The sequence below is a fragment of the Rattus rattus genome, chromosome 15, assembly GCF_011064425.1.
Source record: "Rattus rattus isolate New Zealand chromosome 15, Rrattus_CSIRO_v1, whole genome shotgun sequence".
Lineage (NCBI taxonomy): Eukaryota > Metazoa > Chordata > Mammalia > Rodentia > Muridae > Rattus > Rattus rattus.
Genome location: NC_046168.1, coordinates 4,232,559 through 4,809,274, shown reverse-complemented (window position 1 = coordinate 4,809,274; position 576,716 = coordinate 4,232,559). Strand labels below are relative to the sequence as shown.

The window sequence follows — 576,716 nt, the reverse complement described above, 5'->3', positions numbered from 1 at the left end:
ACAACTGATACCTCATGAAAATTAATTTAGATCTTTATCTGACATAAAACAAAATTAGCTAAAATACAGACCATGTACATAACTAAAATCCAAACTCTTATAATTAAATACAATAATAGTTTTATCTGTTTTAAGAAATTTTGTTCTTATTTACACTGTGTGTGTGTGTCTGTTGAAGATCAGGCGTTTTAAGCAGTTTTGAGCTGCTAAAGGTCAGTGTTGAGAACTAAATGAGGGTCCTCTGAAAGAACACAAATGCCCTTTACCTCTGAGAGATCCTCAATGCAAATTTTTATGCCCTCAAATTAATCAAATGTTTCTTAGATACAACATTAAAAGTACAAATGGGAAAAAAAGCAAAAAGAATTTTGTCAAAATTGACAATTTGAGAAAAACGAAGGCTAACAATAAGTGGAAAAATCAACAAAATTGAAAAATGCATGTTATGTATAACAAAGGAATTGAAACTAAATAATACAGAGAAATTTCACAACAATGTTAAAAGTCCAATTAAAAATATGAAAATGACTTGAATAGATTTCTCTAATAAACACAAAGGAATGAACATTAAGTTCATGAACACATTATATAACTGAGAATTGAATTTAAATCAAAATCTTAGTAAGATACCATGTGATTTAGTTAATTTCCTGATACTATCACAAAATTCCTGGGACTAGGCAATTTGTACAGTGAAGAAATTTATTTAAGCTTAAAGCTCTGTAGCCAGAAATCAAAGAGCAGAAGGCTGTATCCTAGAGGGCCTTCCTTGATGCTACAAAATGGTAGAAATGTGCAAGACACGTGGGTACATTCAAGAGGCAAAGCAAGGTGAGAGTGGGGCTCATGTTACAACAGCCACTGTCACAGTGACCAATCCCGCCCCCCAGAAACACACTATAAGAAGGCACTATCTTCATAACCTAGCCTGACCCCCAATCATTTTGTAGTACTGGGGATTGAACAAAAGGCCACGCAGACAAGACAAGTGATCTAAGGGAGCTCTTACCCAGTGCCTCTTCTCATCCTTTCTTAAAGGTCCCACCACTTCTTGGTACTGTTCCACTGAGGACTAAATCACAACTTGAGTTCTCAAGAGAACAAACAGTGTTCAAATCATAGTTGTCCTTCCTTCCTGGCTAATAGGACAGTTAGAATAGAAAACGAAAGAAGGATTGGAGACAATGAAGAGATCCTGGAGCACTCCTATATCCCTGTGGGGAGTATCATGAAGCCGAGGTAAGCAGAGTTGAAGAGAGTGTGAAACAGCAACTAGACCCCAGCAGATCCTCAAAATAGGTTCAAATGTTTGTCCACATCCAATGTTACACATGGTGCTCCTAGCCACATTGTTTATAATAGTCAAAGAAGTGCTGCCAGCCTCAATATTCATCCGTCAGGGCACGGTTAAGCAAAAAGATGGATAGTCACCCAATAGAATGAGATTTAGGAACACAAAGGAATGAGATGCTGACATATGCTAGAATGTGGATATAATTTGAAAACATGAAAAACAAGAGAAACAAACAGGAACCACAGGCCACAAATGATATGGTTCCATTTATACCAAAAGTTTATATCAGCTAAATTCACAAAGTATATATGATTGTAGGACACTAGTATAGGGTGTAGGAAGACCCCCAAAAAGGGAACATGACTTATAATGGCCATGGGGTGTCATGATGGGATAATAAAACTTCTACAACTGGGACATAACAGTGGCTGTTCAGCATATTGAATACTAAACCCTCTCCACAGGACACATGATAGGGGTAAATTTTACAGCATATGATCCAAACCTCAATAAAACTTGAAAACCCTTATTTGTGAATGTATGAGTGCCACAGTCATATTCCTACTGAGAATAATCTTGCTAATCTTTATGTGTCTCACCACCAGATGTTTCTAGGTATGCATCAAACACCATGCATTTTAATGTTAATATGTATACTGTCTCATACATTATAGATGGATGACAGGCTGGCAAATCTATGGATAAAGAGATCTACAATATAATTGATCTGTTCTTTCCAAAGGAAGGGCAGATTTTTTTTTTTTGGTGTACCACTGTAACTATTTGCTGTGGTATCTGCAAATTAGGGTGAAGATATGATTTGTGCTTAGATTATAAAACTCATGATTGGAAGGAAGAAAAGCACAAGCATTTACATATTTTTAAAACTACTATTGTCATAACAATTTCATGTTGGCTTGTATGTTGTACTCCCTTTTCCTCCATGCTATATTTAGTGCATTAGTTACCATAACAATAAGACACAATTCATCATATAGAAACACAAGCAGAGTGGTGTTCTCCCACAGGAGTTTTTTAGATGATGTTATAAACATACAGATGATATACAGTTCCAAATATCACTAATTCTACTCTTTTGCCTCAAGGACGTTGTTTCATAAAGTTTCAAAATACAAACTGAAACAGCAAAGCTTAAAAATAAAAAATGGAATAAATTTGGCTCAAGATACCAAAGCTAAGGTAGAAATACTCTAGGCTATAGGCATTCTCTATGACACATAGCCCCCAAATTACTCTCTCGTTGACTTTTCCTCCTATGAAGATACATGCCAAAAACTGGACCTGAACATCCTTTCTTTTTCATAGATTTGGTCTATCATACCTGGGCTTGATTTCTGACTTTGTTTCTTACTCCTAAAATATAATACCACTAATAAAGTTACTTGTAAAGTATATAAACCCATTTGGCTCATGATGATTCTGGAACTAGGAAATCCACAGACCACGTGTTGATATTTGGAGAGTCTTCATGCTGGCTCCTAACATAAGGGAAGGCACCTCACAGCAAGAATTAGGGAATAGCTAAGCTGTTCTCCATGAAGGCACTAATACATTCATGAGGGCAGAGCACCTGCCACTGGGTCCTTCTTAAAGGTCCCACCTGTCAATTCTGTTACTGTGGCCTTTAAATGCCAATGTGGTTTCAGAGTTTTGGAGGGGAATAGTCAATCCATATCAAGTTCTCAGTGACAGCATGTACTAGCAACGTGCCTCTTGGGTCACAATAGGTCACAAAAGGGAGACGTTTCTTCTGTTGTATTTGTTTCCCCTCTGGCATTAACTCCAATATTTTGAACCTTTGGTTCAGCCATTCATTTGGGCTTTGACATATCTAGAGCTCTATTTCCCAAAGAAGTACCTAAAATACACAAAATTTTGTTCAAATGTCTGGGTTTTCATGGTTCCCCCAGAGCCTAAGATTATTGAAGGTTAAGATTCCCAGATTATAATCTCATAGGTTTTAATGGAAGAGCATTCATTTGACCATTTCACATTGTAAACAATGCACTTTGATCATAGGTTACACCCCCCATGAATAGATTTGTTTCTCTTATCTCATTCAGCTGTTTCTTTATTCATTCACTCAGCAAATATTTACTGCAGCTCATGATAAGCCAGGTACTCTTTGAAGCCCCATGAAGTCAGATGATCATCTGTGGCTCCCTAGGGATTCTGTGGGAAGGAACCAGCAGTCTGTGGCAAGGCGGGTCTTGTCTCATCTCTTATACCATGAAACTGTTTCCTGAGGAGATAAGGTCCTTGCTCTTCCGGGAGATGAGTGTGCCCAGGAAATCATTTTCATCCAGATTCATGATCCTTTGTAGCTCTGTGAAGGTTTTTCCTTGGCACCAAAGGATTTTGAAGGAGACTTGAAATCCCTGGACAGAGCCAAAGTCCAGAAGTTTTAACACCCAATCATGTAGACCTAGAGGAGTTGCCTAGACTCTTTAGCACTTGCTTTCCTCCTCTCCAGGATGTCACCAACAAGAATGACAGCCCCATCTTACCTAGGCAAGGGCTCATGAGCAAGTGGAGTTGAAAGCATTTTGCAAACTGTGAGACATTGATCATTGGTAGTATTGGTGTTATGCCAGTATTGTCACAAAACCAGACCTTATCTTCCAGATGTCCTGTGCTCCAACTCTCTCCTCGATTTGAAAACAAAACAGGTAGCAAAGATTCAAAACTTAAAAGGATTCCAAAGACAACCCCAGCCTTACATTTGCACCTACTCTGTGATGTTATGATGAATTGCAGGCTTGCACAGTCACCTCCTGGAAAAATAAACAGTTTCCAGGTGAATCAGAAACGCACGTACATTTCTATTGTTTCCCTTGGCGCCACTTGGAAAGCCTTTGCCAATAGTATTAGGAATCTCTTGGTGGAATGTTACAGAAACCAAGTCTAAGAGCCTAAGCTTCCACATCATCATCTTATTCCCAAAGTGCCTTAGGGTCTTATTTATCACACAGTGTTGGTGGACCTGTCTGGCATCATAGAGGGCTAGGACTCAGACACCCAGACGGTTCTCACCTCTGCCTCTCAGTATGGTTCTGCTCCCGACTCTTCTCTTACCTCTGGACCTGAATCCACAATGACAAGCTGTGTGCAGATCCTAACTGGGCACGTTTGTACCCAGGACCCCAGTAGACCTGGTCTAATCTATGCCATACCCTGATTCCATACCCCAACAACAGGAACCCTGATTGTTGTTGGTGAGGGAAGCCATCTAAACTCCTTAAACTCCACCTCCAATAACTGAAGCTATTCTAGATCTAGTTACAGTGGTCTGAGCAGAGAGCAGAGAGACAGGAATAATAATAGGCTTCTAGTGAGAAGCGAAGACCAACTCACATTCTTTCCTTTACACCGTTAACTTTTCAATTCACTTTATATCATGTGTATATGTGTGTGTTAGGGTGCAGTGACATGGGCATGTGAATGCAGGACCCAGGGAAGCTCAAGACTTAGGAGCCCCCTGGAGATAGAGTTACCAGCAGCTGTGAGCCTCTCAACACAGATGCTGATAACCAAATTGGGGAGCATAAAAGGACATGCATGCTCCTAACCACTGATCCATCTCTGCAGCCCCCTATATTATTCATATTAATTGCACGAGTTAATGGGTATCCTTATGGCATTTCCATGCCAGCACACACTACACTTTGATAGTGTCTACCCTTTCTTCAGCAATCTTCTTCCTAGTAATAGGATGCCCCCAGTTCCTAAAAGACCCCCCTCTGCTTTCAAGAGATGTTTTTGTTGTTGATGCTTCTCCAATAAAGAGATGATATGAACTTTATTCGTTATAGTCATTTAATCATATTAATTTCATAAAATGCATGGAGTCCATTATGACATTTGCGTCTACACAGATATCATGAGATGATCATAGCCACCTTCCCCACTACCCTGTCACATCACCCCACCTCCTCTTGTACCTCCCACAACTACCAGTCTGTTTCCCCATTACTCTGTCTTCTGTCTCAGGTCACCCTCCCAGATTTGCACAGACAAAGACAATGTGACGCTTGTCTTTCTGTATCTGATTTATCCCAGTTCCACCCATTTTTACTGTCTCCAGTGTCGGTTAAAGCTTTAATTTAAACCTGTCAGTTATGGCTTCCCAGGCACTATTATGTCTTGCTATAGAAAAAAGACAGAAACAATAATTTCTCAAGGTTGAGCAGTATTTTAGCATGTGCAGCTGCCTGGGTTGGATTTCCAATATTGTGAGGAAAAGCAGCTCTCCTTGAGAGCTGTACACTGAGCCCAAGGCTTTCCTTGCTTCATGTAATCTCATTCCTCATGTAATTTCGATGTAAACAGCTCATCCTTCCTCTCTCAATTTTGTGCTATGAAGAATGATCTGGATGATATTTTCCAACTTCTGCTTAGCACTGATGTGGGAGGTGTCATCCTTCATAACCGGCCAGAGTCTGTAAAAGAGCCATAAATCCTTTTACTAGAGACATCCCTCAGGCCTAAGAGTTTAGAATTGTCTGAGTCATACCAAAAATCCATTGAGTTTGAGAGACTCAAGAACCCCAAACATCCTTTGTCCAAGCCAGACTTTACGGAACTTGGTAACAAAATGGGAGATGGTCAAGTAACATATGAATCCATCAATGGTGGGGAAGGCTCAATTGAAGCAGCAGAGTGCTTCTGATACATATTCCATGCTTCTTTGCAGGAGAGCACACTGACGCAGCAGGAGAGAGGAGCTGAGCCAAGCAGGATGGGTAAAGACAGAATGGAATCGGAAGTGCTACACAGGCAGAGCTCTCTTTACCAGGATGAAATGTATAGGCTGAAGAGAGGCAAGAGGGATGGAAGGAGGGAGACAGAGAGATAGGGAGGGAGGAGAGAGAGGAAAAGAGAGAGGGAGAGAGAGATCCAGTCTACAGTGCTCTTTGTGTAATTAACTGAACTGTTGGAGTTGAAAACAGAGTCTGCCCCCTTTGGATAGAAGGAAAACTAAGGGCAGAGCTGTGAACTGGTTATGGATTAGACCCTTCAACCTTTGACGAGAGCAAGAGTTCATGAGATGTTAGTTCACTGCTGCAGAAAGCACAGGAGGAAAGGTGAGACCATTACACAAGTCTCCGAACTAAGGCTACTTCTCTGCTCTGGCTTTTTAGTGTGGCCGGGAAGGCTGTCTGTCTGTCAGTCTGTCGGTTCTTAGTACTCCACATCTGAGAGGAGGTTTGTTTGTTTTGCTTTGTGTTTATTCTGCTTGTTGGTTTCAGTTGGTTTATCCTACATCAAATTTAAACAATTTAGTGTGCTCAGTTTGGGATAGGTACAGTACACAATCTTGTAGTTGTTCTGCTGTGAAATGTTAGATATATAGGTAGATAGGCTGACGGTCCTATTGGGACAGGACGAAAATAAAGGTACTTGTGGCTCTAACCACATGGTATGCTAAGAAAGTCTACACTCTGAGTTGGAGAGGGAGAGATACTGGGTAGCAGCCCATTGTTTTATGTAACTGTGTGTACTTTATGGGAAAAGAAAACACTCATGAGATTGTGGCTTCTCTATGTGGCCATGACAAGCTAAAAGACCCATGTTTTCAAACCCTTGATGCTGCAGGCTACCAAATGAAGAACTGAGGCCTTCATCATTTCTCTTGGCCTCGCTCACGCTGTGTGCGCATACATCTTCCATCTGAGTGATAGAAATTGTCCTCAGGCTCACAGGACCTTGTTCAATGCAATTTCCCCAAAGTATTGTGCAAAGCAGATAGCAAAGCCCAGTCTTGACGTCTGGTCCTAGTCCTGGATCTGAAAGGAAAGTCTTAGTCTTGCCAGTCCATGACCAAGTCCAAGACTAAGTCTTGACAGGCTTAGTCTTGCCAGTCCATGACCCGCTCAGCTTTCTGTGCCACAACCATCCAAGACTACCTACCTGCAGGCTCCAGATAACTGTTCCTCCCACCTCAGAGCCTGTGGATGTTCTTCACTGGGTCTGCACATTCTTCTTTGCCCTCCGCTTTCTCTTTTAGACAAGTCCTACTTATCATTTCACACATGTGTCTCTCCGTCAGGAAATCCTTTCTCAATCCCTAAACCAGCGCCCATTTCTTCTTCCATCCTCTAATTATCCAACTTGTAAGTTTCATGGGAGAAGGCAGTGCTATACAATCGCTTGCTATACAATCCTCTGAAACAGGTACATACATATATGCATGCATGTGCATGTTTTCAATTACTGTAGTCCAGTGGTTAAAAGCTTTAGATATTGACTACCTGAATTCAAATACCACTTTTACTTTGGTAGGCGAATCTCATCCTGCTCACATAACAAAATTATACATCAGAATATTGTGGGGGAAAAATGCCTTCTATATGCAAATTGTTTATAGCAGTATGTGGCGAACAGTAGGCTCATGATACACATTAGCAATAGATGTGGACTGAGTAATACCAAAGGGTGGAGACATAATACGCCCTTTGTATCCAAAGACAGAAAAACTGCTTTTTTCCATTTGCTTGATACCGTTTTCTCAAATGTAAGTCTACTGAGTTCCCGCTGCTAAATTGGGGTGCTTAGTCTCCCAGAAAAGCCCACATAGAATGCACAGGCAGTGCATTCACATAAAAGATGACAGTGAAGAAACAAATGAACCCGTTCATATTTATGCAGATGATAAATCCTGGAGTCAGGCGACAATATAGTATTGTGTAGGTGTGATTCCAGTACCTCTAAACAGGCGCCAGATGAATGTGGGCTTGCAAAGCAGCAGCCAGCCTCCTTCAACTGAAGGCAATATGAAAATGATCTTTCACTGAGCACTCATCTTCTTACCACTCATATTCCTCCTATTTGCTTCTTCAGGGGAGAACATGATTCACTGGGAAGCCTAATGGGTCTGCTATAAAATGAGGCTCTCATTAAATTGGTTTGTTTGCTTCCTTTTGCTCCCTTTGAGGCTATAGCACAAGCTGGAAGTGTTGGCTTCTTGTTACTTAGTGGATTCTCTAAACTTTGTTCAGTGCATTCTTCATGTCAACCACGTGAGCAGCCAGAATAAGCTTCCTGTACTGAGAGCATTTACCCTTGACTTAGCCCTGGACTGGAATAACTCGTGGCAATTATGTGACCTGGCATGACTCAAGCAGAGGATACACCTGAGTTTGGCTGGACCTGGATCACAAGCAGTTGGAGGCCTCTTTTCCAATCCTTTCTTTACCTCCTGTGCCACCCTTGCTCTATACATAGCAAGAATGTGGCAGTGAAATTGTACATACTTTATGGCTTGCTGCTTCATCTAAGAAAGCAAGTCTTTACTATCTTGAACCCAGTTTCAAAATTCTTGGCAAGAAAAAAATGCTCGGCTTGGCCATGGTCACCAGGCTCCCTTGGATCAAAAAATAATCGAGCAATATCTAGAGATGTGGTAGGGAAATGACTGGCAGACAAAGCTTTTCACCCAACCAAGGTATGCACTACCCTGTCGCTATAAGTTTATGCCTTGTTCCCTGTCAAGCCTACTTCAGTTAAACCATTGACATTTGCACTGAGAAGGCCAGACACTATCTGTTGGCTTTGTGTGCATCAAGTCTTTTGTGAGAAGTATACCAACTCTGTCTTCCTTTTCAGCCATGTGATTAAAACTAGGTCATGTATGAGAGTCACATCTGGAAAGCTGCAGCTGGTTTAATCATCTCCTCCATCTCCATAAAACTCTGGAGGAAAGAGATGTGGCTAACTCTAAGGAAATGAGTAAAGGCTCCCTCCCCAAGAGAATAATTCCAAGTCAGTAGACTTGTAGGAGATAAGTATTTTTAAATAATGTTAATGTGACTTTAATGTCTAAGTTTGCCTTATTGCATTTTTAAACATTCACAAGCATATTGATATAAATAAGTATTGAATATATTTAGTACTAATTAATATTAATAGCAATTGTTGATTACATCTTAAGTACCAAACTATATACTTTATATACTTTTGTGTCATTCTTTACATAGACACTTGGAGACCTACATTAATTTTTAAAAGTCTACTAAGTTAGATATTAGAATATAAGAAGGAAGCTTCAAACAGTGAAAATAACAATAGCTAGCATTACTCAAGCTCCTTCTCTTTGCCAAGGTTAGCTCACTGTCTTCCCTTCTTCTGGTCCCAAATGCTACCTTCCCATAAGGGCATCATGGGGCAGAGTAGATGATCTTCTTTGTTTTGTATTTGAATTAGGTTCTCTATACAATCCTCACTGTCCTAGAAATCACTATGTAGACCAGGTTGGCCTCAAACTTACAGAAATATTCCTGCTTCTGCATCTTGACTACTGGGTTTAAAAGCTTAGAAACTTATGTAGTTTGCAAGGCTCAAGAATTCTTACTCTAAAAAGTGCAGGCCTTCTATGCTGTAGCATGACTCCTTCCTTTTAGCTGTTTCAGAATTTCCAACTTTACTTTGAAGACTTCAATCTATTTAGAGTTGATTCTTGTGTGTGGTTAAGAGCTATGGGTCATGTTTTATTCTTCTACATATAGACATTCAGTTTTCCAAACACCATTTGTTAAAGACACTATTTCCTTCAGTGTATATTTTTAATGTCTGTGCTGGATAGTTTTATATCAACTAGACAAGCTAAAATCATCTGAGAAGTGGAAACTTCAGTTTTAAAAAAATGCCTTCATAAGATGGGGCTATACCAAACATGTAGGAAATTTTCTTAATTAGTGGTTGATAAGGGGTGCTTTACTCCATTGTGGGTGGACATATGGTCCTGGTTTCTATAAGAAAAAGCAAGCTGAGCAAGAAATGACGAGGAAGCCAGTAAGCATCACCCCTTCATGGCCTCTACAGCAGCTTACTGCCTCCAGGTTCTGCCCTGCTCCAGTTCCTGTCCTGACCTCCATCAATGATGAACAGTCCTATGGAAGTGTAAGACAAATAGACCCTTTTCTCCCCAAGGTGCTTTTGGTCATGGTGTTTTACATAGACCCTAACTAAGATACTGTCTTTGTCAAAAATTAGGTGACTCCGTAGGCTCAAGTCTAGATTTTTACATTCTGTCCCACTGATTAGCACATCTGTTTTTTGTCTAATACCCCATTGTATGACTTGATATTGAGACTGATAACCCTTCTAGAATTGCTCAGAATTGCCTTGAATACCAAAGGTCTTTTATATTTCCAAGTAAATTTCAAGATTTTTTTGTAATAATATTGTACACATTTTTATTGAGATTGCATGGCATCTACAAAGTGTTTTGGTTGAATTACCAGTTATGCATTATTGATTCTATCAATCCATGAACATAAGAGATCTTTGCATTTTCTAGTGTTTTCCTCAATTTCCTTCTTCACAGTTTCTTCATTGTAGAGGTCTTCAGCCTCCTTGGTTAAGTTTATTCCAAGGTATTTACTCATATGCTTATTTATCTGGGACTATTGCTATTGAAATTTCTTGTTTCCCTTTCAATGTGTTTATCATTTGTATATAGAAAGGCTACTGACTTTCACATGTTCCTTTTTGTATCCCACCACTTTTCTGAATGTGTCCACCAGTTCTAAGTGTCTTCTAGTGCAATCTTTAGGGTCTTGTGTGCATAGACTCCTATCGGGTCCTATTAAACGAGATGAGTAATGCAACCTAACCAAGAGTCAAGAACCTGGAAGTAAGTTGAGTGGGCAGGAGAGATGGAGTGGAGGAGAAGGTAGAAGAGGATGTGAGGAGAGAGTAAGTAGACTTGTATGAAACTGCCAGAGAAATAAAACTTTTAAATGCAGGACTTGGCCAACTTGGCATCTTTTCATTTATATTCTTCCAGAATTATGTTCTCCCAAAAGCAATTTGGCAGATAGATTTGTCCAGATCTAACTACACTCTCCATCTCTTGGACCTTTTACAAAATGGTAAAGTCTTGGGTGCTATGAGTGTTCACAATCCCCAGCCTCTTGTAATTTGGTGCTCTGGAATGGTTCAGGCTAAATCTATTGATCAATCAAGAAGCAGCTGTCTTGTACAGGGTCTGTAGTCTCTGAAGAGTCAGGAGTAAAACCCAGAAGGTCAATGAATTTTGATGAGCAAAACACATTGTTAAATTCACTATCCTCCAACTAAAATGACTTACTCCTTCAAGTATGTGTCAGCATGAAACCGCAACAGTACTAATAGAATCTATGGCTTCATTAGCAATATAAATAAAAGGGTTTCATATTGTATTATTTAATGTTATCTCTAAATATCATTTATACTTATTGTTACTTTGGTATTATGTGCTAGTAACTTAATTCATACATTAAAATGGTATTTGTTATTGTATCACCAATCTGATTTTAAAAACTTAAAGTTTTAATAATGTATTTTGCTATGTCTTTCTTTGTAGTCCTGTATTAACTTTACATATTTTTAAAAAAATTAAAGAGAGTACAGGTTTGTGCCTCTCCCTTGCTCTGCAGATTTTTCATTCCTACCCTGTCTTGACATGGGGATCCTTACTAATAATTTACTTCCTGAGGAATGCCAGTCAGTTTGAGAGCAGGTGAGAATACGTGCAGACAAACATACCCCATTGTATCTGAGACAGTACCTGACCAAGATCCCTGTGGAATTATAATTCCACAGCTGGTATTTTAGCCAGAGATAGAATCATGACCTGTCTCCTGGCTGGTCTTTACAGGACAGTCTCAAAACCAGTAACTTTTGAAAAACTGCAAGAGGTCATTTAGGAAAAACAGGAAAACTCATCCCAATTTTTAGAACACCTTATAAAGGCTTTTTTACAGTACACTAATTTGGACCCCGAAAACTTAAAAGGTAAGCAACTTCTGATGACCTATTTCTTTTCCCAGAGCTACTCTGACATAAAAGACAACTTAATGGCTGGGAATTTAGCTCAGTGGTAGAGCGCTTGCCTAGCAAGCACAAGGTCCTGGGTTCGGTCCTCAGCTCAAAAAAAAAAAAAAAAAAAAAAAAGACAACTTAAAAAGCTAGAAATGGGACCCCTAACTCCATAGGCAGAAGTTTTGGCTCTGGTCTTTAAAGTGTACCACAGGAGAGATGAGAAGGCTCTCAGACAAAAATACCATATGCTGGCAAAGACTGTCCGACCAGCTCCAGCTTCTGCCCGAACTCCCGATCTTCTAAAGCTAAGAGACCACCAGGCTCCTGCTACAAATGCAGTCAACAAGGTCATTGGGTGAGAGCTTGTCCTAACTTCTGCAAGCCAAGGGAGCTATTCTCTAGGTGCCATCAAGAGGGACACTGGGCTGTTGATTGCCATCGTGTTGCACAGGACAGGGGGACATCATGTCCAGATAATCCTCCAGTGGATTTCCTAGGCTTGGCTATGGATGACTGAAGAGGCCTGAGTTTCCTCGACCTGATCAATGCCATCACCAGCAGAGCCCTGGGTAACCGTCATGGTATGTGGGCAGCCCATCTCCTTCCTCTTAGACACTGGAGCCACTTACTTGGTCCTAATGGAGTTTTGGGGACCCACTTCTCTCTCCTGTTTTCCTATTGTCAGGGTAGGGGGACAACCTTACCTTCCTCACTAAACTCCACTGCTTAGCTGCATTTTTAGGGATGTACTTCTCATTCATTCCTTTTTGGGTAGTGCCGACATGCCCTGTCCCCTTCTTGGGAAGGGATCTTCTAGATAAGTTGGGAGTCTCTATTTTGTTCCACCCATTTGCCCAAACTCAAGCTCGCCTACAGTCCTTCTGCTCCTTCAAGCCAACGAACCTACTAACGTGGACATGTTGCTTCCTTTACCAGCTTCTCAGGTAGACCCCTGAGTCTGGGAGGTCCAGAACCCCTCTGTTGCAAAACAGTTTTTCCAAATAGGATCTGGAAACTGCTTTCTCTGTTTTTTGGCCGTGGCAAACTATTTTAAGACATCCAGGACACGTTCTGTAGGACAAATTCTTCCCTCCGCTCCACAAATGGCTTATCTTAAAGAATGTTCATGTTGTTAACTCATGTTATCTCTTTTGTAAACTTATAAGTTACAGGAAACCCACTCAGACCTACCTCTCATGGACCAAATAGACTTCACCCAGATAAGTACATCTGCCTAAAATTCCTATGTACTACCTATTCCAAAGGGTGGGATTTCTCTGAGTTTCAAATGTACATCTAAGAAAAAAAATTTTTTGTTTCTCCCAAATGCACTTAATCTTATTCTCTACCTATAATAAATACATGAGTGTTCCAGCATCTTGTCAAGTCCAGGCTCTTACTACACCCAGGACAGCGCCAGAGAAGTGACTTCCAGATATTCCAATCTCCTCTCACAGACACAGATGCTTCTATTGGACCTGTTCCTTCTGACCTATCCTCAGATGATTCCACAGACCCTGGACAACAAGGAAATAGCCAACCCTAAGACTGAACAAACATCCCACACCCACTTCTCTAGGTTCCCTAGAGACATGCTGCCCCAAAGCAAGCAGGAAGTAGTCAGAGATCATGACGACCCTATTCCTACTTCACCATCATCTCTAATTTTCTTTTTTAATTAAACCAAAATGGGGGAATGTTGGTATTCTGTCTAAGCTCCACCCACACAGTAGCCTGACAACAACCAGATTTGCTCTGCCCCACAGTTGCTTGGCAACAGCCAACTGTGCCTGACACTATATAAGGGGCTGCTTGGCCACTCCTCGATCTCTTGCTCTTGCTCTTTGCTCTTCTCTTGCCCTCTTCCTATTTGTCCCTTCTCTCCACTTCACCCCCCCTTCCCTCTGTGTGCTCATGGCCGGCCTTTACTTATCCCCCTTCTACTCTTCTCTCATTAAACCTTTCCAAGTGGAACCATGTTGGTTTGGTATGTTCTGTCGGGATGTAAGCCGAGATTTAAACCCCAACAGATACGAAGAGGTGAATGATGTCTTAGAAAAACTCATTCGTTATGATGAAGAATGACTTCTGTGACTTACTCACAATATGGAGACAAGAAAGGGACTCAATAAAATAGCAATCGTTCCCGGTCATTGTATAATAGGTTTTCTATTTTTGCATGCTATATGGCCTTTCATCCCTGTGCATCTCTAGTGACCTGGCTAAGGATCTATTTTAACTCAGAGAAATGCATACAAAGTAAGACACAGAGAACTGAGCAGTGATTAGAAACAGTTTGCTGTCAAGCCCAGTCCAAGCTCCAGGGTATGTTGTGAACATTTAAATTTTTCTGCATATATAACACACCACTTTGACATATTAAAAAATTACTTCCCGGTTTGTGAGAGACCTCTTATTGTGAGGCTAGCCAATTTTTACAGAGTAAAGGGCCCAGCCAAGAGTGTGCCTTTGATGTAGAAACGAATTCAGAGCCATAACCCTCTATTGGGGCTTGTACAGCCTGTGATACAGTATTCTGCTCCCTTCATCATCCCATTGACAGGCTAAATCCCAGAGCCCACTAAAATTGTCCAATGTAGCTAACGCTGAACTGTTCACCTGCCTGCCCCCCGTTTACAGTGGAGACTACAGGAAGGGGCAGTGATCATTCTATCACCCACCATTGCCATCTACCTCTGAATCACTCTGTGTGGCCTGTCATGGCTCCTGTCACCAGTACTAGTAAGTAACATAGGGCTGTGTTTTCCTGAGCCTTTCCTGAAAAGTCTCTGGTGGCTGCTCTTAACTAACCATCACATAGAAGAATATAAAGCAAAATGGTTCTGGACTGAGAGAACAGGTGAGTCTTCCTCAATACAGGGCGACAACTTGTATCTATGGAACCCAAGAAAGGCCCATGGTGGTGTGAGCTGCCTCTCTGTAGACTGTGGGGCAGTTTGGCACAGGGCTGGCTGCAGAGAGGGAGTGTTTCAGGACCACAGAGTGTCTAGCTAGCGCGTTGCAACAGACATAAGAAGCCAGGTTAGGGCTGTGCTTTCTGTTCCTAGACAGATCCCATCTCCGGAAGATAAGGGTCCATCACAGCTTTCTGCATGTTAACCATAAGTCTCTTAACTTGATGTGGCTAAGCCATGGAAGTAGCTAGATACCATGCTTTGGTCCTTCCTGTAGGGATCGCTCTGTGCAGGCATCACTGCGCAGGACTTGCTAAGGAAGACACACTACTGATGTTTGCTGCACTTCCTTTGTGGTAAGGCTCTGGCCTCCATCCTCACAAAGAGCCCCTGAGACAGAGGCAGCTTCACAGCAGGGAATAAGCCCATAGCCTATGGCTATGCACCTGGAGAGTGACAGAGCCAAGATCTGAAGTGGAGAGGCTCACTCTTGCCTCTGCCTTCCGGAACAGCTGCAGTGCTGAGGAAGCTGCAGCCTTGTACACCTTCACCCGTAGCCCAGAGATTGCTGTCTAGGGTCCAGGGCAGCTGTGGCTGGACTTGACGTGGATTGTACACTGTTTCCATGGTTGCAATCCTACAAGGATTTCTAGACCAGATAAAGCACAGAGATGAGAGTCTGAACATGTTGGTCAAATGGCAAAGCCTGAGATAGTTATATTTATATTCACAGCCCCTTTGTGCAGGCGTCAGAGGGCACTTGGTGTCCGGTGACAGAAGTGTACACACTCACCTGGCAGCCCAGAGACTCACATCCACTTTGTTTCTCTCAGGCTCCTGCTTTCTTGTATATGAAGTGAAAGGATCCTAATGCTCACTGTGAGTCTCCATCTGGCCCCTGGCAACTGATTCTCCATGAAAGCACTTTCTAGGTGTCTACTCATCAAGGTTTAGTCTCAGAAGGGCTGCAGAAAAGTCTGTAAGTCTGTATGTTTGTAAAGCTCTTTAGTGTGTATAATCATTGGTCTCATTGGAGAACTATTGGCCTGAATGATCTGGTCTCTTCCTGACTGAAGTTATTGTGCCAGGGAAATGTTAGTGGTCCCAAAAAACCAGACAGGAGCCTATGTGATGCAACTCATAGCAGGTCTTTATTCTATTCCAGCTAGCTTGCCATCCCCACCCCCCCAACCCCTTCCACTGTTGTCACAGAGGACAGTTTTGGTGGTGGTGGAGCCTCGAATGTCTATATGGGCAAGACTTTATAGTAAGCAGCAAGCAGGGAGTACGTGTGCAAGCATCTAATTGGAAAACTACTGTGACCTTTAACATAATTGGCTGGTGCTGGGAGCCATATCATAAACTTAACTTCTGCTCCCCTCTCCATTGGTGGTCGTTAGGCAGGGGGTGGGCTTGTAACCTGGAGGTGCAGATTTTTTGGGAGAATAACCTGGAGACAGTGGTCTTATTGAGGGTGTAACCTGGAAACTTTAGTCTTGCCGAGGATTAGCCTAGAGACTGGAGCTAGGCTCAGGTTTTGTTGGGGGGCAACTTGGAGACTAATGATAGGTACAAGCCTATTAGTTTTCCTGAGTTCAAACTTAGGTCAGGTTCTCTAAAATGGAGTCTGAGCTTAAAAGATTTGGTGTGAGACCGTGAAAGGTAACCTGGTTCCTGGTTGAGCTAAGGCTTGAAACCCCGGAAACCCTGGAGAGAAGGTAGGTGCTTTGCCTGTTCCTGGGTACCAGGCCCCTGTCACTAACCAACCCTCCACCCACCGCCCATAGATTTGTGGCTATCAGTCATGTAAGGGCAATGCCTCAAGCCCTTTCACATGTAGAGGACATGACCTGTAGTCACATAGACAGATCTCCATACCAATGAAGTAGCTAGAGGCTTGAAGGGCTTAGCCAATAAGCTTTCATTCCTAGACACTCCTTGCAAAAGGTATTTAACCTCAGGCCCATGCTGAGAAGTGAGGTATGGTTTTACTCCTCCCCTTTCCACCATAACAATAAATGCCTTAAAACCATGGACTGCCTCTTTTCATCGGAATCCACCATGGGGAGCCATGGAGAAGGCCTTCACCCACTGAGTAGCTGTCTAATCTCCTGTAGAAGGCTTCTCTGTGCTCCCAGCTGTGGCTGCCACCAAGCCAAGCTCAAGCCAACATCTGACAGGCCAAAGGCTCTACCCTTGACCAGCAGGAGCTCCTGCTTTTCCCTCTTTGCCCCAGGCTAGATCCAGCCCACAGGCCCCCACTCTGCTTTCAGCTCTTCCATGGTTTCCAGTGGCACCTGGGTGTCTGAGAGCCTGAGAACCAGATGTCCTTGCAGGGCCAGGGACCCCGGAGCCAACTCTAGCTGTTCAGTGCCTCAGGCTGTGCTTCCTCTCCCCCTGAGCAGTGTCCCAGGGCCTCCCTAAGGCTCAACATGGGTCCAGCTATGGTGTGGGGTAAGCACAGTTAACTCCCTCATCCCACCTGCAGTGGCCATACTCTGTGGCAGAGCAGATGAGGGACTCATAACCCTACAATTCAGCATCTCAAACTATCCATTTTGGGATCATGCGCTAGGAATTTCCAAGACTAGAGCCTGGTATTCAGAACCGTTTAAGTCTGAGAGTTATCTGTAGGATGCTATTGTAATTTATCTAATGAGCAATAAGAAAAGCAATTGCATTTTATAATGAACTTCTATGTGCCTGTCCAGCACTTGTTTTTCTGCCTTTGAAAATGCTAACCTTTGTTTATCAGGGGTAGTAGTTCTCTGGTGGAATTTTTTTGGTCACTTAAGTATACTACCATGTCATCTGCAGATAGTGATATTTTGACTTCTTCCTTGGAAAATTTGTATCCCTTTGATACAAAAAGCATCTTTTTGCTAATTCCTCTGGCTAGAATTTCAAGTACCATATTGAATAAGTAGGGATAGAGTGGGCAGCATTGTTTAGTCCCTGATTTTAGTGGGATTGTTTCATGTTTTTCTCCATTAAGTTTGATGTTGGCTACTAGTTTACTGTATATTGTTTTTACTATGTTTAGGTATGGGCCTTGAATTCCTGATCTTTCCAAGACTTTTGACATGAAGGGTGTTGAATTTTGTCAAATGCTTTCTCAGCATCTAATGAGATGATCATGTGGTTTTTTTTTTTCTTTGAGTTTGTTTATAGTGGATTATGTTGATGGGTTTCCATATATTGAACCATTTCTGCATCCCTGGGATGAAGCCTATTTGGTCATTTGGATGATTGTTTTAATGTGTTCTTGGATTTGGTTTCCAAAAATTTTATTGAGTACTTTTGCATCGATGTTCATAAGGGAGATTGGTCTGAAGTTCTCTTTCTTTGTTGGATCTTTGTGTGACTTAGGTATAAGAGTAATTGTGGCTTCATGCAAGGAATTTGGTAGTGCTCTGTCTGTTTCTATTTTGTGGAACAGTTTGAAGAGTATTGGTATTAGTCTTCTTTGAAGGTCTGATAGAATTCTGCACTAAATCTATTTGGTTCTAGGCTTTTTTTGTTGGGAGACTTTAAATGACTGCTTCTATTTCTTTTTTTTTTTTTTAAGATTTATTCGTTTATTATATATAAGTACACTGTAGCTATCTTCAGATACACCAGAAGAGGGCATCTGATATCTTTACAGATGGTTGTGAGCCACCATGTGGTTGCTGGGAATTGAACTCAGAACCTCTGGAAGAGTAGTCTGGTACTCTTAACCGCTGAGCCATCTCTCCAGCCCCTGCTTCTATTTCTTTAGGGGTTATGAGACAGCCTATATGGTTTTTCTGATCCTGATTTAACTGAGAAATATAGAATCAAATGCTCTCAACCAACTATTGCACTGAAAGCAGGGCCCCAGTGGAGGAGTTAGAAAAAGAACAGGGGGACCTGAAGGGTTTTTCAACTCCATAGGAAGAACAATATCAACTAACCAGATCCCCCAGAGCTTGCAGAGACTAAACCACCAACCAAAGAGTACACATGGAGGGATCCATGGTTCCAGCCACATATGTAGCAGAGGATGGCTTATCAGGCATCAAAGAGAGGAGAGGCCCTTGGAACTGTGAACGCTCAATGCACCCATGTAGAGGAATACTAAGGTGGGGAAATGGGAGGGAGTGGGCGGGTGGGTAGTAGAACACTCTCATAGAGGCAGGGGGATAAGGGAAGGGATAGAGGGATTCAAGAGGGGAAATCAGGAAAGGGGATAACATTTGAAGTGTACGTAAAAAAATCCAATAAAAATAAATAAATTTAAAAAGAACTTAAAAAAAAAGAAAATCTTACCTTAATATTCCTCTAAGAAACCACCTATTCCCAACTCCTGTGTGTAAAGTGTGGTTGGTTAATCTGCCTTGCTCCTGACCTTCCAAGTAAACAAGACTCATCTTTTTTTGATTACCCACTGTAGGCAGGTAGGCCCAAGCCAGGAAAGTAGGATTCAATCCTATGGCTTTTGATAGCTGGGACAGTGTAATCTTGGAGCAGTTGGCAGCTGCCTCCCATGCTTCCCATAAAAGGAAGAAAGTTATGCATGTGGAGAACAATAAGACCAACTCAGGGAACAAACACACCAGAAACACACACATTCAAGCTGGAACATGATGGATTTTAGTACATAAAAAGGATTTCTGTCAATGAATGACAGCATAGATGTAGTTAACAAAAGCCTGACAATGTGAGAAAATATTTGTAAAACTGAGATAAACAAAGACTAGTATCTTCTAAAGTATGTAAAAAATTCTTGAAAGTCAAGAAGAGAAAAATTGAAAATTTTCTGAATAGAAAATTTACCGAGAAAGAGACCACCCTCCACATACACACATGTCCGAAGCTGACAAACCTGTGATGTGCTGCTTAAAATCACAATAATGAAAAAACAATGTTAAGGCCAGTTAAATATTATTCTAGACACATTAAACCAACTGAAGCTAGAATCTAGAGGTCACCAATGATTGGAGATATAAGACACTTCCTGTATTGGCAATGGGGTTTAGATCTCTTCTGATTTGATATGGTACTTGGGCCTAACTAGTTGATAATAGCTGTTATTAGTCATAAACATAATGGTGTGCTGATGCCGCTCCAGGTCCATATCCATATGACAGAGAATTTTTCTCCAGGCCTATGAACGTGCAAAGTTTTCCATAGAAAAGTCTGCAGTATCGAAGAGTCATAGGTATCCATCACTGGGGAAGGCATGGGGAAAATCTGATAGGTTCAGTCATTCCATAAGTTTATATGTAGTAGGGTGAAGACTGTGTGCATGTATAACAAAGCAAAAAAAAAAAAAAGATAGCTTCAAATGAATAGGAGCTATAACAAAGTACCACAGGAAAGACAGAAATGTATCCTCACAAAGCATGTACTTTAAATGGATGTAGTCAAAAATACACATACTAACTGCATTGGATAAGGATGTCCATGGAAGAATCTTTGCATCTATTGATACTAACTTTTCTTAAAGCAAACAAATCAATAATAGAAAATTTAACAAGTATAATAGGCACAAAGGAAAGATGAAAACAAAACTTAAGTCTAAGAGAAAAAATGACCTTGCATAGGTTGGTCAGGGAGGATTTCTGGGATATTCTGAGCTGTGATGTGACTTACGAGCACGGGATAGTGTTGCGTGGATACCATTAGGTCAGTGGCAGGACAGAAGGAAGGTTGCAATGAGCGACCTGGAGCACGGTAGAGGTGGGAGTTTTAGGAGCTATTGAAGCCAGTGGGCAGTGACATAAACTGGGTGCCTTGGAGATCCTGAGTAGGGGGAGGTATAGGTCTGTGTCAGGGATCAAACCAGAAGAGCAAGAGACCAGAGATGTAGTAGCAGGCAGCAGACATTAACTCGGTAGCACCCTATTGATTAATTCCATGCAGTCAACCTGGGTTATAAAACCCAGTCTCCAGTCTCTTCAGCATGCATAGTCATTATAAGAAGTAAGCAAAACACTTCCCAGGTAAGCCTCATTTTGTATGTGTGGTTTCTCTGTGAGGTCCCATCTAGAATCTCTATATATGTTTCAGATGAACTAGTTTAAACTCTTCAGTAAATAGGATGACAACCCAGACTGTCAGGCATGTTCTGTAAGCTCCTGTACCCTCTGAGCTATCTTGCTAGCCCCTACCTCTAGCCTATTGGCTATATAAACACCTAGGCTCTTTGAACCTGTGTCTCCTTGTATCTATCAGTTATGTAACTGTAATCTATATATTTACCATCCTATCTATATATATTATATCTATCTATCTATCTATCTATCTATCTATCTATATCTATCATCTCCATCTGTCTATCTACTAATTTATTATCTATCAATTCTCTTTCATCTATCTACCATCTCCATCTATCATCTGTCATCTGTTTCTTTACATTTTGAAGATGATGTGTTAAAGACAGACACATACAATACTATCCGAATAGTGTAAGAGTGGAAGAGTAAACTAAGAACTGCAGTTCAGCCCTCACCTCCAGAAAGACTAAGGTCTTGGAAGAAAGATGATTCTGAGCAAATTGACCAGAACATAAGGGAAAAAATTCCATTGAAAATTTTCCTATAATGAGGATGTTATAAATTATTCAGAGTAGCAACATCTGGTCTCCATGTTAACTTTTGGTAATGAGACATCTCCTACAGACCTGGTTATGTGCTTGGGACTGGGATTATGGCATGCAAAAAGTAAGACAGACTTCTGTACTTGGGGTTCTTATGTTCTATGGAGGAGACAAATAAAAGTAGTGATTATTACATAGCATAAAATTTGTGCTGATTGTTTTTTTCTTGTGTGCTTTATGTGCATAAACTCCTTTATTCCTCACAACCATCTTACAAATTCTCCCTTTTTTTTTTTTTTTACAAACAAGTAATGATGAGGTTGTAATCAAAGTCCATGTTATTTGCTTCTAGAATTCATAAATAAAGGTAAGTACAATTACGGTGAGTCATGGAGAAGGCATTTTCATGAATGATATCTATTTGAGTACTAAACCAACAATTATTAGACATGTGCCATAGTTACTTCTCTTAGGAAAACAGCACAAGGAAGTGATTCTAGACTCAGGAGACCAGTGTGGTGTTACACAGAAAGGGTAAGACAGGCAGAAGACCCGGGTCTACATAGGAGAGACCAATGCTAAAATAAAAGAAATTGAAATGCCTTCTTCCCTCTCCTCCTTGTATCTTTTGCATATATTTGTGGGCCAACTTCCTGTGAGCATCATTACAGACTAGCATACTGTGCAGTGCTACAGAATTAACTGTGCTTCCTAGTGTACCGGATCCATGTCTACGGTATACAACATGCTTTTTAAAATGAACCAGTTCTTAATGGGGGCCATGAATAGCAACAAAGCCCATTCATGAATGATTGTTGCCAAGTGAAAAAAAAATTATTTCAGCAATAGTCATTATTCAGGCACCGCCAAGACCAAACCACCAGTAAGAAACACTCCATCTGAGTGAAGCCCATTATAGATGATAGCTGCGGACTTTCTGTCTGCTCAAGAGGGCTTTGGGTGGATTTGTGTTTTTGTCTTCCTGCTGCCTCTGCTGCTTCAGAATGAGCTCTTGAATCTGGTGAGCCAACCCTGGCACAGCACTATCCAGGAAACAGTTCGAGAGTTTGCAAGGCATTCTCTTCTCTGCTGTAAGCAAGACATTTCCCAAGCTCCTCATCTCTCTCCTTCCCTCTTTCTTCTGCCCTTCAGTTGAATGTCTATAGTTTTGTGGTAGCCTCAACTTAATCATACCAAAGTGGCTATATGGTTTCAATTAAAATAGTCTCTTCAGTCTTTTCAGTAACTCATTTGGCAAATTATACCAAAACATAATGGCTTTAAAAACAAACAAGCAAACAAACATTTATTAGCTGAGTTTCTGTGGACCACAAATTTAGGCATGGCTCTGTGGCATAGGGACCCCTGTAAAAATGTAGCCGAGGTGCTGTGGGTGTTCGGTGGTACGCATGCGAGGGCTGACTATGGAGGAATCACCATATGACTGTTGACAAGGATTCAGCTTCTCGAAGGCTACTGACAGGATGCTTCTCTTCCTCATCATTTAGGCCTCTCTGTAAGGTTGCTTCCGTATCCTCATGATCAACCCAAGACAGGGTAATTTAAGCTGGGACTTCCTTTAGGGTCTTACAGAGGCTGCTCAACAGGTTCTACACTATCCCAATGTTAACCAAGCCAGCTGTCAATAGGACAGAAAGCGTCCAGTGCTGGCAAGAATCATAAACACTCTTGGAGGCTGGCTACTATATTAGTAAAGAACTGTAGATCTAACTCCTGTTTTACACACACACACATATGCGCGCGCACGTGCATAGATAGATAGATAGATAGATAGATAGATAGATAGATAGATAGATAGATAGATAGATAGATAGATAGAGAATTAAAATAGCCCACTGAAATGACAGTCAGCTAGCCTACTCTTTTTCTTTTTCTTTTTTTTTTTCTTTTTTGTAAATAGGGGGCAAATCAATTCATTCTCTCTCTCATTTGTGGTAAAATTATCATGGAGACAGACAGCTGAATATGGCCTTTCGGCTTGCTTCCTTCCTACCTAGCATCCTCCATCAGTTGCATTTAGAAGTTTGCTCAGAACCGGCTTTATTGTATGCCTTTCCCTGCCTTTCTGGGCTGCCTCAAGGAATGGACCATGCCCTGTTCACATTTGCAAACGTGTCTAGCTTAAAGGAGGCACTTAATTATTGCTCGCCTGACGTGAACTCTCCCACAGGTGGCAAAAGAAATGAGAGGAGTGTTGTGTCTGTTGGCCCTCTTAGAACTTGTAGCCCATGTAATGTGCTGGGAAGTCATGAAAGATTTGTGTAGCTGTTCCATTTTTAGTGGCTATTAAATATTTCTCAGTGCGTCACATTGAGAGGGAAGCAAGTGACGAATACAGTAAAGAAAAGGTAGAACATGGATGGAGAAAGTACAGATTTCTATTTGCTGTAACTGGTAACCTGGTTTGAACTGATAAACTTTTAATTGGGACAAAATCCTAGGGAAAAAAAATCCCCCTCCCACATGCAAATGATTCCATCTGTGATGCTATTAAATGCTCACTGGCTCAGCTGAGCCTTGCCAAACTGCCACATTATCTCTTCTTGAAAATTAACATTGGATCCAGCAACTGAGAAATTGGTGAAACAAACATAGACGACGGGACTTGTTTTAAATAAAGGGAGTACTCAATAAAACTCAAGCTTGAAACTTCATTAAGACCCAGTGCAACTTGCCAGGAATTGCTTTTTCCTCTGCCGTGATGAGTCACTAGACTATGAACTTTCTGTCAGGACAGAATAGTACTCTCAGAGAGTAACAAGATTTGAGTTTTATCTCTATTTTTGTTAGGGCTTTGGGCAAGGTAGTAAAACAACTTAGATTTCAGCTTTTTTTCCTGTCTAAATTAGGCTGGATTTGGTTGTTTCAAGACCCCTTTAATTCATTCATACATTTATTAACATTTATTGAACATTAACTGTATACTGAGCACTGGCCTAAGTAAGCATTTGTGGGCAATGATTTGCAAGTGAGACAAGTCTCTGTTCTATTGGAATCTACTTATGGAGGTAAGCATTTCAGCTGATGACAAGTGACTAAACAAATAGTCGTCCAAGTACCATTACACTAAATGTGATGTCCTCATTAACTGTCATGCTTAAGACAAGCAGGGGAGCAGGCACATTTGGACAGATTGGAGCAGTCCCAGGGGTCAACAAAGGCTTCCTTCTCTAAGGGAAGCTGGATAGCTGAACTCTCGGGGGAGCCATAGGAAAAATCTATGAAAGAACAGAAGAGAATGGTCCAAGTAAAGGAAATCAACTGTGTGTGATGATTCCATGTGAAGGCCTGGGCAGTCATCTGAATGAAAGCTGCAGAGGCCAGTCACATCCAGCTCACACAGGCCCTTTAAGGTCACAAAATCATCCCTGACTCCACTGTTAAGAGTAAGTCATTAGTGGAGGTTCTATAACTAGAGATAAAAAGCTTTAAATTATCTTCCATGGCCTTTCCTCTCTCTTCTCTTACCTCCAAATTGTGGGTGGTAAGGATGTCACTTGGACTCTTCTGGATTACGAAAGGAATATTGCTATGAAAGGCCCCCTTGGGACTCTAGGGTAATAAAACCCATGTGGCTCAAGAGCCTCCCACACTTGCTAAAGCTCCCATATGCTGATGTCGCATGGTGTCCCAATATGTTAGGGGACAGTTTAAGGTTGTTGGAACCTTAAGCAAATGCTCTCTAGATGCTATAGGAACAGCCACACAGTATTTGGAAAGAAGTAAAAGCCCTTCCTTCCTTCCTTCCTTTTGAACTCATTTCCCATGTTTTCTTTACTTTGTAAAGGATCCTAATTCCTTTCACTTAAAAACTGAGATTAAAATCACATGGTCTCCACTCCAGAGGTACTGGACTTCTGCACTCAATTCCTATTGTAGGCTTAAAGGCCTTAAACTTTGAAAACCCCAGGAAGCAGGTAGGTTGTGGGAAAGATGTTAAAGCAGATAATAGTGTGGCTGAAGACTGAATGGATCTTTAGGAGACCACACATAGTACACTGACTGACCAGGAAGGATATGAGAGCCACTTGGAAATTGTTTCCGCACTTAGATAACACAAATTCTTGGGAGTTTATTTTTGTTCTCATTAAATAAAGCTATTTTCCATTTTTCCATATTAAAAATTTAATCCCATCTGGTGTGATAGTTAAGTGGGTAAAGATGCTTGTTGCCAAAACTGAAGATCTGAGTTTGAGCCCTAGGATTTGCTGATCGGAGGAGAGAACTGGCTACTTCAAGTTTTCCTCAGATCTCTGCATGCATACCATGACGTGAGAACACACACGGTTACACACACAAATAAATACCTAATAAAGGCAACACAAATTTAAAAGAAAACCATTATTCGCTCAATGTTCCACATTGTTGGTGTTCTTCATATTGAATAGGGAAGCCAACTAGTTTTAATTAGTTAATTAATTAATTAGATTAGGGTTTGGCTATGTAGTTCAGCTTGATCTTGAACTTAGACCTTCGGATTCAGCCGTCTGAGAGCTTAGATTACAGATGAAATGTACCGGGTTTCAACTAAAACTTTAGGCAGGAATATTCTTTCCTTTGTAACCATTCAGCAATTCTTAAGCACTGTATGGTATTTACCATTTACCCTTCCTTACTTGAAGCATCTTCTTGGTAACTAACGGACAGCCAACAAAATGAGAAGAAGAGAGGAAGAGGCCTTTGTACCTGGTATCTTTTTTCCATGAAGGACAGTGACGTAAAAGCCATGGAAGGCTTTGGGAGCTGGAGGTTGCATATTCAGAAAGAAGAGTGACAGAATAACTCTTAGAACCAACAAATTCTGATGTCTGGAAAAAAAGTTCAATAGTCCCTGCAATTTATCAATCAGAGGCTGCTGCTCTCAACCTCTGGTCACAACCTCTATAGGTGCTGAGTGACCCTTCACTGGGGTCACCTAAGACTGTTGGAAAATAGAGGTTTACATGCCACTTCATGTAAAAATTACATGTAGCAAAATTACAGTTATGAAGTAGCAACAAAATAATTTTATGGTTTGGGAATCACCACAAAATGAGGAACTGTATTAAGGGATCTCAGCATTGTGAAGGTTGAGAACCACTGCTCTAAAAGGGAAATGATGCAATATGGTATCTAAGAACATAGACCTCAGATTGCTGTTGACTTCATAGTTGTGCAACCCTGGCCAGTATTTCCTAGCAGCAAGTATGGTAGTTTGAATATGCTCGGCCCAGGGATTGATTGGCATTATTAGGAGGTGTGGCCTTGTTGGAGGAAGTGTATCACTGTGAGAATGGGCAATGAGACCTTCCTTCTAGCCATGTGTGAGCCAGTCTTCTCCTACCTGCCTTCAGAACAAGAGGTGGAACTCTTTGCTCCTTCTGCACCATACCTGCCTAGACGCTGCCATGCTTCCTGCAGGAATGATCATGGACTGAACTTCTGAACCTGTAAGTCAGCCCCAAATAAATATTGTCCTTTATAAGAGTTGCTTTGGTCATGCTGTCTGTTCACAACAATAAAACCCTAAATAAGACAACAAGTGACTGAAATTCCTTAATTATGGAGCAGGTATAGTAGTATCTGGGTCTTACATGAACTGGGACACTTTCCTTGGGCAAAACTTTAAGGAACTGCCACAGATTTTAAAATCAATGCAAATAATATTTTATATGATTTTTTGAAAAGAAGAACCACAGTAAATGCGGAAAAGGCATGGAAAAGAAAAATATCAAAGGAAACTTTTTGTGACCAAAAACATAGACCTTTAAATATTCCTGGGGTTTTCACCTCAGGTTACACAGACCTGTCTCTGACTTTTCTCTAACCCACTATTTGGCAGCTATTTCTGACTTTTATTATCTTTGCCATTTGGAAAGTCTGAGAAATTTCAAAATTATTCACTCTTGATGATGTTAGATTTTTTTTTCGTTTCCCACTAGAATTAATCTCTGGCCTTGAAACGTCTTTGTGTTGCAATCATGTTAGATTTTCAGAAAAACTGCAAAGATAATGCAGAAAACTCCCACATACTATTTCCCAGTCACTAACAGTAACATTAATAGCTTCCAACTCCAGGATTCATTATCCAAATCAAGACATTGACTGATAAGGTTGGCACAAACCACTAAATGAAATATGGCTTTCCTCAGTTTCTCCATGAATTATTATATTGCATTCAGTCATCATGGCTCTCTAAGTGCTTCACATTAGTGACAATTTCCTTTTCCTTATTGGTCATGACCTTAACACTTTTCAAGGATGCTGGCTGGATGTTTTTTTATATGCCCCTCAATTTGCATTAGTCTGATATTTTCTTATAATTAAACCAAGGTTATAAATTTGCAGAAAGAATATTGCAAACAATAAACATGCCTTCATGTTGTCTGTCCACTGTGGTCCCTCAGTGTCTGCATGGCCATTGAATAGCTATTTAATCCATGTTGGACATGACCCGCGTCACTGTCTTGAATCAGCACAGCTGTGATTTCCCACATGAGACTCTCATGAGAGGATGCATCATCATTTCCTGATGGAGCAAGGGAGCAGGCTTGGGGATTTACAGAGATCATGAGCCTTACAAGGCCCTTCCCTATTCAAAGCTATATGAAGGTAGAATGTTGGTACTGTTCAGTGATAGGTCCATAGCCACTGTAAGTTGTTAAGGAATTGTGATGCTGTAGTTGCCTTTGAGTTACCCATGCTCCTATAGCAACCCTAATAAACTTATTAGTTCACCAATCTAAGCTGAGTAGAATATTTGTACAGTTTGCTCGTATCCTCTATATTTGGAGAGAACAAATATTTCCTTCAGGAAAATCTACATGATAATGATACATATATACATTAAAATACCTGTGAATTACCTAAGACAGAATTTAGATTATTCTCTTAATAATATAGCTAATTAGCATGCATATATATATTTATAACTATATTCTCTTCCTTTAAAAATACTATTTAAAGCCTTCCAAAGAAAGTTAACTGCTATAAGAAATTAACGTATATCCCAAGACAGTGAGAAACCTGTTCACTCCAAGCCATTGATCATGGGGAAATATAGAAAAACACAAAAATATAGAAAATCTAAATTTATAGGTCAATCAACATGCCTTAGACTGCCGTTTATCCTACAACAAAATACCTGAGACCAGATAATTTTATAAAGATAGAACTTTTGTCTCATGGCTCTGGAAAGTGAATCTGGTATCAGCATCTGCTCTGTGTTGGTACTGAAAAGCCATGCACTAGCTCAGGTCTTCTTTTCTCTTTGGATAAAGCACTGGTTCTCAACCTGTGGGCCATGACCCTTTCGCAGGGGTCACCTAAGAGCACTGGAAACGTAGATACTTACATTTTGATAAGTAGCTGTAGCAAGATTACAGTTATGATGTAGCAATGAAATAATTTTATAGCTGGGAGTCAACACAACATGAGGAACAGTATTAAAGGGTTGCAGCATTAGTTAGCTTGAGAACCCCTGGTATAAAGTGAGAAAGGCCTTTATGGGGCTCTCTTATTCTGATTTTCTCTGAAGGGTGACACCTTTAAATGCTGTCACTATGTGAATAAACGTGCTTACCCCTAAACCCAGTGCCTTCAGTTTAATCTCCCAGGAACCACATGGAAGAAGAGAACCATACATAGACACACACACATATACTCATGCACATAAAAGATGCACACATGCACATGCACACACATACACACATGTGTGTGTGCACACACACATGCATGTGCACAGATGTGCAAGCACAGACTTTGTGTCTGGGGTGGTGTTGGGTGCTAGGCTTTGTTTCACTATCACCCAGCATCCGACTGCTCCTCAGTGAGTGCTTCACAAACATTTGCTGACAGAATCTCCATGACTGAACACATGTGGAAGAGCCTCCTAATTGCTGACAGCCATGCCTCCAAATTTTACAGGCTCATTCTGACTGAGATGATTATGCATCCAAATTTTAGCCTGAGTATGGCCAAGTTTTTTTTTAGCTTGATGAATTACACTTATTTCATATATGGAACAGAAAGCCTTTTCTTTCTTATTGTTAAGGATGAATAAAAATAACCTTTTGTCTCCTTCAGAGAGCGTAACACGAGGCCTGGCTCACAGAGAATGACCAGCAAGAGATCCTTATCCAAGATTCAGTGTCTTTTTCGGGTTCTTGTCCATCCGGTAGAATCCAGAGATTAGTGTCCACGCAGTCAGAAAACTGATGGAAGCACTCACACAGATTGGCTAATTTGCCATTAGATGTTGCATGATGGCCAGAAAGATGGCCTTGTGGGTAAAGATACTTGCCAGGAAGACTGACAACCTGAACTTTGTCCTTGGGAGCCACAAGTTGCAAGAAGAAAACTTACAAGTTGATCCCTGTTCTCCACACTTGCATATACACACAGTGTGTGTGTGTGTGTGTGTGTGTGTGTGTGTGTGTGTGTGTGTGTGTGTGTGAGTACATACATACACACACACACACATATATTGAATTCTTACACATAGATACATATGTGTGTGAAGAATCCAAAAATTGTATGACCTTATATTAATTCTTTACAAATTGTTTTTTTTTTAATCTGTATAATGATGATACCCACGATTGCCTCATAGGAATTTGTAAGGATTAAATAATAACATGATACAATTTTTAAGACTCTAAAAAGTGTAACTCCTTGTAAATATGACTTGTTACAGTGAATCGCTGCATATAATGCGTAAGGCAAATGAAATAGATACGGAAGGGAGAAGTAACCACAGATTTATTATGGAGGAAACAAATAGAGGTGGATGGCACGGGACGTCGAACACTCTTTACTTTCTCTAAAGGTAGCTCTCTATCTTCCATGGTTTCAACTTAACAGACAAGGAATAGGTAGGAACTGGAAGAGAGCACAACTCATTATCACAGCATTTCCAACATCAGAATGTAAAACTCCTGTGTAGGCCAGGTAGTGACCGTTTCAAACTTATGGGTCACATTCAAGCTATGCCCGTGCTCTTTAAAACAAATTATAACCCTTTAAAAAGTTCAAAACCATTGGTTTATTGACAATGATGGCTAACCTTTGGTGAATTTAATTACTATGTTTTAGGAAAATTTAAAGAAAGAGGTAGTGAATAACTGAGTTGAAAGTTTAGAGGTAGAGGAAGAGAAACAGAATGGACAGATAGATTCCTTGTCACAGTTGCAGAAGAGTGAAGGAAGCCAGAGTCTGGAGTTACACGTTGCTAAAACATCTATTTACTCCTTGGGTAGTAGTTTGGGACTTCTTCTTCATAAAAGCAACAGGAAATTTGTTTGGCCAGGACAGCATAGGACTACAGGAAGGTAACCCTCCATGGGCTTGCTGGCTTTCTGGGTTTCCATGAATGAGATGATTTCCACTCCTTGCTCTCAGTCTGTCTTTCCAAAAGTGTCTGTGTGGTAAACAGCCATGAGAGGCAGCCAGTGTCTCCTTCGGGAAAAAGCCAGGTGTGTTTACTGCCCAGGAAAAAAGAACCGGGTTCCCAGAGATGAATGTTTCCTCCTGCAACACATCCGTCCCCATCATCACTATACATTCCATCTGCTCTTTCTCACAACGTGGAAAAATGCTAGAGGCACCCTCCCTTTCTTTGTCTCTTACAACAGGAGTCTCAGAACACCCATCAATATCCATAAAACTCCACTGGGCTCCATTCTGAGCTTGGAGTTAAACACACACACACACACACACACACACACACACACACACACACACACACACACACACACACACAGTTTCCAAGCTCTTAAAAGAGCACTGGTGACAGCTTACTACATGTATACAATGTCTTCTAGTCATTTTCAGCCCATCACCTTCTCTCATCCACCTTCCTCTCCCACTGAAATACTATTCTTCTGAACTGATCCCCTCCTACACTCATGTCCTTCTCCGTATGAGCGTCCCACTGGATTTCTTGTATGAACCTGGGTGGGAGGTTATTTACTGTAGCGTGGAGGACTTAATCAGTGGCTACACCACTGAAGAACGTGACAACCCCCAGCGGCAATTAATACTAATAGTTTCAGAGGAGGGGTGGGCCCTGTGTGGAACTTTCTCTGACTGTGAAGGGTCGCAGACAACCTACTCTGCAGGCAGCCATAGCTACGGAGCATCATGAACGCAGTGGCCATGCCGCATCCAGAAGGCATCCCCTGGCAGCCATCTCCGTGTCGTGTCCTCTGGCTCTTACAGTCCTTCTGTCCCCGCTTCCTGGCCTTGGAGGAGGTGATGTAGATGCTCTGTTCAGGGCTGGGCATTCCACTGTCACTGTCACTACAGAGTGATCAGATACAAGTCTCTCCGTTAATGGCTGCCTGCTACAGTAAGAAGCCTCTTTGGGGAAGGCAGGGAGCTGCGTTAATCTGTGGATATAAACACAGGAACTTAAAGGGTCATGTGACAGTGAAATAAGAGAGGAGAGATGCACGAGAGCAAGAGAACTAGAAAACATTCAGAACTCACCTGAAAAGAGGCTGGAAGATGGCTCAGTAGTTAAGATTTACTACTTGTTGTTCTAGCATAGGACCTGTGTTTCATGCTCAACACCTCCACGGTGGCTTGCAACTCTCCCTTACTCCAGTTCTAGGGAATTTGACCCATTCTTCTGACCTGCACCAGCACCAAGCACACGGAGGGTACACATATGCACATGCAGAAGAAGTATTCATACACATAAAATACGGTAGATACATCTTTTTCAAGAGTTACCTTAAAAAATTAAATCAAGCAAAAAAAAAAATAGGTAAATTAACCCTAATTCAAACCCACTCTATATAAACACAGGTATCAAGCAACTTATGGGATACTATAGATACATAAAGCTTCTACGTATCAGTTAAGAACAAGTACAATAAAGAAGTAAAAATGTCCTAGAGCCTTTTAGGAACAATATACCCATACACTGAACCCAGAGAGAGGTAAAGGCTGTATTAGTGACTTTTCTCATTGCTGTGAAACAATGTATGACAAGATGCATAAGGGACCTGGTGAGAGGAAACCTCAGTAGAGGAATTTCTTCTATCAGCTTGGCCTGTGTGGAAGTTTGTGAGGTATTTTCTTGACTAATGATTACTGTGGGAGGGCCCAGCCCACTGTGGGCCGTACCGCACCTAGGACAGGTGGTCCCAGGTGTTAAAAGAAAGCAGACTGAGCAAGTCATGGGGATTGGACCAGCAGGTAGAATTCCTCTGTGATTTCTGCTTCCATTCCTGATTCTGAGTTCCTGTTTTTAAGTCCTTCCCTGATTTCTCTGTGATAGAATGTGACCTGGGAGTTGTAAAATGAAAGAAACCTTTTCCTCTTTGGAGTTGCTTTTGGTCATGTGCTTATCACAGCAACAAAGAGTAACACAGGAAGGAAGGATTTATTTTGTTTCATAATAGAAGGATACAGTCTCCTTGTCAGGGAAAACATAGCAGAACTCAGCTGGGGCCATTTCCATCTTAGTGGACCAGGAAGCAGAGAGGTAAATTCTTGTTATCCCCTTTTCTTATTTCATTTTATCTAAATCCCTGGTCCAGAGGGTGGGGCCACCTTCACCTCCATTCAGGGCGGGTCCTTCCTCTTCAGTTACTTCTCTCCCAAAATTCAGACACACCCAGGGATGACAATGAAGATCAACAATAACAGATGGTCACCAGCGACTTACTCAGCCTCCAACAGTAAAATTATCACACTTGTCAGCATCCTTCCTCTATATTTTTTATTGTTGTGCTCAATAAAAATTTGCCCACTATTCAAAAGGCTTCTCTGACACCATTCATCCCAGAAGGACTCCTCCAGAAATCAGTACTTTATAGTGCCTACACTAATGTTTTAACATGAAATAATTATATAACTTACAGGTAGAGAGGGGAAACCAGGTGAAGACAGAGAGAAGAAGCTCACCAAGGAGAAAGACATCAGGACCCAACTGCCAACACCAAGCTCCGACTTCCAGCCTGCAGAACAATGAGAATAAACAGAAGAAAACAGGTCTGCTGTTTATGCCAGAGTCTATGAGGCTTTATCACGGCCTAGTAAATGAATCCAGCAGTACATATTTATCCCACAAACAAATGAACTTCTTGAGGAAGTCTTTTCTTCTCTGGATTGGTGATTTTATACAGCAGTGGTAGTTTTCCCTAATTGCTATCTTCTTACCTGTGTACCAACCTGCAGTGTGATGACGTATGTACTCACTACAGCATGCATTATTACTTCTATATAGGTGACAGAAAATCCAATTCAAACCCAATAGAAATCTATTGGCATTTTAAGAATAGACCTAGCTTCAAGTATGTTTGGGTTCAAGGATTCACATTCCATCAGGAGACCAGGGTCTAATATCTCAGATCTGCTTTGCTCTATACCAGTTCAACCTTGAGACTCAATGTGAGGGCAAGATGGCTGCCAACAGACTCCTGCTTGTATACTCTCAGTCAAGAAGAGTGTTCATGAGGGAAGCATCCTGAGTATTCTCAGCACAGCTCCCCAGGTAGCATCTTACTATATTGACAGCTCTGCTGATTCAATCTGTGTGAGCCTTGGCTATAGGGTTCAGGCCTGGAAAGAAGCCAGAAAGGGAGTCAGATATTTGACAGGCAAAGACTGAGAGGAGAGATGCCCCACAGGAAAGCAGAGCCAGAAGGGACTTGGGTCTTTGGCGCAGGTCCAAGGACAGAGGCGCACCTGTGCCTTTGATGCCTGTTGGTTGCTCCCATGTGAATGTAAATTTCTCAAGGATTTTGTATCCTTGAGATGTTCTTTCTTCTGAGTCACCGCTCTCTGAATACAATAATAGGGACCACCAACTGTACATTGAATGAATGAACATCAGATGTGTCATTGAATGTCAGTGAAGAGTGAGGAGAATCCACACTGGAACCAGGACAAGGCTGCTTATGGCTTCCTCTTGTCTCCACAGTCAGAAAGCAGCCTGCAGCCTTATAACCTGGCCTTGCCTGGCAGAGGGAAGCAGTCCTCTTTCCCTCTCTTACTGAGAGCATACAGTCAACCTTGGGGAGATAATGTATATTGACTTTGTGATAAGGTTCTGTCAGGACACAAGGAGTAATGAGGCAAAAATCAAAGCAATGGGAAACAACGTGAAAGTATAGGGAGCCTACCCTAAAATGTCCTACGCTCTACTTGGGCCTGCAAATGGGAATTCCATCAGATGGGTTACAGAGCCACCTAGTGGGCAGCAAGTATCCATGCTAGTAGCATAGGCTTCTAAGGTGGCCCTGGGTAGTCCTAGTCCTAGGAAAAGTAGTTTGGCCTCCTCCTCAGGGTAGAAATTGGCCTTCTCCTGAGGGTAGAAATTGGTAATCCATACTGGCACTTCATGTCTACTCTTTTGAGTTTGGGGGAAAGGAAAAATGCTAATTGGACAGGATGATAAAGTTTGATTTTTGTGTCAACCTTTCTTTCCCTAAAACTTTCAGAGGTCAGGGTTACCTGAGGGTTTTCAGTGTTTTATTTTACACACTTTTCTCTTCTTCAATCAATGCTTTATATATACATATATCACTTTCTTAATCACACTGGATACATATGCATGCATAATATATATGCATACATGTATGTGCATACATACATATATGCATATGTATGGTGATTTTATCACTATGCCAATTGTTTTATTTATATTTGTTTTGTTATATATATATGTATATATATATATATATATGTCACAAAAGATAAGACATATTTCAAGTAGGAAGAAATGGATGCTAGTACATCAGAGAATGTTTCCCAATAAGAGTATAGTGAAAGGATCTACTTGACTTATCCATAAATACCTATACATACTTACACATGCACATCTTGGAATATAGACACTGATTGTGGCCCTGACAGTCACTGAGAGTCACTTGTTCAAAAAAAGAGATTAATCTCCAGACCTCACTGTCTTGAATACTACAATCAGCAGAAACTTTTGCCTCTGGCAGTATGAGACCCTAGGCTCCTGCCTCTTGGCTGGTTCTTGTAATGTGTAGGCCGGTGGTTCTCAGCCCTTCTAATGCTGCAACCCAGTAATGAAGTTCCTCAGGTTGTGGTTGTGTGACTTCATAACTGCAATTTTGATACTGCTTTGAATTGTAATGTAAATAATCTGATATGCAGGGTATCTGATATGCCACCCCCAAAGAGGTCATGGGCCACAGGTTGAAAACCATTGGTTCTCAACTGATGGAAACTTGAAGTCGACAGTGTGAAGGCAAGATTGTACTTTACTTGTGGTTACTCAGGATTCAACATACGGCATAGTGGCTGCAATCTGTGGGCTTTTTATTTTGATGCTCTGCATAAATAGTATAAGGACTTTAAATTATAACTGTGCATATAATCATCAAAAAGTAAAGACAGAGTTATTAGGTGATGGAAACCTGTGGCACAAAGGAAAGACTTTAGATTCTGGGAGAGCAATTGGGAAGAATGTTGTAATTTGGAGGCAATAGCTATGTTAATTTTTATGAACAGAACTAGATCATCTTTGTCAACCCTCTAGTGTGCCCATTACAGTGCCTGACATAGTAACTATTAACTATAGTGACTAATAACTATTGATCGAATGTCCATTTTGTATATAATGTTCACACATGGCATAGTAAAGGAAGGAGACTAGGGAAAGAAAGGAAAGAATGCAGACTTCTGTAGAGTGTGGTCATAAAGGATGGGGAGAGAGGATATCAAGTGACATTGCAGTCTCAGTGACCGGAATGTGTGTAAGAGAGATGGACATGGGGGAGGGGAAAGGGAACAGTAGAAGAAGTGGAGAGAATAGAGGGCTCGGGAGGGGTCAGAGAGGGAGAGGAAGGGAGAAGGGGAGAGAAGAGGCTGGGAAGAAAGAGATGGGGGAGGGAGGGGGAAGAACAGTACAGTAGGGATATAATCGAAGCTTATAGAGCAGGAGAGATGAGGAGCCAGTGTTCAGGACAGTCCAGCAGGTGATGGATAGTAGGAAACTAGGCGTAGAGATTGGTGTGGGAGAGAGACTTAGAGTCTGTAATGTGAAGGCGGGAGTTAAATTTGTAAGATCAAATGAATTATCTTTGAAGGGAGGGTATAAAGACAAAACAGAGTGCATAAGTGTGTTTAGGGGAAGTTGCCCAGTGACCCCAGTGTGTGTGCGTGTCTGACGGTGATGCTCGTGATAAAATGAAGGGCTTCCTTATTACTTGCTGGTCTACATAGCCAGCTCCCCAAATCGATTCTTCATGTTAGGCAGAGGCACTTTGATAAGCTTCTCTGGCTGCTAGTCGGACTCATTTACTAAAACCTGGATGCAGTTACTTGAGATTTGCTGTCTTTGCTCTGTGCTTACAGTGCTGAGGACAGAAGTCAAGGCCTTGAAAATGCCAGCCGCTGCTCTGTGGCTGAGCTACATCCACAGTCCTCATTTTGCATTTCGCATGTAGGTTTTATATGTTCATGTGTAAGGTAGAAAATGATTCTGAGAGAGCTGAGAGAACTAGAACATTTTTATTACTCAGTCCTACTATATTCCAAATTCTCAGCAGCTATGAAAATAGATTTTAAAAGTTCATAGCTCAAGCTTGAGCTCAGATTCATTAGTGTATACGTCTCCCTTCTCACTTTTACCTTGGTGTTTATTTCGTAAAACACTGTTTAAAACTGTGCATCAATTCTGACAAAGGAACCCTCCAGCACATTTCTAGCCACTCTCCTGGGACTCAGTCAAAGGGAAAATCAAAGGCAAGCTGCCCAGAGAAGCGATCTGGAGCCCTGAGAACAGCTAATGGGCAAACGATAAAGGAACATCCGGGATACAGGGAACAGCTTCGGCCACATTTCCAGCATGGGAGGCTTGTAACTTTGGCAATAATCATTTTTCATTTCACTGCCTGGTAACCGTCCTCTCCTTGCACATTAAAAGAAACAACTCCTTTCCCAATAGAAACATACATCTAGAAATAGGAGGCTGGCTGACTGGAGAGCGCAACTGAATGCAAGTGCTGCCTTGAGTCAATGATTCACCCAAAGGCTACTTGGAGGACTTGTTGAAGTAAGCACGTGGGAATTTTCCCTCCTAATGGAAGGAAAGATAGACATTCTAACAAGGGTGTGTGTGTGTGTGTGTGTGTGTGTGTGTGTGTGTGTGTATCTTCGCATGTTTTTTTGTGTGAGTTTACATGTTTGTATATGTATCTGCACATGATTTTTGTGAATCTATATTTGTGTGCCTATGTATATTCTCTGTGTGTATCTATGTGTGTACCTGTGTGCATTTGTGTGAGTCTGTGTTTGTCTATTTGTGTGTGTGTGTGTGTATGCTGTATCTGCCCATGTTTTTGTTTGAGTCTATGTTTGTATGTCTGTGTATATTCATGTGTATGTCTCTCTGTGTGTATGTATGGTTGCCTGTGTGTTTGTGTTTGTACGTGTGTGTTTCTGTGCATCTGTGTTGTGTCTCTGTGTGTATCTCGGTGTGTATCTGCACATTCTTTATGAGCCTATGTGTGTCTGTGTATATATACCTGTGTGTCTGGATGTATTTGTGTGTGCCTGTGTTTGCCTGTTTGTGTGTATGTGTGCATGTGTTAATGTGTGTGTGTGTGTTAGTGTGTGTGTGTGATTGGCATCAGTTTGGGTATGATTGGCATCAGTTTGGGTAGGTAAATGGAAACAGCCTCCTATCCCATGATGCTGTAAATGTCGTGAAAACAAAGTCTCTGATGAAGTAGATACTGCAGGGAAGCAGGCCCCAGGTGCTTCCTTTCTGAAGGAAACACCCAACACCAAACAACACTGAAACTAGTATAAACCATGGGGACACATTAACAGCAAAGACTAGCTATTCTCAAAACAAATTAAATTCTTGGAGTCTTGTGACACTGCCACTTTAGCTCATGGCACTATGGAAAGGGGGAGGAATTAAAAAGCAATCATTTCATTTATTGCATTTGTACTGAGTTTAGCCAACTACTGCAATAATATCACTTGGCTCGTTCTCCTGTAATTATCCTGTAACTGCACACAGTAAACAAATTAGAGCTATTTATAGCTCGGAACACTCAAGTGGAAATGAGATATTGCCCGAGTACAATTAAAATCAATATAGGCTTGATATTTAATGCAGGCCCCAAAGTTGTGTCAGGACTTGTAACCCTTCGTGCTGTTCTTCAGCTCTTTTAATCTTCACAAAACAAAGAAAATTCCATCAGCAAGTCTCATGGAACTTGCTGTCTCATGTGCTAACCAAGTTGCTCACACAGACATTTGTTTTTATTCAGGCCAAGCTGTAGAGATCTAACAAGGGTGTGTTAACTAATATACAAACGCAGGACATATTTTGAAAAGGAAGTCTCTGCTGTGAGATGCTAACAGGAGGTTTTGTGAGTCAGTGGGAAGGAAGGTCGCAGTCCAGACTGATACTTTGATATTTAAATATGCCCACACACGTGCATGTGCCTGTGCGTGTGTATGTGTATGTACGTGTGCATGCACACTTGTTAGGGTAAGTTTGGGTACACAAATGCCACTGCATGTGCATGTGGGTCTTTAAAGGGTTGTAAGTCCTTACCTTTCCACCCTGCTTGAGATAGTCTCTCATTCCTTGCTGCCAGTTGGTCAATTTCCAGAGATTCTCCTGTCTTTGTCACCTACCTTAATTTTGTGTGTGTGTGTGTGTGTGTGTGTGTGTGTGTGTGTGTTGTACATACAAGTGTAGGTATCTTCAAAGTCCCATGATGAAGACTCCCCTGGACCTAATCTGGAGTTAGGCATGTGCCAACTCTGGCCATCTGCAAGAGCAGTGTGTTCTCTGGCACCAAGAGGGATACCTTTATTGACATAGATGCCTGTATGTCCAGATAATAATTTATATGTGAACAAAAGATAGAAGGTAGAAGAGGGAAGAAATGTATAGCAAAATAACATTTTAAAAAGTTTATTGCTCTGGCCTGGAGAGATGGCTCAGTGACTAAGAACACTGGCTGTTGTTCCAGAGGGACCCAGATTCAATTTCCAGCAGTGACATTGGTTCACAGTTGCCTGTAACTCCAATCTCAGGGCATCTAACTCCCTCTTCTGACCTTTATAGATACTGCACACATATGACGCAGAGACATATGCACAGCAACACGCTCATGCATATAAAATAAAAATAAAGAGAAACAATATCTCTGACTTAGGATACTAAAACAATAACAAATGCTCTACTGGCTAGGTAAAATGTTTTAAAATTCTGACCACAGACAGACATTATTTATATTCTCAATTGCGAAGGGAAAGATGACCAAAACCCCTTGGGGTATTGCTGCGGACTGGCTGACATTCTGTAGCCACAGTGATAGCTACAATCTACGCTTATTCATGTATCTAGTCCATGGGGATCAGATGGACTTCCCAGCTCCCTTTTACTCCATTAGTTTGCAAGGCTTCATGAAGTAGGTGCTATATTTCTTGACATATAGATAGGTAGTAAAGGAAGGCTGAGGGTAGATACGGCATCAAAATTCTAGTAGGGAATCTGAATTTTAAGTTCTCTTCAATCTGATTATTACATTTGGACTCATAACTGCTCTATTTTCTCTTGATGAGGTAGAGAGCTGAGTAGAATCCCAACTATGTCCAATACAGCCTGCTCGTTGTCTTATGGTGAACATGGCTAAGGGTACCCATCTCCTGCTGCTTAGAGCACAGGCCAGCCCTTTGCTTCGGTGTGTGTGGGGCTTCGCCTTCACCCAGACCACAGGCCACCATGGCCAGCCTGGGAGCACAGAGCTACGGTTATTATCCGCTCACACTGCCTTCCCATGTGGAGCCCTCCACAGCTCCTCAAAAGCTTTTCACAGAAATGATTCTTGATCTGCTTCTCATTGAGAAGGACAGGGAATTTATTTTCTCACCATTTAACAAAAAGTATAAAACATTCTTTCGCTCAAAGCCACATGATGTATTAGGGTCAAGAGCCAAGGATTCTGCAGCCTCCAAAAGGACTGTGCAAACCTGCTTTGCTCTTTCTTATAGGAAAAGCAACACTACTTCCAGGCCCAGAGGGCGTTTCCTGGATCTCTCTAAGCAACTCTAGGCAATGTGGAACATCATGAGGTAGGGATGACTCTTACAATGTCAGGATATCTAAGTCGTAAAGCCAGAGGAAGAATTGTCCACTTAACTTCAGAACTGAAATGAAGCCCATGAATCTAAACCTTGAAGAGATAGCTATTTTTTCTGATTTGTTATAAAAGAAAGAAACCACAGGGAGGAAGATTCAAATTTTATTTCATTTATCAGGCAAATACTACATACATTTTTTTATAGCTTGCATTTAGGGTTGAAAATTGGTTAGAAGACAGTCTGAACCCTGTTCAAATGTTTGTGCGTCTTTGGAATTTCAGGATTGCTCTCTGGATAAAATTACAGTCCTACTCAGCATGAGTGTGCCACCATAGAGCAAACACGGCATATCCCAAACAACGTGCAGGAAGAACAGCACTGCCCACCCTGGCTTGCTGCAATCTCACAAAAAAAATTTTTGACAGTTTCATACTCTTAACTAATGACTTCAGGCCCTTTTAACACCCCCCCCACACACACACACATACACACACACATACATCCCTCTCTTTCCCCTGAAGCCCTTCTTTATTTTTAACATTTTTATTGGATTTTTTAAATTTACATTTCAAATGTTATTCCCTTTCCTGGTTTCCTGTCCATAAACCCCCATCCCACCCCCCTGCTCCTTCTTCTATGAAGGTTTTCCCCTACTCATCCACCCATACCTTCCTGCTTCCTTGCCCTGACATTCCCCTTCAGTGGGTGCAGGATCAAGGGCTTCTCCTCCCATTCGTGCCCAACATGGCCATCCTCTGCTAAATATGTAGCAGGAACCATGGGTCTGTCCATGTGTACTCTTTGAATGGTTGTTTAGCCCCTGGAAGCTCTGGTTGGTTGGTATTGTTGTTCTTATGGGGTTGCAAGCCTTTTCAAACCTTTCTCTAACTCCTCCAATGGGGACCTTGTTCTCAGTTCAATAGTTGGCTGCAAGCATCCACCTCTGTATTTGTCATGCTCTGGCAAAGCCTCTCAGGGCACAGCTATATCATGCTCCTGTCAGTATGCACTTCTTGGCATCAGCAATATTGTCTGGGTTTAGTGGCTGTATGTATATAGGCTGGATCCCCAAGTAGGGCAGGCTCTGAATTCCTTCAGTCTCTGCTCCAAATTTTGTCTCCAAATCTCCCCCTATGAATATTTTTGTTCCCTCTTCTAAGAAGGACTGAAGCATCCATACTTTGGTTGTCCTTCTTGAGCTTCATGTGGTTTGTGGATCGTATCTTGGGTAATCCAAGCTTTGGGGCTAATATCCACTTATCAGTGACTGCATACCATGTGTATTTTTTTTTTTTTTTTTGGTGATTGGGTTACCTCAGTATATTTTCTAGTTCCATCCATTTGCCTATGAATTTCATGAAGTCATTGTTTTTGATAGCTGAGTAGTAGTACTCCATTGTGTAGATGTACCACATTTCCTTTATCCATTCCTCTGTTGAAAGACATCTGGGTTCTTTCCAGCTTCTAGCTATTATATATAAGAACATAGTGGAGCATGTGTCCTTGTTATATGTTGGAGCATCTTTTGGGTATATGCCCAGAAGAGGTATAGCTGGGTCCTCAGGTAGTACCATGTCTAATTTTCTAGGAAACCTTCAGACTGATTTCCAGAGTGGTTGTACCAGTTTGCAATCCCACCAACAATGGAGGAGTGTTCCTCTTTCTCCACATCTTTGTCAGCATCTGTTGTCTCCTGAGTTTTTGATCCTAGCCATTCTGACTGATGTGAGGTGGAGTCTTAGGGTTGTTTTGATTTGCATTTCCCTGATGACTAAGGATGTTGAACATTTCTTTAGGTACTTCTCAGCCATTTGATATTTCTCAGCTGAGAATTCTTTGTTTAGCTCTGTACCCCATATTTTAATAGGGTTATTTGATTCTCTGGAGTCTAACTTCTTGAGTACTTTGTATATATTGGCTATTAGCCCTCTATTGGATATAGGATTGGTAAAGATCTTTTCCCAATCTGTTGGTTAACAAGCCCCACCCTACTCTCACCCCTTCCTCTTGTGTGTGGGTCATTGAGTTTAATAAGCTTAATTAGAATTTCTTGCCTGAAGAAGATTAAAACAAAGATACCTTACCATTGCCTACATTACTGAAGAAAATGCCTCTTCCAACCGTTAACTGCCAACAATGAAGGGGCGGAGCCTGAGATATACACACGACAAATCTGGTATAGTACCTGGCACATGACAGGGCCATGTTGGTTACCAGTTTCTTTCCTATTCCATTTTCAATGTCTATTTATTTGAAGTCATATATAGTATGGTGACTATACTTTCATCTTAACATTAAAACTAAGCTGCGTTGCTAACTAATAAAGCTCATCATTCCTCTGGGAATTGGTACCACTCATAGATTTGCATCTTTACTTCTTGATCAAGTCTAAGGGGCCTTTGTTCATCAAAGAATGATACCCCAGACTCAGATAATATGCAAAAGCAAGGAGCATTTTATTCTGCAAAAATCCAGTATGCAGGGCCTCTCATTCCAAGATGGGGAGACCACCAAGTGAGCTTGCAGGCCAGATTTAAAGCACATTAGGGGATTCCAGGATAGGTGATCTCTATCATACTCCGTCTCTAGGAGCATCCCATTACTGGGGCGTGGGGTGTGGAAACTGTTATGGGGGAGGTCTGGAAACTCGTTGACCCATTATCATTGCTTCAAGCCAGAGGGCAGGGCAGCTTCTGACGGCAGCAGGGCAGTTACTGACTAACCGCCTGAAGCCCGAGAATTTTCTAGTATCTGTCTTGCCTGGGCTTGTCTGAACTTGCTCAGTTCTTAGGCCTAGTATCTTAGACGACCAATTTGTAGCCTGTCATGGAATCAGCCTGTCTGAAAAGGATGCAGGGACCCAGACAATGGCAACAAAGCTCCTGCCCTGGATGAGGGCACTTAGATTTTCTTCCTTAGGATTGCTTTGTTTGTTAGACTTTCAGCAGTATGTAACCTTCTTGTAGGCAAACGTAAGTGTTTGAATCTGTATCCTCTCACAAACTCTACCACATTAGCCACTCAGTAAATACTGGTCAGCCATTGATATGCCAAGGTTGGCCGCCAAAATCACCTGTAATCCACTGAGATTTTAATTCTAGGCACACAGTCCCTATAATCTTCTGAGTATAATGCTTAATTATCTTATGAGTACATCCTATAACATACAAAAGAGGGTGGGAGTTCAGAGGAGAAAAAAACAAAGACAAATGAGAGAAAAGCAAAGAACAAGAGGGAAAAATAGTGAACTCCAATCCTGCTCTTCACTGCTCTCCTTAAATATTGCACGCCGTCATTTTCCTATGAGCATTGATAACGTTTTAGACAGCAGCAACAAAAATAAGCATGCGCATGTAACTATTTCCCTTTGTTTATATACCACGATGTTTCCAAAAAACAGTAGCACAACATGGGATCTAATTTGCCCATGACAGATGTTTTTTGTGGCTTGGAAAATTATAGTAGAACAAGTAAAAAACCAAGCATGGCTTTTGAAATTGGTTATGACCCTACAACAATCTGTATTTTCTTAACTAAGTTGCTTAACTTCCATGACCTACAAGTTCTTAATTTTTACAATTAGTCCTCCTATTAATTTCCACCTGAAAGTTGTTTTGGTTCCAACAATAATGGTGTAAGACTTAAAAGATGTTCCTAGGTCTGGGGAGCTGGCTCATTTAGTGTAATGCTTGTTGCAGAAAAAGTAATGTGGTTGTTTAAATAAGAATGGCTTCCATGGGTGCATATATTTGTTGGTTTCCAGTTTGTGGAACTGTTTGGGAAGGATTAGGAGGTATGGTCTTGTTGAAAGTAATGTATTACTCGGGTTGGGCTCCGAGGTTTCAAAAGCCTATGCCATTCCCAGTTAGTTCTCTCTGCCTCATGGTTGTGACACAAGATATAAGCTCTCAGCTACTGTTCCAGCAGAACGTCTGCATGTGTATTGGCATGCTCCCTGCCATAATGGTCATGGACTCACTCTCTGAAACTGTAATCCCTCAATAAACTCTTTCTTCTATAAGTTGCTTTTGTCATGGTGCTTTGTCACAAAAATTGAAGAGTAACCAAGACATATGAAGACCTGACTTTGGATCATAAGCACTCTAAAATATATACTCACCTCAAATCTCATCATGATATCCTGCAAAAATAAGCCTCTCTGATGAGGGTGGAGTGAAGCACAGATATATGGATATAAAAATATGTCATTAAGAACGAGTTTAATATTGTGTCCCTTTAGCAGAGTAATAGTAGCAGGTTCTCCTCTAGGATCTATATCCTATCGAGCCATGGGTTCTTCACCTGATTATAGTGCCAGGTATGAGTACCATCTGTAGAAAGAACCTCTAATCCCATCAGAAAGTGGTTGGTTACTCCCACGATATCCATTCCCCTATTAGCACTGGTGGGCATATTGTACCAGAACGACTGTTATTGTGACTCACAGGTTTCACACCTGGATAAAACTAATAATTACTTCTCTACTCACTAACACAGGTGGGACTTTCCAGCGCTGTAGAAGCTAATCAGGAGAGATGAATTTTCAAAGTGAGTACTAGCTTGATTTTTCTGTATTCTATGATTCAGGTGGTGACATCTTCAACAACAGCATATTACTGTCAAGTTCTGGAGGGTAACCAAGAGCAATGGCAATACTCTGTAATATTTGGGGGTTCGTGGGACCTTATCAGCCAATAACTCCAATAGAAATAACCCATTCCAAACATTGAGCGTTTTGTTAGTCTGTGATGTACAACAGGGGAATTATTTGCCCCATTGTAGAGCTACTCTGCTTTAGATCTCTTTATACATCAGGATATTTCCAGTGTAGGAGGCTTCTGTCACAGTAGTTTTTCTTATAATTGTGTCAGAAGGACTTTTATCTTAGTTATCTCTCATTGTAGTTCTTCTAACCTTCATTTCCATCCCTGACCTATTTAACCCTTCCTGTTCCATTATTCATTTTTTCCATTTATATAATAGATGAAAAGACATTCTGATAAGATTGTGAGAAAAGGGAAATCCTTGTCCACTGTTGGTGGGGTATAAATTTATGCAGTCACTGGGGAAATCAGTATAAAGGTAAGAAACTCAGAGTAGACCTACCATGTCACGTATCTCTACCACCCCTGGACATATCACCTCACAGATACACTTACAAATCCCTGTCTATCAGCCAATGATTGAATAATGAAAATGTGCTACATATACATGGTGGATTTTTTTTCAAAGATAAATAAAATGAAATTACCACTCCAAGCTTCTCTCCGGGGGCTCTCTGAACTGGGCAGTCTCTCTCTTGTTTGTTCTGGCTCCATAGGGCCATAGGCACTAGTGCTGATTTATCTCAGTGGCTCCACACTGCCCCCTAGTACTCTCTAACCCCCGGAGGTCTGCAAGCCGTTCCAGCATGGCATCTTGCCACTCTGGTCCCTGGAGTCAGTTCTGGCACCTGTGAAGCCAAATGGAACTAACCATAATTTATCTCTAGTTAGTATCTTTCCCAGCAGCTCTCTGTTAGCCACGAACTCTCTGGTACCAACTACCTGGTAAAATCAGGGCTCTAGTAGTCCAGTGTGGGTTGGCCTACCATGGCTCCCTGCCATGGATTCTGCTCACACTCCCAACAACCCAGTGAAATCATGACTCAATAAACTGTAATTTATCAATCAAATTTATATGTTAAATTCTCAATCCACAATACATCCTCACAATGAACTCCCAACCAACTGATAAGGATATAAACCTCCCACCTAGAGAAGATAAATTTGCCTATAGAAATCCGTCCTAACTACCTTGCAATTTAAGACCACCCAGATCTGGGTCATTTTTCTCCTCTACCCCCATCTTGATTCTTCTCTGTCTCTCCTTACAAAAGCTTTGCCCCCACCTTAGTTTTTTACTGTCCAATCATGGTCTTGACCTAACTTGTGCCTGCCCTCAACTTGTGCATATTGAAATCAACCTACAGGTAAATAGAACTCGTAAACAGTTAGTGATGTTCTTGGCTCTGTAGTTGAGTTATTTTGTAAGATTGAAGATACACAAATAAACCCAAAAGAAAGGAACCACTTTAGTGGTAGAATACCAAGCTATGGGTGATATGTCTAACAGAAGAGCAAAATATGTAAAAGCCCAATTTATAATTAGTTATTGAAGAAAAATTATGTTTTCCTTATAAGGTATAACTCATTTTTCCCAAGCCATTAGAAAATTTTTGAAAAAGATAATTAGTCATTAATAAATTTTCTCACTTATGAAAATGTCTGTGCCGGATATATATATATATATATATATATATATACATATATATATATATATGTGTGTGTGTGTGTGTGTGTGTGTGTGTGTGTGTGTGTGCATACACACATATATATGTGTATATACATATATGTATATGTATATATATGACTGCATAGTATAGTCAGGGTCTTATCACCACCCTCAATAAACTTTCAGAACTGAAACAATTTAAAGAATTTAATAAAGCTTTACTTTTTTAGAGAAAACTATAACTCAAAGGTTGCTTATAAAGTGAAGATCTTTCCAAGTCATTAGAACAGTTAGTGATAAGATATGTATTTTTCGTATTTTTCATACTTTGTTCAAAAGCATACAAGGAATGTATCTCACTAAAGATGAAAAAGTGTGAAGTCACATCTATAAACTTGTCACCAAATGAATGGAAGACTCATATCCTGAGCTGAACTAAGTATTAAAGATAGATATAAAGAACGGGGGTGGGGCTTAGAGAACAGTCAGAAGGCAACCAGGAAAAGTCCCAGGAACAGCATTGTGACAGAATACTCAGCCTGCTAAGGAACAGGCCCAAGTCAGTATTTCACAGTGGACTCTCATTGTCTTAGAGCTGAAGCTAGGGTGAGAGAGGTTGACCACCAAGGATGGTGAATGGTGTTTCCAGTTGCTGAACTAGAACCAGAAAAATGTCTAGCAGGAGCTTTCTTCTTCCCCTAACCTCTTGCAAAAAGATACTTAATGTTGCTTCTCCTGTCCTGGGTGATGAAGTTGGGGGTTGTCTACCTTTTGGTTAAAGGGCTGAGAATAAGCAATGTGAAGTTTCCACACACACACAATCAATGTTTTACATCCATTTCATTTTCATACCTGTGTCAAAGTTTGAAGGAATGAGTAAATAAGCTGGGAGAAAGGGTGAAATAGCGAAAGCACAATGGTGGGGACAGAACTCAGAACTTGAGCATCAGCTTCACTAATATGGAGAGAAGTGGCTTACTGCAGAGCTCTCACTGTTCCAGTGCCCAAGCTACCTTCTGAGCTGCTGCCAGTCTTCCTGCCAGGAGAAACAGTCCCAAGTTACCTAAGACAGGGAGTTGAAGTCTCAGAAGATTGAAATTATTATTATTATTATTATTATTATTGTTGTTGTTGTTGTTGTTATTATTATTATTATTACTATTATTTACATCTTGACCACAGCTTCTCCTCCCTACTCTCCTCCCAGTCCTCCCATTCCCATTCACAATTCCTACATCTAAAATAAGCCAGAAGTACAGGCTCAAGAGATTAAAATCTCAAATGTTGAAATCTTGAGAATTGAACACATGCAAGCTGCAATTAATCCCCACTGGAAAAATATGCAATAAAGGCAGAAGTCTGGGCTCTGGATTTGATGATCAGTAGATGAGTAAATGCTTAGGAACCTGGAAGCCTTTTTTGGGGGTGCGTTTCAGAGATGTTCCCAGATCTTAACAGGTGCAGCAGCCAGACTTTGAGTTGACTTGGTTAGAAGCAGGCCTTTGCTGTCAGAAGGCACCATCAACTGAGTGCTAGACAAATCAAATGCATGAGACTGGGTCTCCCAGGAGGGGAGCTTTCTTTTGCTGCCTTAGAAAACCAAACTCATCTTGCTGCCTTAGGATGCTCTGGTTTCAACCTGCATGCAGCTCAGCTGTCCTCAGACTTTTAGTTCCAAACTGATATGCAACTAGTTTCCCTAATTCTGAGGCCATGCTGCAGACACACCAGGATCTCTGTCGTTATAACATTCCATGTATGTAAAAGGCTGAAACGTTCTAAATAGATTAAGAGACTGCCTTTTACATGTGAAAGAAGAGTCTGTGGGATCTCTGCCATTTGAGTCCATTTTCTGTTCAACTGTAACTCATTAAGCTATTTTTTACCCACCTCCCTCATAGACTCCCTCATACATCCGCTGGAACCTCAGATGGCTGTAGCCATAAAGTTTGGTGGACGTAGCTCCAGATTACAGTGACCGGCGTAGACATTTCACTTTTGACCTACTGCTTATGAATGCTGTTCATGCTGTCGCAAGTACAAATGTTGACGTTGTGTGTGTCACTGTTCCATTTTATCATGTCATCTGACCTACAAAATGTTCCAATTTTGTCAACTAATTCTCCTTTAAAAATATGTCATCTACATTGAACTACCTGAGGACCCAGCTATACCTCTCTTGGGCATATACCCAAAAGATGCCCCAACATACAACAAAGACATGCTCCACTATGTTCATAGCAGCCTTATTTATAATAGCCAGTAGCTGGGAAGAACCCAGATGCCCTTCAACAAAGGAATGGATACAGAAAATGTGGTACATCTACACAATGGAATATTACTCAGCTATCAAAAACAATGACTTTATGAAATTCATAGGCAAATGGATGGAACTGGAAAATATCATCCTGAGGAGGTAACCCAATCACAGAAAAAACACACATGGTATGCACTCATTGATAAGTGGCTATTAGCCCAAATGCTTGAATTACCCTAGATGCACAGAACACATGAAACTCAAGACAGATGATCAAAATGTGAATGCTTTACTCCTTCTTTAAAAGGGGAACAAGAATACCCTTGGCAGGGAATAGGGAGGCAAAGTTTAGAACAGAGGCAGAAGGAACACCCATTCAGAGCCTGCCCCACATGTGGCCCATACATATTCAGCCACCCAATGAAGCAAGGAAGTGCAGGCCGACAGGAACCGGATATAGATCTCTCCTGAGAGACACAGCCAGAATACAGCAAATACATAGGCGAATGCCAGCAGCAAACCACTGAACTGAGAACGGGACCCCCATTGAAGGAATCAGAGAAAGGACTGGGAGAGCTTGAAGGGGCTCGAGACCCCATATGTACAACAATGCCAAGCAACCAGAGCTTCCAGGGACTAAGCCACTACCCAAAGACTATACATGGACTGACCCTGGGCTCCAACCTCATAGGTAGCAATGAATAGCCTAGTAAGAGCACCAGTGAAAGAGGAAACCCTTGGTCCTGCCAAGACTGAACCCCCAGTGAATGTGATTGGTGAGGGGAGAGTGGTGATGGGGGGAGGATGGGGAGGGGAACACCCACATAGAAGGGGAGGGGGAGGGATTAGGGGGATGTTGGCCCAGAAACCAGGAAAGGGAATAACAATTGAAATGTAAATAAGAAATACTCAAGTTAATAAACATAAAAAAATTAAAAAATATGTCATCTAAGTAATTTTAAAGAATTATATTTTTGAGATTTTATTTGTTTTGAGTTCTGGTATCAGCAATGTTTTGATTAGAGATTTTGGACTTTGTGGATTTTAACATCGAAGAAAATGGGATTATGCTTTGTGGAATGATAGTTCCAACCTATTCTGACCAGAACGTCCTAATTATGAGCATAAAATGCATTATTTTGGAGCAGTGCTGGCAGCTGAGTACTCTCAGTCTGAAGGGTAAGGAGGTGGCAGGGAGTAGAAACTGCTTTCCAGACCTTGGCCAGGGACCATTACTTTCATCCAAGCTAATCACGATCTGATCCACCAGCAAAGAGAGAATAAGAAGATCTAATGGCTAATTGTAATGCATCTCTCCTAGACTGGGGAGATGGTCAGCAATCTTCCTCGATGGTTTGGGTTCCATTCACAGAAGCCACATAGTGGAGTGAACTGACTCCTCTGAGTTCTCTGATTTCCACATGTATACTGTAACATGTAGGCATGTGCAGTGATGGACAAACATACAAACATGCACATAGCAAACAAATTTTATTAATGTAGTCAAATTAGAAAAAGAGAACCTGGACTGGAATGTATAGCCTGTCTTCTACTTTATGGGTTCTTTTCCCACCCTAGATAGGATAGTAAGGAGAGGGAGGAAGGGGGAGAGAGAGAGAGAGAGAGAGAGAGAGAGAGAGAGAGAGAGAGAGAGAGAGGAGGGAGGGAGGGAGAGGGGATGGGGAAGAGAGAGAGGGACAGAGGGAGGAAGGAGGGGATGGAGGGGAGAGAGAGGGAGGGAGAGGAGGAGAGAGAGAGAGAGAGAGAGAGAGAGAGAGAGAGAGAGAGAGAGAGAGAGAGAGAGAGCACAACTAAGAAGCAGCAGCCAAACCATTCTGAAGGAGACCAATAACCACCAGCCCCACCTATCAGGGTTCCAGCAATTGTATAGACGACGAAAAGGTCCCAGAATTCCAAACAACATGCCACAACTGTAGAAACTATCTGCAGCTGACAAAACCATGCCTCTGCTAGAGTGTGAGTCAAGTAATAGCTGCTACAAAGAAGCCCCATATCCCCACACCTAGGATTAAAGTAAAAATATATTCTTAAAATATTTCTGTGTTTTTTTTAAAGAAATCAAAATTCCAGAATTCTCACAACATTTCTCCCTTCCTGTTTTAAGCCATTAACTATGCTGTGTGTAGCAGGAAATTAGAAACAGAGACATTTTCAATGACCTAAGCACTTTTCAGGTCAGTGGTCAAGATTTTTAGGAGATCTTGCTTGCTAAATTTTAATCTTTACGAGTTTTGATGGCATCCACAGCTTTTAATTTCCTGTGGAAATATAAACAAATCTACTGGCTTCCATTCTGAAGTTAATACATTCTTATAATATATAGGTTGATTTAATTCTACAGTTTTTCCTTCAACCCAGTGTCTCTTGCCTGCTGTTGTTACTTGACTGAAATGGATTGTACTTTTTTGCTGTGGAGCCCAAACCAGGCCCACAAGGTCATTTCCTGACCAATGGATTACCTTAAATACCTCTTTAGACCCACACTCAGAGGTCCAGTGACAATCTTTGCCACATTGCCTGTACACTCCTGGAAGCCTAGACCTTCTTTCTTGTTTATGCTTAGAGAAACCATTGCCCTTAGAGATGGCTTAGTCACAATTGTTGCAAATGACCATGTTCCCCACAATTAAAGCACCAGGCATTTTGAGATCTGACACCCTTAGCAGCTTGGTCACAGTCTCTTTCTAAATGATGTATTTTCTTCAACTGAGGTACCAGGCATTTTCAGATCAAAGACCTCTGGCTATATTAGCATTGTAAGAACCAATATTAGTCATCTCCCTTATTCACTCTATCTATAGGTGTTGCTCATGCCTTTAATGGTCTAATACCATTATTATATTCGGTATTTGCATTTTCAAACACCAAGGTCTCTTTAACACCTGTCATGGTCTGATGTGGCTTTGTTCACAGCTAAGACTAATCTTTGTAAAAACATCAGTGAAGTCTTCTCCATAGCCTCATATATTCTTCATAAATGAGGTAGACCTTTTTTGATGGCTCCTGAACCTTTTTCCAAGCCCTTAAAGCCACTAAGTGACATTGTTCTACAGAAGTGTCATCACTTGAATCTGTTCTTGTATATCAAAGTGCTGCACTACACACAGCAACTGATCCTTACCATGTTCATACCGCTTGCTTCCTTTATTTCAATGTTTAATAGTCATGGACTCTTCCATTCACCATGCAACCAATGCAATTAACCACTGCAATTCAGACCAGCCTCTAGTACAACTATTATTAATCCCTTCCAGTCTTGGGGAATACTTTTATTTTGTGTACTTCAGTTATTTAGAATTTGTTTTACATATGGCGAATGCATCATATATGAAATTAAAGCCTCTTTAAAATGCCTTAGATCAATCACTTCTGTACAATGCCATCCTATCTCATTATAACCTATTCCACAACATTAGCAGGCTTATGCTAATGGAAAAGTTGTTGGTGAGCTTGTAATGCCAGGCCACCGCTCCTTTACCTCTGGTTGTATGCTTGGTTCAGAATTAACCCTTTCTTTCACAATGGGCAGTTTTCATTAGATTGTCCTCCCACTTTTTCAGTTTTTCTCTGATCTGACTGCCCTCTAGCACAGGTAATTTTCCTCTTTCCTTCTGTGACAAACTCCTGATCTTTTGCTCAATGACCAGGACTGTGTCTTTCTGTTCTCTCTTTTCCCACGATCTTTACCTCCAAAGAGCTTCTGTGTCTACCCACGACCTCTCCTGTTGCACTGCCAACTCTGCAACCCTTTCAGAACGAAAGCCTAGAGTGATCCCTTTTGCTTTTCTATTTCAGTCATTTCTGAGGTCCCTCCATTTCCACATGTGATTCTTCCGGCTGCTCAGTCTTTCTTCCAACCTTTTTGAAACAGAATATATAAAGAAGAAAAGGGAAAAACACAAAATTCCCTCTGGGAACAAGGAGGGGGATGGATAGCCCAGCAATAACATCCACAATAAAAATTTTCCTGGCATCTTACAAAAAATAATATGCATTCTGACCTCCCCTGCCACTTTCTCTGAGGCATTTGAAATCAAACTTTCCACTGTTTTCCTTAACTTTGGAGACCCAAAGTAAGACACCACTTGTGGCTGGACTTTGCTACTTTGTGGGTTCTTTATCCCACTGGTTTCACCTCCTTTCACTAGATAGGATGAAAAGGATAGATGGGAGAAATAGATCTCTAAATCTTTCTTCTTCTTTCTTTTCCGAGTATGACTACTAACAAACCAAAACCAACTCTTCTGAACACCCACCAACCCCACCTATTGGGATGGGACTCTTGCATTTATGTCCTCTGAAAAGTTCTCAGAATTTCGAACATCACTAATCACAGAAACTATCTGCAGCTGGCAAAACCATACCACTGCTAGAGAATGAGGCAAATCATAGTCAACTGCTTCGGACAGTTCAACGCAGCCCCACATCCTCACACCTCGGATTAAAACAAAAGCCCATTCTTACAATATATCTGTGTGGTTTTTTTTAAAAAAAGGAATCAAAATTCCAGAATTCTCACTACAAGAATGGGTTTCTGAGAAGAGGTTTTATGAGTTTGTTAATATCAGCAAAAATTGGATTCTGTTGTTTTATATTTGTTTTTTGCCTTGCTTGCTTGTTTGTTTGTTTTCAGCACAGGGTTTTTCTTTCTCTGTGTAGCTTTGGTTGTTCTAGAACTCACTCTGTAGACTAGGCTGTCCTCAAACTCACAGAGATTCCCCTGCCTCTACTTAAATGTTGGAATTAAATGTATGCCCCACCAATTCCCGGCCTGTTTTCTATTTTTAAAGTGCCACACAATTTACTTGGAAATTAATTTGAAGAAATTAACATTTCTCTGTTACTCAATTTAATATTCATGACAAAACACTTTTTATTGACTCTTTGTGAATCTCACATCATGTACTCCAATCTCACTCATCTCCCTCCTTATCCAACCTCTTTCCTTGTAACCACCCTTCCAAAAGGAAAAAAGAAAGCAAAACAAATAAACAAACCAGAAGAAACCATATCAGTGTGGAAGCTGTGGTGTGTCACAGTGTATCACACAGTGTATCCTTGTGCCTGAATGGCTTTACTTGCCAATGTCCATTGCAGTGACTCATTCACTGGTCTGTTAGAACGCCTCTGCTTCCACTACACTATCAGATCCTCAGAGTGACTCCTCCTGGATGTACTGTTGCCCTGTGTCATGCATATCCTGCTGGACCTGCCTCTTCACAAGCTCCAAAAGTTCATATATTGGGTAGATGCTGGGGTGGGCCAACTCAAAGCCTTGAATCTATGCCTGGGTGCACAGTTGATCATTTCTCCTGTGCCTGTGCCACCAGGGCATGCTTGCCCACTTTGCCCTGGTGGACGAGGGTGTCCTGCAAGGGGTAGGGCTCACTCTCGTTTGTCCATGCCCTCAGGACAGTGCCTTGATGGGACCAGCTCTTCTGCTTTCATCCCCTGAGGGCCAGCTCTTCCATGCTGCCCAGGTGACAGACCTGACCTGACCAAAACACATCTCTATTAACATTAACACAGGCCCCTGCCGCTGCAGGGCCACAGACCCAGACATGGCCCTCAGTGGCAGCATGAGGAGCACATCGCCATCGGCTCAGGTGGCAGTGCAGTCTACTCTCATCAGGCTGATTCTACCTTTGGGTCTCTAATTCTGCCTCTCCTCCTAGTGCACAAACCAATCGGCTTCTCTTTCTCATCCCGCCACCACATACATGCACATTGTAGCAGTGCCCGCTCACCTATACAGTGAACAGCAGGCTTATGGTATTCGTGGCTCTTTCTACCAGGAATCTAGGTTTTTGTATAAAAAGACTGTGTGTGTGTGTGTGTGTGTGTGTGAGAGAGAGAGAGAGAGAGAGAGAGAGAGAGAGAGAGAGACAGAGAGAGAGAGAGAGAGAGAGAGAGAGAGAGAGAGAGAGAGAGAGAAAGAGAGAGAGAGAGAGAGAGAGAGAAGAGAGAGAGAGAGAGAGGAAATGGATTTCTAAAAGGCTAGAAGAGGGACTCAGATTCCGTGGAGCTGGAATTAGAAGTGAATACAAGGTGTACCATTTGGATGCTAGAAACTGAACTTAGGTCCTCTGGAAGAACAAGTGCTCTTAACCACTGATCCATCTCTCCAGGCCCCTGTGATTTGTTTTCACGTAACAGTTTTTATGGGATTATGTAACTTAGTTTAAATATTAAAATAAGCTCCTTAGCACAGCTTGGCATAGTTTCTCCCAACTTTCCTGGTCTCTCTGTTACTGTCTTCAGATGCACCAGAAGAGGGTACAGATGGTTGTGAGCCACCATGTGGTTGCTGGGAATTGAACTCAGGACCTCTGGTAGAGCAGTCAGTGCTCTAACCACTGAGCCATCTCCCCAGCCTTTTACTGGTCTCTCAAAAGGCTTTGTCTAGATTGCCTTGGCCTTCCTTTCAGGCCTAACTTTTTTACCCTTAACTCAGCTCCTATTCTGCTTGTAATTGGCTTCTGGTTAGGGCATTGGCTTCTGGTTAGGACAGTGTGCATTGTTTATTCATAAACAATTCTTTTATTTTTGTGACGAGTTAAAGAGAAAATTGGTGTGGATCATGTAAAACACTAAATTCTAATGTGGTTTCAAAATAAATGATCAAATATAAACTCATCAAAACACCTGCACATTAATGGAGACGCAGCTCAATCTTTTTATTGGAGCAACAGAAATGCTTGAACCTTTTACAGGCAAAACCAAAACTGACTTTGTGATCCACACTAGAGTCAGAATAGAATATTATTTAATGACATGGTAAAAAATGTGCCTGGCTTAGGTATCCCCTTGTGACCTAGCTAGATATGAGGTTTATTTACATCGAGGCAGAGTTAAGTGAGCACACAATCATAGGTAAATTGTCATGTGTTGTTTAAGCTTTCATAGAAGCTGGCTCTGGAAGTGGGTAGGATTTTCCCCATTTCATTTCAGATCCAAGCATGTTTGTTTAGAAGTCTCCAAGGCTCCTTATCCAGGAACAGCCAGGCCCTTAAGCCTGTGATAGGGACAAAGAAAAATAGCAAAATAGCCCCAGGAGTGAAAAGCATTGTTTCCTTGAGAGCAGCTAGGAGGAGACTGTGGTTTCAGTGGCATTATTATGGATTACCCCAAGGTATGAAAATGGCTGCAGAGGGAACAAGAAGCTGGGAAGCTCAGTGGTTAAGACTCTTGATTGGAGACTCTAGCACAACTGGGTCTTTCCCAGTGGATTTGTTGGGTGTTGCATGGGTGTGAGTTGAAGTCCCCCTTGTTTGTTCTTTCAATCTGGCTACTCCAGTTGTTTCTGTTGTCTGATTTGTGTTCCAGTTGTATGTGGTGTCTGATTTGATGTTTTGCTATCTCTGCTGTTTCTAATTATCTGCTTCTTGCTATTAACTTTTTGGTTTTGCTTGCTACATTCTTAGTAAACTTACTCATTTGAAATTAAAAGTTTAGTTATTCTCTGGACCACTGGTAAGGAATGCTGTTCAAAGAATTACATTTTAGTTTTTTTAAAAAAGAACAAGTGTTTTTCACAAAAATATATTAAGTAAATTTATTTAGATATCACAGCACGCCAGAATAGTAAGTGACCTCCAAACAGCCTCACTGAAACGAAAAAAAAAAAAAAAAAGGCAGAAATGCACTTGAAATCATTTTATTAAGAAACTCAATTAAAAACCTCCAAACAATAATGAAACAAGCTAATAGCTGAGAAGTAGAGTTCTTAGTAGGTAAATTTTAATCCTTGGAAATTTAGGAACAAATTGACTAATGAAGTCAAGTTTAAGTAAGGTCACTGCCATATCATGCTGGACTTTTATTTCAGACACTGATTGTTGATACAGTTCACTTTGAAACTACTAAATTCAATGTGTGTAGATCCACTTATGTAAAATTAGCATGTGCCAGGACTTCTACAAATGTTAGGGGAAGACAGTGACCTGAAAGTGGCTGTCATGGCATTTCTGACAAATAATCAAGGAGCTCTCTTTGAAGCCTTCCCTTCTGACGTGGGAGTAGCTTCGGGTGTGGAGGAGACCTTGCCCGTTTGGCAAGATTCCATTGATTCAGGTCAGAGCAGCGAGGGTGAGATCACGGAGACCCACAGCAGTGCTTTCTTGAGTCACAGATGAGATGTGCATGTGTCAACAGATAAAAGCCTCCCAGGAAACCACTTAGGAGTGAAATCCTTAACATTTTCAGAATTTAAATTCTGAGTTTACAATAATGATTGCTTTGAGCACCATTATGAGTAAACATTGTATTCTCAAAACAAAGGATGCCAGGGCTAACACACGCACCAGCATTGTCTTGTAATCAAGAGCAAAGATCCCAAGTACGGCCAAGTAAAGCCTGCTAACATAGTGAAGTGACATATAATTTTAAAAGGTTAAGTAAATCCTAGTGTTCGTGTATATCACAATGCCCTTAAGCAACTGATTTTTTTTTTTAATGAAGTTCTGAAACCATTATGTTAAGCAAAAGCAGTCAGACCAACCAGGTCAGATGCATACTTCTAAACAGGCCAATATTCTAAACAGGCAAATCCAGAAAGAACTTACTAGTGGTTGTCTGGGAATATGGGTAGTATGGCGTAGTTGGAAGGGATAGGGTTTCTTCTGGGTTTGTCCTTTGTACTGCTGTGACAAATACGACCAAAAATAACTTGAGGAGGAAAGGGTTTATTTCATTTTACATTTACAGTCCATCATGAAGAGAAGCCAGGGCAGGAAATCATAGCAGGAATCAGAAGACAGGATCTGAAGCAGACCAGGAGGAACACCGCTTATGGGTCTGCCTATGGGTGCTGGGTAGCACCACCTACAGTGGATGGCACTCTCCAAGACCCTCCCACATCATCACCAATTAAGGAAACGGTCCAGGCTTGCCTCTAGAAAACCTGATGGAGGCATTGTCTCAATTCTGGTTCTCTTTTCCTAGGAAGACTCCAGCTTGTGTTGTTGACAAAAAAATCGGGAAGGGGTGATGGAGAGACTCTGGTGTTGGATATGCAACAGACGATACTACTAAAGACCGCTCACCATCTCCCTCTGCTGCCTTCATACGCCTGCCACCCCACAGCATTCACTGACCTCTCTTTGAAGACGGCTCCTTCCAAAACTGCACATGTATGCTCAAATAGTTTATATTGTGTCTTTTAGCATGCTGTACTGAAAGTGCTTCTGTTTTACATGATGAACTGGGAAATGAAATAAAGGTGTGCCCATATTGAAATTTTAAAACAGTAAAATAAAAGAATATTTTGGCCACTAATGGTCTAAAATAAAGACTATCAAGTCTTCAACACTATCAAGGACCAGGAAACTGAAAACTACAAATTCATCATTACATTTGCCAGAACAGTATTTTAACTCAGAAAAAGTACTGATGTTGTTTCCTCTACTTTTAGGAGAAACAATAATTCAAGCAGATAAAAAGAAAAAAGTCTAGTCGCTTAAAATATTTCCAGAATATTTCAAGTTTCTTTGTTCTGTATGCCACAAGTTTGAAAAAAAAATACTTTGATACATAATTTTTGCACCCTGAAAGCTTTGTGCAGATTCAGTGTAAGTTTCAGAAATAGACCAAATTTATTTACCGAAGGTAAGCCTAATTAGTTAAGGTCACAAAAATGCAATACCTGAGTTTTAGAACCTAATGTGCTTAAGAAAGTGTGCTTTTAAATTAGGAGAACAGCTCTGGTTTAATTAGTCCTCATTTGAGTAAGTAATCATTTGAATGTATTTGCGCACACACAGGACATTGTGCTCCATCGGCAGATGCTGTTCTCATTAACTGCGCTGAGACTTCATGCACAGGGCCAGGAGAATCAGCTCTACCTGTGATGCGAAGGCCACACTCCTGCCAGCAGAGCTCAGGCCTCAGAAACTTCTCGGTAACCCCTCTGAGACACTTGCTAATTATACTTTTGACTAAGGACTCTGCCAACTCTTCGAAATCAATAATTTAATAATTAAAATTTCAATTTCCCCATTGCTAGTTCCATTATTATTAATTGCCTAGTTCTGGTATTATTAAAGAGTAAAACAACAGCCTAAAATCTAAGTAATGGAACGCAGTTCACTTCTAGCTCCTGCACCTGGCTTGGTGCTGAAGAGTAAGGACAATGCTTCCTGATGGCAGAAAGGAAGCACATGCCTAGACCAGAGATGGGAGATTGGCTCTATTTAGGCTTCTTGAGAACAAACAGGACATGCTGAGGGATAAGCTAATGACAGGCCATTCTCAGGTACCCATGACAAGTACCAAGCCAACGTGTCCTTACAGCACTGCTAACGATACCTTGTTATTCCTACTCCCTCACAAACACAATTCTAAATATACTTTAGAAAAAGTATAAGAAAAAAATGTTAAATTTGCCTAACAGGCACTTATGAGGATTTACTTTTGGTTTTCGTTTGATATTAAATACTCCATTTCTAAAGTTTAGGTTTTAAAACAAACACACACTGAGAAAAATTATGTGATGGCTTGTATATGCTTGGCCCAGGGAGTGGCACTACTAGGTGTGGCCCTGTTTGAGCAGATGGGTCACTGTGGGTGTGAGCTTTCAGACCCTCATCCTAGCCTGGAAGTTGGTATTCTGCTAGCAGCCTTCAGATGAAGATGTAGAACTCTCAGCTCCTCCTATGTCATGTCTGCCTGGATGCAGCCATGTTCCCACCTTGATAATGGACTGAACCTCTGAACCTGTAAACCAGCCCCAATTAAATGTTGTCCTTAATTAGATTTGCCTTGGTCATAGTGTTTGTTCACAGCAGTAAAAAAAAAAAAAAAAAAGCCAAACCAAAGAAACAAACAAAAAACCCATCCAAACAAAACACCCATGATGTTTAAAAAATGGAGACCATGTTGTAGTTAGCAGCTGGGATTTGATGTGAAATCTCAGTGAACACCAGGCAAGAGAAGGTTGAATATGGGGCACTGCTGGGGGAGGTCTGCTTGCTGCTGTATTTGACATGGCAGGAGAAACCTTCAAACATGCTCTCGATCTTTGTCACTTTGTTGTTGGGTCAGTATCTTTGAGCATACATAACTTCTATAATTCCTCTGTTGCTCAAAGGTCTAATTTTTTTAGAGTATAGAGGAAGATGAGATAATTTCAGAACTGTAAGCATCCTTCTGAGTAGGCACTACACTGAAAACATAATAATTTTAATGGTAATCGACTGGGGGGATATAAATGACAATGCTCTTATGTTTGAACGCTTGGTCCACAGTGGTGGAACTGTTTAGAAGGATTAGCAAATGTAGACATGCTTAGGATGTGTCACTGGGGTTGCTTTGAGGTTCCAAAGCCCAACAATTCCCAGTGTTGCTCCTAACTCTCCCACTCACAAATAGGGCTCAGTTATGGTTAAGTGCCATGTGGACCTGCTTGCTGCCATGTTCCTACTGTAATGATGATGGACTCTAACCTTCGGGAGCTGTAAGCCCCAACAAACTCTTTCTTCTATCATTTGCCTTGATTGTGTTACTTTGTCACAATAGACAGTAAGACACTTGGCTTTGGAGCATATTTGAGTAGAACCCTAAGATTAAGAATATATATATATTTTTAATGCCAATTATAAACTCTCATCATTTATTCTTCAAAACTCTTCCACTATACATATAAATCAGTATTCGATTTAAGATTTATGAATTTTTCATCAGGAGTAGTGCTGCAGGCCTATAATCTGTTTTACAATCCAGTCAAAAATGAAAGAAAAAAGAAACAAACTTCAAAGGTCCTCCCTATCCACTGACATAACACCTAGCCATTCACCCTTTCTCACTGGTCTCTTCAATCTCTAACAACATTCTACCTGAAACATGCGATAGCTTTCTGAGTATTGGTTATTTTCCTAACATGATGATTTTTGTTACTACGATTTACCCACAAATGACATAATTTCATTCATATTAAAATTCCTTATATTAGTGCACAAAAATGTCATTATGAAACCCATCATTTTGTAGATTTTTCTACAAAATATACAAATATTTTGTATAGATATAAAATTTAGACTGTAGGCACGATTAACGAACAACATGTAAAATAAACCTTAGCATACGCATAGGTGTACACAAAGCCCTCACTAGTGAGCACACTTACTACTCCATTTACTGAATCCAAGACCAAGAGTGAGGTGTGAAATGTGCTTGTGTTATCTTCACAGTGGCTTCCAATTACTCAATAGGTAAACTTTAAGCTCTCCTGGGTGCTCAGCAAATACTCTGGAGGTATGCTTTATCTGACTTCAATGTATACATGAACATGATTGTGTTGATTTTTACTTAGAGATTTATAAGAGAAAGTGCTATACATGGTTCATATAGTCAAGCAAATTCTTAAACTATATATCAGATGCAATTCCACTATGTGGCCATTTCTATAGAAAAATCATTAAATGTTAGGTTGATTCATATCTTATTATGTTAGTAACTTTTGTTGAGCATGGGAATAATAAATTGTATGCCAGTAGCATATAAGTACACTTAAATAAAACACAGCAACACCACCACTAGAAACCATATAATGATTTAAGTAAAAGATTTTATGAGGGGAAGCAACAAATAATAAGAAAATTTAAAAAAAAAATTAGATATATCTGGGGAACTGGGTAACAATGGGTAAATATAACCAAGTGTGAGATAACTTCTCAAGTATATCTTCCCTATTCACTATGAACAGTAGTGTACTAAAAGATGGAACTCACAAATGTGCCTCAGTAAGAACTATATAAAATGAATTGAAAATGAGTGTTAGGAGTTCAGGGCCAGCCTTGGCTGACTGCTTGAGAGCCAGCACCAACCATTCAGTCTCCCAAAAGAAGGGGGGAGGTACAGCAGACTGGAGATATGCTTCAAAAGCAATTTGTAAATTGTCCAAGTATACTCTGAAACTTTCCATCAGTATGAAACCCAGGATACCGAGAACAAAGAAAGAAAATACTGTGTGTGACACTCCTTTTCTGTGTGGAAGTTTACTCTAAAAATTAGTATCATTATTAATTTAGCATTTTTCATTCAGATGCTGCTGTCTTCTTATAAAAAGGTCAGACTTTATTTTCCATCCCATCTTTGCTCTTAAATACTCCTAAGAATTGTTCAAAGTCTGAGGAAGTTTAAAAGCCAGGAGTCCACACACAAGATATGTAATACTTTTCTACAGATTCTGTCACCAGATGGCATAACGATACAGACCAAGTGAATTTAAAGTCGGGAAGAAATACTGTCATTCAAAATAAATGCTAACTTCATATCTGCCTGTCTGTACACTTGACTACTTCTATTTTCAAAACTGGGTTTATAACAGGAGTGAAAATCAAACCTAATAAAAAGAAGACAGAGAACAGAAGTTTAGAGAAAGTAAACTCCACAGCAGAGTTTAATTGGGAAAAATTTAATAAGCATCAAATCCACTATACATCGATAATGCAATACTGAAATTGTGAAATTTTAAATATTGTTTTCTCAAAACTTGGTGATTTCTTTTTCCTGGGACATGTGGAGACAGAACTAAGCATTCATGTGGCCAGTCCAGACTTAGTTGACACTCATGTTTAAAGAGCTGTTCACATTCCATCTCTACAGAAAGGTAGACCGTGAACTGCTTGTATCTGAATCTCAACACAGATTTCATGAGACAACTTATAGGAATGTGGAATATTTGAGGTGCAAACTCAGAAGCTCTACACTGGGATCCCGTTTTGTTCAGCTTTAACTCAGTGCATTGATCTTGAGGATGCAGCGAGAATGTTCTTTCCTAATTCCTTTGAAAAATATTTTCGTGGTAAAATTGGTTTCTTCTTTAACTCTAACTGGGTGTTTCTAAGAAAGATTATCAGCTTTGTGGTTGGTTTTCCACTTGGTAAAAATCTATCAAAAACATCCTATCATAATTTGTAAGGAAGAAGAATTGTTTGTTAAAGGCTGCAGGGTCAGGAAAGACATTGCACTTCTTAGCGGTCTAAGCACACTCAGAGAGTAGCCGACAGGTGACTCCACTGTGCTCAACTTCCTGTACAGATGAACACGACTTGTCTACTTCTGTTGCTTCCAGACTACTGGCAAGCGGAATGAGCTGTACTGCAGGAATTTGCTGGTCCAATTTTAAGAGTCCAAGGTCCTTTTTATGAATCCGGCCCACAGATATCCATGTCCCAGACAAAATCAGTTCAAAAGACGGAAATCAGGGCAAAGACTCCGTACAACAAAGCACAGGGATATGCCACTAAAAGTTGTTGTCCGTCCATAGCTAATGCAGAAATAAAGATTTTGGAAGCAGAAAAACTACACCATCCAATAATTGTGGCAGTGAGAAGAATTCCTACCATTCCTCTGCAATAAGGGGGAAAAAAAGGAAAATTAGAAAGATTAGATATCAAATACCAAACCGAACCAAACCAAACTGAAACCATAAACTAGTCTAAGGCAGCAAACTTTTAATGCATGGTTTCACAGAGGAGGGCACAAATGCAGGGCTTTGCATATCTACATATCAGTAGATAGGCCTCAAGACATTTTTAATCCACAAAGAGACACATATAAAGACTATTTTATCAAATGCCTACTGACTTCAAGAATGCTCAATGACTGAATGTAAGCGGTGTAACTAATTCGCTCCTTCAAGCTGTTTCCCAGCTTCAGCGTTATTGGCACTTGGGCTGCCACCTTGGCTAAAGGGCCAGCACTTTGCATTCTTAGGAGGCTCAACAGCTTTCAGGGCCTCTCGCCACTTAAACATACCAGCATTCCATTCCCCACAACTACTTATGTACTTACTAATCATGTCTGCAACAAGCCCAACTGCTTCAAGATGATATAACTGGACTATCAAAGAAGTTACGTATAATTTTAATATGAATGAATTGAAATTTTCCATGTATTATTTAATAACCACAAATATTCACTTCATTATTGCTATGGTTTCAGTAAACCCAAAACTAGTAAAACTCTGCTTAAAAGTAAAACTGAGATTGTATAGAAAACTTCAAATCTCATTTTCATTGTTCTTCACCCAAAATGCACATAGCACAGTTTGAATCTACACGAGTGTGTTTGTTAGACTATGCTTGGCTCAGGGACTGGCAATATACCAGTGGGTGTGGCCTTGTTGGAGGAAGTATGTCACTGTGGGGCGGGCTTTGAGACCCTCCTCCTAGTGGCCTGGAAACCAGTCCTCTATGGCTGTAGTAGGATCATGATGTAGAACCCTCAGCTCCTTCTCCAGCAGTACGTCTGCCTGATGCAGCCATGCTTCCTGCCATGGTTATGGTGAACTAAACCTCTGAACCAGTAAGTCAGCCCCAAATTAAATGTTGTCCTTTATAAGAGTGGTCTTGACCATGGTGCCCCATCATAATAATGGAAACCCCTAACTAAGACAACGAGGCACAGATGTTTGCTGGATCAGGGCCTTATCAACCTGAAGGTGAAGTGCATCCTATTACATAGAACTGAGTTGAAGATTAGTACTTACTGTAAAGAAAATACCACTGCAAAGCTGGACAGCAGGATCATGGGAAGAAGACAATATCCCAGGACACTTGCCACACAACCAAATGAGACACCTGTCATACTCATTAAATTTAACAAACAAAACATTCCTAAACATCCAATTGCACTGATCCCGTACACATAGCCAAACTGGATTTTGCCCGCCTATGGGAAAAGAGAAGAAAATAGGTTAAAGATGAGAAAGTGTCATTTGGGCCTCATTTCACACAAAATGACACATGCATAAACTACTCAATCCATAAGCATCAAAATCTACTGAGGTGCAGTGGAAGGACACAAAGCACTTGATTCACAACCTTCTTCTGTTTTAATCAAACTTCTGATCACATTTTTTCTCTCCCTTAGTTAAAATAAATTCTGATCACACTTCTTCTCTCTCTCCCAATCCTTGAACATCCTCTCTATCTCCCTATCCACGAGACTCCATTTCCTTTTTGTAGATCTCTTTAAAACAAAACCACACAAACAAATAAACACACAAACCCACAAAACAACAAAAACCCCAAGCAAAGCTATATAAGACAAAAAGTTTCCAAAATCTACAAAATGCCGTTGAATTCCTTTTGTGTTAGCCTCTCCTGGGTGTAGGCATACCTTGAAGCATGGTTAATACACAGTGAGGCTCCATTGGGAAAGACTAATTCCCCCTTTGCATGTGGGCACCAACTGTAGACCAGACAACTTTCTGTCAGGAGTGGCGTCTGTGTCCACTTCCCCTCAGCACTGCTATCTTGCTTGAACCTGTGACTTCAAACTCTTCCTAACTTTGATGCACCACTCCCCAAAACAGTTATCTACTTTATTTCTTGGTAGCATTTGAGCTCGGTATACAACTGAATGGCAGGGAAAATCCACAAAAAGGGGGAAGCCAGAACCCAGGGAGGAGGGCGAGAAAGCCAGGTGAATGTAAAGAACTTTCTTCTCTTCACTGTTTTTCCAATCCTATACTGGATTCTACAGTCCTTTGATTAAAAACAAAAGCACACACAATGGAAGTTCTGTTCTTATAAAAGATTTAGCTAGACAAGGTTGCAAAAAAGCCTTAACCCAAGGACTCTGTAGGCAGAGGCAGGCAGATCTGAGTTCAAGGTCAACCTGATCTATATAAGTGAGCTCCAGCCCAGGCAAGGCTACACAAGTGAGGCCTGTCCTTACAAACAAAACAAATCAAATCAAAACAAAACAAACAAAACACTTATCAAAACAAGTCTACAGAAAAATCCCAAAAAGGAATTGCAAAAGATGAGACCTTTGCAATAAGAAAAGACTAAGTCTGGAGAATGCCTCTACAGATTGTGGTAAAATCCTTGAGGCATTTGCTGGGCTTAATGATTACTTGTCAATACCTGATATAGGCTGTGGCCATTTGAAGAAGCTGAGTTCCTTTACTGAGAAGTGAATTAACTGAGCAATAAATAATGAATTTTACTTTGCATAGTGCTCTTAGTTTTACAAATTCTCAGAGCGTGTCCAGATTTGCTTTTTCTTTTGTTTTGAGACAAAGGTCTCATTCTAACCAACACTGGTCTTAAAGTCAGAGTAATCCTCCTACCTTATTCTCACAAATGCTGAGATTACAGGACTAAGACTCTCGTCTGGGTGTGGTGGTATATCAAAACAATTCTGCTAGGCTAGTTGGGCAGCACAGGGCTGTTATCCTAAAGAGGGAACTCAAGGACTAAAGTGTCAAGTCAAGGCCAAGTGGGAGTATGTGTGGAAGCTCAGGTCCTCTGGCTACAGATAGCATTTTCTATCAAGTACATTACTTATCTTTTGTAATGCAGACTAAGAGAAAACAAATAGCAACTTTTTCTTTCAATATAATTTAATCTTCCTGGAGAACTGAGAGGTAGAGACAAAAATCTGTTATTCTTTAATATTTTAATTCATTAAAAGTATAAATGTACAGGAAAGCTATACAAGGAAATGCTGTCGAAGGACTAGCCATTTGAACTAGTTTTAAATCTGACACAACCTGGAATCACCCAGGAAGAGTTTCAATGAGCTAATTAGATACTTATGAACATATTTGTGAGGGAAGGTCTAGATCAGGCTAGCCTGTGGACATGTTTGTGAGGGACTATCTAAATCAGGCTAGCTGTGGACATATTTACTGGGCCTGTCTAGATCAGGCTAGCCTATAGACCTGTTTGTAGGGTTTATCTAAATCAAGCTGGCCTGTGGACTTGTTTTGGGGGACTGTTCTTAAATACACTGACCTTGGAAGAAGACTACATGCTTGAAGGAGGCTGAGGTCCCCTGGGTTTATGCTCTGGACTGTGTAAAATGTGAGCTAAGTGGTAGGCATGACTGCACTCATTTCTGTCTGCTTCTGACTGTGGATGTAATGACTATTTAAAGTTCCTGACATCTTGGCATCCAGGTCGTGAGTGGTCCATGACTGGGAACTGTACTAAAATAACTGTTTCTTCTTCAGGGTTCCTCACCCCATCTCCTCTAGGTATTTTACCACAGCAACATAAACAAAATGAGGACAAGATTAAATAAATAAAACCATGATCTTTAATTCTTAAAAGTACAAGAAAAATATTGTCAATTTTCTAAAATTAAGAAATTCTGATGTTCATTTTTTCTTATTTTTTACTATTACACACACACACACACACACACACACAGCATCTCAATATATAGTTCAGAATTCACTCTTCCTGCTTCAGTTTCTTAAGGCTCTCATTACAGCTGTGATTTTGTCTCCTACATCTGGCTCAAGAAATTAGCTTTTCCATGTTGCCCAATACTCACTATTGATGGAGAAACAATAAATATAAATTCAAGAAACCAATACACCCTAAAATCTATCAATACGTCCATACGTCTTCTGATGGAGTATTTAAAATCCTGCTCTTACTTTACCCGACAGCCAGTAACCTTACCAGTAGCAGTGTGGCCCCGAAGGCAAGGCAGAACACCACTGGCCCTGCTAAGTCGGTCTCATTCATGATGCTGCCATCAGATGCCCTCAGCGGGTGAAGCACCGTCAGCGTTTTTTGCCAAATGTGGTCAAAATTGATACCCAACTCTAAAACAGTAAGAAAATAAGGAGGTTAGTCAGAATTTGTGATATGTCTTTAGCAGTTTATGTAAATTTACTTAAAATTTTGCATTTGAAAGCCTTTTACACCATAGAATGAGAGACCAATTCCTCCCATTTCAAAATAGTTTTCAGCAATGGACACTCTTGTTATAAATTTTGGGATTTGTGGTCATTTCCAGAATCAGTGCCTGAACAGGACACAAAGCTAAACACAAAGGAGGAAACAGGGCTCAGCAATGGTCATGATGCTTTCCTGGGTCCTCACGACCATTCTGTAGGCTGGGCTTCTGCTGATGCCTAACCCATGTTAGAAGGGATATGGAGGTGAAAACTCCCCATACTCGAGTAAAAGAACACCTGGACACGGTTAACAAAACAACTGATTCTTTACCTGGGGCTTAGGAATACCCATCTACCCCATGAAATTACATGTAATTACTTCATGCATCTGTGTCCAGATTTCTGGAATATGATGTGAGAGCCACCTTGTTTTTTTTTTTTTTTTTAATGCAATCAATAAACTTTATTTCAACACAGATCTATAAATACCGTGACACCTGCTTTCACATCTTCCACAGGTAGAATTAATTAATAATCTCAAATAAAAGTACATGTTAACATTGTCATATTTAAATATTATGTGCACGAAGAAATGGTCTCTTCTGGCCCAACATTAACCCTCTTCTGAATAAGCTATTGACTAAAGGCTCCCTACTACTCTTTCCTAAGAAAGAAGGACATCTCCTTTAGGACTTATTTTCACCGACCACCTGGAGACCAGAGCATATGCTGAGTACCTCTATTATCAATATATGAAATGTGAAATGCTCAGAAATTCAAAGCTTTTAACACCAATTTAATATTCCAAACATTTAAGCTAAGCATGATGGCTCACACCTACAATCTTAGCATTTGTGAGGCTGAGGCAAAAGGAATGCTGCAAGTTTGAGGCCACCCTGGGCTTCATAGCAAGATCTGTCTCAGGGGAAAAACAAAGGAAGTGGGTAGCATTTCAGACTGCCCAATTAAAGATGCTAAATTATCGAAGTCTATAAGATATTGGAAAATTCAAACTACTTGAAAATTGAAAATATTTCTGGCCTTATGCTTTTCAGACATGGTCTTCAACCTATACAATTCCAACCTACCTTCTAGCAAAGGGGGCTCCTCCTCAAAGCTGTCTCCATAGAATGTCTGAGGTGTAGGTGGCGGATAGGCCTGCGTGGGCTGGTAAATCTGCCCAGTGTACGTCTGCTGAGGCTGCATCATGTCTGGAGGGACGAATCGGCCTTGCTGAGAGTACTCACAGCCAGCATACTGCCTGCAGTCAGAGACATTTTAAGTTTCATTCTCCACATATCAACCAAGTCACACATTGCTATTCCTGGATTCCTTTTTTCCCTCGACAACTAGAGAGTATTTAATCCTTCCAAATCTCTTTATAGGGTATCCATAAAGAAAAGGTGCTGATGCCACGCTGACAGGCCAACTGCCTACAGTCAGAGACATGTTCTTAGAGGAGCCTCCTGTTGTTGGCAGCGTTTATACATTGGCATACACACAAATTAACTATCACACTTTAAACACCAGGGTAACAACAATAAAAACTTAAGTCAGGACCATGTTCTCCTCCTCGTGACATAGAATGAAATAAGTGTATACTGAAGATAATAAATGAAGTTTGGGGATGGCAGACTTGACTACACTCTCCATAGTCTGACTACCCATGGAACCACTGTTCTTTCACATATCATAGTTTAGTAGTTTGCAAATGAGAAGACCTGGGTAAGAAACATCAATTTTAAACTGGGGGGTGGGAAGTGAAGGGCAAGAAAAGGGGCAAATCAAGTTTGTTCTTTGTGACAGCTTTCTGAATAGTCATACGATGTTTTTAGACCATCTTTGCTTGAATTGTGCTTTAAAGTTTTCTAAGGGACTGTACACTTACCACCTCACTGGACTTACACCAAATCCTGTGTCTTCAGGAAGAACGCTTCACTGTGTGCTATGAGAGGGAACGGGACTGCACTAGAGTCCTGTGTATAAATACCTGTCTCACCATACATCCAGTGCTTCAGTGCACTGACCTTATTACATAGTGAGCAGTAGGAAATTAAAATAATTATTTTAAAGATATTTTAAAACGATAGCCTACTTATTTTTGACTATTTCTGGTTTCTGTTTGGAAAATGCAAAAATGTAGTAAGAGTCATTCATGCTGATATTTTAAAAATAAAACTAATCTTAAATTAATTACCCAATTAAAAAATGAAGCAATGCTAAGTGTTCAGCTATCTAAAGTCCTTTCTGAGATTTTAAAAGTACAGCTAATCAAAGTGCCAATAACACTAGGCTGTGGATGGGCCATCTCCATCAACCTCCCACCACGTGAGGCTCAAAGTCCTTCCCAGAGGGGGGACGGGAAGAATGTAAGGCCCAGGGAATGGAGGCCAGCTGCGCAGTTCTGCCTTCTGACGTGGTCTGCTGCTGCACACATAAGCTGGCAGAATCGGCGCTTACTGTAATGAGCCTGCACGAGATCAAGCTAGCCAAAATTACAGCATGGCTTGGGGACAGGCCAGGCCCCACCCTTACAAGAACGCTACTGGAGTCAACAGCCGCTGAGGGAAGAGTCACTGTTCCAGGACACGGCCAGCAGGTAAACTGCTCATGCCCCAGTCCATGCCACTAGCCTATGCACACAGGCAGTACTAATCACACTCGGGATGTTACTAACAACCACTAGCCTATGCACACAGGCAGTACTACTTACACTCGGGATGTTACTAACAACCATAAAAAAGAAGACATGAAGTCGGGAGGGAGACGACCAGAAGGCACGAGGAGCTGGAGAGAGGTAATGAATGGATACAATAACTACACATTGTATGAATGTAACAAAAGTCTCAAAGAACAAAAATACCAACATTTAAAAGTCAATTGGCTAACTCTAAAATGAGTTATTGCAATATGGAAGTATATCTTAACTACTTCAAATGTTCTAAATACCCGCTTTCAATGTTATTATGTGCAAAGAGCTACTTTGTAAGAATTTAATGTGAATTGTCTATTACTAACTATAACCCCATAAAATGGGTCTAATATTGCCCTCATTGTAAGGATACGTAACTCAAATTTGAGTTAAAATAATTTGCCACTGTGGTGTCAGGATTCAAAACTAGACTATTTAACTCCGTGATTATCAACTTTTAATAACTAATAAGCACTGTCTCAAAATCCTTCTTTACACAGACAGCTTCAAAATTATATTCTGTATCTGCAGGTTCCTAGCTTTTCTGGAATACAGACATGCTGATTTCTTATGTGAATACCCACTTACACAAGAACCACCTTCATCAGACTCAGCGAGCTGAGCAACTCTCCTTTCCTGACTCAAAGTATGCTGCTGTGTTGATCTGCTAGCTTTTACCAGAGGCCATGTCATCACAAGAGTATCTCCATACAGAGGTTTCTACAAGAGGTAAAGAGTTTATTCTTGGGGAAAAGTAGGGAGAGGGAAAGAAGGAATACACGTGAAACCAGAAGGAATAGTATAGCTAGCAGTTCTAAAACATTCTAGTCTTAGAGTCCCTTTGTAGTCTTAAAAATCTACTGGAAATCCAAATATTTTATGAGTTTTTAACTACCAATATTTATCAAGGAAATTCAATATTTAAAAATTAACTCATTTGAAGTAACTTGAAACATACTATACTTTATGACAAAAGTATTTATAATAAAATTACTAAGAAAAATTAAATTAAAAAAAATTAAATTGTATAGCTAGATTTTTTAAATCTACCTTTGCAGTGAGTTGTGATTTACTGTTACTGTGCTAGTTAAAGTAGTTGAAGAAAATCTAGTGTTGCAGACTAGGTATGATTGGAAAACTGAGTAGTATAATATCCTTTTCAGTCTTGTAAAGAAAAACAATGTAAGACGAGATTCCTTGGTAGCTCTGGCTGATCTGGATGGAGCTCACTGTGCAGACCACGATGGCTTTGACCTCAGAGATCCACCTGCATCTCAGGTGCTAGTGCTACAGGTGTGCACTACCACATCTGGCCACGAATATTTTTAATGCTATATTTAAACTCAAAACAAAACTGTCATTTTTTTTAAAAAAATTCAATTTGCAACATAAACTTGAAACAGTATCAGTGAACTTTTTATGCCCTAGTTACATTAAAATATATTTTTCTGTCCTACATTTTTAAGTGGGTTGCATTTCTCATATATAATTTTTTAACATTACTTGCCACTTAAAAATGTTAGCTTTATATGTACCATAGTCTAAACATTAGAAAATCACATTTGTTAAAATTGTCCGATAACTTCATTGGGGGAAAAAAATGCTTATCTGCTTGGAAGCTATTGATGATGTGCACAAGTTTTCCAAAATTCTCATTTTTGTCTGAAAACTTGAAACTGATCGATCACTGGTGACACACAGAATATTAAAACGATGTGTATTAAAGTGTCAGGACTGAGTAACAGTCACAGTTCTTCCTGCGTCGGTGGGGGAATCCTTAAATGAAATCGCCTTACTCTGCCTTCCCAAGTATACGGCAACAACAAGTACAACATCAGTTCCCTGATTCAGACTCAGGGACCAGGCCTTACTTTTACAACACAACATACTTGCAAATGTTGACATACTTGAAAGGTATGGAATGTATTTTTTACTTTAGAAGCTCTCTAGAAAATACCTTAAGAATCATGGAGCATCTCAAAGTGAGTGCCACTGATTATAAGCTAGAGGTACTGTAAGCAACAACGACTTCAACGACGGGACTGTCATCCCCTCTTCCAGTGTAAAAAGACATTATGGGATTTTACTATTTCAGGACCTGTTCTGGAAATTTGAGTCACTGTTGGTTGCAAACCAAACTATGTCATGGCAGGCGTAATTTTTACGGCAATGCTTTCATAGCAGGCAAGTAGCACATGCTACGTCAACACTGTTAAAATCTGTATGAACAGCAAAGATAAAATCTCAACATAGGTTGTGGACTTATGGTCATATTTCATAAAATGTTATCAGATAAGCTAATGGTAAAAATATAACTGCTCTCAGTTTCTTAAAATAAGTGACTGGTATTCCTACATATTTTAAGGGCGTATCTAGAAAATGATGTGGGATCCCCAGATGACATGGTGAAATACCAGAAAGAGGAACCCATAAAATGTTAAAGGCTGACCTCAGAGGGCAACTTCAGAACAGTGAGGTCAGTAAGTCAAACTTTACGGCAGTCCAGATATTAAACTCCTTGAACCTAGATTTTCCCTAACAGTTCCAAGTTACCACTGACTTTGGTTAACAAGTCAGCAAAGCCAATCAAACACAAGCTGCAGAAATATTGAAAAGATAATGAGGTGGTACATCTACTTGCAGGAAGCAAGGGAGTCTAATTTTTTCATAAAGCTTGGGAATATCACAAATATTGTTGCTGCCGAATCATAGCTTTTGCTTCCTCAATCATAATTCACAAACCTGCATGTATACTAGCTGAAGTTATGGATATGTAAAATATCCCCAATGCTTACTGACATGATTGTTCAGAACAGAAGTCGGCGAATACTCAGCACCAGGGTTTGTGCGCAACAGCTACATGGGAAAGGGTAAGGAGGGGACAAGTCACACATTTAAGTTACAAAAACATAGTCAGGACACAAAACTGGAAAGAGGGTAGCCTGGGAAACTGCATTCTAAATAGAAAAACTTATGAGTCTAAAGAGAAAACATCACTTGGTCAGAAGAAGGATAACATACCATGTCAGGCTCTTCGAAAATTCTCTTGTTTAGAGATTTTCCAGATGAAATCTGGTCACACATTTATGTATTTTGGTTAAGTGAAAGGGACTCTCTCTGCATGATTTTTAATACTGTCCAACTACTTCAGAGTAAACTGTCATTGGTATATAGTTGAGACCAGAAAAAAAATCTAATCCACAGAGGATGTTTTTATATACTCATTCCTTCATCAACAGCTTAAATTGGAAGATATATCTATCTATGTCTCAAATTAAGTACATTCAAATAATCAATGGGTTATAAAAATTAGCCTGAATTTTCTTTGTGCTTAGAAAGCTCTGGCACAGTCATTTACACAAACTAACGGAAGCACATCCTAGTAGTGCCTGTGTTTCACAGACTGACTGGACTCACAGCTTTCCCTTGCTCTCATCCCGTAACAGTCTTTATAAAATCTGAATTCAAGATCTATAAAGGTGCACAGATGACATCTAGTACCAGGTTGTGTCTGCTATGTAGGTATATATGAGTGTATCCATGCATTTCTGGAAAATAGGCCCATCGTTTCTGTAAGACTCTCAGAAAGGTAAAGACCATCGGGAAGGGGTAAGCACATGGAACGCCTTCATTCAAGGGAGCAATCCCTAAAGACCAAAGATGTGATGTCCAAACGAGAAAGCTGAAAACTTTCAACCCCAGACACCAGATAATATATATGATCTTATTTTTTCTTAACAGTTCAGACCCTACGGTGTTTGAATTCTCTTCTTCAACCTGAAAATGGTCTTCTCTAGGACTAACCATAACACTTCAGTGAGAGGAGTAATAACGATTATCAACAGCCTTATCAGTCACCAGATGACTCATAATGGGGAGCTTACACTGCTGATAATGTTTGAAAGCCAGACTTACCTATCAAATAATTTTTAATTTTTAGAGAATAAACAGCCTTATATTCCAGGTAGCTGAAGCACCCATCCAGACTATCTGTAAATATTATTTCAACAAGATACTCGCCCCTTTTTGGCACACTCTAATATTTTTCTTTTTCAGGAAATAAATCATAAACAGAAATAACTCTTCCAAACTCAAATCAACTGTCTTGTCTCTCTAGACCAAGAAAAATGGCACCAAATCACATTCCTGAATAGGAATCAGTCCACATATTCATTTTTTAAAGGCAGAACCGGGCATCCTGAATACATTCGTTCGTGAGTTACAGACTAAGTAAGTTGTCAAAGTTGAAAAGTTACTTGCTGTAGGGTCCTCCACTTCCTCCATAGTCATAGGACTGCTGAGATTGCTCATCGATGCTGTAGCTTGTCTGGTAGAAACCGCTGTTTAAGTTATCAAAGCCTGACATTTCAAACGATCTGCAACAGAAGAGAGACCGCAAACTCGGTTTACTCCCAAGGTCCTACTTGGTTCGTCTGCGGTTCTTTGATTAAGCAAATACCCTCAGACGGGAAGCTCTTCTGTAACCACAGTCCGTGGTCTTGAGGTGGGGGTGGGGAACTGAGGTCGGAGAAGACCCTTGGAACTTGGGGAGAAGATAGGCCTGAGGTAGAGGCGAGGTCGTGCGTAGGCGCCGTTACACCTACGTATATAAACTAGGGGCCTCGCAGTGCAGGGTCTTGGGAGAGAGTTGGGGGTTTGAGGGAAAGACCACAGCCCACGTAGACAGAACCGGTAGCCGATCCGCACAACTGCTGCCAAAGCTGAAAGGGCAACATGAGATCCGGACACTCACCAAACGCTCCAGCGGCGGCAGCGGCTGCAGCTCCAGCGGCCCTTAGTAACCCCCCAAACTCAGTTCCAGACCCGGCAGTAGCCCTGTTGCTACGTGTCAGAAGCCGAGGAACTGTTTCCGGGGCACGCACGCCCGCGCAAGCGTGTTAGCTGTTTTTGCGCTGTCTGGTTTGGTTGAACTCCCTAGGAATGTGCGTGTTTGGCGGGTGGGGGCGGGACTTACAGATGGCCGTCTTGACTGATTCGTCCTGTGGCGAACCAATAGGGAACAGGAAGAATGCTTCCGGCAACCGTAGAGCCCTGGAGCCGAGTGCACAAGCGCTTCAGTGGTCAGTTGTTATTTTGGAGGGAATTTTTCTTAGGCGTTGGGCAGAAGGATGGACAGAAATACTGGGTGGTTAGGGAGGCACCTCTGCTCTTCTGGACTCATTGATTCAGGCGTCACAACAGGATTTTATATCTATTACTTAGTCGTTACAGCCTTATGATTTTGCTTTTGTAAATGAGTCTGAGTTCGTTCTCTATTAGCAGCAGGAAACGGTATTGTTGTCACCAGAAAATACTAAGTGATACTCGTTAGCAACTATTACTGTGAGTATATTAATGAGACAAGTGTAAGAGAATGACCATATGCCAAGTTTTCATACTGTGGGAACTGTCTAAAGCTTGTTACATTGTCTCATTCAATGTCTTTACCAATTATTTGCGTACAAAGTGCATTATACAAATTTGCTAATATTTATTCTAAAAACCGGGTCAGACTTATTTATTTGGCCTAAGAAGTAATATTTATTATTTGATCGATGAGCGAGTTGGTTTACAATATTTAATTAGCTAAGGCATTATACCATGTGTATGCATAAATGCATATTAATATTTCTATGGATGTGTTAAAGTCCACCTCAAATGTCCTATCTCTGTTACACAAAACTGTCCCCAAGTCCTCAGAAAGATATGTTTTAAAAAAAAATGGAAAAGCGCGGCGTATGAAGATCTGTTTTAAAGTGTGCCAGTACATGAACTATGCAAACTATGATACCAATTAGCCAACTTTGTTGTCATTTGTATAGAAAAAGTTGGTAAACAGTGGCACTTTGTGCAAATTTTCATTTCCTGGGAATTGAGAAAAGGAAGTAAGAATAAACTGATAATTTGAAGTAAATGTATTCAGTCTGTATTAATTTCCTAGTCTGCTCTAAAGTCCTTAAGATTATCAAAATCAAGGTTTACAGGATTGCTACCCTTTGAGGGCTATGGGGGAGAATCTGCACTTATGTGTCTCTCAGGTTCTGGTGGAGACTGCAGACCTCAGCCTTACTTGGTTTATAAATAGATCTCTCTTCATCTTCACATAGGATCTTTCTTGTTTGTTCCCACAGATCTCCCTCACTGCAGGTCTATATGTCTCAATTTGCCTTTCCTAAGGCCAACCGTTCATATTAGGGGAAGGCATAAATGACGTCATTCTAACTTGATTGCCTCCACAAAGGCTCTTCCTGGAGTTACATTCCCATCATGGGAATATGGACGTTAACATGTCACTTGGTAGGACAGAAGTGAGTCCACAACACAACCAGCAGTCTCACTGTATTTCCTTGGCCACACATAGACCAAACCTCTTCTTTTACACATTCTTAGGGGAACAATAACTTGTCTTGGGTTTATTTGTTTTGTTTTGTTTTTTTTTTGTTTTGTTTTGTTTTTCATTTTGACTGTACCTTCATGCCCCTGTCTGTTGTCAGAATTACCAAGAGTTTTATTCTGTTGAGGAAACGCCATAGAGGTGGAGTTCCCAAGCTGCTTGTTGATTGTCTCCTCTGCTATTTGGTACAGAGAAAATTCCTCAGTTGGGTTCCAAGGAGGTCCAATACACACTGAAGGCAAATGCTGAAATAAGATTTTGTCAGTTTCTGGAATAAAAACAAGAGATCATTGAACTATAAACAAGTATAGACTGTTGAAAAATGCTAATGGCTAAGAATACGCGTTTTTAAGTACAGATAGTTTGTATATTTTTTCCCATTTATTCTGGCTTTTAAGAATCCCAGAAAGAACTTTCAAAGAGGCATGATTTCTCTTTTAATTTTCTCCCTTGGTAAAGCTAAGGTCACTTGACCTATAATGCTTTTCATGTATGTGGGTTGTTAGACTGCTAAGTCCACTATTATAAAGCCACCTAAACGCTTCCTTAAATGAAAATTATTTTTACTTTAAAACAATCAGAGGCATGTGAAATTAAACTTGGGATTTTCATTAAAGTGGACATTTGGTTTTGGAAGTGACAGGCAAACATGTTTTTGCATTTTGCTTTTACATTAAATAGTAATGGTGCTTTTTACTCTTTTGTATCCCTAATGTTGAACAATGTAATGATCATAAATCCCTTACTGTATAGGATAGTAAATTTTTCCATCCATGCCCACTCGGATTTTACAGGTGAGTGTTTGAAGAAGTGAAGGGATGTATTGTAAGGAACCAAGAGTTCAAGTATAGTCTTGACATTTTTGATCCTCTCGGAGTCCCAAGATTCTAGCTATTAGTTCCCATGTTCTTGCCAGATGCACTCACCATTCAAAGGAAAAGCTCCCTTCTGGGTAACTTCCTCTGCTTCTATGACAAACAGTTGCACCCACCCTGGTCTTCAGCCTAGGAGGTTTTCTCTCCATATGCCAGTGGAGTTAAAATACTCAGTTCCATCCACTCATAGGGTCCGGGTATCACCTCATTCTCTAAATTCTAAAAGTTTGAGCCCATATTAGTGTACTCTACTCCCAGAGCCACCACAGTGTTGCCCACCTGGCATTCAGGTCTCCCAATAAGCTACATGTGGATATGATATAAATTGTTACCAGTCTCATGTCCAGTGTCAGGTTTAGCCTATGTTCTGCCACCTGGTTTTATTTAGGGGGTAATTAGGCTCTTATTTCACCAAGAGAACAAGTAGAAGATGATCGAAATCATGGTCAAAAGGGCTAGTGTCAAATTCACCTACAATTGCTGTCCCTTTCAGCTAGTAGGTGACAAAGATTGGATGCTAAGTGAAGGAAACAATCTAATTACACTAGACATCATTGGGATGTCTAGTTTATATCTAAACTCTGGCTCATAGAACAATGCTATATTACAATTTTTTATTTATTTAACAAATATGTATAGAGATGCTGATTTGCCACAACAGTCCCCTTTATATTCTAAACTTGAAGAAGGTCTATGCTCACATCACCCTGTAGGCTGGCTGCAATCCAGTCATTTTCTGTTGTTTTCCTGGAAAAAAAAAACACTCTTCCTCAAAGCATGTAACTGGGTAGGATCATTATATAGTTTTCCTAAAGCCAAAAATCACTATTTTGTGTTTGCGAACTAGAGTTTCCAGGACATAAAAGGCTCACATCTGCAGAATTGCTGCCTGGAAGAATGTTTATAAATATCTGCCATTGGATGTCCTTTCTGTCAGTGGTAGCAGCACCAGTAGATAAGAAGCCTTCATCTGCTTCCAAGACATGGTCTTAAGCACTGGTGTCCATGGTACATGGGTTTGGAAACTGGGGGATAGTAGAGCTTGAAAATCCTTTGATCTGTGTTAGAATGGGGTTAGTGGATCCATGCCTAAAGGAATCTACAGGAGCATTAATTTAGTTGCCATTTAATTTAATTTAATTGTCATTTATCTCTAAGTTCCTGTGCTGTATTCCTGAAGACCATTATCCTATGTTTGAGTTACCTATTTACAAAAATTTAAAAGAGTGAAAACAAAAACACCAAAACCTTATGGCTTAAAATATCTATCATCACATTTATCTCTCACATGTCTGTGGTCTGGCAGGGGCTTGCCAGGAATATCTGGCCTGTGTTCCACAGAGCTTCAGTTGGGCTAGAAGGAATGGTGTTAGTATCTGAAAGTTCACTTCTATCTAGACTGATGGGAAGGGATTATCTAGAGCTCTAGATCAGAACATCCATCTGTGGCTTCTTCAAGTGTCTTGAGTCATGTCCAAACGCAGTGTCAGGATGTCTGGGGCCTCTTGTGAGTCAGTCAAATGCTGCACTTCCATTTCTACATCAGCCTTTAAGCCACACTTTGGGTGCACTCATTGACGGGAACATGTCTCTAAACTGGCCCTGATTCAGGAAGCGTGGAGTTAGACTCTAGACTTTAATAGGAAGATTGTCAAAGATTCTTCTTTTTTATATATTTTAAAACTACCACCTTCCAATAGAATGAAAATAAGAAAGAACAGCGCATATTTCATAGCCAGAGAGGCTATTATTCATTAGCAGAATATCTATCCAGAAGACTCTCTTCTCACAGTGTTTCCAAAGGATATGAAGTAAACCCCTTGCAGCGACAGTAATACCATTTATTGAAGTTCTATTCTCAAAAGCCTAGAAATAGAAACATCTATATGACATCACTGAATGAAAAAATTATACACATACATACATATATACATACATACAGACAGACAGACAGACACACACACACACACACACACACACACGAGTACATATATTAAACAGCCAGAGGGACATGTTTTTCAAGTTATTTAAGCTCTATTTGTAACAATGTGGATGAAACTTAAGGCCAGCAGAGAAAAACCCTGCGTGATCTTTACATGTGAGATGTAAAAGCCCAAACAACTTGAATATATAGAAAACAGCTAGATGGATATCGGAGGCAGGAGAAGAGGGGTATTGGAATATGTAAGTCATCAGATATGCAGGCTGAATAGGATTATGGTTGTGTGTGCTCTTGGAGTAGATCAAATATAATAGGTACATTGTTTTTGAGAATTTCATATATGATTACAGCATTTACACTATTCATTTCCCCTTTTGGCCCTTCAACTCTTCCCATATCCATCCTCCGCTCCTTTTCAAATTTATAACCTTCCTAACTATTACTGCATATTTGGCTACTGGGCTTGAGTAACTATCAGGGGTTCATCCTTGGAGAATACCGATTGCCCCTCTTAGCAGCCCTTAAATGCCCATACTGTGAGATTTCCCTCATCCACATGGGCACACTGATTTTTCACTTTTCACTGGAGTACATTTTAAGGTACTGTTATTGCAAAAGAATGGTGGCTGACATGATAGAGATTTTTCATTGTTTAACTGTCATAATTATGGCATTACATGTCTGATATAAAGCTTCATATGTTAAATAAGCAGAAGAAAAGCTAAGAACAAGCAGAAGAAGGGTATAGGGCACAGTCCACCATTAAATGAGAACATTCTAAATTTGTCCTGGTCCCTGACCTATGAGCGAAGGATGACTTCAGGGTTGGCAATATTGACAGTTCTCTTCCTGTTCTGGAGTCAGAGCCCTACAATAGCTATGCACACGTAAAGGTAACATTCCATTGTTGGTGAATTATTCTAATTTTTTCATGAACACATTGCCTCTGCAACAAACACTTTCGTCACAGAGCCAAGCATTATGGATAAAGAGTCTAATGCATGTGTCCCCGAATCAAGTTACCCTGAGTATTTGCTGTTTACTTAGGTTTCCATAATACAAATTAAGATGATACAGTTTTCTAAACTTTCAAGTCAGCACAGTAGTTATCCCATTCATCTTCTGCCCCCTACTGGTTCTTGTGTCGTCTTTCCATCCTATTTGTATGTAAGTTTCAAGTCTTTTGAACTGTAAGAAGGAAAATTATTCTTTTGTTCCTTCAGCACATGTGCTTCTTTATACAAATGAGGAGAAGATGACTCGGGAAATGTGAGGCTTGTCCCATGTCACACATCCAGCTAGAACTGTGCTACTGCTCCCTTGCATGGCTTTCAAGTACAGCCCAGAAACACGAGAAAGTCTTACTCAATAATGACCAGGGACCGTTTCTAGAATATGGAGGGTGCTCAGAAAATATTTGCTAAATTACAGTATGCAAGCATGTACACCTGATTTTGTTGATCTAATCATCTGCTGATGGACATTTGGATTGCTTCCACTGTGTAACTCTTGTGAGTAATTCTGCCATGAACATGGGTGTACAAATATCTGACACGTTGATTTTTAATTCTGTTTTATATGTAATCAGATGAGAGCAGGTACATGCAAGAAGGGTACGGCTGTAGACAATCAGAAGTGCCAGAACATGAAGTAATTCTGTTTAAGCTGTTGAGCAACTACTATATTATCTTCCTAAGTGACACTAGCATTTTACAACTGGAACAACAACAATGTACGCAGGTTTCAATTTCTCAGTAACCCGGTCCATACTTGTTTCTCTTCTTCTCTCCATAGCAGCTACCCTCAATTGGATGGTGCGATTTAGGGTGTACTTTGATTTGTATTTCCCTAAATAATGGTGACATTAAGCACATCATACGTGTTTGGAAAAACGTGTGATCAAGTCATTTGATAAAAAGAGATACTTAAGTGTCACACCAAAACATTGTTAGCAAATAATAAATTCTGTTCTCCTTGAGATTTGATATACTGTTACTGTTTATTTTAGATTTAAATATAGTGATAAAATACATCTCAATGAGGTAGATATTGTCTTTAGTCACCAGTGAAACAAGAGTACAGGTAAGTGACTTGTTCAGAGTCATATGGCTTTTAACCAGTAGAATCGCAATTGGAAGGTAGACCTGACTTAGAATCTATACACTTACCTGTAGCATGATGTTGCCTTTCTTACACCACTCAATATTTTCAAAGTATCCTCCATGTCTTTCTTTGCTGTTGTCCTTGAGATCTCTTCTGCATGAGATTATATTGAAGATTACTGGTTATCAAATGCAAATTTCTCACATTATAACAAGGAGCTCATTACCTGAGTGGATCTCCATCGATTATGTCAATGCCTGAGGTTTCTATTTTAGGAAAGACATTCAGAACCCTTATTTGGCCAAGCTAGCAAATAACTAGGGTGTATGTTAGTATATACAGGCCATAGATTATAAAAGGAAAACCATAAATATGATGCCAGTCTTACCAATGTTGTGTTAGACCTTTACAAAAGCACGACAGGGGATAACAGATTACAGTCCCCACTCAGAGCCTAAGGGAACATGATTGAAAACATAAACAGTAAATTATTCCTACCAGCAGTCAGAACTATTCATCATCCGAACATCTGTTCTTTGCTGTGTTAAGATCTTGAGTGATACTTTAGTTTTAAGAAATAGTTACAAGGTCTTGTTCGTATTTCCTTCACCTCCTAAACAAAGTAGGAGGTCTGAGCCAGTTTGCTTAAGGCAAACACTACGGTCTCCTTGTTCTGCCTGGAGCACACTCTGAACACAGGCAGAGCATCAAAGGCAGCTCATCCAGAGCGTTGTAGAGTTGCCATGCACTGTAAAAAAGGATCTATTTAGGAACAACTTTTTTGCAGTTTTCATTTAGAGATGTCATACTTTATCATAGTGATGGAAGCTATACTAATAGTTCTGATAGAGAATAGGAAGAAAACTAGAGGAGAAAAATTGTGTTCTAGCCACTTATATTGAAATATCACCCAGTTTCCTCATCATAAAAATGGTGTACACACAGAGAGAGACAGAGACACAGACACAGACACAGAGAGAGACAGAGAGACACCTACAAAAAGAGTGAGAGAGAGGTTGGAGATTGGAATGGGAATGTATTAATTCATATATCCATTTATTGACTTGTGATTTCTCATTGAATAGCTATTGTGTCTGGCACTGCACCAGACATTAGTGATCAGCTGTGAAGATAGGAATAAAACTGATTTCTTCCCTTGCAGAGGTGTTTTGTGACTTTTGGTGAGAAGATATGAGCAAATACCTACTCATCCTAGAAAGGGCACAGACAACAGACCCAGGAAACAATTGTATCCAAAAGTAGCGTAGTGAACTGATACAGGTTATAGGAACACCCGGGACTGAAAAGAAGCTGCATTGCTGAACAGCCCACCCCAGCATAGGTCACACTTCTGCAAAGTAGCCTGCTTGGGGCTCCCAACAGATAGCTTGGCTATCGGGAGAGTTCCCTACCCCAGCAATTGCAGGCTTAAAACCTTGTTGGTTGGGGTTTGGGAATATTACAAGTCACTGAGCTGATTACAAGTAACCAGGCAAGTTGCACAAGCTTCTCTCCCCAGGAGGAAAGGCTTTAACTCAGGTAAATAGCCATGAAAGGAGAGATTAGACCATCACTTGTGGGTACAGCTTCAGGTGTTCATAATACTCATTAGGATGGTTCCTAAATTCCATATAAACAGAAACTTAATACTGCCAAGGACCAGCCTGGGCTTGGAAAGGGGTTCTGAGGGAAGGGGTATTTGAGAACAGCAAAACAAATGACTCACAGTTAAATCGTGGTTCCAAGCTGGCAACCTACGTTCTGCTTGAGACAGCTTTCCAGATTGCTCTGTTTTCTTCTTTCTCTGGAGTTCTCCAGACTGCTCTCTCTATTTTCTCCAAGCAGTTCTCTCTTGCTATTCTTTAAAAAAAAAAAAAAAAAAGAGTCTGGGTAGAGCATCTCTTGCAGATTATAAGTCTAGTCTTTTATTTTACATAGCCAGCCAGCCTTTTACTTCCAGTTTCCTTTTCATTATCCTATAAATCATCATTCTAGTGACCCCGGCCCCTTGATTCTTAGAAGACATCAAGCACACTTTTTTTCTTAACACTGCAAAAGAATTCAGAGACCCGTCTGCCTTTGTTAAGCACAGACCATAAACTAGCTGAGGACCTTGCCTGACATTACCATTTCTACCATGCCTGGGCCTGGACCTGAACTCTCTCTATCCCAGACTGACCTTGAACTCAGAAATCTGCTTGCTTTTATAAGCATAAATGAAAATCTTAGCTGGGTGGGATCTCCTGCGATTACCACACCCTAAAGCTCGTTATCTCCTTCCTTAGTATTTTTCTGACAAGCTGGCTCATAGTGCAGCTGCTTTTCTTCTTTTAGATTTCTGAGGCCCCTCATATAATTCATACTGCATTGTATGCATAGCTGAGAAATTATATATTTTTGAACTCATGTTTTTAGAGTTCTTTTCCACAGCCCTCAGGCCTGTCCTGAAGGTCCCAGTGTTTATGGATTTTGCCGAGACACTAGCCATGCCTTCCCCTCCCAGACAGGCGCTGTCTCTGATTATCATGGAGTCATTAACATTAACTGGGAGGACATTCCTTTAATGAGGAATGTAAAAATATATACATTATGGGGCCTGGGGAGATGGCTTAGTGGTTAAGAGCACTAACTTCTCTCCCAATAGTCCTGAGTTCAATTCCCAGCAACCACATGGTGGCTCACAACCACCATGCTCTCTTCTGGTATGTCTGGAGAGAGCTACAGCATATATATATATATATATATATATATATATATATATATATATACACATTATTATACAAACAAGCCTATGCCCACAGCAGCCATCAACAGTAAAGGAGGCCGATGCCTACTGGCCTTGTCCCAGGGGCAGAAACCATGTCATTCTACCCCTAACAAGGCCATGATGGACCTGACATAACCCTACATAAAACACAAATCTTTTGCATGTGAGAGATGAAAAAGCAAAATCACTTACTGGTGAAGTGTTTTCCTAAGACTCCTTTTCCAGCTCTCGATTGCAGATCATTTATATGAATTCGCTGTCAGTGACATAATGCCTTGCTCTGGTTCATTAGTGTTCTAATAATTAATAGTCTATTGAGTACAGATATTCGGGTAGTATTTTAATTTTCCTTTTATTCTTTGGACTTTCATTGTTTTTATTTAAACGGGGAAGGGCTGAAAAGTAATAGGGTTTTATCTTCAAGTCCAAAATATCAAATATGATTCTAGTACCTTCTTCAAATTAGACTTATAGAATGATGATAAGAGGGAGGAATGACTTCTTTTTATAGTTTCAGGTTGAAATTTTACTGACTGAGCATATATGAGGATGTGGGGGAAAGACACGAATGACTCAAGGTTATTAAGAAGTGAACTTATAATTGCTTCTTTATTGAATAATCTCAGGTGTATCTAAGCTGTGTTTAGGAGAAGGCTGATTACAGAGAGTCAGCTTGGCGCTTGCTAGAATATGGCCAGCATCAGTAGCACTCTATCTCAGGCTGAGAGTGTGTGAGAAGAGATTTATTGGCACACATCATTGCTCCCACTGCCACCTCTCCCCACCTACCATCTCCTGGAAGAGGATATGGCTGGTTTAGGACGCAGTACTTTCCTGAGTGTGGAGTTTATACCATGGGAAACTGGAGGATTATGGATCTGGTTTTGCTATCTGCTTTCTCGCTTCTTGGCACAATTGAAGGGCTTCTTTGACATAGAAGTGGCTAAGCAAATGCTTTGATTTGTAACAGACCTGTCCAAGTCTTAGATTTCATTGACTCTATTTTACTTCTGTTTTATTATTGATATACAATTCTTCTTTTCCTAAATATTCTTTGCTAGTACTTATGCAAAGCCAGTATTTACCGTATCTCTCTCTCTGGAAATTCATTTGGGTGCAGGATACAACTATTAAGGTCAAAAGATGTTACAGCTTCTACTTTGTCAGTGGAGAGAAGAAGAAAAAATAGTTTCAGCAATTTCTTGCCCATTGGAGTTTAAAGTTATACATCTGGATGTGGGCTTTTTAATTCTAAATCCTTTCTTTAAACCTCTTAGGTTATTTAACCGCATGTGGTCAGCCTGCTGAGTAGGAGACAGGGCATTTCAATATCTGGCAAATGCCATTGAGCTGCTTCAATGGGAAGGTAGTTTACTGTCTTCCTACCTCATTGTCTACAGAACACATTTAGCAAGGCACTGACTAACAGAATTGTCATTATACCTAAGGGGACACAAAGATACACACAGGAGAAGATGCAATTAATGAAGAAGTAAATTGTGAATGATAAGGACTGGGTGGTGGTGGCTGGGCAGAACTTGAAATTCCATCAGAATGATATAATGCTGGCTTTCCCGACAAAGTGCCTGGCAGCAGCACCACGACTCCTAAGAGTTGAGAACCAATACCAACTCGATCTTTCCTTGAACAGACAGTCTTCCTATACAGAAGTGTCTTCCTATACAGAAATGTCAAGGAGGCAACTTACATGCAGTTAGAAGTAAGTCCTAACACCGTGCTGTGTTCATATACGGCGACACAGTATGTACACTGATTTGCATATGCTTTGATAAAAATGATGAATACATACTGAATTATATTAAAGCACTCATCTAGAATTTTGGGACCTTCAAAAAGATTCCAGATACCTTACTAAAGGTACTGAAGAATAAACGGTCTGTAATCTATCTTCAGAACATGGCACTGTTTTGAAATGACCTTATAATCTCTTGGGGAAATGCAGAGGTACAAAGGATCGTTTAGTACAATTCAGGAACCTGAGAGGTTTATAATGTTTCCACGCAAGATGGCCAGGGTTAAGACCTGGAAGTTTAAATAAACTGTGCTAGGTAATGAGGGTGTTTATGGAAGACAACCTTCCTCTCCAAGTGACTGCGTGGTCAGCTGTCTTATCATGCACATGGCTTTGAAGTTCTCATCTGCTGAATTTGGGGCGTCTGCCACATCTTTCTCTTTGTACCGTACCATTGTACAGTCATCTCATTTTAAGTGACTGGGTTTCCATCTCCCTTATCTATCTATGAGGGTAAAGACAGCTACTATCTTGTTTTTGTTTTTGTTTTCCTTTTTCTAAGTGGCTCTAATGACTATGGAGCTCCCACGGCAGGACTACTATGTGAAGGATGAGGCTGGCAGACCACAACTGGGGAAACCCACCAGAAAGCAACCCTAGGAGACACAGGCTAGATGTGAGTAACCAGACCCTGAGAGAGCAGTGAATCACAGGAACACCACTGCTCTCTGATGACTCCTCACCCCTTAGTCACTGTTTCCTTCCTGTCTCCTTTATTATTACCTGAATTATAGTTCTGAGGACCACACTGAAATTATTTGTTTACTAGTTTCCCTTTTACTAGACAATGAACAATTACAAGGCAGAGTCCCTGACTTATTTATCTCTGTACCCAGATTCTGTGTCTGGGTTAAGAGTCCTGGCTTTGGAGTCTGATTGTCTACACTCAAACTGATGCCCATATGCTTAGTCCAGCTAAGTTGTCTGATTCTTCCCTTCTCCTCCTCTCCCTCTCCTCTCTCTCCTCTCCTCTCCTCTCCTCCTCCCTCCTCTCCTCTCCTCTCCTCTCCTCTCCTTTCCTCTCCTCTCCTCCCTCCATTCCCCATTCCTCCCCTTCCCTCTCCTCCCTCTCCTCCCTCCCCCTGCCCCTCCCTCCCCTCTCCTCTCCTCCTCTCCTCTCCTCTCATCCTCCTCCTCCCTCCCTCCTCCTCCCTCCCCCCTCCCCCTCCCTTTTCCCTCCCTCCTCCTCCTCCTCCTCTCATCTCCTTCCATCCCCTCCCTCCCTCTCCCTCCTCCTCTCATCTTCTTCCCCTCCTCCCTCCCTCCTCCCCTCCTCCCTTTTCCTCTCCCCTCCTCCCTCTCCCCTCCCATTCCCTCCCATTTCCCTCCCCTTCCCCTCCCTCCCTCCCCCCTCCTCCCCTCCTCCTCTCCCCTCCCCTCCTCCCCCTCTCCTCTCCCTCCCTCTGCCTTGTCTTCATGTCTTTCCCATGTCTTTCATTGTTTCTGTGTGTGTGTGTGTGTGTGTGTGTGTGTGTGTGTGTGTGTGTGTGTTCATGCCATGTGTGTGCACACGTATGTTTGTGTGGGGGTGTGGTGCACACCCATATATGTACACACGGTGGCCAGAGCTGAACGTCTGTTGTCTTTTGCTGCTCTCTGCCTTCCTTCTTGAGACATGAGAAAAATCTCTATCACTGAGGAAAGTAAGACAGGTTCTGATCCAGCAAGGCATTCACTTGAAGTGGAGACCATGGCAGAACACTGCTTTCCGATGTGCTCCCAGGCTCTCATTTAGTTACTTTTCCTGCAGAGCCCGGAACTACTTCTCCAGGGGTGGCACCACCCGCAGTGGGCCAGAGCCTCCCATAATAATCATTTATCAAGAAAATGACATGCCCATAGGCCAGTCTGATGAAGGAAATTCCTCAATCCCCTCTTCCATGTGTGTCAGGGTGTCAAGATTAGCCATAGCAAGGGGCTCTCACCAAACCTGGAGCCAGGTTTCAGCTCAGCTGGCTGATCAGCAAGCTTCAGTCGTGGACCAAGGTCCGCCTTCCCAGCACTGAGATTACAAGCGGTACTATCACGGCTGGCTTTTACAGGAATGCTAGGCTTTTACACTCAGACCTCATGCTTGCATACCAAGCCCTTTCCCCACTGAGCCAGCTCTCTAAACCCTCTGTTTGGGTTTTCTTACATTAAAATGTCACTGAATAAGGTTTATTATTTATTTAAAGGATAAATGAAATACAGGGTAGCAAAGTGATGGTCACCTAGTAGTGATTGGGTAATTGACATACTATCTATACTGGTACTAGTACTGACTGTACTAATGCGTTCTTGTTACCTGCTTGTATGAAAACCTTCTGGGAAAAAGAAGCACATTTTTTTTCTATCTCCTTCCTTATTTCTTCTATTCCCTTGCTGTTAACATAGCCCATCAGCATGGTAATTGATGTCTTCCTCATTTAACTGTTTTTCTCCTACTAATAATTGTTATTTGGCATTTAACGTATTTCTTTATTTCTTATCTAGGACGTTAACTCCACAAAAACAACTTTGGCTATTTTTTGTATGTGTATTTATTTCTGTATTTTCAATATCACAGCCATGCCCAACACATGGGACATTCTCGACAAACATTTTTTGAATGAATAAATGAATGGAAATACATCGTGATGTGTATAAAATCCTTGTGAATAGTCATTTGCATTAAATATTTAATGCATGCAATCCTCACTATTATTGCATATTAAATACATATAATTCTGATTAGTGTTATTCATTAAGCACATGTAACCCTCACTAGTGTTATGCATTAAATGCCTGTGACCCCAACTAGTGTTATGCATTAAATGAACATAATCCTCATTAGAGTTAACCATGAAGAGCATGTAACCTTCACTAGTGTTCTACAGTAAATGCATACAATCCTCACTAGTGTTATGGCTTAAGAGTATATAGCCCTCACTAGTGTTATGCATTAAACTCTTGTGACTCTGAGTCCATCAAATGGGCATAGAGCAGCTTTTACCTTTCCCTTCCTTTCTTCCATGATTGGCATACATGTTAGGTTTCAAAGAAACTGGGCATAAATAGCTAACTGAGGTGCCTATGTCTGCCAGGCCCTCACTGAGTACCTGTTACAGAGACCTGGTTCCTCAGCACTTCACAACCATACCCTCATCCCAAGACACCCACAGACACGAACCTACCCCAAACCTCTCCAGCCTCTGAACTTCCCTTCTCCAGCTTCTCTTTTTCCTATATAAACAGGCATTTTGGATGCATGCCCTCTTGGCCCTTGGCTTCTTGGCTTCCTGTTTCTCTCTTGACCTCTTGGTTCTTCTCTTTTGCCCTCTCACTCTCCCTTTCTCTCTCATGTCCCAATCTATTCTACTGGCCTTGTTGAGTCTGAACCCTTCCAGATGCCGCTGGCTGTGTCTCCCTCATATCTACAACAAAAGCCTTCTCCTCAACCACACCTACTAATGGTCATGTCCTCTGTTTCATTCCTTTGGTGCCCAAACCACAGGAGGGGCGTATATAAGCCCCGCTTCCAAGGGACTCAGCTACTCTGAGCGAAGATGCTGATTTAACTCTCCTAAGGTATGTACTTCTGCCATCCACCATAATCGACTCCAAAGTCTAGAGTCTGAGTCTTCAGCTGCTTCTTCCCTCCACCTGATCTAACCATTTGTCTTTCCTCATCTCCTCTGTAAGCATCTCTCTGGCTCCGGCGTTCTGAGCAATCATCCTGTATCCGCCCCTCACATCCCTCCCTGCTGTGCTGGACATCTCTCTTTACTAAGACACTACTTACTCATCCACCTTTATTGGACCTTTTACTTTTCCCAAAGCTTCTCCCAGTCCTCCTGTTGAGCTGCTTTCTCTCTTACCTGCTGTCAGCTCCTTCCCAGATGGCCTTTGCCTCCCCCTAGGAGCTACAGTCTTATAGCATTCATAAGCCCTTCTGAGCCTCTGAGACCCTGTCTTTTTCTGTCTCTTGGCTTCTTCCTGGAAGTCCCACACCTACCATTTGCCCTCCTGGGCCTGTTACACTTTCCTTGTCCCCTCCCCCTTGAAGCTACCCGCGTTTGTTCTCCTTGTGCCCTCCTGGGCTGATTTGTTACTCCTTCCCCTAGGAGATCCCTCATGAGTCCTGCATCTTCCTTAAGCTCTCCTAGTCCTCTATAGTATTGGAATCCTCTCTCAGGCAGAGTTTCTATACTTTGCAACCCTGTTCCCTCTCAGATCCCTCCTGGAAGTCTGGCAGCTTCTTTCTACCCCCCTGATCCTATACTGCTACTCATCCTCCCCAACCCCAGTTGCCTGCTCTGTCTTTTCCTTATGCTTCCTGGACTTCAAGCTTCTGTATGCCCTCCTGGGCCTTATGTGACCCTGTCTTCCTACTCAGATTCAGAGATTTTATTAAAGCTTTGGTATCTTCCTGCACATGGTTCGACCACAAGATAGTTCAATCAATGACGAAATGTTGGCATGTTTCATTTTCTGATTCTCTCACTTGTGGGTAACAATCTCTGCCACCACATACATCTAAACTTCCTCTGCTCTACACTCCCAAAAGTCTCTTATCTCTAAGGTTTTTTCTACTTTTCTACTCTTAAAAATCTTTTATCTCTTTGACTTCTTTGCTCTCTGCTCTCATAAAATCTCTTAAGAATATGCTTTATCAGATCAGTGTCTTACTTATGGTTTTATTGCTGTGAACAGACATTATGACCAATGCAAGCCTTAAAAAGGACAACATTTAATTTGAGGCTGGCTTACAGGTTCAGAAATTCAGTCCATCATCATTGAGGCAGCATCCAGACAGGTATGGTGCAGGAGGAGCTGAGAGTTCTACATCTTCATCTGAAGGCTGCTAGCAGAATACTGACTTCTAGGCAGCTAGGATGAGGGTCTTAAAGCCATGCCCACAGTGACATATTTACTCCAACAAGACCACACCCACTCCAAACAAGGCCACATCTTCTAATAGTGCCACTCTCTGGGCTGAGCAAACACAAAGCATCACAATCAGAATTTGTAAGTTCATTGGGTATAATTAAAATATGTAACAAAATGTATCTTGAAGTTTTTATCAGAAGGCTTATAGTTAAAAGTCTACATATAGGTAATCTTAATATGCTAAGCACACTATGTGTGATTCAGTGCTTATTTAGATATATTTTATATGTAACTTGGATTCAACTCTTCTTTAAAAGAAATAGATTACTAGAAAACAGGTATTTTTAAATAGTAACCATGTGGCTGGCACCCATCTTTACTAAGGTTAAAAGTGAGTACATGCAATGTAACTTTACCACCATCTTGATTAAAATAATATAAAGCAGGGAATGCAACACTCATGAAACTTCCTAGTCCTGCAGAGCCTGCTTCTCAGTGCATCTCCTTTTAGACTAAGGAAGCAACATCAGGTCTTTAAAATAGTTTGGATTAGGATGGAATTTTATATGATAAGATCCTAAGATTAGAAAGATAGACTCAGGTTGACAGAAACTGACTTAGAGATGTATCATTAATTAATTATGTCTTTGAAAACTGTGCTCAAGATCAGGTTTCTAGAAATTTTAGATAAGAAACAACATGTTTGATAAATATTTATGCATGATAAATAGGTTTATAAATATCTAAGTTCTACTCAAGTTAACAGTAGCTGACTTGAAGATATAAATCTAGACTCTTTATCTTTGCCAATTTTGTTAAGCTTTAGATTTTTAGATAAACTGGGTCATACAAGAAACCGTGTTATTCTATAATGATATACTATAAAAGGCTCAGAAAAACAAGGTTTCTAGTCTCTATATGAACTTTATTTATGGTCTAATAAAGTTCCCAGTTTCTCTGTGGACTTCATTTATGGTTCAAAGTTTTATTTTGATCCTAAAGGATCTTAAATCTTCAACTCCAATTTTAAAAGCTTAAACTTAACAGGGAAAAAAAAGCTGTAAAGTCCTAATCTTATGAAAGCTACTGCATTGTTGTAAACTGTTAAAGATAATTAAGACATGCAAATTAATGCTCAGTCACCCTGTAAATAATCAAATTCTTTTTAAAAAGACTTATTTATTTTATGGGTACACTGTAGCTGTCTTCAGACACACCAAAAGAGGCATTAGATCCCATTACAGATGGTTGTGAGCCACCATGTGGTTGCTGGGAATTGAATTCAGGGCCTCTGGAAGAGCAGTCAGTGCTCTTAAGCATTGAGCCATCTCTCCAGCCAGATCAAATTCTTTAATGTGAATTTGAATTCTGAACTATGCTCACAGTCATACTAAACATGAATATAATTCATTTAGAGACAAACTTTATTTAGCCTCCTGTATATGGTTTTCAAGGTTAAGCCTAAAACAAACAACTAAAAATAACGTTTGTTTAAAGTCAGGTACTTACTAGACCGTGATCCTCAAAATCTTCAGGATTTTGAAAATAGATAACATATAAAATATTTAGTGAAAAACTTTCCCATGATAGACAGAAATGCCAGATCCTGGCAGTGCCTTATGGCCCCCTAAAAGACAATGGGGCATGAGTGACTCCACCTGGATTGTGGTAACAGTAATCATTTTGCAAAACTGCTCAATGCTTCACCTGCCACCAGGGGCCTGTCCCCACTGTGGACACCATTGGGGTGACTGCTCTACTCTGCCTTGCCAAAGTAGATCAGTTTTATCAAGTTTCTCTTCCACAGAAAAGTCTAAGACCTTCTGCCTCTGGTAGCTGAAGCTGATGTCGTCCTGTGCAGCAGCTGTAATTTTGTCCTGTGTCATAGCCAAGGGCCTCTGCTCCTGAACCAAACCATCGAGACCCAGGAGCCTAGGGTAAATGTCCAGGAGCATAGCCAAGAACAGAAGGGAAGGAAGATATTCGTTGAAATTGTTGCATACGCTTAAGTGACTAGAACTTTAGTATCAAAGCCCCTCCCCTCAGTGGGCTACTGACTCACACCTTTGGTGGATGTCTGCTCTGAGCAGGGACGATAGACTGAGGGAAATGAGGTCTGTATTGAGTTCTGTATGATGCCATGGACATGGCTTTACTGAGCAACTCTTGCTTCTTGCCCAGGAGCCCAGTGTCGTCTCATCCTTTATAGAATTAAGCTCAAACTCCTTGGCACCTGGCCTCCTGATCCTCCCTCCACAGATGCTTTTGCTCTAACAAAGCATCACTCACTGTTTATTTCCTGACATCTGCGAGTGTGCAGATGTCCCCCAATACATTTCCCTATCTGCTTTTCTTTTCTGTACATAGAACATTTTCCTCTCTTTAAGATTCCTCCTGCCTTTCATGGCATAACTGCATCCGTGCTGGCTGTGATCTTTCTCTCCATCCCTCATCATAGTCAGTCACTCCTTAAACCTTGAAAACAGTCAGCTTTGGTCCTACTGGGATTCCTTAGGGAACATTTGCCTGTCTTGTTGGGATGGGTGCTACCAGCCTCCTTCCTCCACTTTCTCAACTCCTGTTTGTGGTGATCCTGAGGTCCTGGACTCCTTTTCATTCCTGCCATTCTGGGGGAGTATGCCTGGATTTAAACCTATATCTATGCCTTGAAGTTTTACTAGCAGAAAGAAAATTTAGGGCCTGCTCAGGATACCAGGATAAAGCTATTTTGGATTTCTTTTCATATGGTCAGACAGGAGAACTTCCCTTTTTTCCCTTTTGTAAAAGACCAAGCAATAAATTAGCATATGTGTGGAGCAGTTTCACACAAAGATTGGAAGGTACCTCAGGATGGTGTGCTGAGGGGCTTTCCGTGCTGGGCTCTGATGAGGGTGGCTTGAAATTTAGGGAGCATGGAGACACAGACAATCCAAACCAAGCTTCCCTTCAGAGTGTCAGGTAGATGGGCAGTGTCCCTCAGGTCAGTATCCTTGTGCTTGTTCAGGAAACTGTTCTCATACTGCCCCCTTCTGTCACCATGTGTTGCTAATACCAGTGACTTCCCAGGTCTGGCTTGGTGGAATTTTTAGTATGAAGAAATGGTTGTTAGAGGCAGATAGGAACGAACACATGGTCAACATGATGCACATTTTATTCCTTTAGCTTCTCCCTACATATAACTGGACTATTAAATCTCATAGTGAGGTATTACTTCAATTGCATCCTAACTTAAGACTGTACACATGGTAACAGATGATGTAAAGGGTTATAGCTAGGGTAATTACAGACATGTATTTGTGTTCAGTGGGGGCTTCTTGATTTCATTTCCTGAACTTTGAGATCTCTTGCCTTAGATGTCACAACACAGACACTGTATGCTGTCCTGTGGCTCTTTCATTGGTGACAGAAATTTTTGGTTTTAAGAGAAGCATAAAAGCCAGTCCCTCATATATCAAAGGCAGCACCGCCCCTGTGACTATCTCTGAATGTGAAAGGTTCCTCTCAGGACTTTTCTTTAGTTCTCCCTCTCTTCTCCTTTCCTTGTGAGCTTATTTGAATATATCATTGAAAGAAGTAAGGTCAGGTAGGAGAGGACTTTGAATCTGTACTGAGGACTTTGAGCTATAAGCAGTGGGAGCCAACTAAGGTATATGAACAATTAATATTTGCTAAGGTTCATTTTAAAGATATGAAGGTAGCTGATGATATCTTTATAAAGATAACAGGGTCATCTTGTGTTTAATGATCTGGGATGATACAGTTTAGAAACAGAGAGAACATCAGTAAATTCCCGCAGTGGCTCCCCGTACCCCTCCAGAACACTGAAATCCCAGCCAGCTCTCCTTCACCTATTCACCTTCGCCCTGCACTGACCTACTTTTGGTGCATCACTGGGTCCTTGCAAATCCATCCCCCTCATTTCCCTACAGCCAGTGCTGCTGTTCTGACAACCTGCCACCACAGTAGCCCAATTCATCCTTGAAAAGCAAGTGACTGTAAGACATTTTTTGCAGTTAATGCAAAATGAGATGTATACTCCTAGTACATGGTAGGTGAGACCCCATGTAGCTTCACCTTTGTCTTCTTCTCAGACCACCCCTCCTCTTTCTCTCTATGGCCAGCGATTCTCCAGCTGTCTCAGTTCCTTCAGCAAACCCAGACCTCAGCACATCATTCCTCATTTCATCTTTGCCTACAACACAGTTTCCAGAAAAGCACATGGCCATCTCCTTGTCTCACAAAGAATACCAGCCTGAAACATTTATCCACCTCCTGGCCTTACTCAACACATCATTTCATCAGCACCATTACTATGTAACTCACAGACAGTATAACTTTTGGGGATTATCTTGATTATGTTTACTGACTTGATTAGTATCTATGTTTGGGCTCTATAATGGAAGTTCCATAAAGGCAAAGACCTGTCTGTTTTATTCATCGCTGGATTCCAAGATTGAATAGATAGTTTAGAACCTCACCTGGATCATGGTGAGTTAACAATAATTATTTGCTGAGCAAATAAATGAATGAATGAATGAATGAATAAATAACAAAGCGCAAGATAAAGGAACAAATGTAAAAGAACAGATAGCAAATATTTGAGGTGAGAACAAAGTGACTTGATTTGGTTACTGGGGACTGAGGACCAGTGGAGAGATATTGTGTGACCCTCTAAAGATCTGTGTGTTAGGTGTTTGTTCCCCAAGTACTGGGAGGCAATGATCTTCTGAGAAGGGGAGCAATAGGTTTTCAGGTCACTGGTGATTGCCTCTTAAGGGGCTTATGAGACCCTGGCCTCTGCCTCTTCCTCTTCCTCTTCCTCTTCCTCTTCCTCTCATTGTTCTGACTTACAGTGTAAGGTGTTTTACTTTGACATATACTCCTACAATTTTGTGCTGGTTTTCTATAGTCCCAAAGTAATGGGAGCCAATTGACTGTGGAGTTGACCCTACAAAACGGTGAGCTAAAACAATCATTTGCTGTTTGGTTGGAACCCCTGCTTGATCCTGATTAAGAACGACAATTTGGCAAATAGCAATTACGCCAGAGGCAAGTAGCTGTGGTAGTCCACAGGTATCTTTTGACATGCCAAAACAATGTTTTGGTCTGAGGTTGTCTACCTCCAAGGAGATTAGTGAAACTTTGTTTCCTTCTCTCTGAATCTGTACAGAGTTCAGAGTAATGTGTGGCCAACATTACCGGATCAGCTGTACCTGTGCTTTCATAGAACCAATAATGCGAGTCAGGTTGTTGGAGAAATGCGCCGACAAAGACAACTGAGCATCAGGTAAATGACAGAGACACCCACAGCTGCTGAGCTGGTTCTATGGACGAGATGCATGGAGCATGGATCATCAACACATGCTATCTTACTCATTCTCACACTTCTGGAGAGGTAGTAACAGCCGTTGTTGCACAGGTGGGAAGTGCGTGGTAGGTGATTGAGCCCAGTCTGATCTCAAAGCTTTAATCATGATATCCCATTGCTTTGCTGTGTAGAAAGTAGTGATTTTTGTGTGATTATTTTTATTTAATTAGCATGCATAGTATTATACTAATTATGATACTGCAAACAAAATTTATTTTGTTGATCCTCCTTCTTCCTCTTCTGCCCCACTCTTTCCTGCCCTGCCCCTGTGTCTTTCCACCAACCCATCTCTGAGCTCTTTCCTGTGTTCATGTCTTAGCATACATTATACTGTCATACCCTGCTTCTCCAGCATCTCCTTTTGGCCTTTCCCAGTCTCTTAGGTTCATGGCTACACTCACCCACACTCTATTAACATATACACCTACAAACATTGTACGCTAGGATTTGTATATGAGCAAGAACATGTGATACTTGTCTTTCTGAGTTCTAGTTACCTTACTAAATATAATACTTTCTATTCATACCCACTTTCCTACCGTTTTCAGATTTTCATTTCTCTTTACACTGAAAAAATTCTATTGTGCCCATGTGCAACATTTTTATTTTCTTTATCTACTCATCAGCTGATGGACATGTAGGCCGGTTCATTTCCTTCCTATTAGGAACAACACAGAAATTAGAAAACATGGATGTGTGTGATGGCTAACCTGGCTTGTCAACTTGACTGCATCAGGAATAAACTAAAACCCAAGATGCTGGCACTCCCGTGAGGGATTTTCTTAATCAGATTACTTGAAGCCGGAAGACACAGCACGTATCTGGGCCACACCTCTTAGTGGCGGCCTAAACAAAAAGACAGGGAAGAAGAAAGCTTGGCTTACTCCCTCCTTGCCTTCACTCTCCCTGCAAGTTCATTTATCCCATCACTGTGACTGGAATTAAATCCTTCTTCAGCATTGCAGCATAGACTGAAGACCTGCAGCTCTCCCGAAATCCTCTAGGACTGCAGCACCAATTCGGGACTACTGAGACACCCACATTTGTGACCCGAACAGCCGCCAGGCTCTTGGTCTTTCTGCTGTAAGACAGTCATTGTTAAACTATTGGACCACATCTTGTAAGAAATTTGATAAAAACCCTTTAAATATCCATATGTGTATTTATTCTATCAGTTCTATTCCTTTAGAACATCCTGACTAGTACAAGGTATGTGGTAAGATATTGTTGTGTGGCAGTTTCCTCTGAGGATAAAGCCTTATTACATCTTGGGGAAATTTCTCAGTATTAGAAAGCAGTTAAAAGCAATCAGGTAAAACATTCCATTCTACTATGAAGCTCCTCAAGGAAGGAAACAACTCAGGCTTGAGGAAGTCCTTGAATTCAACCAGATCCCTCTTAGTGACAGGACATGACCTATAGTCATGTACATGCAAGACAGATCTCCATTTTAATGAGGTACCTAGAGGCCTGGAGGGCTTAGCCAGTAAGCTTTCCTTCCCAGACACTTCTCCCTGCAAGAGGTATTTAACCTCAGGCCCACCCTGAGAAGTAGAGTATGGTTTTATACATCTACTTTCCACCATGACAATAAATGTCTTAAAACTATGGGGTGCTTCTTTTCATCTGCTGTGGGGAGCAGTGGAGGACTTCACCTACAGAGCTGCTGTTTAATCTCCCATAAAAGGCCTCTCTGCACTCCCAGCTATAAGTACCACCAAGCCAAACCAACCACCAAGGTCAAGCCAAGCCAAGGATTTTCCACAAGGGACCAGTTTTCTCCCCAGTCCGGGGCTAGATCCAGCCCACAGGCCCAGACTCCATTCTCAGCTCCTCTGTGGTTCCTAGCACTCCCAGTACTGTGTGGGTATCCAAGAGCCTGAGAACCAGACAGCCCTAGCCTACTTGCAGGCCCAGGGACTCCTGAGCCAGTCGTGTCCTGTGGCAGAGTGGACGTGGGACCCCATAGCCCTAAACAAGCTACTTAGAAAAGGTTTTAACGAATTAAATTGCCAGAGACACTGAAACGTGGTGGGTTGCCTGCAAGTGTCTAGTGAGATCCAGGTTTCCAAGAGTCAATAAATGAAATTAGCCAGAGGGTGGTGGGGCACACCTTTACTCCAAGAACTTGGGAGGCAGAGGCTGATGGATCTCCAAGTTCCAGGCCAGCCAGGTCTACACAGAGCAAGTTTCAGGATATCCAAGGCTGCACAGAAAATTTCTATCTCAAAACAAAAACCAAACCAAACAACCTATAGAACGAAACAGCACAGAAATTACATGAACTTAAGAAGGATTTCTGCAAAGGTAGCTCTCGGCAGAGTGCGCAGCCAGCTTACAGACTGGGAGACACTTAGCTGACTATAAGAGTCATTTCTCATGCTCACATTGCTTCATTATTTATTGGCAGATGCATTTCCCAAACTTGACTGTAAGTCAGCCGTTTAAAATGAAAGTTGACTAAAACTCTGCTGAAGTTGTTGTTTTGTGCTGGTCAAACCACCTAAATTAGAAATTCTGTTACTCAACTACATTGAAGAACTGCTAAGGATTATTCAAAGTCAACTTCCTTAAACTCATCAGGCTAGTCTTAATTATAGGATCTTCTGAGCAGCTGAAAGGGGAAGAGCATTTGGGATTCTCCTACCTCCAATTTCCAGCCTGCAAGCATTCTATTGCTAGAATGCTCACAGGTACCATATGGTGCTGTGAGCGTTTTACAGTTCCTTAGGGACATGGTATTGTCAGTCTTTGGAAATTATCCTTCGTTCTCTGAAAGTATCCTGATGAAACATGCCATAGATTTCTTCTATTTATTTTTCTGATCTTTTCATGTGACAGGGAGCTTATGTTGCCCTACATGAGTCAAAGGGTTTCTCCCAGGTAATAATCATTTGCTGATCTGGATTTCTTAGACTGCACCCTTAGGGAAATTTGAAGGCATTACAGTGAGGCCTGCCTGTTACTATCTAGCATCTTACTTGGCATTTTGTAAATCAATAGCATTTTGACTCACACACCTTTAGTCATCTTGAACTAGAGTCTCCTGGCACACAGCAATAACAAGAAAGGGGGATCTGGTGGGTTTGCGGACAGGGTAAGAAGGGCCACTTCAATGGAGCTTAGCCTGCAATGGCTGGAAACCAAATATGCATGCTGCAGTAATGGACTACCATTTATATATACATATAAAATATTCCTGAGGTCCTCAGTCCCCTAGGAAATCAGACCAGCTTGGAGCAGCTCTAAAGAAATTCAAGATGCATGCCCTTCTGACTTCAAATCCAGGAAATGTACAGTGGAGCAAGATGTCACTTTCTTCAGCTCATCAATATCTGTTAATGGATGCTTCAAGCTGAGCAATATGCTCTTTATAATTTTTAATAAATAACTTTGTCTTTAGTTGGCTTTCTGTTTTTTGTAGAATTTCTGTTTATTTGTACATAAACCATTCTTTTTATTTCCACGTTTCAGACATTTCCCAAATGATTTCCTGTGTTAGTACCTTCTGGGTGACCAAAAAGCAACTTGGGAAGGACAGGGTTCATTTTGCTCACAGTTTATTATCAAAAACAACGAGGGCAGGTACTCATCATGTAGGGCAGGAACCCGGAGGCAGAAGCTGATGTAGAGGCCACGAAGGGGTGCTGCTTACAGGCTTTCTCAACTTGCTTTCTTATAGAACCCAGGGCCATCAGTCCAGAGATGGCACCAACCACAATGGGCTGCCTTCACCAAAGATCAATAGTTAAGAAAATGTCTTACAGCCAGATGTTATGAAGGCCTTTTATTTTTCCAATTGTGGCAATTGTCTCTGATGACTCAAGCTTGTGTCCAGTTGACATAAAACTAGCCAGTACACTCCCTTTCCCTCATTAAAATGTTTCATCCACTAGAAACAGTTGTTTGACAGGCAGACACCTATATTTTCTTTTAATTAGTATCCAATTCATTAGTATCCAAATCAATTCATCCATACAGTTGAGCGGGGCATCATGGGAAATGCCTGTAATCTCAATCCCTCCCAGGAGAATTCTAAGTTCAAAGACAGGACTGCAGAGTGAGACCCCACAGAAAGAAAAACTAGGAAAGAAAAAAATTGGGAGCTGGGAGTTTGGCTCAGCGGCAGAGTACTTGCCTAACATGCTCAGGTCCTGTGTTTGATCCTTGGCATGGTGGAAGAGGGGAGGAGGAGAAGGAGGGGAAGGAGGAGAAGGAGGAGGAGGAGGAGGGGGAGGAGGAGGAGGGGGAAGGAGGGGGAAGATCTACTGGAAGTTGAATTTTTAAACTTCATTGTCAACATATATACTCCTAACTTTCATCATTTGTTCCGGAAAAGCTTCTTTTTTTAAAAAAAGAAACTTAAAATATGAGTCCATCTTTTGTTATGGAAATGTGTATTTCCCTTCCAAAACCCACCCAGCAAAACAAACAAAAACAACCTTCAGTCTGTACTACAGTGGGCAAATGGCTTTGCTACCTTAACAACAGTGCTTTATTCACAATAGCATCCCAGTGATGGCTGACTCCAAACAGCTTTCTTGTGGCCAGTTCTAGTCCCAAGCACGATGGGATACAAACTTTGATATTTTTGTTTGTATTCTGAGAGTAGACTTCAAGGATGTTTGCAGGAGGAATTGCCTCATAAGCTGTTACTGATATTTCAGATCTGAGGCTGGAATAGATGACCTCAGAGGTCTTCTCCCTCCAAGCTGACTGTTCAGGGCTCATCTAAACTCTTTAGTGTGATACTTTATATTAACAGTAAATACTGCTGTTTGTTACCTGTCATGCTTTGCTTCTGACATAGCAAATCACTTGCTGGGTTACATTTTAAGGCTTGGCAGCTATGATTTAGCCTCATTTTCCCATCAGTCATCAGCTTCCTTTGTCGGGGGAGATGGTAGCAAAGGAGGTGGAGGTCATCCAAGGTCAAATTCTTCCTTCCCATCCTACATGAACAGTGTAGAAACAAAGGCTACATATAGCATTGGGAATGTTCAAGGAAATAAGAGGCAGATCTCAGGACTCTAAGACATTTAATCATTTTTCTCCTGGCACAATCTTTCTTTGGCCTTGTGAAATTCTGTCACATTCAGCTTTGTGATTCAACTGCCTGGTGCCATACTGGATGCAATGTTGACATTTAAGAACTACATGTGGAATGTGACCTGTCCTGGTGAAGGCTAGTGCTGGTTTCCATTTAAGCCACTAAGATATGGATTTTTTTAGTTCCCCATTCTGTTTCTCTGACTCTCTCACAAAAACCTAAATTTTCCCATAAACTGAAAAATTGCTCAAATGAACATTAGTCATCACCTGGCATTTCATGCAAGCAAGAGCAAAGATTTTGAAAGTAGAACTGCATTTTGGTTTTGAACCACAACTTTTATAATTTCTTTCGGCCTCTACTGGAGTCTGACAATGACCTCAGCTGAATGAATACTGATGGCCGTTATTAAGCATTCACTGAGAGCTGCAGAATGTGCCTGAGGACCCTCTATGCATTGTGATATTTAATCTGCATAACACACCAACGAAGCAGGCCTTCTTATTGCCATTTTACTCTGCCTGGGAGACCAAGGGCCCACTGTAAGTCATGATTCCAGTTTAGCCAGACATAAGGAGGACTAATGATCATGGAGATGCCTCCACAAACAGCAGCCATTACAGTGATGCTGATAGGGCCGGAGGGCTTGGGACGCACACCACCATGAGTACACAACACCTTAGCAGGAGTGGGTTAGAAGGTCAATATTCTTCCTGAGAGCAAAGACAGCATAAAAGCTCTCTCTGCTGGATGGGACAGCAAACTTAAGGTGCTGGAAGTGATTACATTATTCCCACATTAGAACTGTCTCTTTTCAAATACACCTTCAACAGTTCAGCTTGAGGGAGTACAGAAATGTGGAGAATGGGATACAGACTAAGATACTTTTTTAGAAAGTTTACATAATGAGTGTTTTGCTGTGCTACATGCTTGAATATTACAAAGAGCAGGATGAAACAGTTTCCCCTGCTCCTCTTCCAGGAGAAATCTGTTGCTGTCTGTTGTTTGGCCTTTGGGCTGCATGTCCCATCCCACAATGTTTCAGTGGAGAGCTGCCAGAGCGAATAATAACACCAGCAGTGTGATCTGCTGACACGAAGGACAGGAATATGCTTGCAGCCTAGGCTTGGCTTCTTGCCTTTTGTTGAGGCACCAAAGAGCCGGTCTCCCTGACAGCAGATACTTGCTTACTTTAACACTACTTAAGTCTGTCCATATTCTGTGCTTCCTTCAAGCCTTTTATCTTTTACATCTTACCTCCCTTTGCTGGTGTCACTCTCAAACCTAACTCCTGGCCACTCCTGAGGCAACAGAGGCCTGGATTATATTGATTTATTGAGGTTCAAGGTAGATTAGAATACAGATTTTTACCAAAGAGAGCTAACAAAACAGCTGACAATTACGAGCCACTTACTATGGTAAGGGAATTCATTCAGTAAAGAACTATAATACAATTGTGTGAATACAGAATGTGGTTATGTTAAAAATTGACACTGTGTTTCCTGTGATAGAGACAAATCATAGGTCCAAAGATGAGCTGCAGGGTGAATGTTTTGTCTTTCCATCCTCAGAATGTGCTTCTGAGTTCTGGAAGTATAATTTCCCTTGAAAATGGACTGTAGCCATAAGAGCTGTGGAGTGTTAGGACTTGTAAATCACTGCCTCCCATTTCTCATTTTCCCCAACCCTTCCTGAGAGGCTCTGTCCAGTTATCAAAGGCCAATTTTTACATTGTGTTAATGTGGTAGGCATTATCAGTCCACTCTCCAACATCCCTTAGGAACTCCTTGTTCCTGCTTACAGGATGAGAGAGAAATCTGCTAGCCATTTATCTGGAGATGACTAATCTGAAGAATAGATAAAGAACTCAAAGCCCCTAACAACAAAAGAACAAATAATCTAATCAACAAATGAGCAAATTGTCTGAACAGACAATTCTCAAGAGAAGAGTACACGTGGCCAACAAATGACCAAAGCCAGATGATCCTGATAGTCCTTCTCACACCAGTCAGATCATTATTACTGACAGATGAACAATACATGTTGGCCAGGGTGTAGAGAAAAAGGAGCAGTTATATAGTGTTGGTGGGAATGGCAATCAATTCAGTCATTACAGAACACATGGAGGTTTCCTATGAAAGTAAAAATAAAAGTGCAATTTGATACATCTATACCACTCCTGGGTATATACCAGATGGAATCTAATCTGCACTCTATATAGTGCACCAACAGATCCATTTCTATTACCCTGTTATTCATAGCAGCTAGGATATGGAACCAGCTTAGGTGTCTATCAACAAATGAATGGATAAAAACCCTTAGCGTGTGCGTGCACACGCACGCGCACGCGCGCACGCGCGCACACACACACACACACACACACACACACACACACACATACCCCACTTGAGTTTTATGTAGCCATAAAGATGAATAACGTGTTATTTGCTAGGCAATGTATGGAACTATAGAGGTCACTATACTAATCGAAATAAGTCATACTTAGAAAGAAATGTGTCATGTTTTCTGTTATATGTGGAACCTTGAATAAAAAAGTCAAAAAAACCACGAAATTTTCAAAGATGACTGAAAGTCGAAGGTCTATTATTAGAAAGCACATTATTATTACAGTAGAAAACTATTATAAACAGACTCAAGGGAGGGGAGGAAAAGGAAGGGTTAGGAAGATGGTTGGGAGCATAGAGACAAGCAAAGTGCAACGTGCACAATTAGAAACATCCTAAAACCATCAATATGTATAATTAATATTTATCATTTTCAAATGAATGATTGGCCTGATATCATAACCTATGAAACAAAGATGAATGAGCAGATCTCTCTCTCTCCCTCTCTCTCCCTCTCCCTCCCTCCCCCCCACTTCTCCCTCCCTCTCCCTCCCTCTCCCCCACTTCTCCTCTCTCTCCCTCCCTCTCCCTCTTCCTTTTCCAGTTTCTCTCCTCTCTCCTCTTTCTCTCTCCCTTTCCTCTCTTTGGCTTTTTGAGACAATGTCTCACTATGTAGCTCTGGCTATTCTGGAATTCAATGTTTAGATCAGTCTGGCCTTGAACTCACAGAGATCCACCTGATTATGCCTAAGTGCTGGGATTAAAGGTATATGCCACCACACCGGGCCAGAACCTTCATTTTTAAATGTATAATATTTTTCTTTAAAATTGTAGTATCTTTTAGACTTGTAATTCAAGTTAATATTAGAAACTCTGTAAAATGATTTGGTCATTAAAATGTATAATAACCTTAAAATTCTTATTTTCTTATCAGCTGTTCTCTCTCCCTCTAGTCTAGAATACATAATGAATAGAATAGTTTAACCACTGAGCTCTGAAGCAATGGTCATAATGTACTGATCCCTTTATAAAAATTAAAGCACAGAGGCTCAGAATGGGGATGTATCTCAAAGGTAGACACACACACACACACACACACACACACACACACGTACATACACACACAGAGGTTAGGTGTGGTAGTGGCTGTAATCTCATTTTCTAGAGGAAGAGGAAGGGGAAGAGGAAGGAGGAGGAGGAGGAGGAGGAGGAGGAGGAGGAGGAGGAGGAGGAGGAGGAGGAGGAGGAGGAGGAGGAGGAGGAGGAGAATCAGAATCAGAATCAGAATCAGGAAGTCAAAGTCAACCTTGGATACTTAACAAGTTTGAGGTCAGCCTGTCCCAACACGAGCCATAGAAACAAAAGGCAAGCATACACTTACTTTCTTATTCACCCCAACCAATACTTAAGTCTGCACAGACGCAGATCTACTCTTATTTCTGACTTGGTGGAAATGAAATATTTACTTTGTCGTCATGGTGAATAATGAATACAAAGTATATTCAGTTCACTATAAAAACTTAAAAATAGATAACATTTTTAATTCAGCTCAATTTCCAGATAATGAACTCTCCTGATAGTTTTGGACACTAGATGGCGATATAAGTGCATCACATAAACGTTTCCTTAATTGGTCCAGCTTTAAAATCAGGCGTTGGAGGCCAGAGAGCAGGTTAATGCATTAGTTTAAGCAGCAAAGTCAAATATAATCAGGTGTTCAAGAGTGAGCTAATATTCCAAATGTGTTCAGTAACCTAATGGTTATTGAAAGAAAAGATTGTTAAACACACACACACACACACACACACACACACACACACACACACACACACACACACACACTTCAGTCTGCTGTTGGGAAGATTTTCAATCCAAGCTAATTCATGGGACAAAAGTTGGCACTGAACACACGAATCTCAATTCCCCTCCATTTTTGATTTTAAAGCTTTTAAATTATCAGGTGTTTGGGATGATGTGTGCCTCACCTGTATTATACATTGATGAATAAGTGTGTTCTTTTCAGAGATGTGAGCCCAGGACGTTGGCATTTTTTAGGGGAAACGGCAGAGTTACTGTAAGCGGTTGGCCGGGCCATTATTGACTGGCAGGCTCAACTGGAAGCACTTCGTTAGTGTATTAGGTTGCCCTGGAAATGCCTTCTTGAAACTCTAATGATGCACTTAACGGAGCCCGCTGGGACAGGAGTAAAACCTCTTTTAGCAGGCGTGCCTTCCACCGGAGTACTCTTGGGATGGGCTGGGCTGGGCAGGCACATTCAAGAGAGTCTCAGTAAGGAGACAGTCTCGGAACAGGTTGCAGGTGGCAGTTTCTTTCAGGTGAGTCAAGAGAGTGAGTTACTGCTAGAACTCCTAGCTTTTTATGGATAGTTGAATTTTGAAGGAGCGTCCTCAATCCTGTTCTCGTGTGTGTGTGTGTGTGTGTGTGTGTGTGTGTGTGTGTGTGTGTGTGTGTGTGGTGGAATGAAGGAAAGGGCATTTGAGTATGACTGTAATCAAAAGATTAAAAAAAAAAAAAAACAATTTCCAAACACTTGTAACGTGAACATTCCATAGGAGTAAAGGGAAAATGGCTTAAAAGGAGAAGTGCGCCCTTTTGCAGAGTCACGCGTTTGAAGAGTTCCTCCGGAGGTTTTTCAAATGAAAATCACTGCCGGAATGGAGGGTAATTGATGGGGGGTTGGGGGAGGGGGCTGTGGTGGAGGTACACCCAAGGAAGACAGCAGAGAGACTGCCTGTGCAAACTCCAGACCACAGGCGGGGGGGCCCCTGTGCAGTAGTGCAACGTCCCCGCCCTGTGTCAGCAGCCGGCGCCTCTGGTCCCGTGCCCACCGCGAGCGCACGTCCCCGTCAGTGCTGGCAACCTGTCACCGCCGAGGACGTGACTCCGAGCTGCCTCCGCTCTCTCCAAGCCCTATTCCTTTAAGATGATGTAATAGTCATTTCCCTGGATGGTTTCTTGCCTGCACTGCTCACACAACAGCATCCGAACTGCTCCTGGCATCGTGGGACCTCCCAGCTTCCGAGCCCAAGCCCTGCAGGCATCTCCTCGCCACCCCGGCTGCTTTTCTTTCCCACCTGGCGGGGACATGGGCGTCCCTTTGCCCTTGCCCGCAGGTGGGGTGGCTGCTGCGACCCTGGGGGGCGCATCTGTCTGTCTCCTTGCCTCTGGGCTCTCTGAATGCCTCTAAGTCCAGGTACCTCTTGCAACTCTCCCAGGTGCAAAGGATCTGTTCTATAAGGTTTGGATTTCGGATTTTCCTTTTTCCCCCACAGAAGCTTTGGTTGATTTTTTTTTCCTCCCCTCCACTTCTTCGACTCAGCATCCGTCTCTCGGTTCAACTTTTTTTTCCGATCCGTTTTAACTAGAGATTGGAAGTGAATCCATACACACATCCATACACACATAGAAACGTACACCTACTAGCGCTTAAGTGTGGAATCTTGGTTTCCCGAGAGCACTTCTCTCTTGACACTTTCCATCGATACCTCTGTCCTTTACCTGTTTGGGATTTGACAAGACGTCCAGGCTCAGTGTGGCTGTGGTTTCTGATTGCTCTGGAAAAGATTATTTCTTCGCACGAACTGAACTGAGTCTCCAGCACTCGCTAAGGTAAGCGCAGAGACTCACTGCTTTCTCTGTCCTGCTGAAAAACGGGTCTCTTTGGAAGTTGAAAATTGTATATGCCTTTCCCGTCAGATTTGCAAACAGGATCAATTTGAACGGCACTTGCTGGAGACGGTGGCATATGGATAAACTTAAAGACCCAATACACCCTAGGGAAGCGCTCACTCAGTTAAGGAGTGATTAAAGTCAGTAGGTGCAGGCTGCTTATGTAAAAATTATCTTCCCTGTCATTTTGCTCCCCTCTCCTTCCAGAGGTCTCTCCCTTTCTGACTCATTCTGGGTCTGAGGAAATAATTTTTCTCTTTTCCCGTAGACAGACCTCTGGGTAACTGGGCATTTGGCCTTCTTGCCTACGGAACCTAATGGAAGACTGAATGTAGACAAGCTGATTATTACATTCTGTGAAGTAAGAGCTCGCTACCAGCCAGCTTTAAACTTCTCGTCCAGTGTCCAGCATTTCTTCACCTGTGGACTCTCCTAAAATTTGCTTTATTGGGAAAATAAAAAACAAAATAAAACAAAACCTGGGTAAGAGGAGGTAATTAACAAAAGAAAAGTTAGTACCTTTTCCTTACCTTACCAGTGGATGCAAAGGCCAGGGCTGTAACCCAGTTGGATTGCGCCTTTAATTCCAGGAAGCTGCAGAAGAAAGGGACAATGGCTCTGAGTGGGAACTGTAGCCGTTATTATCCTCGGGACCAAGGGGCTGCTGTTCCCAACTCCTTCCCTGAAGTCATAGAGCTGAATGTTGGGGGCCAGGTTTACTTTACTCGCCATTCCACATTAATAAGCATCCCCCATTCTCTTCTGTGGAAAATGTTTTCCCCAAAGAGAGACACTGCTAACGATCTAGCCAAGGACTCCAAGGGAAGGTTTTTCATCGACAGAGATGGCTTTCTGTTCCGTTATATTCTGGACTATCTCAGGGACAGGCAGGTGGTCCTGCCTGATCACTTTCCAGAAAGAGGAAGGCTGAAAAGAGAAGCTGAGTATTTCCAGCTCCCTGACCTCGTCAAACTCCTGGCCCCTGAGGAAGTCAAGCAAAGCCCGGATGAGTTCTGCCACAGTGACTTCGAAGATGCCTCCCAAGGAAGCGACACGAGAATCTGCCCCCCCTCTTCGCTGCTTCCTCATGACCGCAAGTGGGGTTTTATTACTGTGGGTTACAGGGGATCCTGTACCTTGGGCAGAGAGGGGCAAGCAGATGCCAAGTTTCGGAGAGTTCCCCGGATTTTGGTTTGCGGAAGGATTTCCTTGGCAAAGGAAGTTTTTGGTGAAACTTTGAATGAAAGTAGAGACCCCGACCGAGCTCCAGAAAGATACACCTCCAGATTTTATCTCAAGTTCAAACATCTGGAAAGAGCTTTTGATATGTTGTCAGAGTGTGGATTCCACATGGTGGCCTGTAACTCCTCGGTTACAGCATCTTTTGTCAACCAGTATACAGAAGACAAGATCTGGTCGAGCTATACTGAATATGTCTTCTACCGTAAGTAGAAAGGCTTCTGTTTATTTTTGTGTGTACTAGTTCTCTTCACAGATGTGTATGGTCTAGTGTTTTGTTAGCATCTAAGGATACTGGTTTGGGATTGCACTTATGCTAAACTGTAGGTAGAGTCTGTAGGTAGAGTCCTAGATGCTACAGCTCAGTTCTTTCAGAGCCTTCCTGGGAGAGTCCTGTATCCCAGAGGAATCTTCTGTTTTCTTTTTCCAATGAGGTCGCAGGATAGTCAGAGATTTTAAAAATCAGAAGGGACCAATGATGTTGGAGTAGTTTATAAGCAAGCCTATGTGACTTTTTCCTACATAGTGATCTGTGAATGTGGGGTTGCTGTTGGCTCACAGGGTTTGGAGATTTTGCAGAGTCAGAAGGGAGGAAGGACTGCTGCCAATCCTTTCAGCTCAACTCTTGGGGTCTGGGAAGCTCGTTGCTGCAGGCTTGCTTCCCTTAGTGGCTTTCAGAGCACAAATGGACATTGTACAGAGTGATGTGGGCTTGGCTAGATGGCAGTGCAGACTGCTGAAAAGCACCCTGCTTCCCCCAGGTCTGAAATTTACTTTTATGGGCCCTGCAAATCTGTTGTTTGGTTCTTTAACATTTTCTACCGAGACTGGAGTTGCAAAGCAGGCTTAATTAAGCTGAACTTTGTTTAAGATCCATCTAAAAGGAACTAGATCCCAGAGAATTGCCAAACACCTGCAAACACCTCAGATGTTGAGGTGATAGAATTCATATATATGTATATAATATATATATACATTCAATATGTGTATGTGAAGGATTACCAGAGCCCTCAAGATTCTTCAGCTTAAATGAAGAATTATGGTGTGGACAGCTCTGTTTTATGAAAGAGCATTTAAATATACAAGCCAGTGAGCTTTGGAAGAAGAGTAAATTAAGATTTTTGGCTTGGGTATTGAGTTCATTCCGCAAGGACCTTGTTCTTGGGTTTAACATTACATTCCCTTCTGCTGGTTTTAAAGTAACTTCAGACCTCAGGATTAAGATGTCTACATTTGTTTAAACATAAAGAGAAGACTGAGTTTCTGGGATCAGGCTTCTGCCTATAGTTGTGTTTCTCCATTTCGAGTTGGTGCAGGTAGAGAAGCCAAAGGGAAGCAGAGTATCTCCAAACTGGGTCATCACATATCTCCTCAGAGGAGAGGATTTGTATGCAGTATGCATTGCATAGACAAGATGGCTCATGAAGAAAAAGTTAAATCTATCCCCAAACCTTACTGATGTGTACAGAATAGTAAACATTATTTGGTTCTAATTGTGGGCATTGTAATGGATATCTTCCTTTAGGCTGGACCTTAATCAACAAATACTGTTTTCTTCTGCTGGGCAAAGTTCCCATGCATACAAAGAGAAGATTCTAGATTTTAAATCCTCTGTGAAGGAGCTGGTGATTTCTGCGATCTGGTAGAACATATACCTTCTTAAAAGTTTTAGGGGAAATGTGCTTTAGTTCAACTGTAGGTTCGTACACTTGACTTTTAATCAATTACCCACCTAATGGATGCATTTAATGTCTAGGTCGATGGTGATTCTGTGTTCATTAAGAGCTTATCTGTCTGACACTATGGCCTCTTTAGAAGCTCTGGAAATGTCCCAATCACCTGGTCATGTAATTGCTGCTTCTTCTGTTGGGCTGTTGAGGAGTAGTTTACTCTCCATTTCCCTGTGGAGAGGCTAGCACAAAGTGCACAACAGCTCCATACTAACTATAGACATTGCAAACCAGAGACTTCCCTTCTGTACCCAACATCCAGAGCTACATATTAACTCTTCCTGTCTTAGGACCAATAAAACTGACAGCTGGCTTTCTAGGGTGCAGAACAGCTTCCGTGCAGCTGCTTAGCCATAATTATTTAATTAGAAGCTGCCAACTGTGCCTATATAAGCATTAATTCATCAAGCTGTTGTGCTCCGCTTAATGGGCCGAAACCATGGGAAGTGCTCTAGAGTAGGGAGTTGACTGCATGCAAAAATGCTATACTCAGAGGAACTCATTTTCTCCCTGAACTTAGTACTTAGTGGTAGTAAGTTCACACCACACACACACACACACACACACACACACACACACACACACACACAAGCATCCCTTAGATGCAAGGAATTAGCTCTTAAGTAATCAAATTTTTAATATCTCAAGAGTCATGCACATTGTCTGGATCCACGTCATATTAAAAGATGAACATAAAGAGCTAATGCATTTCTCTCTCTGGTTGTCAGCCATGGGGAGTGAAGGCTCCTCCTTGTCCATTTCCCTTTTTACCTATTTTTTCACTCAAATCTTTCTTTGTTCACTCAAATATTGTAAGAGGAAAAGTCCATCCACCCACGAATTAGATGAGTTACATTCCTGCCTCCTTTAACCTTTCATATAGGCCTAGTACTCATGGTTAGCATCAGCTAATCCTGAGTGTTTTATTAATATATAAAGCCACTTCATTTCTGCAAGGGTTTAAGAGGTACAGAAGAAATTGAGGCTGTCTTGCTCAGTCACTAAAATCTGAGTATGATTGGGACATAAGGAAGAAGTGTCTGTGCTAGAATTGACTCACGAAGTATTTTAGAGATGTTCTTTGCCTCACTGAAAACAATGAAAAGGTGTCTTTTCACCCATCACCTAAGTCCTACCCCTTTGTTCTTTCAAGCATCCCTTAAAAGACAGTACCATAAACAGCTGGCAGAGCTCCCTGGCTCACCTTCAAATAAAGTGTCAATTAAGTAATTTTGAAACCAGGGGCCCTATTCTAATAAAATCACACGTGCACCGAAAGGAAAAAGTACTGGTTATCTAGGGCTTTTTACAAGGGAGGGCGGGAAGACGTCACACATGTTTTCTAAGCCTCAAAGGTAACTTCAGGTGAATGTCTGAAGGCATGGTGGTTTATGAAAGCACTTGCTTCTGGTGGTTATGAAAACATAAAGTAGCATGCCCACAAGTACAGAGTTTAGTTCATGATATAGTGCTTTGAGGATGTGTATATTTTGAGATCCTTGAATTGTACATATGGTTACCAATTCACCATCTCTTGCACAAATGATTGCACATGGGGGTGTGTTTTAACCTTTACTCTTTTTCCTTTATTTCCTTAAATTTAAAGAGTTACATCCACAAAAATGTCAAATTTCTTGAATACATACATACATACATACATACATACATACATACATACATACATTACGGGTGTTGCCTAAGAAAAGTAGATCATACAACTATTTCCCTCTTAGAATTCAATTTGGACCATGTATGGAGACGAGGTGATTGCCACTGCTGTGGATAATTCTGCAATGTTGGCTACAAAGCTTCAAATAAAGGGCGTGACTGTGCAGGAAAATGGGAGGAAGCATATCTACCCTAAATGATGGCAGCGCCTTTTAGCTTGGTTACGTAGCAGGCTCAGTGATAACCTCAGTTTTTATTCACATAGACACAGTGTTGGCAATTCAAATGAACTGGAGCAGGCTTCCTCTCTCTCTCTCTCTCTTCTCTATGTTTTCTGCCCTTGCAACATAGGTGTTTTTTGTCTTCTTGTCGAAGCTTCTCCAGGTGTTGACGCCTATCTCTGTGTGATAGAACTAGATTTGTTGTCAGGAAAGCTTCCGTACTGTCATTATATTTAGAATGCTCTCAAGGTATGGTATTGCTTTTCACACAAGTATCTGAACACAAAATAACCATCAATAGTTGGATATTAGGCAGCCGTTTACCCTGAAAGTAACGTTCTTAAAGACTCCAGGTTACTTAACTTCTAATTAAAAGCAAATTACAATTTATTCAGGTACTCGGGTTGGTGATGAAGTCAGGGCGGATCCAATCAATGCCGGGCAGATGTTGGAGGGCAAAGTATAGAAGGGATGGCTTCGGCTTCTTCTTGTTCCTTTAAGACGTTGTGCGCTGAGTACTGGGCTCCCTATAACAATGAAATGAGGCTGTTAGTTACATGCTTCTATACTGCTTCACTTCTCGATCAAATGCGATCTGCTACCTGAGTTCACTCCCTGGTGGGAGGTGATTAAAATAGATTATTCCTGGGACTATGACATTACTCAATGCATTCGGCAGCAAGAAAAATGTCAGTGTGTGAGAAGAAAGGGAAGTGACATGTCTTTAACATTGCTTCCAAGAAAAGTTTAAAGTACATGTCCCATTGGAAAGAGAAGAGCGGGTATTACTGATGGTCTAATGAGATTTAGGTCCTGTCAAATAAACTAGAAATGGAGAGAGCTGAGAGCACACCAAAACACAGAGCACCAAGACAGAAGACACGGATAGAGTGGGTTCCTCAGTCATTGCACGCCCACATTTCTGGAAAATCTCCTAAAACTGAGACAAACGCTGTCTTTTCCTTCTTTATTCTTTATCGCTTTACTTCTTTGGCCTTCACTCCAGCCTTACTTAAACCTCATAGTTCGTGAGTGTTTTTTAAACTTTTGGTGTAGAAATAATCCCAGTGTAAACAAACGGAGAGGCAGTACAGTAAATGAGATGCTTCGTCTGACCAGCACCGGCTCTCCATGGCCGCAACTGCTACCATGGGTAAGCGTCCTTCATATCTGTTCTTGTTTACCTTTCCTTCTGTCTGCTCAAGATAGCTTTGGGATAAATCCCAGATATTAGTCTTGTGATTCATCTACAACTATAGCCAACATTTAGATAAGTCAATGAATTTTTTTTTTTTTAGAAATCTACAATATAATGATTGTACATCAAATCAGTATCTTTGTTGTCAAACATCTAGCCAGTGTTCAAGATTTCCTCCCACATCATCTTAGCTACTTTATGTGAATCAATGTCCATACGAGGAACATCCATTGTGTTTGGTGGATGCATTTGCTTATACTCTTTCATAATTTCATAACGCTTCATTAACTCCAGTGCAATCAATAGGTTAGGCACTGTTAGCTTGGAGTTGGTCAACTCGGTTGCAATGCTTCTGGCCAGTCTTCATTATTTTTGGCAAGTGCAGTTTTCATTTGTATAAGAGGACTAAAGAGCTACATGTTAATGGAGGCAAAGTAAGGGTTGCCTTTTATTGTTAGATTCTGTCTTCATTATATCAGTAGATAGCAAGGGAGGGTACTCTCTCCATTTTCCAAATCCATTGCTACAACAAAGGAATCATTACACGGGATATCTAGTAGTCCACGAGTCCATGATTTTGGTCATCTTTTGACCAGGATGCCTTTAGAGGTGCACTGTGTTTCCCAAGATGTGCACTAGGTCTTGCTGACTATGAGTGGGAATCATCTGAGGTGGAGAAGTCACCTTCTAACCACTCTAATTTTACATTTGAGTATCCATGGCTTCTTTCAACTATGGTTTAGCTCCATTGAATTTACCATCTGTTTCTAAGACTCTTCTTCCTGTGTGTTTCTCAGTCTAAGTAAATGGTATCTTTGGTTCATCCATAACCACAGAACACATCCCAGGCCTTCAATCTCCGCAGTGAACCTCTAACCTACTGGAAGCCCCTTCTTTTTCCTTTTAAGAAAATCCCTTCCATTGATGCTGAAAATCATAGATGCTACTCCTGGTTGTCTCACCAGTGTTGCCTTTCTAGACAACAAGCAAGATAGTTGAATGGTCCTCCCTATGATAGTTCCTTTTGGACGAAGGGTCTGTGCTGCAGACATGGTGAGGTTTTGAAAATGTGAGTCTGACCACTGTTAGATAAGCTCTTAAAAGAAAAGCAGGCAGTTGACAGTGGTGTGATTAATGCTTCCGTAACTAGTAAGGGCATTTCCCTGCGTTCACCGAGTACTGCTTTTACATGCACAATGGAAGTATCACAGAAAGAGACTCTCAGCGCCTGCCCAGTGAGTTCAGCCCCAGGGAAATGTGAAGCACACTTATGAGCAGAAAAGGTTCCTGTGCTCATTTTACTTGCTCCATCCAAGCAGGAGAAAATTGATGCTGGGTGAATCTGGTGTTTAAGGAAAAGCCCAGAGGGGAATCACAATTCAGAAAAGTGTACAGAATTGGTAAAATACTCCTAATGGGAAAAGGAATTGAATTGAATACAAAGTGTGTTATGAGACCTGTCTTCTTTCCCTTCTTTCTTCTCAAATGCTCCATTTATTTCTTTTGATTATCAGTGATCATATTCCTTAATGCCAGGGATGGCCGTACATTGTGCTTAACAGCCTTGGTATTGGGGTGCAGGAGAAAAGGGTACCATTTGCCCTTAAAATAGTGCTGGAGTATAAATCTCTGTTTGTCCCCCATTGGTGATTCCTGTTGGTGATACATCCATTGGAAAATTACATTCTTTCCAAGCTCCAGTTTCCTTACCTGGAAAGAGGAGTAAAGAACAACAGTAGTTGAATCATAGGGTTCTGAGGCTCAAATGGTTGAAGGACAAGGTACAGGAGACAATGCCTGGTACCAGACAGTGCTGAGGACCTGAACATCCAGTCCTCTGTTAATCCCGTGGTAATTTTGGCAAGGAATAGAAATAGAGCTTCATCTAAATAATGTGTCTGCTTATTTTTGATAGTTCATTGTCTAGTTTATTGATCTAAGCATGTACAAATGAATCTTGGGTAGACGTGTATGTGATAGAAAGAAATTCTAGCTGCTTGGTTCGGTTGAATCAGTATAAGCATAAAAGTCAACCCTACAAAATGTTAAATGGAACAGTGTATCTTACGAATATGAAAGGTCTCTAAGTGTTAATTAAAATATATGTAAATAAGATTATATACTTATTAAAAAAGAGACAAAGGAAAAGGGTCTGAAAATATAGCAGAGAATTTTTTTTCTTCCACACTAGAAATTGTTAACAGTGACCTTTCATTTCCACCTTCGGCTTTCAAAGCCTATGGGACTGAAAATTAAGAGTCTAACTTAAATTTTAGATTTCGTCTCTACAGAATTAAAATCCCCCTTTTATCAATCTCAGCCTAGAAAGTATTCTTTGTGGTAACAGAAGAAATGGTTATTGAGTTGGCTACTGACAATGGGATCATTGAAATTGTTCCAGAAGCCAAAGGAAGACATTTCACTCCACATAATACATTGCTATTGGTTCTGAATGACAGGGAAATGAGATGCTGATCAGGGTGTACTACCATGTGACCTATTCAGAAACTGCTCCATGTGAGGTAATTCATACGTCTCTATTTTTATTCAGCCCTATTTAGAGGCAGAAACTTATACTCAGTTCCCTGCCCAGTGCACAGCATCCTTTCATTCTGAGTGAGTGTGATATGGTGTCATTAGCAACCGACTGCACTCAGGGAATTAGAAGGCAAACCTGAGACATTCAGGCTTCTGTATGCACATTGTGTTTTAGAGAACTGTGAAGCACCCAGGCCAACATTGCTTGTCAACTACACAAAAAAAGAACTAAGTCCAAATAACAGTAATGATTGTTTTATAGGGACCCTAGAGGAACAGAGAGATTCCAGTGGTCAGTATAGAATAATGGTTGCTCATGTATGCTGGCGTGTTGCAGAGGCAGGGGAAATATTTGAGGTGTCCTGAAAATACCTCAAAGATAAAAAGAGCTGATCTTACACACAAGGTACATTGAACACTGGAAAGATATCATGGGTCACTTCTTTATAAACTGAACATGGAGTTGCATTTGTTGAAGCTATTTTCCTATAGGTATGCTCCTGAACATTTACATAGCAACGGAGTTGAAAATAGGACCCAGCTTTCATTTAACTGATTTCTAGTTAACTATTGAAATCTTTCCTCGAGACAGGAAGTACTTGTGTAGAGTTCATCCTTATCATGCAGCAACAGAATAGGAAGGTATTAATTTCGACTTTTCCAAGAAAAACATACCATATAAACTGGAAACCTTTCTTTTCTTCTTGATGGACGTCCATGTGGAATAATGACTGGCACTCTGAAGTACTTTCCACAGCCTAAGACATGCTTTTTGATGGACATTGTACAGAATAGGGAGGCAATGACTGGCATTCTGTAGGGCTTTCCACAGCTTTAGTCCTGCTTTTAGAGTTTAAAGTAATGAAATATTTACTATGTGTGTTTGTAAAGTCCTTATTGATTCCTACTTTGTAAGGATCCATCTTGTATAAAGTGTCACTTCATAGGGCTGTCTGCTTGAGGTGGGTAGAGAATATGAAATCGGTATGCAGAACGTCTAGACTCTGAGTCATGGACTCTTTATGCTAATGAGCTTCTAGTACTTCTCCACAATCTGCTGAGGAAGTGATTAGCAGTGTCCACAGATTCCATTGATTGGAATCCACAGGCACTTCAAACTTCCCTTCATCTTCACTCTTGGCACGCACGAAAAATATGTAGTGAAGTGTTCCCTAAAACATCTTGACACACATACCTTTTCTTACAATGCCCTTCTTCATTAGGCAGACTTAAGTCTCACCTCAGTTATTTGTGGAGAGTTCTATTCATTTCTTTCTGACCACGAGTACCTACTGATTATGTTCTGCCCATTGTGGTTCAGATATTTCTGCTAGTCTGCTTGAATGCTGAGAGGTTTCATGAAGAGAATCACATATTTACATGTATTATGATTTATGGAGGGTTAGAAAAGAGGAAATTGCAGTTCTCCGTGATAGGGAAAAACTTGCAGGAGGATAGAGAAGGCACTCATTATCTGAATTTAGGGCAGTATCAGGACATTAGACTAGCTTTAATATTAGTGTTTACAGAAGAGAAAATGCTTAGGTCTTTAATGCATTTGCTGATATTAAGATATCAACACTGATGAAGTCAGAGAAGTTACAGCCTAACATGGCTTACGAGAACTTTGACATTGTTAACTGCCCTGTCATTTCTCATTTTACTGGATTTTTCCCAATGGTAACTGTGTCATGATTTTACTCATGCCAGGCACTGATATCATTCCTTTTAACTCTTTGTTTCTCTCTTCTGTTGAAAACTATGCTTGTAAAAATATATGTGCAAAACCAGTGTCCAAATGTTGTATACCCTATAGTTATTGGTTTTTAGTTATTTTATTTTTATATCTCTAGTCTCTATTTTATTAAGGCTCTCAAAATGTGGTGTGTTTTATATTATTAACAATTTAGTTTTTAAGGACTACTGGTTTGCCTTATGAATCTGATTCAGATCTTGTTTGCAACACTCATTGCATGTTCTGCTAGTTTGCTTGAATACTGAGATGTTTCATGAAGAAAAACACCAAGTTCTACAGTGGTGGGGACACAGGAAGTGCCAAATTAGCATGTGTTTAATGAATAAATTAGCAATGTTGCCTTTTAATGAAAGAAGATGTGAAACATAAAAATGAATAGAGTTTGCTGCCTGTTTTACTCAGTACTTTCCTTTAGGCATGGATGTATCCTGCAAGCAATAGCAACAGTATTAGAGTTAAATATTCCAGCAGCATTCAACCTATGCACAAGAAACCTTAGTTTAATTCAACCTATGCACAAGAAAACTTTAGTCAATCACTTCCTGCTAGGATGGACCTGAAAAATCATCAGCTAAAGGGAGGTGAGGAAACATCCCTCAAGACAGAGCTGTAAGACTGAAGACATACCCAAGCCATCAGACTAGCTAGGAGCCCCACATTTTCTTTATGGGATTTGTTGGTTTGTATGATAGATTCACAAAGAGAATGAAAAATGAACCCATTAGAGAGAACCTTGTACATGGTCGAACAGAAGCCAAGCTGATAGCCACTGAGTCTCGCTCTGGACTAATTGGCACACACTTCATGCTTCAAAGAAAGAACAAGCTCAATCACATAGCCCGTTCCTCTAGCTCCCTTGGCATGCTCACCATCTCCATCTCTTCTGAAAGCATTTGACCATCTGCACTGTTCCCCACCCTGGGGCTTTCCACAGTTCCTAGATCTGCCTGTTTCCTTTATTGCATTTGTGTCTTCTCATCCCAAAACACTCTCCTACCTCTTACCACTCCGAATCTTACTCTTCTCTTAATGTTAGGATTTAGTTAGGTTTCATAGAAAGGCCTTCTGGTCTACCACAGTGGAACTACATAAGCTCTTCACAATTGCTATCTGCATAACACCCCCTCCCCACATTACTATGATAGTGCTGCTTATACATGTTCTCATCTCTCTGATTTTCTCTCTCTGTCTTTTCCATCTCTCTCTTATGAAAGCTTTACTAAGACAACAGTTTAATTTGTCCCTCTCCACTATCCTTAGCACCAAATGTAATACTTTATTCATAGCAGGTACTTTGTCTCTATCCTTCACACTCCACTATGTAAAATTAGCATAGATAATCTTTTCATATAAAGGTCACTGATGAACACATACATACACACACATGTTACACAGGCATAGATCTGGCTAGTGTAACACAAACAAATGAGAAAAAGAAAAAAGAAAAGAAAAGAAAAAGGGAACTTGGGCCTGGAGAGATGGCTCAGAGGTTAAGAGCACTCACTAATTGCTCTTCCAACGGTCCTGAGTTCTCAGGATGGTGGTCACAACCATCTGTAATGGAATCTTATTGATTCCCTCTTCTGGTGTTCTAAAGACAGCTACCATGTGTGTGTGTGTGTATGTGTGTGTGTGTGTGTGTGTGTGTGTGTGTGTGTATCTACATCCTACATCTCTATCTATCTCTATCCCTCTCTCTCTCTCTCTCTATCTATCTATGGAACTTAAACCGAGAGAGAGAGAGAGAGAGAGAGAGAGAGAGAGAGAGAGAGAGACAGAGACAGAGACAGAGACAGAGACAGAGACAGAGTGAAAGAGGACTTAATATGTAGACAGGAGTGTAGAAATGGGGATAGTTACTTTGAAAGGTCTCTAACCTTCAGAGACTTTAAATGTATAACGTGAACAGTGGACCATTTTAGTTGTCTCACAAAAGAGTTAGCAATAACATGGCATGTGTTAAATGATTATGTTCTGTGATTAGATATTTGTCATTAAGGCAGATTTTATCATCACTTAACTAAACATCTAAAACTATCTCCAAGACAGGAAGCTACAACCAAGGAAAGATTAAATGTGTTCGTTTTGAAGGTAAAGAAGCATTTAAACATCAGTTGTCAGAAATAGGCAAATAGGCTTTGATAGAACCATAATACTAGTGCTTTTATTATTTAAATTTAGGTAACATATAGTCAAAATATACAGATTATCCTTCTTTGTGTAATGATCATACGTATATAGAACAGTATGGGCCCTTGTCACCTCCTGTAAGCCATAATATTGGGTGCTAACTTAAAGTGTATTTGTCATACTTGCGGAATGTGCTGGTTAAGTTTTGTCAAGTTGACACAAGATAGAGCCACCTGGAAATAGAAGCCTCAGCTGTGAAAATATTTCTGTCTCACAGGTCTATGTGCAAATCTCTGGGCTGTTTCTTGATTTATGATTGATCAATTAGAAGAACTCATCCCACTGTAGGTGATATCACTCTGAGGCAAGTGAACCAGACATATGTTCCTTCATGACCTCTGCTTTAGTTCCTATCTCCATGTTCTTGCCAAGAGTCCCTGCTCTGGCTTCCCTTCATGATGGACTACAACCTGTAAACCATTCTTTTTTCAAGTTGGGTTTAATCAATGTTTTATTACAACAACAAAAACCAAACTAGGACAGCAGGAGACCAACTGGATTTGCAGCTTCAGAGCTTCCTGGCTGGGTAGAGGGGGATATCATAATTTTATGACTCAGTTTCCTCTGAGTCATCAGACTTTAAATGAAGTCCTTGGCAAAAGCCAACATGCATAATCTTTTTAGTGGTGCTATTTTGATTGAAGTGAGAAATGAATACAAGTTATCACACCAGTTCCTGCCTTTTTCCTTTTTCTGCCCTTGGGAAAATTCCAGAAAACCTAGAAACAGCAGTTTTTGCCTTGAAAAAAAAACAAACAAACAAAAAAAAAAAAAACAAAAAAACATGACCTGATACTCCAAACAAATGATGGGTTTTCCTCTTCTGAAAAATTTTCATTTTGCAGTTTTATTAGATTCATCTTCAGTTCATGTTCATTTGACACAGGCTTAGTTGTTAGACAAAATCTATAGGAAATCAATGAGAAAAGTTGAAGAATTAAAAACAAAGTTAATTTGCCTTTGTCTTTGACACTTGCCAAAGAAGGCTTACTTATTCACTTTAAATGTATTTTTACAACAACACAGGCAATGGCGATTCCTTCTATTCAAAGGAAGACATGGAGATCGCCCCTAGGGCTGACTTTTTGTGCTACTAATTTGGAATTCCTTTCTGTATTGTGAATAAAACCCAAATTTGTATGTTGTTTCATAAGACCAATATACTATGTAGTTCCTGCAAAGAGTTTAAGGAACTATGGTAAAGTCTCTGGCTAAAATGGTACTCCTCGCTGTCTTTATTGTCAGAATTGATTACAAACAAACAAAATGTCTGTTGGGGAAGGTATTTGGACATAACCCCCTTTACCAGCCATATTTGTATATATGAAAAAGCAAGAACACTTTCTTGCCACCACAATTTGCTTTGATAATTTGTTTATTTGCTATGGGAAAGTATCCTTGAAAACAAACAAAGAACAGGTAGAGTCTAGTTTACCTTGCTACTGAAGTCTTCTCAAGTTCAGATAGAAACGAAGGTTGCACACTAGCACACATTTAAACGCCCAGATGTTAACAACAGTCATAAGTACTTTTTATTGAACTTTATATCATATATCATGTAAAATATTTCTCATTTGATTCTAAAGAAACTTCTGCAATGATACCCTGAGGTTCAGAGAAGTTAAGTTTATCATAGTTCATATTTTTAGTAGTTATTTCCTGCATTGAAGGGTTTCTGTATAGATGGATCACATAGCATCTACTTGGCATTATGTTTGAGCAAAGCTCATTAGTTTATATCAGGTCATCTAGGAGATTTGGAGTGGGGATGGGGCAGTACTACTAATGCAGATCATCATACCATCTGATAACTAGCATAAACATAATTCAAATTTAAATTGCCTTGACCACCACGCTTCTGGTATTCGTAAGTCATACCATAATCATCACAGAAACACCAGATGGAGTGCTGCATTTTCAGGGCTGATGAATATCTATCTATTCAAGAGAACCACCTTGTAAAATTCAGAAAGAATACCACATAAAGCCTGCCGCAGGGGGTGTGGATGCTAGGAGGTTTTCAACACAGATGATTTCTTTCGCTCTTCCCATTCGAATTTCAAGTCTATGAACATGACTTCCCCATGCTCTAGCTTCAGAAAAGTTAAACCAGATTGAGCCCAAGTCTGCGAATCTGTCCTCAGTTACCCACACAGAGCTTCTGGGATGCAGTCTCTCCTTCCAGAGACTCCCACATAGCATTATTTTTACGAATTTGATTTTCTAGGTGCCACACATGCAAAAAGGCACAAGATTCCATAGTCCAAAAAAGAAGTCAGAAAACATTTGAAATGGAGCATGGTAAATTTGTGATATTTCCCCCTCTCCATCAAATATCTAAGTAAAAATCACAGACATGACACACAAGCAAAAATGCAATAGGCAAAAGCCACTGCAGAGGGCTTCTTCTCTCTTGGTCTAAACGCGCATGCACGCACACACACACGCACACACACACACACACACACACACACACACACACACACACACACCCCAAAATGGCATATTAGCAAGCTACAGTTGTAGATCTAGTGTCAAGAGAGGAGCCAGATGAACTCTGATGTAGGACATAGCAGCACTGATGACCTCCTGGAGAAAAGGATTATTTGACTCAACTAGCTTGGAAGTGTAAATCACAGACTGAACTTCTTATTTAGTAGCTTGCCTAGTTTTTGCTTAGGGAGTTAACAGGGAACTCGCTTCTCTCTCTGTTATGTTACATTAGTTCTCACTACTTTAGAAGCCAGTGCATTACCACAACCATGCTGCAATCTGACACTAAAGGGAAAACTTGATTCATGAGTATAAAATCAGTTGGGTATCTTAAACCATTTCACTCCTAAGTCTTAGTGAGCATCCTAAAACCACAGAGAAAGTAATCTTGCTTGTCTTCATTTCTAATGGATTTGTGTTTCCACATACAACTGTTCACCCTTCCCTAAAATGAGTTATTGATGCAACTTAATGCACGCAAAACAAAAGTGCTCGTAGACACGATGATGTCCTCCTCTCTTTAGATCACCAGTGTTTATCATGACAACAGTTGGGGAGGATAATCCTTCTCATTTTACAGACAAGAAAACTGAGACCTAGGAAGATTCTTACTTAAATTCACGGATTACAAATAATGAAATCAGGATCCAGACTCTCTGTCAAGTCAGCCTGACTCTAAAGACTATCTCTGCTTTGTCGCTGCCAACTTACAATGGCTGCAGATAGTCCTTGCCCACGACTTAGTATTTTTAAAACATGTATACTAATCACTAGAATGTAAGATTTTATGATAAAATATGTCTGTTTCTTTGTCCACTATGAGATTGAGCCTGGAAGGATTACTAAGTTGATTCTGAGGAAACAGATGCTGCGTCTGTATGCCTTCAGAATAATGACCGATATATGTTAGGGGTAGTTTGTTTCTTCAAGGATTTATACAAAGGGATTTAGCAAAAGCCACTAATCTAATATTTTATTTAAATAGTCCTTCAATATCAAACAGAATTCAGTGTTGGATCAAATAAATGCAATTTTCTGCAATAACTTATGTTTTAGGGTGTTTGTATGTGTGTGCGTGTGTGTGTGTGTGTGTGTGTCTGTCATCTGATTGCCTATTATGTGAGATATGTACTAAGCAGCATAGATAAGGAAAATGTGATATATAAATATAAAAATGAGAATAAAATATGGTGTGTTGGTGGTTATCATAGTTCGCTTTAGCTGCCCACTTGATCCAAACCTGTAGTCACCTGAAAAGAGGAAATCTAAATTGAGGAATTGCCTTCCTTAGAATGGCATTCTATGGGCATATGGGTATGTCTATGGGAGTGTTTTCTTGGTTGCTAAGTGATAGAAGAAGGGCTAGGAAGTCAGGGGCAGGGGGTTGGCCCTGCTCAGCAGATAATTCTAGGTTTTATAAGAAGGGTAGCTGATCACGAGCCTCAAGTGAGCCAGCAAGCAGCGTTCCTCCATGGTCTCTGTCCCAATTCTTGCCTCCAGGTTCGTGGATGGAATTCCTGCAGTGACAGATAGCTTACAACCTGGAAGCAGAAGCCACCATCCCAGCAACAGTAAAGCAAACTAGAACAGGGGTATACTGTTGATTTCAGAGAGAAGAAGTTTCCATTGCATGGTGGTGATGACTAAAAACAGTGTATAAGATATACATCTTAAGTTGTGGAACATTCAACAGTCCAGTGAAAAACCATGTTCTGAGTTGCAGAGGAGAGAGAGCACTGGGTCTATTAGAGAAAGAGCTTATAGTGGTAGGATAGCTGGAACAGGCAAGGGAGACAGAGTCACGAAGAAAACAAAAGAAAGAGGTATCCAGGACCAGCCTGTGGACCTCTGTTAGAACTTCAGCTCTAGCCTCTGGGTGCCTTAGTAGCTACGGTGGAGCTGTGAGCAGATAGGAGGACCATGTGGCCTACTTTTCAAAGTGGCAGCTGTGTGATACAGGGAATTTGCCTTACATTTTCTCCACTTTGGCTGCGACTTTCAAATGATGGAGCTATATGAGGCAAGACTCCCAAAACACTGCCTACGAGCACCCAAAATTATTTCTTCTCATAATGACTCTGCTCCTCATTTTAGGGAGTAAGATAGAAGGCCAGAGGGTATTTAGGACAAATTCCCCACATGAGGGGATTTCAGTGCTCGCATTTAAAGCTACCCTTTGGAATGCTTCTTTTGCCTACTGTACATTATAGCACTGGAACAGTATGCTTGGCTGTCCCTGTGCCATGAACAATTGAAGGAGTTGGGAGGGGGTTAAATACTTTGTTGCTGTTGTTGTTTACTCAATTTATCATTTACCATCAGAATTTTATATGCTGTGGATTCATTATTTATTTGTTTAGATCCTAAGCATCGACACCAGCCCCTCACACATTCTAGCCACGCCCTCCTTTACTAAGTTGCGTCATGGGAACCCAAAAGTTGATTTACTTAAGCACCTTCCAAGGAACATTTCTATACACTGGTCTGTGCTTCAGGGACAGAAAGATAAACATTCTGTATGGAATTCACTTTTAGCTATCATTACCTGTGCCAACACAAAAGTGTTTGAAGGATTATTTCAATATTTTATGGCATCTCTCCTTATTATGTTATGGAAAATGAGTAGAGAGTTAAGAATGAAGAAGTAGATATTGGTGATATGAACCCAATATCTCATGAATTTAATATAATTGAGACAAAGATGGAAATCTTCATGCAAGCTGGAAAGGGAAAATCCTTAGCTTTAAGTGGATATCATTGAATTTTTGCCAGTTGAGTGAATTTTCAATTAGGAAGAAAAGAAAGCCACAGTTTAAAACATGTACAAATTGTGGGAAGTATATTTCAAAAATACAGTCTAGAAAAGGAGATGTAATTAGGCAGGATGCTATTTGTTTCTCATTAGATCATGCCAGTGATAAACGGTATATGTCTGTAGGTTAGATTTATGCCGCTACATCTTTTGTATGGTTTCAGGAATGTATTATACATGACTATATGGAACATATTTAAAATGTAGCAATGGTGCAGGTATTCAGAAAATGAGTGAACATATTTACTTCCTATGTGGAATGATCAGAGATGTTGAAGTCTTTTCCAAGGTAGCAACTGCTTAGCAAAGTCGTATAGAATAGAACGAGCCTGTTAAACGGTGTCGGGGCACAGGAACAAGCAAGGGCCATGGCACTGGAGTGGGGCAGAGTGCAGCATGTTCTCTGAACCTCTTACATTGTATGCAAGGACAGGGAACAGATAGAGCGCAGCTGGCGAAGACTCTCCACGGCATGTTAAGCCGCCAGCCTTCGTCCTAGATGGTAGAGGTCCTTCGGAGGGAGAGATAGCAACTTCAAAACATTCCTATCTGTCTTATGCTAATTGAGTGCCAGCTAGATGACATCAGTATTGTTTGGTGCTTTTATAACACTTTAAAATGTATACGGTTCTGGACATATTTCTTAGATATATCCCCCAAAAGTTCCTCATTTTAGGTACAAGTCTTACTAGGTCCTTGTCTTTGTTCATTTATTTGATGAGTATTTATTGAGCACCCATTCTCTATCTCAACCTGAACAAAGTTTCTCTGTCTCATGTAGCTTACATTAGTGAGATATACAGAGCACTAGAGAAGCTAATATAGATTTATTATGTTATTTTAAGTGGATTTTTATAGTGCTTTTCGATGTTTTTACCTATCAGCTGAGATCTTTACATGATATATTTTTATTGTATTTTTTCTCCCCTAATTCTTCTCAGATCTTCCCCCACCTCCTTAATGACTTCAAATTCATACTAATATTGTCATTTCATGTTTGTTGCTCATGTTTTCTACACGTCTTTGATCTAGTGGTAGAGTGCATTGAGGGCGTACGTACACACACACACACACACACACACACACACACACACACACACACGTTAAATGAGCCACAAAGGTTAGCTTAAATCATTGTCCCTGGATGTATCCAACAGCATTTGCATTTTGTTACACATGATGCATTCTCTGCTGCACTTTAAATCCTGTCTGGGGTTGAGTTTCTTGACATTGAAGCAGCATGTACAGAAAGGACCAAGATTCCTGATCATACGAGCGGTTCTCCAATTAAAAGAGGGAGTTACTCGCTGCTGATAGTTTGCTGAAAGATAGGTCATTCTTTGCATAAGTTTATGAATATGAGAAGAGATCTTACAATTTTGCTTATACATGTTTTTGGAATTTTATGTATGTTCTCTACAATGTTCAAATGACATCTTCTAAAGACAAAAAGAAATGAGACAACCCATGTCTTCGAGCCCTTACCTGCTGTTTATCTTAGAGCCTCCATGGGAACATGAAAAGTTATGGGTTCAGAGCAACAAAACCAATTGTCCAAGGTCACACAGCTAGTGAAAGGTGGTGCTTCTAGAAGGCCAGGCTACCAGATAATAGTCTTTTCTGTTCTTCAGAACAAGTAGCCTGTGATAACACCTATAGTCAATTCTCTCCCAAAGTTAGAGTCCATAGTCTACGGAGAAGTCACTGGAAACCTATAGTGAGCTATATCTATGTATCTATATCTATATATCTCTATATATGTTTATATTTTATAGTAACCACAAAAAGGAAGCAAATATATACTAAAATTAATTGTAATAAAAGAATTTGACTAATATAGAAAAAACATATTAATATAGTTTAATACTAAATTCCTTCATTTTTTATTAACCTGGCTGACATTCCTTTTTATTTTTTTTATAAAATTATTTTATTTATTTGCATTCCAGCCATTGCCCCCCTTCTCCTACAGTTTCTCACCTCATTCCTCCTCCCCACCAGGCCTCCCCATTCCCTGGGTCCTCAAGTCTCTTGAGGATTAAGTGCATCTTCTTCCACTGAGGCTAGACCAGGCAGATATCTGTTATATATATGCCAGGAGCCTCAGACTAGCCTCTGGCAACTCCCTAGGGTCTGGGTTAGTTGAGACTGCTGGTCTTCCTAAGGGGTCACTTTCCCCTTCAGATTCTTCCTATCTTTCCCCTAATTCAACCATAGGGGGCCCTGGACTTCAGTCCAATGGTTGGGTGTGTCTGTCTCAGTCTCAGTCAGCTGCCTCCTCAGAGGACAGCCATGCCAGGCTCATCATAGCATCAGTGATAGTGTCAGGCCTTGATGTCCCCTATGAGATGGATCCCTAGTTGGGCTGGTCACTGGACCACCTTTCCTTCAGTCTCTTCTCCATTTTTGTTCCTGCCGTTCTTTTAGACAGAAACAGTTCTGGGTCAGAAATTTTGACTGTGGGTTAGTAACCCTGTCCCTCCACTTGAGAGGCACTGTCTATCTACTGGAGGTGGACTCTTCAAGTTCTCTCTACCTAATATTGGACATTTTGGCTAAGATCACCCCCATTGAGTCTCTGGTACTTTCTATCTTCCACTCCCTGAGGTTACTTATTTCCATTCATTCTCTTAGCCCTCTGGGCTTCTCTCCTGCTCTGTCCTCCATACCTGATCTGTTTCCCCCTTTCCCCTCCTCCTCCCCTCTCCCACTCAGATCCCTCACTCCCTTTTCCTCCTGTGATTATTTCCTTCCACCTTCTAAGTAGGATTGAAGCCTCCTCACTCGGGTCTTTCGGATTGTTATACTTCTTATAGTCAGTGAGTTGTATCCTAGGTATTCTGTACTTTTTGGCTAATATCCACTTAACAGTGAGTACATAGTATGCATGTCTTTTGGGAGTGAATAAGTTAATTCACTCAGGATATTTTTTAATTCCACCCATTTGCCTTCAAAATGTATAATGTCCTCATTTTTAATAGCTGAATAGTATTCCATTGTATAAATGAATCACATTTTCTGTATCTATTTTTTCAGTATGGGACATCTGGATTGTTTCCAGCTTCTGACTGTTACAAATGAGGCTGTCATGAACATGGTGAAGCACATGTCCTTTTAGTATGGTGGGGCATCTTTTGGGTATATGCCCAAAAGTAGTATAGCTTAGTCTTCATGTAGAACTATTTTCAATTTTCTGAGGACCCAACAGATTGATTTCCAAAGTGGTTTTACCAGTTTGCAATCCCGACAGCAATGCAGGAGTGTTTCTCTTTCTCTACATCTTCACCAACATCTGCTGTCACCTGCTTTTTAATCTTACCCATTCTGATTGGTATGAGGTGAAATCTCAGTGTCATTTTGATTAGAACTTCAGACCAATCTCACTTATGAAGATCAACACAAAAATGCTCAATAAATTTCTCGCAAACTGAATCCAAGAACACATCAAAACCATTATTGACCATGATCAAGTAGGCTTTATCCCAGGGATGAAAGGATTGCTCAATATATGAAGATCCATCAACATAATACACTATATAAACAAACTCAAGGAAAGAAGCCACGTGAGCATCTCATTAGATGAAAAAGGTTTCGACAAAATTCAACACCCCTTCATGTTAAAAGACTTGGAGAGATCATGAATAAAAGCAATATACATCAAATGACAGCCAACATCAAGTTAAATGGAGAGTAACTAGAAGCAACCCCACTAAAACCTGGGACAAGACAAGGTTGTCCATTCTCTCTACTTATACAATTTTATTTTTGAAACTGAGTTGTGTGTGTGTGTGTGTGTGTGTGTGTGTGTGTGTGAATGTGTGTGTGCAGCAGCCCTAGCTGTCCTGGAACTTGCTCTGTAGACCAAGCTGGCCTTGGACTCACAAACATCTGCCTGGCTCTGCCTTCTAAGTGCTGGGATGAAAGTTGTTCACCACACTGCCTGGCAAGTGCTTCAATTTTTAAGTTAAGGTCATTGTGACTAAACAAAGCATAAACATCACATTCTTGAAACAACTTGCCTTATTTCATGTGCTTAATAGTCAGATGTGGCTAATGACTGTGGCTTTGAAAAGGATGGGTATGTATAATCTCATTTCAAGGAGTCTCAAGTTGCCCGTGTCTGAGTAAAATACAAATCTATTAGCAGACCTGAAGTCTTGTAATAGAAGGTGGAAAAATAGGGAAGTTTTGTTTCAGTCAGGGCAATTGTCTCTTATTGTTTCTCAATTGTTTGGTGGAAACCTAACTTGAATGGGGTTCATAAATGGGCTTACCTAAAGGACACCTATCAGCTGTTAAGTAGTGACACCAATCATCTCAAGCTATGCCTTTTGTTGTCCTTGTAGACATATGGACACAGGTTAAGAGGAAAGTTGTGATCCTTGACTGACTTTTCCCCATGAATCAGCATGGAAATTCTGGTTCTATTGTTTCCAAGCCATTGCTTTAGTACAGTGTGAAATCAACACCCTAAGCCCTTGATCCCAGCACTCAGCTCTTTGCATTTGAACTTTGCAGTCAGCAGGAAGTCGTACCTTCCAGAGCTTACTCACTAAGCTTGAGCAAAAGGAAAAGGAGAAAAGAGATGTCTGAGCCTTACCTGCCAGCCCTTCTCACAGCCTCCCCCCCCCCTTCTCCATTCCTCTCTTCATTTTATCATAGAAGACAAAGAATTTTGTGATAAAGACTTCAGGTTCCATTCATCAGAGTTTGGTCCCCAAAGGGCCTTGTGCCTAAATGGAATCTATTGTACACTAGGCTCTGCCTTGTTCTAGAGCCTTTAGATCTTCTATAAACAGGAGAGATAATGAACATAAAAGGCCCCAGCTTACCTAGGAAGAGAAGGCGGAATTGTCCAGGTGTTTGAATTGTGCTGACTGGTTTTATCTGGTTAAGATAAATCCCTTCTTGCCTTAGCAGTCAATTCCAGGGAAGGGGAGGAATAAAAAGGCACAAATTCGTGTTCACCACTTATTTTGTACAATATCTTCCTTGTTCCTAGGAAACCATGTTATTTACCAGACAAAAGCCTCCCAGGATTAAAACACAATGGTAATATTTTCTGCTTGGGGGGAAAAATAACAGCAGGAATGGAAGATCATTTTAAAGAATGGAATCGTCAGTTATTGCAGTTCGCTTTGGACGGGAGTGTTTGAGTCCCAGCCATCTAATGCCAAACAGGTGCTGTGTCAGCAGCCAAGTCTCAGGGACTGATAGAAAAAGAGCTGCTTTACTTTCCATGTGGCCTTTGGAGGCTCCAGCTTCAAAGTCAAGATGGATTGTTCCAACCTCCTCACTTGGAAGAGACCCAGGCCCTCAGTCTCAATCCCCTGGTTTTATTCCACAAGGGACAGTTTATATTCCATTTTTTTGTTTTCTGCCTGTATGGTATAGAAGTTTCACTTTTAAGAAAAATACAAGTAGGTTTTGTTAAATCCTACCATCTTTGCCACCCATAATATTCCTATCCCAGCTAGTTCAAGTTATTTAGGTAGCATCGCTAATATTGTGCTAATAAAAGTGATTTATATACAAGCTTACTTTCTTAATTCTGAAGACAAATGGGTATAGTAGCATAGGGAGAAGGATCAGAAGGTTAAATAGTTCAGTCTAGTTGTGCCTGCTACTAGCATTGTGAACCTGAGCAAGGTACAGAGTGGTCTATTAGGTCTTGAGGGGGCAGGGAGAGAGAGAGAGAGAGAGAGAGAGAGAGAGAGAGAGAGAGAGACAGAGAGAGAGAGAGACAGAGAGAGAGAGAGACAGAGAGAGAAAGAGACAGAGAGAGAGACAGAGAGACAGAGAGAGAGAGAGAGAGAGACAGAGAGAGACAGAGAGAAACAGAGAGAGAGACAGAGAGAGAGACAGAGAGAGACAGAGAGAGAGAGACAGAGAGAGACAGAGAGAGAGAGAGAGACAGAGAGAGAGAGTCAGAGAGACAGAGAGACAGAGTCAGAACAGAAACAGAGTGAACAATTCCAGATATCTACCTTGCTGGGTTGTTATATATTGCAAAAGATGCTGTTATAGGAAAATATTTGAAATGCTTTCAAGCACTGTGTGGAGAACTGTATGGGTGGGCGTAAGCATACACACTGCAATCTCCTTATTTTGCATAGAAAAGTTATGGTTTGAAATGAATTGCTTCCATAGACTAGAAACCAATCTATACTCAAAGGGACCTTGGCCTTTTCCTATCTCTCTTCCTCTTAGTTGAAAAAGAAATACATCACTAACTCTGTGTCTTGTAGATGAAAGCTAAAAGCCTTCCAATAGGCAATAAATAAACGATTGCCTGGAAACACTCACTAGACTCACTGAGGCTGAATTCAATTTGTAGTCTGTGAACAAAGACGAGCAGGCCCAGCTGATGGAATAAAGTGCTCTCCGCTCTTGCTTTTAGTAATAATCATTTCGCATGGATGATAATCTTGTTCCAATGTGAGAAGCAGGGTGGACAGATTTGGAGATTTCCACCCGTGAAAGCAATGCGTTCCTCATAGCTGGTGCTCATTAGGCTCCACACTTCCTGTTTCTTCAGTTCTACGTTCTTCTCCCAAAGGTATGGCTTCCCCATCCACGGCGAAGGGGAGGTTGGTGCCCTCTCTCTTCAGTTAACTTACCTTCCCTGAATCTGTTTGGACTTTTTACTTTCACAGTTTAACTTGGGTAGAGTCAATTCAAGTGGGATCAAGTTGTCAGTCTCCTACACATCTGTGTCCGCCCCTGTGTGTACAGTGCTTAGACCCTTGATGCAGTTGCTTCATCTGTAGACAGTCGTGACAGTACCCATTTATGGAGACAGTGAAAATATTACGTGAGGTGATGACTGTGAAACAGTAAACTAAGCTATTAGTAAATGTTAGCGTCTGTCACATCACATTTAAATGTCACGGACACATGGCTCCTATAGTGTAGACATGTGGAATGTGTATCTATCCAGCACTATGATATAAATGAGATTTTCAAATGGCTCTGGAGATAGGAAGTTATATTAAAATGTTCTTTATAGCTTATCAACCTTCTGATGTGCCTTTTGAGATTCCTTATTGAAAAATCTATTCCTATCTGAATAAGACTCCTTCCCTCTGAAGGCATTTTAAATATCCAATCCCCTTTTAAAGAGGAAAAAAAAAGTTCACCATAAGAATTTAAATAATGTGAGAACTTGAATGTCCTTTTCCTTTCTCTTCTGTTTTCTGTTTCATCACTTTGTGCTTTATGGGTATCGACCCAATATTCAAGACAACAATTTTTATACCACGGTTACTGTCAGTGTATGGAATCTGGAAATTAGAAAAAAAAATAGAGTAGACCTTGGCAATGCTTTTGTTGTGTGTTTGATGTCATTAGCCAACGAAACCTTTACCAAGGCCTCCTGCATGCTAAGCACTGTTGGATGCTGAAGCCACATAGAACTGTATACATTAAAGCCTGTACAGTACTGGTAGACTTCTGGAGAAAAGAATCACAAATACATGTAATTTTCAGATGTTGTTTAGTGCTATATCTGAGAGCAAAATTAAAGTGCAAATAATAAAATCCAATTTGCTTAGTAAGCAGACTTAAGAAAAGTGCTGGAGTGGAGGCAGTGTATAGCTGGGCTTCCAAAGGTGAATAGCAGTTGACTGGGGGATGGGGATCTGGGATTGGGTGAGAGTTAAACTAATAGAAGGAATGGCATGTACAGAGGTAGATAGACCTTGGAGATTGCTATAAAATCTTGAGGAACTGGTAGATAACCTGGTATGTCTGGAATAGAGTCATGTCATAACATGAACTGACGTCATTCTCAGGAGGGGACAGTTATGGCAGATGCATTTAACGTTGGTGTGGGAAGCATGATCAGAGAATCATTGGTCTTGGAGAAAGGAGGTTTCTATTAATTGGAAAAGTTGATTAAGAAATATTAATTTGTTGTGTGGGCCTCAGTTTATTTGTACAGTAAGACCATTACACTAGATAAGATGATATTGAAAATCTCAAAATTTAAGGATTTATCACATAGGCATAAGATGTCTCAGCACTAGATTATGGCTTTCTGTGTGGCTGTACATATGTTTATAGTTATATTTATGCGTGCAAAGATGTGGGGTATTTATGTGCATGCATATGTATGGTGTGTATTGTATGCAATATACATGTATATGGAGGTATGTTAGTGTGTGCAGGCATGTAATAGCAAATCTGTACGTGTGCATAAGCATGTGTGACGTGTTTGTGCATACGTACATGGGTACAGAATTTGTTTTTGCAAATGTGTTTGGGCTGTATGTGTTTGTTCATAGTGCATGTGGAGGTCTGAAGTCAGCTTCAGACGCTGTCTACCATTGTTTTTGAGGCAGGGTCTCCCACTGGTCTAGAGCCACAATTAGATTAAGCTGGGATTCCCTTATTTTCCTCTCGCTACTGCTGAGCTTGCAGGCACATGCTACAGTGCTCAGCTTTTGTATGAGGGATCTGAAGATCAAACTCAGGTCCTTATCTACTCATAGACAAGTTCTTTATTGACTATCTATTTCCCTATCCTCTTGAGCATGTATTTCAATGGCTTATCGGATTTCAATATGAAAAAGTCCTATGGCATGCCAGTGAGGTACCAGTGATTAGCTCTACACTGAGAAACATGCAATCTCTTTTGATATCCTATTTTCATTGCTTGTCCCATATTTCCTAGGTTCTTTGGCATCCTATTTTTTGACCCTTCCTTTAGTCCAAAAGTCTGGTTCCTTATGGATTTGCCAATTACATGGTTCTATTTTGTTTTAATGGGGTGAACATCAACTTTTGAAATAGTTTTGATTAAGATGGCTTGACTCTGGTTTCTCATCCCAATAAAGAATGGTCACAGTTTAGATCCTGAGCCATGAGCCTGCTGTCCCTACTACTTTAATTGTGATCTGGCATACTGATACAATATTAAATTCCAGTTGAGCAGATGGTGCCAGGATTTAAATTTTCACTCATCAGATGCAGATGGTCCAAAAAGCAAACTTACTGGTTATTTTTATTTAAGCAGGTTAAACATTAATGACTTTGTGTCATTGTTCCTTTGAGACTTTTCCCTTCAGTGATTGTGAATGATCTCCCCTAATCCTCCTCCTTTCTAGGCAGTCTCTTATTTTAATTAATATATATTTTCCCTCTTTCTGACCCAGATTGTCACTTGTAAACAGGTTGCATTTGATTGCCAGGTTTTTGTTTGCTGGTTGGTTGGTTTGGTTGGTTGTTTTGTTGTTTTTGTTTTGTTTCTGTTTTTAATAACAGAGAAAAGCCAGTCCATGTTGGTGATTATTTTGAGAGCAAAAGGTTTGTTTGGGACTATCTAGAGTTCCTTTCTCCTCATTCCCACCTCATTGTACATTGCCAAATTTATAACAAAAATTTTAACCTGGAAGGCCTATGTTCACTTTAAAGAAGAGAAAAGATAGCACCAGATAAACCACATGATTTGTCCAAGGTCACACTGAAGCATGTGGAAGAGTCAGGGACAGTATTCTGTGTTCAAGCTGCTGTTTAGTGCTCTTTGCAGACTACTCAGTCCCTGGAACGACTCTGGTTGCTTAGCATCAGGCATTGTTACAAAAAAGCCTGGCATTTTTCCCAATGGAGAAATTGATGGTCTCACCATGGAGAACAAACCCTCTGCCAGCTTTCCGTAAAACCATCAATTCTGTCAACATTTTGTGGTTCTGATTTTAAAGGTGATGTTTATGCATCCAGATGACCATAGACCCAACAGAAGGAGATGCTGTTGTACTGAAAGAGTCAGGAACAAACAACAGGATGTTGATTTTCAACTCATGATAGTAAGACCATTTTATCATAGCTAAAAGGAAGGGGAATATTTCATGTTGGATTTCTACTGTCTTCTTTAAGATTTCCAGGGATGTACCAACCAATAGGCTTTTATTAAGTATGTCATCACACTGAACACCAGTAAATCCTAAATAATTTCATTTATGAGCGTTTGCTCTGTTTTATTTGGTTACTGCAGGTCAGTATCCATCATTTCTACACTTCTTTGGAGGAAGTGTGAGTGCAATAGAATTGAGCTTGAAAATGGTCCATTACCAAAGACTGAAGCTTGGTCTCATGCTTCTTTCTTTTCTCTTAGTTTGTTTAGTCATCGTGGAGATATGCCTTGCCCCTTCCCTAGGATCACGTTGTATTACACTCATTCATAGCTGTATATCCTCTCAGTTATCCAATAAAACTAATTGACATTCTTTTGGACCATCCTTCAGTATCAATCTGAGGTTTCCCCATGCAACTTTCTATTCTACAAATGGTCCTTGAGTGCATTCCTGATGCTAGTCACATAGGGACCCAATCGGGGTAAATTAAAATTTTTTCCTATAAGAATCTTGCAATCCAAAGAGGAGACACAGGTGGATGATCACATTTTGTCAGGATAATCTCAGACCTATGGGAGGAACAAGCACAGGAGGCTGAAAGGACACACGGAGGAAACCCTTGGGAGAACCTCAGTCATTTCATCTGAAAACTGGGGGAAATAATACTTTGCACATAACTTCTCTGAGTTTTTATGAGAATCAATTGAAATAAAACAGAGCTTAAGAAGCCACAGTGTTATGTAAGGGAATCATAAGTAGCACATTCTTTCTTGTCTTGTGTGTACCCAATGTACATTTATTAAAATTTAGACTCTATTATAAGTTTTGAGTTTGTTTCCAGAGAGGATGTATTTCAGCCAAATAAGTATGTCTATAGAATTTTGAAAAGCTTTATTTTAGATTATCTTCCATACAAGGCAAAACATATGACACAGGCCCCAGAGATGAATTTAATTTAATTTGCACTTAGAGCAAAGAGGAGTCTGAAAGACTTATTTTTCCTTTAAAGGGCTTTTAATTTTATATTTATCTCTTTAAGTCCTGTTTTGACAAATCTTCAAATTCCCAGTAGCTAAATCTATGTGTTGCCAGATTCCCCCAGAAACACTGAAAATGCCATAATCATAAACAATCAAGTCTTCTTGAATTCCCGTGATGTGTTCGGCATTGAATAAAATAAAAGAAATGAGGCTGTCCCCAACATCAAAGATTTTATAGAGTGATTGATGAAAATTACTATTCACAATAATAGTTAATGAGACCATATTCAAAACTAGGGGTTAGAGAACTTGTTATTGGTTCATGGGAACAGTGAGAGTCCATTGACACTTGAAGAATGGATAGTGTTTGGATAAGGCTGAATGTAATGGGAAATTGTTAATTTGTTCTAGCGAAAGGGAGGCATAAACATTTAAAGCCAGCAGAATGAATGCCAGTTTCTGGGATAACATCGACTGCTTCCACGTGGACTGTTTCCACATGCTGTTAAATAGCAAACATGTGCTAAGATCACATGTAACGCTTTATTCAGTCAAACAAACTCACAACCTTAAGCACTTGGTTCTGTTGATATCCTCATTTTACATGCTAGAAAATGTAGATTTGGAGAGCTCAGGAAAAGAGGCATTAGACCCATAGCTAGTAAACACTAAGATCAGGTTTCGAACTCAGCTGTCTGTGTCTGTGGTCCACGTTTGTTACCACACCCTGTCATTCTCTCATCCTGTCTACACCACAAGCATTTCTATGACTACCCCAGATCGACTGAAGAGTTAGCATTTAGGAAACCTCTTACTTGTCTCCTGAAATTCAAATCTTCCTTCCTCCTTTCTTTTATCATAATATGTGGAGATTTTTGCTTTGTGTTAGTAAGTTATAACATTTAGATTTAATGTTACTCTAATGGAAGAGTTGGAATGAATGAATATATATACATATATATATATGTATATATATATATATATATATATATATATATCTCCTGTATATTCTTTTGCTAGCCTCTCCTTAGGCTCACATTTGAGATAATCATAGTATAAATGCCAAAAGTCAGAAGGCAGCCTTAGTATGATATTATTAGCTGAAGTGCAGAATGTATACAGAATTTATCTCCTGTTTTTTTCACTAATATTCTTTTTCTGTTTAGTTGATATAGTTCATTATCTCACACTCACTTAACTGTGAAATGGCCATAGTCCTCAGTCCATGGCAGTTGTGTGGTCTTACAGGATCCTGACACCTGTCAAATATATCAGTCAGTTAATGACTTTCTTTTCCTAATGAGGCTTGTATGGTCCTTTGTTATGATTAGGTCAGGGTTAAATATCATTGGAAAAGATGCTAGGGAGGGGATGTGCTGCTACATGTCACGCAGTACTGATGAGAATGCAGTCTGAAGAGGCAGTAAACAATCTTAGGTTGTTAAGGGTCTTGAACAAACAAAAGCAGAGATATAATCTTACTGAGAGCAAGAGAGGGATTGCAAAAACAGAACTAGAGGAGGGAACTAGACCTCTCCCCTGTGTCTTATCTTCACACTTTGAAACTGCTACAGCACAGAGTGAGACACAACCTCCCTATCCAGTCGTGGGCTCTGTCTGATGTCCTCTTAACACTGAAATTTACTCCACAGGGTCTTGAGCTTTTGTTTGAATGTGATTTTCTGCTTTGATAGCCTGGGGACTGTGCTGCAGGAAAGGGCACCAAATGAGTAAAAAGCGCTGCAAATAATAGCAGCTCCTGTCTGCCCTTGCTCAGGCTTTCAACGTGGCTTTCTCAGAAGCACTGAAAGACAAGGTTGGAAACCTGACACGCAGCTTTCATTAAGTCCGAGGTGGAAAGTTTATATTGGAGGCAGTCATCATGTTGGGAAATAACAGGATATTCCAGAAGACTCCTTCACACAAGGTTTTTTGCTTGTTCCATAGACAGGAAATTGCAATCAGCTCAATTAAAGGTCCAGTAGTTTCACATGAATCCCTCAGTAACCACGTTTGGTGAAAATCTTCCTTTTATTAAAGGAGTCGAATCAGCCGGGTGAGAATAAAAACAAAGGGATTGTACATTTTATTGCTATCACCCCTCTTTTGAATACAGTGATTTTGTGGTTTTATGATTTGAAATGAACTATAAGTCAGTGACAGAGGAGAGCACAGCATAATGATCCATGGTCCCACATTTCACCTATGAAGCATAGATACTCTAGCGTTTTCCTTGCTGTTTCTGGGTGAGTGGGTTAAGCAGCTATCAAGAATTACCTCGTGTTCTTCCAGGTATGATCTTGCTCTTACAATTCAACCCTCTCCTCTCCCCTAGGAAAACTCCCCAAATCCTCATGGTCTGGGAAATGTACAAAGGATCTAATTTCAAAGCCTTGCTTCATTTAACTGATGTCACATCTGTGATGAGATATGGTAGCCATGCTCTAGCTGAGAAAAAACACCATTCTGTTCTTTAGAGAACCAGTGCAGAAGGGGACTTTGCTTATTCTCTTTCTGGGACAATCATTTGTAACTCAAAATTTATAAATTTAGGAGGAAAGTTGACAATCTAAGGAGATTTTTTTTTTCAAAAAGAAACCCATCTTAGCAATGTGCTTAGTATTTTGTAAACTTTGTTCACAACTGAAGCTATGTTAAAGCAAGGAACATTGTGTTCTCCTCTCTAAGCCTAGGTGGTCCTTAGTTATCTCAGGATGAAGGATCAACACCTTGGTTTACAGAGAAGGGTCATACTAGTCTAGTTCATAAAAACATATAAATTCTTAGTTGATGTGGTTTTTTTAGAAAAGGATAAGTATTTCACCATGTAAATTACTACTATTATTATTGGACAGTTAATGCAAATTACAGACTGTTATGTAGTTGTTCATCTAAATAACTTTTGCTAGCTTCCCAATTAATAGTACTGTTGCTAAAATGTCTGAATTGCGTATGTCCCACGGACTGTTATAAGTACTTTGTGTAACTGATATTCATCAATAAAACATTATTGACACATTATTAGCTGAAAATCTGAAATTTACCCTGAGTTCTTCACTGTTTACCCATTATTTTTATTTCTAACATACCATGTTCCATTTGTCCTGTCTCCTTAATCTCTTCATTGCAGGTATTTTTCCCAGTGGTTGGATGGAGGATGGGATTGGGGAAAAGGCCACAGAGGAAGAATGCAATTTTATTGCATAGTGTCAAGGGTATACATTATCAGCATGACTTGGGGTTTGTCAAACTAGATATAGAACTCAGTCATTCAGCTAAGGTAGTTGTCAGGTTTTTCTAGTATAAAGTTATTATTGCTGGAGAGATGGCTCAATGGTTAAGAGCATTGACTGTTCTTCCAGAGGTCCTGAGTTCAATTCCCAGCAACCACATGGTGACTCACAACCATCGGTAATGGGATCAGATGTTCTCTTCTGGTGTGTCTGAGAACAGTTACAGTGTACTCATAAAAATAAAATAAAGTTATTATTTCTTCATTTCCCACATTGTTGTTTCTGGTCTCTAGTCACTATGTCTAGGCCACACTTGAGCGGTCACAAGTATGTCGCCTCATAAACAAATGTCCACATGGATTATTGAAATTGTTTTCTTGAATGGAATTATTTTGTATCTTCTCCACTACTCATGGATTTACCCAGTAATTAATTTATTATGAGCATTTGTCTTATACTTTGAGAAATAATGTGGCACTATTGGATTTTGGAACTCAGGCTGCTCCAATTTTGGACATCAGCAGCTCTTTCTGTTGGTGGTTTTGCTCCTTTCACATATAATTATCCTTGTCTTCTGTTGTTTGGCATTTCAGAAGAAAATACTTAATTTTGATCTACAAAGTCTTGCAGGTCTACTTTTTATTGTGCCTTTTACCAGATGTCCAGTCAATCATTGCCTAGAGTAGCCCCCGATACTGGATAACTGTATTATAAATTAAGACTGGATGCTAAGAATGTCTATTACGGCTATGGTGATGTTGTTTCCTAGATTTTCTTAGCTGCTCAATGCTTGCACAAACTAACTCATGTGTGTATACATATTTACAAATACTACATGAATGAATAGAATGCAACAATGTAGTAATTTGTATCTATGTTAGGCAGAATGTAAGTTGATTCTGATATCTCTAACTCATGATTCATTAGCATGGGAATTAATTCATCTAGCCCCTTGCCTTTGGCTTTCTGTAAATTCATTCTCTAACAATAAGAAGTTTGTTTCTCCTTGCGCGACATTCATGTTCTTCCATTTCCATCTCTAGTATTCACAAATGACAAAGTTTGTGGGACATGTTCCCACTGGGCTAGAATGTGCCTCTGTGTAGTTTTCTTAGCTTTTATTCTTAGATCCCCATTCTTCCCAGTATTACTTATTTCAGACTTTTTTTCTACCCTTTTTAGTTAGGTTGTTTTATATACTTAATCTGTTTAGATTATTTTATACATGTAGTCCATTTAGAATGTTTTCATCCCACAATAATCTAGAATGACTAAATTGTCTAATTCATTATTTTTAAAGCCTTTGGTTCCATCACATGCTATGTTGGTTTTTTTCTTATAACCAATATGTTCTGGTTCACTAACTCTTTCTTCAACCAGTTTTGATATATTTTTAAAGACACCCCTTTGATTCTTAATTTTGATTGATATATTTTATAGAATGATAAAATAAAATTTAGTTGTTTTTAACAGTTTCTAGTTCTCTGTAAAAAATTTTCAATTATATGTATTAACACTATTGAATATTTTAAAAATAATCTGTCTAATGACTTTAATATGTGGTCTTGCAGGTTTGTTAATATAGTCTTTCAAAAAAAAATCTCCTTCCTATCTTCCGTCTTTTCTCTTCTTTTGGATGGCTTATATTTTTATTGAATTATACTCTAACTTGAAGAAAACATCACAATAAAATTATATCTCAGATGATTTTCCCCTGAGTTGGTTTATTTTGTTCTTAGCACAAAGCCAAGAGCACTAAACTATCCTAAGTAGCCTTAACCCAAATTCAAGTGTTATCTTAGCCCAAATTCAAGATTAAGAGGAAGATTGAAGTCCTCAAACCAAAGCACAGAAAGTTTGCAATAATTCTTTCTTTGGTGGACTCAGTATTCCAAGTCTGGTACATAAAATCTTTTAACCTCTCATTAACTTCTTTTGGGGAGTGAAAAACATCTAGTACCTTGAGTTAAATGAGAGGATAGGAGACAAATGATCTATGTGACTCTTGAGTGAGGGTTATAGTGTCGGGGTAAGCTACAGTTACTACAGACATCTGTGGCAGTGGTGAGAAGAGAGGCATACACTAGACACAGGAAGAAAAGAGTTGAACCTGCAAGTTGACGCACAGCTTCCATTCCAGCCTGCAGGAAGAAGATGCAGGTATCCATGAGTTCAAGATCATCCTGCTCTACAGAATGAGTCCAGTTGGAACTTGTACTACAGAAAGAATAAGCACAGAACAAGAGCATAGAGACTGGTGAAGGTTGTGAAGTCAATTATATAGAATTGGGCTACTTGTCCTTGCCAATATTCTGTTTCTCCTTTTTATTTTATGTCTGTGTAATGTAGTGCATGTGTGCGTATGTGTGAGCATGCATGCGTGCATGCGTGCATGCGTACATGCGTGCTTGTGTGTGTGCGTGTGTGTGTGCGTGTGCGTGTGTGTCTGTGTGTCTCCATACCTGCACATGTAGAGGCCAGATGTTAAAGTCAGGTATTAGGCTGCCTTTACTGTCCTCCACCTTATTTTTGAGAGTTTCTCACTGAGCTTTAAGCTTGCTCTCTGGTTATTTAGACTGGATGGCAGGGATCCAGGAATATGTCCATTTCTGCCCTCTTCCCTACACTGAGTTATTGATATGTTCAACTTTGATATGTGCACTGGAGATCTGAACTCATTGTCTTGTTTGCTTCATCCATTGCATCACACCTCTCTATCCCATTTTGTATTGCTTTGTTAAATACTTTTTAAGTAGATTGATATGTAATATCATTATCTACCTGTCTGTCTGTCTGTCTATCTATCTATCTATCTATCTATCTATCTATCTATCTATCTATCTATCTCAAGTTTAACAAAATAAATTATTTAAATACATTAGATAAATTTAAAAATAAATTAAATAAATGTGTTTCCTTGAGATTGGAAAGGTGCATTTGTTTTTATCTTTCTTTTCCCATGTGCCCTCAGTCAATGATCCAGTTTCCAGTTGTTTAGCTTCCCCAGTCAGATTTGCCTGAAATTCTTGGGTGGTGGGAAATCTTCCCTTAAGTTTCTATCAATTTGAGTTTAGATTCTTTATCAGGAAAGATGAAACTAACATCAAATTTCCTCGTAGAGTGGTCTTGAGGATTAAATGAACTGTGTTAGTGACAGTGAAGCTTCCCACAGGCTGAAAATTACATATGTATCTGTTAAATTATTAACATTAATTTGTCTTGTTATCAGATTAGGAACCTCGAATACAATTAAGATGAGAAAGCCATGGATGTGAACAGACAATGATAAATATCCTATAACAAGCTGATGAAGACACTCATAAACTCGAACCATGGCTTTAAAATTCATTCTTATGTTCATGTACTCATTTATTATTTAAAATGCAGCTGAGTATGGATTTGTCACTTTGATGTGTGCTGAGATTTCAAAGAATGTATGTACAATCTTTGTCCTCAAGAAACTTACTATCCAGCAGAGGGATTAAGGACTCTCAAGACTTACTATAAATGCTTATAATAAGGGGATGGAGTAATCTGTGGTTACTATGAGATTAGAATACAATACAGGATAGTACTATGCAAAGAGGCAGTCGACATCTTATAGGAAAGATCTTATACCTGTAAAGGTATTATGGTGAGGAAATAAGACATGTTCAATACCCGGTGTGGCTTACGCATTTGGGAGGCTGAGGCGGAAGGCTTATGAGTTGAAGACAGGTCTGAGCTACATAGGGAGACCTGGGAATCCTGGTTTGAAGGCAGGAGTACAAAGGAAGTGGCCTGTGAGATGCGACTGAGAACCATGTAGAGTGTGAAACCTCCTAGGGCTCTATGGGCCATGGTCAGGATTCTGATCTTCAACTCAAGGACAAGGTCATCCCTTGCCATGTACAGGGTTCACGGTGAAGCCACTGCACCACGGAGGTCAGGTAATGTTGATTTGTTCTTCATCAGGCTTCATGCCCACTGGTCCATTTCTCCATTTTCTCCCAGTATGTCAGAGGTCTGACATAGTATGAGTTCTTCCAGAGGGGGCAGAATTTGTGACTTCTGGCCTAGGAGTGGATCATTGAAGGGCACTGAATGTAACCCCAAGGATTATTTTAATCAAAATCAAGCCATTTGCCAAATCAATAAATGGCAGCTCTTTAGGTCAAAAAATAGCAGTAAATATAGTTTGAATTAATAGATACTCTTTTTAAGGGATAAAATAAGGAATGTCCAAATCATTGGATTTCTCCTTCTAAATCTTAAAGTAGAATGTACAATAATTAAATAAAATTATTTATTTGTATTATTGTTTTAAATCTTTGTTTTGTGTTGGCACAGGAGGAATTATGTACATGATGTTGTCCGTAATCTCCGCACCCCCTCAGATGACCCAAACTGCAGTGGTACACAAAACTGGCAGGAATTATTATGATGCCCATTTCTGTCATTTATTTTTATTTCCTTACCTATTCCCCTGCTTTAGGCCTTGTGGTTGCTAGAATATTCTTCCCTGTCCACATGATGTGGTTTATTAAGGTTGCTCAGTATGTTGCCCTTGGGTCCTGGGGATGATTTATTCGGAAGAGCTTGCCCTCTGGAGTCGGTTCCATATTAGTTTGGCTCTCAGCAGCCGTAAATGTCAACAGTGTGTGCTTGAGCAAATCATTTAATTTTCCCTCAATTCATTTCCTTCTTATTCCAAGTGGGAGATTATGCCTTCTTATAGGGGGATTATGGGAGTTGAATTATGCTATTAATGATTATCCTATTTTCTCTGATATTATAATTTTTTAAATGTCCATAAAAACTGTTCTGTCAATCTCAATGTTCTTAATTTTTTTTCCCATTGAGAGCAGCTACCCTGTTATTAAGAGTAGGGCTTATCTCTCCTCTGTGACTTGTGACTACTGTGGCCATGATGTGCGGCAAATGGACACATGACTTCCAATGCCAGGTCTAAAAGACATTGTGGCTTTTCCTTTCTTTCCTGCATCCTTCTATTTGGAACCCTGGACTTCCGTGAGCAAGCCTAATCCTTCCGAGAAAACTTATTCACAGTGAGGCCACCTGAGCCTGCTCAGGTCTCAGATCCTAGTCAGTATTGGCTGTCAGTCAAACAGGGGAGCAGACCTCTGAATAATTTTAGTTGCCCAGAATCAAGTCTTTCCAGCAGAGGCTCTGAATATCACGAAATACTGGAAAATTATTTCCATCATGCCACTTGCACCTTTAAACATATCCTTTCTTTCTCTCTCCTCTCTCTCTTCTCTCTCTCTCTCTCTCTATTTATTTAAGCTGGTGGTGAAGTGGTTATCGAATTGGTATACTTTCCAATAAACTCTAGCTGTTTGTCTTCATTTGCTTTCTGTTTGAAAACAACTTGGGGACAAAAGCAGTTGTTTTATCTTGCAGCTTGTAGTCCATCATGAAAGAAGTCAGGCCAGGAACTCAAGGCAGGAATCTGGTGGTGGGAACTGAAGCAGAGACCACAGGGAAATCTTGCCTACTGGCTTACACTCTACGGCTGGCTTTCTTATAAAACACAAGACCACCTGCCTATGGGATGTCACTGCCCACAGTAGGCTGAGCCTCCAATTGTTCATTAAGAAAGAACATTCCCCATAAGCTTGCTTAGAGGACAATCTGATTTCTCAGTATAGTTTCCCTCTTTTCAGATGATTCTACCTTATGTTAGTTGGCAAAAAAATATTAATGATGACACTTGACCCCTTCTCAATTTGACAAACCAAAAAAAACCTTATTATTAAACTCTAATCTTTCATTTCTTGTTTATCCCTAAGATTTCATGTTAACATTACTCTCATAATAAAGATGTAATATAACTTTTAAAGTCTTGCAGTCATTATAATTCAATCACTTTCAGTTTCTTAAAAAATACTCTTTCTGAAATTCAAAGTCTCTCGACTGTTTGTTCTTGTGTAATACACACACACACACACATATCAGTATTGGAGACATAAAAATGGATAAAGTCATGCCAATTTGATAGTGAACATATATGAGTTCTTTATTTTGTTTATTTTTCTACTAAGTTACTGTTGCCTTCAGTGGGCAGACTAGCATATCTTTTCCCTTAAAACTTCCTTCCACTTCTCACTTTAATTTTCTTGCCATGTTTCTTTCACTATTTCTCCTCACAACCCAAATTCCATCAGCAGGTTTGAACTATTTCCGTGTTCAGTAGCTTGGCACTTAAGAACTGTGTGTGAAGTTCCGAATCCTTGTTTATGCCATATGTAATTCTATGGCCCTGGGAATGCAGCAGTGAATGACACAGACAGCCTTGTCCTTAGGGAGTTTGCATTCTAGCTTGGGGAATTGAGAACCTGGTCGATAGAAATGAATGGGGTGGAGATGCCTCAAGTAGAAATTGCAGAAAGAGAGCTACTATCATGGTATGAAGGATGACCAAGGAGGACCACAGCGAGAATGAAGCACCAGAAATGTTTAGAAGAGGCATGAAATGAGGGTTATATGAAGTCTAAACAATGCATTTTGTATAGAAGAATCAGAAAAAGTGAAGACTGAATATATGAACTAAGACTGTTCAAGGGACATGAGACAGAGGATAAATGAGCAAATGTGGACTGTGAGAAATGGGCTCAATAGTGTCACTCTTGTAGGACACTGTGAGGCAATTGATTCTACCTTTCGGATAGAAGATCAATGGAGGATTTGGGACCAAAGAATAAGGCTGTCTGACTTTCCTTCAACAGCTCCACAGACCAGAGAGGTGAAAAGCAAAGAGAACAGTTAGAGGTCGTTGTGAATTCATCTGGGAAAGAGTGATTGGGTTAGGTCACCACAATGACAGTAGAGAGAGATGATGACAGAAGGCACTCAGGTTTTGCTGGTGAATCGGATAAGTGTGCCCTCGTAGAGTGAATGTGTGCGTGCAAGAGAGAAAATGATGGTCGGATTCACGCACAGGCAATCCCAGTTTGGGACTAATAGTTTCTACATAGGACCAGCTTTTTTCTCTTTTTGAAGGATTATTTCTAATTTTATTTATTTTTTACACGTGTCAGTGTGTCTTTCTGAGCATATACAACATGGGCACAGGTACCTGCGGAGGCCAGTAGCAGGCATTGAAGCCCTGCAACTGGAGTGACAGGCGGTTGTGATCTACCTAACATGGATTCTGGGAACCAAATTCAGGTCCTCTGAAGAGTAGCAGGTGCTCTTAAATATCTTTCCAGACCCCAGGAGGGACTTTCTTAAAGCCAATATTACCCGCCTCTCCTAATGCAAAAAGCAACCAATCAACTGAGTGAGTAAAATCCAGTGCCAGAAGCTCTGCTCTCCAGGGATTCAGTCAAGATCCTTACCCGGAAGCGTGTGCGTTGAGTTCCTAGTTTGAGAACTACTGAACAGGCTTCCCCTATAGGTTAGAGTTAATCTGGATTCCTAACTACAGTCCCGAGACCCATACTTACTTTGTCCCTCCTACCTGACACAGAATCCTTCTCCTTCATTTGGATACCATCCTGGGTATATTGTCTCTTGCCCTTGGACGTACCAAAATCAGTGGGTCTGAGGATTTCTAGTTATGGGATTTTTTTCTGGAATATTTCTGTTTTTTATTATTCTGGACTAATGACTGTTTATGATTATAATAACCCTAGCCCATGCATTCTATACTTTAAAAATGAATTGTTTCAGTGTACAAAACAGTAGGTTTCATAACGACATTTCCGTGCGTGTGTGTGTGTGTGCATGCGTGTGTGCGCGCGCTGTGTGCGTATCATTGTTTTTTACTCAGAAATCTCTCTTGCACTCATTACCTCAATAGCACTTCTCATCCCATGACACATTGCATTTATTACTCACATATGCTTTAACTACTTCTGCCTCACCCCCTCCTCTCACAGGTCTGACTTGTTTGCGTCTACATTCATGGCAGTCTTACATAGTGAGTTACTCATTAAATATTTGTCAAATAAATGAAATGGAACTAAGATAAAAAGCAAATAGACAGAAAACTGCCCTGCTTTATAATAATAGTTTTTTTAAAAAAATCAAATATTGTTGTCAACTTGGTTATAATTTTACTCTGACATAAGCTAATGCATTTCGTGGTTCGGATTTGAAAAAACACTGCCAGTATTCCAAGTGTGGTTATATCAACAGTTTAAGATCCGTAGGCCTATCTGTCACTGTGTGTGTCTGAAAACAAGCCTCCTAGGGACCAGTTAACCTCCTCAGGCTCAGTCTGACCTTGAACTTAGGCCTTTGACCTTGATCCTCTATTTGCATTCTTCCTGGATCCAGCACTAGGTCTTTTTGATACCACAGGCACAGACACTGTCAGATGCACTAGCATATAACCAAATGGGTCAGATAAAATTAGAAGTGGTCTCAAATTTTGCTGACTGCAGTCTTTGGCCATTTTTAGAACCCAAATCAGATTTACTAATGTTTCTGGCTCTCCTATGTTTGAATACTCTCTTTAATTTAGGTACATAATTCTCAGACTGGCTATAAGCAGTGAATGTAACACAGAATCTAAGAAATCTCCCAGGAACATCTCTTTTCAAACATTGGACCTATTTCACAATTTCCTGAGGCTTTATCGTCTTTGGGTACTAATGGCTGGTTTCAGTGTGTTCCACAAACCACAGCGCTTTCCACAGTCCTTACTACAAGGTGAGGGAACCAAGGCATTGCCACCTTGGGTTATTTTGGGAGCTGAGCAGGAGATGGCTCATGCCTTTGACAATGTCTGATTCTGTGCTAACCTACCCGCTGGCAAGAATAATGTGTGTTTTAGTAGAGTGGTGCTTGGAGGGGAACAAGGAAGGAAGCAAGGAGTCCTGGGAGATCTAGAGCTGTAAGTCCTGAAAGACACTGATTTTGGAATCTTTTACCTTTATTTCACAAATAAATGCAGCCTAGAGTCTGTAGTTCATGGACTGCCCCTTGGAGTCCACAGCTAGATTCTGATATAAGGGTGTTTGTTTTGCTTAACCTTCCAATGATTCTTGTACATTGTAACACATACTCATGATATCGTCATATAACTAGAGAAACACAGTTCTTACTGCATAAGAATTGGTTAAACTATGTTAGCCTTTGCAATTAACCCCTGTTTGTATGTGTGTTTTAAAATGATAGCCAACCCCTCCATAACTTCATTTTACATTGAAGAAATGCCATTTGTAGGGCTTTAAAAGATCAGAACATGGGTTTAGTGGGCGAAGTGCTTTTCAAGCAAGCATGGGTTTGAAACCATAGAATTCATGTACAGCCCACCTCAGCAGAACACATCTGAACATTCTAGTGCTTCTACAGGGAGAAGGAAGGCTGAGGCAGGAGAATCCCTGGAAACTTCCAGGCAGCTGGCCTGCTTTATCCAGCAAAAAACCACCACACCATACCAGCACCATCACCATAGTACCACCACACCATACAACTACCACCAGACCACCACACACCAGCACTGTCAGCACCACCACCACCACCAACATCAGCACCACTAGCATCACCACCACTATCACAAGCACCACCCCCGGCACCACCAGAATCCCTATCAGCACCAGCACCATGACCATTACCACTACTGCCACAAGCACTAGCACAACCACCACCACCCCAAGCACCACTATCAGGATTAGCACACCACTGCCAGCACCAAACAATAACAAAAGACCCCTTCTCAAGGTGGAAGAAAAAGAAAATGCTTCATATTGTCCTCAGATTTTTATATGTATACCATAGCAGCCATTTTCCCATATTCACACACACAGATATAATAATAATAATAATAATAATAATAATAATAATAATAATAATAATAGGATTTTGAAAAGCCATTGTGTAGTTTGATCAGAGTTTGGGATCCTCTAATATAAGTGACAGTAAGTCTGGAAGTCCTTAAAGGAGAAGCTAGACATTTGTGTTGGACTGAACTGTTGAGCAGGTGATGAAGAAACCACGTGGTTTCACTTTCTACTTCCACTGGTTTTTAACCATAGAGCCTTGGGCAAGTAGATAACCCCGCCTCCCTTTCTTCAGTTGTAAGGTCACCATCAACATTACAAACTTACACTGAGTTTCCTGAGATCGTGCATCCTCAGTATCAGGGGAAAGCCTGACCACGCCCCCAATCAATAACTAGTACCCATTACTATCATTACTACCATTTGAACACAGCTGAGTAGTTGGTCTACAAGTGTGGAAAGAGGATATCCATTTCAGTGCTCCTTTCTAAGGAGGATGGGAGCACCAAGAAAAACTCTGAGAAAGTCCAGCAAAATGAGGCATTTAAACCTCTCTAGCAATCCCCCAGAACTTACTTATTCTCTCCATCTCCTGGACATTTACGGTCCTTCTCTTCCTTTTCCCTCTCTCTCTCTCCCTCCCTCCTTCCTTCCTGTCTTTCCTCTCCACCTTCCTCCCATCCTCTCTACTTCCTTCTTCCTTTCATTCTTTTTTTCCCACAAGGATGTTCCTCCCTCTCACTCCTCACCCCACAAGGCCTCCCCACTCCCTGGAGCCTCCAGTCCAGGGTTAGGTTCACCTTCTCTGACTGAACCTTTCATTCTTTATTTTCTCTCTCTTGGAGAGGTTCTCGCTATGCAGCCTGCACAGGCTTGCAAAGTGTGTTCCCCCTGTCTCAGTCTTATGAAGGCAGGAATTAAACACTTGTGCCACCACATCTGGCTAAGGTGTCTTTAGGAAACGCTATGCCAAGTGTTCCGGTCAGATGTGATTTTTCATAACACAGCCTGACAACTACACTCACGATAACTGCATAGCTTGTATGACTAATTTGTTTTCACAATAGATGCACCCTAGTTTTTAGGCACACAGAGGAATCTTTATTAAGACTGTACTATTACTGATTAATTTCTAAAATGAGAAAGTTGTAACTATATCATTTATCATTGTTATTTCTCCTCTCTTTATTAAAGTACAGCTAATAAATAAAATTAGAGATATTCATGGCACACAATGTGATATTTAGTATTAAATATTAATACAAAATTAATACTAAGATTAAGTATATATATTTTGTTATGATTATCACATTCAAGCTAATAAACATGTCTATCTCCCACATAACTGTATTGTGTGTACTTGTTACATTTACTATCTGCTCTTACTTGGGTGTGGGGAAATGATACAATGTATCTGTGATCCTAATACTTGGGAAGCTAAGGCAGAGGATCTCCAAAAGTTCAAGGCTCTCCTGGGCTACGTGTTGAAAAAGCCTATGGTATTAAATTATTTAACGTAGCCAGCATGCTGTCTAGCTATGTATCCACAATTCATTTGCCTTTCATAACCCTTTATTTTGACCAAAATAAGATCCAATTGCTCATTTATTGAAATTGACACCAGGTTGTATAAATAATACCTACAAAATAACCCTTTGGATTGGGCTACTTAATGCTCCATCAAAGGTCAATGTATTGTTTCTTCTTCCTCTCTTCTCTTCTTATTTCTTTCTCTTTGCTGCTATTAACTTTCCACCTGTCAGTTTTCATCAGATGCAAATGTTTGACAAATGACTAGCACTTTTCACTAGAATTTATCCAGAGGAATAGCACTTAACTAGAAAAACTCAAGGAGTCCAAATGTTCCACCTGAGATTATGAACCCACCTAGGACAGTGGGTTTCTCTTTGAAAAGTTCAGATATTCCTGTACTATGTTCTGATGAAGCCACACCCTAGTCCTGCCCTTCCAACAACTCTATCTCCCTGATGCTTTACCCCTTGACTTCATGTGCTGTTTTTAACCCATGGAGTTCATGTGGTGCTACCTGTATGGGTATGAGCGTAGAACCACCCACCAGACACAAGTAGCTTCTCCAGGAAGACATCGCTGAAGAAAACTGACTCCTACTCTGCCAGTAGCCAGCAGTAGCCAATAGCTCCTCAGCTAGGGGCCATCTTCCATGAGTCCTTCCCCATTTTAGGTTGGGATTTTGGCTAATATGCTCCCGAGTAAGTTTGGGCATGCAGTTACAACCCCTATGAGTATGTGTGTCCTGTAATGGCCATTTACTGGGTGTGTGTTTAACTAGACCATGGCTAGGAGACTAGGAAACTACCAGGAAAGTCTCCTAGTGGAGATGGACCAGAGACATTTCATCCTCGCTTACTGTGTGCATCTCAGTTATTAGAGATTGGCTTACTTTCTGTAATCCAATCACATTATAGCCCAGAGCAGATTCTTTTCCCATTGTCCCCTTAATTTCCCTCCCTGTTACCTCTTTCTTTCCTATTATCAGCTGATGTCTTTAAAATCAGGAACCCATTTGAACATCTCTGAACTAATTTTTAAAAGTCAGACGTGCTTCTAATAAAGCAAATGGTATTTAAAGTCCTATAATTTAGATGTATCTATCTGAAAAAGGAATACTAGGTACATCTAGGGTATTTTATGCCTGACCTAAGTTGACCCCCCTTTCTTCCCAAGCCAGCATGTTATCTTTTCCCACTTACGAGTAGATTCTGTATCACATTTACATAATACACAATTATGTATGGTGGGTTGATAACAGTAACTACCTTTCTTCTAGTAATGAAACTTTGTAGTCTGGGTAGCACTAATTGTTTTGTCGTATGAACTGTTTTAAACATATAACAATAGAGGTGCATACAAACTTCATATACTTATCATATACTTATACATGCAGTGCGTGTGCTCCTGAACTCTAGGATGGTGTAGAGGAAAAAAGCAGGTGCATATTTGCTTATCAAGCTGATTGCTTGCTTATTAAATACATTCCACTTCCAAAACCAGGGATCGGTCTCCCATAATTTCACTGATGACTCCTTTTCTGTTTTGGTTCGTGAATAAGCTTGTTGCAAATATATGGCTTCAGATTTTAATATAATTTTTTTTTTTACAAAAGAAGGGAATAGAAAGGGAGAATGATGTAATTATATTTTAATTTCAAAAAAATTAAAAGGATATGTATTTCTAAATATGTACTTGTTTAATGAAAAGAAAGTTACAAAGTACTCTTCTGCTCCAATAAAATACATCTCCCTTATTGTGGTGTTGAGGGTCTTATGCATGCCCTGTAAGCACTCTACCTCCGAGCAATGCCGTCAACAGACTGAACCATTTATTATAGACTGAAACAGTGGTTGTTATTGAAGATTCCTGACCAAGTTGGCTGAAGATGTGGCTCTGTGATACACAATCTGCCTACCTTGGGCTAGACCCTAGATTCAACCCCCAGTGCTGCAATCAATGAATCAATGAATCAACGAACAAGTGAACAGATAAATGCCTTTAAGAGTAAATATACATTAAATGCTAGTGAAATCTGGGAGCATTTTATATGAAAACTTTAGAAGATAGTGTCCTTTTCATTTAAAAGCTTTGGAACTTTTTTTTTTTTTTTTTGGCTCACAGAAAGAGAATGTTGTTGTCTGCTCCACTTTAACAAATCATCATCACACTCACTCTCAGAGGACTTGGGGGAGGAGTCAGGAGCTGATGCTAGGCCTCTCTAGGGTAACAACTGTTGTCTACTGACCTGTGTATCTAAGGCCTGACAAGCCTCCAGAGGATGGCATTGTCCTTAGGAAATACACGAGCTGACTCTCACTGCCTTAACTGGGAAACACCCTCCTTGCCTTTGAGAATTAAATGACAGTCCAGTCAGAAGGCCTTCTAAACCATTCACAAGTGTGCTACATCGTACTGACTTTCTGTAGTGGTTTACAGTCATTAGCAATTCCTCAACCACCCTTGCCCTGCTCCTGGCAACTACCATTCCATTCTCTCTTCTGTGGCTTTGATTATTCAAACTATTTCATACGAGCAGGCACATGCAGTATTTGTTCTCTGATTTGCTTCTTTCACTTACCATGGTGCCTCTAAGTTCATGTGTAAATGCATTGGATGTGGAGATGTTTTTCTTTTGAAAAGATGAACAATTCCATGCCTATATATATGCCATACTTGTTTATGTGGAATTGAACATTTATATTAGTTCTACACATTGGCTATTTTTGTGTGGCAGAGAATTTAAGAGTAGAAATACTCCTTTGAGATTAGAGGATTGAACTGATTTTTGATTTTGATAAATGTCCTGAACTAAACTTGCTGGTTCGTCTTTTTATTCTCAATGAGCCTTCTTATGCTTGGCACAGCAGTGGTACTGTGTTGCATTCTTGTTAACAGGGTGCCAAGATTTGTTGTTGCTATTAACTTTTTCTCTTTTAAATAATTGGTGTGTGTATGTGTGGGGTGGGGCTGCCTACATGCTAATATATTTGAGTACAGGCCATACTGCACAAGTAGAGACTAGAGGACAATTTCATTGGAGGCAGGGCCTCTCTTCCTCCAAACTAATTGGCCTGCAAGCTTTTTGGAATTCTCAAGTCTCATTTCCCATCTTCCTATAGTATTGGGATTCCAGATATGTTCTACTGAATCTGGCTTTTACATGGGTTCTAGGAATTCAAACTTAGCTCTTCTAGCTTTTTCAAGCACTTTCCCCACTTATCCCAATTTTGTCTTTTTGATATTTGCATTGGCAAGTGTGAACTGGAATATCATGTGGGTTTTTTTTTTCATTGCGATACTGAGTATTTTTGTCATGTACACATCAGCCATTTGCATGCTTTATTTGGTATTGTCCATTGAAGGCCTTAACCCATTTGCCTCCATGATTCCTGATACTGAGCAGAGAGCTCAGGATACTTTGGCTGAAAGGGGAAAAATTAGAAATGAATTAGGCTCTACAATCTTACTTCAGACACTATGAGGGTTATGCTAGAAAACTATCAGCATTTGGCAAAAAAAAAAAAAAAAAGGGAATCCAATGCAATCATGTCCTATAATAAATAAGAAGCTGTAGCGAATGGCAAGTTCTCCTATGACAAATGATTGGCACTGTGAAGAGAACGGGTGAGTTGGCCAAGGCTAGTCAACCATTTGCTGGCAGAAGTAGATGTCGAACTAGCTACTCGCTCCTTACTAGAACACATGCCGAGAGGAAACTAATGCTCGGACTGTAGGTCAATACTGTGCTGCTTTTGCTTTCCCATTTCATGCCAGGGTGTTTTTGTGTTTTTATCTTCTATTGATAAAGAGTAAGTGAAATTGTGGTGGTTATGTTGCTATTATCTAATTTGAATTCAGGAATTTGGGTTCTAAATGCCTCCTAATTAAACTCAACTCTACTCAGTGGGCATTGCCTATGGTAACAGAGAATCATTTAGATGAGAGAAAAAGAAAAAAGAAAAAACCCACAAAAGGTATAGTGATGGTTCATTATAAGAACCCAAACATCACATTCTACATTATGTTCTTATTATTTGGAGCCCAAACCAATGAATATTTCCAGCTATTGTAAACATCATGACTTTAGCCAAAACAACAGACTTGTGTGTCTCTTTTTTTCCTAATGAAATAAAATTGCAATGACTAGTTGTAAGAGAAATGCTGTCAGAACACCTGTTTGGCAAGAATCTGTTTGGGGTTCCTCAAACCGAGTCACCCATAGTCTAGCACATCCCACACGAGTCACTATTTCTTGAAATAGGAAGAACTGAATGAGGGAAGACTAGCAACTGAGACTTTTAAATTATCCCTAAGGAGTCTTTTAATAGTGACAGTCTGTTTGACTTTCCCTGGGGCTTGCCGGGGAAGAGCACCTTCCGAACAACATTGTCAAAGCAACGAAACATTGTTTATTCTATATGCAAAATAAACGGAATGGAAATAAGCTTTGCCCTTTTAAAAGTCATATTGATGTCTCTTTTACATATGTCATACATGTGTAGGAGGATGCATCTGCATATGGATAAGGGTACATATGGATGTCTGGGACTGTTGGTCATCATTCTCAACCTCTCTTCGATTTCCTTACCAAGGCAGGAGGTCTCAACTGAAACCAGAGCTAGTCTAGCTAGTTACTGGATTATAGGGAGTCCCCTGATCCCCACCTTCAGGGCTCTGGGAGTACAGGAGGTCAGCTATGTCCAACACACATTCTTGCGGGTGTTGGGGATCCAAACTCCATTATTAATGCCATCAGGTGCTTGACCTTCTAAACCATCTCCTTAGTCCCTGTCGATCCTAACTGCCAATTAGCAGTATCTAGCTTTTCATTGTATTGACCAGCCAAGTTATGTATATATCTGCTCCCTGAAGAGATCTGGAGTTTGTAAGTAGTACTTACCTACATATCTTTCTAAACAACTATCATTGGGCATATTCGATGATTGCAGAATCGTTTTCTTTCTAAATCCCTGCTGTCGCCCCTACAACAGAGGAGCCTCAACCTGACAGGATTGTAAGAAAACTATATTGTAAATGTAATAAAAATATTAACTGCTTTCTACACAAACAAGCCAATCAAACTGAAACCTCGTGTAGCAAGTGAACCAACATGGAAGTTTTCACTCGTGTTTGTAAATTGTAAAGTAACCCCAGACAATAATGCCTGCTCTTCTCAGCCAGAGGAGCAATGGGGGAGTTAGATACTAATCTTTGTTAGACTCTACGGTATCTTTGTTAGCCTGCCATGCTAAAACTGCAGTACTTGTAACTGACCTGAAGAACGAAGCATCATCCATAAGCCACACCACCCTTGAGGGGCTCACAGCCTAGGCTTGACGGCAGCTGTTCAGATAATCTTTAATCACAGTTGCCTCTTGACTGGAGGCAACTTAGTTCATAGAGCTGTACCCCAAAGAGTCATATTTGTCAGTATTTCCATTGTTTAATCATTTATGCACCAGTTATACAGAGAATTTTGTCCCTCTGCAAGACAACACCCCGTTTTAGTCATTCTGAAATGAGTAATAGCAACACTTTAGTGGGGAATGAGGCTGGAGGAACTTTGGGATGAAGGCTGGTTTGCATCCTTTAAGTCTCCAGTGAGTATCTGCACACTATTGACTCTGTTCTCAAAGGCTAAAACCAAAGGATGTGCAAACAGCATCTGTGGGTATGAAGGTGTCATGGTTTGATCATTTGCTACTCACAGTGTTATTTAAATTAATAATTAAAAAGAGGCAAGCCCAACATTAAATATACCTTAAAAAGTGAGTACATAAAAGGTACCAACAAACCTTGTGCTCAAGGGCTACAGCTGAGGGACAATGTTTATTTTAGTAGGTTTAAATGTATAATTAGTGTGTAGTGTGGTTAAAACATTAAATAACACATCATGCATAATTTTATGCTTTATATGTAATTAAATAGACCGTAAGGGTAATGTGTACATGTTCACGGGAAGAGAGAGCAAGCACATTTGCTAAAAGTCCTTGTTCCATTGACTAACATACACTTGGATTCAAAAGAATGGAATTAGAAAAACAAGGTTCCTTTCTTCTTCTTTTCTCGAATGCTTGAATGTTTCCTTCTTGAATACTTACCATGCTGCAGGACATTGCTTGCTATGCTTTTAAAAATTGGACCTCATTTCCTCCACACTATTTTAAATGTATTATAAACTTTAATATTAAAAATCCTTGCAAATAAATAAAAGCATCATAAGGTGAGTTTTAGCCATCTTTTTGTCATCTTGATACAAGCTGAAGTCATCCGGGAAGAGAAAACTTTAACTGAGAGATTGTACCCATTGGACTTCCTGTAGGCGAGACTGTGGGGCATTTTCTTGATTACTGTTTGATGGATGAGGGTTCAGCCCACTGGGAGTGATACCACCTTTGGTTCTGGGTAATAAAAGAAAGCAGACTGAGCAAGCCACGGGGAGAACGCCAGTAAATACAGATCCTCCCTGGCTTCTGTTCTGGTTCTTGGTTTTATTCCTACCATGACTCCTTTTCCTGATGGACTATAATCTGTAAGATGAAATAAAATCCTTACTCCTCAAATTGATCTAGTCATGGTGTATATCACAGCAATAGAAAACATAATAGGATAGTGTCTTTCTTTTCCAATGTCATACTTCTATCAGAAAAACTATATATGTATCAAGGAGATTACTAAGCATATTCTTTTGAGAAAATTCCATGTGTTAGGGGATCAGACATTAGTAGAGACACTGCTCCACTGTGATGTTCTGCACAAGTAATTTGTCCTACTTTTTTCCCATTGACCTTACACCATTTGGGTGCCATTTTTATAGGCAGTGGATTCTGAGATGATTAAAGAGTCAGTGGCTGGTGTCAAAGCTATGTTATTTGAAGATTTTGTAGATGGTCTTCCTTGTGCCCACCAAACCTGTACGTCTATATTGTACCCAGATGAATGGGTTAAAATGAGTATTCATTTGGATTCATTCACTAAAGAGTACTTTGACAGAAAAAGACATGTTGTCTCGAGGTATGGCATACTTTGTATTTAGTGCTTGTCCAATAAATATTTGATGTTCGCTGAGTAGATTATGTTGATGGTATCCTGAGTTCATTTCCTCAGAATCATGATTGTTAAGCTCTTTGCCAATCAAACAGATAAAACACGAGTGACCCATCATTTACGTTAGGAAGAAAATCCTCTAGTCATCTAGAAGCCGCTTGTTTTGAACTATCAAACCTTTCCTGATAATACCTTAGCTTCTGTTCATGATGGTTTGTCTGCAGGAATTTAATGGCTCAACTATCTTCTATTCTGTCATAAAGTTTAATACTATGTTGTCAAGTTAATGGACCAGAAAATAGGACAAAAGTTTACAAATCAGCCCTAAGAATTTTGCGTTTCATTTTTTTCCCAGCCAGTATGAAATGGTAGGCACATTTAGCAATGACTAGTTCAAAATCGAAGCTCATGTGCACAAGCACTGGAAATATGAGTTGTAATATCTAGGGGCCTAAGGGAAGATGATGTCTGCTCTCTTCATGTGTGAGTAGATTAGAGAAAATCCTGAGGACTATGTCTGTTTGCACAGTCCATGTTCTGTGGTTTCATGTAAAGTCTTCCCATGCTCCCATGGCTAAGTTTTCGGGATGTAGCAGCACAGTGATGCTGAAGCTGCTGAGGAGGCTGAACTTGAGCGAGAGAGAGAACTCATTTATGAGTAGCCTCTGCGCAGAAGAAGGGACTTCAGTGGTGACACCTGTTAAAAATCTCTGCCATGGAGCACAAAGAAAGAACACCAAAACTCTTCTGAAGAAAGAGGGTCCCAGTGGTCTTGTTTAGATCTATTGAGCACAACAAGAACCCCACTACTTTGGTGTAAAGAAAGACACAATAAGGCAAGAACCCTATTCTTTGGGTCATCCAGTAATATGATGTTTACTGTTCCTGCCCCATAGAAAACACAGCTGAAAGGTTAAATAAAGCATAAAGGACATTAACAAATGTACAATTCTCATAGCTTGTTGAAAAGACATGATTGCGTCCTTTCTTTTTTTCCTTCATGTAAACTTGGTATTTACTTGAGAATTTTACATTATTTGTCTTACCCTCAATTCTGCATTTATCTTGCTGAAAGAGATCGTTATTCAGGAAGCAAACTATGTTGTATTGCTATTATCTCTTAGGTGATTATTAATATCATTTTTAATAAATGGATATAATTAACTCATAGACTGGCAGCTTTCTTTAGAATTTTCTCTTTTCTGCTTTCTGAGCCTGTCCCATTATCTGACTTCACTATATAAATATCTGTCTAGAACCAATGAAATGATCCTAGTTGGATCTTAGTTAACTCAGCAATGAAGGCTGACAGGCTGAGCCCGGACCTACTTACACAGGGTAAAAAGTAACCAACAGAGGAAAGAATTGTGGGGAATAAACCACACAGGCGAATCCCCTAATGATCCCCTTTACACAAAGCTAGAATATTAAGGGAGAAATGCTAAAGGAAAATTATTACTAGATTAGTAACTTATACATGTTATTAAAAATTCTATGTTCTAAGAGTAGGGGGTTTTCTTAGAAGATTAATTTGAAAAAATAATGTGCCAGAGGCATCCCTCAAGTGTCCTCAAATCTGCCTGTTCTCTTTCTCTTTCTATAAAGGATAGAATTTGACCCAACACATTACCTCGCCCTCAGTACCTCTCTGCAGCATTTCTTTCATCTGCAGATTTCAAAGTGTTTTTAAAAATGTAAATTAACAAGCCTCCCCACATTTCTCTATAGAGATGGTTCATTTAAGTAGCACAGAAACGTACCTAAATTGCTCTTTCAAGGTCACCGGAGGAGTCTTTTGTACAATCTGTATGTGGATATTCAAAGTGTAAAAATACCTTGCAGACTCAGTGCAGATCTAGGCTCTTTGAATCCCTTGGCAAGTAACACTGAGGGAACAATTAGTTTTCTTCTTTAATCTTTACCAAGAGCTCCTACCAGCTGGCCCTCTCCCAACCTCAGAAAGCAGCCACATAGTCAGACACCTTTGTCCTGTTTGCCTCCAAAGTTGAGGGCAGAGAATAACAATATCTCCCTCTCTCTCTCTCTCTCTCTCTCTCTCTCTCTCTCTCTCTCTCTCTGTATGTTTGTGTGTGTGTGTGTGTGTGTGTGTGTGTGTGTGTGTGTGGTGTGTGTGTTTCAAGACAAGATCTCACTACAGACCTAGACTGACCTACTGATTAATGATTCTTCTATATCCACCCTCCCCAGCCTCCCCAGCTTCATCCCTCTGTGTTGCCTGTGGAGGGAAGGCCATGACTGAGAGGCCAGAAAGAGAACTTATACAACTCTGGTCCAGAAAGTGTCTCCAAACAGATAACCACAGTCAGTTCTCAGCACAACAAATCAGAAATGACAGCAATCTAATCTGATAGAACTGCTACCCTGCAGACTGAGACTTATCTGGGGTGGAAGAAAGGCCTCTCTGGACGGCTTGCATTTGCCTGGTAGGATGTGTGAGGTTCATCCTAACCTATGGGCAACTTTTCAAACTTGAGGCTGCCACAGCCCACCAACTTGCACAGACCATTTCTCCATTGCTGTCCTGTCTAAGTTCATTGCAGCATGGCAAGTGAGTTTGTGTTTTTACTGCTCTGAAGGGCGCGTTCTAACAACGTGCCAAATACTTACTCCACTGGGATTGTAGTCACATGTCCACCAACCTGAGTAATAACAATCGCTTATTTAAGAGTTAATTCATTTATTTTCTCTCAATCCTCCTAATGCAATAGCAAATTAACAAACTTTGACTGAATACTCATTTTTGTTACCAATCATGTGCGAGACTAGCAGTACGCTGCAATCTTGCTCCCTCTCTTTCATGAGGAAGACAGGCAACACACAGAAATGAATCTTGTAGTCAATGGTGAGATGTAACTGAGCCCTGGAATATTGTAATATATCTTAATTCAAAAACAGAGGGTAGAGTGTCCTTAGAGATGGAACCACAAAAGTGAAGACCAAAGATCAAGTGGGAAGCAGTTGACACATTGGAGCCCAGACGAAGCTTAATGAGCCAGGGTGAGATTAGTAGAAAACGAAGTTACAGAGAAAAGTTAGACTGCTGCATCCTGGAAAGATCATGGCCTTTATTGGTAAAACAACAATCAACCTGTGATGGGTTGTAAATGGGGTAGTAATGTGATCAGACTGCAAATTTTAATAATTGCTTTTCTTTTAACCAGGACAAAAACCATTAAAAGTACACACATCAAAATATTCAGACATATGTTTTCTAACTAATAAATTACAGGTTGATATTCTTGCTTGCAGATACTTCTGGTTTCTTCCACATTTTTAATATTTCAGCATGTGGAGCAGGTTTTCTTACATTTTGCAGTCACTGAAGAAACAGGAGTAGAAAATAGTGTTTGTTCTCGTGCTAATCCTTAAACTGATTTATTTTTATTTGTGTGTATGCTTATATAGGTGTGCACATGTGTGTGTCTTTATGGATGTGTGCATGTATGTGGGGGTATGTGAGTGTGTGTGCTTATGCAAGTGTGCATGTGAATGTATGTGTCCTTGGAGACCAGAAGAAGGTGTAGTATCCTCTGGAGCTGCAGTTACAAGCAGCTACAAGCCAACAGATGGAGATGCTGTGCTGGGAAGCTAACCAGTATCTTTTGCTTCCATTGCACGACAAGTAGTGCTCTTAACCTAACCATTGAGCCAACTCTTCAGCCCTTTTAATCTTTACCACACTCATAATCAGAGAATAAAATGTTGTTTTGAAGACAAAGACTTGCTTGGCACCATCAGTCCCTACATCATCTCGGCTGGCATTCTTGTCTTCCTGGATCAGGAACCCCACATGTTCTTGTGACACTTGCCTTCCTTCTCTGTGTTCCCAATCACATGCTACATGGATGCCTCATACTGAGAGTCTTATCCCTCCTCTTTTTGGTCAGTAAGATGTTCTCCCCTATATCTTCTGCTGCTGAGTTCCGAGGGCTGGAACACTCCTGTTTCTCCCTTTCTGTTTCAAGTTATTATCAAGGAGCTAGTGCACTGGGCATTCAGAACCTAAGGGCTAAAGGCCTAGACTGTCCCAAATCTGGACACATCTGAGTGTAGGAAAAGGACACTGTTACTGACTTGGACATGTATAAAGTTGTTCTTGGCACATTAGGCTAGAATGTATGGGTGGCTTCTGTACTAATTACTATAATAACTTACCAGCACAATGGTGAGTGTTATAGTCCTGGAGTTCTTTATAGCTGAAGAGTAGTCTAGTGACTCCATTGGTTTAGGGCAATGAGTCCCAAAGCATCGAGGCGTCATGTATTGTCTATGTCAGCAAGTGACTGGTCATCAGAATCAAACAAGCAGAGTAGCACTCCTGTGATTCTCCCTTTGGTTCTTCATTAATCTTATTAATCATTATAAAGAGAAATCCCCAGTTTGATGCCTGGCTATCTTTACCCCCTCTAGCCCTTGCTAATCACCTTCCTTTATTAATGAACCAACTTTAGACTTAGAATCTTTAAATAGGAAATGGTGTCTGTCTGGGGTTTGATACTATGGTGTTAATTAGATTCATTTTGACTCTTTTCTTCTTTTCATAATTTATGGTACTTGCCAGGTAGGAATAAGATATGAAGTTCAATTTTTAATGAATGTTTTGAAATTTAAAGTGTAAAATTTAAAATACTTAGGTTTAAGAGTTGTGAGATTGGAGGAAAAGATCATTCCTATACAAAGCTGACATACACTTGATGGTGAATCTAAGTTTTAACTTGAATGAATCTATGAATCAGGATTTGACTAGGAAACATACCTGGGAGGTTTGGGAATGTCTGTGACTGTGTTTCCAGGAAGAATTAGCTGAGAGCAAAGCCCTTCTCCTAGGGCGAGTAGCACCGTTCTGTGCCGGTCCAGACAGAAGTTGGGTAATATACCTATTCCTAGTCCGTTACCGCTCCGTCTTCACTGACCTCAGAACCTCGCATCTTGAGCTTTTCAGTGTGGACTGAAGTGTCTTCAGTCCAGTTGTCTAGGAATCCTCTTGGCTGTCCACTAGTGGCAGACTAGTGCTGTGAGACATCTAGCCTTGTGACTAGAGCAGTTGTTCTCAGACATTCCAAGAGCAGATGGCTGTTGCTGGATGACCAACCCCATATCGTATAAGATAATCTAACCATATCATATTAACTGATATAACAAAATACCATCCACCAAAGGCTTCTGGGAGTTGGGGCTGTTGTGGGTGGCTATTTGTATTCTGATGTTAATTCTGCTTCCTCAAGAGGGGCTGCCCAGACAAGGAGAAAATCATGTACTCAGGTGATTTCATGTGAACCTTCTCCCCATTTTAACTCATTAAATAAAGGCTGGAGTGTATGATTGGGTAGTAGAAGGGAAAGCTGGGGCTGGAGGTTCTGGAGAGTGGGGGAGATGGAGAAGAGTATGTGGAAGGAAGATGGTGCAGAACCACGTGCTTGGAGAAGCCACCAGTAAGGGATCTCATAGCTGGGAGTAGAGTAGGGTAAATCTGCCCAGTCTAGGCATGCAGCTTATAAATATTGCAACTGAGTTGTGTGTTTTTGCACAGGTTATTAGGGTTGCAGATTTATAACCATGGGCATGGTCTGTGCAGGAGGGGAGAGACTCAGTTCTATCCAAAGGGCAAGACCACTGAGAGTTTGACCACGATCTAGTATGTATATAGATAATGCAAATTGGACTCCCTTTTTTTTTTTTTTCTGGGGCTGGGGACCGAACCCAGGACCTTGCGCTTCCTAGGCAAGTGCTCTACCACTGAGCCAAATCCCCAACCCCGGACTCCCTTTTAAAAATATTTTGAACTAACTTTTTATTAAAAAAAAAAACCAAACCACAGATATTGGGAGGTCCAAGCCAGGTGTACCATCATGCTTGAGTCTCCGATGAGGTCTTCCCTCCTTTTATGTACACAACCACCTTCTTGCTGTATTCTCACGTAGTAGGGAGAGATAATTTAAGTCTCTTCCTTTTCTTGTAAAGGTATTGATCTCATCAAGATGTCTATACTTTCACAACCTCTCTAGACTAGATTGCCCCATAAGAGCCTTGTGTCCCAAAACTAGCCCATGTCGGGTTTGTGTATTTACACACTCTTTCCCTATTTATCTGTTAGCACACATGCAGTCTGATTCCAGATCTTAGCCACTGTGAACAATGCTGCGCTAAGGAAGGCTGTGCATCTATGTCCATTGCAAACTGACTGAAATTCCTCAAAGTGTACAATTGAGAGAGGTGTAACTGGGCCATATGATACTTCTGTGTTAGTGCTTTTGAGGAGGCGATCTCCTGATTTCCATAGTGGCTGGACTAGTTTACTTTCCTATTAGCAATACACAAAGGCTCCTTTCCTTCCACCTCCTTCTTAACATCCTGACTAGGATGAGATGGAATCCCACTGTGGCTTCATTTGCTGTTTCCCTCATGGCTAAAGATTAAACCTTAGTTGTTGTTTGAACAACTTTACCACCAACATACATTTCCCATCTCCTAGCAACCTTACCTTCCTGCTACAGAAAAAGAAAAGCGTGGCCCATTCAGTTGTATTCTAGTTCTAAGCTAGAACAAACCTGTTTGGCTCATACCAAGCCAAGCAGGTGTGGGCAGATACGTACATAGGTAAAAGAACCGGTACAGGTGTCACAAATGTCTATTTACGTTTTGGAAAGCATAGGATGTTGGCATGCCGTAACGCTATTGCCTTAATCACGAGCAGGTGAGAGGCCTAAAACTAACAACAACAACAACAACAACAACAGCAACAACAACAACAACAGCAACCAGCACACACCAACAAAGCAAAACAAAAAACCAAAACAATCCCTGTACACGCACACAATAAAAACAAAAATTTGATCTTTGTTTGCAGCTTCTTCTCTCGTATGTAAGGATTTCTCTGTTCAGAAGGCTGCTTACCTCATTATGTGACTTCATTATTACAGAGTGATACAGGTGGAGACTGTGATCTTACCGCTTTTTGTTAAAAACAATCAAGTTATGTGAACAACCTGTGACCGGGAAACGAACTTATGGTCATGTCCCTCGTTACAGTCCGTTCATATATTAGTAGCTTTAAAAACTAGTACCCAGCGGCCTATCGACCTGTAATTTTTCACTGCATCCTCTGTACTGGAGACAGTGCTTGCTTCTTGGAACATTCAACAGACATAACTTACTTATTAGGAAGCCAAGACATATTTGTACTGGGTTTTGTACTCAATCTCAATTCTTGCTGTCATATTCCAAGTTCACACAGGAATAAGAGTAGAATTCAGAGCTAGATATGCCTGACACTTACACTTTGGTATTTTTCTTACATGGTACAAGAAAGAGTTGTATGGCTTCAAAAAGAACTTTCAATAAGAAAAGAGAAATCTCTAATAGTTCACAGTTACAATGAGGTTCTTTTGTATGGTCAGGAGACAGAAATATCACAAGAAAAGGAGATAAAAGAAAAAAGTACTGTGCTTTTGGAATTGCTAAAAAAATTTTTTTGAATGGTCTGCCTGCATGAGGTTGAAGAGGGACTTCAAAGAGGATAAGCAGGCATTCAAAAAATAAGTATGTATATACCACATACATAAGTATATATATATATGTATATATACTTCTATATACAATATATTATACACATATGAAAATTATGCCCTCTCTATCTGTCTCTGTCTCTCTGTCTCTCTCTCTCTCTGTCTCTCAACATCTTCTCTTATTACATAGCTTTTTTTTTTTTTTTTTTTTTGGAGCTGGGGACATAGCTTTTTTTTTTAAACCAAGGTGAGGACACTGAAGGACTCAGAAGGAGACCGTGGCTGAATTTCTCCTTTACACCCCATCTCTCTTTGGCATCAGAGCTGTAGTTCGAGCTGAATGGACAGTCATAGCTAAAGAAAGTTGTAGCCAGAATGTCTACAGAAGGGAGAAGAGAGTAACACCAAATAGCCTTCCAGGAGATGACGGCATCAAACGTATTCATTCACTAGAGTTTGCAGATTCCTGTAGCTTTATAAATAATTCACTTTGGTAATGCCTCATCGAGTGCAGCAGAATCACCTCAAAAGCCAGAGTAGCTATGTTTTAAAAATCCAAAGAAAAGCATGTCAGGACTTTGGCTGGCCCTCGATCTCCACATTTGTTATTAAGTTTTCCTTCCAAGAAGAGGGTGTGTGTTTGCTATACTTTCCCACCTAGTGTGTGAGGGTCCAGCCTCTGTGGTATGCTCATCTGGGCCATAGGTACAGAGGACATGGGTCCAATAAGCTTTTGTTGGTTTTCCTTAGGGACTGTCTGCTGGATGCTGTGCTTGTCTCTGGAAAGAATCCAATGAAGTGGACCTTTATTTTCCTCCTTGCTGACTCATATTCCCAGCTCTATGACAAAACATTTTGTCCATTTGGCCCTTAACTATGAATTTCACCCAACATATTTAAATTGGAGGATTTGTGTTTCTTGGTATACATGACTTGGATATACTGAGTGTAAAAGATGTTTCTCGTCTCCAGTCACAAGATGAACTAACAGGAAGAAGTGGGTGATACAGAAAACTGTATCAGGACTCCCACAGAATGTTCTAACTATTTTCCACAGAGGTAAAGCCTCGAAGAAGACATGGAAGGCTGGTTCGATGTAACCAAGTGATAGATGTAAGCTCTACTGCCTGAACTGAGTAACATGAAGCACCTCTTTCAGTTCTCTCAATCACTATTAACTGTTAACTGTGGTAGTAATCACTCTGGCCTCAGTGACTCTTTTGAGGATTGCTAATCAATGGAAGGCATTGGGGCAAAGGTGGAACACAGGGCCGGGCACTTTATAATCTAACAACTATCAGTTCTGCTTTGCCTTGGTATCCTAGCTCTGCAAAGGTCTTCCCCTGAGCATGCAGACAGCAAGTAGAAGATATTAATTTAATAAATGGGTGAATGATTACTTGACTTTTCATCCCAAAATGTTTCTATGCTTTTCATTCTGCTTTTCATTTTTGTGGATTTTATTTAATGTATCATCAGTTCCCCCTATTTCTACCCCTGCAAACAAACAAACAAACAAACAAACAAACAAACAAACATGTACAGTAACTTCCTGGGAAGAGAATGAATCTGGCTTCCTGAGTTTACTACATTATACACTCTTATGTTTACTCCTTGAGAATCAGGAACCTATGGTACATTAAAATAAAATAAAATAAATGGCAGCAATAATTGATGATCAGAATAAGATTTATTAGACAATGACTCTGGGGAATACCCAGAGATAGAATAACCCTCCAAAAAAGAAATCAAGAAGATTTTAAACTGAAAAGTGCCAATAGTAGAAAGAGAAAAGTTTCACTAGAAGATCCTCAAAGCAGACCTGACCAAGCAGATATGTGAATTTAAGATGGAACAAGGACAACTTGGAACTCTGAGGAAAAGTTTGAAAATGGTGAGCAATCATGGCGGAAAGTGGCCAGAGTACTGCAATATAAGGCCAGCTGAAGCAGTTTCGAGAGACTGTTCAGAGAGAGGGGTAGGGAAAAAGGAGAAAAGGGTGAAAAGGGAGAAGGACAGTGGGAGGGAATGAGGATGGAGAGGGAGAGATAGAGGAGGACAGGGGAGAATAAGAGAAGAAAGAAAAAGTTGAAAAGAAAGGGGGCTGGCAATATAGTCTTGTGTTGGGCATTTGCTTAGCTGGCATGGGGTCTTCTTGGTTCAGTCCCTAATCCAAAACATATGAATGAAAGAAAGAAAGAAAGAAAGAAAGAAAGAAAGAAAGAAAGGAAGGAAGAAAGAAAGGAAGAAAGGAAGGAAGGAAGGAAGAAAGAAAGACAAACAGGCAGAAAGACAGAAGGAAAAGGAGCTTATAGCATGTATGACGTCATCAAGTAGATCAACATGGAACCCGAGAATCTTTGTAGGAGAAGGTAAGAAGGAGAGATGGCAGTTCAAGAAACAATGATTGAGGTCTCCAAATTTGATCTAAGATATAAATTTAACCATCCAGTGTATTCAGGGATCTTGAAGTAAGATGAGCCAAAGGACTAGACATATTGTAACCAAACTTCAAACCATTGTCCAGGAAGTTTGTCGCCAGTGGGTCCTCACTAAAAGAAAACACCTTGATCAGTAACTCAAACAAACTTGCATGAAGAAAGACCTCAAGAGGTAAATGCTCAGATAAGAACAAAAAGTCAGTATTTTTGTAGGAGTTTATAATTATGCTTTTTGTTTTGTCTATGGTTTTAGAAACTGTAGGAGAACATATTAGTCTGAGTTTGTATTATTATAAGTATTTTTGTTTATTAGAGGAGCTCGGAAGGCATGGGAGAGTTGGGGGAAGGATTGAGGGACCTGGAGGGGATAGGGGCTCCACAAGAGGACTAACCTGGTCTCTGGGGGGCTCCCAGAGATCAAACCACCAATCAAAGGTATTGTTTTGGCCCCGTACACATTTGTAGCAGTTGTGTAACTTGGTCTTGGGTCCCCTAACAATTGGATATGGAGGTGTTTCTGACTTATGGCCTGCTTTGGATCCCCTTTGCCTGGCTGGGATGTAGGAGAGAATGGCTTCAGTAGGAGAGAATGGTGCACTTAGACCTGCAGTGTCTTTATGTGCTGGGGTTGCTTGGTATCCAGAGGGGCCTCCTCCTTCTCAGACAAGGAGATGAGGGATGGGGGATGTCTATGTGAGGGGAGCCTGGGAGGAGAGGGGCAGCTGTGGTTTAGATGGAAAGTGAACACATAAATAAATTAATGGAATGAAGAGAAGTAAAACAGTGATGCTTCTGAAAGCTTGTGTAGGTATCTGTCATGCTTCCTTCTTTGTGCACTTGTTATTCAAAATAAAATGTCTATTTCCTAGGAAAAATACGTTTTGTTTGTCAACCCTCCATTTTGGTTTCTATATAATCCAAGGGATTAATCCATTTAAAAGAATTATTACTTTATGCTTTTGAGATCTAGTGTATAATCATGTAATTTTTTTATACCACACACAAGAGAGATGGGCCAGTATGGTAAAGAAATAAAATTTTGTGTTACTGAATTTAGACAGAAATAAAGTTACATTAAAGTTTTCATGCTTGAGTAAATCAGATTTGATTCCCTTGGTAACCGCAAAGAAAATAGCCATAGAATGTATATAGAATGAATTGGTAAAGGAATTCACTACAAAGAGTAACAAATTACAAATGGTATCAATAATCCAGGGGATACGGGACATGATCTACAAGGAAAAGAGGGCACAGATCACAAAATAGCAGGAGCAAGCCCTATCTTTCTAGCCATTATTTTATGTAAAAATGGATTAAATTATCTACCCCAAAGGAAGATGATTAGAGAGTGTTGAAATGTATAGCCTAGCTCTAAGATTCCTACAATACCTCATCTTAGACTTAATGATGTAAACGAACTGAGAGTGGTGAATGTAAAGACATGTGCAAGGCACAGCAGAAAGAGATCAATATGGTTACACTAGTATTCAGGAAAATCCCAGAGACGACTAAATATACAGGCAGACAAGAGAGAAAGAACGCTTTCTATTAACGAATGATTCCGTGCAGTAAGATTGTATGATAATGCTATACACCTACTAACAGAGCATAACATAGATGTATCACAAATTGGCCTGATGGAAGGAAGCGATAGTCTGCAGCATAGAGATTTCAATATGTCACTTTTAACAATGGATAGGACAGGCAAACATATGGACATAGAGGTGTTAAACAGCACAAAGGACCAATTAGAGTCCATGATCACATGCAGAATCACCAACCCAGAAACAACAGCACATACAGAATTCACAAGGACACATGCTGCCTTTTACAGGATTATCATATACTAGGCCACTAATGAAGTCTCCATGGATTTTCTTTAAAAAAAAAAAACCGAATATTATATGAAGTATCTTTTCTGGCTAAAGCAGGGTAGAGTTGAAAACCTAGCAGAAGTGAACCAGGAAGTTCAGACATTTGTGGACGTTAAATAAGTTACTCTTGAAGTCATAAGGAGAGTAAAATGTGTAGAGACAAGATTAGAATGGTGGGTGGGGAGGAAAAAAGACTCACAATATTAGAAATAAAAAGGTACTTATTACATTATGATTTCTGATTCTTCAGAAATAGAAATATTATAAACAAATACTGACTGAACAAGGAAGGTAAATGGTTGAATAACTAAATATGAAACTTACCAAGTCTAAGTCATGAAGACCCCCCACCCTCCAAAAACAATTGAGCAGATCTATACTTAGTGAAGGAATTTAATCAGTAATAAAAACTACCCCAGGACAGAGAATACTGGACCTCTACCTTGAGTTCACCTATGAATTACATAAAAATAACATCAATTATTATTAAATTTTTCCCCCAAATGGAAACTTTCCTAATTTATTCTGTGAAGCTAGTGGTATCTTGGTTCCTAAGTCAGATAAAAAATGCAAGGACACAGACAAATACCCTTATGAAAGTATATGCAAATATTCTTAATAAAATACCAGAAAAAATTTTACAAGCATAGTAGTAAAATTATTATATACTGTAGCCTCAGGGGGCTTGTTTTTAGAACACAAGGTCATTGTGTTTCAAAAATGGCCATTACATTAATATAATGATGGAGGGACACAATGAGCGAAAAAAAAATAAAAGAAAGAAAAAGAAAAAGAAAATGTGGAAAATTTGCTCCTGCTAAGAAGGGGAAAGGGAGGGTGGATGTTGCTAGGGAGACAATGAGGCAGGAAGTTAAGTAATGGACATTGACCTTTTAGTTTTGCCAAATGAAAGAGCTGTGGAGATGGTCTGGGGTATGTAACATTATGTTTGCTAAAAATGTCAAGATGTTACATTTTATGTCATATATATTTCAGAACTATACGAACTCTGGAAACCCCACATGAATGTGTTAGAGAAGAGATCGAAATATTTTTTAAGAATTTTTGGAAATTTCTTCTTCCTCTCCCTCCTCTTTCTCTTTGCCCATATTCTCTTTACCCTCATTTCACTTTTGTTTCTTCTCCCTCAACGTAGTTCAGAGTGTGTGGCGTTAGTAGTGGGACATCTTTTTTTCTTTTTTCTTTTTTTCGGAGCTGGGGGTAGTGGGACATCTTTAGGGAGGAAAGGTCTGTGGAAGTGACAGTTAGTTCCAGTCAGGCTCTTGTGAAGCTGGGTCACAAACAGTGAGACAGTGGGCAGGGCATGGATTTGAGAAAGCGTGCGGTACCTTGTTTAGCCATGGAGATGGTAACCTGGAGTCGCTGACATTGAGGAGGCACAGGGAATGAAGTAGATAACATCTTTTATTAATTTAAGTGTGACTACCTTCTCAATCTTTCTTCAGAATCCACAGGAACAGAAATACTCATTAAAGGTTATGTTGACCCTTGGGCAATATTTAAATGTGGTGCATGGTCATGCCAATCTACATAGTATAAGGACTCTATCCGTCTCTGCATCTAGCCTTCCTATTTTAACACATAAAAAGTGGAGGGTAGCCAGAAATAGCAGAATATCTTGCCTTCCTGTGTCCTACAGAAACCTTCGTTATTATAACTCGCTGTCCTAAGCCTGTGTACTGATGGTGTCAATTCTACCTTCAAGGCCTCCTGGATCACAAGTTTCCCTTTTTCCTTTAGATTTCCTATTTTACGAGGAACATCAAACAAACTCCAACAGAGTCGCGGTGCTTCTGAAAGCTAACTGTTTAAAATTGGGCCCAGGTAATTGTAAGTTCTGTAATGGCGGCCATTCCTCTGGTAGCGTGAAGTCACATTAAAAAAAGATATTTTGAAATTCTTTAACAGCATATTAAAATGCAAATCGGTCTTCCTATTAAAGACTTCTGGAAGTTCTCTGACAACACATTTAAATGCAAATTGCTGAAGTGTAGATGCTAAAATTAAAGTGGGAGAAACATAATACACCTTCATTGGGCTGGAAGCTTCTAACAGGCAGAGAGGAAGGCAAGGCACTCGGTCCCCTGAGCTCTAATCACTTTGGGTCAGTGACCAGGTCTGGAGCAGAACTTGCAGAACAGAGCTTTAGAGCAGTGGCTCCTCCCCTGCAGCAAAGCCGCAGTGTGGTCCCGCACAGAGAAGACACTGGGATCCTTTCTCCAGCTTCCATATTGTGACACCTGGGCAGGGAGAGGCAAAGCTCTGCCCCCTTGGCACTGTTTACTGTTTGGTGCTGGCTGCCTTGTCATATTGCAGCCTGTTGGAAGATTTCTCCCCTCTCCTGCTGTCTCCAAACTGGATCAGCATAGGAGGCAGATCCCCATGGCAACAGCATAAGCAAATGCCTTCCCACTCCTGGTTTTGTGACACCACAGGGTCTTTCTAATTATTCCAAAGAGTGTCACAGGAATCTCAAAACAAAATTTGTTTTAATTCACTCTAAGTTTAAAAATAAATGTGCGCTATTCTCGTTTGGGACTGCTCAGCGGTGTGCAGGGAGTGGGCAATGAGTTACGTAAAGATGCCAGTAGGAGTTAAATAACGGAATGAAGAACTGCTCAACGGCCGTGGAAGCTTAGAGATTGTTTTACAGCTCTGTGATTAGCTGGAATGGACCCCCAATCCCTCAGACAGGGCTCCAAGATCAATATTCTCTCTTCCCGTGCGAAGGACTTTTCTTGGCAAAGCTAGGCTTTCCGCCCCATGACATGGTGGTCCAGGTGATCTGCCTTTATGTGTAGCTACTAGAAAGTTTCCTGACAAAATAAATCACCGTGGTTTTCAAAATTACACGAATAATGTATAACTACATTTACACTTAAAAAAGACTTTTGGCTTAAATGAAGTACTCCTCTCTTCTTTCTCAGAGACAACCCTAGTTACAGTTTTGCTAGGAAGCTTTCATGACTTCCACAGTGCAGCTACAGACTTTATAAATAACAATTGCATGTGTTCTTTTAAAGCCATTGTAATTCTATGGTATGTTTAATAGTACTTTTCGGGAAAGTGGTTTGGTTTGATAAACTTTATTCAGTTTTTCTAGCTCTGGCATCATGCAATACTATTCTACCATAGCTTATTCCAATCAGTTCCCTAAAGGGAGACCGATTATTAATATTGCACAATATTAAACAGTACTGCAAGGAAGGACTCTGCATGGAGCCCACAGTAGGGTAACAGTTGAAACACGCTGCTGTTCCTCACCCATTACAGTGGTCCTAACCAGCCTTATCAAAACACAATACAGGTATAATTACACATTACAGCTGAAATTACACATTCATCCAGTCAAAATTTGTATAGCACTAGAGACTTAAGAAATTAAGACTCAGAGATCCAAGAAGGTTTGTCTTTTATTTTTTTAATGGGTTCATTGACAGATGGACAGTGTATAGAAATGTAACCACACATCAGGGTGTGGTCTAAAGTAACAGATTGTGTCGGGAAGCTCAGTGAGGTCTATTCACATGTGTGGCATGCCCTCACCTCTGGCAGGGGGCAGGATCCATATGCAGTGAGGGTCTTTGGGGGATATCTTCCCATGATGCATAGTTTTCTTTGTATGAGAAGGGTTATAGTTACCACGGTCTGTCTTCTGTAAGGGGATCTATGGTTTCTTCAAGTGAGCATTCCGTCTCCTGGCATCATTTGTCCAGCTGACAGTACTTTGTGTCCTTTCCAGTAGCCTTAGGGAAATTGGAGAAACAGACAGAGAACGGGGCATGGGAGAAAGTCCATAGACCTTGCTTCAGGGAGTTTCCTGTCCTCTTAAGTTCAAAGCATTTAATGTGGTGAGCCATCAATTCTTAACCTATTGTATTCTGAGAACACTTGGAAATGGAATGACTATACTTTTAATTTTACAAATAATCTGCCAACTTCTCCCAGCCTGGTAGTTCTGGCATAGACTTAGAAGTCTATCTAGGTCTGTTATACCTGGGTCAGTATACTATAATTGACTAGGGTCTGGTTTCCTGGAAAGAGAAATTTGATTCCTTGTTATAACAATAGTCTATAATCTATGAAATTAAAAAAGAACAAAATGTAAGAAGTGTAATGATATGCCGTGTAATGACGGCAGAGAATAGGACTCGGGTTCAGTGACTGGCATTATTTTTCCTAAAAAGTATTTCTGTGTCTAAATGGATTCTACATTCTCCCTTGGGGGTACAAATCTCTATGAATCTCCCCTGTTTTATTTCCTCTCTTACTTTTTTTTTTTTCAGGAAACAATTTACATTTGTAGACTTCTTTCTCTTATTTGCTGGGCTTCATACTCTAGGAGGAGGAGTATCTGGTAGCTTTAGGCAATGTGTGTCATCCAGCTTTCATAATGACATGTGGATGGAGGTACTCCACTGGGCCAATCAGTACCTCATGATCTGCTGAGAAACTTTCTGAGGAAGAGCCCAGGAACTCAGGGAAGAGAAAGGAATCAGGCGCTTCACTTTCAATCACTTGACTGCAGAATCTGAGAAAGATTTCAGACTCATGCCATTGTAAAATGTCTGAGAAACCTGACTCCCAAGGGGATGATGTACCTTCCTCAAGAGCTCTGAGCAAGACAGCAGCAGGGCCAGGACTATCAATGACACTCTGAAAACACTGAGTTTGAAGAACTTATCTAAAGTTAACTTCTTTTTGGTATGCAGGCCCACAAATTCTACAATACAAGAAGAACCCACGCAAAAAGTAACCTATGGTTCCTCTGCATTGAAATCCTACTCCCCATCCCTAACTCCTTACAGCTGCTGATCTCTGACACAGTTCCCAAGGTCTCAAACAAATGGCAGCAATAGCATTCAGCATTTAAACCTGGTTGTTTTCACTAGCGTAATGTGTTTAAGGTTACCCTGTCTCAGCGATTGCATTAGATATTCATTATAATTTATAACAGGCCATTGCATGGCTACCAGCTTAACTCGTTCATCCATGTATTGAAGGCCATTTAAGATTATTTCCACCTTTTGGTAATTACAAATCATGCTGCTGTAAATATTTGTGTATAAGTGTTTTGTGGAAGACTCTTTTTCCACAGAGTATATAGGGATGTGGAATTGCTAGGCTATCTAGTAAATATATCTTTAGCATAACAAGAAATTGCTATGTTCTTGAACAGCATGATTGTGTCATTTTGCAATCAACCAGAATAAGAGAGTCAGTCAGCTACAATTTTTTCAGCACTCTGCGTTGTAATTTTTAAGAGTTTAATCCGTTTATTCAATTGGTGCTGCTACATTTTGTGCTTCTTTGTCATTTGTGCATCTTTTGAGGAAAATTTTCTGTTAAGGTCTTTCATGGAGCATTAAGTCAAAGTGTTACCTTTCTGTTATATTTCAGATTTGAACACTTGTCTTCCTTTGTTGGATGTGTGCTTTCCGGCTCTTTGTTCCAAGTAGGGGCCGGCTTCTGCATTTACCATTTCAGAAGAAAAGCATTTACTTTTGCTTTTTAATCAACATCTCAGTTTTCGGTGTTTAAAAACAAAATTTTGATAGAGAAGAAGGACGGTTTGGCCGTTGTTGCTTTCGTTTGTTTATGATGATGGTACTGTTTGGTAGCCCGGAATTGCTCTGAACTCATCCTCCTGGCTCAGCCATCTGTGTGGATTACAGGCCTCGGTCTGCGTACCTGACTAAATTAAACCATTTTGCTTGGCTTCTATTTCACTTCTAGAATCAAGCAGCTCTCAGAACCAGGGCAGTTTGAGAGCGCTGTGGGACTGCATGTGGTTTGAAAGCGTCTAAGGACAGAGAATGCAAATGAGGTGCAGAAGGCAAAGTGAGGTAGAGATGCTGGATCACTGGCAGCCCTGAGTTCACTTTAAGCAGCCCTGTTTTACTTTAGCAAACAGGCTCTGAACTGTAGCACCCCCTTACTTCCTCAAGTTTGGCTCTTCTGATTGGCTGAGACCCACCTCAGTGTTGCTCTAAAGTTTGGCTCTCAGTTAATTTGGTACCAAATTAGGCTGCAGTTCATTACATAAGGGCTCAAGTATACAGGCTCCCTCAAGACGTATTTAGCTTGATTTAGAAGTTCTGTGCTTTCCTAGAGTCGAAGAACTCTGCCTATCTGAAGACCTCTAAGATCTTGTGCGATAGCATCATCAACAAATGCCGTCCTTCTGTGTTTTCCATTCAAGTCTAGGATACACTTTGAGTTTGTTTTATTTATGGAGCAAAGTATAAACGAGTCTGAGTATTTTTGTTTTGTTTTGTTTTGTGTTTCTTTTCCATAAATGTTAATATATGCACTTCTGTTTGTTAAAGTGGTTGTTCTATTTCCAGTTACCTCTAACTGTAAATTTATTAAAATATTTCTGGGAGTTTCAGGTCTTTTCTTTTCCTTCCTTCCTTCCTTCCTTCCTTCCTTCCTTCCTTCCTTCCTTCCTTCCTTCCTTCCTTCCTTCCTTCCTTTCTTTCTTTCTTTCTTTCTTTCTTTCTTTCTTTCTTTCTTTCTTTCTTTCTTTCTTTCTTTCTTTTGAGACAAGTTTTCTCTGTACAGCTCTGTGTGTCCCAGGGCTTGCTCTATAGACTAGACTGGCCTCAAATTCAGAAATTGATCTAAGCTCTACCTCCCAAATGCTGGGATTAAAGTCAAGGACCACGAACATCACCTGTCTTCAAATTCTGTCAACTATTTTATTTCCTTTTGTTTTTCACTATAAATTATTTTTTCCTTCCAAAATAATTGTCAGCCTGGAATTTTGATTGTGGTAGGATTACATCTATGTGTCATTTAGATGAGATTTGAAAAAAAAATTTAAATGTTGAATACTCTAAACCTTGTTCATGTAACATTTACTCAAGTTAATTTTTTTATATTTCCTTTGATGTTCTATGTATTTTAACAGTGGAGTACCAACTCATTTTATTAGGTTTATGCACAAGTCAGTCAGTCTGCCTTCTCTCCCTCCCTGCTTTCCTCCTTCTGTCCCTCTCTTCATTCCTTTCTTTTTTCTGTTTCTTCTTTCCTTTCTTTCTTTCAAGATAGCTTGAAAACTTTCATTGCATTAAAATTTTGAGACCTTAAAACATCGTTTAAAATAAGGAAATATGACTGATTTTTGTTTATTGATCTCAAATCTTCTGTCTATGCTGAAGTATTAATTCTTCAAGTCAAGACTTTTCCTTTTCTCTAGATGGTTTTAGATATTTCTTTTCAGATAAGTATTTGGCCTGTCAGTAGAGTTTTGTTGATTCGTTGCCAATGTGAATACATTTTATTTCTTTTCTTGTGCCCTTGCATTAACTAGGGCTTTAATTATGTCCAGCAGAAGTGATGGAATGGATGTGTCTTTGTCCCATTGATCCATTCACTGTTAATGATGATGTTAGCTGTGCATTTTTATAGTGATTTTCAATCAAGTTAAGGGGTATTCCTTTTATTTCCAGTGTCTGTAGAGTTGGGGTTTTTTGTTTGTTTAAATCTTGAATGAATGTTTAGTTTTTAAACTGTTTTCCTGCATGAATCGATATGACTTTCTCCTTTGTTCTGCGAATAATAACTGCTGATTTTCCAGTAGGGAAGAAGCCTTGCTTTCCTAGGATAAACACGCCTTTGTCCCAGGGCAGGCTTCATTTTACTTCTGTCCTGACTTGACATGCCAGGATTGCATGGAGAAATTTGGTATCTAATATGTTCACGAGAGACAGTTGCTTTACAGTTCTCATTCCGTGTGCTCCCTTCGTCTAATTTTGGCATCAGGGTAATGTTGGCATCGTGCCCTGAGTTGAGTTGAGGAGCGCTCCCTCCTGAAAGGCATCACGAAGACTGAGCGCTCTATAGTTTTCAAATTGATTGAAGATTTCAGTTGTGAAACTGGCTAGGCCTATACCCGTTTTTATTTTTTAGGGATGTTTTGATGATTCTCAATTAGGATTTAAACTTTTTAATTAGTTACTGAAATGTTCACATTATGATCATCTCCTCCCCACCACACACACAGCAAACTGAGTTTTGACGATGGATCTTTCACTTGGTTTATTTCATCCGATCTGTTGAGTGTCCGCACTGTGAGAAGTTTACATTTTGATATTGACAGTTGGCATTTCCCACTTTATTTCACTTCTCTGTCTGGCTCAGCATTCATTGTTGTTTTGTCAAAAATATTGCTTTTATTTTCATTGGTTGTTTTATGTTTCAGATTTTCACATCTCTATATTATGATCATCATCGTTGTCATCGTCATCTTCTGCTTCTGCCTAACTTAAGCCCCATCCATTTCTCTTTTTTGTTTTTTTATTTTCTCTTTTGCATTTTTTAGAGTAGAAATTTGAGTTACAGAGTTTTTATATTGAATATAATACTCAGTGCTACTTTTTCATCAGAACATTGCACCCCCTAAAGTTTGATATAATATACGTTCAATTTCATTCCATTCTGGACAGTTTCTATCACCTTTTCAAACTTTTCCTTTTCCTTGCAATTTATATAGGAGTGTGTTGTTTAACTTTCAGCTGCTTGCAGGTTTTTTCAGATGCCTTTTTACCATTTTGTTATAAACAAAGAATAATACCTTGAATTATCTCAACAGATATTTTTAAGTGTGTTTTTCCGACGTAGCCCGTGGTCTTGCTCACTGTGTGTCACGTGTGCACTCGAGAAAAAAACAGGTGTTCTATTATTGTTGAGTGGAGTGCTTTGTAGATGTTAATTAGGTCAAGTTCGCTGATGGTGCAGTGAAGGACTGATATATCCTCTTGACTATCTCTACTTGCTCTCTTGATTACTGAGAGATGAGTCTGCATGTATAATTATGAATTTGCCTATCTCTCCATGTTGTTACATCCATTTTCTTTCTGCATGTATCTTGAAGAGCTATCATTAGGCAAAGAGACGTTTAACGGTTTCATGATTTCCTCACAAGCTGATCCTTTTCCTCAATTTGTGATGTTCCTCTCTAGTTCTGGAATGATACTGTGTGATGTATGCTTTTTCCCCTACCGTTTCCCAGCCTATAGCTCTGAAAGCCTCAAAATCTAAGGAATGATGAGGACCTTTTATATACTGCTAACATGACTGCACTATAGGGTTGCTGCAGGTGTTCTGGTGAGGAGGACTATTCACACCAGGAGGAGAAGATTCAAACTTTAGCCTCACCCTACAGTGAATGGCAGAGGTGGCAAAGACAAGCTGAAGGTTGAATTGGTCACAAATGGCAAGTGGTTTGATAGATCATATCCATACAACAATGTTTTCCTTAAAAACACTGAGGCTAAGTTCAGAGAGTTTCCACATAACCAAGCACGTAGAAGTACATAGGTGTTAGCTTGCTAGAGAGGCTGGAGATTCAATGCTCTCCCACATGCCTTGCTGTAACCATCCATTATCTGGTGCTTTGTGTTCTTTATGTGATCCCTTATTAATAAACCAGCCTCTGTGTGTGCAAAACATTGCTATGAGTTACGTGAATTGCTACAGTGAATTGGTCAAATTCAAGGAAGAGGGTGTGATTTGTCACCATTTTTGTCAGGAGTGTAGGTAACAGCCTACTATTTGGGACTTGGTACCTGAAGTGACAGGGAATTTTATGGGGCTTGTGTCATATTTACTGTGTGGGGTGCTTTTACTAAAAGACATTAACTGCACTTGACCCTTACCAAGTAACTCAAAGCAGGTTTAAAGCCTAGCATCTCTGCTTTCGTTTTGTGTTTGTGTCCTTAAGTGTGGGCCAGACACCTTCTTACTTCTATCTGTAGGTGAGTTTACCACTTAAGAGATGTCACTCTAGAATATTGATAAGACACGGTTGATTGGCTCTAAATTTACCTAACCCATTTTGTTCTACTTTAAGGCCGAAGGCATAAAGAGAACTGTAAGATGTTTTACTTCCAAGTTCCAGAATCTGTTGTCATTATTTTAATCCTGAAGTGAACTTAGAATCCAGAAACAGTGGGGCCTCCAAGGCAGGTCTTCTACTAATTAGGAGTAATTATCACACAGCGGAAATGGAAGCTGATCCCCATGTAGACTAGATCAACTCCTGAGAAGCAGGTGACCTCCTGAAGTTCCTGGTAAGATCTTCTCTGAAGCCAGCTTTTAGAACCCAGAGTGAGATCGCAATCAGCTGGGCCACAGTTAGACCAGAGCTGACTCAAGTGCTTACGTACTCCATGCTCCCATTTTTCCTTTATTTAAATTTATGTTTTATGTAACCCACAAAATGTGCTGGGGCATTTCATCTGCCTCCCTAATTATAGCCTTACTAATTAATATCCTTTCCTGTCTTCTCCATACTTCTGTTTGATTTTGTTCAGATGTCCAGCTAGCCTGGCCTTTTAGAATTCTCTGAGCTGACCCCTGGGCCAGGACTCTGGCTTACAGAAGATAAGGTACTTGTTTTTCCTTCTTTTATTTAATAAGTTATCGTGCCCCTTATCTCAACTTTGTGCCCATTTCCATGATTGTGTATGATGAGGTACCTAAGGATTCAGAGAGACAAAATCAGTCTCAGGACCTCTTTTGCAGCTTTTCTAGTACCATAGAAATGTATTGTCTGAGCGCTTCTAAAACAAACAAACAAACAAACAAAAAAATCAAAATCAAAAACAAAAACTCCATATAGGCTCAGCCACATGACTGAGACATGCCTGAGTTTAACTTTGAAGAATAAGAAGGAAAATAAGTTAGTCATGAGAAACATGCTGGGAGTCCAGAACTTATGAGAAGGGGTAGGGGGATTGTGAGCCTTGGACTAGCTTGGGTCACCTGGCAGATCCTGTCTCAAAAACCAAAAAAGCTGGGGGAGGAGACACAGGATAATTAAAAGGACATCAGTATCCCCAACCCTCCCCAACTATATTCACCCTGTAGAGTCATAAAACTAGGATTCAGGTTCTAGTGCTGTTAGGAGTAGAAGGTAGAGGGGAAAACATAGGAATGTTTCTGTCATATTGCCCATGCTTCTGTTTCTAATATTTATGTATTTTAGAAGATTTCTCTGTATTTTTAAGTTGTGTGGAAGTATATGTACTTGCCTTGGGTGATGTGCACCACATACTTAGAAGCGCCTTCAGGAAGTAGAGGCAAGTAGAAGCCATTGTAAGACTCCTGACATGGGTCCTGGGAACTGAACTCAGGTTCTCTGCGGGGGCAGGCAGTGCTGAGCCATACAGCCAGACTATTATCTATCTTTAATACAACCACATAGTTACCACATAAGATCCATCCAGGGTCTGTAGCTGTTAACAAATATGAGAAAATGCATGGACTAAACCCACTCTGTATTAGTTTGTAACGTTACCTATTAAGCCAGGTTTTCTCTTTATTCCACACAATGGAAAAACAAAAACAAAATCAAAAACAAAACAAAATCCAGAAACCAAAAGATAACCAAAAACTAAAACAAACAAACAAACAAAACAAACAAACAACCCAACCAACCAATGAACTTTTCTTTGTCTGTCATTTTGGTTGAAGATTTCTTCTTGCTTTGTTATTACACATACCATCTCCATAATTATTTCAATAAATATAAAGCAATAAAAGGGTAATATCCAACTATTTCAGTCAATAACATATTAATTATAATTGGTTTGTGAGGTTGTTTGAATAAGAATGGCCTCATAGGCAAATATATTTGAATGCTTAGTCATCAGGAGTAGCACAACTTGAGAAGGGTTAGGAGGTGTGGTTTTATTGGAGGTGTATCACTGGGAGTGGGCTTTAAGGTATCAAAATTTCTTTTTAAAAAGAGATTTATTTATTTATTTCATGTATGTGAGTACACTGTTCTCTATTCAGATACACCAGAAGAGGGCATCAGATCCCATTACAGATGGTTGTGAGCCACCATGTGGTTACTGGGAATTGAACTGAGGACCTCTGGAAGAGAAGTCAGTGCTCTTAACCTGTGGATCCCTACATAGAACTCTCAGCTCCTTCGCCAGCATCATAGTTGACTGTGTGCTGTGATGCTCCCTGCCATGTTAATAATGGACGAAACCTCTGAAAATGTAAGGCAGTACCAATGAAATGTTTTCCTCTTTAACAGTTGCCTTGGTCATGAAGTCTCTTCACTGCAAAAGAGTGGTGATGAAGACAGTATTGCTTGCATAGATTCTGGCCCAAAACAAACCCAAATATTTTTTGGTATGAATGAGAACTGAATCTTAGAGACTTACTTTCTGAAGACCACATTGTAGGCATAAAGATCATGGAAAAAAAGAAGGCAAGTTAGAGCTTTGCTTGCCAAGGTTAGGCAAGCCTCCGGGGAACAGCTTACATCAGTGTTCCCTCAGTTTCTATTGTTAACAACCAACTACATTTGGTTTAAGATTAAAAGGGGGACAATGTTTAGAATTAGAAGGGAAATATTGCTTCTGAAGTGGTTGGATCCAGTTACTTGAATTTTAAAGCTTAGACCCTGTCTTCTGTTGCATGTCTCATGTAGTTTCCTTTTGGCTTAATACATAGAAAAATTCTTTTCATGACATAGCCAAATTGTAATAATCTTCCTTCCTGAGCAACTTCAATGGATAAAATATCTTTCTTGAATTTGTAACTGAAAGGAGGAGACTCATGTGGACTCATGTGGGTCAGGTTGTTCTCCTTGGTCAGGCCTAGGGACGGAAGCAGACGTGACCCCTGTCTTGGCTTTGCAAACAGCTCCAATACCTGTGAGGAAAGAGCAAGTTCTCTGACTGAAAGGAGGGTCTGGGATCCATAGGACAGGTGCAGAGTATAAAAGGCAAAATGAGCATTCTCTCCTGTGTAGTCTGTGTGAAAGGACTGAAGGCTCTGAAGAGAGGCTTTCCCTAATTCACAGCATGACCTAGGAACAGATTTTCCTGTGAGAATGAAAGCTCACAGGCTGAGTTTCTAAAACCCGCACAGAAACAATGCTCTTGCATCTAGGGGAGTAAGTAAATATGCTGAGCATTGCAGTCACTGGGTTTTGGATTGACATGTAGAGTAAATGCCATTCTCAGGTAATGCTGAATGGCCCACACAGAAGACAAACTATGCCCTTTCTTGCAATAATTGCTACCTGCTATATTTTCTTACTTACAGAAAATTATAAAGAACAGATTTCAAGTTTAAAAAAGATTGCCTTTCAAGTTAAAAAGTCAGATATGCTTTTTGTGTCAAAATGTTCAGAGCTGTGGAAAGCTCACTAAGAATGGAAACAGAATTGGTGTAGAAGAGGGCAGACATTTCTAAACGTGTGACTGTCTCTTCTCTTAGTTCTCATCATGAACAGGTTTGGTCAGGATTCACAGTTCGCTGAGCTACAGAGCCTGATTCCTTAATTGGTTATTACAAATACACCTTGACTAAAGCATCATAGGTCAGACCCACTGGTCAGCTGCCCCAAAGCGGTGGTAATGAGAAGCCTCGGCACAGAGTAGTTTCACCAAATGCCCAGCAGGCTTCTGAGAAAAAGTTATGCATAGGGAGATATGATGTAAGGAATACGTGATTGCCATTGAGGCAATTACATTTCAAAGGATTTCCTAGGAACCAATAAAGAGGCAGGAGATTGAAGGTGATCTCCTGTTTAAATGCCAGGGTGACCATTTAACACTCAAGGGAAAGAAAATTTATCTTCTGCATCTCCAAAACAAGAAGATGGAAGATAATAAAGAAACAAATAATTGAATTCTTTTCAAAGAATGTGTTGCAGTTTGACTATTAAATGTTCCCCAGCCCCAGGTAACTCAACGCTGGCTATCTAGCTGGTGGCTGTAGAGCCTGTAGAAATCAGGCTTTAGCTAGTGGGTGCAAGTCTGTGATGGGTCTTATAGAGTAATAGCCCACATCTCATTCTGTGAGCCTTCTGCATGACCCCATGGAGATGTGAACCAAAGCTTCAACAAGCTTCTTCTGTGTCTATGGTGTGGACCGCTCCTGTTTTCTATACCTTCTCAAGATGAAATAGTGAGCGAAAGAAAACCCTTTTTCTCTCATCAGGTATTTTGCCATGGTAATAGGGAGGTAACTAAGAAGATGCTATTTATGTGTTCTCTTAGGCTGTTGTTCTACTCCTTCCCTTATCTCTGCCGTATGTGGAATCTGGGTCTTTGGTTTTGTTTGTCTGCTTTGGACTTCTGCTTTGGAACCCAGTAACCCTGAGATTCTTTTTTTCCCCTCAAAGCAGCATGACCTTAGTGTGGATTTTCCCCTGGCTTTTTCTCGTAAACACTTGAATGATGTTCATGTTCCACCTTGCCACTCGAGTATAAAATTGATGAGCAATGGAAAGAGCATTCCTGTCCTAACTTCAAGCCTGTGCTCTGCATTTCCACTGTCACCGTTAGGTTTGTGGTCTGGAATGGTGATGATCTGTGGTTGTGGTTGGCAATGACACATTCTGGTGAGCTGTCCTGAGGTCACACGTGCAGGAAAACCATTTGTATCCACACTCTACTTCTCCAGAAACAGAAAACCAGATAGAGCAGATTTTAGAATTGGAGAATTTGTTTGTTTGTTTCAAGCATAGGTTCAAGCCTTTGGCAAATAGATGGTGGCAGTTATGACAGTCGTTAAAAATGGCCTGTTGAGGAGGGGTTTGTTTGTTTGATTTTGTTGTTTTCCTTTTTTTTTTTTTAATTTCATTCTGGCTAGCTGTCAGGGAGGATTCATTTGTCATGAAGACTGGAGAATTGGGTTGAAAATCTTGCATTGCTTGTCTCACTTTGTTTGTAGACGTCACACCTCTGGACAGTTTATTTGGAATAGATATATCCCAAGTGTATAAAAGAAGGCATTTTTTCCTTTCTAAAAGTGCCTTTGTCTTACATTTTCTTTACATTTCTGAGTTAGAAATATAGACTTACAGAATATATATCTCTATCTATCTATCATCTATCTATTTATCTATCTATATCGCTGTGGTCTCTGCTGTTCTTTTAGCACTAATTAATTAATTAAGTACCAGATTGTGCTTATTTAATTCAAAGATTCATTTAATTCATAAGTGTTTGTACATTCCCAAAGGGCTCTCAGATTCATGGAAAATAGCTCATTTTCATAAGTAATATACCTTGTACATCTTGTATGGTGAGCCTTAGAATAGCTTCATAATTTAACTCAATATGCAAGGTGGTTATGAATCCCAGCGTGATTAGCTACCATCAGAGATGCTGGCTCTGTTCTGATGAATAAGACTTTGTCTTCCTGCATGGGAGTTGGAAGCAGGAAGCAGATGCCCTCCCTTATTGACATTCTGTGCTTCAGAGCTGTCATTTAATTTTCCACTCAGATACAGCTTTATAAGGAAGAATTACATCTCTGTCTTTAATGCTAATTTTAGGAGTATTTGCAAACGTCCTTTATATATATCAAGCTACCTTGAGCTGCTTTAACGATGTCATAGTGCATTCCTTAGTGTGGCTGGGGAGAAACCATCTATTTTCTATGATAATTGTGGTGAGAGCAGAAGCAAAAGCAATGAGACTATGTCAAACAATAATTAAGCATTTACTATGTACCAGGTATGCCTATAAATATGTTTTATGATTTATCTCTCCTAATCTTTATGTGTTCCCAGAAATAGGTACAAGGGCAGGATTGAATATGCAAGCATTTTGTTAAGGAAAATGTCTTCAGTGGCAAAATGAGGGGAAACTGCAGGAGGCTGGAGGTCTCTCAGGTCATTGGGATGGCTATTCTTGGTTGTCAGCTTGACTACACCTGGAACGAACTAAAACCCAAGCTGCTGGGTAAACCCGTGAGGGACTTTTTTTTTTTTAATTAAATAATTGCAAGTGGGAAGGTACACTCAATGTTGTTTTTAAATTCTCCTCTCATACATTACACCCTGATCACAGTTTCTCTCCTTCCGCTCCTTCTAGCTTCCCCCACCCCCACCCCAATGTTTACTCTCCTCAAAACCCACTCCTCCTCAATTTCCCATTTAAAAAAAAAAGGAAGAAGAAGAGCAGGTTGAAGATTCACTCCAGATCTTTTAAGATAAGAAGATACACATTTGATCCAGATCCTTTGAGGTGGGAAGATCCATCTTTAATCTGGGCCACACCTTCTGCTGGAAGCCTTTGGTCATGGAAGAAGGAAGATTGATTTCTTTGCCTGCTTGCTCTAGCTCTATGGCACATCCATTTCTTCACTGACATTGGATCCTGCTGTTTTGGGATCCTAGTATGCATTGGTGACCTGCTGAGATGGTCAGCCTCGTGCATTGAACAACTGCGAGATTCTTGTACCTTTTATTGCTTAGACAGCTGTTGTCAGACTTAGATCGTGGCCTGTCAGCCAGTTTTAATAAATCCCTGTATATAGAGTACCCCGATTAATACAGTTATTGTCCCTCTTTTCCCTGAAGTGAGAGTGGGAAAGGAGGTTAGGCAGAAGCATCTTAGACTGTCATCGGTCAGGAGAATATTTGGTAAGGTGTTTGCAGAGGTTTGAATGAAAATATCTCCAATTAGCTCATATATTTCAGTGCTTGGCTTCCAGTTGGTGGAATTGTTTGTGAAGGATTAGCCTTGTTGGAGCTGATGTGTCCCTGGTGTTAGGCTTTGAGGTTTCCAAACCATGTGCCAAGCCCGGTCTCCCTCTCTGCCTCCCCCCTTCCTTCTTCTGGATCAGGTTTACACTTTTTGCTACTGCTTCATCCCATCCGTGCCTGCATGTTGCCCCACTTCCTGCCATGATGATCATGAAAATGTTATCAAGATCCAATTCATGTTTTCCTTCCATACATTGCCTTGGTCATGGCGTCTCTTTATATAATAGAACAGTAACCAAGGTTAAGACTATCTAAGGAGTACTTTAATGGAAATTGGCTGTCAAAGACGTCTCAGATCTTTCAGAAATAGGCCTATTTGAATACCCTTCCTGTATTCTTTCACAAGTGGGAAGACCCTATATATGGAATGGGGGTGCAGGGTTGATTGCAACACTGGTGTGGATGTTGGAGCAACCAGTGTCTTAGTAAACTGGTAATTGGTACGATCGTAGCTGAAAATTTGTAGATGCGTTCTAAACTATTCCACTTTGCAGGTGAGAAAATTAAGGCTACACAGAAAGAAGGCAACTGACAGTCAGGGTCTCAGTCAGTGCAGTCTGGGTCTCATTCAATGCCTTTGACCAGATGATCATTTGTCAAGCTTATATTTGGATAGTCTTATGGAAGATTATAGTCTTAGATACTAAACAAACTTTTATAAGCACTTACAATTCCCCATGGGTCTTATCGAAGAGTAATTAAATATTTCCTCACCCAATTGATTCCAGCTCAGTAGGTCAGGGATAGAACATCAGAATTTATTTGTTAAGGGCCATACTTGGTGACTTTTTATTCACGGTTCTTGAAGCAGACTTTTATATATGCTCCTATGGGAAGCAAAACTTAAGTAGGGCACTGGAAAGAGTAGTAGCTGATATTATAATTGTCCCAATTTCTAGTTTTAAGGTCTTGAATGATTTGTCTAAGTTCAAGTAACCCAATTTACAATGATGTAAACTGGGGATGTAATAATATTGCCATTTATTGGCACAAAACTCATACCAGGTTGATGTAAGTCCCCACAGCAACAATATACTTCTCCGAGCGCATCTGCCACCAATGACTGTTGAAGCTGGTGATTTGTCAAGTGCTATGTACTTCAAATTTGTCTTTCTATCTCTATGAGGCAAAGAGGAGTTCCATTTAGTGAGACAATAAATCAAAGAAGGAACTCGCCTCTATGTCTACAGTCAGACGCATCAGGTCTTCAGCGAGCATCCTGGTCCTGTGATAGGCTCGGGAATAGAATCTTTTCAATGGCCTTTCACTGGTGTCCTTTGATTCTGTCTTCTCCATGGTGCTGTTGATATCTTTAACAAATCATCAATGAGAGTAAATTAAGCTGCTGTAGAACATGATGGAAAAGTTCATTTATTGGCTGTTCCTTTCCCTAACTTATTGTAGGGACCTGATACATTTTAATGCCTAGTGTACCAGTTGCTCATGGGAAACAGTCATGGTCTTGTCTTCCAAGGATTTAAGAGAATAACGGTTTAAAATAGTGATGTACTTACCATTAATTTCTTGCCTGTCTGTAGATAACTGCTGCCTATCCTGGTCACACACTACTTAGCTTCTTCGATCTGCCTGGAACACAGTGTGGTTGAAAAGGGATGTTGAGAGGGGACTGCCGCCTGACTAGACTCTTTTGTGTTGTTGAGCCAAGATTTTGAGTAAAAACAAAAGTTACTTAACCTTCCCTAGTTTACCTCTAGCCTATGAGGCAATCTACATTACAGTGAGAATGATCAGTAGATAGACAGAGTCCTTTCCTAAGACCTAGGTGGCCTTTAGACTGTGGCTATTTTTCAACTCATCTTCAATATTAATTCATGTTTCTAATGAACAAAATAGTACAAATTAAACATTAATTTCTGGAAATTCATTTGATAGTATGTCATTAAGAAATTAAGAGAATTTTCAAATAAATGAAATGACCATTCAGCTGGTAACTTTTTAAAACCAGTCTCATTCTGTAGCCTAGTGTAATGGTTTGAATGAGAATGGACACCATACGTACATATATTTAGATTTGGTTCACAATTTGTGGAACTGTATGGGAAGACTTAAGAGGCAAGGCCTTGCTGGAGGAGGTATATTACTAGGGCTAGGCTTTGAGCTTTTAAAAAGTTCATGCCACCATCCCTGGTTAGTTCTCTCTGCCTTATGTGTGGATCAAGGTTAAAGCTCAGCTACTGCTCCAGTGCTATGGCTGCCTCCCGTTGCCAGACTCCATGCCATGGTGGTCATAGACTCACCTGTAGCTGGACTTTTGTCTACTTTGTTGGTTCTTTATTCTTTCCCACCCCTCTTTTTCCACCTTTCAACCCCCTAACATTAGATAGGAGAGAAAAATGGATAGAGGAGAAAGGAGGTGACATTATGTTTAGCCTACTTCCTGCTTATTAAGGGGCATTAAGTTCCTTGGGGCAAGTTTGATCTTTGCCGTAAGGCAGGATATCAAATTCCTTCTCATTGTTTCCTCTTTGTGCATGACTACTTAACAAACCACAATCAACAGCAACCTCACCTCTAAGGGCCTAGCATTTATATACCTTCTGAAGAGTTTCCAGAATTCCAAACATCACACACTCAGAAAAGCTATCTGCAGCTGACAAAAATCACACCTCTGCTAGAGCATGAGGCAAATCCTAGTCAGCTGCTGTGGACATTCTTAAGCAGCCCCATATCCTGGAAGTAAAATTAAAACCTATTCCCATAATATTTCTGTGTTTTTAAAGAAAACAAAATTCTCAATACCTTCGCCCTCTGAAACTGTAATAATCTTGTTCTCTTATAAGTTGCAATAGCAAACTAAGGCACCAGGCTTTCCTAGAACGTATGTTGTACTTATTTATCCAGACTGGCCTTCAGCTTGTAAACTCCCACTGCAGCCTCCCAGTGGTTGGTTACTGGATGTTGACCACACACCTGGTCCCAAGAGGAAGCTTTTAATAAACATGTATTAAGCTTATAAAATATATAATAAGGGTCTGTATCTTAAGTTATTTTCAAAAACATAATTATGAATGGACTAAGATATACTAAATATATTATTTGGGGACAGGGACCTTCCTTTCCCGTGGTTTATTCATTTTAAAGATGCTAACGACCGAGTTCCCGTACTTCCCAGTTATTAAAATAGTGAATGTGCAGAAAGAGGAAGTTTTTACTATGACTTATCTTTTTAAAGATTCTGTGTTATCTGTCAATACACTTAAACTTGTTCATACTGAGTATCTGCCATCCACATGCCTTATAGACAGATGTCATAATTTCTCATTTGGCAACATGGCATTCCCAAGGCATTGCCTTCCAAAAAAAAGCACTGTTTTATTTTCTCTGAATGCTTGTCAAGAAATGTAGTTTTTATGTTTAGAAACCTCAGCTAATGTCTTTGGCAATCATCTCTTATGTGTTTGAGGCATTCCCTCAGTTTTATATGAACTCTACTAGTAGGTAATTATCTTACTGTTCGGACAGCCACACAGATTTTAAAGATACTTTATTAATTGATTTAAAACTATCTTGTTTCAAAAGGATTGTGTGTTACAAAGGAGAAAGAGAGAGAGAGAGAGAGAGAGAGAGAGAGAGAGAGAGAGAGAGAGAGAGAGAGAGAGAGAGAGAGCCTGCCTATGGACAAAGGTAGCCAGTGAAGAGTTCCAGGCAGGAGAAGTTTTGTGTCTAAATGAGGAAAGAACTCATGTGTGTTTAAGCAATGGAGACTGGGAGTCTAAGCTGCTGCGACAGAACAAAGACATGGAATTTAACATAGACTGCCTTTGTGTTAAAACTCCTGGGCTGGCATGCTGAAGTCTGATTTACCTGGTGAAGCCAAGATCCCCTCTTCTCCCAGTCATTCTTTTAGGTACTAAACCTCTGCCTGCCCAGATCAGTAACTTGTAGCACTTCACTCTCATATGCATCCTGACCTTTCATTTTGATCTGATCATATGTTTCCTGTGATATTTTGCTTTCTCCTTCCAGGCAAACTTTATAATTAATTTCTCTGTGTTAGAACGTGGCATATACCATTAACTTGACATAGCATATTGGCTGACTTAGTCATCGATTACCCTCATTTAAACTGTGTGCTTTAAAGACAGACATTGATAAGTAGTTGCTTGTAATTTTTCATTTGAGTTGTGCTGAGTACAACCTGCTTGAAATTGTAGAAAGGAATGTTCTGTCCATAACTTCAGTGAGGAATAACCCCCCCAAATCATAAAACCAAGAATTACTAACCTGAGATTACAGCAGGCCTGAATACAAGGTAGGAAAAAAATTACCCTCATTTCTGTTCATCAGCATCTTGAATTTCACATACTTTTAGTTGCACTGAGTAACTACCTACTCAGTATTGGTGATCTCTTCATCCATAGACATTGTGCCTTTTCTTCTTTCCTTTTCTTCCTTCCTTCCTTCATTTTCTTCCTCCTCTTCCTCCTCCCCTCCTACCTCCTCTTCCTCTTCCTCCTCCTATTCCTCCTCCTTTCCCCTATCAGTTTGTGTTAGTTTCTCTGTCCAGTGCTGTGACATTATGCTATCTCCTGCTGATTGGGGACATCAAGTTCTTTGAGGCAAATTCGATTTTTGCCATTAAGTAGGATATTTAATTTTTTCTTGTTTCTTCTTTGCTCCACAACTATTTAACAAACCACAATCAACTCCTGGGCAATGCCAGAGTTTGTTTAATTGGAATTTATGCTAACTATCATACCATCACACAGTAGTTATTTCAGATTCAAAGAAAATTGATTAAGAATATATTCTCAAAGTCAAAGTAATTGTTATACTATTGATGGATCTTGCCCTTGGCTAATTAATGAAGGAACTCGTAATTCTATGTGGATTTTATAGTATTTTAATGATTTTTCAACAAACACTTTTGCACTTAAAATCTATGTTATAAGGAAGGATCAGGGGCCCTGTCCCAAGATTTCTGTAAGCTTTAGAAGTATGGCACATCCCCTGTGTTTATAAGCATTGTAACCCCAATCCCCATTCTAGAAAGGCTCCCCTGGCCTATCATTCTTGTCTCCCAGCCTCCTTCACTGCTCTTTCCTCCCTCTCATTGGTTCTCTCTTCCATGGATTAAGGGTCCTTTCCAGTTTTACAGTACTAACCTAAATGTTCCAAGCTTTACAACGCTGTCGTCTGAAATAATGAGACTGCTGCAGTGAACCTACCATACGTAGGTGAACCCCAGGAAACCGTAGAGATGTGTACTATTTAGCATGATCTCCATTAAAAAAGCTATGTTCTTTGTTAATATGATTTTAAAAAGTGCCTGTTTCAGAAATGTCAATGCTTATTTCTAAAAGGTTTTGTTTACAAAGATGTTGTGGAAGTTGGGTATGGCAGTATTGGTGTGTTCCTAGGTCCCCACTGGGAGAGAGAATGAGGTAAAAGGGTTGCTTGAGCTCTGAAGTTTGAAGTCAGCTGGGGCAGCCTAGCAAGGTTTAAAGAAGAACAGTTGATAAACTGAGTATGTTTTAGTTATATGCCTTCAATTAGGTAGCAGGTCGGGGCAGGGTACATGTTGGGTTGTAGATTTGGAAGTCATAGGATAATTTTACCTTATGTGTTCTAGGGAACAAATGTGGGGATTCATGCTTGGTGGCAAGCCTTCTTGGTGCCTCTGGAGTTTAATTTTCGTCCACTACCACTTTCTCTGACCCTATTCGCTGCTGAGATTTTATTTAAAAGTATCTTTTAATTTTAACTGAAACTTTATCCATCTACAGAGACAACCCAGAGTATTCATATTAGGCAGAAAGGATGGTAACCCAGTTAGAAGCCTGCATCTGGAATTTCAAAACCCCGTAGGTCCATGCCAATTTCAGCAATGAATTAACCACAAAAGCATAGCTTAATAAAACACAGTATCCATTTCACTTCATTAGTTAGTCTTTTATGTAATTAAACAAGCAGCCAATTTCATTTTACATATAATGTTGGATGTTTTAGGAGATTATCAAGTGCTTTAACTAGATTATAAACCCCGCATCCTGCTAAATTAAAACTGCAGTGTGTTTTTGAATGAATACCGATGAGTCATATCTTATTTTGCTTTTGCTGACTCTAAAATGAAAATAATGACAGAATAATCAAGATGGAATATAATGAATTTTTAAACAGCTATTGACTTACTTTCACTTGATTCTCATAAAAATATGCTGATAACCATATTCAGTAGAGCTTACTTTTTAACTAGATGTCTATGATGTGTGTTTTCTTAGATGCATAAGATGTTTAATCGCGTCCTTGATACCAAAGTCTCTGGTACTTGTAGACATGTTTACATATAGACTTTATTTTATAAGAGTTATTTCTTTCACTTGTGAACTCATTATTATTTCACTCATATTTTGTATATACATAACAATTCAATTTTACATGACTGATTTTCTCTGCTCTGAGTCTTAGGGACAGTGAGTTGTAGGGGTGATGGGGAGAGTGGTTTTCTGAGCACTTTCATTTCATAGAAGGGATTTGGGAAGGGGAGAATGAAGCTTCTTTAAAGCTGGAGTCTTTATCACAATGCCCTTTCTGCATTGGCCAGCCAGATTTCGACTGTGGAATGACACAGATCATGTATTCGAAATTGACAGGATTGCTTCAATATTCATGACATGCATATGCCAATTTACCTTTCTCAAACACAATTAGTTCTATCTGTAATAGTCATTTCTTTATTCACCTACCAGTGCTGAAAGTTTATTAGTTGAAAGGAAATATGTTAAAAATTGAGGTAAACTCATAAAACTTACCTATTTCTGTCTCTGTCTCTCTGTCTCACTGTCTCTGTCTCTGTCTCTCTGTCTGTGTCTCTCTCTGTCTCACTGTCTCTCTCTCTCTGTGTCTATGGATATTTATCTATGTGATTCTCTCTCCCTCTTCCTCCTCCTCCCTCTCCCTTTCCCCCTCTCCTCTCCCTCCTCTCTGTTTGTGTGTGTGTGTTTGTGTTTGTGTTTTTGTGTGTGTGTGTGTGTTTGTGTGTGTGTGTCTATGTGTATTCATCTGTGTGATTGCATGAATACCCTCTGGATATACATATGCTGAGGCGTTTCAGTCTCTACTTATTTTTTGAGCCAGAGTCTCTCACTCTTCATTTCAGCTGGACTGATTTGAGATCCATCAGTGGAATTCATTACAGATGGCAGAATTTTTCAGCTAAGGAAATGAGCAAATGAAGTTGGGAGCTGTGAGCGTAGAGAGACTGTGTTTGAAAAGAGCACTCTGGCTCCCCCTGCCCCCACCCCCAGTGTTTACCAACAATTTTTTCATATTCAATTGTCCATCCCTTTAGGTTCTTGAAAGGCCATGGCTTAGGAAGGTAGGAATATGCTTTAGATCCACTACAAAAAGCAAACTTTGAAAACTCTTGTCTGCACTGTAGAAGTCTTTCAGAAATGCAATGATTCTTTGGAGAATTTTATTCCACTCTATGTACCTGACTTGTAAACTGCTGTAACTAACCAGCTGGAGAATTCTCTGTCCTCTGGAGCATTTGGCTTGCTTGGCAGCAAAACAAAACACAAGTACTCAGGAATGGAAAAGGAACATTCTTTAGAAGCAAATGTTTTGAGAAGTAAGTTAAGGTCGAGACAGAATAAGCTAAAGGAATACTTCTCTCCTGTCGATGTTTGCTTCCTCCGGGCTTTCTCTTTTCTCACCATTTGTTTCTGCACAAGAATCCCAAGTGAGTTTCTTTCTTCTGAAAATGTAGAATAAAGCTCGTGCGCCCGTGCGTGTGCCTGTGTATCTTTGTGTGTGTGTGTGTGTGTGTGTGTGTGTGTGTGTGTGTGTGTGTGTGTGTGTGATGCTTTCTCCACATTCTTGTATTCAAGAGTCAATGAAAGACGGAAGGACAGCTGCATAACTGACATGAATTTGCCGGTGCCCTTTGAGACGTGGGGTTTCTGTAACTTATGTGGTTTCATGTTGTCCATTCACAGAAGATGCTTTAAATCTAATAAAATGGAAATGAGCTCATGGACAGCAGCCTGGGGGGGTGCTGTTATCATCAAATCAATACTCCTACTGACTCTAGTTCTGTCATTTACTGACTTGCTTTTCTTCTATAAGAACTGTTGATAGTGTCCTTATTGCTGCATGAAGAACAATGACATATATTTTAGATTTATATGTCACAACAGTGAGAATACCTTCACTGCATGGAAGAGAAATTCTGATACAAATCTGCTTAAACAATAGGTATTTGTTAGCCCTAAGAAATCTGGGAGACAGTGGCAATCCAGGGTTGGTTTGAGGGAGGCAATGGAAAATTACATGTTTTCTATCTTTTTAGATTTCTGGCTCAAAGCTGTCTGCATAAGTTTGGACATCATATCCAGGCATACAGAGCATATAATGAAGAAACTTGCTTCAACGAGATTCACTTTAGCACGGAGAGAAGCTCTATAAAAGGCCTATCTTTAGATTACTTCCCTTGGTGTCATGCAGTAGGTCCAGAAGCCAGACAGACACGGGGACTAAGTGTCTATAGAAGGCATTTCCTATCTTTATGTTGAGAGATTGCCTCTACCCACAATGAACAAGAAGATCCCTATGAGACACAGCCCTAGGAACAGATTTCCCCATTGTCAGGATAGTACAATGTGATAATGTTAGTTAAGTGCTTAGTATTGAGCATGAAAGCATGGCTAGAATTTTAAACAGGTGGGTACTCACACAAAGCCTTCAGAGCTGGACCCTGACTCTTTCCCAGTGAGGCTGAGAAAGGAAAGAAGGCTAATTTTCTCTTCATGAGGACCCAGATCTCTTTTCTAGCAGCACTGTTTACCAGAACAACACCTAAACTAACAACCTAGGTAAAAATGTTTGTGAAATGTTTGAGGAAGGAAGAGGTCACACCAATTTTCAATGCATTCCATTTTTTGCCTTTCTCCAAAGAGTTTTAACTTCTCCCTGCCTGTAGGTAATGGTGACCACATGGCTCTAAATCCCTATTTGTACCCTGTGTTAATGCTATGAATATAAGTGGTTGCCCCAATTGGATTCCAGTTTTCTCTCTACACTTTCCCAACTGTGCAAGATGTCCTCCAGCTTTGAAAGGAGAATTAGTTCTATCCACCATTAATTTTTATCTCTCCAAGTCTTTGTGTATCATCGGAAGAAAAGTATTCAGATGGATATTTAGTTGCAGAAACAAGTGAGTCAGTGCTCTCTACTTTGGAAACAGTATTTGTGATTGTGCCTTTGTGAGCTTCTCTACTCGGTCTATAACACTGACATGACTATCATTACTCTAATTCTCAGGTTATTGTTAAGGTAAGGTTTTTGAAAGGTTATACAATTTGATTGAAGTCATACAGTGGATGGTAACAATTATACTATTGCGTCTTCCTACCATGCTGTTAGAGTATGTCAACAACCCTATGGCTAGTGGCATTAGAAAAAATTGTTATTAAACAGGAATGTGTCAAGTGACCATTGTCCAGGATCAAAGTCTTCATACATCATCGGCTTATTTGAGTTAACAGATTTTTCTACTGAAAGATAAAATATGTCCTACTTTGCTTCAACTTCCCAAATATTGGAGAACAAATGCTGCGGTTTCATTTATTAGAGTCCAACTCAATGGCCTACAATTTTAGATAAGACACGTATAGAGCAGATTAAAATATTCTAAAATAATGAAAGTGTAGGACGAGAAAACTAAGTAAGAAGAGAACATGTTTCTAATAAAACATATAAAATTAAAGTCGCATCATGCACAATGTTTATCAATAGGTGTTACAAGAAAAATTTAAGAGGATGTAATAATATTACAGGAACAAAATCAAGTTTTGTTTACTATACATTAGGAAATGAAGGCACTCTAGCTCAAAAAAATTTCATCAGTAATCATTTATGGTTGGCTAACTTAGAAATCAATGCAGATTGTTTCATGATCAATGCAGCTCTTAAACCAGTCGAACGTGCTGACTAAGGTTGTCTGTAATGGAGTCATTTTGCTTCACTCAGATGTGACCTGAGCAGAAGCAATGGTAGTTCTCCATATCCCAAAGGGAAGGGAATCAAATCATAAAATATATAGACATGTTCAAGAAGGCAGAAGGAAGTCAGTCTCTTGGGTTTCTGATTTAGCTGGTTATATTTTTGCAAACACAGATCCAGATGTTTTTGTATTTGGTACCAAAAATATGTTTTCTTATCAAGTTTCAAGCCTTTACCACCTTCTCCCCTATCCTTCAATATTTTTATTTATTTACTTTACATCCTGATCATCCTCCCCAGCCCCTCCTCTCCTCCTATTTCCACCCTTACAAATCCCTCCCCCATCACCCTCTTCCCTTCTCCTCAGAGAAGTGGGTAATCCCCCCCCCCCTTGAATACCACTTCACCCTGGGACATCTGGTCACAGTAGGCCCAACCAGGCATTTCAGTTAGGGAAAAGGGATCCAATGGCAGGCAACTGAGTCAGAGTCAGTCTCTGCTCCAATTGTTCGGGACCCACATAAAGACCAAGCTGCCAGTCTGCTATAAATGTGTAGGGGGCCTATGTCCAGTCCTTGCATGCTCTTCAATTGGTAGTTTGGTCTCTGTGAGCCCCCATGGGCCCAGGTTAGTTTTCTACCCCACTTTCTAACCTGCACTGAATGTTACTGCTAATTAAAGCACCCAGGTTTTAGAATGTGTCACTTGTAATATTAAATGAGCATGAATTACTTTCCCCTATTTCACTGAGACAATATAGCAGGAAGCATTCTGTAATCCACTGGACATTTTACAATGCAATATATAGGCTATAATTGACTTTGTACATTAAAGTCCGCAATAAATACTTACTGATCGTCTAAGTCATCACTGACAGGATGGTAATTTCAGAGGATGTGAGGTAAAGGAGAAACATCCTGTCAATGAAGACCTGACACTGGGGGTTGATGCAACCATAAACAATAAGACTGAGTGAAACAGAAGAAACAACCCTAAGGACTTTGCATTAGGAAGTGCCTGTCCTAGGTGCTAAACAGAGGTGTGCTAGAATAATGAGAGAAGGTCACATTCCCACATCGGATGAGTAGTGTAAGGACAAGGTAGATTCAGGGAATGGAAAAGAGTTTAAAGTGCATTATAGGAGAATGTGAGAAGATGATCCAGGAAGGTAGAAGCTGTAAGATTATAGAGGGCCTTGAATTAAATTCTATAGAAATTTGACATCTATTTTCTCTGCAGACAGTAAAAAAGATTATAAGTAGGGAAACAATTGACTAGAAGTCCCATGGAGTTGGACTCCAGTTGGACTCCAAAGTGACTAAACATAATGAAGCTTAAAAAAACTTCGGATTTCATTTGCAATAGGCATAGAGGTCAGGGAATTGGTTATAGGTACATGGTGAAGGTTTTCTTAGGAGATAGGAGGTAGAATGCAGTGGTACAAAAGTCAGGGGATAATAATAGAACAGGAGGACTTACACTGGGGTTGGAGGTACAGAAGGAAATACAGAAGGAAAAACTAGATACTTTTAAAAACTCATAGGAAGTTTATTTATAGAAGTTTGCATTTATCATCTATCTATCTGTCTGTCTGTCTGTCTATCATCATCTATCGAATCTATCTATCCACATGTATATATTGCAAGAAGTTGAAATGAAGTTAGCCTATAATGGGAAAACAATGCCCCTATTAGGAAACACATGCTAAAAATAAAAAAAAAAAATCTCAGGCCGGGAATTGGTTACTTTGAAACAATCCTGCTATTAATGGTATTGGTCACCATCCAGAACTTGAAGATACAAACCTACCACTGAACACACATCATACTTGACTCAGAGATCATCTGGAAATAAAGCTGGTACTCACCTGGAAGCTTCATCTCCTTTGGCTTGCTTTAGTATACTAGACGGTGCTATGAATACTACCAGGGGAGAGAGATAGTCATCAATCATGATCAGCTGTAGACCTTCCCAGAACAATAATGACTGATCTGGAAAGCCACACCTACTGATAGTGGCAATAACATCATGAAACCATCCAACCATTTTATTATCGAATTTAAGCCCCACTCCACAAATGAAATCCATTCTTGGCACTATTATCTGACCGGGAATCTGTGGCTAGACAGGTTAGAAGCACTGGAGAGAATATAATGGTATTATTCTGCTAAACAAACATCTAAGCTACTAATGGGTTATTGTTGTATCCATAAATCAATGCATCTCTCAACTCTTATCAGAGAGGCTTCTGTATTCAGTAGATGGTGATGAACAAAGAATTCCACAGCATGCCAAGGTGCAGAGAATGACGCTGTAAGATACTCAGCCCTAAAGCAGGCATCACACCCAGTCTTCCCTAGCCTCAGGGATCACTGTAGAATAGAGGACAGAGAGACTGTAAAGTCCAGAGGCAGTGAATGACTGAAAGGAAACAGTGTCTACTGTATACAGAGTGGCAGTGACACATATCAACTCATGGACATTGTAACAGCATGAACAAGACCTACGTAAATTCAAGCTGGACAAAAATCCCAACAAGGAGAGGGGAGGTGAGCATGGTGTCCTATGCTCAATCTAAGAAGCTATAGTCAATATAGTGGGGATAAATTCTGTGCAAGAGTTTGTTTTTAAGACTGTAGCCCCTGCTAAGTCAACCACACAGCAGCAGAAGGCCACATATCCAAGAATTAGAACAGCACAAATGTGACTAGACGGGTTTTTAAAAGAAGAGCATACAGTTGGGTGGTGAGGAAAGTAAGGAATACATATGATCAGGACACACTGTGTTAGGGGGTGGAGGGTGAAGAGATGGCTCAGGACTTAAAACCACTTATCATTCTTGCAGAGGACATGGTAAGCTGCTTAGCACCTACCTGCATGATGGCTGACAACTCCATTCTCAGGGAATCTAATATTGTCTCATGTCTTTGGGCAGCAGTTATGTACATAGGGAACATAAACAATATGGGAAAACCACTCAAACATATAAAACTAAATAAAATTAACACCAATCATATAAATTCTCAAAGATATCCCAATAGAAGCATTTTATGAAGAAATATTTTAAACTATATATGCAGATCAGAAGAGTGACGCTGATTTCAACACTAAGGATTAAACCCAGAGCTTCATCCATGTTAACAAGTAACCTATATATCTCCAGCCCATTTTTTATTTGTTTAATTTTGATACACAGCTGGCTTAAAGTAGTGATTCTGCTCCCCCACCCCCACCCCGCTCTTTCAATCTCTCAAACGCTAGGATTAAGGCATTTACTTTACCCAGTAAGATGGTGAATCCTTAAAGGCATATAGTCTGAGTCCTCAGAAAATTATTAACCTGTTTCTGGAGTGTTGAATATCATTTCCGTTTTGCTTGTATCTTTCTCTTTGCTTCTTGAAGTAGTGTATGTGCACAATAGATGCTGAGGAATTTTTGTGCAATGTGGTCTTGACCCTGTGGACAGGGAATCATTGATAAAGTTCTGTCATTTTTAATCCTTTGGCATTCACCACTTTGAGTATCACTCTATGAAGAAACTTATCTTGATGCTTCTTTTAGCAGTTAACACACCAGAAAGCTTATTTTTTGGAGATCTTCAAAATACTAGTTGGAGTTTTAGATATTTTTAGGGTTCATGTAGGTGGGAATGAGAAATCTCAAAAACACCATTAAATATAATTTTCTGTTTTATTTAATTCGACATTGTTTCTGTTGGTTCTATTTCACTTATTCAATTATTCTGTGGCAGTGTGTACTCCGTTAGCTTTTACACTAATGCTCAGAAGCACATCTTAACAGCATCCAAACATGTGGAGAGCGCAGCGCAGGCAATAGTAGTCTATTTGAGTGCAAAGGATGTGAGTCAGGGGATCTTCAGTCCTTATGTTTTGCTCCCAAAGAACACTGGCAGAGTTCAATATAAAAAGCACAGAGACGCGTAGGAATGGTATAGTACAGTGGATGCGTGGTTTGAAATTGGCTAGGGTAGCATGCTCTGAAGGACCCTGGAGAGGGTACAGAGAGAATAAATAAGTCAAAGGGGAAAAAAGCAGTAAAAGAAACAGAGTCCTGAATTGAAAAGAACAGTGTGAACAACTGCAGTAAGTGTTATAAACGTACCTGAATGAAATGGCACGCGAATGACAGAACCACAGGGATTTTATTGTAGGAAGCAAAGGAGACCTTTGTCCATGTGCTGTGCTGTATGCTTGGTGTAGAACTTCGTGTGCACGTACAGTGTGGCTCTTTCTGTGGGTTGTAGCTTCACTTATCCCTAGGCTATTTCTGGACCTGTTCACAAATTCACAATCCTCACCCACTGATCTTTTTTTTTTCTGGATAGAAACAGCTTAACTGACTTCTAGCTTTCTGAATATTTATTATTGAATTTTAAATACAGTATCAAAGAAAAGATAACTATTCAAGAGCCCATGTTCCTGATTCTTGGTTCGTAATTCACATCTCCAGTAATATCAGTCACTCTCATCTATAAGATGTATTTTAAAGTAATGTAAAGGCTGACTGTGATTGGAAACGAAGGGTAGAATGCTTTGTATAATTTGAGACAGACGGAATTATTAAAAGGTCACTAATCAATTATGTTTTCATTCTTTTGTCCTTTTCTTTCATTTTTCCTTCCTTTCTTCCTTCCTTCCTTTCTTCCTTCCTTCCTTCCTTCTTTCCTTCCTTTCTTCCTTTCTTTTTTATTATTGATTTGGCCGTCTTTGAGTTAGCTATTCCAGGGAGTAGAAATGCAGCCTGTAGAATGGGTATCAGGATGCTGTGGAATATGGAAATTGTTTTTATCTTATAGGATAAATCTGATTACCTTTATTGATCATTCATTTGGTCTTTCCTCTCTTACGTTGTGGATCTTATTCGATAATGGAATTGGCATCATTAGAACGTTAGAGACTCCCTTCAAAAGGCATGTGCTTTCGTGGTCACAGACAACCTTGATGAATCAGTTCTGCCACTTCAAAATTTTTCTGAGATTATCAGATAGTGAGAAATTGTTCAGGGGTAGAAATGGAGGCTGGGTTCTTATGCTGCAAGAGCAGTGGCAATGTTAAAACTTTCTAAAGGTTTCAAACACAAGCAAGTTTATTGGGTTCATGACCATGTAATAACTTATGCTTCACTCTGTGGTCATCAAAAATATCCCCTGTAATATGTACAAGGCTCTTTTTCCACCCTATAGACGGAATGATATGGACCAGACTAGGGCATATGATGAGACCCGGGTTGGGTATTGGTTCTTTGACTTTGAAGAAACCATGTTTCTCAAGCTCACGTCCTTTATTTCATATGAGGTGGTTAAATACAGAAGTTTAAACTTAAATATCCTTAGAAGCCTAGAAGGAGAATGCAAGAGAGCAGACTGGAGTTAGGTCTGTGGCAAATGGAAGAGGGTACTTGGATCAGGTACTATGACCATTGAAGCTCACTTAAAAATATTGTCTCACAGTAAATATAAGAGTGGCACCATTTGGGCTTAGCTATCAGTGTACCAGGTGATGTCATTTAAACTTCCCATTTGGGCATCAATTACAAAACTCTAAAATGCTATTTCAATAGAAATTGAGAGTGAAAAACCTAAGCTTAAATACCGTAGACTGAAGAACAAGAAAACAAAGTTGTAGTTTAAAAAGGGGTGGAGATGAACTTAGGCAGAACAACGACCCAAAAGACCAAGAGACTGCTATAAACATGCTTAGTATGCGTAACGCCCACAGGTGATCTTACTATGAGGCAAGCAAAAGCCATGTTTGCCTCCAAATGGGATAGGACAAATGTGCTTCACGGCCTCAGGCAGTCATCTCTCCACCATGCCCAGCTTTGGTCTGACCCTCATTATAGGCTGTCCAGATTGCTCAGTGAAGATGGATGGGTAAGGAGCCTCTCCGAAGCACCAGGGCTTACAGGGGAGAAAAGTTTTTTTGAGAAGATGCAAACAGTCATGTGAACTGATTGGGCTAGAGAAGAGGAGGGAGAGTGTGTGGCTCAGTTACCCTTGCTGTGTGAGCTCCCAACCCCCGCAGTGCAGAGATGTGAATAAATGTGCATTCATACACAAAGTGAAGGTAACAATGGACCAAAAAACGATTCCACCCAAGTCTAGCTTCCCGATTTACTACTGTGTTTACTGCTCTTAGTTACAGAAGCATGCATCACTGAAAGGAGTCCCAGGAAGCTGCATCATTGAAAAGCTCACCTAGGTGTGTCGTGGGTAACTGGAGAAGCTTCTTTTCTTGACAACTGTTTGCTGCTTTTAATGGAGAAAGGAATTGTGACTCTTCTCAGTTTCTGGATATTTCTGAGCCTTGAAAGTTTTGTTTACTTCTTGAATCTGATGAGTCTCTCTTCTTAATATAAGAAGGAAATAGGGGAAATAGCTACACAGCACATCCCCAAGGTCAAGATGGGTTCATAGGAAATGATAAAATTACATCTTCTTTACTGTGAGTGAAAGAAGCTGAAAAAAAACGGGCCTCAGTGAAAGCCATAGAGATTTTATGGGGCATTGGACAATTTCTGGGTATTGAGATGCTAGAATGGTCTACTGCAAGATGGACAGATGCTTTGGTCTTACTTGATATTTATGTAAAGCAGAGGCAAAGATTGGCTCTAGTTACCCTCAGAATTAGATTTTGAGAAAGAGATTTCACAGAACAGTGGGGACAAAGGTTCTTAGGGAGGATTAGAAGCAGAAACTTCGAAGTCACTGCAAATATCACATTCTTTTTCTCTTCTGCTGAGTTTTACTCTTCTGGCGAATAATTGCCTTCATTTTTGTCTATTGCCTTGATCTGTTTGGGTTATCAGACATGTAGCAAACTCCCATTTAGACTTACTTAGAGCAAAAGATTAAAATGAGGAACCATCTCTTTTGACTCTATCCCACGTTTTCGGGAAATATTCCATGACGTCTGAATTGGGTCAAGGGTTCAAGCCCATCTAGCCAGTTTCTCCATGAAGTGGGTATGGAGTACTTAGGATGAGGAAGTTTGGAAGGTCTACAGAACAGTGTGGCCATGTGAGCTGGGTGCTGTTCCTAAAAAGTTTGTACGTTGGAGCTCACTCACTGACTTTTTTTTTTGCAGCTGGCCTTTGAAGAAATGCGTTAAAATGTGGTATCAGTATAGACCCTCATTCAAGTGGACTAATGTCTTCCTAAGAAGACATTTGAACACAAAGAGATCTGGATTCATGCCCACTGAAAATCTCCACAGATAAAAACAAACAAACAAACCAAACAAACCAAACAAAAATCAAAAAACAAAAACCAAGTTTCTGTAGGCCAGGTAGAAAGCTTAGAAAAAGCCAACCTTTACAGATTGACTTTGTGCAAAAATACTCTTGTTTAAGGCATATGGTCTATGGTGCTGGCCAATTATAGATTAAGAGATGAATAAGGGAGGTCAGGGTAGCTCTGAGAACAATAGGATTTATTGTAAGCTAGCTATTTATGCCAAGATGCCGCCATCACCATATCATCTACAGCAACCATAGGTGGTAGTGTGTAGACTTCCGCAGCACTTGTCTTCCTTTTAAGAGTTTGTCACTGGATGTGTTAGGATTTACACTGCAGCAGCTCAGCAGTTTTCCTAAGTCACTGCTGAATTCTTGGTTAGAGCAGAAACCTCAGGCAAGACAAAGCCACAGTGATTTTGAAGTTCTGGCTGTGGACAGAAGAATCTACCAAAACCATCACCATTTCCTCCTTTTCCACTCCCCACCAACCATAGGCACTGTGAACATGGTGAATCTTTTCTCATTCTTTTCCCCTTTGCAGCCACTGCGAGAGCTGTGTTCTGGGTTCACAATCTCCTTTATGCCATGAATGCCATTGGGGATGATATTCTTGTTGGCTTTGCAGTGCCTAAACAGACATAAACCTATTAAGGACCCTTGCCCTTAATAGTGCATATTGCTTCCTCAATTTTCTGATTGACTTGCACTTGGAAACGTATGCTGGGATCACTGGGGAGTGCAAAGCCAGCTGTTAACATTAATAAGCCTTGCCTTCCAAGCTCACTAATACACAGGATGGTGGCCATTGCTAAAAACCTTTCTATGGGCCTGGAAACAAGACTTGGCTATTCCATCTGGGATTGGTGTCTTCTTTTGGGGATGCCTTCGATGCATTGCAAGCAAACCATTCAATTCAATACTATTTTTTAACATACCAGCACCGAAGAAAGCTTTTCTCATTTCTGATCTTTTTCAGACAAATAATTCTAATATCCTGAAATGGTTGACAACTTTTTACTAAGCGTAGCATCCTTTATCTGAAATACCCAGGATCAGAAATGTATTTGGTCTTTGGATTTGGTGTGACAGTGAGAGTTACAATATTTGAATGTACATAATGAGCTATTTCAGGGATTGGATACAAGCCTAAATGCAAAACTCACTTATGTTTCATATATACATGCCACCATAGCCTGGAGATGTTTCGGACTGTATTTTAAATAATTTTATATGGAATACGTTTTCATAGTAAGGAATTTTCTACTTGTGATATTATGTCAGCCTACTAAAAGTTTTGTAAATTTTAACATTTTGGATTTCATGTTTTTAGGTCGGAGAATCTTCGATCTGCATTTTGAAATAAAGCCTGGGAATTTTCTTCCTTCCTCTTCCCTCATAACCTGCCAACCTGCTCTGTGCGTGCATGCATATATGTGTGGTATGTGCAGGTGCATGCGCGTGTGCATGTGTGTGTGTGTTTGTATATGTGTATGTGTTTGTGTGTGTGCATGTGTGTGCAGGACATTGAATCTAGGCCCTTCTCCATCCTAGACAAGTATACCACCGAGCTACACCTTCAGATCATATTATGTCATTTAATAGTCTAGTGCATATTTTTTAAATGAAGCATATAAAACTTTAAGTTTAAATTCCCCCCAAATTTACAATTTGTGAATAGTACAAGCTGACCCCATTTCTAATTCAAAGGCTGACAGTTTAAATTGTTATTTCCAGGACCTCAATACAGCAGTGCTGAATTGACTGGATTAAGTAGCCCTTCTTTCCAGAGACTTAACACACGCTGAGGCTATTCATGCAATAGACCTTGTCATGAATGTCGCTGCTACTGCAGCTGCTACCAACCTCTCCCATTTCCTTGCCAAGAAGGTAACAGAACAGAGCTTCAGGGAGGTGCAAAGCCCACAAGTGTCATTAAGGATTAAGGTCTATAGCTAATCTTGAACCAGTCATGCAATAGCTTAAAAAGGGGATGTGTTGGATGTATTTGCCATACTAAGGAAAGACGAGCTGAATGTTAACCAGAACATAAGTCATCCTGAGAGATGGTCTGCCTGGCTTGGCCTCTTAAACAGTGTCTTCCTATCTTAGCAGCTCATTGCTGTATATCTGTTAGGGTAAAGAGGATGCTACAAAATAGTGTGGGCTTAGGTGGTAACCAGGGCAAGCCATCTAACATCTAGAAGGGAAGGTTAGGCTCCACAATTACAATTGCCCTTGCTCTCCCAGCCCTTCTACCACAGCAGCCCACCCCACCAGCATGCTTAAAATATATGCTCACATTCTGCCTGGCAACCAGGACACCTCCCAATCACGGCCTCACACGAAACACTGCAAATGGCTACCGCCAACCAGTCAGGTAAGCGCTGACTTGGAGGGTAGCTGCTCTCCCTTGACTTTAATTAAGTTGGCTCAGTGGGCTGATTCTAATTTGGACTAAGCAAAATTTAGCTTGTCTGAGGCTGGTGGGCAGGTGTTGATTTCTGTGACTGAGCTTTTTAAATTCTTGGGATATCTAGATTTTCTAGGCGGCCATCACCTTACCAGGAAACACTTTCATTTTGTAGCAATGTGCTGTCTTGGCAAATCTCTTCATGTAATGTTTTGATTGACAGTGTCTCAGCATGTGTGTGTGTGTGTGTGTGTGTGTGTGTGTGTGTGTGTGTGTGTGTGTAAGTTAAGTTAATCTCACAAAGATAGGAAAAGCAGACTTATCATGGGGGTGAGGAAGAACAAGAAAACCAAACTGATGATAAATTAAACTTGGTGAGCCAAAGAGGACAGTGTATTACAGTTCTTTCCTTCTTCATGTGCATTCATTCAATGCTGAACTGTCATTACACATCTCACTGAATTCTTAGGACATAGAATTTGTGGTTAGTTTCATAGCTCCTGTATGGAGGTCATGGATGAGAAGACAGAGCCCAAGTCAAACTGACTGTAAATGGGCCTGGAAACTAATGTAGGCTAATCACACCTCAGCGTTCACCTCTATCTTCTATGATGAACTGTCACATTTGGCAACACATTTCACTTTGCCTTTTCTGAGAAAAAAAAAACCAACAAACTAATTAGTAGTGAGAGGAGGTGAAATGTTAGAAGCAATCAATACTTTCTCCTTTACTGCTGGGTTTAATGGACAGTTCTATGTCAAACCTCCCAAAGCACATTATGTACTTTTAGAATACCCCAAATACTTAATTGATACATTCTACAGCTCCAAGAAGGAAGTTATCCACCCAGAATTACATCCTCTGTCTGGAGACCTAGGGTTCTCTAATTTCTCTGAGGGATGGGGGGAGGAAGTGAGGCAGGGAGGGAGAGGGAGAAAGGAAGTGAGGCAGGGAGGGAGGCAGAGATGGAGGGAGGGAGGGAGGATGAATGAATATGATGGTTCAAAGTCAAGCCAATTGCTTATAAAACCCAAGAGGTGGAACTTGGTAACACATGTCTGGCATGCTTTGAATGAAGTCTTTATGGGCTGTTAACATTTTAGTCTTCTAGGACTTACAAGATTGGGAAGTGGGCCAAGGCAGTTTGTAATCATGATGACAGGAGTCCCGAAACTAGACTAAATTCTGTTACTGTTTTTGGCTCAAATATTAGTACCCAATCCCCTGAAGGTCTGGATACAGATGGCAGAATAGACCTCCAAGATATAACCTAGATATTAGCATTTATTCAGCCTATCTGTAATACAATAGGTTCTTTAAAAACTCATATGCCAGCTTTTTGTTCAAGAGACTCCCCCAAAAATAACCTGAAAGAGGTTAGGAATTCGGGAGAATGGAGATGGAGAGATAACCTCTCTTGGGAGAATTTCTATCTTTGTCGTTTAACAGAGGAGTGTGGAAGCAGAAGAAGGGCGGGGGGGGGGGAGTGAAAGGAGGGAAATCTGTACACGGGACAGGTTATTTTGGGTTTGTATGATGTCATTGTGTATGTTTAAAGCACAATTTATGATATGGTTTTATATTTGATGAAAAAATTCATTTTCTAATCTAACTATGGTTTGTTTAAAGTAGGAAAAACGCCTTTTAAAAATCATTTGTCCTAACAGGGAAAATTAGATATTAAAGTTTGGCTCATGACTAGCTTATCTGGTGCACAAAAGAGCTCCTCTTTGAACCAAACTCATTGAGGTTGCTCTATGTTTTTCTACTTCCACAAGTAGCTGTAGGAGACCCAGTTAGTTGATGAGAGCTAAAAATCCAAACTGCGGCAGACCGACAGCCCTTCAGGTGTTGCTTTCTTCCCTGTTTTGTTCTTGTCTCTCTGTAATTCTTGCTACGACTGGACAGCTCCAGCAAGTTGCAAGTGCATCCTCTACACTGGCAATGCATGCACCTTCTCATGTCACTGCTATAGTCTCGCATTTTTACTGAGCACCATAGGATACATTTCCCAGTGCCATTGCAGGTGGCCTACTACTGAGGCCAGTAGTGGCAATTCTGTTTAAGCCCCAAGTTAGGTATAGGCAAGGACCGACCATTTTCTAGCCTTGGGGTTTGTGGGAAACTCTCGAGAAGCTTGTACACCTCGGAGAGTCGCCACTTTTTAATGCAATAATGGATTTTTAATGTTTATTGTTAAGGTTGTGTGAGTTATTGCTTGGCAAATGCTTGACTTCTCCAAGAGTCTTGGTAACATGTCTGAGGTTCTTTGAAACATGACCAACTTTTGATCCAGTTCTACTTCTGGGATGAACGCTGGAAGCACAATTCCAGATATAGGAAGAAATGCATACAAAGAGATGTAAGTTCATCACAATATTGCTTTGAATTGCAAGCCAAATAAACCCTTTCTTTCCCTAAGTTCCCTTTTGGGTTAAGATATTTTATCACTAAAGCAGAAATAAAACAAGGAAACAGTTGTGTTGTATCATAATTTAATTTATAGTAATTTAATAATTTAAGTAGTTTAGTATTTAAAAAAGAAAGCGATTTGATATGTTCTAAGTCATAGAGAATATGTTGCCACCCACAGATAGTGTTAGCTACAACTACAGATATAATTCTGGTATTGAGTCAGGCAGGATATCCAGCCAAAGTCACTGAGAGAGGTATTTTATAAAAAATACTGACCATTGACAAACTGCACAAGTATTATATATCTGGTCTTGTTTTCTAACCCAGAAAATATAGATATTATATTATCCCTAATTTTGTTGATAGAACAGCTAATGAAAATCTTGGAAGAATAAAACCACCATTTTGTTTTCTTAAGACAGGGTCTCTAACTCAGGATGGTCTGGAACTTAGGTAGCCTTGTTGGCCTTGAATTCACAATCCCCCTGCTTTAGCTTCTTGTGTGCTGGTATTGTCTTTGTAGACTACCCAGAAGAATATTTTGTGAATCTCATAGACCTGTTTTAATTTAATGAAGTAGACAGTCAAGGCTAACAGTCATTCTTCTTACACAACATATTCCAGGCTAAACTAAACCTAGTATTTTGTTTTGTAGTGCTGGAGATTGATCACAGGGCTTTGTGTAGCTAGGTAAGCAATCTACCACTGAGCTATGGTCCCACGAAGCTTACAAATCTTAAAAAGTTGATTTCTGTTTCTTTTTTTTTTACTAAGCACTTCCCCATGAGTGTGCATTGCTTTGCATAACTCATAAAACCCCTAACATTACATTATTGAAGTCATTTGCGACAAATCTTTCAGCACTTATTTATAAAGAGTTTCCCCGATGCCAGCCGCCTTGCCTGCTCAATCACAGAAACCATCTCTTGAAATTGAAGTGTAACAAATCATACCAAATTAAAAAATGAAAACAGAAGGTGCATTTGGTTGCCTCTCTGGACAGGGATGAAAACTCAGGCTTCTGCCTTCAACATCCTGTGTTGTTCTGTGAGCAGCAGCGTAGTCAAACATTTTAGGACAGTTGCTTACCTCCTTTCAGCATTTTCACGAGCCCTTCCTCCTTAGTACCTATCACTCTGATCAAACACATAATTGAAGTAAAAATAAAATTTACTTCTAATACACCTTCAAGGTAGTCTCCCCACTTCTGCTTCCGAATCATGTTACTGTTTCTAATCCTTTTCCACAGGGAAATTTTGTAGCTGCCCCTATGTATGGGTAAAATTCAGGTTGTGCTAGTTAATTTGAACTGTCAACTTGATACAACCAAGAATCATCTGGGAATGAAGTCTTAATGAATAATTATCTAGGTCAGGTTGGTATGTGGATGATTGTCTTGATTGCTTGTTGAGATAAGATCTAGTCCATTGCGGGTGGCACCATTCCCTAGGCAGATGGTCCTACACAGTGTGAGGAGGGATAGGTGACAGAAAGCAGCACTCTTCCCATTTTAATGTGAATGGGATGATTTTTGTTCTTACCATTGCTTTCCCAACATAGTAAGCTAGCTGAACCTGGAATTGTAAGCCAAATTAAACATTTCCCCTTTAAGTTCATTTTGGGTTGTAATTTAATAATTATAATAATTTAATAATTTAAGTAGTTTAGCATTTGTTTAGTTTGTTGCACTGATGTAGTGTAATAACTGAATAGTTTATGGTCTCATACATAGAAAAAATTCTTAACTTTGTTCATGTTAGTATGATTTTTGTTGTATTTTGTTATTAAGGTTGTTTGCTGTATGTAGTAATATATTTGCTGTAACAATATTCTTGAGTAAAATAAGTTCAGAGAGGAAAGATTTCTTTTTGATCAGTTTCTGGTATTTTGTTCCATCATTCTGGGTAAGATGGCCTAGTGAGCTGTATGGCATTCAGGAAGCTGAAACTTCTGATGGAAGGAAACTTTCTGATGGGTTTCTGTTTATTTCTCCCTCTATTTCCTCAGGGCTCCAGTCTATTAGATGATGTTGCAGATTACTGTATATTACCTTAGCTAATCCACTCTGGAAATACCTTTATAGATTCACACAGAAGGGTACTGGAGAAGTCTCATAAGAGGATGCTTCAACGTAATCAAGTTGACAATCACAATTAACCATTATACTTTTTTGAAAGAAGGTTATGTCTACTGCAAGCATAATATAGGACAATGCACCATTGGCAACGTCCTCTGAGGATGTCCAGAATGCTGAGAGCGGTCCCTTTTCTCACTTCCCCAGTGTGTCTCACAGCATTTGGAGAGTTCCACAACTGCACTAGGAAACACAATGTCAATAGTCTGCTAGGGCAATTGACAAGGTGAGAGAAAATTGTTTTGTTTTTTTTTAAGAACTGTCAGGTGCATCTTTCTTCAGCAATTTTTAAAGGAAGTTTTAGATAACTGTGTTTGTACTCGTCAGCTCAGATAAGGAAGTGCTGGCTGGGAAGCATGAGTGGTCCTGATGAGGCTCTGTGGTGGAGGAGCATGAGAGGAGCTCAGGAGAAATACCACAGCACTGCGGTACAGTCAAAGCCCCAGTTGGGACCACTTTTTAGGATGTGGAGATATACATTGAAAACACATGGCTTTGAATTGCTGCTGCAGGTGGGAAGGGATATTTTCTTGGGATAGGTTGTCTTATGTGGTTGTAAACATATGGAAAATCAGTGTATGTTAAAAAAAGAACAGAAATGCCAAGAACAGTAACGTTAAAGGCACACTAGCATTAGAAAGTAATATTCTTGTATCTTGCATCTCTCTGTTGCTATAAGACATAACCAGCCATTCATACAAAATATCAACTTTCACCTACATAAATCTGCCAAATCTAGCCTCTTTGTAGCATCTTAAGCTATAGTTGAGCAGTTTTATGGCAATGTCTTGGGGCTTTAATTATCACCAATAATAAGAAATGAAACACACATTCAGTTTTTGTTATCATAGAATAGATCAAAAATTTTAAAGGAAGTAAAAAGTAATAATTCATTAAAACTATGATGGGAACCACTGATTCTTTATGAGTAATTTCACTGTAGTTTAATGATTTCAATAATGTACTTAAATTTTATAAAAAAAAACAACCCACACTCTTTTCTTTGGAAACCAAAGGCTGATGTTCACTTTTTTATTATTGTGACCTCCTCATAGTCATGAACTGCAAGTCTATATGTTGAAATTGATCTACACGGTAGGCAATGAAGAATGTTCAATCTCCCAAACTATTTCTGTTCTCAGTAGCCATCACAGTACAAGCATTGCATCCATAATAGAAATATCAGTGATAACTATATTTATTTAACCCACATCATGCCTGGCACTGTCTCAATGAAAAGTCCAAGGAGTGGTACTGTGTATAAATTATCTTATTTTGTTATCATTAATTGTGGTAGTGCCATGATCATTCCTGTCCTTTCCAGACAAAAAGCTGATACTTGAACAGGTCATTTAATTTAGGACCACACAGCTAGTAAGAATGGATTTGAGTACAAAAATCTCATATTAGATTCTAAGCTTTCTATTTTGAGACACACGTGAAAGAATGAAATGATCTGAATAATGTCTCTCATTTTCATTCCATTTTGGAGCAAAAGAGATTTGTTAATTATCAGATTCATTACCCGATATTGGGCACTCATATAGCTCTTAGTCAGATCCAACGTATTTCTATGGGGTAGAAGTACTCCACTCTACATTCAGTTTCTATTTGGTGAATCAGAAACATGGATTCTTTGGAAGAGCAGGGGATGTTTGGCTGCAGTGAATTGAGATAAAGCATCTCTGTCTTGGGAGTAATGAAAGCTCCAGCAAGGACAGTTTCTCACAAAATGAGGATTTAGGTTGTCTCACTGCTGTTCTCGTTGTAGTCTGCATGCTTGGTAAAGAAGCTGATGTCTGAGACTCAGATTTAGAGCATGGCCTGCCTCCATGTCTGTCTTTATTGCCAAGCTGACATGATGTTAACTTATTTATGGAAATATGGGGTGGGGAAGAGGGTATATGATGAACTACATGAGAAAGGAATCTGTTTGTTTTCCTCTCTTGGTTATTCAGTCACCCCCTCTACATTCACTGGGACAGCAATTGCAGTTTCAATCAACAATGGCTTAAGAACATTTGAAAAATGCATCTTTACTGGGCATGTACAGACATCTTTCTCATCATCATTGCTTAACCAACACAGGAGAGCAACTATTCATAAAAGACAATTAAATTTACAATACACATGGCATTGCAAGTAACCTAGAGATGATCCAGAAGGCTGTGTCTAGACTACGTACAAATGCTACTCTTTAACAGATTTGAGCATTCATGGGTTTTCACGGCTGGAGTGGGGAATGTTGAGGTCGGAACCAGCATATGGTGGACACTGTGACTTGTGCTTTACTTAAAATATTTGACAATAGGCATCTTTTTATGTTAGTTGATTAACTGTTTTTTCTAGTCATTTTATTATTATTGTACTGTGTGTGTGAGCATGCACATACATGGACACATGTTCATGGTATGCTTATGGTGCATGTGTACCACAGCCTCTGTAGGGTGATCAGAGGACAATTTTGTGGAGTTGGCTTTCTCTTTCTACCCTTATGTGGGTTCTGAGGAAGAAATACAGATTACCAGGCTTGCATGATAAGTACATTTACCTCCTGAACCATCTTGCTGGCCTCATGAAGTCTTCTTAATATACTTGTACAAGCACAGATGTGCACAGTGAGAACAGGAAGTGCAGTTAAATCTTAAGTATTTCATGCCAAAGACCTGGTGGGTTAATCACATCATAATTCTCTCTCCATTCATGTCTTACTTCTCACTCTCTTATCCCTCCCTGACTGCTGGTTCAATGATAGCTTTGCCCTAGACAATATGGCCTTAAGGCTTTAAGGGTCATTTAAAGTTCAACTCTTGGTGTTTATTAGATGTTGTTAGGTGTTTTTGGTTGGCCTCCTGAGTTTCTGATGGGCCATGATATTTTTAAGGCACAAAGAATCTCAACAGTATGACCAGCCGAGATGGGAAGGTCTGTGCCCTGGAGAGCTTGACCGTCTCTAGCACCAGGCGATGGGCAGTGGACAGTGGCATTTTGAGTGTTACTGAATGATTGTTGATTGTCAGCTCAACCTTTCTTTGGAGATACCCCACAGTTGACACCCATTGCTGAGCAGATCTGGGTTTGTATAAACCAAAAATCCCACCCTATTTCTCTAGTTCTTCTGTTTCTGAAGCTTCTTCTTTAGTTACTCTGAAAAGATTTTATTTTATCTTAAAAAGTATACAGTTACCCCAGTGTGGCGGCATGTATTTGTAGTCCCAGTACTTGGGACTGTTACACAAGGGTTGTTGTGAATTTGCTTACTAAGAAAGACTATTCCAAGAACACCAAAGAATAATGGGCATTAACATAGGAATTCTTTAGTCATTATTTAATAGTAGGCCCACATAGAATATAGACTCAATTGTATTGTTATAGCAAGACAATCATAAAGGCAGCATTTTTCTTTATGTTTTATGTTTTACTTATTGGTGAAATTTTAAAAGAAAATTATGACAGGTACAGAAATGGCTTTTTATCAGAATGGGAAAATAAACCTTTAATCCCAGGAGTGGTAAAGGCAGAATTGTCTGGGCTTACTAACTTTAGGTCCTGTATGTTATTTACCTGAGTGGACTCAAGGTAACTTGTGAGGTCAGTTTCAGAGGAGAACTATATAACCCTGTTATCTAGGGTGCTCGGGGTCACCTTGCAGAAGCTATTTACCATAGAAACCCTAGACCTGCTCCCTCCTTATGTAATAACTAAGAATGCATGCTTGTCAAAGCCAGTTTACCTGATTTTTTTCACTTCCTGCTGTACATCATTTATATGTAAGTTCATCTATCTTTCTAGTTTCAGTTTTCGAAACATGTACAGGGGTAGGGAACACTGCAGTGAGAGAACCTGTACTTACTATGTCCTGAATTTTGGCTCAGTCCTTAGCATTTGTCATCTTCCCCCATAGATAATAAACAGATAGACAGACAGACAGACAGGCATGCACACAGACAGACAGACAAATAAAACAAAGCAAGTCTTCACAACTGAATTTAAAGTCACGCAGTGAGTTTTTCCAAAGGAGAAATTCTGATGCTGCTTTCTTGAGACCTTGGGACCTGGATAACTGGGCTGGTGGGCTGATGGGCTGGTGGGCTGGTGGGTTGATGTGTTGGTGGGCAGATAGGCTGATGTGCTGATAGGTTGATGGGCTGATGGGTGGGTGGGCTGATGGGCAGGTGGGCTGTGGGATTGTGGGGCTGGTGGGCAGGTGGCTGACAAGGTGAAAAAACCAAAACCCACTTTTGAGAGGAAGTGCTAGTTTAGTTTTCATGGTGTCAGTGTGACATATATGTGACAACATATGACATACATGGACATGTGTTATCAGCGTCTAACACTAGCTATTCACAGCTGAGGTTTCGGCACTCTGTTTTAGGGGTGGTTCCTGGAATCATGAAGCTAGTACAACATAGCAAACATTGGGGAAGAGCTGCCGTGACTGTAAGATCTTATATGCTCTAATTCTACTCACTGTTTCTCCACATAAACAATGCACAGTGCTTGGACCTGCTTTATGGATTCCAGCTTCATTTCTACTGCCCTTCCTCCTGATTCTCGGAATATGCACTCTCGCTTTTTCCAGTATCCCTCCTACCTCTGCTCATGGCTCTTTGACTTCCTCAATTCCCCCTGTCCCCTATGTACTGTACTTCTGAATATGCACTACCTAGGATTGTAATAACATTTTTACCCGTGTGCATTTCAGGATAAGAGAGGCAAGTTTTATTCATCTGTATTTCCTCAGCTTCATTCCCATGCTTTCAAACACCACTCAACAAATATTGGCCGAATGAGTGGAATGAGTGAACAAATAGCCCAGGAAACGCACTTTCCATACACTTGCCCTCCATGCTCAGGCGTCCGCAGCAATGCTTTGGCTGTCATGCATTTCCTGGGAGTGTGATGCTTTCTTTTAGTCCCAGGTAGGGGAAATGGAGGAGAGGCTTCCTTTTCTGGCCACCCTTGCAAATCTTTCTCCAGACTTGAAAGAAGGATCAAAGGCAGAGCCCTGAGTTGCTAGCTCTGGCCTTTGTTATTACTTTCCCTTTACAGATAAGGACTGAGGAGGATTTTATGTGTCTCACCACAGACTTTGATCTCACTTGGTTGATGTGACTGATACCTTGTCCACTGTACATTGCTGGGGACAATATGAAGCAGTAAAGAGACATCTGTGTGACAGCCAGGTGGTGCTGAGGACAGGCATGGGTTTTATTTCATTAGGTGTAATATATTCTCAGCAGAGTAGGCTGTGTGCATAATGGGATTCTTGGAGCACGCCACAGATACTGGGTTACAGTAAGGTAATTGTGTTATGTTGCCACTTTCAGACTTATTAAAGGGAAGCCCGAGTTCTCCTACACGATTTGTGAGTCCTGCTCACGTTCAGCACATCTCCCCGAGGTCACCTTTATCAGGCCATGTATCTCATTGGCTCTGACTGGCAGCCTGATGGAAAATGCTGTGTAGCAAGTGCCTGCGCATGCCCTTTGTGGTTACAGAGACTGCTGGGAAAGGCAAGGCAAAGCCCTTTGAGAACACAGAATCTGATTTTACGTCCCCTGTTGATGGGTTTCCTAAGAAAGCAGAGGGGCGTTCACGTCAGTGACAGTGCTGGGCGATCCAAATATGGATGCTTATATTTTGGTTAAATACTTAGTTTATTAGAAAAAAAATTGAAAATACACACGAGACAGGATTTCACTGATGTGATGTTCAAAGATGAGTTAAGAGCTCCAGTTTAAAGGTGAGATAACTCATTTTCTACCTCGGAGGTCAACCAAGGACAACAGCAATAGTCCCCATCAGTATTCTCAACGTGTAGGTTGTAACCCCATTGCAGGCTTCTTATCAGATATTTACATTTGATGCGTAACAGTAGCAAAATTACAGTTATGACATAGCAATGAAATAATTATATGGCTGGGGTGGAGTAGGTCACCACAACATTAGGACTGTATTAAAGGGCTGCAGCATTAGGCAGACTGAAAACCACTATATGTTCTAGTAGCCTCTTGGACAACCCTGACCAACAACCCCCCAAAAAACTACTTTTCATTTCTGGTGTTGGGGTTTTTGTTAGGTGGTCTTTGGGTCTTATGAGAACATTGTCAACCCAGATGAGAAATTTTCACTTAAACTCTGTATTTATTTATTGCCTTATGTGTGTTACAGGTGTTTTTAGGTAGATAGTACTATGAAGCCTTGTGACTTTTCCAGATAGCTTTACTGTTATTTTACCCTCTTCCCTTCTTCTGTATTTGTTTACATCTGCCTCCTTCCTTAAATTCCCACCCCCTTTTTATCTCCCTGATCATATCACTATTCATCTTTCTGTTGCCTCCCCACTCCTCCACCCCTGACAGGTTGTGAACTCATATCTGAAGATTTAGAGCTAGGAGTCTCACTGAGAGAGAACATTAATTTTTTTTTTTTGTCTCCTGAGTCTGAGTTACCACCTTCAATATAACATTTTTTAGTCCCATCCTACTGACCTACAAATTTCAATTTTGCTTTGCAGGTGAACAGTATTCTTTGGTGTGTATGCACCACACTTTCATTATCCATCACTCGGCTGAAGGGCATTTAGGTTGTTTCCACTTTCTGCGGATGGTGTGAATAGTTAGTGTGGGGAAAACCCAGGAAGCTCCAACCTTACAAAAAATAACCTGCAGGCACTGAAGGAGTGCTGAGAGCAGGAGAAATGATCTTCCTCAGGGAAAAGTACGTCAGTCGGTTGTCTAATACTGACAGTAAGCACTGAAACACACACACACACACACACACACACACACACACACACACACACACACACACACATATACACACACACACACACACACACATACACACACACATACACACACGCCCATATGAAAACACAGTACATATATAACATTATGCAATTATACAAACTGTGAGGTTATATTTATGGATTTAAAACAACAAACAATGAGACCATGAAACTGAAACACAGCAAGCAGAGGGATATGAGAAGATTTGGAAGGAAGAAAGGGAAAGAGAAAGTGATGTAATTACAATCTATTAAAATAAAAACAATAATTAAAATGTGAGAATACTTAAAGGTTATTTTAGAAAGTAGTATTTGTTAGCAGTCATATGGGGAAATGGTAATGCTGAATGAGATGGGGTAGTCCAGGAGCAACTGTGTGGGAGAAAGCAGATCCAGAGTTCTGCTTTGTGTGTGTTTATGAGATATTTGCTAAGAAGAGGGAAGAACAGCTAAGATGATGATAAGAACTCCAATGTCCCCATGCCTGCTTTATGTTCAGTTACTATTTGAGATTATATATACAGTAGTTATTTTGATTCTGAACATTTGTTTTCAGATAAAGGGACAGAAAATACCTATTGCCTGACTTCACAGTTACTGGTGTTAGACCTAATATCTGCTACCCAAACCCATTGGTTCAAGTGACTTCTCTGCTTAAACACTGAAGAGTAGTGGGGTTTTGATTTCCATCTGCTTGGCTTCCCTGTGATTTGATAATGCTGTAAGCTTATCTCAGCCAACTCTTTTCTGATGAATGTACTGCAAATATTGTTCATTGATTAAGTTATGTTGGGGGTTACAAGGCTAAATTATAGGCATTTGGGGAAGTTTCTTGAGGTTTTGAACAAGACTGTAGTCCCTTCTATCACCTCATAGGGAACTCTTCTTCAGCTTCCTCTGCACTGTATAAAAAGATTGTGGCAACTTAGGGTAAGATTTCCAGGTCTGTTCATAGGTCTGCCCCACCCCATTCCCTCATAACAGCTCATCTCTAACAGGACTAACAGAAATGATGAGAGTTCATTGGACAGCTGTTACGTTTGACTCAAAAATGGCTCTACTGATCCAACATGACATGAATATGCAAGGTGCTTGTGAGAAGTCTACCACAGAGATGACATTTTTATACTTACTGTGTTAATCACGTTTACATGTAAATGTGTGAATACACTAGTGTATATGACTTATATTTATAGTGTTATGCCTTTGCATTAACCAAAAACTTCCTTCCTCTCTTCCTGTTTCCTTTATAGGCACAGTGTATCTTTTCAGTGCCAGGCATAATGGCCTATTTGCCAGGACAATAGGAATGGGCTACATATTGATTAAGTTTCACAACCTGATAAATAAAACCTGATAATGTCTTAGAAGCCCTTCCTCAGATCTTTGGGGAAATCTCAGAATACCAGGAACTTCCAATCTCATAGCTGTAATCTTTCTAAATTTGACACCACCTGCATCCTCACAGAGTCTTGTTCTGTAAAATCCGAGGGCTAGAGGGGAAAAGGCATTTGGAAGAATGCATTAGAGAGTTTTCAAAGCTCCAGTCAAGTTTAATGTTTTTCCTTATATTTGTTCTTTGGTGCAAGTCATGGGCTGCTAATGATAGAGCAGGAGTGTGTTGCTTGGAGTGATTTCAGAGGTGAATGACCTTCCTTAAATACTGAAAATGATGGTTGGTTTTTCTCTTCATTTACTTCTGTTCCACAGTACCTTCTGTGAAGAGATAGGTCAGGCCATAAGTAAGTGATTGGAGGTATGCACAGTTCAAACGTATTTGTTTATTTATTTGTGTGTTTATATGCGTACATTAACATGTGTATATGTTAATGGACAAACAATGTTAGAAGATATACATGAGACCAAAACTGGGTGTCAGATCACTGGGATCTGGAATTATAGGCATTTGTGGGTACCCACCTTGCTATATTGGGTGCTATCTTCTGGACTCTGGCTGTCATGGTTGCGCAGCAAGCATTCTTTACCACTGAGCCATCTTCCCAACCCCAATTATTTCATATATGACACACATTTCAATCCTGAGAAAAATTCCTGTACCACGTCAATGAAAATCAATAGTTTCATCACTGGAGGTTAAGATAGAAGAGACATTAAAAAAATCCTTTCTCCTAGAATTTTTCAAAAATCAGTCATGAATTATCTGCTTCAAAATATCTGGGCTTTTTTGTTTTGTTTTGTTTTTTGTTTGTTTGTTTGTTTTGTTTTTAAGATTCCTGCTCTTCCTTACAAAATCTCCAAGGGACCAGAAAATACAAAGTTATAAACCACTCAGGGAATTGCTACAAATACTAGAGTTGGGCAATAGTGTTAATCTCTTCAGGGTTGACAAAAGTGGGCCATCGTAGACTGAAGAGACTTCCCAGTGGACATCCAGGCAGTACATACGAGACTACCTTGCTCAGTTATTCCGCGCCACCTTGATGAGCTGAAGCTCTGTCATTCATTTGAAATGCGTCTTTCTGCCTCAGCAGTGTAGTTATGTACCTTAATTAGTTTGGTTTGACGGCCTTATTCTATTAGATAAGATGTGTTAATTACCCTGACGGCATTTTGTGGCAATAATGACTCGGTGTTACATTAATAACTTCAAGATCATGAATAATATGCAGCACCTCTGTGTCTGAGCCATTATTAATTTGTTTCATCAGTGCTGAAGTGTTTAAAATGCAGTTTCAAGCACGTCTTCTCAAAGGATAAAGCACGATACATGCATCGAGAAAGCTTTTCTTTTCTTCTGCTCTTAACTCTATCCCTGCTATCACAGTTAGTGATAGCTTCTTCCCAATTAGTGAGGTAAAAATCCAATTTTATTTTATTTTTAAGAATGCAAGTAAATCAAAACAGAGTCCTCACAGATAAATGAAGGTGAAAAGCAGAGTAATATAAATTTTGTGAAATTGTTCTTCTTTTAATGAAGCTCAGGGGATATAATTTTATAGCAGGATCTTTTAATAATAATAATAATCTCCTAAGCATGTCATATTTCTTTTCCTAAAAAATCTGTTTTGTTCCTTACCCATATGCTAATTGACAGTAGGCGCGGCTCTATCTACCTGTCCAGTGTCCATTGCTGTAAGTGGGAAGTGCCCTTAGCGTCAATTGTCGGACAGCCATTTTGAACTAACAATTCAGCACATTCTCTTATACTGGGAACTGGGACTGTCTGAAGGATGGAATATGGTATAAACTGGTTCATCTGCCTTCATCTGAGAATTTCTAGAGTGACTGGGAAGGATGTGTACTAAGAACAAGCATCATAAATTTTAAGTGACTGACAATAATCTTGTCACAGTGAAAGGGAAGTTTATTATCACAGGAAAGAAAAAAGCAGGGCTGAGAGAAGGGGTCTGAGACCAATCCATGTTGGTAAAATTTAAGTCCCTGAGTGCAGTCAGGCTATGGACAACTGCCCCTTGCCTTTTATCATTGTACACTCAGATATTTTAAGTATTTTTAATTTAAATCATGTCCATAGAACTTATAGCTGACATTAAAAATTAGAACTAGAAATATCTTATAAACTCATGCAGCTGCCAAGACAGGAGTGAGTTTTCAATGCCTTTGTGCACCTTCCCCAGCAGCTCTACTCTAATGGGTGGGATATATTACTAGTTAACCTGTATTACAGGTTGGGCGACCATATAATCGATTTAAGGTAAAGCGAAGAGTAAATAAAAGTGGTGTTAGTATCTCCTAGGACCTGCCATGGTATCTAGAGTCTCCCCAGTCCCTGGCACGGAGCAGTGTATAGAGGCCTCATTGCACTCATTGCACAGACACAGGGTGCGTTACAGAGTGCTGGGACCCAGCCCCTCGTTCAATCCTGCTTCCTGTCCTGGAAGGTATTTTCACAGCCAGCACATATACTAAGGTTTTTTCAAAGTGTTGCCAGGTTAGTGTTACAAAGGTGTTAAAAGCATGGATTTGCAAATCAGAAACGTGTTATTAAGAGTATCACCCACTTAGCTGTGCGACTGTGCAAATCACTTCATTTCAAAGTAGCTCACATGTGACATGAGGATATCAGTAGCATTCACCTCATGGTGGTTGTGAAAATTCAATGACATAAACTATAAATACTGCACAGCAGAGTGTCTGGTCTCTCTTAAGTGCTTAATAATTGGTTCTGGTGGTTGTAATGATGACAGTGACAATAGAAATATGTGGCTCCCTTTGAATGTGGTAATTTATAGGTCTTTAACTGTATACCCATTTGAGGCTGTATTTCAATAATAAATTAGAAATGGCTGATTTTTCATTGTTACAGAGTTCTGACCCAGTCTTCTAGGTTTCTCTCAGCTACTTTTGGAATCTCAGGGTTACTCTCTCCTTCCTGTTTTCTGTCCTTCCTTACGAATTAGTCTCTTGCTTCTGTCTTTTCTTCTGTTTGTTTCATCCTTTTCCTCTGCCTTCAGTTTAAGAACAGCTTAATCAGTCAACACTTACCTCATTGCTATGCACTAAAGATATTATTACTTTATTAATGTTGTTTTGCTATTATTTCCCCCAGTCACCACATTAAAGACAACTATTTGAAAACCACCATTTGAAAACCACAATTTCTACTCATTGAAATACTTATCTCTGTACTTTATGGGCACACAATTTCATATTAATCACTTAATAATGAGGATTATCATGTAGTGCTTTATTAGTATTTGAAACACATACTAGAATTCAGTTAAAAGTTATGACCAGGTTATCAAAAGCCCACATAGACATCGAAGGCTCTGAGAGATGGTGACTACGAAGGCAATCTGTGCAGCTCGTCTCTCATTTACATCCTTGCTCAGCACTGTGGCTCACATAGGCCAATTCCTTGATACATGGACAGGACATATGTTGGTACGTTCCAAATTGCTGCAATTACAAACACAGAAGGACAAACACTGCACCTTCTTGCTGGTGTATAGATATTTTTAAAAGTTGGTTTTATAGGGTTAGGAGGCTGGAATGATGGGAACGGTGATGGAGAAACCATATTGTCCAAACATCTTCACACAGGAAGATTAGATCTTGATACTCTGCATTATGATGGGCTGACTAGACTTCATAGTAATTTGTTATCTATCTTGTTAGAAGTAGAAATCTTTCCCTGAGGTGAATGCTAGTAGCAAACCATTGAACTGAGAATGGGACCCCTTTGGGGGAATTAGAGGAAGGATTGAAAGAGCTGAAGGGGCTTGCAACCCCATAAGAACAATAATGCCAAGCAATCAGAGCTTCCGGGGACTAAACCACTACCCAAAGACTACACATGGGCTGACTCATGGCTCCAACTGCATATGTAGCAGAGGATGGCCTTGCTGGGCACCAATGGAAGAAGTCCTTGGTCCTGCCAAGGTTGGACCCCCAAATGTAGGGGAATGTCGGGGGGGAGTAGAAAGGGAGGGTGGATGGGGAGTGGAACAACCTTATCGAAGAAGGGGAGGGGTATGGGATAGGGGGCTTATGTCTGGGAAACCAGGAAAGGGAATAACATTTGAAATGTAAATAAAATAAAAATCCAATAAAAGAAAAAAGAAGAAGTAGAAATCTTACTGCTCTGCAACACAGGAACTATACCTGTTTGAAGAGAAATGCTGACCTGCCCATGATGTACATATTGAACATATTTATTGAATTGCTGCACTTCCTCCATTGATATATGCAATGATTATGCCTGGATTTAAAAAAGAAAAACAGAAGAATGTTACAATTCTAGCTCTTTATACCTATATATGCACAACAAAAGATTTGTAATTTGTGATGTAATTTGCAGTCCATACTAATGCTAGGTTAATTTATCATTATTATTTTAATTATCTTATTACCCTCTAATTACTTCCTGTAGTAGATTATTAGTAAATAATCATTAGTTATATGAAGAGTAATTTGCTCATGAGCTGAATGATTAATTGGCAGTGTTGAACTTTTATGGGGGTTCTGTTTTGAGAAGCATTGATCTAGAGAGGTGTCCATCAGTGTAGAAAATCTGACCCACAAGGTGAAATTGTCCCTCCTGTAATCATTACTAGACCAAGACCTCCCTGTCCCGCACTGTCTCAGGCTCTGTCCTTGGGAAATTAGTTATTTGGTGGTTTTGTATACTATCACTTCATCATTGGTGTTTTAGTCTACATCTTTTTGGTTTCTTCTTTTTTAAATGACTAAACTAATATTTTGCCTTATATTCTCTCTCTCTCTCTCTCTCTCTCTCTCTCTCTCTCTCCTCTCTCCCCTCTCTCTCTCTCCTCTCTCCTCCTCCTCCTCCTCCCCCCCCCCCCCTCCCCCCCCCCCCCCCTCCCTCCCTCTCTCTCTCTCTCTCTCTCTCTCTCTCTCTCTCTCTCTCTCTCTCTTTCTCCTCCTCCTCCTCCTCCTCCTCCTCCTTCTTCTTCTTCTTCTTCTTCTCTCTCTCTCTCTCTCTCTCTCTCTCTCTCTCTCTCTCTCTCTCTCCAAGGTATTATGCATCCCAGGAGACTGACTTAGAAATATATCCAAGGATAATCTTGAACTCATAATCTTTCTGTCTCCATATTCCAAGAGCTGGGTTCACAAATGTTCTTCATGCCTGGCTGCCCAATTCTTTCAAAGAACAACTAAGAACTTGTATTTAACTTTCCAGGTCCTTTAATGAGTACTGTGGGCAGAGACTCAACACGTCTTCATCTTGCCTATTTCTTTTTTTTAATTTTATTTTAGAATTTCATATATGAGTACTGTATTGATATCATTCTCCTCTCCTCCCTCCAGCTCCTCCCATGTCCCTCCCACTGTTTCTCAAATTTATGGATTCTTATTTCTTAATTATACTTGTTACATATATATGTATATAAGTTTATAAATACAATCTGCTGAGGTAATTTATCGTTTCACATGTGGATCTAGGGCTGGCCTTTTGAGTTGGGACAACCTATTATCCTAGAGAAAGATGGTTCTTGCTTTCTCAGCAACCATCAGTTGCCTGTAGTTGCTCTTCTAAAGGTGAAGCCCCAGGGCATTTGTAATTCTCTAGGTCTGCTTGAAGCAACCATATGTGTGAGAGTTCCTGTGTGTAGCTTCCCTTTCGCATATAGAAGAAACCACCGTGTAACAGATGTTCCATCTCTGTCCTCTGGTTCTTAACGTGCTTTCACTCCTCTCTGCTGCATATTTTCTGATCCTTGGATGAAGAGGTTGGATCGTAGATGCATCAGGGGGGTCTGGGAAGCCCAGGGTCACTGCTTCTCTGTATTTTGATCAGGTGTGACTATTTACTCTCTGTTATTAACTGGTTCTCTTTTCTTCTTACTTCAGCATGATTCAAGCATAGAATGATGGGGACTTATATGTGCAGTCCCTAAGACTCTATTGGAAGCCCTGACTGACATGCATTACTTACACCACAAAGCTTCAAGTGCCTTGTAGCAGTACAGTCTGCAGTAGTTTCTGGGGGTGCTCCCTTACCAGTGCAGTTCTCTCACACAGAGCAGTGTGTACTCAGTGGCACTGAAAAAAATCATTTTCATTTCAAGATAAGAATGCTGCATATTCCCTTCTCAGCATTAGTGACGAGCAAATTTAGTGCGGCTACTTTTTCAGATGCTTCCCAAGTCCATGACTATGCATTGGCTGAGATTTGGGACTGGATAATACAAAACTGGCCTTAAGAAATACTTTACCTCTTCCACTAAATGCCTCATTCCTTCCCTTACATTTACTGTAGGTGTCAGTCCCACCCTGAGCTCCATCTTCAAAGGCCTTTAATGTCCTATTTTCATCTCCTACCTTTTTTCTGCACTTCTCTGTCTTTCTTCTCTCCTTCCTGGATTTTATACTCACGGATACTGAGTTGTGTGTCCTGTATTCTCCCATCGCTGGACTTTCGAGCAAACACTTCCCTTCACAGGAACTCTCTGTCCTCCTCCTCTCCCTCCTCCTCTCCCTCCTCCTCCTCTTTCTCTCTCCTTGTCTTTCTGTTTGCTGTTTCCTTCCTTCCTTCCTTCCTTCCTTCCTTCCTTCCTTTCCTTCCTTCCTTCTTTTTTCTTTCTTTCTTTCTTTCTTTCTTTCTTTCTTTCTTTCTTTCTTCCTTCCTTCCTTCCTTCCTTCCTTCCTTCCTTCCTTCCTCCCTTCCTTCATTTCTTTCTCTCTCTCTTCCCCCTCCCTCCTTCCCCTCTCTCTTCCCTCTCCCCCCCCTTCTCTCTGTCTTTCATCTGAGTTACTTATTACCTAATCTCCAATTTTTAAATTGAGCGTGGCAACTTCAGGAAATATCCACAGCAGCTCACTTTGGAGAAACACTCTGCCCACCAGCTCCCAATCTCCAAGTGCTTTTCTGGAACAAAGCCTCATCACATTCCCTCCATATTTGCTCATTGACCAGCCTGTTATCATCTCCCTTCAGCTCTGCAAACCATAAACTAAGGAGCTGCCCTGTTCATTGTCCAATACCACATGTCTAAAAAAGATTGGCGTACAGTGGGCATTCAATGAATGTTCGTTCCACTCATAAGATATTTTATGTAGAAATTCTACCATATGTGAATGCTTTGGTGTGTATTTGATTTCATTTTAAGGAAAGAAGTTAATCAGAAGAGGACTAGTAAATAATAAGAACCCCAATCAAAGTTGTTTCTTAGGCATGCTTTTTATGTGATTATAAAGGTTGCTCATTCACTGGACTGAGGTATAATATTTTATAAAATGTTTTCAGTTGTTAAAAGAAGGCATGAAATGGTATAGGTCAGTGACTATTTTTCTTATCAGTTACCTGTGCAGCTCCCTTTTCACAGAAGCACCTTTTCTAAGATGGGCATTTAAGACACTGACAATAAAGCCAAAAAAAGTAAATTGACTTTAAGAGAGTCATAGTAAATATGGAATATCAATGTGGTCAGAAATGATAAATGCCATAGAGTAGCAGGACAAAAATAGAAAACAATTATCTTGCTAGAAGAACAAAACCATCTATCAATAGTATAAGCTTAAAATATATATTTTTTTGCTGTTTTCATCAAGTACACCAGTTTATGGTGTGTTGGAATGTTTTCCCATCCACTTGATATATGTAACTCAATGCACTAAAACTGAGATGAACATGCTCGTGTCGCAGATAAAGTTAGACCTTACAACTAATCCTGCGTCTAGTTTCAATGCGTCCCACTATCCTCTTGACTGAAGATAGCAGTCAAAGGTGGTGTGGGGTCTCATGAGACCAATATCCACCATCTCAGAAAACCACTTTATATTCATTGCGAGAGGGAGGTGTGGGTGTGGTTTATGCACATGTGGGAATGGAAGTCAGTCCACATACATGCAGACAGAAGCCAGAGGACAAGGATGTCCTATTCCAATAGTGCCCCTCTATTTTCTTAAGACAAGGTCTCTCAGTGAATCTGAAGTGAGGTTGGAGATCAACAAGCCCCCCTGTCCTTTCATCGCTACCTTCCCTACACATGGTGGGACTGCAGAGCTGTAGTCACCTCTCTCCACATACTGGGATGGCAGACTTCCCTTCCTGCACATAGTGGGACTGAAGGCCAGTATTCCCACACCTAGTTTTTGACATAGGCTCTGGGGATAAGATCTAAAGGCTTCATATTTGCTCAGTGTTCTTATTAACTGAGCTGTTCCCCAGCCCCTCTTTTGTTAAATCTGATTATTAGATATTCATGTTTAAAGTGGTATGTTTCTTAGGCCATTTCATGTATGCTGTATGTTTCATTTATATTAACCCACATTCCCTCATGTTTACTGTCCCCTTAATTTTTTGATGCCTAATACTCCTACTTCGATTTGTGTGTCTCACATGAGTGTATTTGCATGTGTGTGAACTTGTGTCTGTGCAGATGGGTGTAGGCGGTGTTGGTGGATGTGGGTGTATGTTCTACATTCTGCATATGAGAGAAATTGTGATCTTTGATTTTCTGAATGTGGATTATTTGCTTAATATTTTATAATGTTCTATCTATCTTCCTAAAAAGTGATGTAATATCTTTATTTATTGGGTGAGTAAAATTCTATTGTGTGCGTGTGCTTCTGGATCTGAATTACTTTTCTCTTGTGGAAATAAAATAGCCCAAGAAAAACCTTTAGAAGACAAGCCTTTTCTTTGAAATGGCCTTTGAAATGCTTTGAAATGGCCTTAGCTTCATAAAACATCTGTAAAACTTAAAGGTTGTGGTTACAATTTAAAGGCTTTCTGTCCCTATAGTATAATGGTATGGTCGTCTTTCCCCATGGTTGAAAGTTTTTAGACTATAATTAAGTTCAATGTTATTGAATACTTCTGCACATAGGAGAAATTTGGAGTCTGTGGAACACGGAGTACTCATCAGTAAGAAGGACTTACTCAGTTTGAGCTTGGTGGAGAGAGCGAGTGATGGTGGTCACTGAGCCTCTAGAGTAAAACACAGCAACATTTTTTCCAGAAAGAAATTCATACTTCTTTCTCTGGAGACCTGCAGCTAATTGCACAGTTCCTAGTAATATGGAATTTGGAAGTTCCTTGCTTCAAAATGAGTGCCCTGTCATCTAAGACTGATATGTATCTACTTGATTTGATGGTTTATAATTCCTCATGGAACAGACCGTGTGCATATTGCCAGTGCATATGCGGTTAAATATAAACATGGATTTGAAAGATCAATTTCAAATATATTTTTGGTATTGTTTTCGATCCAGAACTGTATTTACTTTATGTATGTGCTAGCGAGTCTTCTGTCAACTTAACACACGAACTAGAGCTGTCTGAAGGGAAGGCATCTCAGCTGAGGAAAACGCCTCCGTAGATCTGGCTGCAGGGCGTTTTATTACTTAGTGATGTAAGGGAAGAGCCTATCGCACTGTGGGTGGTGCCATGCATGGGCTTGTGGTCCTGGTTCAACTGAGAAGAAGGGGACTTGGAGGAGAGGAGGGGTTGCGGGGCTGCGATCTGGCTGTAAAATGAAGAGGGGGGAGTATGGACAAGCCATGGGGACAGTCTAACAAACTTCAAGGCATCTGCACCGCATCCCGCCTCCAGGTTCCTGCCTGGTTTGAGTCCCTGTCCTGACTGCCTTAGATGACAAATGGTAATGTGGAAATATAAGCTAAACAAATCTTCCTCCTCAATTTGCTTCTGGCCATGGCTTTTCAGCACATCAATAGCAACCCTAACAAAGACACTTTGTGTTGGATATATTTCTACCGGCTTGGACAGGTCTGCGCCATTTTGCAAAGCAGTATTGTACCTAGGTTCCTAATTATGACTGCTCGATTATTGTAACTTTCTGTTTTTATTAGCAATTCAGTGAGGAACCCCTGGTGAACTTTTGCAGGTACAAGTTCAGGGTACATGTCAAAATGCAGCATTTCAGGGTTGAGGACACAGGTTTATTTAATTTTGGTAGGTAAGTGCTACAAAATTCACTTCAATTAGTTTTCAAGAAACATCATATCACTAAATGTAGGAAATGATTTACTTTTCTCTCTCCACAACCTAGCAGGTAAGAAAATTGAGTACAGAGCAGTGCTTTTTATCTCTTAGTCCCTGCTGCTGCTAACAGAGGACTCAATAAATATTTGCAGAAGGAAGAAGTGAAGAATGAAAAAAAATGTGCTCATATTTCAGTCTATGCTATATTATCAGAGTTATGTCAGAAGCAATATTAAAATCGCATGTTAATTTGACACCCATACAACTTTTGATAATTCATGGAAAGGAGCACATGTGATTGTGAATAAGCCTAGTAATTGCATAATCTCCTCATTTATCTTCTGTAGAGGCTCAGCAGAAGTAGAAATGTTTCTAACCTCAATCTCCATTTCCCTTCTTTCAGACTTGGTTATCTCCTGAGGCTACGGAGTCTCTGCCTTGTGATTTCAGTCCACAGGAAGGGGATGGAAGAGACATATTGTCCTTTTTTACAAAGCGAGACATACATACCACTGACATTATCTGGGAGCAATGTTGGTCACCATACCATTGTTCCAAGATAGCAGCTCATCCATGTGAACACTGATTATGGTTTCTAGGCTGTCACTGTGTAACCACTGAAAGTCCATCCTCAGTGTGTATCCTGTGACCCTCAGTTTCCCCAGGTACTCCTGACGGCTAGAGATCCATCTTGGCTTTTGAGTGACAGTTTCCTGTACTCATTCTACCCTATGTCCTTGTGAAAAGCTCCTAACTTCCCAGGTCTTAAGTCTTATATCTTCTGCTAAAGCTTTTACGAAATAACCAATATATTAATTATGTTTTTGTTGCTGTGATAAAATGCCATGACCAAAAGTAAATTTATTGCAGAAAGAGTTTATTTTGGATTGTTGTTCCAGAGCCTTAGAATCCTTAATGACAAGGAATGCATAGCCCCATGCACCATGATCAAGAAGCTTGGTTAATCACATTTCTATACATACATAGGACACAGAGGGGTGGGAGAGAGAGAGAGAGAGAGAGAGAGAGAGAGAGAGAGAGAGAGAGAGAGAGAGAGACAGACAGAGAGAGAGAGAGAGAGAGAAGAAAGAGAGGCAAGACCATGAACTCCCAGTGTCACACTTCCTTCAGCAAGACAGCATCTCAGTAAGAGCGTATACCATCCCTCAAACAGCTCCACCCACTGAGGCCTAAGTAAGTATTCAAATATGTGAAGCTACACAAGACACTTCTGACTTCTTATCTGAGTCATTGAAGTCAATCATTTACACCATGTTGGCTAGAATGGTGATTTTTTTTTATCTATCCCTGGACTTTTGGTGAATATGCTACAAATATGCCAATCATCTGTTTTCAATCTCAGAGACACATAGTAAGGTTTTTTTAAAAATTAAGATCTCCAGTACTTTCCAAGGCATGTTTATTTGAAATATTGTCCATGTCCCACTACACTTAATACCTCTGAGAGAGGCAAGGTGCATCTTAGAGGTATTAACTTCCTTTTGTGTCCTTACTAGTCTGATGCCCGTTTGGCTGATCAGTTCTGACTGTTTCAGTGAGGGTGTAATGAGTGTCCTAGATTATGAGGCAACTTTGAACTTTAATTTTTATTAGCTAGCCTCACTCAAAGAGCACATTTGTGCCCCTGTAATCTTTAGGATGTTCCTTTTCTGCAGGCTGATAGGATTTATAGCCTCAGGTTGGAAAAGCATAAAATGTCCTGTGAGAGGTCTGTCTCTTCAGGTTAGTGTTAATGTGGAAGCACTATTTACTCACTAGATCCCAGGGCCATAAAAAGGAAATCCACAGCAGAGTTCTTCTAGAAGATGGCTCTGGTTCAGAGCCATTACAGCCTCTAAAATTGACACTGCAATCAATGAAAACATTTTATTGGCCCACTCTGGTTTTACTACAGGAAACTACAAAGCTCTGTTTTGTAGCATAACAGAAACAGATTTTGTTGGTGGCCATGCATCAGTCTGTTAAATGTATTTGAAAGAATGTGGTTATTATCGAAGTTGGATAGGAATTTTCAGGTAATGCCAAGAAATGGGCTTCTATGCATAAGCAATCCAACAAGCAAACAAACACAGAAACAGGGACTCTTGCATAGGTCTCATAAGATTGCAAAAAGACTTTTGCATGTATCATATGTTCTGTTTCCCAACTCAAGGAATAACATGGGCCTTGAGCAATGTAAGATTGACATTTTCTTGAGTGACTTTGGTGCCCTGTGTGTGTGGCTGCAAAAGTGGCTAAAAAAGATACAGATGCTTCATTTCTAAATATACTAAGTCCAAAGAAGTAAAGAACATTTGAGGACAAAGAAATTTATCATTTGTAAAGTTGACTGCCATCAGGAATTCACAGGGGCAGTTCACTCACTCAACACATTTAGGGTTCATCCCCCATTGTAAAAATCTTCCGACTCTTACAGGGTTATGCATTCATCCTCTTACTTACACACTGAAAAGTTTCCAGATATTTTCTGTGTTCTGGACACTGTATGCACAAGAAGAATGACATAGGATCTTTGCTTCGAAGAAGAACAGTAGTAGTATAGATAATATTATGGTAATTTATGACAGGTTATACAGTATGCTGATTACTTAAAGCAAATTATAACATTTTTAATGCTCGATGTCTTATTATTTCTCCTCTCCATGTGTGATAATTAAAATTCACATCCATTAGTAAGTTGGTAAGAGACAGATCTAAAAGGAGGAAGCATGAAGTAGAGATGAAGTAAGAAGTGGGGAATGGGGTAAATTGTGAGGGTGCTATGGGAATCGGTGGATATTAATGTGATCAAACTATGCTGTATGTATGCATGTGTGGAATTCTTAAAGATGAATTAAGATACTATATTTAAAAACTCGATCGAATATCTGGTTTGATGACAATGCTCACACATTTGAACTTTCTAATATTCTTTCCGTTGCTCTGCTTAAGCTGTGAGGGAGACAAACACAGAACAAGACAACTTAGCAAGGAAGGGTGCTAAAGGGTGCTAAAGGGTGCTAAAGGGTGCTAAAGGAACAATGAAGTATTATACAGACACAAAGGAAGCAAAATAAGGGTTTCTAGCTGGAACTGACCTCACTTTAAAATAGCTGTGGGTCTTCCTTGGCAAAGAAAAGTTAATCAAGGAAGAAAGGAAGTATGGAGTGGCTGGTAAAGTCACATCTTGAATGTCTCACATGGAAGATATTCCTTACTTATTGACTATTATTGAGCGTTATAGCTCACGGTACAGAATCAGGTGCATTGCAGTGTTGGCTGTGGAATAGGTGTGATGTCTTCCTCAGTTTTTTTTTTTAAGCAAGAAAGGGCTTCTCTCACTTTCATGACAATCTGACCTTAGAGCACAGCACCATCGCTGGACTGGTAGGTTTAGTTTCCCAGTAACTATAAGACTCCCAAGCTAATAAATTTCATTTCACTGGTCTTCCGTTTCATCAGGTCTCCATAATATGATCATTGCTGCTTACATATTCTGAAAGACTTCCCATTCACACGGAGACAGAAGCATTGGTTGAAAAGCAGGAGTCTGTAATTACCCAGAGCAGGAAATGTGAACGCTGTCAGCTGTCAAGCAATGTATGCTTTTAGATGTGGAGCACAGTTATGGCGGGAGACCGGGTGTCTGTCCATTTCTCTACAGATTGAAAGGCTTTAAGGCTTTTAAATGAAAGATAGGTTGCCAGTGTCGCTCACCAATATCGGTATCATATCATTAAGAGCCTGAGAAATCAGAAGATCCTTGGAATACTCTGTCCTTAAGAAGCAGTAGCAAAGTCCCCAAGCTGTCTGCAGAAATAAGTGGAAAGCACTGAATGTAATTATCCAGAGAGTTCTTTGGAGTAGTTGAGTCATACTCTTATTTTCAAGTTGGAATTTTCCTGACTGGAAGTTCTGTGCAGGAAGTTTTTCTACACCCTTAATATAATTCCTATAATTAGAACTCATGACCTTCTGGCTCCTAGGAAGATGCCAAAAACTTTTAGAGGACTTTAGTACTTATTAAAAATCAAGGAAGGGGGCTTTCCATAAAAGAAAATATAGAGTATGTAGATTTTCTTTCTCCTGTATTCCTGTCCCTATTAAATACCCATAAAATAATATAAGGGTAATAAAAAGCAAAATCTTTAAGGCCAAAGAGAACAGTCGGAGAGGCGACATCAGAGGAGAAATGGCAACATTTTAGAAGTGAGAAAGTCTATGCACAAGTGGTAGCTGGCCTAGGAGAGAGGAGAAAGCTGAACTGAAGTGGAGAAAAAGAATAAAAGTGAGCGAAGTCTCTGACCAGCCCGGAGGGCCTGGAAAGTTCTAGTTACTTACATGTCAGAAGGAAAAGGGGCTGGGAAAAGGAAGGGGCTGCTTAGTTTTGGTCAAGTTAATGCAAACTAGAGTCACCTCAGAAGAGGGAACCTCAATGAAGAGTTACCTTCATGAGATTGACCTAGGGACCCAGCCCACTGTGGGCAGTGCCACACGCCCCTCCAAGCAGATTGTACTGGGTTGTGTAGAACATCAAGCTGAACAAGCCATGGAATACAAGCAGAGAAGCGGCTTTCTTCTGTGGTTGTGCTTTAGTTCCTGTCTCCAGATTCCTTCTATGAGTTCCTGCCATGATTTCCCTGATGATGAACTACTACAATGTACAAAAGGAAATAAACCCTTTCCCTCCCCAAGTAATTGTTGGTCATGGTGTTTATCATAGCAACAGAGAGTGAACAAGGGCATCTAGAAAGCGATCTAAGGAGAGGCAGCCGGGGCAGACTCACTTTGTTCAGATAACTGAGAGGGAAGGCTTTGGACCTAAGGACAGCGAGCACAGTAAAAGGCAACTTTGAGATGCTGCAATGAAAACTCAGGGTTTGAATTAGCCTCTGCCATTCGACTCCCATCCCTTGTATTTCTCACAGAACAGTAAATGGCTCAATGTGAAACTGCAAGATTCCTCTTTTTAAGAGTTATTTGCCCAGAAAGAGGTGAGGAGGAGATGGTCAGGTTTAGTGTCACCCCAAAGAATTGGTCCCACCTGCAGGCAATTTTTCTACCCTAAAACCCATCAGTCATTTTATCATAATGCTGTCTATTCTTTCCCTACTACCTAACATAGTTTTCAAAGCAATTTTTTTGTGTACTTTAGGCCTTCTGGGATGAGATAATAATATAAGAATATTTCTGCTCTCTGCTCTGTAGGACTGGAATCACTAAGTAATTGTGCAGGAGCTCAATGGAGTTCTCCAGTTAAAAGCTCTTCTAAAGTAATATTTATTGCTGCAGAATATAGCTTTTCTTCTGTTCTTGTAGCTTGGCCACAAACAATGCAGTAGAAAAAAAAAACCTACCTCAAATTTCACTGACTTAGAACAATACGCCTTTATTTAGCTGAAGTGTTGGGGCCAGCTGGGAAGAAGCTTTGACTATGGCTGGCCTCACTTAGCTCAAGTGTAGCTGGGTAGCAGCAGGGGACTTGGCGAAGGTGGTGATTCTTTTTCTGCTCTCCTAGTTAGTCTATGTGAGGGGGGTGGCGGTGGAGGCAATCAGGTGTTGGCTGCTCTAAAATTGTCCAAGCTAAGGAAACTGGAAACAACCCCATGCTGCTTCTTGTGTCTCTCCAGCAGTCTACCCTAGGCATGTTCATAGCAGATGGTACCCTACTTCCATTATGATAACAAAGTTCCAGTGGCAAAGCATGCACAGGACTGAGGATAAAATTATGAACTGGAGAATAATCAGATCTTCCGGTGCCATTGGTCTACCATACCCGCCAACTCTGTATATGGATCCCAACCATGCAAAGTAGAGAAAGTTGTTATTTAGGGGTCAGCTTTACCCAACAATTAGCTCTCAGCTGATTCCACAGTGCTTGCTTAAATCACTGAAACATACAATTCAACATAAACTCAAAGTACATTTGTCTTAGCAATTAAATGATATAAAAAGGAATCCCACCGAGGTTGGAGAGAACCAGTTTATACAGAAGATGACCTGTTCTAAGAAGTATGATTGTGGAAGGGTTTACCAACATGAGGCTAAATTCACGAATCCTCTTCCAGAGTTGTAGTGATGTAATGTTTTTGTGTGTCTTCTGACTGACATTCAAAGTTTGTAGTTTTGGAACACACAGAGGGTGGTATCCTAGTGGAGTGAGCATCTTGCTCAGTTCATTGTTTTAGGGCCCAATATGGCTGACTCTGAGAAATCATTTGACTTCTGAGAAAAAAGCTGTTTTTTTTAAAGAGAGCTGTCATGGACTCCATGACACAATGAGAAAAAAAAATGCATGATGTTACCAATCTAAATGTATAAAATTCTAGACAAATTAATAATTTTATGGTACCATTATTATTGCAGATGGTTGTACTTATCTAACAATAACACTGCTAATAAGAGGTTTTACTGGGTAAATGTATACTGTGTTCTAGGCAATATGTTAAGCAGTTCCATAATTTTATATCATCTTCATCATATTGACATGGAAGTTAATATTATTACTATTTTAGAAAGGGCAAAAGCTTGATTTTGCATGACATCACAGGGGTATATGAAAAGATGAAGATGGTTACCAAAACATTTGTGACAATCCTTTGCAATTTGAGCCTTTTGCACTCTTCAGGGTGGTCACCCATAATGAATTCCCATGATGCAATGTTTTGCATTAAGTAGAAGTCCTATTGCTAATTATTAAACACTTAAGCCCCACTAAAGAAGGCAAAGAAGCAGCAGCTTATAGCCAGAATGGGTAGAGGTCAGGGGTCAGTTAAAGCTGAGATCGGACTGGAAAGCTATATGTGTGTAAATGACTTCTATTTCTTTGCCCAAGAGTCATGTAATTGTTCAATAGTTATATATTATGAGGAGGATGCTATGGGCTGAGGCATAAACAAGGCAGTTCTTGGTCCAAAGGAGCCCAAGTTCTAGTGAAAATCACAGATGGAAAAGCAGTTTCCCTAGTAACCATGGCGACACACAGCAAATGAGTTGATAGTAGTTATTATTAGTAGTTGTATATTATTATATAACAACAATGACTGTTATTAATATTGATAATAGTTAACAATGCCTTTGAAATGCTGTTGAGGGCAGGGACCAAGTACAGTGAACACAGTAGAAATAGGTGACAGGTGAACAGAGACCAAAGACTGAGGAGGGGAAGGAGAAGGGATCAACGGCACAAGTTTGTTAAGTGGAAAGTTCAAGCAGCTGTCCGGTGAATGGTGACTACAGAACACTTAGTGATGAGGCAGCGATCGAAAGCTTTGTCCGAAAGGCAGGAGTCAAGAGTGGACCCGGTCATGAAAGGCCATGCTGAGAAACTGGGAGCCGTGAATTTTCAAATCTTGGGAACCCATCGATAAGAAAGGCTCAAAATGGTTGTTGTGCAGGATTCGCCTTTGTTTTTAAGGACCAGTAATGGCAGACTGGTGATGTCACATGGCCATGCTGTGTCTCCAGAAGACAGGCCCTTCCTGTGAGCCCCAAGGCGTCCTTACACTAACCGAATGCATGCAGACCTGCTCCTTTGTGCACCGGCTGTGCAACCTCAAAGTTGTCACATGGTGTCTCTGAGAACTCGAAGGTCTTGCTGCTGGAGGAACCAGGTCTGTAACAGAACATACTCCCAGCCTGCCTGCTGGTGTCAGTAACTGCAGTATGGGCTGTGAACAAGCATGGAGAGACTGTGCAGGCCTCAGTCCTAGGCAACAATTGTGCAGAGTCTGTTACTCTAAGATAGGAACAGGTTGTGCAGGAACGAGGAGACTTGGAAGCCGAGAGGAGCATCTGCATTTGCATGCTGTGAATTAGTAAGCAGGCTGCCATGGTGAAGTCCCTATCGTGCCTTTTGCCTTGATCTGCCTTAAAATCACTCAGACACCATGTTGCCCCCTGCCCCGTGCCTGGTAGATGGCCTGAGCTCCGTGCTGGTGTGCTCTGCTTCCACCCAGGACCTTATTTTAAGATCCTGCATGTCTCTCGCCTTTTTAAATTAAACGCGTTGCCACGTTTCAGTAGTAGACACTTTGTGAGCTTGCTCCATGATTTCTTTTAGATGAAAATGACAAACTGTTCCAGGAAAGTAGTTCCAGGAAAGCGTTCTTTTCACATGATACAAACCTGGTTTCACCCACACAGCCTCTCCTTCCTTTGGAAGTCACCTCATTTGTTCTGACAACCACAGAGAACCCACACTCACACCCCAGCACAAGCTATAGTCCGTGTACTACATAAACACAAAACCGCACAGAAGTGAACTGAGATCTGCAGAATTTCAAATTGCACAGAATTCAAGGCAAAAGAGATGTCCGCTGGAGTGGGTGTCAGTAATGAATATTATTAGTGCATATCTTTTTATATTTCACTTTATTCGCACAATGTTAATTTCACAAGGCTCAGTAGCTGATACTGAACATTACATTGACTTGATGTGTCATTATCACTTTATTTGGATTCTAATTTGGGACATGTCAATTTCAAATATTTGTGATTATAACCAAGGCTAAAATGAAAATCTTTGCATATGTTTTTTATTTATGGAATAATTTCAGAAGGAGAAGCATCCTAGAGTGCTTTGAAAGGGGGATAATGGGAAACTTTATAGCTCCCAATTATCATTTTCATGTTGATTTAGCAAACAAGTAAAAACTGCTTTGTGTCAGTGGAGTGTGACTGTGCCAATCTCTGGGTTTTTTAAATAGTGAGCTGTGGTATTAAGGTACCATTTTCTACCAAACATTGGGTAGAGCAAGCTTGATTTGGTTTGAAATTTTATGATAGTAAAAAGAAGGAATTTTCCCAAGCACTTACATGTATTTTCTCTTACATATATTATGTGTTGGAGTCTTTTATGTATTTAGTGTATGTGTTTCTTCTTAGAAAGCTTAATGGGTTTTTTAAAGTGGTGTAGATATTAACCACGTGGATGTAATATTAGACATTTGCAAGCTGCAACAGCTTGTATTTTGGGACATTCTTTTTCCTATCTACAAATGAGATTTGTTCCTTTTTGACAGGACACCTGCACTCTGCTCAACAGCCAGCTTCACTGAGAGAGCAGCCCTGACCTGTCTGTAGACTTGGGATTGGAAGCGCCTGAGAGAGACTAATTAGATATTAGTTCTGCCACCTATTATGAAGCAATAGAGGAAAAGGAGAATTTTTATTAAAATATACTCCTTAACATTGTTGTAAACAGTAAATGATTAGTATAAATATCAGACAAGCTGAGCATTACATAATAATATGGCACAGTAGGCAGAATTTTGGAGACTGGTGGACCTGAGATGCAAATCCTGCCTCCAGTTCCTGGCTGTGCAAACTTGAGCAAGTTTCTTGACTATTCTGGGTTTCATTTGTGGTTTAAGTGGTTGCTTAGAGAATGAACGAAGTGGAAGTGTCTCTGTAATGATTCATCAAACATAATAGATAATAACTGCAATAGCTGGTACTGAAAAGTATATATAAGTAATTTTCTTTTTGGCAGAGCATTCTGCTAGTGCCTGCTAGTGTCCTATCACTTCAGAGAACAGGAAAGTGTGAGCTGATCTTTAGATGATAGATTAAGATATCAGAGAAATCTTTAGCTGGAGTAGCATGGCACAAGCCAAAATGTCTATAGGGATCTGCAGAAGAAATGCGTCCTTTGTTTTGGACCTGCCAAGAGGAAGTGTGAGTATACGCATGGTACTAGCTAAAGGACCCGACAGTAAGTGCTTGATAAACAGTAAATGCTTCAAACACGATGCTAATCTGGGGAATGAGTGGGTGATAGGAGTAAAGGAAAATGAGCCCAAGTCAGCTTCCGGTTCTGATGGTAGAAGGCCAGAAAGCCTCTCTCTGAGATGTGTTGGGATGATTGTGAAACAGAGCAAAGAGGCACTTTACGAAGTCCAGGACAGTCGGATGATGCTTCACAAGAGATGCTATCCTATGCTTTGTGATGCACTGAAGAGAAATCACCCTCATTTATTCATCTCCTCGGGCTTGAGTCAATTTTTTACCCCAGATAAATACGTCAACACATCCATGGAACAGCTGTCTGGGCCATCTAGAGTAGCATCAGATTTGATCAGTAGCCACGTCTACCATTTATCAAGCATTTATTCAGCACAAAGACAGCTTAGCTTCTGATATACATCACACCATTTAACCCTCTTGATAACCCCAAGCAAGTAAAACTCTGAATTTCACCGTAAGACTGAAGAAACTGAAGCTTGGAGACTTTACACAGCTGGAAGCTACTACGAGGGGATTAGAACCTGGGATGTCTCCTACTCTCAGCAGTCTCCCCTAGCTTCACATTGTCTATGGCCGACTGCCCAACTTCAGTCTTCCCTTCTTTCTCGCCATCTCCTCAAGTACATTGTAGTCCTGCCTCCTTTCTGGCTTTGCTTTCTCCAGACCTACTGTGTGCTCAGTCTTGGGGGTTTTATGGGCTCTGTGCCACATGTGCATCGCACTAGAAAGGCACTCAGTGCACATCTGAGTTTGGCTCAGGGCTATCCAGAAAGTGAATACATTAAGGCTGTTTTGGCTGGAGGTGATAGAGGTAGGAGCACTCTTGATTGCTTGTTCCTCTCCTTCCTCTGTTCTATGCTCTTCTCTCTTATTCTCCATAAATAGTTGCCCTGTGAACGCTCTATATCAAGCCTCATGTCAAGTGCTTGGGGGTAAAATGGATCTGCAAGGAAAAATGAATGAATGGAATGAAGCATGATTTTGAGGCAATGCAGGGTGCCATGTACATCTGAAGACTGCTGTTCACTCTTAGTCCTCATTTGACAATAATGTCATGCTTATTGCTCCTGTCCTTTGCATAAACCCCAAACAGGACTAAAGTTGGGCACGGAGGGAAACACCAATGATTAGAGGGTCACTAGATTAGTTCTTACCCATCCATTTATCTATCATCTATCTATCTATCTATCTATCTATCTATCTATCTATCTATCTATCTATCTATCTATCTATCTATCTATCTATCTATCTATCCATCCATAGATCTGGGCTTTGAAAGGACTACAGAATTTGAAACATGTGGTGAATAGGATTCCATAGTTATAGTCTCAAGTCAAAACTAGTGAGGCAGAGTTGGAGCGGTTGAGCTCTTGAGAACCTGTGAGTTAGACAGTATAGGTATGTCTGTGAAATGCTGTCTGGATGTGTCTAAGAGTCATGGCTGGACATCAGTGCCCTATGACTATTGAGGTTTGTAAATATTGTGTGCATGCATGTGTGTGTCTGGGGATAAATATGTGATTTCCTGTGTGCAGTATGCTCACATATATGTTAGGTGTAGAGATCAACAATAGCTGCCTTATTGACATAGGGTCTCTTACTAATACTGGAACTCAAATCCTTTTAAGACTAGCTTCACAGTGACCCCCATGGGTGTTTTTGCCTTCCTTTCCTCTGTGTTAGGGTTACAGATTTATTCCACCGACCCTGGATCTTTTTACTTGGCACTTGGGAATACAAACTCAAGGCTGGACTCCAGACTCAAGGCTTCATGCTTGAATGGCAAGCGCTTTACTGATTGAGCCATCTCCCCAGTCCTCCCCATGCCCCACTATTTAATATTCTGAAGATTTAGCCCCTAAAGCAATCACACTAGGGGGTTAAACATTTTGTGGGACAATTAGGTTTAGATGAGGACATAAGAGAGGGTCCCTGAAGTAGAAGTAGTGCCTTATAAGGGGAGGAGAGACACCAGGTTTTCTCTTCTGGTCTGTCAGGTTAAAGAAAGAAGGTGGCAGTCTTCAGTACTAAGAACTGGGCCAGCAAGCAGTTTGATAATGGACTTCTTAGCATCAAGAATTGTGAAAATTAAATTTCTGTTCTTTAAGCCACATGGTCTAGTTGGTCCATTTTATATCTTATGCCACCCAAAACACCATGATTCTCTTACACTGTAATGTATTTCTCCTGTGCAAGGAAAGATGAATGAGTGGGATGAAGCATGATTTTGAGGCAATACAGGGTGCCACATGGAGCTGGAGGCTGCTGTTCACTCTTAGTCCTCATTTGACAATAGTGTCATGCTTATTGCTTCTGTCCTTTGCATAAACCCCAAACAGGACTAAACTTGGGCACGGAGGGAAACACCGATGATTAAAAAGAGAGGGCCGGTCACTTGCAGAGAAAGTATTTTTCCAAACCACATATAGGATGAGAAACAGTTACCACAGAGAGAAGGGAGTACACTCTGACAAGCTGAGCCTCTTAGGACCTGACCTGAGCCCATCATACGGACATTGATCCTTTGTGAATCAGAGGATAGAGTAAAATACCTTTTCCATTCTCATCAGAGACCTGAACATCGGCAATGAATAGGGCTCTCAGCTCAATAGGGAAGGGGGTTAATTTCATCACAAGCCAGACCACCTTTGAAAGAATGTTCGCAGTGTTGATCTCTGATTACAAAGAGCTAAGCACCTGCAGATGTTCACCTACTATTAACTCATATAGTGTAAGAGGGGAAACAGTTACCACGAATATATTACTTCTTAACTTCAGGGGACATAAAGGTTGGACTTTGGGGACCAGAATATTCTCTGTTTCTTGTGGTAAATACTCATATATTTATTAAATGAGCATGCTGAGCATACCTAGCCCCATAGGAAATATAAATGTTAATTTTTCATTAATTTTACACATTCCTAGCATGCATTGGTATAACACCGAATCCTGTGATTCATATTACCTTTGCCTTTGTTTCAGAGATCTCTTGGGAATGTCTGACAAATGAGACTGGCCACAAAAGTGCATGATGTTAGGCACTTTAATTATCAGAAAGAGCATATAGAACACATGCCAGCCATTAATTTTATAGACTGCATATCGACCAGATATTGAGAATTGTTAGATGTTTTCAATCTCTAAGTCCATTTTCCCCAAATGGTATTTATTTTTAACTTGGAAAGAATATATTAGTTTAGCCTTCTGGTAATTCCTTCATTTGTCCAAAAGGTATTTACTGAGCATGTCCTAATGCCAATGGTTGTGTTAGATAATGGAGTACATGAGTAGATAACACAGGGAAGGGTTTTGCTCTTACAGAACTCATGATGTCTTCCAGTGCTGTCTAGCAGGGCTGATGAGCTAATGGAAGTGTTACAATGTAATTAAGTCTGATCAGAAAATTACTTCCCACCTACCGTGTGATAGCCAACCACCCCACGAGGCTGCTGAGTACTTATTGACTGGCTAATACAGATGAAGAGCTGGACTCTCAGACTCATTTGGGTTTAGGACATTTAAACTTATGTAGCCACACAGGGTTAGTGGTTAGTTAGCATCCTAGACAGCACACTTCTGGGAGGAGAGATTGACTTTGAGCAAATAGATGGGAAACCAAGACGCATTTATGGCATGGTGTATACTGTAAAGGATAGCAGTGTGTGGTGTGGTGCAGGTGGTAGAGGCTGGCTTCATGTAGGAGATTAAGATGAGTTCTGCATGGAAAAGAGCTGACCTTGTATGAGAGTGGGGAAGGGAAGGGCTGCAGTCAGTGAGAGCGACAGAGTCAATGTCAAGCCTTCGATTTCCCAGGAGTTTCCTGAATGTAGAGACACACTGGCTTGTGAGTACACTTGTCCCCTTTCAGTTATAGATCCAGGATGGATATTTCTACTTTGGGATGATTAACTCTGTCTCTGGGAGAACTGCTTCTTTGATGAAGCATGCACAAGATTGAGGAATGAGCAAGAAGCCACCTCAGATCTACCCCAGTTGAGCTCTTGAGCTACCATTCTGCCCTGCACTTGGTGCAGAAAGCTGCCTCCATGTCCTGGTGGTCTCAGACATTCTTCTCAGTTCCCCATATGCTAAATCTCCATTGTCACCATGGCAGTATCTCTTGCTGACACTGTTTTCTGCATCTAATTCCATTTCTGATTTCTCTGGAGATAGAATGCAATTTCTTTCCTGGACCCGCTTTCCTATCTGCATTGTAATGCCTAAGACTTTTCTCTCTGCCACCAACTTGAATCCACCTATTCGTCCTGCTCACTTCACTCACTGTTCTTCTCTCTTTGTCATCCCCAATAAGAAATTCCATGGTTCTGTGTATTAATCCTGTCCTTCCGTGGTTATACAAAACTTTTGCATATACCGGAAAATCTGATATTTAAGGTGTGGCTGGTATTATTATCTTCATTACTATTAAGCTACCATAAACATCACTGTGGCCATTAATTAAAGTTTTGGGGGGCAGAGGGAGCTGAGAGAAATCAGGAGAGATCTGTGGAGATTCAATGGCTATCCACTCAATGGAGGTAGAGGAAGAGAATAGGGTCAGATGGAGCCAAGTATAATTAAGATACATTGCATATATCTAGGAAAGTTTCAACTAGTGAAACAAATAATCTTTAAGATAAGAAAAAAAGGCCATAAAGTTTGAGAAATACATACATGGCTGACAACTGGAAAGCCTCTCCCTGAAAAGTCTATGGGTTGTTGAAAAAGTCACAGCCACCTTTCCCTAACCCCCTTAAGGAAAAAAAAAATAAAAATGATTAAACCCAACTCAAGTTCTCATTCACAGAGCTTGCTAAATATCTTGTGGGAGATCATTTTACTTAACTCTCAGCCTTCAGGAGCCTCTCACTTAAAATTCAGTGCAGAGGATGCGGAGGCTGCTCTGTCAGTCATTGTCATCACTATTGTGATTCATGCTGTGGTGACTTTGGGTCCCTTGCATTCATCAACCAGTGCTCTGCAATGGTCCTGCCCCCTGACCCATGGCTTCCTGGTAACCTGTTCTTCCTGAGAAATCATCCCCTTCGCATGCATGCTGCTATATTTAACTGAGGTCCTGATCTCTGTTCGTGGGATTCTGTGCTTTGACACACCAACTCTGCCCCAACCCTCTTCTGCATGATTGACACTTCCGTCTTGGTCTTCTTCCCCCTTAAACTCACACTGCCTTCAGACACTTCCTCTAGGCCAGCCCAGCTTGACTTTCTTTTTGCAACACAGCGCATGATTCAAATAAGCACATACTGCTAATTTTAACATGTTTTATTAATTTTTTAGTGATATCTGTAACAAAATTGAACTTCAAAGCTTTAAGATGGTTTTACTCTTCAGTTCGGCCACAACACAGAACTTTTATTTGTTATCTAGGATGATTCATGTGTATACTTAAAGGTGCCTGTAGCAGTTTGATTTTTAATCACTGGTCCTGGTGAAGAGTATCACCCACCTTTCCTTACCGTGCCTGGATTATTTACCTGTTATTATGAGAAACAAAAATGGCTGAACCCCGATAATTGATAAGGAAAATGAAGTTTAGTTTTATAGGGGAAAAAAGGCCAAGATTGGGTAGCCTATGTGTTTGGTTCTGAAGCAGATTCTCTGGCCACCTCGCAGTGTGAGGGTGATAGCATGGTAGGAGTATGGTAGAGACACAGCAACCTCATGGTAAGATGGGAAGGAGCGAGGACTTGGCAATGTCTTCTTAGGTTTTGGGTTGTTTTGTTTTAACTTTAATCTTCATTATAGTGCTAAATTATCATGTGATATTTAAGTCCTCCTTGTCTCTTCCAAACCATGCCCCCTCAGCCTCCTACCCCAATCCTGGTTCAGGTTGACCCCATAGCTTTATAACAGGAAGAAAGACACAGCAAACAGTTAAAGGCATTAAATGCACCGTGTCCTTGAGAAGAGCTTGAAAAGAAAGCATTTCCCACACAAGTTACTATTGTTTATCCCATGGTGTAAAAAAAAAACGGCTGTCAGGCAGCTAGCTACTTGTTCAAGGGAAGGAAGCTCAGTAGGGGTTCCAGCATCCTGCCTTGACTTCTCTTGCCATTTCCACTGAATGATGATAAGCTCCCAGTTTGGTAAGGAACCTCTCCTCTTACAATCAGGCTATTTCTGTCACCTCTGCTGGATGCTATAAGCTGATTTGAAGATGTTCTGCTGCCCGTCTACTCCTTCTATTTATCAGCTAATTGATATTTGTTCTTTTGTTTGGTTTGCTGTTGCTTAATAAGCCCACTCATTAAAAAGTTGAAAGTAAGACAGTCTTAGATCTTCTCAAAACTGACTCGAACACTCACACGGACTAGCTGGGCTTCCACAAGAAGTCCATCTGTGCGTTTGCTGGCCAACACTCCAGTGAACCAAGCGCTCTGCACTGAGCTTCTCCTCCTTATAGTGATACATTTGCTGATTACCACAAACCGGGAGCCTTACATCTAACATATCTTGAAACACATTTAAAACATATCTAAACTACAGCAAATCAGTGTCTATTTTTATCTCTCAAATTATAAAAATTAAATTCCTTCCAAGGCAATGACTGCAGAGTGCCAAAATTCAGAACTAGTTGTTCTTTTTATATCAGAAAGATGAAAATTATTGTGTTTGGAGGGTGTCGCTCTGTCACAGTAAAGACATAAAACAAAGCTATATTTTATGAGAAAAATTTAATCCTAAATTATAAAATGCATGAACACATTAGGTTTTTTTTAAAAAATATTAAAGTGGTTGAAAAATTTCATGAGCATGAATACTTTGCCTGCATGTATGTGTGCATACTACATGCATGCCTACAGAGTTCAGAGGTCAGAAGAGGGCACATGGTCCCCTAGAACTGGGTTATAGATGGTCAAAGCCACTGTGTAGATGATGGGAACAAGGTCCGTAACTGCTGAGATGCTTCTCCGGCCACCATATTGATTTTTAATATGTGTCTCAGTTACATAAAGTTAGTGACTTTACATGAATTCTTAGGTGAGTAGGATGGGTTTTTAATCTCATGCTTCCCCCATCCTGCTACAGTGAGTCCTCAGTGTGAGAGAGTTCCCATCGATAACAGACACATCAGCGCTGGCCTGTTAGAAGCCTGGTGCTTTGGATGGTTACTGTCCAGGCAAGAATACGGGACTTAACTACTAGGTAACTAATGAAGGTACAGTGTTTCTCTTTTAAGGCAAATTTGCATGAATTTGTTCTCTTTTTCTTTCCTGGAGTTTACATTTTGATACACACACACACACACACACACACACACACACACACACACACAATCTATCTGTCTGTCTGTCTATCTATCTATCTATCTATCTATCTATCTATCTATCTATCTATCTACCTATCCATCTACCTATCCATCCACCCCCCTCTAATATATATAGTCAGGGATCAAAGCCACAGTCTTTTATATGCTAAGCAAGCACTCTACCACTGAGTTAAATCTCTGACTATAGTTTATATTTAGTTTAAACTTAAATTTAGTTTAAAATTTGGGACTGGATATCACCCAAAGTACAATAATACTTTAAAATGGATTACAAAGTCAAACAGAATGTGTATACTCAGTAAGTAATTAGGTAAACATACTATCTCAGGACACTGCTTCTGCTCAAAATTCCTTTATGGAGATTTTTTATAATTTGCTCTTTGTTCTCAGCCTGTGTCCTCAGTTATCTCTTTCAGTCCATCCAGTCTGTACCCTGTTCACATTATGGTAAAAAGAGTTGCAATGTGGGCAGGCTGGAAGCTGGAAAATAGGTTATAACAAACACATTAGCTGATATGATTCATGTCATTTAGACAACATGCCCTTTGGAATGGTTACTTAAAAAAACAAAAACAAACAAACAAACAAACAAACAAACAAAACCAAAACCCAATCCTAATCCTCGAGAGACTTGAAGCCCCAGAGAGTGGGAGAACTGGTTTGATGGGAGATGGGGGTAAGGTCATCCTCTAGGAGACAGGAGGAAGGAGGAATGGGATGAGGAACTGTGGTAGATAGATATCAGGAGGGAGTAATGACTGGGCTGTAAAAAGGAATAAAAGTAATAATAAAAAATCAAAATGTACTTATTTAATATGTACGGTAAGGGCTTGATCTAACTTAAATTTTAAAAAGAGAAATAAAACAAAATAAGACTATAGGTCATTATCCACAACCCTCTACAAACATTAAGAGAAGAACAAACCATCTAGAGAAAAAAATAAAAAGACTGTGCATAAGAGAGAGGCTGGCCAGCACAGGTCGGGGCTCTTGATGTGAGACTGACTTTGAATAGATTTCTTGTGGATACTTCTTAAAAGCTGTGGGATTTTTCCCCCAGAGCTCAGAAAAATGAGTGTTCAAAGAACTATCAATGTTGGGTTCTCTTAGCAGGCTCTGGATAGCAAGCATATTGGACCTGGCATCATACAGAGTAGGCCACTTATTTCTGGTGACATCCAGTCAGATGTTACCATTACAGTGGTAACAGATCTGAGGAGTTTCACTGTGGGTGTATTTAAAAAGGTTGGCACTGGGGAACTCTAGAGAGTTTAATCCCTTGGATCTTCATATACTGTGACAGCTGCTTTATGCATGGTCCCTATCTACTTGGAAAGTTGACTGATCCAGGAAGGCAGAAATTGTTTTGTCACCAGATATCATGATAGCCATCAGCTCCTGTTGCAGCCTTTGCCCAACATGCCTAGGGTGGCTTCCCAGGAGGCTTAGCTACTCAGCAGACAGCAATGCTAGATGGCTTTCAGTTGGGGAAGTCCATCTTGGAAGCACTGGCCAATAGATTGGAAAGTGGAAAAGGCCTCTGCGACTCTGTTCAGTTCTTCTTTAGAAAGCTTCCTATGTGCTTGACATTAAACCTGCCTTAGAACAATGGACCTTCATCACAGCAGGAGTAACAATAAAAGGGACCCCAAGGCATAGAGAGAAACATGGACAATTATAGGACAACGTGGACATTCAGACTCTGGGAAGGGATGACGGGACTTTGTGAAGGCTTTAGTAAGCTGCATTCAGGATTTGAAGATGATTCTCAAGTAAGAAGGTAATAAGGAAACTTTGGGAAGCAGGATCAGACAACATCATTCGTCATCACAGAAACTCATGTTAAAACCATAATGTCCTATCAAGGGAAAGGAAGCAACTGCTGGTGAGGATATGGTAGAGGGTACACTTACATACTGTAGATGGGAAGGTAAACAAGGGCTGCCATTGTGGGAAACAAGATAGACATTCCTCATGATATTAAAAACAGCCGTCCTATGATTCAGCATTTCTATTGTTAGTTGTATATCCAAATGTGAAATCAATAAATCAAGAGACAAATAGAACCTTGTGTTCATCGAACTTTTGTTCAATATATCTGTGATTATGGAATCAGTCTGAAAGTCCATCAGCAAGTAAGTGCCTAAAGAAAATGTGATATGCATTCACAGTTTAATACTGGTTATCCTTGATAAAGAAGCAAATCCTGCCATTTATAATATGGTTCAATTGAAATAAGCCATACATTGAAAAGACAAATACTGAATCTCCTTATTGTTGGACAAGTTGACTTCATAGCATGATTAAATGGTAGTTATCAGAGGCTTGGGCATGGGGAGTTTAGGGAAACTGGCAAAGGGATACTCTGGTAAAAGATTAACTCTAGACATCTGTTGTACAATAGGTTTGCTGTAACTAGTTATACAGTAATGTGTATATGAAAGTCACTAAGGAATTTAAGTACTTTTTCCATGAGAGATAATGTGTCAGTTAACGCATTTGTTATGTTGCTGAATGTAGCCATTGGCCATTACAAACACACATAAAACACAAAGAATTTGTTATTAAAATACAGTAATTGCTCGAGGATTAAAAAAAAAAGCACAAGAAAAAGCACAGAGGCAAAATATGATCATATTCAGTACTTACAGAGATCCACAGCAATGAAACCTAAGAGGCTGGGAGATTTTGTTGTTTGAGACTGGGCAGTGGTACCAAGGATGTGAGAGGGTGACCTAGGTGAGCATGTGTGTAGACTGAAACTGGTAGAATTCTACTGGGAACCAAGTGTTGGTGATATGAACTGATAGCCCTCCCTAGACCACCAGAGATTCCCTACACTCTCCTGCTTACTCTTCTGAATTTGGGGCATTGTAGCAAATTCCTCTGAATATGTTTTCATACCTATAGTTCAATTGATTTTTTATTTCTCTGGTGGAAAAATTAAGCAAATTGAGTGCAGCCCCTACAGAGCACTCAATCATAAAAGCTAAAACTTACAATAAAGCAATCTGACTGTGCCCTGTTTCTGAAATTTTTTTTTCATTTGCTTCAGTGACAGTGCTAGCTATGATTTCAGATCAAAGAGAAGTATAAATTTATTTTTTAGTTATTTTCATATATAAAAATGTGACCTGTGATTTATGGAGACAACTCATCTGACTTGGTAATAATAGGTTTTTGATCCTCTTCTCCCAGTCATGTGTTTTTAACCTTCAAATATCCACTGCTCACTGATACCAGCACTCACTTCAAAAGTCAGTAATCTGCCTACTTAGAAATACTGAATCAGCCAGGAATTCACTTTTAATTAGACTTTTCTCATTCTATTCAGATTCTAAAGGTAACAGGCTTTAGAGTTGCACAAAGTTAGCTAACTAAATGGAAACAGGCCAGGTGGAATTTTAATTAGCTATAGGCCAGGTCTAATGTCTAGTATTTGTCTGCTTCACCTATAGGAAGCCAAGGACTTGGTGTTGTCCACAAAAGGTCCCATCTGCTCTTGGAGCATTCTAAAACAAAATGTGCTGAGCCCAACAGTCTCAGAAGCCACTCTGCACAACCAACCCAGAATGGCTGGTTACTAGCCATTTGTCTCCTGGTCCGAGAACACAGGGGAACACTGAGTATAATTTCTGAGTGCTTTTCTAATAGCTTTCCAGCCAAAGTGTGAAGTTAGAACACATAGAGAGGGGAGGATGCAATGAGTAGTGTGATGATTCGTACATGCTTGGTCCAGGGAATGACACTATTAGGAGGTGTGGCCTTGTTGTAGTAGGTGTGGACTTCTTGGAGTAGGTGTGTCATTTTGAATGTGGGCTTTTAAGACCCTAGTCCTGGCTGCCTGGAAGCCAGTCTTCTCCAAGCTGCCTTCAGAAGAAGAGGTAGGACTCTCAGTTCTTCCAGCCCTGCATCTGCCTGGTAACTGCCATGCTCCTAGGAGCCTTGGTGATAATGCACTGAACTTCTGAGCCTGTAAGCCAGCCCCAATTAAATTGTCCTTATAAGTGTTGCTTTGGTCATGGTGTCTGTTTGCAGCAGTAAAACCCTAACTAAGACAGTTAGGAATGCAGCTAGAGGTGCTGCAGAGATGACTCAGCTGTTAAGAGTACATAATGCTCCTTCAGAGGACCCATGTTTTATTCCCAGCACAGAGGACCTATGTTTGATTCCCTGCACATGTATCAGGTAGCTCACAACTAGCTGTGTCAGGGCATCCAAAATCCTCTGGCTTCCATGGATGCCTGCCCAGATATGGTACACATAAAGTCACACAGGCATACAGACATGTACATAAATAAAAGTAATAAATATAATCGTTGAAAAAATGAAGAGGTAGGTAGAGAAGACTTGGGTTCCTATCACTGTTTTTACAATAGCCTTGGGACTTAAAATAATTTTTACTCTCTAAACCTAACTGTTCATTTATAAATTACCATAATTTGCTGAATTAATTTTATTTCATTAAAATTGAGGTAATATGTATAAAGTGCTCTCATCACTGCCTCATTTTAATAACTATAATAATGTATGTGTTATGTGTCCATGTGAAAGGCATTCCAAAGGGTTCTCTAAGCCCTGCATTTTTTTGAGGTGCTGTTTTATCAAGCCGATGGGACTTCTAAGGAGTATCTAGAATGTAATAGTACTGAGTGGTATGGAAATATATGCAAATAGCAGAGCTTTGCAGGTAGATGCGCATTCTTGTGACCTATTTTTTTTAATATAACATAATAAAAATAAGGAATTTAACATTTACCTATACTGGTGGTTGGTTTACAAAAGGCATTAAAATACCTTGAAAATAGTTTAACTGATGTGTGTGTGTGTGTGTGTGTGTGTGTGTGTGCGCGTGCGTGCGTGTATTGAATACAAACCTTAAATTTAAAGTGATTCAGTGAATGTTAAATTTGCAGATAAAGTGTTCTAACTTGGAAAACTCTGGTAGCTGAAAAGGAATCTCTAGCTAGGACTAATGTGGTACAGGTTAGGAATCAATATTAGCCTGCTTCTTGCAAAGCTGAGGCAGGAGGATCACACGTTTCAAGGCTTATCTGGCAAATAGAATGAAGCAAAAATAACGTGATGAGACTGTCTTAAAGTGACAAATAATGGGCCATTATAATAGCAAACAGGTAGGATGCTTGAGAGAGAGAGAGAGAGAGAGAGAGAGAGAGAGAGAGAGAGAGAGAGAGAGAAGGGGGAGAGAGAGACAGAGACACACAAAGACAGAGAGAGAGAGAGAGACAGAGAGAGAGAGAGGGAGAGAGAGAGAGAGAGAGACAGAGACACAGAGAGAGACACAGAGACAGAGACAGGCAGAGAGAGACACAGAGAGACAGAGAGAAACAGAGGCAGAAATAGAGTCAGAGACAGAGACAGAGACAGAGAGATGGAGAGAACTTAGGAAAGAGAAAGGACAAAAGAAGAGGAGTGAACCCAGAGCTCTTGTATAGAGGAGTGGGTTTCCCAGGTAGTCGGCTGTCTGGGGACTTGGTGATGGACTGACAACGGTGGTCATTTCAGGTGTCCAAGCATTTCCTCTTAGTTACAGCGCCACAGTCACATGGAACCTACAGACAGAGTGCATATTTAAGAGACACAAAGACAGAGGGAGCAGAGTTCTCTTCTGACATCCTGTCTCCAGCAGAGACTTGCTCAAAACCGCTGCAGAGGGGTTCCCTCTCCCTGGCCAGTTTCTCTCTTCTGTTCTCACCAGAAAGAAGAAAATGTGAAATTCTTAACATCAGTGTAACTGCCTATGGGTAATCGCTATTAGCCATTGAAATGTGTTTTCTGGGCTCTTCAAAACAAGCTTTCCATTCATTTTTTGACATGTATACTTATGTTTATACATACTTACATTTTATAATGATATGTACCATTTATGTAACAGTACCTATATTTGGCATATATTATAAACATCATCCTGCAACTTACAAAACAATTCTGCAACACGTTTTTATTTTGGATAAGTGAGCGTAACTTCAGTATGATGCATTCAGATCTATCCGGTTGTAGGGACGGACACTGAAAGGCTGCTGTACATTTGTAGCTTGAACTTTCTTACTGTCACTCTTCCACAGATGTCCCCACCTCATTTAAGAATCTGATTAAGGCCATTGATACTTTCAAGATTCCAGTATTTATATATATTTCCAAAGAAAGCCTGGCACCACTGAAATTGATTTTATATTCTCTAACCTTACCTATAGCCAGTTTAAATGTAAAGCTTCCAAATTCTGTAGTAATTGCCTTTCATATGTAATCACATCTAAAAAGTATAATAAATTGTGATATTGGTTTGAAATTAAAATGATCACTTTTAAATATTCTGCTTTCAGAATTTTGAAAAATCTCATTTGATGGAATAAGGTTTCTGTCACTTGTAGGGGCTTTTTCTTGGCTAGGCTAAGGTATGTGTTCAGTCTATGGTTGACATCAAATATGATTTACATGTTAATCATAAAAGAGTGAATTTCCAAATGAATTTCAAGTAAGATGTAGAACTCATCACAAGCCCTGTTATGCTAAGATGTTACTTTGAAATTTCTTCTAGAGTACAATGTTATCGAAGGTGTTATAATGAACAAGGGCTTACGTTTATTTGAAAGTCTAATAACTAATCATAGTTATCATTTACTGGGAACTGAACAAGATGGGCAGCTCTATTAAATTCTTTACATGTGTTTTCTTACCTAGTCCCCACGACATCCCAAAGGTAGGTGATTTTGTCAACTTCATTGAACAGTTTGTGAAAATGAATTGTATAGAACTTAAGAGATTGCCCAAAGTCACACATGGAGAACTCTCTAGAGTCCGGAAAGGGTTCTATTACATTCATATCTGTGTCCCACCTTGTGCATTTGCTAGGTAAGCATTTTCCTCCCTCCTTCCTCCCTCCCTCCCTCCCTCCCTCCTTCCTTCCTATCTGTTCTCTCGATAGCTGCTTTTATATGACCTTAAAACTTTGCAGAGTAAAACAAATGCATAAACAACATTCTAAGTAAGAATTCTCTAACCTTCTCTTCTCATCTCAGCTTGAGGCCTGTAGAAGGAGTCAGAAGATAGTCATCTTCATTTGGACAGTATCAATCACCAGACTCTCATAGCAGAGGCTGCTACTGGGGAATGAGCTAAGGTATGGCTGTCAGTGGGAAGAGACAGGCAGTGCACACAAGGAACACAAGTAGGAGGCTCAGTCAGAAAGTGTCTTATTTCTGTGGGCCTTAGAATCCTGCAAATAGCAAATAAGGATGGTATCCCAAAATCCAACTGCATTTCCCACATCCGCATGTATAGTTCCCTTTCTGTTTCCTTCCCTCTCCCCCTCCCCTTCCCTTCCCTTCCTTCCCTTCCTTCCTTCCTTCCCCCCCCTCCCTCCCTTCCCTTCCCTTCCCTTCCCTTCCCTTCCCTTCCCTTCCCTTCCCTCCCCCTCCTCCCCTTCCTTCCTTTCCTTTCCCCCCCTCCCTTCCTTCCCTTCCTTCCCTTCCCTTCCCCTCCCTCCCCTCCCTTCCCTTCCCTCTCCCTTCCCTTCCCTTCCCTTCCCCTTCCCCTTCCCCTTCCTTCCCCTTCCCTTCCTGCCCTGCCCCTTCCCTGCCCTTCCCTGCCCTTCCCCTGCCCTGCCCCCCCCTCCCCTTCCCTCCCCCCCCTCTCCTTCCCTTCCTTCCCTTCCCTTTCCTTCCCTTTCCTTTTTCTTCCTCTTCTTTTGTCTTATTCACTTTGTTTTTGTTTTATGTGTCCAGTTCTTCCTATAGTCTCTGACAATTTCTCCTTGTCTCCATTCTTCACTCAGCTTCTCTTTTTCTTTAGGCCACTCTCAGGTGTGTGATATGAATACCAATCCAGTTTCTGGCCTCTTGCTTCCTTTTCTCTTTCTTACATAGCCCTGCTCCCACCTTCAGCTATTCCCCTTGCCCCAGAATGACCTTCTTGTTCTTATTTCTCTATAAAATTCCCATAAATTCTTCTAAAACAGCTTCTGGCTAGTGAGGTCAGCCTATTTGGGAGAAATGCCTTTACAGATTCTGAGACATTAGAGGGGAAAACTTTATCTCTGTTGACCTCTTTCTTGGGAGCTCGTAGAACACAATTAAGCTCTAACTTTCTGACATGATTAGAAGCTATACATACAGGCTTACTTGATGAATAATACATTGGACTATTTGCATTTTACATTGTTCAGTTTTAGCTCTTACCCTTTTGCTTATAGAATCCCTGTAAATGTGAAGCTCTGGGAATTTTAAGGAATATGTTTTTTCTTTGAGTATGTCAATCATGAGTTCATGTAAGTATGTATAGGGAGAACAAGCAGCCATATGAGTAAACATACAATTATTTTTGAATATTTGGATCTGAACAAATTATTTTTGTTTCTTTCTTGAGCTGTGTCAACTCTCAGTCTGTAAGGAGAGATAGGAGAAAAAGAAGTTTTAGGGAAGCAGTGTTCCAAAATTCTTATCCATAAGGTATTTTAAAGCCCCTCTTTCCAAAATATTCTCTTAGATAACATATGGTTCTCTTCAGAAAAAAAAATCTTAAATTTCCTCGAAGTAAAAAGATGGAAAACTTTAAGAATAATGTTAGACTCTTCACAAAGGCAGCCAATTTTACTCACTAAAGAAATCATTTACTCAAGCATTCATTTAGCAATATTTACTAAACTTTTACTGTGAGTAGCATCCTTCTGGCCACTTAGAATTTTGAGTTAGAGCAAGTAGAGAAATGTATCTGTTTCTATGCATAGTAATGATTGACTTTGCAGAGTCCCACAGTGCCCATAGCAGCATAGAGGCTGATGACTGACAGGAGCTATTTATGACCTGAGACATATCTGTAGAGAAGTTGGGGAGAGTTCATGTCAAAAGAGTACTATCAAGAGTAAACTGTTGTGTCCTTCCTATTGAAAGACAACCTCTCTGACTTAAGGTGTTGAGAATAATCATGAGCTCCTTCACTCCCCCTCGTTTGCTACATTTTTAATGGTCCTTTGTTCCTTGTACCAAAAGCCAATGACACTTAGATTAGGGGATGGATTCCTCTTATGTGTGGCCTTTGGTTTGCCACTGCTGCCTGCGATTAGAATTAGGAAATTTAGTTTGTGAGGACAGATTCACACCCTCTCCAAGGTTGTAAATGAAAACACCTTAGTTTCTTTTCTACTCTGTGACAAAAATACCTCGAAAAAGGGTTTATCTTAGCTCCCAGTTACAGTCCATCATTATGGCAAAATCACAGTAAAGAGAGATTATGATAGTTAATCACATTGCATCTATGAAGTGGAGTGGAAGGAATGCATGCTCATGCTCAGCTCACTTTTCCACTTATAGATTTCAGGATCTCTTGCCTAGGGAGTGGTTTCGCCTGCAGTGGGTAGGTCTTCCTACCACAATTAACGTAATCAGGCTAATTGCCACAGATTGACCAGGGGTCAATGCTATCTAACAATCTCTTACTGAGGTAATAACCCTCTTCCCAGCTGATTCTATAATGTGTCAAGTTGAGAATTAAAACTAACCATCAAAAAAGTCCAAGAAAAAAATCTCTCCATTCAGACTGCAGAGGAAGTACAGACAATGAAATTTCATTCTTACAAATGACATGAACATTCTTTCTGTGGGCATCTACTGTATATATGAAACATTATATAATTAGTTCTTCAGAGTGAAGGTTTTTGTTGTTTTTGTTGTTAGCCAGTTGCATCATGTAACTTACTCAAAGTGTGAATGAATGCTTTGAGGGTGAAAATGACATTTCCCTGTGGTGGATTACGTAGGTAGATCAAATGAGGCTTTGTCCAGTTGCTAGCTCACTCATTTATGACCTTGGGAAAAACTACTTGAACATTAAGATTTTCTCATTTATAAAATAGGCAAGAATTTAGAAATTTTTAAATCATATCAACTGATGAAAGAACTGAGAGGATTGCATATGATATGTCATCAGATGGCCAGATGAAACCTCTGACATCTTTCAAACATGTAGTTTCCACTTCTTAGAAGTAGTGGTATAATTGGTATTATAAAATATCATCTTTAACTTTATCTCATCAATACTAATAAAACTATGCTATTGCTAGCTTTTTTTAAAAAATGAAACAGTGAGATTTTCCCACCTTTATAAATTGCGAGGTAATGAACTTGGTATCATTTGCATCGCTATATTGTCAAGTCGGAAATGCTGGTGCTAGCATATCTGCACAAGAAGAACAAAGGCATCTCAAGTTTCATCCAGTTATAGGTCTGCAGGAGGCTTCCTGCATAATGGAATTCAAGTAGAGGTTAAAAATGAAAGAAGCTTGGTGTTCTCCCTGCAGTTTCGACCAGCAGGCAAAAACATGGAGACACTGGCAAGTAAGGTAAAGGTGGAATAGTTTCTACTTCTTCAGAGGACTGAAGCATTCCTTCTCTCTGGACTTCCCACAGAACGTTATCTTAGAAGATGTGAGAAGAGAATGCATGGCCTTCTGTTGAAAGCTCTAACCTTATGGGACAGATTTAACAGGGAAAAGAAGTATAATACAAAGCACTATGACCATCAAAGGTATTGAATGTGTCTGGTGCTAGGGACAGTTATCAGAGTCTAGGTAGACTTTGCCCAGATGTAACTAGGCTATGCTCTATTTTTCCAAATGCTCACAGCTCATTGGATGTTAGGACAAGTGACAGAATAAAGGACTGGTTACAGAGGGCCTAGTTTGAAGCTGGACCTTTAACAAATAAGGGTTTACTAGGTGGAGACTGAGGTAAGGATGTGTTAAGGTTAACCTTTCAAGTCACTCACAATTCCTTGTATTCTCTCTGTATTAGATGCTGTGAAAGGTATACTTTCCTATTTTCTATTTTGGTAGTAGGGTGTATTATCCTCATACTAGCTCAGGAACACCTACACTGCTATAAAAAATACAGTTTAAGGGAGCTGGAGAGATGATTCAGTGGTTAAAAGCACTGACTTCTGTTCCAGAGGTTCTGAATTCCAGCAACCACATGGTGGCTCATAACCATCTATCGTGGAATCTGATGCCCTCTTCTGGTGTGTCTGAAGACAGCTACAGTGTACAGATATGGTCAAATAAATACATAATTAAAAACAAACAGTTTTAGGCTCTCCTACAGGCCTACTGAAATAGAATTCATTGATGTTGGGCAGAGGTATTTACTTTTATAGTAAGTAGGGGCTTGGAGATTCTGAGAGGTTTTTCTAACTTCCATTTCAGAGCTTGTGGGCACATTAAGATGACTTAAAACTATGACTTAGTGTGCTTGCATTTAGTAACTTCATTCTCTCAATACATATACAACATAGAAGTGTATCTAATTTTTATTGGTACTTGGAAGTGTTAACTTTTGAAGACTTTTGGAAACCATTGCCTTTGGGCCACGTGGCCTATATGTCCCTACTTTCAAGCTGTCCTAATAAAAGATCATCACCTACAAGGTCCATAAGCCACCAAAAGTTGTTCTTCATTGTTTTGAGGTTCAAAGTTGAAGACCAAAGTGTGTAGCAGATTTGGCACCTATGTGAAGACCTGCTTTCTGATTTATAGATGATATTCTGGTTATAACCTTAGATGCTAGAAGTAACTAATGAGCTCCCTTGTGTCCCATTTTTTAAAGGTTTTAAAATTCCATTCCTGAGAACTCCACTCCCAAAGGACCCACATCTTAATTCTATCACCTTGAACACTCAGTGTTCAAGATGAAAATTTGGGAACAGAATAAGTGTTCAGACCCCCGCCACCGTCCTCTGCAATTCACAAAGTGCTCATCTGCAGATCCTGTCTGGTTGCCCAACCACACTGCACGTAGACTCAGGTTCAAAGAGTGGCCACTTCCACACTTTAAAATTGAGCAGAGACCAAGGCAGTCATGCACAATAACTACACATTGGATTGAAAACTACAGTCCAGGTGTCTAAGCTGCCCAGCTCCACAGGACTTATTATAAATGGAACACCTTCCGGGAGTGTTTCTCACAGTTTAGGTTACACGCTTCTTTCATTTACAGACACCTCACAGTGTTTGCTTCAGAATTATTTCCTCTCAACACCTGTCAGAGGGTGGCTCAGAGACAGAAGCTCTTCAATAGAAGCAGATTGTCTTATGCAGGTCCTCATTAGCCCGCTTCTGTGAAAAGAATAGTCATGTCTGTCAGGAATTAAGAGCATAGATCGAGTGAAAGGGGAACTTTGAAGATTTTATATTTGTCTGCATTTGCTACTCATCAACTTCCGGCTTGCTCTTGTTGTATGATAATAGTTATATTTGTCGGTTTTCTCTTATATGAGATGTTCATGTCTCTTCCTCTGGAATAGTGAACTCAAATGGGGGCAATATTTTCAGGGAGTGTGTGTGTGTGTGTGTGTGTGTGTGTGTGTGTGCGTGCGTGTGCGCTTTTGACATCTAGTGAGCAAGGACACGCATGCTGGGTTTGCCACAGTGTAGAAGACATTTCTCCATGACAAAACATCAGTTAGCCAAAAAGGTTAGTAGTACCGAGGTTGACAAACCCTGCTCTATAGCAGGAGTTTAAACAAGGCACTCTTGTAGGAGTCAAGAAGTGGATGAAACCATAAGGAATTTGTAGACTTCTCCAAAATTTTGGGTAAAATCTTGCCTGTATGCATATTGTCTAATAGGAAAGGGTTATGTTTTTCCTCATATTGTGAAATTCTTAAGTAGAAAATCACAGGATTTTATTCCATCACATGCTATGATAAAGAAGTTCTCCCTAGCACTTTGTTCTATAAGCCATGCCTCTTACCTTCATAAGAAATGTGTTTAATAGTTCTGTAAATATAGATAGATTAATAGGCTGATGCTTGGGATATGCTAGCCTTAATTAGCAATAACATCCTTTTCAATATCAAATGATCCTGTCCTGATCTGAATGAAAAGCTGTCAGGTTACTGCTTTGATACTACTGTTGAGTCCATTTTCTGTCTTTCCCTACTTTCAGGCATTTGAATGGCTGAGACAGAAATTGTGTATTTCTCAAAGAAACACATTAAAATCCCACAAATGCATACATAGACCTGTTCATTGCTGACTACCACCTCAGGCTGTGTAATCCTGCTGGGTACAGAAGGAGGAGGATGGCATAACAAGAGCCACATTATATTAAATATTTTGCTCAGGATATCCTTATGCACTAAAAACAGATAACATTTAGAAGTCTCATTACAGATACAAAACACTTGTTAAATTATAGCATATTCTCAAGTCTATGGCCTATATAGCTAAAAACCATGCAAAAAAATCAACCTCCATAAGTTTTCGTCTCAAGAGAGGCACATTTTCTATTTTGCTCTATTGTGAGGCTGGTAGTATTAATGGGGGGAGAGGGGACATTTTTCTTGCAATTGCTTCTAAGTTAGTCATTAAGACTCAAGGAAAGAAATCTGTAAAATGAAGACATAAGCCTTAGTTTTCTTTAAAGTCTTTTCCAGTGTAGAAATATGGGCAACCTCATTCATTCATTCATTCATTCATTCATTCATTCATTCATTCATTCACATATTTGTTCACTGGTGTCTCTAAAGCTATTGAACATTTCCTCTTAGACACTACAATTCAAAAATAATAGCTGTAGCTATTTCAGATTCTAAGGACCTCAGGCTCTCATAGGCAAAGACAACAGCCAAAAGACATGTTGAAGTGGTTCCCTTAGCACAGCCATGACCAAAAGAGAAGAATGATGATGGCAACAAGGGGAGGAAAGGAAAGCACATTTGTTTACTATTTGGAGACAATTCAGCAGCGAATGACTGGGAAGATCTGATTCCCGTGGGATAGGCATGGCTCATCTATTCCAGGATAAATTTCCTTCAAATAAGAAATCCCATTTTCCTTTGAGCTAGCTAATAGGATAGGAGAAATGGGCACCAGGGGCAGAGGATTTGCTGCTCAATCTGGTTAGATGGCCAGCTCTCAAGTGTTGTTGGATGTGAGTGCCCCAGGAAAGAACATAGCTATAAGAGCAAATCTAAGCACAATCTAGGATAACTGAGGGTAAGTGAATTCTCGAAGCTCAACCCCATCTTCCTCATGTTAAGCAAAAATAATGATACACACTACACAGAATTGTCATAGCTCAAGAACATACTATGTGTGTCATGTGATTAGTGGGTAGGAATAGTTATTTGAGCAGTATCTTCTCCTCTCTTAAGTCCTTACAATTGTTTAGCTTTACACTGATCCTTTCCTGAAAACATCTGTGGAACTACACTCACCATTTACGTTGTTCATTTAAAACATGCATTGTATGCTAACCTGAACCCAAAACTCAAGAACAATTTTCTTGGTATATAATTGGAGATGTCAGTAATAATTGATCTGAAATTCCCCACCGATATGTCTTTGCATGAGAATGCTAGTACTGGATGCTTAGGAAGTTACAGTGATCTCTGCTCCAGGAACATCACAGGCAAACAGGAAAGGGCAAGTTTTCAGAGGTCAATTGTCTCTGGAAAGGGTGTGTGCACCAGGGCAGGGGGCATGTTGCTGTACAGTCTGCTTTCATTGAATTCCCATCTCATCTGTGCGTGTCAGAATCTGTTCCCAGTGTGACACCTCTCAGAGAGAGACTGCTGGAAAGCTGCCTTCTTGGCCTTCATCTTCTGACTTCTGTCTCTTTGAAGCCCTTTCTTGCCAAACATTCTTTGCAACTATGTGCACTTCACAGACCGTTCCATGTATTGCTTTTGGGTTTGCAGAGTAGGCCAGGTATAAGGCAATTTGATAGGCTTTATTTGGCAATGTAATGACATAATCTTGTGTAATTCGGAACTTGTGAAAGGTACCTCCAGACTTAAAGATGATTTTTAATGGTTGATAAAGGCAGGTTGCTTTGTTAAATCCTTAGTTCTCAGCGATTTGATTTCCTATGGTCATTTTGGGGGTGAGGGGTTGGCAAATTATATTCTAAAATCCAAGCAGCAAAGTTATGTTCAAAACCAGGTTCAGGACCTTCCCTGCCTTTGAATCCAGGCTTCTTGTACGAAATGATTGCGTGAAGGTAAGTCTGCCAGTGTACTGCCAAGCTTTCACACCTGCAATTCTTGAATCTAAGCCAAAGTTGGGAGGTTTTCAACAAAAGGACATGCTAGAAAGGAGAATTAGCAGAGTGATTTTTACTTTTCACTTTTGGTTCCCTCTCTGCCCTGGTGAGTGTACCTGGAGGAAATCAAGAGCTGGTGGGCAGCGCTGAACACACATCCCTCATACTCTGTTGCCTTCTAGAAAGCCAAAGGGAACAGTAAGCATGACTCCACAGGTTAACCACAGGGAAGTAATCCAATGGCATTTTCCTGCACTGGCCTCTAAAAAGGAGAGAGAGGGTTATTAATATGTAACTACATAGTCATTACATATTTATGCTCTATAGAATATATAATTAGAGCCATGGTGACTATAATGTATTGTCAGTAGGCAGAGTTAAGACTGTTCAGATAACCATGCACTGTAATTATGTAGTAATTGCTATTCTTTGAGTAAAAGTAGTAACCAATAAAGGGGAAACTGGCGAGTAATTGCTTTATAATTATTTTGGGAAAGGAATTATTCCAAGTTAAAGACTGGAGATAAACAGATGAATATTTCATCTGATAGGCGGTGCTCAGTAGCTATGGTAGGCTCCGCAGTCACCGCTAGACACGTCTGTGCCGTTTGCCTTTCCTGTGCTTTCCTGGGCAGTAGCTCGATGTATGAAGTTAAATCCTACTTGAGACCTTTGGAATAGTAATCATTAATGTTTGCTTTCAAAGTGGTGCCCAGTTAAATCAGAACAGAACAAAGACTCACTTATGTTTTTAAATTTTTCCAGTTATTTCTTTGATGATAAAGTTGTTACTTTCTCAAACCTAGCAGCAAGGTGTGACTATTGGTGATTTTTTCATAATTATCATGACAGCTCTTCTCATGCTCCATGTTCCTTGTGAGGTATTCTGTCTAATAAGGTCTTTAGAGGTTTCCCTAGGAGACACTTTGATTTGCCATAGCTCCTGGCTTATTTGGTACCAGATAAAGAGGATTAGAGATAGAGAATTCACATACACACTCATGCATTCACAAACACACACACACACACACACACTCACACACACACACACACACACACAGACACACACACAACCCCCCAAAAATAAACCAAAGCAAAATGAAAACAAAAACCAAACCAAAACAACAACAACAAACCTACCACCAACAATAACAACAAAACAGGTCTTCTAAGTTGTCTTGAGTTCTATATCTGTCTAACTTATTTACTTATTATTATTTATTACCACTAGCTATAATTAGATCAACAGGGAAACGTTTTGTTATTGGTGTTCTCAGTTTTGTTTTTTTTATAAAACCACCGTTATAAACTAATTTAGCTCATGTAAGATGAACATTTCATCCTATTTATCTGCCATTCTCATTTGAAAATCAAGAAACATAATTGCATGGATCTTTCTGAACAAAATCAACAAGAATCAATACTCTTATTAGCTTGAGGATACTTTAGTCTGTTACTCTTTAAAAAAAAATCCTTGTGTTGCTGGGAGGTGTGAATAGCAATTACACGGGACGCCAGAGTTTCCGAGGATACAAATAAATGTGTTTATCTGTACAAATTATAATTAATGGACAGCCCACTAACAGATTGGGGTACATAAAGTGAGTGAAGGAATACTATTTATCACTATGAACATATCCACAGTTACACAGTTGAAACTATTTTCAGAATTTGGATTAAGTTAAAAAAAAGGAAATAAAGAAAGATTTTAATATTATTTTGCCACTGAAAACATTGAGGTATGATCTATTATTTATATAAATATAATATTATTACTGTGGAGATATGCAAGACACTGGTTGCAAAATGTATTCTTGACATGGAATAAGGCCATTGTTATGGAAAATACATACTTTTGTGTGCTTTTTTCCTTTGTTTTGTTTGCATATATGTTTTGCCTACTTGGAGTATACACAAAAGCTCTTATACTTCTTTGCATAGGTTGGAAGGCTACAGATACTGACGAATGCTCTGAGAAAATTAACCACTATTCAGCCATGGAGAGCTGATGCCCAGCAGAAAGTGCTACCCGTACTCTTCAGGAGTTTGTCAGTAATTGCATGCAGAAATCACTTGCACATGGAAAACTCAACTGCAGAGCCACGAAAAGTTGCAAATCCAAAAAATGATATTGAAATGAGTGAACACTTATTTTTTTGCCAGAAAGCCCTTAAGCAATTCTCTAGACAGAGGCAGAACCTGTACCCATGAGACCTTCCCATACATTCTAGTGAATTTTCCAAGGCAGTGAGTGGGAAATTCCAATACCTGCCGTAAGGACTCAGGTTGGCCCATTACTAACTCCAGTTCCTGAGGAATCTATGATGTTTCAGTTTGTCCCTGAGCCTGTGCTGCTTCTCTAAAATGAATCGTGGAGGCTATAATTGTAGAGTTTGCACTTGGAACAAGAAGGGTTAATTCTGTTACTGAGGTAACTGAGGAGTGGACGCATGAACTGGCTAAGACAGTTCTAGCCACCTTTAAGAACTGTCAGCATTACTTGTATAGTACTTCACCCTGATGAGTGGTTATGATTAGAATCAGTCAACTCCTCACTAGAAGGACCTGCAACTTCTCACTTGTACTCCATGAGAGTGGGTTCTGGGAGCTCTGACTATCTCGAGAGGGATGCTGAGAAAACCCTGTAGGCAATGGCCACACAGTTACAGACCCTTCACAAGAGTTAGTCTCCACCTTATACATAGAGATTCCTGAGCCTGTGCTTGTAACCATCCCATGTGGTTTTTCCTCTCTGATCATAGATTCTTAGGCAAGAAAAGATTGGGTAATTTCAATTCTCCCCCTTGGAATTTAGAGCACTGGATGTATCAGTCACTTGAACTTGAGCCGGATGAGCACTGGCTTTGGGTGAAGGATACGTGTAGGGCTTATGGAGAGAGGCTGGTGCTCCAAGAGAGATGCCAGCATGCACAACTGTGTGGCTGCATATGAGTGACTGCATGGGGTACTGAGGGTTACCTAACATGGCAGTACGGTGGGAGGTACCTCCTTGTTTCTTTAGCATTAATATTTTCTTTTATTTAAGTGTTTTTAAGGGGTGTGGCTAAGAGTACTCCCCCTGCTTTATAAGGTATTTTACTCATTTCATTATATATGTATATAATGTATGTCTTTATTGAGTAATTTTATTTGAAAATTTTATACATGCATATAATGCATTCTGACTACTCTCTGCTTTTTCCCTCTTTCTTCTCCCTCTCATCCCTATCAACCCCATAACACCTCTTAGAAGTATGAAATCCAGCCCCCAAGGAGAAAGCTTCCAGTCAGTTTTAGCTTGATTTCTCTACATCAGTGATTCTCAACCTTCCTAATGGTGAAACCCTTTAATAGAATTCCTCATGATTTGATGACCCCAACCATAAAATTTCTTTCATTGCTACTTCATAACTAATTTTGCTACTGTTATGAATTGTAATGTGGATATTTGTGTTTTCCTATGGTCTTAGGTGATCTTTATGAGAGAGTCATTTAACCCTCAAAGGGGTCATGACAGACTGAGAATCATGCATCTGTATCATGCATACATCACATGTAGTGCCTTCAATAAGAGGGTACTATCATACGGTTTCAATGATCAACTAAAAGTAAGGTCAGAATGCTGCATTTGTAAGGGATATTCTGGGACCACTATCATCAACTCACAAGATATTTTCCTACCCCTGGTATCAGTGTTTTGTTTAATAGTCCCTGGTTTCTAGCAACAGCTTTATCTGGACTCAAAGAATATCTCTTTTTGGAACTTTAATTTTTTAAAACTTTGGTTATAAGACAGTAGGTTTTTATATGGCCTTTTAATATCCATATTCTAGCTAACTCTTCCCTACTTCTCCCTCATCTCCCTAATCTGCTGACTCCTGCTTACTTACCCCAGTCTTCTTCTTTTCTATTTTGATATAACTTACATAATGCTGTTTCCGCACTATAGGTCCTACTCCCCCCAACAGCTTCTGTTTACATTTCCAGTGTCTACAGCAATGTTAATTTGAAGTCACCATTAGAAATTCAAAGCAAGTTTGCACATGGACGAGCATGCAGCTTGTCTCTGTGCCTGCCTCACTTCACTCACTACAGTTTTCTTCTAGTCTCATCTATTTCCATTCTACTTTCATTTTTTTATTTTTGTTTACTGTGGAATAAAATTCTACTGTGTATATGTATGCCCTACCTTTTTAATCATTCACTCACCAGTTGATAGGTGTCTATTCTGATTCTGCTTTCTACAAGGTAAACAGGTCAGCAATGAGCATGAATGAACAAGTGTCTTTGTAGGACATAGAGTGAGCGCTTTGGGTATATGCCTAAGAATGGAATGGTCATATGGTATTTATACTCTTGGCTTTTTCCAGGATCTCTACACTGATTTCCATAGTGCCTGCACCAGTTTGCACACCCACTAACAGTGAATAAATGTTTCTTTTCCCATGGATCCCTGTCAACAGTTACCATCATTTGATCTCTTGATGGTAGTCGTTCTAACTGGGGTAAGATTGGAATTTTAAAGTAGTTTTAATTTGTATTTCCCTAATGGCTGTTGATTTGTAACACTTTTTCCAAGTACTCATTAGTCACTGATACTTTTAAGAACTCTGTTCATATTTATAGCTCATTTTGACGATCTTATATTTTATACTGTTGGTTTTTATTCTTTTAAATATTAATCCTCTCAGATTTATAGCTGGCAAACATTTCCCCCCATTTCTTGCCTCTTCACTTGATTGTGTACCTTGCTCTATAAAAATATGATTTATAAGACTCCATTTGTCAGCTGTTTGCAGTGCACACTGGGAGGATATACTGAAGAGAAAAAGCTAGAAAGATCACAAGTCTTTTTGGTTTTTGCTAAGGAATTTTCATTAGATAAAACCAAGAACTATATGGGAGAGACACAGATTTCTGCAGTGAACACTGCTGTATTTATTAGTCTCAGAATGACAAAGACCCAGATCAACTTATGTGACCTCATTGGGTTACAGTTCATAGCTTTCCTTGTCAAAATCCCATCAATGAAGTAACATCTATCTTTCACTATACCCTGACATATTTTTCAAATGCTGAAACACTAAATATTTTCTGGATCTCTACCAATTCCACCAGGAAGTATTTAATGAACTAAATATCTAAGACTTTTATACAAAGAAAGGGATTGGTTCAAGCTATAACTCAGTGGTAGAAGACATGCTTAGCTTGTGTAAAACCCTGAATCAATCAACCCCAGTACCCTCCACCTTAATTAAACAACAGAAAACAAAGTATAAATCGGCACTCGCACGCATGCTTGTGCGCGCACGCTCACACAAACACACACACACACATACACACAATTACTGCTCTAGAGTCCCTTACAACTGAGTACTAAAGACAAAACTGAAACATAATTGGAAAACAATGTGAAGTCAAAAACATAAATTGTACACAACAAATATATTAAATGCATTGTATATGCATTTATATCTAAACATTCATATGGTTAAAAAACATTTATCAAGAAACAGCATTGAATTGACATTTTTCTTTAAATATTTTTGATCTTGTTTTAAAAGTGTATGAGTGTTTTTGTTGGTATTTGTATCTGTGCACTATGTGAGACACTAAATATTATCTGTCTGTTTTATGATTTGCTAAGTTAGGTAACAATGTACCCTGCACTACTCAAGATCTTAAAGATACTTTAAACTCAGATTGAAAGATACAAGCAAGCCATTATTAATGTCTTCACATCCTTATGCATACTGGAGAGTTGTAAATAATATATCTGCTACAGCACTGGCCTGTGGATAATGATCAATAGGTTTGCTTTGTTTGTATATAATAGGCAAAACTTTTGGTTATATAACCTTCCTACCTAGTGCTGATACTTATAAATATGTCACCTTACATGAAGTTTTATCAATTGCTTGACTTTAAAATGGGAAGAGAACACTGGATTATCTAGAGAGACTCAATTTAACAATACAAGCTATTAAAAGCAGGAGGAAAGGGCACTGTGTTAGAGACTGGATACGGGCGCAGGGGGGGACTCAGCTAGATATTCTTAGTTTCAAGATGGTAAGGATTAATAGAAAATAAATATGTGTCATCCAAAGGAGCAGAGAGCAGGTGTTCCTAGCAGAGAGCTACAAAGATAAGAGGTTCACCATTTATCTGGATGCGTTGAAAACATTAGATCCCAGAATCTTTAGAGAAGAGAGCAGCCCAGCAAATGGCTTCATTTTGGCCTTGTGAGACCAAGTAGAGAACCCCGCCAAGCTCCTCTGTGCCTGGATTACTGACCCATGCAGACTGAGTGATAGGGAATGATTGTCTGAATCACTAAGCCTTATAATTAGTTATAGGATAGATAAGGGCCTAACACACATGCGTCCTAGGCCTGGTGCCAATTCTTACATTCACTCCTATAATGATCGTCCGAGAAGCAGGGATGCTAGCTTTTCTGTTACAAAAGAGGCATTTGAGGCTCAAAGAGTCTAATCTATGTAGTAAAATTAATGATGTTTAGTGAGTAATAATAAATATAATAAAACATATAAACAAACATAATAAAGTTTAGTTTTGTGGCTCCACGACTTGAACCCGACATGTTGACAGAGGTTCCAAATAAGATGTCAGACTGGCTAACTGGAAATAGGGCCGGCCCTGCTTCCTTCTGGTTAATAAAGGGAATTTCTTGAAACATTCTTTTGATGAAGAACTCATCTTATCTCCTCTCTGCTTGCTTTATGCTGGACAGAAAAGGAGTCAGCCAGCAGCTCTGCACCTGCACAGAGTGACTGTGCTGCCCCACAGGCCAATTTAGCCCCGTCAGCCTGTGGTAGGAGGTGGCGGCTCATCTGGGGTCTGGCTCACTCCCTGCTTGGCAACCTGAGCTCAGCATCATTGTACAGGCTCCGAAGCATGAAATGGGGTTTTACGCTGAAGCCTGGAAGACACGGTGCATGGAGTTTGGTTTGGCTATTTTCCCCCCTGCTGTTTGTTTTTAAAGATGAAATAAGGGCAGGCATGGGAAAGGTCTCCCAGGTCCTCTGCATGAGATGGTAGCCACCGTAGCAGACAGGAATACAAATGAGCAGAGGCAGGCCAGCCCTCTGAACCCCAACATGCAGTCAACGCTTAATGTGTGGCGGTTATTTTTATTATTACCTCAGCTATTATTATGTGATTATTTCAGGGGCGTGCATAAAGCCTCCAAAATGACTCCACTGACTCATAATTCAGGGACCTTTCCATTCTCTTAGTTTTAGATTAATGTCCTATAAAATGTGTTTTTGCTTCTCTTTTTACATTTCCTGCTGCTCCCCTGACACCTCTGAAATATGCATTGTTATAAGAAAATATTGAGTATTATGAAGAATGTTGAGTATTTTTGTTCAGTCTGAATCTAATTTTCATTGTAGGAAGTATTTGTCATTTAATTCCAGCACAGAATTTTATGGGTGTCAAATGCATCCCATAAGTAGATGCCTATGAGATGATTACAGGTGATTAGCAAATGATATAATTGTTCTGTGCTTTTAATATGGAGGGAAAATATTAACCGGATAATGCAAAAGGAGCTTAAAGTTAGAACAGAAGTTAGTGGGCTCCAGGGACTCTTGGCTTTAGTGTGATCTCAGTTACTTGCCGATAGTATACAAGAACAAGAACAAAATAAATGGATCACAGTCCTCTGAAGAAGCTGTGAGGACCACTGGAGATGAAAGTCAGGACAGCTGTGGGTTCAGGTAGGTATAAGCCCTGACTGAGAAGCCTCCCATCCCTTGTGTCAATTGGAACTGGCTTGCATCCTTTATCCTAGCTGGACTCAGACAGAAGCATAAGGAACGTGATGCCTCTTGGTCCGAGACATGGATGTTGGCTTAAGAATTTATCTCACCAGTGAGCACATAGTCCACTAAGTGGTTCACTATTTATTTTGTGGTGGCAGAATGCACTTACCCTAGGAAGGACAGCAGTCACAGAAGCAGGTACTAGGAGGGACCTAATCTGGCTCATCCTCTTACAGACAAGAAGTTTGGAATGTAGAAAAGTTAAACTATTTCTCCAAGGTCTCAAAGAGAGACAGTGAGAAGCTTGTACCGCTGTCTAAATCTTGCGACTCTTCATTGGAGGATACAAGAGTTTAATCTACTAGCCCAGGTCCTGTATTGACACAGGACAGGGAGGAGACACAGAGAAAAGCATAAACAGTTGATGTTCTGCATCCACTTCCTGCTATTTCCTTTGTGTGTGAAGTGGGGTGAAAGCATGTGTGTGCATGTATGAACTTGTGCCCACAGGTTCATGTTTTAAGACAGTCTCTTTCTTAATTGTAACTCACTTATTTAGGTAGACTGACTCGCCAGCAAACTCCTGGGATTGTTTTATTTCTGGCTTTTCACCATAGCTAGATTTTTACACGGGTGTGTGGGCTCCAAACCTAGGATTCCATGCTTGCACAGCAAGTAAGGATCCATATTTCTAACCTCCTGCTTCTGCTTTTTTTTTTTATTTTTTTTTTTTTTAGCTGGGCAGTTTCTACTGCCCTATTTTTATTATTATTATTTATTTTTTCTTTTCTCTTTTTTCGGAGCTGGGGGCTGAACCCAGGGCCTTGCGCTTGCTAGGCAAGCGCTCTACCACTGAGCTAAATCCCCAACCCCTATTTTTATTATTTTTAACTATGTCCAGGCATGGTGTGTGTGTGTCTACATGTGGTATGGACATGTGAGTGCAGATGCCTGCAGATCCAGAGGCTTTAATCCTCTGGGGCTTGTGAGCTGCCGGATGTGGGGGGCTGGGAACAGAACCTGTGTGTCCGCGCCAGCACCGACATGGTACCGAGAATCGGGCGAAAGCCTACGGGATGAAAGAAACACACACACTCAGGTTATCGTGTCAAGCCAGGAGAGGGAGAGGGGGAGAGAGGGGAGAGAGAGAGAGAGAGAGAGAGAGAGAGAGAGAGAGAGAGAGAGAGAAATGTGTGTGTGTGAGAAAGAGAGAGAGAGAAGAGGGAGAGATAGAGAAGGTGTATGTGTGTGTGTGTGTGTGTGTGTGTGAGAGAGTGAGTGTCTGTTTGAGAGAGAGAGAGAGAGAGAGAGAGAGAGAGAGAGAGAGAGATGTGTATGAGAGAATGTGTGCCTGTTTGAGATAGATAGAGATAGAGGTGTGTGCGTGTGTGTGCACGTGTGTGTGTGTGTGTGTGTGTGTGTGTGTGTGAGAGAGAGAGAGAGAGAGAGAGAGAGTGAGAGTGAGAGAGGAGAGAGAGAGAGAGAGAGAGAGAGTCCTGCTTCTGCTTTTATATTGTTTCTTTTTATGCCATGTGTCAGTCCAGCCTTTTGTTTTATTATTATTAGTTTGTAATGAAATTGAGCAAAGACTTCCCATGGTAACTTCTACTGTCCCAGTGAGCCAGAGCAATGTTCCTGGTCTTAGGAAAACAATGTATTGCATACTTATAATATATTATATTGTTTATTATTAATATATAATATATAGCACATAATGCATAGCACATATATGATATATAAACTATATGGTATAAAACATATAAAATACATAATTAACACCATAATTAATTATGGTAATACCATAATTAATACAAATATATGTATTGATTCTTTGAAATTCATAAATGCATATTATATATTGATCATATTCAATCCCACTTCTCCCTGTAACTTCTCTTAGATTAAATCTCCCACATCTCCACTCTTTTCCAGCTTGTCCTCTACTGTTTAGCAATAACTTTCCCAGTCCACCTCATGCTGCCTGAAGCAGAGAGCTACCCGCAGGGAATGTGCCCAGTCAGGCCAGATGACTGTCCTATGATCCCCTTAGTTATTAATGATTTTGAGTTTCTGCCCTAGGACAATATTTAAAGTGTTTTGACACATTTTTGGTACAACTACACAAGCCAGTGATCCTGACTTAGTGGTGACCCTGAGTCCTATTCAAATAATTTTCTTCTGGTGGCAGCCACAGTTGCTTTTTCCACTAACACGAGACTTGGAATCCTCTAACAAATGGGAATATTTAGAAATAAGAGAGTCTGCTATGATTCTATTCAGAAAACAAGTAGTACACAGTTGATATTTATGGGAACATATGTTACATTATATAGCAATAAAGACAGAGGTGGGGGGCTAATATCCTATAACAGCGCCTTCGTGTATAATATCACCTCTATTATACACCAGAAGCAAATATTGATAGGGGATACTATTGCCACATTACGAGATAAGAAGATTCCATTGTTCTGTGAACTCTCCTTCCAGTTGTAATAATAAAAAATATGACTATTCTATTTCCTCTTCAGGCTATCACTTGTGAAATAAAGCTATGATTCTATTGGAGTTGAGTTCAGTCTGGTTCTGTTCCTGTCTCCCCTCTGCTTGTCAGATTAACTAAGGTCTAGGTTCTCCTGTTGTGGTCTACATTGGTGCTTTGCCACATAAAAGCAAAAAGTTCTGTCTCATGGCTGTAGCCAAGATGGACATGCTCCTCTCATTATGGTTATTTCAACACCACATTGTTTTCATGTCTTGGTTTAGTGAGGTTCTTCAGGATCAAACCTCATTTTGGTAGAGAGCAGTATATCGAAGTCCCTTTCTCCCCACACTCACAAACATCATTTTGCAATAATGATTTGTGGGGTGGAATAATGGATATTCTTGTCTGGTTATTTTCACTGTGACTAAGACACATTGGGGTTTGAGACAGTTTTGAGATTTGAGAGGCAAACACTAAATTACCATGAGTCTTCCCCTCAATGAAACTGTCTCTGGCCTTCTATCTCGCTATAGAACAAATAACTACTTCCCTGTACTTCCACCTGCTAAGGTTCTTGTGTGTTCCTTGCTCCTAGACTCCAAGCCTAGCAACCGAAAACTGCTGATTCTGTGTCACCAAGTGAGTGGAGACAGTTCTTAATTTAGAGCAGAGAAATATTTGATTAAAAACACTTCCTTTCTGCTGGTGTGCTGCGTATGGGATAACAGCTAGGCAAAAAATACAACTTGCTCCTAATGAATAATTAACACCCCTTTGAAGTGTCCCCTGCTTCTCCTCCCACTAGCTGTCACCTTGAACTCTGTTTGAAAACACCTCTTCTCCGTTTCTTACTCCATTATCAAAGCAAGAAGGGATGCAGAACAGGGGATTGGTAATATCTGTCTCACCAACAACTTAAGGGTTATCACATACCTTTCCATGTGGAGCACCGATAGAAAGGTTCAGTAAATTTCTCATTCGTTCATTCATCCATCCACTTACTCATTCATTCAGTGGGCAAGCTATATTAATATGTAATTTCTAAATGGGTAAATGTATTTTATACCTCCCTGCTTTAGTTTTCTTATCTATAAAAATGTTATGATTAATAGCGTTACTATCTAATTGGATATTTGAGGAAGGCTTAAGCTGTAGAATACACGTTATCAATGTTGTAGAATAAGCCTGTGGTTAAAGGTAAGAAGGCATTGTTTTCTTAATCCAATTAACAGTGATTTATTAGATGTCTGTCTGTGCCAGTCACTATATGCTGGAGACACAGAAGTACAATGCCCAGATATACTATTTATGCTGTCTTCTTGTGACAAAGGCAACTTCAGGAAGGAAAGCCAGCTATTTTGGCTCATGCTTTGAAGGTGGGGAAGGCATGGTTGGGGAGGTCTCCTAGGTGATTCCAAATCCAGCCAAAATGACAGTCAATATTAACCATCACAACACAGTTTTCCTAGAGGGCACATTGCTTAGCCAGGCAAGGGCTGTGAATTCTACAAGCAGTTTGTTATAGTCTGGTGCTGATGTTCCACTGTGTGTGTGTATGTGTGTGTGTGTGCATCTATTTGTATGTGCATGTATGTATGTATGTATGTAAGTATGTATGTATGTATGTATGTATGTATGTATGTATATGTGTCTGTATGTTGGAAGAGATTTGAGGAAGAAACCTACATTAGTCCAGTCCGACAGAGAAGCCAACACCTAAATCATGTTATTAAGGTGAAGAGGTACCGGATATACAAAATAGGGCAAGCAAGGCAGAGAAACTGGGTGTAAAGGCTTAGAAATGGGAGGGGCTCTGAATTCTGTCAATTGAATCTGAGATGTATACCAGTATGCTGTATGAAAAAGAAAGCACAAAGGCTGGGGGAACCAGATCATGAAATACTGAGCCAAACAGTTAACAGACTCTTGGCCGAGTATGACAAGCCTGAGGAAAGCTATTAGGAGGTGAGAGTTCATTTTTACCTCTGAGGAGTTGAACTGGTCAAATTCTCTACAGAGTCAATTTGGGAAAGCACTAAAATAGACCAGAGAAAAATGATCAAACCTTGTCTAAATTCACCAGTAAGTGCGATTGAAGACAGGGCGTAGATTTGAGAGAAATTGAGGACACAGAATGAAAGACTGTGGTGAATGACGTAATTGTGGTGTGCAAAGAAGTTAAAAACAACCACAGCATTCTGGCTTAGGCAGCTGGATAGTGTCATTAACCAAAATAGGAAAAAAACAGGAAGCAGAAGTGGGCTGAGGAGAACAGAGGCTCAACATTAGATTCTATGGTTTGCCCTGGTGCTCCAGTGAGTTAGACTGGTGAGGTATTTGGAGTGATAGGATTTACAGATGATTATACAAGACAGGAGAGGTATATCCAGCACACCTTGAAGGTAACAGGCTCAGTTTACTCTCCATAGGCAAATGAAAGCTTTGTTTCCGCTGAGATAGGAAAAAAGAGCCATTGATTTTTCAGATCATTAAATGACGAATGCTCATTATAAAAAAGAGAAAAATATTTCCTACAGAATTAAAGTCATTCTGTGATCTCACCATCCAGAGATAATCACCTGGTGAGTTTGGTAGTGTTCTGGTTTGCTTCTCAGTTGCTGTGATAAACAGCATGACCAAAACCAACCCAGGGAAGCAGGAGTTCACTTTATCTTACTGGTTATAGTCCACCACGAAGGGAGGCAGGGCAGGAACTCAAGCAGGATCCTGGAGGCAGGAACTGAAGCGGACACCATAGAAGAATGCTGTTCACTGGCCTGTTCTCCATGAGCTATGTCCTTCCACATCAGTCATTAATCAAGAAAATGCTGTACAGACTTGCCTACAGGCCAATCTGTTAAAGGCACTTCTCAATTAAGAGTTTCTCTTCCCAAATATGGCTAAGTGTATGTCAGGTTGACAAAAACTAACCCACGTAGGCAGCTGTGTTCTCTACTGTGTGAGATCCAGTATAGATTCCTGCATGCCTCCTGCTTAGCTTATAATTGCTTGGAATGGGTGACAGAAATCATAGTGTATGTACAGGCTAGTTTTGTGTGTCAATTTGAGTTATCACAGAGAAAGGAGTCTCCCTTGAGAAAAATGCCTCCATGAAATCTAGCTGTAAGGCATTTTCTCAACTAGTGATCAAGAGTAGTATGACCTAGCCCTTTGTGGGTGGTGTCATCCCTGGTCTGGTGGTCTTGGGTTCTATAAGAAAGCAAGCTGAGCAAGTCAGGGGAAGCAATCCAGTAAGTAAAATCTCTCCATGGCCTCTGCATCAGTTTCTACTCCCTGCCCTGTGTGAGTTCCAGTCCAGACTTTCTTTGGTGATGAACAGCAATGTGAATGTGTAAGCTGAATGAATTCTTTCTTCCCAACTTGCTTCTTGGTCATGGTGTTTGTGCAGGAATAGAAACCCTAAGACAGTGTGTAAATATTCTTAGAAAAAGTTTATAGATATGGAGCAAGCTTAGGTATTTAAAAATGACTAATCAAGTTGTACTGTTGGTTTCTATTTGATAATTTGATGTTTTTCAATCCATGTTCTCTCATTGACAACTGAGAGGATATATGTGTTTCCTGTTGCTACTCTATTACATTAATTTAAAACTTAGTTGTTCAAATAATAAAAGTTTCATTTTGAATGGCAAAAAGTCTGGAATGAGCTTTAAGGAGCTAAAATCAAAGCTGGTCCCTCAGAGAGGTTCCAAAAGAGAATCATTTCCTTGTTTCATCCAGTTTCTAGATTATTCTAGAAGCCCTTGGCTCCTAGATGTATGTTTAATTTCAGTTTTGTTAGGAATGTTCCTCATAGGCTCATATATTTGAATGCTTAGTCAGCAGGGAATGGAACTCTTTGCAAGGATTAGGAGGTGTGTCCTTATTGAAAGTATGTCATAGAGGATGGGCTTTAAGGTTTCAAAAGCCCACACCAAGCCCAGTCAGTCAGTCTGTCTATCTCCTACCCTACCTCACCCTCATTCCCCCACTGGTGGATAAGGATGCACCTCTCAGTTGCTTCTCCAGCACACCTGCCTATTGCCATGGTCACAGTCATGATACTGGACTAAACCTCTGAAACTGTAAGCCAGCCCTCAATTAAATGTTTTCTTTTATAAGAATTGCCTTGGTCATGGAGCCTTTTCATAGCAATACAACAGTGACTAAAGCATGCCACAGTCCATACAGCTCAGCAAAATCTCCCTTGTGGACTCTGTTGCTTCTGTGTACCATTCCTTATGGTTGCATTGAGGGCTCATGTGGAGTGGATACATCCCAATCTATTGGTATTCCATTTCTGCACAATCCTTTTGGGTTGTGCATGTTCCATGTATTAGATTATGGGTATCTTCAGGGATTACTTATTCTCTACCTGAAAACTATTTCAGAAACAAAATACTAAATTTCCAGTAAGAAATGACTGAAATTGGAGACACCACAGATGAGGATCTGTACCATTCGCTACTTGAAATGGATGGCAGTGAGCCATGCCTGATGTATCCTTCTATATTCCCAGAAACATGAGGCTGATAAGCTAATTTCCATCTTAGAGGAGCAATTTCTTGCCTTGTCAGGAAGAGGTTGAGAGGGACTGTGAGGTTAGTGCTTGAAATGGTGGGAAGTCACAATAATCAAGCATTCTCTCCTAAAAATTGTATTGAAGGTTAAATGGGAGGAAAGTAAAATAGATTTCTTTGGAATCTTAATTTTTTTCTTACAGGACATTTCACACTAGTACTTTACTTTTTTGTTTCTTCCTAGTGGAGATCAAGTTTGTGGTAGAAGGGAAATTAGAGCCATACTGAACAATGGCTTCCTAAGTTGTGCTTAGTAAATGTCATCACCATTGCTGTACCCTTTCTTATCTGATTTCCACGGTCTTTGCTGTGCTGGGCTTCCCACTGGGGTTTCCTGGGCTCTGCATTCTTATTTTCTATGAAATGTGAACCTACTTTCCTCGTGCTATTTACTTAGGGGCTGTTGCTATTTCTCAGCCCAAACTGCCTTACATAACATTCCACACCAAAACCATATTCATTATGACACATTTTAGGTTACTTGTGAAGCGCATTCTACTGCTTGCTTGTCCCTGGAGAAGGGATTGACCGTATGGAGCCAGTCAGCCATTGTCTTTTGGAAGCTTTCACTCAGAGCTTTCTATCCAGTAGCCAGCAACTCATTTTCCCCCTGTTCATGGCACCACATCCTGGTTGAAGAGACATAGCAGTACGTGTCCATAAATCTTTGGCTCGCAGGAATGTGCGAACACTCGTAACTCCTGTGATCCCCTACCCTCTGAGTCTCTAGAGAGATTGCTAGTCATATATTTCAGCTATAATAGAAATTTAACTGAGTCCCTGAAGATTACTGTTATATAGCTGGGAAGTCATGAAGCTTTTTGCACATAAGTGTGAAAAAAATTTAAAGTCATCTACTTAATTAGAAAGGACTTGACTTCCCTTCTTTTTCCTTCATGGTAATCCATGATATGGGATGCCAAGAATGCATTGACCCTATAAAAGAAGCCAATATCACAGGTGATGGTGGTAATGTCAGATGGGTGGGAACCCAGTACCTGAAAGGCTTTAGCAGTAGAACTTGCTGTTTAGTAAGCAAAAGAAAAGTCCTTTTTATTTCAACCATTGGATTTGTGTGTTTTCTTTTGTATAACATGGATATTTAATTCTGTGTTTATTTCTGAAAAGAGAGAGGTGAAATTCTAGGAGTACTTGCAAGGATTGCCACGTCAAAGCTTTTTTCTTAGCTAACCCTTCCTCATTTTGACTCATTTTTTTCATTATATATTCTTTTACCTCTTGCAGTGCTTAGCCTCCTGCTGGTTCATAGCTAACTCATTTCAGATACATATTTCCAAGGGCATTTCTTTCACATTGTATGTACAGAAGACACAATCTTTATCAAAAAGACATACATGCAATACATGTATAATGAAGTGGATAAACTGTTGAAATCTTAGTAGTTGGTCTGGTAATATTTTCTAGTGAATGATAGTCTTTGCCATGAAAATAATTTGGTAAGGTCTCTTTCTGTTTTTGTCTATTCAGTGCTATTACAATGTAATGTCTTAATGAGTAATTTATGGAAAATTATCTAATTTCTCAGAGTTCTGGAGGCTGAGGGGATTCAGTATTGAAATGCCAGTGTCTGCCAACAGTCTGCTTTACAACCTTGATCCGTGGCATGGATTAGATGGGCTTGATACATTTAGATGACAACAATAGGCTTACCCCATTCTTTGCTCAAGAACATGCTCTTGCATTATGAAGCTCACCCTTCAAAATTCCTACTCAATTCTTTATAAAGATAGAAAGAGCAATTTGCAAATTCATTTGGAATAACAAAAAACCCAGGATAGCGAAAACTATACTCAACAATAAAAGAACTTCTGGGGGAATCATCATCCCTGACTTCAAGCAGTATTACAGAGCAATAGTCATAAAAACTGTATGGTATTGGTACAGAGAAAGGCAGGTAGATCAGTGGAACAGAATTGAACAGAATTGAACAGAAATGAACCCACACACCTATAGCCACTTGATCTCTGACAAAGGAGCTAAAACCATCCAATGGAAGAAAGACAGTATTTTCAACAAATGATGCTGGTTCAACTGGAGGTCAGCATGTAGAAGGATGCAGATCAATCCATTCTTATCACCATGTACAGAGCTTAAGTCCAAGTAGATCAAGGACTTCCAAAGCAAACCAGATATACTCAAACTAATAGAAGAAAAAGTGAGGAAGAGTCTTGAACACATGGGTACTGGGGAAAATTTCCTGAACACAACACCAATGGCTTATGCTCTACGATCAAGAATCGACAAATGGGACTTCATAAAACTGCAAAGCTTTTGTAAAGCAAAAGACACTGTCATTAGGACAAAACAGCAACCAACAGATTGGGAAAAGATCTTTACCAACCCTACAACTGATAGAGGGCTAATATCCAAAATATAAAAAGAACTCAAGAAGTTAGACTCCAGAGAGCCAAATCACCCTATCAAAAATGGGGTACAGAGCTAAACAAAACATTCTCAGCTGAGGATTATCGAACTGCCAAAAAGCACCTAAAGAAATGTTCAACATCTTTAGTCATCAGGGAAATGCAAATCAAAACAACCCTGAGATTCCTTGTCACACCAGTCAGAATGGCTAAGATCAAAAACTCAGGTGACAGCAAATGCTGTCGAGGATGTGGAGAAAGAGGAACACTACTCCATTGCTGTTGGGATTGCAAACTGGTACAACCACTCTGGAAATCAGTCTGCAGGTTCCTCAGAAAATTGGACATTCCACTACCTGAGGACCCAGCTATACCTCTCTTGGGCATATACCCAAAAGATGCTCCAAAATATAACAAAGACACATGCTCCACTATGTTAATAGCATCCTTATTTAAAATAACCAGAAACTGGAAAGAACCCAGATGTCCTTCAACAGAGGAATGGATTCAAAAACTGTGGTACATCTACACAATGGAGTACTGCTCAGCTATCACAAACAATGACTTCATGAAATTCATAGGCAAATGGAATGAACAAGAAAATATCATCCTGAGTAAGGTTACTCAATCACAGAAAAACACACCTGGTATGTACTTATTGATAAGTGGATATTAGCCAAAAAGCTCAAATTACCCAAAATGCAATCTACAGACCACAGGAAGCTCAAGAAGAAGGATGACCAAAATGCAGATGCGCCCACTCCTTGTTAAAAGGGGAAAATATTCATAGGAGAGGATATCAAAGCAAAGTTTAGAGCAGTGACACAAGGAATGGCCATTCAGAGCCTAACACACATGTGGACCATATATTTACAGCCACCAAAACTAGATAAGATTGATGAAGCTAAAAAGTGCATGCTGAAAGGGACCAGATATAGATCTCTCCTGAGAGACACATCCAGAGCATGTCCAATACAGAGGTCAATGCTAGCAGCAAATCACCGAACTGAGAATAGGACCCCCTTAGGGGAAATTAGAGGAAGGATTGAAAGAGTTGAAGGAGCTTGCAACCCCATAAAAACAACAATGCCAACCAACCAGAGCTTCTAGGGACTAAACCACTACCGAAAGACTATACATGGACTGACCCAGGGCTCCAACTGCATATGTAGCAGAGAATAGCCTTGTTGGGGCACCAGTGGAAGGGAAAGCCCTTGGTCTTGCCAAGATTGGACCCCCCCCAGTGCAGGGAAATATGGGGCAGGGCAATAAGAAGGATATAAAGGGGGAATACCTGTATGGGGGAGGGGGGAGGGGGAGGGGAGGAAATGGGGACTTATGGACAGAAAACCGGAAAGGGGAATAATCTTTGAAGTGTAAGTAAAGAAATATATAATAAAAAAGAAGCTCACCCTAATAGTAATGATATTAAGTTTTTATTTAAAAAGTAAAAGATCATGATTTTAGTTTTCTAAATGTGAACGTCTGACATATTGTTTGCAGCTGCCTGTGGTGGTTAGAAGAGGATATTTGCTTCCCTCGAGCTTACAAGTGGTTGTAAGCTACATGAGTTGGGTTCTGGGAGCTGGTCAGGTCCTGTGGAAGAACAGTGCATATTCTGAGAGGCTGAACCTTCTCTCCCATCTCTGACCCTCACTGATGTTATTGTAAAGGCAGAGCCCTGTGATTGAAGTAGGATTTGAAGATTGTACAAGTCAGCACCATTGTGTTAAGGGCCAATTTTTAAAATCTGAACATTGGAGAACACATTCAAACCATAATTCCCCTAGGGAAATGTGACTTTTTTGGATTCTAAGAAAGAGGCTAACATCTGAGCTTTATGTGTGAAGGAACTGTTCTATGTAGTGGAAAAGTTCAATTAGCTTTTCAAACATGGCCATTCTTTATGGAACTATTTTCTTCTCAAGAGAGACAGCACATTTTGATCTTTAAAAAACTTAACCTTAATGTTCTTTGTTACAACACAGATTCTCCAAATTAGGTGTTTATGGAGTCATGAGCATAACATACTTGAGTAAATGTCTGAGATCCACACGTGAGAGCACCGAGGAAGAGCAGTCCGGTGAATTTACATCTCAAACAGCGGGTGACTGAGCTTTACCTACTCATCATTTGTTCCAAGCATGGAAGCTATTGTTACCAGATCTGACCTTCACACGAACATAGAAATCATGAACAGTGTGTGATCTTTCCTAACAGTGTTTATATTGTACAGTCAAGCAAATGCAGAGTTAAGTGTCATAGTCACCTGTACTGCCAGACCCTGTGAGGTTGGTGACAGGAAGGCCAGGAGTGAAATGCCACCTTAGAGACATCAATGCTACACCAGAGCCTGAAAATAAAATAGTTAAATAAATAAGTAAATCAATAAGTAACTTATTTCTGTGAGGCCAGAATTATTATCCCAAAATGATAAGATTATTCTTCACCTAATCCTTTCTGCTCCAAACTCACTCAACCTTCTCTACACCGTTAAATTTTTGAGGACTGGCAAAAGGGAGGGAAAGTCCGCCCTAAGCTTAGTCCTCTTATAAGTTACTTCAGCATCAGTCAATGCATTCATATCACACAGAAGCATATCCTATGGATGTGTTTTCTGCAGGCTGCTGTGCTGTCAGTTTTATCACAGATTCACTGTGCTCCTAGAGTCAGGAATGAATAGGTAACTAGGGTAGGGAACAATGACAGCAAAACACCTATATCCTCCTCTCTGTTTCCACCCTGCACCATTGCGCACAGCATCCTCTTGTACTATTATCAGAGTAATCATTTCTGTTGTTTTTCATTGTATACAGACTTTTGTTTTCTGTAACTTCCGCCGGTCCATTGAAGGAGAAATTTACTTGTGTACATCTTCTTATATGTAGTACAGTATGACTTCATCCTGTTGGAGCGGCACATTAATATTGGAAATGAAAGAATTTGAGCTTGCAGTGCAGATTGGTGGTGGGAACACATCCTTAGCACTTGTGAGGCCTTGGCTTCAATCTTCAGGCAAAATCCTAAGTAAAACAAAACCAACCAAAGCAAAGCCAAAGCCTTCCGTGTCCACCATTTTTCCAAGTTGTCACGGGTGGCATGTGATGTTAAAGCTGTTTGCATGCGTGTCTAAGGGTATGGACTTCCCTCTTTGTTTTCTCTTTTTCCAGGTGAAGGAATGAAGGCACACTGCTAGCCATGTGGCTGGGATGGGAGGTATGTGTAGAGGGAGAGGGGAGATGTATAGTGCAAATAATGGAAGAAAAAAGAGGTAAGGAATTCCCAACATGGGAGTGAAACAAGACTGACAGGTATATGAATAAATTACCTATTGTTGAGTTAAAAACAAACAAACAAACAAACAAACAAATCTAGTTCCTGACTTTGTTGGATCATTGATAAGTGGTAGAAAGAATGGAAATCTGTTTTCATTTCCTTTTTCCAAAAGACAGTATAGTGGTACCATTATGTGTTCTTTACTGGAATCTTGCCATAGTTAAACAATTACTTAATCGTGTGTGTATAGTAGAGATCTGTAGGGTTTTTTAATTCTTATTTTTGATTATTTTTATGCTGGTATTATTGTCTTAAATAATGTGAATCAGTTTGTCTAAGTTCATCAAAATCATTGTTTATGTCCCAGCAATAGGAGATTGGTTTTGTTAGGTTTTCCTGTAGTCAAGACAGAAGAATAGACTTAGACTTTAAATTATGCAAGTAAGCAGCTAGCTTACCAGGCACAGATGAGCCTGACAATGTAGGGTTTGGTCTGCTTTCTCTGTCTCACTGCACACAGACATCTGATTGCTTTGTCTTAAATGGCTTTGTACAACACATTGATCTTCGACTATTGCTTGTCTTGGGGGAAAAGGCAAGCATCCATGAAAAGAGAGTTTGCTGTATTAATTGTGAGCTTCAGAGCAATTAATCATTCATCTCTATGGAAAGAGGGATTGATGCTAGGACACTAATATCTGGTATTTACAAAAAAACCTCTTTGATACATTTGTGTTCTGAAGTAGATGCTGCTTATCATGGCTTGCTTAAAGCAGATAACTGCATTTCAATACTATCAACCTCTTCTTCTTCTGCCTACTCATGTTGCCCACTTCTATAGCTGCTTTGTCTCCAAAATCTCCAAGTGTCTCTACTGATGTCAAAACTCATATCAGAAACATATATATATATATATATTTCATATCAGAAACATATATATATATATATAGTGTACACATTGGGGTGGACTTCAAAGATGGGAGGATTAGTAAATAGAGATATTTTATGATGTGAAAGAATATCAATTTCGTTGGGATAAGATATAATTATGACAAGATGAAGGATGTACACAGTACATAAGCCTTGAAACTACTAGGGCTGGGGAAAACAAGTATTGCTCAGAAAGTGTATGGAAACTGTCTTTATAGACATTATCATGGTATATCTGGAATGAGGAGTTTATTAAGAATATTTGGGGTATGTTGGGGTATGCTGCAATCTTAACTGTAGTTGTTATTATTGTAGATGTTATTTTATGCTCAAAGACAATGTTATCAGTATTTTCAGATAGCTTTTGTATGGCTGTGTCTCAGTGTGGAAGTATTCACCATTTCCTTTTAACTAAAGTTCCAGACAAAAATACCATACAAAAAAAAAATCCCAAAAGAAGCTCACTTAATAAAAATCATCTGTGCTTTATCTTCTTCGGTTGGTGACTGATATTGAGAACTTTAGTCAAACACAGTGGCACATACCTGTATTAGCAACAGTTAGAAGGTAAAAGCAGGACGATGAGGAGTTCAAAGCCAGCCTCAGCTATATAGAAAGTTGAAGGCCATGCTCCATCACATGAGCATAAAATATGAGATAATAAAATAAAATAGAGAATTTAACTGATATGAATCAGTGTATTGCCCTTTTAAACCTTCATTGTGGTCTGAAGAAGTGTGGTGAAAAAGTTGTATTTAAAATAAGAAACATGTAAATTAGAGAATCAATCAACTGAAGAAATATTTCATGTATATTATGAAAGTAACATATACATACATATATTCTTCAGTTTTCTCACATTTAAGTGAAGCATTCTTGCAATACATCAATTTAAAACATACACATAGCTGAAAATGGAAGGCCATTCACAGTGAGCTAGAATTTAATTTTAGAACTCAGGTTAGTCATCAGCAACGTGAAGAGGCTCCTGGGTAGATCTCGTGCCTCATTTGTCTGACGTCACAGTTAGACTCTTCTTTCTCAGCTCATTATATTTGTATCTATATATACATGTGTTAAATGAATAATTATCGAACAGATGTGTAGCCTTTTAAGTCTAAGTTACAAGAGAGTTGGGTGTTTACTTCAATTATACCCACATAGCCAGCATCCATCATCATATCTAAAAGCCTAGTATCCTGCAAAGCAGTATGGAGGATGGTCTGAAACACAAAAGTCACCAGTTAGAATAGACCTGAAAAGACCTGTAGTGTGCCATGAAGATTCTCACATATCTATTGTCTCCCAATATATTGACCATAACTTAGATAAGGAGGTAGCCCAATTGGTCATGCAGATGAATGAAGAAAGAAAATGCTATATGCACACAATAGAATTTTATTTCAACACCAAGAAAAATAAAAATTTGTCATTTGCATAAAAAGGATGCAGATGGAAATCATCATTGTTAAGTGAAATGAGTTAGACTCAGGCAAATAGTGTAAGTTTTCTCTCCTGCGAAGGTCCATGTGTAGACTCATATGTCATATATATATGACCTGGAAACAGAAGCAGGGTTAAGTGAGGAAGACAGGAAGGGGTGTGCATGTGCGTGTGCAGGTGCGTGGGCATGTGTGTGTGCGTGTCTGTTTTTGTGGGCTGGGTCAGTGAGTGTAATAACGAGATAAGTAGTCAAAAGTCCAGTATTTGATTTACACGTGTCAAGAAGTCACCATTATCACGACACTTGCACACAAATTAGAACAGAAAATGTTGGTATTTATGGGAAGGACAATACATAGCAGTCAGAATATTTTTTCCTCCATTCATTTTATGTACATTGTAGGTTGAAATTAGAGAGCATTGGTTGAATGTGTGCATAGGAAGAATTAAAAATAAAATAAAAGCCAAGTGGCAAATCTATGAACGGATATTTGCTCTTGAGCGGAAACTGTGCATACTCAAAGCCTCCATGGGTATATTATGAGCTGGTAGTTGTTCTTATATTTCAAAATCTGCTTAAGTTCTTTCTGGATATTTATGCAGTTATTCAACATGCATTCTGCTTGCCTCAGGAGCATGGGATTGCAGTAAGCCTTTACTGAATGCTTCCCCTACTCTGTGTAGTTTGTGCACATCTTTCATGCTGTCTTCTGCAGGATTCCTTTCTGCTTGGAACACACAACAAACTCTAGTAGATGATTCAGGTTGCTCTTCTTACTTTCTGAGTGGTTGACTTTGGCACAGCACATCTCTACCCGTCCTTTATGGATAAGCAGCACCATTCATATTCCCCTGGTGCAGATGGACAGCCATGTCAGCTTCTCTGGTGTCTGAAAAACAAGACAAACAAAACAAAAGAAAACAAAACCAACCAAACAAACAAAACAATTAAAACAACAACCAAACCAGAGAAGGCCATGTTTGATGAGCCAAGGATTCTTTCCAATGATGAATGAGGATTTTAAAACTGCCAGCCTAGCTACCAATCACCCTAGCTACCAATCACCCTAGCTACCAACTACCACCTTAGCTACCAACTGCCACCCTAGCTACCAACTGCCACCCTAGCTACCAACGGCCACCTCAGCTACTGACTGCCAGTTTAGCTACCAACTGGACTGGCAGGTCAAGTTGAGCAAGTCAACTGCTGTCCTCTCATTCCTCAGAACTGAGCTTTCTCTCAGAGCACACATTCAGACCTTCTTTCCTCCTTGGGTGAGTTATTCGATCCCTGCTTCTTTGATTTGAAACACTCAGATCTACCTTTTCTGCAGAGGATGGACTCTTCATTTCCCCCCCAGCAGCTTCTCATACCACTGAACTGCATCATGTGTTAATAAGCTTTTTACTGTGTTAAATTACTTTGTTTCTGTAGCTGATTTGAAGGCAAAAAGGCCCTAGAGGGTGAAGGAGAGAACAAAAAAGGAAACATTCTAAAGTAATTAGAATGATTACAGCTGCTGAAAACAGTGCTTTCCTAAAACTGTAATATTTCCCCAGCAGACTTTTTATTCTTACAGTAGCCCAAGAGATTCTTGGATTGGTGTCCGAAAGCAAATGGTGGTGGGCTGTTTCTATTACAGAGAAAAGGGATAACCAGACACTGGAGATTTCCTTAAAATGGATTGTCCTGATACCTCTCGTCTTGCCTACCTTGTGTTTGGTTCCTGGTCTCTCATCTGTCTTTATGGCCATTTAAGCTTGAGGACTAGTAGAAACTTGAAAATAGTGTATCACAAACTGATATTATGCATATGTGACAAAGCACTTCATGAAAAGTATTAAGTCATCTTGCCAAGTGATCATGTTGCCAAACCACTGTCTAAATATTTATGTGAACACTCAAATGTGTGTTGCTCTCCTCCTATGGTTACAGGGGTTTATTACATTCAGAGACCATAACTAGACAAAGCACTGAGAATATGTGACCTTACGTATTCGGCTATAACCAGGGCATTTATAACAACAGTCCTCCACCCAAGGCTGAAGGAATGTAAGAGCCTAGGGTTGGGAGAGAGCTATTCAATTCTGTCTCATAAACACCATGGGGCTGCTGCAAACATGAACTTGTGAGGCCTGTGGTCAGCTGTACAAAATAACAGCATGGAAACGTCCTGGCTCCTGCCCCTCCCCTACCAGCTGAGGAGCTGTGGTCACTGTTGGCTGCTGTGGGAGGGACTATGCTTGTTGGATGCCTACTCGTGAACATGTGCATAACACGGATTGGATTGGGTGGGTTATCAAAAACTAAGAGGATATGAAGATGAGCAGGGGACATGCTGGAGGGTCCTGGGGTGGGAGTGAGAAACTGGAGGGAAGTAATAGGGGTGGATTTTATTAAAATACACTGTACACATACCTGAAAAATGTAAAGAATAAAAATTTACACATAAATGGTCAGGTGAACCAAATCAGTAAATGTGGTAGCTGTGGACAAGGTGAGAACTTCCATCAGTAACATCAGATTCTTGTGCAATCAAATCGGTTTCTTCTGAGCCAAGTTGCATTCAATTTTCAGGAGGAGCAGAATCCACTGAAGCGGGTGAGGGCTTGTGATGGAGTCTGTATGTTTCATTTCCTTCTTTCCTGCCATCCCATGCAGATTGGTAGCACACTAGGCTCGCTCTGGAATGCCTTCTGATCTTTGCAAAATCGTTCACCCATCATTTCCTTGTAATAGAGAAGCAGACTCTGGGCCTCCTTGTGAGGTATGAAAAAGTGGCTAGGACGACAGAGAGGAAGCAAAGGAGGAGGGCTGGGAAGAAGACTGCTTAGTCTCCACTTGACAGCCTCTGTACTGTTTCCACATTCATCTGCTAGGAACTGCTGTGCCAACCAGACCCCTGCAGAAACACCGGATACCTCAGTGATGGTTTCAGGACAGATAAGCTTCCAGATAAAATCCCTTCTAAACTGCCTTACCGTATTTGCTACCATTTTAGTACAAAAGTATATCAGACATGGCTTTAATAATTTTTTTCTGACTTGGGATGCATTTTACACATTTTCAGTGATTTTGGCAGACATTGTTAATGTTTACATGCTATTTATTTAGTGTGGAGATTTTTAAAGACTCCCAGTCTAAAGAAATTTTTGTGGCTCATTTTTAGGGTCTGACTTCTGTATCCTAACTGTTATTTTTAATAAAATATAATCATATTATAAATTACTATATTAAATAGCATAAATACAACAAAATATAATTTTAATTATATTTTTAATTATAAATAGATAACATAGTGTAGAAAGTGTGACAGGTAGAGTCATCAGTATCATGGGATGACCCTTTCATGAAGCAAAATGCATATGTCCATGTTACATGTTTTGGCTGCACACAAGTCTATCCTGTGTCCTGCCCACTGTTGGAAGTCTGACATTCACGTGAACGTTGCACACAGTTTTACACTGTGGACAGTGTCTGGAACTAGGAAGGAATGATCAGCAATCTCATACGCTGTGATTTCCTTCGTGTTCCACTGTCAGATTATAATGTACACACTTAAGATACATGCCTTGATTACAGCTGGCACTAAAGGGAAGTCTTGATCGAGAAACATGCTTAAATCTATTTGTAGACACCGATGACTTTAGTGATCAAATTATTATCTTATATCTATAAATCATTGATAATAGAAACACAATCAGGAACTGGAATACATATAGTTTGTTATTTATTTTCTACCCTCAGTTTTAAATGTCTTCCAGGTAGTAACGTGCACAGGGTCAGATCACAGAGCTTTGGGTCGTTACATCCGCTATCATTTTGAGTTCAGCTTTCTGAGCTATTTTGAGTGTTGCTCCTGCTTTACAAGCAATTGGTGGAACAGACCAATTAGCATTTTTTCCATCTTAAATTTCTATGTTTTTCCTAGACATCTGCTTCATGCCATTCTCTCAGTACAGAAGATTTTTTCCCCAAGATATAAAATGTAGCCACGAGAAGTTCCAGAGTTCAAGTGTACCTTTTCTAGTCATCTTGACTAAAAACTGTGGTGCTACTCAAAGCATGAGTGAGTGTGTGTGGTAGGTAGAAGTGGACAGTTTACCTGTGGAAAGTGGCCCCTCAGAAGTCAGTATTACCACTTGCTGTGTGGGCTTTCAGAAAGCCAGTGTTAACCACAATCTTAAAGGGCCTTAGGGTTCTTTTTTAAAACTTTTACATACTGTCTCTTTTTCTTTTCACATTGGTAGTGGTGGGTGTTTAAAAATGTTTTGAAATAAAAATGTCTTGGAGAGGGATAAATGTAATCAAAATATATTAGATTATATAAAAATATATAGAAATGCCAGAATGAAGCACATTATTTTGTATAATTTAGTATAGATTAATAAAAATAAGCAGTGATTTTGGTGGTGAAAAATAAAGCTGAGCTATCTCGTATCAGTTTGCGATGTTAAGTGTTGTTCTCATAAGGGGTCCCCATGGCAATCCGCTGTCACTAAGCAGCTGTGTGCCTGGAAATGGATATATACAGAGCATGATGAAATGGATACGTCTACCGGATAGACAGGAAAAGTTGGCTAAGAGCAAAGCAAATACTTTTTAATCTCTTCTCTGCTGCAGAACTGAAAAGCTATTGACTTTTTCTCTCAGTTGATTGGAAAGGGCTCTCCACAGTGAATTGTGTACCTAGGGTGGGTACATCTCAAGATTTCAGTTCTGTCATTAAAGCATCCCCACTGTACACTACCCAATCCCAGTGAGTCTCAGCTGCCTTAGTGAGGTCAGTGGCAGAAAGAATTTACTTTTGGATATTTTTCTGTCATTGTAAAAATACACTGACTGTTCTCTTGAGAACATTGCTGTGTGTCTTATTCTTCTAAGGAAGCTATTGACTACTCTGTTGTTAATGCTATACATAGTGTTATGGTACTACTCATGGCTTTCCCTCTTGATTTTATCATTTATGCGTTCCCTGCTTTAGACTCTGTACCTATGGCTGTGTAACCCATTGAAGATGCTTAGCACATCCACACTAAGTGACTGAATTTGTTTCTTCTGTGACGGGAAACATATCTGCCTCATTTTCTATTTCCTGGAATTCTTAGGACTATGGCATACTTCTATGCAGTGAGGTATTCACTTAACACGTGTGGATGGCTGGAGGAATCAAAGGTAACAACATAATGACTACATGCTATTGAAACTACATTTTGGAAAAAACCAACCATTCTTAATTAGGAGAACTCATATTGCATCAGTCTGAAAGAGGTAGTGCTCATGAGACTCTGGAAAATTATCAGGGAGCCCAAAAGTGAAGTAGGTTTTATCTTCCCACAAAAATAGAACTTCAGAGACACCAAGCTGAAAATACCTTAAATGTGAAGAACCCTTGACCAAGAGCAAAACACTTCAAGTTTCAGTGACTTCGTGAGGGGATCATGTTAATGTCTCCACCTTACAGATGGAGAAATAGGTTCACTGAAAGAGGATAATTGGTCACATATTTAACAATACACTCCAGGTTCAGATTCTGGTCCTTGTAGATATGTGTGAATTCCATTCCTCCACACAGGGAAAGTCATCTTGGGGTGAGAAGCTCCTGTTGTGGAATATTGATGATTCTTCTTCATACATACAAAGCATAATGAGATAACTCTGCCTTCTATCGGTTATTTGCATAGGCATTCAGCTATGGATCTTGGAGTGGCTTATCAGCTCCAACATAGGCATGGGATTCTCTAGTGAGAGCTGTGGATTAAGAAGCTCACAGGAGCAGCAATTTCTGTTAATCCCATAAACAACATTTTAAGTACCGTTTTCAAAATGAATTTCTTTAGTATTTAAAGCAAGAGCCAGTCAGCTTTGTCACATGGCGGTCAGCACCACAGTCCACAATTCAGCTTTTAGACACAAGAAAGATAAGCAAAAACCCTATAGGCTTCAGATTTGTTAAACTCTCACCCACTCTCCCTTTGAGCTGGTCAGAAGTTTGTGTGTGGTGAGACTTTAGTCTCTACCTGAGGATGTCCACCGGGAAGCAGCAGAACCAGAATTGGTGCTCTCTCCATTCATTTTCTTTTGAATTTCAAGGTCAAGTACTATGGGAACCACATTGTTTACTATTAACTGGAAGAGACAAAGCAGATTTTAATTTTAAAGCAGTCTTATAAAGAAGTAGACAACATTTGCATCACTGAGCTCTGCTCATTGATGCTCTCTGTCTTTAGCAGTTTACCTCAAATATGGTCTTGGGTTTGCTGCTATTTAGGATTTTATCCTCATTATAGGATTATTTAAAGATCAGATTTCACAAGGTATCTATCTAATCAATCAGTGCAGGAGAAAATGTTAACAGTAACCCTGCATAATTAATTTATATAGTCTTATCTCTTTCTATAAATGAAAGGAACCATTTCAGCTTTTGTGATTTGAAATAAAGGTGAGATATTTTATATACTATTCTGTGGCCTAGTTAACATTTTTGGTTTCCCTCAAGCCTACTTGACAATAAGCAATATGGGGGTATATTTATTAATTAAATAGCAATTATTAAACATAAAAACCACTTGAGATACAATATTTAGGGCAGAAACTTTATCAATGAAAAATAACATCCTTTTCATAAATAAGGCATTGTGATAAAATAAATGAAATATACTAATACTTGAGTGTGAGTAAGAAACAGCCCATGTGGGATAGTAAATGCCATAGAGAAGAATACTGGAGCACAGAGTAAGGAGAGATCGATGGATTATGAGAGTTTCTGCAGAGTGTGGTCATGCAGGGCCTGTCTGAGAGCTACAGGAAGGTAGTGCTTGAGAGTAACACCATCCCTTCCATTAGTCAAGACATCTCTAAGGTTGTCTATTATAACCACAAATGGGATGGACCCAAGGGTAGAGGGGCATCTGCTCTGGGCATTGTTAGAAATAAGTGATTGTCAACAATTAAAAATAATGTTTTGAACAGTTAGTAGAGGCATAGGGGCCATGGATGGGAGTCATTGAGAAACAAAGGCAGGTAAAGGGATTTGATGACAAGCTTGATGACCTGAACTGATCTCTTGAATGTGCATAGTGGAAAAAAAACTACTGCAAGTTTTCTCTGACCTCAAGATGACTGTCATGACAGACAGACACACACATACACACACACACTCAATTTCTGGGATTTCGGTGGTATCAGAGTATCTCTGAATAATCACTGTGCCCTTTGCGCTCCTTTGGAGATATTCATTACCCAATCTCTGGTTTTAAATATTCTGTTGTCAAGACTAATGAGTCTTATCCTTTATCTCTGAAGCTAGTGGCTACACACTTAATATTTTATGCAATTCTCTCAGCCAAATGTGAAGTGAATTCAAGCCACTCTCACTCTGAGATATTGCCCTTCTCTGTCTCTGAGGGGTGTGTGTGTGTGTGTGTGGGGGGGGGCTGTCTGCCAGGCCAAGGTCAGTTCTTCGTTTTCTAGTTCTGGTCTAAGTGACACTGATTTGAAACAGCTCTATGAGAACAAGGAGGGGGTGCACTGGAGGCCTCGTGTGGCAGGAGCTGGAAATACTGATGTTTTCAAAGGAAAGGGGAAGGTAGAAAGGAGTTGGAACCCAGGGGTAGAGGAAGAATGTTGGGGCTCCTAAATCCACAGCTTAGTGAAAATGGAAGAGCTTTGATTTTCAGGGTATTCGTCCTTCATACAGTGGCTAAAATTCAAAAGCTGGACTGTCCAGAATCTAATCGTTAGAGGTGCGATGTGATAGTTTTGTTTCCCTGAGATGGAGCTGCTTAGTCACTTAAGGACAGAGCTGTGATGTTTATACAATGTCACTGTCTTCACCACCTTTTTGCCCTCTGCCCTTCTTCTGTGGTGTCCCTTTGAATCCATTGCATTTGGTGTCTTTAGGGTAGTCTTTACTTCTTGAGTTACTGATCATTTCCTTCTCCATCTTTCTGAGATCTAACCCAAACTTCCTCTATTTAGCCACCATAAGTCACAAAACTCTTTCATTTATTCTGAGGTACCCACCATCTTATGCCACATTCTACCTGTCAGATGGAGAAGTGCTCAAAGTATGTTTCTTGACTGTGATACAGTCTTATTTGTTAATATAACCCCCATGGAGTACCATTCCATAAGGGCTTCTGAGAAATATGGTTTGCATATAGTGATGATGGGGACTTCAAGGTTCTTAGAGATGCCGGGAAGGATATATTTATGAAGCCAAGCACTTGATGAAGTTTTTCTCTAACCACATCAATTCCTTTGGGCAGAGTTTCTGAAATGAATTCGACTGAAGGTCACACTCGGCATATCTATGCAGAACCTGGCCCAGGTGTTGTATTAATAATTTCCCTTTCATTAGCACTGCCCCCACATGAATACTCGTAAGGCTGACCTTCTTAAATTGAGACAGGCGGTGTGAGGAAAGAAAAGCACATGACCAGTCAGAAGTCTCTAGTTCACCTTGTGACACCTCTTCCAGATGCCAGTATGACACTGAGTGAGCCTCCTAGTTTCTCTTCATTTCTATTTGCTCATCGTAGGATGGTAACCTGCCCTTCCAAATGTAGATGTGGAAGGCCATTTGTCAATAATGGCTATAAATTCTTTTTATAGACCATGAACTAGAAAAAAAATGGACATGGGGTATGTTTAATTCTAATGTTTGGATTTGCCCACTGTAAATCCCAGATTAGTGGCTTTCTGCCATGCACATTTTCGGTGGTTTGTTGATCCAGACACTAGCAGTAAAACTGTGCTAAATTTACTCATCTATGTGGATGCGTGTGGCTAGCCTAAGGAAGGTTGCTAAATACTGTATGTAGAGAGTAGAAAAATCAACACTGCTCCTTCCCATGGTGAAGTTATAAAGGGAGAAAGATATTAAACAAACTCATGAATAATTATAAAATTATAAAGTATAATTAAAAGGACGCTAGTTCCTAGGAAGGAGCAAAAGTTGTGCAACAAAGCTAGGGGGAGATACAGTGGTGGCAGCAAAGATAGTGGGAGGTACTTGACAGGGAGCTCAAGGAATGAGAAAAATGCAAGCACAGATATCCTCTGAGGATATGGAGGGCAGGAGTGGATAAAAAGTCCTATCATAGTTGTGACTAGGGTCTGGGTAGTTGACAGGCATGAAAGATATGATCATACTGGAGCATATGGAAGAATGGTAGCCATAGGACTACTAGAGGAAGAAAGTGCGTGTGTGCACGTGTGCACGTGTGCACATGAGTGTGCGTATGTATGTGTGTGTGTGTATGTGTTCTCCAAGAGCCTTGTGTGAATACACACAGACATCTGTAGGGACAGGTACACTAATAGAGAGTGTATTACAGTGGCTCTCATAAGTAGATATCATCTGTGTGTCTCCTCTCTTTCAACTCCTAGTGTGCAATAATATCTCATCATTCACTTCATTTTAAGGGCGTCAAGAAGCTTTTCAATATTTACTCTGGCCACTGACACTAAGAAAAGTGATTTGTGTCCTTCCTGCAGAAGGAGTTAAAAACATTTATTTACTTATTTATTTATTTATTTATTTATTTATTTATTTATTTATTTATTCATTCATTCATTCATTCACTTTACATCCCAGTATCAGCCCCTTCTCTCCTCCCAGCCCTCACCCCCACTGCTCTTTCCCCCATTCTTTCCTCTCCCTGTCCTCTAAGAAGGGGAGTCCGCCTTCTGAGTACCCAGCACGTCAAGTCGCTGCAGGACTACGCTCATCCTGTCTCACCTAGGCCAGACATTGAAGCCTGGTTAGGGAAACAGGATCCATAAGCATACAACAGATTTAGGGATAGCCCCCATTCCAGTTTTTGGGGCCCCACATAAAGAACAAGCTGCATATCTGCATATGTGTGTGTAGAGTGGGGGCTGGGTCCAGCCCATGCTTGCTCTTTGGTTGGTTGTTCAGTCTCTGGGAGCCTCCAAGGGTCCAGGTTAGTTGACTCTGTTGGTCCTTGGGTGTAGTCCCTATCTTCTTCAGGTCCATCAATCATTTCCCCAACTCTTCTACAAGACTCTTGAGCTCCATCTAATGGAACTGTGATTCCATCTTCTTCTTTTCTGTGCCTAGAAGCATATGTTCAAATGAAGCATCTTTTGGTGTGAGCTATTGAGTTATTATGGTTAACAGAGGACCCTGGTACTCAACAGTATATACACTGTATCACTGGTATGGTGAGTTTCTTTGTTATTGCAGATCGTTACTTTATTCACATGTTAGTATACTAATTATTTCTCAAGACTTCTTTTCCAAACAAATTGGTACTATTGACGTGATGCTTTATCTTTTCACCATTCACAGCAATGTTACAGCAGCTGACACATCATTATTCTATTGGTAGTGTTGTGTTTTATAAAAAGATGAGAGAAGGAATATGTTTGGTTATGCAGTCATGTGTAGGGGAAGGAGGTACCTCCCCGGGCCCATGCTGAGGCATCCCTTCCCTCCAGGAACCAGCCACACATGGTATAGTGTAGAGTAGAGTTTATTCAGAGCATGGGGAGGGGAGTTAAGAGGGTAGTAGAGGAATAGAGGCCTGCAATGAGCATGTGGAGAGAAAGGGGAGAGGGGAATCGGGAGAAAGAGGGAAGGGGGAAAATTAGAGAGTGAGAGCAAGAAGGCAAGAGAGAGCAGAGGAGGCAAGCAGCCCCTTTTATAGTGAGTCAGGCATATCTGGTTGTTTCCAAGTAACTGTGGGGTGGAGCCTAGACAAAATGCTAACAGGTAGAATTAAGGGTTATCATTATGGTATTCATTTATTCTATACTCTGATCCAGACCAATGCTCTTCTGGCATTAATTAGTGAGCGAGTGACACATATGGCCAGCCCTTTCATAGGCATAGTTTATGACTCTTGTCACGGTTTCAGGTTTGTCCCCTGAACTTGCTACTTTTCTGTCATTCAGAGCACAAGCAAAGTTGAATAAAATAAAAGTATATGGCAAGTTTGCATAGTATGTTCTATTTTGTTAACTGATGGTGAATTTGTAATTTTATTTTAAAATATTATCAAGACATGCAAGATGCTTTTCTTATTCCCATGTCATTCTTCAGATAAACCTCAATTATATCCATTCTCAGTATGCATATATTTATGTACTATAAATTACATATAAAATGTACATGCATCTACGTGTATATGTTTATGTGCACACACACATGACACACACACACATATACGTATATATATATACATATATATGTATATATATATGATCTATTGTAAGAGAGCCAAATTAATTCTACCCTGCCAGCTGCTTGCCTATGTCCCACCCACTTACTCAGGTCATGGGAGAACAGGCTGTGTGTTTAAAGTGTTGGCCCATTCCTTGGCAACCTGAGCTCCAGGGTTGAAATGGTATGTAAGCTACAGCAAGGATGGGAAGAGTTAATTGCCCGCTTTATTTTGTTGGGAGAGGCAGCTTTCATTTCACATTGATTTTCTGCATTCTCCGTGCCAATTTGTGACAGCTTGTTTCTCAGCTCCACATTTGTTTAAAGCTCTCTAACAGACTGAGTCTATTTTTTTCCATGCTGTTTTTTTCTTCTGCTGTTTTCTTTTCTCTTTCTTTTTTTTTTTTAAACTTAGGCTAACATGGCCCTGCACGTGACTGGGAACCCGGATAAGGCTTCCTCTCTAGAGAGCATGATTGGCAGTTCCTCCTGTCATGCAGATGTGAGATGAGGAAAGCTAATTTTCCCATAGACTTTCTAGTGTCTATTAGGATATGTCATTTTACACTGGTGCTCATTACAGCCCTCTTCTTGCCAGATGGAAATCTGCCTACTCACTGGGTGTCTATTTTCTGCCACTCATGGATCATGACAATGTCAGACAATATGTCAGTAAACTCCCTTCAATATCCTTTTTTGCACTGGATAGATGGTGACACTACATGAAATACTTGGTATTGGCAGGTAACTGTCTTCATGTAGTATGTAAGCAAAGGCAAACCTGGGAAGTCTAGTGTATTCAAGGAAAAACATGTCCATTTTATGGGAAGGGATACATAAGACCAGCACCTTAGAACAGCAGTTATCCACTGAAATTAAACTGTCCATTACCCACAGGGACAATGCCACATTGCCGATGTACACCCAATTAACACGAGACGGTCCTAGTCTTTTTGGGATGACTAGCCAGAGTAGAAACCAGGCTTAATGAAAAGCAGTGGTTCTCATAATTCTGGGTGAGGATCCCCAATGTCACCTGAGTGTACATTAGAAACATACACTCAGGCCTCACCCCATTCTTAATGAATCAGAACTCTCGGGGTTAGTCCAGCAACCTTCATTTTATGAAATCCCTTAGATGAGCCTGGCAGGTAAAGTTAAGAGAACCATCACAGAAATAAAGCAGCATTGGTGCAACAGAATGGGTGCTGTCACAGGCGTGTTGTCCGGTGACCAGATACTTATTTCAGAATCAATGTTTTGTTTTTGTATGTACTGTAAAGGCAACATTTCTGTGACTGATATATTAAACAAATAATTTGTGTAACCAATCAAAATTCAAAGTTTTCTGAAATATTTTCTTTTAAATGTAGTCATTGAATGAAGTCTTCTTATGTGGTCTGAAGAGTTGTCATGTGCTCCCTTGGGCTTTCCCGTGTAGTTGGTGTCCTGTGGACATGTTAAGGGTACACAGATCTCACATGGTTAAGGCGTCTTTTAACATCAGATGAAGAAAGACCGTATAGTGACCTTTCTTTTTTCTTTTTTTTTTTTTTTTTTTGGTTTTTTTTTTTTTTTCTTTCTTTCAGAGCTGGGGACCAACCCAGAGCCTTGCGCTTGCTAGGCAAGCGCTCTACCACTGAGCTAAATCCCCAACCCCTCTATAGTGACCTTTCTTGTGCCTCCTTCCTCATGGACACTCTAGCTTCCATCCACATTCCCTACCTATAGCCTTTTGTTGTCTGAATCCCCTCTGTGATAATCTTTCTTGTGAGGTCCAGCATCCTCCCAGCACAGTCCTCATGGGCAGAATTCAAGTAGTTCCAACTGACTCTCTCTTCCCAACATGGCACTAATCTGAACCATGGGAAACCATCACACATCTTTGCATAACAGCTGTGGTCCAACATCAATGAAGCAGCCATTGTTAGGGCTTTGCTTTCAAAGGTGTCTGGCTGTCATCCCTTCCCTTGGTATCTCAAGTGTTGACAAATGTTGGTCCATAGACCAGTTGTGCCCTGCTGCCTGTTTTGATGAACTAAGTTTGACTGAAGTACAGTCATGCCCATGAGCTTATATATGATGTGTGGTGAAATGTAAATGACACTGCATGAGCTGGGATATCTAAAGTATGTGACTTCCTGCAGGAGGGAGTATGCCAAATCTCCTTAGATTCAGAGATACGAGGAATGAAAATAGAAGGGTAGGAGAACACAAATAGTGTGAGAAAGAAGAAAAATGAGAAGTCAGACCTCTGTCTTTTTGCCTCCAAAACTCCAGCGATATATGTATCTTTGTCGGGTGGCTTTTTGTTTCTTTTGATACCCTAGATACTCATGCATTAACGTAAGGGAATAGCCACGTGGCTGTTGCTTTGTCCAGGAAATTCCTCTACAGCTTCTCTCCTTATGCTTCTGGCTTTCACACCTTAATCATGCTGATCTAAGAAAGGTATCCAGGAGCCAACCAGTTTGAAAACCCATAACATTGGTCTACTGCCTCATTTTGAGGTCCAATATTTATTCCTTAACATCAGTGAAAGCTCATAACATACATCCAGGGACATTTGTTTTTAAACAATTAAATGAACCTCAAATAATTTCCTGGTTCTTAGTTCGGGGCTGAAGGCAACCATTGATGGGCTACATTAAAACCCCACTGAGTATTATTTTTATTTTAGGGTAACTGAAAGTCATAGGCTTGGTCTAATGAGGTGAATACTAGAGCTTTACAAGATTGTCCAAAGAGCCTGCTACAATATGTGACGCCTTCTAATCGCACTTAAGGTAGACTATGGCAAATCAAAAATTCCAGACACTGTTCTTTTTTCAAGCAGGCTTAAGCTAGGCTTCCCGATGATCAATATTCCAATGTCAGCACAGACATATACATTTAAACATGTGGCTGCATGCATGTGTATGCACACTAGAAAACACACACACACACACACACACACACAAACACACACTCTTCAGATATTAAAATTACCAGAGCAGCATATTTTGTATGTTTAATACACACACCTAAGGGAAGAAATGATAAATGTGTTGTATTATTTGAAATGGAACACCATAGTGAAATTATCAATGGTGTTTAACTCAGCTTTGATTTCTCAATACCAATTGGACAATCTGCTGATTTGTTTTTTACGATGGTGAAGGGCTGTCTTCTTTACCAGTCTTTATGTTTACTGGTGGGATACTAGGGACATCTCAGGTAGCCATGACAAAAACGACTTAAAATAAAAATTATTTTATACACTTTACTATATTTTATTACATTGTGTTTTCTTTAGACTCTTTTGTTTATACCCAGTTTGGTGTATTTCAGGTCAACATGATTATGAGCACATGCTAATTTATATAGTTTTAACACAAGGAAAATTGTTAAGAGAAAGAGCTAACTCCCCACTAAGTCTTCCAGCATGAACTTGAGCAACATTAGTTATCTTATAGCCTAAGGGTTGTTTTTAAAAAATTATTCACAAGCTTTGAAGCTTGGCTAGATGTGAAAATGCTGCCTTCCATAAAAAGCCTGAAAATAGTTATACAAGTAAATTCCTGTTATAAATATGTTTTAATGTATCACACACACTCACACACACTCACACAGAGCCATATTTATTTAAATTCATTCCAGAGGGCGACTAGCACAGATTTTCCTGTATTGGTTCTGCGTTTGTAATTCTATTTTAGAGTATTTTCATTTCCTCAAGATTTAGGATATTTCTGCACATGGCAAACAACAATGGTGTTTTTATTGTTTTCTCTCCGCAATGCCTTTCTTACATATCATACCTTTTAACACCTTTATTCCAATAGAGTAAAAGTAGTTTCTTCATCGGCTCTCATGATCACCATCTCTCAGGATGTTCTGTACCAGCCAGAGAGAAAAGTGGAAGCATTTTTACTAATTAGAGGAGCTGAGTGCTGATAGGTGCCCTCTGGAAACATCTGTGAGAGGATGAGTGTATGCGAAGCAGGATTCCTGATGCTGGGAGGAATCTATAGATAATTTCATGTGAGGGGTTGGGCACTGGGCCTTTGGGACACTCGTGACCTAGATGGATTGTTTTATCCAGGTTACTTAACATGAAAGAAAATCACATAAAATGGTTTGCTCCCAAGTTATCTAGGCCATTTCTATCTCCTTCATTCTCCAAAATAAAAAACACTTCAGCCATAATAATGAGGCTCTTCAGTCTAGATTTTTTTTTTATCAGTCTCTTAGCGCAGAGCCACATTGGCTGTTTTTTTAAAGGCAGTAATAAGCCTTCTGTGGCTTTGAAAATTTGTTCTTCCTGTTCATTTCCTAATAGCATTACTTTCCCATGAACAATGTGGTTAGGATTTATTTATTTACAGCAGCTACATCAATCACAAATGGACTTTTGAAGTACAACCATTAAATAGATAATGAAAACATACAAATATCTCCTTCATTCTAGCAATCTTATTGCAATGTTAAGGTATAATTCATCAATACTAATATGGTTTACTAAATATATTCATTGTAGGCGTCACTAGCATATTTGATAAGTTAGCAGAACCAATATTGTTTTGTACATAAATACAAACATCTCTGAACATAGCAAAGTGATGCTCATGGTATCCTCTCAGCCTCTGCCCCTTTCCTGGGAGCAAGTCAGAACTTCAGTTCAGTGTTTCTTTAGTTTCAACATGCAAAAAAAATCTAATATCAATCTACTAAACTAGGGAAAAGATGTAAGGAACTTATGATGCTATGATCTCTTATTTTGAGAATCCATAAATTAAAATTAAAATCTTCAATTATTTCAGGTTTTCCTCTAATTTTTTCCCTGATTTTTCCCTACTAGCATGCTCTTAAGTATAATAAAGACACAGCAATGCTCTTAGTGTCTTCATTTAGTATTTTTATACTCAAAATTCATTGTTTTCTGTGCACAGTACAAACTAATTCACTACTTATAAACACATGAGTTTCTCCTCTGGGAAAGGTTGTAATGGTTTGGGTTGACTCAGTCAGGATAGAGTTGTTGTGGGCAAGATGCTAACGAGACAGAGGGAAGATTTTGCAGTGAAAGGGAAAGCATTTACAAGATTTTCTGCTAAGATGCTCACACACATACCTGAGGGGGACAGGTGTGATAAGACTACAGGTCTGTGACAAGAAAGGGATCCAGAGACTGAGAGTGTACAAGCTGCATGGTGTGAACAGAATTTGGGCCAGACCCTCTTGCTGAGGGCAAAGCCTCAGGAACCCTCTAACACCTCAACCATTAGGCAACAGATAAGAGCTTATAACATTTTATGACATGGCACATTATTGGATGAACAGAGGTGTAGAATGAACAGAATATGAGCCATGGGATATGATAAGATGACATGGAGTATTCCATGTGTGATGATACTAGTCTCCTGGCAGAGAATGTTGAGAGTTGCATGGATAGGTCTACTTTAAGAAAAGTGGGCAAATAACAAAAAATCAAACATCAAGAAAAATGTATATATATATAAATGTGTATGTGTATATATATATAAATATGTATGTGTATATATATATAAATGTGTATGTGTATATATATATATATAAATGTGTATGTGTATATATACACTCATATATTCCTATAAGGAAAACAAGACTGCTTTTACTCTGTTCTCACTTGCCATGTACAAGGCCCCAAGTTTGATCCTAGTGCTGAACAAAATAGAGAAGCTCACAATGCTAATTAGGTTGAAACTTTAAGTCAAGCAATCAGAATAGAACTTTCTAAAGAGAAGACAAAAGAGAGGAGACCCCAGAGAGGGATAAAAACAGCCACTGATGTCAAAACTACACAGGGACAATTCAAGAGAGAGGAGTGACTAGGGGCCTTGGGCTGAGGAAAGTTTCATGTGTTTGAAGGTGCAGAAGTATCCCAGATCCTTCAATCCACCTGCCTACCCACTTGCTCACCCATTAATTATGTGCCCATCCAGAGGGAATGAATGAAGTTTTGAGAGAAAGTGTGCTCTTGGCATGGACTTGGCTATGTCAACATTGTGGTGCCTCAGCCTCATGTGAATGGCAAAACTTCTAGAGGTGAGGCTCAGAGATGGCAAAGCCTTCTTCTTTTCCAAGTATAAATGTTGACAGCATGTCCAGAAAATGTCTTTAGCTTTCCATCTTGGATGTCTCCAGCCAGAGACTGTTCTCCTACAGAGATCAGTTAGACCTACCTTCTTGTACAAGTATGTATAATAACCAGCCTCTTTGATTTGATATCTGCATGTAGTAGCCAGTCTTCTTGTTCAGCCATATGCACTAACCCTGGCTTCCTGTTCAACCATATATAATAAACACTTTGAGCATCTGGGTTGCTATGGCTTCTCTAGTAAAGAGCCCAGTCCATCTGATCCTAGATTTTCTGTGCATCTGCACTTGTCCTTTCTCCATTTCCTCTTTATCACAGGCAAATCCCTGGATCTGTATAAAGACTTGGAACCATCCATCTTTCCATTCAGTCCATTCATCGACTGACATGTGTCTATTTGCTAAATAGGAATTTCTGTCACTGGAGAGATGGCTCAGTGGTTAAGAGGACTGACTACTCTTCCAGAGGTCATGAGTTCAATTCCCAGAAACCACATGGTGGCTCACAACCATTTGTATTAGTATCGGATGCCCTCTTCCAGTGTGTCTGAAGACAGTGACAATGTACTCATATGTAAAATTAAAAAAAAAAAAAACTTAAACAAAAAGAATTTCTGGTACTTGTAGTGTCCTGATCTTCCTTTAGGATTTCTTCTAAGTCTTCTCTAGTACAGATAATTCCCTCTGATTTTGCTATTCTGAGTCTGTACAACTCCTCCATTCCTACTTTTGTGACATAGGATTGCTGAAGGTCATTTTCCTTGTTAACAAAATCCAAATCCTTTGGATGTGGGAGGGGTTGTTTGTTTTTTGTTCTTTTCTTACAAAATCTGAAATATATTAACTAATTCCCACTCCAACAAAATGCTAAATAAGTGAGGTGAGGTGGTGAATATATTATTTAACCTGATTTGACTATTCTGCATGTATACATGTGTTGAAACATCAACATTGTACTAATAAATATAAAACATTGTCATTTCTCTCTTTAAAATAAATATAGAATTTTTTTAAAGGCAGGCCAAATATGGAATATTTTCCTAAGAATTAAAAATCTTCAGTGCCCCATATGACAAAATCATTGCTATTCAGATTTCTATGTAAATATCAAAGATGTTGGAAAAATCTTGGGAAAATGAAATAAATTACTTAACATAATACAGCCAATATGTAACGTAAGGGGTGTGTGTCATCATGGAGCTAGGTATCTCTGATGGACAGTCTTCTAGCAACACAGAAAAAGCCCAAAGAAAGAAAGAAATGAATTTTTTTCATGTTAATTTTTTGGAAGAGCAGGTCAAGTTGGCACATTCGCCAGGATCCTCTGGCACATGTGAAGTTCAGTGTTGTTATTTACTTTATGCCAAGTGAATACTGGCATTGCTAACTACTTATTGGCTTTAGAATAGATGTTTATGAACCTATTGATCATCTCACAATAATATCTGCACCAGAAAAATGATTCCATGGCTTCTCTTTCACATCTCCTCTTAGGCGTCCAGGTGAATAATGACTGGTTTTCTTGCATGAAGACATGAAGAATGGAAGTGGGAATTTTATGCCACAGGCAGACCTGACTTTCTGCTCTGTGTCCAGAGAGGCCAAATGGATAACAACAACTGGGTAACAGGAGATAATGGCTTAATGATAGGACAGATTATAAACCTGGGAGGCAGACCAATGTAGGTTCAATTCTTATGGAAGTAAAGCAGATCAATGTAGGTTCAATTCTTATGGAAGTAAAGCTATTGCTATTGGTAGAGTAATTCTTTCTGAAAGTTTCTCTTCCTTAACTTTGCTTGCTTTGAGAACCCTTTGGTTTTTTGGCTCATTAATTCATCCTTCAAATCTCTGCCATCCTGGTCAGATACCTGTCTTCTCTCCTTTTCTCTTGCTCCTGGGCTTATAAAGGCCTCTTGGCACATTGGGCACACGTGGATGATGAAGGTTGGAAGCTACTCAAGATCTTAAATTAATGTTTCAGGAGTCCATTATGCAAGTGTTACAGATTAAACTGTTCCTGCTATGGTATGTCAGTGTGCTACCTGTGGTAAATGTGACTTTATGAGGAGATATAGATTGTAAAGATGTGGTTGAATTAAAATGAAGCCTATTGCAATGACATTTGCCCTAAGACAAAGGCCAAATTTGGCCACAGATATACAAGGAAGGGAATACCATGTGAAGACCTAGGGACAAGTGACACAAAGGGGTGGGACCATGGAAAAAGACTATGAAATGACACATCCACAAGTAAGTGATGGACAAGAATTATCAGGAACCACACAGGGTACAAGAAGTCTAGAAGAGGTGTTTCTCTGAAGGTCTCAAAATGAACCATTTTACAAAGACGTCCCAATTTGAATTTATGACCATGAAAATGCTGTACTGTATAAAATAGAATAATTGCAGACTCTAGAAATTAGTTGGGAATCCTTAACCCATCTACCCAGGCATGGATATATGAATCTGGTAAGCAGGAATTATATTATTATATTACTTTTTTCAAGAAAGAAAAGCATCCTAGAATTATCCTTATTATAAGTTGATTCAAAACAATTGGGATTTACTTACTACTCTTTGTGTACAAGTATGAAAATTAGAACATAGCATATATGACTCTTTAACCTGGCTCCAACATAAGATGTGCCTCTGGAAGGGTAAAAAAAATGTGATCCAATCTTTAATGTATAACACACTCAGATATAATGCTAAAATATAAAATCATTATAATAATAAAAATAATAATAAACATAAATTACAAAAAATAAAACCTATACAAAAGCATGGTCTTAGAGACTACCCAATTCACTTAATAAAAACATGGCTGTCTAGGAAAACCAGTATAGGAATTAGTGGAAATATAGTTTGAAAAGTTTCTGTAAAGTGTATTTGACCATGAAAATAAAATACTGTACCCTATGGTCTGATAAGGAAGAGTCTGGGCAAGTATAATGGAATCTACTCTTCCACGCTTCCATATATATATATATATATATATATATATATATATATATATATATATATATATATATATATATATATATATGTGTGTGTGTGTGTGTGTGTGTGTGTATAAAATATATAAATATATTAGGATTTAAATATATTAAATATATTAGCCTAATAAGTTTAAGCCTCATTTTGCCTTTCACCATGATTTGAATTCTATATACCTACTGCTTGGGAAATCTGGATATGACCTCAATGGTAAATATTCTGATAATGGGGAATGTTTGTGAATGATAATTTGTACATGTGTGTCATGTGGATGCTAAGATTATGATACATCCGAGCTGGCAAGTGTTAGCATGCTTTGGAAAGTCAAAAGCAGCAATGTATAATTATAAAGGAAAATTGAGTAGGCAAAACCAGTGGGTTTTATATTTGTTGGGGAAGCCAAAACAAGGAAATTGCCACCATGGCATGTTGGGAACACTCTATTATGAATCTCATTGTGGCACACAGGTGCCAGGTTATTTGGTTGGTTCCATTATGTTGTGTGGAATTGGAGACAAATTTTAATGGTTCCTTCCTGGTCTCTGCTGCCGATTTACACAGCTGGACACTGCTAAATGACTCTCAATTCAGAAAATGCAGAGTTGGCCTGTGTAGAGAGTACTTGCAAGGAAACCAAGGTTTGACTTTTGTTCTATCACCAAGGAATTAAGCCAGATCTTTCCTGTGTCCTACATACAGTTAAAAATAAATTATGGTCATAAATAAATTAATAATAAGCAGTGGTAGTAGAAATAATACCAAGTTAATGTTTATAATTGCATCAAGAATAATGCTTTTTAATACTTTACACATTATTATTTTCTTAACAAGGCCCTGATGTCAGGTAATTTGCCCATGGTCATAGACAATCAGTACCCAAGCCACAATTTGAGGTTCAGCTTTTAAACTAATAGTTTATGTTAAGTAAGACCCACTTGATCTGGATATTTTTTATGGAAGGTGGAGGATGAAAATGGGTGAGAAAACCATGACACTGAAACATAGTTTTTTACAGATCCAGTTTTGCCAGAGATTGAAATGACTTCAGGCCACTGAGGATGTTGTGAGCTGAAAAGACTTTTCTAGAACCCTGTGATGTTCAGAAAATTGCTTTACTGGATGTCTTGATCCTTGCAGTCACAGCATGCATCTCACATGTCTTATTCTGTCCACAGTAGGGATGGAGACCTGCCAGAAAGCATTTCTGCCAAGTGAACCTTTGTTGTTCTTGAAGCCTCTTCTCTTGTGCCCTTGCTAGGTTTCATTACTCTGTAACATAATGAGAAGTCTCACCCTGCTAAAATGTGGACTTAACTCTGTATTTGCCACAGCTCACCAGGCAATTTTGAACTTGAGGCTCCAGGGCCAAGTATTGTAGCAAGCATTACATCTGCAGGAAGTTACTGAAGACACTGGCTTGACTGGGCTTTCTTTGGCAAATAGTTGTGTTTTGCAATCAATTGATTGGGATGGCAGAGAGAACCAGCAGGAATCTCTAATGGGATAACTCAAAATTCCAAGAACAATAGGGCTCTCTGGCCAAGCTTTGAATCTTATCCCACAGAATGAACCAATAGGAGACCATTAGTCTCTGCTAATACCCAGTGGAACCTAGGTCATTTTGAGTATATTTATTAGGAAGATTTGATGACAGAAGGAAGAATTATTAATGTTATTGAATTCTGAAGAAACCCAATGTTTGTTGTTCTAACTAATATTGCATATAGACATGGAAAACTTGTAATATTACAAAATGATCTGCCGCCTGCAATGAGAGTTACTTATACATCAAGGGAAACCCTAAGAATTCTCCAAGCCTGTTCAACACAATTAGAGGAAACCCAAGAATATATAGGCAATATATAGTTGATTGTTTTCTTCTGTTTTTGAGAAATAAGATTTAGAGGTAGTGAAGTAATAGTGAATCTGGGAGGAGTTAGGAGGAAGTGAGGATGAATATGATTAAAAACCATTGTTCTAATAAAAATATTTTTCCTTAATTTGTTTATTCACTTTTTATCCCAACCTCAGCCTCCCTCCCTCCTCTCCTTCCAGTCCCACCCTTACAAATGCCTCCCTTATTACCCCTTCCTTTCTGGTACCACCAAGCTCTGAGGCATCCAGTCCCAGCAGGACTAAGGATGTTGTCCTTTCCCATTGAAGCCCAACCAGGCAGTCCAGTTAGGGAAAGGGGATCCAATGGCAGGCAACAGAGTAAGAGACAGTTGTTGTTCCATTGTTAGCAGATCCACACGAAGGCCAAGCTGCTCATATGCTCCAAATGTGTAGGGGGCCTACGTCCAGCCCCTGTATGGTCTTTGATTGATGGTTCAGTCTCTCGAGCCCCCATGGGCCCAAGTTACTCACACCAAGTGCAGAGTGCTTTATTTAGAAGGACTACTCCCGTCCTAAGCAATAGCTAAGAGTAGTCAGTGATGCTTTCTCATGACAAGACAGAGCAAATTAGTTCCCTGATTTTGTCTCAAATTTATTGTCACCGAAAGACCTCAGTTTGTTACGATATGCCACATTCCAGGAAACAAACAGCTCTTAAAAGGCCAGGTAGTTCTTTGTGATTTTAGTTGAAAGAGAACTTAAAAATCAACTTTGTGAAAGTGTCACCTTTGAAGGCTTTATCAATGATCTGTCCTTGAAATCTCCATTTGTAAGTGACCGTTTTCTCTCCAAAGCATCAAAAGACAAAATTTGTCAATGCTTTATATCCTGTGGTCCAGATGAACAAATGATAGCTAAAATTGGTTCAGAATAACTCATACATCATAGTGGGGCGTGAAGCCTAGCCAACTTTTCATTCAGTGGTAGCCAGTGTGGTGGCAGCTGTGGTTTTATGGAAGATGCAGGGGTTAAGTTACTTGAAGTAGAAAAAAGAAGCGGCTTTAGATGCCACTGATTCCAGGGAAGCACTAATGTCTCAACTGATAGATATTATTTCCCTTACCTTCCAGAAACCATACCCTATGCAAATAAATAAATAAATAAATAAATAAATAAATATTGATTATTTCCAAAGTTGTTGTGTCTTTGGATTTTGAAAACAAAATTATTTGTTCCTGATTCACTTGTCAATATGTGGTACAAAGACTGGATTTTAGGTTATATTTGAAGACAGAGATTGACTTCAAGGGCACCAGTTAAGGAACAAAGAGGTCATGAATTTGAAAGAGAGCAGGGGCTATAATGGAGGGTTTGAAGGAAGAAAGGGAAGGGGGAAATGATGTAATTATATTATAATCTCAAGAACAAAAAATAACTTTAAAAGATCCTATTAATAGAGCTATAAGTATGGAGATGAGACCGTGTTGCCTGACCAGGTAGTGCATCTGATGTCATGCGAGACGTCAAGGAGACTTACAGTGCAGAGTAACTGCAGCTTATAAGTGGAGAACCAGTGCTCTATAACATGTTCGTCTCAGCAAAGTGCAGTCGGAATGATTGAATCTGAGACTGCAAGGGAATAGTTGAGAAACATGCCATCACATTCCCCTGTATATGCTTCTTCAAAGCAAAAAGTTTGCCCAAAAGAGGCTCGATTAGTCCCTTCCAAGACATAAGGTCCTGAACACTGTAAGATGTTTGGTTTATGCAGCTGTTAATTATTTTCATGGTGTGACCTATTAAATTTATTTATAAAGATAGATGAGGATAATTCTGATGAGGTATTTCACTTGACTTTTTGCAATATCCTACACAGAGCCATGCATTTAAGTGAGAGAATTCAAGAGGAATGTGTTTAGAGAATTCAAGTTTTAGTCCCTTTATGGAATGTATGGTGACACTGTGTAAAACGCTGAGATTTTTTGTTTCCATTAACCATTGCGTGTGTGCTCCAGTGCTGAACTTAATCTTCTGTTCACTCTGGGCCTGTTCATCAGTTCTGTGGCATTTGCTCTTTACCCTGTTTGGTCTGATATGTCAATTCCCTAAATTATCAGCTCCTGTTGTCATGGGATGACAACTAGGCAATAAAATACTACTGGGAAAACAGTACGTTGGAGTTTTCATTAAAGCTTAAACCGTAACTATTAGCATAAAAAGTTAAATTCTGCTCCCTTGTGATATTTGGATAGCCTGACCGTATGTTCTTAAAGTGTCTCAAACCAACACTGTTGTGGCTGGTGTTTGTGAGCTGCATTCGTTCCACATCACTGTCTTAAAGTTCTGATATCAGGTGCCTCAGAATGCTGCTGTGTTCAGAGCCAGTGTCTTAACAACAATGATTAAATTATATGAGGTCCTTTGTATGAATCCAAATCCAATAGGACTGGTGTCCTTATAACAAGGACAAAGATATTAGTATTCACACACACACACACACACACACACACACTCACATTTCACATACATCATATACACATAGCATACACACACATCAGTCATATACATGCATATACACATGCTCCACACACAGCATACGCACAACTGACATATAACACAAACACATCATGTACACATATTCACATACATATCATACACACATATTATTATACCTAATACATATAAACACTCTCATACACATATACTATACATACACATGCATACACATTCATGCACACACCATACATACACACACATCATACACAACACACATGTGTACTCTCATACAAGCACATCATATAGACACACGCACACACGCGCATTCTCACAGACCCAAAATACTCACTCACTCACATACATATACACTCACATATCAACATTCACACACATCACACAACACGCACACACACACACACACACACACACGAATACACACACACATACACACACACACAGAAGAAACACTATAGGAAGACAGGGAGCCACCTATAAGGCAAAGTAAGAGGTCATTAGAGGAAAGGACCCCCATGGCGATCACCTGGAAGTAAGTTTCTTTTGTTTAAACCACCTAGAACATTGTTATTTTAGACTTGTAAATTATTGCAACTAATGTAAATTCCTTTAATGCATAAAATCAAGATTATACATAATTCAGTCATTTACAAATTAACTATATATTGTTGATATAGAAGAAATATTTCATGTTTAAATTTGTAATTTTCAGAAATATAGTAATAGAGTTTGATGTCAAAAATGTTACCCACTTCCCATGACAAATCCAGAGGATCTTCTTTGAAGTGACATGAGGTTGGGAATATAAAAATGAATAAAAAGTAATAAATGATTATCAATAATTGTAGTATATAATAATTTGTGGCAATTCTAGGCTATGATAAGATGAAAAATTCCTTCAAATTATTACTTATTTTAGAATGGAAATATAGTTTATACTTTGAGAAGTTTCTGAGTATTCTTCTTGTAATGTTAGGATATTGGTTGTTACTGTGGAAAAGGCTTTATTTTATACTTGAGCATCTGAGTACTCAATGAGGTCTGTCCCTAATAAAACCTCGCTCATTAAAACCTTGCACTCTACATTTTCTCTTTGGATCTTACTGTAACCGGTGAGCAGGGGCCAGTGGACTGGTCTACATGACATTTCAGATCTATCATACGTTCAAAATTCAAGATAAGGACCCACAGTCGATAAACATACTTAAAAATCATTTCATATTGGTGGGTCTTAAAGCAATCTATCTGAAGTTCTAGAAGTCAAAATCTAAAAACAAAAATGAAACAAAAACCAACAAAACCTTCACTTTGATTCTTACTTTAAAAGTATCAGTCGAAGCATTATGAAATGTAATTTCTCCAATGCCACTCTTGTTATTTCTTCCATATATTCCACTCCATAGGGGTTGGCATTCTATATTATTATAAAATAAATCTAGTATTTGAATGATAATAAGGAAAAATGTCAAATGCCCACAGAACGCAAACAGGTTGTCATGGAAACTGGTAAAATTTTTTAACCTGCAGAGTACACTTAAGAATGCATGGGTGTGTACCCTACAAATAGTTCATGCTATTTTACACTAGGAAATTTGTGTCCAGTTCTGATGGGAAGGCATAATAAAGTCATCTAACCCAAACCTTCACTTTATTGGCTTGCCTCAGGCAGGTCTAACACCTTGTTAGTCATAGAATTTCTAGATTTTGCAATAAAATATTCATATAATATTTCTTGCTATAAATATGATTAAGTATCAAAATGTCTTGCTACAATACAATCTCAAGCATGACATGCACGGCCAGTTTGCTTTGATGAAGTTTTATTTAGCACAGTTCAGTGAATGTGTGTTAAGCTTGCTGATTTGATCTACCTACATCTGTATTTTTTCCTGAAACACCTCTTCTCAAACTTGTAAATGAGTTTTGGCTGAGGTCACATTTTCTCTAACCACACCAGTGAATGTGTGACTTGAGTCTGGCCCATGAGAGTTCTGTATTTCTATGGCATAGTAGTTCCTTCACAGACAGAAATATGAACTAGTTCCAGAAGGACCCTCTACTGGTAGAGGTACATATTCCTATTCACATGATTTTAAACTAGGTTACTAGTTCGTTTTAAGACTGCTGGAAACTATGTTCCGTAAAAGGATCCTGAGGATGATGTCGTTGTGGAACAGAAGTGAGAGCCATGGGATTGGATTAACTTTACAGACCAATAATTCCTCTCACTGTTTCAGACTTCAGTGATACTTATTCATGATACTTACTAAATAAAACATACCTATAGAAAATGGACCCACAACCAACTTTGAGATGCTGTGAGAAGAATTATAATCACTAACTACCTCTTGGCTGGTTTGCTTTGGAGAAGCAACTCTTTGTAAAATGGGGTCAATTACCTTGAACCTTTCTATTTCCTGTGGTTATGAAGAAAATTGAAATTGAAAACATCATTTTGAAGTACTTTATGGGCTAGAAAACGTCTGCTGCTAGCCATGAAAATATTGTCAGTGGGCCATGAAAGTCACTCTTGGTGAACAGTGTTCTCTAGATATTGGTTAATTCTGTGAGGAAGGAATATATAATGTTGCTGTAATGATTAATCCCTCTAATCTCCCTGTTGGCACAGCAGCACGAGTTACTCGCTACCACTCCAATGCTCCAGATTCTTGAATGAAACACACACACATGCAGCTTTATATTTAATATGCCTTAATCAGCTCAATGGCTGGGCCACTCCCAAACTTCCATGCTGCTAATGCCTCCCCTCAATACTCCTGAGTTATTACTTACTAAAAGTCTATACTTCATCTTTGCTACCTTTGACCCAATTGGGGGCCCCATGGGGCTGCTCCTCCCTGGCTCTTACATGATTGGTTTCCTTTCTCTTCTTCCACTTTCAAGCCCAGGTCTTATCCTTTCCCTGGAATGGAAATTCTAAATCTTTCTTCCTTCCACTTCAGTGCCTGAGAAATCAAAAGTCCTGCTTTTGTCTCTCTGTTCAGCCATTGGCCTCTGGCAACTTTATTTACCTATCAAAGTCAACTGGGGGCAGGAACCCTCAGCATCTTACATACAGATGTGCAAATGCCCATGTAATTTGGGAAACTCAATTAACATAATATAAACAATAAACCAAATCCACCCCATTTTCCCATTTTGTTTATTAAAAGGGCCTTTTTTCTCAGATATACTTTGAACATAGTTATAACTGTTATGTAAATGTAAGGTATGATATAATATATACTAATAATGCCCAATCCATCAATTTTTTTGTCAATTTAGGTACATTACTCTATCATATATCCTATCTTAAAGAATTTATAATTCTATACATGAATTATGTTCTGATTTTAACTTGCATTGCCATCTGATAACTATCCCTTCAAATTTACCTCATCTTCCTCAATGCTCAACAACTTAAGTTTGATTATGAGACTATAACTAGTCTTCAACCCCATCAGAGATTTGAGAATGAATTAAATATTACCTCAATATATAGGAAGCTCAAAAATATAGCTTCCAAAACTTAACCAATTTTCAGAGACAACTGACTACCTGGGCAGTCCCCAATTCCTCAAAATGTTAGAGCATCCATCTTCAGTCCTTCTGGCCCAGAAACATTAAACAGATCTTAAAATCAAGCAGTAACTATGTAGGAACAGCTTACCCTGTATTGGTGGAGCTAAGCTGTTGACTATTCCATATTATGTGCCCTTTCCTGCACAATATTTATGTCTGTGGATGAATTAGGGCAGTTCTTGCCCAGTGACTACCTCACCAAAACTGGAGAAGTCTATATGGAAGTTCTGATGCTCAATGACAGGAGTTCTGTCAGGAGCAGACTTCTCTCCTACTCAAATTTTCTATTAACAATGAAATGACCTTAAATGTCATATTCTGTGGGTTTTTGATGCTTTTGAAGACTAGCTATATAAGGTATATCTGAACTGTTAAACCTTGACTACTCTTAGCTATTTCTATTTGAATAATATTGAAAGTACTTTATCAAAATTAGTTAAGAATCTAATATAACCATGAGTTTACTATATGGATCTTAACTTGCATTACTTAATCATCCTAAACAATTTTGAAATAGCAGCTTTAAGAAGGACTGGGTCTAAGCTTTGTATTCTTAAATGAGTTGCATATCTAAGAGTAACAATATTAATTGAAAATTTTTAGCAATATAAAAAACATACCAATAAAAACCTTAAATTTGTATTAATATATAAATTCTGTACCAATGTTAGCAATTATAACTTCAAATTTGCATCAATTATAAAAATTTCTACCATTGTAAGACTGTAGCTATACAATTTTTTTGTTTAAGAATAAATTTCGTAATCCATCTTATATATTTCCTCTCTATTCAAAATCATGACCATTTCCAAATTATCCCTTAAAATGATAACTTATCTATAATTTATAAAATAAGCATAACAAGACACTTAACCCAAGGAATTGGGATGACAACTCTCCATTGCTTCTTCCTGCTGAACTGGGACAAAGAATTATTTTTTTAAGGGGTGCAGAGGACTAAGAAAATGGGAAAAATTGGTTAGACTTAAAAAGGCTAGATTTATCATCTGTTATCCTGTCTCTGTCTGCTTAGAAGGCTCAGGACTTAACTGAAGTTCTGACTGGATCTGACTGGATGAATGGAGTATATCGGGAATCAGCAGCTATTCTGAAGCTGTTTTGGAAGCAAGTCTCTGGAAATAGCATCAGTAGGCAGGCAGCCAAATTCACAACATATAAGTACATATGTCCATACCTCAGACCAAAGAAAGCAAGACCTGACACTGTTGTTTTCTAACTGAGATCCCAAATATATGAGTGTTCTTAGCAAGTGGAATATCTCGAATTTTCATTTGAGGGTGTCCTTGTTTTACGAGCCAGATAGACATACAGATGTCTATATGTCACCCAAAACTTTATTTGCAACTGTTAAAATAAAAGGGGAAAAATCTGTTTCTAGCTTCTGTTCTGTATTCGGAGAGCTGACATTCTTTGAGATCCCATGAATGTGGAAGAAATGCAACAGTCATGGATGCCTAACTCTCCAAGATAACCCTTCATGGTGTCATCAGATTGCCCTCTGAATGAGAATTTCACACTTGCTATAAGTAATCTCAAAACCCATAAAAGAAATGTGGTCAGAGGAAAACAGATTAGTGTAATCTGCTCTTGGTTCATTCTATTTCAGCACCCTGGAGCATCCCTCTGCTTTTTCTCTCTCCACCCCAGGGGTTGTAATCTTTGCTTTGTTATTTTGATTTCTTAGGATGCTTGCCCCAGCCACGGTATGGCAGGCCACAGGGCAAGCATAGGCATGTCTTAACTGTTTATTTTTAATTGGAAAATCTTGTTCAGAATACACATGGAGTAATATTACCCACAACTTTAAACTAATGTAGCTGTTCCCTCAAATTCTCAAAAACCTACTCTCTCTTATTTCCCCAAGAGAAAAGTATCTAAGACCTTAATCAAATGAATTTCCAAGCTTATTTCTTCCTGCAAAGGGGTGATTTATGATCTCATGAAGAGGCTGCTCCATGGGCCCAAATCTGTACTGACATTTGTGCTGTGTGTGCGCATTTGCCCATCTGGGAAGGCAGTTCTGCATCTATTTGCATGAACTGACTTATGACACTGATATGCATTGCATATAGGAGTAGGGAGCGTTATTTATTATGTGCTTGGAGCTTGAAACAAGATAGGATAGGGTGATGTCAGTATTTCACCTGGCTTCTTGGATCTAGTGTGAATACCTGGGGATTCAGAAGTGAAGCCTGCCAAGAAGGAGGTGATAGAGGGCAACAGAGAGCAGAGAGAGAGAAAGGAACTGACAACTCTAGGACTGCAGCCTGTGCATACCTACATGTCTCACTTGGGGATGGCCAGGGACATAGGCCCTGAGGGATGATGGTTTCTGATAGGTTATTTCTCCGCTGCCAGTGAAATGAGCCCAATTCAAACCAGATTAGATTATATTAAAGGCAGGTTTATTGGGAAACTGCTCTCTGGTGACTTCACTGGTCCAAAGGATGATGGCCAGGGGAGTTGCCGTGGGAAGGGGTGGAAGAGAGAAAGAGAATGGGTGTGCATTCTGAGAGAGAAGAAGAAAGAGGGAAGAGAGACCAAAATGTCTGGATAATATAGGGAGGACCCTCTATGGAAAGGACAGCCCAGGCCCTGGGCCAGAAGGTTCAGGGTTAAGAGTAGGGTGTGCCAAGTAGGGAAAGGGAAGTTGGGAAAACTTGAAGGCTAAGTTTGAAATTTTTGCCTCACTCCCTTGTTTCCAGGTGGGAAATCAAACAGTTAATTTTAAAATAAGTAAACATAACTTTTTTCACATTTAAAGTAAGGACGGGTCTGGAATATTAAGTTAACTATACAGACTGTGAAAATATTTGTCTATACACAGTAGAACTTTAATAAAATATCTGGAAGAAGTCATCAATAGAATTTCAACCAGTGCCCCTCATCTACTCAGCACATCTCTGATTCTTAAATGTCATCTAAATTCTCCTTTTCACAGTGATAAAATAGAGACTCTGAAATTAGAAACAAATTCCTGGCTAAACCCTGGGCTGCTTAGCCTGTAAAGACCTGAGCGTGCCATTAGCTCCATGGAGCTGACAACCATCAAGGCTGTGGTCTAGTGTTTGTGAAAGAAAAGCCAGGAGCAGACTCTCTGAGCTGTTGCCTTCCATCTGAGTGTCTTTATCTGCTTATGTGTTGGTTTGGGAGTCAACAGTGTCCCATGTATTCATCTTGCCACTTACTTAGGCAGCTTGAAGGTTAGAACAGCCAAGTTTTTAGTTTCAAGCAGATCCACAAGTGGGAATATTTGTTCTCTTCTGTGGAGGAAAAAATTAAAACATGCTGTACTGAACATTTCCAGCAAGTGCTGTCTATTCTTATTGCTTGGTACGGATCCATCCCAACTCTGTCTCCACCTAATACAGCCCTGTGAGTTTTATCTGTATGACTGGCTGACGAACAGCATAGTACCACTGAACAGCATAAGAAGTTCATTTGCTCCATCTCCCTTTTCTACTGAATGAAAGATAAGTGATTGTATTTGATAGACAATATTAAATAATCCAATAGTCAACAGTAGAAGAGTTCTTACGTGGACCATGACATTCTATAAATGAATCTGTTGCCATATGAAAGGAAGAAATAAAAATGGTACAGGAACAGTTAATGTGATACTGTGATGATAAACCACTGCTAAGTGAAGACAGTGAATTACAGTAATCAGTATAAATGTGAACACAAGTTATGTGGAGAGCAAGTAACCTTATCCATTAGTCCTTCAAGTGTTCAGTGAACTCATACAGAATAAAGACCAATTTGATTGATTTTTTTTTTTAGTCATTTGCATGACAGAGATAGTAAAGCACCAGCAAACAATGAAGCAGTCATCTAAACCTGTGAACTGTCATGTTTGGTCACCTGACATGACAAATGAAAGAGGATAGATTTTGAGAAAGATAATACATCATGTAAAGTTCTGAAGTTGGAACAGACACAGTATGTTGGAAGAATAGAAAGAAGGGTAGTGTTGCTAGAATGTATTGGTCTGGAAGGGGGTGTGGTGGGCAGGAAAAGAAAAGGATGTGTTCACATAAAGCCATATCTGCTCAGTTGGGTCTTTACTGTAGTAATGGAGGAAGCCAGTAGCATGATTTCTGGCTTCTCTGTGTAGGTCTGTAGTGCAGAAGTGCAGGAGCAAGCAGATGTGATAGATGTGGCAATCATGGGAGCAGGGGAGCATGCTTCCTCTGTCGACATCAGAGGTCCTCACCAGGGTACTCTTTTCTCCTCCATTGTCCTCCAAGGAGGTGTAGATGAAATGTCTGGACATGCTTTAGTTGCTGTCACAGCTGAGGGCAGCTATAGGAATTTAATAATGTTTGGAGCACTATGAATCATCTTATACTGTGCAGTTATTTCACAGAATGTGTGGGAGGCTGAGAGTGAGAAAGCAGAGCCTAGCATATTCCCAGGCAGAATGCATTCTAGGAAGTGATGGGACCTAACTAAGGAGCTGGGAACAAGAGAGGAATGAGCTATGGAAAGTTGTATTCTGGAACCAGGAGCTTAGCATGGTAACATACAAGGCTTCTGAACAAGTGGGGAAAAGGACATAAGCAACTCTCAATATTAGTGTTTTCAACATCCACTACTACTCTCAACCCTGCTCTAGTACTTGCTGCTCTGAGAAGCATCATTGTGGTCAATCAAGCATAGTGTCCAGAAGTATATGCGATCTGCTGGGGTCACATTGCAGACACTGATGGGGTTATTTATGTTCTAGGATATACAGGTGGGTGAATTGCCACTTGTGCTTCCACAACTTACTAAATCAGTAAGGCAAGACATTCCAGTGGCTTTCCCAATCACATAGAATGAATCTAAAGGTCTTAGTCCTCCAGTGTCAGTTGGACTAGCCGCTACTTACTCTTCTGCCCTAAGCTAGACCATTCTCTCTTGGAAGGGGTAGCCTATAAATACTATGGCCATGCTATGTATGTCAAACTCTTTCCACTGCATATCTTTGACACTTTGATGTTAGCTATTCTTGGTTGTCAACTTGACTACATCTGGAATGAACTATAACCCGGAAATGGAGGGCATATGCATGATCTAGATCTTGTGGCACAGTGGCCGTGAAAAGCTTAGGGCCAGGCCAGGTAGTACATGCTTTTAACCCCAGGAAACAGAAGCAAGCATATCTCTGAGTTCAAGGCCATCCTGGGAAAGAGAAAGTTCCAAGTCCAGGTGGGGTGGTATACACCTTTAATCTGGGCATATCTTCTTCTGGAGGGCTTATTAAGGACAACGGAAAGGAAAGTGCTTGTGCTTCTTTGTTTTTCTTGCACTTACTTGCCAGCACGTCTGTTGGAGCCTACAGCTTATATAAAAGAGCAACTGAAACACCTAGCTTTGTGGGACTGAGCAACTGCTAGACTCTTTAACTTCCCATTCATAGCTGCCCATCGTTGGGCTAGTTGGACAGCAGAGTATAAGTCATTCCAATAATATCCCTAAATAGATAGAGACATTCCATAAGTTCTGTGACTCTAGAGAACCCTGACTAATATACCCATCTGGATTACTGCTGTATAATGTGGTTAGTCTTGAAGTAGGATCATGTAGCTGAGTATACTTGATAGGATGGCTTTAAGTTCTAATAGATGAAATCACAGAAAGTATCAAATGACCAGCTTGAGTATATAAGGTTCGCAAAAAAGAAGTTAGAAGTGACTTCCTGACTATTTATAGGGGAAATTGGTGGTTGAATAAGGACAGTGCATGCTTTGAACTACTGTGCTTAGATTCACATGCTATCATGGCAGCTAGCAAGAGTGGAATTCATTAGGCATCTGCATTTTCATTGCTGCCTTCTTACCTTTCTGCATCTTTTCTTGTTAGAGATTCCAGTTGCTACCCCCTTGTGCTCTACAGCCATTACTGTTCTGGATTCTTTGAGAGCAACCCAAGCCCTGAAATGACCTCTCCTTTCCCTTTCTGACTCAGATATATATATATATATATATATATATATATATATATATATACTCTTAGACCTAACCTAGTCAATTATTAGAGAAGCTCGGATAACAGATACTTCTTAGATTATTGGCAACACATGTGTCTGTATGTTCAAATCACCAATATGTGTATGAAGTTTTAAGAATGCTCATCCCTAGTAACATGTTCATAATTTGATTAATAAGGAGTTTACCCTGGGTACTTTCCAGGTGATTCTGATGAGGTCATCTCTGAGAATACTCATTAGATTACACTCATCAAGGTAAGATATAGCTCGAAGAAGGATGGTACAAACATGAGGTTTTTACAAATCTAACATCTTGTGGAAGGTGATCCCATAAAGCTCTGTATTTCAGGTATATCTTCCCAAGGTAGACTTTGCAATATTGCATATTTAGACTCAGCATCATTTGCAAAGGGTAAATCCTTGGTCAGTCATCCTTCAGTGTAACTCAGCTTCTTGGAAACTATTCTGGATGCTGACATCCTGTTTGTCTTCCTGGTGCCAGCATTCACATATGAGCCAATCATAAGACATTTGTCATTGTTTTTATACCATAACTTGGTAATTTGATTTAGACAGAGGGATTTTCTGTTGATAAATCTAGATAGATTTCCAAGTCAGAGCGCATTTATTAAATCACCAATTAGCTCCTGCTTGCTCATCCATCACAAGATGTGCGGCTTTGGTCGGGTATTCCAGGAACCATGTTTGCCTGAGTGAATGACTTAAGTCAGAACTGTCATTCTATCAGGACTTTTGTGTCTTTAAATATCAAGGACTTTTATGTACTCTGTAGATATAATGTTCTTTTAAATATTGTATACACTTCGTTTTTGAAATACAGCGCGAGGTTGGTGATAATGATGATGATCAGAGGCTGAATCCCTAAGGGGTCAATCCTCCTGGGTGCTGGTGGAATTGAAAAAAGAAAGAGGAAAAAAAAAAACAGTGACATGAACACGGTGGAAAGTCATGTTAGGAAGAGTCAATATCAGGAAGAAAATTTGTGATGAGAGAGCAAAGCAAATGTTTTTTCCTAAGTGGTTATTTAGGCGTATCTTAAAGTTGAATAGAAAGCATTTTACTCTTCCCCACAACTTTGATTCTTAGCCAACATGGATTGACAAGAGTAAGATTTCATGTTTTCCTAAATTGTGCTAGGGTTTTGCATTTTAACGGCTCACTACTTGCCACTGATGGGATGGATAAAAAGATCTGCATGTGGAAGTAAAAATGCTGCTTGCAGTGGAGGAAATGGAAAAGAAGGGTCAGGAGCCAGGCAAGAAGGAAGTTAAAGAACCCAAGCAAGCAATGATACTGGAAAAGCAACAGAGTGACTCAGAAGAAAAGGCCTTCAGTAACTCTTCATGGACGACTGGTGTGGGGCAAGGCCTTATGAGAGTATTTGTCAAGGTGTATGGTATCGGAAATCCACCTTTAGTAAGCTGAAGCAAAAGAACAGGTTTTACTGAACAGATACTGGTGTAGTTTAGAGAACAGACACATCTCAGTTCTCTATCTGAGTGGTCTTTCATTCTTTCTGGCTGTAGGAGCCGCTAAACTGAGCAAAGGGGAGGGCAAGTAGCAAACTCATGTTATTTCATTTAAGCACCCCAAGATACAAACTTTTCTTTGATTGCTCAACTTTAACAATCCTGGGAAGAATTTGACTCATCTTGAGTCACATATTTCCTGCTATTCCATTGTCATATATCCACTCTTGGCTGCTGGTGGGGTCAGGAGATCTTTATTAATGGTTACCAAGGGAATGGCATGTCTCTAGTCAGAAAGAAGACATTGTCTTAAATCTTCAAGTTGAAAATTATAAAGCAGATCAGTTTTCCTTGAGGAACAAATAAAGAAAACAAAAACAAGGAGTCCGAAGAACAAGGCAGGGAGAATGCACCCTGGAAGAGGCACACGCATCATGTCAGGGAACTGAGACATGGTTATGAACATTTTTTTCCCTCCAAAGAAATAAAAAAGAGGTGGTTTACTTTCAATCCAGGTGACCATGCCTTTGGACACAGATTTTGTTCTCCTCAAATGCCATATTCCACTGAGGTGGCAATGTTGTGAGTTTTGTAATAACCGAACAAAGAAAACCACAGATCATGACAATTTTTAAAATACATTTGTGGGTACATTGGGTAGATAAGTTATAACAAAATGGAGAATCCTCTGCTATGGACTTCAGGTACTAACTGGCATCATTCTCATTTGATTTGTGGAAACCAAGTGTCTGTTCATACTTCAAAGGTTTTTTATCTGTCAATCACAAGATGTTAGGCTAATAAAGACAGGCCAAGATACATCGTAATTAGGCTCTGTACCAGCAAAGTCTCTCCATCTCTAAATCACTATATTTTTATTAAATCATTCAGGCTTTGAATACATAGTTTCTTCCCAGAGACTCTTGTTTATAGTCTCATGTAGACATGATTGGCCTCAATCTCACTATGCAGCTGAGGATGACTTTGAACTCCTGATCTGGCTATCTGTAGCTCCCAAATTCTGGAATTACTGGTGTGCTCTACCATGTCTGGCTATCTGTTACTCTTGTTATTTCTAATGCTAAAGACTGAACTGAGGGCTTCTCGAATGCTCTTCCACTGAGCTGGAGCCCAGTCACTCTGTCTCCCCTGACAATTTTTAAAGATTGGATCTCACTATGTTGCCCAGATAAGTCTTAAAGGTTCCAACGTTCACAGTCTCTGAGTAGTTTGAAGTACAGGACTGTACCATCTGGCCCTGTTTACTTCATTGGGTCATAAAATGGAGGCAGAATGTGTTTTCTTTTGCTACTATGTAGTAGCATTTTCTCATCACATCATGGAGTCTCAGTATAGATCTTTTGGTGATGGCAAAGAGCACCAAGGAAGGATATTTAAAGGCAACTTTGAAAATATCATAGCAAAGTTTCTGGTGGCTGGGATCATCACTGTTTTCAATGGTCTTCACAGTAACTGAGATGTCATATCGTATTTCCACTCCAGATTAACTTCAGGGCTTTATGAAGCTCCATTGAACAATTGCTCTCAGACAGCCATATCCTTACCATTTATGCTGCTTCTCAGGCAGCACACTGAGAAGAACATCCTGCTACTTCAGAGTTGACCACTTTCCCTATCTCAGGGTCCAGGGTGACAGTGAGGAAAAGGAGGCTATTGAAGAGAACCACAGAGAAGGAGATGGAGGATGAAGTTTCTCAAGGAGTGCTCACTAGCCAGCATGCCACCTAGCTCCTATCCTGCCAACACGGCCTGTTGAGAACTTTGCTGGAATCCTAGGCAGAGTGCCATTGAGTCTCAGCTCCATTAAGCAACAGTCCAAACACTGTGGCCACTGCTTGGATCACCTCTCCTTTTGCCTAGCTATAAGCAGTTCATACTGGAGAGTGGCCTTTCTCCTATGAGCAGTGCTAGACACATTTTTTCCCAGCACAAGTACCTGCCCCAACATCAGTTTAAACACACAAGTGAGAAGCTCTACCTGTGCCACAACAATTTTTGCCAGAAGGGTTTATGGGATTTACCCATGAAGGACTGTAAAATATACTTTACTTACTCTGTATGCTATCCACCCACTAGCACAAACATTTAGGGAAGAAGCCCTACCACTGTCCACACAACAACCTCTATTTCGCTTAGACCGCCTTGCCCTCACATGAGTACGTCCACTGGCAAGAAGCTTCTCCTTACATAATCTGTGGCCTCCCACCTGCTCATGCCCATTCTTCAGTCAACTTCACTTATTCTCCTAGCCTGCCCTCCCATTGGTTCAAAGGAGACAAAGACTGTGAGTGTAGACATAACCGGGAAATGCATCTGTAGGTCCACCATTCCCACACCTGATACTGAAGTGACTCTAGGCTGTAGTGGGGCTTTCAGAGAGCCTAGCTCTGTTTTCAGAAGCCAGGATCCCTTAGTTCCTGTTTGGATATATTTAAAGAGTGTAGGTGACTGACCATACAAGTTGACGAGTCTTCTGTGACTAGGGTTCTATTGTAAAACAAAGGCTCCTCTGCCTGCTGGAGAGGCTCAGAAACCAATAATTTCACAGTCCATGATGTTGGTTGCCTCAGAAGTCTTACCCTTCCACCAATGACCTGGAGGATGACTAGAGAATTATGCTCTTTACTCCATGCTGAGAGGTCAAAGAATCTGAGTGCTGGTAGCTGGAAAGGAAGGTGGTAGCAGCAGGGAGGATGGATTCTTCAGAAAGGAGCAAAGGGAGATGAGCCTCAAAAACACTTAACACAGCTGTCAAGGCAAAAAGTGAAGACAACTATTTGAGAAGAAAACAAGTAGGAATGGATAGGAGAAGGAAGAGGGCTAAGGAGAGAGCGGACAGATACTTGGAGGATTACTAGCGCATGAAGCTATAAGATGAATGCAGCCATAGGAGGTGGATAGCAGAGAGAACCTAACCTATGGAAATGCAGCTGAGTCTGCATAGTGTCTCAGGAGATAAGGTCCCTGGGTGCAGTCCTTCATGGTCTCACCACAAAGGAGGTCAGCAACATCGAAGGTCCTAGTTTCTGTCATATCTTTGTAAATATGATTACTTTCCAGGCACTAACTTGTTTTATCCCATAGAAATAACCAGCATTGTCTTTTAATATAATCATGAAATTTAGAGTAAGAATCATTATCCAAACTGAGGTAGCAGGAAATACCCAGGGATGGAATGATGGAGAGAGGATAGGTAGAGGCCAGGCAGTGTGAGGGAGGGGACACCAATCTCTCCATGTAAGTTCTTTCACCTCTTGGGCCTCACATGTCCTATCATTCGCTAGCATGGAGAGATTGAGCTGAATCCAGGATGGAGAGTTATTTCATCCCATGTACTGGTTCTCACACATTGACAGCAGGAAGGGTGTGTTTTGGAGTAAAGATACAGCAACAAGGCAGGTAATATTTTTAGCCATCACCTGCCATGGTTTGCCAAGAGTTTCCCACATGAAACCTTTTCCCTGGAGATGTATGAAGAACATCTCCTTCTCTCTAGCCAAACTGTTGCTCAATTTCAATTGCTGATATCCTTGGAGTAATGATATTTATCATTCCTGTCCTAGTTTTTCATGTCATAGCGGTATGTAACTGTTTGAGATACTAATTTCCTTGAGAATATACTAATAGCTACACATACCTACTCTAACAAATGTGAACATCTCATGTTCTGTAAAACATTCGAGGAGTTTCATAGTTGTCAGGAACACCAAATAACTTCTTCCAAGGAATAAGTCAAGGGATTCCAAATTGAGCACCCCTGATATTTAATTTAATATTATTTTGTTTGGTATGATTATTCACTTCTAGTTTTGAATTGAACAGTTAAAATATTATTACATATTAAATAAAAGATTTGTCAAAGCTAAGGAGTGTGCTTGAATAAACAGCATCCAAAAAAAAAAAAAGAAAAGAAAAGAAAACCTTTGAGGAGTTTTTATTTCTTAAATGACTAATTGATTATTTTACTTAAGATGACAGTGATGGCATGAAATAGTCAGTTGCTTTGTAGAGATGAAAATCCCTATTTTTATTTATTCATAAATACACCAAGGTTTTTGGATGAATGGCTGCCCAAGTAAGGTCTGTGATGTTTGGGATACATTAATATTCTAGTATACAATTGGAGATTCACTAGTGAACTTTTTACAAATGGAATTGCATATAGCTTATTAGCTTGGATGAGTGGAACCAGATTTTGAGGTACACACAATTACAAATTGATCTCTAAATGCAAATTACCAGGTCTGAAAGTCCCTGAATCTATGAGGTGAGCAAAGAAGTATGAACCTTTAAAAGTGATGATTCTGGTGCAGGTGCCCCACGATTGCATGTTGCAAAGCATTGCATTTGACGGTCTGCTGCTAAGACAAAGATCAGACTCAGCTTTTTTATTCTAATACAGTTATGTTCAAAATGGCTACTTGATATGTGTGTTCAAAAACTCAAAGTGATCTTCCTTGAATGAATTCAAGAAAAATTGGCTGTGCTTCGAAACATCTTGAAGAGCACTGTACACCGTTATATGTGGAGTTATGGAAAATGTTAACACCATACCATATGTCTTAGGAATTGCAGCTAAACCTTTTATATAATGCTTTTTTTCAATATGCTGATCATTTTAAGTTGCCCATTTTCTAATATAGTAAAAGGAGCTACATGTGTTCTGTAATTCAGCAAAAGTGAAAGATGTGATTTGATTTTTCATTATTTTTTTATTATTCAAATGTACATTTTAAACGTATGCTACTTTGTAATATGTACATTTAGGTCACTTAATGTCATTTTATCAGTGTTTGGAATTACTTCGGGTTTCGTTTTAAAAGCAATAGAACTGCTCTCTCTCTCTCTCTCTCTCTCTCTCTCTCTCTCTCTCTCTCCCTCTCTCCTTTTAAGTTTGATTCAAATGCTTTTCAAATCAGTCCCTAGAAATATAAATGTAATCACCCAGTGTTTGGCTCCTTTTATGTGCTGGGAACATTGGCAAGTGTTATGTAGACACATGCTGAGTAAGCCTCCCTGTAGTAACTGTAAAAATTTTAATATATATATATATATAATTTTAAATTACATATATAATGTATTTTCCTGCTTGTATATATGTTCACCACCTGTGTGTAATACCCATGGAAGCTATAAAGGGGTGATGGATCCCCTTGATCTGGAGTTATAGACTATTTTGAGACAATATGTGGGTGCTGGGAATATGGGTGCTAGGAATGTGGGTGCTGGGAATGTAGTCTAGAAGGGCAGCTAGTGGGTATTTTTTTCTGACTCATAGAGGTGGCGGTTATTTTTATATTCTTTTGCTTATTCATTTTATATCCCACTCACTGCCCCCCTCCTGATTACCCCTCCCACAATCCTTCCCTCATGTCCCCTCCCCTTCTTCTCTGAGAAGATGGGGGATGCTTGGGTATCCCTCCAGCCTGGCACATCAAGTCTCTGTGAGGCTAGACTCTTCTTCTTTCACTGAGGTCAGACAAGGCAGCTGTGCTAGAACATATCCCACACGCAGGCACCAGCTTTTGGGAGAGCCCTCAATCCAGTTGCTCGGTACCCACATGAAGACCAAGCTGTGAATCTGTTACGTATGTTCCAGGAAGCCTAAGTCCAGCCTATGTATGGACTTTGGTTGGTGGTTTGGTTTGGTTTGGTGGTTGAGTCTCTGAGAGCCCCAAGGGTTCAGGTTAGTTGATTCTGTTGGTCTTCCTGTGGAGTTCCTATCCACTTAGAACTCAAAATCCTTCCTCCTATTCTTCCATAAGTCCCCAAGTTCTATCCACAGTTTGGGTGTGGGTATAAGCCTCCATTTAAGTCATCCAGGGGGTGGGGCCTATCAAAGGACAGCCATGCTAGACTCTGTGTGCAAGCATACCAGATTAGCATTAACAGTGTTGGGGATTGGTGCTTGTACATGGATAAATCTCAAGTTGGGCGGGTGATTGGTTGAAGCAAGTGTTCTTAACCACTGAGCTATTTCTTCATCCCTTCTCATCCCCATTTCCTGGGTGAAGAATCGTATCATTAACAGTTTCGGTTAGTCACCAGTAGCACTACAAACTGACTTACCCAACCTTTAAAAAACAAACAACAACAAAATCAAAAAATAAAACCAAAAACCCTTACATTGCAAGCATAGGATATCAGGACTTAATAAAAGGATTGACTAGGGGAAAAACCCTTCCAGATATACATTATTGTGTGATATACTAGAGCAGACTCACATACTGGTTTCAAAGAATAAATGGTCGCCCATTTTATTTAAGCTGTGTTAGTTTTATGTCAATTTGACAAAACTCCTGAGAAACAACTTACATTTGACTGATGACTTCAGACATGCACATCTGTGGCCTGTTGGCTGGCATCATTGCTTTGAGGTCTGTGGTAAAGGAGAACCAGCCTGGAGGAAGGGAGCAGCCAGAAACAGAAGAGACAGACAAAAGGACCAGAGAAAAACATCCTTAAGGACACACACAGTGGCCTAATTTCCATAGATAGCCCCAAAGTTAGTCTCCTAGAGTTGCTAGTACCTCCCAGAATACCGTCACCATGTAGGTGCAAGTCTTCAATTAGTTACACTGTGGGAGTATTACATAGTCAAGCCATAATATAAATACACAACTAAAATTAACTGAGCGTATGCACACACACACACACACACACACACACACACACACACACACACACACAGAGAGAGAGAGAGAGAGAGAGAGAGAGAGAGAGAGAGAGAGAGAGAGAGAGAGAGAGAGAGAGAGATTTTGGAAGAAAAACCAAAGCATCAATAAAACAAAATATTTTCTCCCCTTCCCTTCCCTTTAGGTCTAAAGAGTCTTGAATTTTCACAGTCTTTATTTGGAACACTTAGTGTGTTCTTATTACATGCCAGCGAGTGTTACATATGCATACATATTTTTAATAGTCAGAGTCAGCAAAATAGACATATGCCATTGGCATACCTGTTTCTATTTTACTTATGAAAAAAATGGATTTTTAGAGTAAGACAACAACACGGAGTGGCAGCGTCAAAGTTGCCCCGAAGCTGGTTCCACATTCAATGGTGTTTTCACTATTCCCGATGCGCCTCGGGACATCACATGGTCACTAATGCCAGGAATGGGTTCCCTCTTTTGGAGCTGTTAGACCATGAGGTCCTATATAGCAAATGGCCTGCAAAAGTTATTGGCAATGGCCACTGTTCTTGGTTAGCCTCCAGAATTTGACGATAAGACCCCAATGCTGAAGTGCTACATACTCGAGTCGCCGACCATGGAGAAACCAAGCTAGTACTGACAAGGAAGCTTCATCCTTACCGGCTAGCTTTCATAGTGCTGGAAGCTGTCACAGAAGAGAAGCCATTATCAGCAATACCCAACACTTAATTTTTAAAAGTGGTTTATAATGTATACATTTTTAATTAAAAATTATTACATTTATTTATTTATTGCTGGGGTACAAATGTGTATTAAAGAGGTTACAGGACAATGATTTTAAAGTTGGTATTTTTGTTTGTTTGGTTTGGTTTGGATTTTGTTTTGTTTCCCTACTACCACATGAGGTTTGGCAATAGAGTTCACATCACAAAGCTACGTGGTAACCCTACCTTTACCAGCTGAACTGTCTCACCAGTCCCCGAACGTTATTTTAAACAAGAGTTAGCTCATCTTTATTTTAAAATTGTGTCAGCTAAATAAAACACTCCAAGTTAAGTTCTTAGACCACTGGCCGTCTGCCTTCATCGGGACCACTTACTGATGTTTAAAACCGGATGAGGTGAGGTGACTCACGCCTTGATCCCAGCAATTCAGGAGGCTGAGTCAGGGGGATCTAGGTTCCAGGTCAACCGGTTTCAAAACAAAATTTTAGAATGGCTGGGAATATAGGTCAGTGATCCTGGGGATACCTCACAGCACTGAAGCAAAGAACTACGGATGTATTTTTAAATTTGTAAGTATAGACGTTGCCTTCACTCTCGCAGTTCCCCAAGCTCTTCCTGCGTTTGCTGATATCCTTTTATTTCTTCTTGCAGGACTCAAAGCTAACGTGTCTGTAAGGATGGTGGTGCTTGTAGTCTTCAAGGCTTTGCCTCTCTGTCTGTAAATAATATATCATACTTTTGCCCAGGAAAACCACTGTGCCATTAGGCTCTGCCATGAGGGTTTTCAGATAATGGCTTCTGTCAGTTAAGAGCCTGTCAGCAGGAGCAGCTGCTCTCTGTGTCACATTATCATTAACTGAGTCTGCTGGCCAGAGGGAACTAAGAAAGTGGTTCTTGCCACAGAGCAACTTTACCAGAGACAGGGCTCTCAGCTCTGCTAACCTGCACATGGTTATCCAATTCCCAGCGCAGTGACCCCTAATTGCATTCACCAATGAAATAAACCTATCCACTGAGCCAGTCTGTTGAGTTGGAAATTACGAACCTGTGTCAGTCAGTTTAGCTCAGGGATTATAAAATGGGTCTTGTTTGCACATAACTAAACTTAACGAGTAAGCTTATGGTAGAATATTTGCCTTTCTGGGTGAATTTTTCTGCATGATCTTGACTTTTATTTTAAAATCTGAAGTGTATTTGCTTGTGCTTAGGTTTCATGCAAGAATTAATGGCTGGATTATGTGCCACAGAGGGATATCATAGTATTCACAAGCATCAGGGTATTAAGTCAGACCTTAAATAAGAAGGTGTGAAACTCCTGAATACCATGGCTGTTGTGGATTTGTAATCTTCTTAAAAGCTGAGAAGGAAGGGAAATTGAACCTCACTGGCCCAGGCTCATCTTCCTCGCACCCATGTTTTTAATCAATGTTTATATAGTATGCATTTTAATCTATGACTGTACAATTATGATATGGTACTAGGGAGGAACTAATTGCTGCTGGAGAAACCTGATGATGTTATAAAACAATTTTCCAAAGCCAACTCCTGTGTTCTAGTTGAAATGATTAGAATATTGGTCTAATACAAAATGTGTCATAACACAAGGGGATTTGTAGCAATGGTTGCTTTGTGAGGGGTCACGTGAACACTCTGTTCCATGTTTCTAATATAGTGCAGACATAGTTGTGCCACCATGAGATGCAGTTGAACAAGCGGAACTTTAGTCTGAATATTAGCACATATTTCGTACTGGTGAAGGCTATTAGGTGGTAGAACACCTCTCAGGGGAAATTAGAGCAACAGTTTTTTTATTTCAAGTGTGAGTGCAAACCTGTGTAGAAGATCGCTGAGAACTACCCTGGTCGAGCATTAGCTGAAAGGCAGCCAGAGGTAACTGTAAAGGATTTGTAGGTCATTAGTTTCACACATTTTGAAAAAATTAATCATATTTTGTTAAATAAAGTATGATATTTCACTGAAGAAAAAATATATGGAACTGTCAGAATGAAAATTTTGACTCACGTTCTCCATTCTTTCCAGGAAAAAATATGCTTGATTGAAGTATTTCACCTCTTCTTCATTTCTTTCTCTATAAATTAAAGATAATGCTAATGTTCCTTTCATAGTGTTTTTTAATAATTAAATGAAGGTTATTGAAGGTCTCTTTCCTATCTGTCTAGCTAGCTATTTACATATCATTCTAATCTACCATATTATCCTAGTACTTACTTTTTACAATGCCTTTATCATGAATGTTGCTTCATGCCTGTCTATATAAACGTACAGCTAATACTTTTCAAGTGTATTTTATGTTCTAATATGAGAAAATATTGTAATTGTTAAATATGAGAAAATATTGTAATTGTTAGTTCAGATTCTAATGAGCATTTGCTTATCTGCCATGTATCTATGTACCTATCTATGTTTCTTTCTAGGTATCTCTATGTATCTATGTATCTATCTATGTATCTACATATCTTTCTATCTGTGTATCTATGTATCTATCATCTATCTATTTATCTATCTATCTATCTATCTATCTATCTATCTACATATCTTTCTATCTATGTATGTATGTATGTATGTATGTATGTATGTATGTATCTATTTTTGAGCCAGTGTCTTACTGTCTAGACCTGGCCGACAGTCTGGAACTGGCTTTTAGATCAGGCCAGCCTTAAGCACAGGATCTTGAACACAAGATCCACTTGCCTCTGGTTCCTGAGTGCTGGGACTGAAAGCATGTGCTACTATGGTAGGCCCTATTGCTATTTTTAAATATCACAAAAATTCTTCAGTAAATAACCTTTTTTCATACACCCTTATTAGAGTAGCAAAAATAAGTGTACTAGGACAAAACAGCCATATGCAAAAGTCTTTTTGTTAAGTATTGTCAATTCTCTTTGAAAGAAACTGAATTCATTTATAATGCTCTTACTGATATTTGAGAATTTGATTTTCCTAACACTTTTGTCAGTACTAGTGGAACTGATTCCATCTTTGTTGTTGTTGTAGTTGTAGTTGTTGTTGTAGTTGTTATTGCAGTTGTAGTTGTAGTTGTAGTTGTTGTTGTGTTGTTTTATATTATGTGTTCCTAAGTGCTCAGCCGTGTGTGGGTGTCTATGTGGATATGCACAGTTTCACGCTGACTGCCTTCCCAAAGAATGCTATAACGTATGTTGTCTCCTCGGTTCTATACTCAGTTCTTCAGTCTGATGCTGCCATCTTCGTGGCTGTGGGCCCATCTGTCCACCATTCCCATCATGTTTAGCCATCCACACACCAAAAGGACAAAGAACCACTAATCAGAATGTGTATATTCACCAAATTTATAGGTTAGGCTCCTCATGGACCCCTTCTGAGACTTCACTTAGGTGACCTGTGGTGAGATGTGACCAATTCAAGTACTACCTTTTGACTTCCCATTTGTTCGGCTGAAGTATATATCCTGGTAGCTAGAATAATCTTTGCACTCTGGGCAGCCGATCTAATGTGGCAACAAATGTAGTTAATCGCTAGGTCTTCAGGAGGAGCATCTGGTTGCTAACATTCTTGCACATCTTGCACAGTCTGCCGGTGGGCGGGGAATATAGTCCTTGTCTCATTTGGCCTGTGCCACCAGAGGCATGATGCTGCCTTCAACAAGACTGAGAGGGAGGCATGGTGCAGTGGTGACTAGTTTGAATTAAGGGTCAAGATGCAGTCAGTTTAAACTCCATGGCTTAATACATTTGGGAAACAGTCAAGATTCTTAGCTCAGTAGAGTGGTTTTTGAGGAGCTGAATGAGTTGATGACTGACATGTACATTCATAGAACAGTATTTGACATATAAGTTCAAAAGTTGTTTTTCAGTTTTCCCAGAGAGACAGAAGTTAAAGCTGGATAGATGAGCATGAAAATGAACAAGTGTACCCCACAAATTTCAACACCGAGTTCTGGTAAAAGTTCTGGATCTGAGAGTTTTTCTTACGGTTCTCTTTCAAGTCTATGTAAAAAGCTAGTTTTCACCACTATGCGCTATCCTTACTTGTAAAATGAGGGGATGGACACATGACTCATGGGGCATCTGATGCTACTGGAGTGATGGGAAAGACACTGAGGATCAGGTAGAAATGAATGGGGAAAGTTAGAATATGTGGAGACCAAGCAGATTGGCTCTGGATTGGCTCAATCCTTATTGCTCACTGTAACAGCCACTAGCCCCAAGTGGCTTTTGATCCCTACATACAAGACAGACAGGTCCAAGTGGACTACATTTAAAATGCATAGTCTTTTCAAAGATTTATCTAAAAAGAATGAAACTGAAGTATTATAATAATCACATTAATGAATTTATACATGTTGAGATTATTTTACAGATAATAGGTTAATACACTTACTGAACTTCTGATTCTCTCTCCTGCCTTTCTCTATGGTGTCTGCATATATGGAAGCCAGGAGAAAGGGTCCCGTGCTCTGCTCTACTGTTCTCTATTTCATCCTTTCAAGATAGGCATTCTTGGAGATGGCATAGTAGCCACTAAGCTCCAATAATCCTCTTGCCCCCTCCCCCGGTGGTGCCGGTGTTGTCAGCACATGGAAGCATGCCTTTTTCTTCTTTCTTTTTCTGTAGAGCTAGGATCCAATCTCTGGTCCTTTTGTGTGTACAGCAAGCTCCCCACTCTACTAAGCCACCTCTTCAGCCTCTGTGTGTCTAAGTTTTAATTAAACTTAATTTAAGCACTTTAACCCATTTCTTACTTTTCCAGAATGGCTACAACCACTTTTTCCATTATGGACATGGGTCCCACTCAGTATCTGTTTGAGCTCTGGACTAGACTGCCTTCTGCGGTCCAGCAGTCTGTGAGCAGTAATACTCTTCTTCATCCCCTCATTTCTCATTTTCATTTTCAGTTGCCTTAAATCAGATGGCCATAATCCCTTTCCAGTCTTTCCTTTAAAAAGAGGACTTAAATAAATGGCTCATACACAGCTGGACAAGTCAAAGAATATCGTCTGCCTTCAGGCTTGGCTGGTTCAGGAACTAAAACAGTACTACTATTCAACACGTGCACCTTTGCTGTTTTCTGGTGTGTGGACACCACTGTGAGGCACTTACTCACTTCGTGGTAGCTGCAATGTTAAACAGCATTGCTCCACCTCACATGTGTTAGTAAGAGGTGGACTTACTGCCTCTCTCCCTGCTACTCTAGTTTGAGTCTTCTGTCCATCCCTGCGCTAGTCACTGGCCATTGTACACGATATCTGGTATAGGATTTGAAATGCTGTGGTAACTGGGGAGTACGGTGAGAATGAGATCCCTTGCAGAGTTTAACCCTAAATGGAAGGTCTATATCACGCCTCTACCCTTGAAGCTCAGGATCCTTATTAAGGAGAGGGTAGAAACACTGTAGGAGACAGAGGTGGTGGATGACTACACAAACAATGTTTGAAGGGCACACAGAGTGCGTGAACATATAAACTCACATAAGATTAGACGGCATGCACAAGATGTGCACAAGCTCAGACCATGAAATTCCAGCATGAAAAGGAGAGGTAGGCATGAGCCCATATTTCTAGCTAAGGAGCTATTGAGTATTGATAACTGCTAGAATAGGGAGAGTCGATTTTCTTTAATGGTATGACTCCTGTAATTAGAACATGGGGATTGTCATATAAACCAGAGTATTTAGGCAGTTCAAATTTGACGAGAGAGAGAGAGAGAGAGAGAGAGAGAGAGAGAGAGAGAGAGAGAGAGAGAGAGAGAGAGGCACAAAATTGGTATAGAATTGGGAGTGGATCTGGTAGGAGTTGTGGGAGAGAATATGAGTAAGATACCAGATACGTTATATAAAAAAACTAATACAAACATTAAAAGTACAAACAACCCACTTGTTTTCCTTGCAAATAATCACTACCTCAACTTTTATATTGAATACATCATTGACACATTCAAATAGTTATCTTTCTATCATTTTGTTTAAATTTTATTTAGTGAATATTTAGGCTGTGTCTAAGGAAGGTAAGTCAGAAGGAAAGTTTTTGTTGCACAGCCGTAAGAACCAGAGTTTTTGTCCCCCCACTGCTGCACATCCAGTCCCCTGCTGAGAAGGTAGAGGCAGTCAGATCCTTAGAGCACACTGGCCAGCCAGCTTAGACAACCAGAAAATTCCATGTTCACTGAAAGACTCTGACAAAGTAAGGTAAGAACTGGGAGCTGGGGCAGTGGCTTACTGGTTAGGATTACATACATGTTGTTCTTGCAGTGGACCTGGTTTCAGTTTTCAGCACCCAGTCAAGTAGCTCACAACCAGCTGTAACTCCAGCTCTAGGGGAGCCTCACACCCGCTTCTGCCTTCCACAATCGTCTTCATTCACATGTGTATATCGCTCTTCCCATACATATATGCATAATTAAAATAATAAAAATTGATCTATAAAGCTATTTGGTGACTAGCAGTTGGGAAGGCACTATACATCAGCCTCTGCCTTTCAGATGCACATGCACACATGCACACATCCACGTGCATACCTGAAAGCATAGTGCATACTCAAACTCACATGTAAGAAAGCATAACACACACACACACATACACACACACACACACCACACCCACACACCACACACACACACACACCACACACCACACACCACACACCACACACACACACACACACACCACACATCACACACCACACACCACACACCACACACCACACACCACACACCACACACCACACACCACACACCACACACCACACACCACACACCACACACCACACACCACACACAGCACACAGCACACACCACACACCACACACCACACATCCACACATCACACATCACACATCACACACCACACATCACACATCACATATCACACATCACACACCACACATCACACCACATACATCACACATCACACCACACACCACACACCACACATCACACACCACACACACCACACACCACACACCACACACCACACACCACACACACACACACACCACACACCACACACCACACACCACACACCACACACCACACCACACACCACACACCACACACACACACCACACACCACACACCACACACATACACACACATCACACACACATACACACCACACACACACACACACTCACACACCACACACCACACACCACACACCACACACCACACACACACACCACACACCACACCCCACAAACCACACCACACACACACCACACACACACACAAACACACACCACACATACCACACACACAGAGATACACACACACACACACACAACACATATACACACAGACACACACCCCACACCCCACACCCCACACACCACACACCACACACACACACCACACACCACACACACACACACCACACACCACACACCACACACCACACACCACACACCACACACCACACACCACACACCACACATCACACATCACACATCACACATCACACATGGATATGCCAGTTGGCTTGGGCGTTCTCAACAGTAGAGTGAATGCGTGAATGCTTTCAGTCCTTTTTCCGAAGAGGACATAAATAACGAACATACATGATCTAAACCATGTTCCTCACAGTTGGAATGAGGCTGATTGCAAATAGATGGTACAATTAAGAATGCTTCAGTCTCCTTGGTATTTTCCTCATAGTGACAGCTGGGCTCAATAACTGAATCTGACTCAGAGTCAATTCTCAGGCTGCTTTGTCAGATGAACATCTGGTTGGTATCTTTTAGCGACTGACAGCCATTAATGTTTGATACCCATGTTGATTAGTTCACTGCGAAATGGTTATATCATTCCTTGCCATTTTATTTTATTACAGTTTTAATCTTTTTATTGAGATATATTTCACACATCATATAAGTCACTAATTTGAAGTGTACAAAGACATCTGAAGTTGTATTTTCAGGATTCTGTAGCTATTGCTGCTGATTTTAGAGTATGTTACTGCCCTGGATTAAAATCCTATATCAACGCTAAGTTATTTCAAGCACTCAACACCTCTGGAAGCCCTTCATTTCTAGGAAATAATTAATTTCATTTATACAGCCTTTCTCATTTTGGACATTTTACATAAATGAAATTATATCATTTATGGCCTTTAGTAACCAATTTATTTCACTTTTGGAGGGTTTAAGGTTTTTCTATGTTGGAGAACGTATCAACATATTCTTAATTTTGAAACTATAGATTAATTTTCAAACACCATTCCATTGTGTGATCACATATTGTTCCTTTGTTTACTATTTATTATACTTCAGTTGTTTATACCCTTTAGATATGTGTGTATTTGTGTGACACTTAAGTGGTCATGTTTTCAGTTGTCTTTGCTATTTGACTAGGGTTTGTTGTGTTCAAAACTCTGTTTTGAGTATCTTTTGAGTTTTCTAAGACAGCAGTAGCACATTGCATTTTCATCTCCCATGTATGAGGCTATTAATTTAGCCACGTCCTCACCAATACCATTATGAGACTATTTTTGCTTGTATTTTTGAGACCATGTTCTTATAAAAGTGGGCTAGAATTTCCCCAAGTCCTGTGGGTGCAGTTGTGTGCTGCTACACTTGGTGTCTTTACCTTTCTAATTTTTTGATAACCTAGCCCTTCTAGTTAGTATGAAATAGTATTTCAATATGGTATTGATTTAATTTTCTCTAAAGAATAATAATATTGTGCACGTGGGTATGTTTATTGAACATCTGCTCTTTGGTGTTTATGTGGATTTTACTATTTCTTTATGTCTCAGAAATTTGTACACTATACAAAACACTTAGCTGTCACTGACTTTATATTCAATTTCAAATCTCTGACATTTTGATTGGATTATTTACTCCATTCAGAATTGTTGGCAATGACTTGACTGTGTCTTGCATTTTGTTACTGTTTTAAAATCCTTATTACTTCTTGTTTTAATTATTATTTTAATGTTTGGGTTAACATTAAGTTACCCTTTTAGTTACCTCAACCTTAGGTGTAGAGATTGTGCTGTAGAAATATCACTTGGGGCTGGGGGCCCATGGTCAGTTTCCGTGCAAATTGACTTTAGGTTTCTGTAATGGTCTCTGTATGCTGCAAAGAGAATTGTGATAAGGACAGGAATTAAACTTGTCTGTGACTATTATTGGCTTGCAGACCCAAGATAAGGGGCTGAGGTGCATATTTTACATACCAAATCAGACCTGACTCCAGGTTCTCCCAGCATCCCCCAGTCCCTACATACACTTCTCTCTACCTTGAACTTACCAGCCTAGGGCTTGGACTGCCCTTCCCCCAGCTCTCTTCCCTATATAAGCCAGATATTTTGGTCTCTTCCCTACCTTCTCTCTTCTCTCCTCTCTCTCTATGTGGGTGCTTTCTCTCTTTCTCTTCCCCTCCCTCTCTGTCCCCCTCTCCACGGTAATGTCTCTGGTCTTGTTTTTGGACCAGTGAACTCACTTATGAGCAGCTTTCCAGTAAACCTGTCTTTATATATTCTAATCTGTCTTAAATTGGCTCATTTCACTGGAGAAATAACTTATCAGATAGAAGGGTAGGTATTTAGAACATAGTAAGAAATCATACAGATTGAGATATAAAATTTCTCCTCTAGGATTCACAACCTCACCAGCCACAGGTATTAGCTAGATTTACAATAGCAAGTATGAATTCATTCCTGTTGAAAAGCCTTATACTCAATTAGGTAGCTGTTGGTTACCCTCAAGCAGTAGGTGCCACTAGTGTACCCCTGAACATATCTTGGTGGCCAGTCATTGTGGATCATGGACTTTGTAGCCAGGCATGAATTCTGATGGCTTTCCTGTCTGTGATAACTTGAAAGCTAGTCTTCTGGGAGAGAAATCCTGGTCAGTTCCTGCTTAATTCCTCCATATCCTGTGTCCAGAGAGTTTGGTGACTTTGGAAAGTGAGAAGGTCAATGCCTATATTGTTTGAGGGGTTCTCTTGTACCCCTATGACCAACGACTTGAAAGAAGGTGCCCCATGCTTGGCACTGGGGTTTTCATTACAGAATCTGTTTCTTAGGGGTGGGATAGTATTACCTCAAGGGGTGTAACTTCAGATAAATTATTTACTTATGTAGATATGTAGACTTTTATGTATATATTATATTTAATTTTATAGTTAGCAAAAATTAGAAGGCTTCCCTATGGCTTTTTCGATCACTCTTGATATCCTCTAGTCCTTTTTCTTTCCCCTCTGTCAGTATTGTCCTTCCTCAGCAGATAAACTCACCCCTCCATCTTTCGAGTTTCCCTTTATATTATCATGTCCTACTATCTTGTTCTCAGAAGCCCATCTTCATGATCCCTTTTTGCTCTCCTAGTGTATGCAAATTTTCTAGATTATACTAACATTGTGTGATGTGGGGGCAAGAATCACAAACAAGAGAGGACAGGCAGCCTTTTCCATTACAGCTAAATAGCATCCTGTTGTATACACAGACCACATATTCATTATCCACTTTTTAGTTGAAGGACTTTTAAGTTAGTTCCATTTCCTATCTATTTGGAATACAGCAGCATTGGCCGTGGCTGAGCAAACTCCTGTGGAGTACAGTATTGAGAGCGTTGGGCTTATGCCTCAGAAGGAGATGGCTCTGCCACACGGTAGATCAACTTGTAGCTTTGAGAGACTGTTCCGTACTGAGTTCCACAGTGGCTGCACCACTTTCCAATTTCCAATTTTTTTTCTTAAGAAATGCCTATTGTCTGTGAGCTTCGTTGACTTTGTTGATGTTTAATTGATGTTTATTGATGTTTAAAAATGTTTCCAATATTTGTTAGAGTTATTTTATCTTATAATGAAAACTTTTAAAATATTATTATAAACATTGAAAGTTGAAAAAAATCACTCTCTGAAATGAACCAGACCCACAGACTCTACAACTAAACAAATTTCCACATGGTAAGAACCTATATTTACAACAGAAGCCGGGGGCCTTCACACTGGATTTTATAATTCACTATTAAATATATTATTTTATACTCATCCACTCCAAAAATCAAACTCTGACAGAGTTAGAACTAAGAAAAAAATTAACTTTATTTTCTCTTTCATTGTGAAAAATGATTCCTTTCTGTATTTTCCGTCTGAGATATTATCAACTGTGCTCATATACATTTGTATTTTTGGGAGTTTAGTCTCCATTTCTTACAGTATTTATTTTTTCCTTTATAAAGCTTTTAAGATACCATCACCCAAATTCTTTGTCTTTCTACTCTCACTGTGTTGTTCCCTATTTTGTGCCGTTGTTAGTATATTTGAACTTGTTTTGATACACTGGGCAGTTGTTTTAATCTATGTGTATATTATTTTGGCATGAATTAATGTTGAAAGCTATGGTTCTGGTTTTCTATTTGCATGGAACATTTCATTCTCTCACTTAATCTCTTACATATACATTTGTATAGAACTTTAGCCCAACAAACTTTGTGATGAGACACATTTGAATCTTTTCTAAACTTCTAGAATGAGCTGGAGTTGAGAATTATTTTCCTAATTCCATGGGTCTGTCCCTTCTATTGTTTCACTATAATAGCTAAAACCATGGTACTTGCTTTCGGAGATGTTCTGGCCATTTTCCTAGTTCCAATTTTCACCTAGCGTTTGTGGGCTTCTCCAGTTTGTATTTGAGTCATAGCATTATCTATTTACGGTGGGATCCAGGTTTTGAACAGTACATATTCCTGAGTGAGTGTTGAGGGATTACAAGGCTAGATGGCTCTAAACCAGTCACTTCAAATGATAATTTCCAATGTCTACTTCAAGCATATTTCTTTTAATACATAAATATTGTTCTTTGTGTGTACTATTATTCTCTCTGCTTAGAGGGACCCCTTTCTCCCAAGTGACTATTCACCTGATAATGATCATGCAGTTTGTAAGAAGCAGTTATGAGGATCATTATAAGCATTGACTCCTAATGTATGGCGAAAACAATGACCGACTGATGATAAATTTAAATTCTGTTTTTCTACACCAAAACCTATTGAGCTCTAACAACGCGTGTGAGTGAACACATTCCTGCTCGGAGGTGAGGGTCAGCTCTCTCCAGGTTTCTCCTTGGGCTTCTGAACTGAGTATTGAGAAGAATGAATCACTGACCAGGACTCCATGGGGTATTTACTTCTCTAGCTGAAGATTTATATTCCTAACATTGAGGCTGGAGTTGGAAATTAGACCTGCCACTTTAAAATATGCTTACACTTGCTCACGTATTGTGGGGAGAGGATTCTCATCAGGAGCTGCATTAAAACAGCATCAGAGACAAGAGCAAGCATATTTTTAAAATGACAGGTCTAAGGAGTCTGCTTGTTATAGATTAAATCAGGATCCTAAAGGCTAAGCCCTGGATTAAAGATTTTTATTTGCCTCCATATTCTCTTAATCAAATCTCCTTTTCTTAATGCTTCTACTCTTAGGAAAGATGAGAAAGCACTTTGATCTAATAGCTTTTATTGCACCACATTAGGTCCCTATAGACACCGAGCAACTCATCCTGGTTTGAAATAAGATGAACTTAGGTATAACCAGTGAGACTCCAGGAAGCCGCGGACATGAAACTCAGAGGCTTGTCCTTATAGATATAAAAAGATGCTGTAACATCTGAAGCATTCATATAAAATGAACAAAAGTAGTTAATTCTATGGTAGAAATGCAGATGACTGTAAGTCTTTTTACTGTTTTCACCTTAGTTTTCTGTTTTTTTTTTTGTTGTTGTTTTTATGATCCTCACATAACAAATCTAGTTAGAGAATATGCCTCTAAGTCAGTAGAGGTGATCTCTTTTCAAGATGTAATAATCAATTTATCAAGGCAGTAAATGTCTTCTATACTAAAACTATAACATATAAAAATAAATGAAAAAAGTGTTTATGCTTAGAAATCTTTTTATTTAAATTTTTTGAGAAGTCCATACTTAAATACTCTATTTACATAATTTCTACCCTTCCAATACTCCTAATGCTCTCCCTACTCTCTCAAGTTCACAAGTTCTTCAGTTATTATTGATACACACACACACACACACACACACACACACACGTGCATGTGCACAAACCTATGAGTCTACTTATGCTTGCTCATACATGTGTTTAGAATATACCATTTGAGATTGGACAATGGATCAGGGAACTGGTCCCAGGAGAGAAGTGGTTTTCCCTCTGAGCAGGAATTGACTGTCTAGGGATAGGGCTTTGTGAAATTTTCTCCATCTCGTAGGCATGTTAACTGGCATAGTCATTAATAAGGTCTTGTTCAGGCATCTATTTTGTTAATATTGTTGATATGGGTGTAGCTTCTATGTTATATATAGAAGACATTCTTTTGTAAGAGGCATCCTGGGCCTCTGGCTCCTATAATCTTTCTACCCATTCTTTACTATTTTCTTTTGAGTCTTGTGGGTAACGGGCTATTTGTGGATTAACTGATTCACGCTCAGTACTCTATGGCCATTTATTTTCTTCAGTTTGACCATTTGTGGATATCTGTAATATGTTCTTTCTGTTACCCAAAGAAGCTTCTTTGAAGAGTTGTGATAAGGACAGTTATCTGTGGGTATACACATAAGTATTTAGAATATGGTTACAAATTATGTCAGTTTAAGAAAATGGCAGTTCTCTTTTAAGATACTTCCACAGTCCTGGTAGGAAACTAAGTTTCAAGTACTAGGCATGATTTCCTACCTGTCCAGTGAGAAATTACTGCTGGTTACCCCAAGATTACTTTGCTACTATTGTACTCTTGAGTAGAGCTTGTTAGACTGGTTGTTGTTGGTGATTAGCAGTCTAGTCAATTCCAGTTTGATTTCTCATGTCATGTACCCAGAGATTAAAAATAAAATGATGCCATCTTTATAGTAAAGTGTGGGATTTCCTTAAAGTTAAAATAGAACTGCCATGTGGTCTATTAGTTTCATTTCCAAATATAATATCATTGTGTGTGTGTGTGTGTGTGTGTGTGTGTGTACATTATCTTAGGTATAACCAGCAGTAATTTCCCACTCGACAAGTAGAAAATCATATCTAGTACTTGAAACTTAGTCACCTACCAAGTGCTATGAAAGTATGTATCTTAGAAAAGAACTGGCATGCATGCGCATGTGTGGGTGCGCACACGCACACGCACACGCACACACACACACACACACAAATACACACACACAGAGCACATTTGGGGAATACTATCATTTAATACATAATCTATAAAACTAGAGGCCATTTTGCCATGTAAAATATAAGAACAACTACTCCATAATGCAACTTCAAGGATGCATATAAAAGATTGACCCTCCTAGACACAGGAAATAGGACAAGTTTCCAGGGTGTGTGAGCAAGAGTAAATGAAGAACTCATACTCAATGAGTCTACATTTCCATGTAGAGAGATCAAGAAGTTTTAGAAATCTGCTCTATTTTGCAGTGTTCATGGTTAGTAGTAGCTTTCTCTCTGTCTTAAGTTGGTTCTTACCACAAAATGATCTAGACACAACTACATGACACAATGACACTTTGGAGGTGGTAGATAAGTTGGTTCCTTTGGTCATAGTTACAGTAGCACACACACATGCATATCCCCAAACTCATCAAATTGTATATATTAAGTATGTGTGGCATTTAGAAATTTCTATTATAATTTAATAAAGCTATTAAAATAATCCCTTGAGAGAAACTTTAGAATCTTTTTGCCTTCATATCTTCTTATCTGAATTGCAGGACTTCTACAGAACAACTTAAGTTCCTTCCTTTATACTTCAAGTTTTAACAAAAAAAGTCTGGTTCTTATTCCTGCTTACAAGAAAGCAAAACCATGGAGGCTTTACTAAACTGCTTTCATTGTCAGACCTACACAATGGACAGATACAAAGGAAAACATGGGAGAGGCCGAATGTGTTTTTGTTGTTTCTGTGGGAGTGACAGGTCCAGGTTGCCCTGTAGAGCTCAGCTTTGACTCTTGTAATTCTGCCAAGTGGTAATGGCTGCTAGGGGCAATAATCACATGTTATAAAGGACAAACCAATAGCAGGGATTGAAATACAAGTCTCACGAATTTTTTTAGAAGATCTATTAAAATCAAACTTTAATCATGAATTGTGAAATAGAACACAGGCAGTTGGGTGCCGCTAAAATATTAGCATTTCTATTGAAACAGAAAGCCAGGTGCTTTAGTATCCTCATGGCCAGCTCTGGGGTTTCATAATTAAGTCTTTCAGTGTGATTTATTGAGACTCTAAGCCAAGTTTCAAAGAGCGTTTGAAAGATTTGTACTTCGAACATGAATGTGCTGCGGGTCCCGAGGCAGTTCAGAACTGAGTTTCATCACTTTGACACAGACTCAGAAGCAGGTATTCGGAGAAACTTTTTCTAAGTCTTCCTACTCATTAACTGTAAGAAGGACCTCAGACATCCCTCTTAGCCGTGTGAAGATTCAATGTGTGAGGAGCAAAGGAGTGTTAGTCACAACTTAAATTAGAAGTGTTTTGCAGTTAAGCATTTTATCTCAGCTTAATTAAAATATAATCACATCACTTCACCTTCACATTCCTCCTTCCAGGCCTTCCCACATCCTTCTACCACCCCCTCCCATATCGCCTGCACTTTCCCATATTCACGGCTTTTTTTTTTATTGTTAGACACACACGCACGCACACACACACACACACACACACACACACACACACACACACACACACAAATACACCCTGATGAGTCAGGTTGGTGTTGCTTGTGTGTACTTGGGTAACTAATTACTGGTCCATCCTTGGGATCTATTAATTCGCTCGCTCTTAACAGCCATAGTTGCATTTTATACTTTGTCTTGGGCTGGGACTCATGGGATTCCACTTTCACATTAGCACGTCTATTGTGTTGTCATTGTTCAGGTTTTGTTCAGCAGCCTTACTTTTGAGGTAGTATGAGTGCAGCATCCCTGTCATTTTGAGAAGCCACAATCTCACAGCAGATTTCCTGGTCCTCTGCCTCTTTTTTGCCCCTTCTTCTTGATGCTTCCTGAGCCTTTCGCTCAGGAGTTGTATTGTCGGTACATGGTTGGGGATGGGCTCCACAAGATCACTTGTTTTCTGCCAGTGTGGTTTTCTGCAATGCTCTGTTTGCTGCAACTAGAACCTCTTCGATGGAAGGTAAAAGCTGCACTTCCTCACCTGTGGGTATGAGAATAAGTTTTAGTCTATACTTACAAATTGTGAAACAATTTTTCTCCTCTAAGATCCATGACATCATGAAACCCAGAAAACTGGCTCAGTTTCTCACACCAGGCATGGTCTTTGTCTTGCTGAGTGGATCTTAGGTTCAGTTAGACAGTTAGGGTAACCATTCAAATATGAGCTTCATAAGTACATTCTTAGGGATACCTTGTGAGGGTAGTAATTGTTATTGTGCACAGGTGTCATAGCTATAGATATCGATTGCCTATTAAGAAATAGGAAAGATCCTGAGAGGTGAAGGAATGAAAAGTTTCCCAATGAATCATCAGCACAACCTTTAATAGAAAAGGAAGATCAAGTTTCAACCCAGGCAGTCGACGACACGAATTAAACTATACTTTCTGAAATGTGACTGAAAATCAATTATCATTTGTATGATGTGCATTTAGTATTCAATGAATTTGTGATCAGTAAATCAACCAGTTAAACTATGTTTTATTTATGTGCTCATGCAAAAGGCTTGTATGAAGTGGTCCTTACAAGTCAAATATGTGAATCAGCTGTGAAAGTAAAAGGAATTCAGTATAACCTCTGGTGACAAAGTACTCCTGTTTAGTTTAGGGACCAATTACAATGTAATGATGATTATACAAGAAAGATGTTCCCCAAGTAAAAGGCAGCATGGAGAAGAAAAGACAGTGACTTAAACTTTGGAGTTTTGAAGTTGACCATTGTCTGAATCAAGTGAAAACTTACCTAGATAGATATTCCTAGAATCAGATTACTCAAGAGCAGAAGCCACAAGGTCCAGAGTTCAAGGCCAGCCTGGACTTCTATAGTAAGAATCTGTCTTAGAAAGCCCAGAGCTCAGGACATGGCTCAGTACTAGAATGCTTGAGTGGCATATGCCAAATAAGGACCGGATGGCAGACGTAACTAAACTGATGCTTTAGGGCTAAATATGCAAGTTGAAGAAAGAGAGGCCATTGCAGACAGAAATAGCAAGCCGAATGAAGAGATCAGCATTAAGAAATAATGCGGAGAATGGAGTTTAACATGATTAGGAAGAGAATGACTTTTTAATCCAAAGCCTCTCTGTGATGCTTAAAAGAATAATCCAGTGTCAAGGAGACCAGGGCAAAGGCTGAAGATGACAATAATACCACTAACACAAATCCTATCCACAAAACACATGCCGTCACACTATTATCTTTGCAAAGTGTTTTCATTTTACTGTAATTTGACACAAAGTAGGCAAAAAATATAGAGGTCTTAGAATTTAGATAAAGTTGTCTAGGTTGATGGTACCAGACTGGGGCTGGTGTAGTAGGAACTACATTGTTTGAAGCCTTCACTGTACATAGCATTCTAAAACAGCTTTCCTCATCCATGTGGAGTGGACAGAAATTACCACCAGACAGATGGGGTTTGCTAAGACAATTCTGAATTCATTGATGTGGTAACTTATTGGTTACTTATCGCATTGAATCTGCAGTCAGGAAGTGGAGAGATGAATGCTGGAGTTCTGTTTGCTTTCTCTTTTGCCCTACTTTAATTCAGCCCAAGATGTAGCCCATAGAGTTGTTCCATCTACATTCAGAACATTCAGAGTGGGTCTTTCCTCCTCAGTCAAAGCTCTCTAGAAACTTCTTCACAGATAAATGCCTTCAAGGGATTTCAAACCCAATCAGATTGACAGTAAAGATTAACTGCCAAAAGTCCATCCCTTTTCAACCTGACAGGCTAATACATCATTTAAACACATTAACATTCTATAGCTTATCCTTATAGACGGATGAACATCTCAGTAAATAAAATGCATTTAGTTCATCTATGAAGGTTCCTAAAATTGTAACAGTTTTAACACTGTTAAAACCTGAAGTCTAAAATTTCTTCTGAGACACAAGACAGTCAGTTAATTCTCAGTCTCTAGGGGTTGGGGGTGGGGTGGGGTCACATATTCGCCAATATACAATGACACAGTGCAAGGCTTTCTATTCTAAAAGGTAGGAGCAGAGGTATAGCAAGGAACGATTGGACCAAGAAAGACTTAGATCATTCAAGACAAAAATCACATTCTGCAGTATCATGACCCTTCTCTGGGGCTCTCGGTGGCATTATCTGGATTCCCACAGGTTTGGATAGCCCCCAGGAGTAACCTTTCTCATGTTCATGATACAATAACCAACAAAAGTAATTTAACAGAAGAAAGATTTTGTTTTCTCACACTGTGAGGGGACAAAAAGTCCACCATGGTGAAGATGGCATAGCAGCAGTTGCAGGCAGAGGCTGCAGTAGGGGCATATGCAATAGTGTAGTAGAGTTACAATTGCAAGCACGGACAAGTACACATATTTTATTTGCTTATAAAGGTGAGTAAGCTGAAGTCTAGGAGTTCATCACTCAAGTGATCACTAGCAGAAATGTATGCACTGTGCCATTGCATGAACTGAGAGCAAACTGCCTTTCTTATGTCCTGCTGCATGAGGTAGACAATGCCTGTTGTACACCATAAGGGAAATGATGATGCTTAATAAGCTGCATGACGAGTTTTGCTCTGTTCCAAGAACGTTGGTATAGGGGCTACTTTTCCATGATTGAAAGAGCCATGCCAGGATGTTTCCTAACAACTCGTGTGTGTGTGTGTGTGTGTGTGTGTGTGTGTGTGAGTGTATGTGTGTGTATGTATGTATGTATATATATATGTGTGTGTGTGTGTGTGTGTGTGTGTGTTCATGTGCATGTGTTAGAGGAATGGAAAGAGACAGAAGGAAAGAGAATTGTAGGAGACGAGAAAACAGGAAGAGAGAAGGAGATGAGAGGACAGTGAGGAAGAGAGTAAATAAATTTCTTAGATCCTAATGGGACTTACTTTATTGTTGGCTTGCTAATTCTGCTTCAGGGGCATGGCTGTAATAGACATCTGTTAGAGATGCTGTTCCTTGAATAAAAACTTTTATCTACATACCAAGGAAGTGAAATAAAGCTGAGCATACTGAAAGTTTTCATCGTATTCGCCTCCTGTTCCTAAGATCTCATCAGGGTACAGGGCCGTTTCCCTGCATTTCAATTTGTTTGCTGCAATTTTTCTCTTGCTCGGTTGTAGGGAACACACAGGCAGGTATTGAGATGCAACAGGATGATGGAAATGAGAAAGTGAAGATGCTCATGGGAAGGCAGCAATTATCCAGAATGCATATTTATCATAGTCAGCCGTTGTTTACAAACAATATAATGACTCCTGATTGTAGAACTAAGCTCCAGGCTCTGGCTTGTGAAGTCAATCAAACAACCCCAGCAGGTGCTGATCGGCAGCAGGACAAAACAGGCAAGTGCTCTGTAAGAAGGAACTGGAGACAGTAGGGTGTCTTCTGTGAAAAGAGATCTTGGGAGCCTGGAGTTGGAGCTTAGTGGTACAGCATTTGCCTACCATGTGAAGGCCCTAGGTTCCATCCCCAGAAGCACAAAATAAATATGCAATCAGAATTGCCAATCCAGAAGCCTCAGTTTCCTCATATATAAAAAGAAGAAATCTATTTTAGTGGTTCCTGCTCACAACTTTCATTCCTAGAAACCATCCCCTTGTCTGTGATAGCTTTCTGATTGGTCTTGCAGCCTCCAATCTTGTTTGCCTATATTCCATCTTCTAGTTATGACCCAGAGGAAGCTTACAATAACCAAAGCTAAATCACACAATTTCCCTGACAAAATTGTCCTTCTGCCCTGGTTTAAAACACACCCACTGCTGCAGCTGCTGAAGCCTGTATGGTTTCACCAATGACTCCCACTTTGACCTCATCTTCTACCACTTCCGCTTTTGAGCACAGCAGTGCACAAAGGCCATCCTTCTTTTCCTTGCCCAGGCTTGCACCATCGTGCACTTACATCTGTTATTCCTTTGGTTTTCACATGATCTTTGTAGGTTGCTTCCTTAGGACATTCGGTCATGTCTCTCTCTAATGCCGCTTTCTCAGGAGATAAAATCTGACTACCAAGACCATTGATGTAACATCACTACAACTCATTGCAGTGCATTACCTAGTTTCTCCACAGTTCTCAATACTACCTGAAATTTTATAATTTATTATTTTTTTCTAGACCATCAATGCCGCATGGTCAACTGTATCTCCATCGCCAGTAGAACATCTGAAAGAAATCAACCAACATGAGTTGATTGAATGAAAGTTAGAATTAAAGGACAATGAATAAAAAGGTTTCTATAATCTGTTGGGTGTTATAAAAATAATATTTTTCATCTTCTGATAAGTAGGGACCATCTAAAATGTCTGTTAAAGACAAATGATTATGATTTGTGGCCAGGCTCTCTTTACATTTTAGCAGTTTAAAATTTATGATCTAATGAAAGACAAAATTAACCTAAGGATAGTGTTAAATACATTTATATCACATACTCCCACATACACACACATTGCTTGCATTCAATTTTCTGAGGTCTTCTGTTTGGGACCATACTGCGTTATCATGAGGATGGACTGTGCCAAACCACAGAAAAGAATCAGTTTGAAGTCATGTTTACAGGGTTCTCTGGCAGTATTTTTAACTTGGGATGTTCTGCCATTCCCCACATTTGCACGTTGAACCTATTTTCTTCTTCTCCCACCACTCCCCGGTCCTCTTCTTCCATGGTCCATGCTTCAGGGAACAAGAGTAGTAGGATGGAGGAACTGCGGGGAGCATTCTCTATGCCTCCCTTCTCTCATCCATGTCTGTAACTTATGCCTTCTCAGCAGCTCCGGAAGCAGGCAACTGCTCTCCATTTTCAGAACCAGTAGCTGATGCTCTCCTTTTCTCTTACCTGGATCATTGTAGGAGCCTTTTAACCTGTCTGTGACTTATATGCCCTTTCTTACAGTCGTCTGTAATTCTCTCATCTGAAACATTCATAATCTGATCACTGTTTAATGGCTCCCTAGTTCTCCCTAAGAAGACTGTATTCTGTCTTGTAGCTCTACCTGCCTCTCACCTTTTGCTACCCTGTCTTTATTCACCAGTTACCTATTGGCTCCTCCCAGATATCCAAAGTTTGTGTCTCCTCACACCTCCGCTACAGAACCCTTACTCTTTTACCCTATCTAGATCCAAATGCTACTTCTTTCCCGAAGATTATTGGAACCTCCCCTTTCCCTTAAAGACACTTCAAGCACCAGAATTTCATTTTATTTCCCTAGAATTCTACTTTGAATGCTGTCACGTGTTTCAGCTTTGTCTAGGAACTATATGAGATTGTACACAGTACTTCCTAATAGGGAGAGGCTAAATGCTCAGTTTTCTCTGTGGGTAAAACTCTTCTGGAAAGGTAGAGAACCTTTTAGATTTGTGGGTCTCCCTTGGACAAATACAGTAGTAGGTTGTAGGGACATGGTTAGAGAATTATAGACAGAGGATAGGGGTCTCTGACTCCTGGTGCAGTGCTGAGATATATAGACGCTGCCTCAGCCTTCTGCTGCCATAGACAAAAGGTGGTTTTGTAATGATGAATATTGCTGTGCTTTCTCTGCCATGAAACCATGAGCTGAAATAAATTCTTCCCCTAAGTTGTTGTACCAGGTGTTTTGTCCCAGCTACGAGAAAAAAATAATCAAATTCCTTTCTCTGCTTTTCTCTTTTATTGGTATTGACTCATTTGTTTGCATTAATGTCCCATATGCTGTACATGTCTTCATTATGGCTCTAGTATGTACATACACAAGGACAGCATGGAGCTCAGTGCTTCATGTACACCAGGAGCTCCACAAATGCACATCACTGTCTTCATCTCGCAGTGCTCTCTCTTTCTGAACTTTTAACTTGCAGTGATGCTCTTGCATCACCTTCCTAAGTGCTGAGCTGGCAAACATGTATTGGCATGCCTGACAATGTGTCCTTTAGTCTCTGGATTTTTACTGTCCTTTTTCTTATGTGCACTGTTCTCTTTCTTTTTATATCAGACTTGGATCCCCATCTCTTTGGATCATGGATATCAATGTGTCTTAACTGAAGGTTTCAATAACTACCAATTCAGCACTCTGATCAAAATCTTGCCTGACTCTGGAGGTTTTAAAAAATATTTATTTTTTTATTGATGTATATTTGTGTCTATGGGAGTGTATCCCATGTGTGCAAAGTTGCCAGACGAGGGCAAAGGAGGGTGTTCCCAGGGGTCAGAGTTACAGGCGGTACTGAGCAGTCTGATGTGAGTGCAGGAGCCCATGCTCACATACTTTGGAGGAGCAGAAAGGACTCTTAATAGCTAAGACATCTCTTTAGCCCCAACTTTGAAGTTTTAAATTAAAATTAAACTTCCCTTTTCAGTAATTCTTGTTTTAGACTCACCAAGATATGAGAGAGAAAATAAACACTCTGACTGGAAGTGCATAGGATGCAAAGTCCAGCCACAAGAACAACTCTCTCTTTGGAATTCTTGTTTTGATTCTTTTTAAAAATCTTTCCCATTCAATTCTTGGATATTAAAGCTAAGGGTCTATTAGTAAGGGTTTAATAACCAATGCAAAGAAAATACGTATTTAATAAATAGGAAGCAGAATGGAGAAGGAACTCACATGCCCATCAATCTACTCATTGCAGAACAAAATTTATGGATACCAGATAAGGTAGAAAGAATTCAAGTAACTCTCAGTCTAACATTCCTGTGATTATAACTTGTCAGATTATTTACTTTATGTCCTCTCCAGTCTGGAAATTAAAGTGCTGATTACTTTGGCCACGTTTCTTTGCTCTATTGCTCACAGGTCACATCTGTCAAACTACTTGAAAGACTGCTTTAAGTGAACTGAGCAAGGAAATAATGGCAGGTTACATTGCTCAAGTCGTAGCTAAAGGGGCAGTCCTATAACTTTGCATTTTGTGCAGCTATGAGATAAGTTGCACTAAGCAAAAGATAGCCAAGTATTCTTCCTAGGTTTCTTAATTAGGGTTTTATTGCTGTGAGGAGACCAATGTAGCTGGACCAAGGGAACTCTTATAAAGGAAAACATTTAATTGGGGCTTGTTTCTACCATTGGAGGTTTAGTCCATTATCATCATGGCATATGCAGGTAGACGTGGAGAAAGAGAAGGAGCTAATAGTTCTTCATCTTGATCAGTAGGAAACAAGGAAGGAACTGTTTTCCAACTGGGAGGAGCTTGAGCATACAGCCACCAAACTAGATAAGATGGATGAAGCAAGGAAGTGCAGGCCAACAGGAACCGGATGTAGATCTCTCCTGAGAGACACAGCCAGAATACAGCAAATACATAGGCGAAAGCCATCATTAAACCACTGAACTGAGAACGGGACCCCTATTCAAGGAATTAGAGAAAGGACTGGAAGAGCTTGAAGGTACTCAAGACCCCATATGAACAACAATGCCAACCAACCAGAGCTTCCAGGGACTAAGCCACTACCCAAAGACTATACATGGACTGACCCTGGACTCTGACCTCATAGGTAGCAATGAATAGCCTAGTAAGAGCACCAGTGGAAGGGGAAGCCCTTGGTCCTGGCAAGACTGAACCCCCAGTGAACGTAATTGTTGTGGGGAACGAGGTAATGGGGGGAAGATGGGGAGGGGAACACCCATATAGAAGGGGAGGCGGAGGGGTTAGGGGGATGTTGGCTGGGAAACCAGGAAGGGGAATAACAATCAAAATGTAAATAAGAAATGCCCAAGTTAATAAAGATGAAGAGAAAAAGAGATCTCAAACTCTGTTCCCCCAATGACACACCTACTCTAACAAGGCCACACCTACTCCAACAAGGCCAGGCCTATTAGTTCTACTCTCCATGGGCCAAGCATTCAAACATATGTGTCTATGGGGCCAAACCTATTCAAACCACCACACTAGGTCTGCTGCAGATCTCAAGTGAGCCTCTATGAGGAGACTACATAAGGCAACACATGGCATGTAGTAAACATTCCATTTAAAGCTCTATTATTGTGACAGGATTTCTTATAGATTGTAGCTGTATAGAGAAACTGGTGCTTAGCTCCACTCTTAGCCCATTTTGGAATCCTAATTAAAAGAATAGCAATTAATTACCATCCAATTAGCAAAGACACAGGTTAAGGAAGAGCTGCTAAATTCTGCAAGGCTTTCTCTTCTGTTATCATCGGAAGACAGCCTGGTTAAAGAAAATGAGGTGTTCTTCCCATTTGGTAAAAAGTGAAAATATAGCTCAGTTTCCCTTGCCTAGATTCACTGGGCTTCTTTTAAATTTAGTGTTAATGGGGAGGGGAGACTGCTAGATAAGTTCCTGTCAAAAAGTCAGCATTTCATCGGAGCAGCCAAATGGGGTGAAGTCAGGGATCTTGAAGCTAAAACAAGCAAACCAATTCTAGACTGGTTTCTTAGTGGCTTTGTGAGCTATGGACCAAATTAGTTAAGTTTTCTCAAATCTGAATATATGTATCTACACATACATACTCTCAGGGCACATTGAAGAACACCTAGAGAGTCAACTGTCTTGACTGAGAAGGAATTTTCCGGAAAAGTTGAAGTTTAGACCCAGCTGCCCCTCAGACTGCAGTGTCGCAGGTACCTCATAAGAAGCTAGGCAGACAGAATGCTAAGGTAAAATCTCTCTTCAGTGTGCTGAATAAAATAAAAATGTTTGCACATCACCTAGCATCACAATGGACATGTGGTAGATGCTCGTAGCTCAGTAATTCAATGAGAATTGTAAAAATAAATAACAATTATCAGTCATTGCCCATTAATATGTGCTTCTGGGCTCCTGTCTCTGTGGAGCCTGAGAATTGTGATAAGCTAATTCACCCTAGATTTCTGAGAAGTATTCTTGTGTCAAGAATACATACAGTTCTGAAGAGGCCATTTGATGTTCTTTATGGGAAAATTCAGACAGAATGACTGCCTGCTGTTCTCTGGAGGAATAACTGAGGTGGAAAAGCATCGTAGCCTCCTCTCTTCACAGGCTGGAGAATTCAGTGAGATGCTGCAGGATGCAGGGCAGCATGAAGCACAGCATCTCCACAGGCTGTACAGATGTAGGTCAGTGTAATTATCAGATTGCTCTTCTTCTCTTCTCTTCTCTTTCTCTTCTCTTCTCTTCTCTTCTCTTCTCTTCTCTTCTCTTCTCTTCTCTCTCTCCCCTCCTCCCTCCCCTCCCTCCCTCCCCTTCTCTCCTCTCCCTCCCCTCTCCCCTCCTCTCTCTCCTCCTCCTCCCCTCCCTCCCCTCCTCTCCATCCTCTCCCATCTCCCTCTTTCTCTCTCCTTCCTTACCTTTTTTCATCAGGTATGGTCCCACTGCAATAATCCTCCTTTTCCAAATTACTCTGTCCTGTACAGCTACCTGCACTGTAAGGAACAGTCTCTCCTAGAAAACATTATTCCTCTTTATTTTTCTATTCCAGAGATAAACTATTTGGATGGAAAATCCTTTCCGTTTGGATTTGATTTATCTACATTTTGTCCCCAGGACACATCATCCCAGTGGTACCTATGGTGTGGTCCAAAGCTGGGTTTTTTACACAGTGGCCTTCCAGTCTGTTGCCTCAGGTCCCTTTCCAGGCTCTGGCAGATTCCCACAGTGCTCTTTGGATTACTGCCATCTTACTAGGATGCTGACTCTCAACTATCTATGTGGCCATCTGGGTTCTGAATATTCTCCTTGCTGGACTTCTCATGTGATCATCTCCTACTCTCAAGGTTCTCAGCTTAATGCTGACTTCCCTCAGAGTGATGCATGACTCATGTATGTTTTGTGACAGTTCTTGTATTTCATCTGTGTTGCTTAGAGGATCCATGGATTCTCTAGCTCTAACGTAAGCTAACTCCTTTTGAAACATGGGAAAAAACCAAAGTTTAGGTCTTCATTTGCCCACAAAATGATCATGCTATTGTCTTATGCGCCCCCTTAAGAAGATATCATGTACTGTTTGGCTGTTTAATATTTATTGAGTGGCATTAGCAAATGTTACATCTTTATTATGTCACAAAGAGCTTTTCAATGAGCTAGTTAAGTGCATACTTCAAACCCTATTGGTTGTGACCAGAGCAACCTCAGTAAGAGAATACATGAAATAGAATATGAACTATCTCACACATCAGCTAGAGAACCAATATACTTTATGTTTGCGTTAGTCCTGTACCAATATTTCAAGTAACAAAGTGGAAAGAAGCTTAAATTTCTTACACAATTATAAGCACCAAAGACACAAGACCATGGAGCCTTTTCATGTTACTGTAAGTTAGCTGTGTGTTGTTGCAGGTACGATCTCTAGGATGAACACGGGGGAAAAAATCAGCAGTTTAACCCTTTCAGCCTGTTGACATAAATTCTTGCAGAATTTGTGTGTGTGTGTGTGTGTGTGTGTGTGTGTGTGTGTGTGTGTGTGAGAGAGAGAGAGAGAGAGAGAGAGAGAGAGAGAGAGAGAGAGAGACCCCAACAGAGAATGGATTTTAAAAAAGGTTTTGGTTTTAGATGGGGTTAATTTTTACTTTAAGCTTCATTCTTCTTCATGAAAAGCAAAGGAGACTAGTATTATTTAATGGCCTATTATGAAGCCTAAATATGGCAACTGTTGAGCTCAGTAACTGACACATGCGTAGTTCTTGATCAATTAGTTTTAGATGATGATGATGATAAATTTCTTTATTATTTTTATTGATTTGAAGGGATAGCTATGACCTTGTTCATGACTGGAGCTCTTTTGCGAACAGATGGTGATATAGATTTAGTTTGTTGCTATAAATGTCAATTAGATTTGCTAGGGATAATGAGATAAACAAGATCCCACCTGGAGAAGAAAGAAGTCATTCTCAAGACAGCTTTGCATTAGTAGTAGTTCTTACTTTCTGAATCACTAGTGATGGGAGTGTGTGTGTTTGTGTGTGTACATGCACATAATAGAATAAAGTTAATAGATATTAAGTGTATTAATATGAGTTTGATAGAGCATTCAAGAACCTTGTTATAAGCTTCAGAAATTACTAGATTAAGCAAAAGGAATTTTCAGGCCTATAAAATTATAAATCTGTCCCTGGGGCCAAATTGAGATTCTGCTAAGTGTTGGGATGTTTCTCTCTATTTCTCGGCTTTTCCTGTCTCTCTTGGCTTCCTGCTCCCTAAATGTCTTCCCCAGCTGGTGTAGAAAGATGGCTATTAGACTCATATTTTCCCAGTTTGGCAACCTCCCACAGACTACAGCATTTATGACCCATATGTTCCAGCAGAACAGTCCCAGTGAGGTCTCAGATCCACCTAGCCTGATTCACACACCGGGCCTGCATCACCCACTGTGGTCATAATGTTATGGAACTCTATTCACATCAGAGCCATGAATCCTCTCTTTGTGGACTAGGTATTGATTAAGCCATTTGCTGGGGCATGGGAGATATGTTCTAGTTCACAAAAAAAGGTGAAGAAAAGCACAGCAAATCTCTGGGATGAATCGAGGCTGCTAGGAAGAAGGTCGGTGTGGGCCACAGAACTTTGACTGTGTGAATGATAACTTCAGGGTTAGAGTTATCAAGTCTGACCTTAGCTAAAATAAGAGGTGGGGGAGCTAAAATGAAATAAAATGAGGGAGAAGGCAATCAAAGAACAATCAATCTTTGAAAGTAGAATAATCATGTTATCACAAGCTGCTTCAAAAAGCAAGGCACTGGACCAGGGAGTCACAATTCAGGATTACCAGCTTTACTCAAATTACTACATTGTTCTACACCCCAACAGGTTAAAAACCTGAGGTAGAAAGGTGTGTCTGAACATTACCAAATAGGTAAGTTATGTCAGTACAGACCATAGATAGAATGGCTAGGAAAGTTGATTTCTGTGTAATTTCTATAATACCACAGTATTCTTTATATTAACAAGTGATTATGCATGATGGTTAAATTAAACACACACAGTCATAACGAAAATCAGGCACTTTGAACTTATTGGATAGGACATGATATTTGATCTCCATCAAGCCAGCCAGTTTTTATCCGATGTCTCCTGATAGTACCTCTTCTAATGACCTTCAAAAGTCAGAGGCCTTTAGTTATTTTTTTTTTTTTCGGAGCTGGGGACCGAACCCAGGGCCTTGCGCTCGCTAGGCAAGTGCTCTACTGCTGAGCTAAATCCCCAACCCCCCTTTAGTTATTTCTAATGGATTTCTCCGACACACACATCTTTTTCTCCTCTCTCTGTTTTACACACCACCAGTTTTCTGTTGAATTCATTTGTCTTGTATGTAGACATTTACTGGGCATCTACTACATACCAACACATCATCACAGCCTGACTTGTGTGTATTGGTGTGGTGTGTGGTGTAGAATTCAGAACATCATTGATATAGTCCACAGCCTCGTGTGGTAAACAGCCATTAAATCAATACCTGGAAGAACACACACACACACACACACACACACACACACACACACACACAGAGAGCCATGAGCGATAGACAGACAGAATGACAGGCTTCTACATATATGACGTTGTGAAAGCCAGGCACTAGAGATTAGGATGAGCTTAAATTGTGCTGGGAATTAGATAGATAAATTTATGTTGTGAAGCTCTATTTCAGCGGAGCCTGTGATGATATGATATGAGCTAAGCAGGTGTAGAGTAGAAGAGTATGTGTTGCTGGCAAGGGGAAAACAAATTCAAAACCCTAAAGTATAAAACGGGATAGAGAGTGGGAGCTGAAGTGAGACAACAGCTCTTTAATCGTCATGTTTTAACTCTTCTGCAGAATAGATTGTACCTGGCTGACAGGTACCTTTCATCCATTTGCATCCCTCAGAGCATCCACATGCTGGTTATGAAGGCACCCTCTCTGCTCCACATCTCCCCTTCTGTGCTATGCTTTGTGATGCCCGGACTGCGACTGCCACACAGAGTAACCAATCACTCAAGGATGCTCTTTATTTACCCCGCTGTCTTCCTGTTAGATTTTGTCAGTAGGGGACGCTGAAGGAAAGCAGGAGACATGTAACTGGGAAGGACCCCTGGCTTGCTTCAAGCTACATCTGCTTTGCTTTACCCTTGAGCCATTGGCTTTAGTAGTTGTTGCTCCTTTGTGCTCCTCAGAGGTCATGGATCTCTGTCAGGTTCTCTGCCAGGCTTCCACCAGCAGTGCACCAGCCTGTCCTCAGGCATCTGGACCCCCCTCTAGCAGACGCCTCTTCTAAGATTTTAGGCATTTGCATACTCCTCTATATTTCTTTGCAGATGCAAGGCCAGTAGCTTTGGCCCCCAATCTTCCTTACTATCTCCTCAGTGTCAGTCTTATCCTGCCACTCTGCAACTTTTATTGACTTCTCCCTGTTAAGATTACTGGTGGAATGTCTGTCTGCTCTCCTGGTTGATGTGTAGACTGTATAGTCATCTTATCTTGCTCATACATACTACCTATTAAATAGACATCGCAGCTTGGCCTACATAACACCCTTGAGTGGAACAGTCTACCAGGAGCAGGAAATGATGGTTGTCAAGTTTAAGGACTCTTTTTGCCCGGAAGCTTGCACAACCTACCTATTCCTAATCTCTACTATTCAATATATTTTAAAGGGTTAGAGGGATTAGCAAAAACATCAATTTGCTCATTATTGACTTTTCAACTGTAAAACCAAGAGTGTCTTTTAGCAGCCTTGATAAATTAAATCTGGCCACCTCTCACCCAGACTGGCAGGCTCCTACATCATTGATGGAGGGGTCATGGACGAACAGCTCTCCCAGCTGTTTCTGTAATGTACAACATTGTACTCACAGCCATTAGCAGGTGGGGAATTTGAAGTGTGGGTAGATTACAGAGATGCCTCCTTTAAAAATGCATAAGCACTTTGTGAGTTTGCTAAGTCATGCCTCACTCAGCTGGCCTTGAATTTTTCATGGAGGAGGCATATTTTGTAGTCTTTCCTCTCTTACTTCTTCTCAGTAAGAACTGCGCCACTGAGGGCTCTGTGGGAGCTGGGACACCTCAGGCATACCCTCTGCCTGATTGGTTCTTAATATTGCCAAGATGTAAAATGGTCAAATATTTGGATGTAGACATTTGGAAAACTGATTTTCCCACATTCCCTACATTTAGTTTAAAAATACTAATGCCTTTCTGTCCTGCTTTTAAGTAGTTCAAGAACAGTTTTATACTAGAGGACTCATCTACTTGTTAACTTTTAAGTCCTGCATTGGAACACTCCTTCTTTCCAGAATATTTCTGGTCACATGGGATCTTCCAGGTGCTTTCTGTGCTATGATTACTCTCCATTCCAATGAATGAAGCATTACCAGATACTCAATAAACATTGAGCTGTGTCAGCTATATCTGGAGTGTTCTTCCTAATGAAATACTTGAGCCATCAGTAAATATTGATTTACAGTACATTTGTAGAGGAACCATCATCTTATCAGTCAAATTTCTAGTTGGAGTGTTTATGCAGATTGGGGGTCTGGCTTGCACTGTAGCCAGAATATATAAGTGAATGGGGTATTTTGTGCCACAGGTTTTACATCTGATTTCATTTGATTTTCTTCAGATATCTGTAAAAAAAAAAAAAAGGAACCATTAGTTTATTTTTCAGATGACTCTCAGAGATCTTAAATAAATTATCCAAAAATTCATAGCTGTCAAATTGTGGGGCCTGATGCTGGGGCCTAAGATCTTTTCCAATATGTTTTCAACTTGAGATATCTGAATGTGCATTTTTAGCACATTTGTTCATTCATTAGACATTCATCAAAGCTTCATTATGTGCCAGACATCAAAATTGCCACAGAAGTCCTCACACTCAGAAATAGCTTATTCAAAGAACAAAGTGGTATTATCAAACCTTAGGTCCAGCAATTAATTAATAAACCTCCAAGAGGTAATGAATATTACCTTTTTAATATCATCAAGCTAGACTTCTCTTTGAATGAAATTATTCTTTCTCCGCATCTGTCCAATCAATTGGGACCCCCTTTCTTGTTCAATGGAGAGACTCGAACCAGTGTTGGAACCTCACAAATTAGAAGCAAACCTGTTTAATTTGAAGCACCTGGGTATTTGGGCTACTTCTGTACTCTATAATTGGGAAGATCCTAAAATATATTACCTTACAGAACTGACCTTTGATAGATCTTTCGAGACCTCTTAATGTTCGTGAGCATGCCTCAGAAGGAGTGCCACAGCCAAGGGCCCTGTGCTTGTAGCCCCCTCAACCCTAGTTTTATACTCCTGCTTCAGTTATATTCTTGGGAAGAAGGTAGTTAGAATGCTTCCAAGAAGAAGATGATGAACTGTGCTTAATTTTCAAAGTTCACATTGGCTCTATCTGAACTGCATCAATTCCAACTTCTTCCTGAATTTTGAGATAATATATAAACATCGGTAGCTGTTTTATGAATTATCTTGCCCAAATCCTAAATTATTCAAATATTCTTGTGAAGTATTGAGATAGGCTGTAGTGTGACAAGCTGCACTAAAATTAAATTGTCCAATTTTCTTTTAGAGTGTACAAATGGGAGGGAATACTTTCATTTTCCTGGAGGTTGGAGAATCCCAGACAGCACTTAAATGCACGCTCTTCCCAGGGGCTTGGGAGGCAAACTGCAGTAGCAGCGCCAGGTCCCTGGCTTCCTCTGCAGTGCCAGGCTGCACATGAGAACTCTGGGATCCAACAGATATGGGTTTGGGTGATGTTAAACGTTTTTAAAAAACACTCAAGGTTCCTTTGGAGTCTTGTGACCAAAGGGACTTCCTTGGGGAAGAGAATTCCTGAGCAAGAACATGCATTTTTATCATCTAGTCAGGTCTTATGGATAAAGTATTTTGTCACCTTGTCTTAAGGTAATAGACAAATATGTTGCAAGGAAAAAAATGTGTGCACACCCCTACCCTTTCTGCATGTCCTTTCCCTATCTTTGTATTTCTTCTTTTTCTCCCTGCTAAATTTAATTTCTAAACATTGTCCAATGGACCAAGTTAGATGAACACTGAAATGATGCGGTTCCTTTTTTGTAGTCCAGTTCTTTGGAACTATCCTGCTTTGAGTCCTATTAGCACAAGAATGGCCCTGTTTCCAGGCAGCTGAGGCAGATTGTACTGACTGGAGGTGACAAATGCTCTCCTCAATATCTCCTGGCAGAAGGAAAGCCTTTACCTTGCAGATATTTCCAGGCACTGTCTGGCTCATGTTGAGTGGTTTCTCTGTTGCACAGAAGATATTTATTTGCAATGAGAATAGCTATAAACATCAATGCTATTATGATTCCTTTTGGCTAATTGGATTGTTCGTTTAATTTAATGGTTATATAAGTACAATGATTACTCAGCCCTGTGGTAGAAAGTGACTTGAATGAGTGGGTAAGAGATAGGTATTCTGGGGTTGTGATTTGCAGAAAAATAGTTTTACTTCCTCTGGAAAATATATGACAAGTGTCCATGTGTGAAAATCATTTATACATGTAAAATATAGACAATACGGAAGTCAAGGGGTGACTTTTTAAGTAGTTTCATTTTTACTTTGACCAAATTAGAAATGGCAATAAACTAGTTTGTTTTTATACTGATGCATATTCGTTATGAGAATAAGACACAGTGAAATCAAACGTAGATGTTTTTAAAAATAAAATAAAATGTTTTATTGCATTCCTATTATTTTAATATCATAAGGGTATTGGTTTTCCTTCATATTTTTAAGGCATCAGTGAAGTGGGTGATTTGAAATGCCCAGCCTGTAATATATGATAAGGAGGCCTGGACTGTTCAGAGACTGGAAGGCTAGGGGCTATAACTTTTTTTCGCCATGATTGTGGATTTGTCAAAATTTATGGAGCCATCAACTCTGTATCTAAAGTATTTGCTCTACCTACAAATTGTTGAACTTTTAAAAATAATTTTAAGAGTCAAGACTTAGAGAATAGGGATAGAAGTTCTCTCATTGGCTTAAATAAGAAAGGGAATGTAATGGATCTTATAATTGACAAGGCTAGTTTCAGGCATGGTTAGATCCAGGTGCTTAGAAGTTATTACTAAGATGCTGTGTGCTGCTGAGTTTCTTTGCTGTTCCTTGGGTGACTCATTAGCACTCCAATAATGAACACTCACCATGGAAGTTAGGAAGATGATTTAGTAGCTGTTGGGAAACATAAGGGAGTTATGTGTAGTAGTAAGATACTTAAAAAAATATAGCCATAGCTGTCCAGAGGCAAACATTTTTAGGAGAGATGAGCAGGAATTAAAGAGAAATTCACAGGTGAATAGTATTTTGAGAATCAAGACTTTTACCGACAGGCAAATTGTTTTAGGAAGCAGTCAATTGACTTGGTTATAATACTTGGGACATCTGTCTCAAAGCCCAGCTGTTCCAGGAGCAAACTATTCAAACTATGGCATTTATGGCTCTATGGGTCTTAGTGTTTCCATGTGTGCAATAAGTGGAGCTGCTGGGCTCACAGGATGGTGGAAGACCAAAGAGAGCCCTTTTCACTGACCACTGCATTCTTTTTTTTTTTCCTTTTTTTTTTTTTTTTCGGAGCTGGGTACCCAACCCAGGGCCTTGCGCTTGCTAGGCAAGTGCTCTACCACTGAGCCAAATCTCCAACCCTTTGACCACTGCATTCTTACACAGAGTCTCCTTTGAGAGCTTGACTGCTCTGAGGCAGACTTTAGATGAGGGCTTAATTTTACTTGTGGTAAAACTGGCAAGCATTTTCTGAGATTGCTGTATGCCACCCACTCCATTCTGTTTATCTCATCTAAATCATCCTTAAGACTCCAGGTAATAAGAAAATGATTTTCTTGGTGTTACTGCCGATAGAACTGAAGTCGTAAAAAATTGGGTCTGTCAAGTGCCTGGGTTGATAAACAGGCTACTTGGGTATTTCTGCCTAGGCCAGTGCCGGTACGGTAGCCTTACACGCGATATCAGATTGCACAGTCTGCTAATAAGTAATGAATGTCCCTCCCCTCCCCTTGGAGGACTTAGCTTCTGACCGTAGGTGCTGGGAATCACCTGTGTTCTCTAAGTACTAGCCTGCTTTGCGGCTGCATCCGTCTGAGTTTCTCACTACCTTTCTGGGGTCTGTGTTTGTCTTGCAGGTGAGCCCTCCAGGTGGTCCTCCTCCCATTGTGATTGCTGCTGCAAGAATGGCAAGGGAGACAAAGGGGAGAGTGGCACTTCCTGCAATGACCTCTCTACTTCCAGCTGCGACAGCCAGTCAGAGGCCAGCTCTCCCCAGGAGACAGTGATCTGTGGGCCTGTAACGCGCCAGGGCAACATCCAGACTCTGGACCGGCCCATCAAGAAAGGTCCCGTGCAGCTGATCCAACAGTCAGAGATGAGGCGGAAAAGTGACCTGCTCCGGACTCTGACTTCCGGCTCCAGGGAGTCGAACATAAGCAGCAAAAAGAAAGCTGCGAAGGAAAAGCTCTCCATCGAGGAGGAGCTGGAGAAATGTATCCAGGATTTCCTGAAGATAAAAATTCCAGATCGCTTCCCTGAGAGAAAACATCCTTGGCAGTCTGAACTTTTACGGAAGTATCATCTATAGGGGAGGGCAGTGGGTAGTCACCACTTTGAAATAAACCTCCTGAAAGGAAGACATATATTAAAGGAAAAATAACAACTAACGATGTGTTAGAACACAATGTCCATTGATGTCCTACTGCCTACTTTGCCTAGCTCACCTTAACATGTAAATTCACAGGGTAGATTTCTTTTTAGATGTGGAACCAGAAGCGATGCCCTTATGTTGTCCTCTGTCTCTTATTTGCTTGGTCCCATGTGTTGAGAATCTTAAGGTACAAGGAGAGCCAGCTACGTGAGTAGCTCGAATCCCAAACCTGCTTTTTTGTTTGTTTGTTTTCTCTCATTTTCTGCCTCCTTCCCTTGACCAAGAATGGACAGTTGAAGGAGATATAACCCAGTGGCATATGTTAAGAAATTATTCTTTTTCCTTTCCTTTTGTTTATGGGGTGAGGGGAGAACGGCAGATTTGTATGATTTTCCACTAAAATCTCTATGTGCCAGGTTCTATTGACTTTGTATGCATGAGCGTTTCTGACACAAGCACAGTATATGTCTGTATATATGCACAAAGAATGCACACGACCCAGGGCTGGGACAGCAGAGGGCTAACACCTTACTGCCAGCTGCCCCTTCAAGAGCGCTTCAGACAACAGAGCCTCTGCCTATTCAGTAAAACCCTCCTGGGCAGATTTGCCAGCCTCCCTTGGCAACACTTTCTAAAGCTGTATAGGCCCCCATCATCAACAAATTCCCTTATTTTGAAACAAATACCCGCAGGCTCCTTTGATTTGCTGTGCTCTTTCCCTACATCAGGAGCCTGTGAGATGAGCTAGTCCAACCCTGTTTGTGTTTAACAGACAAGCAAACAGTCACATCCACAAACAGAGCTTCAAGACACCACCTCCTCAGCCTTCTCCATTCTTACTAGAACGATCACCATTCTCTAGCTGACTCGGAGTTTTAACTTGCCCACATTTTATTAACGAGGCCTTTGATATAATCCAGGCAAATTCTTTGCATACCTGTGGGTTGTGAAGCAAGGAACTAATTAAACATGCATCCAGCCTTCTGTTCTCTTATTTTAGAGGATTTGTGTCCCCCCCCACATACATCTTAATTTCTCATACAAACTTTCCACTACACCTATACACGGTTGTTTGCCTGTATCCAGGTTTGGATACCTTTGGAATCCTGGGGTTTGACTGTGGCCCTACTATGGTTTAGTTGTATCATTTCTACAGTGTCTGTAATAATCCAAGTGGGTGACTGGAACATAAAGGTTTCTAATTTGATTTTTTTAAACTTTTTTTTTAATAGTCCTGACCTGTATAGATACCATCCAAAAGAAATTGTGAACACTGTCTATCCATGTGACTCTGTCTTCTATTAATCTTCCAGTAGTTCTGTTCACCTGTGTTAAAAGAATGTCCAAAGACAACTTTTAATTTTCAGCATTCCTCATATATCTCAGTGGTAACTGAAAAAGACGATTTATCACTAGTGTGTGCCAAGCATTCCTATTTTTTGTTTTGTGTGTGTGTGTGTGTGTGTGTGCGCGCGTGTGTGCGTGTGCCCTTGCATGTGTCTTTGTATGCATGTGTGTATGGTTAGCACAAGTAATAAAGGCAATCAGAAAATGTCTTTATAGAAGAAAAATCTAATGACCAGTTTCTTTCTGAAAACTTTCGTTGGGGCACATTTATTATTTAAGAATATCCTCCTTGATTTATTGGTGCCCATTAGTATAAGATTGTCTTTCTGAATTTTTTATAATTCTTGACTACACAGGTGGGTAATAGGATAAGGCACTGTTTTCTCGTCCTGATGCTTCAAGTAAAGTTTAAATTTCTATTTAAGTAAAAAAGAAAGTTTCCTTGAGGTGCTGAGTTACCAGGAAAATTATCATTTATGAGTGTTCTTTTGCGTATTAATATTTGAGTAGATAGTTGATAGACAGCTTCATGTGTAAATCCTATTAATGCATCTTTCTTGTCTCAATATTTCTTGATGGTACATCAAAAATACTATTGTACTTATTATGTATGGAAGACACTGTGAAGCACCACTTATCTTATGGGTTAAGAAGACGCTGGGTATGAATTGTTGACCATTGACTGACCAATATGATCATTGAGTGGATCACTGAAAGGGCAGCCAGAGGATAGGAGATTTGAATAAATTCACCAAAGTCCCAAATTTCTGTACATTTCAGCCCGAATCATGAAGGTATCGAGACATTCAGGAACTGCTCTGGACACTGAAGCACAGCTTCTACTAGAGTCTTCGAATAGGAAAGGCAGGGATGCAGCCAAAGTCTTGCAGCGGTGTCCTGCAGACTTTGTTATGGCTTTTTTCCCTTCACAGGTAATCCGTGAACCACAGCGAACAAGCTTAGCAGTAGAAATCTGTTGAAAACAACAACACATCACTTTCATTTTGGGCTACCTGTAAAGTGGCGCCTGCCCCATGGTAAAAAGTTTAAACAGAAAGAGAAAAGACATGGTATTCATTGATGAGGGTATTGACATGTTCAGATATGTAGCCTTGGTCACTAAAAGGCTTTGAGAAGGCACCAGGGACATCCAGGCTTAGGTCCCTTTAGGAGAGGAGTCATCCAGTGTGCTCCTTGTAACCTTCACCACCCTGGAAATGACTTTTGGCTAAGTGAAAATAAGCAGTCTGCTCTCACTGGCTTCAGAGCCTTAACCTAATCACGGACAGAACAATATTACATCAAGTTCTATTGTGGGTTTTGACAGGGGCTCTACGTACATTGTTGATCTGAAGAAGTGAATAGTGCTGAGTAGCGCCATCCCAGCCAGTACTATTCTATCTACACTAACAGGAAAATAAACGTGTTAACGTAATTAGCCTACTGAACCCTGACATGTCAAGAGCCTTAGCTTTGGCTGCCTTCTGAGAATCCTAGAAGACTAAATTCACCAAAGTTAGGGTGGTCATCTGGTAAATGGACATGACTCTCCTGAAGTCAAAGGCACACCCCCTATATGGATATATTTATAAAGTCCTCCGACCCACTATTGAGAAGGGAACTATATGAAAACAGCAGTGGGAAAAGGAAAAAAATGTTAGCATAATTATTCTCTTCCACTGCTCAGAAAAGATAAGGCATTGATGGATAGTAGAGAGGGTCCAATGAGACGACTTCCACAGTATGCTATGAGGTACACCTTTGTATGAAGTGCACCTATCTTTCCAGGAAATGCATGCCTGATGAGTTTTTAAAACGGAGGAAGAGTGAAATGACATGCATGCTTCCTTGGCGAAATGTCTATTCCTGCTAACTCATTGTAGAGATACACTTGATTAAAAGAGGGCCCAAGTGGCGCTGTCCGTATAGTAGTTGGCCTTGTTTGATTCAGAAGCGTTCTTTCCCATGAATGGCAGATGCCTGTTCATTCTTCGTTCTCTTAGCCATCCCTGCATATGCTTCTGGGTTATGTTTCTTTCTCTACACTCTCTACATCTCTACACTCTCCACAGCTCTGAGTGTGTGTGCTTTTACATTGCCAAGAAGAACATGCTCCAAGGGGGGAAAGAAATGGCAGGTAGAGTTGTTTGAAAAATTTCTCCACTGGTATGGAAGTCAAAATTTGATTCTCATAAACTTTTTCTTCGCTATCACTTCCATCCCTCAATTTGCGGTCTAGAGTAGACTAAGCCAGAAGAGCTAGGTTTTGGCATTCTCAACCATTTCATTGTCAAGAAATTTGATTAATGTTGGCCTGGTGTTTGATCTTTGCTAGAATTAGTAAGACATTTTCTGTGAGCTTATAGGATACATTCTTTGTCATCTCTACTCAGCATAATAATTTTCTGAGGAAAAAGGAAGGGAATTATTTCCCCCTGATGACTTTGTGGCAGATAAATGTTTTTGCCAATTTGCATGCACAGTTACAGGTTTTAGCATGGACCATTTTTCTCTTTAATGTCTTCGTATTGTTGGCATCTTGCAATCTTGATAGCCCACTGTTCCAATTGATTTATTTTCTTTTATAGTGTCAAAATAATGCATCAGAGAAAGAATCAGAATGAGAATATGTATTTGGAGCTACAATGAAGTTAGATGTCATTGGTAAGGGACAATGATGGATATCTGCAAAGAAATTAGAGGAAATGAAACATGCTGGAATGAGTTTGATTTATAATTGCCTCATCGTTCTGGTTTCATACAAAATGGTTACCCTATGCCCCCAGAAAGACGTATCTTCAACTTTAGTAACCACAGCCTTGTGATTCAGCCACAAAGTTTGCTTTAAAGTGTTTGTTCTTCTCATTTTGCTATGGACATCGGAAAGGGGATTTTTCCCGTCCAGTGACCACTGCTGCAAAAGTTAGGGATGCTCTATTCATCGCATATACACTAAATTCATTTGTGGCACTTTCTGAAAAGGAGATTCCCTTACATTGACTTCAAAGAGTCAGATTCATAAAACTTGAAGCAGGGCCAAGGAATCTGCATTTTGATGTAGTATCTTTAACCATTTTGATGGTCCAAAGAGACTTCTTGAAGAAACCGCTGTTGAGTCACTAAGGGAAAGTTGACAGGTAGTCAGAACTCACACCAGTCACTGTCTTAGAAAGGTCCACAGAATCATGTTCTGGGACTAAGGTATAGTATGTTTTGAAACTCCTTTCATCATTTCACCTGCCTTCCAACCAAAGTATCCTTCCCACAAAGTCTGTGTTTGTGCCTTTTTCTAGAGTATGAAAGCCTTCATCGTTACAGCCTTATCCCTTGGGCCCTCACTCCTCAATCAGAAAGCCTATATCATTTAAGCTTTATTCCTGGTGGAGGAGGAATGTCTCTGACTGAGGTCTATTCTAATGATATCCAACAGGGAATGAAAATAATGTTTTATTTCAGGGCCAACTGTTCATTTCATCACTTGGTCTGGGTCAAAGGAATCAGAAAATAATCCATTTAATGATTATGTTGCCCCAAAGATGGTTCCATTGATAAAATACACAGATAACCACCAAAGCAAATGTGGAATAAAGAATGAATTCTGCTGTTGATTCGATAAAGTCCTGAACCATTGAATTGCTTGCTTTGTCAATTTTGACTCAAGCAGGTTGAGGCTCATGAGGCAAATGGATAATGGAGATGTTGAACCATAAGGTTAATCACAAGTGTAAAACAAAGACCCAGGTATAAGAATAAGCAAAAGAAAAAGGACAGAGGGAATTTAAAATGGTGTTAACCCAACTGTAAGGACACAAAGAAAGTGATGTGCTATAATTTTTCCCTGTTTACCCAAAGACATGGCCATGCCATAATCTGTCTCTGTCTCTCTTTCTCTACACACACACACACACACACACACACACACACACACACACAGAGAGAGAGAGAGAGAGAGAGAGAGAGAGAGAGAGAGAGAGAGAGAGAGAGAGACCCTGAGGCTGGAAGGTTAAATGACTCCCCCAGTTGACCTAGCATATAATAGAACAATAATTGAATAAATTATAAAATGACCACATGGTATAAGAAATAGAATAACTAACTTGTCATGAGCATCAATAAATATTAAAATAAATACAAAAGGAAGCAAGGAATGGCTAAAGAAATTGATGAACTTGATCGGCTACCTAAGATTATTTGGTCACTATAAACACAAGCACATGTGCACGCGCGCGCGCGCAGACACACACACACACACACACACACACACACACACACACACACACACACACACACAGTTCCATTTGTTTCAGTTTGCTGCTCTCCTTACTCTGCAAGTAGGAGGATGCCTTTATTGCCCCAACATTCTCACGTTTTTTTGTTCCTCTTGTTTGTGAACAAATTGCATTGTTAATTGGGTAATGAATTTTAAGTCCTAGAATGTCAACCGTGGTTTATTTAGGGAAACTATTATTAAAAAGATGAACAAAATGTTCCCCAACCCAGCATTATCATGTGGTTTGTTCTGGAGGAGGGTAGGGGTAATTTTCCCGTTAATTAGCCTTGTAAAAGCACTTAGAGGCCAACTAGGGATTTAGTGAGTCTGAACTTCTGTGATCTGGCCTGTCTTGTTAGGTTATTCTTAGAATGAATCTTTAGCCATTTACCTGAATTTGCACAATAAAAATCAACAAAACATCAGATTCTGTCATTTTGCTGATATTAGCTCCATCCATCCTCAATGGAAGAAGAACCAGAAGCAATGCATTGCAAAATGATGGTGAGTTGTTTTACAGTGGCATCTGTGTGCACACAGTCTGAAAGCGTGCACATGTGTACATAGGGTTGTGTACTGATTTTATGTTCTTGTTAGTACACTTAGGCCAGTGGTTATTATCCTGGGAGGACACAGAAAAAGGCTCTGCTTAAAAACGTGAATAAATTTTTAATTCTGAATAATAGGTTGTCTTTGACAATATTGCCTAATAATGGCACCATGATATAGTATCAAAATATCACATGTCCGGGATGAGGGTAGGTCTACTTCCTGTCATTCTGGAGTCAAAGATAGAGTCAAAGATATATTACAAAACAGCAGCAACAACAACAACAAAAATGAAACAAATAGGAAAGAAAAAGAATGTAGTGCCAGGATTAAACCTAGGACCCAGGGGATGGTAGATAAGAGCTCCAGTCATACATCTGAAACTTGGAAGAATGTATTTTGGAGCAAGCTAAGCTAGAATACATGCTGGTCATTAACAGTTTTTCTCCCGAGGTCAGTGGTTTATTCTTTTATGTAGACAAACTATTTTAGAAATTCATTTGATTTGTGTAGGGTGTATGCATTTAATGTAATTCTTGTCAACTGGGGATGCTTTTGGGGTCCAGTAGTCTTTGGCAATACCTGCAGACATTTTTGGCTGTCATAACTGAGGGGTGCTGCTGGAATTCAGTGAGTAGAGATGACAGATGCTGCCAAGACACCTCCAGTATACAAGAAGGGCCCCACAGCAAAGAATTGTCTATTCTAAAATGTTAATACTGCCTAAGATGAGAAGCTGAATTAAGGAATCTTTTTTTCTCTTTATTTTTTTCACAGCATAGTATCTCATTGATTATTTGGGAACTCTATACAATGTGCTGTGATCACACTTGCTTCCCATTCCTCCTGAGTTCATCCTCTCACCCTTGATTCCTCCCCTGACCAAAGAAAATATAAAATAAAAAAAAAGAAAGGAAGAAAGGAAAGAAGGAAGGAAGGAAGGAAGGAAAGAAAGAAAGAAAGAAAGAAAGGAAGGAAGGAAGGAAGGAAGGAAGGAAGGAAGGAAGGAAGAAAGAAAATGGCCAATTTGTGTTGCCCGTATACTCAATCACTGGAACATGGCTAAACTCCCAGTGGCCAGCCTTTTAAAGATAACTGAGCTTCTCCCCTACCATTGCTAGAAGCCATGGCTTCCTTTCTGCACCATGTCTAGAAAACAAACTAAAACAAAAAGCACAAGCTAGGGCAGAACAACAATCGCCAGCGTAAGTGCTTGTGGGCTTTGTATGATGTCCAGCGCATCCACCACTTTATGTAGATTTCAGAGCTGAGGTTTAGAAGAAGGAATACGCCATGTTTTTCCTGGGTTAGGATAGGGAAGTGGCCGTCTGTGTCTTAGGCAGTCAGGTACCTGACATCTCAATTAGTCTTCTGCCTCTCACACTCAATTGTATTTTGTTGATGTTGCCAGTTATGCTAACAGCTAAGTGTATTCATTTTAAAACACTTTGAAGCCTCTTTGTGGTGTACAACCCTGTTGGAATGCTTTCTGAGCTGATCAACAGTAGTTGACAAAGTCTAAAATATGAACCAAGGAAGGGGGAAAGGTATCACAGTGGACCAAAGATTTCATCATTGTAACGTCTCATCACATCCCCTATTTCTTTGGGTTGAATAGCCACTCATTAAAGATGGCACTCATTAAAGATACATAATGAAAGTATGTTTTGTTGTTTCATGGATTTGCCCAGGGCTGGCTCTTACTCGCTGTTCTTATAGATATGACAAGCGTCAGCCTAAGCCCTGCATGCTGAGCATCATCATGTACCTGTTGACTCCCTGAGGAAACTTTTGTGGCCTTAAATAATTTGGTATATGTTTCAAATTAATCGGACCAGCATTAAAATGATAGAATAAAGATGGGATCATTATAGCCCCATATTACAAAGGGAAACTAATGATGGAAGAGTTTAAATCAATCAATCGATCAATCAATCAATTAATCATTTATCAAATATTGCATTTATCACATTTTGGTGAAATGGATGCCATGAAAATATCACTGTAAAAACAATATAAACCACATGGAAATCCAATATTGGATAAAGAGCTTGAATTCATATCACCCAAACATATTATTTCTGTATGTTTCATATGTATAATGATCAGCATACTAGAATTATCAGTTAAATATCAAGTTTTAAATAATGTATGTTGTGGATTTGTCATTTCATGCCAGAAATTCTACTAAGTATTTGCATATTTTATCTCCTAAATCTTTTAATAACCTAATGATGTGTCCCTGTCACTGCCACTCACCCTACAGAGAAGCTCAATGCCGCTCAGAAAGAAAATGCAGCATACACACCCATAAACACAAGAGCAGAAACATATTCCCCCTGGGCTTATATATCCCAAAGGTTGGGAACTTAACCATCTCATTATCTAATTGTTTCTCTTTTGCCTTCTGAACTTTTACCTTTTTGTCTTTTTCTTTTACTGTAAGGGAAGGGTGACCAGAATGATCTTAGCCCAGCATCTTTTCTAAAAGGAATTTTAAAAGTTTAAAAGTTACTTTAAACTACAACTACAATCAGACATGAATTTCCAGAGAAGATCAAGAAAAAACAAATTCTGAAGTTCTCAGTTCTCTCTGCTACAGGCTCTACTTTTCACTTTGAATTCTACAGGAGGGAGCAGTCATAGTGTACAACTAATGACACCCTGTGCAGTCCTAAGGGATACTCACCTTAGGCTGACTTCAGAATTAAGAGAGCTGTACCTGAGACCGCTTGCCATTCTGTATACTGGGTACCAGGGCAAATTTCCAAAATCATTCAATGCATAGGTAGCTGTGCACATGTGTTTATACAGATGTGTCTATATATCCTTATGCTTTCTTACTTTTACTTTTAGGCAGACATTTGTGGCTTTTTATTCATGTTTGATAAAACATACAAATACATTGGCTTCCTATAGAATCTCATGATTACTCTTCTACGATGAGGAGAGGGAGATAAAGCAAAGAAATGGTAATGAAATAGAGTGTGTGTAAAGAGCATGTGTGTGTGTGTGTGTATGTGTGTGTGTTTGTGTGTGTGTGTGTATGTGTGTGTGTTTGTGTGTGTGTTTTGTGTTGGTGTATAAATTACATGTATATATGTATATATGTGTGTACATCTATCTAGATGTATATATGAATTGCTATATATCTATACATATTTATACACATAAACACTTATTTGAAACTTTAAAATTTTCAGTTTAGAAAATTAATTATTACATTTTATCTTAGTTTCTTAGATAGTTTATTGTAGTTCTGGTTTCCAGAATTCTCTTATACTATGAATGTATATATTTATTAATGATACAGAGGATATGACACGAATACCTATAGATAAAACAAAGAAAGAAACAATGTATTTAGAGAAATGCCATACCATTGGTTGGAATATCAGCCTGTGTGTTTCAAAATTGTCCACGACAAAAACAAAAAAAGGAAAAGAAAAAAGAAAGAGACAAGACTCCATTAAATGAAAGCGGGGATTTTTAAGACTTAAAAAGTGAACTGACAGCACAAACGTAGCCCAGCGCTATTACACTCACCTACTGATTAAATTCCCATCTCCTAGTTCGTGGGGTCCGCGTAGTCCTCAGGATTCAGAGTGTGCTGGTTGTCTGTTTAATTATTTCAGTGTTACAGCAACCAGTTTAAAATATGCTTCACTATGAACAGGTGGCAAAGAAGTCTGCGGGGCACAGTGAAGTGATAACCGAGCGCGCTCTGTCTTCTGCCGATAACTCTTCAGCCTGTCTACACAAGCACCAAATTGTTGTTCGGAGAGGAAAGAGCAGAGTCAGATAAAAGAAAGCAGGACTTGTTTTGATATTCTATAGACAGAAGAGGCAAATGTCTACATTTGGGGCAAACTGTAGACTATCTTCACAGTCAGAGTCAAATGCTTTGGCGATTGTGAGAGAATGTTAGAGGAGTTTGAAACCAATCTACTCATGCTTTCCCAGGGCTTCTTGGGGTCAGTTTGTAGTCACATAAGCCTGACCCGTTAAAGCCAGTCTACTTCCCAAGCCAAGGCTCAGCCGATAGAGCAAGACTCCCTCTCCTGGGAACCTATCCAAAATGCTCACCGAGCCGGATACCCAGGCACACTAGTGAGCAGTTGGGCTCCAGAAGTCCTCTGCATGTGTGGTCTTGAAGGCTTAAGGAAAGAAAATATCATTTCTCTATGCTTTTAAATCAAACATTCTAACAAGGTTCAAGAATTCTTGAAGTAATGGTTTGTTCCCGACATTTTGGAGTGGAAGGGAAGCTGGGAGGCATGCTTGACATCTCATGGGGTCTTTAGTTTTCTTTGAGCAATTGAGCAATTTTGTTCATTTTGTCCTTGCAATTTTTCCACTTATTAATTTTTTGAAAGGGAGATGAGTCAGAAGAATTTTCTTAGCATCTTCTACTTAAGTTAGAGAGAGACTTGTTGGAGTTGGAGTTTTGGGGTGCATGCAGATAGGGATGTGGATGTTTCAGCACTGCTCGTTATGTCTCTCCAGTATAAGGAACTAGATTAATCAATAATTGGAAGGATATCCTATTTAAAATGCACAGAGACAATGACTTACAAGAGCTTCCTTTCAGAAGTTCCCCTCAAGTTCGTTAATGGGATCAGCTTCCAATGGGACCTGCTTTAGGCTGGCACTGGTGTTCAGCTAAGTCTATAAAGAACGACTCTTTGTGACGGTAAGAGGAAGTTTAAAAGAAATTAAGTTCTCATTCCCCACATATTACCTAACCAGCAGAGCACTAGGTAGAGTCAATAAACAACAACAACAACAACAACAACAACAACAACAAAAATCTTTCAAATTAAATGTACCATTTACACAATAGTCACACCCCCCCCCTTGAGCCTTCTCAACCTGGGCTGTGTTGAGTAGGCTACCTGGATATCTACAGATACATTCAACAGGGATTATCACGTTTCTCTTTTCATATGTCCTGATGCTTTGAAAGTGATGTAACCACGCATGGACACGGCTAAATGTTGCTGGAATTAACACTGAGTGGGGCCTTGCTCATGTTCCTTTTTTGCTGACCTCATTGAGGCATTCAATGATTGGTCAGTTTGTTGCACATTGATATATTCCAAGTGACACTCATTGAAATAACCTCTTCTCTTTCCCAATGCAGTTTGCTTGTACATAAGTGTGATGTCAAATTGTTTACAGGTTCTTTTGTGTATAATTGTGATAGCGGATTTAGCTCAAACCCTAAAGGGATCTGTTTACTGAATGGTGTTAAAATGAATGTGCTTATTACAGTATAAACATCATTAATTATGGACTCACATGAATGCATGTCTACATTTCATCAAATCCCAGCAGCTCAGATATTCAACAGGAGTCTGCAGTCTGTGAATAGCAAAAATACATAAACTGCTGTGACTGATAACTTAGTAACTGTTTTATCTTGCTTTGTAATATTGTAGATCTTAGCCTGCTGTATTTCTTTCTTATATATTTAGTTTTTGAGAGAAACATGATAAAATGGGATAATACTGTGGTCCCAGTAAAATTGAATTTGGCAATCATTGGTCAACTCAAAAGGTAAACACCTACAGATGGAACATTAGCTCAAGCAACACATAGGGGAATGTGTGTGTGTGTGTGTGTGTATACATACATATATATACATACATATATGTATGTATTATACACACATATGTAAAATCTGCAATGCTAATTACTACCGTCCATCCTCACTGCCAATGGAAACAAACTATTTTCTTTGGAATCACTGATGGATATGGAAAGAAATAATTTTTTATTGACTAATTTCATATTTTGTTTCATTCTTATAGTAGGGTAGGTGATACAGGTGCAGTAATTGTATTGTAAAAGTGTGTGGCAAAAACTACAAAAGTAATTCTGTGGATATATTTTAAAAGGCAGAACAGAAACTATATTTCAGATTCTTGTGTGAATATAATTATAAAAATAGGTAACTATTTTTATGTGTTTCCATAATGACTCCATTTCATATACATTGTAATTTAGCACCAATCATAATAAATCATTTGGTAACATTTAGTTGTTTTATATATATATATTTTTCAGTACATGTAAGGAATTAATGATTCAACATTATTTCATGTTAACCCAGCCTTTTACATGAAAGATAATTACTGCTGCAGTTAATTTATTTCTGGTTTGATGTGGCAGTTTGCCAAGTAGGGATTCAAGGAGGAGGGGGTTTGATAAGTTTGCTATTTAATATAGAGATTTAATATATTTAGTATTAAATTGCTATCAGGACAATAAGTGGAAGCCCTACCTACCTCTGCCTCTTGTTGATTGGATGGCTTTACAATAATCATTTATTATTTATGAAAGAAACTTCATCAGGCTCTGGTTTCTCTGTAAATGTAAAACAACAGATTAGAAGATTCTTGTAAGAATTAAATTAGATAATCCAAGGAGATAATTTATCAGAGTGTTTAACACATTAAACAGATACAATAATGATTCCTAGAGTCTCATTCAAATCACCCCCCGAAATGCTAATTTTAAAGTGGGGTTTGGCTTCAGAAGTCTGAATGTCTGAATATATTTACTGATCTTTAACTAATGTATAAAATTTCTATAAATATCCACTATGATTTTTAATAAAAAGAGAAAATTATAGAGGAAAGGTATTTTCTCAGATAGGAGTTTTGAAAATAACTTGGTTACCTGCTATGGTGCAATGCTACCAGCAAAATCCTTTCCCTATAACACACGCTCAAAAATGGAAAGAACCAGATGGTGCAGTTTGAGAAATATAATATCCTTCATGCATCCTACTTTGTGACTTCAGAGTCTTCTTCATAATATTGAACGTGAGCTCTATGGATTTTGCAGTAAAGAATCTTTCAAGCTTATTGACCCAGAGTCTCCCACGCTTTGCAGTTTTGAGACCCTCACTTGGAAACTGTCCATTCATCCCTGGTCAAATACCAAGAGAGAAAATCTGAGACTCCAAGAGGGGTAGGCTCTGTTTCAGGTTGGACACCCTGGGTTTGGAGCCCCATCTATTAACTCAGGCTAGGGCTTCTTTTACACAGCTCTTATGTAAATGACTGATGACAGTATCTTATTCTCACTTCACAGTACCTGCTTCCATACAGACTGAGTGTGTAGTCACATGAAATCCTGAAAGCCAAGCATCAGAAAGGAAGGACTCCAAGGCATAGGCATTCATAGATACAGTCACCCAAACCACACAGAGTACAGGCTCTGGTTTGCTTCTATGGACTGATTTTGCCGTTTTCTCTACTAAGACAGAAATCCTCCACCATACTGAACCCAGCAGACCAGGGGAATAAGAGCTTACCCAGACAAAGGCAATAAGGACGTTTGAGAGGAACTTCCCTATGCAATAGCAGGGGGAATGCTGTAGAGCTTCTTCTGAAAACCTCACCTCACACTGGGAAGGTAGGAAGTGAGTGATATCTCAAGTGCCAGAGATTATTTCATTAGACTCAGCCACAGGAAAAGCTCTCACTCCTGCCTCCTGCTCTAGTATGATAGCCGAGAAAGATTCGCATCAAGAGTAAAGTTGGACTCAAACTTTCTGACTACAGCATCAAAGCCTGAACAAATGCAAGAATTTTACTGCCTTTGTTCTCAGAATTGAGTTTTCTCACAACTCCAGGCTTTAAGGATCCTGAGCTGGAATGGTAAAAACACTTCACCACTCTCTCATTTTGCCCGGGAGATGGGGTTGGGGTGGGCAGGTGGCATGCAGCAGGGCAAAGACTTCTCACTAGTGTTTTTCGGAGAGCGCTGGGTGAGCGTTTCCTCCTACTTGTCAGTGCTGAAGCTATAAGCCAGCTTCTACATACAGCCCCTCTCCCGAAACTCATCCCTCTGCCAAATTGACTCCAACAGGACTTGATCAGAAGGATCATAACTATGGAACAAGGGCAGAGGAAATAGCCCAAATCACCACCTTCACAGAGAATACGTCTCCTCCCTCTAATTTTAGTCCAAAGGCAGTGTTTCTCTCCATGTCTGTATAACACTCAGAGCTCCCATCAAACCCGGTTCCAATGGCAGCTGCCATTGAAAGAGGTTACGGCAGGTGTTTATCCCCACAGGGGGCTGGCCAAAGTTTCTCTCCAGGCAAGACAGTCTCCACCTTAAATAAGACATCCTCATCTTGTGAGTCCACAAAATTACAGTATGTCAGCAAAGGCCAAGCAGGGTGTGATGTTGAATTGCTTAGAATACCAGAGCTTAGGATACCTCTGGAGCCATTGTGGGTCCTTAGCAATCATGTCAGGTGAGCCCACAAGCCAATGTCTAGTCTTTCACTCAGCCTTCCCCTGATTTTCCCTTTCCTCTAGCCAACTGAGATGGGTCTTATCTTAAGGTGGTATGAAAGGCTGCTACTCTGTAACCAGTTCATATGTGCTAGTGAGCTGTCACCTGATACATATCCCTGATAGATAATATGAAACAATTAAATCAGGTGTCTGGGAGACCTAAAACCACACAGCTGCATATACTTTATGACATAAATAAAGCTTTTTAAAAAACATTTATTTTTTTCTTACTCCCACTGCCCCTTCATTCATTCATTCTTTCCACTCTTTGTATTCCTTTCTTTTCTTTTCTACTTTTTTTTAAGAAAGAGTATGGAGGTATACAGCAGGGGTAGCTGGGATTACAGGTATGTACCACCATGCCAGGCTAAATTATGATTTTTCTTCTCCTCATTCTCCTGGAATCTCTACTTCTATCTGTGGATTTCTGCTTCTTTTCTTTTAGTCCATCTAATTTTCCAGCATGTGGGGAGAGAGGGAGGGAAGGAGGGAGGGAGGAAGGAAGGAGAGAGAGAGAGACACACACACACACACACAGAGACAGAAACAGAGAGAGACAGAAACAGAGAGACAAAGACAGACAGAGAGACAGAGACAGAGGCACAGACAGAGAACACTGTATTACAGGGAGTGTTATTTGCCACCACTGTACAGAGGTCCTCTTGCTTTCCACATCTGCTGTGCGGCGAGCCCTTGGAGGAATTACTGTTGTGTATGATTTTTGGATTTTTGCTATCCCTCTTCTCTACAAGTCTTCACCTGAGATGTGTCTGATCTCCTGTTTGGAAGCAGAGCAGAAGGGAATCTGTGATGATTCTTACAGAGTCACCATTTCAAACTGTCTTGTCTGAGGTCCCCCTGAAGTGAAAAGAAAAAAGATGGAGAGGAAGAGGGCCCAGTGATGGTGTGACTCACACCTTTTTGGAGTGTCACTTCAGAACCACTACAAATGGAGGGGCTGCCCTGATTCTTCATGCCCTAAAGTTCAGCCTGTTCTCTGCTAGGATCCACATAGGTGCAGCTTGGACAACTAATATTCGGAACTACCCTGACATTTTCCTGGGTCATCTGGCCCATCTTGTGTTATGTGAACATGCATCAACGTTCTATCTTCTCCAATGAGAGCAGAAGCTAATGCACTGGCAAGAACCCGCAGCTATGCAACTTAGCTAGAAATCAGGAGCGGCTAAACTGGCTGAGAGGTCATTGCCCCATCTATTTGTAGGAAGAGTGGGCCGTGGAAGATACAAATAAAACATTTTTTTTAGGAAGTTTTCAAATAAGGTAAATGTCCTGCTCTCTCTTCACCTGGCATTAACAAATATGAGACAGTATAAGGAGGAAAAGAGACAGATTAATAATAACCAGTTCTGCATACAGGAGGTATAGTTTGGGTTTGGTTTGGTTTTTGTCTATAGAGCAAATGAATATTGTGGGAATTACTTGGGTCTATCTTTTAAAGAGCTGGCTACCTGTGGGTTCCTTTGTAAGGTCCAGGCTTTTGCTCAGAGTAGAACAAATTCCACAATGTCTTCTTGCACCTTAACTTTATTTAAAAAGTGGGAATGCTTTTGCAACTAATGTTTTTGAAAGCTGAAGCAAAAGTCTGAGTCTTGAAAGTGATCACATCCTGTGTCTTGTCACATAGCCTATCATGAGTCTGGCTAGCTATCATGTGTCTTGAAATTATCATCTACAGTGCTTTGGAGAAACAGTGGAAATATAGTAGATTAAGAGTCAGAAAGAGGAAATATAAACTGTATTTTGATGTACTTTTTCATTAATAAATAAATGTTAACCAAGATATGATATGTAAGAAGTGTCTTGTTTGAAAGGAGTAAATTATTTGTCACTCACGATACATGGATATTAAGCACTGTTACCTTAACCCCAAGATATGAAAATGAACAAACCAAAGAAGACCCCAAATCCATAAGACTTTTATCAGCAGAATCCTGAAAGTGTTTGGTCAGCATAATGGCCAAGAGGGAGGAGCATCATCAACACATAAAAGCTCTGAGAACACAGAAGTAATAAAACATAGGGCAGATGGCAAAAAAGGGCAAATATTTATATCCCCTTAGCATATGACTTTAGGGCTTTCCTTCAACCCACCTTAAGTGACATAATGTCATGAACTTGCCTTCCAGGGCCCTTGCCTCTCTTGGATCCTATTGCTGTTTTTCCTGTAGTGGTTATCATTGTGAACTTCTCATAGACACTCCTCCAACCCAAGAGACAGAGAACAGTCAAGAGGGGCTGAGGTAAAGCGGCCTCCCAGCTTGATATCTCATTGCAAACCTTGTGGATTATTTTCATAGAACTGTAGACTCTCAATACGTATGAAGTCCCTTATGGGTCCACTTGGATCTGAGTCTGAATTCTGATAGATCTCAGTTGTGTCCGATGCCATAAACTTGAGGAACACAATTCTGTAACTTTAAGAATGTGAGCCGAGTTAACCTCAAAGGCAAAGAGAAGACGGGGAGGAAGGGGTGGGTATGAATTTGCTTGTTGTAGTTAGGAGCATTTACTGTTCTTACAGAGGAAAGTTCAGCTTCTAGCTCATAGCCACCCAAGTCCAGATCAGGGGACCTGATGGCCTCTTCTGTCTCCACGCACCCTTACACTCACTTGCACATACCTCAGTACAGAATAAAAATATCTTTAAAGGGACCTTGACACATTAGAATAAAACATGCCCTAGTGTTAGATACACTGCTTTTCTCAATATAAAGATTTAGCAGCTAAAAATAACCAAAATAAGGCAATAATTATAATAATCAGGTATCTCCATAGTTGGCATTTCATCCTACATTTCCACTTTTTCTGTATGTCTGCTCATACAGGTAAATACATATTTTGAGCACATAAAATTAGGTACAATATAATAAATGTCAAATACTATGATCTGTTAATGTATTCATACTCACTTCTTCATGTGTAATAATATATTGGTCATACATTGATGGTAATATAAATGATTTTTCTTTTCTGACTTTAATTTTCTGATTACAACATACCTTTTTCTTTGTATAGACAAATAAATAAATACTATTTTTTATCAGCAATAATAGCTTTTAAGATGCTAGTAGTGAAGAGATTGCCTGTACTAAACATTGGTAAGGAGAGTGGAAGGACAAAGAACTCCAGCTACTATGCAAACCTCTTCGGCATCTAGAAAACTTACCAAAAGTTTCATTCTGGAAACACAATGATAATCCACATTTCATGCTTCCCCTTTGTGTGATGTTCTATATACCAAAACTAAGCTTCAATGCTAGAAACAGGGATAGCAACTACCATCCCAGAAGAACATCTGGGTCGTGACTGCAGGCACATGGTAGGGACTCCAGAAGGACCAAAAATATTTTACTTTCTATGTTGGGTAGTCAAAAATAGAATTCATTATACTAGTTTAATAACATTCCATGCACTTATGGGTCATGGTGTTTTCATCGCTAATGATGGAAACCTACACTAGTAATATGGATTTTCACTGTGATCTATGCAAGCTGAGCTGAGGCAGCCCAAGCTGTAGCTCCTGGTCAGTTCAGGGATTGTGGAGGGAAACAGTGGGTCCTCAACTGCTTCACTGTGGTACTTGGATGGATAGATGTATTAAATGATTCTCAACTCTGGAAATTTCCAATCAGCAGTAGTTCTGTCTGGCTTCAACTGAGCCACAAATTGAGGAAAGTCAGCAGCGTTTTACATTGTAAAAGGGAAAAAATTAGAACCTGGCAAGTATCAATCACAATTATCATATATATATATATATATATATATATATATATATATATCCTCTGAAACTTTTTCCACCTAGTCAATATATTGCCTACCTGTTAAAATAAAAAAGTCGGAAAGTCCCACACCCGCGGATCCCGGCCTGCAGCAGCTCTCTGCTCCCAGAACCCGTGGGAGAGAGACCTCACCGCCTGGTCAGGTGGGCACTCTTGAGGCTGCAGAGCAGAAGAGACCACCAACACTGCCCACCCCTGCCCACATCCCTGGCCCAAGAGGAAACTGTATAAGGCCTCTGGGCTCCCATGGGAGAGGGCCCAGGAGCGCAGGACCCCTGCCTGAGACACCGCCGAACCTGAAGGAAACAGACCGGATAAACAGTTCTCTGCACCCAAATCCTGGGAGGAGAGCTAAACCTTCAGAGAGGCAGAGAAGCCTGGGAAACCAGAAGAGACTGCTCTCTGCACACATTACTGATTCCAGAGGAAAACACCGAGGCCATCTGGAACCCTGGTGCACGGAGGGCTCCCGGAAGGGCAGCAGCCAGATCTTCCTGGTTGCTGCCACATGGAGAGCCCGTAAGCAGCACCCCATGAGCGAACTTGAGCCTCGGGACCACAGGTAAGACCAACTTTTCTGATGCAAGTGACCTGCCTGGTGAACTCAAGACACAGGCCCACAGGAACAGCTGAAGACCTGTAGAGGGAAAACTACACGCACGAAAAGCAGAACACTCTGTCCCCATAACTGGCTGAAAGAAAACAGTAAAACAGGTCTACAGCACTCCTGACACACAGGCTTATAGGACAGTCTAGCCACTGTCAGAAATAGCAGAACAAAGTAACACTAGAGATAATCTGATGGCAGAGGCAAGCTTTAAGGAACCCAAGCAACAGAAACCAAGACTACATGGCACCATCGAGCCCAATTCTCCCATCAAAACGAACATGGAATATCCAAACACACCAGAAAAGCAAGATCTAGTTTCAAAATCATATTTGATCATGATGCTGGAGGACTTCAAGAAAGACGTGAAGAACTCCCTTAGAGAAACACAGGAAAACATTAATAAACAAGTAGAAGCCTACAGAGAGGAATCGCAAAAATGCCTGAAAGAATTCCAGAAAACATAAATAAACAAGTAGAAGCCCATAGAGAGAGACACAAAAAAACCCTGAAAGAATTCCAGGAAAACACAATCAAACAGTTGAAGGAATTAAAAATGGAAATAGAAGCAATCAAGAAAGAACACATGGAAACAACCCTGGATATAGAAAACCAAAAGAAGAGACAAGGAGCTGTAGATACAAGCTTCACCAACAGAATACAAGACATGGAAGAGAGAATCTCAGGAGCAGAAGATTCCATAGAAATCATTGACTCAACTGTCAAAGATAATGTAAAGCAGAAAAGCTACTGGTCCAAAAAACATACAGGAAATCCAGGACTCAATGAGAAGATCAAACCTAAGGATAATAGGTATAGAAGAGAGGAAGACTCCCAGCTCAAAGGACCAGTAAATATCTTCAACAAAATCATAGAAGAAAACTTCCCTAACCTAAAAAAATAGATACACATAGGCATACAAGAAGCCTACAGAACTCCAAATAGATTGGACCAGAAAAGAAACACCTCCCGTCACATAATAGTCAAAACACCAAATGCACAAAATAAAGAAAGAATATTAAAAGCAGTAAGGGAAAAAGGTCAAGTAACATATAAAGGCAGACCTATCAGAATCACACCGGACTTTTCGCCAGAAACTATGAAGGCCAGAAGATCCTGGACTGATGTCATACAGACCCTAAGAGAACACAAATGCCAGCCCAGGCTACTGTATCCTGCAAAACTCTCAATTAACATAGATGGAGAAACCAAGATATTCCATGACAAAACCAAATTTACACAATATCTTTCTACAAATCCAGCACTACAAAGGATAATAAATGGTAAAGCCCAACATAAGGAGGCAAGCTATACCCTAGAAGAGGCAAGAAACTAATCGTCTTGGCAACAAAACAAAGAGAAGAAAATCACACAAACATAACCTCACATCCAAATATGAATATAACAGGAAGCAATAATCACTATTCCTTAATATCTCTCAACATCAATGGCCTCAACTCCCCAATAAAAAGACATAGATTAACAAACTGGATACGAACGAGGACCCTGCATTCTGCTGCCTACAGGAAACACACCTCAGAGACAAAGACAGACACTACCTCAGAGTGAAAGGCTGGGAAACAACTTTCCAAGCAAATGGTCGGAAGAAGCAAGCTGGAGTAGCCATTCTAATATCAAATAAAATCAATTTTCAACTAAAAGTCATCAAAAAAGATAAGGAAAGACACTTTATATTCATCAAAGGAAAAATCCACCAAGATGAACTCTCAATCCGAAATATCTATGCCCCAAATACAAGGGCACCTACATACGTAAAAGAAACCTTACTAAAGCTCAAAACACACATTGCACCTCACACAATAATAGTAGGAGATTTCAACACCCCACTCTCATCAATGGACAGATCATGGAAACAGAAATTAAACAGAGACATAGACAGACTAAGAGAAGTCATGAGCCAAATGGACTTAACGGATATTTATAGAACATTCTACCCTAAAGCAAAAGGATATACCTTCTTCTCAGCTCCTCATGGTACTTTCTCCAAAATTGACCATATAATTGGTCAAAAAACGGGCCTCAACAGGTACAGAAAGATAGAAATAATCCCATGCGTTCTATTGGACCACCACGGTGGTCTAAAGCTGGTCTTCAATAACAATAAGGGAAGAATGCTCACATATACGTGGAAATTGAACAATGCTCTACTCAATGATAACCTGGTCAAGGAAGAAATAAAGAAAGAAATTAAAAACTTTTTAGAATTTAATGAAAATGAAGGTACAACATACCCAAACTTATGGGACACAATGAAAGCTGTGCTAAGAGGAAAACTCATAGCGTTGAGTGCCTGCAGAAAGAAACAGGAAAGAGCATATGTCAGCAGCTTGACAGCACACCTAAAAGCTCTAGAACAAAAAGAAGCAAATACACCCAGGAGGAGTAGAAGGCAGGAAATAATCAAACTCAGAGCTGAAATCAACCAAGTAGAAACAAAAAGGACCATAGAAAGAATCAACAGAACCAAAAGTTGGTTCTTTGAGAAAATCAAGAAGATAGATAAACCTTTAGCCAGACTAACGAGAGGACACAGAGAGTGTGTCCAAATTAACAAAATCAGAAATGAAAAGGGAGACATAACTACAGATTCAGCGGAAATTCAAAAAATCATCAGATCTTACTATAAAAGTCTATATTCAACAAAACTTGAAAATCTGGAGGAAATGGACAATTTCCTAGACAGATACCAGGTACCGAAGTTAAATCAGGAACAGATAAACCAGTTAAACAACCCCATAACTCCTAAGGAAATAGAAGCAGTCATTAGAGGTCTCCCAACCAAAAAGAGCCCAGGTCCAGACGGGTTTAGTGCAGAATTCTATCAGACCTTCATAGAAGACCTCATACCAATATTATCCAAACTATTCCACAAAATTGAAACAGATGGAGCACTACCGAATTCCTTCTATGAAGCCACAATTACTCTTATACCTAAACCACACAAAGACCCAACAAAGAAAGAGAACTTCAGACCAATTTCCTTATGAACATCAACGCAAAAAATACTCAACAAAATTCTGGCAAACCGAATCCAAGAGCACATCAAAACAATCATCCACCATGATCAAGTAGGTTTCATCCCAGGCATGCAGGGATGGTTTAATATACGGAAAACCATCAACGGATCCATTATATAAACAAACTGAAAGAACAAAACCACATGATTATTTCATTAGATGCTGAGAAAGCATTTGACAAGATTCAACACCCCTTCATGATAAAAGTCCTGGAAAGAATAGGAATTCAAGGCCCATACCTAAACCTAGCAAAAGCCATATACAGCAAACCAGTTGCTAACATTAAACTAAATGGAGAGAAACTTGAAGCAATCCCACTAAAATCAGGGACTAGACAAGGCTGCACACTCTCTGCCTACATATTCAATATAGTTCTTGAAGTTGTAGCCAGAGCAATCAGACAACAAAAGGAGGTCAAGGGGATACAGATCGGAAAAGAAGAAGTCCAAATATCACTATTTGCAGATGATATGATGGTATATTTAAGTGGTCCCAAAAGTTCCACCAGAGCACTACTAAAGCTGATAAACAACTTCAGCAAAGTGGCTGGGTATAAAATTAACTCAAATAAATCAGTAGCACTCCTCTACACAAAAGAGAAACAGGCCGAGAAAGAAATTAGGGAAACGACACCCTTCATAATAGACCCAAATAATATAAAGTACCTCGGTGTGACTTTAACCAAGCAAGTAAAAGATCTGTACAATAAGAACTTCAAGACTCTGAAGAAAGAAATTGCAGAAGACCTCAGAAGATGGAAAGGTCTCCCAGGCTCATGAATTGGCATGATTAATATAGTAAAAATGGCCATTTTACCAAAAGCGATCTACAGATTCAATGCAATCCCCATCACAATACCAATCCAATTCTTCAAAGAGTTAGACAGAACAATTTGCAAATTCATCTGGAATAACAAAAAACCCAGGATAGCTAAAACTATCCTCAGCAATAAAAGGACTTCAGGGGGAATCACTATCCCTGAACTCAAGCAGTATTACAGAGCAATAGTGATAAAAACTGCATGGTATTGGTACAGAGACAGACCCAATGGAACAGAATTGAAGACCCAGAAATGAACCCACACACCTATGGGCACTTGATTTTTGACAAAGGAGCCAAATCCATCCAATGGAAAAAAGATAGCATTTTCAGCAAATGGTGCTGGTTCAACTGGAGGTCAACATGTAGAAGAATGCAGATCGATCCATGCTTATCACCCTGTACAAAGCTTAAGTCCAAGTGGATCAAGGACCTCCACATCAAACCAGACACACTCAAACTAATAGAAGAAAAACTAGGGAAGCATCTGGAACACATGGGCACTGGAAAAAATTTCCTGAACAAAACACCAATGGCTTATGCTCTAAGATCAAGAATCGACAAATGGGATCTCATAAAACTGCAAAGCTTCTGTAAGGCAAAGGACACTGTGGTAAGGACAAACGGCAACCAACAGATTGGGAAAAGATCTTTACCAATCCTACAACAGATAGAGGCCTTATATCCAAAATATACAAAGAACTCAAAAAGTTAGACCGCAGGGAGACAAATAACCCTATTAAAAAATGGGGTTCAGAGCTAAACAAAGAATTCACAGCTGAGGAATGCCGAATGGCTGAGAAACACCTAAAGAAATGTTCAACATCTTTAGTCATCAGGGAAATGCAAATCAAAACAACCCTGAGATTTCACCTCACACCAGTGAGAATGGCTAAGATCAAAAACTCAGGTGACGGCAAATGCTGGCGAGGATTCGGAGAAAGAGGAACACTCCTCCATTGTTGGTGGGGTTGCAGACTGGTACAACCATTCTGGAAATCAGTCTGGAGGTTCCTCAGAAAATTGGACATTGAACTGCCTGAGGATCCAGCTATACCTCTCTTGGGCATATACCCAAAAGATGCCCCAACATATAAAAAAGACACGTGCTCCACTATGTTCATTGCAGCCTTATTTATAATAGCCAGAAGCTGGAAAGAACCCAGATGCTGTTCAACAGAGGAATGGATACAGAAAATGTGGTACATCTACACAATGGAATATTACTCAGCTATCAAAAACAACGACTTTATGAAATTGTAAGCAAATGGTTGGAACTGGAAAATATCATCCTGAGTGAGCTAACCTAATCACAGAAAGACATACATGGTATGCACTCATTGATAAGTGGCTATTAGCCCAAATGCTTGAATTACCCTAGATGCCTAGAACAAATGAAACTCAAGACAGATGATCAAAATGTGAATGCTTCACTCCTTCTTTAAAGGAGGAACAAGAATACCCTTGGCAGGGAATAGAGAGGCAAAGATTAAAATAGACGCAGAAGGAACACCCATTCAGAGCCTGCCCCACATGTGGCCCATATATACAGCCACCCAATTAGACAAGATGGATGAAGCAAAAAGTGCAGAAGTGTAGATCGCTCCTGAGAGACACAGCCAGAATACAGCAAATACAGAGGCGAATGCAGCAAACCACTGAACTGAGAACGGACCCCCGCTGAAGGAATCAGAGAAAGAACTGGAAGAGCTTGAAGGGGCTCGAGACCCCATATGTACAACAATGCCAAGCAACCAGAGCTTCCAGGGACTAAGCCACTACCTAAAGACTATACATGGACTGACCCTGGACTCTGACCTCATAGGAAGCAATGAATATCCTAGTAAGAGCACCAGTGGAAGGGGAAGCCCTGGGTCCTGCTAAGACTGAACCCCCAGTGAACTAGACTGTTGGGGGGAGGGCGGTAATGGGGGGAGGGTGGGGAGGGGAACACCCATAAGGAAGGGGAGGGGGAGCGGGATGTTTGCCCGGAAACTGGGAAAGGGAATAACACTCGAAATGTATATAAGAAATATTCAAGTTAATAAAAAAAAATAAAAATAAAAAAGTCCCAGAAAATGGAAAGAGCATTGTCAATCCTGTCCAAAGATAAATGCTTAAACTTTACTGTTTGTTCAGTGCCAATAAGCTTTAGTGTTTCTCTTGTTTTCAAGTTAGACCTTTTACATAAGTGAGGTCTTGTTGAGTCTACTCTTAAAAAAAGAAAATTGCGCTCCACTTCCTTGCTTGGTTTCATCGTTTTCTTTCTAATTTTTTCCCTACTGTTAAATTCATCTAGACAATAAAAGTGAAATGAAACCATTTAGTTCCCTGTCCTCACAACATTGCCTTCATCCTTTGGCTACTGGGGAATACATTTAAGAATTAGAAAACACACAGAGGATAGATTTTGGCTTTGACAGGCACCACACAGATCATTCTGTCCAGGCCTCTGTTTGGAACTCTATACTCTACAGTAGTCTGCAGACTACAGACAAAGGCCTGGCATCATCCTGTGGCTATTTAAAGCCACAAACTTCATCTACCTTCCATTCTGAGCTATTTTGAGGTGGAGATGTAGCCTGAAATATTAGCATTGGGGGCCCTTTGAAATTATGTCAACCAGTGGCTCTAATGTGGAATACTTGTGCTTCCTAAGGGGCATTAGCAATGTCTGTAATTGTAGCTGTCATGATTTTGGCAGTGAGAATGCTGTATTCTGGGAGTATCTAGTGAGTGGGGGTGGTGCTTAAACGTCTACAGTACTTAGAACTTCTCACACAGCATGGATCTTCCATTCTGATTCACCAATGGCGCTGACCTTGACATGTCAAACATAAGCTGGTAATTGTGTGTGGTGTGATATGTAAACAAGTGTGTGTGTATTTTGGACCTCCAAATAATTATGAAAAAGTGACAAATTTTCTTCATCTTCAGGGAATACTCCTTGATGAAAGGAGATAATAGATTAGTTCATTCTACAATGATTCATGGCACAAAAGTCTGTTTTATTAAAATAGATGAGTGCCTGTTGCATAATGGGAACCTAATCACACAGTGAGTCAAAATTAGTCTAAAAAGGTAAGCAAGACAGGCTTATTGCAAAACAGTAAGTTCATTTTCCTAGCATCCCTTGGTGAGTACCGCTCAAACAAGTTTCTCATGGGGTCAGCTGTAGGAACCTGGAAGAGCCAATTAGCTGATGTGTCCTGAACAAGAACATACAGAGGAGAGAAATGGTGGATGGGAATGTGCCTAATTGCCAAGAATGCAGATTCTTGTCTTGACAAGTGGGTTCACCAGGGGATGATGTGCAAATCATACAAGGTTCTACAGTTCTTTATCATTAGTAAAATAAAGGAAAGTAAAGAAAATTAGCATTTGTGCTGATGCTAATGATTGTTAGGTGCTGCATAGCTCTATTTAGTCCTCATCATATTATGGAAGAAGTCATTGGTGTCTCCTTGTTACACACAAGCCAAGTCAGATAAAGCTACTTGGGCCACTCCCACACAGCAAGCAGCAGTGCAGTTGGAGGATGAACCTAACTGTCCTGATACCCTCTAGTTTTCGTTTTTCTGTAGATCCTGTTTCCTCAACCTATATGTGAACAACAAATTCATAAACACTATCATTTTATCATTGCTTTCATTTTATATTTATGATAACAACGTATTCCTCTTTGGTGTGCAAGAAATGACTACATATAAATAATTACATCAATTAGGAGCAATTGTTAAAGGTTCAAAATTAGAACCAAATGTGCAATCTTCCTTTGGAATAAGGATCTTCTATTTTTTGTGCGTGGCTGAGTCAAGAGAAGCTTAGGGGACCCTAAACCTCCAGGCAGAAATCATACTTGAACTTGGCCAGGTAGAATTGACACATTTACCATGCAATCTTGCCCTTGTTCTGGTGGTCTAATGCTGCTAATATTGACACTGAGCTGAGAACCTTCACTAACAACTATGTCCTTTCTTGGTTACCAAGCTTTTGAAAGTGTCTTCGTGGATTTTCAAACACCAGGGTAAATGATTCCCTCATGGGGGTGAATAAGTTAGTGCTAGCCATGAAGTTGGCGACATGTGGGAGAGACAGTCACACTGCTTGTGCTTTCAAGCAGTCTGTTGCATGTGATTTGCTACTTTCTTGGGCCTCTTTAGCACCTTTTCCCAAAAGGAAGATCACCTGGCAAACCTCATGGTTAGCACACACTTCTGTGATGCGTGCCTAGTTCTTCCTAAAATGCAGATGCTTTGCAGAACAAACAACTCATAATACATTAGAATGCATTGCCTTCTGAACCCTGAACAACAGTTATACTCTTTTCTTTTTAAAAGGAACCCAGCAACATTAGTCAGACTTAACTCAGACCTTCAACTCTAGCACCAAAGACCATGATTTTTCTTTGAATCCCCTGCCTGACTGATAACAGCCATCTAACCTCGGTCAGGAGTTGTTGTCAGGGGATTTAGGCTTAGAAGTCTTTATCTTTGCAGTCAGCCCTTGCCCAGTTATGAGTTGAGTTGGGTAACCTGAGGCCAGTTCTTAATCTCAAGGGGTCTGAAGTCAGGCTGTAAACATCAAAGTTGTGATAACATAGGAGGGGAAAATACATAGAAAATTCTTATCTAAGGAGACACCGAACCCTTGCTGAGTGATTCTTCCAGCTCAGAAGCCCAGATATGAAGGCAAAACAGCTTCCATTCCCCCCAGGTATCTACTAATAATCTGATAATTCTACTGCTAGAAAAACACATTAGGTTTAGATTCTTATTGGTGGGGTCTGAGAGTTAGACCAGGCAGTTACTATACATAGGTCCTGCCTTAATATATATAAAGCATTGTCAAGTGCACATGAAAGTCAGCATGCCATATTCCAGGAGTTAAAAATTATATCAAATTAAAATAATTAGATAGAATATGTTCTTGTAGCCAGGCATTACCTTAATTAACCCCAAAAATGAGAATGGGCAAAGCACTGGTGTTCAGATAACTTACAGTCTGAGAAGAAAATAAGAGGGTTGCATTTACCTATGATTACCTCTATCTGCAATTTTTACAAATAGCATAACAGAATGAAAATAAGTAATAAAATGAAAAAAAAGTCTCCTGACTAACCATTTTGTACTCCTACTTCTATTTTTTCTTGACTAACATTAGCCAAAGTGCTAACCATTCTGTTCTAATCAATATTTTTACAAGCAACTTAATTTTATCCATAATAACAATCTCAATGTTTTTAATCTGAAAAGCGATATATAGTAAATGTAATAAGTCAAAGATGCTTTCATATTCTTTGTTTTTTTTAATTGGATTTTTGGGGGGTTGATGTTTTGTTTTGTTTTTATTTTTTATTATTGGATATTTTTTATTTACATTTCAAATATTATACCCTTTCCCAAATTCTTGCCAATAAGCCCCCTATCCCATCCCTCTCCCCTTCTTCTATAAGGGTGTTCTCCCTCTCCAAACAACCCCCATTCCTGCCTCCCCCCTGACATTTCCCTACACTAGGGGGTCCAGCCTTAGCAGGACAAAGGACTTCTCCTCCTATTGGTGCCCAACAAGGCCATCCTCTGCTACATACACAGCTGGAGCCATGGGTCTGTCCATGTGTACTCTTTGGGTAGTGATTTAGTCCCTGGGAGCTCTGGTTGGTTGGTTAGTATTGCTGTTCTTATGGGGTTGCAAGCCCTGTCAGCTCCTTCAATCCTTTCTCTAACTCCTCCAAAGGGGACCCTGTTCTCAGTTCAATAGTTGGCTGCTAGCATTCACTTCTGTATTGTCATGCTCTGGCTGAGCCTCTCAGGAGACAGCTATATCAGACTCCTGTCAGCATGCACTTCTTGGCATCATCAATATTGTCTGGGTTGGTGGCTGTATGTATGTGGGCTGAATCCCCAGGTGGGGCAGGCTCTGATTGGCTATTCCTTCAGTCTCTGCTCCAAACTTTCTCTCTATATCTCCTATGAATATTTTTGTTTCCCCTTTTAAGAAGAACTAAAGTACCCATACTTTGGTTGTCTTTCTTCTTGAGCTTCATGTGGTCTGCAGATTGCATCTTGGGTAATCTGAGCTTTAACAGAGTGCGTACCATGTGTGTTTTTGTTATTGGATTACCTCACTGTGGATGAAATTTTCTAGTTTCATCCATTTGCATATGGATTACATTAAGTCATTGTTTTTAATAACTGAGTAGTACTCCATTGTGTAGAGATATTATATTTTCTGTATCCATTCCTCTGTTGAGGGACATCTGGGTTCTTTCTAGCTTCTAGCTATTATAAGTAAGGCTGCTATGAACATAGTAGAACATGTGTCCTTGTTATATGTTGAAGCATCTTTTCGGTATATACCCAGGAGTGGTATAGCTGGGTCTTCAAGTAGTAATATGTCCAGTTTTCTGAGGAACCTCCAGACTGATTTCCAGAGTGGTTGTACCAGTTTGCAATCCCACCAACAATGGAGGAGTGTTCTTCTTTCTCTACATCTTCACCAGCATCTGCTGTCACCTGAGTTTTTTATCTTAGATATTCTGAGTGATAAGAGGTATAATCTCAGGGTTGTTTTGATTTGCATTTTCCTGATAACTAAAAATGTTGAGCTTTTTTTATGAATTTCTCAGCCATTTGATATTCCTCAGCTAAGATTGCTTTGTTTAGCTCTGTACCCCATTTTTAATAGGGTTATTTGACTCTTTGGAGTCTTACTTCTTGAGTTCTTTGTATATTTTGGATATTAGCCCTCTATCAGATGTAGGATTGGTAAAGATCTTTTCCCAATTTCTTGGTTGCCATTTTGTCCTAATGACAGTGTCCTTTGCCTTAGAGAAGCTTTGCAATTTTATGAGGTCCTATGTGTAGATTCTTGATCTTAACGCATAAGCCAGGAAAATTTCCCCAGTGCTCATGTGTTTGAGGCTCTTCCCCACTTTTTCTTCAATTAGTTTGAGTGTATCTGCTTTTGTGTGGAGGTCCTTGATGCACTTGGATTTGAGTTTGTACAGGGCATAAGAATGGATCCATTTACATTCTTCTACATGCTGACCTCCAGTTGAATCAGCACCATTTATTGAATATGCTATCTTTTTGCCACTGGATGGGTTTAGCTCCTTTGTCAAAGATCAAGTGACCATAGTTGTGTGGGTTCATTTCTGGATCTTCAATTCTATTCCACTGATCTACCTGACTATCTCTGTACCAACACCATACTATTGTTTTTATCACTATTGCTCTGTAATACAGCTTGAGGTAGGGGATGCTGATTCCCCAGAAGTTCTTTTTTTGTTGATGATAGTTTTCCTTGTCGTGTTTTTTTTTTTTTTTTATTCCAAATGAATTTACAAATTGCTCTTTCAAACTCTATGCAGAAATGAGTTGGAATTTTGATGAAGATTGATTGCACTGAATCTGTAGATTGCTTTTGGCAAATTGGCCACTTTTACTACATTATTCTTGCCAATCCATGAACATGGGAGGTCTTTCCATCTTCTGAGATCTTCCTCAATTTCTTTTTTCAGAGATTTTAAGTTCTTGTCATACAGATCTTTCACTTGCTTGGTTAGAGTCACACCGAGGTATTTTATGTTATTTGGGACTATTGTGAAGGGTGTCATTTCCCTAATTTCTTTCTCAATCTGTTTATTCTTCGAGAAGAGGAAGACTACTGATTTGTTTGAGTTAATTTTAATACCCAATTTGCTGAAGTTGTTTATCAGGCTTAGTAGTTCTCTGGTGGAACTTTTGGGGTCACTCAAATATACTATCATATCATCTGCAAATTTTGATTTTTCCTTTCCAATTTGTAGCTCTTTGACCTCCTTTTGTTGTCTGATTGCTCTGGCTAGAACTTCGAATGCTATATTTATTAAATAAGTAGGGAGAGAGTGGTCAGCCTTGTCTAGTCCCTGATTTTAGTAGGATTGGTTCAAGTTTCTCTCCATTTAGTTTGATATTGGCTACTTGTTTGCTGTATATTGCTTTTACTAAGTTTAGATATCAGTCTTGAGTTCCTGAACTTTTCCAAGACTTTTAACATGAAGGGGTGTTGAATTTTGTCAAATGCTTTCTCAGCATCTAATGAGATGATCATGTGATTTTTCTTTTCTTTGAGTTTGATTACATAGTTGATTACCTTGATGGATATATTGAACCATCTCTACATCCCTGGGATGAAGCCTACTTGATTATGATGGATGATTGTTTTGATGTGTTCTTGGTTTGTGAGAATTTTATTGAGTAGTTTAGCATTGATATTGATAAGGGAAGATGTTTTGAAGTTCTCCTTCTTTGTTGGGTCTTTGTGTGGTTCAGGTATAAGTGTAATTGTGGCTTCATAGAAGGAATTGGGTAGTTTTCCTTCCGTTTCTATTTTGTGGAATAGTTTGGAGAGTATTGGTATTAGGTCTTCCATGAAGGTCTGATAGAATTCTGCACTAAACCCATCTGGTCCTGGGGTTTCTTTGGTTTGGAGAATTTTGATAACTGCTTTTATTTCTTTAGAAGTTATGGGACTGTTTAGATGGTTTATCTGATCCTGATTATCTTTGTTACCTGGTATCTGACTAGAAAATTGTCCATTTAATCCAGATTTTGTTGCTGTAAAATTATAAAAAAAAAATGCTGTCTTTTATTCCGCACAAGGTCTGACGCTGTAGTGCTCCAAGATTTCTGGTAGATATCTTAATCTCAGTCAGCAAAACCTCTCACCTGCTTTGCTCTATCTCACATCGCATTGCCAATGGCTTCTCTCTGAGCCTGCAACAATCTCTCTACCAATCTTGTTCTCAAGGCAGGTTACTACCATACACTTCTCCAGCCACCACATACTCTCTTGAACTTAAATCACCACATGAAAGAACATACAACACAATAATGTCTGATCCAATTGATAATGTATAATTTGCTTATCTAGATACACAAAGCCCTGTACACATCCATCCTTTAAGAATATTTATAACATGTAAAGGTGAAGAGAAGAATCTTAGCATCCACCTCCATGTTCTCATGGTCACTTCTCTCCCTTGGTTTTAGTCTCCTCCTCTCTCTAAAACTTTTCTCCTCCCCTTCCTTCCTTCTCATCCAATGACAGGCCTCATTCTATCTTGTACCTGCCTTCACCTGTGTAATCACATCATCCTACAAGATTTTCCAGTTTTGTTAAATATGGGCTTTTGTGGTAGGGATCTGATGAGTTTTTGAATTTCCTCAGATTCTGTGGTTATGTCTTTCTTTTCATTTCTGATTTTGTTAATTTGGATATATCCTCTGTGCACTCTGGTTAGTCTGGCTATGGCTTTATCTATCTCAAAGAACCAGCTCATGGTTTTGTTGATTCTTTGTAGAGTTCTTTTTGTTTCTACATGGTTGATTTCAGTCCTGAGTTCGATTACTCCTCTTGGGTGTATTTGCTTCTTTTTGTTCAAGAGTTTTTAGGTGTGCTGTCAAGCAGCTAGTATTAGTGTATGTTCTCTCCAGTTTCTTTTTAGAGGCACTCAGAACTATGAGTTTTCCTCTTAGCACAGCTTTCATTGTGTTTCATAAGTTTTGGTATGTTGTGCCTTCATTTTCATTAAATTCTAAAATTTAGTTTCTTTTTTCATTTCTTCTTTGACCAAGTTATCATTGAGTTGTTGTTCAACTTCCATGTGCATGTGGGCTTTCTGTCTCTTTTTGTTATTGAAGACAGCCTTAGTCTGTGATGATCTGATAGGATGCATGGAATTATTTCAATCTTCTTGTATCTGTTGAGGCCTGTTTTGTGACTGATTATTCTCAATAATTTTGTAGGAGGTGCTGAGAAGAAGGTATATTCTTTTGTTTTAGGATGAAATGTTCTATAAATATCTGTTAAATCTACTTTGTTCATAACTTCTGTTAGTTTCTCTATGTCTCTGTTTAGTTTCTGTTTCCATGATCTGTCCATTGATAAGAGTGGGGTGTTTAGTGGGGTCTCCCACTATTATTGTGTGAGGTACAATATGAGCTTTGAGCTTTAGTAAGGTTTATTTTATGAATGTAGGTGCCCTTGAATTTGAAGCATAGAAATTCAGGATTAAGAGTTCATCTTGGTGGATTTTTCCTTTGATGAATATGAAGTGTCCTTCCTTATCTTTTTTTTTTGATAATTTTTGTTTGGAAGTTGATTTTATTCCATATTAGAATGGCTACTCTAGCTTGTTTCTTTGGACCATCCACTTAGAAAATTGCTTTCCAGCCTTTTACTCTGGGGTAGTTTCTGTCTTTGTCACTTAGGTGTGTTTCCTGTATGCAGCAAAATACTGGGTCCTCTTTATATATCCAGTCTATTAGTCTATATCTTTTTATTGGGTAATTGAGTCCATTGATGTTAAGAGATATTAAGAAATAGCAATTGTTGTTTCCTGTTGTTTTTGTTCTTAAAGGTGGAATTATGTTTGTGTGGCTCTCTTCTTTTGGGTTGTTGCAAGAAGATTACTTTCTTGTGTTTCCCTCCTTGTGTTGGAGTTTTCCATCTATTATCTTTCTAGGGCTGGATTTGAGGAAAGATACTATATAAATTTTGGTTTGTCATGGAATATCTTGGTTTCTCCATCTATGTTAATTGAGAGTTTTCCTGTATATAGTAGTCAGGGATGGCATTTGTGTTCTCTTTGGGTCTATATGGCATCTGCCCAGGATCTTCTGGCTTTCATAGTCTTTGTTGAAGAGTCTGGTGTAATTCTGATAGGTCTGCTTTTATATGTTACTTGACCTTTTCCCCTTACTGCTTTTAATATTCTTTCTTTGCATTTAGTATTTTGACTATTATATGATGGAAGGAATTTCTTTTCTGGTCCAATCTATTTGGAGTTCTGTAGGCTTCTTGTATGTTTATGGGAATCTCTCTCTTTAGGAAGTTTTCTTCTATAATTTTGTTGAAGATATTTGCTGACCCTTTAAGTTGGGAGTCTTCACTCTCTTCTATACCTATTATCCTTAGGTTTGATCTTTTGATTGTGTCCTGGATTTCCTGGAAGTTTTGGGCTAGGAACTTTTTGTGTTTTACATTTTCTTTGACTGTTGTGTCAATATTTTCTATGGTATCTTCTGCCCCTGAGATTCTCTCTTCTATATCTTGTATTCTGTTGGTGATGCTTATGTTTATGACTCCTGATCTTCCTCATACATTTTCTATCTCAGGGTTGTCTCCCTTTGTGATTTCTTTATTGTTTTTATTTCAAATTTTGGATCCTGGATGGTTTTGCTCAATTCCTTCACCTGTTTGGTTGTGTTTTCCTGTAATTCTTTAAGGGATTTTTTTTTTTTATGTTTCCTCTTTAAGGACTTCTATTTATTTACCTGTGTCATCCTGTATTTCTTTATGTGACTTATTTATGTCCTTCTTAAAGACCTGTATCATCATGCAATGTGATTTTAATTCCACATCTTGTTTTTCTGGTGTGTTTGGAATTCCAATTTTTGTTTTGGTGGGAGAACTGGGCTCTGATGATGCCAAATAGTCTTGGTTTCTGTTGCTTAGGTTCCTGTGCTTGCCTCTTGCCATCTGGTTGTCTCTGGTTTTAGCTGGTCTTGCTATCTCTGACAGTGACTTGACTCTCCTATAAGCCTGTGTATCAGTGTTTCTGGAGACTGGCTTTCTCCCAGTGGCATCTGGGTAGAGATAGTTGTGCAACTGTGTCTGCTTCGGGCACAGGCAGAAACTGGAAGGGGCCTGTCCCAGACTGCTCCTGGGTTTGTGTGTCCTGAGAGCTCTAGGCAGGTCCCTTGGAGCAGAAGTGGTGGTCTCACCTCTGCTCTCTGGTATGTCACTGCTTCTTGCGACTGCCTTTAAGCTCTGGGTACTGGCGGAGACTGGAAGGATCCTTTCTCTGACTGCTCCTAGATTCCTGTGTCCAGAGGGCTCTAGGCAGTTTCCTAGAACTGGTGGTCTCCCCTGAGCTCTTAGGATTGTCCTCACTTCTGAGATTCCAACTCTCTCCCCCACGGGATTTAAGTACAGGGAGCTGTGGGACCGCATCAACTTTGGGTGCAGGCAGAAACTGGAAGGGTCTTATTCAAGTCTGCTCCTGGTTTTGTGTGTCCTGAGGGCACCAAGCAGGTCCCTTGGAGCAGGAGTTGGTCTTACCTCATCAGGTGTGTCTGCACTCCTAGGGAATGGCTTTCTTCTCACATTCTTTGAAAAGGTTACATTTTTCTGTTTTCAAAATTGTGGGAACAATTCAGATTATTAATAATGAGCCTTGGCCTTTGAAGTGATTACTTAAATAAACATTTTAACTTAAATTACAATTTGAAATTTTAAATACATTTTACCAAGCCTCTAGCTTTCAGGTATTTAATTAACACAGCAAGAATTAGTAGGTAGAATGCTATGGGGACCCAGGAGTGGTATGAGTTGCTTCATTTTGCAGATTGATCTTTAGGGACCACACTGCAAACTGCATTGATTCCTAACTACCAAGGAAGAAGGAACTGGAAGCAAACAGAAGCAAGAGTGACATACTCTAGGGAAAGGATGCTTTGTTAAGCTAAAAACCTATTGCTTTTGTGCTATTTGAGAGGGTTTGATGAGTTTCTGGATTGGATTTGACTTTTCTTAACGTGAGAAGTTCCATAGCTCTACTCCAACCCTTCCTCCAAAGCTTCCCCATCTCTAATACCATTAAACAGATACCTTCAGCAGATACCTTCAATAGGGCCTTCTCTTTTAATTAATTAATTAATTTATTTATTTATTAACTTTACATCCTACTTGCAACCTCCCTCCCTCCCTCCTCTCTTCCCAGTTCCACCCTCACATCCTCTTCTTATGTTCCCGCCTTCCCTTCTCCTCAGAGAACAACCATCCTGGCACATCAAGCCTCATCAGGACCAAGTACATCCTCTTTCAGTGTGGCTAGACATGGCAGCACTGGGGGAAAGGGATCAGGCCACAGAGTCAGAGTCACTGACAGCACCACTCCCATTGTTCAGAGACCAAGTACATAATTAAGACATCAAGAATCAGTAGGTAGAATGCTGTGGGGACCCAGGATCTGTATGAGTTGCTTCTTTTTGCAGATTGATCTTCATGGACCACATTGCAAACTGCATTGATTCCTAACTACCAAGGAACAAGAATCTGGAAGCAAGATGTACATCTGGTACATAGGTGTAGGGGATCTAGATCCAGTCTATGCCAGCCCTTTGGCTGGTGGTTCAGTCTTTGTCAGCTCCCATGGATCCAGGTTAGTTGGCTCTGTAGGTCTTCTTGTGGTATCCTTGACCACTCCAGCTCCCTCAATCCTGCCCCCTACTCTTTCACAAGACTCCAGGAGTTCTGACTAAGGTTTGGCTATGGCTCTCTCCATCAGTTTTCATCAGTTGCTGGATGAAGCTTCTTAGACGACAATTATGCTAGGCTCCTGTCCATAAGCATAGCAGAGTATCATTAACAGTGTCAGGGCTTGGCTCTCTCCCATGGAGTGAGTCTCAAGTTGAGCTAATCATTGGTTGACTTCAAACTTTGCGCCATCTTTATCCCTGCACATCTTATAGACAGGGCATATTTTGGGTTGAAGGTTTTGTGGGTGGATTGGGGTTCCCCTTCCTTCACTGGAAGCCATGCCTGGTTACAGGAAGTGGCCACTTAGATTTCCATATTTCCTGCTGCTATAAGTCTGAGCTAGGGTCACCCCAAGCCCACCTTGGAGCCTGCCCTGTCTCAGCTCTCTGCCTTGTCCCAGAGAGGCCTCCCCCAACTGATTTCTCTTCTGTCTCCCAGAGCTGTCACCCCCTCCCCATCCCTATACCTGATCCCCACCCCTGATCACTCCTCACACCCTCTCGCACCTTGCTCTCTCTCTCCATCTACTTTCAAGGCCAATTTAATTCCATTTCTGAGTAAGATTCAAGCATTCTCTCTTGGGACCTCCTTACATAGCTTCCTTGGGTCTGTGGACTGTAGCATATTTATCCTATACTTCATGGCTAACATCTTCTTATAAGGTTATTACCTCACCCAGGATGATATTTTCTAGTTCATTCATTTGCCAGCAAATTTTATGATGTCCTTGTGTTAATATCAGAGTTGTATTTCATTGTGTAAATGAACCACATTTTCTTTATTCATTCTCCAGTTGAGGGGGATCTGGTTTATTTATAGTTTCTGGCTATTACAAATAAAGCTGTTATGAACATAGTTGAGTACAAGTATCCCCATGGTATTCTTTAGCAACTTTTGTGTATGTGTCCAGGAGTGGTATAGCTTGCTCTTGAGATAGAACTGTTCCCTGTTTTCTGAGAAACTACTAGATTAAATTCCAAAGTACTCCCACCAGCAATGGAGGAGTGTTGGCCTTGCTCCATATCCTCATCAGAATCTGCTGTTACTTGAGTTTTTTTTTTTTTTTTTTTAATCTTAGCCATTCTGGCAGGCCTTCTTTTAAAAATTCAAGAACAAGTGTGGTGGAGCCTCTTTCTTTGGCTTAAACAGAGCTGGTAGGTGTACAAAGGGCACATATTTAGTATGTGGTTTTGTGGTACCCGTCTTTTTCTTTCATTTTATTGTATCCATTTTTCTCTTCAGGTTTCTGTAAGGCACAGGACCAAAAGCAGAGTCCCCTCTTGGATGAACACAGATAATGCTGGCTACATAATCTGGGCAAATTATTTGCCAATGGATTTATCCTCTCTCTTGAGGATGGAAAAATAACTTTCTTATTTTCTCCCTTGAGGCATGGTCTCACTGTCCTGGAACTCCAGATGGAGTCCAGTCTAGCCTTGAACTCAAGGAGATCTGCCTGCTTCAGCCATCTCAGTGCACGGATTGAAAGGCTGCACTGCCATGCCCAAGTGGAAAAATCCCTCTGGATCTACCTACAGAATGGCTAAGATCAAAAACTCAGGTGACAGCAAATGCTGGCAAGGATGCGGAGAAAGAGGAACACTCCTCCATTGTTGGTGGGATTGCAGACTGGTACAACCATTCTGGAAATCAGTCTGGAGGTTCCTCAGAAAATTGGACATTGAACTACCTGAGGACCCAGCTATACCTCTCTTGGGCATTTATCCAAAAGACGCCCCAACATATAACAAAGACACATGCTCCACTATGTTCATAGGATCCTTATTTATAATAGCCAGAAGCTGGAAAGAACCCAGATGCCCTTCAGCAGAGGAATGGATACAGAAAATGTGGTACATCTACACAATGGGATACTACACAGCTATTGAAAACAATGACTTTATGAAATTCATAGGCAAATGGATGGAACTGGAAAATATCATCCTGAGTGAGGTAGCCCAATCACAGAAAAATACACATGGTATGCACTCATTGATAAATGGCTATTAGCTCAAATGCTCAAATTACCCTAGATGCACAGAACAGATGACAATCAAGAAGGATGACCAAAGTAAATAGAATTCACTCCTTCTTTAAAAAAAAGAATACCCTTGGGAGCAAAGTTTAGAACAGAGGCTGAAGGAACGCATTCAAACCTGCCCCACATGTGGCCCATACATATACAACCACAAACTAGATAAGATGGATGGAAACAAAAAGAAGTGGGCAGGCACAGAAACTGGATGTAGATCTGTCCTGAGAGACATAGCCAGAATACAGCAAATACATAGGTGAATGCCACCACTAAACCACTGAACTAAGAACAGGACCCCCGGTTGAAGGAATTAGAGAAAGGACTGAAAGAGCTTGAAGGGGCTTGAGACTCCATATGAACAACAATGCCAAGCAACCACAGCTTCCAGGGACTAAGCCACTACCCAAAGACTATACATGGACTGACCCTGGGCTCCAACATAGGTAGCAATGAATATCTAAAAGTAAGAGCACCAGTGGAAGGGAAGCCTTGGTCCTGCTAAGACTGAACCCCAATGAGCAGAAATTGTTGGGGGAGGCGTGGTAATGGGGAGGATGGGGAGGAACACTCATAAAGAAAGGAGGGGAGAGGGGTTAGGGGGCGTTGGCCCGAAACCGGGAAAGGAATAACAATGAAATGTAAATAAAATACCCAATTTAATAAAAGATGAAAAAAATCAGAAAAAAAAAAAAAGAGAGAGAAACTACGACAATGGCTGTATTTTAAACTTCCCTTTCTAGAATATGTTGATACTTTTCAGAGGAGCTTGGTACTGAAGGACCAGATAGTTGCAAAACTAGATTTTATTGTTTTATTGTTTGACTAAATTTTTATCCTTACAGGTTAAGTGTCACTGTGGTAAGAATTATTAAGAAGATCAACAATCATACCCACAATCTGAAAATGTTCTCCCCTTTCCCTTATTGCTATCCTAAAGAAGAACAAACATCCTAATTTGTTTTTGGTAGATGAGTACATAAAAGCATATTCAATATTAAAAATAAAATGTCCATTGGGAACCTTTACAACTTCTAATCCAAACAGCTGCTCAAACTGTATAGCGGTCCATTGAGTTGGATCGTCTTTGGGTCTTATTAATGCTGTTGGGTGATATTGATTTGTCTGCAACTTCTCTTAATAGCAAAGTTTAAGTTTTTTCTAGTATATATGCATTTGAAATAGAGATGGTATTTATATAGTAAAATCAAGTCATGTAAATGAATGAATGATTGCTTTTCTGCATACCAAGACACTGTGGTCAGTTCTGCCTTATAATGAAGGCTAATGGTCATGGAAGTCTTACTGTATTATCTCTTTAAGGTGCTTATTTTCTTTCTGGTAGTACTCAGACGATTGTGAGGATCTAGTTAGTATTAGGGTTTGAGCTAATGTTTTATATATAATGCACTATTTAATGATTGTACTACCTAAGTTTTATTAGTGTGGTCTTCATATTAAAATAAGGGAGCAGAACACAACAGTCTTCAGAAAATCTTATATAGATGGTGTGTGAAGGATCTACAAAAAATAGTCTAAATTAAAAACCCGAATTCTAAGTTTTCACTCTGCACATTTGCTACACAGATGGTTGAAGATGCCTACAAGGGTCTATGGACAGGCTGACTGGGCAGTCTTCTCGGTTTGGGTTAGGGATGCTGATAGCTTGGAATCAGGAGCACTGCATACAATTGGAATCAGGAGGACTATATATAAATGAATTTAGAAGGAAGAAAGAAAGAAAGAAAGAAAGAAAGAAAGAAAGAAAGAAAGAAAGAAAGAAAGAAAGAAAGAGAAAGAAAGAAAGTCTTTGACCCAGAATTCTAAGTTCGGAGCACCTTGTGTTGCTTTGCACTATTCTGGTTGCTGGAGTTAGAGTGCCGATCCCGCGTGGTCTTGATCAGGAGACTCTAACTTTGATGCAAAGAGAAGGATCAGTGTGTTGTTTAGGCCCATCTGTATAATCAAAGCTGTGCAGCCTGGATGGATTTCTGCTAATTGGTTTAACGGAAACATACAGCTGGAATGGGATAGAGTGGAGACATCTGCCATTGTAAGGCTGGAACAGCCGTGGTCATGCTCCTGGCTGGCTGCTAAACAAATGCCCTACTTTGTAAAGAGGCACAGAGTAGTGATCCGAGAATAGCTAAGCTGCTTAACATTTGCAGACATCCACAGTAATGTATCAGCTGTCAACACACCACACACATTAGTGGGGACTGTGACGGCGTTGCTGACACACTATTGATTCATGGCTCAGGCTGTTTATCTGTGACAAGAAAACATCAGCTGATATTGACAAATCATCTGGAGATACTCACCTTCTTGTGCTCTATCAAGTGGAGTGAAATATACAGTAAACTGACTGCTGGAAGTCAAGATAGATGTATGAGAAAAGAATGTCTACAAGATAGTAGTCATTCCACATAAACACAGAGTCTTGTTGCTGATAAAGGGGTAATTTTCTCCTTCTCAGGCCAAAGACTGAAAACCAGTTATGTTAATAGCAGGGAAAAAAAGTAATGGAATTCACAGTTGGGCCTGGTTACATCATTTTGTTTTGCTCACAGCTGGGCATGAGTGCTAGTCTGGAAGTTTTTTGTGTATTTTCCTATAATATGGGCACCTGCTTTAGTGTTAAAAAGCCACAATAAGGTTTTTATCTAATTAGTATTTTACAAGCATGTTATAGGACTTCTTCTCTGGTTGTTTGGTTTTAAGACAGGGTCTCCTGTAGCCTGAGCTGGCGTGAAACTTTCTATCTGTAGCTAAGTGTGATTTTGAACTTGGGGCACTTCTTACCTCTACCTCTTCCATTGCTGGGATTCTATACTGATGCCACCATGGCTGGATTTATATGATACTGGGGAGTGAACGCAGAGCTTTGTACAAGCTAGGAAGGAACTCTATCTACTAAGCTTCATCTCTACCCTCTCACCATTTCCTATAATTAACCCATGGGATAAAGTTATAAAACATATTTTGTAAATGGGAAAATGGGAAGCATTTGCTAATTAAAGAAACTAAGTTGACTTTACTTCCCCACGACTTTACCTCCCAGTAAGTGTTAGAGTTGGGATTCAAACACAGGAATTCTTTGTTTAAAAGTCCCTTCCATTAGTTGTGAACACTGTGTGTGATCTAAATGACCTTTCCTCAGCATCACATAGCACCACAGCACTACTTGGCTGTCTGGTTGGTAGAATCCCAAGGACTCAGTGCCCAGTTTTTCCTGAAAGAGCATGCTAAGGCCTTAGGGGAATGAAGGTCAACCAAACTGATAGTCTTAAATGAAGGGGGTGCAAAAGGAAGCTTTGTCACTAAAGCAAAGACTTGAAAGTGGTAAGTTCTATTATAAAGCTTTCTCATGAGTTAGAAATACAAATCAAGGAACAGATATTTCTTTATGTGATTTAGTCCCCTGTTAAGGATTGATTGAACTCACACATTTGCCAATTTACTGAAAATAACTCCAAGTGTCATTACATGACTGTCCACAGAGTCCAATTTCAATCTGCCCCATCTCTGTGTTTATAGCCACTATCTTCTTGGACACTGCAGGGAGTGCTTGTTCTCTTCAATAGGTCTAACAGAAGCAGGAAGATAATTTTGCTGAATTATCGGAATTCTTTTCTCTAACTTGTCTCCATGTCTCAATGTCCCAGTGGGTTCAGTTACCTGCTGTTATTTTGTGTAGAATATTTTTGTCTTTCCTGCAAATTGATTCTTTTCCCTCTCAGAACTAAGAAGTCTATGAACATTTTTAGGTGCTCTCTGTCTGTACAGTGGAATCATTTCAAGGATGAGAAATTGTCACCTTACAATAAGGTCTTCCTGTGATTTCAGAGATAGAATTAAAAAATAAGGTAGGAGATGAAGGGCAAGCCAGTTCCATGTTACGAAGGAATGTGCTTTAATTGAACCAAGGATGAGGTGTTAGAAAATGAAGTAACTGAAGAAATCCAAGAGCATCCCTCAATATGACTCAAAAAGATCCTTATGTCCAGTGGCATTGACATCTACCTGATTTTGGTGTGACAGTCATGAAGTGATGTGTTGCCATTTTGCGATCAAATTTTGATTTCCAGAAATAATGAAGTAGTCATACACAGTTGACATTAAGTCCCTGTTTTCCCAAGACTTATCAGAGATATGCAGTACAATGCTTGGTAGTTCTTGAAATCTGATTTTTTTCTTAACACAGAACATGTGAGTGGGTGAACACAGCAAAGGGATGCTGTTATTCATAGATAATGGATAGTGAATGTATGGGGGTTGGGTATATAGAAGAACTACACGAAACATCAATGTTTCCTTAAAGGAGATGCTAAATCAGCAAACATTATTATATTAAATGATAATGTATATATACATAAAATCCATCTAGATTCAATATTTTAAGACTTCAACCTGAGATGAAAGGTTGAACAAAGAAAATGCAAATTATAGCAATGAATAATGTATTATCCTCCTAAACAAACTCTTTCTTCTATAAGTTAATTTTGGTCATGGTACCTGTCACAGCAATAGAAGAGTAAGTAATGTAAGTGCCACTCACTTTGTAATGGTCCAAAATTTGTCATGTGTTTGAGAATACAGACATAGCACAGGAACTTACACGCAAGAACCCCATAGTTCAGTGAGCTGGATTTTATATATCAAAACTTCTGGATCATTAGCTCAACAGTCATACATAATGTTTCAACACTGTCTATTCTTTGTTTATTCCACCATGGATTTATCCCTTTCCCCTCATTTCTGTAGTACAAACTCTTCTAAGTTATTTTTAAAAAACCTGACAACAGATATTTACATGTAGGAAAATACTGCTAGAACATTGCAGTGAAATGATTTTAATTTTCTCTGCATTTTATTTTATAATAGTTTTCTCCTAAATCTTTATGAGAATTTTATTATCTGGCCAAGAGACTATTTGCATAATTATTAGCATACAGTCTAGTGTAATAGTCTGCATTATTTTCACTGCTGCAGCTAATGTAAACAGAATGGTTAACTGAAGTGGAGTGTGTTAGCGGATTAAGAGAAAGGGTTTTGAAAAGCGGAGAATGCATGACGTTGTTGGCACAGATCATCTTCCAATGTGCTTATTATTGGGCAGCCTGTTGTCTCACTACCCTAATTTAGGAAGCTTTCAAGCTAAAGATTGTCTCTCCAACATTGAATGGTGGAGTTATAAATAGAGCATATCATATTAGCCAAACATGTAATAGCTTGTTTTTCAAATAATATAACTTAACTGATGGTTAAGTCTTTTACAAACCAAGCTAGTAAGAATCTTTCTAGATACATTCAGAAGAGTAGAAATCTGTAGCCTAAGACAGTAGATCTGAGACAAGATTTTTGTGTTCTCACAGCTTTTAAACTTCTTTGAGGTGTGTGTGTGTGTGTGTGTGTGTGTGTGTGTGTGTGCATCTGTCTGTGTGTGTATGAGTGTCTGTGTGTCTTTAACTGTAATGTAGAGAAAATTACAGTGGCAGCATCTGTCATCCAGGCAATTGCATCCTGGTAAGCATGGTGGTTTGGAAACAGTATTAGAGCAATATTTTGAGTCAGCATTGTTTTTAATTTTTTTATTAGTTTTTTTAATTGAACTGTATAGAAACCTACATTCAAACACTTAGCAAATGACCACAACCTTCAGTAATTATAAATGCTATCATGAGTTTTGAACACAAAATTCTAATTATGAACACGGGAACACTGGTGTCTCTTAGATCCCAGAATACGAAAATTCCCATTCGTTGCTCTAGTCAAGGCCTCTTAGATGGATTTTATGTTGTGGATGCAAGAATGTATCTTCACTAATTGTCCATTTGGATTATTTTGACTCTGCCCACCTGCCCAGAGCTATTCAACAAGAGATGTCCATTCCTGGGAAGATGAATAAGGGCCTGATAAGCTCTTAAATAAGAATATTTTCTGATTCAGATACTTATTGAAATGTACACTGTATTTTATCTACAATGTTTTCATTTACACTCCCTTTGTTTTCCTCTAGAATAAGTATGTGCCTCTGAGGAAACAATGTAGATTACTCTCAACTTTTCAAAGTAATGTTTATGGCTTTGAATCTTTTATGGAGAAAGAAGATTACCAAAATTTATTCTAGAAGCATAATTATCTATCAGAGCACGTGTCCAAAATCCAGTAATGAATTTCGGGTTCAGAGCAAACAAGAAGAAAGGAGGGATAAAATAGTCTGCCACCTGAAAGATCAGCTTGGGCAAACACAAGCTTGTGAATGGGAGGGAATGTAGTCCTTCTGTGAATCATTCTCTATCTGCACCCATAAAGCTTTGCAAAGCACACAGATTCCAATAATGCCTAGGAGACCATTCTGGGCATTAGACGTTAGACATGTAGACATACAGTCTTCAGGAGACTCCAGAGTCCAAAAAAGCTTGAACCATAAAAATAGAATCATATATATTAATGTTTCTGTTGCCACATAGTTCCAATTATATTCTTTCAGCAGCATTTCACATATGGCTTGCCAATGACAGCTAATTCGTATGTATTTTCATTTAGGCCATTATTAGCAATATTTTGCTTATATTTGTGAGTTTGCTGAAAAATAAGAAAGCAAGTTACCAACAGATAAAAGTGTCTAAATACTTTACACTATTTTTCAAGGTCAAATATAAGAACTCAAAAAAGTCCTAACATTGTCTTTGATGGCTGAATGGTATGTATAGTGTGTGTGTGTGTGTGTGTGTGTGTGTGTGTGTGTGTGTTCATAACAACATTTTAGCTCTGTTGAATTATATAATTCTGTATTCTGTCTGTAGCTAATTAGAATACAGAATCACTGTGTATACTAGAGTAGGTATGCTTTATTCAATAATAGGACGATACAGAGAGGAGTAAGTCCAAAGAATTATTAGAAAAAGATAGATGATTCATGGAAGAGTCATTGTGGGGTATGGCTATGAGTTGTGCAGTAGGAGGTGGGTGACGCCTGTGAGAATCTAGGGATACATAGCTATTAGAGTGGAAATGGGATCAACACATGTGCATGTCCTTTGTTGGTATAGGCCTAATAGAATTTCAGTTAAGTGTCTGGATGTAGTTCTGGAGCTACTATGAACTCAAATCAGCAGTAATGCTTGGACTCAGATTCTAGGAAGAAAAAAGGTGAAAACTTTGCATCTCTTTCAACCTAAAGATGCTGGAAGTAAAAGGGCTGATGTTCTTTGTTCCCTAAGTTGTATTTAATATCTTTTGTAATTAACTCTAGCTGGAACTAGGCAGATAAATGAAGTTTCAGAAATGTAGTCCCCAGTGGCTGGGTTGAGAGAGTGTGAGACCACAGTTTTTGTGACCTTAGGGAAATTTCTTAAACTTGAAAAATAAAAATAAATAAATGACAGTAATGGTACTTGCAGTATGGTGATGGATTAAGGACTCAATGATGGGCTTTCTGTAAAATATCTTTCATAGTGTTTTATGCATGCTGAAATTCAACAATATTTTTATTCGCACATCTATGTTCACTTGTCAGTGGCTGCATATGCCTCCTGTGACTGCTTTATCAATTTATGTTTATCTTGCCCTTGAGATATTTTTGAGGTTGTGTCAACCTTAATTAAGGAAACATTCTGAGACAATATATTCTGCTTTCTAAGGCTGTTTTAGAGAGGGCTGACCCACATGTTCAGAGGGGGATTGTTCCCATTGAAATGATAATTGTGTGTTCTGCAATCTAGTGGTTTCTAGAGGACGAAACATGTTAATTAGCCCGCAGCTATAGATCCCTGGAAATAATCACATTCTAGTCTTTGTATCTATGTACCATGGAGGGGGGTGGGAAACAGTGATTCCTGGAGTGAAGTCTCTTCACACAAGATGACTGTTTTTCTAGCTGAGGTGTTTTCATAATCCTAGTAGTGCCTTCCTAGCCACATTAAATAAAAGGAGAGTTTGACCTACAAGAGTATTTGTTGCTGATCTTTATTGTTGTTGTTATTATTATTATTATCATTTAGTTATTTTATAGCCCAGTCTTCTCCAAGAGGATGTCCTCACCCCCCACCCCACCAGACCTTGCCACTCCCTGAGTCCTCAAGTCTCTTGAGGGTAGGTGTATCTTCTCTCACTGAGTCCAGACCTGGCAGTCCTCACTGATTATGTGTTGGGGCCTCACATCAGCTAGTGTATGCTGCCTAGTTGGTGACTCAGCGTGTGAACAACCTCAGGGGTCTAGGCTAGTTGGGACTGCTGGTCTTTCTATCGGGTCGCCCTCCTCCCCAGCTTCTTCCAGGTTTTCCCTAATTTAACCACAGGGATCAACTTCTGTCTGATGGTTGGGTGTAAATATCTGCATCTGACTCTTTCAGCTAGCTGCTTGTTGGTCCTTTCAGAGGGCAGCCATGCTAGGTTCCTGTCTGTAAGCACATCAATAATAGTGCCAGGCCTTGGAGTCTCCCCTTGAGCTGGATCCCAATATGGGCTGGTCACTAGACCTCCTTTCCCTCAAGTTCTTCTCCATTTTTAACGCTGCAGATCTGTCGGAAAGGAACAATTTGCATTTTACATTCCCCAAGAATCCAAACCTATTGCTTGCTACACCTAGCCTTTCCACAAGTCAGAACTCTGGAGTAGGGGCTGGCTCTCCATTGCTTAGATCAGCTAATATAATGCTTTCTGTAGTTGTCTGATGCATGATGAACTATCTAAGGAGTTATTATGGCAGGAGTTTTATGAATGGACAGCAAAGCTGTGTTGTTCAAAATTAATTTCTTATTGTAGAAACTCAGATTCTGAACTCCGAGAAGCCAATGTTTGCAGAGATGTGAAAGCATGGTTGCATCAGTGGTTCTGTGTGGACTTTTGGCTCTTTTGTTTGTCAGGAATGAAGCAGTGTATAAGTGAGTCAAGAGTCAAGGCATCCTCAAACTGGTATTTTGTACATTCCTTCCATTCCTAATTTTTAAATTATATATCACAGCCAGAAAAGAGTGGTGTAAGGGAATATTCCCTTCTGTCTTCATTAGTGGTTCATCTCTTTGAAATCTTTCTATCTATCATATTTTCCAAATTCCAGACATGTCCCTACTTATCCAATATAAATTGTATAACTTAAACTTGATCTCTCTCTCTGTTTCTCTCTCTGTCTCTCTCTCTGTCTCTCTCTCTCTGTCTCTCTGTCTCTGTCTCTCTCTCTCTCTCTCTCTCTCTCACACACACACACAGAGGGTTATACATTTGTATAATTTCTAAATCTCCTACTTTTATATTAGTTTACACAGCTGTGACCGTATGTCTGAGAAAACAATGTAAAAGAAGGAAGTTTTATTTTAAAGCAATTTCAGAGATTTCAGTACTTTGTCACTTGACCACATGTCCTGAGGGAGAGCTTCAGTGAGGTCAGATAGCAAAGGACTTGCCCTTTCTTTCTTTCTTTCTTTCTTTCTTTCTTTCTTTCTTTCTTTCTTCCTTCCTTTCTTTCTTTCCTTCTTTCTTTCTTTCTTTCTTCCTTCCTTCCTTCCTTCCTTCCTTCCTTCCTTCCTTCCTTTCTTTACTTTGCATCCTGATCTCAGCCCCCCTTCTCTCACTTGCCCCTCTCATAGCTCCCTCATGTCCCCTCCCTTCTCTTTTAAGAAGGGAGAGTACACCTGTGTACCAATCCTGTCACATCAAGTCACAGCAGGACTAGGCACATCCTCTCCCACTGAGATCAGACAAGGCAGCCCATGTATGTGGACAGGATCCATCCACAGGCAGGCTACAGAGTCAGGGATAGAATGCACTCCAGTTGTTAGGGGACCTGCATGAACACCAAACTGCACATCTGCTATATATGTGGGGATGGGGGGAGTAGGTCCAGCCCATGTATACTCTTTGGTTGGTGGTTCAGTCTTTTGGAACCTGTAAGGATTCAGGTTAGCCAACTTTGTTGATCTTCCTGTGGAGTTCCTATCCTCTCCAAGTCCTATAATCCATTGACTAACTCTTCCACAAGTCGCCCTAAGCTCCATCTAATGTCTGGTTGTGAGTCTTTACATCTGTTTCTATCAGCTGCTGGGTGCAGCCTCTCAGAGAGCAGTTATGCTAGGCTCCTTGTCTGCAAGCATAACAGAGTATCATTAATAGTGTCAGGATTGGTTCTTGCCCATGAGATGGGTCTCAAGTTAAGTCAGTCATTGATTGGCCATTGTTCCATTTTTGTCCCTGGACTTCATGTAGGTGAAACAAATTTTGGGTCTAAGATTTTGTGGGTGGGTTGGTGTCCTTATCCCTTTAGTGGGAGTCCTGCTGGGCTGCTTCAGAATCCACATCTCACACTATTACGAGTTTCAGCTAGAGTCATCAGCAGAGGGCTTTATCAAGTTATTGCAGATAGGAAGCAAGGGCAATTATGACTTGGGAACAGACAGAACCTTTTTAGATATGTCCTCAGTAACACTCTTTCTCCATATAGGCTACATGTATTAAAGTTTCCAGATACTCTCAACATAGTGCAACAAGATGAGGACTAAACACTCAATAAACCTGTGGTGATCCAGTGGAAGACATTTCATAGTTTAATCATAACTTCAAAACTTTCCTATTTTATGTGTTATTGTCAGAAGTATATTGAAAGGATATCAGCTATGTCCTAACTTAATTTATTATAGCCTTCATATTTCCACAGGTCAACCCTAAGGTAATGGCCTTCAATATGGGTGTTGTATGTCCATACAACTGTATTGTACTGTACAATACTAAAAAACAAAACAAAACAAAAACTATAGCCTTATAGTTAATTGCATTATACTGTTGTATTGGCTACAACTCCATACATCATAGAAGTAGCTATGAACAAAGTATATATTAGATGTATGTTAAAAATGAGCAACTACTATAATCAAGTCAGTTTCATTTAAGAAACGTGGGGATAGTTCAACACAGAATATTTGAGAAATGAAATTTATCACATAAATGGACTCAGGACAGAAAGTGCATAATTATTTCAATAAATAAAAAATAATTTTTGAAAAGCCCAACTTCTCTTTATGATAAAAGCAATAAAGAAACTAGAATAGAAGGAACGAATTTCAAATGAATGTAATAAATGTATAGCCAACATTACTGAATGGTGAAAATTGGAAGTATTTCCACTAAAGTCATGAACAAGGCAAGGTGTTCCATTTTATCTATTCTTACCCTATGTAGACCAGGCTAGCCTTAGACTCACAAAGATCCACCAATCTATTCGTCTTAAGTGTTTGGATTAGAGATATGTGTCACTATTTCTGGCTCTCTATTCTTTATTAATTGTAATGCTTGAAATGCTGCCTAGTGGAATAAGACATAGGAGGAACATACAAGGGATCCAAACACAAAGGAAAGAAATCAAGCATTTGGATGTTTGATTATGTATATTAGAAACCCTAAAGCATTTACCAGACATCTCTTAGAGCTGATAGTCTTTCAGCAATGTGAAAACTAACATTAAAAACCAATAATCTTCCTATATACCAATATGCTAAGAAAAAAATCAGGAGAGCAACCTTATTCACAGTTGTCTCCAAATGTTTTCATGAATAAGCCTAAGAGAAAGATCTCTACAACAAAATTGTTAAGAGAGAAACTATGGAAAACATTTGGATGGTGGCAAAGCTGTCTATGCTCATAGACTGGAGGAAGAATTAATGTTGTGAAAATGACTGTCCTGGCAAAATAAATCCACAAATTTCATTTAATCCCCATCTAAATCCCAACACCACACTTCACAAAAATAAGAAAAATATCATTAAAATCTATACAATAGCACAAAAGACTCCAATGTGATTCTGTACAAAGAGAACACTAGCATTTATCTCCATACTTGGCTTAAAGTTAAGCCAAAGGAACAATAGGAACAAAAACAGTGCAGTGCTGGTATGAGACCAGTGGAACAGAAGAGAGAACCAGAGACAAAGTCACAGAGTTGTAAGTACCTGATTTGCTTTTTTTTACAAAGGTCACAAAAATACAGATTGTAGCAACAGCTATTGATGGTGCTAAGGAAACTGGATATTCACATGTAGAATGAAATTAAATCATTATCTCTTACCCTCTATTAAAAATTAAATCCGGGTGACTCAAAGACCTCAATGCAAGAAGATTGTAAAATTAATAGAGGAAAAACATGGGGAAGACGTCAAAATATTGCTATAAGCAATCATTTTCCAAATAGGACTCCAGTTGCTTTAGAAATAGCACCAGCAATTGACAAATGTGATTTTTGTGAGATTAAAAAGCTTCTGCACAACAAAAGAAACAATCAAGTGCAGGGACAGCCTACATGTGTGAGAAAAATCTGTCCTAGCTAGACTCCTGACAGAGGGTTAGTATCTAGAATGTACACACGAAAAAAATCCCAGGTTTCAAAAAACCTGAATAGATCATTCTCAAAAGATGAAGTATAAATGAGCAGTAACATTATGATAAACTCAGTAACACTAGCTATCAGAAAAATGCAAATACTCACTATACTTAGAGTCTATCTCACCCTTGTCAGAAGGGAGATCTGCAAGAATAAAATTGTGTCAATTGCAGGGAAATGGTACAGAGATCATCATATTCAATGAATTGCATCTGTTGCAGAAAGACACATGTAGTCTGTCTTTTGTGTGGTTTGCAGACTTTATAGATATATAAAATCATATAGTATGGATGACATAAAATTAGAAGTGAAATTGTGTAGGGAACAAGGGAATGATGGAGGGGAAGTAAGGAAGGACCAATAATGTAGGGGAGTACCCTCAATGCATATTATACACTTGAAAGATAACTGTCTTATATAGCCCAATATAAATACTGTAAGGGGGATAAGAAGAAGCAATTTACTATCATATGATCATTGAACATTGACTTCTTTTTAATAAATAGCTTATCTACACCAGCCCTTAGAGCAGTACTAGCTTATCCATGGTGCTCTGCCATTGTGAATGAATTTCAGATTTAGTTAGCCAAAGCCCCAAAGTGCTACTGAAACTGTTACTATCCATGAGTATTGAGTCAATGAACAAATTAGAATTTCAAATCCTGAATGGAGACACGAATAAAGCAAAACTATAACGAACATTTGATAAAGACACAATGAATGATAATTGCACTCCTTCTTTGCTTCTACTAGGAAAATGCACTTTTTGTGCCAGATATGGTTATGATTAAGAGCATCTGCGTTTGCTCCCATCCAGCCCCGCACTGGGTACTGCTCAACGTTAGTGCTCATTTGTTTGATTATATGCACCGAAGGAGTAACGATGTTAAAGTGAAGGTAGATGTGTTTATCAGATCCTCAACACATGGAAAAAATAGCAAAAACTCCATCAATCCATTAGATGTTTGGGGAACCAGATGCACATATAACTCAACATTCAGACAACTGCACATTTGGAAACATCTGGCTAATTAACAGAGTGTTCATTTAAGCATGAGATGTTAATATTGCATTGACTCAATGAACACAGAAATACTTTTAAAAAACTGGGTTTGGGAAAACAGATTAAAGTTTCTTAAAATATTGACATATAATAAAAATAACATTATTAAGTTAACTAACCATAGGGACTCTATCCATTTTCAGGCTTCTTGTTATTTAAAATGTGTGTGCGAGAATGTCATTCAGGCAAAGGGAATAACTATATACCTATCATATTATCATCAATCCTTAAAATACAAAATGTTCACCCTTTTGCTTTCTATCTCTTCCTTCAGCCTATCTCCCAGGAGTTAAGGTTGATCTTTATTCAATAAGGCTCCAAGACATCTTTAACGTCTTCCTTTTCCTGGCTCTTGTCAACGTTAGAGATGTTTCTCTTGTCTATCATTACTCTCTCCTGATGAAGTTCCATTTCACATTCTACAGCTTCTACTCCTCAAAAAAAGTGTTTCAATTTTTCTTAATTATAAAACAAATATAAACTTTCTTGGAAATAAATTCAAATCAAACAAAAGTGCTCAATATAAAAAATAGTTTTTTTGTTTCCTGATTATTGTTATGCCTATGCAATTTATTTTACTTATTTTTATCCATTGATATTCTATATCCATTTTCTGTATCAATGGTACATTATTTTATTTGCTAGTATTTATAGAACAACTATTATGAGACAGCAGGAGTTTAAGTGTTTTATATAAATTTTCTCATGCAATTTCTGTATATACAAGCTATTGCCACTTTCATTGTGGTACGTATCTAATAAATGGTTGAGCCAGAATTATGATGTCACTTATTTTAACATCATATCATCATATTCTCCCACTGTACATTAGAATTGTTATTTACTGTTTTTAAAATAAAACTAAGATAATGTAGCATTTTTTCAAATTCCTTTTTAACTGAAAATGAGATGCTTATTGTTACACTGAAGTGTCTCACTCTTATAAATCTTTAAAGATGAATAGTCACTTATTAAAATAACCCCTAAAGGAGGCATTTAAGTGGAATTTTATTTTCAAAGAAATATTTCATTAAATATCTTTGGATAAAATTCCTCAGAATTAAGATGCAGGGGCTGTCAACTCATTTGTGAGCTCTAGGTTCTTTTTCAGTCGTTTCTCACTCTTTCCAGATGTGTCATCACAGAGCATGGGCTGAAGCTGCCAGGCTTCTGCTCTGGGCTTTTCTTGACTTAAGAATAAAGGACAGAGGCGGGAGAAGAATAAAGCATAAATGCTGTCCCTTTTCTGGTTTTCCAAGTTTCCTATCCTCTCAGCTCATATGTCTCACGCAGTTCTCTTTTACTCATTCAGTGCGGTGGTATTAACTGTCTCAATAGTGCCTTAGCCTAAGACTATCTCTTTACATTTTCAAATGTGATTTTTCCTGTTTCAAAAATCTAGCTCAATTATTCCTGCTTTGACAAATTCCTTTCAGCCAGCAGGCCTCTCTCCACAGTTCCGGTTTCTCAAAGCACTCTGCTCCACGTCTCTGTTTGCACAGCTATCCAGTTGCATTTTGAATCCGAGGAGATCTTTAATACATGTTTGATTATCCTTTGAAAATTTGGAACATGAAAATAAAGAAAAGGCTGTGGGCAAGCTCTCTGTCTAGTACATTGTGTGTCCCCCCTGGCTTCACTTGCTGGCTTGCTAATTAAGTAGTAGTATCAAAAATGAATTTGCATTTAAAGATGAGGATCATTTTGCTATTTCCCTGGATTGCTTTTGATAATACGTAGGAGACAATGGACACCTACACACTACATAACATGCCTTAAGCTACTTCTTTGTGAGATAACCTGCTATAAGGGTGGATTTATGGATGCTTTGTTGATGGTATACTCAGAAATCTGAAAGCATGAAATAGTTTGTCTGTCTCATACATGTCTTCCATGTATGATTTAACAGCAAATGGCACATCCATGACTACTGTCTTCTTCAGGCATCTAGTCTGTAAGGAACCTTCCTTGTATTGACAAGAAATCTACATGTTGTTCAGCAAATAATGATCTAGTTTCTGAAATTAAAAATGAAGTAAGCCAACCAGATTCTTCTCTAGAATTTGGCATCAGAAAACTGTGAGGCAGATAAATAATATGAACCACAAAGAAAGGCTAAGAATATACCAAGGGCGAAAGTTTAGGAACATATAGAATATATACCATGGAGTCATGTATTTGGAGGTTGGCTCTCCAAACATGTCATTTTAGACTATAGCATACAGCTATTCAGGGAATTGGACAGAGTATGTTTCTTTTTTCTAAGTTTTGGGAAATACCATGTTTTGTTTGTTTTGGCAAAGAAACAACATAGTAGCTGGCATGGGTTGGTGACCATGCTTTATTGAAACTGAGTCTTTAAATTTCAGGATTACACTCAGTGCTATGAGATGAGACTTGGGATGGGAGCAGCTGGAACCTGCTCGCGGTTGTAAAGAAGACCATGTCATGCTCACTTCCGGGTATGTGGGCGAAGCATTTAGAGATGAATATGGAGGAGATAAATCCACACATAATTGGCATCAATGTGGAAACTAGAGGAGGGAAAAAGCAGCAGACTCATGAAGGCAGAAACCACTCTGAGGGAGCAGCTGTGGAGTTCTAAACAGACCTGGTGACGCAGGAGCTACTCAAGCTTGCTCAGATAAGGACCGCCCTCTCTATCCCTACAGCCCGCACCTCTGAGGAACTAGAACTGTTGTCTTGCTCAGTGGCTGCCGAGCATGTACACACAATCAGTGACGTGAAAAGACACTGATTCTAGTGTTCTTCTCCTCTCCAAAGATTATATGAATGTTTTTCACTGTCTTCAAGTGAAATTGCCATGTTTTGGACCTACATACTATAACCAAGATCTGAGAAGGAGGTTTAGAACAGAGAATATATATTTGGATGGAGTTCTATTGTCCCCTAACTTGTGTGTTTGCATACACAATGTGTTTTGTGGGCACCCATAGTCACCTACAAAAATAATTCAGAATAATTTTCATGTCTTCTGATATAGAACATCCATGTATTTTTATTATATCTGATCCTTCTTATCCCAGCGAGCCAATTTTAACTATGAAATAAAATTATTATTATTATTTGCGTGTGTGTATGCATGTAAAGTAAATTGATAGTTTTCAATTGCAAAATAATGATCAATTTTGGTGGGGGAAATTCTGCTTCATCTTCTTTGTACAAAATCTGTATAAGGACATATCTAAAATGTAACCAGTAAATACAGGGAAGAATTGGCATAGAAAAGTCATTCTGTCTGACATAGCTCTTTAGATTTTTACTATATAGTTCAGGAAGCAGAACTCAGGGGAAAACACGGAAAAACTAGCAGGAAAGGATAGTAAATCTTGACTGCCTCTTGCAGTCAAACTGCCTGGTGATATGCTGCCCTGAGTATACAGACCAGCCTTTTCCACCAACGGGTTTCCACATTCTACTAGACTTATGACAAGGACAACATGGACTGTAAGTGAAGGAATACATAGTTTAGACATGTTAGCAATGGGGAAAAAAGCATCAGGCAAACTTTGGATTTTCTTTCTTCTTGCTATATGTGGCAATGTCTTATGATCAGTGTTAAAATTGTTTTTCTTTAGTTGTCAAAGCCTTGGATTGAAATCTGCACGTGTGCCCACGTGTGGGTGCAGACATGCACATTTCTACTAAGAGCAGCAGCTGCCTCATGCTGGAAAGAAAGAAAGAAAGAAAGAGAGAGAGAGAGAGAGAGAAAGATGCTTACCCTGAGGTTCTTTTATGATAGACATATGTCACAAACTATAATGACCCATTTTGTTGCAATATATTTTTCCTCCGTACCAATTATTTCTGTTTCCCACAAATATACTCATTTGTCTCTTCTTGCCAAAAATAAGAGCCAAGCCCCTTTGCTCTTCACCGAGTAAACTCAATATTCCAGCTGATCGTTTGTATTCACACGGGTCCCAAAGATGAATCCAAGAAAGATTCCTTTGCGAAATCAGATATTTTTTTAAAAACTGTCTTTAAAATACTCACAGATTTGAATGATAAATATGGAAGGCATACTTTTTCAGGGACACATTAAACATTATTTTGAAATAGCTAATAATAAAACTAAAAGTTAAAGAAATAGATGAAAAGAACCTCTGTAGGAAGGCAGCAACAGTAAGACTTACAGTGTAACCGTTCTATGGTGTTTTATTTAGGTTTTGGTGTTAATCTGTTTTTCAATGGTCTGAGGTAACATCAAATACCAACAAGCTAAAACGAAGAAAAGCTAGTTTTGACTTGAATTCTCCTATATTTCAATGTATCGTCCCTTGATGCCATCACTGCGTGTCTGTGACAATCGGACCATCAAAGTGTTAGTACAATTGATCAGAGCTGCTCATTTTAGGCCAGGAATCAGAGAGACTAGAGGACTGAACATCCATGGTGACACTACAGAGATTTACTTCCCCCACCTAGGCTCCACACTTTCCTAGCCCACCCAATTAGTTGATTAATCCATTGAAAAAAAATATAGAGTTCTCATAATCAAATTATCTCTCAAGGACCACCATCTGGAAACCTATCTGTAATACTTACAGTTTTCTAAAGGAATTGAATGAAGATAATGAACATATATGTTGAAAGTGGATTACTGGGAGTTGATTATATTATATGGGCTGGGTAGTCCAAAAATAGACAATTATTTACTGAAGACGCTGAATGCTCAGTAGCTGCTCAGACCACGACACTGGATGGCTCAGTTGTCCAGCCTGCTATGGAAGTCACAGAGAACTTGCTGGTCCTCTATCACATTAAAAGACTTGAGACATTGCTGTGAAGGATGTTGGCCTCAGAAACTGGACAGACACAGTCACAAGAAATGAAGGCAGGTAGGCCATCAGTAATACTTTCCCCTTTTTCTTTTTCAGGTTTTAGGCTATTTCATATTAGAATGTTACTCAGTAGAGTCTATGCAAATCCTCCAAAACGTCCAAATTATTCCCAATCTGCTGCCTTTCTGCTCCTGGGCACTTTGCTGTATAAGGGACACTCAGTATGGTTTACTAATGCCAGAGTTTGAATTTAGCACTAGAAAAAGCTGATAATTTTTGGCTGAAGAGCTGGGCATAAATCTGTGTTTTCAGACTGTCTTATTAGGTAACCATGTTCTCATTTTTTACAAGTTATTCATGAATTCCTGCACTGTGTTAATGATCTTTACTGGCTGGATGATTTATATACTCTGCCCATTGTTATTTGATCAACACAATCTGTCCTTTTCTACACTTACTAATTAATAAACTCATAGGTGTCAGACAAGGGAGATTTTCATGTCATTTGCATCCATAAGGGTAATAAAGATGTAGGTCAAATTCACCTTCACTATAATTTGCTGCGATACTTGCTCAAGGACATGAGGACTCCCCAGGCAAAGCACTTAACCTTGCCGTGTCCAAGTCTTCATCAATGGAACAGAAATACTCAAATCTGCCCAGACATTCTTGTGAGGATGTATAAAATAATCGATTTAGCTCTTCAAGTTATTGGAGATATTCCTACATCTTCACAGATGGCTGATGCTGCTTTCACTCTCTGGGTGCAATCATTTCTTTCCCTTACACCATCTTTGTGTCTTGTCTTCCTGTATTTTCTATTCTTTTCCATATGAAAAGCATCAGTTTTAGGTGATATCAACTTATCTCCTTATCTTCTTGTCCTCTGCGCAAACACATGCCAAACTGTATACATGGAAAACAATCAATCAATCTCTCTCTCTCTCTCTCTCTCTCTCTCTCTCTCTCTCTCTCTCTCTCTCTCCTCTCCTCTCTCTCTCTCTCTCTTTTCTCTTGTCTTTCTCTTTTTCTCTTTTATTTTTACATTTTTTTCCTTTTTATTTTTTACATTTTATTTACAGGCTTCAGAGTCAAGCACAGAGCAAGAGAGGCAGTAGTTAAAAGAACAGAGTAGAATATTACACAGATTGAATTTTTAAATAAAAATTTAGTTTAAAATAGTTTTAGGGGTCTGGGAAGATGAACCAGTTAATTAAAGAACTTGACAGACACCATGTAAACCGGAGTTTGGATCCTCAGAACCCAAATGAATGTTGGGTGGGCAAAGCAGCTGGTTATAATTCCAGCCTCAGAAGATGGAGACAGCGAATACCACAGCAGACTAGCCAGGTCTGTGAACTCTGGGTTTGATCGAGACAATCTGCTTCAGTGAATAAGGTGGAACGACAATGGGAGCTGATCCCTGACATCAACTTCAGACCTCCATTGCACACAAACATGTGCATGGGTATCTCCGTGCATATTCCTACACTCAAACATCCATAAACATACACATGCAAACTGCATCACACCAACACATGAAAATAAAAAGGAGTTCTATAGTTTTAGACAAGCTATAAAGATAGCACCGAGTTCTCATGTGCACCTCTTTCAGTTTCCCAGAATGTTAGCATTTTATGTTAACTATGAAAACATCTCTGAGACATCAGATCCCACACTTTATCTGCATTTCCATGTTTCCCCACTACGGTCTCTTTATTCCTCTAGGCTCATTTCCAAGATCCTTGTGTATATGTGATTGCGATATCACTTTCTTCTCTGGTCTGTGATAGTTTTAAGAGTGACTGGCAAAATGTGCTATGGAATCTTCTTTAATCCTTTTCTGATGTTTCTAATTTTACTGGATAATGAGACCTCAGGAAGGTCACAGAGGCAGTCTGCTGTTTTCATTATATCACCTCAGAGTTCATATTTGCAGTGTGTGAATAAAACTCATTGACTACTCTTTTTTTTTACTGTATTTAGTGTGTGTGTGTGTGTGTGTGTGTGTGTGTGTGTGTGTATGACCCATTCTTATGCTATGGTTTGCTTTGCCTTTGGAGGTCAAAGGACCACTTTTGAGAGTCAATTCTACCATGGGAGTCCCAAGGGCCATCAGGGTTGATTATAAGTCCTTTTAGCAGCTGAGTCATCTCACCTACTCCTTATTAACTTCTTATTGGTGATGTCAACCTTGATCATCTGGTCCAAATAATATGCACATGATTCTCTTGGAACTCTTACTATACTACATACATGTGAATGAAATCATATCATTAAGTCCAACCTACACTAACCAAAAGCAAAAGGAGCCAAGATTTGCTTCCTGGAATATATGTGCCTTATTTAACGTTTCCCCACGTGTTTATTTGTAGCAGAATGGACTCTAAGTTGTGCTTCTATAGTTGGTGCATACGTTTGTGTCTTCTTTATAACCATTATTTATTTTGTTACTCAATTGTTCCATCTTTGATCATTAAGAACTTTTCCCAGGTGGTCTCTTGTGTGCCCCTGACAGTTATCTCCTTTTGTTTCTTGAGTGGTCTCTTACTTTTATACATTCCAATCGCTTCAGTTCACTTTTTGTGTGATTGTTTGATACTCATCTCTTTGTATAAGCAGCCAAAGATTCCTTTCCCTGAAGCAGGATACTAGAAGCCAAGGTTTAGTTGCTCAGTATGGCTTTTGCTCCTGGGTGTCTCAGAAGCTTCAATTCAACATTAGGTGGTGGTCTCTGCATTGAAGCCCTATACCCCATTCTCTAGAACAAGTCTGTGAGGTCCACAGATGGTTATTAATATCTAGATGGTTATTAATTGAAACTGGGGCACTGGGTATTGATGGCTCAGATATGGTATGATAGTAAAAGCCAAAGTTTTGCCATATCACTTGAATAGCCATTTGGACAATAAAATCTAGTAGCATGGAGACTAGAGATGGGAACTATGCTTAGGAAACTACCAACCAAGAGAGTCATCATGAAAAACCACACAGAATTCAATGGACACAAGAAGCATCCAATAGAATTCTTGAAAATGTTCAAGTCATCATCTCACATTCTAAAGACTTTTGACATCCAGTTACCATAGTGTATACATCTAGAGGACTAAGTTTTGTCTGACACTTGGGCTATGGGAGATTCACAGTATGGTTTTTGCAAGCTGAAACTCCCTGGGCTTAAATCTCTAGAGTTCATAATATTTTCCCTCATGAATAGAGAATGACACTTTTGCTGATATTATCTTGCTTATAGACAGACATGGGCAGATATTGGATACCAAATGATAATTCCAAATCACTCTCACAGTACTCATTTTTTTAGTTTTAATATATTCTAAGAAGTGATTATGTGAAAAATTTAACAGCCAGCAAGCATTTCTGAGGGAAGATATTATTTAAAGTTGTGTCTGAGATAGGCTAAAGCAGTGCACATGAAAGTTCTGTTGAACATGGAGGGCATTTCTGCTTCTGCGCGGAGTTCATGTTTAATCCTCCAGGACTTTTTTTCTTACCCTAAGGGCAATCTTCAAAACATCAGCAGCCTCAGTCCTAGGAATCTGGTTAAGATATGCAGACCATAAGGTGCAAGACTGAAAAGTAAATTGCACTTTTTAAAAAGACCCTGGAAATTTGAGATACAGGGATCTAGAATACTTTACAAAGAAATGGCTCCACAAAGCTATCATCTGGAGAGCTGTGAAAAATGTTAATATTTGGGTTCATCATCAGAAATTGCAATTTAATTTACAATGTGACCACACCAGTATGTATGTGTGGGTCTCTGTGTGTATGGGTTTGTGTGTTTATGTGTTTGTGTGTGTATGTTTATGCGTATGTGTGTGTGTGTGTGTGTACATGTGTGCTCATGTATATGATCTGAACTTAACTGTGACTGTCTTCTTTGATCACTCTACTGCCAGAGTTTCTCACCGAACATGGTGCTTGGAGATCTCGGATAGCCTGTCAGACAGCTTGTCTCAGGGATCCCTTGTCTCTGCTTCCCAAGTGTTGATACTTCAGTCAGTCACCAGCCCTGCCCAGCCATTTGATGAGTTCTGGTCATTTGGAGGGCAAGCACTGAGAAATCTTCACAGGCTACATTTGAGTTTATTAAACTACCTAATGTGGGATAAATGAGAGAATTACTAGTCCAAAGCACTCATTCTCACCCGTTGCTTGGATTTACTAAGTTTACTTAAAATATTCAAATCTTCCACCACTGACAGAAAAGTTTAATGGACAAGAAAGTAGAATGGGGAGGGGTTAAATGTGATCAGAGTATTTTATAGGCATACATTTAAACAGTGCAATAACACTCATTTTATACAGTTAACATATGTTAATAAAATGTTAACTAGAGACTTGTTAATTTGGGGACATATTTAGCAATCCTTTGTTTTATAGTTTCTAATGTAATAAGAATTTGCTGGCAGTATTGGATAACCTTTCCCTACAGGCCACACTTGGAAGCCATTTTCTCAAAAATGAAAAAGAAGTGTTGGAGGCATGAAGGGACCTGCCAGGGTGACTGTGACAGAGAGGAGGGCGTGTGGATTGTTGCTCCAACTAAAAGCTACTGCTCACTTCTCATTTTCAAGATGAATCACACAATAATGTACACTGTCAAGTATTATCATTCCTCATAGAAGACTTTTATTACTTGCTCAATTCCACCATGCAGCTTGAATTCTCTGACATTTGCAAATTTCAAAAACACCAAATTATCAATACATTTCAGGTTGTGCACTGGAAACCAGGTATCAATCACTGACTTCACCTCCACACGTACACAGTTTGAGAACCTGCAGGGACCTTTTTCCCTAGTTCAGAGCCAATGCAGCTCTGAGAGCTTAGCTTCTTGGTTTCCTGAAGTCACCTGAAGACTAAGCAGTCTTTTCTTGAGACTCTGCGATCAGCCTGTATTCTCTGTATAAACACAGTTTCAGCTTTTATTTTTAGAGTCTTCTAATCCACTCTGATAAATGTTCTCCTCCTTAGGGCTTGTCAGGAGCAAGGGTGATTGATAAACTCTACCAACGGAAAGGGAAAAATGTTCTTTCTAATATCTGCCATTGTGACAGATTACATAAATAATGTCCTAACGCTAATCAGTACCAAATGGATTTTGTATTTTAAATGCTCTCTGCAGTCATCCAGGTATGAATCACCTTTCTTTATCAAAATCGTTATGAGAGCTGCCTTGACTTGTAAAGTCTGGCAAATCAACAGGGGAACCAATGTGCTATATCTGTTTACATGCTTTATCAGGGCACTGTATTTTCAGCAAGCACATAAATCATCACTTCACGTAAAAAGACCTGCCATAGAAAGAGAAAAGATTCATCCTTGGTCATCAGCACAGCTGCTTGGGGATGCTTGGCATTCGCAATGAGAGACAGCAGAGGCCTCATCACTTTTTTCCTCCAGATTTCAGGACTAAATTCTTTAGAACAGTAGTTTCTTTTTTTAAAAAACATAGTGGATTTATTGATTGTTTTTGGAATGTCATATCATGTACCCTGATCACAATCACTTCCCAGTGCTTCCATGTCTAACCCCACATTCACGTGGCTTCCCCCTTTCCGCAAATAAAGAAATAAAATCTAAAATAAAAATTGATATAAAAATTGGAACAAAACAAAAAACGAGTCCAATTTGTATCATCTATATATCCACTGGGGCATGATCAAACCCTCAGTGGTGTGTCCCTTCAATAGTTCTGACTCCTTTCCCTCCCAAAACCTGCCAGAAGCTATCACTTGTGGAGAGCTACATTTCGGCATCCTTACGGCACTTTTTAAGAGTTCTCTTTAATGACTTTCTGTGGGACCATGAAGGGCAGCCTGGTTCCTGGTTGGGTTAAGGCTAGAAACCTCAGTGAACCTGAAGGGATGGTAAGCGTTTCGCCTGACTCCTGGGGCCCTGTCACTAGCCATAGCCCTCCACAGACTTGTGGCCACCAGTCACTTAAAGGCAACACCCCAAGACTCTTCACAGGTAGAGAATGTGTGGGCTCAAGACAGATGTCCGTTATAATGAGGTTCCTAAAGGCCTGGAGGCTTAGCCAATAATCTTTCCTTTCAAGACACTCCTCCCTGAAAAAGGCATTTGATCTCATGCTTACCCTGTGGAGTGGGGCATGGTTTTACTGATTCACTTTCCACCATGACAATAAATGTCTTAAAATCATGGACTGTCTCTTTTCGCTATTACTCTTCATTTTTTGCGAGAGGGTGAGAGGAGAGGTTAGTGTAATATTGGTTGTCAAAGAAGACTTCCTTGTCATTCTTTCTCAACTGCCTATTGACAGTCATTGACATCCCTGCAAAAGTAGCTTCCTTGCTCTTTAAAGTCAGAGGTAGCATGGATCATGGGCTTCCACATAGTTTCTGGTGACAGAAAAGACCATGACTAATGCCCTTGGTTTGCAGAAAAATTGCAAACCCACACAAGGCCCTCCAAGGCACCCCAGACTATGGATATCCATATGGCCTTCAGAGGTAACACAGGGGCTATGGACATAAACCCAGATCCCTTGTACAGTAGGACCTCAAACAACACGCCTTGAGGTGACAACAGTGAGCACAGGTATCTGCATGGACTTGGGTGGTAACATAGGCCACAGACATTAACAACGCCCTCAGTCATATAAGAAGCTGGCATTTATAACATTTGCGTACCTTTGCATTGTTTGGTGATGTAGCTCACTCCTTAATTTGCTATGTCAAGAATATCAATGGTGAGAAAGGGAAATAGAGAGAGGGAACAGGAGGGGAGGGGGGGAAGAAAAGAAGAGGGAGCGTCAATTACTAGGGAATGGGAAACAAATCTAGAGATTAAAAATGTGGCACTGGACTCTGAGATCCGGCTGCAAGCAAAGAGATGTGGTTGTTGTGTAAGCCATAAGCACATACATGAAACCATTTTTTGATCTTTCTTCTCTTGGGCAGATGTCCACTGTGTTTGGCATAGAGCTCCCACTGGAAACGTCTGCCTTAGGCCAGGGAATTCTCCCTTCCTAACAGAAAACAAACCAAGAGATCAATAGAAAACAGGCAACAACAAAGAAAGGCTTAGAGATAGGCAAGACTAGACCACATGACTTTAAGAATTTTAATAATGTCATGCCTTTGTGGCCTTTGTATGCACAAGCCATGTGATACAGCAGACATGGTTATGTTTGAGAAATCCCTACTTCGGGGATCAGTGGATAAAGATAACACTCCCATGTGTGTCTTTCTTGCTGTCTGATCTAAGATGGGTTAATTCACTCTGAGTCCTACTTTCTTCATCTGTAAAACGTGTCAGTGAGATTTTAAATGTGTGGTTCATGGCTGTTTTGTCAAGGAATAAGTTAAGCATCATTATCTGTTTATTCTGCACATATTTTTAAAGCTACCTGTAATTATGACAGATGAAATTGGCTCACTGCTTATAACAATGTTATAGAGTCTTGCTTTTTGAATAATTTATTTAAGTTAAGATAATTCTATATAATTAAAAAAGAGTCAATAATTTCTCTAGCATGAGTTGATGCTTTAGATGCTTTGAAGGTACATACTCCCTGCCAGGCCCACTCTCTCAGTGTTGCAGACATTAATTAATTTAGTCATTATATATACTGTTTTTCTATTAGGTAAACATGGACACTAAAACCTTGAGGGTTAATCATTGTCTTTAAAATCAAAACAAAAGTTAATATAGCAAAAATAGAGAGGACGCCTTCAATTTTCCTTCAAATTGTGAAGCTTTTCTTTCAACTAAAACTTAGTGTGCTATATAAGATGGCTGCCAGGAGCTGACATCATAGTGCCTACGAGGATGCATTAGTGACCTGTATCACAAACATCCGTAGCTTCTCTGATGTTTGGGTTATAACATGTTACTCTTCTGGTTAGATTGCTTTCCCCTTTCCAGTCAATGAGTCCCAGATTCATCCAATAAAATTCAAGAGTACCCACCTAAATTTAGAACTTTGGGTCAATAAGTATTTTGATTTTTTTAGTCTAAATATATTCCATGGAATATTAAAAATCTGACTAAAAGTCATTCACTGAACATTTAAATTTCATTTAAAATTAGCTGGGCCTCTTGTATTTTATAGCAGCTTTCTCAGGTGACTGCAGAATGATGTACAAGCTCTCCAGTCATTTCAGTTTGTCATGGCCTTATTTCTTAGACCACTGCCTACTTAGAATGTTTGCTTTAGCCTGGCCAGGATGCTACAGTGTCCCTGGTTATGTAGGATCTCTGACTTGTTGGTCTTTTCATGTTTCTTTTCCTGTTCTTCATGTTTAACCTATATCATTAATTCAGGTCTGTCACTCCATCAAAATATGGATTGAAAAACACTCTTGTCTTTCCCCCCCAACTTTCTTATTACACTGGAGAGGCTGTTTACTTGTACATCTCCTTCTGGTATTGGGCTACATATATTAGAGACCAAATCAGTCTTCGTTAAGTTAAATGGCCTCAAAAATATAACTAGGGAGACATTTAGGCCCTTTCTCAATATACCGTCGATTTAGGTAATAATGAACTGATAAAATATAGATTATAATTGGTACAGGATAGGGTTTTCACATATTTTCCTCATGTCAAATCCATTTTAAATTAATTTACTTGATATTATAAAAATCTTTAACATTTTTTTTCTAAATAGGATACACTTGATTGCATTCATTCAGAAACAGCCTGTATGTGGTTTAACCAATGATGAACAAAACTTTCTTCTATTCATTCTAAATCATTGTAACCTCATAGTTTATTTATAAGGTTTTTGCATAATTTCCACATCAAGATAAGATTTACTTAGCTAATTCTCTGCTTCTTGTCAACCTCTCCAGAGTCTGAATATATGGGACAATAATAATCACTAAAGAACCGGCCGGGTTGTACAATGGCCACTGCCAAACTGTTCTAGGCGGCTCCTTTTGGGACTTGACTTGGTTACCAGATAATCCTAAGGATGGCCGTTTTTGACCAAAGACATTTCAGTAGTGACTTGGAATTGCTCATGTGTCTCTGGCACCTTTATAGCATGGCTCTCTAATAACAATCTTGCCAAATTGTTATTCTTTATCAAGGTCAACTTTTATACAAATCAACATACAGTTTCCCGGAGAATCCCCAGTGTCACCTTTGTGCCAAGCACTGCTAGTGCCTTTCCGGAGGATGGCGCTACTTACAGGGGAATATGGGATTTTCCATGGAAGAAGGCTCTGGAGACTTTCTGGTTTTGTTCCAGAATTTCACTTACTTTTTTGTTTTTGTTAAAATAAAATATTTTATTGGGTATTTTATATATTTACATTTCAAATGTTATCCCCTTTCCCAGTTTCCCTCTCCCATTCCCCTTCCTTTGCTTCTATAAGGATGCTCCCCCTCCTTCTCACCCACTCCTACCTCACTGCCCTGGCACTGGGGAAATGATCCTTCATAGGACCAAGAACTTCTCCTCCTATTGATGCTAGACAATGCCATCCTCTGCTACATATGTGGCAGGAGCCATGGGTCCCCCCACCCCCCGTGTACTCTTTGGTTGGTGGTTTAGTCCCTAAGAGCTCTGGTTGATATTGTTGTTCTTCCTATGGGATTGTAAAACCCTTCAGCTCCTTCAGTCCTTTCTTTTACTCCTCCACTGGGGCCCCCCTGCTCAGTCTGATGGTTATTTGCAAGCATCCTCATCTGTATCTGTAAGGCTCTGGCAGAGCCTCTCAGGAGATGTCCATATCAAGCTCCTATCAGCAAGCACTTCTTGGCATGAGCTATAGTGACTGGATTTGGTGGCTGCATATGGGATGGATCCCCAGGTGCAACAGTCTCTGAATGGCCTTTCTTTCAGTCTCTTTTATACTCTTTGTCCTTGTATTTTCTTTAGACAGGAGCAATTCTGGGTTAAATTTTTGATAAGGGTGGGTGGACCCATCCCCCAACTGGGGGCCTTGCCAAACCTCGGAATATGATCTCTACAGGTTATCCCACACCTTTGTTGGGAATTCAACTAATATCATCCCTGTTGGGTCCTGGGAGCCTCTTGCTTTCCTAGCATCTGGGACTTGCTGGTGCTTCCCCCAGTTCCACATCCCCCATTGCTACACACCTCTGGTCAAATGCCTGATGCTCTGTATATCATCCCATCTCCTCCAGTAACTGATCCTGCCCCCCACTTTTCCAGCTTCCCTTCCTCTCTTGCTCCCAAGTCCCTCCCACCCTCTACCCCTCCTTCTAAAAAGGACTGAAGCATCCACATTTTGGTCTTCCTTCTTGAGCTTCATATGGTCTGTGAATTGCATCGTCGGTATTCTGAACTTTTGCGCTAATATCAGTGAGTGCATGCCATGTGTGTTCTTTCGATGTGTGTTTTTCACTTAACTTTGTTATAAAACAACTGATGCTTTCTACTTCTGGAGAAATGCAGCCTTGATATCAAAATCATTTTGTAGACCCAGCCACAGCTCACTCTCTTGGATCATGCTGCTAAATGATTTTTTAAATACCTCTCTCAATGTGAATAAAACAAGACAGGAGCAGCAATGGAAAGTTGAAATGAAGCCTCTGATATCCACTGAGTAATTAAGGGCTCAAAACAACCAGAAATTAGCTGAACATTGGGGAACTCAATCTCCACTGGATTGGTTATCATAATTACTATACAATGCATAATAAATACAGTAAATTTAGTTAAGCAGATCAGTTCTTTTTTTTTTTTTCATCTTTATTAACTTGGGTATTTCTTATTGACATTTCGATTGTTATTCTCTTTCCCAGGTTCCAGGCCAACATCCCCCTAAGTCCTCACCCTCCCCTTCTATATGGGTGTTCCCCTCCCCTTCTTCCCCCCATTACTGCCCTCCTCCCAACAATCACGTTCAGTCTTGGCAGGACCAAGGGCTTTCCCTTCCATTGGTGCTCTTACTAGGCTATTCATTGCTACCTATGAGGTTGGAGCCCAGGGTCAGTCCATGTATAGACTTTGGGTAGTGGCTTAGTCCCTGGAAGCTCTGGTTGCTTGGCATTGTTGTTCATATGGGGTCTCAAGCCCCTTCAAGCTCTTTCAGTCCTTTCTCTGATTCCTTGAACAGGGGTCTCGTTCTCAGTTCAGTGGTTTAATAATGGCATTCGCCTATGTATTTGCTGTATTCTGGCTGTGTCTCTCAGGAGAGATCTACATCCAGTTCCTGTCGGCCTGCACTTCTTTGCTTCATCCATCTTATCTAGTTTGGTGGCTGTATATGTTTGGGTCAAATGTGGGGCAGGCTCTGAATGGGTGTTCCTTCTGCCTCTGTTCTAAACTTTGCCTCCCTTTTCCCTCCCAAGGGTATTCTTGTTCCCTTTTTAAAGAAGGAGTGAAGCATTCGCATTTTGGTTATCCTTCTTGAGTTTCATGTGGTCTGTGCATCTAGGGAAATTCAAGCATTTGGGCTAATAGCCACTTATCAATGAATGCATACCATGTGTATTTTTCTGTGATTGGGTTACCTCACTCAGGATGATATTTTCCAGTTCTATCCATTTGCCTATGAATTTCATAAAGTCATTGTTTTTGATAGCTGAGTAATAGTCCATTGTGTAGATGTACCACATTTTCTGTATCCATTCCTCTGTTGAAGGGCATCTGGGTTCTTTCCAGCTTCTGGCTGTTATAAAGAATGATGCTAAAAACATAGTAGAATATGTGTCTTTGTTTTATGTTGGAGCATCTTTTGGGTATATGCCCAGGAAAGGTATAACTGGGTCCTCAGGTAGTTCAATGTCCTATATTCTAATTTAGGAACCTCCAGACTGATTTCCAGAGTGATTGTACTAGTTTGCAATCCAACAAATAATGGAAGAGTGTTCCTCATTCTCCGCATCCTCTCCAGAATCTGTTGTCACCTGTTTTTGCTTTTAGCCATTCTGACTGGTGTGAGGTGGAATCTCAGGTTTGTTTTGATTTGCAGTTCCTTTATGACCAAAGATGTTGACCATTTCTTTCAGTATTTCTCAGCCATTTGATATTCCTCAGGTGAGAATTTTTGCTTCGCTCTGTACCCCATTTTTAATAGGGTTATTTGGCTCTCTGGAATCTCACTTCCTGGGTTTTTTGTATATTTTGGATATGAGCTCTCTATCAGATGTAGGATTGGTAAAGATCATTTCCCAATCTGTTGGTTGCCATTTTGTCCTAATGACAGTGTCCTTTGCCTTACAGAAGTTTTGCAGTTTTATAAGGTCCAATTTCTTGATTCTTGATCTGAGAGCATAAGCCATTGCTGTTTTGTTCAGGAAATTCTCCCCAATGCCTATGTGATTGAGACTCTTCCCAACTTTTTCTTCTATTAGCTTGAGTGTATCTGGTTTGATATGGAGGTCCTTGATCAACTTGGACTTAAGTTTTGTACAGAGCGATAAGAATGGATCAATTTGCATTCTTCTACATGCTGATCTCCAGTTGAACCAGCACCATTTGTTGAAAATACTATCTTTTTTCAATTGGATGGTTTTAGCTTCTTTGTCATAAACCAAGTGACCATTGGTATGTGGCTTCATTTCTCGGTCTTCAATTCTATTCCACTGATCTACCTGCCTGTCTCTGTACCAATACTGTTTTTATCACTATTGCTCTTTATTACTACCTGAAGTCAAAGATGGTGATTCCCCCCAGATGTTCTTTCATTGTTGAGGATAGTTTTCACTATCCTCTGTTCTTTGTTATTCCAAATGAATTTGTAAATTGCTCTTTCTAACTATATGAAGAATTGAGTTGTAATTTTAATGGGGATCGCATTGAATATGTAGATTACTTTTGGCAAAATGATAATTTTTACTATATTAATCCTGCCAATCCGTGAGCATGGGAGGTCTTTCCATCTTCTGAGATCTTCAATTTCTTTCTTCAGAGACTTGAAGTTCTTGTCATGCAGATATTTCCCTTGCTTGGTTAGAGTCAAACCAAGGTATTTTATGTTATTTGGGACTATTGTAAAGGGTGTCGTTTCCCTAATTTCTTTCTCAGCACGTGTACCCCTTAAGAAGAGGAAGACTACTGAAGTGTTTGAGTTAATTTTATATACAACCACTTTGCTGAAATTTTTAATCAGGCTTAGCATTTCTCTGTTGGAACTTTTGGGGTCAATTATATATACTATCGTATCATCTACAAATACTGATATGTTGACTTCTTCCTTTCCAATTTGTATTCCTTTGTCCTCCTTTTGTTGTCAGATTGCTCTGGCTAGGTCTTCGAATACTATATTGAATAAGTAGGGAGAGAGTGGGCAGCCTTGTCTAGTCCCTGATTTTAGTGGGCTTGCTTCAAGTTTCTCTCCATTTAGTTTAATGATGGCTACTGGTTTGCTGTATATTGCTTTTACTGTGTTTAGGTATGGGCCTTGAATTCCCGATTTTTCCAGGACTTTTTTTCATGAAGGGTGTTGACCATTATCAAATGCTTTCTCAGCATCTAATAAAATGATGATGTGTTTTTTCTTTGTGTTTGTTTATAAAGTGGATTATGTCGATGCATTTCCATATATTGAACCATCCCTGCATCCCTGGGATGAAGCCTACTTGATCATGATGGATGATCGTTTTGATGTGTCCTTGGATTCAGTTTGCAAGAATTTTATTGAGTATTTTTGCATCTATATTCATAAGGGGGAATTGGTCTGAAGTTCTCTATTTTGTGGGGTCTTTGTGTGGTTTAGGTATAAGTGTAATCATGGCTTCATAGAAGGAATTAGGTAGTGTTTCTTTTGTTTCTATTTTGTGGAATAGTTTGGACAGTATTGGAATTAGGTCTTCTATGATGGTGTGACAGAATTCTGCACTAAACCCATCTGATCCTGGTCTCTTTTTGTTTGGGAGACTTTTAATAACTGCTTCTATTTCCATAGGAGTTATGGGATTGTTAAGATGGTTTATCTGAATCTAATTTAACTTTGTATCTGATATCTGTCTAGAAAATTGTCCATTTCCTCCAGATTTTCCAGTTTTGTTGAGCATAGGGTCTTGTAGTAGGATCTGATGATTTTTTTTTAATTTCCTAAGATTCTGTTGTTATGTCTCCTTTTTCATTTCTGATTTTGTTAATTTGGATACTGTCTCTGTGCCCTCTGGTTCATCTGGATAAGTGTTTATCTATCTTGTTTATTTTCTCAAAGAATCAACTCCTGGTTTTGTTAATTTTTTGTATAGTCATTTTTGTTTCTACTTGCTTGATTTCTGCCCAGAGTTTGATTATTTCTTACATTCTCCTCCTCCTGGGTGTATTTGCTTCTTTTTGTTCTAGAGCTTTTAGGTATACAGTCAAGCTACTAATGTATGCTCTCTCCAGTTTCTTTTAGAGGCACTCAAAGCTATGAATGTTCCTCTTAGTACAGCTTTCATTGTGTCCCTTAAGTTTGGGTATGTTGCATCTTCATTTTCATTAAATTCTAAAAAGCCTTTAATTTCTTTCTTTATTTCTTCCTTGACCAAGGTATCATTGAGTAGAGCATTGTTCAACTTCCATGTATATGTGGGCTTTCTGTTATTTTTGTTGTTTATGAAGTCTAACCTTAGTCCATGGTGATATGACAGGATGCATGGGATTATTGCAATCTTCTTGTATCTGTTGAGGCCTATTTTGTGACTAATCGTATGGTCAATTTTGGAGAAGGTACCATGAGGTGCTGAGAAGAAGGTGTATTGTTTTGTTTTAGGATGAAATGTTGTATAACTATCTGTTAAATCCTTTGGTTCATAACTTCTGTTAGTTTCTCTGTCTCTTTAATTTCTGCTTCCATGATCTGCCCATTGATGAAAGTGGGGTACTGAAATCTCCTACTATTATCATGTGATGTGCAATATGTGCTTTGAACTTTAATAAGGTTTCTTTTATGAATGTAGGTGCCCTTGCACTTGGAGCCTAGATATTTAGGACTGAGAGTTCATCTTGATGGATATTTACTTTGATGAATATGAAGTGTCCTTCCTTATCCTTTTTGATAACTTTTGGTTGAAAGTCGATCTTATTTGACTCCAGCTCTTTTCTAGTGATCATTTACTTGGAAAGTTGGAACATTGGAAGAGCCTTCTTCTCTGAGGTAATATCTGTCGTTGTCACTGTGGTGTGTTTCCTGAATTTAGGAAAATGCTGGGTCTTCTTTCCATATCCAGTCTGTTAGTCTATGTTTTTTTTATTGGGGAATTGAGGCCATTGATGTTAAGAGATATTATGGAAAAGTGAATGCTATTTCCTATTATTTTTGTTGTTAGAGGTGGGATTATGTTTGTTTGGCTGTCTTCTTTCTGTTTCATTGAGAGGAGGTTATTTTCTTGCTCTTTCTAGGGTGTAGTTTCCCTCCTTTTGTTGAGTTTTCCATGTATTATTCTTTGTAGGGCTGGATTTGTAGAAAGATATTGTGTAAATTTGATTTTTTTCATGGAATATCTTGGTTTCTCCATCTATGTTAATTGAGAATTTTGCTGGATATAGAAGCCTGGGCTGGCATTTGTGTTCTCTGAGGGTCTGTATGACATCTGCCCAGGATGTTCTGGCTTTAATATTCTCTAGTGAGAAGTCTGGTGTAATTTTGTTAGATTTGCCTTTTATGTTACTTGACCTTTTTCCCTTACTGCTTTTAAAATTCTTTCTTTGTTTTGTGCATTTGGTGTTTTGACTATTGTGTGACAGGAAGAATTAATTTCTTTTCTGGTCCAATCTATTTGGAGTTCTGTAGACTTCTTTTATGTTCATGGCCATCTCTTTGTTTAGGTTAGGGAACTTTTCTTTAATTTTGTTGAAGATATTTACTTGCACTTTAAGTTGGGAGTCTTTACACTCTTCTATACTTATTATCCTTTGGTTTGATCTTCTCATTGTGTCCTGGATTTCCTGGATGTTTTGGGCAAGGAGCTTTTTGCATTTTACATTCTCTTTGATGGTTCTGTTGATGTTTTTTTTCAATGGTATCTTCTGCCCCTGAGATTCTCTCTTCTATCTCTTGTATTCTGTTGGTAATGCTTGCATCTGTTACTACTGATCTCTTTCCTAGGTTTTCTATCTCCAGGCTTGTCTCCCTTTGTGCTTTCTTTATTGCTTTTATTTCCATTTTTAAATCCTGGGTGGTTTTGTTCAATCCCTTCACCTGTTTGTTTGTGTTTTTCTGTAATTCTTTAAGGGATTTTTGTGTTTCCTCTTTAAGGGCTTCTACTTGTTTACTTGTGTTGTCCTGTATTTCTTTAAGGGAGATATTTATGTCCTTCTTAAAATTCTCAATGATCATAAGATGTGATTTTAAATCAAAATTTTGTTTTTCCAGTATATTTGGATATTCAGTATTTTCTTTGGTGGGAGAACTGCTCTGATGATGCCAAGTAGTTTTGGTTTCTGTTGCTTAGGTTTCTGTGCTTGCCTCTTGCCATCAGGTTGTCTCTGGTATTATCTTGTTTTACTGTCTCTGACAGTGGCTTGAGCCTCCTGTAAGCCTGTGTGTCAGCGCTCCTGTAGACCTGTTTTCTTTCAGCTGGATTTGGGAACAGAGAGCTGCTTCTGGGTTTGTGTGACCTGAAGCCTCCAGGTGTGTTACTTGGCCCAGAAGAGTTGGTCTTACCTCTGCTCTCAGGTGCTGTAGGCACTCCTGGCGCCTGGCTTTCAACTCTTGTCACAGGCAGCAACCCAAAGGGTCCTGCCCCTGACTACTCCCAGGTCCTTGTGCCCAGAGGGCACAGATGCCACTAGGCAGTTTCCTCTTAGTTCAGTAATGTGGCGGGAAAGTTGTTGTCTCCTCTGAGTTCTCAGGCTTTTCTGCACTTCTGAGAGTCCAGTTCTCTCCCCATGGGATTTGGGTGCAGGGAGCTGTGGGACCGGTTCGGTTCAGTTCTGGGTGCAGGCAGAAACCAGCAGGTTCCTGCAGCTGACTGCTCCTATATTCCTATATCCAGAGGCCTCTATGCAGGTTCCTCTTGGGTCAGGAATATGAACAGAAGCAATGGTCTTCTCTGAGCTCTCAGAATTGTCCACACTTCTAGGAGTTCAGATTTCCCTCTCTCTCTCTCTCTCTCTCTCTCTCTCTCTCTCTCTCTCTCTCTCTCTCTCTCTCTCTCTCTCTCTCTCAGGGGTTTGGGTACAGGGAGCTGTGGAACCGGTTCAGGTCAGTTTGGGCACAGCCAGAAATTGGAAGTGTCCTGTCCCAGGCAACTTCTGCCTTTGTGTGTCCTGAGGCCACCAAGAGGGTGGCTTGGAGCAGAAAAGTGGTCTTACCTCTGCTCTCAGGTGTATAGGCACAGGCAAAAACCCAAAGGGTTCTGCCTCTCATGTTCTTAAAATCTTGCCTATTATAGTTGTTATTTTCTCTGTATATAGGAGAAAATTCTCATCTGCCAAAGTTGCTCTAGACATTGACTTTTCTAGTCTTTTTATTTTTATTTGGACAATGAGCATTTTTAAATCTTTACTTTAATGAGGGTAGGAGACAAATGATCATGATGTAGAAATGAAATATGCATAGGTATTTTCTTAGTGGATTTAACCTCCAAGGCTGTGCTGTAGAAACTCTGAAAAATTGGCATATCTTACTACAGATGAAGATGTAGTCTCTCTCTGGCTGCTGTAGGACTGGTGCTGGCTCGAAAATAGATCAATGAGGCTTAAGAGGAACTTAAAGGATAAGCTACATGAACTAGAAATTTCTGCTTCCTTTTGTAACTCAATTTTGCCATCCGATGTTTTGATGGGGTAGACAGCTGAAAGAATACTTTACTGAAGCAGACACAGGTGAGAGGATGTTTTGCTGAAGCAGACATGTGATATTTAGAAAGATTATGAATATTACCCCACAGATAGTGGGAGGTGGGGCTGGTATTGGCGTGCCTTGCTCTGCCTTGCTAGTCTTCACTGAGGGCACTCTGGCATCGGTTTGCCCATCACTTTATAGAGAATAACTTGGCAAAGAACTTCTTGTGATATCCCAGCAGTTTCTTGCTGCTCCCACAGTCTCCGGCCTATTAGGGGAGCCGCATGGTTTCTTCTGGATCAAACTGCCATTGCTAATTTGTGAGTGGTGATTGTCGAATGAACTGAACTGCTGCTGCAGATTCATGTTAATGTTTTGCTAGAGAACTGGACTATTGACAAAGAAGATTGGGATAGCCCCAAAGAACTATTTCTAAACAGGTCTACAACCCCTGTTTGCTATTAACCTTTCTTTTCCTCTGGCAGGTGGTGGGCTAGGGGGAGGTTGAAGTGTTTAAGAACCTTTATTAAAGTTGGTTTTGAAAAATATGTGTCTACAACTATAAAGTGCCTGTGAAGAGCTATAAGCTGCTGATGAATTCATAATCAACAGATTTGTTTTACACAGTCTTGTGTTACATTAGAAATATCTAATGTTATATTGTTGATAAATATTTACAGACATTTAGATTTTCTTTTGGAAGGACAAGATGGGAATTGAATGAAAAATGGAAGGTCTTCATTCACCCTTTGTCCTGTTGCAGGTTTCTGTGAATTTGTTTGGGTTTGCTTTATGCCTGTTTTGCATTTTTCCTTTATTATAAGTGAATAAACTCATTAATTAATAGTTCTCCATTCAGTGGAAGAGAGATACCGAAAATTCTTTGAGAGATAGCATGACTGAGATTGGACTTCACAGCTGGTAGAACTAGGGCATTTGTCTCCTCTGTCGTTATTTTTCTATTCTTCCCAAGCCTCGTCTGAACAGATAATAAACCACTTCATGAGCAGATGTGCCACCCATTCATTGAGCACTTTAATGATAATGAGGTGAATGTGATCTGGAGTGTAGTTGAAAGATGAGCTGAGCCAGATTGGTATGAATAATACAGACTGGAAGTGTTGGGCCCTACACTAAAAGCGAGTCATACAGTACTTAGCAATGCTGTGTGTGACAGAGTCGGTGGTGTACAGAAACACCCATGTCTTGGGTGCTGGACTTCCCCATGCAGCTAGTGTTTCTACAGATATAGACATATTAACTTACTTTGGGCATAAAGAATAAATTCCCTGCAGCTGGAAGCAGCATCTGATGGTGCAGAATGCTTCAGATATCTTGGGGGAATCTTAAATCCAGAGAATTTAAGATAAACTGAAAAGTAATGTGTGATTTAACATTTTTATCTTTTAACAAAATGATAACCAGTTTCCCTTAAACCTCAGAATTATTTCACGGGTAATTATTAGCTTGGAACCTTCTGCTCATATGATGATGTGCTCATATACTTCATGCTTCTTCATTTATGCATGATGTATAGCTGCCTTTGACATAGGGCTATCCACACCTCTGTAGATTAAAGGCAAATAGTGTGCCATAAACTCAACCAGGACTTTGGCAGGTAGATTCGATAACTTTGTCATTTCGTATCTTATTCAGTGTGTGGTAATAATAACACAACAAATAACTCCCACAATTTGTTTTTTGTCCCATGTACTGCACATCCAATAACTTTTTTCACAGTAACTTCTCTTTGCTCTTGTGTCTGTTTTCAAAATGTAGAGGAGGGCATCAGCTCCTTTTATGTATCTATTGACTTGTGCCACTGCCTGTGCTTTCTAGAATGCACTTCATCAGTGTCTCTTTGCTGCAGGAAGAAAAATCTAAGTTTTATCTTATTCTAGAAGTGGAAAGCCAGCATATTGTGCAGAGCAAACCCAGCCTTTGACTCTTATATATGACACTACTCAATAGTTAATTAATAATAAACCAAACCCCATGGAAAACAGGTAATCATTATTTCTTAAGAGTAAACATGATTGTAAATCATCTTGCCTATTAAAGCACAAATGGAAGTTTCCCAGTAATGGGCTCGTGCTTTACTCGGAGTTTTAAATGGACTTAGTATGTTTAAACCATCTCTACTAATAGCCCCAAGGAGTGTTTGAGATGGTTCTATTACCAAAACATGATTTTAGTTTTGAAATTGCAGGAAGTGGTTTATGGTCAAGTTCTTTTATTAAAGGATATTGAACTTCTTGTACATATTATGCCAACAATTTGGTCTAGCTCTTGGGTTCCTTGTTTCTGGAAGTGTCCATGGGTCACACACAATGATTTACTCTGCAATAACAGTCTACTGCATTTACTTCTCACTGCACAACTCCAGAATGTCACTAAATATGGCATTTTCATGAATGTCATTGTTACCATCCTCCCTCCTGCCACATTCCCCTGGCTACCTTTACACTCAATATGCAAACACATCTCAGGATGAGTCCACAAGGTTTCATTCACTCTTTCAGCCCTCTCTCGTGTAAATTATCAGTATTCTGATGTCATCTGGTATAGAGACACTTGCCACTTTAAATTACAGTTCAACTGTTGCATCCAGAGACTGCCGACCTGGGAATCCATCCCATATGCAGTCACCAAACCCAGACACTATTGCAGTTGCCAAGGAGTTCATGTTGACAGGAGCCTGATATAGCTGTTACCTGAGAGGCTCTCCCAGAGCCTGACAAATACAGAGGTGGATGCTCACAGCCAACCATTGGACTAAGAATGGGGTTCCCCAATGGAGGAGTTAGAGAAAGGACTGAAGGAGCTGAAGGGGTTTGCAACATCATAGGAAGAGCAACAATATCAACCAACCAGACACCCCAGAACTCCCAGGGACTAAGCCACCAATAAAAGAGCACATGTAGAGTGACTGATGGCTTCAGCAGCCTAAGTAGCAGAGTTTGAATTTGTGGGGCCTCAATGGGAGGAGAAGCTTTTGGTCTCATGAATGCTTAATGCCCAAGCATAGGGGAATGCCAGGCTGGGGAGGAGGGAGAGAGTAGTTGGGTGGGTGGGGGAGCCCCCATATAGAAGCAGAGGGAGGGGGATGAGATAGGGTGTTACCAGTGGGGAAACCAGAAAAGGGGATAACATTTGAAATGTAAATATAAAAAATCCCATTAAAAAAAGAAAGAAAGAAAGATGGACTCTGAGCCTCCCTTGAACTTTGTATCTGAAACCCACAGGAGTATTCATGTTGCCTTGGAGATGGGTGGATTTTGAGTTGTGCTCCTTACAAAAAAGATGAATTAACAGGGGCTGAAGTGGTGGAAGCTTTTCATCACCAAAAGTTAAGTAAACCTCATGGGTAAGCTAAAGCCTTTTGGAATCTCCTTCAACCCCATTCTTTCTGGGGGATTTGACAATTACTTTCCAGTTTAATAAAATGAATGTCTAGACATCTTTAAAGCCATCCCTTTGCTCATTTTTTTCTACTCTTCATCATTGTTTTAGGATATTCTAGTTAATTTTCCTTATCTTCAGTGCCTAAACTTTTTATGACCCTGAAACAGTTGTGGTCTATGTCACATTGGGTGGAAATTGGACACTTTGTGGTCCTCAAAGGCATGGAATTCACTATCTTTTCACTGGAAAGAGTTATGGCAGAAAATGACTAGAACGGGTTTCCAAGATTATAAAAAAAAGTGACCCAATAATCTAGAAAGATTTATTTAAAAGCTACTGTTCTCTTTTATTCTAATAAATAAATAAATTAATAAATTAATTAATTAATTAATTTTAGAAGGCCATTTTCCTTGATGTGTATGAGTGAGATTTGCTTGATAAGTGACATAGATAAATATCGTCTTTTGTGAAGAGCTAGAAAGAACATAGATAGTATTTTCCAGGTTGTGAATATGTCCCATTTGTCTTTCTGTATGTCACTTTGGGTCTTGTGATCTGCGGGGATTTCAGTGAATTCAGTTTTAAGTTCTCCAACTTGTTTTTTACACTAATTTTTGTCACTAATTCTTTTTCCCCAAGGGGAAAAGAATTGGATGACTATAAGACACAGAATTCTAAGAGAGATGAGCAAGGGAAGTGACGTGGATTGTGACTGTTTCATAACTTGTTATTGTTTATACAGCAAGGAGGACCAGAATCATGTTGGCTTGTGTGGGTTTCTACTGAAGGCAGAGTAGACGTCCTCTTAGTCATGAGAAATGATGTTTAAGATGAGGTGGATTTCTCATCTCTCCTAAGGGAAAGTTTCACGTACCCTTGAGAATAAAGTATGCCCTGCTACTATTTGATGGACTGATCAGCATGTGCTGAGTAGATCCAATTAATAGACAGTACAGGAGAGGCCCAATGTTTCTTTATTGACTTCCCTGAGGTCTGTTCACTTCCATTTCTCTTGCATCTTTTCAGTTTCCATTTATTACCTGAAGTATTTGCATTCTTCAAAGACCAGCTTGGATATCACTCAGAGTGGATAAGCTATGGTGCATTGACCCAAATCCTTGTGTTCATAAACGTTTGCTTGATTTCATTGACATGACTTAATTTCACTCAAGAAGTGTTTGCTGACTATTGACTTGTTATATTTTGGATAATAACACATGGGTTTGTTGTGAAAATGAACTCTCCCTTTTTCCTTTCAATTTTATTCTGTTTCCTCACAGTCCTTCACAGTGATCTCAGTGTAGGTACTGATTGACGAGTATCAGGGGTAACTAACAGTGGTGGTGTGGACACTCAGGTCGTTACATCTAATCAGTCCACAGTCAACCTTGCCATCATGCCAAAATAGAAATCAAATTTTCCTTTGCTCACTTGGCTATCCTGTGTGCAAAGGAACAGTCTTAAATTTGTAGGTGATGGATTTCAGAGTTACAGAATTCCAAAACTCTGGTTCAATCAATGTCTTTCAAAAATTACTGGTCTTACTTCTTCAGCTTTCACTGAAGAACAATATATATATATTTAAGGTAAACAATTAATATGTTAATATGCATAATCATATGAAATAATTATCATAATAAACTGGAGGTATGTATCAATCACCTTAGTCTTTTGTCCTCCCTTCATCCTACCATGGGATATTAACACTTAAGATCTATTTTCTTGGTAAATTTAAAGTATTATAGTGGATAATGCATCATAATCAATATGGTCGCTGAGTTATACTTGGCGGCTCCAGAACTGATTCATTTTATTCCCGAAAGCTTAAACTTTGACCATCTTTTCATTTTCCCTAGAGCCTTATCCTGGCAACTACCCCCTTTTCTCTCTGTTTCCATATTAGAATTGTTTTTACATTAGACATTCAAGAGAGATTTGTATAGAATTTGTCTTTTTGTATTAGACTATTTCTCCCTTTAATTTAGTGTTATTGTCCTTCCTGTTTGTTCATGTTGTGATAACAGGATTTTATTCTCTTAGGGGTTGAATAATGTCCTACTATGTGTTTGTATATGTATGTGTATTATATTCTTACTATCAATGGGATGATGAACACAGTACATAAAGGATATTTTTTCTTCATAATCTTGTTAGTCTTCATTAATGTCTGTATTTTTTTGTTTTATTTTTTTAAATATTTTAGTGGGAGCAATCCTAATTGGTGTCATATGAAATATTGTGATATTTGTCATTCCCTGTTGAGAGCCTTTTCATTTACTTGGTAAATACTTGTACATTTCCTTTTGAGGATTGTCTATTTATAATTTTCAATCTCTTACTTTTTTTTCTTTTCTCTTTTTCGGGGCTGGGTATTGAACCCAGGACCTTGCGCTTCCTAGGCAAGCGCTCTACCACTGAGCCAAATCCCCAACCCCAATCTCTTAATTTTTTGATGGCTGTTCTTTTGAGTATATTATTTTTGGTTCCACACATAGTTTAGACTTTAACCCTTTACAAAATGCATGGTTTGTAACCATTTTTTGCCATTGCAAGGGTTGTCTTTTCATTCTACTGATGTTGCTTTTGCTGTATGGAAACTCTTTAGTCATATGCATTCATGATGACATCTTTGCTTGTTTTAGTTGTATGTGACTTTTGCGTCATGTCTAGACACTGATAACCAGAAGTTTCCATGTCAGTTTTCTTCAATCATTTTGTGGTTTTAATTCTTCAGACTAGGTTTTTAGTGTTTGTTTAATTTTTTATCAATTTGTGTTGTGTATCTATATTTGCTGATGTGAACACACCACAGTGTGCATATGGAAATCACAGGATAACCTTCAGGAACCCATTCCCTTTTTTATCCATGTGATTACAGGGATGGAACTCAGGACATCAGACCTGGCAAGAAACTCATTTGCTCATCGAGCTAGATTGTCAGTTCTGGGTTATGGTTTTAAATCATGTTGAATTGGTTATGTTTGTAAAGTATCCTTTTCCATTTCTCTGGAGGTGGACTTCCAGTTTCTCCAGCATCATTTTTCCTGAGGCTATTCTTCACGTGTTCTGGGTCTCCATAGCTGCACTGATTTGTTTCTAAGTCTTATTCTGTGCCATAGTTACATGTGTCTTTTTATGCGTTATCATGCAGTTTAATATAGTTTTCTACTATTGCTTCAAATTATTAGTTTTAGAGTGTATATGTATCTATGTTAGGGGGAGGGGTCCAAAGGCAGGCAACAGAATCAGAGATAGCTCCTGCTCCAGTTGTTATGGGTCTCACATGAAAACCTAGCTGCACATCTGTTACATATGTGTAGGGGTCCTAGGTATGTCCTATGCATACTCTTTGGTTGGTGGTTCAGTGTCTCTGAGCCCCTATGGGTCCAGGTTGGTTGGTTCTGTAGTTTTTTGTGTGGTGTCTTTGATTTTTCTGGGTCCTTCAATCTTTCCTCCCCCTCTCAAAAAAGATACTGAAAGCTCCACCTAATTTTGACTGTGGGTCTCTGTGTGTTTCTACCAGTTGCTTGTTGAAGCTTCTCAGAAGACAGTTATGCTATACTCCTGTCTGTAAGTATAAGAGAGTAGCATTAATAGTGTCAGGGGCAGGTTCCCTTTCATGGAATGGGACTCAAATTGGCCCGGTCATTGGTCAATCATCTGCTCAGTGAAGTCTTGCCTGGTTTCAGGATATAGTCCTTTCAGGTTGTATACCATCTACTGCTAGGAGTCATAGCTAGGTATACCCTCATAGGTTCCTCGGAGTTTCCCTTGTCCTTGGTTTCAATTTGTCCCAGAGATGCAAGTCTCCCCAACCCACTTCCTCCTACCAGTTCTTTCTTTCTCTGTCCTTTTCACACTTAATCCCTCCTGTTCCCCTGATCCCCTCTCCCATTTAGTTCCCTCTTTCCCTCTATACCTGATGTGTATTTTATTTTCTCTCTCAGTGAGATTCAAGCAACATCCACTTAGAAATGAGTGTATACATGTGTGTCTTTCTGGGTCTGGGTTACCTCACTCAGGATGCTATTTTCTATTTCTACCAATTTGCCTGCAAATTATGTCCTTGTTTTTAAAAGCTGAATAATATTCCATTGTATAACTGTTGAGGGATGTGTAGATTGTTTTCATTTTCTGGCTATTACAAATAAAACTGCTATGAAGATAGTTGAGCAAGTGTCCTTGGGAGTTGTTGAAACATCTTTTGGGGACATGCCCAGGAGTGGTATAGCTGGGTCCTGGGTCCTGAGGTGTAATTATTCCCAATTGTCTGAGAAAATGCCAAATTACTTTTCAGAGTGGTTATACAAGTTTCTACTCCCACCAAAAGTGGAGGAGAGTTCCCTTTTTCCCACATCCTCACCAGCATGAGCTATCATCTGAGGGTTTTTTTTTTACCTTAGCCATAAGATGGAATCTCATAGATTTGATTTGTATTTCCTTGATGAATAATGTTGAACATTTCCTTAAGTGCCTCTCAGACATTAGAGACTCATCTGTTGAGAATTCTCTGTTTAGGTTCATACCCCATTTTTAATTGGGTCATTTGGGGTGTTAGTGTCTAACTTCTTGAGTTCTTTATATTTTTGGAATTAGCTCTCTAAAGATTTTAGGGCTGGTGAAGATCTTTTCCCATTATGTAGGTTGTTATTTTGTCCTTTTGACAGTGTCTTTTGTCTTACAGGTTTTCAGCTTCATGAAGTCCCATTTGTTAATTGTTGATCTTAGTGCCAGAGTTGTTGGTGTTCTCTTCAGGAAACTGTCTCCTTTAGCAATGTGTTCAAGGTTATTCCCCACTTTCTCTTCTGTCAGATTTAGTGTCTAGTTTTATGTTGAAGTCTTTGATCCATTTTGACTTGAGTTTTGTGCAGGGTGATAGATAATGATCTATTTGCATTCTTCTATATGTAGGCATCCAGTTAGACCAGCAATATTTTTGAAGGTTGTTTCTGTTTTAAAATTGTACAGTTTTGGCTTCTTTGTCAAAAATCAAGTGTCCATAAGTGTGTGGGCTTACTTTTGCTTCTTCAATTTGATTTGAATGACCAACTTGTCTGTTTTCGTGCCAATACAATGAGGTTTTTGATAACCATTGCTTTGTAGTACAGCTTGATTTCGGGGATGGAGACACCTTCAGTTCTTTTATTATGCAGGACTATTTTAGTTATTCCTAGTTTTTCTGTTTTTCCATATGAAGTTGAGTATTGTTCTTTTAAGGTCTATAAAATTTGTGTTGGAATTTTGATGGAAATATCATTGAATCTGTAGATTGCTTTTAGTATGATGCATCTTTCCATCTTCTGGTATCTTCTTCAATGTCTTTTTCAAAGACTTAAAGTTCTTGTCATACAGATCTTTCACTTGCCTGTTTAGAGTTACACCAACATATTTTAGTTATTTTGTGGCTATTTTGAAGGGTGTTTGTTGTTTCTCTGATTTCTTTCTCAACCCATTTATTGCCTATATAAAAGAAAGCTACTCATTTTTTTAAGTTAATTTCGTCTCTAGCCACATTGCTGATGGTATTTTTCATTAGTAGTATTTTGGGGGTTGCTTATGCATACTATCACATCATCTGCAAGTAGCAATACTTTGACTTCTTCCTTTCCAGTTTATATCCCCTTGATTTTCTTTAGTTCAAGAACTGTATTGAATAAGTAAGAGTGGGCACTCTTGCCTTGGTCCTGATTTTAGTGAAGTTGATTTAAGTTTCTCTCCATTTTATTTAATGTTTGCTATTGACTTGCTGCATATTGTTTTTATTTTGTCTAGGTATGGGTCTTGTATCCAGGTCTCTCCAAGACTTTCATCATAAAGGAGTGCTACATTTTGTCAAAGGCTTTTCAGCATCTAATGAGATGATCATGTGATTATTTTCTTTCAGTTTGTTTATTTAGTAGATCACATTGATAGATTTTCATATTTTGAACCATCCTGTATCTCTGGAATAAAGCCTATTTGATCATGTTGGATGTTTTTGATGTGTTCTTTGATTCTGTTTGAAAATATTTTGAGTATTTTTGCATCAATGTTCATAAGGAAAGTCAGTCTGAAATTCTCTTTCTTTGCTGAGTCTGTGTATTAGTGGGGATGACAGGGCATAGTTTGCTACTACAGGGTGTACTTAAGGGGACATGGTGTGGACAAGGGTCCTGAGGTACAGTCCTACCTAGTTGTCCCAGATGTTGGCAGGCCTAGTTCTCCCTGGTGGCAGTTGTCTCCTGGAGTGCAGGCAGAGCTGGATGTGTCTGCTCCTAGTAGACGTCAAGATGTAAAGGCAGAGCTGTGGGCTTGACAGAGGAGCTAGGAGGATGGGAAACAGGTCAGCTGGGAGTGCCCCAGGGAGACCCTGCAGTGGCATTGCAGGGCACGGAGGGCTGACAGGCCTCAGGGGAATGCAGGCAGAGCTGGCTAGTCCTGTTGCCAGCAAGCCTCTGGGAATCTCAATGCAATGCTTATAAAAATGCCAATACTAGTTTCTACAGAAATAATAAAAAATGATGTTAAAATCCATATGGAACCACATTGTTTTTAATATTGCCACTTGGATCACTCCAATTTTGTGGGAAAAGGCTTTCCAGTTATGACAATTAATATTTCTGCTCTTTAATCAATTTTTAGCTATTTATTTTAAGGCAGGAATTTTGATAATATTTGTAAGTTTTATAAAAATTCGATTCTATTTTTTTCAAAATACTTTATTTCTTTTTGATTATAAATATATAATCTTTTTAAAGAAACATATTTTCTCTGGTGATTTTAGAAGTCTACTATTGTCCTTATATTGTACACACTATGTGCACACTACAATAATCAACAGCATGTATAATTGGATTTTGATAATTTGGTGTAGTAATGCAATTACTGCAACAACATAAATAGGGAACAGTTGCATCAACTCCTAAAATGCCCCTTGGAAGTCAATCTTTTCTTACATCCAGAACACCCTAAACAACTGATCTTTCTGTCACTAGCATGTGGCCTTTTCTGTCTCCTATAAAGAGAATCATATAGGCTTTGCATTTCACTGCCCAGCATCTAGTATCTTCTTAGTCATGGTAGCATTCCATAGTGTCCCTCAACAATCTGTTTATTCTGGTAACATTCCAGGCCCGATTCAATAACGCTTCCCTGAAGAGTTGTGTACAGCTTCGTACAGTCATCATATTTATTTTTATAAGAAACTGCCAAGATATTTTCCAAAGATACTGCAGTCTCTTATTTTAATACTAGAATTTGAACGCACCTGCTCCACATACACTTAGATATATGGTACCATTAACACGATGATGTATGAGAATCTCTGTTACCATCTCAAACATCTGAAGTTCTGTCTCCTGAGCATTGGCCATCTGTCATCTTTGTTGGTTTTATTCAGTGAGATCAATGCCTTACCAATTCCATTGATTTTTTGCTGCCTTACAGGTTTTAATGTGATTTTCTTGAGTTAGAGTTCATATTTTTTTTCTGTTATCCTATGATTCCTTCTGCTAAAAAAGAGTTAGCTTAAATAACGCATGAGGTAAAATGCATTCCCTGTTAAAAACTGTCAGCTACATTGCATGAATTTGAGGATGTTATCCTCTCATTTTCATTCAGCTTGTCACGCTATTATTTATTATGGTTACTTCATTGGTCTGTAATTTTGAAGTAATCTTAATAATTTCTTAATATTTATTAATAACTAATTAAATAAAAATATCTGAATAATTCCTAATATTTTTGTGGTCTTCTTAAATGAAATGGGTGATGTTTGTTTGGATGGGTTTTTGAAATCTTTTGAAGTCCAATGTATGGAATCAAGCTTAATTTAATTAATTCAAAACCACAGTAGTGATCACATACATTGCGATAAGGTTTAAGAGTCTGCCTGTCAAATGGATGGAACTAGAAAATATCATTCTGAATGAGGTAACCCAATCACAGAAAAACACATATGGTATGCACTCATTGACAAGTGGCTATTAGCCCAAATGCTTGAATTTCCCTAGATGCACAGAACACATGAAACTTAAGACTGATGATCAAAATGTGAATGCTTCACTCCTTCTTTAAAAGGGGAACAAGAATACCCTTGGCAGGGAATAGAAAGGCAACAATTAAAACAGAGACAGAAGGAACACCCATTCAGAGCCTGCCCCACATTTGATCCAAACATATACAGCCACCAAACTAGATAAGATGGATGAAGCAAAGAAGTGCAGGCTGACAGGAACCAGATGTAGATCTCTACTGAGAGACACAGCCAGAATACAGCAAATATATAGGCAAATGCCAGCAGCAAACCACTGAACTGAGAACTGGACCCCAGTTGAAGGAATCAGAGAAAGGACTGAAAGAGCTTGAAGGGGCTTGAGACCCCATATGAACCACAATGCCAACCAACCAGAGCTTCCAGGGACTAAGCCACTACCCAAAGACTATACACAGACTGACCCTGGGCTCCAACTGCATAGGTAGCAATGAATAGCCTAGTAAGAGCACCAATGGAAGGCGAAGCCCTTGGTCCTGCCAAGACTGAACCCCCAGTGAATGTGATTGTTCAGGGGAGGGTGGTAATGGGGGGAGGATGGGGAGGGGAACAGCCATATGGGGGGGGGGGGGGGGATAGGGGGATGTTGGCCCAGAAACAGGGAAAGGGAATAACATTTAAAATGTAAATAGGAGCTGAAGCCAGAACCTTGCTGATCCTGGCCCACAGTTCCCTGCTCCCAAACCCAGTGGGAGAGAGAGCTCACTTCCCAGACAGTTGGGCACTCCTGAGACTGCAGGGCAGGAGAGTCCCCCAATACTGCCCACCCTTGACACATCCCTGGCCCAATAGGAAATTGTATAGGGCCTCTGGGAACAGGAAGATAGGGGCACTCAAGCAGCACTGCTCCTGCAGTCCAGACACTGCCTGGATCTGAAGGGACCTGATCAACAGCTCCCTGTACCCAAATCCTGAGGGAGGGAGAGCTAAACCTTCAGAGGGGCAGAGACACACCTGGGAAGCCAGAAGAGACTATACTCTGCCCACATTTCTGACTCAAGAGGAAAACACCTAACACCATCTGACACCCGGGTGCACGGGGGCACAGCACAGCACAGCACAGCAGGCCCTCCTGTTTGCCGCCCTCACAGAGAGCTCAAAAGCAGCCCCCCCATGAGCAACTTGAGCTGCTGTACCAGAGGTAAGACCAACTTTCCTGCTCCAAGTGACCTGCCTGGTGGACTCAGGACACAGGCCCACAGGAACAGCTGAAGACCAGTAGACAGGAAAGACTACAGGCCTGAAAGCAGAACACTCTGTTCCCATAACTGACTGAAAGAAAATAGGAAAACAGGTCTATAGCACTCCTGACACACAGGCCTTTAGGATGGTCTAGCCACTGTCAGAAATAGCAAAACAAGGTAACACCAGAGACAACCTGATGGTGAGAGTCAAGCACAGGAACCCAAGCAATAGAAACCAAGACTACATGGCATCTTCAGAGCCCAATTCTCCCACCAAAGCAAACAATATCCAAACACACCAGAAAAGCAAGATCTTGATTTTAAATCACATTTGATCATGATGATGGATGACTTCAAGAAAGACATAAATAACTTCCTTCAGAGAAATGCAGGAAAACATAAATAAACAAGTAGAAGCCTATAGAGAGGAATCACAAAAATCCCTGAAAGAATTACACAAAAACACAATCAAACAGGTGAAGGAATTAAAAATGGAAATAGAAACAATAAAGAAAGCACAAAGGGAGACAAGCCTGGATATAGAAAACCAAAGGAAGAGACAATGAGCTGTAGATACAAGCATCACCAACAGAATAAAAGAGATAGAAGAGAGAATCTCGGGAGCAGAAGACTCCATAGAAATTATAGACACAACTGTCAAAGATAATGTAAAATGGAAAACGCTACTGGTCCAAAACATACAGGAAATCCAGGACACAATGAGAAGATCAAATCTAAGAATAATAAGTATAGAAGAGAGTGAAGACTCCCAGATCAAAGGACCAGTAAATCTTCAACAAAATCATAGAAGAAAACTTCCCTAACCTAAAGAAAGAGATCCCCATAAACATACAAGAAGCCTACAGAACTCCAAATAGATTGGACCAGAAAAGAAACTCCTCCTATCACATAATAGTCAAAACACCAAATGCACAAAATAAAGAAAGAATATTAAAAGCAGTAAGGGAAAAATGTCAAGTAACATATAAAGGCAGACCTATCAGAATTACATCAGACTTCTCACCAGAGACTATGAAAGCCAGAAGATCCTGGACAGATGTCATACAGACCCTAAGAGAACACAAATGCCAGCCCAGGTTATTGTATCCAGCAAACCTCTAAGTTAACATAGATGGAGAAACCAAGATATTCCATGACAAAACCAAATTTATACAATATCTTTCTACAAATCCAGCCCTACAAAAGGTTAATAAATGGTAAAATTCCAACATAAGGAGGCAAAGGTACACCCTAGAAAAAAAAAAAGAAACTAATTGGTAAGAAAACAAATAAAAGACAAGCACACAAACATAATCTCATATCCAAATACAAATATAACAGGAAGCAACAATCACTATTCCTTAATTTCTCTCAACATCAAGGAACTCAATTCTCCAATAAAAACACATAGATTAACAATGAGGACCCTGCATTCTGCTGGCTACAGGAAACACACCTCAGAGACAAAGACAGACACTACCTCAGAGTGAAAGACTGGAAAACAAATTTCCAAGCAAATGGTCTGAAGAAGCAAGCTGGAGTAGCCATTCTATTATCGAATAAAATCGATTTCCAACCAAAAGTCATCAAAAAAGATAAGGAAGGACACTTCATATTCATTAAAGGAAAAATCCACCAAGATGAACTCTCAATCCTAAATATCTATGCTCCAAATACAAGGGCACCTACATACATAAAAGAAACCTTACTAAAGCTCAAAGTACATATTGAACCTCACACAATAATAGTAGTAGATTTCAACATCCCACTCTCATCAATAGACAGATCATGGAAACAGAAATTAAACAGAGACATAGATAGATTAAGAGACGTCATGAATCAAATGGACTTAACAGATATTTATAGAACATTCTACCCTAAAGCAAAAGGATATACATTCTTCTCAGCACCTCATGGTACTTTCTCCAAAATTGACCATATAATTGGTCATAAAACAGGCCTCAACAGATACAAAAAGATAGAAATAATCCCATGCGTCCTATCAGACAACCATGGGCTAAAGCTGGCCTTCAATAACAATAAGGGAAGAACGTCCACATATACGTGGAAGTTGAACAATGCTCTACTCAATGTTAACCTAGTCAAGGAAGAAATAGAGAAAGAAATTAAAGACTTCTTAGATTTTAATGAAAATGAAGGTACAACATACCCAAACTTATGGGACACAATGAAAGCTATGCTAAGAGGAAAACCCATAGCTTTGCATGCCTGCAGAAAGAAACAGGAGAGAGCATATATCAGCAGCTTGACAGCACACCTAAAAGCTCTAGAACAAAAAGAAGCAAATACACACAGGAGGAGTAGAAGACAGGAAATAATCAAACTCAGAGCTGAAATCAACCAAGTAGAAACAAAAAGGACCATAGAAAGAATCAACAGAACCAAAAGCTGGAAAATCAACAAAATAGATAAACCCTTAGCCAGACTAACCAGAGGATACAGAGAGTTTGTCCAAATTAACAATATCAGAAATGAAAAGGGAGACATAACTACAGAATCAAAGGAAATTTAAAAAATCATCAGATCCTACTATAAAAGCCTATATTCAAGAAAACTTGAAAATCTGGAGGAAACGGACACTTTCCTATACAGACACCAGGGGCCAAAGTTAAATCAGGAACAGATACACCATTTTAACAACCCCAAAACTCCTAAAGAAATAGAAGCAGTCAGTAAAAGTCTCCCAACCAAAAAGAGCCCAGGTCCAGATGGGTTCAGTGCAGAATTCTATTAGACCTTCTTAGAAGACCTCATACCAATACTATCCAAACTATTCCACAAAATTGAAACAGATGGAATGCTACCAAATTCCTTCTATGAAGGCACAATTACTCTTATACCTAAAGCACACAAAGACCCAACAAAGAAAGAGAATTTCAGACCAATTTCCCTTATGAACATTGACGCAAAAATACTTAATAAAATTCTTGCAAACTGAATCCAAGAGCACATCAAAACAATCATCCACCATGATCAAGTAGGCTTCATCCCAGGCATGCAGGGATGGTTTAATATACAGGGATGGTTATCAACGTAATCCATTATATAAACAAACTGAAAGAACAAAACCACATGATCATTTCATTAGATGCTGAGAAAATATTTGTCAAAATCAACACCCCTTCATGATAAAAGTCCTGGAAAGAATAGGAATTCAAGGCCCATACCTAAACATAGTAAAAGCCATATACAGCAAACCAGTTGCTAACATTAAACTAAATGGAGAGAAACTTGAAGCAATCCCACTAAAATCAGGGACTAGACAAGTCTGCTCACTCTCTCCCTACTTATTATATATAGTTCTTGAAGTTCTAGCCAGAGCAATCAGACAACAAAAGGAGATCAAAGGGATACAGATTGGAAAAGAAGAAGTCAAAATATCACTATTTGCAGATGATATGATAGTATATTTAAGTGATCCCAAAAGTTCCACCAGAGAACTACAAAAACTGACAAACACCTTCAGCAAAGTGGCTGGGTATAAAATTAACTCAAATAAATGAGTAGCCTTCCTCTACACAAAAGAGAAACAAGACGAGAAAGAAATTAGGGAAACGACACCCTTTATAATAATCCTTAATAATATAAAATTCCTCGGTGAGACTTTAATCAAGCAAGTGAAAGATCTGTATGATAAGAACTTCAAGCCTCTGAAGAAAGAAATTGAAGAAGATCTCAGAAGATGGAAATATCTCCTATGCTCATGGATTGGCAGGATTAACGTAGTAAAAAATGGCCATTTTACTAAAAGCAATCTACAGATTCATTGCAATCCCTATCAAAATACCAATCCAATTCTTCAGAGAGTAAGACAGAACAATTTGCAAATTCATCTGGAATAACAAAAAACCCAGGATAGCTAAAACTATCCTTAACAATAAAAGGACTTCTGGGGGGATCACTTTCCCTGAACTCAAGCAGTATTACAGAGCAATAGTGATAAAAACTGCAAGGTATTGGTACAGAGACAGACAGATAGACTAGTGGAATAGAATTGAAGACCCAGAAATGAACCCACACACCTATGGGCACTTGATTTTTGACAAAGGAGCCAAAACCATTCAATTGAAAAAAGATAACATTTTCAGCAAATGGTGCTGGTTCAACTGGAGGTCAGCATGTAGAAGAATGCAGATTGATCCATGCTTATCACCCTGTACAAAGCTTAAGTCCAAGTGGACCAAGGACTTCCACATCAAACCAGATACACTCAAATTAATGGAAGAAAAAGTTAGGAAGAATCTCGAACACATGGGCTCTGGAGAAAATTTCCTGAACAAAACACCAATGGCTTAAGCTCTAGGATGAAGAATCGACAAATTCCCATAAAACTACAAAGCTTCTGTAAGGCAAAGGACACTGTTGGTAGGACAAAATGGCAACCAACAGATTGGAAAAAGATCTTTACCGGGGTATTGGGGATTTAGCTCAGGGGTAGAGCGCTTGCCTAGCAAGCGCAAGGCCCTGGGTTCGGTCCCCAGCTCAGGAAAAAAAAAAAAAAAGATCTTTATCAATCCTACAACTGATAGAGGCTTATATCCAAAATATACAAAGAACTCAAGAAGTTAGTCTGCAGGGAGACAAATAACCCTGTTAATAAAGTGGGTTCAGAGCTAAACAAAGAATTCACAGCTGAGGGCTGAGGAATGCCGAATGGCTGAAAAACACCTAAAGATATGTTCAACATCTTTAGTCATAAGGGAAATGCAAATCAAAACAACCCTGAGATTCCACCTCAAACCAGTCAGAATGGCTAAGATAAAAAACTCAGGTGACAGCAGATGCTGGCGAGGATGTGGAGAAAGAGGAACACTCCTCCATTGTTGGTGGGATTGCAGACTGGTAAAACCATTCTGGAAATCAGTCTGGAGGTTCCTCAGAAAATTGAACATTGAACTACCTGAGGACCTCTTGGGCATTTATCCAAAAGATGCCCCAACATATAACAAAGACACATGCTCCACTATGTTCATAGTAGCCTTATTTATAATAGCCAGAAGCTGGAAAGAACCCAGATGCCCTTCAACAGAGGAATTGATACAGAAAATGTGGTACATCTATACAATGGAATATTACTCAGCTATCAAAAACAATGACTTCATGAAATTCATAGGCCAATGGATGGAACTGGAAAATCTCATCCTGAGTGAGCCAACCCTATCACAGAAACACACATGGTATGCATTCATTGATAAGTGGCTATTAGCCCAAATGCTCGAATATCCCTAGATGCACAGAATACATGACACTCAAGAAGGATGACCAAAATGTGAATGCTTCACTCCTTCTTTAAAGGGGGAACAAGAATACCCTTGGGAGGGAATAGGGAGGCAAAGTTTAATACAGAGACAGAAGGAACACCCACTCAGAGTCTGCCCCACATGTGGCCCATACATATACAGCCACCCAATTAGATAAGATGGATGAAGCAAAGAAGTGCAGGCTGACAGGATCCAGATGTAGATCTCTCCTGAGAGACACAGCCAGAATACAGAAAATACAGAGGCGAATGCCAGCAGCAAACCACTGAACTGAGTAGTGGACCCCCATTGAAGGAATCAGAGAAAGGACTGAAAGAGCTTGAAGGGGCTTGAGACCCCATATGAACAACAATGCCAATCAATCAGAGCTTCTAGGGACTAAGCCACTACCTAAATACTATACATGGACTGACCCTCGGCTCCAACCTCATAGGTAACAATAAATAGCCTAGTAATAACAGCAGTGGAAGGGGAAGCCCTTGGTCCTGCCAAGACTGAACCCCCAGTGAACGTGATTGTTGGGGGGAGGATTGGAAGGGGAACAGCCATATAGAAGGGGAGGGGGAGGGGTTAGGGGGTATTGGAAACTGGAAAGGGAATAACAATTGAAATGTAAATAAGAAATACCCAAGTTAATAAAGATGGAACAAAAAAAGAAATATAAGTAAGAAGTACTCAATTTAATAAAGATGGGGAAGAAAGGAGCCCCAACTATACCTTTGAATAGCTTACCTAAAATGACAAATCATAAAATATACATACTCTATATACCAACTTTTATACATGAGGCTTATACACTTTTCAGTATCGCTCAGTTTCTAACTGTGAATAGCCATCATCCACATTATTTAATTAATGCAATCTGGATTTAGCAATGATATAACTAATAACATTGATGTTCTCTGTATTTTATACCTTGTCTTTTATATGTAATTTTTTATTTGAATTTCATGTGTCTACAACCAAAGAACTAATATTCTGAGTTTTATGTAATCATAATTATGATTTCTTTGTTAGTTTGACAGAATTCATTATTGAAACGACTTGAGTTTATTGAGACTTCCTAAACATTGATGATGATTTTTATTGAAAATAAATAATAAAGTTGATGGTTTTTATACAAAAAAAGAGTCTTCCTGTCAAAAGTATTACATAGACATGTTTTAAGCTACAACTGTAAGTGCCAGTGTGTCTTGTTTTATTTCAAGACTGGTTAATTGTTTCTATGAATTTTTGAGTCTTTAAAAATGTTCATTCTTTCAGGCTTGAAAGTCTTTTTCCTAAGGAGGTCTAAATCTCCCTAGATTAGTGCTAGAAAACATGCACAGAGTAGGTCTGGATTAGGAGCTAACACAGCTCCATGCCTCTTGGGTAAACACTGAATCTCCAGGCAATGAAGAGCTCTCTACTCAAAGGACAGCATCCTTTGAACAAGCTTCTTTATTCTGCCCTTCCATTGTACCTTCTCTTTAATGACAGACAGCAATAATGTATTTATTATAGTTGTACAAAATATAAACATCCTCAGAAATCACTATTTCATGAAAATGCACTTACATTATGAAAGCAATATGTAGTGGCTGTAAATCATATTCACACAAGCAGAACACCTTTGCCTGTTGTGGATAAGAAATTCCCTTTTAATTATGGTTTTGATCAGATTTTTCTTCAGAATTTAAAGAAGAAATGCTATTACTTTGATGGATTAAAATGTATGTTCCAATAGGCTAAAACTGTTAGGGTATATGGAACTACACTAAAGCAATTCTATAAAAACCCAGCACTGAAGTGTTGGTCATCCCATTTCTCCACAGCCAGTAGCAGTATCAATGACTCCTCTTTCATTCCTGATTTTTATAATTTGTGACTTCTGTCTTTGTCTTTATTTCTTCTTCACAAGTCTAGCCATTTGCCAGGTTTATTGATTGTTTCTAAATCCACCCTTTTGCTGATTTTCTGTTGTCTCCTTATTTTCTACTAAATCCTTTGCCTCTTTGAATTTCTTTCTTTCTTTACACTTGCTATGTGTTTCATCTGACCTTTTTAGATTTTATGTTTTCTGAAACTTATTAATTAGGGTCTTCCTTTTCACTGTAGGCTTGCAGTGCAGTGCGTTTTCCCTGGGCGTTGTCTTGATTGCATCCTTTAAACTCTAGTATGGTATATTTCCATTGTCGTTCATCTCAATTTTGTAATGTCCCCTGTGATTTCTTGTTTGATTTACCATTATTTAGAAGTGAGTGATTTTTTTTTTACTTTATAGCTGTGAAGGTTCCAAATCTTCATCTGTTCCTGACGTCTAATTTCATTCAATTGTGGTCAGGGATACATTCTATCTAGTTTCAAATTTATTGACATCTCTTTCCTTATTCTATGGCCTACAATGTTGTCTGTCCTGGGACTTGTTCCATGTGCACCCAAGAAAGCTCATTTTGCTCCTTCTTAATGGAGTGCTCCCTAGTGGACTGGCTAATAATGTCCAATTCCTCATTGATTTTATTTAGTAGTTCTCTTTGCTGAAAGTGGAATATCTACGTATGTACCTGTTATTATTTGGTGTTCTATTTATTCTAGACCCTTCTTTTAAAGAAGACCTTTACTCCTGACAACTACAGCAGCTTACTCTTGTAACAGCATGTCACTTAGACAGGATTTCTCCATGGTTTGTCCCTGAATTTTCTTTGACAGCAAACTTAAATGATGAATGTCTTTTATTTGACCAGGAATAGTCAAAGAAATGGATCTTTACGGAAATAAAACAACCTGATTTGAAGCTGGTAAAGCCAGTGCTTGAATTCAAATGTGCTAGTTAAAAGCCTATATGGTTTTGTTTTTTTACTACAGCAGAGTGGGCTCCTCCCCCACTTTATTCCCCAGGTGTCAAATTATAGCTGCTTGTCACCAGCAGAGTTCTGTTCTTCCTCTTTCCCTTTGACCACCAAATCCTGTTCATTCTCAGCCTACCAACTTTGGCATAGACTCTGCCTGGCTTCCACCCAGCTGTCTATGTCAATAGCTCACCTCCTGGGCTCACATATTCTGGTATTAAATTCTTCCCAGTCTTCTGGACAAGAGCCAGCAGGCTCTGATGATGACAGCAGACTTCCCACCTGTCTATTCAGACACTGCCAGCTGGGCAGTATCCCTCTCTGCAGCCTGCCTGAAAATCACCTGTTTCCAAAACTACTGTCCCACCCGCCCTGGCTTCAGCTCTTCTCTTGGCACATGTAAGACAGACATTGCAAGACAGGTTTATAAAGGAAGATAATTTTCTAAATCACTGTATAGTAAATAATTGATGACATTTGAATGTACCTACAGGAGAGGAAATGGCCGAACGAAAAGGGAAGAGAGACAGATGTTTAGTGATTTGTTTCTGATTTACACTCAGCCAAAGAAAGAAAAGTAATTCAGCTGAGGATTTATTTTTTATTTGTTGGGTATGTGGAGTGAGCAGATATGTTTTTCAAGCAGGTGCACAATAGTTCACTGGGTCAGGAATCAGGAATATGTGTGACTGGAGGAGAGAGAGAGAGAGAGAGAGAGAGAGAGAGAGAGAGAGAGAGAGAGAGAGAGACAGAGACAGAGACAGAGACAGAGACAGAGACAAGACAGAGAGAGAAACGTATAATTGGTGTTGTTTTAGATTAAGTCTGAAGTTTGACTTGGATATCTTGCAATTAGTGTTGAAGGCTGCAACCAGAGAAGGACATCCCTTTGTTGAGGGTGTACATTGAGTGCCAAAAAGAGCAGATTGGGAGAGGTATAAAATTTTACCAGTGTGATACCTTTTACCTGTTGTAGGTATCTTCATGAACAACCTATTTGACAGGAAAATTTGATCTTAGCAATGTATAGCCCAACATATATGACTGACTAAAGGGATATGTTCACCTAATGTATTGGTTACTGAGCAAGAAAATACAGTCATTGTCCTTGACTTAAATGATAGCACAGGGTAGAGTCACCGAGAAAGACAGATGTGTGTGTTTGTGGGTATTAGTGTCTGTCTCTGTTGGAAAGACCTTTTAGAAAAGATTTTGGTATTGCACAAAAGCAACCAGGATGCAATAATTTAGTGCTTTGATCTTTTCAGAATTGGCTCATCACTCTTCTTACTTTACAACTGGAACAAGTGGAAAGTGATGATTTCTCATACTGCTTGTTGGTTAGACTATGAGAAATTGACTTCAAAGTACAAGGCAAATGCTGTTCTTTTCTTCTAGGGGAGAATAAACTCATGTTACCTTTGGGCTATGGATTTTTGTGATGTCATTTTCATGTCTGACCTTGGATAGAGACTTTGCAGAGAGACTTCCTTCCCCCTTTGCCCAGAAAAGAAAAATACAAGAAGCATTCAGAGGTGATAAATTAAAGAGCCTCTAAATTTTTCTTATCAGGAGAGTACATAAAATCAGAAGACATCCAAGATAAGATTATAGTTTGATACAAGAATGAATGGATATAAGCAAAGATCAGTTCCTCTCAAATCACAAAACAAATTAGAAGGCATATTAGCTAGACAAATTTCAAAGCATGACTCCATGTTGTTCATTTTTAAAGGGTATCTGCATATATGCATTATATATACATTTTATGAGTGTATAACATAAATGGGGAGCTTATAATAAACTCATAATTAAGGTTGGTGAATTCTTAATGATTAACTAGTTCTTTAAGAAGACTTATATTTGTATACCTGCATAATTATAAAATGATATACATAGCAGAAAGTGAAGCTTTTAATCTGGCTTGATTTTGGAGGTGATTCATTACTTTTTCAGTGTATTTTTTAAAAGTGCATAGGCTTGGACTGTAGATACGGCTCCACAGTTAAGAACATTTTGCTGCTCTTTCTGTGAGCTTGGGTTTAATTCCTAGAGCCCTCATGGAAGCTCACAGTCATCTGTAACTCTGGTTCCTGAGGATCTGATGCCCTCTTCTGCCATCCATGGGCACCATGGGAACATAGGGTACATCACACAGGAAGGCAAAACAGTCACACATAGAAAGGAAAATTAGATTTAAAAGTACCTGAGCTAGAAAAAATTCAAAAGAGAAACAATCTGACGTAATGGCACATTTATTTAGTTTTATGTACTTAGGAGACTGGTAGTTCCTATGTACTTCAACAATGGCCTGGGCAGGGAAGGGAAGGAAGGAGGGAGAGGGAGGGAAAGAGGTTAGTTTCTGTAGACGCTCTCCATAGGCATGAAGTCTCAGGCTATCACGTAAGGGAGAAAGAAACTATAGCTGCTAGTTTTTGCACACACTGGTCAATCTTTGCAGATACTTGTACTAGAATTAAAGAAAGGCTTTTCCTTTCTCATTTTGACTGGGGAGAAAAGACTTTGCCAATGTAATAAATTCTGTAATGGGGGTTTGTATAGATTTATAGATATACCTTGGTTTTGTCAATGACTAGGCAGTAATGGGCTTCACTTCCACTATGAATAACTTGAAGATTAAGTAGCTGCCTTCACTTAAACTGTCTGTAGCACCATCAGCGCAGGATTGAATCTTGAGATCACAACATAGAAGGAAATGCTACCATTAACTTGGCTTTCTTCTGGGATTTAACACCATAGATTTGACACACAAGCTCAGAATAGTGGCCCCACAAAGCTGAAGTGAGAAGACAAACTTTGAAGGTTAGGGAGGCTGAGCAGCTGGAATTGCAGAGACAATTACAGAGGAGGAAGCTTCAGGGCATAAAGAGCTCCAGAATCTACACTGTGGGCATCTTGATATGTTTGTAGCTGAGGAACAGAACTGATTTAGGGTTTCAAGTGAAATTCAAGGAGACCGAATAAGCTCCAAGCTTCCCAGAGTAATTCCCGAGTCTCAGTGGCGTTCATATCTCAGTGAGACTGAATAGAGAGACTTTGTTAAAGACATTTATCACCTCCCAAGGGAACAGCACAAATTGAGGCTAATTGAACCTAGTCAAACTTTAGAAATAAAGAAATATAGCATCTGCACTGAAAACGCAAGGCTGTGTGGTGAGGTAAGGATTATGAACTAGGAGGGCAGAGCCATAGACTTTCAAAGAAACTGGAATAAATAAAGGTAGACCATTAGTATATTAATTTTCTAAGGCCCTAGAAAAAGAATAATAAAGTCTAGTAAACCAAAGGAAAAAAGTAATAAGAGGTAGAAAACCAGGGGACAGAAAATAGAAATGCAGAAAATCATTGAAATTAAAGGCTAGCTTTTTTGTAAAGGTTAATAAAAATCAATCATCTGAAAGCTATTACAGTTTAAGTATATAAAAGAAGCAATGTAAATTGATGTCAGACACTGAAACTGGTAGAAAGACAGGGAAACTATGGGGATGTGAGAGGAGAAGGGGTCCCTCACTCTGGAGTCCGGGAAACCTCTCACTAGCTGAGAAGTATGGAGGCAAACATAGTAACAGTGTTTGCTATGAACGTTGCCAACACAAAGACAGTGTTTTTTCATATATAGGTATCTCATGCTAAAACAGTAATGATCCTAGGCTTAAGTCCTGAGCATATACAGCATCCAAAAAGAATTAACTCTTTGCTCCAGACATTTTTTTCTGGGAATCTCAAACAAGACCATTAATGTTCTTTACAAAATGTTATCTTATGTTCTTTCATCTCTGTGAACTATATTTTTACTTTATCAATAGTAATCTGGCCAGGTAGCTCTCAAGAATACTCTGATACGTATGTGATATATCTCACATATGTTCCTCAGCTACACTCTTAAGTTACCAGCTTCATTTCCTCTCTGCTGTCTAGTACTAGTGCTAGAACACAGTACCAGAAAGTGCTATGCAGGGAAACATTGACAATTGACAATGGTCTTAGTGGCTGTGAACCCTGTAAGCTAGAGTGACGGTCAGTGTGGCAAGTTATACCCATTGATGCAATAGTAGCATCAATGTTATGGAGGTAACTAACTTACTCTATAGGAGAAAACAATTGTCTAGTACTGTAAATCTAGCCAAGAAGCCATGGTTGGGAGGTCCCAGGCTTCTGGGAGTTAACCTAATATTTTGCTAAATGGGTGTGAGGTCAGACTATTCTTTACATTTCCATCTCTGTGCCCATAGATAAATGCAGCTCTCAGACACCATAGAAGCTTCTTTGTACAGTGAATAGTAGTTAGCACAGAATCTCATAGCTGGTCAAATTGCAGAGAATAAATGTTTGTGTAGTGCTCAGCCATAAATGGGACATACACACCATTCATCCTATGCTAAAACTCAGGACCAGTGTGGAAGAACAAGCCAAAAAGATTGTGTAAGCCACAGGTTGGAAAGTTGACCATGCTTAGTGGATGGTCAAACACTGTGAGTATGAGGGCAGCACAAATTGGATTTGATAGAGTATTTATTTTTTAAAAAAAGGCCTTGAAGTTGGAAAGGGGTGGGAGGTGGGTGGTGGGTGGTGGGAGGTGGATCTTCAGGGAGTTAGGGGAAGGGATGGAGAGTGAATATACGCAAAATACATTGTATGTATGTATAAATTCTCAAAGAGTTAATAACATGTTGTATTTAAATTAAAATAGCAAATAATGGTTTGAATTCAGCCAAGTCCTATATAATGGAACTATTGTAAGAAACCGTGAACTGCAGCTCCTTCCTAAGAAGGCCATACCCATGCTCTGAAGTGTTAGCTTCTCCCTTAGAAGCCATCTTTCTTCTAATCCTTGTTTTTCAGCCTGTATTAAAATACTTCCATTAAGACCCAAAATCTGCTTTACCTGGCTAGTACTGACATTCTTTTCTGCCATCCAACTCATACATCCTTGGTTTACCCAAGGCATCATCACCAAAACATTACGGGAACTTTTCCAGCTTCTGGGGTGGGAGTAAGGGAAAGGTGTCTCTGCCCCCTCACTGCTATCAATGTGATAGGTACAGTAAGAGGACATTAAGAACAACTTAATGCTACGTATTGTAGGATAGTACTACAATTAAACTTTTAGTTTGATTTTTTGAAGGAGGGTTTCTTTGTGTAGCTCTGGCTGTCCTGGAACTTACTCTGTAGACTAGTCCAGCCTTGAACTCAAGGATCCACCTGACTTTGTCTCCTGAGTGCTGGGATTTGTGCCACCACCGCCTGGCATGTGTCTTTGTTTTATGTTGGAGCAACTTTTGGGTATATGCTCAGGAGAGGAGAGGTGTAGCTGGGTTCTCAGGTAGTGCAATGTCCAATTTTCTGATTTCCAGAGTGGCTGTACCAGTTTGCAATCCCACCAACAATGGAGGAGTGTTCCTCTTTCTCCACATTCTCATCAGCATCTGTTGTCACCTGAGTTTTTATTTTAGTCATTCTGACTGGTGTGAGGTGGAATCTCAGGGCTGTTTTGATTTGCATTTCCCTGCTGATTAAGGATGTTGACCATTTCTTTAGGTATTTCTCAGCCATTCAATGTTCCTCAGCTGAGAATTCTTTGTTTTGCTCTCTACCACTTTTTAAATAAGGTTATTTGGCTCTCTGGAGTCTAACTTCTTGCATTCTTTGTATATTTTGGATATTAGCCCTCTATCAGATGTAGAATTGGTAAAGATCTTTTCCCAATCTGTAGGTTGCTGTTTTGTCCTAATGACAGTGTCCTTTGCCTTACAGAAGCTTTGCAGTTTTATGAAGTCCCATTTATAGATTCTTGATCTTAGAGCATAAACCATTGGTGTTTTGTTCAGGAAAATTTCCCCAGTGCCCATATGATCGAGACGCTCTTCCCCACTTTTTCTTCTATTAGTTTGAGAGTATCTGGTTTGATGTGGAGGACATGTTTTATTCAATGGCCTGCTTTTAGCACTATACAAAATATTTGACAAATGCATCATTAAAGAAATACACGTAGGACCGAAAAATGTATTGGAGATAATGATTGACATTATTGGTTATGATCACTAGGAAAGACTCCCAATGTCAGTTCTCTGAAACTCCCCTGCAGGTTTCTCTGATTTTAGCCAACCCAGGGGAGCAATAGAAGCTGACCGGAGAGAGGCCCGAGGCTTCAGATGAAGACACAAATTCAGTGGAGTCTGAGAAGCCCTGCTTTGTCTACTGAGGGAACATGTTTCCTTTATGGGAGTTGTCAGGTGCTTCTGAGATGCCCATTATCATCCGATAACAGGACAGAGGTAGCTAGCTCATGACCCCAAAACTTACTGCATACCATCCACAGAATATCTCCTCATGCAGTGTGAGCTTAGTGGTAGAAGATTCCTGTCAGAAAAGAAATGTCCTCAGTCTAGCCAGTCCAGTTCCACACCATGGAGAGTACACACATCTCTCCGACCGGACATGATGGGTTTCCAATCTACTTACTAATCCACTTGGAACTTTCTGAGAGCAGCCGAGAAGACCTATCGTGCTCCACCTTTGGACTGATAAGCTCTGTGGTAGGGGACAATAAGTCCTGTCATTTCTCTCCAACCTTTGGACTTCTAGGCAGTAGTGCTGGCCCTTATAAGACTCTGTCATAGCAGCCAGTACTTTTTTTGACATTCCTGATGATAGTCAATTTCAATCATCTTTCCATTGCCTGGCAGGCTCTGTTTGTTTCTTTTGGTTAGTGTTACTAGGCTGGGATGTAATAATTAGTCATTAGTAAACACAAATGAACACCAGCTTAGGTGTTGTCTGCGTCCCCAAATAGATCGCCTAACCTTTAAAACAACAGCAACGTCAGGACTGCTGACGTGTGAAGCTTGAGTTCCGATACATAGCTCATGGGAATACAGAGCTGCACAACCATTTTGAAAAGTTGTTTTACAGTGTCTTAATAATGCAAAATCAATTTATAGTAAGACTTAGCCACTCCACTCATATACGTATTCACCCAAGACAAATTGAGACTTATTTTTACAACCACATTTAGAGATGATGTTCAAAAGACACTCTATTTCTTTTTTATGAATATGTTATTTTATTTTCTAAATTGGATATTTTATTTATTTACATTTCAAATGCTATTTCCCTTCTGAGTTTCCCCTCCGCAAACCTCTTATCCCATCCCTCCTCCCCCTGCTTGTATGAGGGTGCTCCCCTATCTATCCACACACTTCTGCCTCACTGCCCTAGAATTTCTCTACACTGGGATATCAAGACTTCACAGGACCAGGGGCCTCCCCTCCCACTGATGCCAAAAAAGTTCCCTTCAGCTCCTTGAGTCCTTCCTCTAACTTCTCCACTGGAGTCCCCGTGGACACTACTTCTTACAGACCAAAACTGAATGCTCACGTTCATCAGGCGAATGGCAAACACATTTTGGTATATTTGGTCAGTGAAATATAGTCAGCAATGAAGTGAAGGAGGTATTGCTCGGCAACACAGATGGAGCACAGAGCCTACTGTGTCAAAGAAGGAAATAGAATGAACTTGCCGTATGATTTTGTTTACATTAAATTTAGCAAAGATAATACACTGTCAAAAGCAATGTACAGCATTGGACTCTAAGGGTGCAGGATGGTGTGGAGAGTCAATTTTGGAAATGTTTGATACTGTGTCTGAGATACTGGTTACAGCAACACAAAACCCCATTAATCTGTATCCTCAAAAGAGTATTTTTTTAGATGTAAATTACACATCATAATTCTAATTAAACCAAATGAAACCAGACCTTGTATCCCTAATTGGAAAATTTGAAATTAATTACTTTAACTTAATTAAAAATAATGTCGAATTGGATCCTAGACAAGCATTAAAACTTTGAAAGCTTTCTGAAAAAATCATACACATACACATTTCTAACATTGGGTAAGGAAAGCTTAACTTTCCCCCAAGGGGGTCAAAAATGCATTTGATAAATGCACATAGAAAAGAACCACATTATTTCTGGGAATTGGGGGAAGGGTCCTCAGATAATGGGCTCTTGATCGAATCCCGTAGTTTCTGATGTGGCATGGTACATGTGCTCTGTGGGAAGGAATTCAGCATCAGAGCAAGCTTCAAAGGCAAAAGGATAATGAAGAAGGGGTACCTAAAGGCTACTGTAACATGTGTCTTAAGCTACAGTTTCTATATTAAGCAGGTGGATGGCTCTGAGTGTATGGAGTCGCTTAGATAGTAGAGGATCAGAAAGGCAGGATTAGGATAAATCAGCAAGTGGTTATCTTTGCACGTCTCTAGGTGGCAGCCATACTTATTTCAATCTGATTTATGATTTTTTGGGAGTGTGAAGTCATCTTTGTCATATTGGATTTTTCAATAAACCCTGAGCACCAAATGTTACATGCAAGATCTCCTGAATTTGGAACTTTGTAAAGGTGTAAAGGCTAACAGTGCATAGGTCAGAGCAAAATCACACATGTATACATCTCCAGGCAGGCTGTGGGCTGTGCGACTTTCAGCTTATGGTTTGTGTCCTGGGTGTCAGTCTTTGGGGCTTTGACGTCCTTGAATGAGGATGATGAAAGACTATTTCTGACTGGGACGATTGATTGCAGTAACTGGAGGCAGAAATCAGGAATTCCAAGCGGATGCAGGTGCACGCACCTCTTTGGCTCCCATTCAGTTTAGAGTGCCTATGTAATGGAATTTTCCAGAAGGCTCTGGAGTTTTCCAAACTCCAACAGGATTAAAAGGCAAGGGGAAAGCTGGAAAATTGAATGTTATTACTGTGATGTGGGACTTTGTAATTCAGAAAGTACTCAACTCACTTTTTCCTTATGTTACCTTTAAAGTTGGCAATCTCAATACCTATTTAGTAGTTTACTTAAAGGAAAATTCTTAGTTTGCTCTTTTCCTCATAACGTGCCCTATATTTCTTTTGTGTAATGCCATTTTCTTCTCATGTAAGACAATCTCAAAGTGACAAAGCCATCGACTATGTCCTAAGGTCTTACTGACCCACTCTACAAAAACAGCATTGTATAGATGCCGATAAGAATATTTTAAAGTACTTATCCCCCAGATGCCCAAGCTTCAACCAGTGGAGTCAGAAACCATATGGGATCAGATAATGAAAAGGGGCCACTCAGAAGATTCCTGGCAGGCTTTTCGGCTGATAAGAGGAAGTTGCTAGAATTTTAAGCTGAAGAGACTGGATACGTGCTTTGAAGAGATTATTTTGGTAAGAACTTTTCCAATGCATTGGAGAATGGAAGCTCGACTGCCGTGGATTCTGTTTTGAGATTTTTCTACCCCAAGATGAGAGAAAATTTACAGCAACTGCTAATTGTCATAGTGGTAATAGCAAACAAAAATGTATTGAAAAATTCACTGTTAGTGACTTACTGCGTTTTAGATTCAGCCTTTGAATTTGCTTTGGTTTGCCTGTGAGTATGCTCTGGTTAGTCATGAATATTTCTGCAAACTAGATTTGATTTAAAAATCAATTTTAAAATATTCATTAACTCTTGTGTGCCATGCTGCCGTGTGTCACTCCAGATAACAAATAATCCAGTGCGAGCGGCTCCTGCTTACAAGGAAGCAAAACCATAAATTCCCGAGCTAAGGAGGAATGATCTGGAGAAGAGGGGTCTCGGGGTTCCCTGCACATTCCTGGGTCCGGCAAGGTGCTGGACAGGTGGTCTGGAAGCGGAGAGTGAAGGTGGCCAGACGCCACTAAGCCTCACATGGAAATCACCCATTTGCAGTTGCTCTTAGAAGATTAATGAAGAGATGGATGTGCAGAGAAAACCTCTAAATGACTATATTTTTACATTTGGAAACTGAAGGCAAAACCAGCCTACACCATCTGTTGGCTTGGCAGCTGTGACAGTTGACAGCCTTGCTCAATGGAGGAGCCAGAGTTAGCTTTGGGGAGGATAAACGCACGATTAAGCATGGCTCAGAGTGCTAATAGACAGTGGTTCCTGTGGAAAGCCCAGAATTGACTTCCTTGCTTTTCATGATGTGCATAGCTTGGAATGTTGAAAGTTTCCTCTCAGGACAATCATCTCGTTTCCCCTCACCTCTCCTAGAACTCCTTTCTCTTAGCCTAGTATAACGGTTGCTGTCCTGAAATCTGAGCTGTGATGATTAGCTGACAGACCCACACGTGACAGAGCACACTCACATTCCACCAAGGGAAAGGGGATTTCACCAGGTTGATGCAGCTCTTTGCCTCCACAAGAGTACATAAAGGGTTAGCAATTACTTAATGAAGGGATTCTTCTTTGACTATGTAGGAGCCTATTCCCCTCATTCAGGCTTCTATAGGTAGCCCAGCTTAAACAACTTGGTTCACTAGCCTAGTTCCTTTAGTGTGGGTAAATAGATTACCATTCATATCCTCCCTGGAAAACTCACAGAAGCAACTCATTCACTCATTCCGAACCCTGTCTTAGTATTCATTCCTTCCTGAAGAGCTCAAGCTTCTCTTCCTGGTTTCTGCATATTTGCTCAGCAGGGTTCCTTTTATTCCTTTACATTTGCCAAACATCAATTCTGAATCAATTCTACTCTCTCTTTTTTTTTTTTTTTCCGAAGCTGGGGATCGAACCCAGGGCCTCGAGCTTGCTAGGCAAGCGCTCTACCACTGAGCTAAATCCCCAACCCCACAATTCTATTCTCAATGTTCTTGAAACACCCAGACCTGTTTGTTTCGGGATTCAATTATGTGAGGATGGTGATTTGATCTATTCTGTCTTTCAACATCCTCCTTTGCCCCATTAACATTTCCTTTTCCCTTCCTCTGGTGGGTGGTTGGCTAGAAGGGAGGTTAGAGCATTTAAGTACACTTATTAATGAAGGTTTTTAAAAATACGAGCCTATGATATTAGTTCTACGTTATTGCATTACTAAAACAAAAATATGAATTCTGAAGCACACTTAGCCCCACTTCTTTGGTATAATATTTTTATGAAACTGCCAAACTTGCACAATGGTTTTTATTTATTTTTATTTTTTACAGTAGTCTTGGAATACGACGAGTGACTGTTGTATCTTTTTTCACATGAAAGTAGGGTGTAACGGTTTGAAGGTAGCTGTTCTTCCATACTCCCCTGGTGCTTTAGCACATGGCTGTCTTCAGCAACTATTGTTAACTTTATTATTAAACCAAAGATTTAGATGACACAATGAAACTTTGGAAACTAAAAGTATAAATGAAAGCCACTCAGCCTGCCGATGTCATTGTTGTGAAAGCTCGTTTGTCTTTTGTTCTGTGCAGTCATTATATATCTCAGACAAAATAGACATGACCCACATGTGCTGTTTTGCATAATGCTTCCATTCAGTTCTCTTATATACTGATTTCGTGTGCTAACTTATCTGACACCTCAGGAGTTTGGTCTTTTCAAAGCCTATAGTACAGGACATTCGGAAGCATAGTCCCACAGACAGAGATTAGGTCTCTCTTATTCCTGACTTCCATCCTACCTCTTCCTCCACCTTTCCACATAGGCACCACTTCAGAAAGTTCTCACACAGGACTAGGAAGAACAAATATTCATGTAAGATAAATGTTATAAGTAAAGGATTAAATATTTTCTAAGTAATTTGAATCAGAACATGCTAAGAACCAATCTTGCTTCTAATATTTTTATATTCTCTTTTTAAGATCTAGCTACTTACCTATCATCTCTCTATCAATTTCTTTATTGTCTATCTGTCACCTATTTATCTAGTCTATGAATTTATCTATCTCTTTGTTTGTCACGTAGGTATTTATCATTTATCTACATATATATTAACCTATCATCTATTTATCATCCATGGCTATCAACTATATTTATTGTCACTTATTTATAGTCTATAGATATACTATACTGTACTCTCTTTATCATCTCTTAATCTATTCACAAACTACTATTACATGTAGTCCGATTCATAGTATAATACACAATATGATTTAAATATATATAAACCACCTATTCGTTTTATCTGTTTATTATGTCTCTACCCATCTCCCAGCTATTTATTGTAAGCATATTTACCTAGTACGTGATATCCATGATGGTCCACCATTTTACGGGTTGTGGACACTGAATAGTAGTGTCTGGACATATAATACAGGAAGTACTGTGTGCATTTCATGAATCTGAGTAAAAATTTCTAGAGTACAATGGCTCATTCATAAAGAATATGAAAATTGAATTTCTATAAGTATTGTGGTGAAGGTTTGAATGGCAATGGCCCCCATAACCTCATAAGTTTGAATGCTAGTTGATAGGAAGGAGCATTATTAGAAGTTATGACTTTTTGGCGTAGATAGATGTGTCTTTGTTGGAAGAAGTATGTCATTGGTGGTGGACTTTGGGGTTGCAGAATTTTAAGGAAGACCCAGTGTCTTTTCCTTCTGATCCAGATGTAGACTTCTCAGCTATCTCTCCAATACCACTTTTGCCTGTGAACCTCCAAGCTTCCCACCATGATGATAATAGACTAAACCTCTGAACTATAAGCCAGGCCTAATGAAATGTTGTTCTTTATAAGCGTTGCTCTGAACACAGTGTCCCATCATAGCCACAGAACCCCCAACTATAATTGTTTTTAAACACCTTTAACTGTTAAATCTTCAATAAACAACGAGTCTGTGTGTTTTACATTTCCCCATCTCCACACTAAATCTAGATATATATCAACATTGAAACTTTGAAATATGAAAGCTGTGACATGAGACTTCATTCTAATGTGCATTTTCAATTCTTGTGTAGTTGAAAACATCCTTTATGGGGTTGGGGATTTAGCTCAGTGGTAGAGCGCTTGCCTAGCAAGCACGAGGCCCTGGGTTCGGTCCCCAGCTCCGGAAAAAAAAAAACATCCTTTATGTTTTGGTCATCCATCAGTAGTTTTCTATTAAAAGATTCATTTCTCCTAGTACATCTTCCTTTGGATTTCTGCCCTTATTTCTATTCAATAGCTTATTCAGATATAATGGAGAAAAATTTCATTTTATGAAAATATTTCTTTCATGTATTTCTTTCAGTTTTTAATGTTTTTATTTTTTAAATTAAAATATACTTATAACAATTTCCTTTGTTCTCTTCCTTCCTAGAACCCTTCTCTTTTAACCTTTCCCCTTATTCTGTCTCCATTCATGGCTTCTGGCTTCTTTTTCTTTAATTTAGAAATATGCAAATGTTTATTCTATATTAAAAATATAATATATACAATATCAAGAATATATATGTAAATATAATCTGTCTGTACAATGTTACTTGAATGTATATGATTTCAGAGCTGAATACTTAGCATTGGATAAGCAAGTAGGATCTCTCCTTTGAGGAAAAGTATTTACTCCTACATTCATCATTACCTGTGTTCTTACTGTTGGCCATTTTGATTAAAGATCTACTCACTAATATTTACATAATGATATGACAATGATTCTAATACACTTATATTTATGCCTAATGTAAATACATATCCATCCATACATAGGCAACACTAGTTGGACTTTGTCATGACAATAAATAATTACATAAATAAAATTAGGACATGAAACTGGGAGGGGAGGTCTTGGGGATATATATGGGATCAATTAGAGGGAAATATATGTATATATGCATATATATATGCATATATAATCATGTTTGATAGAATACATCTTCAAAATTCTAAAGACTAAATGAAATTATTAAATTGATAGAAAGGTAAATAAAATTTTATGAGAAATGAGAAAATTGAAATAAAGTTATTCAGAAGCTTTTCTTAGTTTCTTATATTCTGGAAAACTTTAAATACTATTACAATGATTTTCTTCAAAATATATAACTTTCTTCTGAAACTGTGTGTCTGGTGGTTTCAAAAATTCCCTTCCATCCACCCTTTTCCAATTCTGTCCCTCTGTTCCTCTGTCCCTCCCTTCTTTCCTTTTTATCTCATGTTCCCTCCATCCCTACAGCTTTCTCATCACCCCTTCCCCCACCCCATATGCACAGTTTAATTTGAAAGAAGAAAGGTGGCTCCCATTTGATTCTTTTTGTCTCCTATTTCTTCCGGCAGTGTCCTGTAGTCTCTCATGCAGTATAACTTTGGAGTGCTTGTGGGTCATTGTCCTCAGTAATCTGCTTGTGAAGCGTCTATGATCGAAGATGGATGTGAACTCTCCCACAGTGGCTGTGCTGGACTCCATCAACACATTTTAAATCCACGTTGCTTGGATTCTGAATGCGAGTTCTGAGGGTACAGTGACTTCTCTGTCTTCTTTTCTGGTTTGTGTTCTGTTTTGCTTAACATCTTGTCAGTTCTTTGTCCTGTTTGTGGTGAGGTATAGCGAGCATTCACAAATCTAGTAGGCTTCCACTCTGGCTTGCCCACTGGACCCCATGTCATTGTAAATTCCAGATTGAGCAGTGGTCTTGTGTTTCTCTAGTCCCAGAAAGGGAGGTTATGACTCTTAAGCCAATTGGTTTTTGTTGTTGTTACTGGGTAGGGTCAGGACTTCATGCCATAGCCCATGCTGTTCTCAGACTTTCTAAATAGGACAAGGTAGACACAAAATGTCTAATTTGTAGCAATTCTCCTGCTTCAGCCTCCTGAATGCTAGGTGATAGCAGGCATCATCAGTAACCATTGTTAAATGGTTAGTCCAGTTTCTGTTGTTTGAGTTTCTGTTGTCTAGTATCAACCTTTTAAAGGTACTATTAAGCTATTTTATGCTTGGTATGGTCAGTGATAAATTGGATTCTAAATTTAGAAATTGATAAATCTTTCGATGCTGTAAATCGAAACTTTCTCACATGCTTTTTAGTATATTTCCACATAATTTTGCTTCCTTTAAGTACATTACCTTCTAATTCAGTATTGCTGGTTTACACAGTGCCCCGTTTAGTCTGATTTCACCTTTCTTTGATGCTGGGGTTTGTTGTTCTGGATGCTGTTGTTGTCCTTGTCCCTCTGAATATTTATTTGTTTGGAGATCGCATCCTTCTGCTATCTTGCTGTCACTTTCCTTAGCTCATCCTTGGGTTTTAGTATTCAGGATGGATTTTCTCACATTTCTGTAGTACATGTTATCAATCAGACACACCCCCGTGCAATAATTTGCACAGAGTTGGTGTGTACATGCGTGTGCAGGTTGTATGCGTGAGTGCGTGTATGTCTATGTGTGTTTTAATTGCTCATTTTCAAATACTTTTGCTAGGACAGACTAATTATCATAATTTCTGTTGCGAAAGGGATATTCTGATATCTTAGTATTTGTCCTTTGAAGTATTTGTACCTTGTTTTTGATTTTCTTTTTGTCATCTACTCCGTATAATGTATGTAATGGTTGGGAATACCACATCAAATGCTTTCAAAGACACACACTAATTTGTGAACTAGAAGTTTGTTTGTCTGAATTTTTATGCATATGCTGCTTCCTCTACTGGATACATGAGAGTTGCTTCTGCAGACACTCAAAGCCAGCATATCCATCAATGATTCGGGTTGTGAAGGGACTCAGAGTTGGGGGAGTTGTCCTGTGAAGAGCTGTGGTCAGAAGCCTTGAGCTCACTCACTCCTTATTCTCATGGCTTCTGATTTTACTCCACGGATTTTGTCAGTCCTCTTACAGGTCTTTTCTTTTTTAATGGGATATTTCTTTATTTACATTTCAAATGTTATTCCCTTTCCCAGTTTCCTGTCCATAAGCCTCCTATTCCCTCCCCCTCTGCTTCTTTCGTAAGAGTGTTTCTCTCCCCAACCATCTCTCCCTACCCCTCTTCCAGACATTCCCTTGCACTGGGGGTTCAGCTGTGGCAGGACCACGGGCTTCTCTGTCCATTGGTGCCCAACAAGGCCATCCTCTGCTACATATGCTGTTGCATTGGAGCCTTGGATCAGTCCATGTACAGTCTTTGGGTAGTGGTTTAGTCCCTGGAAGCTCTGGTTGATTGGCATTGTTGCTCTTATGGGGTTGCAAGCCTCTTCAGCTCTTTCAATCCTTTCTCTAATTCTTCCAATAGGGATCCCATTCTCAGTTCAGTGGTTTGCTCCTAGCATTTGCCTCTGTATTTGACATGCTTTGGCTGTGTCTCTCAGGAGACATTTATATCAAGCTCCTGTCAGCATGCACTTCTTAGCTTCATCGATCTAGTTTTGGTGGCTATAAATTTATGGGCCACGTGTGTGGCAGGCTCTGAATGGCTGTTCCTTCAGCCTCTGCTCCAAACTTTGCCTCCATATCCCCTCCTATGGATATGTTTGTTCCCCCTTTTAAGAAAGAGTGAAGCATCGGCATTTTGGTCATCCTTCTTGAGCTTCATGTGGGCTGTGGATTGTACCTTGGATAATTCAAACTTTGGGCTAATATCCACTTATCACTGAGTGCATACCAAGTGTGTTTTTCTGCGATTGGGTTACCTAATTCAGGATGGTATTTTCTAGTGCAATCCATTTGCCTATGAATTTCATGAAGTCATTGTTTTTGATAGCTGAGTAGTACTCCATTGTGTAGATGTACCACATTTTCTGTATCCATTCCTCTGTTGAAGGGCATCTGGGTTCTTTTAGCTTCTGGCTGTTATAAATAAGGCTGCTATGAACATAGTGGAGCATGTGTCTTTGTTTTATGTTGGAACATCTCTTGGGTATATGCCCAGGAGAGGTATAGCTGGGTCGTCAGGTAGTGCAATGTCTTCCTATAGGTCTTAGGACTTGCAGCTACAACTTTCTCTTTATTTAGCAAAAAATGGAATGCATTTTGTTGTTGTTGCTTTTAGATTATTGCTTAGATAAAGAACATTGAAATGTTCACTTAATTACTTCATGTTGAAATAGAAAGCTGATTAAGATGTATAATCTATTTTTTATTCTATGATTAAATTTTAAATTTGTTAAATACTTCTGGTACATTTCTCATTTCCTGCAAGTTAGTCTTTTATGAGAAATGCATATTATATTGCATTAGAACTATTCAGAATGTACTAGGATAATCACAATTTTTTCAAAATTCTTTTGATCCATTGATGCAATAAAATAGTGTTAGTATACATTTAAATATAAACCCTCCTTGCAGTTTTGAAATAAATTGTTTGAAAAGGCTAATAATAAAATGAAAAAGTTGTCTTTGTTGAGTGCTTAAAACTAAGTTTTATTGCTATACATTAGTAAATAGTACTAAATATTTTATGGATGCAATCTTTTGAGATTTTCATGACACTTCCATGAGGTTAATGGTATTAACACTTTCCATTTGAGGAGATGAAGACACACCAATCATAATTCATGCAACTTCACAAACAGTGGGTATAGGAACTGAAGATTCAAATAGGCTAATTGTCCTTTAAGTCACCTTTTATTATTTTAATGTCCATTTACAACTGGATTTAATTAGAGAAGCAGCCCTTAGCATTTCCCCCATGGTATTGGCAATGCTGTTATTGACTTGAGTTTGCTTCTCTCTACTTCAATAGGTCCCTGTTAATTTTATTTTCCTAGAACTTGTCTTCCTTCATTTAAATATCTTATGTTTTATGGAATATGCTCTGTACATACGTATCAGTTTATGTTACCCAGTGGCCTTCATCCCATATCTAATAGCAAGATAAGGATGCTAACACTGAATGTGCACTGTAATTTTTACCTTGGTTCTTCTATTCTTAAGGTCTTTTGATTTTGTCAGGCTATGTCCTTCATGCCTTTCTGAAAAGGTAAACTTAAATATCAATGCATGGCCTTTGCTTCAATATACTTGTGTGATTAATTTTTGATTAATGATTTTATTTTAGAACTCCTCAGATGTATTATAATCTCAGATTTTTTTTAATCTTAAGGCTATAAGTCTAATGTTTTTCAACATTTGTTTCTTTTAAAATATCGGTCTAATTCAAAGGTGTACATTTCTTTCTTTTGCCTTTAAACTGTTTTCAGCGCTGTAGTAATTTCGACACCATTATTTTCCAAATAGCTTGTAATTATAGTTTTCATTTTTCTTTTAAGATTTTTCTTGTGTTGGTTTTTGAAATATACTTTTATTGTTTAATGTTGGCTTTATTGAATTGTTATTAGAGGAAATGGAATGTAATTCCACCTTAGAGAACTAACATGGGTTTTATAGTCACAGAATATAACCAATTTAGGTAAATGTTCTGTAATCTTTAAAAATGAGATAGATTTTTAGTATGCACAAATCCATTATATGTGTAATTGTGCATTGTGTGTGATTCGTCTACACAGTGTTTATGTGCACTACTCTCCATGAACGTTCAGTCAAATGCCCAAGGGTTCGGCTACATTTTCATATGTCCTTGTGTTTCTTTTAATCTCTCTCGCTAATTCTGACAGTTTGTTTCTTACTATATTTTAATAGTGCATTATTCTCCACTGGAGTAGTTGTAACTTCCCCTTTAAATGGCCTTACTTTACATTTAATTTTAGTACTATAAATGTCACCATTTTCTTCTGTTTTGATTTGATTCAAACTATGTCTGACGCGTTTTCTAACTCAACTTTGTTCCATGATATGCTTTGTTATGTCCTCTTTCACACACACACACGCACACACACACACACACACACACACACACCACACACCACACACACATATACTCCATTGGATTTATCATTTTATTGTTATACATTTAATAAATATTACTAAATATTTTGGTAGTTGTGCATTTGCCATAAGACCTTATCAAATATGCACAGTGTGTTTCACCCTTTTAAAAGCAGAACAGAAAGACTCATCTCAGATGAGAGTCAAATTTAGAAGCATACCAGGGTAGATTTGGTTAAACTTACGCCCTCAGAACTGTCATGTTACCTTGTGTTGGCTGTTAGCTTTCAAGAGAATCTGCTCGGCTCCTCCTAAGGACTTAGTAAAGTCTCAGGTCACCACCTGCCTTCATGCCTGCCACCAGGAATGAGCAGCATGTAAAAGGATTACTCCCCCCTCCACCCCCACAGTACACTCCCCACCTCTCTGTCCCCATATATTCTCTGCCCTCATGGCTCTGCTCCCATCTGTCTGCTGCTACCCCTCTCCAGCCCTTCACTCCCTTTCCTCCCCCCCCCCCGACATAAACCCCTTTTATTCCAGGTAAGTTGCATGGTGTGATTTCTCAGGGAGGCACCTTGGCATGGGTTTGCCAGGTGCGCCCTAGCCACATTATATTTCCCATAACACTTTGGGCATGCCAGAATTATTTCAGAAGGTTAGAGGCACTCTTTTGTCCCCAGAAACTGGATGTCATCACAGCCTTGCATCAGGAAGAAGGACCTGTGTCTGAGGCAGGAGATGGTGGCCAGAGCCCATCCTTTGACAGCAGTCCCCATTGGAGCAGGTTGTTCCTAAATAGGGCCCTAGCAGGAACTCAGGACTGCTGGGGTAACAGATGCAGGCAAACCAGGGGCCCCCATGCCCAGCTCTGCTCAGACCAGCCCCTTCCAGGAACTAAACCACCCAGAGCAGTTTTCTGAATGATTAGTCCTCCCTGGAGGGAGGTGTAAACAGCATCTCCTCAGCAGGATGCCTTGTGAAAGGAGAAATACAGCCAAGGTGCTCTCACCCCTGGGAATTCTCTAGGCACATCCTTCAGAGGAATGCTCTTGGGAATGGATAAGTCCTTATGGCTCTTGGTCCCCAGAGAGAAAGGGAACTACCATGCCTCCTGCCAATGTGATGTTTACTAGACAGACTAGTTAATTGGAACAATAAGAGATGTGGCTGCTTACACCCAAACCTGAGGGTGTGGTCACAAAGTTAGATAGCATCATTATATTCTAACTGTGGTTTGGTTTGACCTTTAAACATTTCTTGAGTTTGATGTATCTGTCCAAGAAGCAGACTTTATTCAATCAAATGTCTCTCACTAATTATTTTTTCTTTTCTTTCTTTACATTTATATATATTGTGTGTGTGTGTGTGTGTGTGTGTGTGTGTGTGTGTGTGTGTGTGTGTGTGGTGTATTGCATGTGTGCTTGTGGCAGTCAGAGAATAACTTGAGACTCAGTTCTCTCCTTTTACTGTGTGGGTCCTGGGCTTTGAACTCATGTCTTTGAGCTTATTTGCAAGCTCTCTTATCTACTGAGCCCTTTTATAGCCCCATTTCCTACTATTTCCTAATTTGTTGTCTTTGCTTTATTTTTGTGTTATCTATTTGAGGATTTGAATTTTGGTCTATCCTTTTCTCATTGTTTCCCTACCATACTAATATTCTTTTATATACTCTGAATTTCTTGACCTTTTATCTCAATGTGTGGGATGCAAAAACGCTGTAACTTATGGTAACATTAAAAGAAACTGTAGAACTAGAGTTTTAAAAAGGTTACTCATTGTCAGAGTCCAGATGTGCAGGGCCGGATGTGCCTGGGGGAGAGCCAGGGATGGGACTGATTTGCCGGGCCAGCTATCAGCCCCAAGGACATTGACCATCTGTAGCCACCCCCTCCCCTTCCTTCACCCCCCTGAGTGAGAGGAGCCACCCTACCTGCCTGCCGAGCTGCTAGAGAGCACGTACTCCTTGCTGATGTAATTTCTCGCCGAAAATAACTGTGCACCATTTGAATTGACCAATCATGTGTAACCGCGCGAATGCCCCTATATAAACCCCCGAGTTTGGAGGCTCGGGGTCGATTCCTCTGTCTCCGGTGTGAGATATGAGTCAACCCGGGATCCCCGAGTCGACCTGGGATCCCGTTAATAAAGGTACCTCGTGCTTTTACATCAAGAATGGCTACTCGTGATTCCTGGGGGCACCCCATCCCACGATTGGAGCGAGAGACGAGGCTCCCCGTTTAGGGCTACGCTCTTTCAAAACTATATAATCATCATTGGTGTTTGAAGAATCTTTCCTCTTTTTTTCATATAAATGTTCTCTTGAGTTTTGGGAAAACGTACATTGAAAATTCTGTATGGTGATCTTCCGGTTCGTGCAGACAGCCCACACTAGATGATGTTACCTTTACCTCAAGGTAATTCCTTTTTCCACTGTACTTTACAGCCAGGAGTCTTTCTCTGTTGCTTCCATGACAGCACCCTACAGCACCACCATGCGTCCTCCTTCTCATAGGGGATGTACTGGGACTTAGTGAAGCTCTCCCCTTTTCTAGGAAGCTTCGTCATGCCTCAAAAGAGATCCCGTCAATACTAGTCTGTTTCTTCCTCAAGGTTAATTCCCACAAATGCTATACTTTTCTAGATCATTCTTGTTTCAAATAGTGATAAGAATTTTCCTTTTCAAATATACATGTTAAGTGTTTGTTGAAGAGGGTAAATAAGATACTATGACTTATCTGTAATAGACAAAATATTCTGTAAAAGATTATGCAACGAATATATTTGTTTACACATTCTTCCATACCTACTACATATATTCTGTGTCACAAAAATTATAAGCCTTTATCACTGCCTACCTTAATTCTCATCATAAAACACACAAGACCCTTTTCAGATCTATGAGGACCTAACATCACTTTTGCTGATCAGATCAGGTCAATTTGTCCATTGTTTGACAGGTTCTTGAATGATTTGCTTCTCTTTACCATTTTCAGTTCTCCTGGTCCTATATATCTAGTCCTTAATGCATGATACCTTTTCCTTACCTTACAACTCGTTTCCACTAGGTTCTTTCCTTTTAGGAAGGAAACTTGCCTAAGCTTCTATTTTCTAATTCTTTTTGTTTAGAGCATTTTAATTTTTGAGAATGTTACAGAGCTATATCATTTCCTCTTCCCTTTCCTCACTCTAACCCTTCCCTTGGATCTAACCCACATTACTTGCTTTCAACTTTGGGCCACCTACTGTCCACCGATAAAGGGTTAGACATTATTGGGCAAAGTCATTTCCACTGAGCCTTTTCTATCTTTGATTCACAGTCTGCCAGCATAGCAAACTGTTGACTTAAGTCCATTAAAGAGTCAGAATGTAGCTATACTCCAGTAATGAGTATTTATGACAGTAATCCGGTAATCCTTGACTGAACCCAGAACTTGAAAGCATGAGGTAGGAGAATTGTGAGTCTTCAGTCCACCTCAATGATATAGTAAGACCTTCACACAAACAACCAACCCAACACCAACCAGATCCAGAATAATATGATTTAGTCATAGTTAAATAAGTCTCTCTATATGTCAATGCCTTTTTCCCTGAATGTATAGAATAATACCCCAGGGGATGTTTGGGGTATAAGCAATGAAACATGTCATATATTGCACATCTCACAGCTGAGTGAGCTGTGTTTTAGGCTGGTGTAGTGTTTTACTTTGACCAGACAGCTCCATCTTTCCAGAATGGCTGTAGTCAATCTGGTCACAGAATCTGTTTTCTATTTTGCAAAGCTCAGTAGGAGTTGCATTCTTCTTGGCTTCCGGCCTAACAAACACTGGTCTCTATGTCACTCAGTCTGCTGATGATTTCGCAGCATGATAGTGGCAACCATAACTTGTATAACTGTTTATTCTTCTTGTTTCTAGATGTATGGCAAATTTCTTGATTATATAATTCTCTTTCTACCCCAAGATCTATAAATTATTTCTGGCAGTTCAGTTCTCATACAGTCTCTGTCACACATTACTCCTTATTTTGTATGTGTTTGTCTTATAACAATCCTTCTTAAAAAAAAAAAAAAAAAGCTTACTTGGGTTTCATTCATCATGCCTCTGAGCCAGGCCACATTTTTCTAAGTGGTGTTCTTCAAATGCCATGTTATACACTAAGAACATCTGATTTCTCCTCAGGTTCTATGAATCACTAAGACCTTAACGGATTTGTAAACGATGGGCACATAAAAACTGACAAAGGACCCATTACCAATGCATATGAATAATTGCAATGTGATGTGCTCTCTCAGCCAGAACTGCTATTTGAACTATTTATTCATTGAAAAATTATTAAATGAAGTCCATATGCAAAGAACTCTTTTAGCAAAATGTTGACAATAGCACATTAAACAAAGCAGATCAGACCCTACTTCTTACAAAATCACCAATGAATGGGCAAAATCTTCAAGTCATTTATCTGTAAAATGGAATTGGAATTTACTGTTTCCAACTATGACTGAGGGAACAAATCCAGACACACACACACACACACACACACACACACACACACAGAGAGAGAGAGAGACACACAAACATACACATACAGATACACACACACACACACACATACAGACACAGACAGACATACAGACATACACACACACACATAAACACACACACACACACACACACACACACACACCATTATAAGGTACCATGGAACCCAAGTAAGATTTCGGTTTTAAAAGCATTATTAAGACAAACAAATACAAAATAAGAAGGAATATGTGACAGAGACCATGTGTAAATTGAATTGTCAAAAATATTTACTATCTGGCCCTTGCTCACAGATACTCATTTACTTAAAGCACCCCTAATTGATTTGAATTCTCCATCTACACAACAGATGTTATATCAACCTACTAGTAACACAGAAATTACTACTAACCTAGGAGACTAAAGGTTTTAGCTTGCATGTGCTTGTTCTCACAGGAGTTTTAGACAGTCTTGGTTTGTGCCCTAAAACCATTTTTGCAGCTTTTTATTGCATTCTATCCAACTTCCATTGCCAACATCTGCATTTCTTTTGCCTGAGGGTTTTTCCAAAATAATAAAAGATGGCCCTGTTTCTATTCATAGAAGCTGAGAAATGCCAAGGACTTAAAAACAAAACAGAGGAAGAGCCTCTGGAGTCAGTGTGTGAACACCTCAGCTCCCCTAGCACTGGGTAAGATGATGACAAGTCTTTAGTAAAACCTTCTATTTCTCTACCAGGCGAAGGCCTGTTTATGGGAGCTGGCTTAATGATAAGCTGTTGGTTGCCTTCCTCTCTCTTCATCACTGTTCTGTTGTCTAGCACTTTCCTTCAAGGTTAAACCCTCTATCTTGGAGGGAAACTTCTTACATCATAGAAAGTGAAGAGAAAGAAAGTGACATGACAGGATGGTTTAGGATGTTTACAGGGAAGTGAAACAATAGAACATTCTAGGGACACATGCAAGACTCTGTCCTGAAGAAGAGATGCGTCCTGGTAGAAAGAGAGTATCTCAATGTGACCTCAGGAAATTCCTGAAGCTGACCCAATTCCTCAGGTCCCCTCCATCCCCAAGAGTATATAAGTAGTCAAGATTGCGGAGAGTTACTCTTAGGTGAGTTAACTTTCAAGGAAGACTCTTGAACAAGCACAACTACCCAGAAGACTCAGAGACCAGACCAGCAGGCAGGAAGAAGCAAAGAGCAGCCAAACTTCCTAGGACAGTGGTTCACAGGGGCCACCTAAGACCACCAGAAAGCACAGATATTCACATTGTGATTCATAATAGTAGCAAAATTACAGTTATGAAATAGAAACTAAAATAATCTTATGGTTGGAGTCACCACATCACGAGGAACTGTACTAAAGGTTTGCAGCATTAGAAAGGTTGAGAACCACTGAACTATACAAACAAAGACTGGCAAAGCTGCTCGAAAAGGTTTAGACCAATGAACCGCTTTGAAAGGGTGCCCTCCAACTGTTGAACTGTCTCAGAGGCTATGGAGTGTGATCTAGGTTTCCAGATGGTTTCGGTAATCTGCCACTCATGCTAAGGTGAGCTTTAGCGAGGCAGCTTTTTGAGTCTTTCTGGTCTTTTAAGGGAACCCCTCAACCACATTCCTAAACATAACACAAGCAAAACGCATTGGCTCAACACGTTGGACTTTGGTACTGTCTGTATGCTGATCCATTGTTTCTTTCTCCTCTGAGTTGAGGAAGCTTTTATTTGTGTCTTCCCAGGGAAAAAAATTGTCATACAACTTCAAGTGTCTCCTAAAGAAACCACTTTGATGCAGTCAGTCCTTTACCTAGTCTGCTGAAGAAACTCAGGCCAATACTGGCTTCAGAACTGCTCCACCAGGAAGTTATGCTTCTACAAGATCCTCCAACTTAAAGTATCACCAGCTTCCATTTACGGCGCCTCGAAATTGCTCCCTGCAGTTATTCATTTTGAGCGCAGCCCAATTTCCTGTGGTCTAATGTGTCTATTCTTGACTCTGACATTGTAGATGGGTTAAGCAATTAATTTTGTGATTGGATACTGGTGCTTTTCAGCCTCCTCTCCAGACTCCTATTAGTGAAGAGACTTCCTGGGTGCCCTCACAATGGAAAATTCACAACCAATAAACACTTGAATCTTAAGATTTACATTGGCCAGGCAGGTTGCAATACCAAGCGCTAATAATAACACCATTTTTCCTCACACCCTGGCAGAAAATTCAGGCAGCTGTGTCCAATTATGCTGACACAGCAAACTCAAACTTATTAAAGGTAGGAAACAGGCTGCTTCGGGATGGGAAAACCTCAGAATAACGTGAGGATAATTTCTCAAGTGTACAGTTTACTTGCCGTTTTTATTTTATTTTGTTTCGCAAGCCAACATTAAGCTTCAGTTTTCAAATGTAGGGCAGGAAACAAAGTTCTCTTTAATACATAAAAGTCAGAGTCCAAGTTATGAGGTCTGCTCTGAGCAGCCAGACCGGATCTCTTTTCCACTTACAGTAGAACAGTGCACTGGGTAGTGCTAGTCACGGAGGTAGTCCTAGTCAGTGAGGGGTTTTGATTAAAGCTTAAACTGAGCTTCTGAGTGAGAAGTCAAGACACGGAGAAGAGGCGGCCAGGGAGGGCATTTTAATGTTTTGGCGTGTTGAGTCCCTCCAGCCTACAGGGGGATCTCATTCATGATGTGATTTGCATAAGGCAGGGGAAAGTTCATGGTTCGTCACAATTTAAATTTCTTTTTTCTGCAGGTCACATGTCTTCATTATATCAACTCTGAATTTTAAGGAGGTGACTCCATAAGCAACTTGTTTCATCTCTAAATGTTTCTGACCTTAATCTCTATGTATCTAAGAGGTTACCCTTCCACAATACAGCTCAGCTGTAAAATTTTCCTTTCCTATAATCGAAAGGAAACCTTTCTGTACTGTTTTTTTTCTAGTAAGGACCAATAGGGAATTAGTCTCTTTTGTCACGCTTTGGTTTTTTTAACTGAATATTCTTTCCTGCTCACTGAACTATTTTCAACTGTACCTAAGCAAGGGACAAAGTGATTTTTTTTTTATTCTCATAAGGTACAACCTTATTGGGTTTTTTTTGCTTGTTTGTTTTAATTTTCCACCTCTCCATTTAAATTAAGTTCCTTGTTATATTTTAAACATACTTTTATTAAATGGAGAGACAGCTGAGTCGCTGAATGCTAATATTCATACATCTAAATATACCTCTATACATTTATTATGTTATCTTCTTGTCCACTAGTGCTTTGAGCTAGGAATACTCTAGGCTACAGGATTCTATACCTACATGCAGGAAATATATTATTATACTAGATATTCACTCCATATATATTATATACACATTATATATGTAATATATGTGTGCATATAAAGCTTTTTAATGGGATCACAAGTAAGTGCTTTTTTTGTTCAGTTTGCTCCTTCCTGTATGCTTTCATCAGAGAGAATATGAAGCATTGTTCAAGTTTGCTGTCCAAGTTCTTTTTATTTTTAACTTTAAAAAAAATCAGATTAAGTTTGTGTTTTTATTGTTCAGACTGAGAAAGTACAATGCGCTGGCTACATTTATATTAGTTGCCATGGTTTCCAATACTTCAGAAATTGTCTAAGAAAGGAGTGGAATTTTTCTCACCATGGAGAGATGTTTTTCCCTAACTTTTTGTGCCCACGTAATGTACCAGTTTGAGTCGTCTGCTTGTCTCCTCCCCATCTGTGCTGTTTGCAAGGGGTGGAGAGAAAGAGAAAGAATTTAAAAGGCAGGTGGAAGATCGACTTGCTTTCGGTCCCAGCATCCAGTGTCAGTTCAAAGTTCTGCTCTTGTGCTTGGCTTCTAGTGAAGGCTTTGCTTCCTCTGTATAGGCGCCATCTCTAGTTTGCTTAATTCCCCTCAAGGCTCTCCTGTGTGAGCAGCACATTTCATGCAGGGGGCTAGGCCGAGACCAATGGTCCAGAGAGACCTCCTGCAAACAGCCTTAGCTTTGCTGCTGCAGATGTTTTTAGCTGTTTTTCCTTTCTGACCATGTGGAGAATGTGGTGGTTCTGTTTGTTTGTTTGTTTGTTTGTTTGTTTGTTTAGTTGGCTTTTGCTTTTGCTTTTGTCTTTCATTTCAGGCATGACCACCTCTGATTCTTGTCTAGCTACCTACCTGTATCATCTTATTTTTCCTAAAAATTTCTCCTTATTTCCAACCCTCCAGACTGTGGGTTCCGGGATTCAAATTAGGGTCCTCTCACTTATGTGCTAAGCCCTTTACCCACTGCTTCCCTACTCATTTCCAATTACCTTCCTTCCTTCCAGGTCCCCTTTTCATTTCAGTAACCATTGCTGCATCCTTCCCCTCTATTTCAGAGCTATCTCTTACTCTGTGTTTGAAAAATATGTTCAGCATGACAAATTTTAACCCTCAGAATAAACTTCTGAGAGGATGCAGTTGTTGCACCCATTTTACAGATGGTAAAACTGCAGAAGAGCACAGTGTATATGCCTAAAACCTTAAAACATGTCTGTATAAAATTAGATATTGATTCACTCATTGAAGAAATTCTCTGACAAGAGACTATGGCTTGGGTGTTTTTATCAGCGTTGGAAACACATTACTGAGCATCAGTGCAGCTTCTGTGTTCATGGAACATTTATTCAATTTATCTTCGTAGAAGGCCTATCTCTAGAGGCAAATTTTATCAAAAAAACACTGGGGCATTTTTGTTCTTTGTAAGCTGTTCTCTCACATCAGTAATCTGTCTGATCTATTGTCAGAGCTGAGAACTCCAGTAGAAAAGCTTACTATGTCTGCTCAACCTTTCCTCTTCTCTACTTCCCTGATACTCACGGATTCAAGTTGAGTTTTTACTGCATCATATGACCCTCTTAACACCTGAGGTCATTGGCTTTTACCATGGCCAAGTCAAAGATTTATTTTGTAAACGTAGGACTTGTGATAAGAAATAAAAAATAAATAAAAAATGCTTGCTTTTTGGGAATGATTTGTATATGTGTATGTGTGCATATGTACATGTGTATGTGCATGTATGCATATGTTTACAGGTATGTGCATGTGTGTATATGCATCTGTGTATGTGCACATATATACATGTGTATATATGTACATGTGTGTGTACATTTGTGTGTATATGTGTTTATATGCCTGTGCATGCACACATGTGTGAGTATGTGTGTTGGAATGAATAAATATATGTCTCTTTATGTGTAAAGGAGCATGCATGCACAGAGGTCAGAAGAGAACTTTGGGTTTGCTCCTCATCTTATGTTTTGTCTGAGACAGGATCTCTTTGTTATTCTCTGCTGGGCACACCAACTGGCTGGCTTGTGAGCTTCAAGGACTCTCTTCTTTCCTCCTTTCATTTCATGGTAGAATATTAATTATAGCTAAATGCTTCTGTGTTGGACTGTGGGTTCTGGGGATTCGAACAATAGTCTTCCCACTTATGTGCCATGTACCTTACCCACTGCTTCCCCACTCATCTCCATAGCCTGTAAGAGTTTTAGACGACATTTCTAAGAGTATGCATGTGTTGGGTGGTGAGAATAAGGATGAAGATAAGAGAGAATTGTGTTAGGGACACTTAAGTAGATCTGTAGAAAGAAGCACTGATAAGAATCATGTTGTCCAATGAAACTCAAGACGGATGATCAAAATGTGAAGGCTTCACTCCTTCTTTAAAAGGGGAACAAGAATACCCTTGGCAGGGAAGAGAGAGGCAAAGATTAAAACAGAGACTGAAGGAACACCCATTCAGAGCCTGCCCCACATGTGGCCCATACATATAGAGCCACCCAATTAGACAAGATGGATGAAGCAAAGAAGTGCAGACCAACAGGAGCCGGATGTAGATCGATCCTGAGAGACACAGCCAGAATACAGCAAATACAGAGGCGAATGCCAGCAGCAAACCACTGAACTGAGAACGGGACCCCCATTGAAGGAATCAGAGAATGAACTGGAAGAGCTTGAAGGAGCTTGAGACCCCATATGTACAACAATGCCAAGCAACTAGAGCTTCCAGGGACTAAGCCACTACCTAAAGACTATACATGGACTGACCCTGGACTCTGACCTCATAGGTAGCAATGAATATCCTAGCAAGAGCACCAGTGGAAGGGAAGCCCTGGGTCCTGCTAAGACTGAACCCCCAGTGAACTAGACTGTCGGGGGAGGGGGCGGCAATGGGGGGGTGGGGAGGGGAACACCCATAAGGAAGGGGAGGAAGGGGATGTTTGCCTGGAAACGGGGAAAGGGAATAACACTTTCGAAAATGTATAAGAAATACTCAAGTTAATTAAAAAAAAAAAAAAAAAAAAAAAGAATCATGTTGTCCTAGGCAGAAGAACGCCAAGGGCTTCTGTTTAGCCTTGACCTCTTGTCCTAGTTTCAGAGGCTGGGAAATGTGCCTGATAGACTTGGCCCTTGGAGTGGTCTTAGGAAGCAAATGCAAGAACCAGATTCTGGAGATGGATACTCAATGGCCAAGTGGTAGGATGCTGTTAGTGATCCTCCAGTGAGGGTGTAGTGATTGAGATGAGCTGAGATTCTCACCTGAGATGACCCCAGGGCAGGGCAGGACTGGAAGACTGCATCCAAGCAAGCACTGCCAAAGGAATTAAAATGCCGGAGACCCAGACGACCCAGTAAGGATACCGTACTGATCACTACTGACACCTAAAGAGATAAACTGACAGGCTTAGGGAATTGATAACCATTTTAAGGTAATGCATGAAAGTCAAAAATCCTCCTGGCAACATTTAAAAAGAACCATTTACTTACATAGCTGGAGGGAAGAGCAACTAAAACAGGAAGAGTGTGCATTTTCCAAGGAAACCTAAACTCTCAACCTGGCAATTCACAACGACAAAGAAGGACCCAGCAGAGATAACTCTGGCCTGGACTGACCTGTCGGCAGAAGAATTTTAAAAAGGTTAGTCTTCGGACCCCACTGTTTTCCTGGGCCAGAGAAGTGCCATACTTTCCGAAGGGACCAGCCACTTGCCTCATGCTAGGCTTGAAGCTGTAGAGAAAACGACAAAAGCAGGTCTTCCTCAAGATCTGCTTCTCCTCCCTCTTCTGGTTTCCAAATCAATAACAACAGATAAATAGCAATGAGTTCTGTGATTGATGAGGTATATGGGGCCTCATAGGCTAAGTAAGCCACAGGCTTTGGATACCATGGACTAATGCCATTTGGCATAGTAGGTCTTAGATAAATTATGAAGGTTGGAGTTTCTACTGCAATGAAGGGACACCAAGACCATGCCAACTCTTATAAAGAAAATTATTCATTTGGGGCAGGCTTCCAATTCAGAAGTTTAGTCCATCATCATCATAGTGTGAATTATGGTGGCACACATACAACTCCTTCTAAAGTTTAACTCCAGTTTACCTCTGCTCCCAGGGTATGGCCAGGCAGATTTGGGAGAAATTGGTACGTATCCCACGGTTACAGACTCAGCCCAAAGTGCTGGCACTGAAAATGTAGCCTGCTACAGGCTGAAAATGGTACACACTGAAAATGTGAAACTGGTACAGAAGTAACAAATGTTGTCCGCTGGTTAGTAGACAGTATGTGTTCATATGGGTACACGGTTCTGAGACCTGGCAGTCAGACAGGAAGAGGGACTCTAAGTTTATCTGAAAGTGAGCCCCCACAATAATAATTAGGAACTGTCCTATTCCCTTGAACTGTTAAATTAGTTATTTGATCCTTTTACCTCATTGGGTCAATGCCTTCTTCTCAAGCTGCAGGAGAATTAAAGTAATAGCTTCTGAATTCTGTGTCTATGTGGCTGGGCCTTTAGGAAGGAAACACACAATCTCTTAGTCACATAGTTCAGGAAGTACAGCTGGTCTTAAATCTTGGTAGTTGTTTCTTGTAGATTAATCAAAAGTAGCCTTAGGGACATGGGCATGTTCAAATAGGGACTATAAGGTGAAGAATGATGGCTGACTCTACCATGCTCTCTAACCATAGGCTTCCATGACAGAATTTGTCCCAGCAAAGATTTTGTCACATTGTCCATATTTGATAAATATCCAGATTCACAGTATCATAGTAGCTCACCATTTATTCTTAATTCCACCATTCATTCATTCATTCATTCATTTACTTATTCATTCATAAAATGTATTGAATTTAAATACTATGCACATATTCAGAATCTATCATTAGGCTATGTATGCTGAAGTCACATTAGCAACTGTTTTGTCATTTGGGGTATTTCTCAGCATGTGGGTCACTGTGATAGCGAGTGATGCAGGTGAATTAAATGTAAAGTACAGGAGTGTGTGATGGAGAAGAGTCCTCTAGTACTCTGCAAACCTGAAAACTGACCCGACAAAGCAAAACAACACACACCAAAGTCAAGCAGACCCAAAGGCTGTACGATCCAACAAGTGAACTTTCCTACAATCCAAAGAGGCATTTGTAATGGAAGCTGGGACACGTCACATTAAATTTTAATACTTCAGTATCAAATATATCTTATGTAATTATTAGCCACCTGCCCAAAAAGTTCAGGAGAGAATTACCACCAAAAAAACCAATTAGGTCCCAATCTTGTTTCATAACTCATGCTAATCACCTGCACTCAATCCCTCCTCACCCTCATGGCTAGCCCTGCTTCTTCTGTCTTCATGTTGAACTGAACATGTACATACATCTGTTTTCAGATACATACATATATTTATATTTATATTTATATTTCAGCATGCGGAAGAGAACACATATTCTCACTTTTCAACTCTTTATTTCAGTGAATGCAGTAATGCTTTCTAAGGATTTCTGAATTACCTTCATGTGAGTTTTCTTTTTTTTTTCCTTCTAGGTTTACAGGACAGATTTCTCCAAGAATAGAGGAAAGGAAACACATACTAATTTTGTTTGCTGGGGGAAGGTGCCGGAACCTGTCTCTTGTGGCACACCTGTTCATTTCTCACACTGGCTCTGAGCCACCACAGACAGCTTTACTTCTGGGAAAACAGACGTTGTCTTTTGTTGTTATTTTGTGTTGTTTTGGGTTTATTGTTTTTTGGTTGTTTGGTTCCAATAGCACCTGGACACATCATTTAGTTTCTGATGTTAGCTTCCGGAGAATCATCTCCTCCTTTCTTTGGAGGCCCTTTAACCAGGCATGGCCTCAATCCAGCACATTCCCAGGACAGTGAGTTCTGTTCAGGCCTGGAGGCAAACAAAGACTAAGAATCCCTCTGTAACAAAGAAAAACAAGTCATTCATTTTTCTCTATTTTGCCACTGTGTCCCTCCTTGCTTACAAAAGCCGCGGCAATATTTGTGTTGAATGGATTAGAGCAGAGAAGTGCTTTTTCCTGGAACAGGCTTTAAAGAGACAAACCCGCAGCTCTGCATTTCATCCCATATCCCTTTTCCTCCAGTTTCAACTCATCTCTTCTACCAGGGGCTAAAAGCAACTCTATAGGAGGACTGAAAGAATTCAAATTACCTTAGCCTGAGTGAAACAGACTATGAGCAAAGGAGTTCATGAAGTATCATTTATACACATGCAGCTCTGAGGAGGGTAAAAATGTCCACGGCAGGAAGGAAATGTGAACCAAGGAATCAACATGAGCACATAACTGAGGTACTTTTCTCTTTGTTGTGGCAAAATACTAGACAGAAGCAACCACAGTCTCCGAAGGTAGCGTACAAGTGACACCGGGGCACAGGGAGCAAGATCACCACAGGGGGAGCACGTACTGAGATCCTCGTGTGCTGGTTGGTGGAACGTAGAACCAAGACTAGACTTCATGTTGTCTTTTATAAAAAAGAAAGAAAGAACCAGGAATGTGTTTGTTAGAGGTGCAGTGCGGTGCAGGGGAGGAGGGGAGGGGGGCGTTCCTCCGAGGACCCGTGTTGAGGTATTTCTTCCCCCTGAGGTACCAGCCATACTGCGGATATAGTATGGAATAGAGTTTATTTAGAGCATGGGGAGAGTAGTTGAGAGGTGAGAGAGTGAGATAAAAGAGAGAGAGAGAGAGGAGAGAGAGAGAGAGAGAGAGAGAGAGGCCCAGCCATGAACACGTGGTGAGATGGGGGAGGAATGGGGCGAGAAGGGTCAGAGAGGGAAGAGAGTAAAAAGAGTAAGAGAGTAAGAGGAGGGGGCAAACGGCCCCTTTTTTATGGAGTCAGGCAGACCTGCCTGTTAACAAAGAACTGTGGGGTGGAGCCTAGAAGAAATGCGAACACTGAGGCAACCGTTATCTTCCTGGGCCCCAACCTAGTAGTCTATATCTGCCAGGGAGGTTCCACTCTCTGATGGTTCCAAACTTCCCCATCAACCGCAGCCAAGCAGTTAGAACAGGAGCCGGGAGAGACCATTCTAGCTTAAAACAGTGATTATTGTAATTATAAAGTTAAATGTTTTTACTATCAAATATGAGGTCAGATAGCTCCATCAAAGCGGATTATGGGTCGAAAAATGAACAGACTGCTTGCCCAGGGGAATCCACCCAAAAGGAGAGAGGTGGCATTTATCTGCTTGTCTGCTGATACCTCTACTCCATCCCTAAGTTACCAATGCTCCTAACGTCGCCATGGGAAGGCACTAACGTTCTCCTAGTTTTCCTCAGCGCTTATCACTAGAAAATACAGAGGGAGACCCAAGAGTGCCCGTGAGCAGTGCACAGAGCACACACAAGTTTGACGTTTGAGGTTCCTGGGGTTGTGAATGTTAAGTCTGGTTGCTCTGGTCACTAAAGCTAAGGTAGGTAGCCAGAGTGCCAAGGCATGGGAAATATGAAGGAGTGCATAAGCCATGTGTGGTGCATGTGCTCGTTTTCAGGAGGCATTTTAAAAACTCGATACCGGCTTACTGTTCTCTGTTTTGTTTTGTCTGTTTTGAGATTTTTTTAGTTTTTCAGATAAACAGAGATTGAGAGTGAGACAGAAAGAACATGAAATTGAATGAGTAGGATCTGGGAGGAGTTTGAGGAAGCAAACGAATCAGATTAAAGTGTTGAAATAATTTGTCACATCGAAAATTTTAGATATTGTAACTAGCCCATGGCTGACACTGCAATGTGACTGGGGGCACAGTGTTCTCATGTGTAAAATAAGGCTAGGAAAAAAAACATATCAAAGTGATTTGGAAACATAAATATATAGTATTGTGAGTTAGACAGTTTATACCATGTTTTTCCAACAACAAGGACATAACAGTTGACATAATATCACTACCTTCTCCACTTATGCTGTCACGCATATTTCTGTCTGAAATATTTGGTTTACAGTGCCTTTAATAAACTTTCTTCCAAACCCTCACAAAATGGCGTACCCTTGACTGTCTTTTTGTGTGATAGATTAGATCCTGAGATAGAAAGGGAAGAAGAGGAGTATAAAGACGCAGGCCAACCAGGCTTAAGCCATGGGGTACTGTGCAAGGGTTAGGTATTTCTTGAGCTTCAGGTTTTTCCCATATGGACTTTTTTCAAATGGTCCCTGCCTTGAACCACAAACCTTCATGAACCTATTAGTCATAACAACACTTGTGAACCTTGGCTAACATTATCTCTTTATAATCTCTGTAAGACAAAATTGTAAACACCTGACACGTTCACACTTTCTCAGTTAAGGCCTTTATGTTTTATAATGGGTGTCAACAGAGGATACAGAAGAACCCACCTAAATGTCACAGGGCCTGAGCTTAATTAGTCTGGGAATATATAGAAAGAACTACAGAGTGTTCCCCACTTTGATACACATTTTATTGAATATTTTATGTATTTACATTTCAAATGTTATCCCTTCTCCTGGTTACCCCTTTCATCCCCCTTCCCCCTGCTTCTATGAGGATGCTCCCCCTTCCACCCACCCACTTTAACCTCATCTCCCGGGCATTCTCCTTCACTGGGGACTCACACTTTCACAGTACCACAGTACCCCTCCTACTGTTTGATGCACATTCTTACAAACTGCAGTTTGAGGTGTCCTCCGGGCACTTAGCTCTCCATCATCCTTTGGGGAGATCCTGTGCCTGCTTTGTGCCTTATGAGTGCCAGGCTTGTCTGTCCAGTCAGCAGCCGAGCCCCATCCCCTCCCGAGAAAAGCACATGTTTACGGAGACCACACTTACTGGATTTTAACATTGGCCTTAGCAAAACCTATTTATGAGGCAAATCCGGTGCTGTGCGAAATTAAAATCTACCTTGAACACCTTCCAAAATGAAGCAGAAATGGTTTTTGGATTATCCACGGCAGTGGATTATTCACACCACTGCTCTCCTATTAACACAGCCTTGTTCCCAGTTCATCATCCAGTGAGTTGCAATATGTGAATGGGCACTGTTGCGAGTCAGTTGCAAACAACTCAGAACATGTTATCCTGCAAGCTTTGAAGAACCGTGGGTAGACCTCTGGTTAGACATTCTCAAAGCCTGACTACCATCACTAGCTAGAAATGCTGAAAGAAGACACAACACAAAACATTTTTTGATAGATCAGTAGTCAGGCTAAGTAAGGGGTTTGCAACACATGCAGTAAGGTGCCTTGGTGTCCTAGTTACTTTTCTATTGCTGTAACAAAGCACCATGACCTAAACCATTTTGGGGGGGGTGTTGCTTAGCCCGAATCATTGTATGTTGAAGGAAACCAAGGTGGGAACTCAAATTGAGCAGGAACCTGGAGACAGGAACATGGAGGAGTGCTGCTTACTGGCTTGCTCCTTGTGACTTGTTCATTCTCCTTTGTGATAGAACTCAGCCCAGGAATAGCGCTACCCACAATAAGCTGGTTCTTCCACCTCAATTGCTGATTAAGAAAAATGTCAACAACCCAAGTCATATGGAGACAATTTCTAATTGATGTTTGTTGTGTTTCATAAAAAGATAAGGAGTGAGAGAATATGTTTGGTGGATGTGCAGTCAGGTGTGGGGTAAGGGAGTAGCTCTGCAGGCCCGTGCTAAGGCATCCCTTCCCCCTGAGGGATGAGTCACACAAAAGTATAGTATAAAATAGAATTTATTCAGGGCATGGGGAGAGGAGTTGAAAGGGTAGTAGGATAGAGAGAGGCAGAGAAAAGAGGCGGGGGAGAGGGAGGAGGAGTAGAGGTTGGCCAAGAGCTCATGGAGAGAGAAGGGGAAGGGAAATGAGGAGAGAAGGGGAGCAGTAGGGAGAGGACAGAACTAGAGACAAAAGGCAAGAGAGTGAGGAGGGGCAAGCAGTCCCTTTTATAGTGAGTCAGTCACACCTGCCTATTGCCAGGTAACTGTGGGATGGATCCTAGACAAAGTGTTAACACTGTTCCCTCCTCTTGGATAACTGTATTTCATGTCAAGTTGACATTAAACTAACTAGCAAACTTTAGAAACGTTAGACATTTGTTAGCAATATTGGAGAACTGGGGTCATGTGTAAGAAGATTTTTAGAGAGGTTTTTGATTCAGAAGAGATGTTGGACAAGCCCACTAGCATTGCCCCTCTTTTGCTAACATCTTGGTCTTCCAATAGCAGAAGAGTGGTCCAGATTCCTCTCTTTCGTTTGAAGGTCACAGATGCTCATGCAGACACTTAGCGCTCATTGCTTGCAGGCCATTGTGGACCTCTGCCTGAGTTTTGCTGCACTATGCAAACCAGCTAATTATTTGAGAAGTGTTTGCCCAAAATTGCCCTATGTGAAGCCAGAATTTCTAAGGTCTCAGAAGGCTGAAGGCATGATGAAAACCGAATGAGCTGGTGTTTGGGTTGAGTTAAAAACATTTGGGCATCATGATTGAGCTGATCCATAAGTAAGTTGGTATTTCCATCACAGGAAGGTAATCACTGTTGACATTTCATCATATGTTAGCAGACTGCAACTGTCAATGGAAGAAAAACCACCCTTTGTGGTGCTTTCGGTGGTGGTAGGTACCTCACAACAGCACATCAGAGCACGTGCTCACAGTGGTATGGGAGAAACTTGAAGCAATAAAGTTGATGCTGCAAAGTACTTACTAATAAACTTGTTTACCAAATATTAAGCTACACAGAGCAAAATGTAGCTAAAGGAGCATTGACTCCAATATGGCTCAAGGTTGGGAGTATCTAAGAACAGAAGAGCTGTGAGGTTCAAGCGTTGCCTTTTTATATCCATAGTCTTCCCCCTGCATTGATAGCTCTTAATAACTTTTTTATTGCCTAGGAATTTCACATATCTAAATGATCTTTCCTTAATAGGATGTATAACTATAGATTTGCATAAGTTGTAAAATATTGCTATGTTAAAACTAATGGAGGGCAAGGGGAAGCATCTTCATAGTAAACTGCCAACTTTGTACGCATGAAGAGATGAATTCAGGTTACCAGTATCCATGTAAGAGAATGACATTGTGGCATGTATCTCTACTCCCATTTCCAAGGTATAGAGACAAGTTGATCCCCAAATCTCAATGGCCAGCCATTTTAGTCAATTGGTGAGTACCAGATTCTGTAGGAGGCTTTGCATCAAGAAACAAAGACCCAGCAGATAAAGTGCTTGCTTTGCAATCAAAGAAACTGAGTTCAAATCCCCCAAACCCGTCTTCAAGCTGGATGCAGGAGAGTAAGCATTTGTAATTCTAACACCTTCCAAAAGGAAGTGGGGGACAGAGACAGAAATCTTACTCTAGCTCAAAAGCAAGCTAGCCTGGTGTATCTGACGACTGAGGGATAATCTAGCTCGAAGTTATCCAGGACTAATAGCTGGGGTTTCCTTATTTTTTTTGAAATTAGTCTATTGCAATGTTGATTTGATTGAATTATATGAAGAAAATTTGACTTCCTAGAGATACATAACAGGAAAAAATTCATATTGAAATGACCGTTACAAATAAATTGTTGATATATATTTAAATATCATACCCCAATTCATCAAATGATAGTTTCTGGAATATAGGCTCTAATATTGAACCTGTCAATTTTGAACTATCTCACATTTAAATGATCATTTTATCAATGGCATGATATTATGAAATCATACTCTAATCACATTGGAAAACATTGATTAATTGAATTACAAAGGTCTAATGAATGCCTTTCTACTTATATATATTCAAACATCTCCTTAATTAATAATACCAGTCATATTATTGGAAGTCTGCGTGTACAGAGAGGATGTCAAGTTACAGTCATAGTTTGTGACACAGGAAAATCATGAGTTTGAAGCAATCTTCAGATATATCACAAGACTCTCTCTCAAAAAAAGAATAAAACATATATTGAATTTTAACTCTAGTACACATGAATAGTAGTTTATTTAGAAAGAGTTTTTCCAGATGCAATAAATGTTAATATGCCCCCAAAGTAAAAGAAGCAATAACAAAAATCAAAACTTCAGATCATGATGGATGAGAGTAGCTATAGTGACTGTGTTCTTCAAAGGAGACAGAAACTTGGAAAGACAGAGGTACACAATAAATGCTTAGAGAAGAAGCACATGTTAGGAGGAGGCAGAGTGACCTTCAACTGCTGCAAACCAAGGCTGAGGATAGCTTGGAGAAGCAGGAGGAACAGCATGCAGCAGATTTCCCCTTAGAGCCCACATGGAATCACTTCACATACAGCTTGATTGCACACTCTTGATCTTCAGATATACGAAAGAAACAATTTCGGTTGTTTTGGATGCTTTCGCCTTTATGACATTAGTTAAAGCAGCCCTAGGTAATTAATGTATGGCCCCTAGCACTTTGGGATGATATCTTTGTAGGACCCAGGAAAAAATTACAGATAGACATAGGAGAAAAAGATCTTTCACTAGCTGTGTGTCAGATCCTGCAACTCCGTGTGAATCAGCTGAAAATGTAAGCCTTGAAATTTTTAGGAAGTGAGTGTCCGCAGAGAAATATGATTCTGGAGAACCAGCTTGAGGGAAGCTTGGTGTTGCCTACGCTTGGCCTAAAAGCAGCTGAAGGAGGAACAATTCATAGGATCATAGAGCACCTTCAGATGTTTCCAAGCATCAGGACCTGAAACTGTGGCCCTGTCAGTGAGCCCCTGCCCATGAATCCCATGATACACTGATGGTTTTACCTGAGCCATTCTTTCCACAACATATTTCTCTTTTTTTGTTGTTTAAATTTTCGTTTCGTTTTAAGTGACTTTCTAAGGTGGTCAGGATGTAGATATTTATAATAAGTCACCACAAAAGCATGCAAGCTGTCTGGAGTGCTCAGGGTTTCACATTTTCTGTCCTCTGGATTGGAGGCAGAGCCATGCTGACCTACTGGATTTCCCTTTCAGGCTTTTGGGATATTGGTTAAGGCAGGGTTTCCACCATGGACGTGAAACAGTTATTGTCCTTGCCCAAGCTTTTCTGAGGTAGAGTTTGATACATTTGGCTCTGCTAATGCAGGGGAGCACCCCACAGAGCTGCCAGGGGATCTCACAGTGGATGGATCTTCCCCTGGCTTCGGGTTATTTATGGGTGCTTAGGAGCCCGGATTGCTGCATGGGAATGGACTCTAATCGAGCAGGCTGAAATCATACCCATACTCTGTCTGAGCCTGCCTCTAGCTATGTGAATTATTTAGAAGCCCTTCGAGCAGACCTTGGTGACAAGCATGAGATGGAGAGCAGAGAGGATAGATAAGTCCACCTACATGTAATTATGTAGCAAAAGTAAAAATCTCCAAGCTTTTTCAGTTTTTTTTTATTGTAGTAAAATGCATAAAAATTGAGACTACAGTCCAGTAGTGTTAAATACATTCATAGTGGGCAACAACTATAACCATCCCCGTCTAGAAATTCTCATCTTGCAAAACTGAATGTTTACCAATGAAGCAATAGATCACACCTCCTTCCTCCCAGCTTCTGGTAATCATTGTTCTGTTGCTGTCTCAAATATTTTGGACTGTGCTAAATATTATCTAGGAGGACTCACAAAGTACTTACTTGTTTAGGTAACTGGTTTATTTCAACCCTGTAAAATTTTAAGCCATAATTTATAGAGACTCTTTGTGTGCAGATGCTGCATGAAGGGAATACTAAGTTCTAATATATTCAGTTCCAACAACAGCAAGACTAAGCAATCATCACTACAAGCAAATTTTCTGAATTGTATTCGAATACAAGGTGAGTTTGTTTATAGCTCCAGGTTTGTATGACGTCAACCCAAGAAAATAGACCCCAGAGCTTGAAACAATCATGCGATGTAAGTATGATTCATCGGTTAAGATAAAACCTCTATGTGACAGTATATTAATATTAATATTTGATGTGGAAAGATCACTAGTAAGAAAGGAAAGTCCCTATGTTCAATGCAAGTTCTTATTTTCCTATTAAAATATGCCTACAAGGGGTTGGGGATTTAGCTCAGTGGTAGAGCGCTTGCCTAACAAGCGCAAGGCCCTGGGTTCGGTCCCCAGCTCAGAAAAAAAAGAAAAAAAATATGCCCACAGATCAATATGGTACGTGGCATACATGGATACAAGTAAATCCCTTTGTAATGAATACACAGACAAAACAGAGGAGTACATGAAAATATTCTGTTCACTTAATTGCATTATATCCCTGTGTTTTTCACAGAATGTTGATTTTTCCCTTCACAGAGAAAGTACTATTTCAAATGTGCATATATAAAACTGACTACTCTGTAGTTTGCTCTCTCCACTCTCTCTGAGCAGCCACTCTGTATATTCTTGTTGCTTTCACAGATGAACTGAGAAACTGGACCAGTTGCTTCTGATAGCCAAGAACAGGCTCAAATATATATGAAAGTCTGCTTGATGTCTACTTTTTCACATAAACTGAGGGAATACTGAGATCTCTCAATTCCAAGAGGGGCAGGTGCTCTTGTTGAAATGTCCCTCACTGAGCTGAGAGTTACCACCAGTATACACCATGTCTAGAACTAAAGATCCTGGAGCCACCACTTCAATACCATCCAGCAACACATTTACCCAGATCAGATTACCCTTCATGATGTAGACATTTGTTCCAGTTTGCCACTGTCACATGACTTAAACATATTCAGAAAGTCAGTTACAATTACAAAATGCTTGTTTTGTTTTTGAAGAAAGGAGTGAAAGACAGAGTGTAAACATACCAATAACTACATATGTAGACTGACCTAAAAGTTACAAACTATGACATCTTTAAACTATAATCCCAGTTGTGCATGATCCTAAATTATGGTTTTTGTTTGCTTTTTTCTTTTTTTGCTACTTCCACTTGTTCCTATCTCTGCCATATTACTAATAGACTGCCTAGCAATTCATAAACCTACCCCAAAGTCATGTGTATAGCACATATTTTTACAATATGTAAAAGAAAAAATGTCTATCATGTGGGAGAAACCAGATCCCAGTCTAATAGGGCTGGTATACTATTTGCCAAGCATGTAATAATTTCAGAAATGGAAAAGACTTTTGAGGATCAGCAAGACCTCTTGGGGCCTGTCATCCCTACTTATCTTTCTGTGTTTAGTGATTCATATAGAACCAATATTTCATTTTCTGGAATTAAAGTCATATCTTTGAAGAGGGAGTATGTAGGTGTACTATGAATTTTCAGCACCATTGCTTGGGATGAACATGTAAGGATTCCAGCTCGCCTTTTCCTTTTATGAATCTAGTCATATTCTTCTCATCACTATTATCGCAAGGTGTCAGGAAGTTCCAATTGCTCTTAATAGCAGTATCTATTGGGATCAGAGTTTCTAATTCAGATCTCTTTACTCCTATACCGAAAGTCAATTACTCTCCAGCCAGAGTATCTGTTCAATCACTACTATGATAGACTCGGCTTCACGGCTTTTCTGATTCTTTTCCTTCTGTTCCTATCACAAGTTCACCGTCTAAAAACAATCTTACAGAGTACATTTATCTTCAGGAATAGCTCCTGAAATTGAAAGCATCTTTTCAGAGTAATCTGAGAAGTCACCATCATTCAGAACCTTTTATGAAGTGCACCCGGCAAATAAAGTTAGAGCCTCCTAAAACTTTACAGCAAGTGAATGCCACATTGTCCTCAAGTTGACTGTGACCTTCTTTGTTCCTTTGTTAGAATATAAGAAGATGCAGAAGCCCTCAGCTCAGTTCCAGCCCTAAAGGGAAGGTAGTAGATTGTAGGAATAGATAGGTACTAAATGGTCTAAAAGAGTGTTTTCAGTATCCTAGAGTCAGATTGGTTAGATTTTAATCCTAGTTGAAAAAGACAGTACATGTATAACACAAGAGAACGTCTTTAACTGATTTAGATCCTGATTCTTTAATTTAAAAAGAGTAATAACTGCCTTTATGTGCTCATCTTACCACTCAATTTTAACCACTATTTTCTGGCACATATGAATGTTTAAACATTTAATCAATTTACTGATATGTTTTGTTGCAGGTAATCTTTCCAAGTATCCCTGGCTTAAGAATACACAGCGATGAACAGGACAGAGAAATCTTTTTCATAGGATATAGTTCTAGCAGGATGAGATAGAGTTTGATATTAACCTGACACAAAGTAGAAGGGACAAACTGTTTTCTTCCAGATAATTCTATTTGGTTTGCCCATGGTGCTCAGCCTATGCAAATGGTTAAAAATCTAGTGCTCAGCCTATGCAAATGGTTAAAAATTTGGATGAAATTATGAGTATATATAATTACGGGTGACATGGAAAGGAATCTTTGCATGAACTACTATGATAATAAATGTCCAATTCCAAGCTAAAATGTAAGGTGTGACACGAAAAGTTCAAAGGTGGCATGGAAAGTGCACTTCCTTATCTCTTCCAGCCATCATTTCAGTGAGCACAGCTAAGTGTCAGGATCCGAAGTTAGACAGTTAGCTAGAAGTTTCGACAATGGACTATGGGAACATTAAGTTGCCCACTCTGCTTGAACTTGTAGAGGTGTATAGCATTTGGATATTCCCTATGGGTCAAATGTACATGAAAGTATAGGGAAGGAGAGGGTGAGTAGACTTCTTTCTAAGAGCTCTGCAGGGAAGATTTCAGCTGAAGTAATTTGCACATTCTTGTATTCCTCCAAGAAGAGACAAAGTGAGCAGTGAACTAGAGATAGCGTCAACCTCCTTGGTGAGAAAGATGGAGATGTCAGCTACTTAGTAGCATGACCATTAATACTTATGGATGAAAATAAGGAAGTTTGAGAGTTTGATAAGAGTTATGGACAAAAACCAACTAGAACAATATAATAAAGATATGTAGGGTAAAAAGAGCTCCCAGGAAGAAGGTTGAGAATGGGTGGATGCTCAGGGATTGCCTCTCAGAACACACAATAATAGTTTGACAGGAAGATGATGCAGATAATACTCTGGGCCTCAGAATTTTGCAGACAATGCAGGTAGCAAGTTTTAAGCCCAGTGGTGAGAATGAGCTTGGTATATTTCAAATATACAATGGAAAACAGTGTTCAGAAGCTGACCAAACAGCAGTTAATAATCCATGTCATCAGAGAGGACTGTAGACTCTGGTCAAGTAGGCCCTTTTGGGGCATGGTAAGGGGTTTGGCTTTGGGTTGAAGATGGGTTCATGAAAGAGTTCTAAGCAGAAAGTGCCATTAACTGATTTAGCTTTTTAAAGTCTACTTTTTCTATTAAGTGAAAAATACAGAAGAGTGATAAGCACAGAGCTGAGGCAGAATCAAGTCTCCTGGAGGAAGATCAGAGTCTAGCAAGTCTGAGCCTTTTGAACTGGATTTGGAGAAGCTGGGAAGAATTGAGAATGTTCCTCACCTGTGTTCACGACCATATACAGGCACAGTATGTGCAAACATACCAGTCATAACTTCTCCAGGCAATTTGTGTTATTAGGTGACCCCTGGGATGGATTAAGATTATTCCAACTAAAACAAATCTAGTCTCTGGAGTAAACGCATATGTATAGCCCAGCCCAACTTGAGAGTCATCTTGGGACCCGAGAATGATGTCTCTACAAAGGGATCAAATGTACACATAACATCTAGGAATGATGATGCTGGGTAGAAATCAGGAAGAAAATTCCCCAACAACAGTGGGAGACAAAAACTAGCGCTGGCAGAAATCCAAGAACAGGTTCAATGCTGTGTCTATAGCCAGGGACAGAAAAGGAACTATTGCCAGCAATGAAAAATCCAAAGCTTATCTACATGGCTGTGGATGGGTCACATCCCAGCATCCAAACTTGTAGTCTCTTATACATTCTGGATGAGCCCATATCCAGCAACTTCCTACGTCCAACTGAATTGAACTTTTCTATTTGTTAGTGTATATGAGTAGGGCCTGATTTCACAATCAGATGCTTGTGATATTTTCAGTTATACAAAGAAAGATTCTTTCCTTTTTCTTCTATCAAGCTTTATTACAATACCTAGGCAGTCACTGATTTATTTTTTAATCACTTAAACTAATCTGACTACCTCCCAGTCAAAAGCCACCAAATACTCTCATTTAGGGCCTTCCATAATCCAGCTGAATTCTCCTGATGTCCTCTCTTCTCCCTCCTGGCTGAATCTGCCTTACTCTTTCCTCTTTTCTGGTCCCTGGCTAGGGGATATCTTTTCCCATTCTCTCTTCTGCCCAGCTACTGACTGGACAGATTTTATGGACAAGCCAGAGAATAAATGGTGAGTATTGTTTACAAGACCCGAGATGGGAGATTCTTGATGTTGTGTCTGGCTATGATGGTAAATAAATCAGCATTTGAATAACACAGGATAATCTTTACACCGAGCAGAAAATCATTACCTCACCCTACTCAAGCTACCTAGTTTGGCCTCAGTGGGAGAGGTTGTGCTTAGTCTTGCTGAGACCAGATGTCCTAGAGTGGGGTGCATCTGTGGTGGGGAGGGCTCCACTTCACTGGACACTGGGGGAAGGGATTTGTAAAGGTGTGACTGGGCAGAGAGGAGGGAGGGGTGCCGAGATCGGGATGTAAAGTGAATTAAAAGAAATTCTTTTGGTTCAATTTTTTATTGGATATTTTATTTATTTACATTTCAAATATTATCCTCTTTTTCTCCAGAAACCCCCCTATCCCACCCTCACTCCCCCTGCTTCTATGAGGGTCCCGCTCACCCCCACCTACTCACTCCCACCTCACCACCCTGGCACTCCCCTACACTGGGGCATTGAGCCTTCACAGGAACAAGAGCCTCTCCTACCATTGATGTCCGAAAAGGCCATCCTCTGCTACATATGAAACTGGAGCCATAAGGAAGGACTCTAGAAATGACTCATTGGGTAATAGTGCTTCATGTGCAAGCACAAGTACCTCAGTTCAAATCCAAGCATCTACCTTAGAAAACACAGCCAGGCGTAATCATGGGCATGGATATAGCTCCAGTGCAGGGAGGACTGAAGATAAAAAGCTACCCACTCTCTGGCTTCCAGCCTAGCGCCAGTTCTAGTTAAATACCCCGTCTCAAGGAATAAAACAGAGAGAACGATGAAGCAGGACACCCAATGTCCTTCTCCATTCTCTTCACATGCATATACTCTCACATGCACAAGTATATGCACCACAATCACACACATGTGCTGTGACCTGCCGGAATTGATGTAACTGAGGAGGTGAGGAATAAAGAAACTACAGACACGCTCATAGGAAACCGGGATCTAGTGGGCAGTGGCCTCTGACGCGATGCACCTGCAGCCTGGAAACTCGGTTTATTATGTACAGTTGAAGGAAGGGGCGGGTTTCTTACATACAGATAAAGAAGGAGGCAGGCTAGCTGACTTCTGTAGGGATGGTTATAGGAGAGTAGTTTCAGGCTGCAGTCATTCTAGAGGAGGAACCTGTGATTTAATAATTTCTTCACACACTGTCAATATCCACACTTCCACATGGGGAAGACCTTGCCACTCCCCTGAGCCTGACCCAGGGAAACCCAGGGAAGCCCTTGTTAGTCTCATGGATCTGAGACAGTGGCATCCTTGACATGTTCATGTGATGGATGCTCATTCATCCCCACACACACACACACACACACACACACACACACACACACACACACACAAGTAAAAAGAAATCATTTAAAAAGAGAAATAATCCAGGGACTAAGCCACTACCTAAAGACTATACATGGACTGACCCTGGACTCTGACCTCATAGGTAGCAATGAATATCCTAGTAAGAGCACCAGTGGAAGGGGAAGCCCTGGGTTCTGCTAAGACTGAACCCCCAGTGAACATGATTGTTGGGGGGAGGGCGGTAATGGGGGGAGGATGGGGAGGGGAACACCCATAGAGAAGGGGAGGGGGTGGGGTTAGGGGGATGTTGGCCCGAACCGGGAAAGGGAATAACACTGAAATGTAAATAAGAAATACTCAAGTTAATAAAAAAATTCTCTTAGACAGAGAATTTCATAGGTTTTCAATTTACCACATGAAAATGATTTGAAATGCAATAAAAATATCTATTTATTTGAAAAAGAAGAGAAATAATACTTATCCTGATTTTATCAGTATACACTATATATACATATATATATATATCATAGCATGCCTCATAATATGCATAATAGATGTTAATCTAAAATAAAATGAAATAATAATATAATAAGATGAAACAATAAGTGTACTAGAGGTTGGAAACTTGGCTCAGTGGTTAAGAGCACTTGCTGCTCTTTAAGAGGACCCAAGTTTGAATCCCAGCACTTAACATGGCAGCCTGTAATTGTTTATAACCCACATCCTATGGGATTCAATGCCCCACTGTTCACCAAGCACAGATGTGATGCACAGACATGCATGCAGGCAAAACACTCATGCATGTAAAAATAATAAAAATAATTTAAAAATAATGAATTTACTAAGTTAAAAGCTAAATATTTGAAAGATTGATACAATGTATAAACTCCCATCCAGGAAGAAAATACAAACCACAGACATTAGCACAGCATTTTAATACTATAGATATTATAGCTAACTACAAGATTGAAATAACGTATACACTTTTGTGGTAAAACATTTAAAAGTTTAAAAGGAAGGTAATTTTTTGTAAAGATGAAGATTACCAAAGAAAGATTTTTAATCAGTTTTCGCTATTCTGTCTAAAATTTAATTGGCACCTAGTGTTTTTCATTGTGGGACGCATTCTGCAATACCAAAGAACTTAAGGTTTTGTGGATGACATTAATTCCTCAGAGAAGCTCCTCTGAGGGTCCCTTCGTACAGTGTTTGCAGTGATCCCTAGCACACATGTATAAAGCCATGTGTGGTGGTGCATATCTCTAATCCCGGGGAATTATCTGGGGAAGCAGAGATAGGAGAATCCTTCATGCTTGCTGGCAAGTGAGGCCACATGTCTTGGTGAGTGCCAGATTCTATGAGGAACCCTTTCTCAGAAAGAAAGGTGGAGAGCTATTGAGAGATATATGACACAGACCCCTGGTCACAGCATGCATAAATGCAAAGGAGCACCCTCTTATGTGTACATATGTGTACACTTACAAAATACACGAATACTCAGCTATAATTAACATGTACATATTGAAAAGAATATATACATAGTGTTATGAATAATGTACCAACCTATCTTCTACAGTCTCAGAGAACAATATTATGACTTTGAAGGAAGAGCTCAATCACTATTTTGGTTTCTATTTGTAATCTTTCTGGCATGAAGAGACAGCCCATTCATAATAGTTAAAAAGTGTTGGAATGAAGACAGAAACCTGGCTTCCTGACTATGTGCCCTAGCAATTCTTATCAGCATGTTCTTTCCTCATGATGGCACTGGAACCATGAAATCATTATCGTCATCGTTCCATGGGCATGGTGGTTAGGGAATTACCATAGAGCCTTCCAAGGATAGAGCACCAGACGTTCCCTTTCCATCTGTCTACACACATGGAGATGCTAGCTCTTTGTCTGTTTCAGAAATTAGATTAATCAGTCTAGACATACTGTAATTAAACATGTATGGAGAATACTCGTAGTGGTTGTTAAAAGGTTAGAGTCTTGTGAGTGATTTTTAGGTGGGCCAGATGGGCATCTGTATAAAAGCATTAAAGGCATTAAAGTGAAATTGAAAACTTTTAAAGCAGATAATGGTAAAAAAAAAAATTGAAGAGCAGAATGAGAGACGCCAAGTATAGTAAACTCAGAGGAAGATGATTAGTTTCCGTTAGACTGGCAGTGAGGCTGAGACACATGCGTATTTCCTGTGGATCCAGGTTGCTTTGGTACTGGATTCTTCCCAGAAGCATTGCTCCTGCCTCACTAGACCTCAGCCTGGTATAATTCCCCTAACAATCTGTAGGTAGCTGAGCCTCCCCATTTCCCTTCACATCAGGCTGTAACATCTTTTCTACCATCGCGTTTTGAGTGTATCTTTTTGCTTTGTCTAATTTTTGATTTCCTGTCTCTTTCATTAGAATTGTGATCAAAAGGAAACGAGGCTGTGGACTTGAGAGGGGGACCAGGGAGGTGCAAAGGAGGGTACCTGGGAGGGCTAGGAGGGAAGAAGAGGAGGGGGAAGTGATATGATTCTATTTCAATTAAAATGCATTTAAAGATTAATAATAAAAAACAGATAAAAAATATTTCATGAGAGGCAGGCTTATCTTACTTGCACTGCTCAGAAGCATTCCACAAAACATTGGCGATTGGCTTCAGTGGGTGTTATAAGGAAGACATTTTGCACTTTTCAGGCTTATGGAAATGAAAGTTATGATTATTTTCTATTACTGTACTTAAGTATCCCCAAGAGAAGTTTTCTCCTAACCTAGATCCTTTAATGTCTAACCTGGGGGTTCCTTCATCACATTCATCTCCACTGAAGAGAGTGTCTTCGTAGTGAGTTGTATTTACAGCTCACCGCTCTTGTTTGTAAAGTGAAAGGTCTGAACTTGATGATAGCATAAATCGTCTTCTGAGTGTGATTGGCCATGCGTCATAGACGGTGCATTTAGTCCTCTACTCTAGTTTCTATTTAGTTTTTCTAAAAGTTTGAACTGGACAACAGGTGCTACACAAATGTTTTGGCCCAAGCTCAAGTTCAAAGGAAAAGCAATATCATTGCTATTTTATGTCTTGATTTTTATTAACCCAAATTGAAAACAGAGCCCTGTGTTTCAAAATCAGTTTCTATGTCTGAAGTATTGAAGTGTGCTTAATCCTAGTGAGGTACTCCCAAAAGCCCAAGCATAATTTTAGAAATTTCAGAGGCTACAAATTTGGTCTGAGAGATATCGGCAAGGAGAAGCTTCCTTGTGTAAGGGAAGAATAATTCTTTTAAGCAGAAGTAAACTAAGAGCCTATTTGTAGCAAAGTGCTTTGCTGGTGATTTGCACAGCACTGAGAAGTCAAGTAGGCTGTGCTACTTAGAACTTTTACTCTATACTCTAGAGCCAGAGTACTCCGGGGCCAGACCTGACTGTGAATGCTTAACAACCTCATTTCATAGTTCTTTTCTCTTAGGTATGGGCAGTAGTAATAGTAAGGTTAATCATTATAGTCTGGTTTATAGAACTAACAGTCACTTAGGACTGTTAGTCATGTATCTCTGGGTGTATCCATGAAGGTATCACCCAAAATATTTACCTCTAAGCAGAGAAAAACCCACCTTTAACATGGGTGGTGCTAACTCCTGAGTTGGTGGCCCAGACTGTATAAAACAAGGAAAGGGAGAAAGATGGATGAGCCCTCGTGTCCATTTTTCTTTGCTAGCTTACCCTTAGAGATGTGGGCCAGAGGCTTCACACTGAAGCTGCCATCACACGAGCTGTCCCACCATCATTCTTTCCTGCCCACGAGGGGACCAGCCCTTCATGCTACAAAGCACAAGAAATCCTCCTTTGCTTCTCTGCCTCTTCTCCAGTATTTGATCTCAGCAAGAACAGTAACTAATGTAACTAGCCTACATCCTAAAGGGGTAACAAATGATAAGCATTTATCATAGTCCCTGGCTCTATCAAGTGTTCAGTAATGTTCAACTGCACTGTATTACTACATACTTATGATACAAAACCCATAAAAGAAGTACAACTAATCCAAGGAATCTCTCCCTCACGTTTCCAGTCCCCCCTTGCATATGCCTTGTTCATTGAAGCTGTGACTTTGTCCAAACGCCATACTAAACAATACATACTTGAAACCTGCAATGACCTATAGGCCAAAGCATGGAGAAAGTGATTTCTAAATGTCCCAACCTACTTGCTGGTTTGTTCTCACTTCCTTTTGTTATGTCATGTTCCCCTCAGCTCAGGATAAATTTAGAAGAAGTGATGCCTGGGATTGCTAATTTTATGCAAACTTCACACAAGCTAGAGTACCTCTGAGAGGACATCACTCCCTCCATTTACAGGTGTAGGCAAGCCTGCAAAGCCCTTTCTTAACTAGTGATTGATATCGGAGGGCCCAGAACATTGATGGTGGGGTCATCCCTGGCTGGTTGCCCAGGATACTATACAGAAGCAGATGGAGAAAGCCAGGGGCAGCAGGCCTGTTATCAGCACTTCTCCATAGTCTCTGCATCAGGCTCTGTGTCCAGGTTCTCACCTTGTTTGAATTCCTGCCCTGACTTTTTTCAGTGATGTACTATAGATGTAGAAGCATAAGCCAAATGAACCCTTTCTTCCCAAACTTGCTTTGGGTCATGGTGTTACAGTGTTTCATTATAGCAATAGCATCCCAACTGAAACATTGATGGGTATATATACACATACACATACATACCTACAGTCGGCATTCCCTAAGAACCTGTGAAATTGTGTTCTGCCTGCTGGATTCCCTTGGCATATACCTATGGTTACATATCAAACCTTATGTTAACCAGGGGTCCTCTGTTCCCTACTAACATGCATCTTTATGAATATCAAAGTCCTCCTGCTAGGCTTGAAGCTCTTCACCCACTCCCCACTTCTCTGTCATTATGCTAGTTTCTAGGCTGTTCCAGCGAGCCCGCCCTCCTCCCTCTTGCAACACAGGTCTTTCTCACTGGCAGGAGTCTCCCTCTGTTGTTTTCTACTTTCTCTACTGAGAGATGGGCCTGGCAATCATCAGTCTGCTTGTTCTCTCTCTCATATCTACAATAAAAACCTTCCCCCAATACGACGAGCAGTCATTTTGGTGGTCACCTTGTTCTCTTGATTATGTAATTATTCACTGTATCAGCTGATACTTAATACAATACGGATTTAATATTTTGATCATGTGCACCACAGGATAAATTTCATTGAGAGAGACTTCAACACAGTGGTTCCAAACATGGGCGTGAGGTATGTGGACTTGGTTTTAAAATTTGACACCCTTGTTTCTGACCAAGGTGAGCCTGAGGAAATTATTTGTTTTATTTTTGGGGGAGTATTCAGATTTATGAGTTAAATGCAAGAAATTTATTTTTATTACATAAACACAAGAGAACATAATTCTTACAAAGCATGGTCTAACACCCAATTATAAGCACCAAGTAATCTCTAATAGCTATACTATTAGTATACAAATTCTGAAATATACTGTTTTTACCACTTTTATTTATGATGAATGTTGACATTTCTACTTAATGCTTATTAACCAAGTTATTTGGGCTAATATGAATGCTGGTACCAACAAAAATAACGAAAATACTCAAATATCAGTGATTTAGCATAGCTAAATATTACTTTTTTGTTGACCTAAAGACTTGCATGATCTTCAATAATTTAGTCCAAATATCCTCTAATTTGTCAGTGAAATATCAATTTTATTATATTTTATCTTCTCCAAAATTGAACACAATAAGGTATGTCTGTGAGTTCGAAAGAGGAAAATGAGCCCTGGGGTCTCTAGCAGGGCCTGTATACACACTCCTGAGCAGACCTTAGCTATACACTGAAGACACAGAAAATAGTGCTCATCAGGACAGGAATAAATAACCTTGAATAAGGGGACAATTACATGGATGTTTTCTTTACTCCCTGGGGAAAATGCCTTCATAATAAACTAATACCTCCAGAGGTATAGAAGACAGGGACAATGGCGTGCATAGCAGTCTTCCAATTCTAGCCTGAGGGAACATAAGAGCATCATCATGCAGTTCTTTCCAGCTATGGTTACAATAAACTTGTCAGAGATGCTGGAACTTTCAAAGAACATGGAGTCAACCTTTCCGTGCCTGGTTTAAAACCTCAGTATTTAATCAGTGTGCTCCACCCTTCCTCGCTTTGCCTGGTTTATCAAGTGAAATTTTATAGTTTCTTCCTGATGCTGTACCACTTGGCTATTAAAAATTTTGGAGTATCCTGTTATCTACTAATGCTACGGTTACATCTTCACTACACTGTTATGGCTACAAACACATTGTCTAGCATTTAATACTCAGTTGATGTTCAAGTTTTTTTAGTACTTTCAAATACATCTCTGGTTTTCATCTTTTAAAAGTCTGAATAGCTGTGGCATTTGGTTATTTATCTATAACCTATTTTTCTTATGTAAGTCTTCTTTCTGGTTATAATGCCCTTACTTGGTTAAAGAAATCAGAATTCTTGTCATGTGGGGTGCCCTCAGTATACTTGAATTTACCTATTCCTTCATGGTTTGGCTAATCTAGTTTTTTTCTTTTCTTTAAGCTTATAAGGAGATAAAAAAAAGTTGAATAAGTTAAGGGTTTATTCATTTGCAGTGTGTGAGCTATTTATTTTTGCTTATGTTTTATATTTCAATCATTAGTTTCAAACATTTCCTTAGAGAATCCTTACTTTGAATAACTGTGGCCCATAAATTTACATCTATACTATTAACAAGTATAAATGTCAACCAAATATATAAATAGCTCTGTGGAAGCATAGTGGTGTGATGCAAAGCTAGCCAAAATTCAAAAGGAAAAATATTTTTAAAGTGAAAATATAAAGTTGAATCCCCATTCAAAGATTTGCCAGGTTATAGGCATGGCTATATTTTACAGTGAGAATCTAATAAAAGAAAAAAAGCCACAAAAGGTTTGAACTCTTACATTTTCATATGTTTCCTGATAGTCATTGACATATCCTTTAACAGTACATGCATGACATGAGACTTTAGGAAGTTTAAAAGTTACAATTTTGGATGCCAGGAAAAGAGGCTGGAGTACAGTAGTCGTTATGTTATAAAAGACAAGTATCATAGACCTTAGGGCTTTTGAGTAAAAAAGGGGTGTGGGTGCTATATGACCTAACTTGGAAGTTGTAAGACTATTAGAAGAAAACTACAGCACATTTGTTTGGGTGATGAATTTTTATATTTCATCCAAAAGTTGAAACAACAAAGCAAAATTAGATATCAAAATAAAAGATTCTGGACAAAAAGGAAAACAGGGAGAGATAGTGTAAATAAAGTAAGAACAGTAAAGAAATTTTCAAAAAAAATAGAATAAATTTAGAACATAAACAATTAAAAATGGAAGAGACAACATACAGATAGTGAGAAAATTATGGTAAACAATGTGCTATATTTTGAATGTGAGCTGTTCCCCATAGGTCCTTAGTTATAGTCAATGTTGATAAAGATCTTTTAACTTTTGGACTGTGTAGTCTTGGAGGAAGTGAGTCGCTGTGAATAGGCCTTGAGATTGTAAAGCCCTCCCTACGTCCCTCGTTCCAGTGCTTCTTGACTGTGGGTGTGACCACATGGCTTCCATGCCATGATCACAGTATCCCCCTCAAACTGTTCCTCAAACAATGTTCCTCCCTAAATTACGTATTTTGACAAATAACTGTCACACCATCAGAAAAATAGTACACACCTGGTAGACCTTAGGAATTTTGAGTTAAAAAAATGTGTATGTGTGCTATGTGGGATAATATCAGAAATTTTAAAATGATTAGAAGTTTATAAGCTATTGTTCATACATACAAATTCAGAACCAAAATGTATCAGAAATCAGAAAATATTCTATAGAAAAATAATAACAACTCTGTAGTTACATAGATAGATAGATAGATAGATAGATGATAGATGATGATAGATAGATAGATGATTGATAGATAGATAGATAAATAGATAAATAGATAGATGATAGATAGATGGATGATAGATGATACATAGATAGATGATTGATAGATGATAGATAGATGATTGATAGATAATAAATAGATGATAGATGATAGATGGATGATAGCTGATAGATAGATAGATAAATGATTGATAGGAAGATGATAGAGAAATAGATAGATAATAGATAGATGATAGTAGATAGATGATAGACAGATAGATAGATAGATAGATAGATAGATAGATAGATAGATAGATAATATCATTAGATGAATGCACATTGAAATCAGGAATTTTCCTCTACAACATAGTCACTGCTACCAGAGACTAAGACCGAAGGAGTTGGTTTGGGTTTGTCTAGAAGGATGCTGTTCTACACTGCTGTATATATTCATTTCTATAACCATTGTGGGGAACTTAGTAGAGGTTTCTTAGAAGCTAAAAAGGAATCCCTGTTGAACCAGGAATTCAAGGTTAAACACAAAGATTGTTACAGACATGTACTTATGTACAAGGACTTCTGCAACAATGCACATAGCCATTTTACTCACAATAACTAAGTTAACATAATTGTGTCCCAAGGAAAAAATGAAAAGTTACAGTACATTCATTTAACCCTAGTAGCAATGAACAGAGGCAAACAAACACACTTGTATATGTGACTTGTGGATGGAACCCAAGATCACTTTGTTGGGTAAAAAATATAAAAAAAGATTTCATACCCATGAATCATAACAGGTAATAGACTATAGAAAGAGAAATATTAACTACTGCCATTCCCAAAGAACTAACAGGGAGGTAGGTTAGAGGCCTTCTGATTGATAAAAAAAATTATACTTTGATAAGATAATTACATGGGTTCACATATTTGTCAAAAACCATCAACTTAAATACTTCAACTGTGTTTTATTTTTGTGGATTGTACACCACTAAGGAATGTGTCTTGTAATAGTTGTTTTAAATGATTATGTTATGCTGACTAACATTAAATTTAACATTTCTCCAAGTTCATAGTTTGAAAAGAATCACCAGCTAAAGAGTACACAGGGGTTACCCATGGCTCCAGCTGGATATGTAGCAGAGATTGGCCTTATCTGGCATCACTGGGAGGGGAGCCCCTTGTTCCTGTGGAGGCTTGATGATTCAGGAACAGTAGGCTACTGAGGCAGGAGTCGGTGGGAGGTGGGGGAGCACCCTCAGAGAGGCAAGGGAGGAAGGAGGGAATAGGAACTTGTGGAGGGGAAACTGGGAAGGGGGATAGCATTTGAAGTGTAAATAAATAAAATAACCAATAAAAATAAAAAAGAAATTCAATTAATAGGAAATTTGGAATAGTGGGTTTACTATTGTCTGACTTTAGTTATAGCAACAAAGACTTTGTGATCTAATGTATTTAGTGCTTTATTGTTCTGAAGAAGGGAATCAAAATGAGTCCATAGAGCTGTGTTCAGTAAGGACTACATGAGAGAATACTTTCCTGGACAATTTTAAATATTTACAGGCTCCCTTTATTCTTTACCCTGTGATTATTTCTTCATCTTTGAAAGCAGAAATTATCCATGAAGACCCAGCTCTGGCAGGCTTCTACCATCATGCCCCTGTTCCCCTCTCTCTCCATTTTGCCATTACAGTGATGCATGCAAATAAAAGCATTGCTTTACCTGGAGATTATGTGATATTCTCCTCCACCTAAAATCTGTCCTGCAATGTATATAAAATTTCTTCTTCTCTTCTCCCCTTCTTCCTCCTCTTCTTCTTTCTCCTTCTTTTTCTTCTTCTCTTCCTCCTCCTCCTTTTTCCATCTTCTCATTTTTCTCCTTCTCCTCTTTTGCTTTCCTTCATTGCAACTTCAGCAAAAGTAAAATCACACAATGCAAAATATATGCACAAATTTTGACTTTTGTAAGTTATCACATAACAGCAGCATGTGACATAATTTTTAATTTTATTTCGTCCTAATTTTTTGATAGTTTTGATGTAGAAGATGGGACCAGAATGCCATAAACTCAAATTTCCAACAGTAGAGATCTAACTAGGGGGAATAATCTGAATATATGCATTGATTTATCTATAAGATCCTCCAATACATTGATTAAATACTCATGTGTGTATGTGAAGATTAGAGATAAGTAGTAGAGATAGGTAACTCAATAGATAAGGTTTGGTTAACATGTTCAAGTGTGGGCTGGCTCTCTGACAGTGACAAACTTTTTTTTTTCCTTAAAGACTAAAGGAAAATATGGTGATCTATTACATAACCAGTTTTTTAAATACCTATATGAACAGTAAGCTAGGTTCTGAAAATCTAGATACAGGCCCTCCATGTCTGTAAAACCACAGGGTATTATACCAATGCAAATTTCTATTGAGGATCCCTTTTCATTTTGGAGGCAAGCATTTTTTGAAACAAAGAAATCTGCCCTAGAGTTCTAGTAATAGAAGGCAATCTGGGTGCCAGCCCACAAAAAGCAAAGATCACGTGCCATACTGAGAGCTAATCTAATAGCCATCTTAAGGTGTTTTAGAGCATGATAAATTTGCTGCCTAACATTTTGCAGAAAGATTGAAGTGGTGCATAATTAGGAGCAGAGAAAAGAAATCCTAGAGGACTATCTCCTTTAAAACAGCTTGAAGGGGAGCGCCGCTTACAACCGACTCATCTCCTGGATTGACGGATGGGCCCCGAGTTTCCTAGAACATGCACAGAACCATACTTAAAACCAATCTCAGAAGAATGTGGTATACGCTCAGTCCTCACTCATTGTTCCGCAGCAAGTAGAACCCCTCACTTTTATTGCTCATCCCACTTCTCACCTTCTCTATCCCAGCTCCTGTGTTTCTATTCCTGTTACCTCAACTTTTAAAAAATCACCAGACTCTTGTGGTTATTGATGGATAGTGCTCTAAGTAGGAGAAAACACATTGGGGAAGATATTTTTCATTGACATGAAAAATACTTCATGTTATTCTTTATTATCTCCATGTTATTCTTTATTATCTCCATGTTATACACACACACACACACACACACACACACACGAACACACATATATCTATCACATCTGAAATTTTATTTACACACTATTTACTTGGAAACTTTTGTGGGGAGTCGTGTGCATTCGTATCTCACATACACATCTATGTATACCTCATCCTGAAACAGAAATGATGCACGATGTTTAGATAGGATGACATTTTAAATATTGCCAAGAAGAATAAATAGCAAATGTTTCTTCCAACTACGCCAAGGCATGAAAACTATACTTATAAGGAGACTTATAGTACTGTGTAGGGCCTGATAAACTGAGTTAGAAGAGACAGTAAAACAGAAGTCCACATCTCAGTGGATAGACGAATGGATTGTTCTCTCTCAAGGGATGAAGGCACTGCAAGATGTTTTTTTGTGTGACAACTGTCCTTGGTGAGTCAATTGAAGTTTGGAACTTTCATCATTCTTGGTGGTAAAGAAAGCTGAGTATTTGTTGAGTGAACACAGGAAAACAAATAGGCAAAGTTATTTCCTTCAGAGGAGGCTTGCAATGACAGTTACTCAGATTGTTTTTGCTGTTGCTGTCATTGATCTTTTTAAAATGTCCTTAGAAAAAGTTATGCATGAGAATACTCACAGAGAATAGTTAAAGCGCGATTTGCTAGATTGTGGGTTCAGTTTCCTTATTGTGAGGGCTTGTGGTTTGGGTTCCTTCAGGGACAAGGAATTGGCTCACCAAGTAGAAGACACTTCAGCAGTCAGACAGGGCTGTATGGCTCAGTAGTTGAAACATATACTGCCCTTAGAAAATCTGATTTTTGTGCCCAGCAGCCATGCAGGATAGAAAGCTCACAACCCCCTGAAAATCAGCTTCAGGTATTTCAAAATCCTGATCTGGCTTTCTAGGGTGCTTCATTCTCATGCATTAACCTACGAGCAGACACAAAGATATACAAGTAGGTTTAAACTATAAACCTATCTTCCTTAGCTGTTTAAATTTGCCTAGTAAAATTTTTCTTTGATAATCTCCTTCAATTATTCTGGACTTGCTTCTCCTAGTTTGTTCACTCAAAGTCTGTCCTTTTGAGATATTAACTTTGTAAGGATTTTCTTTTTATGTGACAAGTCATAACAATCTTCTGGTCAGTGCGAGCTCAGCTCAGTGTCTCCTCACTGGCAGTGTTTTGGGCCCACTCTCTTCTTACACCTTTATACCTCAGTCATTCTTTATTATCTCCATGTTACACACACACACACACACACACACACACACACACACACACACGAACACATATATCTATCACATCTGAAAGTTTATTTACACACTATTTACTTGCATATTTCCTCATCCATATGAGCTTCATGCAATAGTAAACTTGTTGGCTGTTAATAAATTGTTCCTTTCCAAATCCATGTAATAATTCCGAATACTTAATAGATGGTATTCTTGTTTATTGAAGTCATAGCTGTTGTCTCAGGGCTCTCTTTCATCTTTATATTAAAATCGTTAGCCAAATGGACCTCTTACGTCTCCCATTTTGCTATCCTTCTATCCCAGCTGCCTTAATAGTTATAAAACTATAACTTAATAGTTATTGCAGGCTCACCCTTGTCCTCCATCCTTTCAGAAGCAAAGAGAACTTACTAGTGGATGAGCTTTAGCAAACTGGCCTGGAAGGTGGTGAGTCAGTAGTTTGTGACCACATCATTTCTCCTGTTGATACGTAAATTTTATCATCAAGTGGCTACTGTGTGACTACAGTGGAAATGTTCTTACTGGAGAGCACATAGGTCTAACTATTGAGGAAGCAGCATGGACGTTCTTCTGTTTGCTTTAGCAGAAGCTGAGGAACAGAAAGGCACTACTTTTTTATAGACACCCAAAGAGTAGAAAGAGAGTAATTTGAGGTCTCTCACTCTCTATGGAGTAGATAAATTAACTCATACCATACTTATTTGAGAAATCTCTCCTCTTTTACAGTATTGTGCAATCACAGACACAGAAAGGGGGAGGGAGGGGAAGGGGGAAGGAGGAGAAGGGAAGGAGAACGAGAAGGAGAGGGGAAGGAGAGGGAGAGAGAGATATCTTAAGGAAAAATCCCAATTTAAGTCTAGAAAAATAGCCATCATTTAAGTTTTCAATGATTAGAAAGATGAAGTGTCCCAAGTGAGTACTTTAAACTTCTATAATCAAGGCTAAACCTCCCACAGCAACTTCAATTGATTTGTTAAGTTACTGAATTAACTGGCTCCTACATTCCCAGCTCTAGTATTCTGCTCACTGTCGCTTCCACTGAGGCCAGCTCAGAGTTTCAAGAACTCATCTAGGAAATGTGATTAATGGTGACACAGTTCAGAACAAAATTCTACCTCATTATCATCAGCAGCTGTTGCTCTTAAAGCCTAGAGTTTCTGAATAATTGTTTCAATTTCTTTTGTTTGTCCTTTGAAGGCACACAAGAAGCAATCTGATAAGAACCATATTCCCCAGAGGATATGTGTATATTAGCCAAGAGAACATCAATAGGATGTCATCCCCTCTCACATCGGATAATCTCACTGACATTCATCAAAATCTCCTGGAGTTGGAGGCTACAGAAGATAAAGGGATCTTCTCTGCACAACGTCACAGGGAAAAGAGCTGCGGCAGAGACAGAACTGGAGTCTTGTGAATGTTGCGGAAGAAAAATCAAGACGCTCACAATAACACCTGCAGCTTTGGAGTTGTCTGGCATGGTTTGTGATGGAGAGAAAGAGAGAGAGAGAGAGAGAGAGAGAGAGAGAGAGAGAGAGAGAGAGAGAGAGAGAGAGAGAGAGAGAGAGAAGAGAGGAGAGAGAGAGAGAGAGAGAGCAAGAGGGGAGAGAAAGAGAGAGAGCAAGAGGGGGGAGGAGAGAGAGAGAATACTAACTGGTAATGGGAAAGGCCAACTGATGCCAGCAAACCCAGTTTCATTTTCCATTTTAAGAACATATTTTTTAACATGATTTAAGCATGCAATGTACACATATATCTAAATATTACATATTGCTGCACAAACATGTATAAGTTTCAATAAATTTTAGAAAATTGGAAGTAGATGGTATTTATACAGAGATTTCCATAATGTAAAAAGTAAAATAAAACACAATGTATACGTTGCATGACTCGTTTTTTTAATTTTTATTTATTTTTTATTAAACTATTTTATTTATTTTTCAAATGTTATCCCCCTTCCTGGTCCCCCCTCCCAGGGTACTTTATGCCATTCCCCCTCCCCCTTGCCCTGAGAGGGTGCTCCCCACCTACCCCACCTCACTCTTCCGTCCCCCTTCCCTGGGCCATCAAGTTTCTTCAGGATTAGGCACATCCTCTCCCTCTGAGTTCAGACAAAGCAGTCATTTGCTACATATGTGTCAGCCCACGTATGCTCTTTGGTTGATGGCTTAGTCTCTGGGAGCTCCCAGGGGTCCAGGTTAGTTGACACTGTTGGTCTTCCTATGTGGTTGCCATTCCCTTCAGTTCCTCCAATCCTTCCCCTAGCTCTTCCATAGGGGTCCCTGACCTTGATCTAATGCTTGGCTGTAAGTATCTACATCCATCTCAGTCAGCTGCTGGTTGGGCCTCTCAGAGGACAGCCATGCTAGGCTCCTGTCTGCAAGCACACCATAGCATCAGTAATAGTGTAAGGGTTTTGTGCCTGTCCATAGGACGGACCCCCAAGTTGCACTGCTCACTGGATGGCCATTCCTTCAGTCTCTGCTCCATTTTTGTCCTTGCATTTCTTTTTATTTTTGAGATTGTATCATTACCCCCATTCCTTTATCTCCGTCTAAAACTTCCTGTAACCCATCCTTGTTATCTTTTGAATTCATAGCTGCTTTTATTGTTATTGTTGTTGCATCCACATATGTATACTTATGCATATGAGTATGCATGTGTAGATACATCTGTATTCCTAAGCACATAGGACATAGCTATACCCTGCTCAGTCTGTGTAATATTACTGCGCATACGTGTTTTCAAGGCTGACCCTTGGTATTGGATAAGCGGTTGGTGAGCCCAACAAAGATGGTATTAGACATGGCCAAGTGAGCAGGGGAAAGGCTTCATTCTGCACAAAGAACTCCAGGTAACTAACAGATAATGAGAACAGGGGAGAGTCTTCTCCAGGGAGCAGCATACCAGTGAAAAATTGAGTTAGAATAATCTTAAAGAAGAAAAACATAAGTTTTTTAAAAGAAAGGAATCATGTTACAGATACAATTTATTTTTTTTTCATTGGAGGCAATAGGGCAAGGGGCTGTAATTAAGGATGTGGGAGAGAGATACATACAGCAGATAAGAAGGCTAAAAAAACAGCAAAGATGTCTGGAACCTGCTACTATCTACTTAAAAAGTCCTATACTGCACATGAGTCGGTATGTAAATAGATATAGTATGACATAGATATAGATATAGATATAGATATAGATATAGATACAGATACAGATGCAGGTACAGATACAGATACAGGTACAGATACAGATACAGATACAGATACAGGTACAGGTACAGGTACAGGTAAAGATACAGATACAGATACAGATACAGATACAGATACAGATACAGATACAGATACAGATACAGACACAGACACAGACACAGACACAGACACAGATACAGATACAGATATAGATATAGATATAGAGCTTAAACTAACTTTCCAATCTGGGCTGGAAATGTTTCCTCCAACAGGCAAAACCCATCAAGCAAATCCCACTGCACTAGGGAGAAGATGCCGGCTTTGTACTTCTTAGTAAGAGTTGCTCGAGAGACTCCCAGTCTCCCTTTCAAGCATATTGTAACTTGGATACATGTGCCTGGTCTGCCATTGTGTTCACATAAGTGAGCCACTATGCCATACCTCCATATTATGTATATGATTTAAAGGGAGAAAGAAAAGGGAGATGCACTGTGCTTTGCTTTACTTCCTCTTTTTAAAATCTGTCTCTCTCTCCAGGTCCCTCCCTCACAGAGTTCCTTCCCCCACCCCCTCCATTTCTTCTCTGACTACCCCCTCAGGAAATCTCCCCACCTTGACACATCAAGTCTCAGCTGATTAGGTGCATCCTCTCCCACTGAGGGCAAAGAAGACAGCCATGAAGACTAAGCTGCCTGTCTGCTATGTATGTACTGGAGCTCTCATTCCTGTCAGTGTATTGTATGTCTTTTGGTTGGTGGCTCAGACTCTGAGAGCTGCCAAGAGTCGATGTGTGGTCTTCCTGTGGGGTTCCCATCTGTTTCAGTCCACTGCTGAATAGAGCCTCTCAGAGAACAGTTATGCTAGGCTCCTGTCTGCACACACAACAGAGCATCATTAATATTGTTGAGAATTGGTGTTTGACTATAGATGGGTTTCAGGTCAGGCTGATTATTGATTGGCCTTTCTTTAGGTCTCTGATCCATCCCTACATTTCTTTTAGACAGGATAAGTTTTAGGTCAGAAGTTTCGTGGATGGGTTGGTGCCCTTATCTCCCCACTAGGGGCCCTGCCTGGCTATAGGAGGTGGCCTCTTCAGGTTCCATATACCCAGGGTTAGGCATCTCTACTAAGGTCACCTGCTAAGGTCCCTAGGACTCTCCCCTACACCAAGTCTCTGGAACTTCCTAGAGATTCCCTCCTCCATGATATGCAACCCCCCCCACACACACACAGCAGCTGCAGATTTCCATTCATTCTCCTGGTCCTTTGGGCCTTTTTCCTGTCTCTCACCTCCTGTCTCTCCCTGCACATGATCCTGCCTCCCCATTCCCTTCCTGCCTCTGACTCCTGTGACTATTTTGTTTTCCCTTCTACCCTTCTATGTATGACTCAAGCATCCTCACTCGGGCCTTCCTTCTTGTTTACCTTGGGTCTGTGGGGTGTACCATGGATATTCTGTACTTTATTGCTAATAGCCACTTATGAGTGAATACATACCATGCATGTCCTTTTGGGTCCGGGTTACTTCACTTAGGTTGATTCTCTTTACTTCCATCCATTTGCCTGCATAATTTTTGATGCTCTTTTTTTTAAATAGCTGAATAGCATACCATTATATAAATGCACCACATTTTCTCTATCCGTTATTCAGATGAAGGACATCTGGGCTGTTTCCAGTTTCTATGAATAAAGCTGCTAGGAACATATTTGAGTAAGTGTCCCTGTGGTATAGTGGGGCCTCTTTTGGGTATATGCCCAGGAGTAGTATAGCTGGGTCTTCAGGTAGAACTATTTTGAATTTCCTAAGAGACTTACACACTGATTTCCAGAGTGGTTGTACACGTTTGCACTCCCACAAGCAATGGAGAAGTGTTCCCCTTTCTCTATTCTCTCAACAGCATGTGCTGTCCCTTGAAATTTTATCTTAGCCATTCTGATTGTTGTGAGGTGGAATCTCGGGGTTGTTCTGATTTGCATTTCCCTGATAACTAAGGGGTAAGTTGACAGCTAAATTCTCTTGTTGGTTTAACATATGTGGACCATCAATTCTATACCTGCATATTGGGCATTTGATTTAAAGTGAAGTGAACTGCACTGTGCCTTTTTCCCCTCATCTCTTTAGCCACTTTGATTTTGATTGGTATGTGACCTCATGGGTGTGCTGGATACTAGGTCCCCAAGGGCTAGGCCACTAGCAAACATTTCCTGAAGCTTTGGTTAATAGACCAGTTTTGGAATCCATGGGGACAGGAAAGAGGCTAGGTCACCATTAGAAAGTAGGTTTGGAGTGTGAATCTAATAAAACCTAGAAACCCAGAGCCTGGCCTAGGGTTACTTAGCACAGGGCCTGGCTCTGACTATTGGCATGTACTAGTAGAGGTCAAGAGTGGCAGACTGGGGCTTCATGTCTGGGATTGTATGAGCTAACACAACTCTGGATTGGTCAAGACTCTGAGGAAGACTTATGGATCGGCTCCACATGATTCACTTGATAACTAGTCCCACAGGTGCTGTTTTATTCTGGAGCATGAATCATAGTTTGTTTATGGATAATCACTTAATGGTCCAACTAATGACCAAATATCTTGGCCAATACATTATCTGTCTGTGTGTGTATGTGTGTGTGTCTCTGTCTTTCTGTCTATATCTACTTCTACATCTATATCTACAATCTATATCATGTCTATCTATGCCTATATCCATGCCTATGTCCATTCCATATCTATATATATTTATATCTATATCTGTAACTATATCTGGACTCCCTTTTGTTTGAGCTGACTGGAGTGTATAAGAACAGAGATCTGAGACTCTGAGTTTTTCTTCAGTATAGCAGAGGAAGTAATCACCATTGCCCTAAGCAACTCTTGACTGATTGAGACCAATTAGTGTTCAGCTCAACGAACAATCATTTCCCGTGATTTTTGTATCTTTACTTTTAAATTATTGGATGCTCAAAGGGACTTAGCTTCAGTCCCTCTCTAGGTTCCTATCCTTTCAGTCAAAGAAACACATTTGCCCAATCCATGGTAAGAATGTCTTGTATATTTGCTTACATCGGCAATCTCCATCAGTTAGTTTTTCCTTTTACTCTGATGTTGAGGCTATGTGACCAAAGCTTTATTACATTCTCACATATTCTTTTATCTCTGATCCATTATATGTATGTATTCATGCATGCATGTATGTATGTATGTATGTATGTATGTATACGTATGTATCATGAGAGGAAGCTGGTTTTCGAATTTCTGTTTATTACTTTGTAATAGTGATAAACAAAGCAGAACTGTAAAGTGGCTGATGAGTAAATCATTCACAACCGTGTCTGTGTATGGAAGATCTTAAATATAAACAGCAGGAAGAAAGCGTGGGCTGTAGGCTTAGATTTTTTTTAAAACCTACTTGAAGAATGCTAAAATTCTTTAGCCTCCCTTCTGACCCACCATATATGATAGATAATAGAAATGAAAGGTTAATAGGGCCAAGGGTGGTATGGACCTGTTTAGAAATAGTTATTTTGGGTAGATTATAATCTTTGTTATCAAGAAATCAGAAGTACAGTTAACAGAAATCAGCAACAAAAAACACTCATGAAACAGCTATGGCAGTTCAATCCAAAGAAACCATGAGGCTCTGCCATTTGGTGTGAATCCACAGAAATAGCAAGAAGCCACCAGAATATCACCAGAAGTTCCTTGGTGTATTTCTCTCTACAAAGTCACAACAAATAATAATCAGCAAAGAAAGCAAGGAAACCCAATGACAGGGTCATCTACAAAGCCCAAGGAAGACCAGCAAAGAGTGGCAAGGCAAAGCAGTGGTACAGTGTTGTCCACTCTCTGCTGGGTTAGACTTATACTCTGCCCAAACATCAATGTTCTCCCAAGAATGCATTCTAGCAAAACATCATATGCCCCTCCCCCTTTTTTTTTCAGAAAGCTTTCAGAAAATACCAGGGGTCTGTTCTTAGCAAAACATTTTCCTAAGTGTCTGCCTTAGCAAAGCATCCTCTCATGAAACAGCTTCTAGAAAAACATCACATGCTATAACTGAGTCTCCAAAGACAGCAGGAAACTTCAGTGGACATTTTACAATCAGTTTTACTTTTGACTATGTCTAAATAAAAGCCTACTTTGTTTGATTAATAAAAGATGGGGCCAAATGTTAATTGTGGAACTTTATTTTGCTTATTTTATTTTTTTTGTCCTTTTGCTATAGGTCTCAAGTAGCTCAGGCAGGCATTGGATCCATTTTGTACCTGAAAATGACCTAGAACTTCTGATGCTCCTGCTTCTATCAACGAAATCCTGGAATTTCAGGAGTGCTTAGCCATGCCTGGTTTATACAGTGCTGGAGTTCATGCTAATGCAGCACTCTATCAACGGAACTTGTGCTATAGGGCAACGTCTGATAAATCCTCCTGTAAATCCAAGGACATTTCCACTCATAGTATATACTTCATTATAGAATGTTGGGCTTTCATTGGAGTTTCTGAGCGCAGTATACTGCTTTTTTTTATTGCGGCAAGGGAGGGATTAGGATTTTCATTTTGTGTATTCTTAGATACATATCAACATAAGCTCATCCAGAGCCCCTGGCCAGTTAGTTGTTCACATCCTTCCCTCTTTTCAGGTGCATAAAAAAATTTCTCAACCTACACAGGGAATAACTGATCAATAACTTAAGTCATCTATTTACACACCAGCTTCATGTTGATGCTTGTTTTATATGACAACTCTTTCAAGACTATCCGTATGCTTTCCGACCCTAGATGGGCACACACTGCATTCCTCCCATTTGCAATCAGGGTTGTCTCTAACTTCCTATCTACAGCACTTGGCACAGGCATAACTCAGCTTATCATTTAGAACCAGGATATTGACTACAGTTTCACACCTGACAATCCCACTTTACTGTTAGTACAGAGTTCCCACAGCAGTCATAACCCATGCTGTGCATTCTGAGCTCTTCTGGCATTTAGTCCAGTATGACTACTGTTATGTTACCCTCGAGAATCAAAGGAGCTCAACCAAGAGTTCTATAGGTGGTGATTCCTTCTGACTTAGTGTCCTGCTTATTATGTTTGTTGATCAATGCCACACAAACTAGAGTCATTTTGGAAGAGAAAGCAAAATTCAGGGGGGAGGGTACCTCAGTCGTATTGGGATGTGGGCAAGTCTGTAGGGCATTTCTTATTTAGTGATTGATGTGGGAGGGACCAGCATAGTGAGGGCTGTGCCACCATTGAGCATGTAGCCCTGAGTTTTATAGGAACACAGGCAGAACAAATTGTGACGAGCAAGGTAGTACTCAATGTTCTTCCATGGTCTTTGCTTTATTTTCTGACTTCATTTTCCTGCCTTGACTTCTCTTGTGGGACTTGAGTGTAAGCTGAAATAAACTCTCCCCAAATTGCTTTCGGTCATGATGTTTATCCCAGCGCTAGAATCCATAAGGCACTTGCTCACCGCACTTCTCTGTTCTTACAAGCTGTTGCGAGCCTGCTGGCGAGGCCTTCCCCGGTTTCTCAGAGGCTTTAATTAGGTGTTTAATGAACGTATGTGCTTCTGCAGGTGTGGAGTCATAATTCTTAGCAATAAAAATTTGTCTTTGGGAAATGATCCATCTCTCCTCGAAGGTGACCATAATGGTTTTTTTTCACCTGAGCATCTCTTTATTATATTAGTTGACTAAACACTGAATTCATCTCATTCTCATAAGAAGAGTTCTCTTTGAATGAGCATCTACCACACACTCTCTTCTTGTAACAATGAAGGAATAAATTTTTCAAATATTAATTAACATGTGAATTTTTAACTCCTTTCTCTCAGCCTACTCTAGTGACAGAACTCTCATATGTTTTCTGATTCTTACACGATTATGTGTGAATACTTGCCTACTGAGGAAAAACCACATCCATAAATATATATCTACCAAACAATCAACAAGAGAACTAAACTCCTTAGTCTAAGCAAATGACAGAGATTTTAATTCAAAGACAGGAACATAAAAAAATGAGTAGAATAGTGTGGAAATTCATGGGGAAAATGTGAAAGCCACCGGTTTGGAGTTGTTTCCACAGGGATGCTTACAGGAAGTTATGTTTACACCATTGTAAGCTTGAGCTTTTCCACTTGTGCCCCAGTTCCCAAAATAAAAACTCTGAGATTTGATTATATATCAATAAATGCATAAGCCACCATAAGCCTGGGCTCGTTCCCCAACTAGCCCCTAACTTAATTAACCTATTTATTTTATTCCATGAGTGCCACGTGGCTGGTTACCTCTTCTCAGTTTCATGTTTCTCCTCAGAGTTTGGGGTGAATCTTCTGCTGCACTTGACTCTATCCAAGAGTTCCTCTCTCCCTACCAGAACTCCTACCTCCCGTTTCCTTCAACTCTTGGCTAATCAGCTTTATGTTGACAGGTGTTTCTTCCATACAGTACACTTGGACCAACTACCAAGACCCAATTGTAGCCACTGGTTACCCAAGCTTCTACTGAGGCTTATTTTTGTCTTAAACAGTTTTCAGCTCACCACTAGACATATCCACGTGAGAATCCTCCTTTCTGCTAGCCAGAAATCTCAAAACCTCTTTGATCTCTAACTTGTCTTAGAATTGGGGATTAATTAAGACAAGTAGAGAGAAGTATCACTTCTGACTAGAGTGGAAATAGACCAAATGCAAGGACAGTAAACTATCTCTCATAATAAAAACAACAACAACAAAAAGTACAAAATGTTACTAGTCTCACTAGTCAGGTGAAGAAAAAAGGTAGAATAGTACATATTTGTCATATTCATAAGTTCGAACTACTTCTTGATTGCAGAATTTTCATTCCCTGGCCTCATTTCACCTTGTTCCTTCTACATTCCACGCAGTCCTTTCATCCGTCCTTTCCTCTGTTTCTCTCAAGCACTTTTATTTTTTCTTCTTGCCTGATTAGCTTTTGTCAAGTACTGGTCATACACCACATCATCTATTTCTCTAAGAGCTGACATAAAGACCAGTTAATCACAGAAACTATGTAAATAGTCTTTTTGGTTAAAGTAGAGTTGAATCGCCATGAAGTAGAATCTCCCATGAAGAGAGACTCAGTTGAGGAATTATGTAGATCAGATTGACTTGTGGTTATGTCTCAAGGAGATTGTCTTGAATATTAACTAACCCACTCCCTAGGTTGGGCCATGGACTGTTTAAGAGTGCAAAAAAAAAAAAAAACCAAAAAAGCAAACAAGCAAGCAAAGATTCATGCCTTTACCTTCTCTTTGCCCTTGACTGTGGATATAACTAGTTTCTGCCTTAAGTTTCTCGAAACAATGGGTTTTAGCCTGAAATTATAAAGTAAAATAAACCCATCCTTCCTTAAGTTGCCTGCTGACAAGAAGTTTTATCACAGCAACAAAAATGAAATTGGTAAAAGTATTAAAAATACTGTTATTCTTACTGTGCTTTAGGGGGAAACTGAGTTTCCTTATTGTATTTGGAGATTCAGTAATTGACCCATTCATCTTCATTGTCTTTGAATAGAATGTAGAACAGAGAGGGAACATGTTTTAACAGATATACTGGGAGAGCAAAAGCAATAAAGCTACATCAGAATGTCATAATATTTTTTAAATAAAAGAAATACATTTTTGTCAAACCCCCCTCTATATTTATGTCATTTCCACTGTGGCTGAATGATACTTCCCTTCTTTGTCTCCACCGTCTTCTCAGTCTGAGTCCAGTTGAGGAACGGAAAACATTTTTCAATCTTCCAGGCTATCATAAAGGAGGCTGTTCAGGTAGGACAGTAGGAAATTGAAAATATTGCCTACTGAATTTGCTGTGTGATCATTACTGTGACTGGTGGTCCACACAGGGCATTGTGCATGCTAAACAAATGCTTCTTTTCTGAGATATATTCGCAGCTTAAAGGGGAAATAGAGTACATTGACATAAAAGGATCAAAGGAAAACAGAATAGGAGGATTAAATGGGAAGGAGTGTGGAGGGCAGGGTTAAGGAAGGAATACAGGGAGAGACAACTAAAACTTAAGGCCTTTTAAAAAGCCATATGAAAACCTACTGCCATCGAAGCTTCCTAAAGTATATTCATATATGAAAACACTTATAAAAACAGACTACAGATGGGTCAAATGGGACAAAGAAAAAATTGGTTCCTTTCAAGCCCATTCATTGGAAAATCACTTTCACTGGTATCAAAGATTAGTGTCAGAGGGATCCATTTGAAAATTTCCAACATGTTTTACCAATGGTAGAAAGCAAAACAAAACAATGAGTCACCTTCTGAACATCAAAGTATGCAATCAAGATACCTTTAAGAAGGCAGACTACACAAGCAAGATCTACGGCTTTCACTGGGAAAGCCCTATGTTCTCTCCCCTGTCTACCGTCTCTACCATGTAAATAAGCACAGTGCCCCATGCCCACATGCCCGTGGAAGCACACTTTTCTCTTTCTCATGTTTAAGATATATACTCTAGCCGTTTTCCTTAGATTTCTCAAATCTGTGCTTAAACTAATTCCTTCATTAAAAATAGGTTATAGAAACTGTGAAATAATCTATTCACAAATTTCCCCCAACTAAAACATTAATCCATTTTGCTAACAACTAAATAAAACATTGTCTTTTAATATTAAAGGAGTTTTTCCCCCACGTGCACAATTAACTGATGAAGCTGCTAAATATGCAATTATCCAATTATGAGAAAGAAGGAAAATAGCGATTAGTTACCTCTTTTCCTTGGAAGAATAATTAAACTGTTACATCAGAAGAGGAAATATTTTGCTACTAGAACAGGAAAAAAAAGAAGGGAAAAGAAATGAATCACCAGGATGTGGATTTTTGGTGTGGGGGTTGGAGTGGGTTGGGAAATGAGAAGAGGGATGGGAAAAAGTTAGGAGAGGGGCTGCAGCTAGAAGCATGAGTAAAATATGTTTATTTCTCTAAGGTTTTCCTCCTTCTTAGGTAGATAATAACAGACAATCAACATGCCTCTGGATGGAATTCAGAGAATACAGGGAGCACAGACAAATTTTAAGGCAAATTATGAGCGAAAATGATTGTCCTTTGTTGTATGCTGGGTTTTTTTAACCTCTGGGCTAAAAGCAAAATAAGAAAATGTCTGGAGGGAGTGTACTTTCCTGAGGAAAGCCTCAAGATGGCTTTAAGGTCAGTATTTTTGGAGATAGTAGATAACACAGTTAGAAGATTGCCTTCCAAATTCTTAACCTGCTTCTTCCTTTCTCTGTATGAGAACTGAACGCCCTCCCTGTGTAAAACACTTGGCTGTGCAGTCTTAACAGAGAACATAGCTAAAGGGCAGCATTCCCTCTGTCCTAATAGGAACTCAAGTTTCTCTTCATGCTAGTGACAGCTTCGCCTCCTTTTATGATTTCTAGTGGGATTTAAGCCAAGGATTTAATAAACTGGATATAGAAAAATCAGATACTGTTCTGTCTGTGTAAAACACTTCTTTATATGCATTGAGTTCTTATTGATTTTAAATCAACACATATTAATGGGATTCAATGTGATTTTGTCCAGGTATAGCCAGGCATATTTCATCCACCATTGTCCCAAACCCCCGATTTCCACACATTTCCTTGTACCTAGTAATCACCACTACTGTCTTTTTCATTGAGAACTGCCATGGGGAGCATGGAGTAAACCTTCACCTACAGATCCACGGTCTAAGTCTCCCATAGAAGACCTCTCTACATTTCCAACCAATTGCTGTCAAGCTAAGGATTCCTTAGCCCTGGGCTAGTAGCCATCTTCAGCCCGCAGGCTCCCGACTCTGCTAACTCCTCAGGCCTCAGAACGTCCAGGACTTTAGAAATTCCCTGTCCAGAACTTTGGCCCGGTGCACCCCCAACACTTCATTACCAACTTCTCTGTGCAGTTCTCCAGTGGTGACTGGAGGCTCGGAAGTCAGGATACCCCAATTCCCTGCCCATAATTGATAGTTCGTTCTCCCACCCCTGACTGGTGCTGGGTGCTTCCCTATAGCCCAGCACCCGATGGCAGTGTTACTGGAAGATGAGTCCAGCATTTCCCATGTGAGCTAGGCCCCCCTCCCCCCAACTCTGACTCACGTTTCCCTATAAAGAAAAGCCCTAGGGAGATTGGCAAAGCTGAAGCAGAACTCTTTGCAAAGCCCCTTGCTTTGATTATCTCGATTGAGAAAATGATCATTGATAAAATGTAAAGATAAAATGGAATAGATAAATTGAAGTTTTTGTGGGTGTTTCAATGTCAATGCCTATGAGTAGGTTCTTTTTAAAAAATAAGAAATTACTATTGTACAACAGCTACATATTAAGGGCTTCTTCTTGGTGGATACTTCACTAATACAATACTGCTATGAAATCTCTTCAGAAGATCATGTACCAACATGTGGAACTTTTAAAGTGGTAATAATAACCAGGTATCTCTATTATTCTTACCCAGTGATACCAGGAAGCATTCTGAGGACTTAGACCTTGATCATGATTTTTCTTCTCAATAGCACAATGGCACAGTATAGTTGTCAAGGTTCCAGAAAGAAACATCACACCAAAGTGGGACATGTAAAGAATTTGTTAAAGAGGCATTTACAAAGGTGTGACTGTCACTAAGAAAGCCAATGAAGGATGGCGAAACATGAAAGGGTACGAGTCATTTCCATTGTTAGATCCCTGGGGTCCACAGACAAAGCAATCATTTGTATTTAAACAGAGAAGAGGCATATTTAATCAGAAGTATGTCCTTCAGATGACATTGACCATCACTGCACTTCTGAGGAAGAAGGAAGAGAATCTATTGATGAGCAAATATAGTTACTGTCGTGCCCAGTTCTCTACCTGGCCACGGTGTCTACATTTGTAATTGTAGCATTCTATTTTGTCACCCATTACCCATGTATCTTATACCTGCACCTTGGCTGAACAAATCATCATGCCTTGAGCAGTGATGTGAAACCATTGTTCTCAGTGTGATAGACAGTATTTCAGGGACCTATTTTAACAGTGAAAATAGGAAAATGACCTCCTTCATAACATTTACAATCACGCCTAGTCCAGAGAGGCATCCAGCATATTTCAAAGGATGCTAGGGCCTCTCCCAGGTACCTTTTAAAAGTTTTAGTAAAGGAAAAGTCTTCTGTATTAGCTTGTGATTGTGTTGGTTAGGTATGGCCTGGCAGACTATAGGTGTGGGCTACATTCTACCATCCCAGGGAAGCTCTCATATTTCTTCAAAGCCAACCAATTAGCTTTGGCTTAAAATTATAACTGAGTTTCAGTTTATCTAGTAAACAAAGGAGACTACTGATTTCACACAAGGTATAGTAAACATACCTAAATCAATTTATTTGGCACTCTTCAGTTTTATATTCTTCTTTTTTTATAACCTAATATTATTAGTGTCCATTTCCATGTATGTTTTTCTAACTCCTTTCTTCAATAGAAATCAGTAATGTTTTAAAGTCAATGGACAGTTTTCTTAGAAACTACATCTTGTAACTCACTGTCTGAGCTATGCTAGGATTTAACATTGTGGCGGGGGCGGGGGTTGTATTCAGGAGAGCTGCTTCTTAGCGTTAGGAATGTGGAATTCTTAGCCTCATCTGTGTTTTGTCCAACTGTAGCCCTAACCTTCTATTTTTGTTACAGTTTTACTTTCCATTGGTATTAGGACATAAACGGTCTGGTGAGACTAAGTTATATTTATTAACTATCTGAGAACTTCATACATATACCCAACATATGCTAATCATATTCTATCTTTTTCATTTTTTTAATTCTTTCAAGATTTACCCCATTCTATCCCAAATTTGTATCTTCATTTTTAAAAATAATCTACCCAGGGAACTTTATGCTGAACATTTATTCACACATGTGATGCTAGCCACTGGAATATGGTAGTTACCAAGGCCCACACACTTAAAGAAAATTGACTCACCGTCCCCCTAGAATCTATCAAATGTCCATAGGAAGGGGCCTAATGGATCTTTCTCATCTCCATACTGGAATGTTGACTGATTTGGTCCTGTATATCTCATAGTGGCCAAGATTTAAGTGTGCCAGTTCTATAATATATTAAAGGTGGTATTTGTTTTTGGTCCACACCAAGCTCTAGCTCGTACAGTTTTTTTTTCTCTTCTTCAGATCTGATCCCTGAACCATGAGAGAAGAGTGTGAAAAAGATGTCCTATTTGTACAAGTTATTTTTTAAATACGCTATGTATTTTATCACAGACATATCAGACCTGTGACTATAAAGACAAAAGAGGTCACCATAAAGTTATCACTAATGCTGAAGGTAAGTCAAAGACTTAAATCTGGTCTTTTTTTTTCTTTTTCTTTTTTTCTTTTTTTGAGAAAGTTCATCTCTAAAATCATCTCTAGAGATGTCACAAGGAGCTAAGTACTTTTATACAGTCTAATCAGTATCATTATCATGGATCCTAACCATTTGATCGCTTAAGTTCTTGTTTTATATCTGTCCTTCATTCTAGCCCATCTTCAATGATAGTTCAAAAAAAAATAATTCTACCCTGTGAAGGTTTGTATATGCTTGGCCCAGGGAGTAGCACTCTTAGAAGGTGTGGCCCTGTTAGAATAGGTGTGCCACTGTAGGTGTGGGCTGTAATACCCTCATCCTAACTGCCTGGAAGTCAGTATTCTGCTAGCAGCCTTCAGATGAAGATGTAGAACTCTCAGCTCCTCCTGCACCATACCTGTCTGGATGCTGCCATGTTCCCACCTTGAACTGAACCTGTAAGGCAGCCCCAATTAAATGTTGTTCATTATAAGATGTGCCTTAATCATGCTGTCTGTTCACAGCAGTGAGACCCTACCTGAGATATACCCTATCTACTGAAAATGCAATATTCACAGAGGGCTATTTAAGAGTTTGGGACAAAGGCATGACTTATACCCTTGTGATCATAGTTGAGAGAAGAGAGATGGTTAAGTCCTCTATGTGGTAAGAAAAATTCAATCTGTTGCCATCATCTTGAGAACAAACAGGAAATAAAAGGTGCTGCTACCAAATTGAGAAAAACAGCCAGAGCATAAATGAAGCCCATACCACTGAAGCTTTGATTGGAGGGATAATTACAGGCAAAACATGAGGATTCAGTAGGCCTCAGGCCAGAGGAACAACCATGTCTCTAATATGTCACCACTTTCTTTCATTGGGTTCTCACTTGGCCACATCCATCTAAAAGTCAGAAGCAAACCAGCCTACAAATCCTCTGGAGATGAACTCCAGGGTAAAGGTCCCATGAGGGACAAAGAGAAGCAGTCTCATTACCTAGCAAGGAGGTTCTTTCATTATGTCCATTGCAAGATAAATAAAAAAAACCCAAGCTTAGAGAAAAAGTTACTTTTGGAAAACCTATCTGCCAGGTACAGTGTGACAGGGTTCCTACTCCTGGAGCAGAGCCAGTAGAGTGTGGATCTTCTGGAGTGCTGACAGTTGCTGTAGCCATAAGGCTTATTTGTATAATAATGTATATATTTTACTTTATGTTCCTCTTTTGGAGAATGTTCTTCTCGCTGCCAGGGTTATAGGGAAATGATGTCCCTGTAAAGGTTAATGACTCCATGATAATCAGAAAAGGTATGATTCTAGAAAACTAGTATGTGTCTGGTGTTCCTCGGCAATGTAGCAAGGCTGTGACCTTCAGGACATCCCTTAAGGCTGTTGGAAAGAACTCTGAAAACATTAGTTCATGAATATATAAATCAATGTAAGAACTGTTCTTTGCAGAATTTCTCAACTATGCAAAATATAAGGATGTAATATGAATTATATAAGGAACTTCTCAGACCTTAAAGAACAGAGGCAGCTACACTTATCAGGCAACTTTGTTAGAAAGGTATTAAGGAAGGAGATAAAGAGATTTAGGGAGTGGTGACCTTAGGACTGAAAGACCCCTGGAGCGGGGAGACCCTCACTCAAGTCTCGGGATGATGCGACCCCCCAAGAACTCACGTGAGACTGTCCTGGCTGTAATAAACATGAGGTTTATTGATAGGAACCAGTGCACTTGGGTCGAGACTCATATCCCACTCATATCCAGGGGCAGTGGAGTTCGACCCCAAGAAGCAGGAAGAAAGGGTATTTAAAGGGAGAAACCACAACCCAAGGGGGCAGGGATGGTGTCATTGGAAAGTGTCGAGAATACCAGTGAAATACCACAAGGAGGAGCTTTCTGTTTCTCAAGATTGTTCTCTAAGGGCCTTATCTTAAGTCCTTTTATCTAGTTCCTGGGAGAGCAGGCTCAAGAAATGTGACCGTTTACTTACAGGTAGAGGGCAGGGTCTGGAATTTGAGGTATTTAGGACTTTTTTAAACTTCTGACTTCTTAGCTGCATTTTTATTCTTTCAGGACAAGATCACATGAAGCTAAGCTTATTGTTTATGTTTGAGTTGAACTAGTATGGACTATAATATGGCATAACTACAATCCAGAAATGGAGGACACACTCATGATTCAGATCTTGATGCTAGAAGACACAGGTTTTTGATCCAGTCTTGAGGAATAGAGACCATGAAAAATATAGGTCCAGGTGTGGTGGTACATGTCTTTAATCCGAGCATTCAGGAGACAACAATACAGACCTCTGAGATCAAGTTCTGTCTACAGAGCAAGATTCAGAACACCCAAGCTTAGGCAGTGAAGGAGTTGGAAAACAGAAAAATGGTAATAATATAATAGAAATGAAACCATGCTCCAGTTCCAACAGCAGCCAGACTAGTTAATGTTGACCTTTGTTTCTGTCATTAGAGTCAAGGAGCTAAGGTCATAAAATGCTGATTGAAGGGGTAATCTAAAGGGAACCTGGGGTAAATGATTGAATTGATATACAATTTCTAAGAAAGTAGCTTACGCAAAATAAAAGATTGGACTTTGGTCTTGAAGAGAGAGCTTTCTCAAGCAGAGAGTTAAACATATTGCTGTTGGCTTGTATCCCTTAGTGACTCCAAAGCTCCCAAACACCCCTTCCTCAGGCTCCTGCATCACCACACAGGTTGCCTCCTTCCACTGTATTTCTTCTTTGTTTGTTGGCACTCTTGTTTTTCTGTTTTAAGTCTGGAATACTATAGGTCTTATAACAAGCACGTGTGGTTTTGTCTATTGATTTTCTAAGGTTTAATGTATTCCTCATAACCTCATCAGCTCATGGCCAGCCAATTGTCTGTCTCATCAAGTGCTATTTGCTGTGTGTGGGAACTAGGAGTGTATTTCTTCTGCCCACAGATGAGGGAAATAAAAACAGAAACCTCCACGGTACTTGGAAGAATCACTTCAGCTTCAGCTTTAGGGTGTGAGATTTATTGTGCTATAAATAATGCTGAGTTATGGAAAAAAGACAAAATTATTCTTCAACAGCTAAGGGCTTAATATTTTATCAGCAGGAAAAGAAAATAATTAGTTAAAAAAAATGGGACAAATGCTGCTGTCGTACTCGCCTAACCTATTTAACGAATCATTAAAATGATACTATTCTCTCACGCCACTACTGTTTTATATTTGGTGATATTTTCTCCTGGGAATTATGATATCGGAGCAATTTTCCCAGTGAGAATATTTTGGAAATCATATGTAAAAGTAGTAAAGGGTATTTGCAATTTTGTGAGTTCAGAGTTTATGCTAAGCTGAGGGCTTCTCACCTGCAACGTGTTTTCTTCTGACTCAAAGTTAGCTCTGTCGCTTTTACTGCTAGTGTGTTATGCCAAGTGTATGTTTTCATAAAACTTGTCAAGGTGTCAAGTGGCAATCTCAATGTCAGGGCCCAAGTGAATGGTACACCTTTCCTTGGGCCTTTGTATTAGCTTCTATGTCCTATATGAACTGTTTATAGAGATGTAAAAATACATTTCTAAGAATATGATCATAATCTATCATATGAACAGATTAAAAATATATAAATAAAAATTCTGAAAACTATATTTTACTTTAAAGATTACAGACACTCTTACCCATTATCCTTTCCCTCTTTAGAATTTAAGAGCATACTGAACATTGCTTTTCTTGAGTAGTCACTGTGTGCTAGGACTGACTGTCAAAGGCTGATATGGAAATAAGACAGGAAAAGTAAGGTATCAGAAAAAGGATCTAAAGAATAGCCATAGACTAGATCACAGGGGGTCCTGATAGGGAGTGTGCTAAGGCAATGGCATTTTTCTTGTCTTGGCCTTTACCTCTCTGGGAAGTTCCTATGAAAAGTGAAAGCTAGAACACACTTGGTCAAGCTTCATGCAGTTTGGCAAGGCCTTGCCTACGTGTCTGACTATGATAGTATGTTCTTTAGTGCCATATAGTCCTTTCCCTTGATTTCACGACATTAAAGCAGGAACAGTGAGTTTGCATATTTTACCCTGAAATCTCAGTCAATAAATGCTCGTAGGCAAAGCAACCTTCCCCATGGCGTGCAGCGTCCACTTCTTCATTTGCAAAACAGGACTTGTCCTTTCCTGAAGAATGATCATCTTATAGCGCCGCACATACTAAATGTGCGTAAATATTTTCTATTAGAATGATTACTTAATGGTACAAATGTTTTCTTTTTCATTTTTTTCCTTTTTAGCACAGCAGGGGCTATTTGCAAAAAATGATATATACAGTTATTTGGCATAGAGTCATATGGGGTTATTTTCTGTGAAAAGATAATCAGCTGGTGTGATAGAGGTAATTTGAGAAATATTCTTGGTCTTATTCCAAGGCATTCTTCAATGTTCCATTTTATTTGATCACCAAACATCCAATTATGCTACATTAGCTAATGAAGTGAGGAATGCTACTGATGGACTTGACATTTTGTGGCCAGTTGAAAAAATTAACCGTGCTAACTATAAACATCCAGGAAACTGGTGACCTTTCCTCCATTAGTATCATGATGGCATATAGAAAATGGTAAAGAGAGATGATTTATGTCTTGCAAATGAGTCGAGGATTCATTCATGGCTAGTAGCAGAGCGCTGGATATCTAGGAAGGCATTCCTCTCAGTCGCTGTGTAAGTAAGGAAAGCATGAAAAGATTAAAAGCACGCTATCTCAGAAATGCAGGTTTTAATGTGTTTATCACGATGCTGCAGCCAGATGCTGTGGAAATTTGCTTAGACAGATAGGCTGCTGTCGTTGGCCCCATTTTGAAGGTGATGGACCTACGTGTAGACAAGAAAGCACTCAAGTGTACATTTCTTATATCATATCTTTGAAGATCACAGTGTGGCAATGTGAGTGTGAACTCTAGTGTGAACTGATCTGTGTCTATTCTAACAATGTTAAAGTCCCACTGTACCGTTCCAGTGGCATTGACGAGACTCCCCTGGGAGCATTTCTATCACTTACATCTTATACTGCAAGTCCAAATATTTTGGTCAAAGATTAACAAATAAAAAAGACTTCATGCTTCAAAATTGTCTGCAAGCAGGAAGCAGTAGAAGCCTTCCCTATGGCTTCTTTGGCCTCTCCTATTCCTATAATCCCATCACTGACCACTCCATCTCCACAGGCCTTCTGCTGCTTCCTTAGCATTAGGCATTACGTACTCTACTTTGAGCTGGGAGCAGCTACAACTTTCTCCTTGTTCATTTCCCTCTAGGCTTCAGCTTGTCCCTTTCTTGCATACAGATGTTAGCACAAGAAATGCTCCCACAAAGTTTTTCCTAACTTTTGCCTCATCCTGTCACAAGATCACTTCCTGAAATTCTGCATTTTCTGGATAGAGCTTTTCACATGTTTGTATTTATCAGTTGTCTGTCCGAACCACTGGCGTGTACAGTCAGAGATGTAGATCTGCTGAGCATGTTGATTATTTCAGTGGGTCCAAAACAGTGGAAGAGCAGGTGCTTCTCAAGCCTCTGGGAAAATTGTAATTTCTCATGCATCACTTGTATCTATGCCTGGGAACCAGGATCTGGACATGCACATTATTAAAAGAGAAAAACACAAGATATAATTCATTGAATTATCTGTATCTATTTGGTATTATAGAAGGAGATATAGTCCTGTAATAACAAGATAGTGAACAAAACAATTTTGATTCAAAACTGAAGCATTGTGGCATGTGGTACCAAGTCACTTTGCAAGAACAACATTGTATTATGGGGAACTCAGAAAAGCATCTCATTCAATCTCAAGGCATAAGTCATTTTATTCCCTTCTTTTAGGTGACAGCTCCAGGCTGTCCTAAGAAGAGAGTGAATGGGCTAGTATTGTATGTGCAAGAACATTTTTTTAAAAAAGAAAGAATGTTGGTGAGAAGAAATAAAATGTGAGAAGATTCTACTGAATATCCTTAAGCCAAATGGGGGAATCATACCATTAGAATAAACCATAGCTTTCTTTAGCATGTGTGCATGTACACACACACACACACACACACACACACACACACACACACACTCCTCCTGCATTGGCTTCTTGATTTAGCTCATTTAGTATTTTCTAAATTGGTAGATGCCCTGATGTCCTAAAATGGAAAAAAAAGGAAAAAAGATTTTTAATGAAGACGTTATGGAGACAACCCCATAAGAAGAACACAATATCAACCAATAAGAACCATCAGCACTTCTAGGGAATAAACCACCATCCCAAGAGAACACAGGGATGGACCTATGGCTCCATCCACATACATGGCAGAGGATGGCCTTGTCTGGCATTAATGGGAGGAGAGGCTCTTGATCCTATCAAAGCTCCATGCCCCAAGGATAGGGGAATGTCAGGGAGGGGAGGTGGGAGGGAGTAGGTGGGTGGGTGAGGAAGTACCCTCATGGAAGCAGGGAAGTTATGGGATAGTTGGTTTCTGGAGGGGAAACAGGAAATGAGAGAACATTTTAAATGTAAATTAAAAATGTAATTAAAAAAGTTAGGGAGGGGGTAATTCTGGATAAAGAGGGGGAGAGAGAGTAGGGGAAGAAAGAAGAGATAAGGATGTTTGAAAAATTGGTAAGGAAACATGATTTTATAATCTTAAAATACACACACACACACACACACGCACGCACACACACACACACACACACACACACACACACACACATATATATATATATATATATATCAGGAGACAGGAGGAGTTGGAGGGGGTAAAGCAAGGTATGAAAATTATGTAAATACAATATTCACACATGAACTTTTCAAAAATGTAAATTAAAAGAAAAGGACAAACTTGTAGCACAATGACAGTGAACAGTAAAAGGACTGTAAGTTTAATTAGAGTTAATGTTCATGTGCAGTAGGATATTATGCCAGTTCAATTTCATGTTATCTTATTCAATTCTCAAAAGACTTCCCTGAAGTAGATATTATCAAAATGCCCATTTCTTTTTTCAGAATGAGAAAGAAACTGTAGAGAAATTAACACCTTATGCTTAGTGTTGTAAGTGACAGAGCCTGGTTCATGCCAAGACATGCTTCACTCCTGTGAGGATGGTGTTATGGTGTGTATCTATTGTCCTGGCATCCAGTGGAATCACATGCCAGTTCTATAATAATAGCACTTATGTATAACTGATTCATTTGCAATACAATCCCTACACCTGAGATTCATCATAGTGTAAGGGAAGTGGAAAGATTAGAAGAGCCAGATAACAGTGTGTCAGCAATACAACTGTCTCCTAGGAATGCCACAGCACACACATGAAATCAACATGGCTGCCTAAACAAGACCTGAACAACACCACCAATAGATATGCAGACACGGACAGGGAAAATCTCATGGTTCCCCATCCCTAGACAAGGGATTGTAGGCAGGAGAATTCTAATTATGGGATAAATAGTCTTCCCCAAGCAGGAACCCCAGATTGGTTTACCCAGTGCTAAGTGGTCATCTGAACAACAGTATACACACTAAGCAGGTTGTTTTTATTTACTTAGGAACATCTATCTATCTCTTTGTCTTTATATGCAACAACAATTTAAGGAAAAAGAGGCCATGAGTTTGAGAAAGAACATGGTAGTGCGTGGGCTAAGTTGGAAAGAAAATGATGTAATTATATAGTAATTTTTAAAAAATTGTAAAAAAGTGAAATTAAAATTCCTTTAAAACAAAAGTGAAAGTGAAATATATTGGCAAGCCTTACAGAGTCCTCAAATACTGCTGACTCTCGGGATGATTAGGTTTTTATTTGAGTTTGTGATTTCCTCTCCCTCCTTTTATTGGTCTAAAGGTGACTTGCCCACTGTGCAGATGCAGATTCTCACCAAGTCTACACTTTTCTAACACAATCACCACATACCTCTGTGTGCAGGAATTTCCAGGAAGCAGTGGAAAAGTGAAATAGCACAAATGTTTTGCAGCAAGCCACAACAGTCATGTTACTATACATTGAGAAAACAGAACTGACTGTGGTCAAGGTCAGTTCTGGAAGTGAAAATCTAAAAGGCCAATATATAAACTCTGTTGTGGCTTCCTGCAAAATAACACGGTAGTTGGCAAGACACAAAACTTTTCTTGCTCTAAAGTTTTTCACCCTTCTTCACTTCTACTTCAAGGAGTTGAAATTAGTCCCATGGCTGTAGAGCACTTATTGAAAGGTCTTATGTCCATTCGCTTCTCGGTTGTTTCTATGATTGCTTTTCATAGAAACTGAAATAGTAGCATGCTACCAAAGCATCAAAAAAGTCTTGGTTTCTTTTCTTGATCACTCATTGATCACAGCTTTTCCACTTCCAAAACAGACTGGCTGCTATGGTAAATATTCTTATTTAAAATATTCAATGGAAAGAGAGGATAATCATGCTGCCTTAGTAAATATAAAAGGTGATAGAGAAGGTTCAAATATGAACTCATGTATATAAAGAAAAGCATATATTACCATGGCAAACCCTAGAGACACAAAAACAAAATATACAGTACTTACCAGTGGTAGATGTAAGATTATAGATGGTTTCATTTCTGGTTTACCTTTTAATACATATTCTTCAATGGAGTTGCTATTATTTCATGTAGAAAAGTTTTATGCCCTGTGCTGTTTGCCTTGCCTCAAATAAAGCCAATAAGGAAAGCCACCAAACTTTATTTTTTAATTTAATTTATAGAGAAAGCGAGGAAAATCTCACTGGAGCAGAGACACAAATAATTTGCTTTATTCCCCTACAGTCTCTCTCCAACAGTGCTGCAGATGAGGGCACTGGAAGCCCTGCCCACGTGTGGCTCGTGAGGACATAATAGATCTCTCAGAAAATGGTGAGGTGAGACAAAGAACGAATGTCCCTCTATTTCTGATGCTGGTAAACATCAGAATTTAATATCATATGATGGGCATTCCTCATGTGAACTGCAGCCACAAAAATGTGCCATTCAGTTCAAGTACGCTCATGTTTCGTGACAGGTGGGCTTCCAGACCAACTGTAAGAACCAACTTTCTGTGGATTGGATTCTTCGGGGAGCTTGCAATAGAAAGTAATTGACTTAGCTAATTTGTATAATTACGTTTTCCTCTCCTATTCCAGTTTCCTTTATATTTTTATATGTTCTGTGACTCAGTATAAATGTGGGTGTTCTATTAACCACTGTATATCAATTTTCATGCTTGCCTTGTATTCCTTTAGACGATGCTTTAAAATGTTATTTGGCTGATCCTCATTTGCTAAATTATTACATTGCTTTATAATGTCATCATAATTTGTAGTTTATATATCCTTGTAGTGATGGGTGGGATAAATGCATAGGCTATATTACTAATAAATACATTTCTGAGATATTGCTGATATAGTTTCAGAGTGACTGGGGTAAATATATACAACCTTATTAGCGACAAAAAATTTATATTTCCTATGGATTCTTTTGGGTGTTAGTGTTAATACAATATAACAGTTTGATGGTTAAAAGTTGCCTCATATGAGAGGAATTTTCATGACCTCACAGAAAAATTTTCTTCCAATGTTTTATATAATTTGGACGAGCCTTTTAATGCTGATGGAGCTCAAGAATACAGAAGGGAGTCTAGTCAACCCACGCATTGAAAACGTGGCTCTAATAGGAATTTCCTTCTCGCTCTTTCCTTCTGCATTGGTAAACATTTTTAGATACATTCCTAAAGCTAGCTGCCAAGGCATATTCTCTTACGTGACCACTTCCTCCTCCTGAGGCTGACTACAAAGGTACAGCTATAAAAGGGTTGAAGTTCAACAATCGAAAGCCCCATTTGGCTTAGCTAATTAACAGGCCTACTTAAAGGTAAACACCTTATCCTAATACAGCATTTCTCCGTTAGCTTTGGAAATTGCCATTTGGCTATGTGCCATAATTTTCTTCTCTCCATCCAGGAGTAGTCCTTTCTCCCTCTGTGACATATACCCTTTCCTCTTTTCCTATCCCCTTTATCCTCTCTTTCATGTTCCTTTCCTTTTCTCCTTCTTGCTCTATCTCCTGTCTTTGTCCCTTATCCAAGCCCTTTGTCCCACTGGGCCACATGAATCTTTGTGCTCAGAACTTTGTCAAGGAGCACTGTTAGAGTTTGGTCTAAGTAACTTTAAGAAACTTACTAAACCTCTGAGATTTATAAAGTAGTAATAGTTGTTAGAACTCCTTCAGAAAAGTGATGGGAATAGTACAAGGATTAAAACCTATAGCGTTCTTGGAATGGAGTTTGAGAATAAGAAATTCAAATAAAGCCTAATGTTTATTGCTCTTCTGAGGGTATTCTCCTGAGTACACTCTCTCAAATGTCCTCTAAGTCCGTTGATGAACCATAGATAGTGCAGAGCAATGCCCAGAATGTATGAGATCAAGAAAACACATTTAACAAAGGGGTGATAAAAGTAAGTGTTTCCACCATGAAAACATGAAACAGAATAGGTGTGTAAGAGATATGCTTCAAACACTAAAAGGATCGGTGAAGAAAATGCCTCTGCAGACAACTCTGTAAGCTCCTCTAGGACAAATATATTTGACCATGGATCAGACTTGGGAAGAACTTTCTAGCAATGAGAATGTTGCAGATTTCATTTTCTACTATATGGTACTAAGTTCTCCCCACATAAAGAGAAGATCACTGTGATATGTATAGGGGACAGATATTTTCTGTTAAATTCTAGTGGTTTGGAAAGCATACATTTTCTCCTCATCTTTCTCTATCTTGAGCACCTTAGAGTAGGGCTTAACAAATCCTTGAGGAATTAACCACCCTAAGCACTGTGGAGCAGAAATGAAAACATTGCATGTAGTACCTATGAGCTTCTAATATTAAGACTGTGAGAGAGTCATTTTCTTTTTCTTAGACTCTTCCCCAATTCAGTGCAACTTTCTTAGTTGTTTCCATGGGTAATTCTAGCCAGGATGAAAATTCTGAAAAATTTCCATTTGAGATTTTGGAGACACCTTCCACTCTTCTCTGACTTACTCTGCACTTTGGGACTGAGTCTTGTAAGTCACAGCCATGGGTTCTCCATTTCTCTGGAGCGTGAAGAGAACACACGGTATATTGAAAGCCTTGGGAAGAATATAATATTGATATTTGGCCCATCCCTAAACACTACCATGGCTTGACAGCTTCCCTCACCCAAACCTTAGATATGTTCAGCTGACTCTGCTCACAAAGTTCTATCACTAGGTCTGGTAGCTGTTCCCTTCCTTTGTTTATTTGTGCCTGTCAGTGTTAAAGGTTTAATACCTCATTCCTCCTAGTTCCCTGCTTCACTACCTTGCTCTCCTTCAGCTACCTCATTTGTGGCTGCCATCTGTTTTTTCCCAGGATCCTGGGTGCTGCAGAGGTGTGGTTTTCTCCACTCTGGCTTTTCATCTAAGCTCACAGTGTTCAAAGGGTCTGGTGTAGAGTTCTGGCCCGAAAATATCTGGCCATAGATCAAGTGATGTCTCAGAACTGGGATCTCTGGAGAAATGCTTTCATATTCAGCTTGAAGTCAGTGCTAATTCAAGGAAATATATCACAGTAAAAATAATTAACCAAATCAGTAAATAATTATGCCAAAATGTATTCTTGGAATCTTGTTGAATATTTATGTTTTGCATAACTGTCACTGTCATTGTCTTTGTAGAGATAGTGTATGAAGCGACCTAGAAATCTTTAATCAAGCATTCTAATCTTTAATCAAGAGTAGAATTCACTTGTAAACTTGAGCAGTTTACATTTGATGGCACAGGTGTGGGTATGGATTCCAAGTGTGGCCTTGGGTGTCATAGAAACCTGGATTTGACTCCAGAACCGATAGCTAACAAGGTGCCTGCATTGGAGAAATTAAAGACATTTTCTAGACTCTACTAATTTATTCAGGAATTGAAGATTATGGTAGTCTTTATCATCCATTGTATATAGGACACTTAATAAAGTATATGTGCTCAGTTAGCTAACAATCCTAGTGTCACTGTGGCTATAACATTTTCTTACAAGCAGACATCATTATAGCATGCTTAATTAAAACCCCTGAACTCAAAAGTGTACAGGAACAGCAGCAATGTGAAGAAAGACGAGCAGACATAAGAACACTGTTCTCCATGTATATTTCTCTCCAAAGCATTGCATATATTTGAAAAAGGAAGCCAAAGAGTGAACAAAAGAGAGATTCCACATATATAAGGAATATGGATGAGGTAGTACTGGGCTTTGAGACACAAGTAGTAATTTTTCTCAAGATTATTAAGAAATCTGGGTTTTTATGTGAAACCTCTAAATTTAAACATATTGGTTATACATTTTTGTTTTTTTCTTTTTCAAGACAATGCCTGGAGAACAAAACATATCTGATGTCTCAGTCATCAATCTAGATAACCTAGAGATTAAAAATCACCTGGTTTTCAAAGAGACTCGAAATACCAGGGTGGGGGGATATCCAGTGGGGCCCCTACACTCAGAGGCAAAGAGGTGGGGGTGATGGGGGAAAGACTGTGGGAGGCAGTGGCCAGGAGGAAGGCAGTGAGCACAAAGTAAAGTGAATATAGAGAAGGCAGGAATAGCAATCCAATTTACGGATAATTCTTTCCACCAACAGAATTCATGATTGGATATCATCTGAGGGATTTGATGGACCATCTTCTAATACCATTTCCCAGTCACAGCAGTGACAGGGAAGAAGCGAGACACTCAGAGCTGGCCAGAGGTTCAAGAGCAACACTCATGTCTTCTTGGTACAGAGGTGGAGAACAGAAAATGGAGGAATGAAGCTTTGGTTTTGCCCTGACTCTCACAGTTAAAACATGCTGTACTAAAAGGGGTAGAGAGCTTGGCCTGACCTCCTTTCTGTGCTGTGTTTCTGCTTGCCTGTGGGCTTCATTAAATGTGCAGGAACCAAGCTAAACTGGGAACCTTGCAGCCTGAAAGCACACAGCAGTCTCTAAAGTAGGTGCCTGCATATAAAGAAGAGCTGAGGCAAAGAAGGCCGAGTATCCTGGTGTCTGCTAAGCCCTTTGGCACCACAGTAGAGGAATCTTCAGCAGTAGGCTGTAGTTTCTATGGCAGCGTAAAGGAATGTTACCCTTTCCTGAAAGAAGTTAATTTTTCTCAACCCCTTTCCTAGACTCCAGGGATTCTCTCATCCAACGTCATCCTTATTTTCCAATTTTCTTTTACTCTAAATGTATTTCTTCAACAGCTCTTCTCTTTAGTTTTTAAAGAGCTCTCCTGCCCTAAATCAGATGTGGCCAGCCTTCTGACATTGTGACAAAGCACATCCATGTACAACTCTGACATTAAGGTACTACACAGTTGCCTTTAAAAACAGCTCAGAATGTGTGTTGGGCTGTGTTCAGGGCTAGCTCATTCATGGCCCTGGATCAGACACTGGATACTGAGAAATGAAGAATTGCATATGGAATGAGAAAGATTTGAACATCTAACCAGAATAACATGTTGATCATTCTAATGGGAATAAGTGTGCAGATTTTATTCTTCTCCTCTGTTATTTGCTAACAAAAAGAGGACACAAAGTTGGAGAGAAGATGGGGTCCATCTGGGAGGAGTTGGAGAGAGGAATGGAGATGGAATTCTCAAAGAATTAAAATATGTTTTGCAAAACTATGTCTTGTACATTAGAATAATCCTAGAGAGAGCAAGAGATCGAGAGGGGGGAAGGGAGGGAGAGAAGAGAGAGAGAGGCAGAGAGGGGGGGAGGAGGAGGAGGGGGGGGGGGGGAGGGGGAGGAGGGGGGGAGGGAGGGAGAGAGAGAGAGAGAGAGAGAGAGAGAGAGAGAGAGAGAGAGAGAGAGAGAGAGAGCTTCTCTTTATGGTCACACTCACAAGATAAACATAGAAGAGGTCTTTAGAGGAGGCCAGGGCAGTTACAGTAGTACACAGTGAGCCTACATGGAATTTACTCCTCAGCTCCCTTCCCTGCCCTTTGTTGAAGATTCAAGCACTAATGGCATAGTTTACATGAGGGATTGTGCTCACTAGGACAGGAGATTTACCCTGCTTTTATGATGTGCACTTATAGGAAAATACGATCTACCAGACAGAGTATTCATATACAGGGCTTTTCTTCCCTATAAAGACTCCTTTTAAATGTATATATCTCTTCCTTCCCTCTGAAGTCTCCCTACAGCTTAAACATCCTCACTCTATTTGTAAAAGAGAAAAGAATGTTCTCTGAGTTACTCAAAACTTATTTTCTGAAAGACTGATATTCATAAGAATTCGAGCCAGTTATATTCATATTATTCAAACATTACATTTAGGGCATGTTACCTGATGTACGTTACATTATGATGAAAATTAAATTGTTTGATGATGAGCTTTTTAAAACATTATAGCACTGCAAGAATCATTTGGCTGATGAGGAGGCTGTCTTAAAGCCAATTATAATTTTATTTTACAACCAGATTTTACTATCATCTTCTAACTCTGGGGATGATGCATTGAAATTTCAATTAAAAATCAAGACGCTTCTGTCTCTGATGAAATGCTTCATTTGGAAGGAATTCATTAAGTAGCGATTGTAAGTGGGGTCCTACACCAGTAAAGGCAGATGGAGGACTCTGTGCACTCAGTCATTACCCTCATGCCGTCACCTACGGGAGCCCAGTGGAAAGCTAAGCCCATCATAGCAACATGTCTCCATAGAAAGTGAGGTTGAAGTAGATCTTTCTCAAGGTGGTTTTAGATTTTAATAATTTCCTGACTAGACTACGAATTACATAGAGAAGTGGTTTCAGTTGAGGGATGTATAAAAATTACCTAAAAATTTAAACATAATCTCTTTGTTCTTTATTCCAACGATAATTATTCTTATATGTCAGCATGAAATCTACCATAAAACTCGGGAAGACGTGGAAATCACATACTATAAAGTTCAGTTTTTAATTATTTTATTTTATTTTATTTTGGGGGCCTAGAATTTGCTTGGTTTGTTGGTTAGAAACAGATGTAGTCACCGATTTATCTTTTAACCTGGAATTCAGCAACAGGATATATTCTCTTTTCATTATGTCCAACAGAACATTTAGGATGTTTATTATATCTAAGAATATTCACAAAAGTTTGGAAAAAAAATTTTCAGACGTACTTACTCAAATGTAAAACAAATTGGCTCACCTTCTAAAAAAAAGCAAAAGTCGCTCCTAACACACACACACAGAGAAAGAGAGAGGAGGAGGGGGAGGGAGAGAGAGAGAGAGAGGAAAATCACCCTTGGCTTAGGCATCAGCACTGAAGATATTTCTGAGTTTAGATTTCTTTTATGTGGCCATTTTAAATTGCATTTTAACTAACATTTGAAATTGTGAGTTTATATGTGGTATTTCAGTACATGTATATATTGTGTGTATCTGAGTCAAGCTAAATACAGCTCCTTAAAGTTTTATTATTTCTTTGGGTTGAAAACATTGAAAATCATTTCTTCCAGCTCCTTTTTGAAACGTATAATGCCATCTAAAATGACTTATGAGGAAGAACATCAGAAATTGTTTCTCCTAACTGTAACTCACCACTTGCTGACTACATAGGCATTATCTTTTCTTGCATCATCTGGTTTACAGGATGTTATTCACAATCTCTATGAGATCAAATTTTTCAGATTCTGAATATGTGTGAGACCGTATTCTACTTATCTTTTTTATACCTTCCGTTTTCTCTTAACATAATGACCTCCAGGTATTCCCAAGCTGTCACAGGTAACAGGATTTCATCCTTCATGTCTAAATAATATTCCCAGTGTATGTAAATCATGTTCCTGTTTTTCCATTTTCAGCTGATAAATTATTTCCATATCTTGGCTGTTGTGAACAGTGCTGTGATAAATGGGGAGTAGAGATGCTTCACTGGCATACTTACCTAATTTCTTTTGTTTATGTAATAATAGGAGGACCACTGAATCATGTAGAGTTTTACTTTTAGCCTTTAGGAACTTCTATTATCTTTTTCACTGACTTAAATAATTTATATTCCAACAAAGTTCTTTTCCCCACATCTTCCTAAGTACCTTCCCTCAGTCCTGCTCCTACTGCTGCTTGTTTCCGATGAGTTCTTACTATATCACACAGGCTGACCTTGAACCTGTTACTTTTCCTCCTCAGCCTTTAAAAACTGAGATGGTAGACATACAACACCACACCATGTGTCTTCTGAGGTAAGGGATTCTTGCTACAGTGAGGAGCTAACTCTCTGGGGGTATAATTTTTCATTCCCTGAAAATTAGAGACATTGGGCATTTCTGTTTGATAATTCCTTGAATTATATATAATGTGTTTTGATCAAATCCACCCCCATTCCCTCAGCAGTAATTCCTCCTTTATCCCCCTACAACTTTCCCTTCCTAGGATCACGTACTCTTCCTTTGCACCCACTGAGTGCTGTGAACATGTGGGTGGGTATGAGATTGTGAGTACAGGGGTGGCTTAACTAGAAATTGACTTAAATAGGATTTCTCTCTGTCCTTAAGAAGCTAAGACGCCATTTCTTGCTCCTTGATAAATTTCTGAGACTTTAAGAGTTCGTGAGTATTATCAACTTTGCTTTAAATACATTCTTGGGACTCTGGGTACAATATTTCAGAGATGTAGCTATGTACCAGCCATCTTGAAAGATGACAGTGGCAGGAACAGACAGTGGTGACACATGTTCACACTGCTTCCTGTAGCAGCCTAAATACTTTAAGCAAACTCCACCAAACTGACTGCGGGATTCTTAATTGTCAGGAGAGTGAGAATGAGGCAGAACTGGAGTTTAATCAGAAGTTTTAATATAGACTTTATCGTGAGCATTAATAGAGAGAAGTGCTAGGAAGGGTAGTACACACCCAAGTGTGGGCATGGGTTTCTCAAAGGAACAGCCTACAGACTTCCTGTTTGATTAAGTGATTTCTCCAGGAGTGCTCGGGCTACTTGCTGGTTATTTTGGTGTGCCTAGTAACTTTCTGGTTTGTACCATGATTTTAACCAGCTAGTTTATAGACTCTAATACCTAGTCTTCCTGATATTCTTTTTCATTAGACTGATGCGAAAGTCTCTGGAAAAGGCCCTTGTTTCTTTCACTGTCTTACCAATGCACATAAGACCAGAGCAGATGCAATCTTTTCTGTTCTGTGCTGTGTAACATGAGAGGTTGGGATGCTGGAAGCAAATTTTTTACTCTGAGTTTAACTCAGACCCAGAAGTTTGTTAGGTGGACAATAGGCTGAGGCCAGGGCAATGGGAGGTTTTTCTTCAAATTGAGCTTCACTGAGCTTGTACTGGTTTCCATATCTAAGGATGAACTTCTCATTCTTTGTTTACCTCACATGAGAAAGATGTGGCTCTCCACACTACATACTGCTTGAGGAAAGGTGATGTGGTCACCATTTCTTTCCTTCTCTATTGCATACCTGCTCATTGTTACACCGAAGTAAATTCTGTGACCTCTTATCTTATTTGCTTAGCTCTTCCGAAGTTAGTTTCATTCATGAGTAGCTGTTCAAATCGATATTTCTGTAAGGTGATGATTTTTGGATGGTGTTACTCCATAGCACCTCGCTTTGCCTTCTTTTAAGGCAACTACTAATATACATTTCCCTACCCTAAGGAAGAGATTTGACATTCACAGGATATCTCTTACAAACTTCCTTAGGGAAACATCTAATGTTTGATTCCAGTCAGTGTCTCTTAGCACAGTGTCTGATGACTGACCTACAGATAGATCGTGAAAAATATGTACATGCATGAAACAGACATATTAATCAATAAGTGGATTGTTTTCTGATGTGGTCTAGATTTAAAATAAGAACAAAATTGAGAAATTTAGTTAATACAACTTCTTATTTGGTCTTGTAAAACAATTTTGTAAATGTCAGGAACTGATAGTTCTGACAACAAGGGCAACAAACATCCAATGGTTCAAATACCCCGTACATCACAGTCAAAGCTAACCAAAGAAGTCAAGGGGTGCACAAAACAATATTCCCAGAATGCTTCTTTCCAAGGAAGTAATTAAGCAACTTAGAATAAGGGAGGAAACTTCCACAATTCAGTACCATGGAAACACTGGATTAAACTTAAATTAACAAAACTGACCAAGTCCCTTCATTGTTTCTCTTAGAGCCTCTTTGGGGCGCTGAATGTAGCCCCGTGAGCATGCTGTGGATTTGTAAGATTTGTTTGCATTTCTGGGGATCACTTGGTTGTCTACACATAGCTCACTATATATTCAGAATGTATTTTAAAGGTACACACAATGATTACTGCATCTGTGTTATTATATTTTTGACATTTTAATAAAGAAGATTTTTACACAGTTTGAGGGTAAAGATGAATTTGCTATGTAGCGCTCACATAATTCTCTTACTCAGGTTTTCTTCCATTCTTAACTCCTACAGGGAACCACTTTTATTAGTTTTTATTTATCTTTCCTACTGATTTTTCAAGAAGCACACATTCATATTGTTCTCTCTCTCTCTCTCTCTCTCTCTCACACACACACACACACACACACACACACACACACACACACACACACACACACACACACAACTACATAAAGTATAGAATGCAAAGCAAAACCTTAACGTAGGCTACAAACACCTTTCCTGGTATCTTATACATCTTTGTGTGCAGAACATAAAGTTGTACCTTTTCTTTTGTTCCATTTGTATTATTTTTCCACATTATTTATGGTGTTTATTTTCTGTGCAGAAGTTTAAACATACACAGTTTCATTTATGATTTTTTCTTTTATGGCTAATAGATTTTTGATTCATAGTTAAAGGTTCCCCTACTGCTAGATTTGTGAAAAATTAATCACCTCCCCTTGCACCTCTATCAGTGTTATACATAGCTAATCTTTCAATGTTAACAGCTGGGCTAATCAGTTACGTCTGGCTCAATAAACACATTTAGCTTGTATTTTGAAGGTAACTTCCTGTCCATTGTGGTAAAAGATACTCGTTTCTGCAGATTGCAGAAAGAGAGAAAGGCGGGCAAATAAAGATACTGCAACCCACCAGCTTCCTTCTGAAGCTGACATCTATGCTTATTGACTGAGACTGAGAACCTGAGTGTCAATAGACACAGTGTCTCAGATGACAGACACATTTTCTAGCATCTCATCAAACCTGTTTTAGTTCTGTCATGGCACCAATCACATTGTGCTTAGAATCGTGAATTTCCTATTCTGATCTCTAGACTTGATGAGGTGGGAGAAGAAGTGACATCTTGGTGTTTGGTGAGAGCTGCAGTATGTAGATCAGGGCACCCAAAGGAGCTGCAACCATGTGGTGATAAAAGATACTGCAAGGACTCCACAGCACCACGCCAAAGCACAGAAAGTGCAGAAGGAGATGCAGCCTGAACATTGCCTCTGATAATTGCTCATCTGCATTATTGTGTGACCCGTGGGTCAAAACTGCTTTGACCAAGCTCTATTTTCAAAAATATTTACATATGATTCATAACAGTAGTTAAATTACAGTTATGAAGTAGCAACAAAAATAATTCTATGGTTACAGTACCACAATATAAGGAATTGCATCAAGGGACTGCAGCATTGGGAAAGTTGTGAACCACTAGGTAACCCAAAGTAAAGTCTAGAGGACAAAACATTTCAGATAATGTGGTCTGTAATGTTCAGCCTCTAGGGCACATGGAAGTAGAGGGTGTCAATAATCAAGGAATGCCAGTGAGAATTGGCATGCAGGTGGGCACTATGAAGAATTAACATGCCAAGTGTTCAGTGGAAAGATCCATGCCACTGATAATCTGAAACTAATGCAGACAACAGAAGAGGACATAGACTTTTCACAAGGCCAAATTGTCAGTAAATACAGGACCATAACAGTCATCCTAGCAATGATGTCAACATTTGAGATGTCATTGCATTCTGGTCAAAATGACTATCATTAAAACAAATGAACAAATGGTGGTGAGGATGTGGAGTGACTGCTCTGCGAATGTCAATAAGGCAGCTACTGCAGGGATTCAAAATGGAGGTTTCTCAGAACCTGAAACTAAAACTTTCCTATGATCCAGGCATACCACTTCAGATATATATGCAAAATAATCTGCTACTTCATATAATAACACATGTACATACCAACAATTATCATGACATACTTCCATATTATGGAGTTGGGCATGCCTCCATGCCCATCAACAAGGGAATGGATAAAGAAAACATAGACTATATGCATGATGGTATTTACGTTGCTCCTGAAGTCAGCAAATGAATGTTCAAATGTAGTTTTGGCAAAACTGGTAAGAAGCTTGTCTCTGCAGACAGCTCTGATTCCTCCACGTTTCATACATAAGACATCATCTAAGAGCCTAGTGAAAAGTGTGCTTTGAGGACTGAGTAAGAGACTTTATCTGAAGTTCTGGATATGTCGTACAGTAGCAAAGATGCATTAATGTTCACAATATGAGAGTAGAAATAGCAAAAATGTTAAAAGGAGACAAGGCAAATTCTCGAGACCTTGTATTACTAGATATGTTTCCCAAAGTGTGAGGAAAGTTTCGTTTTACAGAAAAAAACTCTATCAAATATAATCAAGCAAAAATCAGAAAACTTTTGTGCATTAAAGGAAAATATCAATAAGTGAATAAACAGAATAAAGAATGAGATCATTGTTTGAAAATTACATACCTGATACAGCTCCAAGCATCTGCAACCTCGTCATTTAACAATGAAGGAACAAATAGTTCAATTTCAAATTTGCTAAAGGGCAGTAGCTCACTGGACTAGAGGTATGGAGCATGATAAAAGAGATTCAACTACACTTCAAGCAACACATGTGCCTGAAGGACCCCTAATGCTGAGGCAGGAAGGCTGGGTGAGACATACATGACTGTAAGTCAGAGGAAGGTTACCTTCAGTAATAGAGAGATCCTGAAGGAATGGCCTAACGTCACAAGCTCTTCCCTGGCTCATCCCTTGAATTGTACAACTCCCTTCCAACAAGCAGGAAAAAAATCCGACCATATCAGGAAAGAAAACATTATTCCAAGGTGACATTAAGGATGTCAACAATCATATTAGAACTGATGTATGTCCTAATCATCCTAAAGGCAGCTCACACATTTGGTTTTAACACAGACACAGCCAACATTATATCACCTAGAGAGGTTAATCTCTTATGTCTGTAAAAGAAGGGTCCCCCACTCAAGGAACTTTTTTCTTTTGTTAGTTAAAATTCCCTAAGCCCAGAGGGGTCTCTTGAGCTCCCTGCTTGCTGGATCACTCTCCAGCCTAAGTGCTATACTTTTTATGCTTTTATTTCTACCTTCAATGCTACACTTTCCACACTGCTGTTCTGTTTCTTGCTCAATGCTTTGCTGTATAAAAGCAGCCTATACGTTGAGTTTTGGAAGACCCACTAGGCCTCTTTAGTCTGATACCAATACAAGTTTACTCAGGAATAGGAAACTTCGTGCTTGTACAGATGTGGTTCTTGGTTCTCCTGTGTTGACAGTAATATTTGGAACTCTCCCCCCCCAAAAAAAAGCTTGAATAACAGTCAACGTAGAAGAACTTCAGTTGGAAGAAATATTAAAATTCATTTGAAATCACAGAAATCCCAATTTGACATTGTTTAACCAAAATGATTATCCGACAGACATCATTAGTTCATCTCCTGACAGAACCTCATCCTGGCACATAAACAAAGGCATCAGGACCAGCTCTCACTCTTGTCAGCTCTCAGTGCTATCTCCATATGTTTGAGTGGTGTCTTTTAAAGCTTTACCTGTATTCATTTTAAAGTCATCGCACTGCAGAGTGGCCTATGGGTGAAAGGTGCTCGTAATTAGATTGTACACAGATTGGTCTTCCGAATATGCTGTGAATTCACATAAACATTCCACATAATATATGCCAATATAAAAGTTAAATGGATAGCTCACCGAGGGCAAGAGTTGGTTGGGCAGAAATGCTGTTGCAGGGCTCTGCTCTGAGGAGGATGCATAGGAAGCCCACATCTTTGACTTAAGTTCACAGTGAAGTTCTTCTGCGTGGCAAGCTGGGGGCCTAGTCCAATCCATCAGCCCTAACAATCAGACCCTGGGGGCTTCATCCACTTTTATTTTTTGGCTTCTATTCTGCCCCTGTTTCATTTTATTACAGTTTAATAGTATATTCTAATCTCATAGATTATCTCAGCCTCAATTAGGATTAATTGGCATGGAATTTGGTCCTTTCCTAATGTCATGGATCCATGGGGGATGGGGACTTAGAGGAGTAATTTTTAAATGTCAGTAACTCAAAACGGGCTCTTGTGTGGGGTCTAGTTTCTAGGTTTGGGGATTAGGGAAGCCCATTCTCTGGGGAGGTCTACCTTGACTAAAGAGAGAGAATTTGGATAGGAATTTGGTAGTGAAGGTGTATCTGGAAGGTCGAATTCCATTTGGAATTTCAGTATGTCCTGCACAGGCTACCAATTCTTTTGTACTATCAGGACTTAGTTTATTGTTAGCCTCATATGTGGGCATATACTTCAAATCAAAGCGTTTTTTCAAAGCCATCTGGAGCATCAAAACCCATGATAATTTGTCTGTTCTCTATTTTATATACCATCCATTCATAAGAGTGCAAGCTTTTATAATTTTTAATTTCTTGCTTTCAAGTTTTTTTCATTTCATTTGGCTGCCTATTGTATTAGCATCTTAGCTGAGGGAACATAGCTGCAACAGCATCATACATTAATTCAAGGAAAGGAGTTGGTTACTTCTATTCCTCTGCCTTTTGCATGGCCACAATTCTGAGTGAAGGTTGTTTTGTAGCTCTTATTAATTGTAGCACTTCATCTCTATTAACTAGTATATTCTGTCCTTCTTCCCAGATTTTACGTAACCAGTTGACTTCAGTCAACTGTTACAGCTGTTTTCATGAGAATAGCTGGTACCTCCTTTTTGTTTGCTCTTGCCAATAAGGGCTCAACCAGTTTGGGTTTTTGAGCATAGCTTGTATATCTTGTGAAAGTTTCTTTCACTGCTAACATCTTTTTGACTATTCTATCAACATTTTCCCATATGTCCTTTTTATTAGTCTTTCCAAGGCATCTTCTTAAATAATCTCAGGAGCATTTCTGAAAGCCAAGTAATTCAGGTGGCGAGCCTGAATAAAATCTTAACCTTCTTTTTATAGATATTTCAAGATAATTTAGACCCCAAGAGTTTTAGAGGAACTTTTGCCAGCTCCCTCTCTGCCCAATTAAACAATTGTTTGGTAGCAACCATGCATCCAGTGGAATCCTGCCCACCACACTGACTGGAGAGATCATGGCCTACAGGCGCTAAGGCACCTGGCAATTATGATGTTCACACAAGACATGGCTTTTGAATGTGGTTGGTTTATTCATACAAGCATTCCTTATAATACCATGCTAATATAAAAGTTAAACAGAAATCTCACCAAGTGGGAACAGAAATTGTAGTTTGGGTCATAATACGGTTGCAGGGTTTCATTGGGAAATCTTTTCTCTTAGGAAGCCTGCTGTGAAGTTCTTCAGCTTGGCCACTTGGGAGAATGGCACTGATAGAGGTCCAGGAAGGCCTAGAAAGTGTTGTTCAGGGGCTAGCACTGACAGGCCCAGCAACAGTTCAATAGCCAGAGCATTATGCACAATCTCAAGTCCTCGGAATCATCACAGAGACTAAAGCAGTCACGTCTTGAGAGCAGTTCAGGGATGGTGAAGACCATTCTCAAAGTTCCAATGTTTCATAATTACATTGGGCAATAGCTTTGGACTACCAGGGTTTGCAGCTCGGGGCTGATTCATTAGCATATCAACATCACCTTGGGATTATTTTATTAGCATATCAAGGCCTGTCCTGGGCTAGGCTGTTTCTGAGCTGCCTGGTGGCCTGCCAGGGGCTTGCTGCTGAGGTCTAGCTCTTATCAGACCTGCCTGATGGCAAGCTCAGGCGTCAAATTATTTCAAATCATACACAGCCACTTTTGAGTAGCACAAAATGGTTTCTGAGTTTCACAAAATCAGCTTTAAGTTATATTCCTAATGCATACACCACCCTCTTAACATCAAGGATAGCATAATGCTCATCTGTACAAGAGAAAATAGGTAGTGGTCAGGCAAATAGGACAGTGCTAATAATAATGTCTTTATGTGGAGAGCAAAGGAAAGTTATATTCTCATGGAAAACAGCCCTGGTCTTTCCTGGACATTTTATACAGGTGCTGTCCTGATTAAGAGGATTTGGGATTAGAGCCAGCCAGACTTCAGAGTAGATAATGAGGAGTGAAGAGGGCTGGGAGGAGCAGGGGGAGCCTTAGCTTTCAGGAGAGGGCCAAGAGGAAGGATCAGGGCCTCCTTTACTAACAAAGCAAAAGAAAAGGAATGGATCAGATAAGAAAAAAAATATCCAGGAACATCTCAGAAGTGGCGAAAGGAGAAGGAAGTAATATGGAAGCCTATGTTAAACAGATGGGTGGGGGGGGGTCACAGAAATAAGCTTTTTGGTGTATGTGTGAGTATCATTATAAAAGTACTATTAGAAAGTATTTGTAATGAGCCTTATGTGCCAGGTGCTGCCCTGTGGGTCTTAATCTCCATAATAAACACACCAAAGTACGCTTATTTCCCACAGTTTGTGGAGAAGCTCACTATGCTTTTACTTTTACTTATTTTAAATTAATTTTAGAAATTTATTTATTTATTTAATTGATATCCTATCACACTTTTCTCTCCTCCTATCCTGCCAGTCCCTCCCTCTCACCTCACCTTATCTCCATTGCCTCTACCTTTTTCCAAAGACAGGCAACAGAGCCAGATAAAGTCCCGGCACCAATTGTTAGGAGAGCCACTTGAACACCAAGCTGCACACCTATTACATATAGGTCCTTTACATGCATACTGTTTGGTTGGTGGTTCAGTCTTTATGAGCCTACATGGTCCCATGTTGGTCAATTCTGTAGGTTTTCTTGTGCTGTCCTTGAGCCCTCTGGGTCCTTTCCTTCTTCTTTTCCCCCTTTCATAAGATTCCCTAAGCTCCAACTAATATTTGGCTTTGGGTCATTGAATCTGTTTATGTCAGCTGCTGGGTGAAATCTCTCAGAGGAACCTGAGTTCCTGTGCAAGTATAGGAAAATATTAATAATGTCAGGGGTGGGCTCTCTCTCATGGCGTGGGTCTCAAGTTGGGCCAGTCATTGTACATTCTCTCGATTTCTGCTCCACCTTTACCCCTGTATATTTTATAGGCAGGACAAACTGTAGGTCAAAGGTTTTGTGGGTGGGTTTGTTTCCCTATCCTTCTATTGGAAGTCTTGGAGGTGACTGTTTCAGGTTGCAAACCCCTATTGCAAGGATTCATAGCTAGGATCACCCTGATTGATTCCTGGGAGTTTCCCTTGTCCTAGATTTCTACTTTGTCCCAGAGATTCCCCACTTACCCACCAACTCCAATTTTTTCTCCCAGTTGTCCCCTTTTTTCCTACCCACACTTGATCCCTTCTGTTCCCTTCCCCAGCTCCTTTACCAACCAGTTCCCACACCCCAGGTCTATTTAATTCCTCCTTTATTGAGATTCAAGCATCCTAAGATCTCCCTTGTTACTTAGCCTATTTAGATCTGTGGATTATAGCATGGTATTCTGATTATAGCATGGTATTCTGTACTTTATGGTTAATATCCACATGTGAGTACATGTCATGCACATGATTTTGGGTCTGGGTTACCTCACTCAGGATGTTATTTTCTAGTTCCAGCCAGTTGCCTGCAAATTTCATGATGCCTTTGTTTTTAATAGCTAAGTACTATTTTATGGTGTAAAAGTACCACATTTTATTTATTCATTTTCAGTTAAGGGATATCTAGGTTGCTTCCGGTTTCTGGCTATTAAAATTAAGGACATTGGCAATAGGACAAAATGACAGTCTACAGATTGGGAAATGATCTTCACCAACCTTATATCATACAGGATTAATATCCAAAATATATAAAGAACTCAAGAAGTTCGACACCAACAACCCAAATGACCCAATTAAAATGGGGCACAGAGCTAAACAGAATTCTCAGCAGAGGTCTCTCCAGTGGCTGAGAAACACTTAAAGAAATGCTCATCATCCTTAGTCATCAGGAAAATGCAAATCAAACAGCTGTGATATTTTACCTTATACCCACCAGAATGGTGAAGATTAAAACCTCAAATAACAACACACGATGGAGGGAACGTGAAGCAAGGAGAACACTCCTCCATTGCTGGTGGGAGTTCAAACTTGTTACAACCACCCTGAGAAGCAATTTGTTGATTTCTGAGAGAAATTTGAGTAGTTCTACCTCAGATCCAGCTATATTACTCCTGGGCGTATACCCAAAAGATATTCCACTATCTAACAAGGACAACTATGCTCAACTATGTTCACAGCAGCTTTATTTGTAATAACCAGAACCTGGAAACAGCCCAGATGTCCCTCAACTGAAGAATGGATAAAGAAAATGTGGGTAATTTACACAGTAGAACACTACTCAGCCACTGAAACAAAAACATCATCAGTTTCTCTGGAACTAGAAAATATCCTGAATGAGGTAATACGGACCCAAAAGGACATGGATAGTATGGGCTCACTGATAAGTGGATCTTAGCCATAAAGTACAGGATAACCATGCTACACGTCACAGACCCAAAAAGGCTAAGTAACAAAGACGGCAGGCGGTTAACTCTTTCTCAAAAGAAGAAATAAAATAGATATCAGAGGTGGATTGAGGGAGGGAATTGGATAGGGGAGGTGATAAGAAAGGGAGCTGAGTAGGATGGGTGTGTACTGGTCCAGCCAGTACGAAGTAGAGCAGTCCTCTGAGGGGGCAGTGAGAATTATAGAAAAGACAGAAATGAAGACTCAGGGACAAAGGTCAGAAATCAGGAGGGCTGTCCAGTCAGTACTGTGGCAGCCTCAAGTTTAATTCTCTTAGGCTTTATATACTTTATATACTCTACAGTGTCCTGGGAAACAAAGTCACAAGCCAGTAGAGACAATAACTGACCTTCATTCAATATCTGTATCTATCCTGAGGCCTCCCTATTCCTCCCTGTTCCTCCACCAAGATTAACAGAACATTCAGCCTTTTGCTTTGAGCTCCACAGGTATCCCCTCTTATTGTTCTACGCATCAGAGGGTCAGGAAATCTGTCAATAGACCCTGGGCTGACTTCACTCCACTTGACAGGCAGGCTTTCATAGAAGCAGGCAAAATATCTCAGACAAGCCAGGGATCAGGTGTGGGGAGAGCAGGGGAGAGAGAATGAAAAATTGTGGTAGGGAGGGCATCTGTAAGATAAGCCAGAGACTTGAGAAGGGGGCATCCCCAGTGTGAATTGGGGGGTAACTGTAGCTGAAATTCCTAGCTGTGTGAGATATGGATCCTGAAGTGGTTGCTTTCAGAAGCCAGGCAGAACTCCAAGTGGAGGGTTAAGGACGGCAACCCACCCACAAAAGGTCTGACCTAAAATGTGACTAGAAGATGTGCAGGGACAAAAAAATGGATCCAAGGCTGAGGGAATGGCCAACCAAAGACTGGCCCAAATTGAGACCCATCCCTGACACTAGTAATGATACTCTGTTATGCTTACAGATAAGAGCCTAACATAACTGTCCTCTGAGAAGCTCTACCCAACAGCTGACAGAAACAGATGTAGAAACTCATAGGCAAACATTGGATGGAGATTGGAGTGTCTCGTGAAACATTCATGGGAAAGATAGGTAGTAGGGGACCCAAAGAGTGTAGGGCTTCCACAGGAAGACCAACAGAGCCAACTAACTTTGACCCTGGGGTCTTTCAGGGTCACCACCACCACTGAACCACCAACCAAACAGCAAGCATGGACTGGACCTAGCCTCTCTTCAGCTCTTGTGCATACAAAGCAGATGTACAGCCTGGTCTTCATGCAGGTTCCCCAACAACTGGAGCAGGGGCTATCCCTGGATTTATTGCCTGCTTGTGGATACTATTTCCCTAAATGGGACATTGTCTAGCCTCAGTGAGAGAGGATGCGCCTAGTCCTGTAGTGACTGATGTTCAGGGGAATGGAGGGTGACGGGTGGGAGGAATGTGGATGGTGATACCTGGAGGATGCTCCCGATTTTCAGAGAAGGGGAGGGGGAAATGTGGGAAGAGCTAAGAGTAGGGAACTGGGAGAAGAAGGGAGATTGAGATTGTAAAGGTGTAAAGTAAGTACGTAAGTAAGTACGTAAGTAAGTAAATAAATAAATAAATATTTCTAAAAAGAATAAAGCTGCTATGAACACAATCGATCAAGTGTTCTTGTGGTATGGTGGAACATCTTTTGAGTATATGCCCAGGAGTGGTATAGCTGGTCTTGAGATAGAACTATTCCCAATTTTCTGAGAAACCACCAAATTGATTTCCAGAGTGGTTATACAGGTTTGCACTACCCCCAGCATTGGAAGAGTGTTCCCCCTTTTCCACATTTTCTCCAGGGTGTGTTGTCACTTAACTTTTTTTTTTTTTATCACACGCCAGATAACTTGGAAAGTCTTGATATGAAATTATTCTTTTGATTTACACTTTTACAGTTGTTTCCTAGACCATTTTAAACAGGTTAACTTCAGTTCATTCCATTTTAGACTGATGAAAGAGTTTAAGGAATGTTTTTTTTTTTTTTTTTTTTTTATTATTAACTTGAACATTTTTATATACTTTAATTCTTTTCCCCCCCCCCCTTCCTTGGCCATTCAACAGTCTATTTCTGTTCATTGAGTATTTTAACTTTTTAGCTCTTTGCCATTTGGAAGAATATGACGTAGAATGTTAGAGTTGTTTTGTTTTGCATTAACCTGATGACTAAGGATGTTGAACATTTCTTTTAACTGGCCATTCAAGATTTGTTGGTGTGTTTAATTTTTAAAGAATTTTGTTATATATTTTGATTGTCAGTTCTCAGATGTAGAGTTGGTAAAAATTATTTCCCAATCTGTGGGCTGCTATTTTGTCCCATTGGTTGTGCCTTTGCCTTTTAGAAGCTTTTCAGTTTTATGAGGTTCCATTTATTAATTGCTGATCTTAGTGCCTGAGCTGGTGTTCTGTTCAGGACATTTTCTCTGGTTCTATGTTGAGGTTCTTGATCCATTTGGACTTGAGTTTTGTGAAGGGTGATAAATATGGATTTATTTGCATTCTTCTACATGCAGAGAACCAGCTAGACTATCACCATGTGTTGAAGATGCTTTCTTTTTTCCATTGTATAGTTTTGTCTTCCTTGTTAAAAATCAAATGACTATAGGTGTGTGGGTTTACTTCTAAGTCTTCAATTTTTTTGATCAACCTGTCTGTTTTCATGCCAACGCCATGCAGTTTTTATTAATATTCCTCTGTAGCACAGCTTGCAATCAGGGATAGTGATACCTCCCAAAGTTCTTCCTTTGTATAGGAATGTTTTAGTTTTCTAGGGTTGTTTGTTTTTATATGTGAAGTTAATTATAGTTCTTTCAAGATTTTTAAAGAGTTTTGATGGGACTTGTGTTGAATCTGTAGATTGCTTGTGGTCAGACGAGCATTTTAATCTTACTTATCCATGAGCATGGGGGAATCTTCCCATCTTCTGACTCTTCTTCAATTTCTGCAAAGATTTAAAGTTCTTATTATAAATGCCTTTTACTTGCTTGGATAGTTACACTAGGTATTTAGTATTATTTGTGGCTATTATAAAGGATGTTATTCTATTAATTTCATTCTCAGCCAGTTTATTGTTTGTATAAAAGAGAATTTTTGATTTTTTTTAGTTAATTCTGTATCCAACCAGTTTGCTGAGGTATTTATCAACTATAGGAGTTCACTGGTAGAATTTTTCAGGTCATGTATGTATACTGTCATATACTCTGTCAGTAGTGATACTTTTATTTATTTCCAATTTGTATCCCCTTGATCTCCTTTAGTTGTCATATTGCTCTAGCTAAAACTTCAAGTACTATATTGAATAGCTAGAGGATGGATAGTATTGTCTTTTCCCTGATTTTAGTGGAATATTTTTAAGTTTCTCTCCATTTAGCTTGATGTTAGCTATTAGCTTCATGTATATTGCCTTTATTGTACTTAGGTATGGTTCTTATATCCCTGATCTCTTTATAACTTTTATCACGAAGAGGTGTTGAATTCTGTCAAAGTCATTTTTGTGTGTGTGCTTCAGGTGTGTTAGAATATTTAGAGCTGGTTTCAGTAGAATGGCTAGGCTCTGGTTGTACCAAACTCTTGTTGATTCTGTTCTCATGCTGGCCTGTAGCTGCCTAGTTGTACTTTGTTCCGGGTGGCCAGAGGGTTGCAGGCAGGTGAATTGCAGGGGAACATGAGCAGCTTCCACTGTTGGACTCTTTGGTATGCTTTAGGGGGACTTAGAAGACAGGGGATTGAGGTGGTCCCCAGGAGAATGCAAGCAGAATTGTGGGCCAGGAATTGGAATTCATAGAACAAGGCTCACTTTGCTGCTATTGGGTGTTGCTAAGGGAAGCTGGGAGGCAAGGAGCCTGGTTATTAATTTCCTGGAAATGAATAAAACTGCTCAAGACCTAAAAGTGGAAGTAGGAAAAAAAAGAAAAGAAAACACAAACTGAGGGAATCCTGGAGATGGGAAAGCCTAGGGAAGAGAAGAGAAACAAAAGATAAAAGTATCATCAACAGAATACAAGAGATGGAAGAGAGAATGCAGGGGAAGCCATGTACTGGACGGTGGTGCTCAGGGAACTGCATGAAGTTCACCTCTGCTGGGCTTACCCCAGAGTGACTTGGCAGGTTGGGTATTGGTGTGAACCATCTAGCCTGGTTGTTCCTGATGCTAGCAGGCTTCTGAGAATACATGCAGTGTTATGGCCCTGAAATGGAGTGCAGAGGACAGGGTGCAATTCACCACTGCTGGGTGTACCTAATGTGTCCTGCCAGGCAAAGGGCCAAGCTCAGAGTCCTGTCTGCTTATCTCAGGTATTGGCAACCCTGGTTGTCCCTAGTGCCAGCAGGACTCCAGAAATTCAGGCAAAGCAGTGTGCTGGACCATGTTTTTATTTCATCCAATGCCTTACGTTTTACTATGAAGACTATTCCTCTTGCCTGCTCCATTGGAGTCTCTCCTTGGAGCTAGAGACCACTGAATTGACAGTTGATTGCTTATGCCATCCTGCCTTGCCTTTGTAAATCATGAGCCATTACAGCACATGCTATATCTGAGCACTTTCTATGTGACAAAATCTGCATGAACATCACTGAATTTTATCATTGCACATACATTCTGCTTTGACCAATGAAAAAACTGATGCCCCAAAGACAAATTTGAGCCAAGAATACATGATCATCACTGTGACCCTTCTACCACCACAAAGAAACCATCTTAGTGATCGTACATTTCATCCCTACTGCCCTCATAGTAAAAACATTAAATGTATCTTTACTTGGAGAAAAGATGAGAGCCATTCTGACTCTTATTTTATCCTGGACACTTCACGAGTCTCTTTATTAGATTTCTTTTCTAGTGCCAAAAGTTTGATGTTCCCCCTTGTTTATTTCTCTTCCTGGAGATGACTTTCATACCAATATGTGATTTGATCCCTTTAGCTGAACTCTCCAAGGTTCCTTGATTTGTGCTGAGTCTGAGGCCTCAGGGATATGCATCAAAGCAGACCCCTTGATTTTCACATGCCAAGAAGGAAAAAAAATCAATCTTTATCCTCCAGGGACAGAAGTGTTGGTGTCAAAAGTCATTCCACACCTCAACACTTATTTTTTGTCATTGATTTTATTTAGGAAGGCCATTATTGTGGGATGCCATTGCATATGGCAACTATGTGATAATATTACCTATAACAATAATAATGAACATTTATAGTTGCATATATTAATTTAACCAGTATTTATTGAGAATGAGCAATGATGCAGAGTCTTGAAAAGCATCAATAAACCAAGTTTTCAAAGAGATTTCAACTTAGCAGAAAGAGACAGAAATAAACCAACCAATAGTAAACATGGTAGAACAATACATAAAACAGAATATTGCTCAGTGGGGAGGCTATTTAAAATAAATCCCAAGAGAGAAGAGGAGTGGAAAAATTAAAAACTGAGGCTAGAAGGAAAACAGGAAGTGAGAGCACAGAGCATCTGTGGGCCAATGGAAGGAACTTGGTCTGTGATTTGAGTGAAATAAGTATTGGAGAGAAGACCATCTTGTACCATCCTTTACATGAAAAAATTTTGTTTGAGATTAAATTGTTGGGTAACTGATATAGAACGAAAAAAATCTACCTATAGATTGTCAGGAAAAACGTCTCATGTTAGATGTGGTAGTAACCATAGACAAGTTGAAGTCAAGTCCTGTGTAGAACCAACAGAGCTGATAGAAAGCACATGGAGCAAGTGACTATCTACAAACACAGCTTTGCACAGAACAGATTTAGGAGGAAAAATTGGAGTTTTCTGCATTCATTCATTCATTCATTCAGCATTCAGTCATTCAACAGCCAATAGGTATATAATGTGAATCATGAATTCTCCACTAACTTTCCAAGAGATACAAAAGAACGTGGATAGACAGACTGAGAATGCAGATGAGGAAATAGAGAGTCAAGAATTGAAACCATTTGCAAACTCATTGTGTTAGATATATGGCTTGCTTAATCATAAACTGCCACATGTGGCTTGAATGCACTAACAAGATAAAAATATTTAGAAAAGCATGTGCTGTTTTGTTTGTGTGCTTCAATATCAGGTTAATTTTAAAAAAATCATTCTTACTCATTATATAATTTCTGTGAAATATTATGAACACCTGTCATATATATATATATATATATATATATATATATATATATATACACACACACACATACATATAGTGGCTAAAAATGAAACAGAGACCATGAAAGAACACTTTTTTCTGGCTTGCTTCTCTGTTCTCGTTCAGCTATCATTTTTATACCACCTGGGTCTTCCTTCCTGGGGTTAATGACACCCTCTGTAAATTGGACCCTTCTACATCAGTTAGCAATCTCGAAGATACCAGATAGAGTTGCTTTTATGCCAATCTAATGGAAACAATTTATCCATTTAAGTCACCCCTTCGCACTTTGGCCATCACAATCCCATTATTCTCTCTCAACTCCTTCATTCCTTCTGGAACCCTTATGCCCAACAACAAACTCCTCTCCTATCATGATGTCAGGCTGTCACAGGTGTCTTAAGAGAGGACTATCCCTCTTGAGGCTCTGCCAAGTTCTGTCCATGTGAAGACCAAAGAGTTGTATGTCCTGGAAAGAACACCCATGAGAAAGTAAAATGAAGTGACAGTTGGAGAATGGGGTGCATTGATAGACTATAACAGTTACAGACCTGAGGCAGAGACTTGAGAGCAGCAGCCAGGAGCTGAGGGTTACTGGCCGAGGATAAGAGTTGTAGATCCTGCAGCTGCCCGAGAAAGCAGCCCCCTACCCCCTTCCTCAAGAGTGAATTTGGAGATGAGGGTGATCCTTATTTCAAAGTGGAGGCCGGAAGGGAAAGTACCAACTTCCCCATGGTTAATGGAGAGATCCTGAGGATGCTGGACATAGAGTTATAGACTGACAGAGATATCGGAGAGTTGGGAGGGGACAAAAATTACTGATTTTATTAGAACAGCCAAACAACTTCCATCAACATCTTCCATGAAAGGGAGGTGAGAGTCTGGGCTGGACTTTATAGGCCCCCTGAGTCCTAGCCACCTTTCCCCACTTCCTTTCTATTCTGATTGGCTCTACTTGGGTATTCTTTCTTAGATAGGTTATTTTTGCCCTGTTGGCCATTTATTAATAGATTAATAGTTACTCTCCTGGTGTGTGTGTGTGTGTGTGTGTGTGTGTGTGTGTGCATGTGTGTGTAGTGTAGTGTCAAGGAGGATAGCACTAAGTACAAATATCAGCCTTTCTTAAAAGAATGAGTTACTGTTTTTTAGATCATCCCAAATTCCTGTTTCTCTCCATTTCTGTCAGAGATGAACTGCTCTGACAGATTATTGAGGGTGGAGAAGAGGACTCTGTCTAATTCCAATTGAAAGGGGGTAATGTTTTAGAATGTTGCTTAAAGATAGGATGTTTTTAGGGTAGGTCTCTAGGGTTCACCCAGAGGGCTGAAATGAAAATCAGTTGGTTGTGTAGACCCAGGTTGTTGGAGAGCTATTCAATGACAGTGTGTTATGTGGGTCAGGAAAAAATCTATAACCCACAAGGAGTGAACCAATTAGAATAATTATAACCCCCAGTGAGAACCTGATCAAAAAACAGTTGGAGAAGCTTTGCCCTGATTAAAGGAGAACAGGCAAGAAAACCAAGCAACAATCCTTTGCGGGATATGGTATCAGTACCAGCTAGGATGATCATTCTCTACTTCCTGAGCCATGGAGAAGGCATTCTCCTACATTCAGAGCTGTAGCTTCATTCTCTGGTAGAAGGACTCTCTGCACTGCCAGCCATAACCTCCAAGTGAAGGACAATCATTGAGAAAAGCTGGAGCTCCCTTCTCACCCTTCTCCCCCCCCCACTAGCCCGTGGGCCCTCTACTCCATTCTTGGCTCTTTGCTTCTGCCCGTGGTGTTTGAATGTCCAAGAGTCTGAGAACCCACAGCCCTGGCCAAGTTGCAGGTCGGGGGACCCTTGAACCAGCTCTGGCTTTCTCTCATTTCAGACTGAGCTTTCCTAACCCTGGAGGCCAGCCTGGAATAAGTGTAGTCAAACAACCTGGGCTTCACCTCCCAAGCATCGGTGCCCTGAGGTGAGCAGAACTTGGACCCACAGACACCACGAGAGGCAAATGTGACATATTAAACTTTGTCTTGACATTCAGAAAGATTAATCATTGACCTTTGGCCCATGGACAGTTTATGTTCCATACAAATTAAGATGTCTAGTAAATAGTTTTAGTCCTGAATGCAGCTTCTTTTCCAAATAGTGGTAGAGGCAGATTCCTGGGAAATCTATTCCCTAACCCATTTCTCTAGCCATGAATTTACCTTTCTTAAAACATTCTGGTCTTTTCCCTGCACCCGAAATAATAGACTGAGTTTATGCTCTCCTCTAGATAGGAAGATCTTTTTCTAATGCATGTTTCTATTCTGAACTGCTACATTCTATTCTGAACTGCAATTTCTAGGTTTGTACTGATTCCTCCAAGTAGAACTTTTAAAACTTTTTATTATTTATTTATTTAGTTAGTTTTACATGAAGAAGATCCAAATCTCTTTGTCTGTTATTTCTCTGGACCAAGTCTGGAATATTCACAGGATTGATGAACTGGGTCTATTGGATGATTGTGGCCTTCTGTTATAGTTAGGATAAAAGCGATGAGACTAGAACCTGCGAATACCTTATTGAAGGATAAGAGAGGTCAAAGAGAGGTCTGTATGTGCCACAGATGCTCCTAAACTCAGCTGACCGCCAAAGGAAGATGAATCTTATGATATTTTTGGGTCCACTCATCTTTGCTCAACCTGTCCCATGAGATGATAATAGTTTGGGGAGTGGATGGGCCCGCCAGGTCACACTCAGAAATTGGGTTCATCAACCAGAGAATTGTTCTATCACTATCTCACAAGGGCAGGGTACACAATTCTCAGGACAATGTTCACTTTAAAACTTACTCATTATGATAAGGTTCATGCATCCTACAGTTGGATATTCCTGTATTGGTATTGGAGCATAAATCTGTTAACCATTTCTGGTCAAGGGCATTTGTCACATGGATGCTAATGCAGGCAGGGATCTGATACTTTGGATTCCTAACACTGCTATCTATCCAAGAAATATTGAAATGAGTGTTCTAGGCTCAGGCTAAGACAAAAGAGCATTCCTGGTAAACAACCTGTCTGTACAGGTAGGTTCCAGGAGTTTTTGTTCCATCTAGCCGGAAGTTTACACCAACTAGCTACCTTGCTAGATATAAGGGTAGATGGAAGGAATACGTTAGAACCCCATTCAATTGGGGTTTCAAAAGAAGGAGGGTCTTCCTGTGGACTTTTACTTGTACTAGCTCTTCAGATTAGAATGGGGAATACCCCATATTTCTCTTCCATTAAGGGCTCCTTACCTGAAATCTCAGAGAATTTGCTAGAAACTCCTGTGGAACATTAGTTGGATAGTCTCCTGTCATGCAGCAGGGCTCTACCTACGAAAGCCTGCAGACAAAGTCTCAAAACGACTCAGTGCCTGTGATCCAGGAATACCATTAGCAACACCAAATTTTCAGGAAATGATTTTGTTCAGATAATTTGAATCTTTTACGTCAATTAGTGAGATGATTTTAAGTAGGCTGTTTATTCTCTCTGCTTTGCACAAAGCCAGGGGATGCCACCTCCAGTGGAGGTTAAACTGTATCCCTGGGGCTTAAGACACTCCTCCAGTGATTTTTGTTTTGAGGGTGGGTCCATGCCTATATGCTGCCAGTATTTTGAATCTAAGTAAAACTTCATGTACTGCACTTTCTCTGTTTGGCAATGAAAGGTTTTAACCAAATCAGTCAAGGTGTCCACTCATACTGTTAGCAGATAGCTTTAGATCTCTCCTGTTATGTGGAGGTAAAATCAATTTACCCATATCTTCAATATTACCTCTCATCTGTATGTCAAAAAGGGAGTGTGGGGAGACACAAAAACCCTGAGTGAATGTGTATTGTTGTACTATTGCGCCATGTCAAGGGCCAATTCCTTAGACTATGGCAAAGCCTTTCTCCCTGGGGTGAGGCTCAGAAGTATAGCAAAGTCTTATTCTGGTCCAAGAGAGAATGGTGATATTTTGTGCAAGTATAACTACGTAGGACCAATTGACCACTGTGTGTAAAAGCTAGCAATTACAGCTTTCTCCTCCTGGATGTTTATAGCCTGACTCTGCTAGTTAGCAGGTGCCTCCTTCAGAGACTAGGGAACTCCTTACCTTCTGCTAAATACAATAAACGTGTGAAGGATTATCAGTTCCAGCAGTGAAAGTGGAGGCTGGCAGCCAGGGTTCCTGACAGCGAGTAACAGTTATAGATCCTGAGTCTGAACACAAAAGCAGCCCTTACCTGATAGAAAGTAAAAATGGGGAGCTTAGGAATCTGGGACACAAAGAACACTGGAGAGGTTGAGGGTAAGAGGCACAAAGCAGTTACTTTTTTCTTAATAATTCACTGAGTTTAATTGAGAATGCCTTTGGGCTGTACTACTGAGAAAAATGACGGTCTTGCCCCAGCATCCATTTATTGTCAATGGCTCCTCAAGTAGCTATGAATTCTCACGAGTCCCTTATTAAAAGTAGAATGTTGCAGGCTCAGTCTTGTGCAGGTCTTGCATGAGTAACCACAGCTTCTGGGTCTCTTTAGTATTTTCTGTAGCCTGTAACATAGCCCATTAAGCCCTTAGGCCACATGTTCTCAATTTGTGGGTCCAGAACACTTTGGGGGATTAGATAACCCCTTTCATAGGGGTTGCATATCAGATACCCTGCATATCAGAAATTTACATTGCAATTTATAATAGTTGCAAAAATACAGTTATGATGTAGCAATAGAATAATTTTATGGTTGGGGGTCACTACAACATGAATAACTGTATTAAGGGATCGACAGCAGCATTAGGAAGGTTGAGAATCACTGCTCTAGGTAATGCCTGGCCATTGTGTTGTTTGGACGACATCAAACGTACATTCCTACTTTGGGACTGAATAATTCTTCAGTTAGTCCTAAATGCCTCAGTTGGAGGTTAAAACAATTTCTTTTAGCTTCATTTAAAAAAAATATGTCCCAAATTTTATAATCACTCTTTTAATCTTACATTTTAGGTCCTAATGAAATGACATTTTTGTTTAGTTCATGACATATGCCTTTAACACAAGAGATTTCAGTTAAAAAGAGCTAATAAAGTCAACGATAGGTCAAGAGGCAGAGCAAGCAATCTGTTGATAGGAAGTGAGCATAAGGGAATCCAGGAAAGAGAAAAGAGAATCCTTGAGTTGAAGTGTATTTAAGACGATGTGGAGAAGGAACTTTTTCCTTCTGAGACATCAGTGGAGTAAGAAGGTCAGCCGGGTTCTTTCTACAGCTCTCTGAGCTAACAGGCTTTCTCATTGTTTGACTCCTGAGCTTTTATTTGATAAATTGAACATTTAGGGTTTTGCTTAAAATTTTTTTGTTTCCCCCAAGTAATCTGATGTAATCATCATCTCAGGCTTACTGGCTCAGTCTGCTATCCTAGGCCTAGTACTGGAAGTTTTAGTCTCCGTATAATCTACTCTAGGTCTACAATGTTCTCAGCATCTGAAACTTTCTACTGAATAAGCTCACCTCTTCCTAGATCTTTCTACAATCTGTCTCTGTAAAACTCTCCCAGTAAAACTGCCTCTTTCTTTTCTCTCTGTGTTACCCTCTCTTAAGTAGCTTCCCTTTCCTCTCTCTTCTTTCAATAGTTGGGTATTTCCTATTCTGTCAAATCTTTTTTTGATCCATTACTTTGTCTGCCACTCAACTAGACATCACTTTCAAACATTAGTGTTTCCTTCTACAAATTATCTTTACCTTCCTTGTTTGGAGTTAAAGGTGTATGCTAAGGGCACGCTTGTATTCCAGACAGAGAGATTAAAGGAACATGCCAAGGACTGAGCAGTGCCACAACTAGAAACAGGGATATTCAGTAAATAACAAAATCTCAGGGTTCACAATGAGATAAAGAAAAATCCTGTAAGAAATATACCTTCTTAGAGCTGTGCATAGACTGAAGACCTCAATTTCTATTTGAATTAGTCAAATTCTCTTTTGTCCATTTAAGATAGGTGTTTTTGTCCTGTAGGTACAGTTTTTAGTTAGTGAAAACAGAAAGGCTCACAGCCTTCTAAAAACACAAATGTGCTCTCAGTACAAGCTTGCTTCTACCTTGGATAACAAGTGAACGAAAAACAGGAGCTTTGCATAGGATGTAAATGAGAATTAGTCACTAATAGGCAAAGAGAACTCATGAACACTTGGGTTCCCATAGAAATTAGTAACAGCATTCTCTATGCATCTGCACATCCTAGCATCATAAGTGAGTCTTGGAGTTTTCTAGGAGATGGAGATCAGCTAAACTGTAACGTATGTTCTTGCTCTGGTTGCCAGTTAAAGGAGCAGAGGCTAAGTTCTGGGATCAATAGAGTGTGAGAAAACTGCTAATTAAGGTTGAAGTCTACCATTGATTGACTAGTCTTCTGGAGCTATATGCATAATGGAGGACCCTCTTCACGAACAGTCTCTCCTGTGATCTTGTCTGAGGTATTCTAAGGCTCCACACTTGCCTCTACCTGAGGAATTATCACTGAGCCTCAGTTAGTTTAGAGGATCAATTTCCTTTCTCCTGACAAAACCTGTTCGGCCAGCACCTGAGATACCTGAAATGCTTCCTCATGCTAATGAGGCATTCCAGGTACTCCTAAGCCCCCAGCTAATGACCTTTGCCCATCCTGGAGGTCTCTGCCCGTAGTCTCCTAAAACCTTATAAGCCTCGAATCACCTGAAGAAAAGTTGATCTGCCTATTGACAAGCAGTCATGGTGTAGTCATTCACCTATGTACTCACAGGACTTCTGAAATCCCAGCTCCACACCTCTGCTCCCACTGCCCTGCTGAGAGCAGGGAGACCCAATAGAGAACTGGGGGTTATGTATATGTCTCTAATGACCATCAAGCTGCATTTGACTTTTACTGCAGACATTGACAGACTAGTTTATTTTGTTACCAAGAAACTTCACTAATCGCTTGTGAATTAGTGCAGAGTGTTACAAATCCATTTAAAATTTAAGTCTTCTTAAGAAGGAATCAATTGTCCAGAGGCCATCAAACCTGCCTACAAACATTAAAAATGTTAAATGTTTAAATAATTTGCTTTCATGCTAAAGAGTTTGCACTATAATCTTCTACCACTTCATTTTAGGCATCAGAGTAGATCTGTCAGTATATCACTTATATTAAATGACCCCAAGGTGGATGATGTAAAATAATATGGATTTGTCTTAAGAGTTTTGTAAGTTAGAACTCTAATGTGTGTCTCATTTAACTAAAATCCAAGAAGTTACATTTCTTCCTACATGGCTCTTTTAAGACGAACTTTCTGTCTCTGCTTTTTCTGGCATCTGAAAGCTACTGCATTTCTTGGCTCATAGCCTTTTTCATCTTTAAAGCCAGGAGTGGGGTGTCAAGTCTGTTTCACCCAATTTCTCTGTTTTGACATTTCTGACTGGTTCATATTATGATTACCCTAAAACCACACAGACATTTGGAGAATAACCTGCCGATTGAAAAGTCTGCTTTCTACTCCTTCAGCTGTAGCATTCTTTCCCTTGCTATCATACTGTGGAATTTGTTGTCTAATATACTCTGGAGAGTAGGATCTGAACATTCCAGAGGCTATTATTCTGTCTATAGCAACAGGTCCTTGTGGTGAATTGCCTTTAGATTGCACATAATGAACACAAATCTTAGAAATGGAATGTACTTGAATTGTGGTGCCCAGTGTTCTGTGTACAGGCAACAGCTAATTGCTCACTGAGCTCTCACTGATGACAGAAAGAGTCTTGGAATCCTTATGAATTTCCAAATATATGTCCAGCGAATGAGGATGATTGTCACACAAGATTAACCATTTCCTTGTCTTACTTCTTCTTAAGATATAATTTCATAAAATATATAAAGCAAATCTCCTGATCTAATTGGTAGTTACTAGTTTGGTAGTTTTGACTAGACCTGGTTAAATAGCTTCACTTATTTCAGAGTTAGAAATTCTTTGACTCATGTTTATTCATTTTGTCTATAAAAAGATGTCCACACTGGGTGAAATTCAGAAACAAAAGGAACTCTGATTACTCAAAATACAAAGAATACACACTCTGGAAGATACTTTGCAAGTTCCATAGTCCTCTCCAGGAAAGAGCGCACCAATCAGGTGTCCTGAAGACGTATATTACACAACTGTTATACAGATTGAACATGCTACATTTAAAAATATATATAGGTTTATACCTATACATATGTCCAGGTAACAAGTATTTCTGATGAAAGTGGCCATGAATTTGAAGGAGGGCAAAGATGAGCATGTTGAAGGGGTTGTAGGGAAGAAAGGGAAATAATAAAATTATATTGTAATTTTCAAAGGAAAAGGACAAAGTAAGCAGATTTGCCATATAACCTAACCATCACACTCCTCTGTAATCATTTAGTTAAACTGCAAATGTAATCATGCAAAAACATATGTGCATATGTTTATAGAGCTTTATTAATAATTTTTCAATGTAAAGGTAATCAAAATGTGTTTCAATGGGTAAATGCAAATACATTTAATATTGATGAGCAATAAAAAGAAAGAAATGTTCAACTTGAGTCTTCAATACCAAGTGAAATAATTGCAGTGTAAGAAATGCACATTGTGTGATTCCATTTATTTAGCATTCTGTAAAGTGTAAAACTGTAAGAATAAAATATAGATAAGAGATCGCCAATGGTTATGGAAAAAGAAAATGGTTGACTACACAGAAAATACCATTGAGTGTTTAAGGTTATGTATATATTCTGTATGAACCTTGAATATTTAATATAGGAGTCTATGAATTTGTAAAGATCCCTAGAAATTACATAACAGAATAAACTTGAAGTCATGCCCACTAACTTGGGAAATCAACAAGGATATTAAGAAAATCCCACTATGAAATATAAACCCTGACAAGGGAATCTATTTCTACCACACAGTATGGCATACTCTCACTAAATTGGCGAGAAAAAGCACTTAAGTATCTAGTAAGGAACAGGTTCTTAATTAGAAATTATAGAGTTTAAAAAAATAAAATGAGTACAAATGCTGCAGTCTCATTAGCAAAGCTATTTGTTGCAGAAATATAGATTATCGATAATGAAAAGGCTTTATTTGTGTAGTAGGGTCAAAGACATTCTTCAGTGGACCTGAATGATGGTGGGGCATAGGTTCTTTGTCTCAGAACATTATAGATGGGTAAAACAGAGTAAGTTATGTAGTCCTGGATTAGAGTTGCAGACATTTGCATTAACATATGTTTAGTTTAACATAAATACAGATGGAGAGACCCAGAAATAATTATAGATCTATGTGTATACATGTGTTAGTACACTTATATAAATATATAGAAATTACTGAGCTCTGCCCACCATGAGAACTGTGCAGCAATGGCGTCCTCATAGCAACAAGTAGATGCAGTGCCCACAGCTTAGTTCTTCTGTGTGATCCTCTGATAAAAGATCTGGACTTTTGATGATGGTCGTTGTTGATTTTAAGGCAGGGTGTCACTGCATAGCTCTGGCTGCCCTAGAACTTGCTTTGTAGACCAGATGGCCTCAAACTTATGGAGATCCCCTAGCTTCTGTCTCTTAGTATTAAAGGTAAGTTTCACCACGCCTGGCAGTGAATCAATGATGAGTGCATTAATAATATTAAAATTTGTTGTTTCTCTTCATTTAGATGGCACAAAGTGCTGGTCCTAGTATTAAGGAATAGAAAACAACATGAGCCTGAAGCATCTTATAGGGCTGGAAGTAATTTTTATATATATATATATATATATATATATATATATATATACACACACACACATATATATGTGTGTGTCTGTGTGTGTGTGTGTGTGTGTCTGTGTGTGTGTGTGTGTATCATGCCAACATGAGTACTTGGCCTTAATATGAAATAAAAACTTAATAATTAACTGAATAAATACACTTATATGGAAGAATTGCATATGAATAATGATTAATATGCTACTCCTTCTTCCCGATAGTAAATTTATCTTCTCACACGTTGACTATAGGCTGTCTCAGTGATTAGCTTCCACTGAACAAAGCCATGGGACAGAGAAGCCAGATACATCTATCTTAACCAAAGTGATTAGGGTTAATCCAGATTGCATGGAGAGTAAGGACGCCAGATATGGTCTGGCAAGAGAGGAAGTTTATTTCAGAGTTTATTCTGAGGTACCGCTACCTTTACATAACAGACAAATTAAATTGTGGACTATAACAGAGAATTCCTGGCCAGTGCTCAGAAATATCAGAGTCACCAGAAACAAAGATAAACTCCATAAGTCAGAGGAGAGTGGGGACACATGTTGAGCAAATAGAGTTTGACATCCTCCATTTGATCCTAATATAATATGAAAGCATTAGTAAAAGTTGTGCAAATACTATTGAAATGCACATAAGCCTATATATACAGAGTTCAGTTAATAACATGCTAACACCTAATTTTTAGACAAATACACTATGGTTGTAATAATGTTAAAATTGGTCAGAAAGAAGTAAATATGAATTACTTCCGCCTTTGCAAACCTTCTAAATTTAATATTATCCTTCCTCCCAATAAAGCAAACAGACATTGACTTTTTACCAAGGGAAACATATTAAATATGTACTGCAATTTGATATTTAAACTCTGTCCTAAATTTGATCACTCCGTATTTTTAGGCTAGTATAGAACTGCTTTGTCTTTATACTTCTGTAATAAGTATGAAATGCAAGTATCTCATTTGTTGCCTTGTTCCATTTTTTTTTTTCCAGAAAAGTGTTTTATCTCTTGTATTTTCATAAACACTTTAGGATCAAGTTATGGATTTTTTCATAGGAAATTATGATCATACTTAGGGTAAATATTAATTATATAATACTTATATAAAATACTCAGTTATCAATATCCTCTTCTTGTTGTTGTTGATTTTTTTCCTCCATCTTTATTAAATTGGGTATTTCTTATTTACATTTCAAATATTATTCCCTTTCCCGGTTTCCAGGCCAACATCCCCCTAACCCCTCCACTTCCTCTTCTATGTGGCTGTTCCTCTCCCCATCCTCCCCCCATTACCTCCATCCCCCCAACAATCCCATTCACTGGGGGTCTAGCCTTGGCAGGGCCAAGGGCTTCCCCTTCCACTGGCGCCCCTACTAGGCTATTCATTGCTACCTATGAATTTGGAGCCCAGGGTCAGTCCATGTATAGTCTTTGGGTAGTGGCTTAGTCCCTGGAAGCTCTGGTTGGTTGGCATTGTTGTTCATATGGGGTCTCAAGCCCCTTCAGCTCTTTCAGTCCTTTCTCTGATTCCTTCAATGGGGGTCCCATTCTCAGTTCAGTGGTTTGTTGCTGGCATTTGCCTGTGTATTTGCCATATTCTGGCTGTGTCTCTCAGGAGAGATCTACATCCTGTTCCTGTCAGACTGCACCTCTTTGTTTCATCCATTTTATCTAGTTTGGTGGCTGTAATTGTATGGGCCACATGTGGGTCAAGCACTGAATGGGCATTCCTTCAGTCTCTGTTCTAAACTTTGTCTCCCTATACCCTCCTAAGGATATTCTTGTTACCCTTTTAAAGAAGGAGTGAAGCATCTGCATTTTTATCATCCTTGAGTTTCATGTGTTCTGTGCATCTTGGGTAATTCGAGCATTTGGGCTAATATCTACTTATCAATGAGTGCATACCATGTGTGTTTTTCTTTGATTGGGTTACCTCACTCAGGATGATATTTTCCAGTTCCATCCATTTGTCTATGAATTTCATAAAGTCATTGTTTTTGATAGCTGAGTAGTATTCCATTGTGTAGATGTACCACATTTTCTGTATCCATTCCTCTGTTGAAGGGCATCTGGGTTCTTTCTAGCTTCTGACTATTATAAATAAGGCTGCTACGAACATAGTGGAGCATGTATTCTTGTTATATGTTGGAACATCTTTTAGGTATATGCCCAGGAGTGGTATATCTGGTTCCTCAGGTAGTATTATGTCCAATTTTCTGAGGAACCTCCAGACTGATTTCGAGAGCAGTTATACCAGCTTGCAATCTCACCAAAAATGGAGGAGTGTTCCTCTTTCTCCACATCCTCGCCAGCATGTTATTTTTAGACTTTCAAATGAGTTCCATTAGGTTATGTGTCTATGACTGTGTCAGTGACATATAATATTGATTGTTGCAGCTTCATAGTACTTTAAGAATTCTTTTCATTGTAACAGCATCTAATGGGTATATGTACAATCACGCATACCCACTTTCCCATATTGCTTGGCACCTACAAGACCTTTTGCGTCCTCTGTATGGTTCACTAGTACTTTATGCCATATATATTTCATTCAAGTATGTATACTCATACATTCTTGAAACTCATGTGTGTGTGTGTGTGTGTGTGTGTCTGTGTTACATATAGACATTTATATACATATAAATGAGCTTCAAGAAGCTTGTATTCCAAAAATAACTTGGTTATATTTCTAGTGGCTCAATGCTCGTTCACAAGAGTTTAAGCAATTCCTGGGAGCTGTGATCATAGGGAGTTTCTTCAGTTTTTGTGAACCACACCAATTTATTCTGTAGTGAACCTGTGATCTTGTGGTGACCTTGGAAGAGGATAGAAGGCCATCCTGAAATGTCCCCAGACTCACCTATAACAAATGGTATGTAGACACACAAATGTATCTACAGATATTTATATTTCTACTACTCTAGCTGTCTTATACTTCATTAAGGACAAAAAAGAAGTCACAACCAGCAGACCTTTAAGAGAGTGTTCTTAGGACTGGACAGGTGAAGAAAGAAGTGGGAACCTGAGATTGAGAACGCGACTTTCTGCTACTGGCATAGGAATGGCAATAATTTAAGAGTCCATCACCATCACATGGACCCAGGGAGTAAAATAAAGCATCCAATGTTCTCCTTGAACTTCAACCACTCTAATTAGTCCAATGACAGCAAGTTAGGCAAGAAAAGCAACAGACAGAATTGTCTTCTGAGAGTCGATCCAAACAAGACCCAAAAGATAAGATGGGTGGCTAAAAATAGGAACAATTGTTTGCCTTCCCATTGGCTGCCATTAATTTTCTTTCACTTTTACCAGCAGCTTTATTGATTTCCTTGGAGAAGTTTGACTGAGAAACAGGCAGCAAGTAGCAGACTCTCTCCTGACCAGAGAACAGATAGTCAATCTTAAATCTCAGTTATCTTATGAAATGGGTATGACTTTTCATTGATCCTTGAGGAAACTGTATCAAGTTAAAGGATAAATATAGGCACTATAGTTTGTTAATGGTTCTGCAAAGAATTCCAGTATAAGAACAAATTTTGTCTTCTCCCAGAAATTGTCCATGTGTGTACATGTGTGCACTGCTTGTGAATATTTGGTAATGGCAAATATTGCAAATTCTCTTTAGGAAATGTTCTTCTTGTGGGGTAAGATGCTGGTCATGAATAATTTTATTAAATCAACCAAAATAGGATGTTACTTATGAAATTGCTTACATAGTTTCTGTTTTCTGGATAATTGCCTTCCTCTCTACCTTCTTAGGTGGTTAAAGATTTACTAGACAATATAGCATAGAACAAACAATGGTATGTAAAAAGCAGATGTAAGTAACATTTGCTTTGATTGATGTCACATTAGTTGAAATTTGAAACATATCTCCCAACACTTATCCTCTGAACGAAAGACCTAAGTGAGACCTGTGTGATGTCAGACCTTACTGTACACCCTATCTTTCTTATAGTTATCACTTAACCTCATATACATTAATTTCATTAATATTCACTCTTGGCCTTAATTAGAACAACTATGCTTATAGCACAATTGTTTCACTCACATGTATATTTCCTAGTCAAATAGTTTTGATAATATATATTGAGTGAAAGTCATCTCCTCAGAATATGAGTTGTTTCAGTATATTGAGAATCTG

The 576,716-nt window shown here is 39.7% G+C and overlaps 2 protein-coding genes, 1 long non-coding RNA gene and 1 pseudogene across 6 annotated transcripts; 1 reads left to right on the top strand and 3 right to left on the bottom strand.

The window, feature by feature from the left end:
• Window positions 1-62,605: 62,605 nt before the first annotated feature.
• Yipf5 (Yip1 domain family member 5) lies at window positions 62,606-75,521 on the bottom strand. Its single transcript, XM_032885643.1, has 6 exons — window positions 75,327-75,521; window positions 74,830-74,949; window positions 68,970-69,142; window positions 67,661-67,806; window positions 64,729-64,910; window positions 62,606-63,587 (listed from the first exon to the last, which is right to left on the bottom strand). The coding sequence occupies exons 2-6, from the start codon at window positions 74,937-74,939 to the stop codon at window positions 63,425-63,427; spliced, it is 774 nt and encodes a 257-aa protein (XP_032741534.1). The 5' UTR covers window positions 74,940-74,949; window positions 75,327-75,521; the 3' UTR covers window positions 62,606-63,424.
• A 1,601-nt stretch (window positions 75,522-77,122) lies between these two features.
• On the bottom strand, window positions 77,123-83,716 carry LOC116884712. Its single transcript, XR_004385889.1, has 3 exons — window positions 83,614-83,716; window positions 81,953-82,040; window positions 77,123-77,235 (listed from the first exon to the last, which is right to left on the bottom strand). It is a non-coding gene; the product is annotated as an uncharacterized LOC116884712 (long non-coding RNA).
• A 22,525-nt stretch (window positions 83,717-106,241) lies between these two features.
• Kctd16 (potassium channel tetramerization domain containing 16) lies at window positions 106,242-362,966 on the top strand. 4 transcript variants are annotated; one of them, XM_032886160.1, is made up of 3 exons: window positions 106,242-106,417; window positions 108,040-109,215; window positions 361,037-362,966. In XM_032886160.1, the coding sequence occupies exons 2-3, from the start codon at window positions 108,384-108,386 to the stop codon at window positions 361,486-361,488; spliced, it is 1,284 nt and encodes a 427-aa protein (XP_032742051.1). In that variant the 5' UTR covers window positions 106,242-106,417; window positions 108,040-108,383; the 3' UTR covers window positions 361,489-362,966. The 4 variants fall into 4 exon arrangements, with proteins under 4 accessions (XP_032742051.1, XP_032742052.1, XP_032742049.1 ...); XM_032886161.1 differs by lacking the exon at window positions 106,242-106,417 and adding an exon at window positions 106,893-107,340; XM_032886158.1 differs by lacking the exon at window positions 106,242-106,417 and adding an exon at window positions 106,893-107,711 and having other exon boundaries at window positions 361,037-362,831.
• On the bottom strand, window positions 246,682-247,188 carry LOC116884874 (annotated as a pseudogene).
• Window positions 362,967-576,716: the final 213,750 nt, after the last annotated feature.

Bases quoted from the DNA above. Each gene is read 5' to 3' on its own strand.
- Yipf5 (XM_032885643.1), bottom strand. From the start codon at position 74,939: ATGTCAGGCTTTGATAACTTAAACAGCGGTTTCTACCAGACAAGCTAC. The intron at 67,807-68,969 runs GTAGGTTGGAAT...TTACTGTTTTAG, and splicing joins GGAGCCCCCTTTGCTAGAAG to AGTTGGGTATCAATTTTGAC. The intron at 63,588-64,728 runs GTAAGTACTAAT...CCCTTATTGCAG, and splicing joins GCAGTGGTATTTTCTTTACA to AGGAATGGTAGGAATTCTTC.
- Kctd16 (XM_032886160.1), top strand. From the start codon at position 108,384: ATGGCTCTGAGTGGGAACTGTAGCCGTTATTATCCTCGGGACCAAGGG. The intron at 109,216-361,036 runs GTAAGTAGAAAG...TTTGTCTTGCAG, and splicing joins TACTGAATATGTCTTCTACC to GTGAGCCCTCCAGGTGGTCC.